Here is a 576,716-nt window from a genome sequence, read left to right as displayed (position 1 = left end):
AAGTGACAGATAGACGTCGAGCTGGAGGACTACAAGTCCTGTGTAAACTTGCAATACAATTTCTGCATCAGAAAAGCTACTAGTACATGTACATCTCAAGACCAATATAACATACCGTACTGTACGTAAATTTGTCTCTAAGGCCAAGTAAAATAACATACAAGTTTCCCGTCCCCACATTCATGATTCGCAGATGGTGAATCATCATTTTGATTTCTATTATTCTAAAAATGCTACATAAACCTGTGGAAATGCAAAACAAGAATATTTTGCATAGCAATATTGCTATTCGCAGATCCCAGATACGTTCTAGTTCGCAAGGCAAACTTTAAAAAAACGGGCAAAACAGACGTGCCATTTATCGGTATGACATTTTCGTTATTGATGCTGCCCTATTTGCACAGAAGAGGCATCTCAGTTTTAGTGCGTCGATTGTCAGTAAATTACACATATACTCACTCTAAATTGTTCATCAAACTAATCCTGCGTTCCTTATTGTATGTACAATCACCAAAAAAGATGAAAAACGCATCTAAAAAATTCGGTACGTGCAAGCTTACGGCACTAAAAATCAAAGTCATAAAACAGACTAAACAGAGTGACGTCATCGCTTTGCCACAGAGCTGAATGTACCACGTGACACCTGATCATGTGATATTTCATATTTATAGTACCAGTATAAAATTAGCCAGCACTCAACTTGGGCTAGCTCTAGCTACAACTCTGTTGTCAATATTAATATTTTATATATTATTTAAATAAATAGTATGCAAACTTAAATCCCGGAGTCACTTCCACAGAACGTTCTACAACTTCGTAGTTGGTCGCATGTCATAAGGTGGTGTACGGTAATTTGTGTTACATGGTCAAAATCGACAAAAAAGTATTTTTTGATATGTTGATAGGCAATGTTACCCTCTGATCATTCATACCAATTTTTAGTTACAAATGCTTTTCAGTTTGGCATAATTGCCCAATTAATGATTAATTAGTGCATAGGCGTCAATGTAAATCTGATATTTCAAATGCATTTTTCTCAAATTGGACATTCTTCACATAAAATACCCCACAACAAATGTCTGAAATTGGATTTTGTCCAATATGCCAGGATATGTTCACAACATAGTGATGCACCAGTCTCACCCTTCAAAAAAAAATTATGTAATCGTGTTCACGATATACAGGGTGCGTCAAAAAATGTTGATATTTTTTCAATTAAATTTCAATTAATCATTCATATTTTCCCAACACTACTTCCTACCATTTTGAAAATGCTAAAATTAGTTTCCTTGTGTAATTTCCTTTCAGAAAATGTATACATTTATCATGATACACATACAGTGAATATTAAAGGACATATCGACCTTCGCAGCTTTTGCATGTGATTGCATTGACTTCTGTGCATTTAGAGGCAACCCGTGGTACAAAATGTAATGAGAAGCTAAGGCCAAATAAAAAAATTAACATGTTTCACGTCCCCTCCCGCTTCCTTTTTTGAGGTTTCTTAAATTTTATTTTTATTTTTTGAAATTCAGTTATAACTTTTCAAAAAATGTGTCTAGGAAACTAGAGATGCTTTCTATAGCCTTGCTAATATACTAGAAACACTTTTATAAGGTTTTGTGATAGTTTAGAGGGGCCTATCTCTCAGAACAACAAATAAAAAGAGGCCTCCTCCCTTTTCCAGGCACTTATTGTATATGCTAAAACAGCTCTAATTATGGGTATTCACACCGATTTTGTGATAAAAATAATAAATAAAATCCCCCTCATCCTCCTTTTTTTCAAAAACCGGACGTGAAACATGTTTTTTATTTTACTTGGCCTAATGTGGAATATGAAATTGATCAATTTTGAAGTAAATCTTGTTTCTTTGAGTATTTGGCTCTAAAATGAGACATTGAACAGCTCCATATGACAAGGGGTTATGAAGATACAATAGTTTATTCAAACCAACACTATGGAAATCTTACATTTTCCTATGCTAATACATTACCCGCCACCACCTGACACAATCAAACTTGCACCATTGGCACTGTACAAATAATTAAGAGAACACACCAGGTACCACCACCATGATGTTCAATTGCACAGTTGGGAAACCACCAACCAACAGTACACACAGAGCTGCTCACATTACAACCCCATGCACTGAACTGACCAATCAGGTGCATGGATTTTCAAGAAAATTTGTTCTGGACTATGAAAAATGCTCATGCATATTATGTTTGTCCATCAACATTTGACTGTCTCCACTTGTACTTTCTACACAAGTAGCTTGAATAAACCTTTAACTTCCGTAGAAAAACTTTGAAAATCTCTGAAAAACTTGTAATTTTTTACAAAAAGGCCTTGAAATTTGAGTAATGTTGGTTCCACTTACATCAGTTACATGTATTTCAATGGGATGTAATTTGAGCTGGTGATGTCATTGGGTTATAATGAGCTGTGGTTGATTCATTTGCATAAGTTGAATTTGTACAGAAGTTTGCTTGTGCCTGAGCCGCCACCACCTGAGCCTCCACCCCTGATTTTTCTGATTCAACCTGCTGTTATTCTGTTATTTGAATTCAAACTTCAATGAAACTTCACACAGCCATAAAGGTATCTTTCAGCTATAAAATGATGTATCAATCAGCTCAATAGGCCAAGGGGTTGTGAAGTTACAGTATTTTATTGGCGACTCTATTCGGAAAAATGTAACACCTCCACCCTTTTTGCATGCCCACCTTATGACATGTATGCGACCAGTTACTACATCTAGCTCGTTCATGTAGCGGTTCTGTTGTCCCACTGACCTACTACACATTTTGCATGGCGATCGGAGCTGAGTGTTATCGTCAGAGGCAGAGCACCTCGGACTAGGATCAAGTTCACCTTGGTGTTTGGACAGAAAATTCATGACATGAACTTACCACTTCTTTTCCATCCGTTGTAGTACACAGAACTATTGGTACTTTGCCATACTCTGAGAATTTAATCTGCTTCCTTCGTATTGGATCAACTTCAACAATCGTTTACGGAAACCCATAAAAATCAAGAAATGAGCGAACTTTGCAACAAAATGGACAGGTTGTGTATTGGTATAAAGTTAATTTCAATCTAGCTGCATCTTCTTTTAATAATTCTCGTGGTGTGTCGACTGCAAATTGATCATAATTTGAAATGCAAGCTCCTTTTCCGTGACATAATGCAACGCTACGTAAGCTTAACAGCTTTTGCCTACCGTACCACACGCATAAACCTGTTGTCGCGACGCCGGTCACAACTACTGCCGTTTTCAGCAATCTGTGTCTTGTATTGAAACCAGCATAGGTTGATGCATATTTTGATCTTAACTGAGATATATGGTTAGTGTTTTTGAGTTGCACAATGTTTCTGAGGAGAGATTGACTACATGAATTTTGGACGAACTTTCGTGAAATCAGACTCATGTAAGTCGCCATTTTGTAACAGGGGGAAGTGAAAAGCATCATGGGTAAAAATTGACTGCAGACACAAACAAGAAAGGTCTTTAAAAAAGACAGTATCCCCAGGGATCGATACAAAGGGATGGGGGTCACATCAAATCAAGGAGGCGCCCCACCTGACCCCCTCAGATTTGCTTTATATTTTAGTCATATGTTGTACCTGTAAAAATATTAAAACCTGCAAATTTGAGGTCTGTCGCTCTTACGGATTTTCTGTGGCAGGCATTTAAAGTTGGAGTAGGGAGGTCTAAATTTGGACCTAAAAGTTACGCCTTAAATAAATTTCATCTTTGGGAGTCTGTGCCTTCTTTAGAAAAAGAAAGAGAGGTCTGAAACTTTGCATACACACTAACTGCATGCCCAATTTGTCAAAAAATAAAAAATAAAAAAATTCTGTAATTGCGTGTTGTGTCACGGGCTCATTAAATATGCAAGAAAAAATGTAATGTTTTGTAAACTGGCAAGTTTAGCCCCCTAAATTCACATTTTTGTCAGATTAATTATTTTTGTTGTCACCGATGCTATATATAGGATAAATACAATGCATACCCAAAAAATTGGGGTCACAACTCATTTACATTTCGAACAGCGCCCTCACGAAGATGAAATTTATTGCAAATTCAACATTTTCAGGGGGCCCAAAGTCGATGTGGTCCACCTTCAAAATTTATAAAACATCACTTTTATATAACTACTAGTCTTAAATTACACAACTTTGCTAAGTCCCATTGTATAGGTTGACTTCATATAAAATGACAAGCCCAAAGTTGACCATTTTCTTATGATTGCATGTAGTGAGCTGTAGTGCAAATGTGCCGAATTCGGAAGGCTTGAAAGTCAAATTGGCCACAATATTAAAAATAAATGATTAGATGAGCAGTTATTGGCCCTATTTACTTGTATTTCCATTTCGTTTTCAATATATACAGATTTTCTATGGTAGCCATTTAAAGTTGGAGTGCGGCGCCCTCACGTCACGAAGATGTTTTGTAAACTGGCAAGTTTAGCGCCCCATAAATTCACATTTTTTGTCAGATTAATTATTTTTTGTTGTCACCGATGCTATATATAGGATAAATACAATGCATACCCAAAAAATTGGGGTCACAACTCATTTACATTTCGAACAGCGCCCTCACAAAGATGAAATTTATTCGCAAATTCAACATTTTCAGGGGGCCCAAAGTCGATGTGGTCAACCTTCAAAATTTATAAAACATCACTTTTATATGACTACTAGTCTTAAATTGCAACTTTGCTCAATCCCATTAATTTTATAGATTGACTTCATATAAAACGACAAGCCTAAAGTTGACCGTTTTCTTATGATTGCATGTTTCTTGCATATTTAATGAGCCCGTGACACAACGCGCAATTACAGAATTTTTTTATATTTTATTTTTTGACAAATTGGGCATGCAGTTAGTGTGTATGCAAAGTTTCAGACCTCTCTTTCTTTTTTATAAAGAAGGCACAAACGCCCAAAGATGAAATTAATTTAAAGGGCAACTTTTGGGTCCAAATTTAGACTCCCCTACTCCAACTTTAAATGGCTGCCACAGAAAATCCGTAAGAGCTACAGACCTCAAATTTGCAGGTTTTTAATATTTTTACAGGTACAACATATGACTAAAATATAAATCAAATCTGAGGGGGTCAGATGGGGCGCCTCCTTGATTTGATATGGAGTGACCCTTGGGCATCCTAGTATTACGTAACAAACCGGAAGATGTAGCCTAAGTCTAGACAATAGGCGGATTAGCGGCCATTTTGTCTTCTACATGATTTTATTTACGTGTCCTTATACTTTAGTACACAAGTATATAAGTTAACAGGTTTACAATTTTAAACTTATATTTTGTGTATACAATATATTCTGTAGTAAATCGATCAAATGACGGTGATTGTTCAGGTATTATATGCTTGATAGAATTAAATTGTCTGACCAGCTAGTATTCTCCTCCGCCGTCAGTGTGATTCCAGTCACTCCACGTAGCGTGTTGCGAAGGTGGAGGAGAAAGCTGTAGGCCTATTGACGAACACGCATGCGTTAATGATGTAGCCTTAGTCGAACAATAGCGTGACGTAGTTTCCGGCATTGTTCCTATGCACTTTCACCCTCCTGGTATCCCGTCAATCGGGGCCCTCTCGGCCCGCCAACAATTTTTGCTCCCCCCCTTGGGGGCTGTCATTTTCTTCGGAAGGCGGTCATGAATATACTGGGGAGGGGGGGGGTGTCATAGAATTTTAAGACCAAATATAAGAGGTTATAATTTTTAACACCCCAGAGGGGTTATAGGTTAGAATTAGGCCTATTAAAAGGGCATTTCGTGATCCACAGCCTCATCCCCCCACTTTTCTCCAAAAAAGTTGAGATTTTTATACCACTGGAAGCCTCTGGCTACATAATGTTTATGTACCAACAAATTCTTGCAGATTAATTCGTTTGGCAAAAATATCGTCAAATTTGACTTTCGTTCTGGTATAATAATACCAGAACGAAATTACAACAGTGGCCTTTGGAGCAGTGTAATACACGTGGCTAGAATACTTTGACGTAATCATGCATTTCTCGCAAACGCAAAATAGGAATCAACTGAAATTTTGGGAATAAGCTTTTTTCGTGGATATCCACTGAAAGATGTCATAAAAAGAGTATGCTAAATCCTCCTTTAAGGGCTGGTGACTCAAAAAGCGCATCTTTTCATATAACAATCAAAATATGCGCACAATCTTTCGTTATATAATGCAAAATTTTTGCCCCCCCCCTCGGCTTGCCAAAAATTTCTTGCCCCCCCCCCCATTTTACCCTCCCCAGGGCTCGTAATTATTGCACACCCCTCACTGAGCCTCGGTACTGAGCCCACTATACAGGCCCCACCGCCCCAGGATCTGCATACAGGCGCGTGTGACTCTGCATGCTACGGGGGTCACGGCACAGCGCAGGTCTAGGTAAGGGACCGCAAAATGGGGTAACTTCGGTCATATTTCCAAACAGCAATATTGTTTTTAGTCATATTTTGTGTCAATTTGTTAAGAAATATATTTGGAAGAAATATTAGTCTCTCATGTCAAATTGACAAAATAATTGGGATTTTTGACCAAAAATTAGCATTTTTTTACATTCTTTTTCAGAAAATATAAAAATCGATCTTTGTGAACAAAGGATGTGTGCTTGATTAATTTTGCAAGGGTTCAAATGTCACAAAAAACAACAACTTGCTCATTTTTTTTTTCTTCATGGAATGCATGTAATACTGTGACCAAAGTTAACCCAAATGAGGGGTAACTTTGGTCGGGCTATTTTTAACCCCTAGGGCACCCTTAAGGGATGGGGGTATGAACGTTTGGACAGTATTTATTGTGGGACATTAGGGATCGTTCACAAACACTTGTAAGGGGGGGGCCTGATGCAAAAAAAATTCATCGCAAAATTTTTCGGGGCCCCCCCTTTACAGACCTCAAAAATTTCCGGCCCCCCCCCCCTTTTTGACAAGAAAATTATGGGTCAACCACATAGAAGAGCATATAAACTCAATTTTTCCAGGAAAATTTGTGGTCATTTTTTTCAGGCCCCCCCTTACAAGTGTTTGTGAACGGTCCCTTAGAGCACACCAGACATATCGAATTGCATTCTGAATACGAAGAATGTCTTTCTGATATCAAATAATTTTTTAAGACATTTTTGAAATTCGCAATGTAGGCCTAATACACATTTTACGGCAAATGATTAAAATTTGATATTTTGATATTTAACAGTACTCAAGTAAATTTTACAAATCTGATGATTTATACTTAAAGTGTATGTAGGTGGGATAAAAAGCCGATGATGAATTGAAAATTTTGACCTTTCGTATTGAAGATATGGATTTTTTCCCAAAACACCAAAAAATTAGGTCTTTTTGGTAAAAAATCCATATCTTCAATATGAAAGGTCAAAATTTTCAATTAATCGTCGGCTTTTCCTCCCAGCTACATATACTTTAAGAATATATCATTAGATTTATAAAATTTACTTCACTGTTATATATAAAAAATGTGAAAAATATCAAATTTTAATAATTTGTTATAAAATTTGTATTATATCGTGAATTTCAAAAAATGAAAATTAGGGACCGTTCACAAACACTTGTAAGGGGGGGCCTGATGCAAAAAAAATTCATCGCACACATTTTTCGGGGCCCCCCTTTACAGACCTCAAAAATTTCAGGGCCCCCCTTTTTGACAAGAAAATTATGGGTCAACCCCATAGAAAAGCATATAAACTCAATTTTTCAAGGAAAATTTGTGGTCATTTTTTCAGGCCCCCCCTTAAGAGGGTCAAAATTTTCAGGGCCCCTTTTTGCATCAGCCCTCCCCTTACAAGTGTTTGTGAACGGTCCCTTATTTGATATCAGAAAGACATTCTTCGTATTCAGAATGCAATTCGATATGTCTGATGTGCTCTCATGTTCCACAAAAATACTGTCGAAACGCTCAAAAACGCTCATTCCAGATCCCTTAAATTAAAAAAAAAAAAATTTCAACTTCAAGGTGTAGAGGGGAACGCTAATGTTAAATATAATTGGTTTTGTTGAGAAGAAGCAGTGTTTAAAAACTCTGAAAATTGGCACAAAATTACCCCATTTTACGGGACCGTATATAAATACTTTGGTGGGGGAGGGCTGGGCAAATTAAGGGGCATTCGGTGAGAATATGACTTTTTTTAAATGAGGTCTTTGTGTGAGAGCCTAAAGAAGCCTCGAAAATTGAATTTCTAGTTCTAAATGGCTTCGTGGCTTTGATATTTCAAAAGAATTGACAAAATCAGTGATAGACGAGGCTCGTTGCTGTTCAGATGGAAATATATGGTCTAGGGCTAGGTCTTTGGTGACATATCTAAAGGATCTAAAGGAAAAATATGGGGTCTTTGGGTGACAGAGCTGGGCTGATAATGGGATCTTTGGGTGACAGCGATGGTGAAAAGGGGGTCTTAACAGCCCTATTATGGTCAATTCCAAGCAACCTCGCCCAAATTGTCAAAATATAAAGATCAAGTCAAGTATGTGATATTGTAGCTAAAAAGCTATATTTTCTGAAAACGTACTTTTTTCTGAGGAAATGGTGTTCATTGTTAGAAAAACATGCTAATTTGCATAAATCTTGACTGGTAAAAGCAGCAAAACTAAAAACACAGCAACTGCTCTGTACTGTAAAATGTTGGAAACAAATGATGCATATGAGTATAAAGTTTATAAGTAGCTCAAAATAATAATACCAGATATTTTCATTTTTTATAACGTGTCGCTTCGTCAGCATTGTTTGAGTACCAATTTTACGATTAAAAGCATCATTCCGCAACGCAAAAGTATCATTTATTACCACTGCAATTTTAAAATTAGGTTGATTTTCATTGAAACTAGAATGTAAAGCAAATTTTTTCATCCCTCTCCAATGAAACAAAAATAATTTTCAAAAAGTCTAATTTGCGGCGGTAACGACCAATTAAAGTTGCATCATTCATAATGTACCCGTTTGAAAAAATTATACACAATTTTGGGTTAAAATTTTCTGAAATGCATTGCGCAGAACTATATTTACAGTATTTGATGTTTCAGCATTGCCTGAACCATTGTAAGTGACATTTCCCCCACAAATTGCATTATTCCGCAACAGATAAGGATTCATGAATTGCAAGGATTTTTTCTTTGAATTTACGATAAAATTTTAAAGGAGTTTTTATTTTCATTATAGGAATAAATACCAGAAATGGTTTCAAGTGCAGATGGTCACTCAAATCATCTCGCCACAACTATGTGATTGAGGAATATGCCCTTAATTAATTGTCAATGAGTTTTCAAATCTATAGACGAATCTCGGAGCCAAGTCATGGTCAGGATTTGGTCGGCCATTATTGGGTCCCGCAACACCAAACTGGTGTTGTGACTGTGCAACAGTCTTCTCAATTGCTATTTACGGGTGCGAATCCTGGGCAAAGACAAAGAATGACAGGAATCAGATATATATGTATTTGTGTATTTGAGATATGGTGCTATAGGAGGCTGTTGGGAGTATCATGGAAAGACAAGAAGACAAACATCTGGGTCCTGAATAAGATTGGCACAGACTTAACCATATCAGAAAGTCTATCATTGAGAGGAAATTGCGCTACTTTGGCCACATTGTAAGAAAGGATGGTGGAGTTGAGAAGCAGATTCTTCAGGGAGCCGTGAAAGGCCATCATGGAAGGGGACGTCCATCAACATCTTGGACAAATGATGTGAAGAACGTTTCATCACACGGAATGTATGGTGCAACACATTTGGCTTTTGATAGAAGTAAATGGCGTACTCTTGTGATGACCACAGCAGCGCCATCCTGCGCCATATGACCCAAATTTATTTATTTATTTATTTGGTGTAAGTATTATTTGAAACAAGAGCTTGAAGAAATAAAATGGATGTAAAAGTTACAAAGACATATAGGCTGTATCAAAATGATTGGTACTCATCAAGTTTGATGTTTATTGAAAGGCCTGTCTCAATTACCACATTGGATACTAGTGAAATGTCAAGAGTGTATAGTTTTTTACTTTTATTCTACACGTTATCTGAATCTAAAGTTGAAATTTGATGTGTCAGACTCATCCATTATCAATGAAAACTGGTGATCAACGAAAACACAAAACGGAGAGAAAATAATAATTATAAATAAGCATTTATAATGCGCCATTTATCTAGAAAATTAAATCTAATCCAAGGCGCAAAAAAAAAAAGAGAGAAAGAAAAGAAAATAATAGAGAGAAATTAAAGAAAGACAACGAAAAAACCAAATAAGAAACAAAGTAAATATTGAGAGAAATAAGAGAAAGTAATAATTAAAAAAAAACACAACACACATATTAAGGGGAAAATTGCATTGACGTGCTAACAATTTTACATAATAGGAGTGATGACGTTATTAAATGATGGTATTTCAAAGAAGGTAAACGTAATAACATTATTTTATTAATTCAAGGCTACCTACAAGAGAGTTGTGAATGCAGCATTAAAGCTTAATTAAAAAAATGTTATTAGTAATAGCATAGTCACGAGTATGACAATTACATGGTTTTTATTTGTTTTCTATTGTCACCCTGGATTGTTATCTAATGTGAGAAATGAAGAAATTATAATTTAAGTATATGAAAGAGAGGATCTAGTATAGGCGACGGCTAATAAAATCCTGAATGCCATATAGTATTCACGAGCACAGATGAGGACAAACTAAGATATTTTACCATTGTTTCCTATTGTCACCCTGGATTGCCACCTAATGTGAGAAATGAAGAGACTATAAAGTGACGTATATGAAAGAGAAGACGCGCGCGATGGCTAATGTAAGTCTGGGAATCCCATATAGCTCCAGCTAAGGCCAAAAAAAAAAAATATGTTGTGTTGCCCTCCGCGGCCGGGTCAAAATCGCGAAAATCTGGGCCTGGTTTTTTTTTTTTTTTTTTTTTTTCAAAAAAAAAAAAAAAAATCAATATTTTTTTTTAACAAATGATTTTTTTAATATCATACATGTACCCCAAGCCTATTCCCAGATCCATAACGTTCACTAAAAAGATTGTGCCCCAAGCCAGCACTTTAATTGGATAGTAGGACTGACTCATTGAATCCCAACAACATGGATGTTTAGGCCCTTCACAATTGATTTTGAGTTTCCTATTTCCCGCCCGCATCAAAAATTGAAAATTGCAAAATATTTAATTATTTGATTTTTCTGTCATTTTCTCTGTTAAATGATATTTTTGTTACATTAATTTGCTACTTTCTTACTTAAATCATGAATCCTGAACAAACAAATAACACATATTATTAATTATCAATGTATAAAATCAACCATAATTGCAATATGATCTGCAGTGCCAAAATGTACCATGCAGGATGTTCATGTTGATATTGGGCTGTGACCACTTGTTTCAAAATGAAGAAAATAATAAGTAATAAATAACTAATAATTAAGTTACCTCATGCCTATTTTAAAATCTTTAAATAGTAAACTAAGAATTAATTGTGCAGGGCCTTAATATTAATATTTACTTCAATAAAATATTCAACATTGGGTAGAAAATACAGCCAATATTAAGCATATGCCTCTCTTCACTCAGGTATCAAATGGTTGAGTTGCTAAAAAAAAAAAAAAAAAAAAAAAAATCCGGCCGGGTGTACTACCAGATTTTAGGCTTGGGAGGGCAACACAACAATTTTTTTTTGGCCTAATGTGAGTCTTTGTTCCTTACTCACCTTTCAGTCCGAGGTTGGCAACTACATAGCCATATAGCACAATACTCTGGCATGAATTACTAGTATTAGTAGTATAGGACTATAGTAGCTTGAATCAGTAGCGTAGCAAGCAGGATTACAGGGGGCAGAGTGCCCCTGACAAAAAATGAACGAGAAAATCTTGAAGGCAAAGTAAACATGGTAAAAGGAGCAAGGAGCTCGTTTTCCATCAAAATTCACCCCGATCATGAGCCAAAATAGTGTAATATTATAGCTTGAAACTTACCCGAGATCCATCAATTATTTATTCTGGTGAAAGATAGAATTCACACCATAATAGATGACCGATGGATATTAGTTTCACGGGGAAAAACTCGCTGAATACACGAACAGAAATAGACGGATAACAAAATATAACTTCACAATAATCTTTAATTCCGCATCATCAAATATCAACAAAGTATCACAACATAGATTATACATAGGTAATGAGTGCAACCTGCTTGTAGTGCAGGGCGATCTATTCAAAATTATATTTATCTATTAATATGGTAGTTATAATAATCCGATTATTACATGACTTCGACGGCGAATTATGATCATGATGATGGTAATGTTATAAATGCAGTGTCCCGGGTTTAGTGTACGTACTTACAAGCTTAAATGCAGCCATGATACATCGGGTGCAATACACAAACTTTTATTATTTAACATTTTAACAAGAAAATTATCTGCGTATTTGAGTCCATGCCAACCAACGTGGTCCACTGAGATGAGTGGAAGGGATTACGAAAAACCGAGGATAAGTTTAGCATGATGCAGTCATGTCTACAGTAGAATTCATCTCGACCTTTGCAGGACTTAACCCCATTAAAAGCTATTAAACCAAGATAACACTCATTGAAACAGCTCAACTGATTAAATCGGATCTTCTCTGGCTGTGCACATGTGACTGTTTTCATGTGCGATATCGCAATAAAGTTTGTATTATAGCTTCAGTTGGGTAACCGATTATAAAGGAAACGAAAGGAAACAATGGTATGTGTACTTTTGTTCACGAAATGAGACAATGGCGTGCTTTTTGTAAACCAGCATTCTTGCAAATGAGCAACATAATGATTGTTGACTTAACACGGTTTGGAAATAATTTCTTCATATTTTTGGTGTTATCTGTCGTTTACATATCCTTCCTAAAACACAAAAGTACGACCCTCTCCAAACACCTAAATTAGCTAAAAATTTAGGACATGTTACAAAACTATATTGTCTAGAATTTTAGAAGAGTACTTTTAATATTGGCCGGTTATTTTTCACACAGCGACGTTAACTAGGCAATGTACTATTACCTATAACATTAACTAAAACACCAAAGTACGAATATTTCCAAACATCTAAATTAGCTAAAAATTCAGGACATGTTAAAAAACTATATTTTCTAGAACTTTAGAAGAGTACTTTTAATATTGGCCGGTTATTTTTCACACAGTGACGTTAACTAGTCATATCCCCATACTTATAACGTAGGGCTATTTGTAGAGGTCACGCGTCAATGGGAAAGAGCCCTGTGTATTGTGTATAGGAAAACGGACAGTAACTGCAGTATGGATCTTCGAAAGTAATTTACATGACAGTCCAGTCTGGCAGTGTACGTATACGATTAGTTATTGTCAATGATTATGGCATATCTTTAAGCTGTACGTTATTTGTGCTGGCCGTATTTGTGCTGTCTTTTGATGAATGATTACTTTGATCTCCAACCATCATACTAGATACGCTTGCAGAAGTATGGCGATAACGTTGCTTACATGTAGTGATACCACGAATCACGGGATTGATAAGACCAAGACATACGCTAGCAAAAGCACGACGATAACGTTGATTAGAAATGGCATAAATCACGGGATTGATGATACTGTTTATAGTTGCAAAACATACCACCAGCCAATCAACAGCTCCTGTTTGACTGGCTGGTATTTTGAATCCATATTTACGCTGCGTGAGTGTCAATAACGCTCCATTAAACCGAAAAAGGTAGTAGGGGCTATATAGGGAGAAAAAGGCAACTCCGTTGATGATCAGAAGTCGTGCGACTTGATTACGAACTCGCCGATTTTTATCCTGCACCTTGTTGGCAAATTGCGCGACTTGTTTGTGAAGATTCTTAATAATGAGACCATACATGACTGTATTGCAGATTAATACCACTATAAATGGTATGGCTTGTAGAATGTGTGGCATCATCTCATAAAATGGATGAATTGGCTTGAAAGATTGAAGCACATTCGGTAGACCTTCATACTTTTCATCTTTTGGCCACATTACGCACGTCTTAACCAGGACGTACCATCCAGGAGCAACGAATGCACATGAATAGAGACAACCAAAAACCCAAGCAGATACAATCAATGTTAAAGTGCGTCCTTTCTTGGTAACCATACGATGTGATAATGGCTTACAAATACTTAAATAACGTTCCACTGTCACCAGAAAAAGAAGTGCGATCGAGGTAAAATGACAAGCGAATTGTATTGTCGCATTTAGACCCAATCCGACGGAAAAGTTGTAGCCCAACGTTTTTACTCTCGGAGACAGAAAATAAAACCTATGAAGTGATAGTCCACAGAGCATATGAATATAAGGTCCGCTGCTGCCAGATTACCGAGATAAGCATTTGTCACTGTCTTCATTTCGGAGATTTGAAACAAAACCAAGAGAAACAAACAATTTGATAACAAGCCGAAAAGAAATGTGATCGGATAAAAACCCAAGATGATCGAAATTTCTTCCTTGCTGTAAAAGAAACGCGACAATGAGTCTTCATCAAAAGTGCGTAAATCTAGCGTAGAATCAACATCGCAAAAACCCGGGAGATCCGGTGAAATCGTTCCAATGTCACCATCAGAGAAAAAGCGCGTGTTATTACCGTTAGCCATGCTTATTAACCTGCTTTTTGAATTTGTAGAAGAAAACCGGTTCGCTTCCCGTTAAACTCTTTAAAAACAGTGTCCTGTAGTAGTGTTTCGAGAAATAACTCCGTATCATTTGGAATCAATTTCTATAAGCTATAGCAAGCGAGTACGTTGTACTTGGCGTTCATGACAACACTTATTGGCACTTCTTCAGGGAGTTGTCTCTGTAAACAATGAGCATGCGTAACTGAGGCTGAATCTGATTGGATGTGATGTTGATTAGTTTGGTTACCATGGTTACATTTTAATTTTCATTAAATTAACACTTTAATTTGCCCTTATTTACAACATTATTCACTTTCACATCATTTTTCAATATTCTATCAATATTTCAACGTCTTATCCAAGATGTACCATCCAGGAGCAACAAATGCGCCCGAATAGAGATAGCCGAAAACCCAGGCAGAAATGATCAATGTTAAAGTGCGTCCCTTCGTGGCAATTACGTGCAGTGACAATGGCTTACAAATACCTAAATACCGTTCTACTGTCACCAGAAAGAGCAGCGCGATCGAGGTAAAATGACAAGCGAATTGTATCGTCACATTAACACCCATTCCGACGGAAGAGTTATAACCCAAGGTTTTTACTCTCGGAGAGAAGAAATAACTAGAGCTAATTGCGCATACACATATACGCGACCTTAGCAATAGCTAATTAACTAGGCCTATGGCTAATTAGCCCAGCTATCTAGCATGCATGCATGTATTAAGGCATATAAACAGCCAGCAGTAGTATAATATGCTGATTTTACTGAGAGGTCTTTTTGAAATGCACTGTAATTTGAAATTGACCATAGGGACAATGGGAGCAAGGTTAATTTGTTAGCTCACCTATAGCATATGTGAGTTCAAAAGGTCCAACAGTTTGGTGTAATTCATTGGAATATACATGTATAACTAGAACAGAAGTTTGTAGTATCATATAATTAGGCCAAGTAAAATAAAAAAAACATGTTTCAAGTCCGGGTTTTTGTAAAAAAGGAGGAAGAGGGGGGCTTTTTATTTTATATTTTCATGGCAAAATCGGTGTGAATACCCATAATTTGAGCTGTTTTAGCATACACAATAATGCCTGGAAAAAGGAGGAGGCCTCTTTTATTTTTTTGTTCTGAGGATATAGGCCGCCCTCTAATTTTCATAAAACCTTCCAAAAGTGTTTCTTGTATATTAGCAAGGCTATAGAAATATTTCTGCTTCCTAGATATATTTTTTGTTTTAGTTATATAAACTGAATAAATATATAATTGAAGAAACCTCAAAAAAGGAAGTGGGAGGGTACGTGAAACATGTTTATTTTTTTATTTGGCCTTATAATTATTAATTATATTACATAATTATTTTCCATAGTTGTGAAATCATTTTGTTAACCAAAAATTATTCAATATTCATGTAAATATTTCTGTGCAACTTTGGTCATGCGCTATTAGAGTGCGACTTCCTAAGGTATTTTTCTACATACCGGAAGTAATATCTGCATGACCTTTGACCCCAATGACCTTGGACCCCAATGGATGAATACAATGTGTAATGTTATCATGCTATATTATAATTTGTGGAATGACTTAGCATTTTTAGTAACAGAACAGAAAATCACATCAGCCATAATGATCATCGTATGACCTTTGACCTCAAGGCTAATGCATGTGTCAAGTGACATCATCTTGCTGTGTCATTCATGTAAGGAGTAGCAGTTTTAGTAAAAATAACAGGAAATAACATTTTCGGCCATAATGACCTTTCCATAACCTTTGACCTTGAGTTGGTCACATGACATTTGTGCCACCAGCTATTGGTCCTGATGACCAAGTAACATTGTTGTACCATATATATTTGCGACAGCAGCAGCATTTTAGGGTATTTGGTCATATACCGGAAGTATCCCCTTAATGACCTTTGACCCCAATTCTGGACAATAACTTTTAGACACTGGGTATAGCTGATGCATGTACCCAAGTGCCATCATCGTGCTGTATAATTTGTGGAAGAAGTAGCATTTTTAGTGAAATCACGTTTTTGGCCATTGACAGGAAGTGGATGACCTTTGACCTGAAGTTGATCATGTTTCATTTGTCCCCCCCACCCAATGGTCCTAATGACCAACTATGGGCAACATGGCTCAAAGCATATGGCTACGGTGGCTCATTATAAGATTGACAGAAAGAAAGAAAGAAAGAAAGAAAGAAACAAAAAACTTGACAGAAACAGACCTTAGCAATTTTGCAAATTGCTAAGGAAAAACCTATGAAGTGATAATCCACAGTACATAATGTCATAAGATCAGCGACTACCAGATTTCCGAGATAAGCATTTGTCACAGTGCTCATTTCGGAGATTTGGAACACGACTGGCGGGTATGTTTGTATGTTTCCCGCACGAAAGCTTGCGTCAACATATATACTATACTTCTTTGGAAACGTTGACATTTGTCCATTCTTTGTAAATGCCCTGCTATAACCTTGATATTCTGCATTATGTATTAAATTTATTTATTTATTTAGGCCTAAATAAATAAATAAATTTAATACATAATGCAGAATGCAGTTAGTATTTTAGTTTGATTTGATTTGATTTGATTTATTGATAATCCAGGCAAACATACATACAATAGCAGAAAAAAAAGCATTAAAACAATAAACACAAATACAATAGTCAACGGGTCCCTGGCGGATTCCCTAATAGCGAACTAAATCACTTTGAAGTGGGTCTCCGATAACCCCGTTGACGAATATATAAAAAGCGATTAAAAAACGCACACACAACACATTACTGATAAAGGTACATACAACTACGCGTTTTGCGCGAAAAAGAAAACAAACTAAAAACAATTTCACTGGAGACATCATTTGGTAAGGTGGACCATAACCTGGGAAATGCGACAAAGAGGGAATTATGGAAAGCGTCAGTTCGGTTGCGATGGAAATGCCGGAAATCTATGTTGACTGCTTGTCTGGAGGAAAGAGTATTTAGCTTGATATAGTCAGCCCAGCTAATATTGTATTTATTCCACAGACATCCAACAGCAAACATAATGCGAAGATAATCAAAGCGAGAAAGAATGGTGGGAATCTCAAGGGTCTGGAGCCTTGTACTGTAGGAAGGCCTAGACTGCCAGGGACCAGGAAAACAGTATCTGGTGAACCTTCTCTGGACCCCTTCCAGCTTATTTTTGTGACCCTCCCTGTTAGGAGCCAAAACTGGAGCACAGTTAGAAAATTCCAATCATTCTATTATAATTTTCTGCTATACATGCATAGGACATGTGCTTTTAATATCCGCGCCTAATCAATAATGGGTCTTTCACCATGTTCACACCATGTTAAACTACTGACTGTATCTCTGTAGGATTATCTACTGACCAGGTGCTAAACAACTCAGTAAAGTGGATGCTTTTACAGTACCCAATCAAGTCTACATATCACGGTTATAGCAGGGCATTTACAAAGAATGGTCAAGGTCAACGTTTCCAAAGAAGTATAGTATAGATGTTGACGCAAGCTTTCGTGCGGGAAACATACACACATACCCGCCAGTCGTGGCCTTTTTGTGAGATTTGATACGGCGCTGAAGTCTATAGCTATTCCAAAATCAGTTTCAGGCCCGGTTTCCAGACGCAAATTTGTATGTTGTTACAAGGAATTCAAAGTAATTTTATCATAGAGGAATACGACATCTATCGTGTGCCTGCAAAAGCCAACGATCAGGTAAAAAAATCTAAAAGTAGCGTGACTAGATATTCGTGTTAATTTCATGATAAGCTTGCAGTCACAAAATATATAATATTAGTAAATCACTAAAGCAAATGTATGTAGGTATGTGGAAAAGAACTGCAATAACAATAACAAACTATGAGCCCAAAGAGTTGTCTTTGGCATGTCGCTTTTTTGAAATATCACCAAAAATATCAAATTGTGGAAAAACGCCCCAAAATTTAAAACAGACACGAATCTTCCAAAATAAATACATATTCGCACTCGGCGGCCCAGTGACTACCTGCCGCTGTGATTTGGGGTAACTCGTTGCTTCCCCTCTCCAGATACCTGTACTTTAAGTTCGCCCATACCCCATACCTTAAAGCATTCGTGAAAATTATAATTCAATGTGTGCGACACGATTTTTTCCAAGTACTGCCGATTTATCGGTTTTGACCCGATTGCAGATAAGTCTCAAGCAGTTTCAAGTATCTTTTCAAGTCCTTTAACAATGGTCAAGGACACATGACAATTCAGCATTTAAATTCACTATTTATTTAAAATCCACACATATTCTAGATACACACACGCAATTGGACTCCCTAGCTGAGCTGTTAATTTTTTTTCTGTGAATTACATTTGAACATGTTGAATGGTAGTAATGATGATATGAAAACACTATTGTGTTGGCAATTATGTCTTGGCTATTGTGCTTCTATCGAACATATATGCTGGGGATCGCTTCCTATTGCTAAATCAATACACTATTTGTGTAAATCCTAATGAGTTTTGGTAATACAAAACATTTTTGAGGTATTTTGGGCTGCTCGTTGGCCTCGTTATCAGAGAGAGTAGCATAATTATTATGGCTTAGGTCTATTCATGATTTTGAATCGCCCCAAAAGTCGCATTTTTTACAATTATCAAGAAACCTAGGTCCGCGAATTTAGAAATGAGCAGAAATGGGTCCGGGAAACGTCGAGAGAGCAAGTCAAAAATAGAGAGGGCGATGTTTAAGAGATATTAAGCGTACCTGAGCGTATAGCGTAGATAGGAAACACCCCGGGGAAACACGCAGATTCGAACGAAGTCAGGCGCGCCACTCCGCGTCGTGATACCTCTCTCAGCGAAAAGGGTCGCATCGATTTTCAGTTGTTTTGTCAGCATTTATATATACCATAGATTAATAAACACATAACGGTCTTTTATAGGTTTTCATGTCTTATCCAATCTCCAAAGGTGCAAATCAATATGAATTGAACACAGAATTAGAGAAACACAATTTTGGTCAAACTGTCAGTTACACCCTTTCCTTTTGGCATAAAACGTCCGAGGCAGCTGGGTACCAAAAATGCTCAAATGTACCCAGCCCAGATGAATGCGTAAATCTCATAGCTTCTCATGAAAACGCACGCGTAGTGGCTTTCGATTAGCCAACGCGGTGTTCATTTGCGAGATATTCTACTTTTTATTGCACCCCTGATGAACTTAGATTTTTATCAGGAAGTGAATTCCACTATAACATACCACTCAGTCAACTGGCCATCATGCAGTTATTGTTAACTACATGTATGCACACAACACATGGGCACTCACAATAGGCAATTGACCCATACTGCTTACTGGTAGCGCTGTGTTGTAGTTATAGGAGATGTACTAGTTAGCGTCATATATCAAAAAATATAAAAGCTATGATTTTAGTACTTGCTCTATGTTTCAATTGCTTATTCTTTTCAAAATATCTGAATTTTAAACCCGGTACAAGCTTTAATAACGGGGGACCATGCATTTGTATGAGAAAGAAATCCTACCAGGTTTATGGCTGGAAAGGTCACGGTGAATTTGCCGTGGACATAACTGCACTATGCTCTCAAGGATAGCGTATCTGTGTTTTTGGTTTATTGTAATAACACAATACTTCCTTTATTGATGAAACTTTGGTTTGCATTCTGGCTCATTCTGGGTATTATGAAACATACAACACATGACTGATTCTCTATAATAGGGATTTCGGACTGTCTCCGTGCCTGTTGTATGTTTGTTTAAACAGTCACTCCGTGTGGAGACACACTTGGGTCCTGATGGACCAAAATGCTCAGCCAGGCTAAAAAGTATGCTGGCCTATATGGAAAAAGAAGTGAGAAACAGATTTGAAGACAAAGAATAAGGAAAAGAAGGCCACTCCCAACAAGGTTATAAGAGTAAGGACAGTATTAGTAAAAAGTAATGGGTTCTAAGTAATGGGCCGAAACCAAAATGCAACATTAAATATACAAGTCTATTTTAAGAACTTCCTATGGGCTTACAAAAATGATCATGCTGAAATATTAATTTGTAGACTGTTCTCTTTCGCATGCACCACAAATTTTGTGATAAATATTTCATAGTAAACATTACAGACCATAAGATGTCTGGCCTATTTTGTGCAAAAGTGTACACATGTTAAAGTGCGTCCCATATGGAAAGGTTTCTATACAAAAACGATTCTTATAAACCATCTATGCACAGTTTCAACCTCGATACACCCGAGCACACATTTTCGTCCAAGCAAGCAGTGAATTGTCTCCACACAGTCTTTGATTACACTACACGATTAAGTACATAGCATCGTAAGAGCTGTGGAGCTTCTAGCTGGAAAATGGGCTTCTGTGATTGTTTTGTCGAAACCTCAAGTGTTCCCTTTATCCAATCAGAATTGGGTTTTTTTAATATCAAACGAAAGCTAACATGCACTACCCCCTAAAACAACTTTTCGTCATTACTGAATGTAATACTGCAGTGTACGCATTTACTTATAGGCTTGAAACAGGGGATACACTGCAGCCATGATTATATACTTTTATTGTTTAAGATTTTAAATCGAGGAAAAGTTTAGTACTTGAAAAGTAAGACAGTCTAGTCTGGTATAGTCTACGCATAGGAATGTCAATAACTATGGTATATCGTTAAGCTCTACGTTATTTGTGCTGTCTTTTGAATGGTTACTTTGACCTCCAACCACCCTATGACAACTACATACGACTGACGAAGCACAGCAATAACGTTGCTTACATGTAGTAATGCCACGAATCACGCGATTGATAAGATCAACACATACGTTAGCAAAAGCACGACGATAACGTTGATTAGAAATGACATAAATCACGGGATTGATGACACTGTTTATAGTTAAAAGGCATACCACTAGCCAAGTAACAACTCCTGTATGACTGGTGGGTATTTTGAATCCATATTTACGCTGCGTGAGCGTCAATAATGCTTCATTAAAGCGTACAACGTAGAAGGGGCTGTATAGGGAGAAGAAGGCAACTCCGTTGATAATCAGAAGTCGTGCGACTTGATTACGAACTTGCCGATTTTGATCCCGCACCTCGTAGGTGAAACGCGCGACTCGTTTGTGAAGTTTCTTAATAATGACACCATACATGACTGCGTTGCAGGGTAATACCACCATAAACGGTATGGCTTGCAGAATGTGTGGTATATTCTTATAAAATGGGTGAATTGGCTTGTCAACACCCTCGGCGCCAAGGATAAGCACATTCGGTAGACCTTTATACTTTTCACCATCTGGCCACATTACGCACGTCAATACCCAAGACGTACCAATGGGGAGCAACGAATGGACATGAATAGAAGCAGCCAAAAACCCAAGCAGATATGATCAATGTTAAAGTGCGTCCTTTCTTGGCAACCATATGATGTGATAATGGCTTACAAATACATAAATAACGTTCTACTGTCAAAAACAGTAGTGCGATCGAAGTAAAATGACAAGCCAATTGTATCGTTACATTTAGCCCGAATCCTACGGCAGAATTGTAAGCATAACTTTTTACTCTCGGGGACCCAACATAAGAACCCAGGAACGAATAATCCACAGTACATATGAACAAGAGGTCCGCTACTGCCAGATTACCAAGATAAGCATTTGTCACTGTCTTCATTTCGGAAATTTTAAACAAAACAAATAGAAACAAACAATTTGCTAACACGCCGAACAGAAATGTGATCGGATAAAAACCCAAGATGATGGAAGTTTGTTTCGTGCTGTAAAAGTAATGCGACAATGCATCTTTATCAAAAGTACGTAAATCTAGCGTAGAATCACACATCGCAAAAACTTGGGAGATCCGGTGAAATCGTTCCAATGCCACCATCAGAGAAAAAGCGTGTGTCATTACCTTCAGCCATGCTTATTATCCTGCTTTTGATCATATGAATATGTAAAAGCAAACCGGTTCGCTTCCCGTTAAACTCTTTAAAAACAGTGTCCTGTAGTAGTGTTTCAAGAAATAACTCAGTATCGTTGAAGTCTATTTCTAAATATGTTATAGCAAGCTAGTATATTTTAGTTGTTTTCACGAGAACACATGTTGGCGCTTCTTCAGGAGTTGGCTCTGTAAACAATGAGCATGCGTAACAGAGGCTGAATCTGATTGGATGTGATGTAGATTAGTATGGTTACCATGGTTACATTTTCAACATTAATTTTCCATTATTTACTACATTATTCACTTTCACAGCATTTTTTCGATATAAAATGTATCTATTTATGACAAGATTGGTGGCGCTATTTAGATACTGGAAATTACTCTTTCAGGATTTTGATACAAATAATTTCTTTTATTTTTTGATGAAATATGTTAAAAAATTTCTTTTTTTTTTTGTTGCTTATTTAACCTATTCTACCTGTTTAAATGGCAGTATTGATTACCTAATCCTTGCAAATTAAGAAATATGATTTATGATAAATAGCGCCACCTATAGTTTGCATTTACTTAATATTGAAGCCATATACATCAAACAACCATAGCATAGATTACATAGTGTACATCACAGTCTAGTCTATAGATTACTCTCTACGTTAGTCAGTGTACTTCGGGCATATGCGCTTTTATAAATACGCACATGCATCTACAAGTCGCCATACCACACAAACTCCACATGCAAAAGTATAGGCGAAAATTACAGGGAGCAAGGAAAATTGTCCCGGCAAAATAGTGGCATTTAGTGCAAATGGTAAAATAATTTAACCCAAAAGATGAACTCTTTACTTGCGTTTTCCATTACGGAAAAAAATTAAGTACGGAAAAGCAAGATATAGCTGATATAAAACCTTGTAATTTCATTGTTTTGTGCTAAATGGGCGTGTCAATTGGCCGTGTTGATGACGTAATGGGATTCTTACGGGCATTAAGGTCAGAACTGTGTAACTGCCAATGATGTTATTTGATAATTTTTGCACGTGAGGACAGGGAACTTAAGGGCTGTCATTTTCTTCTGGAGGAGTGGGTCATGACTCATGAATATACTGGGGGGCATAGAATTTTTATACCAAAAGTATAGGGGTCGTAATTTTTTACACCAAAAATAGGGCGGTTATTAAATTATTAAGGCTGGTGATTCAAAAATGTGTACACAATCTTAAGTGATAATTTTCACGCGCTCCGCGCGCGTTCTTTATACTTGCGATTACAATTTTTCCTCGCTCCGCCCACTTTCTGTACATTTACAATTAAATTTTTGCGGGCTTCGTGCCTTAGTTCCAACAATTAGTAATGTGTCTTGAGTCTGTGTGGGTGAAAAGGGGGGGGGGGGTCATAAAAATAAAATTTTCAACATGAATTTTAGCCCGCGATAGGGGGTCATAAAATTGACTCCGGTCACCGACATATGACCCACCCCATTCCGAAGAAATGGCAGTCCCCTATAGACGAATACAACGAGCCAAGTGATGGTCAGAATTCATTCGGTCATTACTGGGTCTCCTGTGCAAATAACTGGTGTTGTGACATGTGGACCTGGCAGCGTGTTGTGACATGTGGACCTGGCAGCGTGTTGTGACATGTGGACCTGGCAGCGTGTTGTGACATGTGGACCTGGCAGCGTGTTGTGACATGTGGACCTGGCAGCGTTAACATGGTTAATGACATGTGGACCTGGCAGCGTTAATACATTCTGATGTGTAATTTGTCGGAAGAGCATTCAATTTATTTAAATGAAGCGCCTAAAGCCAGGTGGGTGATAAAGAAGTGTACAGCGACAGCTAAAGCCTTCTTTATACCTTTGTTCCAACAAAGGTACCACTTTTATGAATAGCCTGTTGGCAAATGAAATTGGCATCAAAGAAACAATGCGTTACGTAAACTATTCGCTGTAGAAGTGACTTAATAATCGGATTAACTACCATAGCAATAGATGAATACAATTTTATGAATAGATCGCCCTGCACTACAAGCAGATTTTACCCTAACAGGTGCGAGTGATCAGCATAATATGCATATTCTATAGAATTACGATACAGGTCTTTATCCCTGTTCTTTGACATCTATGGTTCAATGCATAGGTACCGAGTGACCGTTGAAGAGCAGGCCGATTTATTCAAAATTGTATTAATGTATTGCTATGGTAGTTAATCCGATTAATTACGTCACTTCTACAGCGACTTGCTTCCCAGCAAACACAAAACGTTTTCGACATCATTCGCAAAAGGTTATAAAAGGTTGTCAGAAAACGTTTAAATGTCGGGTTATATAAAGGGTATATTAAGAGTATAAAACGTTTTCATAACCTTAAAAACATTTTTGATAATCTACTGCTCAGCAAAGAAAAATGTTTTACAGAAAACGTTTAAATGTCGGGTTATATAGAAGGGTATAAAAACGTTTTAATAACATTCCAAAAACATTCTTGAAAACTTGATACAAAACATTCTAAACAGAATGTTATTTTGGGGAGTTGAAAAAATATTTTGCGAAAATGTTTGCCCAAAATATTTTCAATAACGTTTTAAAAACGTTTTCATGACCTTTATATAACCCGACATTTAAATGTTATTAAAAAAAAAAAAAAAAAACATTTTAAGAACATTTCTGTATTTGCTGGGTTCAAATATTTTAACATAATGTTATTTAAGTATTGGCACAATATTTGGCCAAAATGTTTGCAAAAATAGCTTACAATAACATTTTTTGAAAACATTTAAAAATATTGTTGTAGTGTGTTTTCATACAAAACGTTTTAAAGCGTTATCATGACCTTTATTTAACCCGACATTTTAATGTTATTAAAACGTTTTTACCTAAACCAAAAGCCAAAATATAACTTATTTAAAACGTTTTTAAAACGTTTTGTGTTTGCTGGGTTCTCCTTCGATATCAATTATCCTTGCAAATGTGACACGATCTGCTCCATGGGGGCCAAAGGAGGCATTTTTGAAAATTGAGTTACTATAATTATTACCCTGTATTAACATTAGGCTATCATCTACTGAAAAAACCAAAAGCCTAGCATACTTGATTCTAACATTATGAGGTTTTGTGATGTGTATTTTCTTATGTATTTTATTGTTTTTTACTCCATATATTTGCCTTTCTCTCAATTTCAAATTTGCCGCCTTTGGCCCCATGGACCAGATCGTGTCACAAATTAGCATCGAACCTCCAGCCAATGGTCGATATTTCAGTGATTGACAGTGAGTTTCAATGATGTAATACAAATGTGGCAGGTCACGTGCGTATTTATAAAAGCGCATTTAATTATACCCGAAGTACATTGTTAGTTCTGCTGTCAAGTATTATGACGTATCGTTAAGCTGTACGTTGTTTCTGTTGTCCGTTGTACGGTTAATTTGATTTCCAACGGGATTGGCGATACGCTTTATGGTGCTGGTAAAAGCACGGCGATAATGTTGATTACAAATAACATAAATCATGGGATTGACGATGCTGTTTACGGTTGTAAGGCAACACGCAAGGAAATCAACGGCTCCCGCTTGACTGGCGGTTAAATTCAATCCATATTCACGCTGCGTTATTGCCAATAACCATCCATTAAACCGAACTATGTAGAAGGGAATGTATAGGCAGAAAAACACAACTCCGTTGATGATCAGAAGTCGTGCGACTTGATTACGAACTCGGGCTCGCCGATTCACATCCAGAGTATTCGAGTTGGTAAAACGCGCGACTTGTGTGTGCAGTGTCTTAACAATGAGACCATACAGGACTGTGTTGCAGGTTATTACCACTATAAATGGTATGGCTTGCAGAATGTGTGGCATATTCTGATAAAATGGGTGAATTGGCTTGAAAAATTGAAGCACATTCGGTAGACCTTCATACTTTTCATCATTTGGCCATAATACGCACTTCTTATCCAAGATGTACCATCCAGGAGCAACAAATGCGCCCGAATAGAGATAGCCGAAAACCCAGGCAGAAATGATCAATGTTAAAGTGCGTCCCTTCGTGGCGATTACGTGCAGTGACAATGGCTTACAAATACCTAAATACCGTTCTACTGTCACCAGAAAGAGCAGCGCGATCGAGGTAAAATGACAAGCGAATTGTATCGTCACATTTACACCCATTCCGACGGAAGAGTTATAACCCAAGGTTTTTACTCTCGGAGAGAAGAAATAAAAACCTATGAAGTGATAATCCACAGTACATAATGTCATAAGATCAGCGACTGCCAGATTTCCGAGATAAGCATTTGTCACTGTCCTCATTTCGGGGATTTGAAACAAAACAAAGAGAAACAAACAATTTGCTAGCACGCCGAACAGAAAGGTGATCGGGTAAAAACTCAAGATGATGGAAGTTTCTAACGTGCTGTAAAAGTAAGACGACAGTGCTTCTGTATCAAAAGTGCGTAAATCCAGCGTAGAATTGACATCGCAAAAACTCGCGAGATCAGGCAACATCGTTCCAATTTCACCTTCAAAGAGAACGCGTTCTTCGTTACTTTCAACCATGCTTGTCCTGTTGATCATCATGATGCTATGATTCGTCTCACTAAATGTTGTTCCCGCTAATTTCTTTTAAAATAAAGTTTCTTGTTCGAGTGAATGTTCATGTATTTTTTGTATCCTGGAAGAACTCTATATTGTAACAAATATGAGCTATATCAAGCGAGAATGTATGTAGCTATACTTGTTAGCTCTTGTTCATGTCGTTTGCGTTTCTTCCGAGAGTTATCTGTTTTATAATGAGTTGTCTCTGTAACCAATGCAAGCATGCGTATACCGAGGCAGAATCTGATAGAATAGGATTATAAGTTTTCATTATCAATTGGCCCAATCAGCAACATTGTTAGAATAATTTCACCACGCAAATAAAATGGGGGTGAATTATTTGCAAAGCTCCATTCTGATTGGTGATTTAAGTGAAGATATCATGTAATTGACCAGAGGTAATGTTAGATCGGCAGGTAGTGCTCGCTCAGGGGGTTGAAGCAAAGTCATTATTCATTGATGTGATAGAGATGAAAGTAGCAAAGTCATTATTCATTGATGTGATAGAGATGAAAGTAGCAAAGTCATTATTCATTGATGTGATAGAGATGAAAGTAGCAAAGTCATTATTCATTGATGTGATAGAGATGAAACTTCAATGAAAGTTTACGGATTGCTGGGCAGTGTGACTAGTGGCCGTGAGGGCGAAGAATACACAATATAAACTTGAAGAAAATACTTGAAGAATTTGCTACTGACTGGAATCTGAGCTTTAATCACGATAAATCTAATATTTTAATTGCAGGTCAGCGTATCGATAATAGTAAGTTATGGAAGTTAGCCGATAAATGTATATCAGAAGTTGATTCATATAACATGTATAAGTATTTAGGCGTAAACATATCTCGTAACATCTCAGATCACCATCACATTCAGGAAGTAATTAAAAAAGGTAATAGACTAATTGCGTACATTAAGTCTGTAATCAATAATTTTGGTAACATATACGACTATATTAACTTTAATGACTTAATTGACGTCACTGATCGCGCAAAAGTGGGAATGGCTTCTAGTAATCCACAATGGGCTAAATCAATTAAAGTTCTATAACATTTTTATTAATGAATGGAAAGATGATGTTAAATCTAAAACTTCTCTCGTCGATTATTTGACAATCAAGAACGCTCCGTGTATGGAAACTTATCTCTTAGATGAAATTGATTTTCATGGTGCTTGTCTCAAATTCAAGATTCGCTCATACACTTCCTTTAGAACGTAAAATTAGCAGATGGACTCCAGATAACGACGGTATATGTAAGCTTTGTAACATTGGTGTTGAAGATGTAAAGGATTTTCTTTAACAATATTAGAGCTGACGAATACTGTAAACTAGAGAATGAATTGATTAATTTAAATGGCCTTGATATATGGGAATTGTTTATTTCTGGCAATCTAGATGTAAAATTTAATCTTGCTCTTGGAAGTACAGCGACCACTTTCTGTAATATAAGTAATGCTGATGATATATATCAAATTTTGATAAATTCTGTATAAATCTTTCGCAAAGAGAGCGTGGAAAGCAAGATCAGAATTGAAAACTACTCACTAATAATAATTTGTATGTGCTAAATTCTGCGTTGCTTGTTTAATATAATGTATATATTGTATATAATATTTTTATTGCCGTAAACCCACTTCAAGTCAACTTGGGTTGAGGTAGTTGTGTGTCTTCCTCATTCATCTGTCATTCAATATGTATTTCTTTTGCTGTACAACAAGGTTTACTTTGGACGGGGACTGCTCTATAATCCGACGCTTCTATAATCCGAAGGTTCTTTAGTCCGAAGGTTCTTTAGTCCGAACATGTGTTCATAGCATTCGCTAGTCCGAATTTTAAAAGAGGTTCTCTAGTCCGAAAAAAATTTAAAAGAGGTTCTTTATTCCGACGGTTCTTTATCTCGAAGGTTCTATAGTCCGAATTTTAAAAACGGTTCTCTAGTCCGAATATTAAAAGAGGTTCTTTAATCCGAATTTTAAAAACGGTTCTCTGGTCCGAATATGAAAATAGGCTCTATAGTCCGAATTTAAAAAAGGGTTCTATAGTCCGAAATTGCAAAAGGGTTCTATAGTCCGAAACGGATACCGTGTTCTTTAGTCCGAATCAGTAAAAAGGCTCTATAGTCCGAATTTTTTTATAACATTAACATTTACTGCACCCTCTAACTAGATAATAGCAGAGTTTATGGTAAACGGGATGACGTTACTTCCCCCCGACCCCCTCCAAACAGTTATGAACCAGGCCAATTTACACTGATTTAAATGGGGCCATATCTCGGGCCCTCTTGATCCGATTGCCACCAAATTTGGACTGTGGATGTTTTTCATCATGTTCTACTGAAATATGGTCATGAAAATGCTGAAATGCAAAAAAAATATTTGTGACGTCATCACTTCGGTACTCTATAGACAATGGCTAATGTAAATTCACATGTGCAAGTAGCGTCACTCAGCTATGTTGTTTGTGGCAGAAGATGCAATTTGAAGGCATTTTGTCTCGGACCGGAAGTGACCCCTTAATGACCTTTGACCCTAAATTAAACAAATACCACATATACACAGGGTAACAACAATTCAAGTGTGAACATACCGGCTCTCTGCTATTTTTTTCCTGGCTAATAAAAATTGTTGACGGCATTTGGTTTTAAACCGGAAGTAACCCCTTAATGACTTCTGACCCCAAATAAAAAAATGTCTTATTTACACTTTGTAATAACAATTCATGTGTGAACATACCGGTTCTCTGCTATGTTTTTCCAGGCTAATAAAAATTATCGAAGGTATTTAGTTTTAGACCGGAAGTGACCCCTTAATGACCTTTGACCCTCGACGAATATGTCGCTAACCGGCAACATATTAATCTCAAAAACGTGTTTTACTTCATCTTTCTTTGAGCAAAAAGCTTGAACTTTATTTATTTCTTTTATCTTTGATTTTATTTCTTTAAAATCAAATAAACCAAACACTGCTATGAAGAAAGTTACCAAAGTTACGTTTGATTATAGTTGACCAGTGAGTTCACGCTGCAAAGCTTCTGATTGCGCATAATTCCATAAAGTCTCTACTTGGGTGTCTTTTGCATCCTCACGCTTTTAGGGAATCTTGGATTACTTTACATCCGATACATGATGTGCGACTTTGAGACTCGCACATCAGCATCGGGTGTAAAGTAGTCGTTGTCCACATCATATCTCACATACTGGCTTACCAACATCCTCGTGTGTTGTAGCCTTACAGGTACCGACCAATGCTTACATTCTTCATGTTTAATAGCTGCATTATATTAGAAACATGGTTTAGGTATGCTAGGTGAATTCAAATTTGCCATCAAACTGCATCATTTTATATATCAAATTAAAGCCCTTGAGTAAACAAAGCCAAAACTGAAAACCTTTTTTTCATAGCATTTTCCGTAGCAAAGTTACATCTTGTCAAAGATTGACTTTCATCAAAAAGATTCAGCTAGCAATACTTGCAGTTTTGCAGTGAAAAAAATGACAGTGTGTGTGATAAACAGCAAGTCAAGGCATGATAATACACATCATAGTAATGTATCAGGCTTCTGCTGATATGACGTATATTTCGGCAACTTCAAATTTCTTCAAGGTCATCATCGCCGATTTTTGTTTTGGTTCAGTCATCGAATCTGTCTAGCCGACAGCGCACAGTCTATTTGTGACGACACAGCTCGTCACCTTTTATCATGTTTATCGGTGATTCGATGAAAGTGTTCCATCCTTGTTTTTACGCCCACATAATCCATTTCAAAAATGGTCTTCTTTTTGTCTTTCTGCGACGCCCACGGCGTTCGGACTCGTCCCCGGGATTCGTCTCACCGTAGGTGGGGTATATACAGTGCCAGAAAACCACTTCCGACACCATGTAACAAGTCAGCTTATGCATATTTTATAAGATTAATCAGGAGGCTGTGAAACAGTGGTTTTATTTAATTCGGCCATGTTGTAGAACCCAATGATGGGCGGTACTTAAAAGTAAATCTATAACACCTACCGCTATTCCTAGAGCGCTGACCAAGTTCCGCCGGCTTATGCTGAGTGTAAATCAAAACTGAAGTGAACACGACTTTTTACACAATCCCAGTTATTCATAGTAACTCCAGGGCTCATAGTAACTCCAGTAAATCCAGGCTCATAGGTATCATTATCATTGCACAGCCCCTTAATTGGTCATTAAACGTGGAATATTTGTCAGTCAAGAAAAAAAAATTTTTGCTGAAAATTAATTTGAAATACTCTTTCAGCAAATAAACATTAAGCATGATAGAATATTTTGTGAATGAAAGACCTTTTATTTGTTTTAATAAGCTAAATTACACCACATTTTTGACGAATTAATGACTACTTTAGAATCACAGCTGGGTGAATTTCGAAGTATATACAACAAATTAAGCAAGAAAAAAGCAATATCAAAATGCAGATACTGTGAAAGATAATTAAAATTCGAAAAGCAACGGCAGTTCATGGAGTTAAATAAAGACTTCAAGGCTCCTATGAATCAGTAAAAGCAATATCAAAATGCAGAGAGCCAAACTGCGGGAGCAAAGATAATTAAAATTCGAAAAGCAACGGCAGTTCATAGCGTTAAATAAAGACTTCAAGGCTCCTATGAATCAGTAAAATCAATTTGGAATAGCCAAAATATGAAATTCTCGATCACGAGAGCCAACTTAGGTACGCACAAGTATTTGCGTCGAGCGTACTATGCAAATACCGGCGCTTACGGCGCAAGCACAGCTTTTGAGAATTGACCAATCACACGGTCTTTGCTAGGCAAGGTCAAGGTTCGGTCATGCAAATCGCGCGATCGTGTTATTTTATGAAAAGTACGCTAACGCAGAAGGTAACGCAGAATCCGCTCATGATCGAGAATTTGTTACTTTGGCTATAATTATTGATAGAAATTTAGTAAAATATTAAAAAGCCAACATTTTTCAGTTCAAACTTTAAGTACACAGACTAATGAATATAGAATAAGAAAACTGGAATTCGGCATTATTAAAACATGGTATGGTTCAGACCAAACTTAAATGCGAATAAAATATTTTCATACGCGCTGCCGCTTTTTCCCTAAACATAATTAAGTATACACAAAAACAACATTCATGGGAGATGACGCCTTGTCGCAGCAGCTCGGAACTTAGTGTTGTGCTAATTACAGGATAACGGCCTATCCTTAGGCCTATCATGAGGCCTACTTTCCGGACCAAGAGAAAAGTTAGATTAACTTACCCAACAAACTCCAAATTGGGAAAAAGCATTCTTAAAAAACAAAACCTAACCTCTTTCTGTCATCATCATCATCATCAACAGTCGGCTGCGGAGCAGGCGACTACAAGCTTTCTCCGACTATTGCGATCTTGGCCAAGCGAAACAATTTTGTTTGGCTGCATCACCCCTTCAGTATCTCCCAGGAGGTGCTGTACATACTGTAAGTACAGTGTGCGTGGCCGTCCCGGTTTTCTCTTCCCATGTGGTGGAATATAAAGGGCATATTCTTTCACAGGCTCGTTGTCTTCAAGACGCAGTATATGGCCGAGAAATTTGAGTTGATGAATCTTGACTCTGGCAACCAGTGGAGTGGTGTTCGTCAGATTGTAGATGGTTTCATTTGGAATCCGATCCACACGCTTGATGTTTAACATGATTCTGTAGCAAGATGTTGCAAAGGCATTGATCTTGTTTTCCATGTCCTTGGTGATTACCCATGACTCGCCCCCGTACAGAAGGACAGTAACACAAGTTGTCTCCATCAGCTTGATTTTTGTTTCGATTGGCAGGGATGGGCTTCTCCAAAGGCATTCCAGTTTCCAGAAAGCGGCCCAGGCTAGTGCTTTTCTTCTTTTCAGGTCTCCAACACTAGAGCCCATCTTGGAACCCAAGTACTTGAAGTCTGTGACATGGTTGATGGTGCTACCATAGACTTCAAGTGCTGGCTGGGCGTTACAGTTTGCAGTAATATATTCTGTCTTAGGTGCGCTGATGACAAGGCCTAGATCTGCTGCTGATGTTGCAGTCCTAGTAAGCTGTAACTGGACCCGGGCTATAGAAGATTCCAACAGGGCAATATCATCAGCAAAATCCAGGTCATTCAGCATCCTAGCAGGATACCTGCTTGACCGACGTGGATAGGTAACAATGTCAGCGTCAATTCCAGAAGTTGATTTCTTTAGAAGGTAGTCTACCAGGATAATGAACAGGAATGGTGCCAAAACATCACCCTGAAGCACTCCAGTTGTTATTTGGAAAGGCTCTAAGATACTTCCATCTACCATAACTGCACTATTGGAGTCCTTGTAGAGCACCTGGATGGCATTGACCACAACCTTTGGTATTCCATAATGCCGCAGCACTGAGAACATGCCAGACCTGTTGATGGAGTTGAAGGCCTTTTTGAAGTCCACAAAAGTGAATGTCAAGGGAAGTTGGTACTCCTTGAAGCCTTCCATGATCCTCCTCAAAATGTGTATAATTTGCTGAGCACAGCTTCGACCTGATCTAAATCCAGCCTGGTTGTTTCTCAGTAAAGGATCAATGTGAGGTCGAATCCTGTTCAGAAGGATCTTGTTGTACACTTTTGCGGCAATGAACATAAGCGAAATACCACGATAGTTTGTCATGTTTGGTAAAGGGATGATGACATTTGTGCATGAAAATGATATCTTCAACACGGCCATATCGTTGGCATTCTGTGAACGCTAACACTATGCTGCTTAAAGCCATATTATAACATTTGCTGAGGAGAACGTCCTCAAAAAAATTTGTATACGCAATGAGGGGGGTGTTTGTTTGTATGAAACATAAACGATGCATGCTGATGGAGATGATTTGATTAGGAATTAGTTTATTGTCCCCGGTAAGCACAGTCCATACCTCTTACCTTTGTATACTTTGATCAAGGTATCTTCAAACCTATTATTCTGCGGTTTTACTATTATGTAATAAACTGAAATGAAAACCGAAACTGCTTGCTACAAATTTTAAGATTCTAACAAAGGATACAAACAAAAGTATTGATAAACATGTCAGTCAAGAGCTTCCCCAGGATGATAGGAAACCACGTGACCAAAACTAAAACCAAATCTCAAACTCAATATTTGAAATGACCGAGTGTCTGATTTTGATCTCAGGCATCGTTTCTTGTTTCTTTTTTTTTTTTTTATATATAAACGAATGTAAAACAACAGTCCCTTTTACAAAATTAGTATTTAATATTTATGACTTAAATCACAAGTAAGTAACATGAGAAAGGCATGCATTTGATTACCATGATTATAAGTGTCAAAAAGTAATTCTAGTATCGGTTGTCATTTGTTAAGTTGTAACCAATATAATTTTCATCCTTTTCACATTACCCCACTGATACTGTATATACAAATGAGGAGGTTATGTTAGGTGTAGTTATGTCCTAAATTATGACCAGATCAATAATGCGTCAAGCAAAAAGAAATAAGTAAATAAATAAATCCATCGAGTATTTTACAATTACTTTCCCCTTGTGAATATATTCCAAGATGTTTTTGGTTCAAAAGATGCAGGATGTTATAAAAGCAGCAGCTACAGCGCTAATTAGTTAGATAGGTATAGCTTTTACTTTACAGATAAATTTTGCTTGAGGGAGGATAGCTTACACAATCTGACCTTATACCTTATATTAGCTATAGGGATTGGACTCTAGATGTTAGTACAGATGTCAATGGCTTGCATCATCGTCATTATTCTTGCGCCATGTAAAGGCTTATACTTTTACCCAACTTTAAGTAGTAGAACCTAGAGTTTATCTCAACTACAATTTGACGTGTACTGCAAGTTATACAGCAGAAGCTTTCAATCCGTTAAAGCCTTAATATACGATCTTTTTCAGAATAAACCTGTATTTCTTTTCAAAAACAGATTTTTTGGCATATTTGTAATACTTACAATTATTCCAACTTACATCTGTGAGCAAACTGTCAATTTCGCCCCTATTTGTGGTAAAACGGGATGATTTTCTGTTGGTCCGACATATTATCATAATATTTCAGATTATGATAACATGTCGGAACGATCGCAAATCTTAATCTCCTACGAAGCCAGTTTGGTTACGGTCCTTCCACGTGGAGGGAGCGTAACCAAACTGGCTGCGTAGAAGACTAACAACTCTGAGGCCGCACTCGGCGTCAAAAGTGCGAGATATTTCGAGTGATAGAGGTGAAGTTTATGATGTTGTTTCTTTGCAAATTTCCAATGTTTTTCGCGTCCAAATGTATGGGGAACTTTAATAATGATTGCATATTATCATTTTGGAAAAAAAAAGAAAAACCTAAAAATTTAAAAAGATCGTACATTAAGGCTTTAATATCCAGTCCTCGTTTAGAGATAAGTTGTCAGTTGCTGAGTAGGTAACAAGTCCCTTGCTGACTTGCAATCAACACGCACTCTTTGTGCCACTATTCTACTACAAAGGGGCAACTTCTTTTTAATAAGAAATTAACTCTAAGCAGTCCATAGGATATTTTGCCCAACAAGCCCATGGGGTGCAAGTCTTAGTATAAGAACTATTTAAAGGCAATATTGAAATAACAAATATGGAGACCAGCAATCAGACCCATCCCGGTTTTGACAGCCAAAAGATTCCCCCTTTTCACTATTTTTAAGTATTTCAGCTGACTCAATCTGTAAGGCGAGTTTGAGCCCCGACGCAGTCCAATTTTGCTTCTGTTGAGCTAACTGTTTCTAAATGATTTATATGGGATGTTCAAAGTAGTATGCAAATTCATGTAAAGTATATGATATAATTAAAGACAGAGATAAAAGCAATTTATCGCGTCTGATGTCACTGTCAATTACGATCCTTGATTGGTTTACACAGGTTAATCAGCGCGTAAAGGAAGACCGATCTATCTGGTGCTGATCGGAGAAAAGGAATAGCAGCAAATGGCGAAAAAGTTCGTACTTTTACAAGGCAAAAAGCAGCTTTTCTAGGCATTGTGGACATGGTGCCTTCACCAAAGAAAGTTTCCTACTATAATGACCTAACTTTTGAGATGGTTTGAATGTCGAAAGGTGCAAAATCAACAATAAGGCGCCCGGTTATAAATCCGCGTTCAGCAAGTCATCATCACGACACTTGTAAACAAACCGTGCTCGAGTTTGATTGACAGGTGACGTCAGACGCGATAAATTGTCTTTATCTTTGTCTTTCATTATAGTTGTGGGTTACAGCCTGTTTGTAGCAAGCTATTAATCACTATCATTATTAGGCCAAAAAAAACAAGTTTGTTTCCTGTAGCGCGCGCATTTCGTTTTTGAAGGCTTTTTTGCGCTTTTAGATTTTTTTTTAAAAAAAAACCCGCAAAAAATAATATAAAACACTACTGGAGTAAACAATCACACATTTTTTAAATACTTTTTTAATCTGCAGGTTGAAAGGGGATCATTAATATTCTTGAATATGAAGAAATATGATTTTTGTGTGTGTGTGTAGGAGTGACCCACTGTAAATTTCCATTCCAATTTGCAGCAAAAAGGGTTTGTTTTTTTCATTTGAAGACGGGTTATGGTTTAGCCTCAAAGCTTGAGTGTAGCTCATCATAAGCTCAAATTGAGTGTCAAATCTAATGTTTTAGAAATAATTTGTTCATGAAAAATAGGGTCTATTATATTTTCGAATATCTAACACTAATCTAATACGAAACAACTGTCAAGAACGTATATGAACCCACTCAAATTCTACAGAACCCCCCAGAACAAAATAGTCGTTTTATTGTTAAAAGGATTGCACTGAAAGCAATAAATGATTAAAGGTGGGTAACCTGATTGACAACCCAGCAAACACAAAACGTTTTCGACATCATTCGCAAAAGGTTATAAAAGGTTGTCAGAAAACGTTTAAATGTCGGGTTATATAAAGGGTATATTAAAAGCATAAAACGTTTTCATAACCTTAAAACACATTTTTTGATAATCTACTGCTTAGCAAACAAAAATGTTTTACAGAAAACATATAAATGTCGGGCTATATAAAGGGTATAAAAACGTTTTAATAATATTTCAAAAACATTCTTGAAAACTTGATACAAAACATTCTATACAGAATGTTATTTTGGGGTTGAAAAAATATTTTGCGAAAAATGTTTGCCCAAAATATTTTCAATAACGTTTTAAAAACGTTTTCATGACCTTTATATATCCCGACATTTAAATGTTATTAAAAGGTTTGAAAAAAAACATTTTAAGAACATTTCTGTGTTTGCTGGGTTCAAATATTTTAACATAATGTTATTTCAGTATTGACACAATATTTGGCAAAAATGTTTGCAAAAATAGTTTACAATAACATTTTTTGAAAATATTTAAAAATATTGCTGTAGTGTGTTTTCATACAAAACGTTTTAAAACGTTTTCATGACCTTTATATAACCCGACATTTTAATGTTATTAAAACGTTTTTACCTAAACCAAAAGCCAAAATATAACTTATTTAATACGTTTTTAAAACGTTTTTGTGTTTGCTGGGAATCTCATCCCACTTAACCTCATCAAAATGATGATTTTAGTACCAGATGAAAGCTCATATTTTTCTCATAAACATACTGAAATTTGGCGTTCCAAATCGGTATATTTCCGAAGAAATCATCAAATAAAAAACCCTTTAAAAGGGAGCGCTCAGGCACGATTGGAAAACATGGTTGTGGAATGTAGGTCGGTTGTAATTCACGTTTGTAGGTAGGAGGCAGTTGGTCAGTGTGGAATTTATGCACCCTTGTGGCTGTTATGATGGATGTGCAGGCATCGCATTTATTTGAGCTGGAATGGGTATAGATTGAATGAACAGTTGGAGACATTGTTTTTTATCTACTAGGGCGATATTATGTATATTGACGCAGTAAAATGTTTAATTATATAAGGTAACAATAACATAGTCTTTTAGAGTAAAGCAAGAGGCAATGTATCATATGAGGCAATAGTGAAGTAGAATACAGTTATAATAATATGTATGAATTACCTACCTAGAAGAATGGACAGGGTAAATATTCTTTAAAGTGAAACTAATATTAAATGCGAATGCAGGAGACAGAGTAATATTCAAGGCAATTTTATTCTGTTATAAGCGTGTACTATAAGTCTATTCATGACATTATTTTACTGGTGAACTGTTCAAGAAAAAGTTTGAAATTAAATATATTTGATGACTGATCATTTTTTTCTAGTGATACTGCATTTTGATGTGAACATATGCAGTGTTTTATTGTAGTTGTTCATGTGCTCACATGTTTGAATGAGAATATGATTTTTGTTTAAATAGCGTTACTAATGTGATGCATGCCTCCGCACTAAGCTCCTTTGAATACTGAAACAATATGATATTATTAATAATATCATGCATAGGTATAGTTTCGCATACCTTCAACTGTTACCCTCCCTTTCATGTTGAAAGGCAGTGTCAATTAATTTTTAGGTAAAGGAACTTTGAGGAAAGGAGTCTTGAGGCAGCTGTCATTCTTGTTAGATGATAAAAATATAAATTTGGGCTGAGTTGTGGGTGAGTAAAAGTTGAAGGTATAGAACTGGGCCTGTTCTACAGTCCATGGTTAATTATTACGATCCACAACATGCTCATTTATTAGGGCACTGTTCTTCAACCCCAATATGTTTGTACGTTCATTGGATGACCTTTGAAAATTTGGATACCAAACTCATACTTGGCAATTGGAGGTTGAATTGGACACTATATTGTTTAACTGAGATTATTGAAGTATGCCTTTGGGATGAGGCCATTGGGGTATAGTGAGTGCTGGGAAGTTCATTAGTGGCCACTGTTCCGCTATAAAAAGTGAAGGTCTCCAGTGTGTGATGCTTGTAATTTTATGGATCAGTAATTGAGCTAAATAGCCAAAATTGTCTTGGGGCTTTTCTCTCTGACACACAAGACAATAAATTTGGTTCTGGTTAGTCGGTTGTTCTGTGTATAATTCCCAGGTTAAGTGTATTACCAATTAGTTAAAAACACAAGTATTGACAGATTTGGCAAATTTTGCATAAATGGGAAGGAAATGGGACCTTGGCAGTGGGGTTAATTTCAACAAGAGAGGGATACATGTAGTAAGTTGAAGGTCTATGGAACTATGTGTGCAATATAATGGAGAAGATACTTAGTAAGCTAAAATATATTGAAACAGGTAGTTTTAGAATTCAATATAATTAAGAATGTTGTTGTATTGGGCGGATCCTGCTGCGAATTTGCACTTCAGCCTATTCAGAATTTTATACCACTGGAAACCTCTGGCAAAATAGTTTCTGTATAAAATAATTCTTGCCGATTAATTCGTTTAACAAGCCTATGGTCAAATTTGTTCCCAAAATAACACAGCAAGTATATGGGCCATATATAAATATACATAGCCTGTATCAAAATGCTACCAATAGCTAGCATACATGCTTATTTATTTATTTATTTATTTATTTGCAAACAAACAATCTGATCCCGGGAATCTGATCAACTGAAGTTGTGAGATTTAAGTTTTTGCTTGTGGATATAAATCTACTGACAAATCTCATAACAAGTGTATGCTAGGATTGTGAAATACCCCTTTAACATGTCACATTTAGTGATTCGAAACAGACATGTATGCACTTGAATGTTACCCATGAAAATGAAAAGTAAATTTTAAGTTGTACATGTTATAACGATCTGAATAATACAATTCAATTAAAATGTTCCACCACTTTATCACCAATGCATCATTTTCACAAAAAACAGAACAGTCAGAACACGTCTACTTACTTACCTCTCAATACAAATTTAAGAAGTTCACGGACATTTGGTAAACTTGGTATACCATGCAGGCTGACCTAGCTTGCTGACATTGTCCATAAAACAAACTCTGTTCATGGCCAATATGTAACTTGCTAACTTCCACACCACTATCAATCTGTCAACATGGTCAACGCTCATAATTATTGAAACTGATTATCATTCCCAGGTAACAAAACCCTCCACTAAGGGCAACAGAACATAGTTTTATTAATAATTTCATGGGAAATGAGGCTAATATTTCATCCCCACCTCTGTTTAAAATCTCACTGCTGCATATATTTATGAACTATGTCATGAGGAGTGAGGTTAATTTTGGAGCTGGCATTAGTCTGCATGTAGTGCATTTCTATTACTGAGATACCATGCATTATTCTGCAAAATATTTTAGTGATTACAAAGCAAAAGCATTTGCAAAAGAAGCTCGACTTAAAGCTACTTAGGTTCAGAGGTCGATTTTTTTGATTTTTATTCCAAGGTCTAACCTGAATGTATATATTCACTCAGGTGTACCTGAGCGAAAAAACTGCCGAATTAGTCTCAAAGATGGTATACCATATACGAGGGGGTATCAAAAGGTTTTAGAAATCGCCCAGAAGTGAAAGAGCTATATCAATGAAATTTTGTCAGTGCAATGACTGATCCTTATGTACATTATGGTCCAAAAATGGTCTCATAGGTATGTTTACTTTTTTTACAGGTGGCACTAGATGCCAATAACCCGCTGCCCCAGTTACTGCGTATAAACTGCAAGATTGAGAAAATTGAGGCAAGCAGCATTATTAAGATCCTGCTTTCGAAGGGTTGCAGTGCCTAGAAAATTGATGATGAAATGAAAGTTATCTTCGGTGGTGATTGTGATATGTCACTGTCGCTTTTGGAAAAGGAATTTTATTTTATCACAGATTTTCTGGGCACTGTAACCCTTAAAATGGAACTTCATCATGCTGCATGCCTCAATTTTCTCCATTTTGCTGGTTTATGTGGTTACATAGGCAGGTATTGACATCTAGCTCCTGTAAAAAAAGTAAACATACTTATGAGACCATTTTTGCACCATAGTGTACATAAGGACCAGTGATTGCACTGACAAAATTTCATTGATATAGCTCTTTCACTTCTGGGCGATTTCTGAAACTTTTTGATACCCCTCGTACATGTATTTGAGACTAATAGGCATTTTTTTGATGATATCTTCGGAAATACACTGAGTTGGAACTTCTAATTTCAATATGTTTATGAGAAAAATAGGGCCTTTCACTTGAAATCAATATACAGGGTGTCCCAAAAAAAGAGGCCTTCATTGCGCCCTCCTTTTCTCCTAACTGAAAAGTTGATTAAATATATTTTGGTACGTAAAGAAACCGTTAATCGTTAGCTTTAATAAACCAAAACAATTATTTCAATCGACTCAGAGTGGTTGGGATGGCTCATGCTGTGGTGTGGCTTGCACGATCACCAGACCTCAAACCACTTGATTTTTTTCCTTTGTGGCAAAATCCAAGATCTCCGCAAACGTATTACTGAATGCATTCGTAAGTATCCGGCGCACAAGGATGGTACACAACGCAATTGATGCAATGAGGACCAGGGCTGAAACCTGTATTCGCCAAGGAGGCAACCAGGTAGAGGGCAGGGCAGCACAGTAAACTCACTTCAGAAGAACCAAAGACAAACCAAACAGCCTTTTAGGGCTACCTTTTATCCTAAAATAAAAATAAAAGAAACAACAAAGTATTAAACATGATAAAACAAAAAGGCATAAATAACCAAGCAAAAATAAGTAATTGTAAGTAAAGCAAAAGAAGTCCCATTCGGCATCCATTTTACCAACAAATTAATGACACTATTAACAAAATCCATTGCCCATAAACCCACCGGTAAAGCCCATTCCATAAATAAAGTTATTTTATAAAGTTATCATTGAGGAATGTTTTATATTCATGCATGGTATGTGTACTCCTTTTCAATCTTTGAAGTAGGCAAACCTTCTCCGTGGACAGAGTGAAAAACGGCTACATTTCTTTAAAAGAGCATATCTTCAAAAGTTGTGAGCCGAATGATATAATTGTTTTGGTTTATTAAAGCTAACGAACTAAGGTTTCTTTACATAGCAAAATATATTTGATTAACTTTTCAGAAATAGGAGAAAAAGAGGGCGCAATGAGGGGCCTCTTTTTTTTGGACACCCTGTATTACATGATCATGATGATTATCATTAGTAAAAGCACTGTAGACTACCAATATCACGCTGTATAAATGTCGGAAATTCCATTAGGAATTAGTCACATTTACAAAAAACATTTACATGTTCTTTTCGAATGAGTGCTTGAAAAGGATGACATTTTATGTTATACGTAAGTTTTAAAGAATTTGATTTTCCAAATATATCAGGTCACCTTCCTTTAAAATAAAATTGATTCAATGATTCACTAATTCACAAGCAAACAGAACTAGGATTTTAGCGTAAAACACAAGAGTGACAATTAATAAGCTGAAACAAACCATGTAGGTTTCAATTATAACGTTATTAAAAGCCGAGGCTAAGTTCATTTTATTTATAGTCTGCAAACATAATAATTAATCAAGTACCTCCTCAAAATCCCATTCTAATTAAATTTCGAAACAATTACGAGTTGGTTAAACGTACACTACCAGGTTCCTATCATGGCCGCCTGCACAAGTATACTGTCGCCATTGTACTTGGCTGGTACTGTGTTGTACCAGGGGAGTGCCAGTGTAGTACCAGTGCTGTGCCACCACTGGTTGACCCTGTATACATGTAGTAGCAGCTTTGGTAACTTTACCCATTTTAAAATGTTCATATCTCAAAATTGAAAAGTCTGCTGCAAATTTTTTTTCAAATATTCGTAAAGAACATCTTCTTTAGAGTATTTGGTGAAAAAACTATCCAAAAATGTATTAAATTAAAAACGTGACGCTAGTTTTAAATCAAAGAGTCAAAATTAACTTTGTCCACGCGAAGGCCTACTAGCTGTCGCGTCGCATCACCTGCAATGGCGAGTTCGATAAAGAATGAGAACCACTCAGTATACGCACAAATTTGTTCAGCACTTTTATATAACACAATCAAATAAATCAAACATAAACAATTTAAATGTCAAGCTATGATATTTCGTCGTGATATGCAGCTTTCACGCTGAAAAGATAAACACAATTCTCTTCAAATATGCACAAAGCAATTGTAACCTCAGACCTGATTTTTTTGTCATTACAAAATGTTATCTACAAGAAAGTTTGAAGTTATTGAACTTATTGCGTTCATGGTATGTTCGGCAAATTGTTGCGTCGACAACTGACTCTGGGTTAGCTGCAATATTTTTATATTGTAATTTATTGTATGTAATTTGGCCTACGGGCCACGAATTGGCAATAAAATATCAATCAATCAATCAATCAATCAATCAATCAATCAATATAAACATTTTTTTATTAGAAACCAAGAAATGTTTCACAATATAGGCTGTTAGTATATAATTGAGAATTTCTAAGCAGAAAAATTCCCAATTTAATAGGGCACGATTTAAATTTAATGACCAGGTTATTACTAGTGCCGTCTGTACCCTCCACATTAAAAAAAAAAAAATAAAAATGGGGTAGGAAGTTTCCGAGAAGTTGCAAGAAATTCCTCGAAAGTTACTCTGTAAGCGAAAAAAACAAAAGTGGCTGCTTCTGAGTTGGTGTTAAAATATGATTTGATTTAAATAACGTTAATTATAATTTTAAATACTCTCGATCAGAAAGTTTGCTTCACGGGGGTATAATACAATGCATGCTAAATCAGTAGTACTATTTCTCTCAATGCACAGGCGCATTAGAATACGATTTAAAATTGTATCAATCACAAATAGTCGAAGAATTTGATGTCTTTACACAATGAGGATATTGCACGTCAATCGGCCTTACCACTAGGGATTAGATTCCTGTAAAAAAGCTGATTTACAATATCTCTCTTATGTTTAAATATAATGAAAATGATGCCACTTTTTATCAAACCTTTTTGGCAATGTTACACCTAAATTACCTAAGCATTCATAGTAAATTACCAATATACACATTTAAAGGACCTCAGGAAATCAGGGATTTATAAACACGATACCACATCTGTATTCATACATTCACGTTTAAGTTGACAGCAGCAATTTAGCAATTACGCTCTCCATATTATTACCGGAACTGGAGACCTTTTATTCCCTTCTTCCTTCATTGGAACATTATAAAATATAACAAATTTAACAAATTATGCCAATGTTATGCCGCCATAGTGAATTGATGTATTTTAACAGTAGTTTATTGACACCTAATGCGTTAACGGGTGAACGTAACACATTAGCTAGGATGCTCACCTCTACACAGCGTCTACACTAGGTAAATAATGATTTCAGTACATGCGGGAAAGTAACTAATAGATATACGCCCTGTATCGAATCAAGTGTATCTGCTATCACACCACTAATCGCCAGTTACAAAATAGAATTCGCTCCTTTTTGTTAGTAGCGACCAAACAGAATAAAGGTGTCAGGTGTCCGACAGAAAGTCAGGTGTCCGACAAGGATGCGTCCTCTCGCCTCTTCTGTTCCTCATTTTTATGGACAGGATCACCCAAGAAGTAAATCTAGATGAAGAAGCTCTCGATGAACCACTGTTTGCAGATGATCAATGTCTCATCCACCATGACAGCCTTAGCTTACAAAACCACACAAACAGACTGCACACAACCTGCCAGAAGTATGACATGAGCATAAGCATCCCAAAGACAGAAACCACTCTGAGCAGCCGATCCCAAAATACCTTGGACATCAAGATTGACAACACAACCCTCCAGCAATCGAAGGAGTTTAAGTACCTGGGCAGCATCTTTACTGAAGACGGGAAGACCGAGAAATTGAAACCAGATGCCAGAAAGCAAACAACATCACCTTCATGCTTGGGCCTGTACTTTCCCACCCAGCCGTGCCAATGGATGCAAAAAGAACAATCATCAACGCAATCTATACTCCGACTCTCTGCTACCAGGCTCAAACATGGCTATGAACAAAAAGACTGAACAGAAGATCCCCACCTGTGAAATGAAATGCCTACGAAAAGCTGTAAACAAGACAAGACGGGACAAAATCAGAAATGAAGTCATCAGAGACATGGTTGGCACCAAGCCTATGCTAGACCAGATATGCTAAGCCACCGCCCCGGGCCACCGCATCAAATGGTTTGGTCATCTTATGCGCATGTCCGCAAATCAACCAGGCCTGCGGACCTACAACAGCAAACTGTCCGGTACCAAGCCTTTAGGAAGACCAAGAAGAAGATGGATTGAGGGGGTCAAGAAAATCCTGACAAGGCACAACACTAACCTGACAAATGCTACCCATGCAGTCCAAGACAGACGTCCTATCATTTCCCCGCGACTCTGAGAGGAACAAGCGGAGGACAAAAGTAAAGTAAAGTAAGTAGATGGCAATAAAGGTACATTATGATGACGGGTATAAAGGAGAGTCTTGTTGGCATGCCGCCATAACGAGGCTGACCAGTGATATCGCCAACTCGTTACTCATTGGGAATGGGAAGGTGTTGTAGTTCTTGAAGCCACCACAGGAGTCTTCACGACTGGCGGAAGTGACAGCATTGATTATAATCCCTCATCAACAACTGCGTCATCGCAGTCTGTTTTGTATTGGACTGGCATCAGCATATGCCAAAAGACTGTGCGACCACTCCCAGTGGATGTATCTTTGCTTAAGGATGAAATTGTTCATGTTCCATCTCTGCATGACATTAACAGGCATCCAATACCAGCATCCAGATTACTGCAGCAGGTCCTCCAAGATGGCTATCAGTGGTTGAATTATGTAGATAATCACTTGGAAACGCTGCTGACTAGTGACAACTGGATTTCTTGGGCTGTCTACCACGCACAGTGTTCATCTAGGTCCTCCGTCATTCATTTCAAAGCCCTACATACTCCCACTTACTACAATATGCTTCACTGTATGATATGATTGATGACCATCAAACGCGCCATTGAGTACTTCAATCCAGGACAAACACCCGTCGTGGTAGCTGATCAGCTACTGTACACACTTGCAAAGTGTTTGCAGTGGAAGTTTTCAGATACAGACATTACTGAAGTTAAATACCTTGTCTTGGTTGGGGCCACGCACTCAACACAAGATGTTGTTGTCAGTTTTAGGGGACAGGTTGGAGTGAAGTGGGTGGACCACAGCTATGAATAAACAATAGGAGAGCACAGTCCTTCATTGGTGCATCTCACATCTGCAGGATTAGATATGTGCACCAAGCATGCCAAGTATCAGGCACAGCTGTTCATTCTGATGAAGAAAACCTATACCCAATATGTTGAGTTGAAGTAAACTACTGTTACTGGCCTTGCTCCTCACTTGCCAGTTACTGCCGCTCTTCAACCCTTGAAAGAGTGGGTCAAGTCTTTCGCATCCCGAAGCAGACTTCTGGTTTAAGTCTTCGTTCTGCCAGCATGTCAACAAGATTCTCTTTACACGATTTCATATGCACCTTCATAACCACTACAAGAGATAATGGAGCCTGTCGGTGACGCAAATGACGTGGCACACTCTGGGAACTTGCATCGATATCGCTATACGTCCTATTCTATTTGCACTGTACATGTTAAAAATCATTTCAAAAACACGTTTTCAAAATGACTTCCATTGACACTGTAAAACTTATTTGCACTTCTTAAAAGAACCGTTTATTATTATTCAAATATTATTTAAATCCTGCCTCAACGCAACCAATACCCAATATGTTGAGTTGAGGTAAACTCCTGTTACTGGCCTTGCTCCTCACTTGCCAGTTACTGCCGCTCTTCAACCCTTGAAAGAGTGGGTCAAGTCTTTCGCATCCCGAAGCAGACTTCTGGTTTAAGTCTTCGTTCTGCCAGGGGACTGCTCTATAATCCGACGCTTCTATAATCCGAAGGTTCTTTAGTCCGAAGGTTCGCTAGTCCGAACATGTGTTCATAGCATTCGCTAGTCCGAATTTTAAAAGAGGTTCTCTAGTCCGAAAAAAAATTAAAAGAGGTTCTTTATTCCGACGGTTCTTTATCTCGAAGGTTCTATAGTCCGAATTTTAAAAAAGGTTCCCTAATCCGAATATTAAAAGAGGTTCTTTAATCCGAATTTTAAAAACGATTCTCTAGTCCGAATATGAAAATAGGCTCTATAGTCCGAATTTTAAAAAAGGTTCTATAGTCCGAAATTGCAAAAGGGTTCTATAGTCCGAAACGGATACCGTGTTCTTTAGTCCGAATCAGTTAAAAGGCTCTATAGTCCGAATTTTTTATAACATTAACATTTACTGCGCCATCTAGCTAGATAATAGCAGAGTTTATGGTAAACGGGATGACGCTACTTTTGCCCCCCCCCCTCATCAAAAACAAATCCTGCGTTCGCGCCTGACATCCCCAACTTACTGTAAACAAAGATCCTAAAAATACGATATTTGCTCCAAAAATGTTGTCATATTTTACACCATCAGAAACGAAAAGAAAAATAATGAATGGAACGAAAATATAAAGAAACCTGAAGAAGTACAAAAACACACACACAAAAAAAAAAAGAACAAAAGAAGGAAAGACACAATGAAAGAAAATATATGAAAGAACAAATAAAACAACTGAATAAAGATTAAAAGGAAGTCCAAATGAAAGAACAATGAATACAAAGATATTGAACAAAATAATGACCATTAAGAAAGAACAAGGAGAAGAAAGAATGAATATAATAAAGATAGAACGAACGAAATTTAAATATAGAACAAAAAAAAATGAGAAAAGGGATTTTAAGAAAGAGCTAATGAAAAAAATATCGAATGAAATCAAGAATGAATAAATGAATGATGATTTGACGCTGAAACAAATGATGAAAATAAAATTCGGACTATAAAACCTGTTTACCAATTCGGACTAAAGAACAGGGTATCCGTTTCGGACTATAGAACCCTTTTGCAATTTCGGACTATAGAACCTTTTTTTCAATTCGGACTATAGAGCCTAGTTCCATATTCGGACTATAGAACCCTTTTTAAAATTCGGACTATAGAGCCTATTTTCATATTCGGACTAAAGAACCGTTTTCAAAATTCGGACTATAGAACCTTCGAAATAAAGAACCATCGGAATAAAGAACCTTCGTAATAAAGAACCGTCGGATTAAAGAACCTTCGGACTAAAGAACCGTCGGAATAAAGAACCGTCGGACTATAGAGCTTCCACCTCTCCCACCATGTCAACAAGATTCTCTTTACTCGATTTCATATGCACCTTCATAACCACTACAAGAGATAATGGAGCCTGTCGGTGACGCAAATGACGTGGCACACTCTGGGAACTTGCATCGATATCGCTATACGTCCTATTCTATTTGCACTGTACATGTTAAAAAATCATTTCAAAAACACGTTTTCAAAATGACTTCCATTGACACTGTAAAACTTATTTGCACTTCTTAAAAGAACCGTTTATTATTATTAAAATATTATTAAATCCTGCCTCAACGCAACCAAATATAGCTTTGTTACGATGTTTCAGACCCCTGCGTGCCCCCTTCAATTAAGTGGATCATGCTACGCTACTGTAACATTATTTCATACACTCTTAGAACCACATAGCCAATCAGAAAAGCCGTTAGAAAAATACGCTTAGTGCATTAATATTGTATAATTGCACGGGCGCGTTCGCATCGGGTACTTGATTCATTTTCCAACATTTTTAGTGACAATTTTGCTATAAAATTAGCAAAAATCACGGGTTATTCTCGTGTAAAAAATGTACTTGTTGCTCGAGAAATTGTACAAAATAATGCACTTGTACTGAGATGTTGATGCGTCTAATGCACTCCCACCTTCGGGGCTCGTACATTAGACGCATCAACATCTCAGTACGCGTGCATTATTTCACATAATTTCACTCTCAACAAGTATATAAGACGCATTCATTAACCTATAAATAGAGTATTCCTTATTAAATCGAAAAAAGTATCACTGGCAGTAGTTATATGATCTGACAATTAATTACCAGGACAATAGTAATTAACACTCGCAAAAATTATGGACTCCCATTAATCTGTTGAATTGGATCACACAAGAAGGTTCTTCGTGCAAATACTATTCTTTTTCTAATTTTTGATACACATCTTTTTGAGACACATAACACTTAAATCCGTCCACGTTTTTGAAATCAGTTTGTGTAACTAAAATTTATAAACGCATCCCGTAACAAAAGCCAAAAACAACGTTTCTTCATCATGTTCACATAAAAATGGAGTAGTAATCAAGATTCAAACCAGTACCCTTCAACATTCAAGACGCACACTCTCCCGACTGAGCTAACGGGTCATGGGGTCAGACAGTAAAACGGTGTAATTTTGAACTGAAGAATATTTACAAAATATGAAGAAATTACAATGCTAAAATAATTTACCAAAATGAGATAGGTATATGTATGAATCGATTTACAAATTAAAGCCACTTTGAGAAAGAATACCTAAAAAAAACACCCAAAAACATTTGCTGCTCTGGAAACTAAATCTAATGTTTGGTCGTGTCCCGGGGTCATGTCACGAAAAAAATTTTTCTGAGGCATTATGTCGATGTTGCCCAGTTTAACATACATGTACACGTATCCTTTAATGCTGTTGAGATTTTACAAGGATGGCGCTCTCTCGTTTCTATGAAATCCAAAAGGAAACTCCTCAGTAGCTGAAAGTGAAACAAGACTGACTACTCAATTATCTAGATCCTACATCTTGCTTATATCACATTTGGAACTGGGTTTGGAAGATACCTTCCCCAAATTTGAACCACCAGTATCCATGGTTCGATGTAGAGAGTCTTTCCTATTCAGAGGAAATATTGCAATTACACACCTTATGCCTTTTAACAATAACCAATGACACTAGCACATAGGCCCTATACACTTCAGGGTCATGGATTCCTGAAAAGTGTAAACCCAAAGTGCATGATATGCTTGCATTAGGATTGTTCAATGGCTACACAGAACAATAGGCACAGTGTCGAAAAAATCAATATCGAGACCTGTAGTGCACACGCAATGTCCAAAGGACCTTGAAAATTCGGGAAAAACGCAAAGTTCTAATTCCCACAAAACATAATTAACATAGCTGTCAATGTAGATGCAGCAAGTTCAAACATTCATTCAACTATCGTCAAAATTGCAGCTCGTCGGACATTAGGAAGTGGGTCAAAATCCCGGGGTTAATATTTGTGGGGAACAAAATCGTTCCAATTTGACAGTCATTGCTACGTTTTGTACTGACGTCTATGGGGCAGCATTGGCTATAGCGGCGAATGTCAAGTTATTCCAGTCTTGAAAAATATTGCAGGCAAAGGCGGGATTCAATCTCGGTACCTCCCGGTTAAAAAGCACTGCGCAAGACCACTAAGCCAACTAAATATCTGTTGTGAGATGTGTGACATTAATGGTTGATATTGCTTAATGGAACCAATCGCGGAATTAAATCAGTAATAAAAGAAGTAGATTCTTATTTAGCGGTCAGATTGGATAAAAGGGGAAATATTTGTCCCTGCTCTAAAGAAAATATAGGTTAGAAAATTATCAAATAAATTTAAATTAAAAATTGAGATTTTATATTTATTTATTTCACGAGGCGGCATTTTCACAGACAAACACTATATTAGCTAAAACTCGTCCTCATCACTAGATGCTGTCATAGCTCAGTGGTAGAGCATCAGACTGCTAATGTCAATATCGTTGCTTCGATTCTGCCTGCCAGCAATAGTTAGATTTATGATTTTAATGCTACGCTACGATTTGTTCAATTTTTTTCGTTTATTTATTTATTTATTTATTTATTTATTTATTTATTTATTTATTTATTTATTTATTTATTTGTTTGTTTATTTGTTGATTTATGTAAATAATATGATATATTTGAAAGGGTATTTGAGCAATTTGAAATTTTGACCCCCGTATAATCCTATGGGGTCATTTTGAACCCCAACCCCCTCCCAAATTGCCAAACGCACAACACCTGACTGTGTGAACACGACTATAGTTTGCTAATCTAATCCTGTAATATAGACCTGTAATTTCACCTGTAATATAGGTGATCATTGTTTACATGGTTTGTTATGGTTGGGATTAGTGTCCGATCTCTGTAATGTAATGTAAATGAAGCTTGTTGATATTCAGCTTTATTGTCCTATGAGATGTAGTGCGAACTGCCCAAGCTGATTGTTCATTTAGTATCATAATCTATTTGGGAAAGATAAACACTATTCAAAATATCAATAGACAAGAAGAAAGGGATCTAGAGATTTGTAATTGAGTAGTTAGATGAATAGGCATGATTTAACAGAAGGTTCTTTCCAAAACCCACTCGTAATGAAATCCGCAAAAAACAATGAAATAATATGAAATCTTAGAAATCTTAACATTTTGAACTCTTCCGGGTGGAAAAGTAAACTATCCGGGGCTCCGTCAAACTTGAGAAATAATCCTTGAATTCTCCGGTACTTGACCAATGATGATCACTTTGGTAAACATAATTTATGCAGATATGACATCACCATGAAAAACCATTAACCAACAAGACATTTAACCCGTTAAAGATTCTCAATGAAACTCTCAAAAACTGTTAATATTCAGAATCCTTGTGATGGTACTCTGATTACAAGACAATGCAAATTGCATATTTTGCAAGCTTATTCAATAACATGACGCCAGTCCTGCTTATAATTAATACATTGACCTCTGGAAGCTCAAGAGAATCTTTTTAATCGGCCTTTTGAATTTTGAATTCGCGCCCTTGCACTTAAGACTCACTTATAGCTTATTTGTAAATTCTGAACCGACATCTGAATATTTTCCAAAAGTGAAGTTCTTGCTATTTTGCTCGGTCTCTGATACCTCAGAAATAAGGCAATAATTCTTTGCCACCGACAGTAAGAGCTCAGATAGAAAATATGACTTTAGGCCAATTTCAGTAAAAATTGACGAAATTTAGGCCTGTCTTTATCTACATTTTGTTCATATGCTTGCTTGATTTTTGTATATATTGTTACGAGTCGTACTTGACTCAAGGCCAAAATCACCTTTTACCCAAATTCACACGAATGCACAACACAAATACACTGTTTGATTAAGCTAACAAAATCTAAGTCTTTAATTGAAAGCACGTTATTATTGGTACAATATATGACAACAAATGTACATAAACAATCAAATACAATCACTCTTTAACTATTTAGTACTTAGCCAGCATTCTTCTTCTTGGTGATCATAAAGTTCTTGCAATGTTCTGGACGACTGATGTAATATATCCTTATTCACTTGTCCTGCGAAAATCAGCGAAGTCCAGTGTACACTTGAGTTTATAAAAATCCTCACACAAATCTCCTTGCGCTGCCTTCTCCACAATTAAATCCTTGCGCTGCTTTCTCCACAATTAACTCCTTGCGCTGCTTTCTCCCAAAATTTCACACAATATCTTTAGGAAGCAGGACTGCGATGCAGTTGTCCCCACTTGTATTGACAGTTGAGTTGAATCAAAACACCAGACTTCAGCAAGTCGACAGAAGAATATATTCCATTCTTGGAAGAAGTACGTTCTTTGACGTATTCTAGATCTTCTCCGACAAAACTGGTAAATAGTAGTACTTTGACTACATACAATATTTCTGGTTTGCAATTTCCTTTCTTTGAAGGAATTGGACTGTAAGCATATTAGCTAGCTAGCCCAGATCAACACTATAAACTGTGACAATAATTGTGTTTACATTTTCTTATATATCAAGCATTGGAAAAAACCCATTCTATTATGGGCCAATTACTACCTTCACACTATAATGCTCAATCTGGGAAATTCCCAAGTCTTAATTATAACATTAACGTTTCACATGACATCATTTCCTGAGGGGAATCCCCTGACATCACTTCCTGAGGGGAATCCTGTGACATCATCAATCTACAATTTACAATCTCTGGGGTATTCCCATATGATCCAAAATTAGAAATGATTCAATTTGTTTTTGATCAAGTTGATGAAAGAAAGGGGAATCCCTAAAATGTCTCATAAAATAGATTTTAATTGTACACAGAGATAAATCATCAAATTAAATTACTCAGGGCATATCACAATATATATATATATATATATATATATAATTATTTTATTTCTGTATTTTAAATCATGTTATTTATAATTATCTTGTAGTTGATGATACCATTATACTTATTTGTAATATGTTGTAAATACATTGTATATATTGTGTGTCGTAATATATTTTGTTGCTATAACATGTATACAATGAGGGCCTGCTTGAAAAGCAGTGCTTGTCACTGAAGCAGTATAACCCTCCATAAAATAAATAAATAAATAAATAAATAAATAAATCAATCAATCAATCAATCAATCAATCAATAGGAAACAAAAAAAATCACAAACAATGACCACTTTAAGCTCAAGAGTCTCTTTTAAATCGTTTTTTTTTAAATAATGAACAAGTAACCAACTTTTAACTGTCGGCTTTTCGCACACTTGCACTGCCAAACCACCCGATACACACATATGAAGACGTACATTGTGTACATTGTGTCACGGTGTTTCCCGTGGTCAAAATACCACGTACTTTAGTACAGTAATAGCGCCATCTGTTGGTCATAATGCACTTAGTGAAGAAATATTTAAGGTAATATAAAAAGCAGAATATTGGTATGTTAAAAATCAAAATGAGGTATGGGGCTGGCTGGGGATGGCTACGGGGCGTTATCTCAAAAGACAATATTGCTCAATGACAATATTGTTCAAGGTTGCGCCGCAGGCTTATAAAGAAATAATGTTGCTCCAAAAACAATAGCAAACAAGCTTAAACTATAAATTAGCCCCCGATAGAGGGCAGGCCCTGAAGAATGAAGGGAAATTACGGGGTAAAGAGTACAACTATGTAAACGTAGGCCTATGAAATGGGTGATCAACCATCATTATTCTGAACATCTATTCAGTGACACAACGCAACAGTCTAGGCTGATCTGTTTCTCACTTTCACAAAAGAGGGCGCGCTTTCCCGGGCCAAATCAATGGGACTTTCCGATCAAACAAAGGAAATTAATAAAATAGAAAATTAGAAAACAGTAACAGTAATGTCCCTGTCAGACTCTCATACCGCTTTCCGCTGCAGCAAGTGTTATGACTTATCAACCAATGACAGGCCTTGATTGGGATCGTTTGTCTACAATGCGCGTGCGTCACGCCGCTTAGCGCCGCATGTGACAGTGTGAAACAAGCTTTTATTTAAGCTTGTTTGTTATGCAATACGAAGAATTAAAAGACTGTGAAAGTATGCTTTTATTTTATTGTGTGTTTTCTTTTTAATGTGTTTTTATTTTATTGATCTTGTCATTTTGCAAGTGTTGTTGTTGTCTGTTTATATCTTAAGTTCCAAGTATATATGCAACTTTGGCCTGCGTGGATCTAACCACATGATGGCGCTTTCTGTCAGCAGGCAATATCTAGTCCCGTACATCTGTTTTCGCTCATTATGTAATTCAGCAAGTAAGATACAAACCACAGCGTAAGCAATGACTCATACTAGGTACCAGCAAAAGTGTACATAATTGATTGGAAAAACGCTGTTGTCGTCTGCGTCGCCGTGGTAAGATTGTAAGATGTTTTATGCTTGGTTCCAATGATGATTTTATGATGGTACTGTTCGTGTAATTATTGCGCTGTAATCTGAGTGAATATAGCAGCTTTCTAAGGGATTTTATACTACTTGAGCGTATTTCTTGTGATTTATATATTCTGCATCTTTGTGCAACCGCTAATACGGATCATTGTGACACTTGTACGTATTATTTCTTCTTGTTTAATGCTGTTTGTAAACGAACACTTTCAGTCAGATTTAAATTGGAAATAATAGAAGGCGGGATAATATTAGCGAATCACCTTCGAACCATTCTACTGGAATAAATGACCTCAACTGTAAATTGGACGCGTCTTGTGAGTAAACACTACGCACCATAATCAGTGATATAATCCAAATGCTATAATCCTGATGCTAAAAATTTTGATATTATTGGGATAATGTAGTATCAATTTTTCTATCACTATTGATAATGAAATTATTCAGAATGTTGTTTTTTCATCACGGAAATATTGACTTGGATTGTGTTTGAAAAGCAACTATATGTCATGAATCTATTATTATAATTCACTAACGGAATCATTGTTTGTAACAAAAGCAATTGTCATTTCATTTCAGGTCTGAGGAATATATTGTGAATTTATGTAGCGAATGAACACAGGATTTCAAATGAAAATGGCTCATCAATCAGATCAACAGCGCCAGTTGCCAGGTAGGACGTATTTAGACTAGCCTCTTGGCGCTTTCATGGCAAAATGATGTATCTTATCTTTACTTTTAACATATTCTACTTCCAATTGTCAAAAAAATTTATGCTAAAATATTCAACATTTCAGTAAATTTGACATTTAGTTAGGCTTGCTTAAACTAACACCAAATCTGATATGCTTTCGAATGTTATTCTTTGGCAGATTATATTACTATTATTGATTAAAAATTAATCGCTATATCGTTCATTGCGTTGGCGAGTTCAAATAACAATTTCGAAAACATCCAAAAAATTGTTTGCCAATGTTTATTTGAATAGTTCTATATAAATCAGTATGCGGCAAATTGACGAAGTACATAAACTATATACATCATAATAATACTTACTGGTGAAGTTAACGAAGTCCATGATGAAAGAAAAGTAGCATTCATCACGAGACACTCTACGCTTCTATATGACATTTAAGAATATCATATGCCAAAAAGGGTGAAATGAAGTGAAACTAAGAAACACCTTTTTTGCCCTAAAAGTGAAACCAGATAAGGCTAAAAGTATCAATACACTGGGTGCCAAATACACTAATTAATAATTCGAAATTTAAGCTAACGAATTCAGCTGAATTGGCTATTCCAGTTGAAATCCGTACAACCCTATGGAAGACACGACATTAATCTCCCGCACAGGGGGTGTAGTTTTCAAATCCATTCACCCATTCAGGTATCCCATTTGATATTCATAAGCCCTGTGTGGAAGATTAAAGTCGTGTCTTCTATTATAGGGGGTGTATGGATTTCAACTGGAAGAGCCCATATCATGTTACCCGATGACTTGGTATTAAAAAGAAGATTCACCGACGTTGGATAAGATAGACCATGGAAATAGTAGATGAGACTACATCCATGGATATACACAGATTATTTGTTCTTGGTACCGCCAATAAATAACACCAGCCAGCCACCAGTATACCAGTAGACCATGGAAATAGTAGATGAGACTACATCCATGGATATACACAGATTATTTGTTCTTGGTACCGCCAATAAATAACACCAGCCAGCCACCAGTATCTTTTGTGATATTCTGGAGAGAACTATCAGTGCCCGGTAAGGTACATGTGACTCTTTCTATCATACCCTGGTGATGTAATAAATTGTATGAAGCATAATAATCAACATTTGCACAGCGTTATCGTTTTTATTTAAATAAAAAATGAAGCACTATACAGTTGTACAGGGTACGATAGAAAGAGACACCGGTACTCTTCGGGCCACCGATAGTGCTATAGGACCAAATTAGATGCTGTACCTTACCGTTATTTCAACGTACCTTTAAAGTGGAGCACGCACGATCATTTACACTGTAAAAAATATTTTACTCAACACTGAGTGAAAAGGGCACAGCTCAACAGTTGAGTAAAAAATTACTCAACATTGAGCTCATATAGGTCACAACTCAACAAATGAGTAAAAAATTACTCAATGTTGAGTAATTTTTTACTCAACAGTTAAGTTGTGACCTATAATGAGCTCAATGTTGAGAAATTTTTACTCAACTGTTGAGCTGTGACCTTTTTACTCAGTGTTGAGCGAAATATTTTTACAGTGCAGATGTGTGTGTGAAGGGGACAGATGGGATTGGGTGGGAATATGTGTGTGTTTCAGAATCGAAAAATGTATCAATTGTATATGTATTATAGCTGGATATTAGCAGTCAATCATATTCTAGCTATAGTATTATTTTCACCAGGCCATCTTCAGCATGGAAAGTCTATACACTATTCATAGTTGTATTCATTTATGGGAGGAGGTGTGGGTGTCTATGGGGTGGGGTGGGGTGTGTTGGTGTGGAGGATGGGGTGTGTGTGGGGTGTGTAGCAGGATGGATGGGTGTGTGAGAGTGATACAATCGTGCATTGCTTTCGTGCATGCACTGCATTCTTCGGAAGAGAGCGGTCTACAAGTGAGTGATAGTCACTAAAAGTTGCATTCGATATATACAGGGAATTTTGCAGGCCATGCCGTGCTCTACTTGCTAAAACACCAAAGTGCGAATATTTCCAAATATCTAAATTAGCTAAAAATTTAGGACATGTTACAAAACTATATTTCCTAGAATTTCAGAGAGTACAATAAATATTGGCCGGTTATTTTTCACACAGTGACGTTAACTAGGAAATGCCCTATAATACCTCTGGCAAACACTGTTTGTAGAGGTCACACCTCAATGGTGAGAGCACTGTGTATTTTGCGTATAGGAAAATGAACAGTAACTGCAGTATGGCGCGTATTGTAGAAGCTCTAATGTAAAAATACAAGGCATTTTATGCGTTAAAGTATCTTTATTTCTTGTTAAGAACAACAGAGGTTTGTCGCCACAGAGCTGTATTGTTTTTATAATATTGTATTCCATCACTGTGCCCCTTTTCATCACATAGCGTGCATTAACTTTGTATCACAAATTTGTATCACGCGTTCATTGGCATTTCTAGGTAGAGTCGGTAGTTAGTTACATGGGACGAGGGACGTATCTTCAACATACAAGTACAGTATCTTCAAATAAACAAGACAGCAGATACAATATTTTAATATGTAATGCAGCTCTGTGTCGTATATTTGGACATTGATTTGCCCTTTGTATACTCACGTATCGTGTACCCCAAGGCAGTGGACACAAACCTCCTACCTTCCAAAGTTAACTTCAGTACCTGCTTTGCTAATACACTGCGTGCTGATGGCCAACATGGCTCCAACATAAAAAGTCAAGTTTTGTGATATTCTCCTAAACATCACGAGCTATCTCAAGAACCACTGAACCAATACTGGGCTTGTTTGTACTCATTTTAATGCATTTTTTCATGCTGATTCCAAATATGGTCATGAAAATATACAATATCCACCTTGTAGATCAACATGCATCTGCAGCTATGTTGTTTACTTGCGAATTGCAAATATAGTATTCAAACCAAACTGATTCAACCCAATATGTTTCTCAAGTAAGAAAGCAGTATCTGGTTCCTAATTTATTCGTAGATACTGTGTTGTTACATGGGAGGTCAGTATTGATCACATTTGCTACTCTAAAAAATATCTAGATTTGATATACAGCTCACGTAAGCTACACAATGGATAGAACTTTTACACACGTCCCGGGACACACGTTTGAGAATATACAGCAACGGCAACCAAAATTGTTCACCTTTCAAAATGTGAGCTATTCTGCATGGAGAAGCTGCATTTGCATTAATCAGGCCTTTGAATATACAAACACACCCCCACCCACACACCCCACAAATCCGGTGCGCCCACAAAATATACACATGCGTATGCAAAGTAACATAAAAAAAATGCACCTTTTATTAAAATACCACATTGTGTTGCACAGCAGCATTTAAAATACAAATAATTATACACACCACATACAGTCATGTCAGACCCTCAAATAACAGAATTTCGTATTACCAGATGAATCTGAGATAACTATAAACCTGTATGTTGTATTATCGGCTGATTATATATGACCGTGAAGATCGACGTTATCGCCTTGTTTGCGATGTAAATCTGCTTCTAACATTGTCGCTGGCCGCGATTGGCGAATCACGTAACGCGTAAGACACCTCACAGGTTATGTGAGGACAGTTTATAGTACGTACTCTGGTATTTGTGTGTATATTTGTGAGCCATTTGGACATATTTGTAAGCTATTTGGTTGTATTTTTGAGCCATTTGGGTGTATTTATTATTATTAAATACATGGTTTGCCCTTTCTATTGTTTTTAAAATATTGTATTTCATCATTGTGCCCTTTTCATTACATAGCGTGGCGTTAACTTCAAATTTGTATCACGCGTTCATTGGCATTTCTAGGTAGGGTCGGTAGTTAGTTACATGGGACGAGGGACGTATCTTCAACATGCAAGTACAGTATCTTTAAATAAAGAAGATAGCAGATACAATATTTTAATATGTAATGCAGCTGTGTGTTGTATATTTGGACATTGATTTGCCCTTTGTATCGTGTACCCCAAGGCAGTGGACACAAACCTCCTAACTTCCAAAGTTAACTGCAGTACCTGCTTTGCTAATGCTCTGCGTGCTGATGGCTTCAACATTAACATGATTAAAAGTCAAAGTTTTGTGATATTTTCTGGGCTTGTTTGTACTCATTTTAATGCATTTTTCATGCTGATTCCAAATATGGTCATGAAAATATACAATTCTGAATTTTTGAATTTTTCAGAGAAAAATTGGAGCTTTTCAGTCGACACTCGTGTCGAGATACTGCCTATTACTTTGGGAACATATTCAAAATATCCACCTTGATCAACATGCAGCATCTGCAGCTATGTTATTTACTTGTAAATATAGTATTCAAACCAAACTGATTCAACCCAATATGTTTCTCAAGTAAGAGAGCAGTATCTGGTTCCTAATTTATTCGTAGATACTGTGTTGTTACATGTGAGGACAGTATTGATCACATTTGTCACTCTCAAAAATATCTAGATTTGATATACAGCTCACGTAACTAGCTATACAATGGATAGAACTTATACACACGTCCCGAAACACACGTTTGAGGTTATACAGAAAGTAACGTTAACCAAAATTGTTCACTTTTCAATATGTGAAATATTCTGCATAGAGCAGCTGGTTTGGCACTAATCAGACTTTTGAACATACAAATATACCCACAGACCCTCAAATAACTATAAACCGATATTTTGTGTATTATAATCGAGAGTTTGCGATTTCCAAACATAGAGTTCAACGTACAAGGAATCTATTCAAAATCCTTTCGTAGGAGGGTGATTTTGAATAGATTCCACTTACGTTCGATACGTACGTTTGGAAATCGCAATCTCTCTATTGACTGTAAAGGGCGATGTTATCACCTTGTTTGCGATGAAAATCCGCTTCTATCATTGTCGCTGCCCGCGCTTGGCGAATCACGTAACACCTCACAGGTTATGTGGGGACAGTCTTTACCCTGGTATTTGTGTGTATATTTGTGAGCCTATTGGGTGTACACCAGGCACAAAAAGAAACTCGTCAGTTATAGTCAACCTTGCTGTTCAACAACCTGATAATTTTGGATTATTCTGAAATATACATTTTGTTAAGAACAGGGTGTCAAATGAGAAAAAAAGTCCCATTAACAAAATGTTTATTTCAGAATAATCCAAAATTATCAGGTTGTTGAACAGCAAGGTTGACTATAACTGACGAGTTTCTTTTTGTGCCAGGTGTATTTGTAAGCCATTTGGTTGTATTTGTGAGCCATTTGGGCGTATTTGTGAGACATTATAGTATATTTTGGAGATGTGTGTGTGAGCCATTTGGGTGTATTTAGGAGCCATTTGGGTGTATCTATATAGGAACGGAAATTGGTATTTGTCGTTATGCGTAAGTTACCAGTCAGAATTAATAGGTAAATTTTCACGGGAAAATTTTCTGGACACGTGACACCCATGGGCGCAGACATAATATTAGCATTATGGAATGTGACCCCGAGCACAGCGGGTGTTCTTCCAATGTATTTGAATAGGAAGAATTCTTCCTTTGAGGCAAAATAAGTTACTTGTCGCAAGTTAATAATGTTATGGTAAGAGTTTCCGTAGATAAATATTTTTTTCCGTAGACAGATATTTTTGAAATTACGTTTTGATGATATTGTGAAAAAATTAAGATAACATAATATTTAATAAATTTGCAATGCACAAATTTCTATCAAAATTGCGGTCAAAAATACTATTCCAATTCAAAATTACTAAGACTTGAATAGCGAGGTCACCGCCGGGGGTCAGAGATCAGGCTCGAGGTTACACTCACATTGATACGCATTGGTCACGTGTCCAGAAAATGTTCCCGTGAAAATTTACCTATTAATTTTGACTGGTTACGATGAATATATTAATGGGCTATATCAGCTAAAATCTGTACACCCTCCATGGAAAACATGACCTTAATCATACACACAGGTAGTGTGAAATTCAAATATGGGCTACCTGAAAGCTCCTGAATGGTGTGACTCCATTTGTAATAATATAATTATTCGCCCCCTTGTGGGAGATTAAGGTCATGTCTTCCATAGGGAGTAAACGGATTTTAACTGGAATATCCATACATTAAATAATATATGAAGCACCGGAGCACGGTAAGCCAACTTGAATCTTGAGCGCATTTATATTATGCACTCCAGAAGCACTACAGATTAGATAAACAAATGCAAGCTGGCAGACAGGAGTGGCTAAACAAAATAGCAACAAAAGCAGTTTTTTTCCGAACCATTGTACTTTATTTTGATATGGCAAATCCATTTTCTCATGTAGTTAGTTAAGAGCATACCGGTAATGCAGAGGATGATTTAAGCACTTCCCAGCACTCCACTGGGGTCAACTTGCGGTTAGCAGCTGTGTGAGTGAACATGGCACCACTGCCCGGGACCACTGCATAAACGTGTATGGTTAAATTTGAATTTGGACTGATATATTTACAATAAAAACACATTCAAAATGTCGGTCGATTTCACATTTTATGTTATCTACAGAAGGTGTGAATTATCCTTCATGCATCATCACTTTAGATCTGATATCGACTAAGTAATAATGACACACGGGCAATTCTAAAACAACATCTTTTGCACAGACTTCAATGGGATTTGAGAAGTTTTAGTGGCAGTTGAAACTCGCGTGATAACACTTTTACAGTGCATGATGGGGCTTCCTTAAATCATCCTCTGCCGGTAATGAAACCATACTATAATAGATTTATGATAACATAACATGAAAGCAAAACTAACGATATTTTACTTCATGTACTATATTACCTAATCGTATATACCCACTATGTTGCCATGACAACGCTGATGATAACTGAAAGCAAGATGATCCTGCAATTGGGAATCAAAATTTTATATCACGCACATTATAACTCTGTGCAGTATTATGATAGAGTCACGATTGTAATTATATCACAATAAAATGGTGCCCTTTTAGACTTCAGGCTATTATCATGATTTATACAGGTAACTCTATCCTACAACTGTTCACCATAAAGGGCCATCCAGTTAAAATCCATACATCCCTATGGACGACATGACTTTAATCTCCCAGTGGTGTAGATTTCAAATGGAAGCACCCATTCAGGTACATGTCATAAATGAACTCCTCTGGATGTTCATGATTGAATAAGAAATTTACGATTCCGAAAAGAATCGTACAATGTTGTTTCTCAAAAGTCTTATAACGAGCCTCATACTCAACTCTCTTCTGCATAGACTTGAGATTTTCAAACAAGGACAATTATTGTATACATTTTAACAGCATTCCATGATTGAAATGTCTAGTTTGCTGTTCTCTAAAATGATTACGATACATTAATTTTAATATGTAATTATGCATTATATTTTACAGTATCCCTTAAAAAGCTCGGTTGTTTGTCACCAACCATAATCCAATTCGCTTTTGTTGTGCAACGTTGAAGCAATACCATGTGATAACGTACCATTTGAGATGGTTCTTTACCGACCAATCGACTGGGCTATCTACTACAGATGCTACTTGATAACTGTTGAATTCAAGTCTTAACCTTTACAGCGCGCCAAAATTAGCAGATGAGATAGTAGCATGCAACATTGTGAACAAATTGCAATAATGGACATAACTTTTATCAGCTTTTAAAAATCATTGACAAAGCGCTTTTAAGTCAGAACAAACATATCTACTAGTGAGTCAACGTCTCCTGAGTGAAGCTATTACAGAGTTTAAAGAACTCGTCGTCAAATCGGTGCACTTCAGGATGCAAATGATTACGGACACTCGTCTTATCTTAGGTTATTGAACCTTTTAAAGTGAACTGATGCTGCGATCAATTCTCGTAGTATACGCACGTACGTTTGAAATTAGGTTAATTTCTATGGAGTTATGATAATTAGATAAATTATTTTGCTGTGATAACGTACCATTTGAGACGGGCTATCTACTACAGATGCTACTTGATAACTGTTGAATTCAAGTCTTTACCTTTACCTTTGAAATTAGGTTAATTTCTATGGAATTATGATAATTAGATCAATTGTTTTGCTGTCAGATTAGATGGACACAAAATAGGATGATTTATAGTAGTTTTAGATAGCAAAATATAGTGGCAAAGGAAAAAACCTGACGCCAATATTAATAGTGAATTTAAGGATAAATGTATTGTTTCTACCCTCTGTTTTGGCATGTGTTGCCTCATATATCACGGGCAATACCATTGCCTTTTGCATGTAACATCTCATGTCACCAAAGTAGGACAACAATGCCGATGGCTGAGGGTTCTGCGAGCAAAAATATGTGGTATCTCATGACGGTGCTTTATGACTGGTTTAACTCCCATTCATGCATGCTGTCAGATCGAGGCTCTAACTTGATGACCATGCAAGAAGTGAATTAGTTCTGTGTTTCGTCTGAAATTGAGAGTAACGCCATGTTGGATTTTGTAGTGGCAGACTCGAATCGGTGTATTTACGCGGTTGCGTCGCACTTCTACGCGTGTGCATACGATCCGCGGGATTAGATTAGCGCGTGAAAGATCAATTTAAGACCGATATTCAACTTCATTATTACCCAAATTAATTAGTGGTAGGCCCTATTTGTGCAAATTTGCGCAATTGTTTCAGGAATCGGGGGCGTGTATTATGTATCCTTAGTCCTGAGCGCCACAAGCCCTAGCTACGCCACTGTTGAAAACATAGCTAATACCGTAAGATAGATACGCCAATTGTGAACTACTCCACGTATTAACATTAAAAATTGGGCTTTCCTATTGACGAACAAGTGCAACACAATAATAGTCTATATACAAAAGCAAGGAATGTCGCTGAAAATAGTAGAAAAGTGTAATAATTAAATGTAGCAGGTTATTTATGTGATCAGTATTGAGTTTCTCACTCGTAACACGTTCTCAGAACAAGTCGTGAAGTTGGTACAGAACGCCCTATCTGCAATAGCTGCCCTATATACATTTGACAAATGAACTGCATTCTATAATATTGTACATATCTAAATAATGACACCTGGCAGCTGTTGCAGACAGGGCTTTCTTGCCCAAACTGAAGTAGGAGAGACGTTATGAATTGCTTTATGTTGATACACGAACTGCTCTGGGTATTCTTGAGTGAATAAGATTGAAAATTCTACAAAGCTTCGTATAATGTTTTTCATAAAATTGCAGCAGTCACATATACCTAGTCTCATTATAAAGGGTACTCAACCCTTCTGTATTTAACTTGAGGTTTCCAAACCAGGACCATAATTTATTTCGGAGCAAAATATTTGACAGAATTCCTGGATTTAAGCTTTGCTCTGCACTAATGTCTCTGCCATACTGTCATGCCGCTGCGGCAAGCGATGGCGTATCAGCAAATAGTAAGCCTTGATTGTGTCCCGTCTACAATGCTCGTCGTGCGTCACGCCGCCTGGCGGCAAACGACATGCAGTTTGAAATCAGCATAATGTACGGTGGTGTAAGCATTCTAAATGTAAGTCTACTAGTAACCTGTTTAGCGTTTACATTTGGGTATTATTTTATTTATAACGGTAATTCGTTTCATAAATTTATCAGAAATTCACTGTTTTACGTCATGACACACGCGACTTAAATTTGAACTCGAAAAGCTTGTTGTTTTTCACCAACCATATATAATCCAATAGGCTTTTTTCTATATATATATTGTAGGTACATGTATTATATAAATCCGTCTTTTCCTGCGGGGTGCAATAATGAAGCAAGACCATGTGATAACGTACCATTTGAGACGGTTGTTTACCGACCAATCGACTGGGCTATCTACTACAGATGCCACTTGATAACTGTTGAATTCAAGTCTTAACCTTTACAGCGCGCCAAAATTAACAGATGAGATAGTAGCATGCAACATTGTGAACAAATTGCAATAATGGACATAATTTTTATCAGTTTTTATTAAATCATTGACAAAGCGCTTTTAAGTCAGAACAAACATATCTACACTACGGGATTCTCATGAGAGTAGCAGTGCTGCTACTCTCGAGTACCCACGTCGGCCACCAGACCCTTGTGGCCCAGCAAGCCGGCTGCAACTCGCGAATACCTCGTGGCGTAGGTACTTTGAAGGTACTCCGAGTACCGACACTGGTACTCACCTGCCAGGTACTCCACAGCTGAGTACCGACGTCGGTACTCCAGCCGTAAACAATGACGTCACCCATGAGTTCGGGCAACCTTTTAACCTCATCGTAGAAGTAAAATTCCTTTTTATATGTGGATATATGGAACTTATTCTTTCACTATGATAATAAAGAGTTCAAACTCGGATATTTATCAGTAGCGTGATATTTAATAATTTATTGCTTTTGAATTTCGTATTTAATACACATTAGTTTATATAGAAAAATAATGTACAGAATTATTACAGTTATAAAAATAGATAGATTTATTTTTATTTTTCAATCAGTGAATGGGTTTTAACAACATTTTTAAATATAACATTGGAGCTGAAAAAGAACACTGAAGAAGATTCAAGGGCACAGAAACCCCGCACATAAGCTTGACCTTTGACATCCATGTGCGCTCTGACATTGTGTTTACATTTGATTTGAAGACATGGGGAGGCCGTCGGCCGGAGGAGAATGTCCCGGACGCTTTATTTTTTTTTTTCTGCAACCATAACGGATGCAAAATATTATCAACCCAGAACACATAGGAAAGGGTTAGGGTTGGTTAGGGCGCACGGTTCGGTTTAAGTGTTAGGTTTAGGGTTTAGCGTATTACGGCCCACGACTAGGCCTATGGTTGGAAAAAAATATGCGTCCCGGCCTCGGGGTGGACTAACTTAGAATTGCAAGTTCGTCACTCAAATCACAATGCAATATCGCCGCGATTTGAGACTTTTTTTAAATACTGAGGTTTGGTGGTAAAATCATTTAAAATTTTGTGTTTAATATATTTGTGCTTGATCCGACCGCAACAAAATCAAGGATCGAATACCTTCCAAAAATGGAAGCGTCAAATTTTTTATTCTGCACCCAGGCCTGTCTGCACCCTTGGCTTGCGAAGGTTCACACGGAATTCGAGTCAGGGTCAGAAATTTAAAAAAAAATCTTTTTTTCAATCCAAAACACGGAATACAGCTATATCGGCAGAGGCAAAAGAAACAACCACTCAACAAATACTAAATAGAACATTTTTTTGACGGCCTATGACGTGACGGACTTGCAACACTCTTGCAAGTGTCTTTAGGTGTCTCTGGGTGTATATTTACTGGTTTGTTACCAGAAAGACAGTTCAATATGGCAAACATCATTTTGGATGACTGATGGGGATGGATCATTTTTCAATATGGGCCCCTTGTAAATTTGCACTCCGCCGGGTATATTCGTATCACCAGAATTGCTGTGAATCTTATTTTTTCCTTTTAGCCTAGTATAAACAAACACATTGATTTGGGGGCTTTAAAATATTGTAAAACTGCAAATTGGCCAAGTAAACACAAAGTTTCACCTTGATTTGTGGCTAGTGTAACATTGAAAATATTCTCACAATTGTTCGAGTATTAAAAACCGGGCCAGAATTATACTCCACCGGAATATTTGTTTATCTTTGACCTCTACAGAGATGCCACTCAGTTTCACTCAAAAAAACCTGAAACTAGTGAGAAAAACCTGAAAAAGCATGTGAATGCAGGCCACAAAGCCCCAAAACGGGCTGAAAATGAATAAAAAAGCGGGACTTTGGACTCACTAAAAACCTGGCTAAAACCTGAAAAGTGGCATCTCGGCCTCTATACTCATTAATTTGGTGTAGGCCTAATGGGGTCTATGCCTACTATACATTTTACAGACCGACAGTTAGTGGGAGAGGGGTTTTTTATAAGTTTTCCTGGATGTTGATTTTTTTTGTTCAATCTTCCGTACGACAACGAAAAAAGAACCCCCGGGCCCGGGCGACCGACCCAGAATTTGCGTTTTGGAGAATTTGTTTTTAAAATTTGGCTAAAAGCATGTAAAATCAGCCGTTTTGGGGCTAAATTTTACTCATTTTGGCTGAATATTTTTAGAATATGTTTGCAACGGCCTTCCGCCCGTAGAACATGGGTTTTTTATCATCGCCTATAAAGGGGTCAGTCATTATTTTGACGGGTAAGTGCCAGATTCTCCAGCCCCACAGTATTACGAACAAAGGATATACACATGAATTAAATATTAAAATGACCAGAAATTTCCATGATTTTGGCTCATTTTGTCATGTAATTGAGCCCCCGGAGGTAAAATGGGCGTGCCAAAATTGCTCCCCCTTCCATTGACCAGCCAAAATATATTTGCCCCCCCCCCGCCGCATATATGCCAAATTTTGGGAATCCCGATTTGCAAACCTTAAAATGTTATGGTCTAGATACATAATGCGAGCGCGGTGAACAGAAAAATATTTCCGTACGTCACTAAGTAGATTCATCAGATTTGTTGTTAAACATAAAAGATTTCTTTTGAACAAAACCAAAACATTTACTCATTATTGACCGCTTTGCCTATCATGGTTGTAGACAACATCAGAAGGATCAACAAACATCATTCTGATGATGCCTACCGACCATGATAGGCGAAACCATTTGTGATGCGATCAAGCAAAATCAGTCGGAAGTCGGCAATATTGATTTTGAGATATAGCCAAACAAAGCAACTATTTCCTTTTGTTTCCTATTGTTTTGGAAACTCTTAAATTGGTCATATCTTTGGAACTGCATGTTCAATTTCAATGGGGTGTTCTGCAAAATTCAGCTTTGTATAGAATGCTTTTTACTATCGTATACAAAACCGAAAATTTAATGTTGCAGACTTCCGACTGACTTTGCTTGATCGCATCAATAGTGCAAAAGTTTCAAAAGAAATCTTTTATAACGTTTCCGTACCGCGTACTGTTTTCCTAAGCCTTTTTAGTGCGTTCCTCATGAATGTGTGTCTAAACTAAAATCATTTGTCCGGGACCCTTTCTGCCAAAAATTACTTACCCCTTTTTAGCTTCCCAACCAAAATTCTTGCTCCCCAGGGCTCATAATTATTGCACAGGCCCTTAGCCTTACTCAGACCAGGCAGCACACATAAACGTTGAAAAAATAGTGCATTTGGCCTGGTTCGAACCGGCGACCTTCATAATACTATAATGACGCTCTAACCATTCTGCAACATGCCTCTGTGGCTCAGTTGGTTAGGCATCATGCTAGTATTACGAAGGTTGCCGGTTCGAACCCGACCAGATGTACTATAGTCCATATACCTTCCTCGAGTCAGTAAAGTGAAATAAAATTTTGAGAATTTCTCAAAAACTATTAATTTTTTCAGGAATCTGTTATGCTAGTTGGATTCCTTGCATCATTTCCTTTCTGAAAATTTACACTTTTGTATACTTCTCATCATTACCTTTAGAGATACAATAAAAAGCAATACCTAAATTACTGACTCGAGGAAGGTATACAGATTATAGTTGTTTGCTATAGGTGGGTTTTTTTCAACGATGTGCGCCGCTGCTCTGGGCACTGGCTGCTCTGGGTAAAGATTAAAATGTGTACATCTCATCAACCCAGAGAACTAAGTATAATAATTTCAATATTATGTATTGGTTCATATTGCAGCCGAGTGGCTGAATTAGCCTACATGATTTTTACACTAATTGCAATACTGAAAAACATGTTTAATTGCACACTAGAAATATGTAAAAACATTTTAACATATAAAGATAAAACAAGATAATAAGAAATTATTCTCAAATGGGAATGTCAGATAAATGCTAATATGGGGAGCCCAAACAAATCAAAGCCTATAGATTGGAAACTACGACTTGAACAACACCTGACAGCCTCCATTTGTTTTTATCAGTCAAAGTGTACATAACATCATAGACTGGGGCTTGTATTGTGCTGGTGCCATCATAGGCTCTGTTCTCACCAACAGTCAAATCAACCACATACTTATCCGAGGCATCAGTGGAATGAATCAGGACCAATGACATTGCCTTGAGGAACACCACCATTTAAGTAAGACCCCTGGTCTGAATATTCATCTTTATATTTCAATGACTCTTTTCATTAAATTTAATTTTTAATCAGTCATGGTTTTCCCTCCAACATTTGTATATAAATGATGCATGAATTTCAAACATTGTGCGATATTTGTCGTTGGAGCTTGCAATTTAGTTCTTTAAGACTTTAAGGGATCAGAAAAACTTTGGTAGAAAAAATACACCTTACTCAGAAAAAAGTTAAAAGCCCTACAAAGTATTCATCATGTCATCATGTACCGAAACATCTTAGATGGTGCAAACTATTCATTATTTGAATTGGTATCAAAAACCATACAATTAGAGTAACTGTTTAGGAAAATCTTAAAGAGTGTTTGAAATTTTATCCCCATGGAGCCAAAAATGTGACCCTTGAAATTTTTGTTTATATTAAAATAGAGAACATAGTGCTTTTATAGATCAAACAATACTTTTTCAGATTCATTATGATCAGAGGAATACTTTGGTGTGGTTTTTAACAAGATATGAAATTTGACGCCTGTTTAACCTTTAATTCTTTTCTGACCAAGATGCATTGTTGTCACCAAAGTTTTTCTTATTCTTTGAGGTATGATATTAAAGCTGATGGGTTGGGTTCTTGATGGCTTGATATTGTGCAACTGTGCCCTATAGGTCAGTTTCACTGTGGTACAATATCCAATTGCCAAATGAAGATATTTCATGTAGGGACGATCATCCATCCTATTCTCTGGTCTTTAGCTTGTTGCTGTATAGGCCAGTTCCTTCCTGTGCAATGTGCACATTTTCATCTGAAAAAAGGAACATAATTAAAGACAAGTTTAGACAAGACATTTTAATACTAAAAACTAAAACAAGTCTAAAATGGAAAGTGCACAAAGACTGTTTAAAGATGTTTGTTTGATTCAGTATTTGTATTACTATTTCATTAATGGGACATTCAGAGATGCTGAGTTTTATGATTCTAAAGATTTTCAGGAAAGATCGTTTTCATAATATAGTCACATGAGATCATAATCATCTTTTAGTAAATTGTGCATTCCAAGGGCACTTGTTTGTTTATTATTATTAAAGGGACATTCAAGAGATTTTGAGTTTTATTGTAAATACAAATTTATATAGTTTTATGGCGACCCTACATACACACATCAAAAGTAGTGGAAAAGTCATTTCGGCATGTCACGTGGAACATTATCGTTTAGTGCCTTGTCACATGGCAGGGATCATTGTCTTTTAGGCCGTATAAAATTAATGTTTTGGTTCTCGTCCAGAGGATTTTCATGAATTGATGAGGGAGGGAGGTGGTTTTTTTTTTTTTTTTTTTTTTTTTTTTTTTTTGTATAATTAGCATTGTCAGTAGTTTTCGGTCTTCTCCAACAGTGCTCGAGGAAACGATGAGGCCCTTTTTTTTTTTTTTTTCAAATGTGAGATTCTGAGGGATAAACCACCTAGAGTACCACAAAAAGACTTGAAAGTGATGCTTGTTCTCTAATAAACTTATTTATATGTATGAAGATTTCATAAATTATTCCAAAGTCTAAAAAAATTGAAAAAATCTAAAAAAAAAAAAAAAAAATCTGACAAATCCCAGAAATTGAGGAGGGAGGGGACGAGAACCAAAATATTAATTTTACACGGCCTTAGTGAAATTATGATTGTACCACTACCACATCATGAAATCAAAATATTAGCATGTGCCTTAAAATCAAAAAACTTACACATACCAGGTCTTTTATATGGAACACAATCTGTTCGTTCTGGACTAAACTCTGTAGACGTAGACGTTAGTTGCATCGACACATTCTCCTCACAACTATCATGTGGCTAAGTTGCTGCAACAGTTCACTTCAAGGCACCGACCTAATTGAATGAGGAAAGTACAAGAAACATGATTTGTACCGGTATGTTGTTATTTTATTAGCCAAGCCGATAGTAGGCCTAACTTTTCAGAATTTAATACTGACCTGACCCGTCACCTGAATAGTCTTTAAAAATTTAAGATAGGCCTAAGCCTTATATAATAGCCCGCCCTATTATTTATCAATTAGCCTAGGCCTCAGTGTTTTTTACCCTTCAATCTTTTAATGACATGTCATTTGACTAAAATAGTAAGCCCGGCCTCAACTTCCTATTCGAAGCCTAATCTGTGCAAGCCTAGCTGCCCTAGGCATGTGCCCTCTACACAAGGTGTATCTTCTTTGATCCAGACTACACACACATATACATTGATTGTCACTGACAGGCCTATTGTGAACCAAAATTGCTGTAATAGCCTAGAAATCATACAAAAAGGTGACCCTTTTAGACTAGTCCTAGCCTAAGTTAGGCACAGATCGTAGGCTATGTTGATACTGTATCACCTGTTTGCCAGACTATGACGTGTTTATTTATATTCTGAACTGAAGTTTTAGTAGATTTAATAACGGCCTCTCAGTGTGCCCCGATCATATTCATTTTTTTGCACAATTTCTTATGCTTGCATCCAGTGTTCGATTTACCTGGATTAGCGTAGCAAAATGCTACTCACAATTTTGTAATTGCTACTCAAATCTGAAAGTGAGTAGCATTTTTTTCTACACATAAAAATATACGAAAATCGATCACTGGCCACTGACTTGAACTGAAAATGGAACATTCAGGATTAGCATGTTGCAAAATGCTACTCACAATTTTGGAATTGCTACTCAAATCTGAAAGTGAGTAGCATTCTTTGCTACACAAAAAAATATACGAAAATCGATCACTGCTTGCATCGTATGTCCAATCCGCACACATATATCATTTGTGTCTCGCATTGTCTTTAATACGCCCTGCTAGGCCACGGTGGTACTGTAGTGAGGGGCACGGACAAGGTGGCACACGTACAGTGGCCTAAAACTTTGACCCTCCCCCAGCAACATTACATGAAGGAAGGAGTCTGCCCCAATCACCTTGTCCTTGAAAGAGAGATGGGCACTCCGGCCTGTTTGTTTGTTTGTTTACCCAGGTTGGTCCGTGAGGAACACATGCTAATGTTAATTAACACAGGCGTGTCCCCTTTTTTTAGGGCGACAAATCCGGCATAGATAGGCCTCTCACTCATTTTTTATTATTTAATTTAGTCTAGCATGGCCAGATATTTAATTACGCCTAATACACATTTAAACTGTCACTGAACAGAGAATACTCCCCGGGGATGACTCGAATCACAGTGACAGTAATCAGTATGCTTTTAAAGTTTTTTATCATGTTTATAGGCTAGGCTAGCCTGGCAATAATGTGCATTTTACATCTGTCAACATACAGTTTAACACTAACAAAGCACCACGTATTCATGGTATTATAAATAATATTAATTAGCACGTTTTTTAATATCAAACTGGTGATGAATTGAGAATAAAGCTTACTTGAGTTATCGGCTTCAGTTACTTACCGAACATTCGAGACAAGTGGTTATACTGTGACGAAAATGCCAAAAACACCAACGGAAAATCACGGAGTATGCAACCCACATCACGTACAGTCCAATCATGCAATAGGAAAATTGCGTGTGTTATCTACGGTGATTTGGCGAACCTTTCTTTCCAAAATCTTTTACAATTCAAGAGTTACTGTGTGCCCAATATGATCTAAGTCAGCAAATCTTTACATGCACAACATTTGAAGACATAAACATCAGGAAATTTTGACTTTTTTTGGTTTAAAACTGAGAAAATGATGATGTTTCTTCGTAACTCGTCGTCACGGCCAAATATGAGTGAGTACGCGCATCACGGTGATCGCTGGGCGATTCGATTAGGAATGCAAAAACACGACAAGAGTACCTTCATTGCTACTTCACACATGGGGTACACAGTAGGTGACACATGAGGTACACAGTAGGTGACACATGGGTACACAGTAGGTGCGGCTACTGTGCAGGTACTTCCATGGAAGGACTATTAGAAGTACCCACACTATGGTGTGCCTATAAGTCACCTACTCGGTACACCGCAGTTGACTCGGAGGTGACGCATGGTGGAGTACCGACATAGGTTCTCAACTACGGGAGTATCTACAGTATGGTGGCCGACGCTGGTACTTTGGTGTAGTACCAACGTCGGCTACCACGGGATGGGGTACTCGGTAGTAGCAGCAGTAGTACCTGCAAAGTACCAGTGCAGCAGAGGTACACCGTCGCCAGGAATCTTGTAGTGTACTAGTGAGTCAACGTCTCCTGAGTGTGAAGCTTTTACAGAGTTTAAAGAACTCGTCGTCAAATCGGTGCACTTCAGGATGCAAATGATTACGGACACTCGTCTTATCTTAGGTTATTGAACCTTTTAAAGTGAACTGATGCTGCGATCAATTCTTGTATTATACGCACGTACGTTTGAAATTAGGTTAATTTTTATGGAGGCTCTAACTTCAAACTTGATGACCATGCAAGAAGTGAACTCTGTGTCTCGTCTGAATTTGAGAGTGACGCCATGTTGAAATTTGTAGTGACAGACTCGAATCAGTGCGTTTACGCGGTTGCGTCGCCAGCGTACGGACAAATCGCCCTTCTACGCGTGTGTATACGCTCCGCGGGATTAGGTTAGCGCGAAATCCAACATGGTGTTACTCTCAACATGAGACAAGACACAGTATAGAAAGCAACATTATACTCTTCAAAGAATAACAACAAGTTGTGTTCAACATGTTCAAATAATAATAATAACAATAATATTTATTAGAGTTACCATACATTAAAACAATGCAATTAAAGAAAAGTAAGCACATAATGGGAAATTCAGGAAAGGTAATATAGACTACAAAATACAAGGTAGTGGTAAAACATTGAAAAATCTTTTCTTTTAGTATCAAAAGTTCAAAACTGTTAAATAAACGATCATGTTTAAGCATTTGTGGTTTTTTTTTCATGTAATCGATACTAAGGTTGAAAACACAGCTATACCGTGAGATAAATATGCCAATTTTGAACTACTCCACGTGTTAACATTAAAAACTGAGATTTCCTATCGACGAACAAGTGCAACACAATTATATTTAGTCTATATATACAGAAGCAAGGAATGTCGCTGAAAGTAGTAGAAAAGTGTAATAATTAAATGTAGCAGGTTATTCTAAATATCAGTATTGAGTTTCTCACTCGTAACACGTTCTCAGAACAAGTCGTGGAGTTGGTATAGAACGCCCTATCGGCAATAGCTGCCCTATATACATTTGACAAATGAACTGCATTCTATAATTACACATGTAATACACGTCTAAAGAATAACAATTGGCAGCTATTGCATATATGGCTTTATTGCTCTAACTCCTCAAACTGAAGTAGGAGAGACGTTATGAATTGCTTTATGTTGATACACGAACTCCTCTGGGTATTCTTGAGTGAATAAGATTGAAAATTCTACAAAGCTTCGTATGTTATTCATAAATTTGCAGCAGTCACATATACCTAGTCTCATTATAAAGGGTACTCAACCCTCCTGTATTTGACTTGATGTTTCCAAACCAGGATAATAATTTATTTCGGAGTAAACTTTTTGACAGAATTCCTGGATTTAAGCTTTGCTCTTCACTAATGCCCCTGTCATACTGTCATGGCGTATCAGCCAATAGCAAGCCTTGATTGTGTCCCTGCAATGCTCGTCGTGCGTTGTGGCAAGCGACATGCAGTTTGAAATCAGCATAATGTACGGTGTATTAAGCATTCTAAATGTAAGTCTACTAATAATCTGTTTAGCGTTTACATTGGGTGTTATTTTATTTATACCGGTAATTCGTTTCATAAATTTATCAGAAATTCACTGTTTTACGTTATGACACACGCGACTTACATTTGAACTCGAAAAGCTTGTTGTTTTTCACCAACCATATATAACCCAATCGGCTTTTTTCTATATTTATTGTAGGTAAATGTATTATATAAATCCATCTTTTCCTGCGGGGTGCAATAATGAAGCAAGACCATGTGATAACGTACCATTTGAGATGGTTGTTTACCGACCAATCGACTGGGCTATCTACTACAGATGCTACTTGATAACTGTTGAATTCAAGTCTTAACCTTTACAGCGCGCCAAAATTAGCAGACGAGATAATAGCATACAACAGTGTGAACACATTGAAATAATGGACATAACTTTTATCAGCTTTTATTAAATCATTGACGAAGCGCTTTTAGGTAAGAACAAACATATCTACTATAGTGAGTCAACGTCTCCTGAGTGAAGCTTTTACAGAGTTTAAAGAACTCGTCGTCAAATCGGTGCATTTCAGGATGCAAATGATTACGGACACTCGTCTTATCTTAGGTTATTGAACCTTAGTGAACTGATGCTGCGATCAATTCTCATATTATACGCACGTACGTTTGAATTCAGAACTTGAGGGTATAGGTTAATTCATATTGAATTGTGATAATAACCATATTATAATCCAATCGGGGTTTTTTATCGTTTAGGGTTTGACAGAGTGCCGAATACGCAAAATCGTTGTTCTGAGTAAACGGCGTTTGAACATGTTCGGGTTATCCAAACACAGAAGATGTGACCAGCGTATGTGGAACTGAACCACAGACCATGGAGCAACTAATTGCGATATCCTCTATTGGAGCAAGAATGCAAAGCTGAGGAACTTGCACAGAGCAATGATACTGCCTAAGAGTTGTGTCCAGCTCCGGCTGAAACACAACATACTAGCCTGTGTGTACACGATAAGAAGATGTTGGTACCATTCAATTGGTCTTTCTAAAATTCAGAGCATTTTTGATCAATTATTTGAAAACGTGTATTTACAGCTATATACTCAGCTTCACGACAAATCCAAAAAGTCTCAACGGGTACCGCTGTTGGTTTTCAAAAACCAGTTTCAAAAAAGTTATAAATCATAATTAGTTATATTTCATGTCATATTTGCATGTTTCTTGGTTTTTTAAGCTGAGCTGTCGGATTTTTTTGGACATTTTCATGCATAAACCAAACATAACTAAATAATTGATGTGGTTGAGAAATCCGACGATGCAGTTCTTTCAGGGACACCCTGTAGGACATTTGATATAAAAATTCCGGAGGTTTCAGCTGCAAAGACAGTAGATCATATGATTCGTCTCTTTGTCAAATTCATTAATCGCAGTTTGGTACGATTCGTCCAAATCAGAACTTTTACCATTCATTTTAGTGAAAATGAAACATAATCAGAAGCATACATTGATTGTTTTATGTTTATACGCGCGCGTCTATCTCAGTATATCACTAGGGATGCCGTTGTTTTAGTAGGACAACGATGTCGATGGCCGAATGTTCTATATAGAAAATAAATATGTGGCATCGCATCATTCGCATGTTATATGAGACAAATAATGCGATACTTCAAAGATTGTCCAAATAACATGCATGAATAAATCAAAGAAATAAGACCAAATTTGTAGTCGCGACTATGCGTTAAGGGGTTACCTGAAGTTGGAACCGGTCAATCTAATCACACGCAATGTCGAGCGCACTGTAAATATTTGGTTATATAGAACACAGCCAAGAGCTAATGTAATAACAAATTTTAAAAACCAACAACACAGGAATGGCAAAATCATATTGCATATCGTCTTTAGCTTGCATGTAAATGGACTTATAATGTTGGCAAAACACATTTATCATAGGTTGGGCATACTACCATGTTATTCTCTCATTGCAAAAGCAATTTAGGAAGCCAACTCGCATTTTCAAAAATGCCTGAAATGCCTCTGCAAATACCTTTAGCTAACTATTAATGATGCGTGAGGTTCTTCAAAATAAATGGCAAATTAATGGTATGTTACAATTTATTTTAAATTATTCAGATTACTAGTAGTGTATACTACATCAACAACAAATTCAGCAACAGCGACGACATAGCAATCATGACAGAAAGAGAGGATTACACTAGATGAAATTGGATGGTACAAAAGTTAGTTTAATTTCATTGTGATTGAGCTAGGTTGTCGTGATGCCCCGGGCGAACACGCCAGGTCAATCAGTAATTGCATACGCTATAACAATAGAAATAAAGACTCGTCCCTATCAGACCCCCAGGAATGACCTAAAAAGGAAAACGATTTAAAGCTTGGTTGCTTGGTCAGCAATAAAGCTCAATTTTATACTTGCGATCGCAATTGCAGAAAAGCGAATCTCGCGCACGGTCAGTGTGCCGACACGGCGACGTTTTTGCGCACTAAGCATAAATCAACTTAATCCGCAATGTCTATTGCTGACAAAACGTACTTAGGCTCGATTCACACATTGTATTCGACGTGGAATAAGCGATGCAACAAGTCAGGGATCGATACGAAGGGATAAGCATCCTTGACTGCTGCCCTCATTCGGAATATGTATCCTAGGTCTAGACAATAGGCGGATTAGCGGCCATTTTGTCTTCGACATGATTTTATTCACGTGTCCTTATACTTTAGTACACAAATATATAAGTTAACTGGTTTACAATATTAAACTTACATTTTGAATATGCAATATATTCTGTAGTAAATCGATCAAATGACGGTGATTGTTCAGGTATTATATGCTTGATAAAATTAAACTGTCTGACCAGCTAGTATTCTCCTTCGCCGTCAGTGTGATTCCAGACACTCCACGTACCGTGTTGCGAAGGTGGAGGAGACTAAAGCTGTATTGACGAACACGCATGCGTTAAAAAATATGTAGCATAGGTCGAACAATAGCGTGACGTAGTTTCCGGCATTGTTCCTATGCACTTGCACCCTCCTGAACAAGTGTTCGATATTCAATCTATCTGCAGCCATTTTTGTAGACGTACAATCGATAATATATTTCCACCAAGTATTTACCAATAGCTGCAGATATAAATCAATTGAAACAGACTGAATAACGAATACTGGTTGCATCATAAACTCCTCAACGAAAGTTTGGAAAGTTTTTTCAAGCATCTGTATCTCCAATTATTTGAGACATATTCATATCGTGTTGCATATCACTGGATAGCTACAATACTCCCCTTTACAATGACACCCCATTTGAAACAACAACATTTTTCACGGCTGAGTACACGCCTTGTGAATGTAGTGGGGTCTCAAAATGAATTTGCCAAATTGACCATTATTCTGTGCTCAAACAAAGCTAGCCACTAACCTCAATAGCGGGTGAAAAAACCACAGGCAGCCACAATAGTCAGGCACCTTCTCCTCATGCTGCTTACCGACCTGGTTACACGTTACTGTGGGATGGAATTCCATTCTTCCACAAGGATTCGTCGCAGGTCATTCAATGTGGTTGCCTATGGGCTTCTTTGGCACGCACAGCACGATCAAGCTGGTCCCACAAGTGTTCAATCGGGTTGAGGTCTGGCCCCGGTCTGGCCTGATGGCAGGCCATTTTGACTCTACTCCCATATTCTGTAGGTAGTCGTTGACTACCGTGGCTATGTGGGGGCGAGCGGTGTCATCTTGGAGGATTGCATTAGGTCCCAGATTGTGAAGTTATGGGACTGCAGCTTGCTGCACAGAATAATGGTCAATTTGGCAAATTCATTTTGAGACCCCACTACATTCACAAGGCGTGTACTCAGCCGTGAAAAATGTTGTTGTTTCAAATGGGGTGTCATTGTAAAGGGGAGTATTGTAGCTATCCAGTGATATGCAACACGATATGAATATGTTACAAATAATTGGAGATACAGATGCTTGAAAAAACTTTCCAAACTTTTGTTGAGGAGTTTATTATGTCAAATAACAATAGAGGTTATCCACTTTACGTGTGACTTCTAAAAATGTAAAAAAGGCGCTGGTTCCCGTAGTATTCCTCATTCAAAACAATTCAATGCACGACCTTGAAGTTACCTGCATGACTTTGGCGGGCCATTTTGAAACAGTCATGATTGCACATGTAGGTACTTCTTTTGAAAGTCCTAAACAAGGTATAGCAGTCGCTGATAGGATATGCAGCTTATACTACACGGATAAAGAAGTGTAAATCAGGCCATACCGCCTCAAGGCGTCGGTCACCCACCTTTGCACAGTGTTTGTGTGGGTTCTGAGAGCATATCAGATACACTAAATTGCATTCTGAATACGTGGAATGTCCTTTTGGTTTGCGATATAATTATATTTTATGGCAAAGTATTACAAATTGACCTAAGATTCTTATGTGGTTTTGAGAAAAAAATGTATATCTTCAATACGAAAGGTCAAGCTTTTCATATGATGGACGGCTTTTCCTCCCAGCTACATATTTACGTCATTCGATTGATACAATTTACTTCGAGGTGAATTTCAAAAAATTAAAATTATTTGATATCAGAAGGATAATTTATTCCACGTATTCAGAATGCAATTTGGTGTCACTGATGTGCTCTCAGGACCCACAACAAATACGTGAAAACGTTGCTATCCAAGCCCTGAAGGCAATGTTGCCATATTCAAATACCACATCATATCCACTTTTAAAGTACTGTATAACTAGTTTAATAGTAATACAAACATTATATCAAATAATTTTAATTTTTTGAAATTCACGATACTGTAATACAAATGTTTAAAAGACAAATACCGACAGTTACCCCTTATTTTACTACTTTAAATTATTCTGATATCATGTCTAACAACATGTTTAAAAACATCTTGGCAATAAATCGTGCCAATTTCAAGTAAATTCAACGTTGCATTTCCTTAAAGCATCGTGCTATAATGAAATGTTCTATTTGTTGTTAAAATGTCATTTTGGTGCCATGGGTGGAATTAATGTTGAAAATATTTTAGGCTTTAAACAAAGCACGTGGTTTAATTTACTATTTCAATCAACAGATGCCTGACGATCCAAGTTTGAAAAATACAGTATTTGCCTCCTTTCTTTTTCAGAAAAAGACAAATACCGCCAGTTACCCCTTATTTTACTACTTTAAATTATTCTGATATCATGTCTAACAAACATCTCTTTCTAGTTTATCAAAATTCCCGTTACCAATGTTGTCGATAGCACATATCCAGGCATTACAATAGAACGTGTTCGCGTTGCGCTGCCAGTAATCATGTTCCAGCGATTTGGCGCGTTATATTGCCAAAGGGTTGCCTCATTCATTCATGTCTATACAACATTATGAACTAGGAGCCACGTCTACATGGGCGCTTCTAAATACAATCTCTTCAAATAAGATAACAGTTACCTAAAAAGCAGCTTTAACAATATACTGTTTGTATTCACATGCATGCATCAGGATAACCATTAGAAAATTTTAGAAGTTTTTTTCTCCAGTTCTTGTTAAATTTTATGCAAATCGCGCGGGAAAGGTTTATAAAGTGCCGACTCCCGTGATATCGTTACGGTATGTAAGAACACGTTTTCTTCACGTACTGGGGTGTGGGGTCAAAGATATTGGTTAATTCATAAAATGAGGCTTCCTATAGGGGTTTTTCCGATCCTCATAGTAAAGTTACAATGTTGCAAATTTTGGTAACATGTGAACAGATTTGACAACGTTAATGTTTTTATATTTTTGAGTGAAGCCCAGTAAGGTTTTAACGTTACTAAAATATAACATAAGCGGATCAATTATGTCGTCTGATGGAGTTGCACAATATAACTTTAGATTGATCCCAGAATTCACCTATTCGGTAAATCCCACAAGCCTTGAGAACTCGTCATTGACGTCACGCCGATCTGCACCGATGCGTGCATCGTTTATCGAACATCGTTACTGCGCATTGCAAGTCGGCGTGACGTCAAATGATGAGTTCTCGGGTGTACTCGCAAAGGCTTATGGGATTGACCGAAAACTTTATTAACTTTATAACATTTGTTAAATGGAGGTGTCTTAACCATTGTTCTATGAAGGGAGGGATTACTTGAAGTCATAACACACCCAAATGACTTAAGCTAATCATAGATCCACCCTTTGCGTTAATTTTTAGTGATATATGCCTATCTAGATACAATGATTTTTATCTTGCCCTTTTGAATTTATTTAAAGCAGGGATATGGAAGCTCGGTAGTTGGGTTAAAATACTGTCATTTCTTTTTATGTGTAGCAGAAACTCCGGTAAAAATTGCACGTTCGTACGATTTTGAGCGAAAAATCGATTTTGCATATACTTTCCCCAACTTTTCGAGGTTTACATCGAGGCTCACATTATGATATCATATCATACCGACATTACGTGGGAATCATTTGTACTTATTTTGGTATCACTGGATAGAAACAATCCCTAGTAATACAATTGTACTAAATAAAAGAGATATGACGTTTAATACAGATATATTAATATTGATTCTCCTTTCCTACTTTACTGTTACAAACAAATGGCCCAATTCAACAACAATAACGCCCGTTTCAACAACACTGAACAAACTGTACAAAATAGAGACAAAATTTCTCACTGAAGTCACAAATTCAGCGACATGTCCTGTCCTCATCTGAGATATTTTTCGAGCAAGTCATGTACGAAGCCAGAAGACTCGATCATGACGACAGTAGGCGTAAAGTCACGTCTCTATTATACATGACGCGTGTATTCACAGATCCATTTAAGGCACATAATGCAAAATCTATATATCAAATGAACACGATTTGCAGGCGTTCAAGATATAGGAGTATTAGATTCATAGATTGTGTGTTCAAGCAAAAATAAGTTTTTATTGTTCACGTTTTCATTGCTCACGTTTTCTATAGTTAAGGTAAGCAACTGTTTTTACTGTTTTGATTTGGTAGTTCACAACAGCTTGCGAATGGTAGTAAGCTTTAGCAAAAATTGCATTGATGATATCATAGCGAGTGTGTAGAAAAATTCAAATATCACAGATATACTTTTGTAGCTCCTGTAGTTCTTGAGTTATGTTGTGAAGAGGCTGAAACAATAACGCTTTTGTAAAATGTACATAACTCATTAACAACAATAAATCAAGTAAGTTTTCAAAGTATATGATTTATAGAATGAAATTTTGCAAAACTTCAAATTGTTATTTTTCAATAATATATTGATTTAGATAATTAAAATCGATTTGTTTTTGGCTGCTTTGACCAACAATACCTCGTCTACCCTTAAAGACATCAAAGTCATGTCTTGTTACAAGACTTTATAATATCGTCATAAATGCCGGACGTACGGACGAATAGTAGACAACTAGAAACCGTCCGTATCCGCATTTCTCTGACAACAGAGCGCGACATTGCCGATTTTGCTTTTCACAGTCATGACAGTGCAAAGTCGCTTTTGCCTTTGTGGGTTAAATTTAGTGGGTTAAATAAGGAATCTTTTTTATATAATAATCTGTTATTTGGCATTAGTTTGTTTGATATCATGGCTATTCAAGGCATCAACAACAGTAATCTATAGGTAATGCTGGTGGGCTTTCGCCGAAAAGCTTAAAACTATTAAACCATACAAATATCGCATAATACAAGCACGCTACATTGTACACATTTGTTTTTAAATTTTTGAGTTTATTACTTTTTATTTTTCTCTTATATTTACATGGTTGAACTTATTGGAAAAGGAAAAAAAGAAACATATTAACAAATTAAATAGCACCCATCTGAAATTAAACAAGTTTTTTCTACGTTTGTCAGAATAAATACTGCGTCTGCCATGCGGTCTATTGCCATTTGGTCTAATACCATTTCGTCTAATTCCCGTTTAGTCTATATTCAATTGGTCTATTACCAGAAAGACTACTTGCCAGTTAGTCTAATAATCATATAGTCTAATGTCTAATTAGTCTAATATTGTTTGGTCTAATAACCGGTATGTCTACTAACCATATAGTCTAATAACCATTTGGTCTAATATTTCTTCAATAACCGTTTGGTCTAATAACCACTTGGTCTAATAACCGTTAGGTCTAATACTCGTATGGTCTAATAACCAGTTAGTCTAATACAATTTCGTCTATTTATCAATTAACTAATGCTTGTAAGACTAAAATGGTTTGTAGACCAAATGGATATTAAACCAAATGGCTATTAGACCTATTGGTTATAGACCAAATGGGTATTAGACTAAATGGTTGTTAGACTAAATGGTTTTAGACTTAATAGTTATTAGACTAAATGGTTATCGGACCAAATGGTTATCGGACCAAATGGTTATAGGACCAAATGATTATTGGACGTAGTGGATATAGACCTAATGGGTTTAGACGAACTGGATGTAGACAAAATGGATATTAGACCAAATGGTATTAGACCAAATGGCAAATCCCCTGCCATGCTATGGCTTGCCCCAATCAAATGCCCGCCAAATATACGGTGGCAATGAACTTTGTATCATGTTGTATTGTATCACGTAAACGCTCAGGAATGCGTGGAATGCGGGCAGCTGCTGATGACTGGCGGGAAGTTATGTCACTTCCGGTAGCGATTTTAGTCTTGCTAGCAGTCTCCAATAGTGGAGCAAACATAACTTCCCGCCAGTCATCAGCTGTTGAAATTGTTAACATTTGTTTAAAGGTGCACTGACTATACTGAAGAATATATTGAAACTATTTAAATAGTTCTAATGATTAAACTTTCAAACAGCTTTTTAGAACAATATTCTCTCTGGTATTATGATTTTTTCAACTTTCTTGAAATGCACAAACCACGCAGGATTAGTGATATCGTAAGCATAGGTGAAAAACATATATTTTGTTAGCTGTTATTACGTAGCTGCATTATATTTACCCTCGTTTCAGGTCTGTAAAAATGGCGGGGTTAAAAGGTACTCCAAGTTCCAAGTAAAAAAAGATCCAATGCACATGGATTTGAGAACTTGACTTGACTTGGGTGCGTTTCCAGCCTTGGTTAATATCGATTTACATTTCTCTGTTCATTGGAATTCCTACCTGACCTTTACAATGAATAAATGACTGGAGCAAATCGAAAAGTTGATCTATGCCTCTTTCCCTTCTGAACCTGCAGCCGGGGCTAAACGAGCACTACATCTATCTGAGGTTATAGAATGTTGTTAGTCAATGATTGTTATTCATTCTATACGTTGATAATAGCTACCTCAGGCGATTTGTGCAGTATCGGCAGTCAGACAATCGAGACAAAATGCTCTGCTTCTTAAAGTGACTCCGGATATCGGCAGTCAGACAAGACAAAACGCTCTGCCTCGTGAGGTGATTCCGGGTATCGACAGTCAGACGAGACAAGACGCTCTGCATCTTAAGGTGAATCCTGGTATCGGCAGTCAGATGGCAGATGAGACAAGACGCCCTGCCACTTGAGGTGACCTCGGGAATCGGCATTCAGACGAGACAAGACGCCCTGTCTCATCATGAGGTGACTCCGAGTACCGGCAGTCTGACAAGACACTCTGCCTCTTGAGGTGACTTCTGGAGATGACTTGTCAAAATGAAAGACGAAAACGGTAGAACTTCAATAATAAAATGACAATAGACCATTTCAGTAATTCCCAAAAGCTTTTGCTATTGAAATCCAAGAATCAGGGCACAGATTTCGTTGCATATCAATACACACATCGCAATAACGATTAGTCTCTAGCCGAAACTGCATGGCTCAATCACGAACATAGAGTCTAGAAGCTTTAAGGATCTAGCAGATTGTGATTGGCCAGTTGAGTTTCACCACTGACGTCAATGGCTTATTATGTTAACATTGTCCACATTAATTGGTCAATAAATCGAGAATTGGTCAGTAAAATTGAGGTGCGGTGATCAGATTTGTGCCTATGCTCGGCCCAGACTGTGTGGCACCCCACTTCGTGTGTCGCAAACATATAGGTCAAAAGTCGTTTCCTGTATGTAGTCTGAATGTGGAACCAATTCGGAGTCGTTGTTTATGCTCAATTGCAGACGGTTTGGGAACGAAAGAAACCTGCGATGAAGGAGACTAATCGACGTGACGTATATTTTCGGTTTTATCACAAATTAAAGCTTTTGGGGAAATGTGGGCCAACGAAAAGGTGAATAGACTCGTTTGAATCAAATCTGATTCATTTACATAGATTTTGTCAAATTTTCGACTCCAGAGTCGACATCGCCGTTCTAGCTGCTATTAAATTTTCACGCGAGTGTGATAATAAATATGTTGAAAACAGCTCCACGAAAGGATTCCCTGTGACCAATAGATAGAAAATGGATCTACTATAGTTGTAAATTGTTGTTTTAGTGTGCATTCGCATGTAACATCATTATAATGACATTTAAACCCACAATGATGCATGTTCCTGTATTGTATTCGTATATTACGCGGGCTTTGGAGGTCGACTCATTTTCCCATGATGCACTGCGTATTTTGGCCTCGACCCAGCGACCGCTGGAGGCGCATCGTATTGTGAAACGCGAGAATTTATGTGTTAGTTACGAGAATCTCATGAGTACTGGACACGGTATTGGCAATCACAGAACATGATGATATAGACTAGGAGCCCAGACAATTTATTCAGCTCAGAAGAGACAAAAGGTTTGATGGTCTGATTATGTTAGTATAGGCCCAAGATTCAATATTCCATATTGCTGCCGGGTCACAGCCTGTACGTTCAGCCTGGGGGTCACAAAGTAGGGGTCCAAAAAATGCATTTATTCAGCTCAAGAGAGACATGGACAAAACTTGTTGGATATCACTCCCAGGAGGATACTTTTCATGCCTATAGCAATGACAGCAATTTTGGCCTGTACAGGGGCCCAGACAGTAGCCCCAAAGGGCCCGCCCATATGGTGTTATTCAGCTGAAGAGAGACAAGGATGAATCTTTTTGCATTGGAACTATTACACATTGGGGCGCACAAAAATACCAATGACAGCAACTTTTTCCTGTACGGGGGCCCAAACAGTAGCCTCAAAGGGCCCAATGTCCCATAGCTGATTTATTCAGCTGAAGAGAGACATGGCTGAATCTTTTTGCATGGGAACTATTACCCATTGGGGCTTACAAAAATACCAATGACAGCAACTTTTTCCTGTACGGGGGCCCAGACAGTAGCCTCAAAAGGCCCGATGCCCCATAAACGGTTATTCAGCTGAAGGAAGACATGGATAAATCTTTTTGCATTGGAACTATTACACATTGGGGTACACAAAAATACCAATGACAGCAACTTTTTCCTGTACGGGGGCCCAGACAGTAGCCTCAAAGGGCCGATGCCCCATAACAGGTTATTCAGCTGAAGGAAGAAATGGGGGAATTTTTTTGCATTGGAACTATTACACATTGGGGTTTACAATAAACCTAATGACACTACATGACAGCAACTTTTTCCTGTACAGGGGCCCAGACAGTAGCTTCAAAGGAAAGGGCCCGATGCATTTTGAATTGGAATTATTGCACATTGAGGTCTAAAACATACCAATGACAGCAACTTTTTCCTGTACGGGGGCCCAGACAGTTGTCTTAAAGGCCCGATGTCACATAAGTGATCGATTTATTCAGCTGAAGAGACACATGGATGAATCTTTTTGCATTAGAACTATTACCCATAATTAGCATGATTAGGGTTTACACACTTTTCCTGTACATGGACCCAGACAGTAGCCTGAAAGGGCCCGATGTCCCATAACTGGTTATTCAGCTGAAGAAACACATGGATGAATCTTTTTGTAATGGAAGTATTACCCATTGGGGTTTGTAAAAATACCAATGCCAGCAACTTTTTCCTGTACGGGGGCCCAGACAGTAGCCTCAAAGGGCCCAATGTCCCATAGCTGATTTATTCAGCTGAAGAGAGACATGGCTGAATCTTTTTCCTGTACGGGAGCTCAGACAGTAGCCTCAAAGGGCCCGATGTCCCATAACTGGTTTATTCAGCTGAAGAAACACATGGATGAATCTTTTTGCAATGGAACTATATATTACTCATTGGGGTTTGCAAAAATACCAATGCCAGCAACTTATTTCCTGTACGGGAGCCCAGACAGTAGCCTCAAAGGGCCCGATAGCCCATAAATTCTAACACCCTGTCTGGTAAGTCCATCAGAGTTGATATACCAGTGTTGCAGAATGGGCGCCAAGTCTACACTACATCAAAAGTCAGAGCTGAAACATTTTGCCAGACCTTTGCCGCTATAAAATGTTACCTTCCCCGCACAGAAAAATCTGCTACTGAAGTTCAGCTTCAGCAACATGCTCAAAGATCCTGATGAAATCATTGCAAGCGTCCTGAAGGAATACAGCGCAGAACTGGCAAGACCACTCAGTCTTTCTCCAAGGGAGCTTTTCCAAGCCAGTGGAATACTGCATTTTTCATCCCTATTTATAAGAGATGCGAAGTCTAAATCATCTATGTACCTCTGCTCTGCATCACCAGCAAGAGCAAGGAGGCTGTTGTACAGAACCAACTTCAGAATTACCTCCTTGAAAACCAACTGATATCAGATAGACAGTTTGGATTTAGGCCATACCACAATATAACTAACCCAAGAGTGGTCCAACTTCCTGGACAGAGGCAACGACCTGCGTCTGACTGCCCTGGATATCAAAGGAGCATTCAATAATGTCTGTCATAATGGAATATGATCATGGCAAAAGGAATATACGGCAAGCTGCTCATCTGGATTAGTAGCTACCTGACAGATCATTCCATCAAAGTTGTCTGTATCTGGCCATCCTCCATTACGGGTCAATATTGAACCCACTTTTATTCTCTGTCTTCATTGATGACCTGGGTGATGAGTGTGAAACCCAATTCTACATCTACGCAGATGATTCCACCTTGTTTTGTGAGGTTACATCTAGAGAAAGCCTGGCTAGCCTAAACAGAGACCTGGAGAAAATGAGGATCTGGGCAGATAGGCATGACAGACGGATGGTGACCTTCGAGACATCGAAACGTAAGGCAATGGCAATACGGTATCAAGAAAGAGGAATCCAACCAAGATAAATATTCTGTTTGGTACCACCACACTGTGTGAGAAGGAGGAGCTGGGGATCCGGGGAGTCACAGTCGACAGAAAAGCACAATTCTAACGTCTTATACAGAGCAAGACAGAAGGTGGGCGCTCTGAGGAGAGTTGCAAATAAACTTGATGTCAGAGAGGCTTCAGAGGCAGAGCAACTGTTTACAAGGCTAAAGTTTGCAGTGTGATGAAAGACGCCTCACTGTCTAAGATGAGTGCCAGCACACCCACTCTAGGATTACTAGACTCTATCCAGAGGAAGGACCTTCGAATCATGAGCGTGAGCGAAGAGGAAGCAAGTACAGAGCTGAACATCACATCTCTCCATCAAAAACGTCAAGTGGCTGCAACAACAGTCCTTTATAAAATGCACAGCAGCTTGTTCCCACCAGATCAGCTACCAAAGTCATTTGAAGACAGAAGGACTACCTGCTCAAGCCTGTCCATACCTTACCATGCTCTCAAAGTACCAGTTTCTAGAACCATACCTACTGGCAGGACCTTCACCCACACTTCAGTTCACCTTTGGAATAGCCTATACCAGATGGGGTAGTCGGAGACATATCTGACAATGGAGCACCATCCTTCAAGAGCAGCGTGCATAAGGATCTTATTTCACATGTCTGATGCTTTACCCTTTACACTTGTTGTTCCTAAGCTACGGTGAACCACTGATAGGGAAATGTGGTTTTCTTTTATATAGTGCCTATATAATCGAGTGCCTTGAAATGTGTCATTCTTCGTGGGCTATTGTTCACTTTAGTATTTAAAAACCATTAAAAATGTTTTTCAGCCAAAGAGACACACAGATCTTTTTGAATTGGAACTATTGTATATTGGGGTTTACAAAAATACCAATGACAGTAACATTTTCCTATTCGGGGGCCCAAACAGTAGCCTCAAAGGACCCGATGTCCCATATTGTCAATATGCATACATTAGTTCCAAATCAAAAAGATCCATCCATGTGTCTATTTAGCTGAATAACCAGTTTGGGACATCAAACCCTTTGAGGCTACTGTCTGGGCCCCCGTACAGGAAAAAGTTGCTATCCTTGGTATTTTTGTAGACCCCAATGTACCATCCAAGTGTCTCTTCAGCTGAATAAACAGTTATGGGATATCGGGCCCATTGAGGCTACCGTCTGGGCCCCTGTACAGGAAAAAAGTTGGTGTCATTGGTATTTTGTATACCCAATGGGTAATTCAAAAGATTCATCCGTGTGTCTCTTCAGCTGAATGGGTAGTTCATTGGTAGATCACCAGCGCGGTCATCTTCGGAGTCTAATTTCATCCTTCTTAAGATAAGCACTCCTGGTGTAGTTGTCTCTTGGAAGATGACAAAATTTGACAAATCAGTTATAGGACATTGGGCCCTTTGGAAAATTAGACAAATCAGTTATGGGACATTGGGCCCTTTGAGGCTACTGTCTGGGGCCCCGCACAGGAAAAATTTGCTGTCATTGGTATTTTTGTGCACCCCAATGTGTAATAGTTCCAATGCAAAAATATTTATGCATGTCTTCGTTCAGCTGAATAACCTGTTATGAGACATCAGGGTCTTTGAGGCTACTCTCTGGGCCCCTGTACAGGAACAAAATGTTGTCATTGTATTTGTGTGCACCCCAATGTGTAATAGTTCCAATTGAAAAAGATTCAACCATGTCTCTCTTTAGCTGAATAAATCAGTTATTGGACATTGGGCCCTTTGAGGCTACTGTCTGGGCCCCCGAACAGAAAAAAGTTGCTGTCATTGGTATTTTTGTGCACCACAATGTGTAATAGTTCCAATGCAAAAAGATTGATCCATATCTTCCTTCAGCTGAATAACCTGTTATGGGGCATTGGGCCCTTTGAGGCTACTGTCTGGGCCCCCGTACAGAAAAAAGGTTGCTGTCATTGGTATTTTTGTGCACCCCAATGTGTAATAGTTCCAATGCAAAAAGATTTATCCATGTCTTCCTTCAGCTGAATAACCTGTTATGGGGCATTGGGCCCTTTGAGGCTACTGTCTGGCCCCCTGTACAGGAACAAAATGTTGTCATTGTATTTGTGTGCACCCCAATGTGTAATAGTTCCAATTGAAAAGATTCAACCATGTCTCTCTTTAGCTGAATAAATCAGTTATTGGACATTGGGCCCTTTGAGGCTACTGTCTGGGCCTCCGAACAGAAAAAAGTTGCTGTCATTGGTATTTTTGTGCACCACAATGTGTAATAGTTCCAATGCAAAAAGATTTATCCATGTCATCCTTCAGCTGAATAACCTGTTATGGGGCATCGGGCCCTTTGAGGCTACTGTCTGGGCCCCTGTACAGGAAAAAGTTGCTGTCATTGGTATTTGTGTAAACCCCAATGGGTAATAGTTCCAATGCAAAAAGATTCATCCATGTCTCTCTTCAGCTGAATAAATCAGCTATGGGACATTGGGCCCTTTGAGGCTACTGTCTGGGCCCCCGTACAGAAAAAAGTTGCTGTCATTGGTATTTTTGTGCGCCCAAATGTGTAATAGTTCCAATGCAAAAAGATTCATCCTTGTCTCTCTTCAGCTGAATAACACCATATGGGCGGGCCCCTTTGGGGCTACTGTCTGGGGCCCCGTACAGGCCAAAATTGCTGTCATTGCTATAGGCATGAAAAGTATCCTCCTGGGAGTGATATCCAACAAGTTTTGTCCATGTCTCTCTTGAGCTGAATAAATGCATTTTTTGGCCCCCTACTTTGTGACCCCCAGGCTGAACGTACAGGCTGTGACCCGGCAGCAATATGGAATATTGAATCTTGGGCCTATACTAACACAATCAGACCATCAAACCTTTTGTCTCTTCTGAGCTGAATAAATTGTCTGGGCTCCTAGTCTAATACCATAGACTCTAGAGTCTATGATGATACCATATACACCCAATCGCACAATCGCACAATGCGATCAACTCGCCGCCCAATTTCACGCCGAGGTTTGTCGGGTTCCCCTATACATGTACCCGTGATAAAACAAAATTGCGAGGATAACATTATGGGATTACCTCGGGAATAACGATAGGGGACTACCGCAGGAAGAGTGTCAAAATCATAACATGTCTTTTGAGTAACAGAAATATGTAATTTCTGCAATTTGTTTGCATTCGTTTTTGGTTCACAAGTTGTAAATGTGTATATCCAGCCCAGGGATATACAGTCAGATAAAATTATATTTGCTTTCCATGTATTCAAAACTAGGTATTAAAAAATGTTGGTTAAAAATCACACAAAATAAAAAATTAAGCGTTGGTTAAAAGTTTCATTTAATACTGCTTTGTTGAAAGAGTAAACATACAATAATATTCTTTTTTACACAACGTTGGTTAAGCCGAGCAGTAGCTTAACAAACGTTGGTTGAAACAATGCACCAGTGGGCTATTCCATTTAAAATCCACACTACCCCTGTGGAAGATTTTGGAAATATCTTCCACAGAGGGAGTATGTTTTTCAAATGTAATTAGTCAGGGTTAATCATTTTGAAACCCATACTCCCCCTGTATTCTCGCTTTACCTATATCTTCCACAACTGGAATTAGCATTTCAAATAGAAGTTACCCAACTGTCTATTCTATTCTGACAGGACACGGTGGCTCAGTGGTTACGGCCTTGGACTCATAATCCGAGAGCTTGCTCGACGTGCGTGGGTTCGATTCCCCGTCCCACCACCGTGTTGCGCCCTTGGGCAAGGCGCTTTGCCTCGCTTGCCTCGCCCCGCTTGCCTCGCCCCACCCAGGTGCAATGGGAAGCTGTTATGGGTAGTCACAGTCGTTGTACTGATGGACCCTGCGCCACTTGTAGGCTGCAAACGTGGTTCCTACATATTCTAATGACGGCGGAATAAATGTAAAGGGCTTTAAGGCTGTTTACGGCATAAAGCGCTATATAAATATCTACATTTATTTATTTTATTTATTTAAAGGTCATACTCCCTCTGTGGAAGACTTTAGCTAAATCTTTCACAGGGGTAGTGTGGATTTTAAGTGGAATAGCCCATTCGGAAACGAAAGCGAGACTGAACGTGCAACAATGGCTGCCTGTTCCGTTTCGATATGTGATTGACTCGCGGTTTTATGACGATCCTTCTTTCACATTTTTGCTAAAGATGCAAAGCAGATGAAGAAAATGGATCCACACTATTAGCAGTTGTCCTGGATTTATATAATTTTATTTGCTGCAATTTTCATATATAGAATCAAAGAATACTGAAGAAGGTTTAACCCTCATTATATATAAAAAAAAAAAGGGCCTCGTCGTTTTCCTCGAACATGCTATATCGGCTAGCAATGTCAATACTACGTAAAACTGCTGTGTCAAAGTCAAGTTTGCCAAAAACAACAACAAAAAAACACCTTCTCCCTCCTCACTCTTTTTTTAAAAACGCGGGACATTTTCATAAAAAATAATGTAGATTTTCCATTTTCCCTTACAAAACGTAGATACAAAACATACAGCCTTTACATTATGACACACACTATGACATCAATCATCATCTTTATCATCACCACCACATATTTCTAGTCAAATATCACTTCAATTCAATATTTCTTTCTTTTACAGGTTATAATCCTTCGTTAGAAAGAACAGACGATGATGATAGTCTTGGATGTTGTGTCTACCTCCTAACCGCGTTGTCATGGTTACTTGTGATTTGTACATTTCCACTCTCACTTTGTGTCACAATCAAGGTAAGCTTAATTCAAGTTGCCATATTTTATAGAGCGTGTATTCCCAGTTCCACAAATGGATAACTACGGAAACCAAAAGGGGCCCAAAAAGGTAATCAGGCCCAGACTCGTTTGATTTAATGTCTAATTGATGTCTGCATTAATTAGTCTAATTAGACCAGACTATAGGGAATTGAAACTGACAAATATGCAGTGGCATTTTCTGATATGTTCCATATCAAACCATGTGGGACATTTCTTTCTATAGTTGTTTATCTTTCGAATAATGCATTGACTTGTTAAATATGACAATCATATTAACTATCTCGAACATATTGATAGAATAAAAATTTCATAAACATAATAATAATGCATTTAATCATTTAATCGCGTCTTTAGGTATAATTTTACACACCTGAATTCTAAATTTGCAATTTGGCCTGATAAATACAATTATTTCAACTTAACTTACAATTATTATTTACAACCAATACTACCTGAATTCAGTGGCGGCACCAGGAATTTTTTTCCGGGGGGCATAGTGGGGGGCAAAATCAACAAATTTTGCGCAAAATTACCACAAAAAGGTGAAATTTTTCGTAATTTTGGGTTTTTACTGGGGGGCAACAGGGGGAGGCAAGAGTTCTGACTGGGGGGCATTTGCCCCCTCATGCCCCCCGTGGCGCCGCCACTACTTGATTCCATATAGCAGATTTCCATTGCGTTTCACGATCACTTTTCATTTCTTAGCTCAAATGTCGTGAAGCAGAATACAGCCATTGAGTGGTGATTTATCAAACATGTAGGACAACAAAACATTTCCTGACAGAGAAATTGTTATTTTAGCCCGATGCAATCTTGAAAAGTGCCATTTGATCATTCTAGGCAAGGCAAATGTGTAACATGTAATATGCTGCGATAACGAATGGCGGCTGTATACATGCCTAGCTCTTCTTCGTTGACAAATAACATGTCTTCTTCATTGTCCCAAACATTATAACCATGCTGCTGGACTATAGATATAGCTCGTATTCGTGTAAATTCCGACAGCCTCACCCACATGTTTCTTCATCAAAATTGAGATTTAGGTATCAAAAGAAAGCTAATATTTTTCTAATTACCCAAGGAAAGTTTAACGTCTGAGATATGTTTCGTTTAGATGGTGGGAACAAAAACGTGGTGAATTGTGGTAACCACAATGTGGTAACCACAACCGGAAGTATGTTTTATCCTATATGGAGCACTGTTATCATGGTTATACACTGGGGCAATTTTTCTCAAAAAAGTTGGAAGCATATGGTAGGCTTCAATGTAAGATAATAGAAAATAAAACATAAAAAATCGGACTACGCTACTTAACGTTTGTTTTTTTAAACTGGCTTTAAATTTGAATCCCCAATAAAATAATTAGCGATATTTTGTTGCTGTTGTTTTAGCGCCTTTAATTTTCATGTGCAAGTTTAGGTAGGTGACATTATCACTTAGCATAGAACACCACCGTAGAGTTTGATTGATGTCGTCTGCTATACAGGTTAATTTGGTGGTGTGAAATCTAATGCGTTGGTGGTGAGGTTGGACATGAAATTCAATCTAGTGTCCGATGAGAGGGAAGATTCATACGGTCGCCATTTTAACCAAGTTTGAAAAAGAGTGAAGACTAATTTCAGTTTTGGTGATAATTTTACGTTTGGTACGTTTTTTGGGTGGATTTATAATATCCGGGTATACAAATCTCATGATGTGGACTTTTTTCTTCTTTTCCTCTTGTTTTATAGCAATATTTTCAAATAACGCGTGACGCGTTTGGGTTGCCATGGTTACCAATCATACAAATTTAAGTAATAATGGTACACGGGGTGTTGCATATAAGGGGATGTGCAATAATCTGTTGGGGGCAACATTTCAAAATGGCCTGTTTTATTTTAAAGGTACTCCATACACCATGAATGTGTGCCCAAAATCCCGCTCCTTTCAACATGTCAAATGTTTGTCTCCCCCCCCACCCTTTTTCTCCTGCCAAAAATTGCTTGCTCAAATATTGAAATTATGCCAAAATTAAACATTGTCGTTAGAATATATCATGCATAGTGATTTTGAAAATTTCGTGGGTCTTTGGTTGAGAAAAACAAAAACAAAAACAAAACCCGTCACTTATTTTCAGCGAGTTTGGTACTATACCCGACCCCTGAAAAAAAACACCCCAATATTGCTATTTTTATATATCTAATACTAAGAAAATAGTATTGTTATGTTAAAAATGGCACCTGTATCGCTGTATAATTCCCCTTATAATTCCTGAGCGATCATTTTACAAGCAAGTGTATAATAAGAGGCCATAACCAAGTGTATCCATCATGGACCGTACTATGGAATAAAACAGCGATGAAAAGCCTTCTCTCTATTTTCTTTGCCGCAAGGCATGACGGTTAAAGCTTGGGGATCAGGTATATTTACATTTAATGCATAATCCGTTTCTGATTTTTATAAACAAATTTAAGCCCCTACCCGTAAGAAGTCAAGGTATTATAATTATATTTCCTAAAGGAAGACAGTGTCTTTTTATATTGTTATCATATTGTCTGATGTCAGATCTGCGATCGACAGTCCGTGACTTAGGGATAGCTAAATTGAGAAAGGGATAGGGAGATGAGAGAGTCGATGTGTTTTTGCATCCGCTAAGGCTTTCTCTCGGTGTTTTGTGAAGTCAACGTACGCCGTAAGCTATATGCATGCTTGTTATTCGGATTGGATTGAAACGACCACCGACGCGTAGTGCTTTATGGTATTCGTATTCAACTCTCTATAGCATTGGGCATTATAATAAGTCACCAATATTTACAAAATTCACGTTCGAGTATCAATAAGAATATCCTGCTAAGGAAAAAACGAATTGAAAATTCCCTAGAATTTGTAACAAATACACTACCGTCGGCCTTCGAGGTAATTTAGTTAATTAAAGTTTTTTACAATCATTTTAAAACCGAAGCCTTCTCTTGTACAAATCTTACAATATTTCAAAATCAACATAAATTATGCTACTTCATACCCAGCAAGCACAAAACGTTTTAGAGAAAATGTTTAAATGTTGGGTTTTATATAAAAGGTATAAAACGTTTCAATAACATAAAAAACATTTTTGAAAACTCGATGCAAAATATTCCACCATGAAGTGTTTTTTTACAGTTGACAAAATATTTAGCAAAAATGTTTGCCAACAAATATTTTAGATATCATTTTGACAACAAAATATTGTTGTAGAGTTTTTCTTATATAAAACGTTTTAAAAACGTTTTCATGACCTTTGTGAGTTATAACCAGATATTTAAAATTTATTTAAAAACGTTTTGAATAACAATTTTTCATTTGAAATCTGCCGTGCCCTATTGAAGATTTAAGAAAAGTGTTTTACAGAGGGAGTATGTTTTTCAAATGGAATTTGCTAGGGTTAATATGTTGAAACCCATACTCCTGAATAATGCTATTTACTTAGATCTTCCACTACTGGATTGAGAATTTCAAATGGACATTACCCAATTATGTTTTCTATTTGAAACCCATACTCCCAATATGTGGAAGACTTTTATTGAGCCAAGTCACAATTGTCCTGCTCCAAACAGGTGTCGACTGCAGATTAAAGGTTCAAAATTTTCTTCAAAAAAAATCAAAAATGTCATAATTGTACATTGTCATGACCATATTTAGAATCAGCATAAAAAATGCATTAGAATGAGTACAAACAATCCCAGTATTGGGTCAATAGTTCTTGAGATAGTTCTTGATATTTTGAGAAACGCACGCAAAGCATTAAGGCTCAGAGTGCATTATCCTTTATGAAAGTAGCCTTAATTTCTCAGATTTTTTTATTGGCACGAACAAACAAAAGCACATTCCAATCCACTAATATGAATGGCGGAAATATGAATGGAGTTATGAAGTCATATCAAAGGCACGTATCAAATACAAGATGACAGTCTATCGTGAGGATTGCTGCTCACCGAGCATTACTGATTTATTTAACAACTACAGATTACCAATGGCGTTTATGATTAACAATTATGTATGTGGTATGTGGGGTGGATATGTAGGTGGTGAGGTGGATGTGTGGGAGTGTGGAGTGTATGTATGGGGTGGGTGCATGCGGGGTTGTGTGGGTGATACCACAAGTGTAATCATACTGGACGATAATGCATAATTTTATGGCCATAGTTTTGCAAGAAGATCCAAAGTATGGAAAGTCTACATTAATATCATTTTGTGAACATAATTACATTATACAATGTGGGTAGTGTGGTGAGGTATGGTGTAGGGGTGTGTGTGTTTGTGGGTTGGTGGGGGTACGTTGGTATACGTGTTACCAACATACGATCCATGTGTTTGTTATGTTAGTGCGTGTCGTGTGTATTTTACATCTAGGCTATCCATGTGTGTTTTGCAAGGGGATCCAAAGTATGGAAAACCTTTGTGAACATGATAATGCTGAACACAGGGGCACCCACATAGGTAATTGACCCGTACTGGTAGCGCTGTGATGTGGGTATAGGAGATGAACTAGTTAGCGTCATATATCAAAAAGTATAAAAGCTCTGATTTTAGTACTGGCTCTATGTTTCAATTATTTATTCTTTTCAAAATATCTTAATTTTTAATCCGGTACAAGCTTTAATAACGGGGGACCATGCATTTGTATGAGAATGGAAATCTACCATCTTATCCAAACTCCCGTGTTAATCCAATGCACATTTTGCTTCACCGGGCCGCCCTGGTCGCGTTTGGAAGAGGGGTGCCACCAAACCGTAATAGGTACAAATTTAGTACTTTCTTTTAATCAAGTATGGTTTATTTTCTACATGTCAATATTTAAATTATTAGCATAGTCCTTATAATAACGGTGGACCGCCTTGATGAGTAAATGATAGCAAACCAGTGAAAAATCCCCAAAACTCAGTCAGTGGAGCTCCGCCCGTACATGTCAATAGCGTCATTATCGATTGGATTAGTCGACTGTAGCGGACAATTTGAATGCTCATTGAATTAATATTATCACGTGGTAAGAAATGTGCATTGGACAATCGATTACTATAATGGTTTAGTACTGCATATTTCGGTTTAATCTTCACTAAGCGGGTTTATGGCTGAAAAGGTCACGGTGAATTTGCCGTGGACAAAACTGCACTATGAATAGTTGTCATGCGGGATGTGCTTGCGTACGTGTGTGAGTAGTGAGCATTTTATGTGCTTAACTCTCTCCATGCGGGTGTCGACTGCATTAAAAAAAATTGAAAATGTCAAAAATTTCATAATTGTAATTTTTCATTACCATATTTGGAATCAGCATGAAAAATGCAAGAAAATGAGTACAAACAAGCCTAGTATTGGTTCAGTGGTTCTTTAGATAGCTTTTAATATTTTGAGAAAATATCTCAAAACTTGGATTTTTTATGTTGAAGGCTATGGCTAGCACGCAGAGCATTAAGTGTGTTACCAACAAATGCTATAATCAGCTGATTGTAATAAGGTTACCGGGGAAGGTTATAAGTGCATAGTAATAACAAATCACCAATACGACCCTTCTTGGATTCGGCTGACTGTATAATGCATCTATAGATCATTATACATTGTTGCAAGGACGCCCGGAGCAAGGAAAGTCTACATTAGTAACACAATTGTTAACATGATAAATGTGGACGTATATAGGGTGTATTTTATTGTGTTTGTTTGTGGGTATATTCATCATTGGGCTTCCATTTGAAATCTATCATACTACTATTGAAGACAAGTCTTCCAACATGTCCAAGAATTGAGTAGGTTTTTAGAATGGAATTGGGTTAATTATTTTGAATCTCATACTCCCCCTGTTATAGAATATGGCTTTGCCTGTATTTTCCATAAGTGAGTGGGTATTTCAAATGTCAGTTACCTAATTGTCTACTAGTATTCGATTTGAAACCCATTCCCTCTATGGGAGACGTTAGCTAATTCTTAAAAATGGAATAGCCAATTAGCACGAATAAAGGTAGGATAAAGAGATAATTATAAGCGTCCACAAGTCAGATAAAGCGTCAGTCTCTCCCATACACAGCGTATTGTATTCATTTCAATGTACATTTCTTATTCCATTTAGGCAATGTTAGGATATCATTTCTGTGTTATTTGACTACTTCACGTTACGAGCACTGAGCTCCTTTCATACCGGCTACAATCCACGAAAAAAAGGTTGGCACACTTTGCCTGTCTTTTGGTATATCTCTGCCCCCGCTCCCCCCAATTCAATGTTGGACCAAGCCATGTTGTCAACAAGTCCGTGAGACCCTCCAACATTGAAAGATGGGGAGTGGGGAAGGGTGAGATATAGGGGGGAGTCTGTACTTCACATATATTTCATGCATGTTTCACTCACCTCCCCAATTTTAATAGGGCACGCATTTCCATTGTTTAGTGCAAGTGTGCCAACTCTTTTTTTCCTGGATTGTAGGGTATATCCCGCAGTGGTGCGTGGGTATGTTTTACCAGTTGGGGTGCGTGGGAATGGGTTAACACGGATCGTTGCCCATCATCGCTTTTACAAATTGCTATTTCACAGTTTTACAGAAATCGGGCAAGTTTGTACAAGCTTGAGTCAGTATATTATTCTAACCAAGCAACACAAAATGTTGTTAAAACGTTACAAAACATGTTATAAACGTGTTTTGATTTTGGACAAACTGTTACATTTTAACAACAATTATAATGTCGAATCGTTACTATAAAGGTCAGGAAGACGTTTTTTAAACGTTTTATATGAAAAATATTACAACAACATCTTTAAAATGTTGTCAAAATGATATTGTAAAATATTTTTCCAAACAATTTTGCTAAAGTATTTTTAACACTTAAATAACATAATTTTAGAATGTTTAGCAGCAAGTTCTCAAAAATGTTTGTGAACGTCATTTAAACGTTTTATAGTCTTTATACATACTCGTACCCAACAAATGAACGTTTTCTGTAATACATTTTGTGTTTGCTGGGAATGCTACATGATAGCAGGAATCTTAAAGGTAATGCAAATGAATGGATGGGGAAGCGTAGTTATACACCTGTGCAGATGTAAAAGAGACACGTGAATGTGCATACAAATATACACACTCGCCGCCTTACATCAGATTCGCACTGAAGAGGGGGGAAATAGTCTCTCATTGTTTTGAACAAAAATATCTTGAATAAAATATGCATGGCACAGACCAATTGAGTATCACAATTGTATATGCATGATTTATTTGTGTATGTGTCCATGCTTTAAATACATACATATTCAAAGATGCAAAACGGTCAAACTCGTAAAAGGTCGACGGTCCTGTATTTGTTACAAAATCTGAGGAATTTTCAATGCGGTTTTTTCTTAGCAAGATATTCTTATTGATACTCGAACGTGAATTTTGTAAATATTGGTGAATTATTATAATGCCCAATGCTATAGAGAGTTGAATACGATTACCATAAAGCACTACGCGTCGATGGTCGTTTCAAACCAATCCGAATAACAAGCATGCATATAGCTTACGGCGTACGTTGACTTCACCAAAACACCGAGAGAAAGCCTCAGCGGATGCAAAAACACATCGACTCTCTCAGTCTCTTTATCTCCCTATCCCTTTCTCAATTTAGCTATCCCTAAGTCACGGACTGTCGATCGCAGATCTGACATCAGACAATATGATAACAATATAAAAAGAAACTTGCTTCCTTTAGGAAATATAATTATAATACCTTGACTTCTTACGGGTAGGGGCTTAAATTTGTTTGTTAAAATCAGAAGCAGATTATGCATTAAAGGTACCCGATCCCCAAGCATTAACCATCATGCCTTGCGGCAAAGAAAATAGAGAGAAGGCTTTTCATTGCTGTTTTATCCCATAGTACGGTCCATGATGGATACATTTGCTCATGGCCTCTAATAATACTTGCTCGTAAAATGATCGCTCAAGAATTATACAGCGATTCAGGTGCCATTTTTAATATAACAAGAGTATTTTCTATTTATATAGCTATATAAAAATAGCAATATTGGCTGTCTTTTTCAGGGCTTGGGTATTAGTACCAAACTCGCTTTTGTTGTTGTTGTTGTTTTGTTTTTTCTCACCCAAATACCCAAGTCATTTCCAAAATCACTATATGACATACGGTATTCTATATTTTTTGGCATAACTTCAATATTTGAGCAAGCAATTTTTGGCAGGACAAAAAGGGTGGGGTGGGTGGGTCTGTATAGGGTGTGTCTGTGTTCTAGGCTTAGTATGAACCACCAAAAATCGAAACTGGTCATAGGGTTACTTTTTTCCTCTTCTGGGTTATTTATATAAACATGGCAGCTTCGAATATATTAATTCAAGGACGTCCGGAGTTACGAAAGTATAGTCATAGCCCGAATCATAGTTGTAGTATCTATGATATTATAAACATGTGTGTTTGTGAACACCATCTTCATGGTGTGATGGGGTGTATAGGCGCGGCGAAGGTGTTTGCCAGCAAACGAGGACACACACTCTCACTTCACAGTAAACCGTGGATCACTCTGCAATGGGGACCGTCCTCGGTTTCTGGAGGTCTGCAAACGACCACAATTGCTTGTCTAATGTGTTGCGAAATATGTTCTCAATCCTACGTGAGATACAACGTCTGCATTTGCCAAGGTCTTACACAAAAAAGTACACAAACAAAATGGCGGAAAAGGTCCACGGTCGATTGAGTACGGATTCAGACGACCACGTTTGCATAGTCCTGAACGGCGTGCACGTTTGGAGGCGATTACACGTGGGGGGGAGAGTAAGTGGTGCTACACACGGGGAGAGAGGGTTTAGGTTAGAGAGGAGCCTGGTTTTAGGGTTGAGACCCGGGGGTCACTCCCATTGTGGCCTGTACACCATCCGCGATAATCAACTTTTGAAAAGCACCCTAAACAAGGATTTAACCCTTGGCTAAAACGACACCCTAAACAGGGATTTCATTCCTAACATCAAATTTCATACCCTAAATTTCATTTCCGCGTATTTAGCAATTTTGCTACCCTTTTTTCCAATTTTTCATGTTTTTGACACCCTAAACGCGATACGCGCGTATCGTGCCTACCCACGAAAAACGACCCTTTTTACGCATTTTCATTATCGCGGATTGTGTACAGGCCACAATGGGAGTGACCCCCCGAAGTAAAAAAAAAAATAGGTTTTAGAGCAAGACTAATCTGCAATAATAGCTAGGTACCATCTTTTTAGATGTGTAGGATATAGAAGGCAAGAATACGAATATTGTCAAATGTCTATAGGGCAACTATTGCCTTCTTGTACGAACCATCTCACAATGTATATAGAACTATTACTCCTCAAATATCTGTGTAAACGACGGAGACTTTTTTCTGACATCGACCGTAAACCGTAAGAGGTGCTACACGGAGGATAGAGAGGAGACATGTTTTAAGATAAAGATAACATTAGGGTTCAGATCAAGATCAATCTGCAATAACAAACAGCTACGTACCATCTTTTTTAGATGCGTATGATATAAAATGCAAGAATACGAAAATTGTCAAATATCTATAGGGCAACTATTGCCTTCTTGTACGAACCGTCTCAAAATGTATATAGAACTATAGCTCCTCAAATATCTGTGTCAACGACGGAGACTTTTTTCTGACATCGACCGTAAACCGTATTAAAGAGGTGCTACACGGAGGATAGAGAGGAGACAGGTTTTAAGATAGAGATAACATTAGGGTTCAGAGCAAGGTCAATCTGCAATAACAGCTACGTACCATCTTTTTTAGATGTGTTGGATATAGAATACAAGAATACGAAAATTGTCAAATGTCTATAGGGCAACTATTGCCTTCTTGTACGAACCGTCTCAAAATGTATATAGAACTATAGCTCCTCAAATATCTGTGTCAACGATAGAGATTTTGCGTGTAATGACATCGACTAATCATCCAGAAAACTAACGTTAGTGATGCATGTGATGCTCTACATATAACACCATGCACTGATATATCCCTAAGGCTCTGTTAGCTTGATTTCTAAACCCTAGAGTTAACAACATTATTTCTGAGATCCTTCTCAGAATTAAAACAGACATCCATGTATCATATCACGATGTATTCATTCAAATGTTCTGAGAGGTATATACATGTATGTGGATATTTTTATTATTGAATTCGTAAGTTTGGATCGGAGCTCATTAGAGGGTTTTTGGAGCACGTTCCATGCGTCCGCCCGTGGCATAATTTTACGGTTTTTTTCTGAAAAATATAGAAATACAAATAAATACGAGAGATTCTAACAAATGAATAATTTTCTATACATCATGGAACAAAATACCGTCAGAAAATTTACATTTTGAACAATCAGAATAGGTTGGTACTCTTATAGTATTTGAAATTAAATTTGGCGTCTCTCAGAATTACAAATTTTTACAACAAGGTAATTTGCAAGGACATAACAAAGCCACTGCCATTTAAAAGATTATCATGTTTATCAAGAACCAAAAAATGGTTCGTTCTTCTGCTTAATTAACGCATGTATTTTATACATCATGACATTTTGAAACAATGATTAACAAGAAAAACCTATTTCCTTAGACAAAATTAAATAGAGAATAACGAAGCCTATGCGTTGTATTCTTTCACTCGAAAATTATATTAATGATCGTGACACACTTCCTGTGATCCAAGTGAATAAAGACATAGAGACGCGGATTATGTTAGTTTATACTTTGTTTAGGTCTCCTATGCCCGCTGTTACTGAATCTCCGTTCGATTGGTCTCACAGGTCCGCGTCACAGCTGGTGTTGATCAGTATTTGTCCAACAGAACCCAGTCCGTCTCTGTCCATGATGTATCGTCCAAGTAAATCCGTATTGTGTCTAGCGTGGGGTTCCTCAGGGATCTGTTCTCTGACCGCTATTCTTATATCTATACGTGAATGATCTCTGTTTGTCAAATTTATCCAGACCAGATCCCTGGTGACCGATGCTACAGCACAGGAGTTCCGGAGACACTTTGTAGAATATACGATGGAAAATGTCGCAACTCCGCCTAATCTACTGTAATTTAGTGCATGAATATGTTGGTGGTGTATAGTATTCCTCTTCTGATAGTCCCATGATATCAGTATATATTTATCTGTTTGTGTTGATAACAATGAGAACCCGTCATGTTAGCTCTTTTAGTTTAGCGACGTTAACCAACTTTTATATAGCATTGATATTTCAATTTATCACATAGGAATCATGGCTACTTCACCCACCACGATATCTGTAAAAACTGTGCATCTAGCTTTAAAACTGAACAGTGATAGCTTGAACATACGGTTGTAATCTGGGCTACGGTCGCAGTTGGCAATTCACGTCAAAATGTGTGTGTAATTAACCGAATCATCGTTTCGAAGTGTTAGCGTAAGAATCTGCAATCTGTATACCTATCTGCAATAGCTGCCATATAGACATTTGACAATTTCTACATTCTATATTTTACTAATATGGAACCTGGCAGCTATTGCAGATAGTACCTTCTTGCAACGAGTTAACCGTTTAACCCCAAATATGACAGAAGCAAAACAACTTGGTAAATTTGTGAGTGATAAGCCTAACCGTGTGAATTGGAGTATTCAATTAAGCATAAATAATATTGCTTGCTGGTTAACATTCATAACGTAACACTTGATTAATTTGTCTTGAGTTAACACCGCAGTTGATTCAAAGCTTTCTCGCTTATTTGGAACAATGTTTACTTGTACACATATACTAATGAGCGATAAGGGCAAGTTGGGAATACCCGGTGGGAGCCTGTGAATAGCAGATTTTGAACCTATTGTGAGGAAAACATATGAAATTGTTGTTCTACATTCTATTGGAGTCACTTTCAATGTATCCCAAAGACACGATAGTGCCTATTAATGATCGAATTCGTATATGATACTTCACAAGTTTCGTGACTTTGGCATCACTGGTAGAACGCCTACATGGGTCATCAATGCGATGCTCTTACTAAACTTAAATAGAGAGTTTTTGTCAATGGCGAACATTCGCAACAGGTGCAGATTAGACCTGGTGTTCCACAAGGTACTATCCTGGTCCGTGACAACTATGCTGTTGATAATCTCAACTCACCACCTGCAAAACACCTGGTAGATGCAGCTGCAGTTCAATGTTAACAAATACCTCACAACTGAGCTCTCATATTCCATGAAAAATACTACTCGCCACTACAAGTAGGGCAGTCCATACTATAAGAAACTGACTCACACTCGTATTTAGGAATTCACACGAACAAAGAGCTGAAATAGGATAGTACTCAGATTAATTATTACACCATCTCTAAAGCCAACAATGTTTTAGGTGTATATATCGTAGAACCATACACCCCTGTGCCACCGGCCTTAAAGCATATCAGATGTGCGCTGCGGTCTGGGACGCCGCAACTAAAGAACTCATAGATAACAGTATGCTTCGACTATATTTATAAATACGTATTTATAAATACTCATGTGAATACCTCCGCGCTGCCATAACAGCTTGTAGACAATGTGGGTAATGGTGAATCCAACGGACGAGGACACAAAACACATCAAGGATAAATAAATGATACAAGAGGATACCTTGAATATGAACAACTGGAAAGAAAAAGAGCAAGGTATACCAACTTGACGTGTGGAAACAAGTAGGTTAAGTTCGATAGCCAAATATTATCAGTTCCAAGGCCCACAGAAGTGCTAGCTATACATTTGCTGAATATCTCCTCAACATCATTTGAAAGCATGTGACTCACCACCTTGGAAATCAACACCACATGACTGTTTTAGTCTCATGTGAGGAAGGTATGGGGTTGGCTAATTAGCGAATTAGCGCGTTTTGATTTTACCAACACTAGGCACGAAATTAGTGTATAGAGTCTATGGAAATGCAATAATTGCAAAACTAGCCACAAACGTGCTAAATCGACTAAACAAACCTTTGCACACTCAAATCCGTTCGCATTGGTTTCTTCAGAAGCGTTCTGAAGTATCATCAAAGTCAAAGTAATTTGCTTGACGTTAGTAATGAATAAATCGTCAACATATCAGCGTGCGTGCGATTTAATTAATTGCGTGACTATATCCACATGGAATTGAAACTTCAAAGTGATTAAATTCGCCCCAGTAACATAACCTTATATGCAATGACTTTTCCAGAGATGAAATCAGAGCTATTCTAATCATGCTAATAGGAGATACATTGACATAATAAAGTAAATTGGTTGTTTGGCTCATTGCCCTGAAAGCGGGCAACTTGCACATTTGATAAAATGTCAATGAACTTGAATTGAATCGGATATTTCTATAACATTGGATGTAAAGTACCCGGATTAACTTACCCTACATTCATAATAATTGCATGATTAGTAAAACATTTTGGGTAATATTACCAATATGAGAATTATGAGTTGTGAGTTGAAACAACACACCGTTGTCCGCTTCATGAAAACCTGCTTTACTACCCAAGTGACACGGGGCTTTGACTCTTTTTGCATGCCAATTTATAGTTTTAATACGAAGCCATTCTACGACAACATCTATATGAAAATTCTAACGAAAAGAAAAAAAATGTTGCGCGAGGACACGCGTAAGACTCAATAACCAATTCAGATTCCAGTCTTACTTTGTGTTAGTTACATCATCACTTTATTGCTTGATATGTGTTGCCATGTTATTGGTAATTTGATTCCTTAAAGCATTTATAATATTTTCCTAAGAATCCAATTTCGGAAGTAAAGTAGAATAATGCAGATCTCATCAGTATAACTGCTTATCTGAAATATTGTAGATAAAAACATAGTCGCGGTCGTACATATCTTTATGAGGTGGTTGTTAACATGATGTAAATCTACAGGAAGAGCCGAGAACAAACCTCATGTTTGCAATAAAAATGGAATATTCCAGTTGAAATCCATACACCCCCTATGGAAGACATTATCAGGGAGTGTAGCTTTCAAATGCAGTCACCCATTCTGGTAACCCCATTTTAAATATGGATATTAACTGGAATAGCCCAATGTTACAGCACTCCTCTAGGTGTCACAAGAAAGGAAATTAATGAAGAACAATATATTCAAGTACATGTTTGAAATTGTAACAGGCAATATGGACAGACAGGAGTGCTAACATTAGTACAATACAATGTAATTCTCAATGAACCTGATTGACTACACGATTTTTAAAGATTTCACGATTTACCCGATGTCGTTCTACGGCAAAACATGTATGGTCATTTCCGGTGGAATTTGACACAGGTTAGAAAGTGCATGAGTCTAGTTAAACCTCTGTTATTGTAAGTTATTGTGGTCAAGCTTTCGTCAGATGTGTCTCTGACTCAGGTGCACACAGGGATCGTTTTTGGTTTGTTTTTGTTTTAGCCATGATGACACCTCAATCATTTTCGAAGAGGTGTTTATAGGTTCTTTGATCATTTAATGACATGAATGAGGCAGGTACCATGTTCGATTCTTGGCAAACCTTAGCTTCATGGCGTCCACACCCCAATCCCATCTGCCAGTAACGGGAATGTGCATCGTAACGGATGGCTGAAATCGAATAAATAATAATGTAACAATGTCCGTCATATTTAATGTCTTAAGGTAAAATTTAATGTGAATAGAAACTTAATAGTATTTTATTTTAATCAGTAAAGTGTTATAAGATTCTATCAAAATATTAATTTTATTCAAATTTCATGCAACTTGATTACCTTTATGCCATTTCTTATAAATTTGACATTACTTTATGTGAAATTTTGTATACTGAATTTCATATTATGTTTCTACTGCTTTAACGGTACAGGCAATTTAAAATCGAGTTGCGAAAAGTTTTTTGATACGTTCATTGATTTCTCAAAAAGTAAAAATCGCAGTTTAACAAATAACGGTTCAAATGAAAGCCAATATTGGGGGCTAATTGTTGTATCACTATGAAAGGCCTGACACCAATATAATTTACATTTGTTTCGGTGACCCAAGTTCATGGTCATTTCCGCCCACGCACTTTTTTACAGATGGCCTGGAATTATATATTTCGGTTTCAGCGATTGCCCGAAAAAGGTGGTATGTTTTTGATAAGCGTTTCCGCTTGGAATGTAGATAGTTATTGTTACTATTACTCTTCGCGATTTTAATTTATGCACTCTTTAGCCGGCAATTTTCAATGCATTTTACATATTAGAAATGTCGCTTGCATAAATACCGATATTTTTAACAGTATCGTTTTTGTTAACCAAAATACCATCCACATTAGCTCCCAAGACTTTGATGAAACCATAGATACCAAATCGGACTGCAGGTGATGAACAGATTTTAAACTAGAATCAAACGAACCAGCGTAGGCGCGCCCTCTCAAAATGTACTTTTTTAATATATCGCGTTGTGATCAAAATGACTGCTTTTTCCTTGTTTTTTATAACAAGGAAAAGCTTTACTTACCTCAAACTTCACACGTAGTGTTGTCTGAATGTCCGTTGCTGGTTGGTATAATTCCGATTATGCGATTCTCATGATTTAGGGCTATTTAGCCTACATTTGACCAAATATTTGCCCACACAATGATCGAATATATTCCAAAAATGGCGCTGCATTCGGTGTCACATTAACGACAAGGTTATGTTAAGATGTGTGAGACTTGCTGATACTATATTCACGGTTTTTCTACTAGCTATTCAAACCTATGACACATTTGGCTGGTTTGCGATTTTCAATTGACCTTTTCGGTAAATCCTATAACCCTTTGCGAGTACACCTAAGAACTCGTCATTTTGCGTCACGCCGCTCTGCGCCGATGCGCAAATCGTTTATCGAACATCGTTACTGCGCATTGCAAGTCGGCGTGACGTATGACGAGTTCTCAGGTGTGCTCGCAAAGGGTTATGGGATTTACCGAAAAGGTCAATACCATTTTCACCCTGATGTGACAGTGACGTCACGTCAGTACTGTACGAATTTTATTAGGTGCAGCCTCACTCGCTAGAGTTCGATCAAAGCGCTGGTGTACATACGCACGCGCTTAAAGACGCCGCATAGATGCGCGAGCGAAACAGTCGTTCCAACGCGTTGACGTCACTGCCATATCGGGGTGAAAATGGTATAGATAATAGATGACTATAAAACCTCAAACTCGCCCCTCGATAAAGGTTGGCAATTGAAGCAGACCTCAGTTTAGCGAACTTTGCCTGTTTAATGCGATGCGAGTGCAAGCGTCGCCCGGACTGTGAAGGTTTCTGCATACCGAATATGGGTTTAGGTTAGGCCTATATCATGGCCTCTAGGCCCTATGATTTATTTTTCGAAAAGAAAGCCTAATCCCGGAGCCTAATCAATTGAGAAGGGACTGGATTTTGTCATAATAATATAAAATTAATACTTGTCGTCCATAACAAGAAGGAATGCCTCGCAATTTTTTTGATATCCAGTCATAGTATTTTAATTGATTACACTGAACATGAAGCTATATCTCTTCTTCATGTAGTGAGTACCACATTAGTTTGTGTTTACAAGAAATAATAAGCGCTGCCTCCTCGAAATATCTTATGCCAGCAGCTTTGATGATCAAATATTATCTACAACCAGGCACCTGTGTTCAAGGCCTTTCTTTATTTTATTGACCTCATAAGAAAGGATTAGAATTATCAGAATGCCGTCCTTGACCTGTTTCCACACATTATTAATGAGTCGATAAGGGACAGTGCTGCCGTTTTACTTCAGCGAATACGTATGACCACTACACAGTTCAATGGCCTTATTGTGATCTGGCGGGCGTTTTAAAAGCACGGTCCCTGAACACAAGATGACTGCGTGGGCATATTTCCGGGCAAGGAACAATAGCAGTCCCAGAACAACGCCAAATATGGATTAAAAGACCTTTGACCTTGGATGTACAACAGCATGTTATGATCTAATGGGAAACTGTGCACATCAACAAACACCATTTCTATCAAAAAGGCAACGGCCGATATAATTTGAAACCACATAAATTACTAGAGTTGGTTCTTCTCTTGGATTTGGACCAAGCTTTAGAATATCGACTGTTGCGTTTTGAAATAAAACAAACCAGAAATTTATCACCCATAGTAAAAGATATGGCACATGTACCGAATACATGTAAATACATTGGCTGACCTTGTGGATTTCCTGGCCCAGCCATGCTAACCACATAAGGAGATTATACGATTAACCTAGTGCAGCTATTGTCATAGCAGGGTATTATTATGTAATACTCCTGATCCATATTTGGCGTTCTCTTGGACTGAATAGAGACAAATTGCCTGGCAATGACGTCACATGTAATCCCAGTCTATAGTGTGATCAGAACATTATAGGCTGGTGGTCATTAATATACGATCAGTACAAAAAGTCCAATGCGATTTTTAATGTATTTTCTCAAATTAAAAGAACCACTTTTTAGCGGGATTATTTGTAAGTTACACAGCTAAAGTTGTGAAAAGGTTGAAAGACTACAATATTACGGCTTAAACAAGAATTTGTTTGTTTGGTCTTTATTCCTATAGCCACATCAAAATGAGTAGTTTTTTAAATAGTATTGATTTATTTTCGAAATGAGAAGTTTTTCCTCCTTTTGTCAAAATGTGTGCGCACATTTAACAAGGAATATTGTGCGAGTGTCACTGCGTCACGTCCAACCATAAACCCTGGATATCTGCTGCTATGAACCTGCTTGTGTTAATGTAATGAAATGTTGACAACGATACGTTATTATTAAACATGAAAAGGCAGAAAGGGGAAAGCAAATCTGTAAAGAACAAGAGCTGAAGTGAGCTGATGACTGCTTAGACTCGGCTCTATGCAATCGTCAATGTAAACGATCCCTTGTTTCAATAAGAAAACCTGACACTCTGAAACCTGACAATTTTTCAATGCGGTCTGAGTTGAATTCATTTGGAAACATGATGGGCCTGACAGTAAGAAGTTCAACGAGGTTCATTAGCAGGAGGTCCCAAGATCTGTGGGCTGTGACTTTATTTTATATCTTTAGGGTTTCTATCTCAAAACGTGGTTAGAATAACTTTCAATAAATATGGCGGGAAAATGTTAGTTTATATCGTCGTGAACATCACATTGCAGACGACTAAGCCATCCGCATCTCTTTTTAGTACTCTGACTACAGAGGGTAGTACAGTACAAAGCTGATATTTCCCAACAGACAGGTAGAGGGTCAATAAAACACAGCTAATCTACTTGGTATCCCCATAACCAACGTTAGCCCATTTTTGTTATCGACAGCCCGTCAGCCAGTAGAGACAGTCCGTCACCTTAAGGTTACTCTTGCTTTCTTGCCCTGCGGGGCCCTTATATTGAGGTGCCCGATATATTTGCTCGATAGCGGCAAGATGCTGCATGGGTTCGAGGCCCCAACTAGTTTCCTTTTTGGAAAATCTCATTTTAGGGAAATGTGGCTTGGCGAATTAAGTATGGCATAGGGTGGCGTAGTTTAAAACACAGTGTCCGCTATAAGTTATCTACTTCTCCTATAGATGAGGTGACATTTGTTTACATATGGTACGCCCTCTGTTGTTCTGTGGTGGACCACTGTCAGGCAATGGACTGTAATTTAGTTACATAGAGAAAGTTTATTTTTTTGGCATTACCTTTTGGTTTCAAATCAAATAATACCAAAAGTCATTACCAAACTTGATTACAGGTACCACAAGCTACATAATATCACAAACTTAAAACAACAAAGGCTTTTGCAAGTTGGGTTTTGAAATGATATTATATGTACTGTTTATTATTTTGCCCTATGGGAATCACAAGAGGGCGTTCTGAATGTAAACATGTGATAATACGTTTTTACTTTGGTAAGCATCGATAAACCGGTTTAACATAAGCTGTTAAAAATGCCATTGAGTCGGTATTACATCAGAGCATAGACTCGAATATAAAGACAAGGCAATTGAAATTGTTTTATTTATGTTGGCTGTCTTAATACAGACAGGTGCATGGTATTTTGACCTTTCCATTTGTAAAGATTTTGTTAGCATTAATTTGAATTAACACTTCAATCGGTAGAGAAGAGCGATAGAGTTTTAACAAATAAAATAGATTGTTCCTTCCGAAGCAGCAATAAACAACCCAGCTCATTGGTCAGGTTTATTCAGCTTAATTGATAAACATAATATAATGTATTAGCTGGAATATGAAACCCAGCGGATAGCGTATTTAGTTTAATTAAGATTGATGAAACGATCGTGGGTGACGTGGTTGAGCGAACTCATCTTATAAATAATAATTGAAATAATTTCTTGAGTTAAGGGCTCGGATAGCGACGTTTGCATAATATTTTTTGGGACCTGAAAGCACTTAGACACACCAAATTGCATTCTGATTACGAAAATGTATATCTTCAATACGAAAGGTCAAACTTTTTATATGATGGACGGCTTTTCCTCCCAGCTACATACACATTAAGTACATATCATTAGATTTATAAAGTTTACTTTGAGGACTGTTAAATATAAAAATATAAAAAATACCAATTTTTAGTAATTCGCCATAAAATGTGCATTCTATCGCTAATTTTAAAAAAATCAAAAGTTTTTGAAATCAAAAGGACATGTCTCGTATTCAACATTCAATTTGGTTTGTCTGATGTGATCCCACAAAAATACTGTGCGCAGCTGGGTGACCAACCCCTTAAATTTACCTTCATCTTGGTTTATTATCATCATCCAGACACAATAGCTGCCCAGCAAACACAAAAACGTTTTTAAAACGTTTTAAATAAGTTATATTTTGGGTTTTTGGTTTAGATAAAAACGTTTTAAAGGTGAACCTCATTGAAAATAAAGTTATATAGCAATGGAAAGCTTATGATGTCAGGATATTAAAAATTATTTTTTCCGATTTTTTTGATGGCCAATAAAGCTGAAAAATTAAAAAAATGATTGAATTTTTGGTCCTTTTTAAGGCGCCCAAAAAGCACCCAAATCAATCGTCTATGACCTTGGGAATGCTCGTGACGTAAGCTCAGGGTTCGCAGTCACGTGATTCTACTCTGAAACATGTAAACAAGATTTGCTTCCTGTACTTTGCAAGCTGCCCGGCAAGTCTGATTTTCACAATAAAGCTTAAAATTAGAGGAATCTTCAAATTGCTGGTTCCTTCTATATATATTAGAAATAATAGAATTATTGTCAACACATAAATTTTCCGTAAATTTTTGACAAAATCAGTCATAACTGGCTGGGTATAACTGGGTAATTGAGTTTGAATTTCGCGCTGGGATCAATCCCATGCGCAAATGCTGCTACCGTTCATGTCATGGACTGAATAAACATGATCGAATAACAAATTAAATACATTCCCTATATATTCTTGATTCATTTTAAAATGTCTGATTTAAAAAAATATCGTCTTGCAGTAATCAAAAAATTAATAAAAAACCGCCGATTTCATCAAATCCAGCCCATAAAAGGTTTCATATTTAGCGTATTGCGGTAATACATTCTTTCCACGCAATCGCGATTGAAAGAAACAGATACTCGGGCAGATACTTTATTGTAAAATAAATACAATTTAGACTTAGTAGACCGTTATTTGATGGAATTCTGAAATCTGAATAAAATTAAAATATTGTCACTTGTGTCATGATTATTTAATGATAGTACAATCAGTGTACGGTACTGAAAAAGTGAAACATTCATGTTTTATGGATTACCGAACACGATGCGTAAATTGCTGCTGAATTGCAGGGACGGATATGCACAAACACAGCGACTCGCTTCGGGGCTTCGTCCTCCGTGTTTCATGGGGTGTTTCAGCAGATTTGATCAATCGTTCCCTTATATTTGGAACATTTACAGGAATAAATTTTGCTGATGAAGTAGCAATAAGTTGGAAATATCAGAATGTGAATATCAAATCGGTAATTTTGTCTGCAAGTACTAGTACCTGAACACTCGGCGTAGTGAGACTCAGTCAGTCACTGAGCTCATCCCGTATGTATCTATACGAGTTCGCCTGTCATACATGACCGGCCATGACCGGTTGTAAAACTAAGAAATAATTAAAAATCCTGTACATTTTCTCATTGTGATAAGTTCATCTCAACTTGGTGTGACGATCTGAACTGGTAGCACTAGCAGTTATTTTTTGTAATCTGTTTTCATTCCGGTTCTTCGGCGAATCTTCGCTCTTCGTGCTTTACTGTAATATTCCCTATGCATATCGTGGATGGCTTGGCCTATCCCAAATCACCCCGGCCAGCACTTTTCCCATTTTTAAATCCACACTTTATTCAGGAACTTCATTCTTAATTTGATCATGATATTTCCTTCATGTTATTCTTATTTTATTGAAGATATTTTTCATGTAAAGTAAGTTGACAATGACTGAATTTTTGCATTGGCCCGATGCATGCCACAGTAATACACGGACATTGTGTTTACAATCAAACCCGGAAGTAACTGTGTGTCCCTGGGCTGACGTCATCAACGAAAGCGCCCAATTTGAACGATTTCGTTTTGTAATTTAGGGGGGGTGCCAATATCCAATCTTTGCATGGAGATTATGTCCAACCTGGTACGCTATGCAAATAAAAAATATTCTTTTCTGCTTCCTGACATCATAAGCTTTCCATTGATATATAACTTTATTTTCAATGAGGTTCACCTTTAACAACATTGAAATGTCGGGTTATATAAAGGTCATGAAATCGTTTTAAAACGTTTTGTATGAAAACACACTACAACAATATTTTTAAAATGTTTTCGAAATGTCATTGTAAACTATTTTTGCAAACAATTTTGGCCAAATATTTTGTTAACACTTAAATAACATTATATTAAAATATTTGCACCCAGCAAACACAGAAATGTTCTTAAAATGTTTTTTACAAAACGTTTTAATAACATTGAAATGTCGGGTTATATAAAGGTCGTGAAAACATTTTAAAAACGTTATTGTAAATATTTTGGGCAAACATTTTTTGCAAAATATTTTTCAACCCCAAAATAACATTCTGTTTAGAATGATTTGTGCCAAATTTTCAAAAATGTTTTTGGAATGTTATTAAAACGTTTTTATACCCTTTATATAACCCGACATTTAAATGTTTTCTGTAAAACATTTGTGTTTGCTGTGCAGTAAATTATCAACTAATGTTTTTTAATGTTATGAAAACGTTTTATACCATTAATGTACCCTTTATATAACCCGACATTTAAACGTTTTCTGACAACCTTTATAACTTTTTGCGAATGATGTCGAAAACGTTTTGTGTTTGCTGGGTGTGTTCTTATGATGTACGGAGCACAGCTGATCGGAACTGGCCTTTGTACTTTCTTTCGCCCACAATTGCACCAAAATTGAAATGTAAATGGTCAGATGGTGGGAACGTATCATAGTTCAGGGGCGGATCCAGGAGTGGGTGCGGACCGCCGCCCGCCTAAAGTCGACAGCCCATTTAAGTAAATTATAGTCGCTACACCATAATTGACCATCATGGATCTGCAGTCTTACACTGTTCCGTTCGATAAACAAGTATACAGTACAAATGAGTTAAACTTACTACCCTATTAATCATGTTTTTTATACTTCCATTCGCATCATTTTGCCTTTAAAGCAAAAACGTAGTTACCTCTATAATTGTACAGGGTGACTCCGAAAGAATTGTACCTTTGAACATTGTATTTTGTTAGTATTTTAATTCATGAAATGGACTATTCAACCTGGATTTTAATTAAATAGATTTCGTTTCATTCTGTTCTGCACTACTATTTTATTACACCTTCAATGAATTGAATATGTCACGCAAGACATTGTATGCAGTGTATTTGTGGGTTAAACGCTGTGGTAAATATGATTTTCAATTCCGAAACAAGCTTCCATTTAAAAAGGCTGACATAATGGGCTATTCCAGCTAAAATCCACCTATGAAAGACGCGACCTTAATCTTTCGTACAAGGAGAGTGAATGGTTTTAGCTGAATGGTTGACTCCATTTGAAATCTACACCCCCTGTGTGGGAGATTAATGTCATGTTTTCCATAGGGGTGTACGAATTTCAACGGGAATAGCCCAATTTATTACCCTGCGCTGTTGGGAAAAACAAGATTCAAATTCAAATTTGGTTTCCAAGATTTTTTCTCTGTTAAGGTGGCCTTGGTTTAGAGCAAAGCGGTACACTGCGATCGTTGTCATGGAATCGTTTGATTTTGTTGCCCAAGAAAATTGTATCACAGTCCATGATACATAAAAACAGTTCGGTGAATATTTCACAGGTTTACTAGCTCAACACCCATCATGTAGGACCCACACAATATAGCGTTACATCAACTTACATGTGGCAGATTGTGTAATAACCGAATAATGTTGTCTTACTACTTCACGCGTTGCTGTAAATTGTAGCACAATTATTATTCTAACCAGGTTAGCTCAAATTATCAATGAGGTGATGAAATTGTGTGCTTCACTGCGGGATGTGCATGGGGCGTGTGAAGGTGTGGGGTGGGGAGGTGTGTAAGAGCTTTTTACGATTTATATTTCGATGATTCTTCGATTCAGACAAGGATATTATCACTTCCTTTATGTGGGTATTCTTTATGTATAGTATACACAGTCAATTTATACGTAGATATAAACACCGTAGTATGAACGTGAGCTTGTATTTCATTGTTAGGTAAACCATCTTGACGAATATTTATGTTACAGGCCCGTGTTACAGGTGTCGTTCTTTTATGCAACGAAAAACGTAGATGCATTATTAAAATTGCCGCCTCGTCTTTTTAATCATCCTGTTTTCTTGATTCCCATTAATGGCGATTCTACATTTGTTATACGATACTGTCGCGTGGCCATCAGATTATCCCACGTGATGTTAGAGATACGAATTGACTATTTCGGTATATCCAGAAAGCATTTGCAAAGGAAGCCGAAACTACGTCATCGTCTATACGCACATCATTTCTGCGAACGCGCGATCAGTTCAACGTATGCTGTGACTATCTGCGCATCGACGACGGAGACTCAATTCTTATAATTAAAGACAGAGATAAAAAAGAATTTATTGTGTCTGACGTCATCTGTCAATCAAACTCGAGCAGGGTTTGTTTACAAGTGTCGTGATGATGACTTGCTGAACGCGGTGGTATAACCGGGCGCCTTATTGTTAATTTTACACCTTCAAACATGCAAACCGTCTCAACAGTTAGGTCTTTATAGTAGGAAACTTTCTTTCGCGAAGGCACCATGTCAACAATGCCTAGAAAATTTCGCCATTTGCTGCTATTCCTTTTCTCCGATCAGCACCAGATAGATCGGTCTTCCTTTTACGCGCTATTAACTTGTGTAAACCAATCAAGGATCGTAATTGACAGTGACATCAGACGCGATAAATTCTTTTTTATCTCTGTCTTTAAATATTGTAAAGGATTATAGAAATTACTGATAAGACTGCAAGACAGCCTGTAGCAACAGCAATATGTGCATCTTCATTGGCGTGATTATAATATCATTTCTTGTTATTTAATTCGTCGTATTCGTCGTATAAGTCTGAAACACTGACATCGTTGTCAAACCTATCAATCCAAGTACACTAATCTATACTAAAAACTCTTCTATGACTGTCGGGAAAAGGTCATTAATGTCATCATTTTATAAACAGCAAAAACATTTCAATGTTTGAGATGCTTTGACATGACAATGACATGATAAAAAGAGTATCATGTTAACAAAATAGTGGCCTTGAGATAACGATTTTGCTAGATTTTACATCCAAAGACTTTACATTCCTAGTTTATAAAAGCATTTTAATGCTTTAAAATTATTAAAATTATTAAAATTATTTGTGTCCCTAATTACCATAATGGGAAGTTATTCTGTTGTATAAAAATTGTAATTCAGATAATAAATATCAGGAACATATCTGATAATTTCAAACTGATTCGCTTTCATGTGTAGTACAACAGGCTCACCTATCAATATACATTTATGAGTCCCAATCATGTCATTGACCCATACTCCGCAATTTGAGGTCAAATTGTAATATGTTCAATTGGAATGAAATGCAAATGTCTATTGGGCTATTCCATTTAAAATCCACACTACCCCTGTGGAAGATTTTGGAAATATCTGCCACAGAGGGAGTATGTTTTTCAAATCTAATTAGTTAGGGTTAATCATTTTGAAACCCATACTCCTCCTGTATAATGGCTTTACCTATATCTTCCACAACAGGAGTGAGTTTTTCAAATGGAAGTTACCCAACTGCCTATTCTATTTGAAACACATACTCCCTCTTGATTCAATAGAATAGCAGTTGTTGACAGTTTAACCTATATCATTAAGCTTATGGTTATGTGATCGACGTAATCCATGAATATTAATTAATTAAGTCGTATTTGATATTAGACATCGAAATCAATTAAAATTGGTTGATTATTAAAAAAAACATCAACCTATGCTATCTATGCATGCTGTATTGTAAGTAAACCCATTTGGCTACAACATGTACAAGGAAACCGTTGTGGGTCGCCCCTTCAAATTCAAATTCCCATGCAATATAGCAGCAGTCAGAGCTAGTGTAATTGAATTGAGTAGATTATACACACGCTATGGAAGGGGGATGATTGATATACGTTGCATGGACAAACATCGTATTCTCACTTGTGAATCCGATCAGCGATGAACAACCAAAGATTCACCAATAAGATAAGTCGTTTCTCTTTACGCGTTGAATACGACCACTTTCACTGGTTATATTTTTTGTATTCCGTCGCCGCTGTAACGACTGAACTCACAATCAGCTTAAACAGATATACTGTGAAAATATTATCATAAATAATAATAGCGTTGCAGAGTCAAACGCCGCAAGAATGTACATACCGTAGATCTGGATCTAAATAATTATTCTGCGGCATTTTTACGTTAACATTATATGACAAATGACCACAGCAATGAGACTGACTTGTATATAAGATCATGTTTGTCAGTTTGGTGTCATTGACTATCAGGTTGTTGTAGTATGGAAAGACTTTAATGTTAAAATGAATCATTTGATTACCCCGATTCATTGAACATTTAACTAATCTAAACCAGTTTGAAATTTATATCCATTAGATTCAATACAATAATAATTTAGACTAGTCTTGAATTATTCTGCATTTTAATTCAAATATGACTGCGTCATGTACAGTGAAGGTTGATTTGTATCAATTCATTCAGGGATTAGGGATAATTTTTTTGTACAACTCCTAACCGCCTATATGACGAGCTGTTTTGATTCCACCATGCACTTGTTACCTAGCATTATTGCAGCGTGAAGATCATATACATCTCAAATAATATTAGTGAGGTATTATAGACAGCTGCCTTGTATGGAACCATCCTTACAGAGGTTGAAGAAATTAAATCAAGATGGAAACAATACTGTGAAAAATTATATGCATCTCAAGAAGACAAGGCAGAGGAGAAAGATGGGGTTGAAAGCGAAAACACTGACAGTGAACCAGAGATCCTGATGAGCGAGGTAAACCAAGCAATAAAGAGGCTCAAGAATGGTAAATCACCAGGAATTGACAACATCCAGGCAGAACTGTTGAAAGAGAGTGAAGGGGAAGGTGTTGCAATAATTCTATTGTAACTAGATTTGGCACAGTAACGAATGGCCAGAGGACTGGAAAAAGTCAGTATTCCTACCTTTACCAAAGAAGGGAGACACAAGGGAATGTGCTAACAACCGTACCGTCGCCTTAAATTCACATGCTAGTAAAGTCCTCCTCCATATCATTGCTGAGAGAATTAGAAATCATCTTGAGAATGAATTACCACCAGAGCAGGCTGGCTTTAGAAGAGGAAGAGGGACAAGAAACCAAATTGGCAATTTGAGGAATTTAATGGAGAAAAATAGGGAATTCCAGCAACCACTATACCTTTGCTTCATTGACTACTCAAAGTCATTTGATTGTGAGCGGCATAGGCAGCTATGGAGAATAATGAAAGAAATGGGGTTCTCCGAGCATGTGACCGATCTGATTCGCTCATTATATCACAACCAAGAAGCCACCGTTAGAACCGAGAGTGGAGACAGTGTGTGGTTCACTATTGGCCAAGGCGTTCGTCAAGGATGCATTCTGTCACCGTACCTTTTCAACATATATGTAGAGTACATCATGAGGAGAGCATTTGTTGGTGTTATAGGTCAGGTGTCAGTCGGAGGACGAAAGATAAACAACCTCAGATATGCTGACGACACCACCCTTATTGCAAAGTCATCAGATGAGCTTCAGGACCTCATAGACAGAGTAAAAGCAAGCAGTGAGGAATTTGGGCTGCATCTCAATGTCAAGAAAACTGTGGAGGAGATCCAAATCAGCAAGTGAAAGTGAATGGAGAAGTTGTGGAACAAGTTGACACTTTCAACTTTCTGGGATCACTTATAGACAATGCAGGGGGCAGTTCACAGGAAATCAGAAGACGCCTAGCCATGGCAAGATCATCCGCAATTGACCGATCCGCTTTGACAGATATATGAAAAGACATAGGCATTTCTAAAGCTACCAAGATTCATATTATGGATGCTCTGGTTTTCCAGATTGCCTTGTATGGCTGTGAAACGTGGGCGGTTGGAATGACAGATAAGAAAAAGATCTTGGCGTTTGAAATGTGGTGCTGGCGGAAGATGCTGAGAATATCGTGGAAAGAACATAAGACCAATGAATTTGTAAGAAACCAAATTGGAGAGCATGCTTCCATGTGCCAAAAATAGATCGTTCTAAACTGGCATATTTTGGCCACATTTCTAGAAGAGATGGTGACAACATTGAGAAGATAATTATGCAAGGTCACGTAAAAGGCAGTCGCAGAAGAGGCAGACAGAATCTTAGATGGACTGATGGAATTAAACAATTAACAGGCCTTTCTCTCGTCGCAGACCACCGTCTGGCTCAAGACAGAAGCTGCTGGAATTCCTTCATCAACAGGGTCATAAAGGGTCAGTCATGACCCATAGGACCACGACGACGACGACGCCGCCTTGTATACGCGGTCTAGTTTGCCAATTTGTTTGTTTGATTGTTCATTTTTCCATAGAAGTAATCATATTGATCTTCCAAAACATCAAAATATACAATATTTGGCCATTTATGCTTTAAATATAAATATTCTTCAGTATTGGTTGAACTTCATTTAAAAACAATTAAGGAAGACTGGACAATTTTACCCCAGAATGATCCTGATGATGCAAGATGTACAGAAGAAAACTTAGAAATGGCTGCCTGTTCATTATAACACTGTTGCTATTTGTAAATATTCTTACTTGAAAAGATATCAGACATAACAGTAACATTTCGGAGTTTTATTTCGATGGCACAGTATTAGATATTAGATTAGGATTATTATCGTGGTATAAAATGTAAACAACAAGAGGTTTATTAACTGTGTCAATTACAACTGCAGGACATGAAATAAATCCAGTGATTGCAGTCAATTGATTGAAATGATATTATGTGTCAGAAATGAGATTGTATTCATAGTATCAGGGTTATAATGTTATCGCAATATAACATCATATTGCTGGCAGCCTTGCATTATTAATGCTTATATTGCGCAGGTTGTCAACCAGTCCTGTTACCGAGATCATTTGTAGTATTTTGTAGTATACAACTTCTATACTAATGTGTATCATTCCATGTGAAAATATTTAACGATTTGTGATTTATTGCCAACTTGAAACATTGAACTGAATGTGTATGTTTTTTCTGTGCATTTGAAGTTGAACACTTTATGGCGCTCTGCACTGTCAACACATTCAGTATTTATCCAGCGAGACTTAAATGAAAAGGCTGATGCTCGGAAATGGTATTTCTGCACAAATCACTTCAAAATCCTGAAAAATTAATAATCATAACCAAATATCAGAATGTTTAGTTCAATTAAAGTTTTGACTGCGCCAACTGTGATGTGATGACTGATAATAAAATGATGAGATGTATTTGAAGGGGCTGCTTGACTGTTCAAGATTGGGAATGAAGTGTGCATGCAGGAATAATAATTTGCAGACGAGAATTTAATGAAAACGTTTAGAAATCTGATTGTTATCTCAGGATTATTTGTATTGAGCATACGGAGATGAAATAAACACATGAACGAGCGGGTTTTTATTTTGATGATCATTCTTCGATTCGGAGAAGGATGTCGCAGTCTATAATAAAATTTCAAAATGGTGATCATATGTGTGTCCTATTTAAGCTGTTAAAACATAAAGACATTACTGTCATTATCTGGGTATTCTGTCAAATCAGTTGCGTAGCCCAAATCGCATTGAAAATTTAGAAAATCCCATAGCAAAATTGCCGAAAAACGGTGTATGCCCCCATCAGGACCGGTGCCCCTAATCATCGTCGGTGACCCCAATAGGATGACTCACGCTACGTCACTGAGTCAATGTATAGGTAGAACGAAATAACATCGTATTAAAGTGAGCTTGTATTTCATTGTTAGGTCACTTAAGTGAGGCCATCTTGACGAACTGTCGTGTTACAGATGTCGTTTTTCCATGCAACAGAAAACGTAGATGCATTATTGGAATTGTCGCCTCGCCTTATTAATCAATGAGTAGCTGTACAACCTGTCTTTCTGATTCCCGTGGGTATCAATTATCACTAATGGCGATTTGTACAATTGTCTTTCCTACATTAATCCTACATTAATGATAAGATACTGTCGTGCTCATCAGGCTATCCCACGTGATATCAGAGATATGAATTGACTATTTCGGTATACCCTAGACTATGCCATATTCGATATTTGATAAATAAAAATGCGTTTTAATCATGATGAACGCATTCAGTTTAACTCGAACTTATACTGATGTTTATCACAATTAAAGTATTCAATTATTGGTCATAAAATGAAAAAGAAAGTTAATATAATTAGTGACAGTACAAGTAAACGTATATACGAGCGTAAGTTATTGAATGCAACTTATCTTGGCAATTCTAATTGCTCACTTCAAAAGTGAACAATTATGATTTTAGAATCTACCAGTTTATTGATCACGGACAGCCTGTAGCAACAACACCATGTACTTCTTCAATGACGTGATTATAGCATCATTTCGTTATTTCATTCGTCTTATAAATCTGAAACACTGACATCATTGTCAAACCTATGAATTCATTTTGTACACTAGAAATGCTTCCATGCCTATCGGAGAAAGGTCATCAATATCATCATTTTATAAACAGCAAAAACATTTCAATGTTTAAGTTGTTTGCTTTTGAAATGACATGATAAAATGAGTATCATGTTAACAAAATAGTGGCCTTTATATACACAGAAAAATCATTCTAGTTTATAAAAGCATTAATTATTTGTGTCCCTAATTACCATTATGTAAAGTTGTTCTGTTGCATACAACTCATAGTCCAGATAATAAATATTTGGAACATATCTGATAATTTCAAAATTTATTCGCTTTCATGTGCAGTACACTTTTAATGAACTGCAAATTTCTATTTTTGCTTCCCGTGATTCAATAGAATAGCAGTTGTTGACAGTTTAACCTATATATATCATTAAGCACAACACAACACAGTTCCAATATTTGTGCATTAAGCTTATGGTTATTTGGTCGACATAATCCATGAATATTAATTAACTAAGTCGTATTTGATATTAGACATCGAAATCAATTTCAATTTGTTGATTATAAAAAACCATCAGCCTATTTACGCTTTCTGTGGTGTATTGTAAGTACATTCATTTGGCTAAGAGGAAACCGTTGTGGGTCACCCCTTTCGAATTCCCATGCAATATAGCAGCAGTCAGAGCTAGTGTAATTGAATTGAGTAGATTATACACACGCTATGGAAGCGGGATGATTGATATACACTGCATGGACAAACATCGTATTCTCACTTGTGAATCCGATCACCGATGAATAACCAAAGATTGACCAATAAGATAAGTCGTTTCTCTTTACGCGTTGAATACGACCACTTTCACTGGTTAAATTGTTTAGCATTCCGTCGCCGCTGTAACGACTTAACTCACAATCAGCTTAAAAAGATACACTGTGAAAATATTATCATAAATAATAATAGCGTTGCACAGTTAAACGCCGCAAGCAATGTACATATTAGTTCTGGATCTAAATAATTTTTCTGAAGCATTTTTACGTTAACATTATCTGAAAAATGGCCCATGATGAGACTGAATTTATATAAGATCATGTGTATCAGTTCGGTGTCATTAACTATCAGGTTGCCATAGTATGGAAAGACTTCTGTAATGGAATGCGCATTGAATGTTAAAATGAATCATTTGATTACCCCGGTTAGTTGAAAATTCAACTTATCTGAAGACCCAGGTTGGAATTTAGATTCAATTATGACATTAATTTGGACTAGTCTTGGATTATTTTGTATTTAATTCAAATATCATTGTGTCATGTACAGTGAAGGCAATTTGTGCTAATTTATCAATTCATTCAGAAATTAGGGATGATATTTTTGTACTGGTCCTAACCAGAGTGGGTCCTAACCGACTGTACATGTATATACAGCATGAGTAGTGAATATTTTTCAAATTATAAGAGGGGTATTGTACGTGAGGTCCAGTTCGTCATTTTATGTTTGTCTGTATGTACGTTTATCCTTGTTTATTTGTTTTTAAACCCGAATGATGCAGTTCAACACTGTAGCTATTATCAAATATTCTTGCTTTAATACCTGAACAGACATGCTTACCTGAACAGATATCAGACATAACAATAACGTTGCGGAGTTTTATTTCGATTGCAAAGTACTAGAAATTAGATTAGCATTACTATCGTTGTATGAAATGTGAACAACAAAAGGCTTATTAACTGTGTCAATTACAACTGCAGGACATTAAATAAATCCAGTGATTGCAGTCCTTTGATTGAAATGATATTATGTGTCAGAAATGAGATTGTATTCAAAGTATCAGGGTTATAATGTTATCGCAATATAACATCACATTGCTGGCAGCCTTGCATTATTAATGCTTACGTTGCATGGGTTGTCAACCAGTCCTGTTACTGAGATTTTGTAGTGTACATTGCTATACTAATGTGTATCATTCCTTGTGAAAATATTTGTGATTTATTGCTAACTTGATATATTGCACTGAGTACGTATGTTTTTTATGAGCATTTGAAGTTGAACACTTTATGGCGCTCTGCACTGTCAACACATTCAGTATTTATCCAGCGAGACTTAAATGAAAAGGCTGATGCTCGGAAATGGTATCTACTGCACAAATTACTTCAAAATCCTGAAAAATTAATAATCATAACCAAATATCAGAATGTTTAGTTCAATTAAAGTTTCGTCTGTGCCAACTGTGATGTGGTGATTGATAATAAAATGATGAGATGTATTTGAAGGGGCTGCTTGACTGTTCAAGATTGGGAATGAAGTGTGCGTGCAGGAATAATAATTTGCAGACGAGAATTTAATGAAAACGTTTAGAAATCTGATTGTTATCTCAGGATTATTTGTATTGAGCATACGGAGATGAAATAAACACATGAACGAGCGGGTTTTATTTTGATGATCATTCTTCGATTCGGAGAAGGATGTCGCAGTCTATAATAAAATTTCAAAATGGTGATCATATGTGTGTCCTATTTAAGCTGTTAAAACATAAAGACATTACTGTCATTATCTGGGTATTCTGTCGAATCAGTTGCGTAGCCCAAATCGCATTGAAAATTTAGAAAATCCCATAGCAAAATTGCCGAAAAACGGTGTATGCCCCCATCAGGACCGGTGCCCCTAATCATCGTCGGTGACCCCAATAGGATGACTCACGCTACGTCACTGAGTCAATGTATAGGTAGAACGAAATAACATCGTATTAAAGTGAGCTTGTATTTCATTGTTAGGTCACTTAAGTGAGGCCATCTTGACGAACTGTCGTGTTACAGGTGTCGTTTTTCCATGCAACATAAAATTATATAAAACGTAGATGCATTATTGGAATTGTCGCCTCGCCTTATTAATCAATGAGTAGCTGTACAGCCGATCTTCCTGATTCCCATGGGTATCTATTATCACTAATGGCGATTTGAACAATTTCCTTTTCTATATTAATGATATGATACTGTCGTGCTCATCAGGCTATCCCACGTGATGTCAGAGATATGAATTGACTAGTTTGGTGTACCTTAGACTATGCCATAGTCGATTTTTGATAAATAAAATATCTTATTAATCATGATGAACGCATTCAGTTTACCTCGAACTTATACTGATGTTTATCACAATTAAAGTATTCAATAAATGGTCATAAAATGAAAAAGACAGTTTGTATAATTAGTGACAATACAAGTAAAGTATACGTATGTTATTGAATGCAACTTATCTTGGCATGATTCTTATGGTTCACTTCAATAGTGAACAATTATGATTTTAGAATCTACCAGTTTATTGATCGCGGACAGCCTGTAGCAACAACACCATGTACATCTTCAGTGGCGTAATTATAACATAATTTCTTGTTATTTCATTCGTCGTATAAATCTGAAACACTGACATCGTTGTCAAACCTATAAATTCATTTTGTACACTAGAAATGCTTCCATGCCTATCGGGAAAAGGTCATTAATGTCATCATTTTATAAAAACATTTCAATGTTTGAGTTGTGTGCTTTTGAAATGGCAATGACATGATCAAATGAGTATCATGTTAACAAAATAGTGGCCTTGAAATGACGATTTTGCTAGATTTTACATTCAAAAGATTTATATACACAGAAAAATCATTGCAGTTTATAAAAACATTAATTATTTGTGTCCCTAATTACCGTTATGTAAAGTTGTTCTGTTGGATAAAATTTATAATCCAGATAATAAATATTTGGAATATATCTGATAATTTCGAAACTTATTCGCTTTCATGTGCAGTACATTTCTCAGACATGCTCATTTATCAATACAAATTTATGAATCCAAATCATGTCATTGGCAGAAAATCTTTAAATGCTTTGGGTAAACAAAAACCCATACTCCGCAATTTGAGGTCAAATTTTAATATGTTCAGTTTTAATGAGCTACAAATGTCTATTTTTGCTTCCCGTGATTCAATAGAATAGCAGTTGTTGACAGTTTAACCTATATCATTAAGCACAACACAGCACAGTTCCAATATTTGTGCATTAAGCTTATGGTTATTTGGTCGACATAATCCATGAATATTAATTAACTAAGTCGTATTTGATATTAGACATCGAAATCAATTTCAATTTGTTGATTATAAAAAAACCATCAGCCTATTTAAGCTTTCTGTGGTGTATTGTTAGTAAACCCATTTGGCTACGAGGAAACCGTTGTGGGTCGCCCCTTTCGAATTCTCATGCAATATATAGCAGCAGTCAGAGCTAGTGTAATTGAATTGAGTAGATTATACACACGCTATGGAAGGGGATGATTGATATACGTTGCTTGGAAAAACATCGTATTCTCACTTGTGAATCCGATCACCGATGAATAACCAAAGATTGACCAATAAGATAAGTCGTTTCTCTTTACGCGTTGAATACGACCACTTTCACTGATTATAATTTTTGTATTCCGTCGCCGCTGTAACGACTGAACTCACAATCAGCTTAAAAAGATACACTGTGAAAATATTATCATAAATAATAATAGCGTTGCACAGTTAAACGCCGCAAACAATGTACATATTAGTTCTGGATCTAAATAATTTTTCTGAAGTATTTTTACGTTAACATTATCTGAAAAATGGCCCATGATGAGACTGACTTTATATAAGATCATGTGTGTCAGTTCGGTGTCATTAACTATCAGGTTGCCATAGTATGGAAAGACTTCTGTAATGGAATGCGCATTGAATGTTAAAATGAATCATTTGATTACCCCGGTTAATTGAAAATTCAACTTATCTGAAGACCCAGGTTGGAATTTAGATTCATTTATGGCATTAATTTGGACTAGTCTTGGATTATTTTGTATTTAATTCAAATATCATTGTGTCATATACAGTGAAGGTTATTTGGGCTAATTGATCAATTCATCCAGGAATTAGGGATGATATTTTTGTACTCCTAACCAGAGTGGGTCCTAACCGCCTGTACATGTATATACGACGAGCTTTTTTTATTCCTACTTGTTACCTATAGTATTGGTACAGCGTGAGTAGTGATATACTTCTCAAATTATAAGATAGAGAGGCATTCATACGTGAGGTTCAGTTCGTCATTTTGTGTTTGTCTATATGTACGTTCCTTGTTTATTTGTTTTTAAACCCGAATGATGCAGTATGTACAAAAACAACTTAGAAAGGGTTGCCTGTACGACACTGTTGCTATTATCAAATATTCTTGCTTACCTGAACAGACTTGCTTACCTGAACAGATATCAGACATAACAATAACGTTGCGGAGTTTTATTTCGATGGCAAAGTACGAGAAATTAGATTAGCATTACTATCGTTGTATGAAATGTGAACAACAAGAGGCTTATTAACTGTGTCAATTACAACTGCAGGACATTAAATAAATCCACCGATTGCAGTCATTTGATTGAAATGATATTATGTGTCAGAAATGTATTCAAAATATCAGGGTTATAATGTTATCGCAGTATAACATCACATTGCTGGCAGCCTTGCATTATTAATGCTTACGTTGCACGGGTTGTCAATGAGATTTTATAGTATACATTGCTATACTAATGTGCATTATTCCTTGTGAAAATATTTGACGATTTGTGATTTATTGCCAACTTGAAACATTGAACTGAATGTGTATGTTTTTTCTGTGCATTTGAAGTTAAACACTTTATGGCGCTCTGCACTGTCAACACATTCAGTATTTATCCAGCGAGACTTAAATGAAAAGGCTGATGCTCGGAAATGGTATCTACTGCACAAATCACTTCAAAAACCCGAAAAATTAATAATCATAACCAAATATCAGAATGTTTAGAAATAATTCAAGTTTTGTCTGTGCCAACTGTGATGTGGTGACTGATAATAAAATGATGAGATGTATTTGAAGGGTCTGCTTGACTGTTCAAGATTGGGAATGAAGTGTGCGTGCAGGAATAATAATTTGCAGACGAGGATTTAATGAAAACGTTAAGAAATCTGATTGTTATCTCAGGATTATTTGTATTGAGCATACGGAGATGAAATAAACACATGAACGAGCGGGTTTTTATTTTGATGATCATTCTTCGATTCGCAGAAGGATGTCGCAGTCTATAATAAAATTTCAAAATGGTGATCATATGTGTGTCCTATTTAAGCTGTTAAAACATAAAGACATTACTGTCATTATCTGGGTATTCTGTCGAATCAGTTGCGTAGCCCAAATCGCATTGAAAATTTAGAAAATCCCATAGCAAAATTGCCGAAAAACGGTGTATGCCTCCATCAGGACCGGTGCCCCTAATCATCGTCGGTGACCCCAATAGGATGACTCACGCTACGTCACTGAGTCAATGTATAGGTAAAACGAAATAACATCGTATTAAAGTGAGCTTGTATTTCATTGTTAGGTCACTTAAGTGAGGCCATCTTGACGAACTGTCGTGTTACAGATGTCGTTTTTCCATGCAACAGAAAACGTAGATGCATTATTGGAATTGTCGCCTCGCCTTATTAATCAATGAGTAGCTGTACAACCTGTCTTCCTGAATCCCGTGGGTATCAATTATCACTAATGGCGATTTGTACAATTGTCTTTCCTACATTAATCCTACATTAATGATAAGATACTGTCGTGCTCATCAGGCTATCCCACGTGATATCAGAGATATGAATTGACTATTTCGGTATACCCTAGACTATGCCATATTCGATATTTGATAAATAAAAATGCGTTTTAATCATGATGAACGCATTCAGTTTAACTCGAACTTATACTGATGTTTATCACAATTAAAGTATTCAATTATTGGTCATAAAATGAAAAAGAAAGTTAATATAATTAGTGACAGTACAAGTAAACGTGTATAAGTTATTGAATGCGACTTATCTTGGCAATTCTAAGTTATTGAATGCAACTTATCTTGGCAATTCTAATTGCTCACTTCAAAAGTGAACAATTATGATTTTAGAATCTACCAGTTTATTGATCACGGACAGCCTGTAGCAACAACACCATGTACTTCTTCAATGACGTGATTATAGCATCATTTCGTTATTTTATTCGTCTTATAAATCTGAAACACTGACATCATTGTCAAACCTATGAATTCATTTTGTAAACTAGAAATGCTTCCATGCCTATCGGAGAAAGGTCATCAATATCATCATTTTATAAACAGCGAAAACATTTCAATGTTTAAGTTGTTTGCTTTTGAAATGGCAATGACATGATACAATGAGTATCATGTTAACAAAATAGTGGCCTTGAAAGAACGATTTTGCTGGATTCTATATTCAAAAGATTTATATACACAGAAAAATCATTCTAGTTTATAAAAGCATTAATTATTTGTGTCCCTAATTACCATTATGTAAAGTTGTTCTGTTGCATACAACTCATAATCCAGATAATAAATATTTGGAACATATCTGATAATTTCAAAATTTATTCGCTTTCATGTGCAGTACACTTTTAATGAACTGCAAATGTCTATTTTTGCTTCCCGTGATTCAATAGAATAGCAGTTGTTGACAGTTTAACCTATATCATTAAGCACAACACAACACAGTTCCAATATTTGTGCATTAAGCTTATGGTTATTTGGTCGACATAATCCATGAATATTAATTAACTAAGTCGTATTTGATATTAGACATCGAAATCAATTTCAATTTGTTGATTATAAAAAACCATCAGCCTATTTAAGCTTTCTGTGGTGTATTGTAAGTACATTCATTTGGCTAAGAGGAAACCGTTGTGGGTCGCCCCTTTCGAATTCTCATGCAATATATAGCAGCAGTCAGAGCTAGTGTAATTGAATTGAGTAGATTATACACACGCTATGGAAGGGGGATGATTGATATACACTGCATGGACAAACATCGTATTCTCACTTGTGAATCCGATCACCGATGAATAACCAAAGATTGACCAATAAGATAAGTCGTTTCTCTTTACGCGTCGAATACGACCACTTTTACTGGTTAAAATTTTTAGTATTCCGTCGCCGCTGTAACGACTTAACTCACAATCAGCTTAAAAAGATACACTGTGAAAATATTATCATAAATAATAATAGCGTTGCACAGTTAAACGCCGCAAGCAATGTACATATTAGTTCTGGATCTAAATAATTTTTCTGAAACATTTTTACGTTAACATTATCTGAAAAATGGCCCATGAGACTGACTTGTATATAAGATCATGTGTGTCAGTTCGGTGTCAGGTTGCCATAGTATGGAAAGACTTCTGTAATGGAATGCGCATTGAATGTTAAAATGAATCATTTGATTACCCCGGTTAATTGAAAATTCAACTTATCTGAAGACCCAGGTTGGAATTTAGATTCATTTATGGCATTAATTTGGACTAGTCTTGGATTATTTTGTATTTAATTCAAATAACATTGTGTCATGTACAGTGAAGGTTATTTTGTGCTAATTTATCAATTTATTCAGGAATTATGGATGATATTTATTATACTCCTAACCGCCTATATGTATGACGATATTTTTGATTCCTACATGCACTTGTTACCGTTAGCATTGGTACAGCATGAGCAGTAAACATATACATCTCAAATAATAAGATAGAGGGGCACTGTCTTGTCTGTATGTTTACTTTCGGTTGTTTGTTTGTTTTTGTTTGATTTATTTTATCTGTTTACTTGTTTAATTTGTTCTATAGAAGCAATCCCAAAACATCAAAACAGACCAATTAAGGACGCCTGAAAACTTTAAACCCGAATGATACAAGATGTACAAAGACAACTTATTAGAAAGGGTTGCCTGTTCATCTTGACATTGTTGCTATTATTAAATATTCTTGCTTACTTGAACAGATATCAGACATAACAATAACGTTGCGGAGTTTTATTTCGATTGCACAGTATTAGAAATTAGATTAGCATTACTATCGTTGTATGAAATATGAACAACAAGAGGCTTATTAACTGTGTCAATTACAACTGCAGGACATAAAATAAATCCAATGATTGCAGTCATTTGATTGAAATGATATTATGTGTCAGAAATGCGATTGTATTCAAAGTATCAGGGTTATAATGTTATCGCAATATAACATCACATTGCTGACAGCCTTGCATTATTAATGCTTACGTTGCACGGGTTGTCAACCAGTCCTGTTACTGAGATTTTGTAGTGTACACTAATGTGCATCATTCCTTGTGAAAATATTTGACGATTTGTGATTTATTGCTAACTTGATATATTGAACTGAGTACATGTGTTTTTTATGAGCATTTGAAGTTGAACACTTTATGGCGCTCTGCACTGTCAATACGTTCAGTATTAATCAAGAGAGACATTAATGAAAAGCTTGATGCTCAGATATGGTATATGGTATCTACTGCACAAATCAATTCAAAAACCCGAAAAATTAATAATCATAACCAAATATCAGAATGTTTAGAAATAGTTCAATTAAAGTTTTGTCTGTGCCAACTGTGATGTGGTGACTGATAATAAAATGATGAGATGTATTTGAAGGGTCTGCTTGACTTTTCAAGACTGGGAATGAAGTGTGCATGCAGGAATAATAATCTGCAGACGAAGAAGTTAATGAAAACGTTTAGAAATCTGATTACTATCCAATGTTTATTTGTATTGAGCATAAGGAGATGAAATAAATAAACGAGCGGATGACATTGAATGATGTGATTTTCTGATTGTTTATCGACATCAATAAGAAAAAGAAGAAGAAAAAGAAAAAGAAGAAAAAGAAGAAGAAGAAGACGAAGAAGAAGAAGAAGAAGAAGAAGAAGAAGAAGAAGAAGAAGAAGAAGAGGAAAAAGAAAAAGAAAAATGCATATAATTTATTGAAATTGTTTGAGAAGTGTTCACTCAGCACCACATTGTTATTATATAGCGTAATTGATCTGAGGTATAAACAAGTTTCCCTGTAGTAAAACGACCTCGTTTGTCACTCACGACAAAGGCCCACATAATGAGATTATTTTCTACTGAATTTTAGACTTCACTGCAGATAATATCAATATACAACTCTAGTAAGAATATACCCACTTCTATACACACAAATAGACACCACATACCCACCTTCACAGCACACCCCCCCCCCTCCTCACGCCCCATACCCACACCCCATATTCAACACAAACAAATGCACAATGCAGAGACACATAATATTGTATCATTAATTATTATAATAAACTTACATTTATACATTGCAATGTTAACAAATGTGATATTAATGTAAACTTTCCATACTTTGGATTTCCTTGCAAAAATACATTGTGCAGAAAATGTTCGGCACATACTATACCTCACAAACACCATAAATCAACATCAGCTCACACCTCATCCCCCACCCCATAAACCAATTATTACATTAACATGCACAATTTTATAATATGTGACTAGCTACCATAAAATGAGCGTAAAGTCGCAATTAAGTTGGACCGTATTTGCCAATTTATGGTTTGAATATAATTATTTTTCAGTATTGGTTGAACTTCATTTAAAAACAATCAAAGAAGACCGAACAATTTTACCCCAGAATGATGCTGACGATGCAAGATGTACAAAAACAACTTATAAAGGGTTGCCTGTTCACTATAATACTGTTGTTATATTAAATATTCTTGCTTAGTTGAACAAATATCAGACATAACAATAACATTGCGGAGTTTTATTTCGATGGCACAGTATTAGATATTAGATTAGGATTATTATTGTAGTATAAAATGTAAACAACAAGAGGTTTATTAACTGTGTCAATTACAACTGCAGGACATAAAATAAATCCACCGATTGCAGTCATTTGATTGAAATGATATTATGTGTCAGAAATGAGATTGTATTCATAGTATTCGGGTTATAATGTTATCGCAATATAACATCACATTGCTGACAGTCTTGCATTATTAATGTTTACATTGCGCGGGTTGCCACCTGATCATTTGTACTATTTTGAAGTTTACATTAATTACTATACTAATGTGTATCATTCCTTGTGAAAATATTTAACGATTTGTGATTTATTGCCAACTTGATACATTGAACTGAATGTGTATGTTTTTTCTGTGCATTTGAAGTTAAACACTTTGTGGTGCTCTGCACTGTCAACACATTCAGTGTTTATCCAGCGAGACTTAAATGAAAAGGTTGATGCTCGGAAATGGTATCTACTGCACAAATCACTTCAAAATCCTGAAAAATTAATAATCAAAACCAAATATCAGAATTCTTAGAAATAGTTCAATTAAAGTTTTGTCTGTGCCAACTGTGATGTGGTGACTGATAATAAAATGATGAGTTGTATTTGAAGGGTCTGCTTGACTTTTCAAGACTGGGAATGAAGTGTGCATGCAGGAATAATAATTTGCAGACGAGGATTTAATGAAAACGTTTAGAATTCTGATTGTTATCCCATGATTATTTGTATTGAGCATAAGGAGATGAAATAAACACATTAATGAGCGGGTTTTTTATTTGATGAGCATTCGTCGATTCGGAGAAGGATGTCGTAGTCTATAATAAATTTTCAAAATGGTGATCATATGTGTGTCCTATTTAAGCTAATAAAACATAAAGACACTACTGTCATTATCTGGGTATTCTGTCGAATCAGTTGCGTAGCGTCATAGGGGCACGAGGGGCACGTGCCCCCAAATCGCATTGAAAATTTAGAAAATCCCATAGGAAAATTTCCGAAAAACGGTGTATGCCCCCATCAGGACCGGTGCCCCTAATCATCGTCGGTGACCCCAATAGGATGACTCACGCTACGTCACTGAGTCAATGTATAGGTAGAACGAAATAACATCGTATTAAAGTGAGCTTGTATTTCATTGTTAGGTCACTTAAGTGAGGCCATCTTGACGAACTGTCGTGTTACAGATGTCGTTTTTCCATGCAACAGAAAACGTAGATGCATTATTGGAATTGTCGCCTCGCCTTATTAATCAATGAGTAGCTGTACAACCTGTCTTCCTGATTCCCGTGGGTATCAATTATCACTAATGGCGATTTGTACAATTATCTTTCCTACATTAATCCTACATTAATGATAAGACACTGTCGTGCTCATCAGGCTATCCCACGTGATATCAGAGATACGAATTAACTATTTCGGTATACCCTAGACTATGCCATATTCGATATTTGATAAATAAAAATGCGTTTTAATCATGATGAACGCATTCAGTTTAACTCGAACTTATACTGATGTTTATCACAATTAAAGTATTCAATTATTGGTCATAAAATGAAAAAGAAAGTTAATATAATTAGTGACAGTACAAGTAAACGTATATAAGTTATTGAATGCAACTTATCTTGGCAATTCTAAGTTATTGAATGCAACTTATCTTGGCAATTCTAATTGCTCACTTCAAAAGTGAACAATTATGATTTTAGAATCTACCAGTTTATTGATCACGGACAGCCTGTAGCAACAACACCATGTACTTCTTCAATGACGTGATTATAGCATCATTTCGTTATTTCATTCGTCTTATAAATCTGAAACACTTATATCATTGTCAAACCTATGAATTCATTTTGTACACTAGAAATGCTTCCAAGCCTATCGGAGAAAGGTCATCAATATCATCATTTTATAAACAGCATAAAACATTTCAATGTTTAAGTTGTTTACTTTTGAATGGCAATGACATGATAAAATGAGTATCGTGTTAACAAAATAGTGGCCTTGAAAGAACGATTTTGCTGGATTCTATATTCAAAAGATTTATATACACAGAAAAATCATTCTAGTTTATAAAAGCATTAATTATTTGTGTCCCTAATTACCATTATGTAAAGTTGTTCTGTTGCATACAACTCATAATCCAGATAATAAATATTTGGAACATATCTGATAATTTCAAAATTTATTCGCTTTCATGTGCAGTACACTTTTAATGAACTGCAAATGTCTATTTTTTAATATGTTCAATTGGAATGAAATGCAAATGTCTATTGCTCCTTGATTCAATAGAATAGCAGTGATTAACCTATATCATTAAGCTTATGGTTATTTGGTCGACGTAATCCATGAATATTAATTAATTAAGTCGTATTTGATATTAGACATCGAAATCAATTTCAATTTGTTGATTATAAAAAACCATCAGCCTATTTAAGCTTTCTGTGGTGTATTGTTAGTAAACCCATTTGGCTACGAGGAAACCGTTGTGGGTCGCCCCTTTCGAATTCTCATGCAATATATAGCAGCAGTCAGAGCTAGTGTAATTGAATTGAGTAGATTATACACACGCTATGGAAGGGGGATGATTGATATACACTGCATGGACAAACATCGTATTCTCACTTGTGAATCCGATCACCGATGAATAACCAAAGATTGACCAATAAGATAAGTCGTTTCTCTTTACGCGTCGAATACGACCACTTTCACTGGTTAAAATTTTTAGTATTCCGTCGCCGCTGTAACGACTTAACTCACAATCAGCTTAAAAAGATACACTGTGAAAATATTATCATAAATAATAATAGCGTTGCACAGTTAAACGCCGCAAGCAATGTACATATTAGTTCTGGATCTAAATAATTTTTCTGAAACATTTTTACGTTAACATTATCTGAAAAATGGCCCATGATGAGACTGACTTTATATAAGATCATGTGTGTCAGTTCGGTGTCATTAACTATCAGGTTGCCATAGTATGGAAAGACTTCTGTAATGGAATGCGCATTGAATGTTAAAATGAATCATTTGATTACCCCGGTTAATTGAAAATTCAAGACCCAGGTTGGAATTTAGATTCATTTATGGCATTAATTTGGACTAGTCTTGGATTATTTTGTATTTAATTCAAATATCATTGTGTCATATACAGTGAAGGTTATTTGGGCTAATTTATCAATTCATCCAGGAATTAGGGATGATATTTTTGTACTAGAGTGGGTCCTAACCGCCTGTACATGTATATACGACGAGCTTGTTTTATTCCTACTTGTTACCTATAGTATTGGTACAGCGTGAGTAGTGATATACTTCTCAAATTATAAGATAGAGAGGCATTCATACGTGAGGTTCAGTTCGTCATTTTGTGTTTGTCTATATGTACGTTCCTTGTTTATTTGTTTTTAAACCCGAATGATGCAGTATGTACAAAAACAACTTAGAAAGGGTTGCCTGTACGACACTGTTGCTATTATCAAATATTCTTGCTTACCTGAACAGACTTGCTTACCTGAACAGATATCAGACATAACAATAACGTTGCGGAGTTTTATTTTGATGGCAAAGTACTAGAAATTAGATTAGCATTACTATCGTTGTATGAAATGTGAACAACAAGAGGCTTATTAACTGTGTCAATTACAACTGCAGGACATTAAATAAATCCAATGATTGCAGTCATTTGATTGAAATGATATTTATATGTGCCAGAAATGCGATTGTATTCCAAATATCAGGGTTATTATGTTATCGCAATATAACATCACATTGCTAGCAGCCTTGATGCTTACATTGAACGGGTTGTAAACCAGTCCTGTTACTGAGGTTTTGTAGTATACATTACTATACTAATGTGCATTATTCCTTGTGAAAATATTTGACGATTTGTGATTTATTGTTCACTTGATATATTGAACGTGTTGAGTACGTGTGTTTTTTATGAGCATTTGAAGTTGAACACTTTATGGCGCTCTGCACTGTCAACACGTTCGGTATTTAATCCAGAGAGACATTAATGAAAAGCTTGATGCTCAGATATGGTATCTACTGCACAAATCACTTCAAAAACCCGAAAAATTAATAATCAAAACCAAATATCAGAATGTTTAGAAATAATTCAATTAAAGTTTTGTCTGTACCAACTGTGATGTGGTGATTGATAATAAAATGATGAGATGTATTTGAAGGGGCTGCTTGACTGTTCAAGATTGGGAATGAAGTGTGCATGCAGGAATAATATTTTGCAGACGAGGAAGTTAATGAAAACGTTTTGCAATCTGATTACTATCCAATGTTTATTTGATTGAGCATAAGGAGATGAAATAAACACATGAACGAGCGGATGACATCGAATGAAATGTGATTTGCTGATTGTTTTTCGACATCAAGAATAATAATACACTGTAAAAATATTTTACTCAACACTGAGTAAAAAGGTCACAGCTCAACAGTTGAGTACAAATTACTCAACATTGAGCTCATTATAGGTCACAACTCAACAAATGAGTAAAAATTACTCAATGTTAAGTAATTTTTTACTCAACAGTTGAGTTGTGACCTATAATGAGCTCAATGTTGAGTAATTTGTACTCAACTGTTGAGCTGTGACCTTTTTAGTCAGTGTTGAGTAATATATTTTTTACAGTGTAAGAAGAAGAAGCAGAATGCATGTATTTTAATGAAATTGTTTGAGAAGCGGTCAACACCACATTGATATTATATAGCGTAATTGATCTGAGGTAACAAGTTTCCCTGTAGTAAAATGACCTCGTTTGTCACTCATGACAAAGGCACACATAATGAGATTACCCGATCCTGCCGTTAACCGTACACTGAATTTACACCAATTAGTGTACTACAGGTGTATTTTTACTGGAATTTAAATTTCACTGCAGAAAACACAAATCTTAATATAAAACAGCAGTAAGAATATACACACACCTACTACAGCACGGGCTTCAACACGCTTATACACACAAATAGACACACACCACACCCGTCTTCACAAACCCACCCCATACCCACACCCAATCTTCCACACAAATAAACACACAATACTGAGATACATAATATTGTATCATTGACTGTTTTAATTAACATACACTACCTTGCAATGTTAACAAATGTGATGTTAATGTAAACATTCCATACTTTGGATTTCCTCGCGAAAATAAGATCACTCTACAACACCTCACACCCATCCCCAAACCCCTAACAACATTAACATTGACAAATTACAAATGATATCTAACATCACGGAAACCTTTTGGCTATTCCAGTTGAAATACATACACCCCTATGAAAGACATGACCTTAATCTTCCACACAGGGGGTGTAAATTTTAAATAGAGTCATCTATTCAGGTAGCCTCAATTGATATTCACACTCCCTGTGTGGAAGATTATGGTCATGTCTTCCATAGGGGGTGTATGGGTTTCCATCTGGAATAGCCCAATGTTAACAAATATGATACAAAGTTTAACTTTTCATACTTTGGATTTCCTTGCAAAAATACATTGTCCAAAAAATCACACTATATCATCTCACACCTCATCCGCACCCCACCCCACCCCATACATCCATATAACATCATCACAAATTTCAAATTATTGCCAACATCACGTGAAAGAAACAAATGCGATATTAATGCAGACTTATAAACTTTGATTCAGCATAATTATTAACCACAATGCAGCATTTAAGAGTAAATCACTTAAAGCACATACATAAAAGGTTTTTTGAATGCATGATGGGATAGATTAACCTGAAAAATATTGAAATTTCATCAATGAATTAACGACGACGATGCTAAAAATGTGATTTAAAAACGTCTAAACCAGTTTCTCGTTGTCTAGGTACAGATATAGGTATCCCCCAACGAATAGTGATTATGAAATATGGATTTGTCATATTTTTCATGACACGGTAATTGGAAAACGTAGATCGGGTCATTGAGATAATATGCAAAACAACATCATCTCTAAAACATTTCCCACTAACCTCCAATCAAGACTGATAGCTTAAAGATTGGCCTCCAGTTGTTGAATATGAGTTTGTGTACCTATTGCACTCTAAGGTCATTGTAAGGATATACAAACATGTATGGGTTAAAGAACTTTGTATTTAGGTGTGTGTGCAAGGGATCCGTCCGCATAGAAACTGTGCATGCATTAGTTGTGATTACTTTGAGGTTTGCGCAAGGCGTCGCATTTAATGCAAATTCTGGGTTTTTTCTGTATTATATGTGACGTGTCATGTCAAAAGGAGACACTTTTGGGCAGGATCATAAATGGAGAAATAGCCAAATATCTGCCGGTGTGTGATTTTTTCACAATTTGGGTTTGTTGCGAATTTGTGATGTTCTTAATGCTAAAAATATTGTCTGATAGCTTCAGACCGGAATATCACTGGCATCTTGTAGTTTTTGAGACATTTTTCAAGTTAATTCCTACTCTCAACATTGTCAATAATATTTTTGAACGCCGATATCTCAATTTCCAATTTTATAATACCACAACTTTCGAACTCAATATCTTCGCTTAAGAATGTCCGATTCCATTGGGGAAAACAGCATTGTGGAGCAAAATATCTCTTTATTTAAGATATGTAAAAAACTCAAAATTCATATCCTGCCCAAAAGTGTCTCCTTTTGACATGACACGTCACATATTAGCTTGTACTTTCCAATCTATATACGAGTGCTATAAAATTACATCTCAAACACATCGACATAATTTTAGAATGTCAGGAGAATATGCAAATGCATGCAATATTTGAGTATTTTATAATGAATTTATGACACCAAAAAACATGAACGTTCGCTGGCTTTTAGCCACGATGGGGTTAGGTCCCCATCTGCAAATTTATTTTGTCCTATGAGATGACGGAATATGCCATGTATCACCTATCAATCAACGTAATGTTATGCATCCCATAATTCATTGTTTCAGTCATCCTAATATCATCTGTTTCTTTGCATGCATAATGCGCGTGCAGCATCAGGATAATTCTGACGTCATAATAAACCTGTGAATTGTGGGATATAATCAACATTACTTGAGAATTATTTCCCATATATATAATTAGCTTCACAATGATATGGGGGAATAGGGATACTTCAGTTGTGAAAATATTTACAGCAAAGTGTTCGAATTTAAAAGAAAAATAATTCAATAGGAAAATGTTGATTGTGTTTTTGCGGAGAGGTGATTCCACTAATCAGCTTATGGAAGTGTACAGCCAATAACTAACATCATCATCATAATTCTCTTCACATAATAAATGTGTCGAACCTGAACCCTTAATACCAAACCATGCAATGTAGTTGTGACATAAACTAAGACGATTTTCAAAACCTATAATCAAAGCCATCGCTGAATGATGAAAACTGGAATTTACTAGGTAGACCTCAGCCACATTCTTGTTAAATTCTTCAAAGAAGTCCATATTTTGATTTTTAAATAATATGAGACTGTAGTGTATCAATCCAAAGTAGTAAATCCCGGTTTACTACTAGCACATGTGCTTATTTTGGTATGAATGGAAATAATATATCTTAATAGCTATGGTGAGACCTAATACACATACACATTTCACGGGACATTTCACAATCATTGTGGAAAATTAAAGTGGAAACTATGTTAGCAGAAATGTGTTAGCAATTGAATGTCGGATTAAGTACGGCATTTAACCATTGACATATAATTATTACTGTGTTTTAGCATGACTGGTTTGTTAATGAAGAAATTACGCGGTCTCATGATGTTCCAGTAGAATGCCGGGCAGAAATGTCCCCTCTTTCTCTCTAGCTCTCGCTTTTGTCTGACAGTCTGTGTCTCTCCGTCTTTCCCGTATCTCTTTTTTCTCGAACGTAATCGTAAAGAAACAGTTTTGTATTGTATAGAGAAAGTCTAATATGAAATATTAATTTCGATCAAGTGTGTGCCTTCGCGTTAGTCTCCTCTCTATCATTCCATTATTGGTTTTCGTGTACTTCATTACGACATCCCTTGAGAGTATAGTAGGATACACGATTTGCCTGATGCAAATATATGCTATGCTCAACTTTAGTACGAAATGCCAACCTGAATTTAACTCTTACCATGTAAATATTTCATTGAATTTACTGATATTTAGAACATGGTATGTGTTTAATAATGCATGAGAATCAAGGCTTTGATTCACGCACTTCACGTCTTTAGAAACTCTCTATGGCATCCCACAATGCAATATTTTTGTAGGTTCTCATTTTACCATTCGAATGTCACAATTCATGAATGACTCTCTATCACATTTGTGCGTGGAAATGAGAGTGCGAGATCCCTATAGAGTGATTTAAAAGTGGGATATATGGGAAGTGGTCTATGGCCCACTCCTTTGGAGCCACTCATCATGCTTATGACAAGCTTTTTCCGCTGCATGTGAACGCAAGTCTAACATACAAGTATATAGAAAACGTCGTGTATTCAGTCAACGTTGGTTGATGGAATGAGTAAAATGTCATAACTTAAACTTTTTAAAGTTTAAGTTATGACATCTTACTCATTCCATCCAAATTCTCTTAATGTAATGCAAGTATTATAATACTTGCATTACATTAAGAGAATTCGGCAGCAAAATAATCAAAATAAAAGCACATTTATGAAGACATGATTTAAAAAAGCATGCTTAATCGAGGCTATTCCCTTCAATACATCGAGGCATGTCCCCTTGCGAGACTTGTATTTACGAATATTCCATTTTAAGTCCACACTCTCCCTGTGGAAGATTTTGGAAATCTCTTCCACAGGGTAGTATGAAGTTCAAATGAAATATGTACATTAGGTAGCTCCATCTGAATTTCATACACCGAATGAGAAAAATTCAAGCTGAATCTTCTACAGAGGAAGGGTAACACTGGAGTAAGTTTCAAATAGAGTTGGTTTATGTTAACGAACCGATAACATCGAATGAAATGTAATTTTCTGATTGTTTTTGACATCAAGAAATGGAGAAGAATAACAAGCATGTAATTTATTGAAATTGTTTGAGAAGTGGTCAGCACCACATTGTGATATTATATAACGTAATTGATCTGAGGTAACAAGTTTCCTGTAGTAAAACGACCTCGTTTGTCACTCACGACAAAGGCACACATAATGAGATTACCCGATCCTGAAGACGGGTGTGGGGTGTGTCTATTTGTGTGTATAAGCGTGTTGAAGCCCGTGCTGAAGTAGGTGTGTGTATATTCTTACTGCTTTTTTATATTAAGATTTGTGTTTTCTGTAGTGAAATTTAAAATCCAGTAAAAATACACATATAGTACACTAATTGGTGTAAATTCAGTGTACGGTTAACGGCACAAACCCACCCCATACCCACACCCAATCTTCCACACAAATAAACACACAATACTGAGATACATAATATTGTATCATTGACTGTTTTAATTAACATACATTACATTGCAATGTTAACACAATGTGATATCAATGTAAACTTTCCATACTTTGGATTTCCTCGCAAAAATACACTCTACATCAGCTCATACCACACCCCCATAACAACATTAACATGCAAAATTTCAAATGATAGCTAACATCACGGAAACTTTTGGGTTTTTCAGTTAATTTACATACACCCCTATGGAAGACATGACCTATTCAGGTAGCCTCATTTGATATTCACACTCCCTGTGTGGAATATCAAGGTCATGTCTAAAGACTTCCGTAAGAGGTGTATGGGTTTCAACTGGAATAGCCCTATGGTAACAAATGTGATACTAATGTAAACTTTCCATACTTTGAATGTCCTTGCAAAATGCATTGTGCAAACATCACACTATATCATCTCACATCTCATCCGCACCCCACCCCACCCCATACATCCATATAACATCATCACAAATTTCAAAAGATTGTTAACATCACGGGAAAGAAACAAATGTGATATTAATGCAGAGTTACCAAACTTTGGATCAACATAATTATTAATCAAAAATGCAGCATTTAAGAGTAAATCACTGAAAGCAGATGCACAATAGAATATTCGAATACACGATGGGATAGATTATCCTGCAAATATGTTGAAATTTCATTTCTATTTATTATGATATAATCAATAACAACGCTATTTTGATCATGTAGACTGCCGTTAAATAATTTCTCATGCAATACTAAAACATTGCTTGTTGCAACGACGATAGAAAATGTGATTAAAAACGTCTAAACCAGTTTCTCGTTATCTAGGTATGTCCCAACGAACAGGGAAGATTTTTCATTATGATTATGAAATATGGATTTGTCATAGTTTTCCCGACACGGTAATTGAAGAACGTAGATCGGGTCAGTGATATAATATGCAAAACAACATCGTCTCTATAACATCTTCCACTAACCTCCAATCAAACCTGATAGCTTAAAAATCGACCTTCAGTTGTGGCATATGAGTTTGTGTACCTACTGCACTCAAAGGTCATTTTGAAGATGTACAAACATATGGGGTAAGGAACTTTGTATTTACGTGTGTGTGCAAGGGATCCGTCCGCATAGAAACTGTGCATGCATTAGTTGTGATTACTTTGAGGTTTGCGCAAGGCGTCGCATTTAATGCAAATTCTGTTTTTTTCTTTCTATATTATATTAGCTTATACTTTCCAATCTATATACGAGTGCTATAAAATTACATCTCAAACACATCGACATAATTTTAGAATGTCATGAGAATATGCAAATGCATGCAATATTTGAGTATTTTATAATGAATTTATGACACCAAAAAAACATGAACGTTCGTTGGCTTTTAGCCACGATGGGGTTAGGTCCCCATCTGCAAATTTATTTTGTCCTATGAGATGACGGAATATGCCATGTATCACCTATCAATCAACGCAATGTTATGCATCCCATAATTCATAGTTTCAGTCATCCTAATTTCATCTGTTTCTTTGCCTGCATAATGCGCGTGCAGCATCAAGATAATTATGACGTCATAATGAACCTGTGGATTGTGGGATATGGTCAACATAACTTGAGAATTATTTTCCATATATATATTAGCTTCACAAAGATATGGGGGGAATGGGGATACTTCAGTTGTGAAAATATTTACAGCAAAATATGTTCGAATCTAAAAGAAAAATAATTCAATAGGGAAATGTTGATTGTGTTTTTGCGGAGAGGTGATTCCACTAATCAGCTTATGGAAGTGTACAGCCAACAGCTAACCTCGTCATCATAATTCTCTCTACATAATAAATGTGTCGAACCTGAACCCTTTAACCAAACCATGCAATGTAGGTGTGACATAAACTAAGAAGATTTTCAAAACCTATAATCACCGCCATCGCTGAATGATGAAAACTGGAATTTACTAGGCAGACCTCAGCCACATTCTTGTAAAATTCTTCAAATGACTTTTTTCCTTAAAAAAGAAGTCTACATTTTTTATTTTTAAATAATACGAGAAAATTGTGTATCAACTAGCACATGTTGTGCTTATTTTGGTATGAGTGGAAAGAATTATCTTAATAGCTATGGTGAGACCTAATACCCATTGAATGTAAATTTAACAATCATTGTGGAAAGTGGAAACTATGTTAGCAGAAATGTGTTAGCAATTTAATGTTGGATTAAGTACGGCATTTAACCATTGACATGTAATGATGACATTATTACTGTGTTTTAGCATGGCTGGTTTGTTAATGAAGAAATTACGCGGTCTCTTGATATTCCAGCAGAAATGGCGGGTAGAAATGTTCCCTCTTTCTCTCTCGCTCTCTCTCTCTCTTTTCTCTGACAGCCTGTGTCTCTCCATCGTTCCCGTATCTCATTTTTCTCAAACGTAATCGTAAAGAAACTGTTTTGTATTGTATAGAGAAAATCTAATATGAAATATTAATTTCGATCAAGTGTGTGCCTTCGCGTTAGTCTCCTCTCTATCATTCCATTATTGGTTTTCGTGTACTTCATTACGACGTCCCTTGAGAGTATAGTAGGATACACGATTTGTCTGATGCAAATATATGCTATGCTCAACTCTAGTACGAAATGCCAACCTGAATTTAACCCTTACCATGTAAATATTTCATTGAATTTACTGATATTTAGAACATGTATGTGTTTAATAATGCATGAGAATCAAGACTTTGACTCACGCATTTCTCGTCTTTGAGAACTCTCTATAGTATCCCACAATGCAATATTTTAGCAGGTTCTCATTTTATCATTCGAATGTCACAATTCATGATCCTCTATCAAATTCGTGAGTGGAAATTGGAAGTTTGAGATTTTAAATGGAGTCAGCATTCAGGTAAAGTCACACACCCTGTGTGAAAGATAAATGTCATGTGTCTTCCATAAGCATGATAAGGGGTGTATGGGTTTCAACTGGAATAGCCCAATGTGAACAAATTAATGTGATACAAATGTAAACTTTCCATACTTTGGATTTCCTGCAAAAATACATTGTGCAACAAATCACACTACATCAGTTCACATCCCATCCCCACCCCATACACCCATATAGCATAATCACAATCTTCAAATGTTTCCTAACATCACGTGAAAGAAACAAATGTGATATTAGTGTAGACTTATCAAACTTTGGATCAACATAATTTATTATTAATCACAATGCAGTGTTTAAGAATAATAAATGTACTTAAAGCACATACACAATAGGGTTTTTTAAAAGTATAATGATATTCCACACTTTAATGTATTAACTAGAAAATGTCGAATTTTCATAAATAAATTGAGTTTTCTATTTATTATGATATCATCAATAACAACGTTTCGCTGATCATATGTAGAATGCCATTGAAGAATATCTCATGCAACACTAAAATATTGCTTGATGCGACGACGCTAGAAAATGTGATTAAAAACGTCTAAACCAGTTTCTCGTTATCTAGGTATAGGCTCCAACGAAAAGGGAAGATTTTTCATTATGATTATGAAATATGGATTTGTCATATTTTTCGTGACACGGTAAATCGGGTCAGTGAGATAATATGCAAAACAACATCGTCTCTATAACATCTTCCACCTAACGTCCAATCAAGACTGATAGCTTAAAGATTGGCCTCCAGTTGTGGAATATGAGTTTGTGTACCTACTGCACTCAAAGGGCATTTTAAGGATGTACAAACATATATGGGGTAAAGAACTTTGTATTTAGGTATGTGTGCAAGGGATCCTTCCTCATAGAAACTGTGCATGCATTAGTTGTGATTACTTTGAGGTTTGCGCAAGGCGTCGCATTTAATGCAAATTCTGGGGTTTTTTCCTGTATTATATTAGCTTATACTTTCCAATATATATACGAGTGCTATAAAATTACATCTCAAACACATCGACATAATTTAAGAATGTCATGAGAATATGCAAATGCACGTAATATTTGAGTATTTTATAATGAATTTGTGACACCAGAAAAAAATGAACGTTCGCTGGCTTTTAGCCACGATGGGGTTAGATCTCCCATCTGCAAATTTATTTTGTCCTATGAGATGACGGAATATGCCATGTATCACCTATCAATCAACGTAATGTTATGCATCCCATAATTCATTGTTTCAGTCATCCTAATATCATCCATTTCTTTGCATGCATAATGCACGTACAGCATCAAGATAATTATGACGTCATACACTTCTAGTGCCCGTTTCTATTCATCGTTATGTATTCTTCTCCCGTGCATTATTTTCGCGAACTACCCTTCACAGCCCAAATTATATAAACCTGCACGCTAAACAATGCATTATCTAAAACCTGCACGCTAAACAATAGATTCTAGATAATACGTGCACGCTCAAATACTAGAAATACTACTTTCACATAACCATATAGTAGAGTTAGGTGACGCTTTCGACACAGAGGTCACATAACTATATAATTGTCTGTTCGATATATATACCATCAAAAAGTACGAATATACATTCTGTGGTGTTAAAATGGTATAGTTACAAACGGTGTTCTATAATAGGGTACAATTACCGAATAGGGTGCAACTCGCTAGACTTGAGTCCAGTCCTCGTTTACGGAGTTTAGGTTTAGGGTTGGGGTAGGGCAGTCTTGTAATAAGACTAGTAGAGTTGCACCCTATTATGCAAATATCATTGTCATAAATTATGATTAATGACCTCAAATAAATCAAACATCAAATGAGAATAATCGAGCTTCTATTAATTAAAAAGGGCTAAAAACAGGTGGATCATAATTATACAAGATGACACCATTGCAAAATATTCAGCATTTTACAAATGTACATGTAGGCCTATATCTAAAATAACATAGCCGGGCCTGGGAAACACACACTAGCGCATAATATCATGATCATGCTTTATAATACCATAGGCCTTCAAACACATGTGTTTGAAGGCCTATGATAATACTGAACAAATTGTTAAATCCCAATGTCGTGTGTTTTAATATAAGTAGATTTTAAAGTTCAAATTATAGAGCTATAAAGTCCAGTTGATATTCACCGTAGTACTAGTCGGACATCTAAATCGATCGTTTCCAGATGAACTGGTTCAGTGCTCTAAATGATCACAACATAAAGTCAATTGGTTACAAACCATGCGTGAATAAGTTACTAAAGTATGACGTATGGCGCAATCGATACCATTGATAGCTAACTTATACAGGAATTGATTTTCTTTACCAGTTAAATGCTACGTAGCTGGTCAATGTCCTGACGGTGTTTTTAAAATGTAAGATATTTTCCCTAATATTAAAACTAATATAATGAATGCAGCAATTAATATTGCCTATTGTTTTAATAGGCCTACACTCAAAGTGTATGACGGATAATGTACTCGTGTAAATGCATTCGTCAAGATAATTGCACTTGCCATGGAGTTATTGCATTTAGCTCTTGAGCCTATCGGCTCTCGAGCTAAATGCAATAACTCCACGGCGCGTGCGATTATCTTGACGAATGCATTGCACTCAGTTCATTATCCTTATCATAATGAACCTGTGGATTGTGGGATATGATCAACATTACTTGAGAATTATTTCCCATATATATTAGCTTCACAATGATACGGGGGAATGGGGATACTTCAGATGTAAAAATATTTACAACAAAATATATTCTAATCTAAAAGAAAAATAATTCAATTGGAAAATGTTGATTGTGCTTTTGCGGAGAGATGATTCCACTAATCGGCTTAATGCAAGTGTACAGCCAATAACTAACCTCATCATCATAATTCTCTTCACATAATAAATGTGTCGAACCTGATCCCTTAATACCAAACCATGCAATGTAGTTGTGACATAAACTAAGACGATTTTCAAAACCTATAATCAAAGCCATCGCTGAATGATGGAAACTGGAATTTACTAGGCAGACCTCAGCCACATTCTTGTTAAATTCTTCAAAGAAGTCCACATTTTGATTTTTAAATAATATGAGAGTGTAGTGTATCAATCCTCCAAAGTAGTAAATCCCGGTTTACTACTAGCACATGTGCTTATTTTGGTATGAATGGAAATAATATATCTTAATAGCTATGGTGAGACCTAATACACATACACATTTCACAATTATTGTGGAAAATTAAAGTGGAAACTATGTTAGCAGAATTGTGTTACCGGTTAAATGTCGGATTAAGTACGGCATTTAACCACTGACATGTAATGATGACATTATTACTGTGTTTTAGCTTGACTGGTTTGTTAATGAAGAAATTACGCGCAGTCTCTTGATGTTCCAGTAGAAATGGCGGGTAGAAATGTTCCCTCTTTCTCTCTCGCTCTCTCTCTCTCTCTTTTCTCTGACAGTCTGTGTCTCTCCGTCGTTCCCATCTCTCTTTTTTTTTCAAACGTAATCGTAAAGAAACTGTTTTGTATTGTATAGAGAAAATCTAATATGAAATATTAATTTCGATCAAGTGTGTGCCTTCGCGTTAGTCTCCTCTCTATCATTCCATTATTGGTTTTCGTGTACTTCATTATGACGTCCCTTGAGAGTATAGTAGGATACACGATTTGCCTGATGCAAATATATGCTATGCTCAACTCTAGTACGAAATGCCAACCTGAATTTAACCCTTACCATGTAAATATTTCATTGAATTTACTGATATTTAGAACATGGTATGTGTTTAATAATGCATGAGAATCAAGGCTTTGATTCACGCACTTCACGTCTTTAGAAACTCTCTATGGTATCCCACAATGCAATATTTTTGCATGTTCTCATTTTACCATTCGAATGTCACAATTCATGAATGACTCTCTATCACATTTGTGCGTTGAAACGAGAGTGCGAGATCCCTATAGAGTGATGTAAAAGTGGGATATATGGGAAGTGGTCTATGGCCCACTCCTTTGGACCCACTCATCATGCTTATGACAAACTTTTTCCGCTGCATGTGAACGCAAGTCTATCATACAAGTATATAGAAAACGTCGTGTATTCAGTCAACGTTGGTTGATGGAATGAATAAAATGTCATAACTTAAACTGTTTAAAGTTTAAGTTATGATATCTTATTCATTCCATCATTCCAAATTCTCTTAATGTAATGCAAGTATTAAAATACTTGCATTACATTAAGAAATTTCGGCAGCAAAATAATCAAAATAGAAGCACATTTATGAAGACATAATTTTAAAAATTCGAGGCTATTTCCTTCAATACATCGAGGCATGTCCTCTTGCGAGACTTGTATTTAGGAATATTCCATTTTAAGTCCACACTCTCCCTGTGGAAGATTTTGGAAATATTTTCCACAGGGGAGTATGAAGTTCAAATGAAATATATACATTTAGTAGCTCCATCTGAATTTTGATGAAGTCTGATGGTTTCAGACGCAACGTAGCAAGTTGCAAAAAATGTAAGTTCCAGTATTTGATTTAATTCAAAACTTTGTGATTTTAACGACTGGATGACTGAGAATATGCACTATTCCATCTGAATTTCATACACCCAATGAGAAAAATTCAAGCTGAATCTTCTACAGAGGAAGGGTAACGCTGGAGTAAGAGTTGGTTTATGCTAACGAACCGATAACATCGAATGAAATGTAATTTTTTGATTGTTTTTCGACATCAAGAAAATGGAGAAGAATAACAAGCATGTAATTTATTGAAATTGTTTTGAGAAGTGGTCAGCGCCACATTGATATTATATAGCGTAATTGATCTGAGGTAACAAGTTTCCCTGTAGTAAAACGACCTCGTTTGTCACTCACGACAACGGCACACATAATGAGATTATCCGATCCTGCCGTTAACCGTACACTGAATTTACACCAATTAGTGTACTATATATAGGTGCATTTGTTTACTGGATTTTAAATTTCGCTACAGAAAACACACAAGTCTTAATATAAACCTGCAGTAAGAATATACACACACCTACTTCAATACTTTTTTTACACAGAAATAGGAACACACCCCCACCCGTCTTCACTCGCCCATCCCATACCCACATCCCATCTTCCACACACAAAAACACACAATACTGAGACATATAACATTGTATCATTATTATCATTATTATTATTATTATTATTATTATATTATAATTAACCTACTTAACATTGTAATGTTAACAAATGTGATATCAATGTAAACTTCCATACTTTGGATTTCCTCGCGAAAATAAAATCACTCTAAAACACCTCACACCCATCGCCAAACCCCCATAACAACATTAACCTGCAAAAATTTCAAATGATAGCTAACATCACGGAAACTTTTGGGTTATTTCAGTTAATTTACATACACCCCTATGGAAGACATGACCTATTCAGGTAGCCTCATTTGATATTCACACTCCCTGTGTGAAATATCAAGGTCATGTCTAAAGACTTCCGTAAGAGGTGTATGGGTTTCAACTGGAATAGCCCTATGGTAACAAATGTGATACTATAGACTTTCCATACTTTGAATGTCCTTGCAAAAATGCATTCTGCAAAAATCATACTATATCATCTCACACTTCATCCCCAACCCACTCCATACATCCATATAACATCATCACAAATTTCAAATGATTGCTAACATCGCGGGAAAGAAACAAATGTGATGTTAATGCAGAGTTACCAACTTTCGAATCACAGTGTAGCATTTAAGAGTAAATCACTTAAAGCACATACGCAATAGGACTTTTGAATGCATGATGGGATAGATTATCTTGCAAATATGTTGAAATTTCGTCAATGAATTTAATTTCTATTTATTATGATATCATCAATAAGAACGCTTTTTTGATCATGTAGACTGCTGTTAAATAATTTCGAATGCAACACTAAAATATTGCTTGTTGCAACGACGATAGAAAATGTGATTAAAAACGTCTAAACCAGTTTCACGTTATCTAGGTATAGGCTCCAACGAACAGGGAAGATTTTTCATTATGATTATGAAATATGGATTTGTCATATTTTTCCCGATACGGTAATTGAAGAACGTAGATCGGGTCAGTGAGATAATATGCAAAACAACATCGTCTCTATAACATCTTCCACTAACCTCCAATCAAGACTGATAGCTTAAAAATCGACCTTCAGTTGTGGCATATGAGTTTGTGTACCTACTGCACTCAAAGGTCATTTTGAAGATGTACAAACATATGGGGTAAGGAACTTTGTATTTATGTGTGTGTGCAAGGGATCCGTCCGCATAGAAACTGTGCATGCATTAGTTGTGATTACTTTGAGGTTTGCGCAAGGCGTCGCATTTAATGCAAATTCTGTTTGTTTTTTCTATATTATATTAGCTTATACTTTCCAATCTATATACGAGTGCTATAAAATTACACCTCAAACACATCGACATAATTTTAGAATGTCATGAGAATATGCAAATGCATGCAATATTTGAGTATTTTATAATGAATTTATGACACCAAAAAAAATGAACGTTCGCTGGCTTTTAGCCACGATGGGGTTAGGTCCCCCATCTGCAAATTTATTTTGTCCTATGAGATGACGGAATATGCCATGTATCACCTATCAATCAACGCAATGTTATGCATCCCATAATTCATTGTTTCAGTCATCCTAATTTCATCTGTTTCTTTGCCTGCATAATTCGCGTGCAGCATCAGGATAATTATAACGTCATAATGAACCTGTGGATTGTGGGATATGGTCAACATAACTTGAGAATTATTTTCCATATATATATTAGCTTCACAAAGATATGGGGGAATGGGGATACTTCAGTTGTGAAAATATTTACAGCAAAGTGTTCGAATTTAAAAGAAAAATAATTCAATAGGAAAATGTTGATTGTGCTTCTGCGGAGAAGTGATTCCACTAATCAGCTTATGGAAGTGTACAGCCAATAGCTAACCCCATCATCATAATTCTCTCCACATAATAAATGTGTCGAAACTGAACCCTTTAACCAAACCATGCAATGTAGGTGTCACATAAACTAAGACGATTTTCAAAAGCTATAATCAAAGCCATCGCTGAATGATGAAAACTGGAATTTACTAGGTAGACTTCAGCCACATTCTTGTTAAAATATTCAAATGACTTTTTTCCTTTAAAAAGAAGTCTACATTTAAAAAAAAAAAATAATACCACAATGTTGTGTATCAATCCAAGCACAAGTAGTAAATCCGAGTTTAATACTAGGACAATGACATGATGTGCTTATTTTGGTATGAATGGAAAGAATATATCTTAATGCATGTAGATATGGTGGGACATAATACACATTGAATGTAAATTTTTAACAATCATTGTGGAAAATTAAAGTGGAAACTATGTTAGCAGAAATGTGTTAGCAATTAAATGTCGGATTAAGTACGGCATTTAACCATTGACATGTAATGATGACATTATTACTGTGTTTTAGCTTGACTGGTTTGTTAATGAAGAAATTACGCGGTCTCTTGATGTTCCAATAGAAATGGCGGGTAGAAATGTTCGCTCTTTCTCTCTCGCTCTCTCTCCCTCTCTTTTCTCTGACAGCCTGTGTCTCTCCGTCGTTCCCGTATCTCATTTTTCTCAAACGTAATCGTAAAGAAACTGTTTTGTATTGTATAGAGAAAATCTAATATGAAATATTAATTTCGATCAAGTGTGTGCCTTCGCGTTAGTCTCCTCTCTATCATTCCATTATTGGTTTTCGTGTACTTCATTACGACGTCCCTTGAGAGTATAGTAGGATACACGATTTGCCTGATGCAAATATATGCGATGCTCAACTCTAGTACGAAATGCCAACCTGAATTTAACCCTTACCATGTAAATATTTCATTGAATTTACTGATATTTAGAACATGGTATGTGTTTAATAATGCATGAGAATCAAGGCTTTGATTCCCGCACTTCACGTCTTTAGAAACTCTCTATGGTATCCCACAATGCAATATTTTTGCAGGGTCTCATTTTACCATTCGAATGTCACAATTCATGAATGACTCTCTATCACATTTGTGCGTGGAAATGAGAGTGCGAGATCCCTATAGAGTGATTTAAAAGTGGGATATATGGGAAGTGGTCTATGGCCCACTCCTTTGGACCCACTCATCATGCTTATGACAAGCTTTTTCCGCTGCATGTGAACGCAAGTCTAACATACAAGTATATAGAAAACGTCGTGTATTCAGTCAACGTTGGTTGATGGAATGAGTAAAATGTCATAACTTAAACTTTTTAAAGTTTAAGTTATGACATCTTACTCATTCCATCCAAATTCTCTTAATGTAATGCAAGTATTATAATACTTGCATTACATTAAGAGAATTCGGCAGCAAAATAATCAAAATAAAAGCACATTTATGAAGACATGATTTTAAAAAAAGCATGCTTAAGGTTACACAAAGAGACGTATAAAAAACGTATAAAAGACGTATAAAGTTGTTCTCTAAAACAGAGTTGTCTCAGTAATCAAATATCGCAGCGAGTGAAATGTTGGTGCATTGGATGTAGCTTAACATTTTGTGTGTGTTATATACAAATTATTAGAATAAATTTTAAAATCCTTCGTTTAAAGCATTTTTACCCACCATGTTCACAAGATCAAAAACACGTTCCATGAGGTTTTTTTCAAATGTGCGCTCCGTATAAATCCACACCGAGCGATTGTTTTCTTCTTTTCGTATTGTATTACAAATCGATCAAAGAAATAATGTTGCCATGGGGAAGAACCAAATACAGTACCGATTAAATTTTAAAAGCCCGTTTTGGGGGAAAATTTTTGAGAATTTGCTTGAGAAAAAGCTGGTTTGTGAAATTATCGATATCTTGATTACGAGACGTTAATTTAGACATCTGAATACCTACATTATTTCTCAACATTCTGCCAATTGCTATTCCATTTGATTTTCACTCCAAATTGAAGCTAGTTTTGCAAAAACGAGGTTTTCCTCCATCAGTTCGTTCAAAATTTCAGCGCCGACATGCGTGTTTATTCTAAGAGCCATAATGCGGACGCGATTGTAATCATATGTAATTGCATCCAATTATAGTTATATCATCCGCTTTGAGAACAGTCAATTTGTGTAATTTGATCTGTGGCAGAGTGGATAGAGCGTTGGACTGGGAATCTAATATGAACTATTTTTGTGGGTTCGAGTCTCCGTGTGGCTGAATTTTTTTTCTTTTTTCTCTTTTCTCATTTTTACTTCCTTTCTTTCCTCTTTTCTTTCTCCTTTCTTTTATCATTTCTTTTTTTTCATTTCTTTCATTTCTTTCTTTCTTTCTTTTTTTTCGTTCATTTTCTTTCTCTCTCTTTCTTTCTCTTTTCACTATTTCTTTATTCTTTCTTGCTCCTTTCTTTTTAGTTTTATTTGATTGATTCGCTGAGTGCAGTGAATCGTGATTGATTGTTTTTCACTTTGTAGGCCTGCTAAGTCTGTCTTGTTGATTTTCATCCCAAATTCGATTTACAAATAATTGCTTTTTTGATATTGTTGTTGTTGCCTACCCTTACATTGTAATCAGGGGAATAGCAGCATTGATTTCATCAAAGATATCAAGGCTATAAATTCAAAATCAACACATTTTCCAGGGCGTAGCTTGACGAAGTGCCCCAATCAATTTTAAAATTTATAAAATCCTTGTGAAAATTGCCGAAAATGGCTTGTGCCACCCCCCCCGGCATCCGAGCTCCGGGCACGAGCTAAGCCAAGTTTCATAGCCTTTTCATGTCTTGACCGTGGATCGATATTCTATTGTAAGTAGGCCTACGTCCCGGTACGCTTGTTCATTTTCTGCATGGCTGTTTCTGTTATGAACTTACGCCCCTCTGAAATCAAGCGCATGAAAAACTCTCGGCTAACCTTAATCGAGGCTATTCCCTTCAATACATCGAGGCATGTCCCCTTGCGAGACTTGTATTTACGAATATTCCATTTTAAGTCCACACTCTCCCTGTGGAAGATTTTGGAAATCTCTTCCACAGGGTAGTATGAAGTTCAAATGAAATATGTACATATAGGTAGCTCCATCTGAATTTCATACACCCAATGAGAAAAATTCAAGCTGAATCTTCTACAGAGGAAGGGTAACACTGGAGTAAGTTTCAAATAGAGTTGGTTTATGTTAACGAACCGATAACATCGAATGAAATGTAATTTTCTGATTGTTTTTTGACATCAAGAAATGGAGAAGAATAACAAGCATGTAATTTATTGAAATTGTTTGAGAAGTGGTCAGCACCACATTGATATTATATAACGTAATTGATCTGAGGTAACAAGTTTCCCTGTAGTAAAACGACCTCGTTTGTCACTCACGACAAAGGCACACATAATGAGATTACCCGATTCTGAAGACGGGTGTGGGGTGTGTCTATTTGTGTGTATAAGCGTGTTGAAGCCCGTGCTGAAGTAGGTGTGTGTATATTCTTACTGCTTTTTTATATTAAGATTTGTGTTTTCTGTAGTGAAATTTAAAATCCAGTAAAAATACACCTATAGTACACTAATTGGTGTAAATTCAGTGTACGGTTAACGGCACAAACCCACCCCATACCCACACCCAATCTTCCACACAAATAAACACACAATACTGAGATACATAATATTGTATCATTGACTGTTTTAATTAACCTACATTACATTGTAATGTTAACAAATGTGATATTAATGTAAACTTTCCATAGTTTGGATTTCCTCGCAAAAATACAACCACTCTACATCAGCTCATACCCATCCCCAACACCCCCATAACAACATTAACATGCAAATATTTCAAATGATAGCTAACATCACGGAAACTTTTGGGCTATTCCAGTTAATTTACATACACCCCTATGGAAGACATGACCTATTCAGGTAGCCTCATTTGATATTCACACTCCCTGTGTGGAATATCAAGGTCATGTCTAAAGACTTCCGTAAGAGGTGTATGGGTTTCAACTGGAATAGCCCTATGGTAACAAATGTGATACTAATGTAAACTTTCCATACTTTGAATGTCCTTGCAAAAATGCATTGTGCAAACATCACACTATATCATCTCACATCTCATCCGCACCCCACCCCACCCCATACATCCATATAACATCATCACAAATTTCAAAAGATTGTTAACATCACGGGAAAGAAACAAATGTGATATTAATGCAGAGTTACCAAACTTTGGATCAACATAATTATTAATCAAAAATGCAGCATTTAAGAGTAAATCACTGAAAGCAGATACACAATAGAATATTCGAATACACGATGGGATAGATTATCCTGCAAATATGTTGAAATTTCATTTCTATTTATTATGATATAATCAATAACAACGCTATTTTGATCATGTAGACTGCCGTTAAATAATTTCTCATGCAATACTAAAACATTGCTTGTTGCAACGACGATAGAAAATGTGATTAAAAACGTCTAAACCAGTTTCTCGTTATCTAGGTATAGGTCCCAACGAACAGGGAAGATTTTTCATTATGATTATGAAATATGGATTTGTCATAGTTTTCCCGACACGGTAATTGAAGAACGTAGATCGGGTCAGTGATATAATATGCAAAACAACATCGTCTCTATAACATCTTCCACTAACCTCCAATCAAACCTGATAGCTTAAAAATCGACCTTCAGTTGTGGCATATGAGTTTGTGTACCTACTGCACTCAAAGGTCATTTTGAAGATGTACAAACATATGGGGTAAGGAACTTTGTATTTACGTGTGTGTGCAAGGGATCCGTCCGCATAGAAACTGTGCATGCATTAGTTGTGATTACTTTGAGGTTTGGGCAAAGCGTCGCATTTAATGCAAATTCTGTTTTTTTCTTTCTATATTATATTAGCTTATACTTTCCAATTTATATACGAGTGCTATAAAATTACATCTCAAACACATCGACATAATTTTAGAATGTCATGAGAATATGCAAATGCATGCAATATTTGAGTATTTTATAATGAATTTATGACACCAAAAAAACATGAACGTTCGCTGGCTTTAAGCCACGATGGGGTTAGATCCCCCATCTGCAAATTTATTTTGTCCTATGAGATGACGGAATATGCCATGTATCACCTATCAATCAACGCAATGTTATGCATCCCATAATTCATAGTTTCAGTCATCCTAATATCATCTATTTCTTTGCATGCATAATGCGCGTGCAGCATCAGGATAATTCTGACGTCATAATAAACCTGTGAATTGTGGGATATAATCAACATTACTTGAGAATTATTTCCCGTATATAATTAGCTTCACAATGATATGGGGGAATAGGGATACTTCAGTTGTGAAAATATTTACAGCAAAGTGTTCGAATTTAAAAGAAAAATAATTCAATAGGAAAATGTTGATTGTGTTTTTGCGGAGAGGTGATTCCACTAATCAGCTTATGGAAGTATACAGCCAACAGCTAACCTCATCATCATAATTCTCTTCACATAATAAATGTGTCGAACCTGAACCCTTTAACCAAACCATGCAATGTAGTTGTGACATAAACTAAGACGATTTTCAAAACCTATAATCAAAGCCATCGCTGAATGATGAAAACTGGAATTTACTAGGTAGACCTCAGCCACATTCTTGTTAAATACTTCAAATGACTTTTTCCATAAAAAGAAGTCTACATATTTTTAAATAATACCACAATGTTGTGTATCAATCCAAGAACAAGTAGTAAATCCGAATTTACTACTAGCACAATGACATGTTGTGCTTCTTATGGTATGAATGGAAAGAATATATATATCTTAAAACATGTAGATATGGTGGGACCTAATACACATTGAATGTACAATCATTGTGGAAAATTAAAATGGAAACTATGTTAGCAGAAATGTCTTAGCAATTAAATGTCGGATTAAGTACGGCATTTAACCATTGACATGTAATGATGACATTATTACTGTGTTTTAGCTTGACTGGTTTGTTAATGAAGAAATTACGCTGTCTCTTGATGTTCCAGTAGAAATGGCGGGTAGAAATGTTCCCTCTTTCTCTCTCACTCTCTCTCTCCCTCTCTTTCTCTGACAGTCTGTGTCTCTCCGTCGTTCCCATATCTCTTTTTTTTTCAAACGTAATCGTAAAGAAACTGTTTTGTATTGTATAGAGAAAATCTAATATGAAATATTAATTTCGATCAAGTGTGTGCCTTCGCGTTAGTCTCCTCTCTATCATTCCATTATTGGTTTTCGTGTACTTCATTACGACGTCCCTTGAGAGTTTAGTAGGATACACGATTTGCCTGATGCAAATATATGCTATGCTCAACTCTAGTACGAAATGCCAACCTGAATTTAACCCTTACCATGTAAATATTTCATTGAATTTACTGATATTTAGAACATGGTATGTGTTTAATAATGCATGAGAATCAAGGCTTTCATTCACGCACTTCTCGTCTATATGTACTCTCTATAGTATCCCATAATGCAATATTTTTGCAGGTTCTCATTTTACCATTTAAATATCACAAATGATGAACCTCTATCAAATTCGTACGTGGAAATGAGAGTGCGAGATCCCTATAGAGTGATGTAAAGTGGGATATATGGGAAGAGGTCTATGGCCCACTCCTTTGGGCCCACTCCTCTGGGCCAACTCATGACAAGCCTTTTCCGCTGCATGTGAACGCAAGTCTAACATACAAGTATATAGACAACGTCGTGTATTCAATCAATGTTGCTTGATGGAAGAGTAAAATATCTTTTAGCTTTAATACTTGATGTTTTAGCTTTAATACTTGATGTTCGGTCACCCACCTTTGCACAGTATTTTTGTTAGACCTTAGAGCATATCAGACACACCAAATTGAATTATAAATATCCTTCTGATATCCAATAAGTGTAATCCTTCGGAATTCGCGATATAATACAAATTTTATGGCAAAATCGAACTTTTTTACATTTAACCTCAATGTAAACTTTATACATCTAATTATATGCACTTAAAGTATATGTATCTGGGAGGAAAAGCTGACAATCATATGGAAATGTTGACCCTTTGTATTGAAGATATACATGAATTTTCCCAAAAGACCTACAATGTTAGGTTAATACTCCTCATTTGGAAGATATTTCCAAAATATTCCACAAAGTGAGTGTGGTCTTTAAATGGAGTATCCCATACCAATCCTGGATGCAAAAGACACATCTTACATACCGACAAGTTTCTTGCATAGAGACTTGACTTAATATCTTCCAGTCATCCTACTTGAATAATTTCAGACAAAATTAGTAAAGTAGGATGATTTGATTTGATTTGTTCGGGTTTTGACAACCTTGGATAACCCAAGAAAGCCTCTATGAAGCTTATTTCCATTGGGGTCCATTTGAACACCGGGACGGGTTGGGAACAGTCAGGGGTTAACACCCTACTCTTTCCGAAACTGGCTGCGAGATACATGTACAGGTATGGCTCTCTGTACACGGGACCGACGGCTTAACGTCCCTCCGAAGGACGGAGTACTTTCATGATTCATTTACCCAATTCTAAATGAACCATGGGAGAGCGGAAGTCTGAATTTAATCTACAGAAGTTGCCAATTAATTTCAGACTTTTTTTTCCAAGTCAATATCTCAGCAAATCGCCACCGCCGGGAATCGAACCCGGGACCTCATGCACTAAAGGCAAGTACCCTAACCATTGCGCCACGCTCTCCCTTCCTGTTTTAAGGAAGTGTCATCACTGTAAATGTTTTATAATGCTGAATGGGAGACACGCAGAAACAAGATTCAATGGAATTACAAATTACAAATCCGAAACAAAAACCTCAATGGCAGCCAAAGCTGGGTCCCCGTCGCGTCCATCCCACCTGAAATGTGAAATGATGCAGCCTTGGCGGGGATTTTAAGCTGCATTCCATCACCCGTGTTACACATAGACAAAAGAATGATGAAAGTTTACAACACAATACAATTCAACATCGATTTTTAAACGGCTTAATTGGGCAGCCACAACACCAGTTTTGTGCGGAGGGGACCCAGTAATGGCCGAATGAATTCTGGCCATTACTTGGATTGTTGGATCTGTCTATAAGCAAAAACAACAGGATGTTGCAATAATTCGTTGTCAAATGTTTTTTCTTATTACGTTGATATGTTGTACTGGGTTATGCTATCTTCCGGGTACACTTGCGGTGGCGACATTTAAAAGGCCTTTGATAATTGACGTGTAGAAGACACATGCCTTAATGGCAAAATATTGTGCAAAACAAAGAATAAACTGTCGTTTTAAACAAGACGAGGAATACTGCTACAATAATAATGCTTTGGGGGAAAGCAATGTTGGTGAGCGGAAAGGGAAAGCAGTTATTGGCATGTTAAATGGCGGGAGTAAGCAATTTGGGAAAGTAGCGTAGCCGGCGGAGAAAGGATGCACCTTTCCCCTCTGGAACATCATGATAATTATTGGGCAGTCCTTTATAATAGGACAATTCGATTGAAAATTTACCAATTAATTGCTATACCAACATCGTGTCAAGTGGTTCAAATTTGTCTGAAGACATTTTCTGATGTGAAATGTGTTCTCCTACTAGCTGCGGTTAGACTTCACCGTGAGCTTCATATTGAAAAGTTTACCAATTAATTGCTATATACCAACATCGTGTCAAGTGGTTCAAATTTTTCTGAAGACATTTTCTGATATGAAATGTGTGCTCCTACCAGCTGCAGTTAGACTTCATATTGTGTGAAGGAAAGATCACCATGGTTACTTTAGACTAATGGTGCATGGAACAATATCCCAATTGGGCTATTCCATTTCAAATCCACACTGCCCCTGTGGAGTATTGAGCTAAATCTTCCACAGAGGGAGTATGGGTTTCAAATAGAATAGACAATTTTCCATTTGAAATACTTCAGTTGTAGAAGATATAGGTTAAACCATATACAGCGGGAGTATGGGTAATAATTAACCCTAGCTAATTCAATTTGAAAAACATACTCCCTCTGTGGAAGACTTTCCTTAAATCTTCTACAGGGGTATGGCAGATTTCAAATGTAAAAACCCAATTAAAATTCATCCTGTACACAATTCTTTAACCCCCTGCGCACTACCTGCCGATCTAACATTGCCTCTGATTGGTCAATTACGTGATATGTTCACTTTAATCACCAAACAGAATGGATCTTTGCAAATAATTCGCACCAATTTTTTGCGTGGTTAAATTATTCTAACAATGTTGCTGATTGGTCCAATTGATAATGTAAACATCTTTTTGACCAATAGGCAGGTAGTTAAGCCAGCGTCTATCCACATAGAATGTTTGGGTACAAAAATCAATCCTAAACAACTGCATGTCAATTCTCGCTATTCGCAATAAGGGCGCCGCCAGCGGTTTGCGATGTAATCGTGATGTATCATGGGAAAAGGTCGACATCAAGTCCGCGCAATACGAATATTACCATGCTATTACATAGGAACACGTGACAATATTTTTTAGTTTGTCAAAATAAAGGTGTTACACGCGAATCGATACTCAATAATACTTACTAATGTGATTTGAAATGTGCACAATTAATTTTTTCTCTATCGATTTGCGTGTAATACCTTTATTTTGACCAACTAAAAATATTGTCACGTGTTCCTATGTAATAGCATGGTAATATTCGTATTGCGCGGACTTGGATGTCGACCTTTTCCCATGATACATCACGATTTTCCCATGATACATCACGATTACATCGCAAACCGCTGGCGGCGCCCTTATTGCGAATAGCGAGAATTTTGTAGCTCGGATTGTTGAATGGCAGATATTGAACTGGGCTATTGGCAATGAATTACCTTTGCTCATCATGCTCATAGCGATTCACGATATGTCAACATGCTCAATATTGACAGTGCGTGTAGATACCTTCAGATGAGTCTGCCTTTTATATGTGCTTTATTTGCAAAAAGAAGCCTTGACTTATTTACATTTCAAAAAGTGATGGACTTGAGGAGACAGAGAATTATATTCTACTTTACTCTTGGAATGAAAAACCGTTTTCCCGTGGAAAGTACTGAAGAAATAAACAAAGAAATTTAACAAAATAAAGCCAAATGATTTATGTCAATTCAGCAATACTATTCAGCAAATACCGTAGAGTAAATGCCGAAGCAAATAATATATATTTATATTATAATATTTCTGATTGATTGATTGATTGATTGATTTTCATTACAGATTGTTCAAGAATATGAGCGTGCCGTAATATTTCGTATGGGTCGGCTGCTACCGGGAGGTGCTAAAGGACCAGGCCTTTTCTTTTATCTACCTTGCCTAGATGAAATCAAAGTGGTTGATCTCAGAACTATATCATTTGATGTACCCCCACAAGAGGTAAGCTGGTTATCTTTGTCTGTCTGTCTGTCTGTCTGTCTGTCTGTCTGTCTGTCTGTCGGTGTGGGTGTCTGTCTGTCCGTATGTCTGTTTGTGCTGTGTAATGGCCTAAATATGATATGTGATTCGAAAGGAAGCGTCTGGTCCCAACATTTCGACGATGTCAAACATGCACAGTCATTACGACATCAACAACACATGCCATAAGCGTCCACCTCCATACACCCACACATACACCCCCCTACACGCTCCTACGCACCGACACATCCCCATCCCTTCACACATCACTTTGGATGTGATTCTATAAGAAGCTAGATTCAATACACAACAAGTGTGTGTTAAGAAACAGGTTGTGCAATTATTGATAAGCGCACTGCAGCGCCAGACAAATAAAATAATACAAAACCGCGCAATCTGCGTCAAATTGCATGTTTCTCTAAAATATAACATCTCTATGTAACTGTATATCGATATAAGTACATTAAATTTTACACTACGGTGGAATACTCGCGAGAGTAGGAAATATAACTATGAAACCTAACACCAACAAATCCGTGAATATAGAAATGTTTCCTATGTAATGCTCAGAGGATGATTTAAGGAAGCCCCATCATGCACTGTAAAAGTGTTATCACTAGAGTTTCAACTGCCACTTTACTTTTCAAATCCCATTGAACTCTGTGCAAAAGATGTTGTTTTAGAATTGCCCGTGTGTCATTATTACTTGGTCGATTTCAGATCTAAAGTGATATATGCATGAAGGATAATTCACACTTTCTGTAGATAACATAAAATGTGAAACGACCAACCTTTTGAAGGTGTTTTTATTGTAAATATATCTGTCCAAATTCAAATTTCACCATGCACGTGTGTATGCAGTGGGCGGGCAGTGGTGTCATGTTCACTCACACAGCTGTGCTAACCGCAAGACTTGCTGGGAAGTGCTTAAATCATCCTCTATGTAATGCTATACATAGCCGGTTTCTCCTTTATAAATCATACATTTGCCTGCAATCCTCAGAAGAGGGAGATTAAAACGTAACTAGATATACACAACATCTCGGAGGGTATATTCTTTTACATAAATGTTGTACACCTTGCACATGAATTTTGAATAAGTCAAGTTCATCAACACATAGTTTATGATATTGGGTCCCAGCACAACATCCTAGTTTGGAAATAATTTATTTAAAATCCGGACTGAATTATTAAATAATATAATACAATACAAGAAGAAATATACTGGCATAATTGGACATTAACCTGGTGTTGCTAAATTAGACCTTTTCTATATATCCCGTCATGCAATGCACGGGGGTCCATACAGTCTCTATAATTATTGAAGACCGAATTAAAAAGACTAGTTTGCGTCTGACGTACTGTCCACCACACCAAAAATGCTGTACTTAGTGCGCAGGTCAGCAACCAATCACGTCACGCCTTTGCCCTGACGTTAGACGCAAACTAGTCTTTCTAACTCGGTCTTCTACCATTTTGCCGGTGATGTAAAACATCGAAACAATTTTGAGAAAAGTAGGTGTACAATAAGTTAAACGAGTACAATGCCAAAATTGTTTGTATATTCTTTTGCTGTTGAATGAAGCGTTGGCGCAGTCAGATTAAAAAGCTGTTATAGGAAATGTCGCATTTATTTTGGTTTTGTTTGCTAAAAACAGTTATTCATATTCGCTTCTTTTAGTTCAATTTGTACAGGATGGGTTTTTTTTGTGCATTTCAATTAGCGATTAATGCTTCTGTCACACTACACCGAATAGGTCTTCCGTACAAGAAACGGATGGTATTTTAGTAAATCCGTTGTTGTTCGTCAATGATCGTTTTATGTTCTTTTTATGTCCTGCTATCATCCGCCAAATGCGTTTCGTGTTAGGTGATGTTCGTTAAGTCCGTCGGCATGCACAAAACTTGAAACGGAGTGTACCGAATACACATGTTCGGTATTTATCCGATGTGTGTTCGTATGGTGCTGAATATTGCCGGAGTTTGTTCGCTCTCCTTTCGTTCATGTTCGTTCTTTGTTCGTTGCACTCGGCCCGTGTTCGTTGCAAATACGTTCCTGTGAGGCCTTCACCACCGGATAGCATATTTTTGCATTCGGTGATGTACGTTGACCCAGACCGTGTTAGTGTCACACTACACCGGATCGGTCTTCCGTATAAGAAACGGATGGTATTTTAGCAAATCCGTTAGTGTTCGTCAATGTTCGTTTTATGTTCTTCATATGTCCTGCTATTATCCGCCAAATGCGTTTCGTGTTAGGTGATGTTTGTTTAGTCCGTCGATAATACGTTTCAAGTTTTGTGCATGCACAAAACTTGAAACGGAGTGTGCTGAATACACATGTTCGGAAGTTGTCCGATGTGTGTTCGTACAGTTCTGTATATATACCCTGGGTTTGTTCGTTATTCTTTCGTTTATATACCGCAGGTGTTTGCAAGGTTTCGCAGGCGCTTGTGCCGGATGTAGGCCTATGGCGAACATGTGCATCAATCATGGGGTGGGGGATTTTCTGAAGGGTGTGTGACGCAATATCATATTTCCCCCAGTACTTTAGTGACTGACAAGTAGAAAAAGGGGGAAAGGAGAGAAAAAAGAAAAGAAAGTGAGAAAAATTTAAGAGAGAAGAGAAGAGAAAAAGTTAAATTGCACGTAATTTAGTAGGCCTATGCATGTAAGTAGTATTGAGCATGTTGAGGAGGGCATTTTCTGAAGGGTAGAGGACGCAATATCAAATTCCTACCAGTTTTAGTGATTGAAAAAAAAAAAAAAAGAAGAGAAAACATGGAAAAGGTTAAATTGTATGTTATTGAGTAGGCCCAGGATAGTATATAGTAAGCCTAAGTATAGGCCTGTGATTATTATAGGCAGTGCTTTAAATGTCGTTCCTTGGCCCCAAAGCCTGTGAAAATTACTGCCGGCCTGTCGATATGTAGGGCCCATGACATTTTGTCACCAAAATCAGTATTTAAATCACGTAAATACCGCAGGCAATGGATAGAATCGGACCAAAAATGCGACAACTATCTCCATACCAGCCTCATAGCTTTATTTAGCCCGTTTGATTTACCATATCAAAATGTTGTACTTTACAGAACCTTTTAAGTTGTTTGAAAATATAATTCAGAAATCTAGATTTTGAAATGAATACGCTGTCTGATTTCAATTTCCGTTGCTGGTTTAGAGTGTGACACATTAAGGATTTGATTTCTGTTAGAGTTTGACAGGTGGTTTGTAAATCTGTTCCAAAGAGCTAGTGCATTTAGTAGAGTCGATGAAACCTTGCTGATTAAACATTTACACGTGCATCTCAAATGCTTGGATGTAATCAGATTGAAAAGAATGGGAACTTCTTTGAATTGTAGAGCCTTATTTTGAAATGTTTGGAGTGGTAAATTCAGCTCTAAATTAAAAGAGTGCAATACATTATGATAAGAGTGAATTTTGCTGAATATGATTTAATTTTCGATTTTTCATTTAGAGCTGCGACGAATATACAACATACTTATCCCATTATGAAATTGGATTATCATTGATCACGTTTCGTCGCAGATCATTTTAAAAAATGTAATGCAAAATTTGATGTATTCATATATTCTGATCGCTGACTACTGAAGTTTTTTAAAACTTCAGTATTAAAATACTAAACTAATCTCGACTTTCTTTGTGCGATATATAAGCAGTTTTTGTGCGCATTGTAAATAGCGATAAAAGGGTACGAGACTGAAAATAATAATCCCAATCACAACTCGATGGCCCAAATTAATTCAAATTTTGTAAAGAGTCCAAACATTCCGAGTTTCCAATCTGTGACAAAGTCAAACAAGTCGAGTGTTTAGTCGCTGACAGCTATTTTGAGATCATTTAGGACGACAAAAGTGGACGAAAATGTGTCCATGAGTCTCTACACCGCATGCCCTTGAAGTTTGACGGCCTACCGTACCCCTGGACATACCCGCGAGTAAGATGGGAGGTTAAATTTGTTTCACTAAAATGAGCACAAATCCCGAAGATGGTGGACAATTACACAGAGGCGTTTGGCGGTTAGTCTCGGTCCCAGTTGGTTTGTGCTCATTAAGCAAACCTTATAGTGCCAAAGTAGCACAAACCGGCCGGGAACCCACACTATTTGACGGTTTGTTTGAGCGTTTTTCGGCGACATCTGCCCCACCCCTTTGTTATTGTTAGATGAGAGTTAAATATAGGAGAATACTAATTCATATCCTACGACAAATGACACATTTACGTCGCATAATACCAAGGTACCGCGTTGAAAACCTGAAGGCAATGAGGGATGAGATGGCGGGGTAATGCTCCGAATCAATGAGCAGCTGGTTTTTAGTTTACCTTGTTGAGTTGGTATATCATGCACATGTAAATACCGCAGGCAATGGATAGAATCGGACCAAAAATGCGACAACTATCTCCATACCAGCCTCAGCTTTTATTTAGCCCGTTTGATTTACCATACTACAATGTTGTACTTTACAGATCCTTTTAAGTTGTTTGAAAATATATTTAGTAATCTCGATTTTGAAATGAATACGCTGTCTGATTTCAATTTCCGTTGCTGGTTTAGAGTGTGACACATTAAGGATTTGATTTCTGTTAGAGTTTGACAGGTGGTTTGTAAATCTGTTCCAAAGAGCTAGTGCATTTAGTAGAGTCGATGAAACCTTGCTGATTAAACATTTACATGTGCATCTCAAATGCTGGAATGTAATCTGATTGAAAAGAATGGGAACCTCTTTGAATTGTATGTAGAACCTTATTTTGATATGTTTGGAGAATTTTGTAAAATTTGTTGTAGTCTGATCGCTGAGTAGTGAAGTTTTAATAATAACCTAATCTTGACTTTCTTTGTGCGATATATATAAGTCACTTTTGTGCGCATTGTAAATAGCGAGAAAAAGGTACGTGACTGAAAATAATAATCCAACTTACAATTTCAATTATTTCGAATTTTGTAAAAGAGTCCAAAAATTCCGAGTAGGTGCAATAAGCATTCAATTTCCATTTGTGACAAAGTCAAACAAGATTTAGTGGTTAGTCGCTGACAACTATTTTGAGATCATTTCGGATCACAAAAGTGGAAAGATAAGTAGGTGTACAATAAGTTAAACGAGTACAATGTCAAAATTGTTTGCATATTCTTTTGCTGTTGAATGAAGCGTTGGTGCGGTCAGATTAAGAACTGTCATAGAAAATGTCGCATTTATTTTGGTTTTGTTTGTTCTTATTCGTGTTCGCTTTTTTAGTTCAATTTGTGCAGGATGTTTTCTTTTTAGCATTTCAAATAGCGATAAAAGGTAGGAGAGTGAAAATAATAATCAAACTTGCAATTCGATTGCCCGAATTAAAATGAAGTTTTTAAATAGTGCAATAAGCCTTAAAGTTGCTAACCTGAGATAAAGTCAAGCAAGATTAGTGGTTAGTCATAGACAGTTATTTCGAGATCATTGCGAACAACAAAAGTGGACAAAATGTGTGCTGGGTCTCAACACCCCTTGACCTCGAAGTTTGACGTCCTACCCTAAGCTAGGTGGTAGGTTAAACCATAGACTGTAATATGGTTAAATTTGTTTCACTAACATGACTAAACTGAGTCCAAATCCCGGGCACAAGGAATGATCAGACAATCTCCGTCCAGCCGGTTTGTGCTCACTAAACTAAAGCAGCACAAACCGGCTGGACCCGAAAACTATTTGACGGTTTGTTTGAGTGTCTATGACGACATCAGCCCCCACTTATTTGTTATTGTTAGATGAGGGCTAAATATAAGTGAATACCTATTTAAATCCTACAACAAATGACACATTTACCTTGATTACGTCGCATAATACCAAGGTACCGCGTTGAAAACCTGAAGGCAATGAGGGATGAGATGGCGGGGTAATGCTCCGAATCAATGAGCAGCTGGTTTTTAGTTTACCTTGTTGAGTTGGTATATCATGCACATGTAAATACCGCAGGCAATGGATAGAATCGGACCAAAAATGCGACAACTTTCTTCATACCAGCCTCATGGATTTTATTTAGCCCGTTTGATTTACCATACTTCAATGTTGTACTTTACAGAACCTTTCAAGTTGTTTGAAATTATATTTGGAAATCTAGATTTTGAAATGAATACGCTGTCTGATTTCAATTTCCGTCGCTGGTTTAGAGTGTGACACATTAAGGATTTGATTTCTGTTAGAGTTTGACAGGTGGTTTGTAAATCTGTTCCAAAAGAGCTAGTGCATTTAGTAGAGTCGATGAAACCTTGTTGATTAAACATTTACATGTGCATCTCAAATGCTTGAATGTAATCGGATTGAAAAGAATGGGAACTTCTTTGAATTATAGAGCCTTATTTTGAAATGTTTGGAGTGGTAAATTCAGCTCTAAATTAAAAGAGTACAATACATTATGATAAGAGTGAATTTTGCTGATTATGATTTAATTTTCGATTTTTCATTTAGAGCTGCGACGAATATACAACATACTTATCCCATCGTGAAATTGGATTATCATTGATCGCGTTTCGTCGGAGATCATTAAAAAAAATGTAATGCAAAATTTGATGTATTGTGATCGCTGACAACTAAAGTTTTAATACTAAACTAATCTCGACTTTCTTTGTGCAATATATAAGCCATTTTTGTGCGCATTGGCTATAAAAAGTGCGAGACTGATAGTAATAATAGTAACATTTCGATTGCCCGAATTGATATAAATTGTGTAAAGAGTCCAATCCAAACATTCCGAGTAGGTGTAATAAACATTAAGCTTCCAAACTGTGACAAAGTCAAGCAAGACTAATGGTTAGTACACTGACCGTGACAGCTATTTTGAGATCATTTCGGCCACAAAAGTAGAAGAAAATGTGTACCTGGCTTCAACACCCCCTGCCATCGAAAATGAGCGCAAAGCCCGAAGATGGTTGGACAATTACACAGAGCCATTCGGCGATTAGTCTCGGTCCAGCTGGTTTGTGCTCACTACAAACCGGCTGGACCCAAAAACTATTTGGCGGTTTGCTTGATCGTCTTAGAGCGACATCTGCCCCATCCCTTTGTTTATATTGTTAGATGAGGGCTAAATATAAGCGAATGCCAATTTATATCCTACAAGAAATTACCCATTTAGCTTGATTACGTCATATAATTACCATAGTACCGCGTTGAAAACCTGAAGGCAATGAGGGATGAGATGGCGAGGTAATGCTCCGAATCAATGAACAGCTGGTTTTTAGTTTACCTTGTTGAGTTGGTATATCATGCACATGTAAATACCGCAGGCAATGGATAGAATCGGACCAAAAATGCGACAATTTCTACATACCAGCCTCATAGATTTTATTTAGCCCGTTTGATTTACAATACCACAATGTTGTACTTTACAGAACCTTTTAAGTAGTTTGAAAATATATTTGGATATCTAGATTTTGAAATGAATACGCTGTCTGATTTCAATTTCCGTCGCTGGTTTAGAGTGTGACACATTAAGGATTTGATTTCTGTTAGAGTTTGACAGGTGGTTTGTAAATCTGTTCCAAAGAGCTAGTGCATTTAGTAGAGTCGATGAAACCTTGCTGATTAAACATTTACATGTGCATCTCAAATGCTTGAATGTAATCAGATTCAAAAAAATGGGAACTTCTTCGAATTGTAGAGCCTTATTTTGACATGTTTGGAGTGGTAAATTCAGCTCTAAATCAAAGAGTGCAATACATTATGATAAGAGTGAATTTTGCTGTAAATGATTTAATTCTAGATCCTTTAGAGCTGGGACGAATATACAACATATGATTATTGATCACGTTTCGTCGAGATAATTGAACGATTTTTAATGCTCAATTTCCTGTATTCTGACCCCTGACTGTTTTTATCTTTTTTAAGAATTGTCCTGTGGCTGTAGGGGAGAGTAGTTTCATGAAGTAAAAGAATTGCCGATATTTCTTTTTTCTTAATATATGGAGGACGGCTTATTATAGCCCCAACACAGGGCCACTTATTACACAAGCTATACTCTGAGATACACGGCGGCCCTGTGGTAGGGTTAGCTTATAGATTATTAAGACTTTGACAGTAAAATTTACTCTCTCAACAACAAAAAAAGAGTGAATTCCGCTCCTTTATGGATTGCCTCCAGTGGAGTGAAATTTCACTATGTCATGTCTTTTGAGAGCCAATTGCACTCTACATTCACTCTTTTCAGAGATGACTTTCAAAGTTCACTCTATTTCTACTCCATTTTCACTCTTTTATTTCACTCCTTTTCACTGTAGGCACTCTTTTAATGTGATATACTCTCCTTTTCATTCTTTTACATTTCTACTAGTATGCATAGTTTAATCTTCGCAAATTTATTATCTAAACCACCTGTATACCCATTACTTATTGTTATCGAATTTGTTTGTATTCTAATTAGGGTGATTTTCATTATTTTATTCTGATTTATTGGGTGGTTTTCATTATTGTATTCTAATTTATTACGGTGATTTTTATTATTGTATTCTTATATATTGGGTGGTTTTTATTTCGGATCTCCATCTCCGTGAATCTGCATCACTTGCTGTTTTAAGAAGGCTCTTTTTGTATAATTCATTCTAATTGTTCTGTTGCTCTGTATATATTTTGCTTGTGTATATATTTTGACCTTTTGCCACCTTTAATATTGTTTGTAGCGCTACGCTCTTAATGTAGCAGTGCGTTATAAATGCTCAATATGTATGTATGTATGTATGTATGTATGTATTATATTTCTTCATTAGAATCTGTTGTGAAGAGCTATTCCATAATCTGCAGGAAATTAAAGTAACTTTAATGCTATTGGAAAATCCCCCTTCCTGATTATCACCGAGATGCGCTCATGATGCTTTTGTTGGGAGAGTCTGTTTTTCTTTCTATTCAGAATTCTTCAATACTAAATCGGTATGCCTCACTTGAAATGCTTTTTTTTCGTGTAAAAGCCTGTGCAATAACTTATCATATTTTGACATTTGAGTTGACACGAAAAGGCATATTCTAGGCTGTAAATAGAATAAAATGTCAATACCGATTCAAATCCAATGCAATATCTATATGTGGTATTTTGTATTCAATTATGTTAATATTTTGTATCGTTGCATGCATTGGGTTATTACCTAGCTGGGGGGTTTACACCCCCCAGCTAGGTATTGTAATCGTTCGGGTTCTTCCGCTGGCAACAAACCACTGTAATCTTCCCGTTTTCTTCCGCTGGCAACTAAGTGAAATTGCACATGTTTTTGTACTTTATGCACCAAACCCTCTATCTTTTTAACCAAATATCCCACAGAGTTGTGCGATATGTCAAACTTTTCCTCTGGTTTAATGAGATATAGTCACTTTTTTGTACTTTATGCACCAAACCCTCTATCTTTTTATCCAAATATCCCACAGAGTCGTGCGATATGTCAAACTTTTCCTCTGGTCATAAAGAACGAAAAAGTCAGTGGTCACATCTCTGTAGGATCATTGGTTAATGAGATATAGTCACTTTTTTGTACTTTATGCACCAAACCCTCTATCTTTTAACCAAATATCCCACAGAGTCGTGCGATATGTCAAACTTTTCCTCTGGTCATAAAGAACAAAAAAGTTAGTGGTCACATCTCTGTAGGATCATTGGTAAATGAGATATAGTCACTTTTTTGTACTTTGTGTACTTAACAATCTATCTTTTTACCAAATATCCCACAGAGTCGTGCGATATGTCAAACTTTTCCTCTGGTCATTAAGAACAAAAAAGTCAGTGCTCACATCTCTGTAGGATCATTGGTTAATGAGATATAGCACTTTGTGCATTTAACCCTCTATCTTGTTAACCAAATATACCACAGAGTCGTGCGATATCTGATATGTCAAACTTTACCTCTAGTACGTGAAGACGGCCTGATTGGCGCGAGGTTCATATCGGTGCGTATGCACCAAATATGTATCTTGTAAACCTTAATAAGTTTTGCCTTGCCTTGCTTCGTAATCCTGTTTGGGCTGGACAAAATTTTTTTTTTTTTCCACTTTTCCCCAGTTTCCCCTAGGTATTTCGTCTTTAAGCTTACTGATATACAGGGATTGAATACGAGTGTCACGGCCCTGGTTAGTGTGCATTCAAATCAGAGATCCCTGTTCAAGGCCATCTTACTTAGCCGTCGGAAATGATTGCAAATTACACATTTGTAATCATTTTGACCACAAAATATGATGTGAAAACACAGGTAAGCAATGAGAACAAGTCCTCAAACATTTGAAATTTGTAGCTTACTACAACCTGATGATGTACTCATCCCAGGCAAACCTTAGTTAACACATTTGCTAGTCAGCCAAATTCGCTGACAAAATGCAAATCACGGGGGTGACACTAAATTCACGGTTGTTCTATTAGCAACGCAAAATCTATGAAAAATTCAGCTGGTTTACTAGCTAGAAAGTGAGGCCAGTTATCGATCCGTTATAGCTCGTTATGAATAATTCATGTTCGACCCCTTGGATCATGTTAATTGAGTTTCGCAAATAACAACGTTGTTAGTTTTGCGAACTTTGCCTGTTCAATGAGAGTATAGCGCGCCCCAATACATCTGGGCACAAACCAGGCGAAAACGATCCAGTTTAATGAAATGGCGGACGGGTATTCCCATCAGGCACCAGTGATATGTTTTTTCAAAGAAAGTCTACTAATTTGATATGAAATGACATTTTGCAATTTGCAAAGTCAAAATTAGGACTTGCTGGCAATAATATGAAGGAAATATGTGACAGAGGCAATGTGGGAAATACAAGTAGTATTTAAGTTATAATAACCTTTGATACCCGACCTGACCTTCCATCATGGCGCCTTATTCGTCTTATGTATTTCTATTATGCTCTCAAGTAAAATAAAATACCAATCTGCACTGAGTAGACAATGTTACTTGGCTCCCAGCATGAATTATTGATTTTATACGGAGGTAAAGAAATGCACAGTGTATGTACATGATGTGCAAGCATACTCCAAATATTTACGGTAAATCTGAATAGTGGTCACATGTTGAAATATCATGTGTTCGGGAAATCACGTGGCAACATTTTAAGATTTCAGGCTTGTTTACTAGTTAATTGCCCTTTGTACTCTTTATTATTTATCTTTGTTAATTAACATATATTTTAAATGCTGATAAATCGTGGTTGGCTGCCCATGATATCTGTTAAATTCAATGTTTTATGAATATAATTCTACCACGCAGAGGGGGTCACGCAGCAGAATTTCACATCACCTGACTTAGCTAGATTTCGAAGCTCTGCTTTTCAAATTCATGTAAATTTCAAAGTTTATACATTTAATATATTTAATATGATACTAATTTTTTGTTATAACCAACTGGTACACGAAATATACTAGCTTATTACCTATACAGAAATGTGATTATCAGCCTCCACTCAGCAAATTGACATGCCTGGCATATGCAGCCATTCTCCGTCTGGGTAACATGACTGTCGCCCTCAATACGTCTGAGCACAAATTTAAATAACAATACGCTATTTACATATCAATGTGGCCTCATGCTAATTAAAGCTGCCCCATCCAGGAGTTCATCTATGTGCATATTTACATAGAAATTTAAAACAACTGGCCGAAGAAGGAAACCTACATAAATATGTTTTCTATACTTCACTTGACCCAAATATATGATTTTTTATGGTGATAAGACAATCGCACAAGGAATTTTAGAGGGATTTTGATAGCAGTTCCATTAAAAAAAAAGCTGCTATCATAATGAGACTAAGATCTAGAAACACCCCCGAAATGCCGTTTTGGGGAATTTGATATATAAAATGAATTCACCTAGCATACCTAATATACCATGTACATGTCAGATGTACGGTATATTGTATTGGCAAATATCCATAAAAGCGTTCATTATAAAATTATTTTGATAAATTGTCACATTTTATGCCATGTATTAATATCCTTAAAAGTAACCGGTGGATTTGCGAACAATTTGTCGACATAAATGACCTTCCCGGAGAAACGGTAGCCCAAAATGGGTTATATTTCATAATATGCAGACGAATGGTCAAATTAATAGAAAAATACCTGTGATAAATTTATCTGTACATATTGTCGCACTCCGAGTGACGTATAGTATATTTGCAACTCTGTGGTGGATTTGCGAACAATTTGTCGACATAATGATGTTCGCGGAGAAAAGGTGGCCCAAAATGCGTTATTTTTGGTAATATGCAGACGAATGGCCAAATTAATAGAAAAATAGCTGTGATAAATTTATCTGTACAAATTGTCACACTACGAGTGACATATGGTATATTTGCAACCCTACTGTGGATTGGCAAACGATTTGTCGACATAAATGACCTTCGCGGAAAAACGGTAGCCCAAAATGGGTTATATTTGGTAATATGCAGACGAATGGTCAAATTAATAGAAAAATACCTGTGATAAATTTATCTGTACACATTGTCGCACTCTGAGTGACGTATGGTATATTTGCAACCCTGTGGTGGATTTGCGAACAATTTGTCGACATAATGATGTTCGCGGAGAAACGGTGGCCCAAAATGCGTTATTTTTGGTAATATGCAGACGAATGGCCAAATGAATAGAAAAATACCTGTGATAAATTTATCTGTACAAATTGTCGCACTACGAGTGACATATGGTATATTTGCAACCCTACTGTGGATTTGTGAACAATTTGTCGACATAAATGACCTTCGCGGAAAAACGGTAGCCCAAAATGGGTTATATTTGGTAATATGCAGACGAATGGTCAAATTAATAAAAAAAATACCTGTGATAAATTTATCTGTACAAATTGTCGCACTCCGAGTGACATATGGTATATTTGCAACCCTACTGTGGATTTGCAATTGACCTGGGGAACATATTGGAACATTTTGCACGGGTCAGCTCAAAAGACATCACTAAGTTCTGGGGCCAAATCTTAGAATTGCGTTATCTGGACATCTGTAAGAGGTACAGGGCTCAAACTCGGTGACAACTCATGACCAGGGGTGAATTATGGAACATCTTGCAGGGGTCTGGTCAAAGGTCATCTGGGTCAAATCTTAGAATTGCATTTTCTGGACATCTGTGAGGAGTACAGGACTCAAAACTCGGTGACAACAAACCTCATGACAGGGGAACATTTTAAGAACATTTTGCAGGGGTCAGATACCTCCACAACACCAACATGCCCCAGCTAGGTTTGTGGTCTATGACCACCATTTGTCTCTAGTTCCAGTTGAAATCCATACACTCACTATAGAAGATATTTCCTTAATCTCTAACATATGGGTGTGATGATTTCCAATGGAATCACCCATTCAGGTAACATCATTTGAAATTGACACACCCTGTGTGAAGTATTAAGGTCGTGTTTTCCATAGGGGGTGTATGGATTTCAACTGGAATAGCCCATTTATGATTCCCATGTAAAGAAGTGTTGTTTCTGACATTTTGCTGTACAGTTTATTGACCCGTTTATTGAATATTCGTAAATTTCGTGATTTGTACAAGCGTGGTTAACAGTCAGATAGGGGCTATAGTCTTTTACATGCATTGGAACGTAGAGTGCTTTAGCTAAGGGGTCTATTTTCCTTTCACCTTGTTCATATCACTCCATAGATCCGTCTAATGGCTTTCGTTTAGACAGCATTACAAGGCCTGCCTGTGTATAACAGGCTATATTCACATGGATCAAATCATATGCAACAATTTATTGTACATGTTGTAATCGTCAAAAATGGGAAAGGTCAAACCTGAATGTTTCTTTACGTTACTTTGTTGCTTTTCATTATTATTATTATTATTATTATTATTATTATTATAATTATTATTATTATTATTATTATTATTATAATTATAATTATTATTATTATTATTATTATTATTATTATTATTATTATTATTATTATTATTATTGAAGACCGAATTAAAAACACCGGTTTGCGTATGACGTCCTGTCAACCAGACTAAAATGCCATACGCAGGTTAGCAACCAATCATGCCGCGACTTTGCCCTGACATCAGACGCAAACTAGTCTTTTTAATTCTGTCTTCAATTATATCAGCGTCGACATAATTATTCTATGCACTCGCTTAATATGAAAAATAATTAGTCGTAATCAACATACTGACGAAAAACAGATAACTATAAACCTCACGAGTCCGTATCCCTTTGTATTATTCCTACTACAGGGGGCGTCGTTGCCGAATTTTGATGACGTGTTTATCTTGGTCGCTACTCGCGCTCCGCGAATCCATAAAGCACTTCACGAGTTACACAAGGAGGGGTTTATAGTAATCTCTTATTCGGAATAAATCACGGCGATTATGATTATTATGTTATTTTTAACACACATGTTGTTATTTATTTGTTTTTCTCCGATAGGTTTTGTCAAAGGATAGTGTCACAGTAACCGTGGATGCCGTGGTCTATTTCAGAGTATTTAATCCAGTTATGTCTATTGTTAATGTAGAGAACTACCGGGGATCCACCCGACTATTGGCTGCAACTACATTAAGGAATGTCTTGGGAACAAAGGTAAACACTTCCTTGTATATAATTAATCAAATTGAAAGTTAATTTTACATCGTAATCATAACAATGTACAGTACCGTATATCATGAAAAATACAGTAAATAAAGTATAGGCTATAGTACATAATAAGAATTATCAACATTATATATAGTTAGATCAGTGTTAATGAGAGGCTGCGATCCCAATAATGTTGATCATATCGTATGTAGCCTGTCACGTCCCTAACTTATAAAGTGTACGTGACGTTGTTGAAATACGGTGCCCGGTTTGTGAGCAAAATCTTGGGGTATTCCATCAATTGTGTGCATTTTGGTGAAGATAGGGTGATAGGTATAAGACGCTGTGCCAGTAAAGAAGAAGTTGTGTGAACTGATGTGGCCATTGACTGACTCTGTGTAAGAAAAATGTCGCTCAGAATCTATTTGCTTGCATCCGATTCAATACACACAGCTTTTGCTATATTAGAGCCCCAGATTAGAGCGATAAGTATTTTAAATGTTGACAATGAAATTTCGTTTTATGAATAGATTGTTAGTATTTCAACTTGTCAGAAAGGAATAATAATGTTTACTATGTGACTTCACGATTGCAAATACGATTTCGTGTGTTACCATGAACAAATAGATGTCTTTATACTTTATACGACGGACAGACTTGCCTCATTTTGTCTGTTATTATATGGGTTGGTTTTACAATGTGATTACTTGAGTATTTAATCTGAATGCCAAAAATGGATATGACAGACGTCGAAATGCCTTTGCAGCATTTGTCCATATTATCCACCTTCGCATTGTATAAGTCTTACTTTAAGAAATACATGGCGATCTTTGAAGGCCTCGTGCAAGAAGCCCCTATCTGCAATAATTGCTACCCTATAGACATTTGAAAATGTCTGATTTTGATATGTTTTACAGATATTTGTTCAAAGAATAAAACTTCGTTCTTGTCTCTGGTATTGTATTAACTGTTCTTCGGCATATTAAGCGGAGCCTCAACAATGTTAGTTGACAACATTTTAAAACAAGATAACTTATTTTTTAACAACATATTAGCCGACTTATTGCCATATCTACGTTACTATTTTAGGTACCCCAGTACATTGCCTCCTTAAACTATTTACAATATACGGGTTATTTACTTATGGTCTTGTTTACCTGCAAGAAATCATGATCAGCCATAAATCCAGTCGGTGGTATACGTGACATGTGATACAAATGTAAATTGATACTAGAAAACATCTATGTCAAAAATATTTGAAGAGAGTAGATGGAACATTCGGCTGACATTATGATATCTGTTTATTCAATGGGAGTCTAATCAGTTACGGTGCAGGTTGCAGCATAACATCGCTAACTGTGTGATCTAGATAAATGATTGTCTGATACTTGAAAAATGGATTACAACAGGGCGAGTGTATGCTGAATGTTTAGTAAAACGAAAAGGAGACACATAACGGAGGAGAAGAAGAAGGAGGAGGAGGAGGTGAATAAGAAGAAGAAGCAGAAGAAGAACCAGAAGAAGAAGAAGATGATGAATAATAATAATAAGAAGAAGAAGACGAAGAAGAAAACGAAGGAGAAGAAGAAGAAGGAAATGAAGAAAAGAAGAAGAAGAAGAAGAAGAAGAAGAAGAAGAAAAAGTAGACGAAGAAGAAAAAGGAGGAAGAGAAGAAGAACAAAATGAATAAGAAGAAAAAGAAGAAGAAAGTGAAGAAGAAGAAGAAGAAAAAGGAAGAAGGAGGTGGAGAAGAAGAAGATGAATAAGAAGAAAAAGAAAAAGAAGAATGAGGAGGAGGAAGGGGAAAGGAGGTTAAGTAGGAGGGAAAAGGACGAGAAGTAAAAGAGAATAAGAAGGATGAACATGATGAAGAGGAGAATAATAATAATATATAATGTAATGTTATTTAATTTAAACACCCCATATGTTAGAGATTAAGGTAATATCTTCCATTTATTTTAAAGTATAATGTGCAATGTAAATGTAATGTACTGTAATGTACACAATGAGATCAAAGCGTTAACAACTAGATTATAAACATACAAAGACATATTTATATGAGTTATTACATGTATAAGACGTTTCATTTTGTCATATTTTTGCAGACTTTGGCTGAGATGTTAAGTCACAGAGATGCAGTGAGTACACAGATGCAAGAGGCCCTCGATGAGGCAACAGATCCATGGGGAGTCAAAGTTGAACGAGTAGAAATGTAAGTAGCCTGCGACAAGTCCTTTCACAGCTATATAATCCCGGGTATATAATATATCATTCTGTGTGTTTTCTTAGTTAGCAAAACAGTTACTGCTATAATGCCACATTAATTATAATTATGTCAGGAATTTGCACAATATTTCAAAGAAGGAATAATGAGGAAAATGTTACCAGTTCAATAAGCCAAATCGGTATTGAAATCTGCAATGTATTGTGGGACAGTTTTTTACAGTTTGGGGGCACTTTGCACTTTGACCTATCGGAAAAATTAATCTTTTTTGTGCGTACAAAGTATTATTATTTTAAAAATTAAATTACCTGAATAAAAAAATGTTTGAAAAACATGATTATTTCATAAATTAATTATTCAAAATATTGTTAATGATAACATTGTTACAATAATAAATGAATAAATAATAATTTCCCCGATATGTCAAAGGTCAAAGTGTCCAAAACCTGCTCTCAAAAACCGGAAGTTACAATACCGATTGGACTTGTAGCCCAAAATACTACATCAGCATCGAAACCATCGTGGTTTTTTAACAATTTTTATTTCACCATCATGATTGTTCTATTGCATGCTAACTGAAACAAGGTTCTAAAAATAAACAAATTGTTTTCGTGGATATTGCTACTTCTAAATAGCATACTAACGTTGTCATCATTTGCTTTCACTGACATTGCTGCTATTGCTTTGCCAATGACGTCGTACTATTTTGTGTATAAAAAGGTAGTGGTATAAATTATGAGCACGACGATTAATGCTTAATAGCTAGAGAGAGGGTATATCTATATCTGTCTTCATATTATTTTGCATGACACGTGACTTATTAAGTATACTTGCGAAACAACTGCACCTGCTCAATTGCCTATAGTCAACAATGTAGTCTCCTCCACTGATCCCCTTGTTGTGTTGGAATCAAACTGGCGGCGGATGAGACTATCAACAATAATAAACCGTATGGCTACAAAACTCGCGTGAAAGTACTGGAGGCACAAACAAGTGACAGATCATATGACTACAACATAGTGCTATTTAAACCAATCGAAATGTTTTTATTTTCCATACTTTAATTTATGGGGGTGCAACATGTTATATTGGTAATGTAAGGTGTTGTATGTTTGATATTTTGAAAGGAAGACCTGAATAAGGAAATTGAATTGTATAGTTTGCTTTATCTGAGAAGTCAAGTTATTCTAGAATCATGTGTCCAAGTTCAACCACCCTGTGTAGAGTACGTTATGTGTAACCATGACAGTTGAAAGCGGCCTCAACTGACGCGTTGACGCTATACTGCCACACCCGGGGGGCACTCCAACTTTGCAGGCCACGCGTATATGTAGGGCTGTTAAGACCCCCTTTTCAGCATCGCTGTCACCCAAAGACCCCACATTTTTTTTACGAACACATGCTCTGTCACCCGCAGACCAGGCCTGCCGTTTGAGGCGAGCGATCGCTCTCGCTCGCCACCGCTCGCCCAAACTAAATTTCTAGCGAGCGATTTTAAACTCGCCAAAGACACTAAATATCGCTCGCTGCGAATCGCCCAAAATTGAATCCAATATCAATTTACATGCAAGTTTCAACACTTCAGTGTATCCTGTATCCGATCTACAGTAATAAGTTAGCCTGGGCTTAAAACATGGATACGAAAGAAAGGTTGTGAACTGTGTGTAATATTGTTTCATATTAGTACGAGTGATTCGATTAAAATGTAAAGAGTGATTCGATCACTCGCCTAGCATCATGCTAGCGAGTGATTGACTACTCGCCTTTGAAATCTAGACGGCAAGGCCTGAAGACCCCCTATTTTTCCATTTGATCTGTCACCCAAAGACCCTTACAAGTTCAATTTGAACAGCATCTTTCATTTATCACTGGTTTTGTTACTTATTTTGAAAAAACAAAGAAATTTGAAGCCATTTAGAACTAGAAATTCGATTTTCGAGGTTTCTGTGGCGCTTTTTCTGCTCTTACCCAAAGATTCCTTTAAAAAAAGGTCATGTTCTCACCCAATGACCCCATATTTTTTACATTTTGCTCTCACTGAATGCCAAAAATCATGCTCTCACCCAATGACCCCATATTTTTTACATTTTGCTCTCGCCGAATGCCCCTTAGTGCGAAAGTGCCAGCCCTACACCTATATCCATTTAATATTGAAGTGCCCCTCCCACACCCCACCCCACCCCCCCACATCAGTGTGAAAAATGGTACAGTAATATAGACTTCCTTGCTCTGGACTTCCTCTCAAAATATTTTCATACAAACCTACAACGCCATACCAATAGCATGTTACGTACGCGCACCCCGACACACGCAACCCAAATAAGCACAAACACCAAACTAAAAAGAACCCATCTACAATGAATACTCTTCACCATTGGGCATTCACGATTGTTGACTGGATATGTTGAATACATCTATATTTCTTCAATGGCAATGCAGCTTAAATTAAATGGCATTCGTAATAAATTCCCCGTGGTTCATTGAGCTGTGCTCATCATGCTCATAGCGCTTTTCAGGTCTAGATATAGGTCATGCTAATATGCCTGAGGATGGTTTGCTCTCAGGTAATACAACCCCATGTGTAATATGAAAATAACATTAAAAGACGATGCACATCTCTAGTCCAAAAAAGGTCAACTAACTAAATAAAATAATGGCAATACCATGAAGATATTACTAACTCCCTTCTTAAAAAAACAGGTGATTTGGTGTATGCTATACTATCAAGGAGGCGATGAGGAATAAACTGATCAAAACATTTTGCCATGAAAAGAATTTAAGGAGACAATGGATATGAGCAGTTTCTGGGCCGATATATGGAGCAGAAACTGATGCTACGTGGTAACATCATTGGTAAATCCATGACTCAATGATCGATATTTACTAGCTTCCCTTCTTCGTCAAATCCGCATAAATCAAGCATACTAAGCATATCAACATATATACAGCATGCTGCATTCTTTCAATTCATTGGTTTAACTAATCGCTCGTCGCTCGGCGATGAAGTGTAAACTCAATTTTAATGTGATTTTTCTTCAAATCCTAGAGCCACGCTGCTTCAGAAAATGTCACGGTGTAGGAATTTATGTCAACTTGAATAAAATATCCATCAACTTTCTAGCACACGACGTATATGTATTGAACTTTAATTTATGCAAAATTCCCTGCATGTTATGTTTTTCAAGATTTTCAATGCTCCATTTCAACCAGTGTTGAAATGAAGACGTGAAATGATGGAATAGTTTCAGAATGTCGTAGCTTGCTCTTCATAATTGTGGCGGTCAATTATTTGCTTTATTTGTTTATAGCCATATATAGTTACATCTTAATACTATGTTATGTGTTATATTAGCCTCTCTTTCATTTTCGTGCAAATCTTCTTCAATATTACACAGCGACATCGCCTGGTAAATAATTACGTTGTACAGCAAGCAAACTAAATCAATACCCGGGATCAAAAAACGTTTATCTGCTATGCACGATTTAATATTCATACGATAAATCTTTGGATACCGGGGTAGAAAATGATGACTATCTCCCGTAATTTTTGGTTGATAAAGAAGCCAATTGTAAGGCTTGCACTTGAATATATGTGTTGAAAGAACATGATATTCTCTAGCGAGCGTATTGAGAAACAACCGTGCGTTTTGAAATCAAAAACTGACAAAAATTCATATTTTATATGTGCAGAACAAAACAAAAATGACAGCTGCCCTCATTCATAAACACTTCGTACTCGTATACGGTACATAACACGGTACTAGCCACAATCAGGCAGTCTAAGGCAGATGACGTACCAGGCTCACTGACATCTACAGAGGTCAGTCACCAGGCTATTGTTAATAGCCTTAGTCGGATATCCCTCGGTCCATTATGCGTCTCAAAACTATTAAACAGGTCGGAACGAAATGGCCATGCGTGGCTGTTGAAACAAGTTGATTCGATCTACCATCATGGCGATTTCTGCCATGAAGATATCGGGGCGATGACACTGTGTACTATACAGCCAGTTTTACATTTTGTATAAAAAGTACTGACATAATTATAGTATTATGGTTTATGCGGAGATTTATGACGTAACTCAAAATCCTCTCCAAGAGGGTTCATCCTACTCAAATGGAATGAATTATGGTTACACAAACTCATTCTCTACGACGACCTTCAGCTATGGTGGAATTGAGGTTAATGGACTTTGACATTGAAAATGAGAGCAATCACAAATGTTCGTGGTAGCTGATATTTTACGATACAGTAACATCCCAATAGCAACGTGTAAAACGCAAGGGCTACGCAATAAAGGAACAAGTATTGTGCTGTTTACAACACGGCGTATTGAAGATTTAATTTCAGAGGCGATTATAATATGCCTGTAAGGAGGGAGGGAGGGAATCCGGGAATATTGAACTGCACAAGTTGCCAAGAAAGCAAGTAGAATTTATTAACATATACAATGCCGTAAGCTTTCAAGGGTTTTCCTGGAAATTAATTAAGGTTAGAAATGACTCATTTTTCAGAGAACCTCTAGACTGACTGAAACACAACAGTCGCATTTACTTGTTCTTTGCGTCAGAGTATTATCCTCCTGAAAATGGGGGAAGTACCCAACTGTATACCCATGTGCCACTGTGATGAAATGGTATGTTCGTATTTGTGTTTGTTTGAGTAAATTTTTCTTGCATACAGATAAACATAATATTTTGTTGAAAATGTTCGTAAAATATCATATTAAATGGCGTCTGACATTACCCGAAGCATAAACACTTGTTAATTACTCACAAAACATTATTTGATACAGATCAATCTTAAGAAAAATTAATTGCGCCCTGTAATTGGGGAATAAATAATACTAAAAGCAATACAATTGTCAAAGATCACTCAAACCAACGTCTTAATTTATAAGTTGTATTCACACCACATCTTCCCATTCAACGAATTGTTGACGATTATTTTCCAAGCGGTACTCTGCTTATAAGGTGAATAAACTCCTTTGAATTGAGTTGAATCGAATCGAATTATTATTTTAACCATCTGTTTGCATTTGTCTTTATTATCATTTTCAACTAATTCCATTAGCATTGTCCTTTTATTGAAATATGCATGAGTCCCATCGGTGATACATTTGTCTCTTACGTCCCATATCACTGCCTCCCATCTATGATCAACAGAACTGACGCAGTGTTCTGCACACCGGATTCAACAAGATTTCCCTATATATGTTTACATTTATGACTAGCGATCCTTAGAACTAGCGTGCCTAATGACTAGCGGAACTTAAAGAGTAACAGACGTAGACCATTGTGTTTTACTGATATTGCTAGGCTCCGATTACTTTGCCATAGAAGCAAACGATTCGTGAATTAGATGGTATCGTTTTCACAATAAGTCGCTTTGTAAAATTTGGACCTTAATTTATTTTCTTTCCAGTAGCTTCCACTTTTATACCGTTTCGTTGCGGGGATAAATTAGAACCGTCGTGGAAACAAGCAATCTTGTATTACTCAGGCTATTGTGTATCAATTTACTGGTTTCTTCAGAGGTGGTGTGTTTCTCTTCCCTAAGGCAATCCCAACCCGGCAAACACCGGTGTTGTGGTGTAACGTAATATTGCTGCAGATATAATACAGAAACTTCTTAATTTAAACCACACATATAGATAGTACGGTTGCCTAAAACCATGTTCTTGACCAGCATGAAAATGAGACACATTTGTCCGACATCGGATCCCCGATTTGGAAATTCAATTGAAGGAAACAATTGAAATTGAAAAAACGATTGCGCAGGTTGCTATTTCAGTCAAACTTAGGATTAGTGGTACTATCGAACTTTTTGACGGTCGGCCCTTAGGACTAGCGAGCCATAGGGCTAGCGAGCAATAGGACTACGCGACCCTTAGGAATAGCAACCCTTAGGACTAGCGGCCTTTAGAAATAGCGACCCTTAAGGAATAGCGAGCCATAGGACTAGCGAACCTTTAGACTAGCGAGGCTTAGGAATAGTGACCCTTAGGACTAGGAACAGTGACCATTAGGATTAAGGTGCCATAGGACTAGCGGACCCTATGTAGACTATTTTTTACTGACATTGCTGCAATTCCTTTGCCAATGACCTCACACTATAAAATCTAGTCTTATAGAGAATGAGCACTGCGACTAATGAGATTATAAACTGACAGTAAATACCAGTTGTAGTTTAATAGATTGCTTTGGCTAGGGATCCAGAAAGTTAGCCCATATCCCCGGGGGCCACTCAAGTATGATAGTGTATGCATGCGTGACCAAATTTTCTTTAAGCACCCCCTAAACGAGTTTTACCCTACCAGCAAATTTAGGCCCTTAATAAGGTAATTTAATATAAAATTTACCCCAAATGAGTTTTTTTGGCTAGTAAAATGAACAAATGGACCCTTTTTGGACTTGTAATTTACCAAAAATGTAAAAAGGTACCCTAAACAAGTTGTTCAGCTTCAGAAAACTACCCTTATTCTTGAAAATCAGTGTTTTTAGACCCTAAATGCGTCACTCGCGTAACTTGCCTTGCCTAAAAAAAACCACCCCCTTTTCCTTGCTTTTTTGGTCACGCATGCATACAGACCATATATGTGAGTGATCCCCCCGGGGCCCATATTTACAAGACTATCCATGCCTTTAAGGTGAAATAAACCTACTCATGTTACTATCTGGTCTTGGTTTAGTCTGCTGTCTGCTATTTTCCTGGATAAAGATGATTTTCAAAATGGGGCTTTAAAAAAGCAGCTACTAGAGTGAGGGTATATCTATTTCTGTCTTCATATTATTTTGCATGACACGTGACTTATTAAGTATACTTGCGAAACTGCACCTGCTTATTTGGCTATAGTCAACAATGTAGTCTCCTCCGCCGCCGGTTTGATCCGCTCGTTTTGTTAGAAGCAAACTGGCGGATGAGACTATCAACAGTAATAAACTATGGTTACAAAATTCGCGTGAGAGTGCTGGAGGTAAAAACAAGTAACAGAGCATATGACTATTATAGTGTTATTCAAACCAATTGAATGATTTGAATTGACATACATTTATCCATAGTGTGTGGGTGTGGGGTGGGTGGGTGAGGGGGGGTGTGTGTGGGGAGGGGGTAGGTGCTTTTGTGAACATATCTGTGTAATGGGATGTAAGGTGGTCGGTTGGGACCTTTTCTTAAATACGAATACTAACTTCTGATGGTATAAGAATTTAGTAATATGTTTCACGATTTATCACACCTGTATCTATTTTATACAAACTAACCAAACCAATCCCCACACACCATCACACTATCACCCCCCCCACACACACACACACACCCCCCCCCCCCCCACACACACACACCCCACCCACACCTGAGATCAAAAGAAACGTGTACATGCAAGTATATTGACATCTTCGTCTACAATTCAGAATGTCTATTTGCCCATTGTAAGTCTACAGGTCGTAATTATATACTTTCCCTGCTCAAGACATCCTTTCTTAATGTCTTCATTAAAACAGTATGTTTTCAATGTTTTGTACCTATTACCGCCACCCACTCGCCTCAACCTCACCACAGACACCCCCACACACATATGATACACGTACGTGTTGAAGACAATACAGCTTCACACATAGAGTGGGGGATCAGCGGAATTTGTAGAGGCACCTTCAGTCATTTGCTTCAAGAATGAAATTGATAAGTTCTTCGAAGCCATGTACAACAGGAATGCTTATTAGCTTTTTCAGTGGCTAAATATCCCATGCAGTGGAATGAATGAATGTGCGCATTGTAAGCCTTTTAGCCCGAGAAGAGAAGAGGTGAATATCAGATATTTGCCAATTGTAAGACTACATTTAGCAACGTAGACTTTCCTTGCTCAGGACTTCCTCTCAAAATATCTTCATACAAGTCTACAACGCCATGCCATTACCAATAGCTACCAATAGCATGTTGCGCAGGCATATACACACACCATCACGCACACTTACAACTCAAATAAGCGCAAACACCAAATTACAAAGAACACATCTCAAGGAATATTCTACAATGAATACTCTTCACCATTGGGCATTCACGATTGTTGACTGGATGCGTTGAATACATCTATATTTCTTCAATGGCGATGCAGCTTAAATTAAATGGCATTCGTAATAAATTTCCCGTGGTTCATTGAGCTGTGCTCATCATGCTCATAGCTATATTCAGGTCTAGATATAGGTCATGCTAATGTGCCTGAGGATGGTTTGCTCTCAGGTAATACAACCCCATGTGTAATATGAAAACAACATTAAAAGACGATGCACATCTCCAGCCCAAAAAGGTCAACTAACTAAACAAAATAATGGCGAATCCATGAAGAGATTACTAACTCCCCTGTTTAAAAAACAGGTGATTTGGTGTATGCTATACTATCAAGGAGACGAAGAGGAATAAACTGATAAAAACATTGTTGATTTTGCCTGGAAAAGAATTTCAGGTTCATGGAGACAGTGGATACCAGCTATACGGTAAAAACTGATGCTACATGGTACGTGGTAACATCATTGGTAAATCCGATGACTCAATTATCGATACTTATTCCCTTCTTCATCAAATCCGCATAAATCAAGGATACTAATGCTGCATTCTTTTAGTTCCTGTTATTGTAACCAATTAAGTAGTTCGCTTTTCCCAACGTAACAAAAAGCGCTCAAGTTCAAGTTCAAGTTCAAGTTTTATTTGTTTTCATCTCAATTCACAAAAAGTTATACAAATGGAAATGCAAGATAAGAAATAATAAATTATAGAAATACAGTATAAGAACATGAAGTGAATAAAGAGATGTGGATGCCGCAAAGACGCAGAGCGTGAAGCTTGTGGCACCCAATCTGAACAAGATGGAAATTTAACTTAAGCTACAATATTAATATGTACTACAATAATGAAATCATGTGGCCGAAATAAGAATAAATGAAATTTAATTGAACGGAATCATTAAATCAGATAATCAAAAGTACAATAATAAAAAAATATATAATAAATCACATATTTTGACACAAAGCTGAATGAAAGGAGAAGCGTATGATTCCTTCACATAAAGATAATTTGGACAAGATCGGAATCAAATATATTGTGCCAAATAAATTAATGAGGTATGGACAGACTGAACAGTACAAGACAGGACAGGACGGGACAGCCCCAAGTGAGATGGAAAGTTTGAAAATACCCTTAATCAGTTGTGGTATAAGATTCGATTAAATAATCTTTAAGTCTATGTTTGCTCTGTCTCATTGGTTGAACTAATCGCTCGTCGCTCAGCAATGTAGTTTAAACTCTGATTTAATGTGATTTTTTTCTTCAAATCCTAGAGCCACGCTGCTTCAGTATAATGTCAAGGTACAGGAATTAATATCAAATGGAAGAAAATATTCATCAACCTTCTAGCCCACGATGTATTTGTATTAAATTTTAAATTATGCAAAATTCTCTGCATGTTATGTTTTTTAAGATTTTCAATGCTCCATTCCATCCAGTGTTGATGAGACGTGAAATAAAAACGTTGTTTCACTAAAAAATGTCGTAGCTTGCTCTTTATGATTCCGGCGGTCAATTATTTGCGTTCTAGCCATATACAGGGTGTAACAATTAAATGTGTACAATTTTGAAAATAGAGTGACACAAGTATGCCGCTTATTTTTTGGTTTGATATTTATATGTCTATCGAGATAATTTCTTTAGCCACCAGATAAGCTTTGTTCCAATAAAATCGACGGTATATAAGTGAATATATGGCAAATTATGTAACCTAGTCTTAAAACCGCTTGGGCCACTTTTGTCTAAGTGTTACAAAAGTGTCTGAAATATAGATGAACCATGGACTAGTTGGACGGTGCTCTTATGATAGGTAGTTTTAAACAATGGGGTATTCGAAGTGGTAGAAATGATTACATAATAGAATATCTCATTGAGTTTTTGAAAGTCACAACTAAGCACTGACATAACAACCTCATTTACTACAAATCGCGGCTGCAGCTCCCGGCTGCAGCTCAACAACTTCAACCCCAATTCACGTTGGAAGAGCGTATTTTTTATGGTTGTGACATTCGGTAGCACATGGAGTCAAGTAGAACACATAAGATTGTTTATAGCTCATTTTCAAAACTCACGTCTTCCATCAAGGCATACTATGAGAAGTATGTAGAATTGATAAACAGAAATATTGGTCGCCCCAGAACAGCTAGAAGCCCAACTAAACTTAATTTCAAAATGTTATTGTTCTCAGTTTTACCAATGATATCTCAGGTCAGGGATATGAGAAAATACTTTATTTATAAGACAATTTTAAAGAAATTTCATGACTTCATTTATAGATTTTAAAGAAATATCATATTATTATTAAGTTCATGTTAATCATATGAAGAAACACCACTTACAATTCTTTTGTGTCTGTTCTTTGATGTTTAATGCACAATAAGCATATCCACGCGGTTCAAACTTGATATGCGCAAAACATGGCAAAAGTGGCCCAACACGTTTTCTGGACGATTTAATCAATAGGACATAACTTTTGAACCCGATCTAATAAAGAAACCAACTAAACGTCTTCTTTTAGCCAATATATTACTGATTGTATTGCATATAAAATTGAGGCCATAACTCTTTTAGTTTTTTCCTGAGAAGTCAAAATGCAATTGTATAAATCTTATTGTTACACCCTGTAGTTGCATTCAAAGACTATGTTATATTAGCCTCTATATCATTTCGTATAAATCTTCTCAATATTATACAGCCAGTTTAAAGTACTGCATACAGTGGTATTATGGTTTATGACGTAACTCAAAATCTTCTTCAAGAGAGTTCACCCCACTCAAATGGGATGAATTATGGTTACACAAACAAAATCTAGGTATAATCAGTGCATGGGTTAACAACTCCGTTCCCTGGTGTTAAGTTTTTAGTTGTGTTAGTTTGCTTCATATGGGAGACTTTTGTAACACTCTCAAATTTTACACCGTAACGGTATTTTAGGAGATTAATCAAGATGATCGCATACCAAATGGCGTCTGACATTACCCGAATCATAAATGCCTGTTAATTGCTTACAAAACATTATTTGATATAGAACAATCTTAATTCAAGAAAATCGTATTTAAATCAGGTATAAGTAGGCTTAAATAATTATTAAGAACAATAACATTTTCAAAGATCACTCAAACCAACGTCATAATTTATAAGTTGTATTCTCACCACATGTTCCCATTCAACGAATTGTTGACGATTATTTTCCAAGCGATATTCTGCTTGTTGTGTGAATAAACTACTTTGAATTGAATTGAATTGAATTACTATTTGTAACCGTCTATTTTGCATTTGTCTGTATTATCATTTTCTAATTCTATTAGCACTGTCCTTTTATTGAAATATAAGTCCCATCGGTGATACATTATATTTGTCTCTTACGTCCCATCTCACTACCTCCCATCTATGATCAACAGAACTAATGCCGTGTTCTGCACACCGCGTGACCGCGCGTGAAGAAGTCAACAAGATTTTCCTATAATATGTTTAAAATACTAGCGATCCTTACGACTATAGCAAGCCATATGACTTGCGGACCTTAAGAATATAACGGACGTAGACCATACTGACATTGCAAGGCTATGCATGGTTACTTTGCCATAGAAACAAACGATTTGTGAATCAGAAAAGATGCTATCGTTGTCACAATAAGTCGCTTTGTAAAATTTGGACCTTATATTAATTTATTTCCATTCCAATTTTATATCGTTTCGTTGGGGGGATAAATTAAAACCGTCGTGGAAACAAGCAATCAGGCTATCAATGTACTGGTTTCTTCAGAGGTGGTGTGTTTCTCTTGCTTAAGGCAATCCCAACCCGGCGAAGACCGGTGTTGTGGTGTAACGTAATACTGCTGTTATTATACAGAAACTTCTTAGTTACTCGCATACAGATAGTATGGTTGCCTCAAACCATGCTCTTGACCAGCATGAAAATGAGACACAAAGTCATTTGTCCGACATCGGGTCCCCGATTTGGTAATTCAATTTCAGGGAAAACGATAGTGACAATAACGATTGCGCAGGTTGTTATTTGAGTCAAATTGCTGTTCTACGCAAACTGACATTTATCAAAAGGTACACTTTCCGGTACCGGATGCAACACGCAATATATTTTTTTATCATATTAAATTTTTTGTGCGACTTATTTTCTTTGTATACTCTTGTTGTTGTTATAGGGATAAATTTTTAACCACACGTCCCAAATACTTTTATTTCCTTGGGGGGATTAAATACTCACCAGCCACAATCCTATACGGGGATGACAACCCAAGCTTGCATCTAAATGGGCTATGCTTGGCCCTGTTTTGTTACTTTGGTATTTAAGCATTCGTTGCTTTGGGCTACTGGTTTCAGTATGTGTGCAGTATAGTATATACCCAGGAGTATAATACTGTAGTTCTCGCGCTATAACCATTTTCTGATTATTTTGTCTCCATTACAGAAAGGATGTACGTTTACCAATTCAACTGCAACGTGCTATGGCAGCAGAAGCCGAGGCAGCACGTGAGGCTAGGGCTAAGGTAACACGTTCTCATTCCTCATGACAATGTTCTACAAACCATACCCAATACAATAATCTTAAATATGTACCCTTTTACACGGGAGACGAGTTTCGATACCCAATTCATCAAGGTCATCAAGAAATAATTCACAGTTATTTGCTGTGGTCATTTATTAAATTTTGTAACAAAACTTATAATAATGTTCAATTCTAGACCTGGACAATACCAACAGCTATCACACTAATCTATACATACATTTTTAGCTATTTGTAACATAGAGTTTCGTTTCTTTATCGACTTATTCAAAAAGAATTATTCTATAAACTGTATATTTGTGTGAAAGTTGAGGGCGCCATTAACATATATATTAAATTAAATTTAGCCAAATAATATACGTTATTCCTTACATTTTATGACAAAAAGGTTTTTGAAAATTTCTTTGCTACTTATCGAGGCTCTTTTTCTGATATTTTAATGGCATTATACCAGTACTTACCCCTTGTAAAGATGAAAATACGATTTAAGATAAATAGCGCCATCAGTGTTCACTTTAACTTAAAAATGACATAGTTTTACATGCCAACAAACAACCGTGACTTATTGTCACGTTATAATGGGGTTATAGTGGTAGGCTATAAACGGAAAATATTTCATCCTGGATCAATTATCAATTCAACTCATCACATACATGACACAGGGAGTACTTACTGCTCAGATTTACTCCCGAGTCTGTCTCGTTGGAGATAATGCAATCTCACACGGTCCCAAATTCCGGAGGGGGGCTCACTGAAAATGGGTGACGGGAATGTGTGGCCACATTGATCCACATTTTTCAACTCCCTCTCACTTAATGACCTTTTTTGTTTTACTGTCACCAAATGACCCCCTTAAATAGTTCTGACCGGCTCCCCCCAGTCCAATTCTTATGGCATTTTCAGCACATTACAACCTGTTAAGGTCAAGAATAATAATGGGCTATTCTATTTGAAATCTGTGAAATATTTAAAAGATGTCTCCGGCAATCACAACATTATACCTGATATGTTAAAAAATTAATTATCAATCGCGAATCACGTGATTTTATTTGAAACAAACTCATATTGACCATAAAAACGAATTAATACAGCCGCCTCACAACACGCGATATTCAAAATTCCCGGGCGCCGAGATATTGTTCAATGTGCAATGACGTCTCAGTAATACAATAAAGGCTAGCGACAATTGAGCACAATTAACCATGACGTCATTGCACTAGAGAATATTGAATATCGCGTATTGAAAGCCGGCTGTTTTTATTCGTTTTATTATGGTCAATATGAGTTTGTTTCAAATAAAACCATGTGATTCGTGCTTGATAATTAGTTTTCTAAAAGGCTAACGCTCGTATAAGACATAATGTTGTGATTGCCGGAGACATCCTTTAAGACAAGTCTTCCACAGAGGGAGCATGTTTTTCAAAATAGAATTAGGGTTAATTATTTTGAAACCCATACTCCCATTGTAATTCTTTTAGCATGGCGTTATCATCCACATCTGGAGTATTTTAAAATGGAAGCTAAGTTACCCAATTGTCTAATCTCTTTGAAACCCATACTCCCCCTGTTAAAGAATTTACCTAATCTCCGGGACGTGTAGGCATAGCCCAACGAGCCATGGAAATAAACACCTACCAATAAGTAATTACCCCCATAATAAATGACAATTATTCCAAAACGGTTGATCGTATGCAAGATTTGGATATGCAGTTGAAGCAAAATTTATTTCTGCGCATTATGACACCTCATTTGTTGCAATGGAACCCAATATTGATGCCGTAGTGTACATTTAAATGAACGTAACCCAAGATGTTTTGGAATTATGGTCATTCATTAGGGGGATGGGGAATTATTCATTTGATAGGTCTTTATATCGTTTGCTTTCGTTTCTTTATTTTTCAGGTCATCGCGGCGGCAGGAGAACGGGATGCATCTCGCGCTCTCAAGGAAGCCTCAGAAATCATCTCAGAATCCCCCGCAGCCCTTCAACTTCGATATCTGCAAACTCTCAATACTATATCAGCTGAGAAGAACTCTACCATTATATTTCCACTGCCTATTGATCTTCTTGCTGGATTTACTCCGCGATCAAGCACATTGTAGTGAGGAATCAATAACATGGTATTCCTCAGGGGTCCGATATTGGTCCCCCATTTTGCCATTGATCTTGCTGAATTTACGCATACATCAAACAAATTGTAGCGAGGACCCAACAATGTGGTATTCCACAAGAGTCCGATGTTGGTCCTCCGTTTTGCCATTGATCTTGCTGAATTTACATGTGCACCGACCAAATTGCAGTGAGGACCCAATAATGTGGTATTCCTCAAGAGTCTGATGTTGGTCCTCCGTTTTGCCAGTGTTGAATTTACGCGTACATTAACCAAAGTGCAACCAGAACTCAATAATGTAGTATTCCTCAAGGGGATCATGGGATGTCTGATAATGGTCTTGTTTTGGAACATTCATTTTCTTGTTGGGTTTACATGTACATCAATTAAGGACTCGATACTATGGCATTCCTCAGGGGACCGATGTTGGTCCCCATATATTACAGCCTGATGATATCACCTGCAATTACTATACTTTTTTGTATCATTATTTCAATTTCGTTTTGGCACTAACACATGATTACCAGCTGATTGTGTCGAGTCACTCTGGTCATGTTCTTACCTCGAAAACACGGATACATTTTGTGCACACTTGTTTAAAAATAGGAAATAAAAATCTTCATGATACATACTCAGGTTTTTTCCCTTTCGTAAGTGGGCGGTGTGCTTGGAGCTTTTATTCATCAGAAATACGTTTACATAATGATTATCAATTCAAATGACGTCGACTAGCATCCATGCAACTATAAACCGCATCCCATTAATTGCAGCGGTGTCAATCCGTTTTGACAAGTGGTGGGGACATTGGTTTTCTTGAATTGTCAAAATGTGGCTAAAAAAAACCCTAAAGTAGCTCATTTTGCCCAAAAGTACGTGCGTAGGGGTGGGTGTGTGTGTGTGGAGGGGATGACTAGTCCCCCGGACGTCGCCCCTCTCCAAGGAGTGTCCCTCAGCTTTATCAAATACCCATTGTAGGCCTATATGACTACAATGTGGACGTTACCAATTTTTTGTAAGGCGCAATGTCAATTTTGCCGTGGTCGCTACCCGCGCTCGGCGAATCGCTGAATGCACTTCAAGGGTTAGAGATAGGGACGGTTTATAGTTTGGTTTCCGCTATACGTGTACCGTGCAAGATTGATTGCATCACGTCTTCAATCATAGCCAATTATACTTTACGTAAACAACTTTAGTAGGCTATCTGCCTATCTAATAACGATTTATACGTTGGATGTTTTTGCACTAATGCACACGTCACATATACGCACCTTAAGTCGCTTAAAACGTAACGTTGATTTATATAACGCTATACAGGTTTAGGGATATACACAAAAATGTGATTGGTAATAAATAATCTAATTTCTAATGTGACTTGATCTGAATCAATGACTCTTATGTTGAAAATTATTAAATTGAGATACAAGCAAACAAAAGAAGGCACAAACATATCAAATGATTTCACTAAAAAACAGCCTGTAACTTTGTTGTAGATTAGAATCATATGATAGGCCCTATTATGTGAGCAATTCTAAATTGGGCTATTTCCATTGAAACCCATACACCCCCTATGGAAGACATGACCTTATCACCCACATACGGGGTACATTTTTCAAATGGAGTCACCCATTCAGGTACCTTAAGCTTCACACTCCCTTTGTGAAAGGTTTAGGTCATGTCTACCATAAGGGGTGTATGCATTTCAACTGGAATTGTCCATTGGTTTAAATGTGTCACTGAACAACTTCAAGGATTATAATATTCTAACTTCTAGCATTATTGCCCGGCATTATGGCTTCAATCAGATCGAATCACATTTTAAAAAGAACACTAATAAAACATTACCAAATCCATAATGGATAATTGACCATTACCACAAACATATTATTTTAACAGCCACGTTATATGTCTTATGATGCAACGTTGGCTGCAAAAATATTTTTTCTACTGCAGTCCTTCGCGTTGCATTATGGGTAATGCGTTAATGGTCAATTGCAATCATGCATTCAGTATCAAGTATTAATGCCATTTATGAACTGTGTAATATGAGTTCTATAAGTACTCCGATTAAATGCGTTTAAGTGTTTCACTAAACTCGAACAGCATTTCAATACTTTAAATCGTCTTGTTAAAGCAAGATCTTCAAAGGTATTAAAGTTTGCATTTTTCATGAAGAAAAGGACTTGCTTTCAACTAGGGTCATTCAAAACATTCTGCCTTAACTCTTTTCAGTTCCGAAAATCGTCTGTGTCATGTCCCCGGGGTCATGTCTTTGCACTCAATGTAATACATGAGTAATTTCAAATCAAAGAGCCAGAGCCTGATTGCTATTTATTCATATTGTGCTTTTTGAATGTTTAGCAAGACACTTTCAAAATGTATTGTCGGCTCAAGAAATACTGGACTTTTTCAGAGCTTTCAGGGCTGCTATCCACAAAGGCCGTAAAATGGTGACGAACTGGCAATTGTTTGGCATTTTGGTAGATTATTCAATATCTGACCTTGAGCTCGAAAAAAAAAAACAGATTGAGAAACTCGCCAGCTTACATTCCCCACCACCTACATTTCCGACGACAAGGAGGAATAATTCAATAAATGCATTATTTGAGCTTTATACATCTCGGGCGTCTTTATTTTGGGATGACCCTCAACTTTTACAAGATACTACATCAGCCTTTCCATTTTGTCTTTTGGAAAATGAATAAACCATTACAACAAATTAGTTTATTTTGGCTCGCCGTATAATGTAACATAAACGGTTCAAAACAGACCATTACCATAGATAATCGGTGTCTTGTTGAGGTATGGTTCGCATGTTAGTCACTCGGAAGGCTTCCGAGCGACTAACATGATGCTCACCATACTTCAACAAGACACCGACTATCTAGTGGTATATAAATGGTATGTTTCTAACCATTTATCTACTACGTAAAGTGTCGTCATTGTTTACAGCCTTTCTGTTATAGCTTTATATTGTTTGTGTCATCATTTTGTAACCATTACGAAAAACTTTTATGTAAGAAAACGAAGCATCTTTTTTTTTTTTTCCGCAGAATACCAAATCCCTCTAATAAATTGTGAAGTCATCTACTAATTTAAATATTCACAGCGGTGACACTGCAAGATAAAATCACGCAGCTCAAGAGGCTTCGACTATAGAACTGGATTTACTGAGTCTTAAGGCAGATTTTTATAATGTCCCTCAAATATTAAATGAAACTTGTGGAGTGCCGATTTATGAATGATCTGAAATTGTCTTTCTTTTTGTATATTTGTCATGTTTAATATCACTGGTATTGCAAGATTATTGTACGCATGATTTAGTGTACCTATTACGTTGTTCAGTAGCGTATCTGGCAGTGGAGTAGAGGGGGCAGAGTGCCGCATCCGATGGCCTTTACAGGGCTGCCATGATCTACCAAGAAAAATCGACCATTAATTTTCCCTGTTAATCTTCATTTTAACCCGGTATTTGCAACTTGAATTTGGGCTAAATAGTGTAAAATTGTCGACTCGCCCGGGCCAAATTGATGCCCACCGTGAATGTTTTTGGTTTTTAATATCTCCCCCTCTGATGACAGACCCTGAGAAAAATTTTATCATGTAATGGCTAAAAACAATATAAGACCATTTTAAAATGTACGGTGACATATCTTTAACAAAAACATTCCTTATGAAAACAAAAATATTAAACATGATCTAGTAAGTCCATCCAATTTGTCTCACAGTGACCGAACTCGGATGTTGGGTTGCTAGTGTCATGAATCATGATCGTTTTTATAGATGTTGGAAATTCACTTTTTATAGCGCACAGTATTCTATGTATCGCGTATAATATTTTATAAATGTTTATATTAATTTGTCATGATTACCGCATAATGACAAAATCGAGAAGCTACCTATATAAAAACTAACTACAAGCAGCGACAATGGCAACAGATTTGCACCGCAAAAGGTCGATAATGCCGCCCTCTATAGTTAATACAAAAGGCAGTTCACAAAATTATGTGATTCATCATTACGCAATAATCATGATGATGTGTAGTTTTTCGGAGTCCCAGCAAGAATTGAACTTTTCGATAAACCCTATAAGCCTTTGCACCCATGCGTTTGTGCGTTTGGACCCCTGATGTTAACCCGAGTCCGGCACGGAACAAGCTGCAAGCCCCCTCCCCTTTGTGGTTCTTAATGGAAATGTGAGTACGGGATATGCGGCAGATTCGGGTGCATTTCCAGCCATCATTTAATTATTAATTAATGAGCTGTCATGTTGATGACCCTCAATTTCGTGAAAATTTGGTTTTCAAGGTCTTTTTCATCGTTTTCCAACTTTTTCCAAAAATTGGTATAATTTCGGGTTTTTTTTTCATCAAATATGGTTTAAGGTCAGGTAGTTTTCCGGGGGTAGTTTTTCGGAGTCCCAGCTGAATATCCTCACCCAAACCACTGACTTGAGATCCCCCGGGTAATCACAACCCGATGAGCATGCGTACTAGCAGTTGAATTAATTAAGTCACTGCGTACTTAACGGCGGTGAAATGCGAGTAAACGATCGATGTTCACTAACGATGTAAAATTCGCATCGGAGTGAAACGTATGTAAAGGTCTAAACGCAAATGCTTATGGGATTTACCAAAAAGATGAATAACTTGATTGAAGTTACTTAGGGATACAGAATGATAGCTATTGCTAGGTCTAGGACCATTGTCTTTAAAGTGAATCTTGGTATAATTTGGATGTTGTTTTCTTTTGATTGATAAATTCTGAATTCTGATGTCTAGTATTATGCCTAGTAAATGCAATGATTGGAATTTTTCAGACGGGCATGGGCCTAACTGGGCCTAATGGTGATATGACAAACCAGAATGTGGGACCGGAACTCTAGAATACTGTACAGGGTGAGTCAATATGATATGTGCCAAAATTAGCAAAAAAATCTTCTGCCTATTTTCAACAAAAGTCATTCCATAAGTGACTGAAAGTGATTTCAGCATTTAAAGTGAGTAGGCCCTGGGGTAGGCCCTAACAATTGACTCATATTGTTGGTTAGAAAGACTCGAGGCATACGCGTGTGTGGACATAAAAGTGGTGGTTATATTAAAATTACCATATTTTGACTAAAATTAAAAATGTCCAATTCAGGGTGTCCATGATAGTTCCAGAAAAAAAGTAAAGTTGACGGTGTACAGATCATTTTGACTCTCCCTGTATCATGGGAAAGTGAGATCTGATGAATGGCAATGAGTTATTCCAGTTGAAATCCATACACCCCCTATGGAAGACATGACCTTAATCTTTCACACAAGACTGTAAGCTACTGTAGATTTGAATTGAGTAGCTTTGAGTCATCACCCATTGGGTAACCCTTCGAGCTACTAACAGGTAACCCCATTTGAAGTTCACACTCCCTGTGTGGGAGATCAAGGTCATGTCGTCCATAGGGGGTGTATGAATTTCAACTGGAATAGGCCAATCATCATGCACAACATGTATAAAATGAAATTGTACAATTATAAACCTTTATATCAATTTGTTGAGTATGTGTTGCTATAGTAGATGTTTATATTGGTGTTTCACATCAAAAATGTAAATGATTTTTTTATGGATTACTGTTTGTACAGAAATTTGATGATATCATTTCATTGTTCCAATGAATAATGCAGTATCTATGAGTAAATAACATAACAGATGCTGTGTTTTTAATTTGTGGTGCATACTTATTGTTTGTCATAAAGTCGTTGCACTTTATTGTAAATACTGTATTGTAAATGACTTTTGCACTTGGGACCATAGCTGCGCTATGGGAAATTTATGTAATGATGGTGTTCAAGGTCAATGTGTAAAGCAGACTTTAGCATGAGAATAATTTTTGCTCTCTTCATACCAAAGTATTAATTGATGAATGCAATCTATGAGTGAATACCGGTTCCATGTACTCTGTACTTTTGAATCACATGATGTCAAGACACATAAGCTGCGGCTTAATGTCAAGACTATACGGTATTTCAACCAGGAGCTTTAACTGAACAAAATCAGATTAAAAGTAGGCCTATAACTTCATAAGACTTTCTCAATGCTCAATAATAGCTAATCATTTATAGGAAGTGCAACAAAACATACGATACAGCTGCCGGGGGTGAGGGGCAATTGCTCCCTGGCAAAAATTGCCTATTTGGGCCCCCGCCCCTAGTGCAAGGAAAAAAGAGGAAAAGGAGGAAGAAAGAGAGAGGAGGGGCAGAGAGATGGGGAATCTATATGATATGCAATACCATACGATTATTATCAATAAGCCTGGCAAAATTGTCTATTTGCCCCCCCACTGCAGGGAAATTTGGTGGATTTGGGCCCCAGCCCCATACAGGCTTGCCCCCCCCCTGGAAGAAGTCCCAGCTACGCCGCTGATAAGATACTGCTTGCTTTACCCCATGGTACTGTAAAGTTGCAATGCATGTTTTTCTGTGGGCTCAATTGTCCCAATTAAAAAGTGATTTTAGACACATTTTACATGTTTTAGCATTAAAAGTACAAATTTTGTGCACTTTGCCAGCATTATTTGTCCCAGTAAAGTCATTTTAGTACCGGGTGAGCGGGACAACTTTGGAAATTTTGCCCCTTGACCTTGCTCGATGGCCCCTGTACATACCTGGCTTTACCAATTAGCTCCAATTAATGTAGGCTTGGGGAGGGCATAGGCCTCAAGCCCCTATCATAGGGTTTGGCAACCCTGCCCATGGAACACATGACCTTGAATCTCCCACATAAGGGGTGTATAGATTACTAATGGAGCACCATTCAGGTAACCCCATCTAAAATTCACACTTCATGTGGGGAAGATTTACTTGGTCAAATCATCCATAGGGGGTGTATGGATTTCAACTGGAATCACCCATCTGCAAGTGTTAGTTTAATATTATAGGGATGGTATAGTAAATGTGGTATTCGTCAGTCAGGATTAATTATAATTGCTGGCATACCAATTTGTGTTGAAAACAGTATTGCGTGACTCAAGTGCCAGTTTTGAGTTAAACCAATTGTTGGGTTAGGTAAAACAAAAATATCAGCAATGTATTATATAATAGCAGTGAAAGAAGGTGGAATCGGTGCGGTGGTATAGCCTAGTGGGGGGACAGCTTCCCCATGTGGAAAACCTTGCTCCGCCTTGTGCTGCCTGCCATCTAAAATTTACATTTTAGACAATTTGTTATGTTCCCCCCTGTCACCCCTTTCTCCCCTGGAAAAATCCTGGCTACACTACTGCATGAATGGGGCCTAGATCGAGTACACAGTTTAAACAGTAATCAAATAGTGCAGATGTAACAAATTGCCAAATTGTTAACAGTATGCCTGCAAAAGGAACGCATGTACATGCAAGTTGTTGTGTTTTGGATACCATTGTATGTTATTCAATTGTTTCACATGAACAAATAAAATTTCATTCACTTTGTTGTTTAAACATATCTATGTATTTTCATTATTATGTGTCATTAATTATAGGTTAAGGGGGTACTACACCCCTGTTGTAAATTTATGACTATTTTTGTATTTTTCTAAAAAAATAATAACACACTGGTAACAAAAGTTATGTATATTATTGGGGCAAGGAATCCAATTACTACACTGAAATTTCAGTGACTCAAGACAAGCGGTTCAGTATATATGATAAGAAACAAGGTACATCCTAGCGGTACCTTATTTCTTATCATAAACAACGAACCGCTTGTCTTTGGTCACTGAAATTCCAGTATAGTAATTGGATTCCTTGCCCCTATAATATACATAACTTCCGTTACCAATGTGTTATTAGTTTTCGAGAAAATGCAAAAATAGACACAAATTTATCGAGGGGTGTAGTACCCCCTTAACAAATGCATATTACTTGTTGGGAGTCAAATTCTACAAAATAATGCATGTGTACTGAGATGTTGATGTGTCTAATGCACAAGCCCTGCAGGAGGAGTGCATTTAGACACATCAACATCACATAGTGCAAGTGCATTATTTTAAACAATTTCTCTACTAACAAAGTTATACGCAGTTATTACTAACCTAGTTAATTCATACACAAGAAAAAAATCTGTGATTTTTGTTATTTTTATACAAAATTGTCACTAAAATGAACTCGTCCGAAAGCACTATACACAACTACACATAGTACGCGCTGTGCATTATACACCATCAATACACTCCAATACATTTTCTAACATTTGCTCTGATTGGTTATCGCTATCTAAGAGTGTATGAATATTTGTTTTAAACAAAACACTATCTGATAGAAAATTCATGACCATATTTCTTTTCCTTTCATATTTATTTGTACAAGTTTACAAACAAGCAAAATATTGTTCAACGTACTGAATTGAAGATTGATTCATAAATTAACAAATGATATTGAAACAAATTATACAACACAGACAAATATAATACAATGGTCTTTGGTAACACCAATTTTATATACATACAAAAAATATGACAAGTTAAGGGATCAGTCACCCACCTTTGCACAGTATATTTTGTGGGACCTGAGAGCACATCAGTCACACCAAATTGCATTAAGTACATATCATTAGATTTATAAAGTTTACATTGAGGACTGTTAAATGTCAAAAATATAAATTTCCAATCATTTGCCATAAAATTTGTACTATATTGCAAATTTCAAAAAATCAATATTATTATCAGATGGACATTCCTTGTATTCAGAATGCAATTTGGTGTGTCCGATGTGCTCTCCATGCAGTCCCACAAAATATACTGTGCAAACATCGCTATTTGAGCCCTTAAGTGCAGTGCAATAATTATGTGTACTCCAGATGAGAAGTTTTTTTGGCAGGTTGAGAGGGACAAGAGATTTTTGACACCGACTATTTAGAGAACCTTATTGATTTCTGCTCTTCAATGATGTTCAAATAATTGCACAAAATTACCTACATGTACTGGCATCATTATAGACAAAATTGTCTATCCTGAAAAGTGTTTAAATTTTGGTTCCCCAAAATAAAGCATGTGTAAAGGGGTCACTGGTTCTTTTGAAACATAAAAAAAGGACGGGAGGGGAGCTTGTTAAGACAATTTTGAGAATTCACTTCCAGAATACACACAATTATTGCACAGCCCTTATAACCAACTAGTGCACAAGTCAATCCCACATAAAAAGGCTGTCATGGGCTATTCCAGTCACAATCCACCACCTATGGAAGACATGACCCTAATCTTCCACACAGGGAGTGTACATGTGAATTTCAGATGAGGTTACTTCAATTGGTGACTCCATTGGAATTCTACACCCAGTAGGAGATTAAGATGATGCCTTCCATAGGGGGTGTATGAATTTCAAATGGAATAACCCATGTTATCCTGTCATAGAAGCAACATATTGTAAAAAGAACTGTCGTGTGAAACTTGAGATGACAAAAAGAACCAAACTTCCTAACAAGAAGTTTTGCTGACAGAATTTGATTTTTGGGTTTTTTTGTACTCTTTCCACAACTGGGCCCCTGAACAGTCTACAATACAGAATTTATTAATTCGTTTTAAATAATTCATTGATGTTAACACTGGGTAGTAGCCATTACTGCCAGTAGACAGGAAGTCTAGAAAGTTGACCTCAATGCTGTGGGTGGTCTTCCTGTTCTTTTGAATGGGACAGCAGTAAGCTTTCAGATTTTTTTCTAAGTTTGTGAGAGCATAACAAAACTATCCGTCGATGGATTTTTATTTCCGTCGGCAAATACTTTTTAAATTAAGTTTTTCATAACATATTAAAAAGACAGAGACCCCTGCTGTATAATAAATTAGCTAGGTAAGTTTTGAGTAACCTTGATGAAAATTATCAAAAAAAGTGCCTATTCTTTTTTGTGTGTACGGTCCAGCACCTGTCACTTGGTAGTCTTGTAATATGTCTATGTCTAATGGTGCTGCCCATGGCCACTCGATGAATTGTTTAATTCAAATTAATCAATTCAATATTATAGACTGCTGAATATGGACCCAGTGTAAAGAAGAAATAAGTAAACAAACAACCAACCCACAAATAGTAATTTATCCAAAATGTTCAGAAAAATTATTACCCAATGTGGGATTTTTAGTGGAAAAATGTGATTCACTACATATACATTTCAATACAGCAATGCAGGACAGAAACCTCTGCAGCTCTGGAAAGCCATCGTGCTATTCCAGTTGAAATCCATATGGAAAACCTATGGAAGACATGCACTTAATCTCCCACACAAAGGGTTTGAATTTCAAATTGAGTCACTAATTCTTCTAACCTCATTTGAAATGTACACACTGTGTATGGGAGATTAAGGTCATATCTTCCATAGGGTCACCGGTGTGCATAGATTTCAACTGGAATAGATCTTTGTAGTTCTGGGAAACCATATAAAAAAAGGTAAGTTAAGCTAGATTTTAGTGTAGGATTTTCACTAATCAAACAGAGAAAAATAGAATTAAACTGAAGTCAAGATACAGACAATTTTTTTAATTTTTTAATTTTTAGCACTGTTTTTGAGAAACAGTTTCTCAGCTGCACTTTAGTCAACACCCATTAATATGTGACTGAACTTGATGGAATATTTATATTGCAACAAATTGGAGCTAAAACAATTAAAATCATGAGTGTCAATTATGATACACGTGACAAACTATGGGTTTTGCCCCAATCGTTACCCCAACCAAAACCCCATTGCTATCTTGGCTGTTTCCACTGAGAGCACTTTACCAGTATGCTTAGGGGTTAATTGTGCAATAATTAAATGTATAATTATACATACCCCACGTGGTGAATTCTCAAAATGGTCTGGCAAAAACTGCTTGCCCCCTCCCCCTGGCCCTGCCAAAAAATCTTTCAACATGCCAAATATCTCCCCCCAAACCCCACACATGTCACATTTTGTGGAACCAAAATTTAAACGTTTTCTTAACATGTTTCTGCAACTTTTTAGGATGCAATGTTGAAATGGTGCTCCCAAATATTTCTGCCAAAAATTGCTTGCCCCACCCTATTTGACCTGTCAAAAATGCTTGCTCCCATTTGACCTGCCAAAAATCTTTCCCCCTTTAATTCACCATCCTAGGGTTACACATAATTATTGCACCACCTCTTAACGGTATACTGTAGATACCTACTTAGAGAAGGTATCTAATCAGAGGTTTGATTTCGGTGTGCCATGTCAATTAGTCTCCCCCACAGCCAGTTTGATTCTGCTCATTCCACTGTCTGCCAATGATAAAATCACAAGCCCTTTTTGATTGATTGAAATCTTTCACATCAAATCAAAATGGTGGCGGAAGAGACTACATGTCAATCAGACATAATGATACACCTTATTGGTTTTTTCATCTCCATGCAGGATAAGTCTGTGTCCAATATGGAAAAAGTTCTTAATAGAAACAAAATATTGGTCCTAACTAAATTAACAAAACACAAATGACAAGTTCTCCTCATTATTCACTGTAGAAGTAGTGATGTAACAGGATTAATTATAATAGCAACAGATGAATTTTTTTTAATGTATTGCCATGCACTTGATGTATGCTGTAACTCTGCATTGTAACATTGATAGAATAGATAGATAGATTGATAGACCTGGATTGTAATTATGGAAATTTCACATTATGCAGAGTCTATGTACATTACACTCGCACCTGTACGATTAGTGTCTTCGAAAAAAGCGGTATTGAATTCAATCTATGACTGCACACAGATGTGACAGGTGATGAGTGCACCCTACTTATAGTGCAGGGCAATACATACAGAACTTATTTTTGCTTATTGCTATGGTAATTAATCCTGTTACATCACTTCTTCTGCAGCAATTAAATGAGTCTACTAGAAACACAGATATGTATATGAACAGGTTCAAATTAAATGATTGAAAGATTTTTGAACCCTGTCTAACAAATAAGAATTCTACTGATATGAGATAGAATACAAAATATACAGATTCAATACAGTGTATGTTTTTTTGTAATGCAAATTGATTAGTGTGGGGTGTGTGTGTGGGTGTGCATTTGTACAGACCTGCAAACAAGGGCATCCACAGTTCCCTCCATCAGCGTAGATCCCGGGGGATGGGGGATAAAACCCCCGAACATTTTGCCAGGGGGATGGTCCATACAATCATCCCCCCCCCATGTTGACGCCTGAATATGGGTTTCTGACCAAATTAACCGCTTGTTTGCCCATTTTAGCCCCAAAAGAGCAAATTTTTATGCGCATTTGTACCATAAACTTATTTTGTCGCCAAAAGGTGCTGGATGCACTATACAACAAGAATTTTTTTCAACTCCATCCCCCCCAATGTCAAAAAGAAATCTACGCCACTGGTTCCCTCTCTCTACCAGTATCATGAACAATGTAAAAATGGATATACCCTGTCTTGTTTACCAGTGTAGGGTCATGTCTCATATAGTAAAAAGTCTTAAGGGATCTAAAATGAGCGTTTATTGCGTTTAGACAGTATTTTTTGTGGGACATGAGAGCACCTCGGACCTATCGATTGCATTCTGAATACGAAGCATGTCTTTCTGATATCAAATAATTTTCATTTTTGAAAATCACAATATAATACAAATTTTATGACAAATTATAAAAATTTGATATTTTTCAAATTTTTGATATATAACAGTCCTCAGTAAATTATATAAATCTAATGATATACTCTTAAAGTGTATGTAGCAGGAGGAAAAGCCGACGGTCAATTGAAAATTTTGACCTTTCATATTGAAGATATGGATTTTTTCCCAAAAACACCTAATTTTTTTTTGGTGTTTTGGGAAAAAAATCCATATCTTCAATACGAAAGGTCAAAATTTTCAATTGATCGTCGGCTTTTCATCCCACCTACATACACTTTTAAGTATAAATCATCAGATTTATAAAGTTTACTTCAAGTACTGTTAAATATCAAAAATATCAATTTTAATGATTTGCCATAAAATGTGTATTAAATTGCGAATTTCAAAAATCAAAATTATTTGATATCAGAATGACATTCTTCGATTCAGAATGCAATTCGATATGTCTGATGTGCTCTGATGTCCCAAAATAAATACTGTCCAAACGCTCATACCCCAGCCCTTAATTGGTCCACAATTTGGAGCCTAGCTTTGGTTGAGCAAGGTCCTCATTTGCAGATCTTTACAAGTAGGGGTGTGTATGTCCGGGTGTATGGGGTTTGTGTAAGGGTGTATTTTGACTGCTCAGTGCCACAAGTGGGTAAGTGCAATAGCTGCCTTGTGAATATTTGGCAATTTACACACAGTATATTGTATTCACCTACACATGGCAGTTACACCCGGCAGCTATTGCCCTTACCTGCTTCTGGTACTGAGTAGTTGATTTTTTTCACTGACAAACATGGACCCACCTATGCCAAAGTACAGATCCATACCAACCATGGACGTCCGCAGTCGCAAGAGTGACAGAGGGCGCTACACTCCATAATAATGCATTTGGGGTACAGGTCCCTCATTGTAGGTGTAATACCTAGTCCATGATTTGGCGGTTAAATATCATATCTTACCACAAAAGTCCATGCTTTCAATTGTGAAATGTCAGTGCGTAGAGATCCACGGTTACGCTGTTAACCAAAGTTTGTTCGGTTTATATAAGGTGGAAAAAGTAAGACTCATAACACAGTGTATTGATATACAATGGCATGCACGCAGCTGGGCGCAATGCTTACATTAGTTGCGTAATGCGTGACTGGCGCACACTTATGTGACTTTACAAGAGTGTGAGTTAGGACTTTATTGACTCGCGCAGTAACAAAAGCCGAATAATTTCCACCTTATATAAACCGAACAAACTTTACACAGGGTCCATGTTTGTCGCTGAAGGTGTGTGTAGGCCTGTAGGGGTGTGCATGCCTGTGGTTGTCTGTCTGTTTATGCATTTGTGTACAGCACACATGATCAAAGTTGTAACTACTTCAAAAAACATTAAGTACAATTTTAACAAACTGAGTTGTAAATTTCTATACTGATTATCCACATATTACAAAGTTTGATTCAATATCTTTGATTGTCATAAGAACATTATTATATTAGTTTGTATAAGATTGGACTTTTCCAGTTGGTATCCATACACCCCTATGGAACACAGGGGGTGTACTGTAGATTACAAAATGTGGAGTCACCCATTTAGGTACCCCCGTTGAAATTCACTCTGTGTGGAAGAATAGGTTAATGTCTTCCATAGGGGGTGTATGGATTTCAACTGGAATAACCCATTTTGGAGCAGACGACCCTGAATGGGTGGCTCCATTTGAAATTCACATTCCCTGGGAAGATTAAGGTTATGTCTTCCATAGGGGTGTATGAATTTCAACTGGAATAGCCCATTTAAGAAGTGTTCATATCTCACATCAGATCAGGGACAAACAGTCTTCCTTGATAAGGCTGAGACCTCATCTGTTCCTCAGTCACATACCCAAGTTCTACGACCTTTAACCTCACATTTGCATTCATGCCAGATGGTGGTGGACGCTGATATTTCTCTGTATACTTTTCAATCGGACACAAATCCTGGGTTGTCAATCCTTCCTTGGCTTCCTGTGGTGGTCTCTTGATGTAGATTATACTCTCTGGACGTGAGCCCCTCTTTATGATGATCACATTACCCAAATTTGCCGCTTGTAATTCATGGACGGCATTACTGTACTGCTCCTTTGTGATGGTTCTTAGGTGAGGAGAACCTTGCTTGGCAAATGTACGGTATGTAGCGACGGGGCCTGCTGTGAGTAAGATGCTTCGCTTGATGTCTTGAATTGACATGGGCTGGATAGGTTTGGCATGAGGTTGGCTTGGTGTTAGGGTGAAACGTGACTTCTTTGGAACCTGTGGATGTCAAAAAAATTATATAGAATAAAAAGGTAAACCTACAAAATAGTTTAGAACCAATGAATTTTTACACCAGTGGGGAATCAGGGTGGAAGAGTTCAGGGGTCAGCGTGACCAGGGGATGGATGCATGCCGGATGGTATGGGTCACATTGGTTGAAGTGGTCAAAAATTAAGTGTCTAATCATTCAAATGTTTACACTTGCTCATATTCCCTGGTCTATTTCATATCGATGCTATCAGAAAACATGCCATCCATATTAGTCTGTCCAGCATTAGGTGGAACCAGTAACCTATGTTACCTAATACACCCTGTTCAAAGTCCTGTTACATCTTTCTCTAAATGAATTGTAACAACTTAAGTATCTACTTCTACCACAGAAGTTGGCAACATGACCTTTGCCCCAGATGGTGGTTGATGCTGATATTTCTGTATAAGATCCATGCAGTTTTGGTGTAGGTCACGCTCAATCTATACTGGACGGAATATACAGAAGCATGTATCCAGAAACCTACTACTACAGAGAGCACAGGGTGGGCCGTGTGGCTGAAATGTGCTAAAAATAGTCCAATATTGCATGGATTTTCCAAACATCCCGACCCCCCCCGGATCCTCACACACCCTCCTGGATACACACACACATCTTCTTGTGTTTATGTTGATGTGTTTATGTTGTTTTTACAAAAGCAACTAAAGTTTATTGTCCAGGTTTATAAAACCCATTGTCCATCCAAACCTCAAATACAATGGTTTTGCTTGGAACCCACCCACATCTTGTCAGTCAGAGATATTCAGAAAATTTTTATTTGTCCAGTCGGTGCACCCTATGACGATATCTGTTTGTAATTCAACTTACCCAATCTTGCAACTCATAGAAAATTCTCCATTTTCACCTTTTGTTATAAATAAACCAATTCTCTTAACCATCCGCTTACCATTGGCCTATTCCATTTGAAATCTACACTCCCCTTTGGAAGATTTAGCTGAAGTCTTCCACACAGGGAGTAGGGGTTTCAAATAGAATAGACAACTGGGTAACTTCAATTTCAAATACTCACTCCAGTTGTGGAAGATGTAGGTAAACTCATATACAGGGGGAGTATGGGTTTCAAAATAATTAACCCTAGCCAATTTCAATTCCAAACATACTTCTGTGGTTGCTCTTGGCAGTCAAATTGGGCTTTGGATGTCGACATTTTCCCATCATGCACTGCATATTTTGGCGCATCGCATTGTGAAACGCAACAATTGTAATAAATAAATAAATAAATGCTAAAAAATAAACAGGATCAGGTTCATCACAGATTCAAGCAAAAGAGCTCAGAACAAAATATGCAGTTATCTGTCATAAACCAACCCATTACAGCAGAAACTGGAAATGAACTATTTTAAACATGCTTCAAGTTTTAGTGAGAAAAGTTGGAGAGAAAAAATCATTGATAAAAATGTATAAAAATGTGACGACAACAGGCCCTTTGCACTAGTGGACAACCCTTTTTTGGCCTAATAATAGGATTTTTGCCTAATAATAGAGCAAACTCAAGAAATTTTTACTTGCTCGGCTTCTTCATATTCAAGTTGATTTATTTTCTCATTGACAAAATTAACTATAGTCATGACAGCTTTTTGAACAGACAAAACAAACATATTTTTAAACATTTATAGATTTTGTACATACATACAAAATGACAATTTTACATTGATATAGATCTTGTACGTATATTACATTCTATATTACAAGTAGTATAAAAGTTACAACAAAGTACAATGAAGCTTCAAATAATCAAATTAAACAATAGGTTTTCTTTAACCCAATGGGCATGGGCACTACTGAAAAAACTCTAAAAACCATTTTGATTGGTTAGCTAGATGGCTATCTCATGTATTGAGCCAATCAGAGATATTGTAAGAATAAGGGGATTCAGCTTAAATTTGCCAAGAGATTTAAAAGCTCTATTTTGATTGGTTACTCAGTTGATTATATCATGTAATTAACCAATCAGGAGCACTGTAAGAAAGGTGGTAGTGACTATGGAGTTATCCATCAATACAACAGAATAGTTCCTGATAACAAACTACCTTCCTCTTTTCCAAATGATAATTACACATTTCAAGAAATACAGGGTATAGCAATAACCATTACACCCAAATAGTGTGTCCGAGGCAATCAAAAGGTAAATAATGGGTGAGGAAACATGTTTACTGCTGAGGTGACATTATTTGGGTTGTAAAGGATATTGTAACACACTTTATTTCTGACATTTTAAATATGCCTAATATTTTATGTTGTTTACATCATGGCAGGGGTAGCGTTAACCCCCGATCGGGGGTGAATGACCCCTAAATTTAAAAAATATTCATTTTTCACCCTCCATATATTTGGGAATGTGCAAGCTCGGGGGTGAACTCTGACCCTCTACTTTTGGACCTTACTCCTACCCCTGACTACACTGCAAAATATTTTTCACCCCGAGATTTAATTTTCACCCCATGTATTTGGATTTTCTGCAAGCTCGGGAGTTAAAAACACGGGAAAACAACCCCCGACTTTCGGGCCTTAATGCTACCCCTGCATCATGGTAGGGGTGTGTGTGTAGTATACACCCTTGAATTGACCATATGTGACCTTTGATACCAACAATACATCAATGTACTGTAAAAGTAGAAATTTTCGCGAGGTTTTTATTTTCGCGAATTTCGCGAGTGGACATAAAATCGCGAAAATTAAAACTTGCGAAAATAACCTTTTGCATTAGGTTTCTATTGTATCGATATCAAAACCGCGAAATTTAATTCTCAAGCAATTGACAAAATCTTCAAAATCGCGAAAATATCTTCTCGCGAAAATATTGACTTTTACAGTATCCATAGTGCAGCTGTGACCCAAGTTTGGTTGCAATATATAGGATTTAAACTGTTGATACGAGATGGAAACTTTTAACCAAAACTTGAACCAAAAATGTCACATACACACCCACCCCTACATGCAGCCACATAATACGGAAAAATGATAATATAGTCTTCTGCCTTATCAGGCGAGACAAAAAGGTGGGCTTATGGTATACACTATTTTCATCTCTTGGTCGTCCTCCCTCTATTAAACAACTCCCACCATTTTTTTCAACCAAGATGTTTAAAGAATGCTGACTTTGTCATGCTTTCGTGTGTAGTAAACTTATCACTGTACACACACGATCACTAATGGCGTCGGGAGTTGGCAAAAATGTGATTGTAAACCCGGAAGTGAACTAGAAATCATTGATCCTAAGTTCATAGTTTGTCATTTCAGCGTGAGATTTAAACTTAACTAATAATTTTAACAGGAATTATCATTCTAAAAATGACCTCTAATAAATGCCCTCCTTTTGGAAAATGCAACACCCTGACCTGCAAGTCCCTGTTTAGAGTCAGTATTTCAATGATCGGGCTATAAATTATCCGTCTTTTTTTCTTGGTCATTTCACCCACATCTTTCACACACACACACCAACAAAATATTGTATCCAAAACAGTGGTTAGTGAAAAAGGCCCCCTTTTGAAGAAGACTTCAAGGAATGTCAGTAATTTTAGGATGCTCGTAGGACGAAGATGGTAACACAAGATAATTAGGCCACTTCCCAAGCAGCCACTAACTTAACTTTTGCTGAGATCCGGAAATCCTATACTTGCCATAGTTTTATTAAACACACAATCTGTGACCACATTTTTGGACCCTAAATAACTCTGGTACACTAAACATGTGTCATAATATTATAAAAACACCCTGCTACTTATTTCATAATTATAACATTATTTTGTACAATTATACAAATACATATCTTTGTCAGCGTGATACAAAAATAAATACCAATATAAATCATGTCAAATTCCATGAGACTAGCTACAATGAAAGCATTATACAATAATAATTAATTATAGGAATTCATCACACATAATAGAAATAATCAGTATTAATACTGGGCCATTCAAGTTGAAATTCATAACAGGAAGAATGAATTATAAATGAGGTTACCTGAATAGGTGACTCCATTTGAAGTCTACACTCCCTGTGTGGGAGATTATTTAAGGTCATGGCTTACACAGGTGGTGTATGAATTTCAACTTGAATAGCCCATTCACCAAGAGAGTGGTGACTTACTTTACACATACACTGGACTTTTCTCAGACTTTTAAAGAGCTCTTTAAAATAACAACAAATTTAGACCGTGCACTGCTGCTGCTAATAATATGCTGAGACTAATATAATCTCAGTTTGGGTTGACCCTGCTTCCACAAAATTAGCCAAAAAGTCCAGCAGTTTTGCCAAAGTTTTTCAGCACCAATGTGCATTGGCTGCAGTAAAGGAGTCTCAAGAAGCCCAATTTTTAAGCTTCCAAAAAAAGGCGACCAATACAAGATATTTGGGCAGATTGACCCAAATTTAGAACACAAATCACCCAATTGGGCAGAAAAGCACTGACTTCCAGTGGTTAATGGGAAGTTACGGACCGAACAATCACAAAACCCTTTGTAATTGAAATTTGGAGCTTCAGAGACTCAAAACCTTTATAAATTGGCTAAATTGAAAGGAAAGGACATCAAACTACGGCCACGACCTGACTTTTGCAAAGTAGCCTAATTTTTGGCAAGTAGCGGCACGTTTTTTTGAGTAGCGGCAAGTGATTGCATATATATTGTGCGCTTAAGGTGCCGCGTTGGCATCACTGCTCACAAGTTGGTAGTTTCAAGACCACCTGTACAAGCCAGTGGCATACATGTATCTTTTGTGAATGCCCAATTCACAAAAGACATAATTACTATTGTGACTCAATTTGAAATGTACACCCCCTGTGCGGAAGATTAAGGTTGTGTCTTACATAGCGGATATATGGATTTCAACTGGAATAGCCAAATTTGATTAAGCCTTGTAGAACAATATAATTTACAAAATCCATTACAACACCAATAGATATTGTAATGGATTTTGTCAATTCTGTTGCTCTACTATATCTAGAACTTGTGAGATTGAAGTGTGCATGAAAATTCTCAATTTTGAAAAGAATAATATGCCTTGGTTTAAATTTACTTTGCAACTCCAAAATGCTGTCATTTGTTTGACAGCTCTAAAACACTTGAAAAAGTTCCTGCAATCTTATTGTTATATGACGCGACATAACACAATTCAGCATGTGCACGTTAACGTAATACGCGCAAGCACTACTTAAACCAATCAGAGGTGCATAGCAACAAAGGGACTGATCGATTCTAAACCCTTGGTAATTCCTTGTAAAATGAAGGATTTAGTTTGATTAAAATTTTGTATACCTATGATTTTATTTTATTTGAAGTGCTTTATAACGAGAATAAAGGTATATTCTTTAGCCCCTGTTGTGCATCTATCATCTCATATGACACAGGCGACATCATTATTTTTGGCATAAAACTCAGCTTTGCCTCGTTGATCTAACTTAAAATAATGATGTTGCCTGTGTTATATGGGATAATCTGAGCTTTCTTGATAAGATTTTTGTGGGCAACAAAATGAATTAATTATTACAAGTATTGTATTTAATGAGGCAAACCAGAGACTGGAATCAAACCAATGACTATTCAAACTGTGTCAGGAATTGGAATGTTCAGGAATTTACACACTACAGTGCTTAGCAAGGTTTGGGCTCTTTCAGTTGAAATCCATACACCCCCTATGGTAGACATGACTTAAATATCCCACACAGGGAGTGTGAATATCAAATGGGGTTACCTGAATGGGTGACTCCATTTGAAATATACACCCTCTATGGGGAAGAAGGTCATGTCTTATATAGGGGGTGTATGGATTCCAAGTGGAATAGCTTTTTGGCACTTGCCAATACACACACCCTGTTATTCACATGATAAAAACCATGTCAAACGAGGGTCAGTCAATCAGGATCATTTATTTATGCATAAAGTTCACTTTCCCAAAATCAACTGAGCATCATTTAAAACTTTGGCTCTCTGTACACAGGACTGACAAGGATGTACAAAATTTTGTCTAAAATTTTTTTGTCCAAATACAGTTGGTCAAATGTTGCTTTGTACAACATACACTGCATCTAAAATATTTTGGTCCAAAAGATATTGTGTCCATGTGTACTTTGGTCCATTAATAAATTGGTCCAACATTATTTTGGCCTAATATTTTCTTCCATGTGTAGGACAACAATTTCAATCAACAAACAAATCTTTCAAATACTATTTACAAGTTTGGCAACAGTTCATGTACCATTTTTCGTCCATTTGGTTTTAAACAAAAAGATTGTTAGGAAAGTGAGAAATTCTATTCAAGATTTTGTTATAATTGTCTTATTTAGCACCAATTTTACAACCAATTTCTTTTCCACATTTGATACAATTTCACAGCTACAAATACTTCTTCAATAATAGCCTATAACAATGTGCATACACAAAATTCTAAATTTTCAGATTCATTCATCCATAACAGAACATTTTTTTTCTGGCTTGATTTTCTATAATTCTTCATCTCTGGCAGATGACTCCCAAGTCCTACGCACTCACAGTCAGTAAATACAACTGGATATGTTCATACAGGCAATGTGTATTCAGAAAGTTCCTTTCTCCTCAAGTATGACCAGTGTAGGATTCACATTTTCAGAGCCCGGGTACGGCTGCACATGTCACACACCATGCACCCATCCCTGTAATCAACTTACGGCCCCTGGATCTTGAGTTCTAGTCCAGGCCCATCTGGCCCTGTAGTAAATACAACCGTGTGTATGGACTGAGGTAGCTTGATGATTTCAAAATCTAGTTTAAATTTAAATCTCATAAACACAGCCTAGAGATAAACATTCTTTTATTTTATATATTTTTGGTTATATTGTTGAAATCCAATAATGACAAGGAAACATATATCAGATAATACCAGGTCTCAAAGTTGGAACTTGGTCCATTGGCAATTAAAGGCCCATTCAGTGATTTGCTCATCCGGATGATCGTAAAAATCGTCAAAATTCAGATTTGAATGACTTATCCTTCACTTTTAAGCGATTTATAAACAGTTTCAATTTGTTTATGGAACTTTCAGAGTTGGAAATGGGCTATTCCAGTTGAATTAAACACCCCCTGTGTAGGAGATTAAAGTCACGTCTTCCATAGAAAGTGTATTGATTTCAACTGGAATATCCCAATACACTGCACATTGGAACACACCTGTTACATAGTTAAAGCCTCAAAAATTTGTTGGTTTACATAAACTGGCCTTAAAAAATAACCCTGCTGATGAATGCTATTTTACTTTTTCTAACTTCAGGAGGAAAAAAAGAACCTTTCTCCACTCTTAAAATCTGGCAAATGCTTATAGTCTATTTACTTAAAATCCACTTGGAATAATACTGATTGTGCTATCTGAGAGTAACTGGAATTGACATTGAGACTTACAATAACATGAAACCCATATCTCCAAAATTCAATTGATATACTCTACCAAACTTTCAGATAATTACATCGTCTGTCATAAAAAGGGAATGCTTTGACATGTACTGTACTCGACCTTATGAATTACAGATCCTTCCTATTTAGCATCCCGTGTGGACTTTCTGACTGTACTCTTATCACAATATTGGTCAAAATGCAAGTAAAATCACACACACACAAATCATTTCAGCATTGACTAACAATAGCTGTGGCATATTTCTGCAGTCTATACGAGTGGTGTGATCCAGTGTTTAAGGTCTTTAACTCCAATGCAAGAGGGCCTCCATTCTATCCCTGGTGGAGGAAAAATTTATATTCAGTTATCCGCTCTCTCCCAATACTGTATTTGAATTGTGGGTCAGATGCAGGTTATGACAAAGACCTCACAGCCAGTTCTAATCAGTGTCAACGCCTACTGAGGCCCCTAGTATCCTGAGTTAATGAACAATGCTGTTTTAACTTACAAAGGAAATAATCAGAGCCACCAGGGAGGTAATCAGGTCGAATACAGTACACTCAACTGGAATAAATTTATTACTCTAAATTGGAATGCAATGCCAATGAATTATATTAAAATGAGCCATAGCAATAGAAAAAAGGTTGACTGTTATACTATTTGCCAATGTCCTTTCACACTGCCTGACCCCCAGACAAACAAGTACCTAGACCTATGACTTTGGTTCGCGTAGTGAAGCCGACACTGCTTAGCAACGACTTTGACAAGGACGCATACCCGGACGCAAGCAAGTAGACATGTTCGCGTCTACGGAACATTATTGCATTTGACGCTAGCGATAATGGCGCCTCAATCACGCAAACGAGTGCGTTTTCTCTCCAGACATGAACGCTTATTTCTCCGCGTCCGACCGCCCGACCAAAATCACCTTGGATATGTGGCTTCACCTCCCGCTGTGGTAAGGGATGGGCAGTAATAGGTCTAGGTGGTACGTCTATGGCCTGACCGCTCTTCCTGATTATCGCATGTTCCGTGAATGAGTTGCTGAAGTGATGATGTGATTCAATTAGCAAATTAGAACCCTACAAATTAATCGTCAGAGTGTGAAAGGACCTTGCCGAATAGCATAGTGTAAAGAAATATTAAATATGACCATATGTACGCAGGATAAAAAATTTCTTGTGATTGGCCCCTTTCAGTTGTTGATGGCATTTTGGCTTGGCTAATTCCAATTAGGCCGAAATTAGCAAACCGGAAAACTGAAAGGGAGTACGATTCTGTAGCCTGATAACTGAAAGTGAGGACAGTTGTATAGCCTGGCTTTGCTAATTCGGGTCTGATTGGAGTTAGCCGAGCCAAATTGCCATCAACGGCTGAAAAGGGCCAATTACAAGAAAACTCTTTTGGTTTGAATACATTTAGGAACTAGTCATGATAGGCTGATAGCTATACTGTTATCATGGCAAAGTGCAATATTGAAGACTGTAGTGGAGAAGTTAAGTGCAAAAGTTAAGTTCTAAGAAAATTAAGGGAATATTCTCAAGCAAAAGCGGTGGATCAAAAATATCCCTCCTTTTGTTTTAAAGTTGTGGTATTAAAGGTTTATGGTCAGATTTTTTCATTCTGTGTTTTGAGTTCAATTGTACTAGCAGTTTTGATATTAGAAGCTATGTTTCACAACATTCCACAGAACAGTATATGTAGTAACCACCATCATTTTCTTTTGTTTTTGACATCTAAAAGGAAATTATTTCAGGCCTACATTTCACTGTGATTATGAGAAAAATATAGGCTTTCATCCGATGCCAAAATCTTCATTTCTGGTCAATCTGGTCACACCCCATTTAAAGCAGTTAGTGTCAAAATGCATACTCCAAGACATGTATGTAACATGATTGGTTGTGACCTTAAAAAGAAAGAATGGGCTACATTCCAGTTGAAATCCATACATCCGCTATATGGAAGACATGAACTTAATCTGTGAATTTCAAATGGGGTTACCTGGGTGACTCCATGTGAAATTTACCCTCCCTGTGTGGGCAATTCAAGTCGTGTCTTCAATAGGTGGTGTATGGATTTCAACTGGAATAGCTCATATGGCTATTCCAGTTTAAATCCATACACCCCCTATGACCTTCAATAATCTCCCATCTATTATTTCTATGAATCTCCCACACAGGGGATGTAGATTTCACACAGAGTCACCCATCCAGGTAACCCATTTGAAATTCACACCCCTGGAAGATAAAGGCCATGTTTTCCATAGGGGTACATGTACAGTATATGGGTTTTAAATGGAATAGCCCATTTATCATAGAACTATTTCTGAGCAATTTAGGCGCTTCTTCCACTTCAGTTTTCATTATTTCAAATAGTACTTTTTCCACACTCAAAATAGCCCCTGAATGTGGACTGAGTGAGTTTGGAAAAAGCACTTGTCAAGTGCGACATAACTTCATGTAGCAAATTGAGTCATTAGTTGCACAAAATCAATTTTTATTTTTATTTGTATTATTTCTTAGCTATATTGTGCTGAAAATGCTGTCAAAATTGGTATTAGATAGAGCTCAGAAAAAGCCAAGGGTTAACATTTTTTGGCCAAGGGTTAACATTTTCTGCACATACATTGAGCCACACCCACACACACACACACACAGACTTTGGGGCTTGTTTCATAGTCCCTGTTTTCTAAACTTCGTTTGGCAGGGACAATAATAATTTCAATACGATATTAAGTCATTTCTATTAAGAACTCTGAATGGATAACAGAATTGCATCATTCATATATTGTGAGTCTCTTCGTTAGTTGACAGTATAACGCTATGTTGGATTTCACAGTTGTGGATTCAAATCAGTACGTTTATGCAGTTGCCTGGCTTGCGTACAGACAAATGCCCTTCTACACATGCATTTACACCCGCGGGAATAGGTTAGGGTGCATGATTCAAACCTCCCACTACAAAATCCAACAGAGCGTTACATTAGTCTCAACTTGAGACAGACTATAATAGTTGTTGGAAATCGTTTAAAGTTGGTAGAATCACAGAACCTATTTGTTCCATCAGGAGTTGAAGGTGATGTACATGTATGTGCATATTTCTCTGGCCTCAGTATCGAACTGCGCACGCTAACATAATTGTGCAGAGCATAATACATACCTGTACAAGGGTGCTTTAGAACTCCAGCAGTACAACCATGTAAAAGCATTGAAGTCAACTTTAACTCCATATGGAACAAATTATTCCTCAGGCTTCTTATCAAAAAATAATCAATATGTGCGGGAATGTGGGGAAAATCTTTTATACTAATTCTGGTGTGAAATACATAACACACAGAAACGATTATCCATTCATGTTCTAATACAAAGAGAGAGATATGAACTACTCCACTACAAAAGTTTCTGTGAAAGAATCTGATGAATTTCCAAGCTGTACATCTGGATTTGGAACACCCTCATCATTTCCAAGTTGTTCATCTGGATTTGGCATGCCGCCTTCATTTCCGTCAAAAACATTTATACATGTAGTACTAAACCCACCATCGTTTACTTCTAGTGGTGCAACACCCATGCTATTTCCATCAAACATGTTCATAGAACTATAACTCTGCTCGTTTGCCTCCAACGACTTCATCTGATGTGGCTTCAGATGTTCCTCGGAGACCAATCCCGATGCGATTAAATTATCCATAAGCTGACTGCTACGCATCAACCGTACCGGTGTCTGCGATGCAAACGTTGTTGCGTACACACTTGGATCGCACAGACCGCTATTAGCTTCTAATATATCCACAACTTCTTCTGGTGGTTTTTTGATAAAAACATCCACGAGTCGACCGCTTCCATTTTTGCAGGCGACTAAGTACCCTAACCCCATGTCTTTGAGTTGATTGGCGGCGTCTACAAACAGATCATTAGTGACACGGTCATAATTCCTGTTGCGTAGGTTATCTTTGACTGTGTTGGCCGTAGCGACTGGCCCTCCTATGGCAAGTATAGCTTTCATAATCTTAATGATCGGCATCGGGCCTTTAGCTTCACCCTGCAGATGGACAGAGAATGATTGAAAATTACCATGACAACCTGAACTTTACCCATAATGCATTTTGAAAGCAATTCTGTATAGCAGGAAATTTTCATGTATCCAGTTTCAAATTTGCAAAAAACCAAAGCTCGCACACAAATAAATAAACTTTTCAAAATACTTTTGGCCTGTATAAATTTGTTTTGGATTGGATGAGCCCACAAAAATTAAGTCCCTGCAAACTTTTTAGAAATTATAATCAATTACCAACACGAAAATATCGCACTATACAGTTCTGCAGAGGGATCAGGGATACGGTATGGGATTTGTACTATTAGTATTTTGCACACATGCTTAGTACAAACTAAATTAATATTTCCTAGTAATAATCTGATCGCTAGTCTGATTTTTAACATGGATAAATGTTTTCTTGTTTCGCTCAACATTTACTATACGAAATGTTGTCTCATAAACTCTGAAATCTGTTATGTTAGTTTGTGTTAGTGCTGGTTATAATTTGTGTATGGTTAATCACATGCACTCTGTGTTATTCACTAGACTATGCATTCCAGGGCCCAAAATTAATGTGATGATCTATTGTGATTGTAACCTTGATGCATGACTTCTGCCTTTTTTAATGATCAACTGATCATGATTAGAGATAGAAAAATGTGTTATCTACAGAAAGCCTGAGGACTTAGAGCAAGTCTAACCATTAGCAACAAGAATTAGTATGACTATTTGTAGATTCACCAATCAACTTTACATTACTAAACATGTTCATCAGTACAACAGATCCTTTTTATTTCTAGTCCAATAAAACAGTACGCAGTGTGGACCTTTCGAAGTCTACCAGACTCCTTTTTCTACACTATTCTTGTTGTGAAGATCTACTGTTTACCGCTGAAACTGGTTGCTCAGCAACGTGGTTATCAATTCTGTTTTCCAAGGAGATCTTTAAAAACATGACTGAGATTGTATAGCGCCTCGTCTCTGTTTTTGACGATCTTCTTCGGAAACAAACTGGCAACCACGCTGCTGAGCAATTAACCTCCGTAAACAGAAGATCGTCACAACAATAATAGTGTAAAGAAAGGAGTCTGGTAGACTTTGATATGTGTACAGTGAGTACTGTTTTATTGGATTAGAAATAAGAATGGTCTGGTATTATAAACAACTTTACATATCGTCACAATAACTGAATATTGACAAATCACAGTTAACTATACACCTGTCCCTTTTAATTATGAGCATAGAGGGAGACACTATCAACTTTTCTCAAATGTTACGCCCCAGGGCATTTATTAGAGAATATACAGTGGGGATGATTTATCATAACCTTGAATTCGTAACATGTATGCTGTGTTGCAACACATTTTTCAACATTGTAGCTGCCAGTGCTGAGCGAATTGTGTTGGACACTTCATGGTTTACATCAAGACAGTTTATAGTCATCATTTGGTAATTTGTCATTATATGGAAATACATACACCCCCTATGACCTTACACTCCCACACAGGGAGTGAATATTTCAAATGGAGTCACCCATTTTGGTAACCCCATTTGAAATTCACACTCCCTGTGTGCAAGATTAAGGTCATGTCTTCCATAGGGGGTGTATCGATTTGAGCTTGCATAGCCCAATGCCAATATCTCATTTACCTTACTAATAGTACCAGGAAAGGACTTGTGGTTCTTGAATTGGATCTTGGTTGGTTCACATGCTTGTATGAGGGGTGCCAAAAGGTGCCTTAAACAGGATAAATCAATGGTGACAATGACCTCTTTACATGAACCAAAGACAAGAAAAGAGAACAAACTAGATATGGTTGCGGTCGCCTGCGACCGCGAGCATGCACAACCGCCAGGTATTTTAGAAGGTATTTTGTTTAACAGCGGAAGTGACGCCTCATAACCTTTGACCCTAAATAAAAATCAATAATGTAAACGAGATCTGATTATGTTACGCCTGCGATCATGAGGATGCACAGCCAGCAGTGACAAATGAGTTATGGCTCGGAACCGGTGAGAAACGGAAGTGATCCCTTAATTACCTTTGACCCCGCAAAAATATTACATAGTGCTTAGGATGTCATAAGGAATATTCCTGGTGAATTTTCAGCTTTATCGGAACTTATACATGGATTATGATTTTTTAAATTTATGATTGACCTTTTGACCCCTTTAATGACCTTTGACCTCAATGAAAATAAAACCTTATATACAACGACAAAATGCATTGTTCCACTTTTAATTAAAAAATTCTACTATGTTTAGTTGTTGAGATAAAAATTCTTAAAGTTATTTAGCTAAAACAGGAAGTTACCCCTTAATGACCTTTGACCCCCAAAATAAAAAATACCATGCATACACCATGTAACACTAATTCATGTATGATGGGTATATTACTCTGGTTTGTTTACATTTTGAGATAAAAAATTTAAACTTTTTTGATAATTTTGGTTTTTGACCGGAAGTAACCCCTTAATGACCTTTGACCCCAAAACTGTAGGCATCCTAAAGACCCTAGATAATAGCGATGCATGTGTGCTAATGGCGACTCTCTGCTATGTAATTTGTAAAGACAGTGATTTTTTGAATATTTTTACAAATTTTTCAGACTTTTACCGAAGTGACCCCTTAATGACCTTTGATTCCAATTTTGTGGTATAACTTTTAGACACTGGCTATAGATGATGCATGTGTGTAAGTGACGCCACGGTGCTATGTAATATGTGGGAGGAGTAGCATTTTTAGTGAAAATCCAAGTTTTGGCCATTGACCGGAAGTGGATGACATTTGACCGGAAGTTGATCATGTGACATCTGTGGCACCACCAAACGGTTATACTGACCCAGTATGGTCAACATGCCTGAAAGCATGTGGCTACGATGGCTGATCATAGTGTTGACAGAAGAAAGAAAGAAGAAGAAGAACGCGGTAAAAAGAATGCACATCGCCGATGGCGGATGTGCAATTTCCCACACTTCTGATGACATTTGGGTATTTCCTTTCAGGATTTTCACTCCTTATTTTGTAACTCTTTTTAAATAATACACCATATTTGACATCCTTTCTAGCATATTTCTAGTAGCACATATCATTGTCACATACCAGCATGGGAATCCCAACTATTATCCACCTCTCTTGGGTAACACTACATCACACATGGAACTCTGCTATCACCAAGTAAGAAGCACATCAAGCTTTCAATGTGTTGTGTGCAAAAACTTGTGGTCAAGTTTTTAATGCTTTGTGTGCTGGCCATAGGCTTCAACACAAAGTTTTGGGCTTGTTTGTACTCACTGTAATACATTGTTCATGCCGATTCCAAATATGAACATTTTAAAGAAAATTAGGAAATTGTCCTCTGTAGTTGACATCTGTGTGACGCCTGACGGTTGTCGAATAAAGGCTTTTGGTCTATACATTAAGAAATGATACCACTTTGGTTCATAGGGCAAGTCTGTCAAAATGTTAAAATTCAAATTTAGGCATAGTTCCAGAATTCCCTGCAATCCAAGGGTTAGGGTTATGGTTAGGGTGGTAGGCAGGGTATTTTGGAATTGAAATGGTTGGAGGCCATTTAAATGATATACGTATGCCCAGGAAAAAGACTATTTGCCCTTTGCACAGATTCTTGCTACCAAAACGAGGTTCTCCCGGCAAACGGATGCGCAAAATGTGCATTTTTATTTCTCATGCTTCCTAGCAATGCGACAAAAGGGCTTTTGCAAAATGTATGTGGTAATTAAAGCATGCGTTTGACAGACGTAAATTGTATGCACACATATCACGGGTAGACTGTGCGATCAGCGTATAAACCTACCTTGACAATGATAGATGCAATTCCAATGTACAAGGATAAGGTTTTAGGGTTAGGAAAATGATTAGGCAATTTTGATGTTGGGATAGTATCAGGATTAAATTTAGGGAGAATATTGGACTAGTGAACACTATATGTGACTGTGCACCAAAAATAAACTGGGAAGTTGGTGTTTTCACTCATACAGCTACCTGACAGGTATATTGGGCTATTCCAGTTACTATCCATACACCCTATGGAAGACATGACCTTAATCTTCCACACAGGGAGTGTGAATTTCAAATGGAGCCACCAGTTCAGGTAACCCCATTTTAAATTCTCACCCCTGTGTGGAAGATAAAGGTCATGTCTTCCATGGTGTAACCCATTCTCCTACATGTTACTTGCTAGCAAGGTAGTAAACTGTCAATTAATGAGCAAGAGAAATCCTTTGTTTTCTCTATTGTTTGTTGAAATGGTTCAATGGACCATACCTCCAAACCACTTTCGCTGACATTCTGAAACATTTATGGTGGATGGTAATAACACAAGTTAAGTTAGCCTACTTTCAGTGCACTACTAGCCAAATTATCTGTCTCTAAGAACTATTTTCATTGGTTATAATTAGGTTCATGTTTTGAGCCAATCAGAAATATGGTAAGAATAGTCATTAGGGCTGAATAGGATTCAGCTTAGAATTGTTGACAGATCAAAAAGCTCTATTTTGATTGGTTACTCAGCTGATTATATCATGTAATTAACCAATCAGGTGCACTGCAAGAAAGGCAGTACCCATGGGGATAAAATTGTGATTACGTATACCGGTACTGACGAATTGCAGACAACTAAATATCGCCTGCATCCCTTTCATTATGACTAGAGGGCAATGTTAATCAATTTCATAGTACAAAGCCGACTGGGCTATTCCAGTTGAAATCCATACACCCCAATGTAAGTCATGATCTAAATCTCTCATACAGTGGGGTGTGAATTTCAAATGGGGTTATTTGAATGGGCGAATCTAACTGATTCTGTGTGGGAGATTAAGGGGATTAAAGTCATGTCTTCCATAGGGGGTTTCAAATGGAATAGCCGATTTGCTTTGGTCACTGCCCAAGCTCAGCACTTCACGTAAATAATAAGGCACTTCACAAGTTATATCTAGGGTTGGTTCACAATAATCTAATTCATTACGTATGCTGTGTTCACTACAAAATGAATGACAGATTAATGATATTAGTAATGTATTATATGATAAATACGCACAAATTAAAGGTACATCTTAGAATTGACATGAGAAATTTGGTTAACGTTTCAAGAAAGAACAGCACATATATATTTCTTCTGTATGTTTGACACTCTACATGTTTGACGCGCGAATACGAAATATTGTGATTATGCACATGATTTGGGTTGCAGGCCGCGGAGCAAACCTGTACGTATAACACAGTCAAGTGACATAAACTAGCCAGCAAATGTGATGTAAACAAAACAAAGATAAGCAGTTGGAATGCCACTTTAAATTATTTTGTTAAATGGGTGCACCATAAGCATACAAAAGATGCAAATTAAGATCATGCACCAGATACGGCTTTCGTAAGTGTGGAAATCTTAGTTTTCAAACATACAGACGTTTTTGTGCATACTTTTGACACTTTTCTTACTAAAACGTCTATTTTCATGACTATATGATTTGCCATTCATTGTGTACTGTGACTGTGCGCATCTCAAACACACTGGAATCTGTGATGTTTGTCATGTCAAACTAAATGCACTTTTAAGAACACACAAGAATAACCTACCTGATTGGAAGCTGGGGTGTTGTTTCTACTTGACGGCCCGCCACTGGGATGTTTAAAAGATGGCGTTGGTGAACTTTGACAAAATATACTTGAAGGATGGTTGCCAAGGTTACCGAGGAATGCTTCTGTTGGAATGAGTTGTTTGAGAGGAGACATCTGGATATGTTGGTCTGAAACATCTTCTTCAAGTCTTGTCACATCAGATGTACCTGGATTTACCAAATATTTATAGGTTAATGAACGCGTATTACTTGTTGGCAGATAAGCGCAAGTGCATTATTTTGTCTAATTTTTCGAGCAATGTGTTCATTAAACTACTGTATAAGTGGAAATATTCGCGGACAGATATTTTCGCGGTTGGAAGTATCAGTGACATTTTCGCGGGGTGTTGAATTCGCAGTTGCAGAAGGAATTAACAAGGTGCATTTTTTCTAGCTTTCATAACAGTGAATACACATCAAAGTTTCCGATATTCGGCACCAAACATGCCAGAAGCTTAAAAAAGTAGACTCACTTTACATCGTAAAAAACGTGTATTTTCTCATATTTTTGGGTAGAATTTTAGCCTTACCTTCACTAAATAAAATGTTGGGAATATTTGTTCTTGAAATATGACAATTTCTTTGTAAGAAATGACATGCAAACTATCATTATTTTCAATTTATTTACGCCTACTTTGACACAAAATTTCGTCCTGGCCTTGTTCACCACCTTTTTTATTTTCACTGAGTTTGACTTTATTTTCTCACGTCATAGCATAATGTTTTTATGTATATAACATTTATCTGGATAATTTTAAATATTTAGGATTGATTTTAACAACAAGTATGAGACAGACATTTAAAAAAATTCAGTTGTCATTAGTTTCTATGTATAAACAAAAAGTAGCCATTTCAGCTGATTTATGCCCGATTTTTCCAGCGAGTTATTGTGAAAGCTGGATGTTTTATTGAATTTGGATCATTTACAATAATATGTGAACTATATTGAAGGTGTTTCAAGGTAAATAAATAATCTAGCAATGGAAATGACGCTATATAGTCAACAAAAAATAATTTTGAGGTGATTGCTTCTACAAAATAACATGATTTGGGTTGTCAAATTCGGAACCATTTCCATTAAAATTAGCAATGGGACTTTGCTCGCCTTTTGTTTTAGGGTTGATGACATCACTTGGAAATATTTTCGCGGGGTTTTAAATTCGCGGGACGATCTTCATCCGTGAAATCCGCGAAAATTAAACCACTGCGAATATTACCACTTATACAGTATTTCATACACATGATATTTGATATTTTTATAAAAAAATTATCACTAAAAATATTGGGAAATAGAACCAAATATAAATGCATCAACTCGCCCGAAAAATGAATCAAGCCTACGCCACGCGAATGTGTGCAAAAGCACTGCGCTTAGTATGCGGAATGCACAAACCTACAGTTATATTGTATACAAACCTTATCTTTTTCATTCAACAGGTCACCATGGCAACAAATTTTGGGCTATTTAGACACAAATGAGGTATACAACTGTACTGCGCCTAAAAAGTAAATTTTAAAACTAAACCATATTTGATCAATTTTATGTAACCTACATGTAATCAAATGTACTGTTAACTTTTGCAGTTCTGAATGGTAATTCTTATAAAAAATATGCTTAACGTTAGGGTTCTTGCACTTTGAGAGCATTGTAATGACATTACATGTTCATGTACCGTGTCCATGTATGAAAAACTAATCCTGGCAACTGTGTTTTTTACATGGGGGCAGCACCTACCTGGATTATCTTGGAAACCTTGTGATGATGACCCTGATGAAACCTGTATTTGAGATTGAGACATGGATGAGGATGGGGAGGAGGTATCTGTGGTTACTGCAGAGCTGGTTGCTTGAATTCCTTTCAAGGATGATGCAAGGATTGACTGGCCCATGTGAGATCGGGAGACGTGGTCTTTGAGGAGGTCTGGATGATGGAATGTTCTTTCACACATTGAGCAGGGGTACCTAAACGAATAAAAAGACACATCATGAACAGCAACTTATTATAATATGAATGGTGTGATTAAAGAACTCCTTCTGATGCCCTCTATTAGGTCAGCAGGTCAATGAACAAAATTTCATTCTGCTCGATGACAATCCACTTTTCATATCATCTACAAAATTACTCCTATTTTCTAAATACATTTATATTTTTAAAAATTTGCATGTCCTATATACCTCTATACAGTAACACTTAAAAACAGTAGCTCTTGGCAAAATGCTCTTTAGAAATGCTATAGCATGAGTCTGCTGTCAATGATATCCTGCAAGGCCAATTGAAGCCATATTTTGACTTCTTAGTCAACATAGATTCATGTGGATACTAGCTGGGGTTTTTGACCTAGCACTACCCTTGGTCAATAGAATTCTTTCTGAAATAAAAACTATAAGCACTATTCTATATTACATGTAATCTGTACACTTTCAAGTCTACAAGGGTTGGTAAGAACCAAAATGGGTTAATACTTTTAAAATCCTCTCTCTCCATGTGGAAGATTTTGGAAATATCTTCCACAGGGGAGTATGAATTTCAAATTGAACTAGCAACAAAACTTAACAATTTATGCTATTTGAAACTCACCCTCAGTCTGTGGAAGATTCATGTTGAATCTTTCTCAGAGGATGATGTTATTCAAATGGAGCTGCCTATTATGTTTATTCCATTTGAAATTCATACTCCCCATGTAGGAGATATTTGCAAAATCTTCCATGCTGGGAGTGTGGATTCAAAATCGAATAGCTCAATGACCCTAGACAATCTTGGCTTAATTGGTTTAATGTGCAAGCATTAAATGCAAAATTGAAAATGATTACACACTCCCAATTTTGAATATAATCTGCCATCTACATGTAAGGTAGGGGAAGGATAGGGGTTTATACACCTATATATTTTTACCTTCTTTGTTCCTGCTCTTGCTTCGCATATGATTTCCTTCCACTCCTTGCTTTCCCTCTGATATTAAGCATCCTCGTTGGCGACATCATCGTTACACTTCTTAAATGGAATGTCTGAGTGTGCATCTGTAGTATATTTATGGTTCGGAATGTTTTCTGGCAAATAGCACACTGGTAAAGATGCTGCGGTGACTGGGATGAAGTATACCTCTGTGAGCTAGTACCATGGTTTCTGGGTGACGGATTGATATTTGTGTACATATCAACGTCCATCCCTGGTTCCTCATCTGTGATGTTGTCGTGAGGGATATCCGACGAGTCTTCATCACCACTCATTGCTTCCATCTTTATCTGTATATCCCCAGGTACATCATCACCATCTGTTTGGTTACCAGCTGTAGACACTGTAGATGCCTCATTACTGAGTACGCCATTTGGCTCCACGTTGTCGGCCGACTCTCCTATCTGCGTGGCTTGGTTCACCAGTGGTAGCCCGGTTTCACCCGATACAAACATTTCAGCGGGATGCTTTCGTAGAGCATTATTCATGTAGGCTCGTTGAAGATTGTGAGTTGCATAATATTGGCGACCTGTTATATCTCTGGTATCCTGAAGTTTAACTAATACTTCGCAACCAGTTTGTACTGCTAATGCATGTGCCTATGTGGAGTGAAAATAAAACATGATTTGAATTTAAATTGAATACGAAATGGCAGTTTAAATTTCTGTTATAATCAACAAAAATATCCCTACACCATAAAAGGGACATCAACTATTAATTTATACTTTGTTCATTATTGTTCCAACTACTCTTGATCGGAATTGTAGTCATTATTTTTTATATGACTGAAGAGTATTGAATGGAATTTATATGCTGATGCCCATACCTTATTAGCACTTAGCAATCTAGCACTCAAAGTGTGCGATCAAACATTGGTAGTGTTTGCACACACGCTACCAGAGCTTAGTTGTGGCTATCGCCATAGCATCAAATTTGAATTGGAAGTCAAATGGTTGCAATAGTAACTTGCAGTAGTAACTCCTATGCTTAGTATTCTACAGACCTGCCAACCTACTGAAGTCAGAAAGAGGCACATTAAGGCCAAACCTTGTACATGTATGTGTACACAAACCAGGTACGGTACCGACAAATTCAAAGACTTGAAAGCGAAATTTGCATCATTTTCTGCTGTTCTTATAAATTGCCATCACTGAAATTTTCAGAAACAAAGACTGTCCCTCTTTTTTACTTTGGAGAACCCCAAATGAGGGACAGTCCCTCAAAATGAGGGACAGTTGGCAGGTCTGATTATATCGGCAAAAGACTCACCTTTTGAAATATTGTCTTCCTCAGATTATCTTTAACCCAGTCCCGTAACTCTTCACTTTCTATGTACTTCATTGTAATAGTCTGGCTGTGCTAGATGACTTTTGGAGCGTTTCACAAATCGTTCTAATCTGCTGTTTATCTAAAAATATATAAAAAAAATCATTAAAAAGTTGAGATAAAATTGACGGTTCACCATTTCATACATTTTAATTAGGCCTAGCAAGCTCCTGTCTCCCACTGGGTGTAGAATACAAACTGGGAAAAAAATATCCGATCTCTGTGATCAAAACACAAAATTTACTTTTACTTTTAACTTTTTACCACACTGGATATGCTAGAGAAAATGACAGATATATGGGCGATTCCTGTTTTCAGGGGGTCCAATTCAGAATGTTTTGTGACATAAAATTTGATCTGTTTTCCTTAGGGCTCATATTGAAATACCCTACCACGTTTTCACACAGAAAGGCAGGATTCCCCTCGCTAAGCGCGCGCCTCAGGAAAGCTCGGTCATAAAACGGATGGATTATATGCATCAGTGATACACCCTGCCCAGGATTTTAACAAAAGAAGGCTAGCACAGGAAAGCTGCAGGATGGCGCACACCTTCATGTGTAAGGGAATTTCAATATGAGCCCTTAGTGTGTTACGTTTCCTAAGATGTGGTTATTGAGAAATTTTATCAGAAGAGTTGATAAAGATGTAAATTAACATTTTACTAAAAAAACAACATTCAGGATCTTCAAACTTCCAAAATCGCAGAACTCTGTTTTTGTTGATTAGCTGTTTTTGTGTTGCATTATTAAGCGCGAGATATTTTACAGAGACTTCTGACATTCAATGAATACTGTAAATAGTCCCAAACAGAAATGTTTGGTAGACTCATAACCGGTGCGATCTTACCTTTCCGATGTTGATTAAGATACTTCTTGCATCGATCCCGAGATGCGGAAAACCAATAGTCATTTTGTCCCACATAAATGAATAAATAACAAAAACCCCGATCCCCGGTGGACTCACCCAAAAGGTGACGTCACCATATGATCGCCCCTTATCCGACTTGGGATCCCCTACTCGGACCAAACTTGTAGGGGGGTGGCCGGGGTCCGGGATAATCAACATCGGAAAGGTAAGATCGCACCGGTTATGAGTCGACCAAACATTTCTGTTTGGGACTAGACTCAGTACACCGGTCGATCTTACCGCTTCGATGTTGATTAAGATACTTCTTGCATCAACATCTGAAAGATCGATCTAGCAAGTAACCGACGGATGGAGGTACAAGATTGGTCAGCATCTGATCAGGGATCGGGCGGTAACGATGGTTTTCGCGAGGTCAGAAAATATTTTCCCCAACGGTCGGGAAACAAAAAGACCACGCGATCACAGACATAAACCTCCTTACTTAATAAGTTTGGTGGTTAAGAATAGCGACACTGGTTCTTACCATGCTGAGTATTCTGTATAGTCTGAAAACCTGGTACCCGTACACCACCGTATTATGATCGCCCGAACAATGTCCCGGTAAACCTCCGCCCGTCTCTGATTACTAACGTAAACGGAAGTATCGTAGAGAAGGGCGAAGGTGGCTTCCGGGACACCGCCTGCTAGATCTCCTCAAGGGACAACCGAACGGTATACCCAAGATGATGAGATAGCTCGTGTCGAGTGGGTCGTGGGGCGCGAAACCTTCGCGATCCCCGGACCCCACCAACACCTGGACCAGCCATTGCGACAGCGGCTGGGCGAAAACTCTGTAAGGGTGATGAATGCGGTCGTGAGTCCCTCGCAAGGCTTGTGTTCGGAAGAAATAGTGCTGCAGCGCCTTATCGGACACCCCAGCCTATCTTTGGCTTCAGCCGAACCTTGCCCAACCCTGGGGATTGGAGAGGGGCGAATGTCGGTATGCACCGCGCCTGTTAAGTAGTCACGAGAACAGAGCGCCCGAAACAGTGTCGCTCCAGTGTTTGTGAACACGGAAGCTAACCTCGAGACCGTGTGCAACTCAGCACCGCCGTCCGAAGCCAACGCCAAACCGGAAAGCCATCTTGAGAGTTACGTATTTAAGCGTCGCTTTTGACGGAAGGTCAAAAGGGTGACCCTTAAAGTAATCTAAGACTGTGTTGGGATCCCTTAGGAGGATCACTTTCCTTTTGGTAGACACTTTCGTTGAACATACCGTCGAGGCGTAGACTAATAAGGTAACCATCGGCTATGATAGTCGACCGTCCTCGAAACCTCGGTGAATGGAGAGGACAGCTGACTTATAGCTGGCCCCAGTGGCCCGCTGAAGTCTTGCTTGGAACTTTTCTGTCAGAAACTCCGGAACTAGCAGCACAGAGGCTCTAGCGGGAGAGCTATTTGTCTCATTGCACCAAGCGTAGTATGGAGCCAGACTCTGGCTATACGTACGGAGGGTAGACTTCCGTCTAGCCCCGGCGATGAGAAAAACAGCTTCTGATGAAAAGTATCCCTCCGCTGCGTGTTCCCTGGTAAGGGCCATGCAGCTAACTGCAGGTGCTCTAGTGATAGCCTGGGTACCTCCGCTCCGGGCATCCGGAGTAGATCTGGTACCTGGGGAGTGCCAGCGGCCTTGCCGCTAGCAGAATGACAATGCAGTCTTCCCACCCGATCTTGGCCACCACCCTCATGAGTAGTGAGATCGGAGGGACTGCATAAGCTGTCATCCCTCCCCAGTCTATGGACAGAGCGTCCACGGTGAATGCTTGGGGGTCCGCGACCCTTGAGCAGTACACCGGCAGTGGATGATTGCGATGAGATGCGAACAGATCTTTCGAGGGGTGGTACAGCCCCTTGAAGATCGTCTGAGCGACCTGCGAGCAAGGGACCATTCTGCTGGTCCCGACACCCTTCCTCGTGACAGATTGTGCGCGAGGATGCTGGTGACGCCAGCGATGTGTATCGCTCTCATCGTAATCTGCCTGAACTTGCACCACCCTATCAGGTGTCGTGCATGCAGGCTCAATCGTGGTGGCCCGGAGTCCCCTTGTCTGTTGGGGTAGGCTACCACGGTTGTGTTATCCGTCAGGACAACGGTATGTGATTCCACGATCACCTCCTCGTCAGCGAGGGCGGCTGATGTGAAACTCTGTCTCTATGGCCCCCATAGGCCCGAGACGGAGTCTCCGTGGATGTGGACCCCCAGCCCCGTTTTGGCGCTATGGTCGTCACTACGTGACATACCGGGGTGCAGGAAACCTGACACCCTGGGTCAAATTGGGCTGATGGGTCCACCACCAGAGTTCTCTCGCGCGATCTCCGACAACGGAACCGCGAGGGATATTGGTGACGACTGGGCCTGCAAGCAGGCTAGAAGGTGTAGTTGGGTAAGCCTAACGTAGAAACGGCAGTACAGTACGAGGTCTACCATACTGGCCATTAGGCCTACCACCTTCATCCATGCCACAGCGGGTTTTGCCCGAGACTCGCCAAGAGTCAGGCACACCGCACCATGTTCGCACCCGCTCGGGTGAGAGCACCGCGAACCCCTCCGTGAGGGTGATCTGGGCCCCTACAAATAGTGGTGTCATGCGTCGGGACCACGCTGGACTTTTTGAGCTGATCAAAAATCCAGGGTCCCGCACCCTACGGACTATCAACCCCATGAGACCCGTAGTCTTCAGTGGAGTGCGTCCAGATATGAGCCAAACGTCCAGGTAGCAACTGATGTTGACACCCCTGTGCTTCAGGTACGCTGCCACCGCTCTGACCAAGAGTGTTAAACACCCTGGGAGAGATGGACAGGCCGGATGGCCGGTATCAAAACTGGTAATTTTGATCCTGTACCTAGAAGCGCAGATGCCTCCGATCTTGAGAGGCGATTGGCATATGGTCATTTTCACAGTAAAGGGTGTAACTTTTGATTTTTAGGGTCAAAATTTCAAACCACTTAAATATGTTTCTGTTTACTGTAATCATGCATAGAAGCAACTTAAATTCCAGTAAATAGTGTTTCAAGGCTTAAACCTTTTGATTTCTGATAAAAATTTGACATTTCCATAACATTTTGGTTAAAATCTAAGAAAAATTTATTTTACATAAGCTCAGAAAATTATGACATGAAAGCTGGAATACATGTGAAATCCCATTCCAAAGTAAGTCAACAGATATAAGTTAAATTTTATACCATGTTTTGCTATGTTTGTAATTGCAATTTTGAAAATTTTTAACATCAAGGGTCATTTGCAATGGAAATTTCCCAACCTTAAACATATTTTTTAAGTTTTTATTGGGTTCCTAAAATAATTTAAATGTCTAACTTCATGTACAAATACTACTTGATGAAAGGAACCTCCCAGCCAAGTTTCACAGAAATTGGAGTTATTTTTAGAATTGGCAATTCAAGCGATTTGTGTTTCGGAGGCTTCAGTTAACAACACAGGTGATCATAAAAGTAAAATATTTGGCTAACTACTACAAGTTGACATGAAAAAATAGGTAAAAAATATCACAATTACCAATTTTCATGCTTTGCTTCTAAGTATTGAATTTCAGTTGTGACAAAATTAAATTATCACAGCAAGTCATTTTTTTTGTTTCGGAGGCTTCATGTTAACAATGGTTAAACATTGCAGAAGTAGTTTTTTTGAAAACAACACTGTTGGGATCATCTAAGCTGTTCTTTTCTTGTGTGTATTGAATCAATGATTCTATGCGGCAGATATTGTAGATTTATAACATGGTAATTTTTTCACCCATTTGTTAAGTATGGTGTTATTTGCATGTGAAGCCTCCGAAACGGGCTTTCTTGGATATCAGTATATTTTTCAAGCATTAACCATAATATCAATTTTTTTTAAATTTATGACATTCTGCACATATCATGCAACAATTACAATGCAGATATCAATATGGAACATACCAATTTAGATATGCATAGATGATAATTAAGCTTACTGTTGTTTCGGAGGCTTCATTTGTTTCGGAGGCTTCAATTGTTAACGGAAAGTTTGTATTGGGTCCCATTTTCAAACGGTGATATATATCTCCATGATTTAAAAACAAGTGACTTGAGGATCTACTTTGCTACATTTTGATAAATAGATTGGATGAGCTCTTTTATTTATATTTGCCCAAGCTTGCTGAACAGTTTGTTTCGGAGGCTTCAAACAAGTTAACGGAAAAACGGCTCTTTGAAGTCAAGATTTTATAAAAATTTTAAAAGCTTGCAAATCAACTAATTTTTGTTACCCATTTCAAGTTAAGATATCAACTGTTATGAATCAAGAAGAAGTGAAGAAATAACCAAGAATTATGAACCAAAGCTATACCCACAAAGTTTGTTAACAATTGTTAACGGAAAATGAAGCCTCCGAAACGACAAATATCGAAGTCCGGTTCTCAAAAATACAGGGCTGTTCACAATTAAATCTAATGTGGCAGTGTTTACTGAACATATGACCGTACTTTCAGGATAAGAAAAATTATCCATGAACTAACTGAAGAAAACACAGGGTTTTACAAAAATGTTACTGTTTTTTACAGTTTTTCAAAATGGCAATATTAGGTACATTTAAGCCTGCTAAAACTGAACGCAGTAACTCCCGAAGATGATTATGCTACCCAAGGTAGCTGCTAACTAGATGACTTATGTGGCCAAAAATCATGGAATTCTGTGGCTTTATTAGAAAACTACGGATCAAAATGTTAAAAATCCAAAGTTACACCCTTTACCGTGAAAATGACCATATGCAGATAGGCGTCCGAGAGATCTAGCGATGCTGTTCCCATGCCCCTGATGGGGCAGGCTAGCACCGAGGCGAGAGTCCCCATTCTGAACCTCTTGGGCCTGAAGAACGTGTTCAACAGCCTGCGGTTCGGATGGGGCTCCGTCGCCGGTCTTCCTTGGAGCCAATGGCTCCAAGATCCCCCGTAGAACGGGGGTAGACCAGGACAATCGCCCGCTTCGTGAGAAGCTGTGTGATCCCTGTCAGTAGTGCCCGACGCTGGGGGCCGTCTGACGGCACTACTGTGGACCTCTGAAATGTGCAGACGAATGTGGGGAGACTGGGTTGCCAGTCTGTAACCCCCACTCACCACTGACCATACCCAGGCGCTCAAAGAGATGGTTTCCCACCTCTGGGTGAAAGCCATAAGCGGTCGTCCACTGGGAGATCCCCTGTGGAAAAACCGCTGAGCCCCCAGGAATGCTCTGCCTAGCTTCCCTTGGAAGAGCGCTTGCTCTTCTTCGGGCTTGCCAGCTGTTCCTGTGCTACCCTTGCGCCTCCCAGAAATGGGTGCTGCAGAGGTAGTGGGCTCGGTACTGTTGGTGGTGCACGGCCTGCTGAAGTCGGAGCTCCTACCCATGGTAAGGGCAGTTTCCGACCTCTTCAGAGTGCTCCCGTTGGTAGCTTCTTTGCACGGTCCTCCACCGTAGCGCAGAAGCATCCAAAGAGAAAAAGGACCCTGCCTTTCCATCACGTTGAGCGATTGGAGTGGCAGGCCCCTCCCCCCGGCGCTGAGTCGACACCCTATGGGCTAGGCCCATGGAGCTCTCGTTGAGGCTAGCTGTTAGCACCGCTAATAGGCTCACCTCATGGAAGAGCTCAGATGTTGTCTGAGCGTGATACGCTTGACGACATCTGGGTCCCTCTCGGATCCCCTCAGGTAGGTCCCGTGGTCCTCCCCGCGTTACACGCAGAGAGAAGCGTGCAAGCACGCGCGCGCCATAGCTCTACTGAGCTCGACAGCCCTACGATATCTACCCGTGAGGTTTGCCGGGAATGAGAGTGCAGGCGTCCCCTGTGAGGAAGCAGCAGCTGAGCATCCTACTGAAAGGATCCCCTGGTCCTCCTCCATGGACTCCCCCTTAGGGGGTGTCCGGAGGAAGATCAGTGCTGTTGCTCCCCTCGCGGGGCAGCGGGGGAAGGAGATGGTAGTGATGTCACTACCGGACTCAGCTTCCGACTCCTTTCCCTCGCCCACAGTATCCGTGATCATGCTCCGATGATGACGGTAACTGAGGACGGGCATCTGAAAGCGGGTAAGAAGGCATAACCACTGTGTGGCTCGCCGACTACCTGCCAGCAGAAGAGGGAGTACTCCCGCAAGACCCTGAGGTATCCGCCATGGCACCACTGGGTCCGCATGCTCTCGCAGCCGTCGTCCTAAGCGCTTAGCAGCATCGGGCCTACCCTGATCAAGATCTGGGTTAGCCCCATGCCGGCTGGCCTGGTCAACAGCTGATGTTGGTACTGCGTGGCCATCGCTAGGCGACACTTGCCACGGTGCTAGGCCGTGGAAGAAACACCCTGCGGCGGGTACCACGGGGCATACCCAGCCGGCAGCTGACCCTGAAAGGATCCGCAGTACCAGCACCGCCTCCCCCCCCCCCTTGTTGCCACAGAGACTGTGGCGACTAAAGCGAGGTGCTGCGGTACCGGTGCGGTATCAGCGTGGGTACCCGTGAGGGTTCCCAACTGTGGACCGCTGTACCCTCGCCACACTGCGTTCCCTGTTTGGGGATCAAGCTGTGTGCTGGCGTGGTACCGGCGCTGATACTAGCATGGGTACCCGTGAGGGTTCCCGGTTGTGTACCGCTGTATGCGTGGTTCCAGCGTAGGTGCCCGTGAGGGCTCCCGGCTATTACCACTGTACCCATGCCTCACTGCGTTCCCCGCAAGGGATCAAGCCGTGTGTATGGGTACCCTTCTACCGGCTGTCCCTTGGCTAGAGGGAGCTTGCCTAGTACCACGGGTAGCTGAGCGTGCAGATACCCCGATCAATCACCTCGCCACCTGAATAGGCAGCGTCAATCAATGGAGCTATGCCCTGTTGATTTGACAGTGATCGATCAAGAGAGGGTAATTGACCCATTGACGGTAATGGATCACCCACGCTCCGCTGGCTCTCGAGGACATAAGTGGGTTGTTGATCAGCTAGGCTGTTCAAGCTACTTACTGTACCCTCTAGAGCTTCGCCCAAGGTCGCTGTGTGTGGCGGACCACTCACGGCAGCTATGGGCGGGTGCATAGCGGCTACCACTGAAGTCAAGCCGTAGCTCGTCTTTGTAGCTGCCACCGAATGCATCTGGGTCGCTGTCCCGTGAGAGACTGCGAGCCCAACCCCTGAATAATCGCCAGCCAGTCCCTGTGGACAGCCAGCAGCTATTCTAGGGCCCAGGGTATCACTCGGCGGTCCCGCCATGGAACGCTGCCGTGTGACAACCCCAGTTGGTTCTGCTAAGACTACACCCACAGCGTTAGCCGCGTATCGCTCTCTGCTGAACCCATGCATGTTAGGGTTCAACCCAGGCAAGCCCGGGTACCCTTGCATGCTGCCCGTCGCTGGCTACTACTGTGGCTGTTTGAGCCCGTAGATATGCCTGCAACAGGCGGGTGTCCTCCTGCTAAAAACCCGTGAGGATTTTAAGCTAGAGGACTGGTATCCTCCTGCTACAAAACCCGCTAGGGTTTTCGCTGGTGGTTACCGCTCTGCTGCCTGCTACTTTGCTCCGGCGTATAGTCAGTGCTTTCGCTGGCTGCTGAGCCTTTGGACGCGCTTAGCAGTCCCGAAGGAACCGCCTGCTTGTCCGGGGACCGGAGCCCCTTAAGCAGACCTGCCATGACCCATAGGGGCTGTCACAGCAGAATCTACCGTGTCGACTGGTATCCTCCTGCTGCAAAACCCGCTAGGGTTTTCGCTGGTGGTTACCGCTCTGCTGCCTGCTACTTTGCTCCGACGTATAGTCAGTGCTTTCGCTGGCTGCTGAGCCTTTGGACGCTTAGCAGTCCCGAAGGAACCGCCTGCTTGTCCGGGGACCGGAGCCCCTTAAGCAGACCTGCCATGACCCATAGGGGCTGTCACAGCAGAATCCACCGTGTCGACCTTACCAGTGCCCTTGGTAGATTTCTTCTTCGTCTTATGGCGATGACGGAGCCTATCCCAATCGTCAAGCTGGAACTCGGAGAGTCCTAAGCAAAAGAAAGACATCTAGAAGATCGTGAGCACTCCTGTGGGTGAAACAGAGCGGGTGTGGGTCCCGCTCCGTCACCAGGGAAGGGCAAGCCCGACAGGGCCGAGGCGAAGCGAGGAGAAAAGGGAGGGGGGCACTACCCCCCAACACGCGACTCAAGCCCAGTAAGCAAACCTGAGCACGGAGGCTGGTCGCTAACGTTAGTGGTAAAGTAAGGACTGGCTAACGTTATTACTAAAATGTCAGACGGGTCCCTACCAATCCCCACCGTATGAATATCTGATTAACTCGTCTTTATTGGACGGTAATGAAGACATAACGATAGAGTAATCACCCTAACATAGCAACAATAACCTACCGTACATGAAATACAATGTGTATGTACAAACATCTATTGTAACTTACAGGCTGCAATGGTTGTTTTACGTGGGAAACAAAATGAATGGCGTCAACGAGCGGCCATTTTGAATTGCTGTGTGTCCCGTATACAAACGGAGGCACGATATGTAGCTAAGTTTTGGATCGTTTTTGTCACTTTTTCGCCAGAAAATGCCGTCAAAACTATCCTCAGCCGAACAATACCGGTTTGGTTTTACCTAAGGTGTGAAACTACAACCAGTATATCTCGCCTTTTGGTCGAGAAATTGATACACAGTGCTATGAACAATCGATAGGCACGCCTGTGTCAGTCGGAGACCAAGGAGGATAAGGACGATCATATGGTGTGACGTCACCTTTTGGGTGAGTCCACCGGGGATCGGGTTTTTTGTTATTTATTCATTTATGTGGGACAAAATGACTATTGGTTTTTCCGCATCTCGGGATCGATGCAAGAAGTATCTTAATCAACATCGGAAACGGTAAGATCGACCGGTGTACTGAGTCTAATCTTTTATAATGTGTTCATATATTTCCAGGTAAATCAAACTATTCAAAACTTGTAACACTTAACAAATCCACCATAACTGGGACACCAAAACTCTTTGTGTCCCAGACACCCAAAATTTCGAGAAATATCATTCATATGCATGAAAATCTTTAAGAAATAACCATCAAAATGGAAAATTGTGCATACCTTGGCTATTTCCACATGAAAGTCAGATAATTACTCTCAAGTATAAATAGGTGAATATGCTTACTAATTAATTTTTAGTCATTTTTACAAGATTTAGAGTCCCAATTATGTCTGACAGATTTTAACATTTCCTTTTTAGCAGTTGTCATTGTCAAGAATTTCTACCAGATTTTCTGCTTTTTGTATTATAAGGGCTCATATTGAAATACCCTACCACGTTTTCACACAGAAAGAAGGCAGGATTCCCCTCGCTAAGCGCGCGCCTCAGGAAAGCTCGGTCATAAAACGGATGGATTATATGCATCAGTGATACACCCTGCCCAGGATTTTAACAAAAGGCGGCTAGCACAGGAAAGCCTTCATGTGTAAGGGAATTTCAATATGAGCCCTAAAGGGTCCTAATCACATTCAAATATGCATGTTAAACTATTTTAAGAGTTTTTATGTTAAAAATGCCATGTCATGTCCAGGTTATTTCAGACAAAGTGCTGATGAATTTCAGTAGTTGTTGGCATGATGGCATCCTATACTTTTTTTTTGCTCCAAGATTTGCTCACCGATAGCTTCACATTCTAGACTAGGCTAGAGACCATTGCATTCAAAATCTAGTCGGATTCGCTGAAGCATGACACCGTGTTAAGCAATGGAAGTTCAGAAGTAAACACAGCTGATCACGACAGGCAATTGCATCAAAAATGTTGCTAAAATTACACTTTCAGCAAAATTTTAGACTTGCTCAAAATATACAGTAAAAAAGTAATATATAAAAAAAATAAATTTTAATAACATGTTTTTCCTGGCCTTACACAAACTCTAACCCATCTCACAAACCTTACATGTACTATAAATATAATACAAACCCTCCCAAGCCAACCCCCAAAAGAGAATTAGGGGTGAAATTGATTTCATCCTAAAATCGGACCTATATTTAGCTTTACCGTAATATAAATGCATGAATATAAAAGTTTCAATTACTTTATTTAGCCTCATCTCATCAAAATAGCTATTTTTATGGCCAATTATATTTTGGGAAACCTTTCTCATAATTTTGGAAATTATTAATAAAAAAAATCTAAAATTCTGAATTCTGAAAATACAAAAAAAAAAAAAATTGTGCATTATTTAGCTTTTTTTCTTCTGGGTAAGAATTTTTTCTTGCATGCAACAGCCTTTTCTTGCAGGTTAGAAATTAAATTTGATAAATAGGTCCATGCATGCATTTTGTATATGATGACCTATTTATCAAATGTCTACCCTGCAATAAAAAAAAAAGGTGTTGCATCATGTAAGAAAAAAATGTTACCCAGAAGAAAAAGCTTTTGCACTTAAATGTATTTTATTTTTGTATTTTCACTTATAATTTCAGAATTTTAGAAAAATTTTTTAATTTGAAAGGTTTCTCTTTTATAATTTTGCTCAATAAAAGTAACAATTTCGATGAAATGAGGCAATACGTTATAAACACATTCATGCATTTAAAAACATTAAATATAGGTCCGATTTTCTGTCATTTTGAGTTGAAATCAATTTCTACCCTAATTCCCTTTTGGGGGTAAGGGCAAGGGTTTGGGGTTATGTTAAAGGTTAGTTGGACTTGGGTGGTTTGAATACATGCAATAAAGTTTGGGATGGGTTTGTGTAAGGGTAGGAAAACATTTTTAAAAAACTTGATTTTTTTTTTCAATTTTTTTTACAGTCTGGGACTTCCAATTTTCTGTATGACAGAAAAATGATAGCAACATTCTAGGCTAGAGACCGTATGATTCAAAATGTAGTCGGAATCGCTGAAGCATGACACCATGTAAAGCAATGGAAGGTCAGAAGTAAACACAGCCGATCACGACATGCGATTGCATGATTGCATCAAAAATGTTGCTATTAAAATTACACTTCAGCAAAATTTTAGACTGCCCAAAATAGGCAAATCTTGCTCAAAAGATACAGACTCATCGAAATAACTTTCATCGAAATTTCAATATTACTGGTACCAGAATAACCTCTGTTGCAAAAAATTGCACCGCCGTCCGACCGAAAAACAATACCAAACATAACTATAAAGCTGAATTTATACTCGATCGCCGAGCGATTGCGATTAAACGCTTTTGGAAAGCGATGGGCAATCGCCGAATTTTGCAATGCCCCCCTCGTCGCTTTTGCATTTATACTAATCACGGCGATAGTGATTGCAGACGACAATCAAAATATTTTAAATGCCACAAAATACATATGAACATCCATTTATGTCAATAATTATTGCTTTGAATTAATTCATCACCATATTATAAGATAAAAAATCGAGAAAGGTAAATTAATCAGCAAAATAATAGATCTAGACTAGTTCGCAACACAAACTTAGAAAAACGGGCAAACAGACACATCATTTATCGGTATGACATTTTCGTTATTGGTGACGCCCTATCTAAGTTTGCACTGAAGTGCCATCTCAGTTTTGGTGTGCCGACTTGGATCATGTGCTAATGAATTTTTATTTATTCTGGATAAAATAATGGAGTATTTATTATAATTTCAAGCATAGAAGTTTAGGTAAGAAATACAAGAAGCTGTGTAATTAATATTATGACAAACATGCAACTATTTAAGCTACAGGAGCCTTGTATTTTTTAGTGCAAACTCTAATTGAAACCATGCCAAATTTGTGTTGCACTAGCTTTTTGTATACACTTCGTCCCATACCGTTGTGCAGAGCTACTACGGTATGGGTTCCTCGTACTAGATCTAGACTAGACGGTTGTATACTATATGATTGATTCACGTGTCAAGCGATATCGCTGGGAAGTTGAGATTTCTTCAACTTGCAAAAGCGACGTCGTTTTTGCCTCCGCGATTTGAATCGATTGATCGGCTTGACGCTCTGCAATGATAGGTACGTTCATAAAATTTTGAAGTTCAATATTTTTAGCTGAAAGTTCTTTCATTTAAAAGAGAATCAAATTACCTAAACAATAAGGGGTCAATCATGTTTCTAGTGCATATACTTTTGAAGTTACAGACAAAAATAGTGTCACCAAATTGTCCAAAATTTTGTGTGTGAAATTGTGACAGCAGGCACATGTACAATGTACACTACTGTATGTGACCCCAGATGACCTCCTATTCTTTACTGTAAGAAAGCTGTTGTGGATGGTCTTGATTTGCACACAAATTGCTTTGCGTTTTAACGAGCGTCCACTTGGTGGAACATAGATTGCACTATGTGATAGCTTATGAATCCATTATTATGCCAGTACCAACATAAGTCAACATCACTTAGGTTTTGGTTGTCAAAATTAATTTTTAGTAATTTTTTCCATTGAGCCCCACAGTAAAGCCATTTTTGGACCGTACAGGCACATTGCACTTCCCTATGGACGAATAGCGCCACCTATAGTGTGTGATGTGAGCCTGACTAGCAATGACGTAAGTAAAGACTAAAGTAAACACTGAGCATGCGTGAGAATCGCTTTTCTGCAAAAGCGATCGAGTATAAATTCAGCTTAACAAAACCACATCCACCAACTTAATTATTACAGGAGATAGATTAACAGATTTCTTGATCATTGATAAAAACAATAAAAAAATAATGTTACCAATCCAAATGTTTTTTGGCTTTTGTTATTTTTTAAATCATGCAACTTGAAAGCTACGGTACTTTATTTCTTCAATTTCCTTACTTTATGTCCTTATATTCACTCTTTACCTTCTACAATCCTTCAGGAGTAACTTTCAGCAAATCGTTGGCAATAAATTTAATGAAAATGTAACTAATTTAACCAGAACATTTCACATCCAAGATCATCCGGTCGGTGGTTTTTCACAGCGATTTTTTTCCTCAGCCTGTTGCAAATTAAGGTCATAGGTCAAGGCTGCTCGTATTTTTATAATGAAAAAAAACCCTAAATAATATAATTTACAATATTTTGAAAGCTATCAAAACTACTCGAAATGCCGATAGGATATGATAAATATATAATACTAGTTTAATTAGTATATAAAAGTATAAAAAGTATTGTTTAATTTATTATTTATAACTGAATTATTTAAATAGTTACAGAAACACTAATAAAAATTCGACCATTCAACGTTGATGGCGCATATCCTCTCATGGAAGGACAAAAAGATTCCGGAAAAGCCAGTATTTTTTCAGCAAAAACGTCCCATATATTATATCTTTTGCATTAGATTCTTATTGTAAGTGTAAATATACTATTTTTTTATAATGTCATCGGTTATATTAGAGGAAAAGTCGACTCACACCTACTAAAAACTAAGTAGTTTTTGAATGAGTAAGCTTAAAATTAATTTTGCCAATTTGCCAATTTTGCACTTGTTTTTGCATGTTTGTCATGTTGTTCAAGTTGTTGTGCATGTGTGCAGGGCCGGGCGATCAGAATATTGGTCAAAATCCAGTTACCTCCACACGGAATAAAGCAATTCCTATCGTGGTAACTGGATCGCTGACCAAGATTCAGCTTTCTGCGTGTGCAGGCCCCTGACCCTGACAGGAAATTTTGCTGATGCCTGCCAACTTTTCCCAGCTAGATTAAGCAGTGATTCCTGCTGTTGTTTTGCTTTTGGTTCCACACTAGCACCCCCCCCCCCATCTTGCCCCTGGTACTCGCATGGCATGGAGGACGCCATATTGCATTTTTGGATTTTGGAGGTGCTGGCGCATGCCATGGGATGGCCGGCGATCGACGGTCACCACCACCCGTACCCCCGAACGGGCCAGCTCCATGAATAAGCGTTCAACATCACATATACACTGACACAGTACACATTCCCGACTGGTCCTGTGTCAATCATCGCTGCGCCATCAGGGGTGAATCCCCTCAAGCTTGACAACGATATCTGATTCTTAGTCATAATCTGATTCGACAATCTCATGATTTTGGGTGTCGTCTATCAGGCCGTAGACGACCCCACATCATCATGAGCGTAACACGCTCATAGAGGTGCGCGTATGTATCGCGTTGTATGCGTAAATGCAGTGCAGAATACTCGCACGCGCTAGCAGTATGTGCAACAAAAGATGTGAAGTTGTAAACAAGTTTCGTTCATTTTAGAAAAAGGGGAGTTTTTATGACAGTTTACAACTAAATTTTTACTTTATTGCTTCGTTTATTCTCCAAATAGACTATTATTTTACGTACCGGGGTATAGGGTAGACTCGCTTGCCAGTCCTACGATACATACTGTACCCAAGGACTGGCTCATGCCATTTTGTCTGTCTATGGAAAATACACACTTAACGGTTTGCGCAGGTCAGATATTTGAAAAATATCTTCAAAATCATTCAAAGGTATATAAAATTAATACCCACCTTATTGTGCTTGCTAATTTAAGACTCGGTTGAAACAAAATTAAGGATCGAATGCATTTTAGTGTCCAAAAAGGTAAAATTATCGTCAAAGAATAGAATATTTTATGTCAACTTGTCAAAATATTGAAGAAATGTGCTCCCTACACTTGTGGCGACTAGGCAAAATAATTCCCATTCAAACGCATGGAAAAGTGCATAACACAGGCTGGTATAGGGCGTGTACATTAGGGCAATTCTCATGATTGAAAGAATATTTTCAAGATTGTATTCTTGGCCGGGATACAGGATTGTTGGTCGATTTGATGCATTTAATAAATTAATATCTGATCAACAAATATCATTAAAAATAGCTGTTGAACATTTGAAACAAATACATTGCACACTACAGCAGGCTTGAAAAAGTTGTTCAGTAGATGCAGCAAGTGACGATTTTATGGGCAACTGGATACTTGAACGCGGGTAGTCTTCCACCTTGTTTTCCTGTTACAAGCTGGTAAACAGCACCCTCACTGTTTTTGACGTGCTCTCAAAAATGTGATTTTTTGGTGATTCAAATTCATGCATATATAGGCTTTACACTTTTATTTTTGCTACAATTAAGCTACTCTCTCTTATTGCATTATATTAGTCTAAAGAGCAGCCCAAAATACCTCAAAAAGTTTTTGTACTGCAATTAGGGTTGCACAAATAGTGTATTGATTTAGTGGTGTGCTCTCAAGCAACAACGAACTGATAATCTGATCGGCCGTTTACACATCAAAGGCAAGCGTTGGTCGGCACACAAAGGCCAAAGCAGCACTCTGAAGGGAAACAAATTGGTATTTTTTTGTGCTGAGTGCCAGTATTTACAGTATGCCAAATTTGACAGTTATCATGCATGCTTATTCTTAAGGGGGTACTACACCCCTGTCCAATTTTGTGCCTATTTTTGCATTTTTCTCAAATATTATAGCGCAGGAATTGGTGGCAAGTAAGATATGTATATAGGGGCAAGGACTACAACTACTGCACTGGAAATTTTATTTCAGTACAGGCAACAGTTGTGGAGTTACAGTCAAAAATGAGGGAAAACCAATATTTGATCAATAAATCAATAACTACTTGCCTTGAGTTTTCAGTGCAGTAGTTGTAGTCCTTGCCCTATATACATATCTTACTTACCACCAATGCGCTATAATTTTTGAGAAAAATGCAAAAATAGGCACAAAATTGGCCAGGGGTGTAGTATCCCCTTAAAGCACCTTTTTGCCTTTGGTTTTCTGGGTATAGATGATGACTCAATGGCATCACATGGAATGCATGCATGTGCAGTGCTTTTCATAGTGAACTTTAGTTTTAGTCGGGTTAGGGTTAAGGTCTTATGGTTATAAATTGTTTTTATTTTTGTTTTAATTCATTTTGTTTTACAGGAAACAAATCCGTCAATGAACCAGCTAAAGATGCGATTTATAGAGAATTTGGAATTGAGAGAATGGGTGAAAGAAAACCTCAGGAAAGCCATCTTTCAGAAGGTAGGTCATGATCAGTTTGATGGCTTTCATATGGAAAAAAATGGATTTTAATATGGTCTTAAGTAGCATAGTTTGCTTGTGGGCAATTCCGCCATTATGTCCCCTTTTTCAAAAATTGTCCAAATAACTTGATTTATATCTCATATCGAAGGATACAGAATGTAGTTTACCGATCTACTATTGAATTTCATCTAACATAATTTTTTTTCCAAGATATGGGCAAATATGAAAAATGGGACGTTTTTGGAGTATATTCCCAACAATGCCACGTTCAAACACCTATACCATTTCTTTTTTGTTGTTTGAAACAAATTAATTTGGCACATTTTCAAAATTTAGTATAAATACTTTGTTTTGAAAATGTTTCCTTGTATGGATCTATGTCCAATAATTAGAAATAACATCCGGAACTCGTTGCGGACGTACGAATTGACAAAAATCATAACGTACGTCCTCAGCACAAAAAATGTACGTGCGCAACAGCTGAAACCGAGTAATTTTAACCTGTAAGATAAAAAAACAGAGTTTTGTCTTGGATGTGTTTCTTTACTTTAGCTTGGTCCCTCATGCAAACAAAACTGTATTAGTTTCCATCAAATATCTGTACACTTCAGAGTAATTATGACTGAAACACATGTACCTCAAAAAGTACACTTTCTGTGAGTACGTCCGCAACGGGGGTGTTTTTGTGACCTGTCATGCAAACCGAGAATGGGATTGGAATTAAATTTTCAGGTTTTGTACTTCTATCAGAGATACTTCTTATACAAGGTTTTCCTTTTTTCCAATATCTGGAGATTAGTATAAATATGAGTACAGTGACATGGGGTATATTGAAGCAGGACCAAAGGTGTTTCAGACCTGATTAGATTTTCAGCAAAAAAACCCAAAACAACAACAAGAAACAGGTAAATCGAACACTGCTGTCTCTAGTATAAGTCCTATGAGTCAAGTTAGCTCAATCGATATGGCGTTCGACTGTGGTACGGGAGGTTGCGGGTTCGAACCCTGGCGGTGCCTAGTACGCTCTCGTGAAAAAAAAAAATTGAGTTAGCTTGAAATTCCCTGGACAAGGAACTCACTGCTTATTTGTCTCGTTGTAACCCGTACGAAACTCGGGGAGCTGATCCTGGTTGCGATGGTTATTTATGGAATGTCTAGGGTGTGAGCTCTTGAAGCGGCAAAGTCCCTGATTTGTTGTTTAATGGTTCGTGGAATGATATGGGGCCGTAGTGGTCAGCGATAACCTTTAAAGTGTGCTGAGGCTTGTGGATCAACGTCTAGGCGTTGTGGCTGTGCGTAGCGCACTATAAATCACTGCGCTTTTTTTTCTTTTTTTATGATGTGAGGGCTAAATATTGAGTAAAAATTAATGTGGTTTTGTCAAGCAAATATATACCAGATTGTTATATTGTTTAACCAAACCTGATAAACTTATTCAACATCATTGAACTCTTCTGTATTGTTTTATTCCCTAGGCCCATGCATTGGCTATACAGACTGGCTGCGAGATTCTTGTTAAGCTTCAAGATGAAGTCGCTGATCAAACACAAGGCTACTACTATGCCACCAATCACCTGGGGAAAACATACAACAAGACTGGCGTGCACAAACAGCCCGGTGACCTGCCCATATCCGGTGAAACCGGGCTTCCCGTCATTCCCATGGTGGATCAAGCAATTCAAAGTCACGACTCCGACACACAAACTACAAACACCATTACTACACCACCTCGTGATAGTCACAAAGCAACAGCTCAGGACTCGTCAACACAAAGAACTAGTGTTGAGCAAAGTACAGCTGTACCAGTACAATTGTCGTTAGATACAGATGCAGTATTAGAGTCACAAAATGAACAGTCGTCATCAGGAGGTGATACCGGTATTAAGCAGGAGGCAGAACCATTGGAGGAGGACATTACTGTTAAACTAGAGGTCATTGAAGAGGACGCAGATATCGGGGATTTACAAACTGCCATTGAACAAATAGATGATATGCAAGTAGATAATAATGTTGAACTAACTCAAGACTACCAGAACTATTCTGCCCCAGTTCCAATGTCGCCGAAACCCTATCAGTGTGGGATGTGCCATAAGGCTTTCCGTAGTATTCAAGTGTTACAGAAACACACACAGACATTTCATATGAGAGCACAGAATGTTATGTCCAGGAAGAGAGGCGCATATGGAGGAGGAGCAGCAAAGCTAAAACAACAAATGTCATATGGTGCTTCAGAACAACAAAGGTACATGTATGGTAAACTAGATGAAGTGCAAAAATGTGTCTACTTCTTCTGATGGATACTAATTGGGGATTTAGTCTATATCAAGAGAAATCCATACCATGAAATATTGGGCTTCAATAACTTCTACTTCACAGTTAAATCAATAAGCATATATCAAAAGCTGAACTTTGAATTATCTTTCCATGTGAAGTGTGAGACCTGGGAAAGTATTGCCTTTCATTAATCTCATCAGTTATGCCTACATGTAAAATTATCATGAATGTGACGTGTTCTTTTACTGTACGAGTACATATGTCTGGGGAAAAGGATAATGAATGATACCAACTTGTCTTTCTTATACATGTACAGGGTGGGTCAAATTTCTGAATGGGATATCCTTATTATTACATAGCAGTAAAACATAATTTAGAGGATAACTTCAAGAAGGATAATAATCTTTTGAGAATAAATATATTGTTTTGTGACCCAGCTGTGTATCTACATTTATCGCCTGATAGCTTTACATTTTCATTACCAATACTTCTCTGTTTCAGGTTTCAGTGTGTGGTATGTAATCGCGGTTTCCGTCATCTCGCACTTCTTGAAGACCACATGAATCGATCTCACATGGTACACCCTAGCCCTCTCTCATCAACTCAACAAACTAGTTTCTCCCCAACAACAAGTGATGCTGCTGCATCCCAGTCTTCATCCCTCCAACTCATTCACGATCTTGCCGAATCTGGACCTCAGGATATGGATAACCTACCAAAAATCACATCTGTTGCATCTTTACATCATCTTGCCCCAAACACCAGTGGTGTCCCCTTGACAACTGCCTCTACCTCCTCATCATCTGGTGTTCCCTTTGCCCAAGGAAGTCCAATGGCCCCTATGTACAGACATCCAGGTCCAAGCAACTCTGCTACCACATCTCAGCAGGCAACAGGTTCATCAAGCTCTTCAAATCGGGTAAGTTATCTGAATTTCTGTTTCATTTGGCATTCAGTGGACATGAATATATTGTAATTTCTTTGATCAATTAGTTATCGCAAAGTATCAACAGTCGGAAAATTCACAGACTTCTGACATGTCGGTACACTCAATGGTAGTATCGATACACAAACGACATGAACGATGTACTGTCTCCCAACATCAAAAGCCACTAGCCGCTGATAGCTTGAAATATAAATAGCACAAGACCAAAACAAACTAGGAAAATTACTAGCAAGAAAGCAATTTTTTTGCGGAAAATTACACACCCCCGGCATAGAGAGTTTAGCCACTCGTGCACTCATCCAGGGGCCAACTTGAGACACCCGACATGATTAAGTTTGTTGACCTTAAGTTCACACGGTCAACAAAAATTATACACCAAGACATACCCCCACAACCAGGAGCATAGAATATAGTATTCACAAATTACATGACATGCACAAGATATGTCATCACAGTGATGTGAATTTACCGTAATAAATGGACAAACACATTTATAAATTTATCATGTCAGTGACATGGGCACCTTCCAACCAATTACAGCTTTGGAATATCATGACATAATGTTCACTATTGTGCAGATCATGTGCGGGTAGAGCAGCAATGCCACACACACGATCTTTGTATTTGTTTTGATGAATATTAGGTAAGCTTAATTAATTGAAGGTTGGTGCAATGGGCAAGTTAAGATATTTCCCATGCTGTCAGGTTGTTGACTGTCGATACATGTCGATTGTCTGAAGTATTTTCTTCCGACATGGCGATACACAAAATCTCTATCGATAACACCCTTATGATCAATAAACAAATTTTCTGATAAAATTTTTTTTAAAGTTGAATCAGTTTAGATTATGTGAATTATAAATAAGCCTCTCCAGTGCCCGTGATAATGTTGTTTAATTGTTTTTCACAATAATTTTGTAATAATAGCATTATTTCATCAATATTTCTTATCACCTATAACAAGAGTTTGCAGTTTGATTTTTCAATCACATATTTAGAAAAATCCACCCTAAAATTGTATATTTGTTGGAACTTTATATGGTTTACAAGTTACAAGTCCAAACCACACCTAGACCACCATACTCATGACAAAAACAGACACATGACCAAGATACATAGCTATGGCTATTGGAACTAAAAAGTGTTAATTAAATTTACACAAATCACATGTTATTTTATATCAGAAACTTGTTGACATAATCACTCGTAAATGGTACTGACGCTTGAAATACAAAGGTCACTCAAAATGTACTCCGTAAATGTTTTTCTGATGAGAAAATTGTTAAATAACAGGTTTTGTGATAGCCCGCTATATCATTTAAAAGTTACTGATGCTGAAGCAATGCCATGTTAACCATTCAGTGCTCTGATCATTGCTACATGGTAGGGCTTAGATTACATGATTCATGCCATGCTGCATGCACTGAGTTGGAGAGTGAAGTGAAAGTACCAGTTCTTTATATTTAAGAATGGACACTTAATCAGTAAGCATACAAGGACTAGGCCTGCTGACATAGACTGAGCGTAAACCATTTTGTCTAAATAATCTTTTAGGTTAAATTAATATTGAAATTACAATTCATTTCCACTGAATGGCAAATGTATCATCCTTAATTTGTTCTCATGCAATACAAAAATATCATTGATAAATTGTGGTATCTTATTTGCTGTTGGTCTCAGTATCCTTCGCTTTCTTTAGTTGAAATTGGAACATTGCTATTTCTCATTGACAGGAGAAGCACAGACTGCAGTGCCCATCAGTGTCTTTTTAGCATTGGGGCCAGACTTTCTATAATACATGGTGCATGTTTGGGGTTTGGCACACCTCTCTCTCACGCACTCAACACTGATTACCTTCCCACCACATATTGGTAATATATATATATTTTCATTTTACTTGTGGGCAGGGTTGTAGTTAGGATATGTTTAGTGTTGGGTGGCATTTAATGAAAATCTTGCATATTTGGCAATTTTTTGCCTGAATGGACCAAATTCTTGACTTACTTTATCAAATTGAACAATTTTGGCCTCCGAGTGGTGGGCTCCAGTTGCTAGTTATTGAAACTGCCCACTGTAGCTACATCTCTGCTTGTGGGCTAAGATAGCCAATATAGATGAAAGGTGTTGCCCAATTGCAAAACACAATGGTACCAGCTGGTATTGAAATTCCAATGTGTTGATCATAAGTGCCAGAAAACAGCGGGTCAAAAAAGCTGAATGCTCAATAGAAACACGCTGCTGATAGTTTCATTCATGAAAGTAAAATGGGTTGTTGTAGATTCCTGCTGGTAAGGGGTGACTGTCAAAAAAATAATCCTGAAACAAAATTTGGCATTGTTATAAAGTTCCTCTGGGTAAAGAACCCTGTGACTGTCACCAATACAAATGTACATACAATGTACCGTACTACAAATCACTGATGTTTTAATATTGCATGAACAAATGGGGGATAATAGTATTGTCAAAGAAATTAGACCCAGAGAACTTGAGACTGGAAGCCAATATGTTTACATTCCCCTGTGCCATAATTCAATAATCTCCATTCAATACTGCCAACTCAAAATTGACCTAAAAGTTGTGGAGTATGAGTTTCTATCCCTATTTCTATCCCTCTAGTATTCTATGCAACATGTAAATATTTGAGATCCTGTCATTGGGACTTTGCTATATGAAATTTGTCAATTGATATTATGGAAACAAGAATAGTTTTTTCAGTTTGCAGTTTCAATGAAGCCCTATGTTCAAATGATGCTTCTAATTTATCCTGAGTGAATCATTCTCTCCAATGATACCCAGGGCAGGGATCACAACAGCCTGGCATTACCCTGATCGGAACTGGCTGCAAAATCTTTGTCAAGCACTGCATGTCCCGCAGTTCAAATGCAGTAATGGAGAGAGTGGATATACATGTACTTGATCATGAATTTTGCCTCCACCAGAGATCAAACCCAGAACTTTGTACACTTGAGTCAAATACCTAAACTACACTGCTCTCGTAAACAACATTAGAATGTTACAGAGATTTGTAATTTGTATCACAACTTATTGAAAGTTTTCAAAACTTTTCTGAGTTTATGACGATGGCAGCAATCCAGAGAGTCCTCACCTCCATGATCTATGAGCAACATGCAAACATGATGTAATCTTTAAGTTCTCTGGGTCTAATTTTATTGCTGTCATGCCTGTATATTATAGTGTATAATAAAGATCTACATGAAAGAGATTTAATTAAAGCATCTGGACTTGGAATATAGACTTGCATAAAAGGCAGTGGTAAATATGTGTTAATGCATCTGCAGTACAAAATGCTCCTTATCTGCTCAAATAAATGAAGGTTTTGTCAGCCACATATGGCAATTTGAAGGTACTATTTAGCTATTCCTGTTGAAATCCATACACCCCCCTATGGAAGACACAACTCATCATGCGAACACACATACAGGCAGAGAAAGCTTGGCCAGCCAAGGTAGACCCCTGTGGCAAGGTGTAGCCATGCACATGTCTGCCACCCGAGGGGTCCCTGGTTCAAAACCCCACCCAAGAAAAAAAGTTTTCTCTTCTTCTTCTTTCTTCCTTCCTTTTCTCCTTCTCCTTCTCCAAAATATACCTGGGTGTTAGGTGAATGTCTTCCATGATAGTGGGTGTATGGATTTCAACCAGAATAGCCCATTTTACCCTCCATGAGCAGCGCAATCATGGTGGAGTCCAGACTCTACCAAGTCAAGTCTCTTTGATCTGTATGTACTACATATTGTATAAAAAATTGGGCTATTCCAGTTGCATTCCATACAGCCCCTACATGTTGATGGAAGACATGATCTTAATCTCCCACAAAGGGGGTGTAGAATTCTAATGGAGTCACTGTTTAGGCAAAACCACATCTGAAATTAACACTCCTGTGTGGAAGATTACTTTAAAAGTCATATCCTCCATATGAGTATATGGATTTTAACTGGAACAGCCCAATGTAGCCCAAGTGTTTGCCAGGTCAGGTGGTTTAGGCAACCATCTCAAAGCAGGTACATGTTTTCATTTTTCCTTTTGACCTGCTACATGTATGTGAGCCTGTGTCACATAATAGATTACACACAAAGCACTGTTTGTTGTTCATAAACATTTTACACTTGCTGATAATATGCGTAATGCGTGTACATATGAGAGGTATGTTTGTTTGAACTTAGCTGTGTCAGCCAATAAAACTTGAGATAGATGCATGACAAGGTTCTGTCAACCGATCAGAATCAACTTCTCATCTACACACCCCAGAAGGGGAATCTCAGCATGGATCTTGGTGGGCGTGATCCCACAAAATAGACTGTCTCGCAGTCTTGGTTCCATCTCTGGGTAAATACTCAGTGCTTAAAACCACCTTCCCTTTAATATACTCGCAAATAATACCCACATCGAACACACTATACTGCATTGTACAAACCTAGCAAAATTGAGTTATCACAACCGTAACACTAGTACCAGCAACAAATCTTTAAATATAGTGCTCCTGGAGCACTGTGTATTGATGATACCTCAATTAATCTACAGATCTACAATTTTAATAGCTCTCCTCAAGACTGTTTGATTATGTTTGAAAAGTCCTTTCCAAATAATTTTTCAAAAGTATGTATCTACTTTGTCCCATTTTCAGTTCAGATATGGTAAGCACATAAGATTACCCAGTTTTATTGTCATTATGCGCGCAGGGTTAGTCGTTATCAATAGACTACCGATGAAAGGCTCTTCAAATTAAATATTGCCTCGATTGCTGAGAGTTGCATTGCTTGGTCAGGCTGAGTAGCTGCTTAGAAAAACAGCAAGGCAGTGGGAGCATCTTGAGCATGGAAGTGATGTATCGAAAACAGGCTTGACCCAAGATCGGTAAAAGAGAACTTCCTTCCATAAACTTATGGGAATCAAAGGGCAGTGTTTTGGGTGGATTAATAATGGTATAGTCTATGTTACCAGTCATAATCTACGGACCCGAGGGAAAGCCTAACCTTAAAAGGACTAGGACTAGACCATCAAAATCACACCTTTTTACTTACCATAATTGTACTTTTAAAAAGTCTTGGAAATTTTATCAATTTTGCTGATACATTTTATGAGAAGTCTTCAATGGGTATCAGAATGGCAGTGATACATAGTGCTGGAAAGGGTACATCAAAATGCAATATAATTCTTTGTGCAAACATCTTCTGAAGGATAAGAAACACTTTTCATATATACTCTCTGTTATTCTTGTAATACATGCTTATAATGGGGACCTTCCAACAGACCCCTACAATGTATCTAAACTGGATAGGTTAGAAAATTTGTGAGGACAATGGAAATACTTGTAAAACAGAAATGTGCGGACGACCAATATGTTGAACAGAAGAGCAATATGTGACAACATCTACATGTAGATGGTTTGTTGATGATTTGATATTTCAAAACTGAGCATTCTAAAAGTGGAACTACTTGGTATGATGTGCGATACACTCGACAACAGGGACCTCATGAGAAAGGTAAATTCAACTTTAAAAAAGAATATCTTAGTGTAAATTATTCATCCAGTAGTTTTTATTTTTTAAATAATTAATCTAAACTGGAACTGAGTGAAATTCACACTACCCCTGTGGAAGATTTAGCTAAAGTCTTCCACAGAGGGAGTATGAGTTTGAATAGAATAGACAATTGGGTAACTTTCATTTGAAATACTCACTCCAGTTTTGGAAGGTAAAGCCATAACACAGGGGGAGTATGGGTTTCAAAATGATTAACATTTGAAAAACATGCTCCCTCTCTGAAAGATATTTCCAAAATCTTTCACAGGGGTAGTGTGGATTTTAAATGGAATAACCCATTAATTTAAACGAGCACTGAGTGAGATGTATTTACATTGTATGCAACTCACTTTGCCATGTTGTGTCCAATACCGTTGGACTTCATGAGGTATCTGATTGATGATTTTGCAATGTAAGGCGCAAGCGATTGTCTTGTAAAAATGCTCCTGTTGGTAAAACTAAAGAGTCCCTCCAAGCATGCTCAAATTAACAGCTAGGCGTCCAAGTTCAAACGAAGCTGTGCTGTGTACAACCTATGTGAACACTCACTTCTTCAATCCAGAAGAGGTCGTTGTTCTGGATAACGAGGAGAGGTGGTTCAAGGGAGGAGCTGGGGAATACATTCAACTACCTCAGCAGGTATTTTGGTCTATTCCAGGTGAAAGCCATACGTACATGTACAAGTACATCCTCTACATGTATGGAAGAAATTTGTGACCTTAATGTCCTACACAGATTTCAAATGGAGTTGCCCATTCAGGTAACCCCATTTGAAATTTACATTCCTGTCAAAATCTGTATTATGCCTGTGCAAAATCATGCAGATTGCAGAATGAAAATTACCCAAACATTATTACGTAGTTGATAAGTTGGTAATTCTAGCATAAGTTGAGAACAACATATGCTTGTTATTACTCTTTCACCACATACAGGTATTTTAAGCTACAAATTGAATCCGAATAATTTAGCTTCTAACATAAAACTTACTGATTTGTCTTCATGGGATGAAAGTAAAGACTTCAGTCTAAGTAAGAGTTTGAAAGGGTAATCAGTGGTTGGAATTTAGGGATGGTTGAACCCAGGACCTCTAGCTCTGCTAGACTCAATGATGTACTCAATACATGTACTACTAAACATGAACAAGTACATTTATTGTCATGCATGTCATTCAGAATATTTGTATTGACCATGTATTTATGCATATTAGGTAGATGTAATATCTTTGTTCTTGACGTTGTGATTAGTTTGTTAGCAACCATGTGTTTGAACTTGCCACCAAAAAAAAAAAAAGGGGTAAGGGATGCAGGGTCCGATTTAACTGGTGCAGTGAAGCAAAATGCTCCCCATTTTGGACAACCTGCTACACAAATTTCAGCTTGTATAGCAATTTTTTACAAATTGATGTAAACATACATGTATATGCTAAAGTTATAATAACATCACCTAAATACTTTAGTAATGTTTTTGCTCATAATTGCTAAGCACATTTTTCAAAGTAAATCAAACCCTGAAGGGGTGTCTCGCATTTTTAGATTGCTTACATGTAAGCTTCCATAACTTGAGAACAAGATGTATACACTACAACATGTGCTTGGTGCCATTTGGCTGTTATTTGCTCATGTTAATGTCATGAATTTAAGTTGTTATTTGGTAGAGATATTACCCATTTGGTATCTGGACCACATATTAGCCTGATTTAGAGTATTATTTTGATGTAATTTGATGGATAAATATTTGATGTCTAGGGAATGCATCTGCCATATTTGACAACATATCTGTTTCAATTTTGTAGCTCCCAAGAGGGATGACAACTCACCCAGTCGTCGCATTGCTTAAATTTATACCGTGTATAGCTAGTAATTTGGGCAGACACATTTTAAGCCATGAAAAAGATTTAATGATGCAGGGTTTTTTACTTTTTAATTTTGTAAACCATTCAGGGATAATTAAAAACACATCAACATTTACAGATTTTGAAGCATAATATTAAAATCAAGTCTAAGATACAGACAGACGGTAACGTATCTGTTGCAATTTTACTCCAAATTGTATAGTTGTAACATATAAATTAAAACTATTTTGCTACAATGTAGGCCAGGCCTTCTCAACCAGTTTATTTGAAGTGCCAACTGGAAAATGTTAGTGATCAACATGTCAAGGGAGGACTCTGCGAGGTAGCGTGTATAGTGGGAAAGGTGCAGTGGTGCTTTATCGGGGGTCCATATAGGGCAGCACCCTAGGAAGCTCATGGGTTTAAAGGCCCAGATTAGGTATTTTTCACCCCTTTTTTGTTCAAAAAAACTTTGACTAGTAGCACGCACGCCGCCAGTTGAGAGGGCCTGATGTAGGACTATGTACAATGTAGTAGGAAAAAGTCGTTTTGGTATTGTTGGTCGAAGCAGCCAAAAAAAAAATTATTTTCATTATCTAAATTAATTATTGAAAAATAACACTTTGATGTTTTGCAAAAGTTCATTCTATAAATCATATATTTTGAAAACTTGCCTGGAATGAGTTATGCATGTTTTACAAAAGTGTTGTTGTCAAACTTTCAGGACTCTAAAGGTCAAGAACCACACTACACACTCGGCCTCCTTTCTGAGAAATGATCAATGCAATTTTTGCCAAAGCTCACTACCATTTGCAAGATGCTGTGAACTACCAAATCGCAACAGTTTAAAATAGTTGCTAACCTTAAATTGGGTTTCCTCTTTATTTCTTCTCAGAAAATGGGGAAAACACGTGCTGAAATACAGAGAAACTACAGGGAAAGGAAAAAGAAGAACGATCCAAATTATTTGAAAACACAACAAAAAAGACAATCTAAGTATCGTGTTCCTGCTTCTGAACTATGTAGGTCAGCATTGGAGAAGAGACATGAGAAAAATAAACTGTATTGCAAGAAGTACAGAGGAAAGAAAAAAGAAGCATCAGAAAAAGTGTGACAAGATCTTATAAAAAGTGGTTCGCAGCCACGACTGTCGCGTTCATCTTATAAATCACCGCTCCTCATTCAGTTTTCTTTTCCAAAAAGAAACTCAACAAGTATAAAATTAAAACGATCAAAAGCTCTGCGAAGTGCCAGCAAAAAAGTAAAAGACTTTCTTACAGCATTTCTTATTGGTTAAATACATTTATTCATCTGAGTGACCAATCACAGCTTCGAAATATAGAAGCTCAAGCTCTTCAGCCTTATCTCCATTCTTACCACGTTGCTGATTGGCTTAATAAATCATCATTTTTCTTCTGGAACCAATCAGCAGGTAGTACTCATATGGGGTTAACATAATTTAAAAGGCATATACTTTATTCTTGTTTCTTTGGAACCAGAAATGATGTCAGCAGCACTGAATACACCTTTCGCTTTGTTTATCCAAATTTACAGGTGCACACACACATACATGTAATTGAACATCAGGATACTTCGGCCAGGTTTCGTTATGAACCCAGAGAAAACTTACCGACAACAGAACATGTCATGGCTGCTATACTCTTGACTCCAGGCCCGGTGTGTTCATACCATTTGTTCACCGAGTCGGGACCACCGTCACTACGAAGCATCACCAGAAAGGAATATGACTTTGCTACAAACACTCTCGAAATGAACAACCTTGGGATTCAAGTTGCGGTGCAAAGTGGCTCTGTAACAAAACTAGTGTTTGTTAAACAAGCACCCTCTTTGGCAGAGCCAATTCTACAAAAGGTCGTCTAACTTGTGTAACCCGCAGGAATATACTGGCAGATTTCAGTGCAAAGTGCCATTTAAGATTAATGCGAATATTCGGAAACAGTTGGTGGAGATGAATTATGTAACAGAAGAACAGATGAAATATTAAGAATCTTGTACTCAACTATGCAAACATTTACAATCAATTTTCAGCACAAAATATGCTAATTAAGTGGCTGATTTGCATAATTTATGCACATGGTTAGGGTTTTCTTTTCCCCAATATCTGGAGATCCGTATTGGATTGGGTAAAGTGACATACTTTCCAGGAGTATTTGCAAAGTTTTGGGTACAGTGAAGTACTTATTACTAGGAGAATTGGCAAGTTTTACTTGCTGTATTTCTTTTAAAAACAATAATATTAAATGCAAATCAGTTTTCCCAATATGTTATTATTTTGGGAACATTTTGTGAAACTGGTTCGATTCGCCTTTATTTCAGAAACATTGCTGATGGGCTCAATAAATCATTCTTCATGAAACCAATCAGCAGATAGTACTCACAGCAACACTGAATACACATTCACTTTGTTTGTCCAAATTTACAGGTACATGTAAACACGCACACAATTGTACATCAGGATGCATCGGCCCGGTTTCGTTATGAACTCAGAGAAAACTTACCAACAACAGAACGTATTATGGCTGCCATACTCTTGACTCCAGGCCCGGTGTGTTCATACCATTCATTCACCCAGTCAGGACCACAGTCACTACGAAGCATCACCAGAAAAGAATATGACTTTGCTACAAACACTCTCGAAATGAACAACCTTGGGATTCAAGTTGGGGTGCAAAGTGGCTATGTAACAAGACTAGTGTTCGTTAAACAAGCACCCTCTTTGGCAGAGCCAATTCTACAAAGATCGTCTAACTTGTGTACTGCACAGGAATATACTGGCAGATTTCAGTGCAAAGTGCCATTAAAGATTAATGCGAATATTCGGAAACAGTTGGTGGAGATGAATTATGTAACAGAAGAACAAATGAAATATTAAGAATCTTGCACTCAATGTGCAAACATTTACAATAAATTTTCAGCGCAAAGTATGCTTATTTTAGTGGCTGATAATGATATGCATAATTTATGCACATGGTTAGGTTTTCTTTTTCCCAATAGAGGTTATCCGTGTTCTTTAAGCTGCGTATCCTATCAGCGACTGCTACACCTTGTTTAGGACTTTCAAAAGAAGTACCTGAATGTGCAACCATGACTGTTTAAAAATAGCCCGCCAAAGTCATGTGCAGGTAACTCTGAGGTCGTGCATTGAATAAGGAATACTACGGGAATCAGTGCCTTTTGTTAGAAGTCACACCTGGGTGAAGTGGATAACCTATATATCTGGAGATCCGTATTGGATCGGGTACAGTGACATAATTACCAGGGATTTTTATTTTGGCTACAGTGAATTACTTTACAGGAATTTCCAAGTTTTACTTGCTGTACAACAATAATGAATGCAAATCAGTTTTTCCCAATATACATGCATGTACATGTATGTCACAATTATTTTGGGAACATTCTGTCAAACTATTTCAATTCACCTATAACTTTATTTCAGAAACATTGCTGATGGGCTCAATAAATCATTCTTCATGAAACCAATCAGCAGATAGTACTCACAGCAACACTGAATACACATTCACTTTGTTTGTCTAAATTTACAGGTACATATAAACACGCACACAATTGTACATCAGGAAACTTCGGCCAGGTTTCGTTATGAACTCAGAGAAAACTTACCAGCAACAGAACGTATCATGGCTGCCATACTCTTGACTCCAGGCCCAGTGTGTTCATACCATTCATTCACCCAGTCGGGACCACCGTCACTACGAAGCATCACCAGAAAAGAATATGACTTTGCTACAAACACTCTTGAAATGAACAACCTTGGGATTCAGGTTGGGGTGCAAGTTGGCTATGTAACGAAACTAATGTTTGTTAAACAAGCGCCCTCTTTGACAGCGCCAATTCTACAAAGATCGTCTAACTTGTGTACTCCGCAGGAATATACTGGCAGATTTCAGTGCAAAGTCTCAGTTAAGATTAATGCGAATATTCGGAAACAGTTGGTGGAGAGGAATTATGTTACAGAAGAACAAATGAGATATTAAGAATCTTGCACTTGCACTCAACTCTAACCATTAATTTTGAGCACAAAGTATGCTAATTAAGTGACTGATTTGCATAATTTATGCACATGGTTAGTTTTTTTTGTAGTTTTCCGATATCTGGAGATCCGTATTGAGTACAGTGATGTACTTAGCAGGTTTTACTGGCTGTATTTGTAAACAGTTTTCCAATATTTGTTCTTAATTTTGGAAAATTCTGTCAAACTAGTTTGATTCAACTATAACTTAATTTCATAAACTCAGATACTGATGTGATTCACATTGTTTGCCCCAGGGCGGTAGAATTGGCTATTCTATTTGAAATCCATACACCCCCTATGGAAGACATTACCTTCATCTTCCACACAGGGAGTGTGAATTTCAAATGGGGTTACCTGAATGGTGACTCCATTTGAAATCTACATGTACATACCCCTGTGTGAAAGGGGTGTATGGATTTATGGAGTAAGGTTGCATAAAAAAGAAGTCAACTTCATACATGTATTTTGTACTTTTCACAACTACTAGCTAAATTAGTATCAACTTTTAAGTTCTACATATACATGTAGTACAATGACTTGATAATAGATCTATTTTGTCTTCAAAAAGAATAATGGAAATTCTTTCAATAAAATGGGGCAAACTTTACACCACCCATATTGTTTTGCATCTGTATGAATATGTAAATAAAACATATCAATAAAAGAAGTCACTACTACTTGTTTGAGTGGGCATAACTTTTAAGCTGTATGTATGAAAATTGAAATTGATTTAAATGTTTGCAGTATGATGTATACTACAATCACCGGCATGTCCAGGATCTGTTCCTGCGAGGGCTCAGCTCTGACAATATTTGTTGTAAAACCAAATCAGAATGATTGAGAAATTCACAATTGAATGATATTTGGTGCAATTTGAAAAGTTACAGTGTCATTTACTGAGTAAAAGGGTGTATTGAGTGGGTTGTAACAATGCATAATGCTCTCCAAAAGACCACGATCAATGCTAATTCTTACTGATCCATGATATATGCTGACTGCCACTCACTTTAGGTGAGAACCAGCGTTTCGAAATAAGCCCTATCACATTGCAATTTGCACCTCAAAATGCGCCTTTTGCAATACAACTTTAAAAGTGTGGTGCAAAATTGGAATACCACATTGTACAGACTTTTCTGATTAAATTGCACCACAACTTTCAAAATGGGGTGCAAAAGTGCACTCCAAGATGAATGAATCAATAAGAAGACTGAGTGGAACATGCTATGCTGTGCAATTTCACAAGTGTGCGTAATCTGTATGAATTTACAATTTTGAAAATTGCACCAAATTTTGTTTTTAATTATTAATTCCTCAATCATTCTGATTTGTTTTTAGACAATTGCTGTATCAAAATAGAACAAAAATAACTATGATAACATGTCCTACACTCCCTGAGAAACTAATTAGGATGTCTTCAGTATTCGACTTTATTTACCCAGATGTGCACCATTTTGAAATGGAAATAGTGATTATTTGCTGTGATTTGCAGCAGGCTAATGCATTTTGTGAAACATAAACTTTTATACTGCTTTTGCATAAGTTTTGAATACTAGATCAACAAATGAGTGGATTTTGACCGATTCTGATTCAGAACAGGTAAAATTGGACTGATTCAGAATCTACTGATTTAACATGTTCTTGACTACATGTAGCTAAAATGTACCGTATTCGTTCCAATAACCGCCCATGTCCCAATAAGCGCCCACCCAGCGACTTTGCAACAAACACAATATGAAACTAGAAACCACAGTTGTGTTTGACCAAACACGAATATCTATGCCCGTGGCCCACACTCTCTCTAACACCCCACCATACCATCACTCTCTTATACTCCACCAGACACTCACTCGCTCTAAAACACCACCAGACTGGACCACACTCTCTCTAATACCCCACCAGACCCGCACTCTCTCTTATACTCCACCAGACACTCACTCGCTCTAAAACACCATCAGGCTGACTCATACTCTCTCTAATGCCCCACCAGACCCCCTCTCTCTCTTATACTCCACCAGACACTCACACGCTCTAAAACACCAACAGGCTGACCCATACTCTCTCTAATACCCCACTAAGCCTTCACTCTCTCTTATACTCCACTATACACTCACTCTCTCTAAAACACCACCAGGCTGACCCATACTCTCTCTAATACCCTACCAAGCCGTCACTTTCTCTTATACCTCATCAGACCATCAATCTCTCTAAAACACCACCAGACTGGACCACATTCTCTCTAATACCCCACCAGACCCTCTCTCTTATACTCCACCAGACACTCACTCGCTCTAAAACACCACCAGGCTGACCCAAACTCTCTCTAATACCCCACCAGACCCTCACTCTCTCTTATACGCCACCAGACACTCACTCGCTCTAAAACACCACCAGGCTGACCCAAACTCTCTCTAATACCCCACCCAGCCATCACTCTCTCTTATACTCCACCAGACACTCACTCGCTCTAAAACACCAACAGGCTGACCCATACTCTCTCTAATACCCCACCAAGCCTTCACTCTCTCTTATACTCCACCAGACACCCACTCGCTCTAAAACACCAACAGGCTGACCCATACGCTCTCTAATACCCCACCAAGCCTTCACTCTCTTTTATACCCCATCAGACCATCAAACTCTCTAAAACACCACTAGACTGGACCAGTCAGGACCACACTCTCTCTAATACCCCACCAGACCCTCACTCTCTTATACTTCACTAGACACTAGCTCTAAAACACCACCAGACTGGCCCACACTTTCTCTAATAACCCTCCGGACCCTCACTCTCTCTTATACTCCACCAGACTCACTCGCGCTCTAAACCACCACTAGGCTGACCCATACTCTCTCTAATACCCCACCAAGCCTTCACTCTCTCTTATACTTCACTATACACTCACTCTCTCTAAAACGCCACCAGACTCGCCCAGACTCTCTCTAATACCCTACCAGACCCTCACTCTCTCTTATACTCCACCAGACACTCACTCGCTCTAAAACACCACCGGAATGGCCCACACTCTCTCTAATACCTTACCAAGCCTTCATTCTCTCTTATACCCCATCAGACCATCACTCTCTCTAAAACACATACTCAGGCTAGGCCTATCCCGGATAGTAGATCTGGGGTTTTTCATAGGACGATAATATTACACAAAATTAAAAGATTTTAATTTTGTGCATCATTACCACGATATAAATTTTAGGGTAGGCCTACCTAGGCCTATTGGGGTTTCAATCAAAGATTATTTGTGTAAACACAGTAGCATCTGCATAAATATTGTAATTATTGCTGAGGACCGATCGCGCTGGAGGAGGAGGACGCCCAACTTTCAGGAGATTGTGATAGGCCTAGGCCTACTATCCGGGATAGGCCTAGCCTGAGTATAAAGATTGATAGAAGTGAAAAGACGCAGATACACACGATTTAAGCCGAAAAATATTATCAGTAGGCCTATGATCCCAACAGAAAGGGAATTCTTTAGTCATGTTTTGTTTAAATAGGCCACGATTTTGATAAACACCTTGGGTAAAAAATAGTGTAAATTGCAAATTTCTATGCGGCGCTTCACGCGAAATAAACCCGCGCCTATGAGGCAATTTTCTTTGCCTCTCACTTACCCCCCTCGTCAAAAAGTCAAGGTAGCCTACGCTACTATGAGAAATGGACTACAAACTGCTTCAATTGGGTCTTCATATTATGGAACATAGTTTTCAACAGTGTAATAAGTGTCCACTAATTGCCTTCAGTTGGCGCCGACGACTCCAGACCACCCATGGCAAAGCGCGACGAGAGGCACGCTTCGCGGACGTATGCCTATCCCCCACGCAAAGTTTTCTTCTGGCCTCATATTTCACCGATGGCATATCTCTACACACCACCCTTGAAGCATTTCTTACCGATCCCTTGGCCCTAGAATTAGAAATTACCAACTCACATGTGTCGTCATTCAGTACTGCAATAACTCATCAGTGATTCTAGACAATATCGCAATCTGTGCAATTTATACGCTGGCGGTGTGTATATTATTTTTATTTTTAAATTATGTTACAATGCTACGGGCGACTTCACTTCAACATACATTTATGTTAATGCATTTTATGTTACATAATTTCTGGACGGATCGTACACATATTGCCCCCTGTAGCCCATGACCTTTGACCTCTGGGGTCGGGGGTACCCTAGGAAACTTTGAGGGGTCATGGGCCATCATTGTACCAAGTATGGGCCCCTAGGCTACTTTAGTTTCTGAGCTAGAGGAGTGCAAAGGAAGCGTGAGAAGAAGGAGGAGAAGGAGAAGAAGGAGAAGGAAAAGGAGAAAACTAAACAGAACAAATACAATATCTATGCCCCGTTGCACGGGCATAGATAATTAATAACCGCCCATCCAATGTTGTCAACATACGTCCAGTAAGCTTACCTGTCGAGTGATATTACATGCATGCATGTGGGAAAATGAGCATCAAAATTAAATTATGACGCTATTTCATAGTGGGCAGATGTATAGATATTAAAAATACTTCACAATAACCATCTGCAAATGCCTTTAAAAGGCCAAATTTGAGGCAATTTTGTCTCAAAATCATATTTTTTATGGCGGCGGCCATCTTTATTCACAGTTAGTGCGCCCTCAAAATTGTTTTATATAGACACATTTTATGAGGGCGCACTAACTGTGAGTAAATAAATACTTTCAGACGGTGATTGATGACTATTTAACAATGTTAAAAATAAGCGCCCACCCAAAATGACTTTGTTAAGTGCCCTGGGCGCTTATTGGAATGAATACGGTAGTATAAAACTCATTGTTAGGTATGGTTACATCATTTTATCCAATATACTGTAAAGATTCGCATTGGCACACTGGGGCTCCTTTGCTTTGAGGTAAATTTCCTGTGCAAATAGAGAGCTCCCTCCTCTGAAATTCCAACTAGAAGTCGCAGATGATCTTAACAACAAGGCACTCCATACCCACAATGACTACCTCTATACCTGGGGCTTAATACATTTCCACTGTATGCCAGTGAATTTGTCATGCACCTAGGGCCTTAAAAAATTGTTTAATATTGGCGTAACAGTCAAAGAAAAGTAGGGCAGGTTGCAGGTCAGGAATTATGTTCTTTCCTAAACAAATACAGTTTTTGTCACTTTCCAATAATTTGTCACTATTGGGCTATTCCAGTTGAAATTTTGACACACCCTATTGAAAACATGACCTTGATCTCTTGCACCGGGGGGAGGGAGATTTAAATGATAAATGTAATAACCTATAATTGGTCTTCCATAGGGAGTGTATGGATTTTTTCAACTGGAATACCCCCAATGCACCAAAATGGAAAATTTGTGTGCTTTTTCCAACCACATTTTATTTTCATCACAAAAATTAGGGTAGGTCCAGTTGCGCCAATATAACATTTTTTTTTCTTTCTTGGCCTTGTTTGTTCAGGTGTCACAGGTGCAACTTCAAGATTGGGAAATACAACGTGGTAACCACAAAATTTATAAACGTCATGCTCATAAATGCAGTACAACAAAGGAACTTCTTACGTCAGCTTTACTCCTAAGTCCAGGACCAGTGTGTTCTTATTCCTCACTCAAGTATAGAGGACCACCAACGTTAAGTAAAATTACCATGCAAGACTTCAATGCTGCAGCTAGCACACTGGAAGCCGAGAACCTAGGAAGTCAAGTTGAAATAGAAAAGGGCACGGGAAGGATTATGTTTGTCAAGCATGCGCCCTCTGTAGTGGACCCGGTTCTACGAAGAATGCCTAATGTGTGTACACCCGATGAATATGCTGGCAGATTTGCAATTAAAGTGTCTACTAGAATCACACAGCATGTTCGACGGTATCTGGTGGATAGGGGATATGTGACAGAGGAACAGATGAGATATACGTGATTGCCCCAACGTATAAATGGACATTTTGATACTAGCATTTTCACACATACAATTATTTTCACATACAATGTAGGGTAGGGTTACTGCATAGGAAACGGGATCTATATCTATGCATTAGGCTATTCCAGTTGAAATCCACTACCCCTGTGGAAGATTTTGGAAATACCTTCCCCAGGGGGAGTAAGTTTTTCCAATATAATTGGTCAGAGTTAATCATTTTGAAACCCATACTCCAACTGTATTATGGCTTTACCTATCACAACTGGAGTATTTCAAATGGAAGTATTACCCATTGTCTATTCTATTTGAAACTAATACTCCCTCTGTGGAAGACTTTAACTAAATCTTCCACAGGGTAGTGTGGATTTTAAATGGAATAGCCCATTGAAATGTGATCTCTTCCTGTGTGTGCGCACTCCGCACAAACCACATTGCATCATGGGTTCCATACACACACATGGCAGCATGTCATGAGCACCCTAAACGGGCTGTTAGGCTCAGTATTACACCAGAGGATGATTTAAGCACTTCCCACCACGCCACTGTGTTGACTTGCGTTAGCACAGCTGTGTGAGTGAACATGACACCACTGCGCCACATTGACGGACATGGTTAAATTTGAATTTGGACTGATATATTTACAATAAAAGTTTACGCATTCACAATGCTGGTCAATTTCACATTTTATGTTACCTACAGAAGGTGTGAATTATCCTTCATGCATACATCACTTTAGATCTGAAATCGACTAAGTAATAATGACACACGCACAATTCTTAAACAACATCTTTTGCACAGAATTCAATGGGATTTGAAAAGTAAAGTGGCAGTTGAAACTCTGGTGATAACACGTTTGCAGTGCATGATGGGGCTTCCTTAAATCATCCTCTGGTATTACACAAACAAAAAACATCCATACATGTACTACTAAGCAATTATTTTCCCAGATGCTGATCCAAGTGCCATTATCACAGTTGTTTGATGTGATCATTTATTAATTTTCTAACAAAATATTATTATAATGTTCAATAGACCTGAATAATACCAACAACTATCACACTAATAAACTGTATATACACATATATTTTGTATTAATTTTTAACATCGTTTTTTGTTTCTATATTAAATTTTTCATCTTTTTCTGCTTTTTTGTGGTAATTTTAATTCTATATTGTACATTTGTGTGCAAATTGAGGGTGCTATTTACATATATTTTAAATTTAAATTAGCCAAGTAATATGAGTTATACCTTACATTTTAGGTTAAATCGTTTTTTTTTTTTTTTTTTATCATTTGTTAGTCTGTTTGCTGATGTTCCAATACCATATTACATGCAAACACCATCATTGTTCAACTTTTCTTTAAAATGACTAAGTTTCACATGGCATCAAACATTTGTGATTTATACAGGGATTTATAGACACTTTCTATTTACTTGAGAGATCGCATTGATGTGGCTCCTGTGAAGTCGCCCATAGTCACACAGATTATGCCAACTTGTGTAATCTCAACTGGTTCATATTGTTGTTATTTTTGCACTACCAACAGACAGTAAAGTATTAACCATTCCTATTCAACCCATGTAGTACTATTCGCGATTTCCCAAGCTTGAGCAATGACCAAAGCAATAACAGTTTCGCACTGTTAAGAAATTGGTAATAATAAGGGACAGGTATATGTCTCATTTATGCCCACCATCACGATATGCTAATTAGGGTCAGGGGATACCGGAGTTAGCATAATAGTTATTGTGATGGGTAGGGTTAGTAACCCCTGACCCTAATTAGCATATATTGTGATGGTTTGTCTTAAATGAGACATTTATTTACCTGGATACAGATGGTTGGATTTTTTTAACATGTATCAAAAGGCTTAATGACACTTTGGGAGACCCCAGCAGAAACACATGACCTATTTCCGGATAACTTTTTATATTTTTATGTAGTGTAGACCTAGGCTAATCTCCCATAGCTTAACAAAATTTGTCCCAGTTTTCTTTCTTTACTTGTGACAAGACCAAATGTCCAATTGTTAACGGAAATTTGTCAACCTAACAAAAGTGACTAATTTGTTTTGTTTACAAAATAAAACCAGATCAGCTCTGAGTATTCTGTTCAATATTTTATGAACACATGTTAGTACAAGATCCAAGAAATCCAAGATTTACCTAAATAATTTCTAACATGAAAAAATTTTGAGCACTTGAAAATTATGTTTCGGACGTTACATTTTCCGTTAACAATCTTGCTCTATTTTTAACATGGTCTAAGTGATTGTTTTATCATGTAAAACATACACAAATACTTTAAATGTTTGCCTCAGGGCAATATAAATAATTGCAAGTGCAAATTTTGTATCAGTTGAATGTTTACAAATTATGGTGAAGCATTACTTAAATGGGTCTCATTTTCCGTTAACAGTTTTGTAACATCCGAAAGAATACATATTGTCTTATAATTATGTGAAGAACAATACTAGCTTTGAATTTTCATTATTAAGTTGAAGTAGACATGACAACAAGTATCTAAATGAAAAATGATTTCACTTCCTCTTGACTTTATGTAAAATGTTGGCCACACAACATTTCCGTTAACAATGGTAACATCCGAATCAAATGTAACATCCGAGACAGAAAGAGTGACATTTTGTTGAAGAAATTTAATTAGAGGGAAATAAAAAGGTCAAAGGGAGTGGAAATCATGGGAAGGCCATAGTAGAAATATTTTTACCATACCCAGGTTTGTTCTTTGAGTGTACAAACCATTAACATGTCAAGTTTGTTTCGGATGTTACAAGGCAAAATGTTAACGGAAAGTGAGGCCAATAACAGGGCATTGTAAGAAGATTTTAGAATATACACTTAAATGAATGTGAATTTCTAGTAAATATGGTGTACACTCTCATTTTCCTAATATTGCTGACTCCATTTCACCTTTGTAAACCTTGCTAGTGGAAAAAATTACAAGTTGTTAGCTCTACAATATCTATTGTCTCTATGCATGACACATAAGATAAAAAGCAACATAATTAATTTGGTTCACTCCTTTCAAATTAATTTCATTACTGACATATATACACATGTCCTAAGATATTTATTTTAAATTTGAAAAGCAACTTACACTGAATATTTCTCCATTACACTAGCAAAATACTTTGATTTAAAATGTGTTTCGGATGTTACCCATTTTTTGTTAACAAGTCCAAAATGAAGTTGTAATTTCAATAAACTTTATAATATTTTAGCATTAGATGATATCTAACACCTATTGAAAATAATTAAGTAGCAATTTTGTCATAATCATTTATTTCAAAATTGAAAAAAGCTGCATTTTCATAAAAAAGTGAACATTTTAACATTTTAACATAAAATATATTTATAGTATGTACATGTGTTAGGCCTATATTGGAATCACTATGCACATATACCAGAAACGAAGCAGGAGAAATACTTACTATGCTTCATACAGCTTCATTATGTCCGATAAAACAATAAATTATCGATGGAAACAAATTAACTACTAAGAAAAATACTCTTACAACAGAACAAGTTTCATGGGAATTATTTGTTAACACAGACTTTATGAGCTGTTTTAATACGATCAGTTTTTGCATATTTTATATGTGTGCAAATGATAAATGATTGTGCCTTACATAAAAATTTTTATGAGTGTCCATCATGGCAACATACCTGTTGTATATAATGATCTCATGTTTGTTTAAAATTCAACTTCCAACCATCAAACTTTGTAAAAATGTTAACATCATGTAACATCCGAATCACTGCCTTTAATTATACACGTATTTGTACATATTTTGAATCATTTGAATAATTTCAACAGGTTTCTGATTCAAAGTGATTGATATTATGCTAAAATAATGAAATGTCCCAAATGTTTCCCTCAATAAGTTCAATTAGATTGCAATTGCATGTTAACGTAATGTAACATCCGAAACACTTTTAAGTTGGGAAGACGTAAAAGAAAGCCTGATTATGATTGTAAGAAAGGTGTAGCCCTTTGTATTATCAACTTAATGCTTCAGGGTGCTAATTAATTTGGTTTATTATGATGTCCAGTGCACATTTACAATAAGGATGTGGGTAACAATGTATATGAATAAATGCCATATCAGTACATGTATACATCCAAATTAAAAAGATTTCTTCAGTAAGATGACAATATCATTTAATGATGGTTAGATTTTCAAGTGATAGGTTTAATCATCTGACAGTGATTATCATTTACATTTTTGAACTAATATGAGCTTAGAAATAGGGCCAGATACCTGCAAATAATGCATGTTAACCAAATAATGTAACATCCGAAACCCACGAGTATCTAGAGTTACATTTTTACTATAAAGGCATTATCAAACTTATTTTGATATGTCAGTACTTGGTTATCATTACCTTGTTCACATATGGATTAGCAATATATGTGGATGAAATTAATTACATTTAGAGCATATTTTTGACCACCAAACCTGCTATTTTGCCCATTTTTCAGTTTCATATGCCTGAAAAGTTACCTAAAAGTGATCGCAGAATGGCCATATTTGGTCAATAGTAACTTGGACTCATTATTTTCCTATGACAACTAATTTGGTAACTAATGGGCATTACAGTAAGCAATATCTAGCTTTGGCAACAAGTTGCTTTTTTATGAAAAAATCTCATTTGGCCAAAGGGTCTCACGAAGTTTACAGACCAAATGAACAGAATTAAGCTCCAAGTTTTGTATTTTCATAAAATTCAAGTCATCTGCTTTGAGAAATGACATATTTTAAGTGTCTTCTGTCAATTTCATTTTTACCCTCTCAGTTCACACTTTTGATACATGTTAAAAAAACCAGAGCCATGCTATTCGTCATTGGCTATTCTTGTTGAAATCCATACACCCTATATGGAAGACAGGGCCTTAATTTTTCACATGTACAGAGTCATTCCATGTCAAATCAACCAATGGGTTGGCAGGTCACCCCCTCAGATTTCGCTGAAAATCATTTCTAGCATACCTCTATGGTAATAATGAACACATGGAAAAATTAGCGCTCAACTCCAAGCGGTTTGAATCTGACTTGTCAAAATTCACCAGACCCCCCCTTTTTGCTCTCATGAGTCGCGTCGTTGAATTTATAGCGTTTTGGAACACTCATATTTTGACTTTAGGAAAAAGATATTAAGCTGAAAATTGCTACCTAGAGTGACTTTTACCCAAATAAGCAGAATCTGGCCTTAAAAACAGTGTAGTGCTTCCACTTTAAAAGTTATGGGTCTCCCAAAACCCCTTTTCGTTTTGTCATATTTCACACACGGTTTCCAGAGTCCTTCGTACTCTTAAATAGATATCAGAGAATGTTCAAACTTCATATTTATGCTTAATAGGCTAATATGTCTCCCCTGAAACATTAACAGACCATGGACACCTTTAATTAGGTATTGGCTTGGACCCAAAGTTTGCTCTGCAAAATGAAATCCTGAAAACACGCCCTACCAGTTGACCTTTGACCCTGCAGATGAAATCCGACACACTTGAAACTTACACAACACATACTTACCATCTACCTATACCAAATCTTAAATATGTAACTCCACCCCTTCTTGGTTAGAGTGGATTATGAAATTTAGGTATTTTGCCAAATTTTACACACATTGATATAGGATGCTGGCTAATCTCTGTCAAAAAGTGTGAAATTTGTGAATTTTGAAAAGTGGAGTTACAAAGCTAAGATTTGGTACAGATGTAGAATAAGTGTTTTAGCATTCATGGTGTAATTTTCAAGTTTGTCGGAATTCATCTGCGGGGTCAAAGGTCAACTGGTGGGGACGGTGTTTTCAGGCTTTCATTCTGCGGAGCAAACTTTGGGTCCAAGCCACAATTTAATCAAAGGTATCAGTGGTCTGTTGTTGTTTCAGGGGAAAGATATTGGCCTATTAAGCATTTTTATGAAGTTTGAACATTCTCTGATATCTATTTAAGAGTACGAGTGGGGTCTGGAAACTGAACACGGTGAAATATGACAAAACAAATAGGGGTTTTGGGAGACCCATAACTTTTAAAGTGGAAGCACAACACTGTTTTTAAGGCCAGATTCTGCTTATTTGGGTGAAAGTCACTATAGGTAGCAATTTTCAGCTTAATATCTTTTTCCTAAAGTCAAAATATGAGTGTTCCAAAACGCGACAAACTCAACGACGCGACTCGCGAGAGCAAAAAGGGGGGGTCTGGGTGAAATTTTGACAAGCCGTATCTCCGAAACCGCTTGGAGTTGAGCGCTAATTTTTTCCATGTGTTCATTATTGCCAAAGAGGTATGCTAGAAATGATTTTCAGCAAAATCTGAGGGGGTGACCTGCCAAGATTTTCAGCAAATTGGTTGATTCGATATGGAATGACTCCACAAGGAGTGCAAATTTCAAATGGGATTAGTTTATTACCTGAATTGGGCTGTTCCATTCGTGAGATATGTCGGTGGTATTCAACTTAACAATCGCAATTCTCTTTGTCAAAAGTGGCACTTGCCACCACACCCAGATGGCTGATGGCATCAGATCATCTGTGATCAGATGTAGGAGAACTTGGTCAATTTGGAAACTGTTTTATGATTAGAAGTGACACTTGACCCCAGATCAGTGCGCACACCATAGATTCAAAATATTATGGCTGCAAGCCGCCCACACTGTCCAGAAATACAAGTTTGTTTGCATAGATATAATAGTTGGTGTTCTAGTTGCATGCCTATTCATGTGAGTTCAGTGTGGTTTTAGAACTTAGAACTTAGAAAATCTGTGTATGTCCCTTTTAATGTAAATTATATTTCTCTACCTACAGGATGGGGATACCAACAGTACATGTTTACACTACAATGGTGACCTATCCACTCCCATATTATGTATTGATGGAGAGCGTTTTACTCCTCTGGAAGCAGTCAGCCTCCTTTTGAATGCCAGTGATAAACCACGGTGCACTAAAGTGCCCTTGAGCGTTAAACAGAACTTGGCTTTCTTGATCGACACCTCATATTTAACAGATTTGCGGGAGGTTAAGAATGATATGAATGGTGTGTATGAAAAATCATTAAGGCTGGGTATTTGGACAGTTAACGTGTCTGATGAAGGGTGCTCTATTGCGGAGAGAAGAAAGGTCAAGGTTTTGCAACCAAATCAAGTATACCTTCATTTGAATACCAAATGCAATCATGCAGGGTTGTACAGGTCAATATTTTGTCTGAAAGATGCGAACGACCAAGTTGTGAATTCGGTGTGTCTTCTGCAGTACTGTACAGACAAGGAACAGGTAGAATTTGATGTGAAAGCACATGGCAACAGGAAACATGGCAACCAACCCTACTTTCCTGCAAAAAAAGTAATAAAAAGTGATAAATAATGATGAATGTAGATGCGTTGTGATTTATACGCAGAGGCATAAACCCGCAAGCAGCAGCACACTTCATTTGTTGACCACTGTACATAGCCCAAGACATGACACACCATATAAAACAACAATCATGGACTTGCAGCTAAGAAACACACATCCTGTGCATACCACAGTAAACCATCACAGCCAGGACCAGCTCCCTGAGTATGGGTAACAGAGATAAGAAGCGCTAAGCACAAGTACATTTAGATCCATAACCAGGGGATTTCCGAATTAAATGATTGGCAATTCTTTTGGAGACCGTTCTTTTGTTATTTGTGCACCTAAACTTTGGAACAAGCTTACTACTCATATCAAAAACTGTACTATTCTGGACTCTTTTAAAGGGCAGGTCTATAGCAAAAACAAGTTTATCTCTATTTGAAGAGAATAATTATTACATTACAAGTTGACACTTGTTGCAATTTTTTTGTGCGTATTTCTCCTGAAAAAGGAGAAATTGTGTGGGTAAAGTTCAGCCTCGTATGTGTTCTTCCCCCGTTTGAAGCGTACATGTTCTCTCCTGCTTGACTGATGACGTAGGTAAATGAAGCGGACACTTTATCGTGCTCTCATCATACAATCACACTCACTTTGACAAGTTTGACATTAGCAACAATGAGTTGTAGCCTACTATCACTAATACCATAACAATGCTGCATAACAATATGCACACTATTGTTCTCTTTCGGGAACAAAGCCCACACAGTAATTGTTACTATGCGTTTGCTTTGTAATATTTCATCCAACTGAAACTATAGATCAGATACATGAGTTTGTGGACTAACACAGTTTATATGAAATTCAGATGAAATTCAGAATTTCTAAGCTCAAATTATGTATTTATTTTTTAGGCCTAATATTTCTCATGATATTGATATACAAATATCACAATTGTCTAATATATAAAAAAGAAGCGGCTGATTTTATCCATATGTTTAAAAAACATGAAATTTGTAATACTTAATTTGGAATTTTTTTTCTGTGAACAGTAACAGTATACGTTCTGTCCATTGAGAGCGTTTATAGTCCCTTTTCTCAAAGCGGGCACATCTCATATCATGACGTCACCGGTTTTCTAGGCCAAATCTGTCTCGCTCAAGGAACTCACCGCTTAAGTTGGTTTTTGGAATATCAATTTTAAACGCCTTATTTTCTCAAAAAGGAGTCATTTTCATTGTCCTCATAATATTAGCTTGCCAATGATATGATGTTGTTTTTGCTATAGACCTGCCCTTTAAATCTATGATAAAAACACATCTGTTTATAAATATCGCTTTTGCTGATGAAATGTAGTGTAGAATGTTTTTTCTTAATATGGTATTTGTATTTTCTGTATTATGCTCTGTTCATCATATTCCTGTTTGTGTTCATTTTCCTATTGTTGGGCAGTGAGATGCTCTGATGGATTCTTGCACATTATAAACTTCCATTATTATTATTTTTATTATTATTAAACTTGTATCACCAAACACCTTACCACACGGTTGTTTGATGTGATCATTTATTAATTTTTCTAACAAAACATTATTATTATGTTCAATTCTAGACCTGAATAATACCAACAGCTATCACACTAATAAACTATACAGATTATACACACATATATTTTGCAACCATTTTTAAATTTTAACATAGATTTTCATTTCTATATCAAATAATTCATCTTTTTCTGCTTTTTTGTAGTACATGTAATTTTAATTCTATAAACTGTATATTTGTGTGCAAATTGAGGGTGCTATTTACATATATTTTAAATTTTGAATTAGCTAGATAATATGAGTTATACTTATCGTTTCATGATAAAAAGTTTTTTTGAAAATACCATTGTCATTTGTTAAAGTCTGTTTGCTGATGTCCTAATACCAATTTACAAGTGTCTACCCCTTGTTAAGATACAAACAAGAAGTTAGATAAATAGCGCCATCATTGTTCAACTTTTCGTAAAAATGACTCGGTTTTACATGCCATCAAACAATCGTGACCAGTTGAACTAACTTGAATTGAATACCTGAGTGGAAGAAGGGCCCAACTCCATCAAAACTGTTTTTGAGATATTAAGAAAAAACTTAATATTTTGAAAAGTTTTATAGACAGAATGTTTTCATCTTCAGGGGACCTTCAATACATGAACATACAATATTACATACATTCGAAATTATATATGATGTTTCCATGGCAATGGTACAGGTCTTAATATGAGCTGGAGTTGCAAGTACCAGTTCCGTAAGAAGATGTGTTATAAATAGTTATAGAAATCCATTAATTGCACAAGTAGAAGCATGTAACATGTTAGCAAGAAAGTTTATTGTAGTGAAAAGCAGATTTCATGGATGAACCAAATTCCTCTTTAACCCAATATTTGGGGAAGAAGGGCCCAACTCCATGGAATTGGGCCCTTCTTCCATGAAAACCATGATTAATTGTACATGGAAGACTATTTAGAGCATGGATTTTGGCTCATCTTTCACACACAAGGAAGAACAGTCTGCTGGCAATAAAATGATGGGTCTAACTCATTTTTGTAAAAAATTGGACTTGGGCCCTTCTTCCACTCAGGTATTCAATTCTCGCTATTCGCAATAAGGGCGCCGCCAGCGGTTTGCGATGATCGTGATGTATCATGGGATGTAATCGTGATGTATCATGGGAAAAGGTCGACATCCAAGTCCGCGCAATACGAATATTACCATGCTATTACATAGGAACACGTGACAATATTTTTTTAGTTTGTCAAAATAAAGGTGTTACACGCGAATCGATACTCAATAATACTTAATAATGTGATTTGAAATGTGCATAATTAATTTTTTCTCTATCGATTTGCGTGTAATACCGTTATATTGACAAGCTAAAAAATATTGTCACATGTTCCTATGTAATAGCATGGTAATATTCAGATATGCGCTGACTTGATGTCGACCTTTTCCCATGATACATCAATATCGCAAATCTGCTGGCGGCGCTTCTTTATTGCGTAATAACGAGAATTGAAAGGCGAACACTTAAACAGCCAGCTGAGATTCCACAAGGGAAACAGCATCTATTATATACCAAAGAAAATACCGGATAAAAGCACAACTTTAAGCAAGTCACAAAGACTTGGTTGCATACCTAAGACAAATGGAAGAGTCACCAATACCGTATCAGCTGGTATAGCAGGAATAGTGATATTCAATTTGAGTGATTTTAGCTGTTTATCCTCAGTTTTGAACAGCTACACAAACATCTGAAACCTGAGGCAAACATATTTTTGTGAGCTTTTAAAGATGCAGACCCTGAAATCTATTGTGAAAATAAAGACCTCAAAAATGTCTCCAGGAATTTTTTTCAGGGGGGGGCAAAATTTTGCACAAAATTGCTGCAAAAAGTGGAAAGGTACATGATGTTTGGGGTTCACCTCAAAAGTGGGGGAAAACTGGGGGGGGGGGGGCAAGAAAAATATTTGGCGGAGGGGGAAATGCCCCTTGCCTCCCCCTTCAAGGTTGCTTGTTGCCGGTTCATTGTAAATCAAACCCTGAATTGGTCGCTATGAAATAACACATGGTTCTAAAAGTAGCACAAAATCTTACCATATTAGCTAAGCAATCTACTCTTTTGTGTACAGATAGACGAAGTTTAACAGATCAAAATTGGTGTTTTTACACCAAATCGTTGTAGATTTCTTGACTGTCTTCATTTCGTAAAAATGATACTTTTGTCGAGCATGAATAATAAAACTTACCGTCAATGATATGTATACGCTGGAACTGGGCGTTTTCATGTTTAGACATGAAATTAGGATTTACCTGTAGCTTTTAAGGATTACTTCAAGAAATCAGAAATTCGTAATTACAAAATAAGACACGCCAATGATTTTCAATTAATAAGAAACCTTTTCAGAACAAGTGGCCCGTTCTTTGGAATTTGTTACCAAAAACAATAAAAGAAATTTCTGTGAAACATTTTCACATCCAATTTATGCAGCACCTCTGACATACCTACATACAATTTCATCCCAGATCTTTGAGCCAGTCCTTGCTGTGTCTTATTTTTTGTTTTTTCTATGTTATTGATTGTTAGTGTAACTCTAGTTCTTCTATTTATTGTAATATATCTTCATGCGTAGGGTAATTATCAGGCCGCCTTGGCTTTCCAGCCTACTCCTCCATAAGGTTTTATTATTGTTTGTCATTGCGATGTATAATATGGAAATAATAAATTGAAATTAAATAAAGAATTTAAGGCACTTTAATGTTTTCTGAGACTTGTTTTTGTTGGGGGAATAGTGGACACATTATCTTGGATTTTTTCACCACTCACAGGCAAAATTGTATTTTATATGCATTTGCATGTTTGATGTACATCCTGGAAACAACTGATCTTGGAATCTCGAGAAAAAGACCCCCAAATTGACCTATAGTTAAGTTCTGATCCCATGGATCCCGCAAATTAAAATTGGGACTGCATACAACCTTTAGTTAAGTTATGGGACACAAATAGTGTAGGTCCTCGTTTAATCTGCTTGTTTTACATGGGTCAAAAGTCAAAGTTGCTCAAATTGTAATAAAATTGTTTCTCTAGCATAGTTTTTAGAAAAAGAACAGTTTGCACTTTCTGTGATGTTAGAGTTAAAAGATCAGTAGGATTCAATGGCCTTTGTATTTTACCATATTCTGAACTTCACATCACAGATAGCGCAAACTATTCTTTTCCAGAATCGATTGAACTTGAAGAACTTCTTGCCTCCACTTGTTGAGCACTCATAACTTGGTAACTGCATTACTCACACATTTTGATATGTTTAAGAGTGAATTTGGAGCATGTTTAATTGTTGTCCCCTGTATGATTCTATAGGGGCTTTTGGTGGACAATATTCACGATCAGCATACCCAAATTAACAAAAATTAGTTTGTGTCTAACTTTTACGCAAACTTGGTGAATGACGCTTTTAAGATAAGCACAAATTTCTAAAATAGAACAAGTCTAATATTAGTACATAGTAAAATAGATCAAAGTATAGATTCACTTTTTATTTTCAGAGTGTCTTAATTTGTTTGTCCAAATTCACAGATGCACACAAAACCACATGATTGGGACACCTCCAGCATATGTAGCAGAAGCAGAGCTAAAGCTAGGAAAAACATGACGAGAAAAGAGCAAATTATGTCAGCCGTACTCCTAACTAGAGGACCAGCATGTTCATACCATTCATTAACACAATCAGGCCCACACTCACTACGTTCTACCAGTAAACAAGAATACAGTATGGCTGCAAATGCACTGGAAATGGAGAAACTTGGAATTCAAGTTGATATAGTAGGACAACGACATAACTTGGTTTTTGTGAAGGAATCGCCCTTATTGGCAAAGCCGATTTTACAAAGATTGTCACACTTGTGTACCCTGGAGGAGTATTTGAGCAGATACCAATGTAAAGTTTCTGTTAAGATCATTAAGAACATCCGCCATCATCTAGTTGCCAACGGATACGCGACTGAAGAACAAATGAGATCTTAAGGCTATAGAGGTAGTCATTGTGACGTCAACGCCGCCATGTTGTGGGTACGGAGTGCCTTGTTGCTATGATCACCGCGTTGACGCTTGACTGAAGAGGTGCGTCACGCGCTGCGACTTCTGCGTAATCGGGGGCATAATGTCTAATGCATGACATGCAGAACGGCAGTACCCACAAGATGGCGGATCCATTGGAAAAGGCTGACGGCCTCTATTGTATGATTTACTCTCACTTTATGGTTTACTCGCACACATGTAAATCATTGACCAGTTTTTTTTATGTCATTTAGGTACAAACAAACACCTTAACATTAACTGTTGAATTTAGGAGGACTATTTTATTGTCTGCAAACTTATACAAAATTGAATGAAATTTGGTATGATTTTTTAAAAGTTACAAAGATCAAACAGATTATGTGGTGTCAAATTGTGTAGCCTACAGCATGTTACACACTCACTTTAAGTGAGTGGTGGTCAGTCTGTGTGTGTCATAGGTCAGTAAGAACCAGCACTGACTGCAGTCTTTTCAATTTGAAGATCATCATGCATGGTTGATTCACATTGCACAAAATTTCATTCGATCATTAACTTCTTGATCAGTCAGATATGTTTATGCACAAGTGCAGTGTCATCCTGCAGCTGAAAAGTTGTGTGTGGTACATGCATTTTTGTACCCAACATATCTAAAGGTCATTCCAAGCAAAAGCGAAAATGAAATGGGGGAAAAGAGAGAGAAAGAAAGAGGGCCTGCACTACTCCTTGTCCATGAGCCCCAAGGCTCTTGCTATGCCCAAGTATTGGGGTTTAAGGAACAGTGTCTAAGGGTTTGAGATCCTAGTTTAGGCAAGGCTGAAAATGAGGATACAGCCTCATGACAGGGAAATTTTGGAATTTGGAAGGAAATTTGCTTCCCGATGTAAGAGATACAAAAGCAGTTATGGACATTTTCCTATCTTGGGGTCAAATTAGGCTTATTCTTCTCAGGAAATAAATATTTTTCCAGCCATGGCTTTTACATGTAGGTCACACCTGACCTGTTAGCATATCAACCATCCTGGATTACTGCTGTTGTTTTTGTTTTTCAAATCCTGATTGTGCATAAAACCCAGTGGAATAGTTTTACTTCTTATCTGCTGTAAAAGGCTACTTTCATTATGTTCTACAAAGCTGATAGAGGTATGCATGTTTTTGATGTTGTAGTTGTATCTCAGTATATTATACAGTGCAAACACAGTTCTTGGAATCAGTACTGAAGTTGTCCCTTTTCCCGTTACATTTACAGGCACCTTACATTTCGCTTCAGGAGCTGAAGTCAGCCCTACTAAAAACACCAGGGCCTGCATCAACATATTCGTCCTTCACACAGTCCGGACCGGTGAGTCTACGCACCATTTCCAAGCAGGACTATCTCCAAGCTGCCTTGTCTCTGCAAGAGGGCAATGTCGTGAATGTTGTCAACATAACGAGTCCTACCGGGGAAGCACGACCGGTCCTTGTGAAAAAACATCCTCAAGAAGTACATCGCATTTTGGATGAGAAACATGATTTGCATTGTCCTAGTGGTATATACACGAAGCGGTTTGGTTTGCCGGTACCTATCAAGGTGATACGTAGTATACGAAAGAAACTTGTTGAACTTGGATATGTCACCGAGAAACAGATGGAATATGTACAGGAGAGGAGAATCAAGTATGGCATCAAGAAGTAGATTCAACTATTTCATTTGAACTCAACACTCCCCCTGTGGAAGATTTAACTATTTGGTTTTCTAAAGAGAAGTATTTGAAACTCACTTGAGTTCGGGAAGATATTTGTAAAGCTATACAGGAGGAGTATGGGTTTTGAAATAATTAACCCTAGCCAATTCCATTTGAAAACATCTCTCTGTTTTGAAGACTTCTTAAATGGGTATGGCATATAATTTTAAGTGAAATAGCCCAATAGTATATTTCCTCAAGAACTTGTGACTTCACTCTTCTTAACTTGACAAGAACATATAGAACTTGAGCCTGATGCGATATTATCATGATTGTCTGAAAAAAAAAGGGTTGACCATGAAATCAGATGTGAACAAAGGTTTAGGGTAGTGTTGTTTATGTGGATAGTAAACCAAAACACAATTTTTTTTTCTTCAGAAAAAATGGTCATGACTAAACTATATCTATGGTAATGTGTCCATTCCAGTAACAGTGAGGCGCCAATGCCAATTTTGTTAAGTAGAAAATAGGTTCTGATCGTCAATATCACGCGGTAGACTTTGTGCGCCATTCTTTTTTGTGTGTGGTTCGGTCCCAGGGTTCAGTCCTACTCAAAAGCTGGATCCAGTTGACATAGTATTATTTGCTTACACATTACATTGCAGTGTGCTATTGAAAAGCATTAACAATACCAAATTAGAGTGACTCATTTAACACATTAATAATATAAATTGCAACATGACCACTACGTCACAAAATATTAGACATGCCTGTTATCTTTTATACGATAATAGGTAGTGAAAACAAGCTCGCTAGCGTCTTCAGCAGATGGTGATGCTGAAGATGCTAGTCGAGCTCCTGAAAACGTTCCAGGTGAGAGAAAAATAGTGTAATGTTGAAGTTAAACTCTTTAATCATTTTATCTACCACTATGTATGAATATCCACTCGTAAACAATTTGTATGTTTTATTCTAATTGTTATTCAATTACAATATTATTTTAATTGCTTTAGAAAAACTATTTTCCAGGAAAAATAACATCACTGTTATCCGGACTTCCCAACAATATTAAATGAATGAAGCCATCAGAAACTTGTCCACAATTTTTTCTTGTACTGAATCACAATATTTCACACTCAGACGCCTACTAATGCGTCATGATTATCGCATCTAAACAAGTATTTCCATGATGAGGCATGCTGTCAAATATCAATGTCTAATATCATCTCATATTTCACACACCCGAAAACCAAGCAAATTATGTGTATTCTTTGTAAGCTACATCCACTGTTATAAGAATGGCAAGTCAATATAAATCTGGCAGTCTGAAAGTTAACTTACTCAGGGCCGTAGAAAGCAGGGCGGCCGGGGATGCCATGGCCGCCCCACTTTTTGAAAATTTGTTATGTTTTTCTTTATATCTTTATTTCAATATGGGCATAGATTTGTAATTTGGCCGCCCCATATTTGTGATGGCCGCCCCACATTTTTCGACCTTGCTACGGCCCTGAACTTACACTTTGTTGTAAAATGTATTTGCATGTAAACTAATGTAGGTTTGATTGTTGTTAATAAACAAACATTTACCAAACATAGCAAATGAGTACCTTTGTCTGTTTGAATGTGAATGTGTAATCATGAATTACTCACAAATCTAGCTTTTATCAAATCAGATAACTTTATAAAACTTAAAACATTAAAAAAATATCTGATAAAATAGCCTATTTTGGTGCTAAGTTCAAATTAATCATAATGCATATTGCAAATCAAATCTCTAAACAATGACAATCCTTTGAAGAGTAATCAAGAAATAACAATGCAATGTTAAGGGATCCAAAATGAGCGTTTATTGCGAATTTTTGATATATAACAGTCCTCGAAGTAAATTATATAAATCTAATGATATATTCTTAAAGTGTATGTAGCAGGGAGGAAAAGCCGACGGTCAATTGAAAATTTTGACCTTTCATATTGAAGATATTGATTTTTTTCCCACAAAGACCTAATTTTTTGGTGTTTTGGGATAAAAAATCCATATCTTCAATACGAAAGGTCAAAATTTTCAATTGATCATCGACTTGGCTTACAAGCTACATGTACATTTTAAGTACATATCATTAGATTTATAAAGTTTACTTCAAGTACTGTTAAATATCAAAAATATCAATTTTAATGATTTGCCATAAAATGTGTATTAAATTGCGAATTTCAAAAAATCAAAATTATTTGATATCAGAATGACATTCTTCATATTCAGAATGCAATTCGATATGTCTGATGTGCTCTAATGTCCCAAAATAAATACTGTCCAAACGTTCATACCCCAGCCCTTAAGAGGGCTTTCTGAATTCAATGCACTCACTCAAACTTGCAATACTATGGGAAATGTTCTTTCACCTAATTATCAATTTATTTGCTATTAAAATAAATGCTGGTAGCTGCATAGTCCAAACAAGTGCGATTGTGAGATATGAACATATCTAATTCAGTACAGTTCCAGATAGTTGAAAGAATGTTGCATACGATCATAAAAGACATGTGATTGACAGTGTCAAAAGCCAACAATAGACCTAAAAGAACCAATAACACAGTTGTGTTTCAAACTTTCAAAGGTGCATTTGCACATCATTAATAGTATTATTGCACATCATTATTTCACTGTGTTACAACCTCAGATTGAACATGTTTGACATTTTGCACATCATGAACTACACTGTACACTATTTTTCAAACTCAGATGGCATAGGTTTGAAAATGTGCATATCACCTAGTAATTTGCTCAGATTGTTTAATATTAAACACTGTTACTTCAAGATTGGACATGTTTGATATTTTGCACATCATTTCTACACTGTTTTTCAAACTCAGATGGCATATGTTTTACAATTTGCACATCACCAGTACTTTTACACATGCACATTCAACATCTATCGCAACCAAACTTGGTCAAAGTAGCACTGTGTGGTGCTCACTACCCATATCTTTGGATGACCTATTTGGGACCGCATCCATATTTTTGTTGTTGTTGTATATCTCGGTATAAGCAGTGCAAACACAGTTATTGGAATCTATACTGAAGTTGTCCCTTTTCCTGTTACATTTACAGACGCCTTACATTTCGCTTCAGGAGCTTAAGTCAGCCTTACTAAAAACACCCGGGCGTGTATCAACTTACTCAGCCTTCACTCAGTCGGGACCGGTGAGTCTACGGACCATTTCCAAGCAAGACTATCTACAAGCTGCCTTGTCTCTGCAAGAGGACAATATCTTGATGGTTTTGAATGTTACAAGTCAATCTGGGGGGCAATCGCGACCGGTTCTTGTGAAGAAACATCCACAGGAAGTGCACCATATCTTGGAGGAAAGACATGATTTGCTCTGTCCTAGTAATATTTACGCAAAGCTGTTTAGTTTGCCTGGGCATTTAACGGTGCCGGACAAAGATGTCTAGTTTGTCTGTGCCTATGACGCCGGGCTATGACGGTGCCGGACAAAGTTGTTCAGTTTGCCTCACTCAGTGCCCTTATGGAGGTGCCGGACAAAGCTGTTTAGTTTGCCTGTGCCTTTATGGAGGTGCCGAACAAAGTTGTTTAGTTTGTCTGTGTCTATGAAGGCGTTACACATACAGTATGGAAGAAACTTGTTGAGCTGGATATGTCAGTGAGGAACAGGTGGAATATAGTGCAAAAGAGGATAATCAAGTATGGTGTCAAGAAGATGTGAACAAAAATCTGATGTACTAAACATAACGGCATACAACTAGATGGAAAAGACCCAGGGGTGACACTAAATTCATGCTCTTTCTGTTACTGATTCAAATTCCGCTGCATCATTTTGATAATAATAGGACACGTATGCTAATTTGTAGTGTTACTTCCCATTTTAATATTCCTTGGGAGACCATAGCTATTCGATAGTGGCACCAAAATAAAGCATCAAACATGTAATACAATCCAAAGGGTTGCAATTAACAACATTTATTATTTGAGTTGTAACAAAAAATAGCTAATTGAGCTAAATGATGAAGGAATGTTTTGTTTAAAATTGAATACAGACTATAAGGTCTAATATATCTTCTGTGTGCTATCATGTTTTTAAAGAATTCTGCCAAAACATTGTTATTATTGATGATATTATCCGTAACTATTAAATGACCATATTTTTAAAAGCAATATACATTTGTATGTGAGAATATTTAGATTGTTGAGTTTGATAGATCCTGCTCTTTGGAAATATGCCCCTGTGTATGGTTATATACAGGGGTGGCACTCTGCACTTGGGGGTTCCAGGATGCTTTTCTTTCTGCAACCATAATGGGCCTCAATACCACTAATTTAGGCTTGAATGCATCCCATTATGGTTACATAAAATAAACATGCATCCAGGATGCCCTATTTTCACCAGTTGGGACCCCCAAATTTCACTTTTCATGTAGTAAAGAGACTATGTCCCCTTCCTGGACCCCCAAGTTATAGAGGCTAGTGCTACCCCTACTAACTGTGAATTACTGTAAAATAAGGAATTCTAAAAACACAACAAACAGCAAATTGTTCCAATGCAAGGTTCACAAGTTCTAAGTTTCCCCCTTTTTTAGAAATAAATAGAAAAGTTATGAAATTCAAAAAGTAGACAAATAGAGGTCTAAATTACAATATCTCACATTGATGCATTCAGTCATAATGGCTCATTATGTAAGAGAAGATGTAGTTACAGTAGGCCTGACCTACAGTAGATTGCATGCTTTATGAGAGTTGAATGGACCAAAGTGCAACTTTCAAAACCACATCTTTTCTTACACAATATTGTAGCCGAAGCAACAATGTGTGACATATTGTGAAATGGCCACAGTGTGTAAAACAATCTACCAATCACTCTGATAATTTTTGGATTTTATAAAAAACCTTTCAATGTATTTCAAAAGTATTAGGGGAAATTACAATTTTATCCTTTATGATTGCCAGGCGCTCGCTGTAGATGAGCCAAAATTTGATTGATGCCTCTTATTGTGTAATTTTATTTGAACCATTGTATTAAAGGTGCTCTACAGTCGTCATGCAGTTCCATTGATAAATAGTAACAGGCTTACTTTGCAGAGATTTGCTGATCATTTGCCCCAGAATTTCACAAAATGACCCCCCATTTAAAATATTTGCAAACTTGTGTAGAATCTAGCTGTTCAAAATAGCCCTCGTAATCAAGAAAGTATTTTGAGCCTTAACAGTACTGCTGAAATTGGGAGGCAAGAAGGGCCTATCTGCAATAGCTGCCCTATAGACATTTGACAATTCCTACATATTCTATATTGTACACATTAAAAAATATGACACATGGCAGCTATTGTAGGTGGGACCATCTTGCACTTACCCTTGAAATGCTTAACATATGGATGCCAGTTCAGGAATTTATTTTATACCAGTTGGTACACATCTTTGCATGTTATATTGGGCTATTCCTGTCAAATCCATACTCCCCCTTTCGAGGACATGACCTTAATCTTCCACAAAGGGAGTGTGAATTTCAAATGGAGTTACCTGGATGGGTGACTCCATTTGAAAACTATACCCCCTGTGTTGGAGATTAAAGTCATACATGACTTCCATAGGGGTGATGGATTTCAACTGGAACAGTCCATTCCAAATTAGATTTTTTAGTAGAGCACCTTTAACTCCCATTTGTCTGTTTCCTCCTTCAGGTTAACAGGTCCACTGAAGTACGTCGTGAAAGAGGGCGTGTGTATAACACCGGAATGATGTTGCCAACTCGACGAGACATAATGTCGGCTATTCTGCTTAGCGCGTCACCTGTAAATTCCTACAGGGCGTTTAAACGATTAGGACCGAGACATCTTCGTAGCATAACTAAACAACAATACACAAATGCGTCTAATGAATTAGAGCAGGCTGGTATAGGATTTACAGTGGTGTCACAAAATGGCGGTGTATCATTTGTGAAACGAGCACCCATTGAAGTGCAACAGATTTTAGCAGAGAATTACACAGATCTGTGTACTTACAACGCTTATAGTAAAAGATTTTGCTTACCTAAACCATATGCAGTGCAAGTGAATAATACGTTAGAAAGGAAACTGTATGAATTGGGCCTTAGTGGATTGGTGTTTTAATCACAATTTAGATTTTAACCCCCTGAGCACTACCTGCCGATCTAACATTGCCTCTGATTGGTCAGTTACATGATATCTTCATTTTAATCGCCAATCAGAATGGAGCTTTGCAAATAATTCACCCTCATTTTTTTTGTGTGGTGGAATTATTCTAACAATGTTGCTGATTGGTCCAATTGATTATGAAAACTTGTTTTTGACCAATAGGCAGGTAGTTCTCATGGGGTTAAGTATACATGCATTGTATATGGACCATGAGAGTACTCTGTCCTTCGGAGAGGATGTTCATCTGTTGATTGTTTATACTTATTTACACCCGGGTGTTACAGTGCTTATATATAGTAAAAGATTTTGTTTATCCCAATCATATGGGAGGAGGGGTTAGTACAAGAAAGCTCTAGACCTGCAAAAGTTACCCAGGGAGAACCTCGTTTTGGTAGCAAGATGGCAGATCCGTGCAAAGGGCAAATAGACATTTGACAGTTTCTGCATTCTGTATTGTTCACATATGACACCAGGCAGCTATTACAGATAGGACTGTCTTGCCCAAACCATATGCAGTGCAAGTATTAAATCTGAACTAAGAAAACTGAAGTGAAGTGATTGACACATAAGACAGGAAACTGTATGAATTGGACTTAATGGGTTGGGTTTTTATAGACATTTTAGAATTAGGTACCTGTGGTATAGCAACCATGAGAGCAAACCATCCTTCAGAGAGGGTGTGTACTGTGTACAGAAAGCAATATCAGTATTTATACAATCATGAACCTTAGAAGTCACTAAAAAGTACACACCTGATAATGTGTAGCAAGTTAATTTAGTCTTCCTTCATGGAAACCGTGATGAATGTTAAGGACAAAATAGGCTATTCCAGTTGACATCCATACACCCCTGTAGGAGAAATGACTTTAATCTCCCACACAAGAGGTACAGATTTCAAATGGAGTCAGGTTCAGGTAAACCCATTTGAAATTCACACTCCTTAAGATTAAGGTCATGTCTTCACTAGCGAGTGTTTGGATTTCAACTGGAATATAGCTCAACAGAGGCTGTAAAAATATGACAGGAATTAACAAAATAATGGAACCATTCCATTTAAAGGAGGATTTCGTGATCCTAGCATCCTCTTTTTATGACATTTTTCAGTAGATATCCACGAAAAAAGCTTATTTCCAAAATTTCCGTTGATTCCGATTTTGCGTTTGCGAGTTATGCATGATTATGTGTATTACACTGCTCCATAGACAATGCGTTGTAATTTCGTTCTGGTGCACCAGAACGAAATTCAAATTTGGCGATATCTTTGCTAAACGAATTAATCTGCAAGAAATATTTGGCACATAAACATTATGTAGCCAGAGGTATCCAGTGGTGTAAAAATCTCAACTTTTTTTGGGAAAAGTGGGGGGATGAGGCTGTGGATCACGAAATGCCCCTTTAAAATCTAAACTCTCATTGTGAAATATTTTGAAAATAACTAGGTGAGCCATTCCATGTCAACTCCAGGGATGTGCACCGCAGCACCTCTTCGATTTTTTTCTTTTTCTGTGTGGTGGTAGATATTAATGAGAAAGTAAAATCCTGAAAATTTGAGCTTCATACTCCATTTCGTTTTCCCGTGGCATCATTTTGAAATTTAGGGGTCAGCGTAAAAATGTGTATAGCGCGAAAAGACGATGTTTGGAGGTCCAAAAATGTATAAAGGAACCCCAACAACTTTGAAAAGTATGTATCCTGGGGTACTTTTTTGTGTAGAATTCAAATCTGGCATCAGAAAACTTATGACTCCTTTACTTTAAAAGATATAGGGCCCTCAAAATGCAACTTCGCCCATCCAGGACCAACTTCGGGGGGTCAGAACTCCAAAAGTAAAAATAATTTTTTGGTCCATATTTTTGCCAGTCAGAGCCCTTTGGTAGGAGATTACTCTTATCCCATATTGAGCCTATTAGAATACTTTTAGCTGAGTTATTACCCATGCAAAACTCCAATTGTACATTTTTTGTACATTTTGACCCCCCTGAAAACCAATGTCAGACAATTTGCCCCACCATCAACTTCAGGTATGTTGAAAATATATTCTTGGACAACATAGTGATCTTGAGTTGTGAGAATATAGAAGTGTCTTAGAATGTTAGCACTTGTATGGATGTATTGAATAGCTTAGAACTGTACAAAGTACAAATAAAAAGAGCAGCAGCTTAACAGAAACAATACAAATGATGGTTATGTTCCATTTATCTGTTTAAGTCGAATTCAACCAGGGATGTAGTTGACAATCTGTCTGACAAGCAATGGCTATATGGCCTATATATCTACCTCGAGCCACTGGCACTAGCTTTGAAGTCCAGCGTGTTCTATGTTAGCTTAGCGTTACTTGGTACGTATACATACTTTTATGTGCACGATCAACATACTGCATATGTACACGCAAGAAACCACTCTAAGCCAACGCAGCACATGCTGAACTTCAAAGCTAGTGCCGGTGACTCGAGGTAGATTTATAGACTATAGTAACTTTGCTGTTGATCGAGCTGCTAGAGTATTTGCAGCAAATTTCTTCGGTGGTGTCCGACTGCTCTCCCTGATTATCGCGTAAAAAGTACAAGGTCACACAATACTGCGCATCTTGATCGGTGAATAAGGTGATGATGTGATGATCATGTGATTCAATTGGCCAATGAGAACCCCACTTTCATGTTTACGCTATAAACAGTGCCAAATTGGTGGACCGCTGAAAACTATACATGTAGCTGGTACAATTTCAAAATAACAAGTCAGACTAGCTGGTAACAATTTAGCATGCTTAATCTCAATAAGACTCCAGTATGTAAGGCAGTTATACCACCCTGACAAGCTGTTACTTGATTGGCTCCTGGTCTGCCTAGTACCAAATAGATAAGCTTCTGCTCTAAAGGTTTTGCAATATTTCTATAGACCATCACCATATGACTTCTGATCATCATTATCTCATGTAACAATGTAGCATGCTCAATCTCAATAAGACTCCAATATGTAAGGCAGTTATACCACCCAGTCAAGCTGGTACTTGATTGGCTCCTGGTCTGCCTAGTACCAAATAGATAAGCTTCTGCTCAAACATTTTGCAGTATTTATAGACCATCACCTTTATATGACTTCTGATCATCAACTAATGTGCCAAATCTTCAAGGGCACAACAAGGGCCATTTGGGCCCTGTCCCACAGTCTCGGTTCGGTCCGGCCTGGATAATGGAACGATAGGCCTACATAATAACATAATAGCCTATCAAAATATGCCATAGTCCTTCAACCCCCCCCCCGATTCTAAATACACAGCGCCCAAAACCAATTCACAGCGCCCAAAACCAATTCCTCTTTCTACACAAATTGATGCCACTACACTAATCACACCTCCTATATTGAACGCTAAATTTCAGTGACCGCTCCCCTGTATTGGGTTGATTTTTAATGCTATGTAATCTACATTACCAGTCGTTCTCCATGGCCCCGAGGGAGGGTCTATTTGGGCCCTTGAGTTTGGTATCTGAAGGCGCTATTCAATTTTCACAGGCCCAAACTCGACTTGTAGTACTATTATTGTAATGTTATACTGGTCCACTATTGGTGACACTTTGTACTCACACTTTCAAAACAGCAGGTAATGCTATGGATTGATGTTGAAGTCAGCATTGAGTCCATCTGTCTTACTGACTTTTTCACTGACTTTTGGTCTGAGGGTCTGCCTTATTTAGGCTTTATCTCTAACACTGGTCTTCAATATGGACTTGAATCATGTACACCAATGCCGAGTTTCTGCTGCTTTGCATTTGATTTGTATTAGTGAAGATGGAGTATGTATGTAACTTATCTGTAATATGGGAGTATGGGATTCAAAATAATTAAAGCCATATTACAACATTTGCTGATGAGGATGCCCTCAATATTTTTCAAAATTCTGTTTTTTACAAGATTGTTATGTACTTTAGTAAATTAACATACCCTGCAAAAATCAAGACTTTAGATGCTGTAGTTTTGTTGAAATTCGAGATTTTGAGTAAACCGCAGGAACCGTCGTGTACACGATGTGCATAACACAGTACGTACATGGCGTGTGTGCAGCCGTGACATGTCAAAAGAGTCGACACGACTAACGTTCGAATGATCTGAGTGGCTCACATTGGCGACATATGCCCTGCTATTAAATAGCGGTTTTCTTTGTATTGCCTCGTCTGTTTGGGCCCAAATTAAAAGAGGACATGTCTGACAGTGAAAACTAAACTAACATTTTATACCAAAAAATACAATTCAATTTCTAAAGCTAATTCCCTCTGGAAGACTTTTCTGAAATCTTCCACAAGGGTATGGCAGATTTGAAATGGAATTGACCAATGTTTTTTTACATTTTTCAACATTTTGTTTCCTGCAAATCATAAAAACAGCTAAAAATGAGTTGAAATCATGACATTTCTCAACGTATAAGACTTTTCTCGGTAACGTATCACATACTATATTATTCCCTACCGTGCTCACAAACAAGCTTGGGTAAACAGGGTAAAAAGAATCTTGCTACACGACTCCTTATTACATATTATTAAAAGGGCCGTTATTATGAATGCTTTATTAAATAAACTGTTAACACAATTCATCAAATTTCTTGCCTACTGCAGGGTGATATTGGAAACCCCACTGACGTTAAAAAGCGGTCCTTTAGAACCAGTTTCTACAACATTAAACGCACATCAAATCATTTGTCCAACGTCATCTCTGCCATTCTGCTCAGTGCATCACCAGTAACGTCATACCGTTTACTAAGAACCAGCGGACCACGATACTTGCGTGCATTAAGTAAACTTGACTACATGACGGCCGCCCAGAAACTAGAAGAGGCATCTATTGGAGAAGTATTGGTGTCTGATAAAGCAGGAGTATCGTTTTTGAAAAGAACACCAGATGATGTGAAGGCTATTCTAGGAGAGAAGTTCTCATCTTTGTGTACATATGAGGAATACTATGACAGATATAATCTACCTATACCAAAATTGATTGCTAAGACTGTAGCATTAATGCAAAGGAAAATGACTACTAAAATGTAACATTTATATAGGGACATTTAGACATTTTGTGGGGACGATTAACCGAATTGGCAAAAATATGCTAATCCATTTAAAATCCACTCCTCCTCCATGGAATATTTTTGGGAGAAAGAATTTTTTTAAATTAAAAATGGCATTACTACATTAACAAACTATATTTGAAATTCACCCTCCCTCTGGAAGATTTAGGTTGAATATTTCTCAGAGGGTGTATGAAATTCAAATGGAGCTTCCGAATGTGGTCATTCCATTTGAAATTCATATTCCCCCAGTGGAAGATAATTATCATCAAAATCTTCCACAGGGGAACATGGACTTTAAGCAGATTTGCGCAATGTGCCATAGTGACAATGCCGACAAAGAGTCGAGAAGAAGAACAAAGCAAAAAATCATTTCAGCAGTACATGGGGATGCAATGCCCTTTGTCGCAAGACAAAAATGCACACAAAACGTCATACTAATTTTTATGATAAAGAACAGTCATGTTCTGTAGAAAATGTCAGGATTCCTGGTAGTTTGTTATCAGTTCTTCCATCATGAATTAGGGATATGTTGGTTGGTGATGGGGTTTGTACTAGTTTATGTAAAATTTGTTGTCACTGCTGCTAGAAGAAAAACATAACACAATTAAAGCCATATTATAACATTTGCTGAGAAGAACACCCTCAATTTTTTTTTAATTCTGGTTTTTACACGATTGTAAAGTACTTTAGTCAATAAAGATACTAGAGCTGCAAAAATCAAGACTTTAGGTGCTGTAGTTTTGTCAAAATCCGAGATTTTGAATAAAACGATGGAACCGGCGTTATTTTACGATGGAAATATTAGTCGAACATGTATGCACACCCCGTACACGGTGTGCAGGATACACACGCACACTCCGAGGATTGTACCGTATTACAACCGCGGGAGTAACATGCATGGGCCCTAGTAGTAAATTCCAATTTTCTATGCTTTACCTCACTTGTTCGGCACAAAATTAAAAGGGGACATTTATATCTGACAGTAAAAGCTAACATTTTATGGAAAATAAATACTAATCTATTTTTACAGAAATGTTATAATATGGCTTTAAATACGTATGAATAAAAGGAATTATATAGCTTAAAGGCCCTTTCAGTGATTTCACAGGAACATTAAAAAAAATGGAAATTTGTCAGAGTTGCTTAGAAATAAAGAATAAGTCTACAGAATTTCATTAAACCACTTTTCCCTGAATACATCGACAAATTAGTCAAAAACAGAAGTTTTAGAAAGGTTTTCTACTTCAACTCAGATCGACTTCGAGAAAATCGAGATTTTCAGTACAGTGCGCCACCAATCGACTGGAAAAACTTCCTAGTCCAGTGTTTCTAACACGGGGAAGTAGAGTCTAAATTGATTTAAAACAGGCGCTTAATTTTTGTAGTAGAAAACAAAATAAGCAATTAAACATGTTAAAGGTCACCGAGGCAAACTAACGGTCAATTCAAATATGAAAAACAGTTAAAATTGTGTATTTTGTTTAAAATAGTAGCTACTGATGTAATAAGTAGTAGAAACAATACATAACGCGTGTTGGTAGTGCGATGGAGAGTGAGCTTCTTTTCGATCTCGAGTCGGACTTTTTGTACTGTCAGTATCAAAAGTCCAGAATCATGCAAATGCTTTATTTTGTCTAAAATACACGGCTTTCGACCGAACCACTAGCAGGCTATGTTAGCACATCTATGCCAATTACAAAGGTACCAAAATCTGAATTTTGATGATTTTTACGATCGTCCGGATGAGCAAATCACTGAATGGGCCTTTAAATATTTTAGAAATTGTGATTTTCAACATGAATGTAAGTGAACACCAGTCAAATCAATTGATTGATTATAATAGAGTACTGAAGTGTGACGTCATAAAATTTTTCTTTTTTGCATTTCGGCATTTTCATGACCATATTTCAGTAGAACATGATGAAAAACATCCAAAGTCCAAATTTGGTGGGAATCGGATGATGTAAATTGGCCTGGTTCCAAACAGTTATGAACAAGTCCAGTTAACACTGATTTCAATGGGGCTAATTAGGTATTCATGCGGCCATATCTCGGGCCCTCATGATCCATTCCCACCAAATTTGGACTGTGGATGTTTTTCATCATGCTCCACTGATACATGGTATTCAAAACGCTGAAATGCAAAAAGTTTTCTGTGATGTCATCACTTCGGTACTCTATTGATAATGAATGGGCTATTTCAGTTGAAATCCATACACCCTGTTATATGGAAGACATGACCTTAATCTCCCACACAGGGATTGTAGATTTCAAATGGGAGTCACCCATTCAGGTAACCCCATTTGAAACTCGCATTCCTTTTGTGGCCGATTAAGTTCATGTCTTCCATAGGGGGTGTATGGATTTCAACTGGAATAGCCAGCCAATCAGTCATTGTGACAGTGGACTGTCACGATGGAGTGTTACCAAGCACTCTTGCGAACTCAGTCCAAAGTGCTGGACCGATTCACGCGAGGAAACTTAGCAAGCCGGAAGGACTGACATAATTATAAAAGCAAAGTAGTTTTAAGTAGAGTGGTTAACATGTATTGAAATCACAAGTCACTTCAGAATAAGGACAAAAGATGACTGTCAAATTGTACAATTTTAAAACTCAAATGCAGTTGTAAGATATTATGAAATCAGATGTTTATCAGAGTAGATCTGATTCATGTTCATGTAGAAAAAATTAATTTTGTTTAAGGACAAATATAAAAGGGGAAAAACAGGAATAAAGGACAGCAGTTGACATGAATATATACGTGGTCATGTGTTGACAATTATGAACAATATAACAACACCATTTTTCTCAGAAAAGTTATTTGAAATTGGGATTTGATATAAAATACTGGTAATAATAATAATAATAAAGTGAAGCATTACAATATACCTACTTTGTTTTCTTATTTTAAAGCTTCTTCATATGTTCCTTTATAATGTTTTTAGAGTTCAGTACATACTTGCCAATCAATTGAAAGACTGATACAGGCCTGTAACCATGTTCTGGAGGTTAGCGTCACTGGATTTCCACATCAGGCTTAACAGCAAACTTGCTATCTGAGATGGATTATGGAGTGCTTTTAAATCAACACCAGGAAGTTGACTGGTTTTTTTTTAAAGGCATATTTCAATTGCACTCAGGAGCGGGCACTTTGTCAGTGGATTGGGTGGGGGTTGTTGCAAGCTTATTTGCCGTACATCAGCCTATACATGGATGTTTTTATAATTTTGAGTTTGAGAAATGTTCTCAAAATATCAAGAGCTATTTCAAGAACCAGGGTAATTTCAACATAAAAGCTGCGAGGAGCTGTGCTAAGGTGAGCCCATATGCTTTGTTCAGCTAGTGCACCCAGCAAGAATTTGCTTTTTTGTCTTCAAATTTAAATAGCTATGCATCATTACAGCTGGAGAAATAGTTCATACATTGTAGGTAGAATACCAGCGCTGTCACCTCTGGAGCCTATTTTTATCCGTTTTAAGATAAGCACTCCTGGAACATCACTCTGTAAAGGTGACTTAGTAGGGAAAAATTCACCTGATGCGGTATATCTCTGCCTAGGTTAGTGTGCTCTGAAGTCTCTATTACCTCAATTCATGTGTAATTTCTTCTATTGCTTCTGCAGGGTGCCATTACAAACCCAATTGATGATAGAGCAAACAAAGGAACGAGGTATAGTTGCTACAACACCAAGCGTACATCAGATCACATATCCAATGTTATGTCCGCCATTCTACTCAGTCCATCATCGGTGACATCGTTCGCTCAAATGAGGAAGAGTGGACCCAGATACTTGCGCAGCATCAGTAAACATGACTTTGCGGTGGCCGCCAGGAAATTAGAAGAGGCAAATATTGGTGAGGTTTTGGTGTCTGCCAAAACAGGTGGATCAACGTTTATTAAGAAAGCACCGGATTTAGTGAAGGATATTCTAGCAGACAACTTTTCATTGTTGTGTACATATGAGGAATACAATGAACGATATCATCTCCACATTCCAAAGCTCTTGTCAAAGAGTGTAACATTGCAAAGGAAAATGGCTGATAAAATGTAACTGATTAAACACAGTGGTGTACCGACTCCTCTGGCACTAAATATAGGGACACAATTGATCAAACTTCGTGTATCTTCCTGTTGGCCTGTTTGAGGCCACAATTATCTTTCATTTTGGGCCATTTGAGCATTAAAATTACAAACTTTTGCACACATTTATCCTGGTGGAGTCACTTTGGTCGCATGACAGCAGGCAGATTTTTAAATGTTGCTCCCTTTGGAAATTTTGCCAGGAGGTACTATAGAGGCTGGCGACCAATGTGTATTTTAGAACTTCTTTTGTAGTTGAAACAACTGTGTATTTTGTCAAAACAATCTTAATTACTCTGCTGCTAGATAAAATCAAAGCATTAAGAAATAGAAAGTATACCCAAGCAATATGATTTCAATGAGGATATAAGGAAAATGTTGACCATGTCAATAAACAAAAGCTGTAAGCGTTTGAATCGAATACATTTGTAAAATATAGGAAATCAGATAGTCATGTAGAACCACCTTAATTAAACAAAGAAACAAAAGACACAGATGATTTTCATATGCGGTATTGTTCCTAATAAATACCCCCCATAAGTTTTTCAATGAAAAAGTGACCGAAATGCAAAAAGTTCCATGCGATATTATGTCAGTAAGCTTAAAACTGGCATTTGCTGGCTGCTTAAACTTGCATCCAGTTCATTTCCAAATTATATTAGAATTTCACTTTAAATGTAAATCGCATTCTTGTATATAAATGCACTTGTAGATGTAATTTTGGGGTATTTAGCAACAATACACTATTTTCGTATGCCCTGCCAGGTTGGATTTGTAGTTGTACTTTGATTTTTAAACTTCTTTCATTGATAATTTGCTTCTCAAAATTTCCCCCTTTCAGAAAAAATCCACGTCCTCAAGGTATTTATTGTGAGCAATACAATACCTGGTTATATATGGATAATTATAAGCAACAACAAACAGTTTTCTAAGGAATGTTAATTTAAACAGTGATTTGATTATATAAGTACTAGTAATGATAATATAGCAATAAAAAGTGACACTATTAAATTATGCCTGCTCTGTTAGTGTTAGCTTCTGTTTCCTCTGAGTCAGTGACTCCATTTGTAAAAAGAAAGGTCATGTCTTCTTTAGGGGTGTATGGATTTCAATGAGAATAGCTCATTATGGGTGTATTGGGTCTTTGTCAAAGTGGCATATTTGAAGGGAGAGAACATCAGACACTCAAAAGTTCATTAATGTAGCATACTTCTGACATCAATGTTGGGGCGATTTAAAATTTGTTTTTGGAAAATGTGTATACCAGTATATCTAACCTAAATAACATTTGTCACATTTGTGAAGATGTCTTCTAAAGTGGTCAAACAAGTGTCTCTATAATTATGCCAAACCAACATGCTCTCTGCACACTTTACAGATTATCACTGACCTGACATTCCACAATCCATTTAACATCAAACATTACAGCTATTAAATTAGCCCATACCTGTAACATCCTACTACGCTATAAACCATCACAGCCAGGATCAGCTTCATGAATTTTGCACAGGTGGCAGGATAATCAGTAGTTACCCAGCAAACACAAAAACGTTATATTTTGGGGTTTGGTTTAGGTATTAAAAAATGTTTTAAAAACATTACATGTCAGGTTATATAAAGGTCATGAAAACGTTTTTATGGAAACACATTACAACAATATTTTTCAAATGTTTTAAAAATGTTATTGTAAACTCTTTTTTTTTTTTCATTTTTTGCCAAATATTTTGTCAACAATTCAGTCGATTCACAATACGAAGCGCATTCAGTGGTTGCTGGGTAGAGACCAAAATATGCAGTGCATCATGGGAAAATGTCGACATCTAAATGTAACATCACAATGACATGTTCCTGTGTTTGTATTCGTATCCGCGTAATACAAATACAACACAGGGTCATGTCATTGGGATGTTACATGCAAATGCACACTAAAAGAGCAGTTTACAATTGTAGTAGATCCATTTTCGAACTATTGATCACACGGAATCCATCGTGGAGCTGTTTTCAACATTATTATTATCACACTTGCTCGAAAATCCAATGGTGGGTAAAAAGGCGATGTCGACCCTGGAAGTCAAAAATTGGACTAGCAAGAGCAACCGTTGGCGGCACGTTGTATTGTGAATCACGAGAATTAAATAACATTATGTTAAGGGGTACTACACCCCTCGATAAATTTGTGTCTATTTTTGCATTTTTCTCAAAAACTAAAAACACGCTGGTAACAAAATTTATGTATATTATAGGGGCAAGGAATCCAGTTACTACACTGACATTTCAGTGTCCCACGACAAGCGGTTTGTTATTTATGATAAAAAATAAGGTACCGCTAGGATGTACCTCATTTCCTGTCATATATACTGAACCACTTGTCTTGAATCACTGAAATTTCAGTGTAGTAATTGGATTCCTTGCCCCAATAATATACATAACTTTTGTTACCAGTGTGTTATTATTTTTGAGAAAAATGTAAAAATAGTCACAAATTTACCACAGGTGTAGTCAGGCTCAGATTGTTGAGGAAGTCGACGCACCCCCCAAATTTGGAAAAGTATACAAAAAGTCCAAAAATTTGAGTTTTTGCGAGCGAAGCAAACCAAAAAATCAGGGTTTTTACGCTTTTTTGGACAAAAAAGGTCCAAATTTTAGAAAGAAAGTCCACTTTTCACAAAATTTGCTAAAAAAGGTCCACTTTTTCAAAATCAGCACCCCCCCAAACGGGCCTGGGTGTAGTACCCCTTAAAATATTTGATGTCGAAAACGTTTTCACAAAGATGAACTGACACCACTGCACCGCAGAACATCAACCTCGCTCGTCACACAGCAGAGTCTAGCACCTTATAATCCCGGTCCCCGCACTCCGTGCATCCGCGGGTATTCATGCTTGTCGGTGAACTTTAAAAACACCCCCTTTTGCATCTCATTTCGCGAAGTTTTTAGGGGAAAAACACCCCTTTTTTTAGCGATTTCACGAATTATTTGCCCTTCGACAATACCCCTATTTTCGCTAAAACGCGAACGATATTTCTAATATGCCCTTTTCTGGCAAAAACGCGTAGGCTGCTCGATCAAAATACTCTTTTTTTTCAATTTCGCGAACACGTGGTTTGAAAAAACACCCTTTTTGTGTGTTTCATGAATCGCGTTTCTTCATCTGAAAACACCCCTTATTTCGCGAAATTTTCGACGAGCATGAATACCCGCGGATGCACGGAGTGCGGGGACCGGGCACCTTATCAAGTTAGCTAACTTGATTTCCAGCTATACGTAATGTATGTCAACAATGTGCAGTATGTAAAACCTTCCATATTCCTATACCAGTTTGTGTGCCACACCTGTGGGAGCAGATTTCATGATGATCAGCTTTTCTAGTGCACCCATCAAGAGTTAGCTATAAATACTTTCTACAGAAATACATCATTTAAGCTTCCAATATTACCTCAATTCATGTGTAATTTCTTCCCATTGCTTCTGCAGAGTGCCATTACAAACCCAAACGATGGAAGAAAATACACAAGATGTGGGTTCTACAACACCAAGCGTACATCAGATTACATATCTAATGTTATGTCTGCCATTCTTCTCAGTCCATCATCAGTAACATCATTCTCTCAAATGAGAAAAAGTGGGCCAAGATACTTGCGTAACATTAGTAAACTTGACTTCGCAACAGCCGCTATGAAATTAGACGAGGCAAATATTGGAGAGGTTACGGTGTCCGCTAAAACAGGTGTATCAACATTTATTAAAAAAGCACCAGATGAAGTGAAGGATATTGTTGAAGAGAAGTTTTCATCTTTATGTACATATGAGGAATACTATGACAGATATCATCAGCCTATACCTAAGTTCTTGTTGAAGAGTGTGAAAGGGAGAACTGTTATTGGCCTCTAAGAACTATTTTAATTGGTTCATGGTTATGTCATGCATTGAGCCAATCATAGATATGGTAAGAATACTCATTATGGCTGAAGAGGAAGATCTAAAAGCTAAATATTGATTGGTTACTCAGATGGTTTTCAAATGTAATTAACCAATCCGGTGCACTGTAAGAAAGACATGTGGGCCATTACGTATTTCTTTCAAGGAAGCAACACATTGATAAATTGGCCAACAGGAATAGAGATTTAGGCAATGCTTTGGTTTTGAAAACAATGTGTTGCTTTCCAAAGCAATATGTATTGTTTTCATATCTCAACTTTGGAGGCCCGTAAACCAATGCGCTGCTTTCTTAATAACCCAATTGCAAATTGATTTGAGTCTCCTAAGTTGAAAATGAATACAATTTGCAAAGCAACACAGTGTTTGCACTGCACTGCCAAAAGCTCTATTCAAGTTTTTTTTACACTTACTTCATGGCGTATTTCAAAAAGGCAAAATGCACAGTGCAGATGATGTTGCTTTTCTACATCATCTGCATTCCATAAATTTGCTATTATAGTTGTGCCGTTTCAGTCTTGAAAGTGCTAGCTGTTCATCATCTTTCCCCAAGTTTGATGCCATATGATTTAATTGCGTTAAGGCCAGTTAGAGTAGTTAGCTGTTGTGAATTGGTCAAACCGTGGTATCCGGTGAATAGTATTATAGGCATGTCACAGTGGCTGCACAATACTTCTGCCACACTGTGCATGCAAGCATAACAGTAAATTGAAAAGCGCGCGCATGAAAGTTGTTCAATTTTGGCAAACATCCATGCCGAAAAATTAATTTCCTCATATGTGCTATTTATCACAATTGTTTGAATTTTTGATATATGGTGTGTGAAACCTTTCTGTGACTACCATCGGTTTTTTTAAAAATAAATATTGCTTCGTTTAAGAGCTACTACCTATTTTTATGGATTGTTGAAGATCCCTCATAAATCAATAAATATAGGCCTTTTGAAAAATCAAGATCTACCACCATTTAGCTGAAATACTAATCTTTCTAAGCATGTAAATTATTTCCGTCGACAACGAATGGCACACTTGAGGAAAACGATTTGAAACAAAACATTTTTTAAGTGAGTTTAAAGGGAGTAATATTCCAAACCACAATAGCTCTAAGCCATTGTGTGTGTCCTAGGCCACACCATTTTTGTATACGCGGTATAATAGAGGGGCTGTTCCGTTTACGTTTCTCTTCCCATGTTAATCCAGATAACAAAATGTTAATTTAAAGTATCATTGCAAATGAATTTTTATTTTTACTTTTCGGATTTGGCTTTGAGCAATGGTGACACATACCATATTTACAGAAAAAATGAAAATTCTATTCCAGACACCGTCAAAATGTCAAAGTTGTTTTTTTGTATTATATTAAAGTAATTAACTGCAGATTCTTTACTCAACATCATAACAGGTTCATACTTGACAAATTCATGATGAATGAAAAGACTTTCATTAAACATCGAAAAAAAAACCAAAATTACTCATGCCTAATTTACATAATAATATCATGAATACATAATTAGCTGTAATAAGCTAATTTGCATAATTGATTACTTTTTGTGTATTTTTTGTTATCAATTGAAAGAACTTTGTATACATATGTTTGTGAAAAAACCGCACCCTGATATCATGTACGGTTTTCTTTTGGCATCAATTTTGCATATTAATTAGCTGAACTTAGTAATTTTTTCAACTTTTATTTGTCTGCAGATTGGCGAATTGCTAAAATAGTATATTTGGTTAATTTATTATAATTATTCAATGATAGATTTTTTAATTTTGTTTTCTTGACGAAGTTAAAAAAGATAGGCAATTAACCTGTGATACTTAAATTAACGTTGCTTTTTCAAGCAAGTGTCCAAATAAACCTTCAAAATCTCGAAATGTGCCAATTTTGTCATTATAGCAATTTGTGGCAGATTTGCATTCCATTTATGAGCATCTTAAAATTGACACTACGTCACAATGCATTGACCGATTTCAATTCGGTTTTTGATTTTGATGCTTTAATAAAGGTCATTCATGTAGAAACATTAAATAACGTGTTTCTGCTGCCCTTATTTTTGAGGTGATATACCTACTAATAGTAATGACTTCTGGCAAAAATTGTGCTTATTTTGAAGCGGTCTTGACGAAAAATTCAAATATCGCAGTTACACTTTTGTAGGTCTAGTGGTTCTTGTGTTAAGATGTAAAGAGTGTCAAAACTAAACATCTCCATAATACAACATATCTCAAGAACCACAATTTTTTAAAGTGCATGTTTTGCATTCCATATACCCTTTCAAATCTTCAAGGTGTAACTTTACAAACTTTTCATTAATCCCCTAATCCAGACCACTGACACTGTGAATCCAGACAATGAAAATTTTTTTTTTTGTTGTTGTTGTTTTTATTAGTTGAACTACAATGACTTCTCTGACACACCTTAAAGGAGTTGTTCACCATCTTTCCAGAGTTTAGTATACCATACAATATTTAACTGTGTTAATTTACCTACATAGACCTATCCACATTGTTTGTAACTAAGGGATAAGTTTCTTTGTACTATTTCCACCTGTAGTACTAGTAGGGTAAAATAATAACATGTTATAATGCATTCTACTCTATGGCAATATTGTGGAACAGTTTTATGCCTAACTTTGCAAAACTATCCACTTTTTTTATTATTGTTTATTACCACAGGCTAGGAAAAAGGACCAAAGGCAAAAGAGATGGGAATACTACAATCGCGCGATAAAACGATCACCCACGAAGCGTCTCATGATGGCTGGTATTCTTCTGAGCCCATCACCAGTAAACTCATACCGTGCATTCAAGCAAATGGGACCTATGGATCTCCGCAACCTCACCAAAGAACAGTACATCGATGCTGCCAGAGAGTTAGCACAAGCAGGTGTGGGAGTAGTAGTGACGTCAGAAAACGGTGGTGTATCATATGTGAAAAAAGTGCCACAAGAAATTCAAGATCGAGTGGAGGAAAACTTTGCTGATCTGTGCACTTTTTCAGAATATCGAAACCGCTTTTATTTACCCGTACCTAGGGCGGTTTCCATTACATGGGAGGTGCAACAAAAACTGCAAGAATTGGGTGTTGATGATTTTATTATCAAGTCAAAGAAGACGTCAAAGACCATCAAGTTTAAAAAGCAACCTAAACTGTGATACTGGTATTGCTCTTCATAGCTAATCATATTCAATCTTTTAACAACCTGTCAGTACAAATGATGATACATGGAAGTGCCATACATGGGTTACATTCTCTGCTGTTTAGTATATCAATGACCCCTTTTTCTAGACCAATTTGGAATGGATGGTCTTTTTTTCCTAAATTTGTCCTTAATTCAGAAATTAGCCTATTTTATCTAACTAGCAAAACTTTAAAATATTTGCCAAGAATGTTGGGAAAGGTTATGAAAACTTTTGACAAACATTGTGACTTTTGGCATAGCGATGGTTCTTCATTTCTTCGAAAATTGGTAGTTGGGTCAACTTTCAAATTAGCAGCAGCACACTACCCACACCAAACTTGAGTACCCAGGACAATCTTTCCCTCACCACAGTATTTAAGATTGAAAGTCAAATCGGTCTTTTCTTTGAGAGCAGATGATACATAGACAATTAGAATAAAAGTTCATAGAATAAAAGTTGATTTGTTAAAATAGAAAAGGTGGGTTTTTTCACGATCAAAAAACTGATACTCACTCAGAAATATTTCAATTCCTGTCAGGAATCTTGATCATTCTGGTGTTTCTAAATATTATTAGTGTTACTAGTAATTCCTGACAGGACTTGAAATATTTCTGAGTGAGTATCAGTTTTTGGATCTGAAAAAAGAACATTTTCTACCTGTTTGACCAATGACCGATCCTGATGAATTTGTTTCAAAAACTCATTTGTGTCTATGTATTGGGCTATTCCAGTTGAAATCCATACAGGGAGTGTAGATTTCAAATGGATTCACCCATTCAGATAACCCATTTGAAATGGTGTGGAAGATGAAGGTTGTCTCTTCCATAGGGGGTGTATGAATTTCAATTGGAATGTCCATCATTGCTTTTTAATCTGTGGATGTTGTATTTCTTGAGCAATTCGCTGTAGAAGTAGTGACGTAACAGGATTAATTACCGTGAGGTGAGTGACTATAGTCGAAAACAATTTTTGAATGTATTGTTGTGCACTATAAGTAGGCTGTACTTATCACATTCAAAAACTGTGTTACGCCTATTGCTATGGTAATTCTGTTTCATCATTACGTCTACGGTGAACAGCCAATAGTCAAGCAATGTGAATATCTGCATGTTATTCTTATAACATTGTCCATTTGCTTTTTTGACTGAGAGTTATAACTGTGGGGCAAATGATACAGTTGTTGCTCAGCAAACACAAAAAATGTATTTTAAAATGTTATACATCTGTTGCCATTGTGTTGTGATGTTGGTTAAGATATTTAAATGTTGGGTTATATAAAGTTCAAGAAAATACTTTTAAATTGTTTTATTATTTAAAACACTGAAACAACTTTTTTTTATGTCAAAATGTTATTGAAAAATATTTTTAGAAAAATGGTTTTTGCAAAATATTTTGTGAACACTTAAATAACATCATGTTAGAATGTTTTGCAGTAACTTTGCAACATGATTTTGAATGTCGTTTTATACACTTTTTATAACCGGACATTTGAACTTTTTCTGTAAAACGTACTGAGGCTGTATCAAAATGATTGGTACCTGAAAAGAAACATGCACAAGTGTTAAATATTGCCATAAAGTAGGCAATGTTTTATACGCATTTGTACTCTGATTGATAACAGGTCCAAATTCCATGATGCTGAAACTGATTAGCAATGATGGCTAACAATGTCAAGTTCATAAGAATTTTCTGCTCAACAACTATACTGGCTGTAGGATTTTTATTTACCGCATGTGACATCTTTTTGAACTAATTTCTGGGGATTTCCAATTTTCTGCTAAATATGTCTATTTAATTTTAAATTAAATGGTCATGAAGCAATAAGTTTTCACTTTGATTAAACATATTTTTATCTCTAGCATTTTCTTTTTAGCATAGGCTAGTCCAATTGAAATCCGTATTGGATATATGTGACACGATCTGGTCCATGTGGGCCAAAGGCGGCAAATTTGAAACTGAGATAAAGGTAAAAATATGGAGCAAAAAACGATAAAATACATAAGAAAATACACATCACAAAGCTTCAGAACTTTAGAACCTATGGTGTTTTCAGCATATAATAGCCTATTGTTTGTATAAGGTAATAATTATATGAACTCAATTTTCAAAAATGCCTCCTTTGGCCCCCATGGACTAGATCATGTCATATATATCAAATATGGTCCAGTTTCAGTGACACATTCATAATGAAAGTGTCACTGAAACTGGACCATAATGACATTATACCAAATGCAACAAAATAGGATCCACAACATTGAAGTTCCCCATAATGCTTTTTGAAATAAGGCGAAAAATATTTTACAAAATGTAAAAAGTTGCTGAACCAATTTTATCAAACAGAGTGAACAGGGACGCTATAAATTGGTCCAGATGTGTAAAACAAATAAGATTTCTTGTAGTTGTGGATCCTATATTGTTTGGGACTGTAGGAATAACTGGAAGGTACATAGGAATAAGCCATTGTGGCTTGTGCCACATCATATTCTGTAGGGTTAAAATCACCTTTCTGCAGTGGTGGTGGCACCAGAATTAATTTGTGTGCCAGTGGTTTAGAAATATGTATGATGCTCTTAAAAGACCACAGTCAGTGTGGTTTATCAAATGTCACATGCTCACTGCCACTTAGTACCTTTGTGAATGGGGTGGAACATCTTTGACAAAATGTACTGTTTGAATTTGCAACTTTTCAGCTTGCACCAAATTTCAGTTATCAAATCTGGATCGTTCCTATAACTTTAATCAAGTTGTGTTGAAAATAAGACCACTGCAATAAATGGTGACTTTCTCTTTATAAGTTGTTTGCATAATATGTACATGTACATTGTACTTTTGTTGGTATTGTACATATCATTTTATACATGTGAATAAGCTTCATATACTCTTAGAACCACATAGCCAATCAGAAAAGCTGTTAGAAAAATATGCAGAGTGCATATAAATATTGTATAATTGCACTCATGAGCAGTTTGTTGTGCTTATATAGCCTCGGGCAGAAATGTGGCCTAGTAGTGTAATTCCTATATTTCTGACTTTCCAGTGTTGGCAGGTGTGTAGTGTAGCCTTTCATCTAGAAGAGGCCAAACGAAATATGGCTTTCACACATTTTGTCCTGGTATCTCTAGACTGTATGCCACTGTGTGGCTATATACTTGTTGACAATCTCCAGCAAACAGACAGCCAATTTATTATATGCAGTACCTTGTATGTATATTTTTATAGTTTTGCAGTCGTAATAAATATAAATAAATAAAAAAGACAGCCACTTATTTTTGCTACATAGGCTAGACCCTTATTATCATTGATGTTATAATGTATTTACTTATTTGCTTGTTGACAACCTCCAGACCACAGTCATCGAATTAGTACTAGACCCTTGTTATCATTCATGTTATAATTATATGTATGCCAGGTTGGATTTTCAGTGGCAGATTCGAATCACACATGCTAACTTAATCCCGCAGGGTGTATGCACAATTTACAACACAAACGTAAAAAGTGTGATTTGTCCATACGCTGGCACGCAACCGCGTAAGCGAATCAATTTGGATCTGCCACAGCAATATCCTACATGGGGCTACTGTCAACTAGAGATGAGACACTATAATTACTTATTTTAGTATACCTTGCTTGATAAGTGTATTGTAACAGGAAAGAAAATCACTTTCAAGTATTATTTTTCTTTTCCTGAATTACCCTTTGCCTGTTTTCATCATGCTTTTGAATATTTAGTAATTCAAATAAATATCATGATTAATACAAGAATAAAGAAACTGTGCATTCTTAGCAAATTATTTTTGTGATTCAGGATGTTGTAAATTAGGCCTATAATAAAAAGAAAGGTTTGCTATAGGAAATTATGATGCAATTTTATCAGTTTAGTCGTCGAGCCATAAAGAAAAAGGAAAAGTGATCCCGCTCAGGAATTGAACACAGGACATATGGTCTCTCGTAAACCAGAGGTCATATTTCCTCCTTTAATAATGGCTCAACGGCGAAACTGATAAAATTGCATTATACAGTTTGCTCAAAGCCACGTTTTTACAGTAAATGTTGCAACTCTGTACACTCAAATGTTGCAAGTAGGTAAGTTGTTGGTGACATTTGATACTGGTCTTCAAGACTTCAAAGCTAAAGTTCATGGATTCCTGAACAACTTAAGTCTTTCCTACTTATAAGCTATATTATAAAAGGTTTATACATGTAATGTTGTTATGCCATCTTTGCATGGTTTATCATGTATTGCAAACAAGAACCATTAATGTTGTAATACATTTTAATTCTTTCAACAGATAAACCCAACATCACATCAACCACCCAGAGCAAAGCCACCAACACACCATCGTCAAAAAACTACCCTAGAAGTGATGTCTTACATTCTTCATAGCGCTTCACCTTTACACACCTACCGTTGCATAGGCCGAGGACCACTACACATACGTATTGTAAGCAAAGAACAATACACAGATGCAGTTTCTTCACTAGAAAAACTCAATTTGGGCTACATATTGAGGACACCTGGTAAGGCGGTGTACTTTATCAAGCGAAAACCAGAAGAAGTTGGGCATATATTACGAGAGCACAAAGAATTGAAGATCACGGAGGAGAGATATGCATTAAGATTTCATATGAATGTACCAAGTTCAATAACATTGATACCAGTATTGAGAATGGAATTAGATTCTTTGGGTTATTCCTGGTTGGTGCAGAAAGTGTGGGAATATCAAAAGAAATTATAGATCAATATCATGATGAAACAAAGTTCATTTACCATGTTTACTCTATTCAGGAATTCAACCACTGTGCACTTTTCTAGCTGTACCACTTTTAGTGCACTTTTGCAAGTGGGGGGATAGGGTTAAAAAAACATTTCTTGAAATATAGTGAATCCAGCACCTTTTGGCGACAGAATAAATTTATGGTACAAATGTGCACGGAAATTTTTAACATATTGAAGCTTAAATGGTGAAATTATGGCGCAAAAGTAGAATAAATTTGCGCAAAGAGTGCAACAATTTGCACCCTTTAGGCCAAAATGGCCAAATATGAGGCTAATTTGGTCAGAAACCCACATACAGGCATCAACATTGGGGAGGGGGGATGATTGTATGGACCAATCCCCCTTATCAAAATATTGGAGGGATTTATTTGGCACAAGCTGACATTATTCCCCCAAGCTATATGCATTTGAATGACTAAAAGTAGAGTTTTAAAAGTGATAAGTTTGGATATTTACTCCTGACAGATCTGTGCTCATAATCTGTGTGTATCAAGGGAATAGTCAATGTAAATTTTGACACTTAAAAAAGCTTGCTTTTTTATTAATTGCTATAAGTTCATAAAGTTGCATCATAGCGAATGAGGTAACAAAATACAAAGAACAAGTATCCATCAATCAACTACGGTAATTTAGTTTTAGTGTCTTTAAGGGAAGGGGTATGAAGGTTTGGACAGTATTTATTGTGGGACATTAGAGCACATCAGACATATGGAATTGCATTCTGAATACGAAGAATGTCCTTCTGATATCATATAATTTTGATTTTTTGAAATTCGCAATGTAATACACATTTTATGGCAAATCAATAAAAATTGAGATTTTTGATATTCAACAGTACTTGGAGTAAACTTAAGAAATCTGATGATTAATACTTAAAGTGAATGTAGGTGGGATGAAAAGCCGACGAACAATTGAAAATTTTGATCTTTCGTATTGAAGATATGGATTTTTTTTCCCAAAACACCAAAAAATTAGGTCTTTTTGGGAAAAAATCCATATCTTCAATACGAAAGGTCAAAATTTTCAACTGATCGTCGGCTTTTCATTCCACCTACATACACTTTAAGAATATATCATTAGATTTATATAATTTACTTCGAGGAATGTTATATATCAAAAATAAAAATATAAATTTGTATAATTTGTCATAAAATTTGTATATCATGATTTTCAAAAATGAAAATTATTTGATATCAGAAAGACATGCTTCAGATTCAGAATGCAATTCGATAGGTCTGAGGTGCTCTCATGCAGAGCTGCCAACTCTCCCTCTTTTCGCAGGAGACTCCCTACTTTTAAACCTTCAGAACCCTTAATTTTTGGTCATCTCCCTGAAAAGGAAATGGTTTCATCCATTAAGACATTTTGACAAATCTCCCCGATTGCAACAGGAAATCACCCTTTTTTCAAAATTCAAATGTTGGCAGCTCTGTCTCATGTTCCATTAAAAATACTGTCGAAACACTCAAAATGCTCATTCCAGATCCCTTAAGAGAATGATTTTGTAAGGATACTTTTGTGAGGAGTACATGTAAATTATATACACATACATCAGGGAGTGCCTTTTCGTACCTTATTGGACCATCATATTAAATCTTAATAAGTTTAAATGGGTGACTAGTCTGTGTCACAGCCTGTAAAACAGATCAACTGCCATGCAATGTACAGGGTGAGTGATTAGCGCCATGTTTTTCAGGTTCGGACTCAGCGCATCCATTTTTCAATTTCTGTCCTACGCACTAACGCAGTGTCAGACTTTTGCAATGTTTTCCATTTTTTGACAACAATAAATGACATGGTAAACAAGTTTGTCCATCAACTCAATTCAAATGTTTCTTTAATATGATTTTAGAGCGCGAAGCGCTGTCATGAAAAAGAGAGCAACATATTTACTTACATATTTACAGTAATTATGTACATTTACAAAGAATATGAGGGAAAATACCTCGAAATATAAATAACACAATATATAAAACATGAAAATAGTAGTTTGTTTATATTTACATTGTCATAAGTCATTTATCTTGCGCTATTCCTTTCTAAGTCATTTATGTTACAATAGAAAGACAATTTTGAGTTTCAACTACAAGAACTACTAGACCCATGAACAAATGATCAAGACAAGGGACAACAGGTATATGACCCCCTGTACATGGGACTGATGGCTTAGCGTCCCCTGCAATGGTTGGGGCATACTCAAATGGTTCATTTACTGAAATATGCCTACCATGCAGCTCTCAGAAACAAACGTTCTAAAAAACCTTAAAGAACCCTTTTATATGGAACCCTCTAGAAAAGGGTTCTTTTATCCTTTGGAGAACCATTTTTGTTTCATTACAGAACCATTGCGGGTTTCATATAGAGGACATATTTTGGAACCCATTTTTCTGAGAGTGTGGGGGAGAAGTTGTAACCTTTTAGCACTGTAAAATGAGAAACATAGCAAAATATAAACATTAAGGATAAACAACATCGGCATTACTTATATGATTGTCTGTTAGAATAATCTTAAAGAAACGGAGCTCAGACAAACTGGCATTATAATAAAGGAGAGAGAAAATAAGAACAGTTCGGATTCGAACCAGCGTGCACTAACGATTACATGTCGTACAGCTCACCACCACACGCCACAACAGCTCATGGCGGATCTACCGGCGAATTGAACATGTAATGATTTTATTCTCTCGAATTCGCCGTTTTTTTCTCTCCTTTATTATAATGCCAGTTTGTCTGAGCTCCGTTTCTTTAATTATTATATATTTTCTCAGGCATGTATCCTCTGGATCCTCGCATTTAGGGATTCAATCATGTTTCACCGTTGTTCATCACCGTTTAACAACGATGCGGCTGCGTCGTCTGCGTGGTTTACTTTGCGAGTGCAGCTTTAGCTGCCCGAGCGAAAGTAAACCACGCAGACGCTGCCGGACGCGAGTTGTTAAACGGTGATGAACAATGGTGAAACATGATTGAATCCCTTTCAACAACGAAAAGAAGCTAAAGATCGTATGATTCCCGATTATTTCACGAGGAATATCACTTAATCATTGCCACTCATCTTTACAAAAAACTTCAATAATTTCTCTGTTGATATCAGCAATAAAACTAGGGCCTACAGAATAAAACGGCAATGTTTAGCCGCTACCTGAAAAATATTGAATTCAACAGCTCTCAGATTCAACTTGCAAGCTTGCACACGCATTAATTGCACGCAAAAAAGTTCCAGACATGGCGAATACGCTATAGTAAAAGTGTGGATTCATCATGGTTTAACAACGGTTGGCTCCTGTACAAAGGTATAGGAAGAGTTGTTGAATTAATATTTAATGTCTCATATTGACTGATTTTCTGCCAGGACACAGCAGATAGGCCGCCCTCTCTAATTATGATTAGAATAATCTTGATATAATTATTCTACCAAATAAAAAGTATAAAAATATGTGTCTCATACAAATATATTTACAGCACCATTGTTACAATGTTACAAATTCATCCATCTTGTCTACTGGTAAGATAAATTATTAAACTAAGGCTGCTGAGTGTAGAAATCGCATCAAATAATTAAGAAGTAAATGAAGCTGAAATAAGACAGCCCAAGCAAAAACAATGGTATAAATGACAGGTTATAAAAATGTTAAATGACATTCATAAAACAATTTGAAAATGTGATGCAAAACTTTCTGACAGAATGTTATCAAAATTAACAAAATATTTTGCAAAAATATTCGCCCAAAATATTTTACAACAACGTTTTAAAAACATACTCATGATCTTTATATAACCCGATATTTAAATGTTATTAAAACGTTTTGAATAAATGTTTAAGAACATTTTGTGTTTGCTGGGCCTCTATGTTAAAGAGCAATGCATCTATTTCTTCATCATGTGACTCCTCGGCACAACTGAGCCCGGATGTCGCCAATCATCATTTTTGAGATATTCAACCAAAATATTCTGCTTGAAATTAGCTTTTTTTTAAATGATGTATATCATGTATATAGTACTTGACATTTAAGTAGTGAAAAATCAATAAAACATTCAATAAATCCTTTGTTTCCTATTGTTTATTGGTAAGTTCAATGGAGCATATCTTAATAGTGGAATTTGCCGGAATACAAGTAACACTCTTGATGTTGATGCCAGAGTCCAACTGGCTAGAAGAACTATGTATGCATTAATGGGTGCGGGGCTCCATGGAAGGAATGGCCTTGCACCACATATATCTCACCACATCTGGTCAACTTATGCCCTACCTAGAATGTTGTACGGTCTTGATGCCATTTGCTACAAGCAGGCCGATATCGACAAACTTGAGAAGTTTCAGCGTAAGATACTACGGCAACTTCAATTTTGCCAAAGTCACCAGCCCCTGCGAATGCTGCCGTCTATGGCCTACTAGGTGCAAAACCAGTCGAAGCCTGTGTTGATGCTGCCATTCTTTCACTTTTTGGAAGCATTGCTAGAGATATGAGCTGCACTGAAAGAGAACTCGCTATCAGGCAACTTGCTGTTAAATCATTCAACAGCAGGTCATGGTTTATGAAGGTGAGGAAAGTGCTTAACAAGTATCATTTACCATCAATCTATGATGTCATTGCTAACCCCCCTGAGAAAAACAAGTGGACTTCTCAAACCAGTGGAGCTATCAGTGCTGTTTGGAATGAAAACATGCAAAGTGAAGCACAGATGAAATCATCTCTTAACCATATTAACACTAGCAACTTTCAAATAGGCCACCCACACCAAGTATGGACAGCTCTTTCCACTAATCCTCGTGAGGCGACTCATGCCAGCATCAAAGCCAGACTGCTTACCAATACATATGTGCTCCAGTGCAACAGAGCTAAGTTCAACCAGTACAAGACCAATGACACTTGTCTGATGTGTGAGATAGAGCCCGAAGACAGATGTCACTTTCTTATCAGATGCACCGAACTCAACCAACAGAGATCTTACTACATGAAACTGCTTAAGCACGAGCTGCTCATGATTTGCTCTCAAAGTGAAGTTGACACAGTCTTCAGCAACCAGAATCTTCTGCTCCAGCTCATTCTGGACTGCTCCCATCAAGTTATCAGAAGGGCCATGACTTCAGAGTTTCAACTTGCTGAAATTGTGGAACCTATTAGCAGGAAGCTGTGCTTCGCGCTCCACAGACAACGTAGCATGCTCTTGGAGAACCTGTCTAAACCTTAGTGTTCTTATATGCATCGTATTTAAAGTCTGGAAACCTATGTTTCCTGACACCCAATTTGACCCTTTGTGTATTCTAATGTTTGCTGAACTTATATTTCTATGTATGTTTTATCATGTTTACATGAATAAGGTTCATTGTATATTTCTATGCCATGTACTGACTCATATTTATATTTATATAATTGTGGTTTCTGTGTTTATTCATGCACCCCAGCACGTTATATGGTATTTATTGTATCCCTAAAGTGTGCCAGTGTTTGTACTATTGTGCTTTTTGCATAATCCCAATGACATACATGTTGTATTGCAGTTAGGCATCCACAATAATGCATGCCCCTTGCAAGGGCTCTCACAAACTCACATTTTTGCATGACCCTAATCAGATGCTCAATATTATCATACATGTACATGTAAACTCATACTCCTCCGTTGCATCTGCATTATTGCTCCTCACCTGAACTTTCCCTTGCCTGGAGGTGTGCAGTGAGCCTAACAATTGAATGTTTATGGTGGTGGTCGGTGAACTGTGGTGAAACCAGTGACAATTGTTAATTGTTGTTCTACATGTAACTTTTTACGCTATATCAGCGGTGCGCCTGAACAAAAGGCGGGATCTCCCATACAGGATACAGGATACAGGATACTGGCGACATCCGGGCTCAGTTGTGCCGAGGGGTCACATATATACCATATATACAGGCAATTGTGTCATTGAAAATATCTTGACAAATCCTATCAGATAAAATTGTGTACACATTGTGTATACAGGCTGGATCAAAATGATTGGTACCCATCAGTTTTGATGTTTATTGAAAAGCCTGCTTCTTAATTCTATATGCAACATAGGATCTTCTTGAAATGACAATAATTCAGAGTTATCTCTGTTTATGACATTAATAAACAAATTATGTGGATCCTATTGCATTTTCATATGGCAGTCATGTCCATATCACTAGAAACTAATAGGTACCAATCATTTTGATACAGCTTGTATTATCTTTAATTGTAAAGATAATAGCCTGATAATAACATTATTGACATTATGTACTAAACAACTATAAATCATAAATGCATAGCAAAATTGGAACTGAAACACAAATCCTGTGGTTATGAAAACATGTAGTATAATGCTATGGCATACAATGAAAACTGTTAATTGCAATCAAAACAAAGAAAGGTTTTATTTGAAAATCAAATCTAAAAGTAATTGTGTCTTTTATAATCATACAAAATAACAAATATGTATAAACATAAAATGTATATCACCGCTGGGCGAGGAAAACCTCATAATACGTAATTCCAAAGTTCAAATGCAAAACCTAATGCAAAATTATTTTCGTGTGTGTCAATTTGCAAAAAGTGTCTAAACACGGCTCTGCATAAATTTAAGTGTCTGTAAATAACCAAATAAGTATAACGCCCGTATAACTATTAATTTGAAACCTTTTGGAAGGTCTCATGCAAAAAGAAGAAATTGTTACATATATGAGGTTTTGCTATTGTACATTGTTTTACTACATAGAAGGTTTTGACTTCAGAGGTCAAATTTACATGATATTTTTCCTGCCCAGCGATGATATAGAAAACCCCAAATAACATGAATAAACCTAACGGAATTAGCAAGTGATAAAATTGTCATCCACAGAAATTAAGACTGATTCAATTAGGAAAGAAACAAATTACTACTGCAAAGTTGAATTAATGTATACACATTATGCAATATTGTAAGATTTCTGTCAATAAAATGTTATCCCAAAATGATGACAATGCTAGTATTAAAGCCTTAATATACGATTTCGGTCACATTCTAATTTGGTCATTTTAAGTCATACTGGTGAGCTAAAATGAAAGAAAACTGATCTTAAAATCTTAGCCGCTTAACTTTTGTGTTCTATGGAGGATTTAAACTTGCTCTGTTGTCCTAATAACACAATGAATTTGGCTGAATTCAATTAGGTGTAAGCTGGGACGCATGCATACAAATATGCCAAAAACAAATTTTAAGGGCTCGGATAGCAACGTTTGCACAGTACTTTTTCTGGGACATGAGAACACATCAGACATAAAATTTTAGGTCTTTCAGAATGCAATTCAATATGTCTGATGTGCGGTCATGTCCCAGAAAAAATACTGTGCAAACATTGCTATCAGAGCCCTCGAAAGATCCTACATTTATTTCAAATTTATTTATATTACATTACATAAGGCTTACATTATTACATTACAATCCTTAATATCCATCACATTACATTACATTCAGGTGCGTACCCAGGATTTATTTGCGGGTGTGGGACTTCCAAAAAAGTTCATTTTTAATGAAAAGTGCGCTTATGCAGATTTTTGGTTAAAAGTGGACCTAAACTTTAAGCCCCCAAAACTTACACTTTTTTGGACTTTTTGAAGGCCTTATGACCAAAAAGTGGATCTTTTGTCAAATTTCTCCCACTTTCAGACCCTATTATTGGAATAAATAGCAAATAGTGGACTTTTATGGATTTTTTGGGAGAGAGTTCTGCTGCACCCCCCCATGTATGGGCCTGGTTACATTACATTACATTACATTACATTACATTACATTACATCCTGTTTGTCCATGATATTTACATTACATCACATATGACCTGCATTATATTGCATTACATTACATAATATCATTACATTACATTATATTACATTACATTACATTACATTAAATTGCATAAAACCTGCACTATTACATAATTGTACATTATTTACAATATTTTTGTAAGCCCTGTCCGTTTTTTTGTTTTGTTTTTCAACAATGTGTTCAATCAAAATCCCGTAATAATAATACCATATCGGTGTATAAAACTAGTGAATCAGTGGCCTTGCTACATGAAGCATTATAGTCTGTGTTACAGACTGGGAAACTGATTACCCACGAGCTACCAACATGTGTAGGAGTACAGCATGGTAATCTCGACTCACGATCCTTGCTGAGGGGGGGTCGCGGCTGTTTTTTGCGCTCGCGGCTTCGCTGATCGCCGCTCCCGCGACCCCCCCTCGGCAAGGATCGTGAGTCGTCTTTGACAAAGACTAGAAGCATTAGGGCTTGAAAGAGAAGAGAGGTCCTGCATGGACAAGCTGTTCAAAATGAACTAAGGGTTTTGGTAGCCCTACCACAGGGCCTTTTTTTAAAACAAACTATATACTCAAAAAAACCATGTAAAATCATGAGAACTGCTAAACCCAGTGACCGCTCACCCCGAGAAATTCTCAGGGTGAGCGGTCACTGGGTTGTGAGCTGTCACTGGGTTTTTCAGTTCTCAGGATGGTGTCTTGTAGTATATGGTTTGGTTTTTTTTGGTGTTTTTTAAAGGCCATGTAGGGCTAGGTTTTGGTAAAACAGGTAAAAAAAAGAAATTGAAATAATGTGCAAAACCATTAATTTTTTATCGTTTTATATTTTTCCCGACGTGTGTTTATAAACATATCAGACCAGGTTTATCGACTAATAACACAACACACTCATCTTTTATCAATGTACATGTCAAAAATTATAGTCTTATTGAAATTCTATAAGCTTTCCACATCTCAACTTAATAATTCATATATTTGAAAAAGAAATGTACGTATGTTACAATGTAAGCTTGCATTATGATATGGTTTAAGGTAAAGTGTTCACTGGCCAGAATACCCAATTGTTTCGCAGAGGTAGGGCAAGCCCTGGGCCTCAAGGAAGAACAGATGATTAATTGTGTTTTCAACTGATTGAGTGTCCCAGGTTAAAGAAGAAATAAAACAAAACAAAACAAAGTAAGACTCCTCAGTATGACCTATAGTATACTGTGGGATGGTTCAGCATAAACCGGTACCATTTTTTCGCGTAGGTGGAGAGAGACAAAAGAGGCTAAGGGGCCTTGCCAAAGTGCACAACAAGATGACAGAGAGATTCGAACCTGCAACATCACAATCATGAACCAAAGCCTGTACTCGACCCATCAAATTGCAAAATTCACCATAATTTGGGGCTAGAATAGGATACATTTGAAAATTTTGCGCCCACGACCCAGTTGAAACAGAACAAAATATGCTCGTCCCCCACCTTAAATTCGCCACCACTGTATAAATCCGTTGTAAAAAAAAGTTGGGGTGATGAATTGGAGGTGATGTTAAAGCCGTACGTAGGGCGAGATACGAAGTGCGATCCTATCAGCGTGGATCTAGGTCTGAAGGGCCTCTGGGCTGGTATATGGTCCAGGGGTTTACCCCGGAAGCTGTTTACATTAACCAAAGCTGAGATGCATAGTGCCCACATTTGGCATAGGCCTACTGTTATACGAATCACAAGTAAATACAAATTCTTTTGGGCAAATATGATTTCAACTGGTTAATTGTCTTCTTCACACTTTGTGGTGGTTTTGTTGTTTTTTAGGAATATCTCGGACCCCGTCTCGTAAATTTTAAGGAAGATCTCAGCCCACCGGAGTCTATACCGGACACCATACAGACTCCCCCACACACACACACACATACATTAAGGTTGTCAAAATGCTCTCAAGACTCTCAACAGAATGATCAAGGAGTCCATAGCGATATAAAAAAAAAAGAACAGCAATTGAAATTAAACAGAGACGGGCCGAGATCTTTCTAAAATTTACTAAAGTCTTTTAGAAACACCAAAACCATCCAGGTGTCAAGAAGACAATCAGCCAGTCACTACCAACGGATTGAGGCTTCTTAGTAGGGCCTATTCATCTGTTTTGTCCGATTTGAGTGCTGACATGTTGGACATAATGGCTTTTCTATGTGTTTAGTTTAGAATCATTGTCCCATGTTCTTTTCCTTTCTCTGTTTCCTTTCTGTTCTTCTCCTTTCTTTCTCATTCTATCTCTCCTTCTCTCGTCCCCTCTCACTCTCATTCTCCTTCCCATCATATTTATCTTTTTCTAATCCTCTTATCTTAATTTCTTTCTCTTTATTTCTTTCGTTTCAATTTCTCTCTCCCTCCAGGCCCCCGGCCCCCTAACTCAACACAAAAGTTGGCAACCATGAGAGTTACCAAAAAGTGCGGAAAAGGGGTAACTTTTTACCAGTAGCAAGGACCGCTGAAATTGGCAAAATAGGGGTATTTAAGTTGGACTGTCCATGAGATTTGACTGTGAAATCAGCAAAATAGGGGTATTTAATTTGCACTGTCCGCAAAATTCGGATAAATGGGGTACTTGAGAAAATCTAGTAATTTTTTGGCAATATTTAGTGTCATTGAAAAAGGGGTGTTTGAAATTCTAGTCATTTAAAATGGGTGTTGGAAATTGTAGTCATTGAAAACCACAAAAAAGGGGTTGTTTTTGGCCCAATTTTGTCCTCGATTTTGTATGAAAAAGGGGGTGAATTTGATGAAAAACCATTGCAAAACTTTTGTGTTGAGTTGGGGCCGGGTCCAGGCCCCCTCTCACTCTCTATCTCCTCCTCTCTTCCTCACTCCTTCCCTTCATTCTTTCTTGCTTGATTGTTAGCTTCTATCTGGCTTGATTGCTTATCATATGCCAATCTCCTTCTTAAAATTAAATTCAATATGGCAAATAAAAATTCGTGAAATTGAAGTAAACACTTATCGGCCTATTACACATGTTACATGTATAAAGGTAGCATGTATCACTATACAATACTATTCACAGTAGTAACAATACTATTTATAGTCATACGGACAAGGCAGCCTTAATAATATATTCTCAGATATATCATCGATCAGCAAGGCAAGGGCATTTAATTTATTTAAATAAAGCACCTAAAACTAAAATAAAATTTTTTGCCATGACCCCTTTAATTTTTTTCTGAAAAGCAAAAATGCAATTCGATAATCATGAAAGTCAATTTAACGCGGTGCAAGCTTGATAATGGGCAAATATGTCAAAAGCTGCCCAACTTGTTTTCTGGACGATTCAGTCAATTGGGCATACTGTTTGAGCCCGAGCTAGTAAAGAATCAAGTACAGTTGTTGGGTGGGGTTTTTTTCAGTTCGCTGAGATAGTACCAATTCCACTGCGAATAGTTGATGCCATAATCCCTTTTTATTTTTTTCTCTTAAAAGCAAAATTGCAATTGGATAATTTATTTGTTATAGTCTGTGTAGGTTTCCTCGGTGCACGTTAGAAAGTCTAAAAGTTGGGATCGTGGTGGACCAAGACTTGGTAAGTTTTTGATTGAGTATTTACAATATTATAAATACATATTGACTCATTCTGAAACAATAATGTTCTCATTTTAACTCTAAGGGAACAACATTTTTCTAAGAGATGTTCAAATTTGTTGCAAATTATTTGAAAAGGGATCGTTTTGTAACATGAATGTATTATAAAAGCCATCATTGCAATCATCACCCATCTTCAGTGTAACCACCACCTTCCAAGTGATATCTACAATGCTTTTAAAGGGACAGACGTGCAGACCTATTTCGTTGCTGCTGCTTTTGAAATGTGCAGGATATTTTGGAGTGTTATCCTTCCAAAACCCAGAATATCATACCAGCATCCCTCATCTCCTTTCCTATTGCCTGCAGACATTTCTTGACCAGTTCACTACATTGACTGTCAATACTGGCGGATATGTCTAACATAGTAAGTTTTGATAACTGATGGATGTTATGGAGGACAGCATCCAAGCCAGCATTTCCTACATCTTTATTTCCATCAATATGGAGCTCTGTCAAATTGGGCCAATGCTTGAAGGTGTTTGCCAATGTAGTGACACCTGCATCTCCATTCAAATCTGTAAAATCTAAATTTAATACTGATAATTGGTGGCAATGCTGCAGGTGATAAGTCAATGACTCAATACTCATCCCTATCAAATTCGAACTCAAATCCAACTCTTTCAGGTTGGGTGTGGATGAAAACAGTTCACTGAGTGTCTTAATATGATGACTGTTTAATTGATTACGATCAAGTCTCAATATTTCTAATTGCTTGCAATCATATAGGGCATGAGTCAATGACTCAATGATGCACCCTATATTACTGTCAGACAACTCTAATGTCAGCAGTGTTTTGGCAAGGGGCAAACTCAGTTTTTCATTTCCGTTTAATCCATGTATTCTAGCATATATAAGTCCTAATTTCTGTAAACCCTGACAGTGCTGTAGAACACGAACCAATGAGTCAATATCTACATCAACATTACCTATATAGCCAGATAGATCCAAACTTAGTAGAGTTGATGGAATGGGAAATGCTTCACTCAGTGGTTTAAGTTTGATGGCATCAAATCCATCAAGCACGAGACAACTAATAGGGTGATGCTTCAATATTGCAACAATGTGTTTGATTCCATCACCAAAGGTACACCGTGTAAATTCAACATGTCTAAGCGACTTGTGTGGAGATTTGGAAAGTTGAAGCAGAAGGTCATTCTCACTACGCGTGGTAAGGTCAGCTTCAGATACGGACAATACCGATAGTTTTAACATGGAGGCTATCTTTGTGCTCAACTCTATTGATATCGCAGGAAACCTACTGGCCAACTTCAAATTTATATCTAAATGCTCTACGTCTGGAACATGGTTTAGTATATCTACACAGTTTGGTATATCTTGTGTAAATTTTGAGTGTGAAGTTGTGTCCCGAAATAGAGATATTGACTTGACGTGTTTCCTTGTTTCTTTCCCTATCTCAGATTCAATGAAAGATTTGAATAGTGGAAGTGACCTGGGATCATCACAGTCAATATGAACAGATAATACATCTGAGAATATGGATTTTTTGAATACAGATATAAGAGTAGGGTCTTCTTTCAATTTGCTCTCTTGTAACAGAGTGAGTATGGGCACACAATTAGCATCACTACCGAGAGTGATACCCCACACATCTGTTGCACGACCAAGCGCAATTTCAGACTCAATATGCGCATGATGTACATGGTCAACCCTACACTTCGTTGTAGACTCTGTATAGCGGTTCCTGTAGACGTTATCAAAAATACCAATAACGTGTTCAATGACAGCTGTGGCAGCTGACTGAGACGCACCACAACAAAATCTAAGAACTTCAAATTTTTGAAGAACAAGCTCCCAGGTTTTGATTCCTTTCAATTTGGTTCTAAATTCATTTTCATCATCATTATCAGTTGACATACTGTCAAATAACTTGGCCAAGTACTTGCCTGCAAAGAATTCTTGAAAAGATTTATGCAAGAAAGATACCAATTTCTTTTCAGATACATTTAACCTCCATTCTTTTCTAAGAAGACCTGTACCCAGACCATCCAGACGACATATCGCGTCAGCAAACGCATTTATCGGAAACTCAACAATATCTTCCTGAATATTTGTGTTTGAAACTAGTCCTTCCAAGGCCTCTTTCCCTAGTTTTAGCTGAAAGGCTTCCAAATCTTTCAGCTCGTCCCCAGTTTTGCCTTCTTGACAGGCGTGGTTGTATCTTTCTACAATTGTGTTTACGAATGTTTGATACAGATCACACAATGTGTCTGGAAAATCTTTGACTTCGTTCCAGACTGTGCAAAGTAACATCAAAATAATAGGAATCCTAGATAAAGGTAAAAGCATTGGTGAACTGTTGAGCTCATTCTTAAATTTTTTGACTGTCTCATTCTCATCACCATATGTATATATAAAGTCAGCCCCATGTTCATTTACATCCTCATCCACGTCATCCACGTCACCATCATATTCATCCCCATATTCGTTATCCTCCCAATATTCATCCTTACATTCATCTTCATGTTCATCTTCATTCTTATCCTGGTCCCCATTTTCATCCTCATATGCGTCCTCGGTTTTGAATTCCTCATACCCATCTGCCTCTAAATCTCTCTCACTTGAAAAGAATGATGTTATGTACTTTTTGCTACTGTCATTTGAAAATCCGTTGACATTTACTGAGACATAACGTGACTGTATTGTACCTAGTGGTTTATGAGGTCGTGTAGAAACTATGACATAGGTGTTGGGTAACTCTCGACATGCAAGTATTTGCTCTATCGTCATTGTTCCCCCATATGCTGCATCTGATGCAATATTTCCAATGCTTGTCTCATCCCACCCATCCATCAAAATGAGAATTTTATCCTGATTTTGTTTTAGGTAATTGCATAAACCTCTATTTTTTGATTCATCAAGTGAAAGGATTTGGCTACTTATTGCCTCAAACAAACTCATATTTTGATCCAACCTTTTCATTCTTAAAAGAAAGACAAGGTCAAATTTATTCAAGGAGAGCTACTATGATCAGTAGCCCAATCATATGCAAGCTTACAGAGTAGAGTACTTTTACCAATACCAACTACACCTTTGACAACTATGCGTGTTGCCTTTCCATCATGTCCATGTTTTGAATCTTTAAGAGTAACTAGATCTTCCTTTCTTTTTAGAATAGAACCACGATACCTATCTGAATCTGCCGACTTCTCTAACTCCAACTCCACATAGATGTCATCCACATTCTTCGCTAGGTGAAATCGTTCATGCCATGGAAATAGCACAATTTCTTGTAAGTCAGATTTGTATAATTCACTCAACTCTTTATTCAATTCTTTCACATCAAATTCTGTAATAATAACAATTATTATTATTAGAATTATTTTTCTTCTTATTTTTATTCTGGTTATAATTAGTCACTCTAAGGCTTTAAAAAATAAGTTGACTTGTCCTTATCGACCGACCCAAAATCTAAAGGGAAAAAAAAACAGTCATTTTTTTTGGAAATTTGACTATAGAGAAATGCCATATATTGGTTTATAATATTCAAAACATGTGTTTTATTTATATTAAACTGCAGTATAAACGCATCAAATCATCATTTTTGACTCGATTTCTGCATTTGTTTCGTTAATTTTGGCAAGGTAAAACATACGCTGTAACTTTAACAGGGAAATGTGGGATGGAAATTGTGTTGTTCAGTCGCGTTTCCTGCATTGATTTGAATCACATTTTCCGTAGTAAAATATGCACCTGAAGATGCGTACATTTGTAAAACACATACTGTTTCTATTTCTCTAAAATTCTCTATGCAAAGTACTACTAGGGGTCAGTCCGTGTCAGATCATATTTTGCAAAAATTGCATGCCCAAAAAAAATTAAAAAAAAAAAATTTATCAACCGACCCAGATATTGATACCTAAAGGGCAAGTCAACTATTTTTTTTAGCCTAATGTCCCTACTTTTCATCCGAGTCCACTCAAAATATATCAGAGGAAATAAAGAGCACTTTAGGCTTCTGAAATATTTTGGATTTATCATTTCTTCTGAATTATTCTGTACGGCAAGTTGTACCCAGCAAACACAAAAATGTTTTTAAAATGTTTTAAACATGTTATAATTTGGGTTTGGGTTTAGATAAAAATATTTTAATAACATTAACTGTCAGGTTATATAAAGGTCATGGAAACGTTTTAAAATGTTTTGTATGGAACATACTATAACAACTGTTCAAAAAATGTTCAAAATGTGATTGTAAAACATTTCTTGCAAACATTTTTTGCCAAATATTTTTTTCAACACTAAAACACATTATGTTAGAATATTTACAGTCAGGTTATCAACAAATGTTTTTTAATGTTATAAAAACGCTTTAAACCAATTATATATCCTTTATATAACCCTACATTTAAACGTTTTCTGGTAACCTTTTCTAACCTTTTGCGAATGATGTCGAAAACGTTTTGTGTTTGCTGGGTAGCCTTTTAATGGTATTATACCCTTTTTTTTCTTTTTATCAGATCCTGACACCATTATCAATGGGGGTGGGGTCCTTTAAACAAAGTATTCTGGCAAAAAGTTGTTATACACAATGAAATAAAGACATACCTTGTTCAACAGGAATCTGACATTGTGTGCTGTACCTTCCATCTGATGCTGTAGCTGAAAGGATGCCTTGCCATGTGTTGTCAATTCCTTCCAAGATGTGCCGGCGAGAGAACGGTTTGGTCCATTCACTCGTTGAAGATGCCAGAAGTGGTATATCTTCAGTCTGATTTCTGTGGTTAGAATCACCTCTGTCACTCTCTGACCGCTTGAACGAATAATGGACTTTCACTTTGTCTAGATCGTCAAAATTTTTAGCTTCGGAAGTGATGCACAACCCCTTTGATGTCCATTCTGGTGTTAATGTGATGGAAACTTGCGAATCAAAAAGAGAATTATGATAATAAGGTAAATTATATAAATAATATAAATTTTCAGTATTCAACATATGAATGGCAACAAATTTCATTTTGAACTCATCTTGTGATAAACTAAACTAACTGACAACCAGGTTAAGAGACACAGCCAGGCAAGATTGGTTCGCCGATGTTTGCACACTTGATAAATTATGTACATACCGAGAATTCAAAACTCTCCTTAATCCTGAAATATATTTGTTTTCTGTTGAAATTTCATCTCATAGAAAAGCCTTTAGCCGGTTGAGGTGTTCGAGTCACTCATTATTTATTGAGACGGGTAGAATTCAAAATATTGATAGAGAATGTCGCATTTGTGTCCTTTGTGAAACGGGGGATATCGAGGACGAATTCCATTTTGTTCTCATTTGCAATTTTTTCACCAGCTTGCGTTTAAGATACCTGCCTGTTTGGGTTTTGACTCGTCCAACTCGTCAAAAGTTTTATTCTTTAATAAATACTCAAGACTCGAACACTTTGGCAAGCTTAGCTGCATTTGTTTATCATGCATTCAGTCTAAGAAATAGTGTAGTTAAAACTTAATCATTTTAATGGTAATACTTTACATGTAAAAATTATTCATCAGTATACTGTTTTTCTCATACAAGTTATATAATTATTTAAAATAATTTGTGGTGTTGTTTGTGTATTTGTGATGCTTTATAATGCAAAATATTTTGTAATACTATGGGCCAAAGGCCTGATTGTATTTAATAAAATTGAACTTGAACTTGAACTTGAACAATTATCTGGCACTTTATAAATGGAATTCTTTTATTTACATTGAACTTACCAGATGGATCTGGTATAGCTTTAACACACCTCAGAAATCTGAGACACTTCCAACATCTTCTACGTCGTAAGTAACTCAAAAGCTTTGAAGAACAACACTTTATCACACTCCAAATGGCACCAAGCACAATGACAAAGATCCCCAAAATTGCTGAGAATAGGAAGGGTGGAAGAAAGAAAGAAAGAAGGACAGAAAGAAAGAAAGACAGAAAGAAAGAAAGAAAGAAAGAAAGAAAGAAAGAAAGAAAGAAAGAAAGAAAGAAAGAAAGAAAGAAAGAAAGAAAGAAAGAAAGAAAGAAAGAAAGAAAGAAAGAAAGAAAGAAAGAAAGAAAGAAAGAAAGAAAGAAAGAAAGAAAGAAAGAAAGAAAGAAAGAGAGAGAAAGAAAAGGAAGAAAGAAAACACAGAGAAATGAAGAAGGAAAATGTTACACGGTTATGTTTCAAAATAATATGGGTAGAAGCTGCCAAGTTTCTAATTTTATGAAAACCTTCAAGAAGGTACATTGTACATACCCAGCAAACACAAAAACATTTTAAAAACGTTTTTAAACAAGTTATAGTTTGGGTTTGGGTTTAAGTAAAAATGTTTTAATAACATTAAAGCCTTAATGTACGATCTTTTTTTCAGAATTCGCCTTATTTGTAGTAAAACGGGATGATTTTCTGTTGGTCCGACATAAAATCATAATTTTTAGATTATGATTTTATGTCGGCCACGATCGCAAACCGTAGTCTCCTACAAAACTAGTTTGGTCACGCTCCTCCACATGTGGAGGAGCGTAACTCAAACTGGCGCAGAGGAGACTAACTCTGAGGCCGCACTCGCTGTCCTAATCCAAATAGTGCGAGATGTTTCGAGTGATAGAGGTGAAGTTTATGATGTTGTTTCTTTGCAAATTCCCAATGTTTTTCACGTCCCAATGTATTGGGAACTTTCATAATGATTGCATATTATCATTTTGGAAGAAAAAAAGAAAAATCTAAAAATTTAAAAAGATCGTTCATTAAGGCTTTAAATGTTGAGTTATATAAAGGTCATGAAAACGAAAACGTTTTAAACATTTTGTATGAAAACACACTAAACAACAATCTTTTAAACATGTTTTCAAAATGTTATTGTAAACTATTTTTTGAAACATTTTTTGCCAAATATTTTGGCAACACTTTAATAACATATGATCCTGTGTCATATACTGGGGTACCCAAAAAGGTGGTTTTGTTACATTTTGATGTGCAGCTTGTGGACTTCAAAACAGTGTCGCTTGAGTATTCCTTCACTTAGATGATTCAATTATAGGTCTTAAATTGAGGCTAATTTATTCTATACTACTCGTGTTTTTATCCTGTTTAAAAAAAACATTTAATTATTTTCTTATGACGTTTGGCATGAAATGTGCCAAGGGTGGTTGAGGATTAGGAGGAGGAGGATTAGGAGGAGGTATTCATATCATAAATTTGATCTAAAAACCCCCATTAAAAATTTGATTCTAGTAAAAAAATATCTAAATGAACTCCAAGACATCTAAACCAAGTAAATAAATACAGAAGGTCATTTAAGAGACTCAGAATGATTGTAAATGTGGAAAAAGGAGATGGGGTTAAATCCCACCTACTTTGTGATTGTTTTTGCCTGCACTCTCTCATTTTTTAACCGATTTCCATAAAAAAAAAAGGTGTCAAAATGCTCAGGAGGATGAACCACTTCAAATGAGACATGTAGGTAAAATGTTTGAAACATTTCATTTTTTTTACTTTGTAACACAAAGGTACCCCAGATTGTGACACAGGACCACATGTAGTTGTTGGAATATATTTTGGGCATAATCGGTCAACTTTTCAAGCCTATCACTCTTTTCAGGTTTTTTGGGGGTCTGAAAAAGACCGAAAATATGTGACCCCTCGGCACAACTGAGCCCTGAAGTCGCCAATCATCATTTTTGAGATATTCAACCAAAATATTTTGCTTGAAATTAGCTTTAAAATGATGTATATCATGTCTATAGTACTTGACATTTAAGTAGTGAAAAATCAATAAAACAGTCAATAAATCCTTTGTTTCCTATTGTTTATTGTTAAGTTCGATGGAGCATATCTCAATAGTGGCACTGGTGACATCCGGGCTCAGTTGTGGCGAGGGGTCACATATGTGAAATTTGAAACGCTTTAAATGTAAAAACAAGTCATTAAAGCATGCATTTGAGAGGCGTACGCACACACAGCACACACTTAGCGGGTAGAGCCTCGTTGTGAAATGACTGTGCGATCAGCAAATAAATGCTCTAATGATTGATGATAGAAAAGTTGTTCCAGTTGTCATGGCAATCATCATATTTGTTTTTGTTTTTTTGCCAAAATAGCAGTTCTTTGATGTTCAATTGATCGCATTCGCATTTGTTATGAAAACTAATAATATCAATTGTACATTTTAATTTAATCAATTTTCCAACAAGAGGGCAGTGATTGAAGGATGAGGGAAATTATGAGGCAGTTGGTTGCGATATCGCCATTTTTAACATTGCCAAGTATGTTTTTTTTCCAGGGGGCAGTTCTTAAAAAATTTTGAACAGATATGCCACAGACTTTCAGATGCTGACTTTCTCTATACCTACTTTTTGCTGTTTTTGCAACCAATCAGTATACCAATTTTTCACAACAAAAAAACACCCCAAAACCACCCTAATTATATAGGCACTTTTAAGGGCCACTTTTGAACAAATGTGCCCAATTAGGTGAATTGGTCTCCACTGAAAACCCACCCATCGATATACCAAAATCGTTGAAAAGGTACCCCAAAATGGTGGCATGTCCCGTACACCTTCAACCAGTTTATAACTGCTAACCGTCTATTTTTAACAGGCTGTCAGCCAAAATGTAGTTTCGTCTGCCTCGTATGTCAAGTTTCCTATACAGCCTGGAGGAAATTATGGAAATGTATATTTAAAAAATATGTACCTGATACTGTAATTGCCCATGATTTCCATTCATTAGTCAGAGAAATCAAACCAGGTGTTACACTTGTCGGCAATGCTTCTGTAATAATAATGATAATTAATTATATTTAATAATAATAACAGCAAACCACACTAACCCTAACCCTTACCTTATCCTAACTCTAATCCTAACCCAACCCTTAGACACATAATAATAACAGCAATAATGATAATAAAATCGTAAACATTATAGCAAAATGACTAGTCAGAAGTTTTCAGATATGAGAAGAAATGTGTCAAAATTCCATTTTGTGATTACTACATGTACACTTTGAAAAACTTTTTAGCAAAAGGTGATCGAAATATGTGTTTTCAGCAAAATCAAGCTGAATAATTATTAGAAATATAACAATGTGGAATTTGATTTGCTTCACATATTGGCACCATAGCCAGCCTATTTCAAGGAGATTCCTAAAGGTATTGAAGATGTAAATAAATATACCTTGTTCTGGAAAGAAAAAGAGCAAGGTATACCAACTTGAAGTGGGGAAACAAGTAAAATACACACTAGACAATATGCAGCGGGGGGGGACAGCAAATGTAGGCATTAGAAGTAGGTAAAGTTAGATAGCCAAAAGTGATAAACCTGCAAGGATCAATGGAAATACAAACGTACACTAGAACAAGTGATGAAAATCACTGTGCACATAAACAGACTCGGTAAACCAAACAACCAATGCAGGCACAAAAACAGGCAAAGTTCAATGACTCAAAAATTGCCAATTTCAGAGCCCACAGAAGTGTCAGCAAAACAGTACAAAAAAAGTACACTGGAGCAGACAAACAAAACAAAACAGACAAATAAAACCTGACGTTTCGAGCAGATAAACTGCTCTTTTTCAGGGACAGACAACAAAATATAAAAGCAAACAACAAAAACTACATGCTGTAGTTTAAAACAAATTCAAGTCAAAAACTGAAGGCAAGTTCAAATAGAACTCAGTAGCAAACAAGAAAATCTCAGAGCAAAATAAGCATGTCTTCCCTCAATGAAAGAAAGTTCAATACCTTGTTCATTCAAGGTGGTAGCCTGTGAAGTCATGCTTTCACTTGCTGTTGTGCTTGATTTGACCTGAGGAGAAAAAAAATCATTTATTCATAATTCAATCATTCATCAATCAATCAATCAATCAAAATCTTTATTTCATTCAAAAATATCAAAAAAATTAATAAATACATATTTGAATGAGGTGATTCTCAAAAGACCTGAAACAAACACCACCGTAGCATATATTGGCCTTAGTTGCATAATTTATCTAATAAAAACATTTACATAGGCCTACATACATACACCTCCAACTTAATACACCTCTACATCCACCTCTACATCCTCCCACACATACACAGTTACATACATCATCAGGCAAATTATAGAAGATTGAAATTGTTTTATAGATGAATAAAATGAATCAGGGTCATTATTATGCTTACCCAATTAATAATTCCAAGTGTGTTTTGAAAGTAATCCAGTGATCACATCTTTACAGTTTGCACAATGGCGCTGGCTGGCTGAGTAATCAGCCTACAGTGTTTGGCACATTTAACGTGAACCTGATAATGTGTGGGACTTTGAACTTGATATTGTTTGTATATTGTAATACTTGCATAAAATATCATGATTATTTGTTTGTTTAACCGGTACGGTCGGTCTGGGTGGACACACTCTTGGGTGTGATGCCATGATTTCATTTTCTGTTGCGCTTGATTTAATTCAAGGAGAAAAAATAAGGCATTCAGTCATTCATAGTTAAAGCCATAATGTGATTTGCCCCACAGCAACATCCTCAATTTGTTTTTGAATTTCTACGTTTTACACCATTGTAATGGCGATTGGTGTACAGAAATGCCCTGTGAAAGACTAAGTGACAGAAAAATTTAAAATTTATAATAAAACCGGAGATCTCTGGTTTTATTCCGAGCTCACCTATCGAGTGCTGGATAAACACATCATGTGCGTACCATTGAATCAGTAACTCTATGCATATGTACATCCCATCAGCTGTGTGAAGCTCCATCAATAATCATGATGATAATAATATGATCGACGAGATTATACACGCATTGTAGGCGCTGTCCGTCTGTGTGTATATCGCTATTCATCTTATGTCTTGTTATCCCATCAGCTATGTGAAGCTCCCGATAATCATGATAATAATAATACGATCTGCGAGATGATATACGCATTGTACTAGGCCTAGGCGCTGGAATGAAATAGCAATTTTCTTTGTTTTACCTCATTTGTTTGGCTTGAAATTAAAAGAGGATAATGTGTAAAAAAAAAAGGTAAAGGTGACGATCCTGTATAAACAGTGATCAGAGTGCCCATCTCTCTTTCATTGGCGATTGGGCCAGACTCTTCCATGTAATGTTGCTATATCGCTACACCTCCTCTACAGCGAGTCTGTTACCTTCACAGCATTTAAGAATGCCGGTACCCATTTAAACACCTGGGTGAAGAGGAGTAATAGAGATAAAGTGCCTTACTCAAGGGCACAACACGATGGCATCGCGATTGAAATAATTTACTTGTGGGCATTTTTGGGCAGTGGGCAAATTGCACTTACTGGATGGGCAAAATAATTAAATAGGTGGGCAAATGGACCTACGTCTTGATACTATGCTTTTGTAGTTGAACACTAATTGATGCTACAAATACATGATATAAATTGTGCAATAAGTTGAGTTTATTCTCCAAAGCATATAAGCACCATTGATTTACACATACATCAGCAGTTTTTTTTTTTTTTTCAATTTGCACCTTGGCCTGATTCTAGAGAAAATACAGCACTTAATATCTTCAATTTCAAATAATATTTTCTTTCTTTTGCAAAACAAAACTATAAGATTAATTGTCAAAAGTGCTTAACATTTTTTAAAGTCAGTGCTGTATTATAGTAGAAAAGGTTCTTTTTCAGATCCAATTATGCTGGTACTTACTCAGGAATATTTCAATTCCTATCAGGAATCTTGATCACTCTGTTGTGGTGTTTCTAGATGTTTGATGAAACGGCAACACTGTTTGGTCTTGATGACGTAACCAAACTTCCTGGTTGCTGTTTTTTGATGAGTTGATCAACCAAGTAGATCCGACAGGTAGTATTAAGTTCACGTACGAGGAGGAATCAGAAGGCAGCATACCATTCTTAGACACTCACATCATCAAGAAACCAGATGGCACGACCAAACTCTGCATATACAGGAAACCAACCCACACAGACCAATACTTAGAGAATAAATGATAGGATTTTGTCTTTTTGCCTATCAATATCGTGTCATAATGGATGGGCTGGCCAATATTTTGAGTAGTGGATGCCGGTGGCAGCCGTATCCACTACGATAAAAATATTGGCCAGCCCATCCATTATGACACGATATTGATAGGCAAAAGACAAAATCCTATCATTTATTCTCATTCTTATTCAGTTTTAATGTAATTTTTGCGAGAAAAACTGCCTTTTTCCAGAAAAAAATAAAGTTACTTTTGTGAGAACATCCCCGTTGTCTTAAATGAACGAACCCATCACGAACATCTAAGCCGCCGAATCGCGTTCTTGGTTCTTGCACGTGTATTACGCGAACGCATTATCGCGCGATCATTGAGGAGCAACAAAGCGTGCATTGCGTGGCGGCGCTACCCTGACAAATATCACTATCAACTATTGTGAGATATTATACACCAGAAAACCAATCAAATTACGTGAATTCTTTACAAGACGCACCCATTGAATAAGAATTACAGTTCCAATCCCACCACCCTCTTCATCAGAAGTTAGTAGTAAGAACCTTGCTCGACAGGAAAGATAGCATAGTCACTGAGCCAGAAGATCAGCACAAAGAGGAGTAGCACATCAAACAAGCCCTCAAACAGTGTGGTTATCCGGAATGGACTATCAATAAGGTGAAGGAAGAGAAAGATAATCCAAAACCAAAGAAAAAGCCGACAAATGACAGCAAAGAAAAGAACAAAGGTTTTTTTGTCATTCCCTATGTAGAGGGACTGTCAGAGCGCGTGTCCAGGGTTTTCAAGAAACATGGTTTTTCCTCTTGTTTCAAACCTCATCGCACTTTACGAAATTTGCTTGTGCACCCCAAGGACAAACGTGACCCTTTGCAGACTGCTGAGGCAATTTATGAGATCCCATGGCAAAACTGTCCCAAAACATACATTGTGAAACAGGTCATTTGTTCGGCACAAGACTTTCAGAACACAAATCAGAAACAGAGAAAATAAGTGCAAAAAGCTTTACCAGGGCTCAAAGAAAAGTCTCAACATCAGAAATCCACAAATCATCAATAGCAGAACACGTAGCAGCCGAAAATCACGTAATTGGGTGGGAGGAGGCACAGATCATTGACCAAGAAACAGACAAAACAACACGCTGGTTGAAGGAGGCAATCTGGATAAGAAGTAGGGGGCAGAACCCCGGGGGCAGAACACCATGAACAAAGACGAGGGGGCTTACAAACTTGATAAGATCTACGATCAACTCATCAAAAAACAGCAACCAGGAAGTTTGGTTACGTCATCAAGACCAAACAGTGTTGCCGTTTCATCAAACATCTAGAAACACCACAACAGAGTGATCAAGATTCCTGATAGGAATTGAAATATTTCTGAGTAAGTACCAGCATAATTGGATCTGAAAAAGAACCTTTTCTACTGTATTGAACTATGAACGATCCTGATAAATCTGTTTCAAGTGCTGTATTATTTTTTAATTTTAATTCTCCTGATTCCAGAAAAATACAGCACTGATTTTTTCAAATTAAAAAAGTATCTTCTTTTGCCTAATAATATAAAATCCTAATCTTTTAGTTAGCTTTAATTGGCAATAAAAGTCCAATATTGATATTTTTCAATTTGAGGGAAAATGGGCTGAATGCATGCAATTTTGCATGTCTTCTTACAATTCGTCGGTCGCAACACATAGTGGCGTATGTGAAGGACAAAATACGTTTCCGAGCAAACCGTTTTTGAAGGATATGCTACTAGTAATGGGGTCTATACTTCTCCACTGTTATCTCTCAGTGGCCCGATTCTATTTGAAATTGAAGTTTAAGGTTCAAACTATTAAACTGTGTCTTTAATAGTTAACAAGGAATAACTGTTATAGGATAATAGTTAGCTCTAAAGCTATACGCCACTATGTGAAACGGAAAATTTGGAAAATCACTCTACGCCACTATGTGTTGCGACCGACGAATTGTAGTCTCAAAAGTCCAAGACTTGGCACAAGTGTAAGCACTCAAAATCGTGATGAGTAGGCCTATAGGCTATGAGTTAGTTCATAATTTTAATATTTTATCTTATTATTGGTTGTTTCCAAAAATTAGAATGCACAACTTGAAATTAGTCCCCCATACAAGTGTTGACTGTCACACCATATGAAAAGCACCCTGAAATTGATAACACATGTTTTTGGCCCTTTCCAAAAATTTACCAAACATTAAAATTTGACTTTCATTGCCAGTTATAAATAATGGATTAGGATTTAGCTATTTTTCATCTGGCAAAACAGGAAAATATTTTTAATTAAAAAAAAATCAATGCTGTATTTTAATGGAATAGGGAGTAGTGGTAAAATAACTGTAAAACATGTTAATTTTGCAAGCAATTGATGTGGCAAGTTTTGAGATCAAGAGTGATTTCTTAGCAAAATTAAAATAAACAGTTACACAGGCTGCAACAAAAAATATAATTCAGCCTCTACAAGAAATATTACAAGTACAAAATGAAAATACAAAATTGCATAGTTTTACCTTATAAAAATGTACCACCTTATACACTCAACAAAGCTTAAAATGACAAGATATTGCTAAATATTGCATAGTTTATAAATTGGATGGTGCAAGATAATTGGCAAGTAACTGATAAGTGCATATTTTTATGAATACAGGGTGTATCAAAATGATTGGTACCCATCAATATCCAGTGAGTATGGACAAGGCTGTCCCATCAAAATAACATCAACCTTATTTGTAGATTTATGTAATAAAAGGTCATAAAACTACATTTTGTATATTGCAGGCATGGCAAGAGGATCTAACGTCGAATTTGGGAGAAGCTAGTGTTTCATTAGACAACAAAGCATTTTAATACACCCTGTATAAAACTCAATTATTATGAGATCATTTTGTTCATGTGGCATGACATGATCCAGTGATCCAGACTTGGTCCAGGTGCGCAAGTGTGTGGAAGACATGACCTTAATCCCCCACATAAGAGGTGGAAATTTCAAATGGAGTCACCCATTTAAGTAACCTTATTTGAAATTCAAACTGGAAACTGTGTGGAAGATATAACGACTTATGTTTTCTACAGGGGGTGTATGGATTTCAACTGGAATAGCCCAATAAAGAGGTTGAATTGACCATAGCTCAGAAATAGTTCTGCCAAATTTGCGGTTGAAGGTCACAATGTGAAAAGCAATTGGTTAAATCCAAGGATATATTGTGTTGTAATTGTTCTATTCCATTTGAAATGTGCCATTACCCATGTGGAAGATGTAAGAAAAGTCTTCCACTGAGGGAGTACATTTTTCAAATGGAATTGGCTACAATTAATTACTTTAAAAGCCACACTTCTCCTTTAGAAGTGTCTGTATTTAGTTTGTGACAAGCCATGATAAAGTGGCTTTACCTATATCTTACACAATTGGATGGAGTATTTTAAATGGAAGTTACCATATTGTCTATTATATTTGAAACCTATACTCCCTCTGTGGAAGATATATCCACAGGTGGAGTGTGAATTTCAAATAGAATAGTCCATTTCTGCATACTGATCAACTCTAGTTGACTAAAAACATCCACTCTATTATTTATAGTGCTGTAGAGGGCACGCTTCCGAATTTCTTGGCAGTACAAAGCCATCTTAGTCATGATTTCTCCTTGCAAATCTTGTGATGCACTTCACTGATTGGTTACAAAGGATCGGATTATAGGGCCAACAAAGAAAAGTTGTTTGATTTTCCTCATCTGACCGACCTCAATCGGGAAAATCTGGAAAAAAGTTTTAACTGTACAAAAGAATATTGACCCTAACTTTGGAAATTCCTGAAAAAGATTTTTTTCTTTCAAAATTTTCGACATCCTGTAACAGTTCCTTAACATGAATGAAGTGATGCAGTAGAGAAATATCTTAATTCACACCAATTTGGGCAATTTATTTAGCTCATCAAACCCATACATGATTTGGCTATTACCTTTTAAAACCAGCCAAATTGTGGGTGGAGCCATATAAAATGAGCCCAATTGTGTGTGTTGCCTTATCATAAAATGAGGTAATTTGTGGGTGGAACCATATATAAAATGAGCCCACGTTTGTGTGTGTAGGTATATACAAAGAGTACATTGTGCAGATAAGACACTATGTGGCAATCATGGAAAACTTATGTGAACCATGTGAACCAATGGGCTATTCCAGTTGATATCCCTACACCCCTATGGGAGATATGACCTTAACCTCCAACACATATACAGGGGGTGTAGATTTCAAATGCAGTCACCCATTCAGGTAAACCCATTTGAAATTCACACTCCCTGTGTGGAAGATTAATGTCATGTCTTCCATTGGGGGTGTGTGATTTCAACTGGAACAGCCCAATCAGTTTGTTCATAACCATTTACATACTTATACATTTTCTACAATTTCTATAAAAAAATTAGCACATCTTAAAAATGGAATTGCATATATTTGATACAATAACATACATGGTTGAATATACATACAAAATACAGCAAATAGTATAATGGTCATTTTTACAATCAGTATCTTGCATCTTACAAAAAAATAATAATTATAATAATGCAAAAATTCCTTATGATTGGTAAACTAGAGATAGGCACTTTCAGTATTGTGAGAAAATAGATATTGTTGAAACTTTATACAGCTACTTACATTTTGACACTTTATAAAAGATTTAATTACCTATTTCTGTAACTTCATGACAAAATGACATAATTGACAGTTTGGTCAAAATTCATTTATCACTACACAAAGGTCTACGAAGATGGTATATACCCATTGGACCATTGCATTTGAAATCTGCTATATCCCTGTTGAAGATTTAAGAAAAGGCTTCCACAGAGGGAGTATGTTTTTCAAATGAAATTGGTTAGTGTTAATTATTTGAAACCCATACTCTACTGTATATGGCTTTACCTATATCGTCCACAAATGGAGTAAGTATTTCAAATAGAAGTTACCCAATTGTTTATTCTATTTGAAACCCATTACTCCCTCCGTGGAAGAGTTAAAATTGCTACAGAAGGAGTGTGGACTTCAAATGGATTAGCCCGTTATAACATTTGGTCATTCCACAAAAACATAAAACAACCTAATGGAAACAGCCTTAATACCACAGTTTTTTGTTAATTATCCCATTCCTCAGGGGGCTGACCCCCTCCCACCTTCTAACACAAGTGTGAAATGTTGAAAATTAAAAACTGAAATATCAACTTGACCAATATTTTAACTTGTTTTTTACCAATGTAATCAGACTTTTTGACCCCTCCCCCTAACGAAAGGATTTTCATTTATAGTACATTGCTGAACTTTTGGTTTGTTCCCTTATGCACTTGTACTTGAGTCAATTGAGGACAGTTATTTTATGGCAAAAGTTGGACCAATTTTCAAAACGCTCAAACATCATCAAATGAAACCTTATTTCATTTTTTAAGTTACAATACCTTGGTATCACTGACTGCAATGATTTGTGTTGGTTTAGGTGAACAAATATTGCAGCAGGTGCAACATTCTGACATTTGTCTGGCACCTGGTCAAGTAATTTTCCATTATAATACAAACCAGGTAGGGGCGTAGCAAGTGGGTGGACAGGGTGGACGAAGTCCAGGGGCCCGATGGTTCAGGTGCCCCCAGCAAAAGCAAAAATGAAATAGGAATTGTTTGCACTGTCAAGTGCTTTGTTATTAGGCAATAAAGGTCAATCCTTATTACTACAAATGTCAGATTTGGTGAATATTAAAAACATCCTACAATGCTACACTCCTGGAAAACATGTAGGTACACTTAATTTCTGCCCCCCATTCCCCTAATTCAAAGTAAGCCAATGCCATCAGGTCTGTGACAAGATTTGGGGAGGGGGAGAGGAATGGCTGAGTCTCTACTTCAAATACATGAGAGGCATGCTTCACTGCCCTCCATATACATTTTACATGTCACACATTTGATTTGCTTTGAGCAAATGTGGCAAAGTTTGTTCCAGGATTGCAGTTGTGTCTGCCATACTTGGTCATATAATTCATCTGGAGTAGCCCAATCCTTGTATTGCAAAGAATTATCTGTTTATAAATATAGCAATATTTATAAATATAGCAATATTTATAAATATAGCAATATTTAGCTAAATTCAATCTGGACCTTGGATTCCTGAGTTTTGAAATACTCAGCACATCCGCCCTCCTAAGTAGGAATGCAGTATCTGATTTGCTATTATAGTATGTCTTGTCTCAAGTTGAGAGCAACGTCATTTTGGATTTCGCATTAGCAGATTCGAATTAGCATTAGTAGATTTCGAATTAGCAGATTTGAATCATGAGCTAACTTAATCCCGCTGGGTATACTATACACACACACAGAGAAGGGCTAATTGTCTGTACCCTGGCAACACAACCACATAAACACACAGATTCAAATTTGCCTAGGTAAAATCCAACATGGCGTTACTCTCAATTTCAGACGAAACACACTATAATTAATTATACTTTGTTTTACATTGGAAGCATAATATACTATTTTACATTGGGCACAGCTTCAAGTCACACTCGATCAAAGCGTTGGCGTACAAGTTAGAGACACCGCATATATATGACCTGATATACGCTCAAAACAGCTGCCTCAACACGTTGACATCACTTATTCAACAAGATGGAAACAATATAATTCAAAATATTGATATGTCTGCCTCCCAACTAAAAAACAGTATTTGCTATATCAAGGGGTTAGTGCAAGAAAGCCTTATCTGCAATGGCTGCTTGAAATACTTCTGACAATATTTGAATTCAATATTGTAAACATAACACCTGGCAGCTATTGCAGATATGGCATTCTTGTCATAAACCCTTGATATCTTTGTAGATACTACATTTGTGACCCATCACCTCAAAACCTACCAGTTGTCGTCAGAAATGAAAATAAATTGAGATTGTAAAACTAGGATGAACTGCTATTTGTTGGCTTTAAAATTACACCTTTCTTGTTGAAAACAGAAAAAAATGTTTTATGAGGCAAAGCAAGCTCAAATTTATTTCTATTTTTCTAAATATTTTTCCATCTTCTTTCATTGTTACATGAAGCTAGCTGACAACTGGTCAGTTTTTATATGATGAGTCACATTTTTGCTTTGGAAGCGAACTGATTAAAGCATCTGCCTCCAAAGTCAAAATACAGTATTATTTAAAGATACAGCACACTTACTTAAGGGGTTGTTTGGAATGACAGGTGAGTCAGGGGTCAAAAACAAAATTTTTACCTTTTTGACCTCAGCACATGTGTATGTATGATCTGCCATACAAAAATTAAAAAACAATACCTCAAAGTATCATTTTTTAATGTTTTTTGTCATAATCACGCTTTTCTACAAATTTCATCTGTTTGTACCGGGGGGGCGTGTCTGTTGCCAGATAGGCCTACATGACAGCATAGACACACGTTACAACCTTGAATAATAATACAGAATGACGTTATATTCTTCTTAACCTATCTTAGAACTGCCTATTATTTCAATTGTTATACTGTTCTGGTTGGTTTATTGCATATACTGTATAGAAATTATGCAATATGACGTCGAGCATGACAGAGTCATCTTCATTCAAATAAAATTCAGGTACCCGTAAGGTACCACGGAGCAATTCGCACGATAATACAATAAAACAGATGAAAGGTATGAATGGTTGTGGAATCGAATTGCAGACCTGTCCCTCTGTCACCTTAGAACTGCATCTCGTAGGCAATGGTAGGTAATAAACCAACCAGAACGATATAACAATTGAAATAACAGCATGTCTTGGTCTCAATTCAAGATGTGCAATTTGGACACACCTACTCGTTGGCTGATTTATACTTCAACAGTTCCTCAAAGTGATATCAGAAAAGCCACTATCTCATTGTTCATTGGCCCGCAGTATGCGCTCGACCCGGGGCACTCAACTTTAGAATTGATGGGTATAATATGTGCCTACATTTTGTACAAGCGTCGCCGAAGTAGGCGCATATCAGTACAAAAAACGTTGGGTTTTTTTTTAATAAAAAAAAAGGGTCAATTATGTACAATCAAAATGAAAAAGGGGTCATTGGGTATAATATTTTGAAAACTGAAGGTGCCTGGTCATCGGGTATAGTCGGCTTCAAAGAGGGGCATATATTGACAGGCACATACCGCTGGGGGTACCGTCACCTCTAAAGTTGATGCCCCGGTGCTCGCATTATATTTTGTTCATGGCTCGGCTTTTAAAACTCCCACACATCACAATAAGGCTATTGAAAAGTGTATAGAATAGCTAATGATAGACTGGTCCCTGCGATTAGTCGCGGACCTGAGCGACAATATAGTAAACACATCGAGTTTATAACACAAGTGACAGTAGTCGTGAATTATGGAGGGTTTCATTGAACTTCTACCAGCAAAATATGGAATAATACTAACACAAGACACCAATCGAGATGATGATACCAGCCATAATGGAAGGCTTGTATTTGACCTTCTTATGAATCCAATTTCGTGGCGAGAAGTTAAAAAGGTAATGTATATTTCAAGAAATTTGGGTTCAAAAATTCTGTATCAGCTCGTATCATCAATTCCGTAAATATGGCGTATAGAGGCACAACTTGACAATAAACTGAACTATTTAACGTAAAGGACGCACTGGATACACATAAATTTGTGTTTCCTTGCTGGCGGAATAGTTGTAAAACTCTTTTTTGTCAAAAAAGTTGGACAATTTATGAATTATGATTGGCAAAATAGCGAAAGGAAATAGACTTTTCCAACCATGTAAAACTACACTGGGTTGTTGACATGGTCGACATACATTAAGACATACGCATGTTCCTAAAGTAGGAGGTAAGTACTATAATTAATTGTTTAAAGTGCTCAACATACCAGCAAAAAGTCATAGGGTCATCAGAGTACAGGGACTTTGTGAAATACTGGGTACAAAAATAAAGTGCGTGAGCCGATATGCAACATCAAATATAAAAGCCGATTTACATAATTTCCCATGACCTTACAGAAGTGATCGTGCTCAAATATAAAACTATAGAGTTTGGTCCTTGATATGCACCATCAATTGTGTACTTGTGATCAATATTGCTAGGCAAACAATCACAGCAAACATGCCAAAATCCTCCCATTTCTCCTCCATTTACACACATATAAACCCATCCCTTTAGTGGGCGGATTTGAGCTTTTTGGTCACTACATGCCTGTAAAATGATCTATACACCATTTACATTATTTTGATTTATACAATAGAAATAAAGTAAATGGGCTGTTACATTTGAAATCCACACTCCCCATGTGAAAGATTTTGATCAAGTCTTCCATTCCACAAGTTTCAAATAGAATAGACAACTGGGTAACTTCCATTTGAAATACCGTACTGCACTCCAGTTGTGGAAGATATAACTTACGCCATATACAGGGGGAGTCGAGTATGGGTTTCAAAATAATGAACCCTAGCCAATTCCATTTGAAAAACATACTCCCTCAATGAAAGACTTTTCTTAAATCTTTTACAGGGGTATGGCAGAATTTAAATGTAATAGCCCAATGGGAGAACTCTAAAAGTGCATATTTGGATAATTGGTTTGTCATTCACCTAACAAAACATGTTTTTAATGTGCAATGCTTGTTTGCAGTGTGCATGTAATAATTATGGTATGCTAATAATGCTGAATCCTACATGCACAAACCTACTCTCATGCACGATTTATGATGCATTGACATTTACTAAGATATGATATTGAGAAAAGGTACACTTTTTGGTCCCCATTATGACAATCCAATACAGTTGATTTAACATACCATTATACATACTGCTTGTTATAGAGTCATCAGAGTTCTCTCAGGCATATTCTTCCCTATCTTAGTCTACATTTCTAATTATCAAACTGTTTTTATTACTGTTTATATTACTTTCAGCACCATTAATAATTGGGCTATTCCAGTTGTAATACATACACCCCTTATGAAAGACATGACTTTCATCTTCTACACAGGGAGTGTGAATTTCAAATGGAATCACCCATTTAGGTAATCCTATTTGAAATTCACACTCCCTGTGTGATGGTTTAAGGTCATGTCTTCCATAGGGGGTGTATGGATTTCAACTGGCATAGCCCATTGCACTTTTAGTAGTACACATATCAAAAATATGATCATCTATCTATACTGTAAAATACTGGTTTTCTAATGCTCAAAAATTACTGTTTTTGCATTTTTTTAATATACAATTGTCTAGCAAACAATTCATTGTATTTTCATGATTAGATACAGGTATATGGGATAATGTCCATCGATCATGTGTCCACACAATAAAAAAATATATTTAAAAAACTCATCGTTCTGCATTTCATAACATTCACTTTCAACACTTTTCAAAGTATTGGAGAGTTTTATTGCTTTTGTTTGGCTAATTTCTATTAGCTATAGGCCTATACTTACTGTTCCCATATGTTGTGGTAAAGACATGTCTTTATCATAATACGCTATACAACTTTCATTAGTTGAGCACTTACATTCATTTTTGTTGGAAAATGTGTTGAACTATAATAAAACAACAGGTGCAAAGAATGGCTACATTGAGGTGAGTCTGGAAGGCAACTTATGATAGGTAAAACTCTAGCACCTAGTTGTCGGTCTGTGGATGAGACATACACCCTACAAATTGAAGGTTTTGTTACTACCTAAGTGTGTAAAGCTGTACTGATGCCCAAAATGCATGAAGCATACCAATATCTGTCCCACAGAAGTATGAAGTGGCCATGATCAAACTTGTTCAACTCTCTGGTACAAGAGCTGCTTTGCCCCAGGTGGTATCAACTTAGGTCTAACTCATCCTTAATATGTGATGTGATCAAGCAAAAATCAGTCAGAACTCAGACAGAAATATTGATTTCCAGACATAGACAAACAAAGGAAAACATTTCTGTTGTTGTCTGTTTTGGAAACACTTCAATTGTTCATATCTTTGGAACTAAATGTTCAATTTCAGTGGGGTTTTCTACAAAATGTACCTTTGCAAACGTTTTATACAATCATGTAGAAAACTTGAATTATACCCGACTTCAGATTTTGCTTGATCACACCACATATACCTAACATGTTTGCTATGATGCTATCATGCCTGGGCCTGTTTCATGAAGACTTACGATCTATCTTACGCTTTATTTAATAGGGGTAATCGTAAGCCTAAATGCAGATCCTATCCAACCTGTATCAGTGCCTGCTTGTATTTGTTGATTTCATCTATGAGATGACCTGACAGATAGTGTTATGTTGTTTCTTCTATAGGTAGCTGCATCCAAACATTCTGCAATAAAAGAAAATAGGCACCATTGTTTATTTATAGACAAATGCATAATACTTGTTGGGAGTAAAATTGTATGAATTAATGCACACATATTGAGATGTTGATGCATTTAATGCACAAGCCCGACATCAACATCTCAGTACAAGTTCATACACAAGGAAAAAATTCCATGATTTTTGCTATTTCTAACAAAATTGTCACTAAAATGTTGGAAATACAAGCAAATATAAATGCATCAACCCACAAGAAAAATGAATGTGTCCAAAAGCACTGTGCATAGTATGCGCCTGAGCATTATACAAAATGCATAGTTCACATTTTTCTAACGTTTGCTCCGATTGGTTCTCGCTATCTAAGAGTGTATGAATGCACTACAAAAAAACTAGTCTTTAATTAAAATATGGTCCTTCATAATTTGTATCACAGTTGGCAAGACAATGTTACCAAGGTAGTATATAAGTAGTAATTATAAGACTGTTCTAGTTTGCAGAAATTTTCATGTCCTCTGTGAACAATTGTTCAGGAAAAGTTACTAATGTGAGCAGGTCAGCTGTTTCCCCCTTCACAAAAGGCACACTATTCCCTACCCTTTCCCTGGGCATCTCAAACCCTAGCTCTGCCTCTGTCCCCATTACACCATGTCCCGGGCACCATATCTTCTTACCTCTCTTGTGTGACATGTCCACCTCAGTATGCTCTCATCATCGTCATAGTAACCAGCACAACTCACAATGGCTGGCTCCTTGTCATGATCAACTCTGCATTGAAATGAAATAAATGAAAACAATTTCTTTAATTTCAATACCGCAACTGTTCTTTGAGACTGCCCTCTGTTAGTGACATAATATAACAAAAAGAGGATACATATCAGCAAGAGGACTGTAACACCCTTGACTCCTAAAAACATTAGACATTTTAAAGTAACAAGAAATCTGTACAAATTTTTTAAATTGCTTCAAAATGGTTGAAAAATTGGGATAACCCAATTTTTGTTTCAGAAATATCAATAAAATACGAAAAACAACTGAGAGCTTATGACTATCATCGAGATTGCATCCCTACTGAGTTTGCACAAAATTCTAATGCCCAGGTCATAAAGAATTACAAAGGGCAACAAAAATGACACAAGTGGTGAATAGTGCAACAGGTCTCTAAATGTCCCTTAAAGATATTTGCGATCCTAATTGCACCAATAACCATGTTCTGAAAAAACTCTGGTGATATTAGAAATTAGCCATTGACAACTGTGTATGGTCACATTAAATTTAAAGTTTGTTAGTAACTTTGTACACGTTAGCAGTTTATTTCTAACGCTGTGGTTTGCTGTTTACAATATATGTTTTTCGAAATTTCTTCACTGTGTCTTATATAAAGATTGCCACTCGTAACGGTAGGCTCTGGTTAATTTATTGTGGCTATAAGCACACATCAAATTTCAGGGTGTATACATTTGGTACAGTTTTTTTAAAGTGGTATCAGTATGCACGTATAATGATTATAATATCATTTAATATGACATTAAAATTTGAGACAAACATTTTATTAGCCACTCACCTTGTTTGTATTAAGCATCTCACTTGATGTTCTGAAACCTTCCTTTTTGCTTGCACTTGTAAATCATACTGCGGATGCACCACAATATCATGTGTATCAAACATTGGCTTACTGCTCTTCCTGACCAATACAGGTTTAGATGTTCTTTTGTTAGGCAATGGCTGTGATTCAGAATCCGCCAATGACATCAAGCACTGCTCACTATCATAGGATGTCATTTCAACAGAAACAGGACCAACTGGTCCTAACGACCCTCTTCTTGTAACTTCTCTCAGCTCACGACTGTACCGATACTTGCTAGTCCTTATAGAGTTTCCGCGCGTCAATTTACCAAACATTCGTCCCAGAGAACTAGTGGTTGGTTTCAACTGCGCATGTTCTGGTTGGTAATCCTCAAATTTTTCTTTGGATGGACGAGGGGACAGAAGATTGCGCAAAGCGCGAGGACTATTCAAGCGTTTTTTGCTGCCTTTTCTTTTCTTTGTCCTGGATCTTGTTTTTGGTTCATCATCGCTATGGTCATCATGCGTAGCACTTGCAGACAAGGAACTTTGAGATCTAAGTGTTTCTTCTAAATCTTCCCCGGATTGCTCTATCATGACAAAATCGTTGGATATTCCTGATGGAGAACGTTCACCCGGGTCCTTATTAACATCAACACACAATGCATCACTTGCTTTGATACTACCTGCAAGTTTGCGCTTTATTCCCTCATATTTGCTCCCAGAACCTTCATCATCAGGTACAAATTCCCGATTACCATCATCCCGGAGGGTATAGTTATTTCCTCAGGATCAGGCAATTGAAACTCTAATTCTAATGCTGGTAGTGGTGTTATGGACGGTACTCTGTTTTTACTGTCCATAATTGGTCCAGGGGGTGTGGGAACCCTTTTCAACACAGGCTCTGATGGACTGTCTAACATTGTGTCAGAGGATGTAGGACGGGATTCCTCAGCAGGCAATACTGGTGGATTGTCATCTATATCTGTGACAAGCACTGGTGGTGGAGACAAGGGGGTGTCTGAATCTACATCTGATAACGGGAGGGGTAAGTCGATAGCCTCTAACCCAGACTCATATCCATGCAGAGGAATGGGAGGAGGAGCAAAACCAAATTCGTTAGTCACCATCTCATAGTTCCTTGCAGCCTTCTTGCTCTTTATGTTGGGTATATCAACCCTGCTTATATCTTCATCTGAATGTTCTCTATTAGCACCATCTTCACCATCTTTCTGACTCTTCTCCACATCACCGGTCCTTCCAATGTTATCATCAACATCATTGCACTCCTCCTTCTCAGGATTTGTATCTTCACCATCTGTTAATACTTGTGTATCATTAGTTATGTGGTCCTCTTGGATGTCTAGCTTCACGACATTATAGATAGCTACATGCCCATCGGCTGTACCAACCCACAATGTATCTTCATAGGGTAGGATAGACGTCACTTTCGATGCTGATTGGCTGTCACGAAGAGCCTGTATGCCAAATAGAAAGAAGGAGAGAAAAATCATTGGTTGAATAATTGAATGATAAATACACTGCATTCAAATGAAATGAAATGGGTGTGTAACATATCAAATTCAAATCCATGTGCCTCTTTGAAGAAATGGGAATTCCATTTCGCCTGGACCAGGGGAAAGGCACTCAACTTAAATTTTGGTATGCAAATATAAAATTGCCTTGATTTACGTATATACCTCCCACTGCCCGCATTAATAATACTGCCCTAAAAGAGGTTGGCTATCTTTATTTCAGACCTTTATCACCTCTGTGGAAGACTTTAGCTAAATCTTCCGTAACGGAGTGTGGATTTCAAATGCAATAGATGGTGTGTGGGGCTTTTTCTAAGTGTATGTGCATGACAATGCGCTCAAATAGCGAATAGGTATACCAACTACTTAATTCATAATTTGGAGCAACTTTATCATCACTGCTGCCAAACCCATCCATAATCATAACCCTAACCCTGATTACTTATTCTTAACCCTAACCTTAAACCCTCACCCTAATCTCTTATTCCTAATTCTAACTCTAAACCCTAACTCCGATCCTAATCACTTGGGGTGGCGACTCTGGGGAGCACTCAGTACAAATGATCATACAGAGAAGTGCTGCACATGGGTTGCATTTTCTGTCATTTGGTATATCAATGACCCCTTTTTCTTAGGCCAATTTTGGAAATGGATGGGTAATTTTTTCTAAATTTTCCCTGAAAAATAGCTTAATTTTGCCTAACTGTAGCTAAAGTTTTTCAAAATCTGTCAAAAATATTGGAAAAATTTGTAAAAACATTGGAGTAAATTTGCATTCATCAATTTGGCCATAATGGCCAAAAATGTTGACTTTTGGCATAGCTATGGATCCATATGTGACCCCTCGGCACAACTGAGCCCGGATGTCGCCAGTGCCACTATTGAGATATGCTCCATCGAACTTAACAATAAACAATAGGAAACAAAGGATTTATTGACTGTTTTATTGATTTTCACTACTTAAATGTCAAGTACTATAGACATGATATACGTCATTTTAAAGCTCATTTCAAGCAGAATATTTTGGTTGAATATCTCAAAAATAATGATTGGCGACTTCAGGGCTCATTTGTGCCGAGGGGTCACATATTTCTTGGAAAATTGGTATATGGATGCGTAAACTTTCAAATTCTCAGTAGCACACCCTTACCCAAACCAAACTTGAGTACCCTCCCCCTGGCAGCAGTGATAATTAACTTTAGCCCAAGTTTTTTACTTGAAGTGATTGCATGAAATCACAACTGGCTTTTACAGGTAACTAAAATGAGCTATCAGCTCAAAAGAGGAACAATTTAAATTTGGGGAAAAGTTGTACAAGTAAAGTAGGCAATGGGGCTTACGCATCATGCACAAAAACAAATAAACACGATGGGAACAATTGCTCGCTACAAGAGGAAACTGCATCCCATGCTAGCACATTCCATTGCTTTTTTTTTCCCAAGTGGAGTTGTTCGCCAGTCTATCTGGATATGTGTTTATTTGTTGTCTTGTTTAATTGCAACACTATGGGTTGGTAAACTGTTCTTTCTTTCTTTCTGTATAACTACACATAAAATATTATATAAACCATAAAATATAATTAATAATATGTGACACAATCTGACCCAACCAGACCCAATTAAAGGAATCAATTTTGAAAATTGAGTTATCAGTTTACACACTATAGCCAAGTCTAATAATTAATGAAGTCCATATATTCCAAGCATACGTTATGAGCTTTCCAATTGCCTATTTTTCATGGTTTATTGCTATGTATTTCATTGTGTTTTGCTCTTTAAGTTTGCCTGTATCTCAATTTTACAATTCCCACCTTTGATCTGAATGTCACTAATAATAATCTTTCAGGTGACTACAGTAACTTCAGAACATTAATATTTCATGCTTCAACACCTTATAAATTAATATTTGAATTTGTTGCCCAAACCATGCAACTTTACAGATTGTGGTGCACTCTCAAGAATACTTTGCTGCAATTAATACTAGTGGGAGTGGAATAAACCATGCCTGGAAAACCATATAACTATCAATTTCAATAAAATCACCAGTTTGTAACAAACAACTGGGGCCTATTTAGATTATCCAGCAAAGCGTAACATTTTGAACTTGCCCAATTTTTTTTGCATTAATAGGATCTTTTGTTAGGACTAACAGGTTAAGCAGTGATTATGACCTATATAGATATATAGTCTATGACATTCCAAATACATAGCTGTCTGTACAGTTGAGTTGGTGTGAAATTATTGACGACTTGCAGCATATTTCTGCGGAATAATTGCATTCTTTTCAAAATCTTGAGCAATATTTTGACATAATCTATTCTACTCTGTTTCTGTTTCACAGACAAGGTGAGTTATCAGATAAGTTTTAAGGCTTTAATTTAAAGATTTGAATGAAGAATTACATCTGGGATAAACAGGAAGTTATTTCCACGTTGAGTGTCGTCGTTACACATAAGCCACAGATCATGTGATCAATATGGGATCAAAGTCTGGCTGACAATTTTAGGAGAAGGGCTGATAACTCTTCTTGCCCAACTATAGCTTATACTACAGTGTCAAAATATTATGATAAACCCTGTTAGCTTCTCAATTTTACTTTTGATAAGTCTTTATAGCATTGTGTTGTGGAAGAATTACAAGGAAACGCATCTTTCATGGTTTAAATAATTAAACTATAGTTTAGAAATGCTGGGGGCCAAATAAAATAAATAACATGTATATCTTCCCCACCCTCACCTATTTTTGGGGATTTTCAAATATTTTTGTTATTTTCATCTTTGTTGCAATGAAAAGACATGTTAAGTTCTTGGTTATCATTTATGAACACATTGCAAACACGCTCATCAAGCTAGGGGCAGGGCTTTGGGGAAATAACAAAAATATTAGGAGCCTCCCCGTATTTATGATGTATTGAAAAACAAATTGCAATTACAATTTTACACAGAAATGAATGGTAAAAAAATAACATAATAACAAATAATAAGGGTCTCCCTCACCGATTTTTGAAAAAGTCCGGATGATATACATGTTATTTTTTTTACTTGGCCTGTATGTATTTCAAAAGTCTGGTAACATTTTGTAGCTCTGAATGTCCTCTTTTTAAATACAAAAAGCCCCATTTTATGACCCCAAACTGCCCAAAGAGTCCAAATGTCATATGGTGGAGCTGGTGGATTAAGTGCCATTCACTCGGTTGGACATCCGGGAACATTGTCCCCTTCGTCCCCTTTGCACAAGCGTGCGCATAGCAACCAGCTCGAGAAAGGGGAACTGCACACGTGCACACTGGTTTTACAAGGCTATTTCTCCTTTGTGACGTCAGCCCGACCAAGAGAATAGAGTCACACACAAAAAAAAAGTATTAAGAAATGCCTACTTTAAAATGTATCTTGAAAAAAGGGGCTAAAGTAACAAAGCAAAATTGCAACTTTTCCTATCAAAAAGATAACAAATGTAGATTTACTGTTGTAAACTTCAAAGCCCACAAAAATCTCTCTGACCCATAGAGTTGAATGTGTAGCATAGCCATTACCATGGTAAAACTGCATTAATCAAATATCTTACAAAACAGTATGTTGAATGTCTTGCATGTCAAGGAGTTAATGTAAGAATGCCATATCTACAATAACTGCCAGGTGTCGTATGTGTCCAATATACATGTAGAATGCAGAAATTGTCAAATGCATATAAGCACAGCTTTACCAGATAGGACATTCTTGCATTAACCACAGATGCTAGAAAGAAATTACCCCTTGATGTGCAAGTAATGAATCTCATCAGCTCAGAGACAAACATATCAAATATACTTGGAAAAAGCTGCAATTATTTTTCCTCCCTTATTTGTAGAGTCTTCATCACTTTTGACATCTTTTTTATTTTTCCAATTTTATTTTCCTCATTTAGATGAGCAAGCCCGTGGAGTTAGCCTTACTACTGGCTTTATCACTGTTTACATTTACCCTAGTACTCATCACTTTTGACATCTTTTTATTTTTCCAATTTTATTGTCCTCATTTAGATGAGCAAGCCTGTGGAGTTAGCCTTACTACTGGCTTTATCACTGTTTACATTTACCCTAGTATTCATCACTTTTGACATCTTTTTTATTTTTCCAATTTTATTTTCCTCATTTAGATGAGCAAGCCCGTGGTGTTAGCCTTACTACTGGCTTTATCACTGTTTACATTTACGCTGACAGAAGGTCATGTAGCGGCAGATCCAGCAGGTAAATAACAACAACATCTTACAACAACAACAACAACAACAACAACAACAACAACAACAACAACAACAACAACAACCATCATTATCATCTTATCATCATTATTAGGCAAACTTGCAAATGCACTGCAAAATTCAGAGATGTATCTGATTCATAAATACCAGTCCATCAGGCAGGTAACAATTATGCAAATATTAAATGAGTGTGATATGTTGGACCAGTAACTTCTATAGATAATGACTACTCCCTATTCCAGAAAAATACAGAACTAATTTTTTTGGTTTAAAAAAATATTTTCCTGTTTTGCCAAATGAAACATAGCTAAATCCTAATCCTTTTCATTTTTAGGGCGTTTTTCGACCTTTTTTGTATTCTGTGACAATCAAGCACAAAGACTTGAACAAAGACTAATCATATGAATTTGTCGTGTTCACTCAAGCTTCATTTTCAGCGCGACTTGTTTTTGGGTCAGAAAAGGCTTGAAAAAGTTGAAAAATTGCAGATTTCGCACGGTTTTTAGTCCGTTCTTTTGAATGGAAAGGTCTTTTTTCATGGACGAAAAGGGTTTGTTGAAGCTTAGTTTGTCACCGATCTTGTAGTATAAAATTTATATTTATATCTTGTCAAAATCCGCCGTCATTTAATTTCTTCTGTTCCCAAGTTTCGCCAAATTTCCTGTAGCGTGATAATTTTTAGTCCATGGTGACCGGCCTCCTCTGTGTATAAATACTCCGGCGTGTATTATTTATTTTGGACGAAAGCCCTATCATTTTACTGACAATCTTAGGCAAATGCTAATATAAAATTCTTTCTGATTGGTTAAAATAAAGCACCGTCGAATTGTAAATCTCAAAATATTAACCAATAAAAAGCCGTGTGATATCAGCAATTTCCATAGCGTTTGCATGGGAGCCCAAATTGCTTACAAACTCGGCCACGGGACTTGGCTTCCTCCGATCAAAACAACCTTGCTAATGTAGATATATAGGCATACACAATATTGTATGTACAGAAAACTGAAAATGTGTATGTTTTTACTGTTGTTTTTAAATGTCATAAAAATAAATTCTTGGGGGGCTAGGACGAAAAAACAAAAAAGTATATATGTTCAACAATTTCCAACTGTTTTCCGATCCAGTAGCGCTGTGTGTGGGGAATTTCGTATCGAACAATAGAAATGTTGTTTGCAATGCTTTGTGTGTATTGAGCAGTAGATCGTGGTCAGAGAAAATCAATAAATGCCCAGTGAATTTACCGTACAATTTCACTGAACCAAATTACGTTGGAGAAATTCATATGTTCAAGTTATACTCGGGGAGCTAGGACCACTTTCTGTGCACCCCCCACAGGACCAAACCAAACCAATTTTTTAGGTTCCTGAGATGACCCCAAAACATAATCAGGATGTTCCCAAAAATATAAACTTGCCCCAAGGGGGGTAAAAGGTCATCGAACTTTGCACAGGGTCAAAATTTTAAACTTGCTCAAATTGTGTTGAAAACCATTCCAATGTATTCCCCTAGTCATAAGGATTCAGAAAATGTATAGTTTGACCTATCTAGGACGTATTGTTCTTGAGTTATAACCAAAAAGGTCAAAGGTCATATTTTTTGCCTCTATAGAAATTGAAAACAACAAAGTGCTCGATTTTGCCAAAGAGGTGTCAAATTGTTAGTTTTGGTTAAAGAAATCAAATAAGGATAGGATTGTAATATCTTGGATGCTTCGTTACCTAGGTAACAAAGCAAAATAGGTCAAGTCGGCCCTACCATTGAGGTCTATTGACCTTGACCTATTTTCCTGTGTTACCTAGGTAACGAAACATCCAAGATGGTGCAATCCTATCCTTATTTGATTTTGTATCATCAAAACGAACATTTTGACACCTTTTTGGCAAAATCGAACTTTTGATGTTTTCGAATTTCATAGAGGCAAAAACGTGACCTTTGACCTTTTTTTTTTTTTTTCAAGAACGGTACATCCTAGATTGGTCAAACTATACATTTTCTGAATCCTTGTGACTAGGGGAATACATTGGCATGGTTTTCAACACAATTTGAGCACGCTTGAAATTTTGACCCTATGCAAAGTTCGATGACCTTTTACCCCCTTGGGGCCAGTTTATATTTTTGGGAACATCCTGATTATGTTTTAGGTCATCTTAGGAACCTAAAAAATTGGTTTGGTTTGGTCCTGTGGGGGGTGCACAGAAAGTGATCCTAGCTCCCCGAGTATTATGCATTATAATTTTTGGAAAACACATTTTCCAATCTTTTTCATAACCAATTAGCAAATATAACATAAAATATTAAAATTATGAGCTAACTCTTACCCTATACTCAACATTTTGAATGCTAAGACTTGTGCCGAGTCTTACAATTTTGTGACTACAATTGTAAGAAATATGCAAAATTGCACGTTTTTGGACCATTTTCCCTCAAATTGCAAAAATATTAAAATTTTTCTTTCATTGCCAGTTAGGACTAACTAAAGGAGTACGATTGAGCTATGTTTCATTTGGCAAAACAGGATAATATTTTTTTAATCCAAAAAAATTACCCGGTAGTTCTGTATTTTTCTGGAATGGGGAGTAGTCAGCCAGTAACCTCGTACAAAGTTAAAATTACCAGCGTGACTGAAGTTGGTCCTTTTGAAGCATTATGATCTTCTCGCACAACATGTGGACAGTGTTATGAATTCATAACATCCTGTTTGATTATTTTGGATTGTAATAATTAAACAACATATTTTATCATTTTATTCAAAATCTCAGATTTTGTCACAACTACAGCACCTAAAGCAATGATTTTTGCAGGTTATGTTTGTTTACTAAAGTACATTACAATCGTGTACAAATAAAATTTTGAGGGCGTCCTCCACAGCAAATGTTACAACATGTAATTGGAAAAGTATGTAGTTCAATTAACATTGAAATTTTTTCTTCCTAGGTAACACTAACACTGACCCGGAGGTAGAAGAACCATGTCCAATAGCTGAATGCGAAGGGAACTGCCTTTATGACTGCATGCGTACACGCTGTCCTGATGACTGCGTTAACGAGGAAAAAGGTTGCGACGAACAATGCAAAAGAGGCATCATGAAGCAATACTTCATGAAGCAAAAGCAGGCATATGTGTCTACAATCAAGGGTGCTGAGGACGCGGACTCACAGATAAACATCTTTACCTGTGCATACGAGGAATGTAAGACGGATGATGGATGTGATTTTGAGTGTGTGCGAGATCATTGTCCAGCTGATTGTATGGATGATACAGGGAGTTGTGATAGGGTGTGTAAGTTTAATAAGATGATGGAAGCAAAGGGTATGATGGGAGGTAAATGGCCGGGAATGAAGGAACACATGAAATGGCGTCAGGGTACAGGGCAAGGAAGGCAAGGAGGAAAACGGAAGGACTTTATTCCTGCGGCCAAACCATAAGGCAAAAAGATTGTTTGATTGGCTGACCTTCCCTAAATATACTACCAACCCTGAATATTTTCATTTATTTTGAGGGAGGGAAAAAAGGTCATTTAAACTTGATATATTATGGCATAAGTGCTCTAAAAAAGGAACAAAGTTGTTTGTTTTAAGTTAAAAATAATTTTAAAATATAGTGAATTTAACCTTACTATTTTGCTACATACAGACATATTGACTGAAGTTTTGGGTCCACATGAACATGGCCTGGTTTGAATTTTATGCAATAATCATTAATGCATTTTAACAATAATTTGGTAAGATTTACCTGTCGTATTGCATCATTTTATTTCTTTCACTGGTCAATAAATTAAATTATCCTCTTTACATAGACAAAACAATTTATTTACAAAAGAACAAACATACAGAAAATCCTGTTCAAATATTCTACAACTGTACCACTGTTCAACAAACTTAGTAAACATTGTAATTATGATATTATTACACCCGATTCATGTAATTTGTAATGTTGTTGTCATAAGTTAATCAATCAAGTTAAATAAATAAACAACTTTATTTGCTATGTGCATTGCTTGGTGGTTGCGATCATTTATATTTACAGAATATTGGTGGGCCACTTTTATGTTCTAATAATTCTCAGCAGGTTCATGTCCACCAGGTTTGAGCCTAATCAGCGTAATTTTACAATTTGACTCCTCCATGACCATCGACCTCAAATGACCTCCACTTGATGTCTCCTACCCGAAGATTATAATTTGGTTCACCCCAAGTTCGGTAGTGACGTCAATGCTTTTTTGCGGTTGCGCCGCAAACGTGCCAACAACCCGCCCCTGTACATGTGCATGTACTCTCTAAATGTAAAAGAGTGAAAAACCACTCTGAATTTCAGAGTGAATTTAAGTTAGCTCTAAAAGAGTGGGTTTTAGCTCTAAAAGAGTGAAAACAGTACACATTATTTCACTTGTGATTTCGAGTGAGCCTCACTCGCTCAAAAGTGGCGCAAAATCTCACTCTTTCTTGGAGTGAACTGTCAGCCAATCAGAAGCGCCGAAAATCGGCCGATGTTTGTTGAACTTGTGTAACAAGATGGCGAACAGTGTGTGAATGAATGGCGAAAAGAAAGCGGATTTGATGAAGAAATAGACAGCATACTCAATAGTGATTACATTTATGTGTAGGTCATAACTCGTAGCAAGTATACACTTGGTCTGGAGACTACGGCGGCAGTAAGCTTAAGTCATATGTGAGCAGTTTGTTACCGGCCCAGTTGCCGGTTTACATGTACGCATATGTAAGCTTATGTAGGTTACGCCGCATCACGCTTCTCCAGACTGTGACCGTAAACATGGTATTTGCCAAGTGTTATGTCCTACACCTAAGTGTACTCACCATTGAACAGTTTGACTATTAGCTTCACTAAATCCATAGTTTTTCAGCATTCATCCCACACTGAAGTTCGACACATTGTGTATGTGCTTAAGCTTTAAACCAGTTCAACATTCCTAGATCGGGCCCTACCCTAACCTGGGGCCTAGCCTCACAACAATTTAAAGCACATAGTAGCTGTTATGAACTGCTGTGATATTCTTGTATATAAAATAGGCCTAAATGAATAAATAAATCAATGAATGCTCTTTTCTGATTCACTCTTTTCCGGAGTGAATTTTTTCACTCTTTCTTGAGAGTGAGCTTCACTCTAAAAGAGTTGTCACTCAGACAGCTCTTAGAAAGAGTGAGATTTCACTCTTTTTGAGTGATTTTTCACTCTTTCACATTTAGAGAGTACACTCAACGTATTTAACTTGACGTGCGCGATTCGATACTGTGGCGAGCAAAATACACTCATATGTCACTACCAAATTATAGGTTTGATTGGCATATATACCTGTGTGTTAGAAGCAGAGATTGACCAAAACTCTACCTGAATCTCGGGACAAAGGAGCATTTTGAACAATTGTAGAAAATTACCTGAAATGGCCTTTGACCTAGAAAATAACTTACATGATACCTTACATGCACATTGACAAGGGCATTATACTTTGGAAGAGGGGCCATTTTATAAACCTCAACCCAATCCTTAACATACATGTACACACACAGCCACACAACAGCTTGTTAAGTGATCCTTCAAGCTATGCAGGCAGCCCACAAAAAGAGAATTCTCTTATTTCCATGCAAAAACAAAGAAAACAAGCAAAATATCACATGTGAAGAAATTTCCCCTATTACAGAACTACATGTAAAAGGTCTGCTTCATGTGTTCAGAAATTGGGCTTTTCCAGTTGAAATCCATTATGACCATAAATTTTCAAACAGAGAGGGTGACGATGACCGTATAAGCCCTATAACCCTAACCCTAGCCCTAACCGTTATGGCAAATACAGTCACCACATACATTTTGTAGCGAGTGAATTTCAAATGGGGTTATCTAGTAATATCTACATCCTCTGTGTGGGAGATTAAGGTCTTGTCTCCCATGGGTGCATATGGATTTAAACTGGAATACCCCATTAGTTTACCATCCTGATCACAGGTCAAACAGCTGTATTTTTACAAGGCTGATTGGTTTCTAGACAAAAACCAATCACTGTATGTATCTAATGTTTGAAATATTTTGTATTCTTATCAACATTCCACTGAAGGTGGTTTCCAACTTGTTTGTATTTGTTGGTGTTGTCACCTTATTAACAAACGCCTGAGTGGAGGCAGGTTTGTCAAAACATTGGGTTATTCCAGTTGAAATCCACACTACCCCAATGGAAGATTTAGGAAATATCTTCCACAGGGGGAATATGAATTTCAAATGGAATCAGCATGTTAACCAACTCTATTTGAAACTATTATCTTCCATGGAGGCATATTGATTTCAACTGGAATTACCCATTTGTTTTACCATCCTGATCACAGGTCAATCAGCTGTATTTTACATGGCTGATTGGTTTCCAGACAAAAAGCAATCACTGTATGTAATGAGGTTTATCTAATGTTTGAAATATTTTGTATTCCTATCAACATTCCGGTGAAGGTGGTTTCCAACTTGTTTGTATTTGTAGGTGTTGTCACCTTATTAACAAACGACTGAGTGGAGGCAGGTTTGCTAAAACATTGGGTTATTCCAGTTGAAATCCACACTACCCCAATGGAAGATTTAGGAAATATCTTCCACAGGGGGAGTAGGAATTTCAAATGGAATTATCATGTTAACCAACTCTATTTGAAACTCTTATCTTCCATGGGTGCATATGGATTTCAACTGGAATACCCCATTAGTTTACCATCCTGATCACAGGTCAATCAGCTGTATTTTTACATGGCTGATTCAGTTAGCAGCCTGGACAACCGATTCTTTAGAAATGCTTAGTCGCGCTAAAAGTCGATCGATACATGTTAAAATCAGCACAATTCAGAGATACACCTTTTGCTATGAAATTAATTTTCTCGGTCTAATATAAAGCAATATTTTTTTTTCTTCAGTAATGTCAGTTAAAAACTTGGTGCTTGGATATATATTTTTTTTTCAAATCCTGGTGTTAAAATTAAGCATCAAATTGTGTCTTTTAGTGTGATATTTTTGATTTTTATAGGCCTTGAGTTCGCCCGCGAGCTTTTTACGGAATTGGTTTTTTAGCGTCTCAAACTAATATAGTTTGCTAAAGAAAGATATTTCCCACCTCTGTAACGCATTATCGTGTGGGTCTATATATTATAGTTTTGTCAGAATTTGCGTTTTTATTTTACCCTTTTTCCCTTCATGCTCGAAAATGTCAAACTTAGTACTTTTATCTCGTGAGCAACCAGCAGAAATAGTCGATATTTTCATTGTTGTCATCCAGGGCAATTTTCCATTGAAAAGCATATTGCCCGACCAGCGATTTAGTAGCCCAAATCCCCAATTGTGTTTTCTGGTAAATGAGGTGAATTTTGAAAATTTGCTCCTGTGATAGCCTGCAATTTCAATTTATATGGATTCCATGATTATGAAAACCATTTTGTCTGTCTGTTTGTTTGTTTACCTAGGTTAGTCCGTATTTTCTCTTAAAAGAGACGCACGCTTGAGGTCCACAGGAAAATCCACGGTCCAAACCTAGAAAAATTAGCGTGTTATTATGCGGAATTGGTTTATTAGCGTCTCAAACTAATATAGTTTGCTAAAGAAAGATATTTCCCACCTCTGTAACGCACATCGTGTGGGTCTATATATTAGGGCCTATAATCTTCTGTCCCTCCTATCTCCAGGTGAATTTTGTATGACCTACCCCCCCCCCCCCCCCCGCGGGTTGCCATTTTCATGACACCCTTCAGACTTGTGTTCGGGTTTGTTTTTAATTTGACATGTAGGCGTATACCTAAATGTATAGCTATGCTATATATTATTATGTAATATCATGTGCATGTAGGCCTATGGGGTGGGGTGGGTGCAGAGGTGTGTGAGGTGGGTAGTGGGGGTGTATGTAGGGAAACTTTGGGGTGGTACAGTCTCATATCCCTGGTGGTACTCAACACACTTTAACCATGACTTCCAATGCAAGGCTTATTGTTGCCACAAATGTTTTGTTTTTTTCCTTAAGGTTATTTATAGGTTTTTATAAACTTCCATGTTTAACCTGGTATTGTTTTGGCTGCTTCATTAGGGCCTATGACTTTCGGTGGGTTTCCAAAAGCAGTTTCAAACAAACACAAACAAAAGGCACCATACCCAGTCACCTTCGTGACAATTGAAACACTACGTCAAGTATTAACATCCAAGTTATTCTGTTTTTAGGTAAGCAATTTTAAATAATTGCTTGAACAGGTTTTGTTAAAAACAAAAACCTGACAGAGGGTGAAGAGGGGAAGAGAGATGGAGAATCCATACGATATGCAATACCATACGATTATATTCAATAAGCCTGGCAAAATTGTCTATTTGGGCCCCCCCTCCCCCAAGTGCAGGGAAATTTGGTGGATTTGGGCCACCGCCCCATACAGGCTTACCCCCCCTTTGGAAAAAATCCCAGCTACGCGGCTGTGATCAGTAGGAGCGCTATTAGGTCTGGGAATTTCGTTGCTATATTGAAGTTCTGGCAACACTGTACCCATGCCGGTATTCCTATTAAACCCAGGGATATCGATCCACAATGCTAGTATTAGCTTTATATTTCACGCGTTGATTTTGAAATTTTTCAGGCGGGAATAAAAACTAAAATTCTGACAAAACTATGATATATCGCTCACGGTGATGTGCGTTAGAAAGTTGGGAAAAATCCTTCATTAGCGAACTATATTACTTTGAAAAGCTAAAAGGTTGATCAAAAAAAAAGGCTCATGGGCAGAGTTTAAGCCTATCAAAATCGAAAATCTTACACCTAAATGACTGAATTTCACGCCTAAGTTTAACACTAGGATTTGAAAAAAAAATACAGTATCAAGCACTACAATTTGACCTGACATTTACTGAAAAAATGAAAATGATTGCTTTTTATTTGGCTGAGAAAATAAATTTTACATTGAAAAGTTGTAACTCAAAATTTAGCTCATTTCAACACCAAATTCGATCGTTTGTATTGCCTCATTAAATGACTGAGTGAGTCTTGCAGAACAAAAGAATCGGTTGTTCAGGCTGCTAACTGGATTGGTTTCTAGACAAATTTATTTTTAAATAATTCTACTTTTAAAAAACTGTTGAATTTAGTTGGAATTCCAAATTCTTCCTCTGTGGGAGTGTAGATTTTAAATGGATTTACCCAATATTCCTTTGATTTGATGGTGGGTACTACAGAACTAGACAGTAACTTCCCTACTTCTATTCAAAGAAAGATACTTCAGTATAGGGGTTGTGAAATAATTTTGAGCCATCAGGGTAAAATGTGGGAAGCAATTTTTGGCTTAGGTCATGTTCACATATGAATTATTTACCCGGGACCCGAGTTAATCCGGGTTGTACCCGGGTCCCGGGTTCAAAAAATCTCTGTTCACACTATAGCCACTCTCATGAAGAAAATTGACCGGGTTGATTATTTTACCTAAGCCTACTGATGATGCAGGCGTAATACATATTCTGTCATTGACTATTACCGGTATATATAACAGGCTCCCGGCCTAACTATGCTAATTTTTTAAATTTTATTTGCTAATTCCACCTTATGTAATTTATCTAGTTGCTTCTGTTTTGGGTTAAAAACTCACAAAAATAATTGTTACTTCTTGATTCGATAATACTAGTAATTTGTTTGCATTAAAATAACTTTCTTATCTCAGGAATAGATGTTTATTGATTTTATTGCCAAAGAACTGAATCATTCTTTTCCCAGTGCAGACAGACACAATAGAAATGGGGTGATAATGGTTGCGTTTACTTCTAGTAATGCGGGTCAAACAGTGAATTTCTGTTCACACTACAATTGAGCAGGTCATACCGGGTTTGACCCGGTTTTAACCTACTCTTTCCTAGGTTGAAAAAATTGACCGGTCGATTTTTTGAGGTTTTTCCTGTTCACACTTATAACCGGGTTGTACCGGGACCCAGGGCAAAACAGGCATAGTGTGAACACGACCTTAGAAAAACAGTACAGACATGTTAAAATAAGCAAATTTCCTGCTCACTATGCACGCATAATGATCAGGAATGAGACTGCACTTTCCTAAAAAAAACTGAAAATGCACATGAAATTGGGCTAAAAGTACACAAAACAGGCTGAAATTAAATAAAGTTGCAGAAATTTTGACAAAAAAAAACTATATTCAGATTTAAAACTTGAAATTCTCACGCCTGGATGATAACTATACCATTTAGGGTTTGCAAATTGAGTTCCCAAAAATTGAGCATATATAAAGCAGATGAGGGCAAGGGTATTTAGGCAGGCTGAGGGAGGGCAAGCAATTTTTGGCAAACTGAGATGGAGGAGGGCAAGCAATTGTTGGCATGCAGTTTGGACATTTTACCCCAGGTTCATAATTAGTGCTCAGCTCCTTAAAAAACTTCAACAAATGAAAACACAGCATCTGTAATGGCATGTGGCTATAGCCCTACTATAGGGCCTTTTAAACACACTATATCCGAGAACCGCTAAAACCCACTAACCGCTAAAACCCATTAACCGCTAAAACCCACTAACCCCTCCACCCGAATAGCAGTCACAGGGTTTAGCGGTTCTCTAGATATAGCCAGGGTTTTATGATATAGCATGGTTTTGGTTCACCACAGTCAAAAGGCCCTATACTAGTAGGGCTATGTGGCTATTCCAGTTGAAATCCAATGCTGTGGTGTTGGCCCATCGTAACATATCATGTAGGAATGTACTATAAGTCAATTACCTGCCAATTATTTCACATCAAGTATTTCTTACACCTGTTGTCTTATTGAATAACAACAATAACAACCTATAGACACTTGGGTAAACATGCATTGTTTATCAAAATGGGCTGCTACTGTTTACAAGCAATCATTGTATCAGTATAGCTGAAACAATACATCATTACGGACCACATCTATGACATGTTATAGTCCTGCTGTATTAATGTAAGTACCACAATATATTTTTTTGTTTCTAGTTAGACATTCATTTGGTAAACTTGGTTTGTTTGCAGCACATTTATCAAATTGTTACATTGGGCTTTTAATCAGGATAACTATCATTTCAATTGGTTCACCACTGAATAAGAAGAAACTGACTGGTATGCTTTGTCAGGTTGGGTTTTCACTTCTTCACAACAAGTCAGTGCCAATGTATATGATGTAATTTAAGAATTCAGATACTGACCACATTTAATTTATTAGTCTTTGATGGAACAGTTTAGTCACAAATTGTAAAAGCTATATTTTGTTGAAAATACAATCAACATATATATACAATCATTTTTGTCTGAGTGCTAAAAGTTGAAAGAGTAGACAAGGTGTACCCTACATGAGTTGTTGAGGAATTCAGAGCTCATTTTTCCCCATGAAGCACTGCGTATTCCGGTCTCTCCCCAGCAACCACTAGAGACGTATCGTATCGTGAATCAACTGAAATGAATGAAACGTCTGGTGTGACAAAGATTTAATGTCAAGATTGAAATATTTTTGCTGACAAAATCAACAGTATAAGACCCTGTTTCGAAACCTGAAGTCCACTTTAGTTGAATTTGAACTCAACTTTGTATGTAACCAGGGTCACAGCATTTGTAAAATTCAAACTTAACTTCAAACTCAACTTTTGCAATGTAACTGAACATGCAATTAGAAGTCAAGTTCATAATGGTTATTTAACGCATGAGCAAGCGATGACGTAATGTCAAAATTCATTATTTGTTCTGAAGTCAACTACCGTGTAAACACCTGTCAACAAATAATTTACGCTAATTCTTGGTCGCATAATCGACATAGACTTCAATTTGATGTCACAATTAAAGTCGACTTCTCTGTGTAAATAGGGTCTAAGGGCCTGTTCACAAACACTTGTTAGGGGGCCTGATGCAAAAAATTTAATCGCAAAAATTTTTCGGGCCCCCCTTTACAGATCTCAAAAATTTCAGGGCCCCTTTTTTGAGATGCAAATCATAGGTCAATCCCATAGAAAAGCAGTCCCTCCTCCTTAGAAGGGTCAAAACTTTTAAGGGCTGCCCTTTTTTCATCAGGCCCCCTAACAAGTATTTGTGAATGGTCCCTAAGTGTACTTTTTCCTGCTTACAGATGAATTGCGCAGTACTACTTTTGACCATTTCCTTATCCCTGCTGCTTACTGTGGCACAAGATGTACAGTGTCCTATTCGGTGTGTACAAGATAATGGAACATGCAGGCTAATATGCACTGAGAAAACACGTAAAGGAGGGGAACCACCAGAAGAAATACAAAGACCATCTGGTAAACAACGAAAAGGCTACAGTATATCACAACCAGGTGAGTCATTAAGTATGTCTGGTGTAAGTAAGTAGGGGTGTGTGGGCGTGTCGGAGTGCATTTGTAAAACATGTGAAATGGGGATACATTTGCGTTCCATTCCGATAAACTAGGGATACGCCTGCAAACGAGGACGTGCTCCCCTCACTTTTCGGCAAAATGACCCATTTTTTATTCTTTACAGCCACTTTTTGACATTTCAGGCCAACTGTCCCCTCCCCCTCCCACATTTCAAGCCGGATTGGCACAAATGGATTGGGGTACTGTACCTGTCTAGTGTTGCATCCAGTAATGATCCTTAATGGTTTATGGGTTGTCTGTTATGGTAATTGACTTTCTGTATAGTCGAATAATCTTATGTAATTGCACTTTATAAACGGCTTTTTTTTAAAGACACAAGCAGGATTTCCACTTCTAAATGACTGTGATTTTAGATTTGTTTTATGTGGCACAGCATATTAAAATTTTAAAATCCAAAAAACTATTTTTTTAAATTATTTAGAAAAAAACCCTAGGTCGCCTCCTTCTTCATTATTGTAATTATTTAGAAATGGAGTAGGACCAATTCCTGTATGTATGATTTATTTTTCAGATCCACCAGTTGATGTTGTTTTACCACTCCCTGACCATGATTCACCTGCAACAGACTAATTGACAGATTGAAAAAACAACATGTACTATTCCAGTTGATATAATCATTGATTGAGCACTGAGCTCGATCATGCGCATATTTCGCAGAACTTGTGACACACTGCCCGCATACTATTGCAGAGCTTGATTGTTACTGCATACTGTAAAGCATGATATGTTCAAGAGCAAGAAAATTTCACAAATTTCAAGAGTACAGTTGATTCGCAAATTTTGTATGCACGCAAATATTTTTTCTTCCTATAGGCCTTTATGGAAATGTACAAATTTGTGAAATTTTCATGTCACAGAAACATGGGTTCTCTCCAAAATGTGAAATTTTAAGGCCGCGAAAATATCATGCTTTACCGTACTCTACTTGTGGCAAGCACTTTTTGCATAACGGTCTGAGAATTAGTTATAAAAATACAACAATTGTATCATAGAATTCTAAAATAGGCAAGCACTCAGTAGAATAGAAAAGAACACCACTGAAGCCCAGGGAAGCATTGAAGCCCAGAGGTATTTTCAGGGTAAAGATGTGCCCCCCCCCCCTCTAAAATCATTTCTATGGGGCAGAAGAGAGCTGATTAACATGGAACAATAAATAGTCACAATGGCAGCAAAGCCTGTCAAAAGCTACCTAATTGGGCTGCAGATGTGCTATTGAACCATGAATCTTGTGTGACTGGTTATTTTGCACAAGCACTACAGTTTTACAAATTTGCATTAATGTGTACTATTCTTAGCCAATTTTATATTCATGAACTTTATTTGCCCATAATGAAATACCTTTATTACTAAACAAATATTTCTGGCAATTAAACTGTTCACAAAATAACTTATTACCTGAATTAACATATGTGCATGTGCGTGTGTAAACTTGTCAGACAGTTTATATGGTCCAATGCATCCACTATTCACACTTGATGTGTTGACCTTTTCATATAGTGCATTTCATATAATATCTATATTTAGAACTGTAGAAATGTCTTGAAAGTTTGAACTAGGTAAATTTTTATTCTTTTTTCTTTTTCTTTTTTTTTTTTGAATTTTGACAAACTTCACCAAAAATGGTCGACATTTGGTTGTACATCACACATTTTGTATGATTTTTCACAAAATAGAACATTTTCGACCATATTTGGTGAATATTTTCAAGGTTGGTCAAAATTTAAAAAAATAATGGGTTCCTAGATATTTATATCTAGTTTTTGAAAATAAATTTTTTTTTAAATAATTATTTCCTTGGATTTCCCACACCAGAATTTACCAGTAAACACTGTAATTTAGCATTATTTCACACTTTCATACATGATTACAAAAGTTTATACTTATATTCTGAATTGAACAAATCTGTGTACAGAATATAAACTGAGCTCAAAAAGAAACTTATAATTTTTCACAAGGTCATATCTTGAAATCCTGTCCATCAAATTGAACCAAAATTACACACAGGTTTACTTCAATACCCTACTCTTAACACATGTCAGTAACCAAGCAGTTATCCTACTGACACAACAGCAAAATGCACTGACATGGAACAGCTTCCTGGACCACATTCACAGCCCAGCCCTGTTTCATGAAAAAAAAAGTGTATGAAAAGCAGGAAGCAGCACCGTTTATCATCTGTGCAAGGATCTTGTGTGCATTCTCACAGATTTTTTGTGCTGGGTGCCAAATGTTGGGCTGTGTGAAAGTGGAGGAACTTCAGGAAGCTGTCCCATGACAGTGCATTTTACTATTGTGTCAGTTGGACAACTGCTTGGTTACTGACATGTGTTTTGAGTAGAGTATTAAAGTAATCCTGTGTGTAATTTTGGTTCATTTTGATTGACACTATTTTAAGATATGACCTTATGATAAGTTGTGAAAAATTATAAGTTTCTTTTTGAGCTCAGTTTACAAAACCATTTTGCAGAAATGTAGTTTTGCAAATCGGTGCTCCTCGAAATAACAAAAACAAGTAAATATAAAACATTTAATACCCTGCTATTCAGACAATAAAACAGAAAATGCCATTCCAGTTGAAATCCATCCCCTATGAAAAACATGACCTTAATCTTCCAAACAGGGAGTGTGAATTTTAAATGGGGTTACTAAAATGAGCGACTCCATTTGAAATCTACACTGACTACGTAGGAGACTGAGGTCATGTCTTCTGTAATTAAGGGGTGTATGGATTTCAACAGGAATAGCCCAATACTAAGGCATATTGAAACCTATGTTTGAAACAGGGGGTTGTTGTGGGTTGTTTCACATCATATGATACCATGCAATGACATTGGCTTGCTTATTACATAGCAATAGGTAACCACTGAACCAGTAACATCACCAGTCACTGTTCACATAGCAAATCACTCTATGGTTTGGTAATCATAAAGCCAAGAAAAAATACTTAGATGTCCTCCGCACATTTTCTGGGGTAGGACAAGCAGGTGGAAAAACATTTTTATAGGCCTACATCCAAATTGCATGAAACATCACAAAGAAGCTTAAGGATATTTCACTATTACATTACTTCATTCATGTTTTAAACCAATAAATAGAAGTGAGAACTAACTAAAATCTTTAAAAATTAAAATGTACAAAATTCTGAAAGGAAACAAAATTCTGGGATTTCAACATTTGGGTTTAAAACCTTTTGTACAGTACAGACAAAAATACACACACCTTTTTTTCTAGGTTTCATAATTTGGTGAAGGACAACCAAACAACTTTTTGGGGGCATGAGGGCCTATTCCAGTTGAAATCCATACACCCCTTATGGAAGACATGACCTTAATCTCCCACACAGCGGGTGTGGATTTCAAACAGGGTTACCTTAATGGGCGACTCCATTTGAAACCTACACCGCCTTTGTGGGAGATTAAAGTCATGTCTTTACACAAATGAAAAGTTAGCAAAAGCTAATAAATACCATTTTCATACCCTTTTAGTTGCCACCAACATCTGCCATATAATGCTAGCTTAAAATTAACTCTCTACTTCAAAAATTTCAAGCTAAATTTGTCAAACTATGGCCAAAAGTAGCACATATTTTCTTTTTATATTTGAACAGTTATATTTGTTTTTATCTCAAATTGAGAAAATGGATACGTTGGTTTTGTATCTGACCTCTTCAATGAAAGGCAATATATCAAAAAGCAATAACTGGGCTATTTATGCCTTCAAAGCCCAAAGCTCACAAAAGCATGACAATTAATACTGAACAACCTTGGGGCTTTATCATAATTGGCTTGTATGAAGGAAAAGTCTATTCAATTGTAAAACTTCCACCTTTTATGATTGAAATTGAAACTGACATTAACTTTACAAGGAAAGGAGTGGAATAAAGTTCTATTATGCCAAATGAGGTATCAAAATATACATCCACCTACAGAATGTTTTATTTCTTATTAGGTTTTGATTTTATCTAGAACTTGTGTCTGTCTTAAATGTAATTAATTTTTGTACAGCATTTATAATAAAATCATGTTATCAAAACCTTACCTTCTTATTAAATATTGGTGTTTTATCTGTTGATGTGTCATACATGAGCATACAGTCCAGTGTGTGTGTATCCCATAATGTCACTACAGCTGATCCACGTATAGTAACCCAGACACCATGATGACCCAATGCTAAAGATGATATGTGAACCGATGGGTTCTTGGACACCTCAAAACCATTTACTATGTTGAGACTACTGCTTGGTTGAAAACACACAGGGGAAAATGACAATTAATTCTCTGCATGCTGGCCATAGGCTTCAACATAAAAAAGTCCAATATTTTCTCAAAATATCAAGAGCTATCTCAAGAACCAATACTATATATAGATTTGTTTGTACTCATTTTACTCATTTTTCATAGTGATTCCAAATACGTAGATGAAAGTGTACAATTCTGACAATTTTGAACTTATCGTCTGCTCTCTAACTTGAATTAAGACAGAAATTGCTTAGCTGAACACCTATTTATTAATTTAACAAATGTGACGTGTCATGTCAAAAGGAGACACTTTTGGGCAGGATCGTAAATGGTGAAATAACCAAAAATCTGCCCGGGGTTTAATTTTTCACAATTTGGGTTTGTTGCGAATTTGTGATGTTATTAATGTTAAAAATATTGTCTGATAGTTTCAGACCAGAATATAACTGGCATCTTGTATTTTTTCAGACATTTTTCAAGGTAATTCCTACTCTCAACATTGTCAATAATATTTTTAAAGGCCGATATCTCAATTTCCAATTTTATAATACCCTAACTTACGAACTCAATATCTTTGCTTAGGAATGTCAGATTTCATTGGGGAAAACGGCGTTGTGGAGCAAAATATCTCTATATTTAAGATATGTAAAAACCTCAAAATTTATAACCTACCCAAAAGTGTCTCCTTTTGACATGACACGTCACAAATGCCTTTTTCATATTGCTACTAACATGTTTTTATGATATTATTGTTTATAGTGCCATCAATAAGCAATAAATAAGATAGATACATTATAGCAGTTTGCAAACTTTGATCACAGTGAGTGATCAAACATGAACTTGATACAACATTACTCATTTTGAAAAAAAAAGTGCTATTTTATTTACAATCCACACTACCCCAGTGGAAGATTTTGAAATTATCTTCCACAGGGGGAGAATGAATATCAAATGGAATGAATACATTAGACAGCTTCATTTGAATTTCTTATACCCCCTAAGAAATATTCTACATGAATCTTTCACAGAGGGCAGGTGAGTTTTAAATAGAGTCACTTAATGCTAATTCCATTTGAAATTCATACTCCCCCTGTGCAAGGTATTTCCAAAAACTTCCACTGGGGGAATGTGGATATCAAATGGAACAGCCCAATGCATAATGTGAAGCTAATAAATTAAAGTGTACATACCTGTTGAGAATATTGACAGCATTCCCACAAGCACACCATATTTGGTTGAGATCTTCAATGTAAACCACACATCTCACAGGGCTAGCACCAATGGCATGGTAGAAAATATCAGAAGGATTTGTGTGACCAACTCCCTGGTTGAAATAAATAGATATGAAAAATATCTTATACATTTTATAAAAAAATTTGACAACCACAGGATAACCCAATAAAGCCTCCTTTGAAGCTTATTGGGATCGATTCGAAGGTGGGGTGAAGGTTTCTCTTTACGAACAGCTCTGACCACAATTTTCAAATCAAAAAAATGTACAATTTAATACTAAAAATGGGCTATTCCAGCTGTATTCCGCACCCCCCCCCTCCCTATGGAAGACATTTAAAAAAAATACAATTCCAGCTGGAATTGAGATGATGTGTGTCTAGAATTCCAGCAGTCAGTTTTAGCAAAGATTCCGGCTGGAGGGTATGGAAGACATTGAGATTAGGTGAAATTCCGGCTGCTAAAATAAACAAAAAACAAGAGTGAAAGGCCATGATGTGCCTATGGAAGACATTCACATTTCTTAATATTCCGGCTGGAAAATGGTCAAAAATGCTCCAATTCCAGCAGAATCTTCACTTATGATCACCATCTCGATTAACCTATGAAAGACATTTACTTGAATTCTGGCTGGAAACAAAAAATGTTCTAATTCCAGCTGGAACCCTATGGAAGACATTTACATTTACGTGAATTCCGGCTGGCCATATTGGACATATTACCACAATTCGGCAGTGTCTTCCATGGGGTTTTCCTGACATGTGAATTCCGGCTGTCAATTTAGCCCCGAATTCCGGAAGTGTCTTCCATAGGTGTGCGGAATACATCTGGAATAGCCCAATGGGTCAAAATTACGGGGCCAAAGGAAGATGCACATAACAACTTTTGTCCCGATATTGTGAGTCCCCCATATCAGGTGTTATGATTGGGCCAATCCATTTAAAATTCACACTCCTGCCCTGGAAGATTTTACAAATATCTTCTTCAGAGGGAGTATGGATTTTCAAATGGAATGAACATTATAGGTATCTCCATTTGAATATCATGCACCATCTGAGAACAGTTCAACCTTAATCTTCCACAGATGGAGGGCGAGTTTCAAATAGAGTTGGCTAATGTGATAATTCCATTTGAAATTCATACTCCCCCTGTGATAGATATTTCCAAAATCCTCAACAGAGGAAGTGTGGACTTTCAAATAGATTAGCCCATTATATACCCAGGGATGTATTCTTAGGGATGAAATCAAAACTTGACCGGCTGTTGACCGGCGGTTCCGTTTGGGTCCGTCTGGTTGCCATAGTTTTGAACAATAGCAACCAGGCGGAACCGGCGGTCAACCGCCGGCCGAGTTTTGATTTCATCCCTTACCTCTATAACAGCCAAGGTGCCATCAGCAAGTCCAATATAAACATCTTTGGTGACAGGGTTATGTACAATACTGAGGGGTGTGTCTCGTAATCTCTCATACCATAGCTCCTCCCTGTAGCAAAACAAATGTGGCAAGTTTATAAACATTTAGGAATATTACAGAATAGATGGCATAATGGTAACATACAGACAGAAGCTACCAAGATACATTACAATCTACCGTTAGTAAATCAACAAACACAATGTGGTGGACATTAACCCTAACACCAGTAAATACCACACGGATAACCCTGCGCATGCAAGCATCCCACATGCTGCCATGATGCAATCACCCTAAGTCCTATACACGCACAGAATCGCCGCGAAACATTTTCAAATTTTTCCGGTGATTTAGACAACCGGGGTCATCCCTGGCTGTCACCACTTCCACCACATACCCCCGTCTAAATATGCCATAATTGACCTGACTAGGGGCCTCTAGATAGGGGATGGTTAGGAAAACAAAATATGTAAAAAAAATGTGAAAAAAGTCCCTGATTAGGCTGGTAAAACTTGAAATGCGTGTTTTTGCCAGGTTGATGACGCACAGTGCTTACAGGGATAGGTTTAAGTGTGTGATGTATACTTACGGAGTTCCTACACTGTAGGCATACAGGAACCATGAGATAGTGCCCATCATGACCATGTCTAGACCAGCTAGAGATATACACATCACACGATTATCAAGCTGAAAAAAAATCCACCAAACACAAAATTAAACAATTTCATTTACATATAATGGCTTTCCTGCTGTTGTCTGGATATTTTCCGATGTTGAATCCATGTACCCCTATATAGAAGGCATGACCTTTATCTTCCAATCAGGGAGAATGAATATCATATGGGGCTACCTGAATGGGTGACACCATTTGAAATCTAGAATCTGCATGTTAAGGTTATGTCTTCCGGGGGTGTATGTATTTTAACTGGAATGGCTCATTCAGTCAAATCAAAATGTAGATAGTATTTCACAATATCTGTTACTGTCTCATGTGGTAGCTAGTTCGGTCAATCTGTTGAAACTTGTTTTTTGTTTTTGCATGATTGGACATTTTTGAACATCCACTGTAGTGCATACTGCATAATGGCATGTTGATTAATTATTGGATTGATTGTTGGAATGATGAATTGATTGATTCTTACCCTGACTCCACCTTTCTCCTTAAGACAATGTTCTACATCCACACGGCTGACCCAGCCTTGTCGTATGTCTCCTCTGCAGACTACCAAGTGACCTGCCATTACACAAAAATACATACAAATATTAACCTTACAAATGTGGGAGGGTTTGTTTATTTATCAGGGTGGTCTGCAAATACTAGGGTTGCAAGACTTAAGTAGCCATCTATTGACAAAATCATGTCCATTACAGATAGCCAACATGAGGCATGCTGGGAATGAAAAGGGCTCAAGTTTGCCATCGAGGGTGCCGAATTCAATAGCTTTTGAGCCCTTTTCATTCCCAGCATGCATCACATTTACCTATAGATTGCTATCAGCAATATACCTTATGAATCCTGAAGATACTGCCAGGAAAATGGCTGCAACAGTCAATATACAATCAATGCCGGGGTTAATTTCGCTGGGGAATTGCAGTTTTATATCATTTACATGATGTTGGTTTTTCATTTGTTTGGTGGATTGGTGACTTTAATTGTTTTTAATCCGTTCTAATCTTTCCCAGAAGGGGTATGAACTTCAAATGGAGCTGCCTAATGCGTTAATTCCATTTTAAATTCATACTTCCTTCTGTGGAAGATATTTCAAACTTCCACAGGGTGAGTGTGAACTTTAAATGGAGTAGCCCAATCTGACTTAAACTTTATGTACTAACTTTTATCAGAACACTCTCCTCCACCTACCTGGCATACACTCTGTGCCACAATCCATCTTGAGATCCTGTGTCTCACCATCTTGAGACATGGGCAAATCAGTTATTGGTGTGGATGACATTAGACCTTGTTCTCCTCTACCTACCTGGCATACACTCTGTGCCACAATCCATCTTGAGATCCTGTGTCTCACCATCTTGAGACATGGGCAAATCAGTTATTGGTGTGGATGACATTAGACCTTGTTCTCCTCTACCTACCTGGCATACACTCTGTGCCACAATCCATCTTGAGATCCTGTGTCTCACCATCTTGAGACATAGGTAAATCAATCATTGGTTTGGATGACATTAGACCTTGTTCTCCTCTACCTACCTGGCATACACTCTGTGCCACAATCCATCTTGAGATCCTGTGTCTCACCATCTTGAGACATGGGCAAATCAGTTATTGGTTTGGATGACATTAGACCTTGTTCTCCTCTACCTACCTGGCATACACTCTGTGCCACAATCCATCTTGAGATCCTGTGTCTCACCATCTTGAGACATGGGCAAATCAATTATTGGTTTGGATGACATGAGACCTTGTTCTCCTCTACCTACCTGGCATACACTCTGTGCCACAATCCATCTTGAGATCCTGTGTCTCACCATCTTGAGACATGGGCAAATCAATTATTGGTTTGGATGACATGAGACCTTGTTCTCCTCTACCTACCTGGCATACACTCTGTGCCACAATCCATCTTGAGATCCTGTGTCTCACCATCTTGAGACATGGGCAAATCAATTATTGGTTTGGATGACATTAGACCTTGTTCTCCTCTACCTACCTGGCATACACTCTGTGCCACAATCCATCTTGAGATCCTGTGTCTCACCATCTTGAGACATTGGTAAATCAATTATTGGTTTGGATGACATTAGACCTTGTTCTCCTCTACCTACCTGGCATACACTCTGTGCCACAATCCATCTTGAGATCCTGTGTCTCACCATCTTGAGACATGGGCAAATCAATTATTGGTTTGGATGACATTAGACCTTGTTCTCCTCTACCTACCTGGCATACACTCTGTGCCACAATCCATCTTGAGATCCTGTGTCTCACCATCTTGAGACATGGGCAAATCAATTATTGGTTTGGATGACATTAGACCTTGTTCTCCTCTACCTACCTGGCATACACTCTGTGCCACAATCCATCTTGAGATCCTGTGTCTCACCATCTTGAGACATGGGCAAATCAGTTATTGGTTTGGATGACATTAGACCTTGTTCTCCTCTACCTACCTGGCATACACTCTGTGCCACAATCCATCTTGAGATCCTGTGTCTCACCATCTTGAGACATTGGCAAATCAATTATTGGTTTGGATGACATTAGACCTTGTTCTCCTCTACCTACCTGGCATACACTCTGTGCCACAATCCATCTTGAGATCCTGTGTCTCACCATCTTGAGACATGGGCAAATCAGTTATTGGTTTGGATGACATTAGACCTTGTTCTCCTCTACCTACCTGGCATACACTCTGTGCCACAATCCATCTTGAGATCCTGTGTCTCACCATCTTGAGACATAGGCAAATCAATTATTGGTTTGGATGACATTAGACCTTGTTCTCCTCTACCTACCTGGCATACACTCTGTGCCACAATCCATCTTGAGATCCTGTGTCTCACCATCTTGAGACATGGGTAAATCAATTATTGGTTTGGATGACATTAGACCTTGTTCTCCTCTACCTACCTGGCATACACTCTGTGCCACAATCCATCTTGAGATCCTGTGTCTCACCATCTTGAGACATTGGCAAATCAATTATTGATTTGGATGACATTAGACCTTGTTCTCCTCTACCTACCTGGCATACACTCTGTGCCACAATCCATCTTGAGATCCTGTGTCTCACCATCTTGAGACATTGGCAAATCAATTATTGGTTTGGATGACATTAGACCTTGTTCTCCTCTACCTACCTGGCATACACTCTGTGCCACAATCCATCTTGAGATCCTGTGTCTCACCATCTTGAGACATTGGCAAATCAATTATTGGTTTGGATGACATTAGACCTTGTTCTCCTCTACCTACCTGGCATACACTCTGTGCCACAATCCATCTTGAGATCCTGTGTCTCACCATCTTGAGACATGGGCAAATCAGTTATTGGTTTGGATGACATTAGACCTTGTTCTCCTCTACCTACCTGGCATACACTCTGTGCCACAATCCATCTTGAGATCCTGTGTCTCACCATCTTGAGACATTGGCAAATCAATTATTGGTTTGGATGACATTAGACCTTGTTCTCCTCTACCTACCTGGCATACACTCTGTGCCACAATCCATCTTGAGATCCTGTGTCTCACCATCTTGAGACATTGGCAAATCAATTATTGGTTTGGATGACATTAGACCTTGTTCTCCTCTACCTACCTGGCATACACTCTGTGCCACAATCCATCTTGAGATCCTGTGTCTCACCATCTTGAGACATTGGCAAATCAATTATTGGTTTGGATGACATTAGACCTTGTTCTCCTCTACCTACCTGGCATACACTCTGTGCCACAATCCATCTTGAGATCCTGTGTCTCACCATCTTGAGACATGGGCAAATCAGTTATTGGTTTGGATGACATTAGACCTTGTTCTCCTCTACCTACCTGGCATACACTCTGTGCCACAATCCATCTTGAGATCCTGTGTCTCACCATCTTGAGACATGGGCAAATCAGTTATTGGTTTGGATGACATTAGACCTTGTTCTCCTCTACCTACCTGGCATACACTCTGTGCCACAATCCATCTTGAGATCCTGTGTCTCACCATCTTGAGACATGGGTAAATCAATTATTAGTTTGGATGACATTAGACCTTGTTCTCCTCTACCTACCTGGCATACACTCTGTGCCACAATCCATCTTGAGATCCTGTGTCTCACCATCTTGAGACATGGGCAAATCAGTTATTGGTTTGGATGACATTAGACCTTGTTCTCCTCTACCTACCTGGCATACACTCTGTGCCACAATCCATCTTGAGATCCTGTGTCTCACCATCTTGAGACATTGGCAAATCAATTATTAGTTTGGATGACATTAGACCTTGTTCTCCTCTACCTACCTGGCATACACTCTGTGCCACAATCCATCTTGAGATCCTGTGTCTCACCATCTTGAGACATAGGCAAATCAATTATTGGTTTGGATGACATTAGACCTTGTTCTCCTCTACCTACCTGGCATACACTCTGTGCCACAATCCATCTTGAGATCCTGTGTCTCACCATCTTGAGACATGGGCAAATCAGTTATTGGTTTGGATGACATTAGACCTTGTTCCCCTCTACCTACCTGGCATACACTCTGTGCCACAATCCATCTTGAGATCCTGTGTCTCACCATCTTGAGACATTGGCAAATCAATTATTGGTTTGGAGGACATTAGACCTTGTTCTCCTCTACCTACCTGGCATACACTCTGTGCCACAATCCATCTTGAGATCCTGTGTCTCACCATCTTGAGACATGGGCAAATCAATTATTGGTTTGGATGACATTAGACCTTGTTCTCCTCTACCTACCTGGCATACACTCTGTGCCACAATCCATCTTGAGATCCTGTGTCTCACCATCTTGAGACATGGGTGGGCAAATCAATTATTGGTTTGGATGACATGAGACCTTGTTCTCCTCTACCTACCTGGCATACACTCTGTGCCACAATCCATCTTGAGATCCTGTGTCTCACCATCTTGAGACATGGGCAAATCAATTATTGGTTTGGATGACATTAGACCTTGTTCTCCTCTACCTACCTGGCATACACTCTGTGCCACAATCCATCTTGAGATCCTGTGTCTCACCATCTTGAAGACATGGGCAAATCAGTTATTGGTTTGGATGACATTAGACCTTGTTCTCCTCTACCTACCTGGCATACACTCTGTGCCACAATCCATCTTGAGATCCTATGTCTCACCATCTTGAGACATGGGTGGGCAAATCAATTATTGGTTTGGATGACATTAGACCTTGTTCTCCTCTACCTACCTGGCATACACTCTGTGCCACAATCCATCTTGAGATCCTGTGTCTCACCATCTTGAGACATTGGCAAATCAATTATTGGTTTGGATGACATGAGACCTTCTTGTCTTTCAAATTCTTCCCTTGCTCTCTCTTGCTCCTCATACACTTTGTGTAATATCTTCATGTAGTGAGCTTGGCGTTCTTCTATCCATGTACTAGAAGGAAATGATTCTGCCTCTTGTTGTACAATCTGGCAAAAAGAATTAGATTAAATCGGTTTGTAAAGACTGTCATTCAGCAGGCAGAAAAAGGATAAAAGGGGTTAATTTATGGTTAAGGCTTAAGGCATTTTAGGTTAGGGTTAGGGATTAGGGTCAGTGATACGGTTAAAATTGTTAGGATTAGTGTTGGGGATAGGTTAGGGTTAGGGTGAGTGTTAGGATTAGAGTTATGGTTAGGTTTTGGGTTAGGGTCATGTTTAAGGGTGAAGTTTAGGATTAGGGTTAGGGCAAGGATTAGGGTTTCTAACTATCACACTATTCACATGTAACCAAATCTTTTTCCACCAGAAGATCAGTTGGCCTGACTATGAATAAAGTAACAGATGTGAAAATGTACCACTCAAAATCTAGATGAATAATTTACATTCCAAATTATCATGAGATAAAGATAAGATTAGATTAAAAAGGGCAGGTTACATAGATTACATCTATATAAGCTTAGATCAGGAGAGATTTAGATTTAATGCTTTGTGCACTGACCACATGCTTCAACATAAAAAGTCCATGTTTTAAGATATTTTCTCAAAATATAAAGAGATATCTAAGAACCACTGAACCAATACTGGGCTTGTTTGTATTCATTGTAACATATTTTTCATGTCAATTCCAAATATGGTCATGAAAATGTACAATTCTGAATTCGTTAAATTTTGTTTATCTGCAGTCGACACCCACGTGGAGAGGGTTAAGACATCCTTATAGTGAGATTGACATGCCTCATCAATGAGGATAAAAAATCCAGACATCCACCAGGCTAAGTTGCATGGACTTGGATCTACCATACTACTGAAGATAACAAGGACCACATGTATGGGCTAATCCCTTTGAAGTCTACACTCCCCTGTAGAAGATTTTGGAAAATTTTTCACAGGGGGAGTATGAACTTCAAATGGAATTGGCACAGTAAATTAATCTTATTTGAAACTAACCCTCCCTCTGTAAAAGATTCATATTGAATTTTTTTCAGAGGGTGTATGAAATTTTAATGGAGCTGCCTGTGTTCACTACTTTTGAAATTCATATTTCCCCTGTGGAAGATATTTGTAACATCTTCCACAAAGGTAGTGTGGATTTTAAATGAAATACCCCCACTGTTTTCAAGGTGATACTTACTTTGACTAAGCCCTCAATATCATAGGTTTGCTTGGCTAACATCTTGGCATCTTTTAAGAAAGCTAGGATATCTTTTTTATCCAGTAGACACTGCTCATGGTATCTCAGTAATGCCACAGAGAATTGGAATATAATGCGCAGTCCATCTAACAAGAAACAGTCCCATATCCTGAGTAGAGTCTACGAGAGAAAATAAACAGAATCAATGCTTGAATATAGAGAATTTGTAGTATATTCAACACACACAAACCTCTTCAACGGTCATATACATGGGTGATGGTGTTTTTCTAGTTGCTTATGAATGAGGGATGCCATTTTGCCATTACCTCATGTTGCTATATGCTTCCAATCACTTGATATAGTCGTTTAAAGCTGACTTCTTGCTATCAAGAAATCAAATACAATTTCCAATACCTTTTCATTTTTTCAAATTTAAATTTTTTATTTTTATTAATCAACTTACAGGTTTTTCTGTGGAATGACCAAGCTTTTTAGGGAATTTTACAGTATGTTACAATTAGTGATGTAGGATTTTAAGTTATACATTGCCAAATTTTCGGACAAAATGCTTGAGTAATTGATTTTTATTCGGGTGCGCCGTCGGATATCACTTTATTTGCAAATTTTTTATTTATGCAGCATAATGGTGCCGGTTTACTTGTGTACAAACACCTAATATTTGGAAACAGCTACTTGTCAGAATGCATAATTTTAATATTTTACCTATATCCAAAAGGCCTGCTGGTCTCAAACTTAGTTTAAAGATCCACCATCCGAGAAAAAACAGCTATTTATAAAGTTTACTATTTGAAAATTAAGCAAAGCCATCCAAAAATAATAGCCTGTAATACCAAGGCATGTTAAACTGAAGGTTTTGGTTTGTTTCTGAAATCAAATTTCATCAATAAGATGGTTTCAAATAGCAAATAATTATAACATAGTGATTGCAGAGTGCAGATGCTCCCAAAAAGGCACATTGTTGACCAACATCTTTAGAAGTATTTGGCAATTATGTTGGTACATTTGTATTGTTGTAAGAACAGCTAGCAAATGTAACATTTACAGAAGAATTAAAGCATAACATTATTGAATTCAAATATTTATACGACTCCATGGGTACTACCAGCCAAATTTTCAGCCTCAAAGAAATATTTTGATAGAGAGCTATATCATGTATTCTATTGCCCCCACAGCCCATTATTCAAAAAATGTGCACTGAGATTTGTCCAAACGCATCATGCGAGGGCCCTATATTTGAAATAATGTACCATTTATGCAACTGGAACGCAGTAAAGCGTGCATATCATGTGTAGAGCATTATGTGAGGTCTTTAAGCTCTATTTTGATTGGTTTATCAGATAATTATATCATGAAATGAACCAATCAGGAGCATTATAAAGGTTTCGTTCATACTTCACTGCATCTGTGAAGCGTTGCCGATATAATAATCATTTTCTGCCACAACTCAACACAACACACTGTGAATCCTGTAAAAACATATTTGACTTTATTGCAATACCCCATTGCTGTCTTTTGGGAAGAGATTGTGATTCAGGCATCGCAACTCACCACAACGCATATGCAGTGAGGTCTGAACGAACCTTTAGACAGGCGGCAGAGCCAATGGGGACTAACTTACAGTGAAAGGTACAACTTCAAAAAAGATAGCTAGAAACCAGTTGAGAGTAAATGAGCACATCTCAATACCAATATCATCCAGGTGATGCTGCAGATGAGGCAGTCTCTGCTCTAAGATGTCCTTGAGGATACTCTGGTCAGCCTGTGCCCCAATAAGACTCATGTCAAAATAGTTGGGTGGAAAGTAGGACTCCACTACTGCTACTAGACACCTGGGTGTATGAGAAAAACAACATTGTAAATGATGTAATGGGCTATCACAGTTAAAATCCATACACCCCCTATGGAAGATATGACCTTGATCTCTTACACAAGGAGTGTATATTTCAAATGGAGGCACCCATTCAGGTAACCCCATTTGAAATTCACACTCCCTGTATGGAAGATTAAGGTTGTGTCTTCCATAGGTGGTGTATGGATTTCAACTGGAATAGCCCAGGTGTGATACAATCAAGCACACTTTACTTGGTTCAACTTATAATTGGCGAAGACTCATTATGACTATTTGGATCAGTTAATGTGATGAGTATAAAAATGGTTATATTTCACAGCAACTTTTTAACACTTTCTTTTTCCTAAATCTGATTTTGCTTGACAAAAGTATTTTGCTTGACAAAGGGTTTTTTCAGCTGTAAACATGGCAGCCAAATCAATAATCAATCTATATGTGAATGTTTTCAATCACTTTGCCTTTGATAAAGATCCTGCTAGGATCGAAAGCTCTGGTCCCAAAACATTTTGAAATGTTTTCAATCATGTTTACAATCATGATTATCAATAATGAATCCTACATACCAGAATGCCGTCTCCACATCCATGAATAAGAGACTCATTCCTGCTATGAAATTCATCCCTTGACAATACCCGACGATTGGATTATGCACACAAAATGCCTCCAAAATTTGACGCAGCTGCAAGATCTACAGGAAACAAAGTAACCAAACTATATTATAACATGTGAATATTAAAACACTATCGCTCAAACTACAGAAACTGGTTAAACATTGAATGAAGTCTCATTGCCATAGAATATGGCATAGTGAATTGTCATATATATACATGCCCATTTAAAAGATAGGGATTACAGGGAATAAGTTTTTCACTCTCAGTGTTATACATTGCGAATTGTGGACAGAGTTTATGACCGGATCATTTCAAACCGGTAACCTTAAAGAGTGGCGACGTCATCACAGCCACCAAGACCTGCCAACATTTAGAAACACCACATCACTGCAGAGTGAACAAGGTTCCTGATCTATAGGAATTAAAATATTTTGAGTGACTACTTCATTCTTTTGGATCGGTTACCAGAACTTATTTACTTAATTGACATTTGAATGATTCTGATCAATCTCATTAGTAATATTGCAGTTGTTAAGCAGCTGTAGTTATAGCTTATTCGTTATTCACTGTGAAAATAATTCTGTGGTTGTCTACTGATGCCCATACTTACCCCTTCTGTAGCCTTATCATTGAAGTAGACATTATTAGGCATAGTCCTCAGTAGATCCAAGTCAATTTGACGCCTATACTTGTCCACTGATGCTGAGGTAGCTGCTCTCGACAGGAGCCACTGGAAATAGTCTTCATTCTGAAGGTTAGAAAATAAACTTCTAAATAAATGAAGCAGATAAGAGTAAATCTCATACATTATGTTTCCTTATGTTCAAGGAACCTCCGAGGCTCTAAGTAGGACTTTTAGTACATACGGAATTAGCATGTATTTTTAGCCAACCCATACACTCAAAATAAATTCTTGCCACTCCACAAAGGATTAGACTTACTCAAGTCCTTTTGGACCTGATGTCTGTGATATCTTATTCTTTTTTCCGCTTTCCCTGGCCTGGTGATTCCATCACCAAGCCCCAGTATTCTAGCCATTGCAGGGTCAGAATTTCGTTTCACAGTGCGAGAATCAATCTTGATTCTTGCAGAATACATTTGCGGGAATCATTTGATTCTCGCAAATCAACTTCTGTGTAAACTACAAATGTTTGTGAGAATCAACTTTGATTCACGCAAACCTATTTACGAGAATCTTTGCGAGAATCGATTCTCGCCAAAATTCTGACCCTGCATTGGTATTTATACCATAGAACTCTCACTTCCCTGGTCATACTGGTTGGCTTCTAGCAGTTCCAATGTCACTGCACTAAAACTTTAATACGACAAACTAGCCTAGGCCAATATCCTAGTTGTGTGCCATTATAATCTTTGCTAATTACTCTAATCTTTTTTAAGTTTTGAACATTAATAGGTGTGATATATTAAGTCCTCCTTCCCCCTGGCTGGAAGGAAACACAAATGACACTTGATATCTCTGAACATGTGTTGGAGATACATTGTAGTAATACTGGCAGTGGTGGATTAACTATGTATATAGCAAACACCTTCAAGTAATGAGTAGGATCTGTGTACATGGTCAGGTTTAATGCAAAATCAAAATGAATATCTTGAAAATACAATTTCTGGAAGATATGAGACCAAGTTCCAGCAGCTCTGAAGTCTCAAACCACATTTACATTGAGTCACCTGGACATTTTGTGGACTTAGACAGTGACCATAGGTGGTTTGAATGAGGGGTTGAGGACAAAATACACATTAAATTAAATGAGCCATCACTAGACAAAGATGGGAGCAGGTTCAATCTCCCAGGAGTCTACAAGACTGTGATCAAGTCTAAGGTCAAAGTCATGACCTGATGATACAGCTTGCAGTCTCACTCTAACTGATTATAGGTTAATAAATGCGTATCACTTGTTGCGAGTGAAATTGTACAAAATAATGCACACATACTGAGATGTTGATGCGTCTAATGCCCGAGCCCTTAAGGGGGGAGTGCATTAGACGCATCATATCTCAGTACAAGTACATTATTTTGTACAATTTCATACATACATTTTATACATTTTCGCTATTTTTATAACAAAATTGTGACTAAAAATGTTGGAAAATGCAAGCAAATATATATGCATCCACCCACAAGAAAAATGAACACGTCCGAAAGCACTCCTCGTACTACGCGGACTGCGCACCCGTGCAATAATACAATATTTATGCACAGCTAGTAATTTACTAACGTTTGCTCTGATTGGTTCTCACTATCTAGGAGTGTATGAATGAAAGATAAAGTACCTCTGAAAATTCTGAGGTAGAAATAAACTCTTTGTATTTGGATCAAAAGTGTTGAATTAAGAATGATTTTGATTTTCCTATAACATGCAATTATAAGTGGGCAATCTCACACAGAAAGGGTTGATGGTTGGCATTTACATACATAGAGGAACTATTCTCTATTACAGCAAATAAAAAGGAAGAAATACAATTATGGAATAGCCCTGGCAAGTAATTCATAAGTTCAACCTAATGAACTGGGAATGTGAGTTTAACTCTCATATTTGGAGAAAGCTGACACTTTGCAATAAAAGGTGTTTTTAAATGTTTATGCCCAACTATTGACTAATTTACTGCTAGTAGAATTGATTTTAAGTATGCGAGTGGTCAAGGTCTGAAATATATAAATGTCAAAATCTGTTGTCACCCTTCTTTTCTCTGCCACAATGTTTATACTCATTACTGTCTTTAAATTCTCATTTTAAGATGCAATCATGTTAAATATTAGTAAGGTTGAATTGCTTTGGTTTATATAAATGTGCTTTGATGCTGTTATTGGTCTATTCCGGTTGAAACCACTCCCTATGAAAGACATATGACACTCATCTTAGGGAATTTGAATTTCAAATGAGCTTACCTGAATACGTGACTCCATTAGAAATCTACAGCCCCTGTGTAGTAGTTTAAGGTCATGTCTTCCATGAGGGGGTATGGGTTTAAATTGGAATAGCCCACTTAACCCAGGTGATCATGAGTTTCATTGCTGCGCTTCCTTTAGTTAATACAGATGTTAATGAAATAAAAACAATACCTTTTCAGCTTTGATGTGTTTCACTCTTCCCATAACAAGTTGACTCCAAACATCACTTCTATGGTCTGCTGGGATGCCACCATAAACAAGACTTCTCAATTCATCCTAAAACATGATGAGATCCATCAAGTAAATAACATCCATTAAACAATTATCTATAAGGGTCATTTTTCACAAACAAATTTAACATAAATTACAACCCTCACATGTTTTCGGCACATGCACAGTTTCGGTGTATCCTTAAGCAGCTTACAGAATAAAGCTGTATAATCCTTTAACAGAATATTTCTGTGCTAGGCTAATCTGTACAGTTGTACATGAAAGAAAACCCATAGTTTCATGGTTGGCAATTATAGTGTTATTTCTTCATAAATATGAGATCATTTTATTGTTGTTCTCCATCACTGATGTTTCACTAAATTCTACAAAGTAGATGTATATAAAACAGAAAGTAAGAAACCGATATGCAATCAAGTTAAATCAAATTGGTAAATGTTCCTCAGGGCAGAGAATATATGTATGACTGGATCTGGACATCTTTTGTGTGCATGTCAGTATTACACTGCAAGTCACAATACTTTTAGTCAGACTTATCAAAATGTCACAAATGCTAAACTTAAGGTAGGTAAGGGTGCATTAATAATAATATATTAAAGTTAATGACTTTGATGGGTAGGGTAGCGAAGTTAATGACTTTGATGGGTAGGGTAGCGTGACTTATTTATGACTTTTTGAAGATAAAAATTTAATACTGAGGCAGCAATTGTTTGTAAAGTAGTCTGTAAAAACTATAGAGCTGATCACACTGGAGATGTTTAAGGTTAGCCAGTGATGCCAAACTGGGGAAATTTAGCTATTTCTTTCTCTCAACTTGAAACTAACTGCAACAGATTTTTTACACTACATAGCATTTCTATGAGGAACCCAGAACAGCATATTAAAAGTTCTAAAAAATTCCAGTAGGGCCTATCTTGCATCAAACTAATGGCCGAATATGCAGGGGTAAAATTAGGTCAAATCTGGTTAAATACAAAACCAATAAAAAGTTTTAGGACTTTTAGTATGGTGTCCTGGTGACCTCATGGAAATGCTTTGTAGTGAAAAAATCATGTTACAATTATAGTTTTCAGCAAGGTTCTTCAGCCGATTTGACACTGTTTATGGTGTAAACACAGAAGTGGCATCTGACAGGCTAATTGAATCACGTCATCATCACATCGACACCTGATTTGAAATAATCAGAAAGAGCAGATGGACACCGCTGAAGGAATTTGTTGGATACTGTAGTTCCAAGTGAAATCTTGCTTTACCTGGTTTTAATGACACATCCTGTCAATATCAGTATGTATGGTCATTTTACTCACAGATGCAATGACTACATAATACAAACTAGATGGACGGCGGTTCTCGGATGTCGCGGTTTTCGACGCACAGCGTCGACCGAGATGCCTCCACCTAAGCGAGCGATTTAGCACAAAGTTTGATACAAAGTTTTGAGCCGCTAGGGCAGACTGAATTTGACCTGGCTCAAAATGTTGACTGTACCCACCAAGTTTCATGCCCATACGACCAATTTTATTAAATGACCTTAGATGACCCCGGATGACCCCAAAATGACCTCTCACAATGCCCACGCGACAGTTTTTAGTAATTTGACCTTAAATGACCTTTGACCTCAGTATATGACCCTGAACCCCACCAAAAAAAAGTGGCCAGAGTTTTTGACCATGACCCACCTATCCTGAAAATCTGAAGTCAATCGGCCCATCCATGCCCGAAATTCAGCATCCGGACGGAAGGACGGAAGGAAGGATGGAAGCACGGACATTGCAAAAACAGTATGTCTCGCGGTGGAGGCATAAAAATACTTACATGATGATCCCTGAAATTGCTTTTGAATCTCTCTATGTACACTTCCCAATTCTTGATGTGCTCTGCATGTATCTGCAACACAATAACATAATATGTGATTGTGATCAAGTCTAATGTCAAAAATATATGCAAACCCCAATGAAAATAGAACTTCTGGTTACTAAGTTGTAGGCAAATTATCAGTTGCTTAAACAATATAAGAAACAAAAAAATGTGAGCACTTTTTGCTAATAACACAAAATCAGTATAAGTGACATTAACAACTCATCGTCTTGATTATGTCACATACGGTCAGCACAATAAATAAAGGCAGCAATTCATACATCACGACCTTATAGCCAAAGTGAGGGTTGATTTCAACAATCAAGGTGACTGACCATAATGACTGCAAAGATGTTTTCTCTAATTTGACATATCGGTGACGGCAAATATTGCAGAAATAACCCAGTTGTGAAATAAACTGATAGAAGGTTCAGATTCAAAAGTTGCAATCTTACAAATGTTTTGGTTTATGCATATGACAACCTTACTCAACATGTTTAATCATGGTGAGTGTCACAGAGGTTAAACAAAATTCTTATGTTTCCATTAAGGGATCTAAAATGAGCGTTTATTGCGTTTCGACAGTATTTTTTGTAGGACATGAGAGCACCTCAGACCTATCGAATTGCATTCTGAATACGAAGCATGTCTTTCTGATATCAAATAATTTTCATTTTTTGAAAATCACAATATAATACAAATTTTATGACAAATTATAAAAATTTGATATTTTTCAAATTTTTGATATATAACAGTCCTCGAAGTAAATTATATAAATCTAATGATATATTCTTAAAGTGTATGTAGCAGGAGGAAAAGCCGATGGTCAATTGAAAATGTTGACCTTTCATATTGAAGACCTATTTTTTTTGGTTTTTTTTGGAAAAATACCCATATCTTCAATACGAAAGGTCAAAATTTTCAATTGATCGTCGGCTTTTCATCCCAACTATATACACTTTTAAGTATAAATCATCAGATTTATAAAGTTTACTTCAAGTACTGTTAAATATCAAAAATATCAATTTTAATGATTTGCCATAAAATGTGTATTAAATTGTGAATTTCAAAAATCAAAATTATTTGATATCAGAATGACATTCTTCGATTCAGAATGCAATTCGATATGTCTGATGTGCTCTAATGTCCCACAATAAATACTGTCCAAACGCTCATACCCCAGCCCTTAAGTGGGAAATATGGAAAACCTTCAGTTTTTAAAAATCCCCAACAGGGACATTTTTCAATTTTGACTTCTGAATTCTTGCTAGATAATCAATCTAAGACTAGTCTTTCAATAAAATATTAATTTGAAGTGAAAAACATTGATTGTTTTTAACATATCTGTAAAAATTGTCATTCAAATTTTTTTTTTTTAATGCGACCCTGAAACTCATGACTGACTCATGACATGCATGTGTACAAAGCAATAGGATTGCAACTCTTGAATTTGTACCGTCCTTCGGTTTTAGTTTCATATTTTATCATTTGCTGTCACTGATATCTCAAATTAACGAAAGCAACCTTTCTGTAGTTAAATGGTCACCTTGATTTTGAAATCGACTTTCACTTTGGCTATAAGGTCACATTTCATGAACTGCTACCTCATTATATTGTACTGACTGTATGTATGTAGGTATAAAGATCAATGTTGTTCTGCTGATGAACCAAAGGTGCAACTAGAATTCCAAATGAGTGAATAGTGAGCACAGACCAAGCCATTGTCTTTTCTAAGGTTTTTGTTCTGGGCTGTGTGGTATAATAAGAGTGTGGCTTGCCTCATTCAACCCTTTATTTCACAATTGGAAATTATCAAATTTCCTTGATTTTTATTTAACTACTACATAAATGGGACACATTTTGACATGAGTCAAAATATCTGAGTGTGCAAACGACACCCATATGGAGAGGGTTAATGCTTTACACGCTAACTGTTGACAAACTGACAACATTTTCAAATATCACATAGGCTGTCTCAAGAACTGCTGAACCAATACTAGGCTTGTTTGTACTCATTTGAATCCATTTTTCATGCTGAATCCAAATATGGTAATGAAAAATTGATTTTTGACAATTTAAAAAAAAAATTTGACATGTCGTCTGCACTTGACACCCGTGTGGAGAGGGTTAATATCAAGATATCAACCAACAATGTTTACCTTAGATGAAGCTTGGAAATGTCCATCCAGAACTTGACAGACGTAGTGAAACAAGTTGGGCAAGTTTAGAGGCGGATGCTTGAAGCCATAGGTGTCTGTGTGTCCTTCAACAAACACTAGCCTGAGGAAACAAGACACAACAAAAACAGTCTTGGATAATACAACATGTGGCACATCCATGCTTTATCGCTAAAATTAATGACGACTTTTTTTTGTAAGTTTTGCCGTCAAGAAATTATTAAAGGAGGAAACAGGAAAAGTGACCCCGGCCAAGAAATGAACCCAGCACCTCAGGTTTACAAGACCCGCGCCTTAATCACTTGGCCACGGGAGCTTCATGATTAGGCAGACTGAAAATTAAACCTGTAAGCGGCTTAAGCGCTAAGCGGTCACTCAACCCTTCATTCAAGTCATCCCATAGTATCTAGGGCTTGAGCAAGCGTAAATAGAGCCGTCCTCACTGTAGCGGAACATAACATGAAAAAAATGTGGCTTAGTCCCGTCGAAAAAACAATGTTTTTCATATTAAAATTGATTTTGAGATATAGTGAATACATCAATTTACATAGTGCCTACCACTCAGTTCATACGCCCTGTGAATAACAGTATTTCTTTCATTAATATTTATAGTTCTTGAAATAAGGCAGGCTGTTGGGCCAAAGGCCTGTGAAAATCACTATGGGCTGTCGATATGCTACCAAATATGCAGGCCAAGAAATTTTGTCACCAAAGTCAGTAAAGATGGACTCAATGCTCACTTCAACATCATTCCATCAAGTCACCTTTTGTTGATTTGTGAATCTCTAAATGTGGACACCTGTAACATTGAAATTTTATAGAAATCGCCCAGAAGTGAAAGAGCTATATCAATGAAATTTTGTCAGTGCAATCACTGGTCCTTATGTACACTATGGTGCAAAAATGGTCTCATAAGTATGTTTACTTTTTTACAGGCGCTAGATGTCAGTACCTGCTTATGTAACCCCATAATCAGTAAAATGGAGAAAATTGAGGCATGCAGCATGATTAAGTTCCATTTTAAGGGTTACAGTGCCCAGAAAATCTGTGACGAAATAAAATTCCTTTTCGAAAAAGCAACAGTGACATATCACAATCACCACCGAAGATAACTTTCATTTCATCATCAATTTTCTAGGCACTGCAACCCTTCAAAAGCAGGATCTTAATAATGCTGCTTGCCTCAATTTTCTCAATCTTGCAGTTTATGCGCAGTAACTGGGGCAGCAGGTTATTGGCATCTAGTGCCACCTGTAGTAAAAAAGTAAACATACCTATGAGATCATTTTTGGACTATAATGTACATAAGGACCAGTGATTGCACTGACAAAATTTCATTGATATAGCTCTTTCACTTCTGGGCTATTTCATGAACTGATTAACGCTGCCCTAGGTGCAGATCATGTTTGAACTAGTACTAGGATAAATTGAGACACCCAACTTGTTTAGAAAACTGTGAGCTGTGTACAAGTGTTTCTCTGTATGCAGGACTGGCAGATAAATGTCCCTCTTGAATGACCGATCTTGGGGAGAGTGTAAATCAATGCATACTTTATAAAGGGCCGAGTTTGGTGCAGGCCAGCCAGCCACAAACATATAGATATGGTAATATCTGTCACCAATATCATTATAGAGCAAACCCAAAGCACCCATAAGACTTGACCTTGTTGACCTTTTTCTCTTTCTCTTTATTCAAACATGTGTTTACAAGTTGTCAAATTCCTTATTAGATTGTAAAAAAAAAATTCTGAATTAAAAAAAAATGACTATATCTATATGAATATCTCCCTTGTGTCTGTGGTTGAGACAGTAAGGATGGCCTTAAACTTCTGTCACCATGCTAACTCTCCCAATGGAAATGTTGTTATTTAATATTACACTGTTTGGACTTCTCTTGGTGTTGTCAACATATTTCTTGTCCACTATTTTACAGAGTTTCTATATTATGAGAAACCAAAACCAACCATATAAACCTTTAACTGTGCAATATAATGTTAAATGTTAATATTGAGCAAATTTGAATTCTCGCTATTCGCAATAAGTAAGCGCCGCCAGCGTTTGCGATGTAATCGTGATGTATCATGGGAAAATATGATGTATCATGGGAAAAGATGACATCAAGTCCGCATAATACGAATATTACCATGCTATTACATAGGAACACGTGACAATATTTTTAGTTTGTCAATATAACGCGTATTACACGCAAATCGATAGAGAAAAAATTAATTGTGCACATTTCAAATCACATTATTAAGTATTATTGAGTATCGATTCGCGTGTAACACCTTTATTTTGACAAACTAAAAAATATTGTCACATGTTCCTATGTAATAGCATGGTAATATTCGTATTGCGCGGACTTGGATGTCGACCTTTTCCCATGATACATCACGATTACATCGCAAACCGCTGGCGGCGCCCTTATTGCGAATAGCGAGAATTAGTTAGTACCTCGGGTCAGGTAGCACTGGGTCTTGCTGCCTGGCTTCTTCATATAGATGCAAGAATTTTCTGTACCTCTGTAATAGAATTAATTAACAACATAAATACAATGAAACAGAATGCAGAAAATTACTGCACTCACTTATTTGACCTGAGGAAAGATCTTATAGTCGAGCGTTACGAAAAAGGAATAAAACTAAAACCACTATTGACTAATCACTCCTCTTCTGATCCCCTATGGATAGAGCTGCCAACAGAGCATCAAGGGTGACCACAGATGCCATAATAACATTCTTACATAACATTTTTCTATCTGTTGGTTTATCCATAGGATTGAAGGTCTGTTGTTTATCATTGGAATGGGCCTGCCAAGCTAGGAGTGAAATTGGCAAAAAGGGGTAATAACCAGTAATTGGGTTTTTATATCCTTTTTCAGTGCAAAATCCAAGTATACATCAAACTTGTTAATCCTATAAGATAGCAGGAACTGAGCTTAAAGTGAGCAAATTAAAATGAAATGAAGTTTAAGTCAACGTTTTAGGAAAATAGACCAAAAGCTTAGCTCTTATGTATAGTTTTTGCATACTCCATCCGTACAGTCAAATGGGAATACTAGTATTTGGATACATGCTAATTTCATCATTTAAATTTTGATTATTTTTATAGTTTATTTTTTTATAATTTTTTTTACTAGTAGTAGAAATAATGTACAAAGACAATATCTACCTTGAAAATCATTTACCTTATCTTCCCATCTCATATCCAAATCAATTTCTTCTTTGACATCCATAGATGTGACTTCCACACCATCCCTCAATGTTATGTAATCTCTTACCTTATCTTCCCATCTCATATCCAGATCAATTTCTTCTTTGACATCCATAGATGTGACTTCCACACCATCCCTCATCAATGTTATGTAATCTCTTACCTTATCATCCCATCTCATATCTAAATCAGTTTCTTCTTTGACATTCATAGATGTGACTTCCACACCATCCCTCACCAATGTTATGTAATCTCTTACCTTATCTTCCCATCTCATATCCAAATCAATTTCTTCTTTGACATCCATAGATGTGACTTCCACACCATCCCTCATCAATGTTATGTAATCTCTTTTACCTTGAAGTACATCACACTCTAGGGAATCAATGTGACTGCAAAACACAAAACATAACACATATAAGTTTATTAACCCTAACTGTCCCAAACATCAAAAAACCTCAATTCAGAAAGCGTAGGCACAAGCAGGTATCACACGTGATGCTATTGCGTCATCATGCAAACAGTCATATGGCGACGGAAAGCTTGGCCGGGCAAGCTACTCCCCAGTGGCAAGGTAGGCCAGTGCACAGGCGTGGCACCCGAAGGGTCTGGGGTTCAAAACCAAACCAGAGAAAAAAAGTTTTCTCTTCTTCTTCTTTCTTTCTTTCCTTCCCCCTCACCAAAAAGCAACTGGGACGTTATAGGGCTAAATATTATTTTATACAAATGATGCATTCTAAGTAAGTAATTTGCACAAGTGTGCTCTTCAATCACACCTGACTATGAGTATTTAGTGTATTTTAGGTCTCGAGGAACAAAACTAAAAGGGTCAGGTTTGATTATCTTCACTAATGTACATCACTCCCAAATTTGAAAATTAAGCCTGTACTATATGCATCAAAAGTGTATTTATATCCACACACACCAACTTGTATGCTTTATATTCAGGGTTGCAGTAGGTAGACAAAATGGACTATTCCAGTTGAAATACATACACCCCCTATGGAAGACATGGCCATAATCTCTCACACAGGGAGTGTAGACTTCAAATTGAAACATCAGGTAACCCCATTTGTTCACTACCTGTATGGAATGTTAAGATCATGTTTTTCCATATGCGTGTATGGATTTCAACTGGAATAGCCCCTTTTTAAAGACTCAGATTAGTGAAAACACAGTAATAAGTAGTGGGGTAGCAAAGGGAGGGGGGCCTTGCCCCCTTGTGGGATGCTGGCCGCCTTGATATTTAAGATTTTTAAGCCTTTTTTGCCCCCTTAAAAGTTGTCCCCCCCCCCCTTTGCCCATCCTCCGAAAAAGTGCTGGCTATGCCAACCAGAAATGAGTCAATATTGTAACAATTGTATCAAGACAAACATAACAAGTTTCTCAAATGAGACAGGGTCATCATGGGGGTCCCTACAGCTTCACTTGATACATACTATCCTGAAATAAATCTTTTGAATATTGCAAGTTATATCAGGCTCACAAATTTGGTGAGAATCCACTCTTGCAGAGATTCTCTGTAACTGTTTTGCCCGATTCTTAAGAGATTCTCACATATTTTTTAAGCCTACTCACTAAGTAAATGGGGAGAATCTACAGATTCTTGTAAAATACTGTTGCCAGAATCCAAGCGGATTCTCGCAAGGTGAAACAAATTCTACCCCTGCCCATGTCCACTTTACCTGAGCAGTACATGCATCTTATTACGGTCTCGTTTCCGCAGGCTGTTCTGTCTGCGTACTTCTGTGTTTAGAAACCCTGTCTGTTCCTGGTATATCTTACAGGTGTCCTGTAGGTCTAGGATTCTTTGTCTTGCTGCTTCTAAGTCTTCACTGGACAACATATCTCTATGAAACAAGCAGATAAGTAAATTATGTGGTGTGTAAAATGTGTCCCGTTGAATTATGAGATTAGAAAAGGCAAAGTTTGAGGAGAATGAACATATTTTGTCACCCTGCTACGCTAATTGCCTAAGTCATTTTTTGTAATTTTGAGAACAAAGAACAAAATGTGGTTCAAGTATGCATCAGTTACATAATCACCCTAATTATTTGGGATTATTCCCTTTCATTTGTATCATTAACATTTGTTCTTGTACAAAGATTGGTGAATAAATATGTTTAAATGCATGCTTGAACCATATTTTATACTTTATTCTCAAAATTAAAAAAAATGCAAAAGCGTAGCAGGCTGACCCCCCCCCCCCTTGAAAGATTTAAAAAAGGGGAAAACAAACCCTCAAATATACCTTTAGGAGGATTTTGTGGTTCGTAAAAATGACCTCAAATGACCTTATTTTTGCCTATATCTCAATTTCATTATTGCTGACAAGGGGGTATCATGCTTGATCACAAAGTCTCCAAATGCACCCCTAAACAAGTATGACAAGTGCAATTTCCTACCCTAAACAAGTATTGACATTAATTTTACCCCATTAGAAGCGAGTAAATCAGTCGTTTTCTTGACCCTAAAACCCTTCATAACAACTGGGAAAATAAAAATTCAAAAGCTCATAACTTTTAACCTTTATTCTATGCTACATTTGTCTCAAACGACTCACAGCATGTGATTTATTGTGCAGTGTGGACGCTATACCCTTTTTCAAAATCTCCTTGTTTTAGATACCCTATTCACGATACGTACATGCTGTTAATGATCATGAAAAAAGACCCATTTTACATGAATCTTTGGTCATGCATGATACCCCCTGGTCAATGACCAGAGCCCCACCCCCGGCATTTTGCTTGCTTAAGAGTTACAGATCAATGCCACCCACCTTTTCAGGTGCTGCTTTTGTTCCAATATAACCAATTTATCATCTAGGTTCATGATGTCTTGTTCTCGTTTCTTCAGCATTTGTTGGTACGTAAACTCACGATTCTGAGAGCTCATGACCTTACGCTGTGCAGACCTGTTAACATAAATACAAAGAATTTTTTACATTATTGGTGGTATATTGTGAAACAGGACCTAATTTTATGACTTGTTCTGGTTTCTTCAGCATGGTACCTAAACTCTATTCCAGTTGAAATCCATACACCTCCTATGGAAAACATGACCTTAATCTCCCAATCAGGTGTAGACTTCACTCATTCAGGTAACCCACATTAGAAATTCACACTCCTTGTGTGAGAGATTTAAGGTCATATCTTCCATATGGGGTATGGATTTCAACTTGTATAATCAATTGTAAAGCATCTGTGGGTATGTACACTCTTGTACGAGACCTCAAAACCAGGGCTATAATACCATTAGCAGTTCTAAAAAGTTAACCAATTTGAGCACAACATTTTAGTAATTATTATTGAATGAGTATAACTGTCCTCTATCCCTAATTACAAAAAATAAGTTTACTGTAACAGTGAAAATGTTTACTCTTCATTAATTTTTGCGATTTCCGCACACTTCCAAACTAAATGTAGTGCACAAATTTAAAATATGTAAAAATGTTAATTTTTTTGTGTAGGTCAATGTACGGAACTTCAAAATCACAAAATTTGAAGACAAGCAGAATGATGTGTGTGAAAATTTCCACATTCACAGTAGTAGATAAATAATCTGTACCCATTTCTCATTTCTTTGATCCTTTGGATGAGACCAGCTCGATCCAATCTTTTCCACTCTTCAATCTCACTCAGTCTCTCACCCAGTCTCTCTCTACATTAATATTTGTACTTACTGTAATTCCTCTCTCATTTCTTTGATCCTTTGGATGAGACTAGCTCTATCTAATCTTTCCAACTCTTCCTGGTCCTCCATCTCACTCAGCCTCTCTACATCCCCATCTGCATCGGTTGATAAAGAGCTACAATACAAAATACAAAAAAATGACATCAGTATAATAGGTAACACAAAGACATTATAAAATGAGGTTCCACTTACTTTTAAAATATTCAGCTATAACACAATGAGGTGCAACGGATTTATAGACAGGACAGGAATATGGGAAGAGGTCCAATTATAGAATGCAGGAAGAAAAACTGAGGGAAATCTTGTGAGGACAATAATGGATCAGTAACAAAACTCACTTAAAGAATGAAAGGAATCAAACCCAGGCTGCAGCGGTGAGTATTCTACCTAAAGTACTTATATTAAATTATCTCTATACATCTTCATTGCTGGCATCATTCAATGAAGAACTACATTAAAACAAACTAACAAACAAAAACAAAGTTTTTCAAAAAGCAACCAGGACACATAGCTACCATAGCATCTTCATGTGTTTCATGTGTGCCAATGCTGGTTACCTACAATGTCACTTGAAATCACTTTTCTCACCCATTGGCTAGCACTGATGAGCATCCAAGTAGCCTAGCAGGATGTGTGGATGTAATGGGAGTCAAAATGGCCTAAGGCTAAAAAACACATTTCTTTCCTGTAGCTGGCCTGAAAACCAAAATGCGGTCAGGATTTATGGTAATGCATACCTCAAATCACAAATATTTATTGTCAAATCAGTTAGATATAGTCTGTCAACTCAGAAAACAAGGTAAACAAAGTAAATAGACCTCGGAAATGGGAGGTATGAGAATAATTATTTCAGTGCAATGCGTGTGTAAATGCTTCTTTGGCGGGCCTACTGCTGTGCAATTTATACTTGCCGAGCGCACCACGCTCTTTACATTGTATGTGTCACGTTTATCGACCCCCGATGCCACAGATTTGGTTTGTTCTTCTATATGGACAGACTGTAGGAAACTATAAGTTTTAGGAAAATTATAGATTGATTTACATAGGATTTATGACTTTCATATTGCTTGTAAATCAAAATGTAGAAAAAAAAAATCTGTTAAAAAATGTCCATCTTTTTTGCTTGAAAATGTCATAAATTTGGCATATAAGTTATAATTAGTCAATTCCTGTTATATTTAATAAATAAATCCACTGAAAATAAGGACATAGTCCAATGTGCATTTTTCCATTGCAAACAGACTACATCTTTTCGGTTCCAATTTGTAACATTTTTTTTTTAACTTTTAGGCTGTAAATTGCATTTGATAAAGGCCTTGGAACTTTTTCCCTCTTTTTTTAAAAATTATTTATTTATTTATTTATTTTTTGGCAAACATTTTTTTTTAAACTCTAGGGTCGGGCCTAATTCTAGGGTCGGTCGACGGTCGGGTTACGCCAATCAAACCATTTTTGTGGCCTTAATTAAACCTGTATGCTCTGATTTACTGTAATGTTTTAAAAGCTTATAATCCCCACTCTTTAGACAGTGTCAACCAACTTACTGTAAGCCATTCATCAAAGCGTTATAACAAAACTCTTCATACGTCCATGGTTGTGAATTATAAGCCCAAGATGTATCCATTTGATATGCTGTGGTAGATATCTCACTACTTGTTGATCCTCTACTTCCCTGGTTGCCCATGGTGATAAGGTCAATGTCATAAATAATTTGTTTTGGTAAGACTTGTGTAGCTAATATTTGTAGAGTCCATTTCAATGCCTTCATCTATCACTTGACAGTAACTTTGGTTATATGTGAGTTTCCAATGTGCCATGGTGTCTAATCGATAACTTGCAACTTTCAAGTTTAATCCCACTTGATGGCACTCAAATTCCAAACTTCATATTGTTGCACAAATGCACACTCAGCGGAATTAACCTTTCAGAAATCCGTTGTTGCAAAGAAGGATACTTCAATCTACTACAAAGTACTCCGATCTAGTTTTGGACATCGTCGTCATGGGTAAGAGGCCTTGTGACAAGTGACCGTGATATCTGAGTACCAGACCCAGGAAATAGTGTACTTATCATAAAGTTGTAGTATCACTCACTGTAATCCACACATCATAAAATAACAAAAACAAACTTGGTGATGGACGTCAACTTTTGTCGAAATTTGAATCACAGTAGTAATCAGAATATGCAATGATTTGTGCCAAATGGAACTTGCGAGTCAATCAATGTTGTAGTTGATGGACTGTAATGGGGAATCCCCAAAGATATTGGTGTGTATATTTGCATATATCCGCATGCAGTTTGAACTGGGTTCTACAATAAAGCGTGATATTTTTGAGGTATTAATTTTTCACAATTTGAACTGTTCAGAGCACTTTGCAGTGTACAACAGCATAAGTGACACTACAAATAGTTACACATTAAAACCCATGGGCGCAAAATATGTTCACAGGCTTTTTAATATTCAGAGTTATGAAATTAACTGTGAAAAACTCAAAAATAAACCTTGTGAAATTTGCCACTTTACAGTAACTGAACTCTTGCAAGTGACAAAGAGTAAGAATCTTGCACTGCTTAATAATAAGAAAATATAAAACTTCCATACATAAGGTTCAGTTCAAAATATCCTCCTCCAAAAAAAACTCAAGAAAGCTCACATCATTGCATTACTAAATAACTAGATGGCATTATGCTCGACTCGATAGATCAATATCTATTTTTAAGCAAGTGTCTAAATACTGATGCTGTCCAGTCCACCAAACCTCAAGTCAACAGTCTTTCTCTTATATTATTGAGAAAATCTAGATTATGTCGCCTCCTATGTGTGTTCACATCCAGCTATTACTTATGGAGTGTGCAACGTGCTCCTGTCCAGTGTTTACTCAAAGCCTGTATGTCGCAATTTTGGCCCAGTGAAACTTAGATTTGGCACACAAAAATTTACAATTTGAGAAATTTTTGAGCCAAAATTGGGCCAATTTGGGAAAAAATGCTTCATTTGGCGTACCCAATTTTAAGAGAATGTAAACATGGCTCCTGCCTATCACTCATGCTCAGTGGCCATGCTTAACAGTGTGTACATGAAGAACATAATGTGTATTGTGTCTTCCATTACGCTATAGAACTTTCACTTCTTGTTAACCAACCAGCGCTTCATATGTATTTCCTAGCATATATAAAAAGTAACAGGCACTTGTTGCCATTTCATTTTGTACACTCATGACATTCCTATTATCCTAGTAAATGCATTAGTTTCAGCTCCAAATCTCACTCCACATTTAATACACTTTCCTACACAAACTTCTAAATATTCTTCATCACAAATGCTATGGCAGTACTGGCACATAGCCTAAGAGCAGGTACATAAACAGGTGTGTAGCACATTTGTACACTAAAGAAGCTGCTCTCTGAAATAAGTCACCAACTACATCAACTCAGACTACTGTATACGCCAATATTTTCGCGGGAATATATTTTCACGGTTTCATGTATCATTGACAATTTCACGGGTTGTTAAATTCGCGGTTGTGGATATCTCCTCAATAGAATAACATAGTAAAATGCTTAATTATCATGTTTTCGCAGGGTTTTATTTTCACGGATGCCTCTTGATCAGCGAAATCCGCGAAAATTAAACCACCGCGAAAATTTCAGCGTATACAGTAATTGTACTAATATTATGGTTCTTTAACCCCTCTCCACATGAGTGTCGGCTACAGATGACAAGTTCCACATTTTCACACATTTCATAATTGTAAATTTTGATGACAATATTTGGAATCAGCGTGAAAAATGCATTGAAGTGAGTCCAAGCAAGTCCGATATTGGTTCAGCAGAAATAGAGAAATAGCTCTTGAGATATCTCGAAACTTGGACTTATATGTTGAAGCTTATGGCCTGGACTTTTGATGTTGAAGCTTATGGCCAGGAATTTTTATGTTGAAGCTTATGGCCAATGGCCGGAGCATTAACATATTGTCAATTTGATGTAAGTGCATAATGATAACAAGGCAGATGTAACCTTCTTGTGTTCAATCATTGATATGAGTCATGGTTGTAACTGACCCTCATACATGTATCAATTACTGTACTTCATTCATTCATTATGTAATCAATTAGAAGAGAAGTAGTTGATGTCATTTCCAGATTCTCTCAAAACTTCCCATTACTTAAATTATCATTATCTAATAATTGTATGCAGTAGGAAATTGTAATTTTTACTTTCAACAACTCTTCCTATACCTTTGTACAGGAGTCAACCGTTGTTAATCCGTGATGACTCCACACTTATACAGTAGCGTATACGCGGACGCAAGCGTTGCACGTGAGCGCATAAATTTGTCATGCCTGGAACCTGTGTGCGCATACACGCTTACAAGTTGAATTCAGTATTTTTTGGAGGTAGCGGCTAAACATTGCCACTTTATTCTGTAGTTTTATTGCTGATATCAACAGAGCTATCACCGATAGGCTGAGTGGCAATGATTACATTCCTCATAAAATAATCCTGTGAAATATACGATCTTTAGCTTAATAATTTTCGTTGTTGAAAGGGATTCAATCATGTTTCACCATTGTTCATCACAGTTTAACAACTCACGTCCGGCTCGTCTGCGTGGTTTACTTTTCTCGGGCAGCATGCATCGTTGTTAAACGGTGATGAACAACGGTGAAACATGATTGAATCCCTAATTGATATTTCATTGATGGTCTGTAATGTACACATTTATGTGAAGTTGATGAGTGACATGGCTGGCAGTTGTAAAACATCAAGGTCATTGTTTATTCTTTTAGTAAAGAAAATCATACCTATTTACATATATTTACATAATTTTACTTCACAAAGAGTAACACAGCCATTACAATTTATTGGTGTCGCTATGAATTTTAAAATATTGGGACTCAACTACTACAGGTATTGGCTGCTGGTTGATATTTGTCCTTGTTTATGATATACAGGTACCTTAAGTCCTTTGCTGTCTGTAAAATGTTAACAGCATGTCACACTCTTGAAAAGATTCATTAGGATAGTTTGTGTAGATTAGCAATATAAAATTTCTTGAAACATATCCAGTACTCACATTTTTATGGAGCTACGACGTTTCGAGACCTGGTCTGGTCTCTTGATCACGTATGAGTGATTCTAGATGCACTCCTAGTGTTTCTAGATGATGGAGTGTTTCTAGATGTGCTCTGGATGAAGTGGTCATAGGCGTGACTGAGATTACATGTGCCACCTGTGTGTACTGACTGAATGTCACTTATAGATGCTGTTGTACACTTGTCATGTGGTACTTACTCTTTGTCACTGCATCTGTGCCACCTGTGTTTACCAGCCCTCGAATTAACCCACGGCACCCATGGCATTTTGCCGTGGGTGTCCAACCCCACTGCCGCAATGCCCTCAAAATATGACCTTTACCCAAGGCAGTCACTTGCCGTGCCCTCTAATGAAGTTGCCGTCGGTGCCCCAGCCCTGACCCTTCATTATAAAATCATCTATCTATGTTTGTGTGTGTTTTCTTCACTTTTGAGAAATTGCCTTGGTGCCCTTCTGAAATTTTCAACAGTTGCCATGATGCCCTCTTGAAATATTACAACCTGCTGTGCTGCCTTGCCATTTCAGTGAAAATCCAAGGCAATTATCAACTTGCCCTAAAAAAGTTGCCGTGCCCCTTCAGATCCTTAATTCGAGGGCTGGTGTTTACTGACTGGGTGTCACTTATAGATGCTGTTGTACACTTGTCACAGGGTACTTACTTTTTGTCACTTGTATCTGAGTCACCTGTGTTTACTGACTGGGTGTCACTTATAGATGCTGTTGTACACTTGTCACGTGGTACTTACTCTTTGTCACTGGCATCTGTGCCACCTGTGTGTACTGACTGGGTGTCACTTATAGATGCTGTTGTACACTTGTCATGTGGTACTTACACTTTGTCACTGCATCTGTGCCACCTGTGTTTACTGACTGGGTGTCACGTATAGATGCTGTTGTACACTTGTCACGTGGTACTTACACTTTGTCACTGGCATCTGTGCCACCTGTGTGTACTGACTGAATGTCACGTATAGATGCTGTTGTAGACTTGTCACATGGTACTTACTCTTTGTCACTGCATCTGTGCCACCTGTGTTTACTGACTGGGTGTCACTTATAGATGCTGTTGTACACTTGTCACAGGGTACTTACTCTTTGTCACTTGTATCTGAGTCACCTGTGTGTACTGACTGAATGTCACTTATAGATGCTGTTGTTAACTTGTCACATGGTACTTACTCTTTGTCACTGGCATCTGTGCCACCTGTGTTTACTGACTGGGTGTCACTTATAGATGCTGTTGTACACTTGTCACAGGGTACTTACTCTTTGTCACTGGCATCTATGCCACCTGTGTGTACTGACTGGGTGTCACGTATAGATGCTGTTATACACTTGTCACAGGGTACTTACTCTTTGTCACTGGCATCTATGCCACCTGTGTGTACTGACTGAATGTCACTTATAGATGCTGTTGTACACTTGTCACATGGTACTTACTCTTTGTCACTGGCATCTGTGCCACCTGTGTTTACTGACTGGGTGTCACTTATAGATGCTGTTGTACACTTGTCACATGGTACTTACTCTTTTGTCACTGGCATCTGTGCCACATGTGTTTACTGACTTTGTCACTGGCATCTGTGCCACCTGTGTTTACTGACTTTGTCACTAGCATCTGTGCCACCTGTGTTTACTGACTGAGTGTCACTTATAGATGCTGTTGTACACTTGTCACATGGTACTTACTCTTTGTCACTGGCATCTGCGCCACCTGTGTGTACTGACTGAATGTCACTTATAGATACTGTTGTACACTTGTCACATGGTACTTACTCTTTGTCACTGGCATCTGTGCCACCTGTGTTTACTGACTGGGTGTCACTTATAGATGCTGTTGTACACTTGTCACATGGTACTTACTCTTTTGTCACTGGCATCTGTGCCACATGTGTTTACTGACTTTGTCACTGGCATCTGTGCCACCTGTGTTTACTGACTTTGTCACTAGCATCTGTGCCACCTGTGTTTACTGACTGAGTGTCACTTATAGATGCTGTTGTACACTTGTCACATGGTACTTACTCTTTGTCACTGGCATCTGTGCCACCTGTGTGTACTGACTGAATGTCACTTATAGATACTGTTGTACACTTGTCACATGGTACTTACTCTTTGTCACTGGCATCTGTGCCACCTGTGTTTACTGACTTTGTCACTAGCATCTGTGCCATCTGTGTTTACTGACTGGGTGTCACTTATAGATGCTGTTGTACACTTGTCACATGGTACTTACTCTTTACAAGCCGACAACAAAGTTGGCTTGTTCTGTCTTACACTAATTCTTTCTTTCTTTCTTTCTGGCAACCAGCCTCTTCTTCTACAAACAAAATGCGCCAAAGCTCTAATTAATACATGTTGGTCACTAGTGGCATGGGTATTCAGGGTGTTCACAGCTTGACCATTGCTTGACCTTTGTCACTTGTATCTGTTGTACTCTTGCCACGTGGTACTTACTCTTTGTCACTGGCATCTGTGCCACCTGTGTTTACTGACTGGGTGTCACTTATAGATGCTGTTGTACACTTGTCACGTGGTCCTTACACTTTGTCACTGGCATCTGTGCCACCTGTGTTTACTGACTGGGTGTCACGTATAGATGCTGTTATACACTTGTCACAGGGTACTTACACTTTGTCACTGGCATCTGAGTCACATGTGTTTACTGACTGGGTGTCACTTATAGATGCTGTTGTACACTTGTCACGTGGTACTTACTCTTTGTCACTGGCATCTGTGCCACCTGTGTTTACTGACTGGGTGTCACGTATAGATGCTGTTATACACTTGTCACAGGGTACTTACACTTTGTCACTGGCATCTGTGCCACCTGTGTTTACTGACTGGGTGTCACTTATAGATGTTGTTGTACACTTGTCACATGGTACTTACTCTTTGTCACTGGCATCTGTGCCACCTGTGTTCACTGACTGGGTGTCACTTATAGATGTTGTTGTACACTTGTCACGTGGTACTTACTCTTTGTCACTGGCATCTGTGCCACCTGTGTTTACTGACTTTGTCACTGCATCTGTGCCACCTGTGTTTACTGACTGGGTGTCACTTATAGATGCTGTTGTACACTTGTCACGTGGTACTTACTCTTTGTCACTGGCATCTGTGCCACCTGTGTTTACTGACTGGGTGTCACGTATAGATGCTGTTATACACTTGTCACAGGGTACTTACACTTTGTCACTGGCATCTATGCCACCTGTGTTTACTGACTGGGTGTCACTTATAGATGCTGTTGTACACTTGTCACGTGGTACTTATTCTTTGTCACTGGCATCTGTGCCACCTGTGTTTACTGACTGGGTGTCACTTATAGATGCTGTTGTACACTTGTCACGTGGTACTTACTCTTTGTCACTGGCATCTGTGCCACCTGTGTTTACTGACTGGGTGCCACTTATAGATGCTGTTATACACTTGTCACAGGGTACTTACACTTTGTCACTGGCATCTGTGCCACCTGTGTTTACTGACTGGGTGTCACGTATAGATGCTGTTGTACACTTGTCACAGGGTACTTACACTTTGTCACTGGCATCTGAGTCACATGTGTTTACTGACTGGGTGTCACTTATAGATGCTGTTATACACTTGTCACAGGGTACTTACACTTTGTCACTGGCATCTGTGCCACCTGTGTTTACTGACTGGGTGTCACTTATAGATGCTGTTGTACACTTGTCACATGGTACTTACTCTTTGTCACTGGCATCTGTGCCACCTGTGTTTACTGACTTTGTCACTGGCATCTGTGCCACCTGTGTTTACTGACTGGGTGTCACTTATAGATGTTGTTGTACACTTGTCACATGGTACTTACACTTTGTCACTGGCATCTGTGCCACCTGTGTTTACTGACTGGGTGTCACTTATAGATGTTGTTGTAAACTTGTCACATGGTACTTACACTTTGTCACTTGTATCCGAGTCACCTGTGTTCACTGACTGGGTGTCACTTGTAGATGCTGTTGTGTTTTCTTCTAATGAATCGTGGGAATTCAAGCGGGAAATTCCTCGTAATGGAAGGCTGTTAGTTGTTGCTGTCGGGTATTCTGCAAAACAGAATATAGAGAAAATCTCATCAATAGATAATATGATACAATTCCATGCATAAAATCATGATCTATTATGAGAAATGCAAATGTTAGAATAGTAGAACTCACTACTGTTTTTAAGAACACCATATGTAACACAATTTATTTTTAAATGACTTAATGAAGATTGGGCAAACTGACATAAAAAGTCTATTTTTGAGGAGGGGGTTATGCTATGAAGGTTTGACAACTTGGGATGACCCTGGTTGTCATCAAGTCCACATTTGGTGTGAAAACACAAACAAGAATGTCCCCTATAGGAGAGGAAAATAAACACCACACAACAACCATGCCGGTTTGCTTTACATATAAAAATATAAGGATAAAATAATTGTGTCTGAAAATCCTGGTTTAACTACAACATGGTATGAAAATAAAATAAATAAGAGTATTGGTATAATAAACTTAAAGTGAAAGACATGTCCTTAATCTTCCACACAGAGAGTGTGAAATGGGGTACCAACTCCACCATGTTTGTGTGTTGCTCATGGAAGCCACTTACTATACCTCTGTATTATTTCACTAGGCATTGATTCAAATTGCATGGTTGTTTGCGTTCTGCATATAACGGGTTGTGCCAAAACGTGGGCTAGCACTGTGTATGCAAACCTTTGTAATGGTCAAGTTTAAAGGCGTAATCTTTGAATCCCGGCTTTGAGTATAATATCTTTGAGTGACATTTAGAGGTCGGTCGCCATGCTTGTATAAATGGGAAAAGTGACAAGAGGTTATTCAGTTAAAATCCATACACCCTGTATGGAAGACATGACCTTAATTTGCCAGAGAGGGGGTGTAGATTTCAAATGAAGCAACCCATTCAGGTAACTCTCTGATTCTACCTCACTAGTATCAGCAAAGCCACACAATTTTTCACAGTAGATTGTAGCATAAATGACGATGTTCCAATGGGATATGTTTATTTAAAATAACAACAAAATCCTTCCTTTTTGAAAGTGAAAGATGCATAACTACAACGACATTTATTGTACGAAACAAAATGGTACCTTAATCTTGTCTAAACCCTGCATCATAATTGTACAGCGTTATTTGCCATCAATCAATCGTAACATGTGTGTGTTTTATATGCCTGTGTTTTACAGCTTTTTACATGTGTTATGCTATCGTATTTTACTGGTTGACTTTTTGCACATACAATTTCTGTATGAGTCATGCCTTGTTGTGCATTCTATGACTCTGACCAAGTTCTTGTCAAGTAACTGGAGCCACAAACTAGATAATAACCAATAAAGATACATATGACACTTGTATTGTGTAATTGGAAACAATCCAAAGCCAGCTATTGCAGTATTCATTTCCTTCTTTCTATTCCTGATCAATTGGAGAAGAGTCAAGACTAACTAATTTTATCATTAACCCCATGATAACTACCTGCCGATTGGCCAAAAAGAAGTTTTCATTATTAATTGGACCAATCAGCAACAATGTTAGAATAATTTCACCACACAAAATAACTGGGGTGAATTATCCATTCTGATTGGTGATTAAAGTGAAGATATTGTAATTGACCAGAGGCAATGTTAGATCACCAGGTAGTGCTCAGGGGGGTTAAGGGCACAGCCATAAATATGCATAAATCTTGGTCAGGATATTTGTTTCATGCTTTTATCATACATGTAGATCTATAGAAACAAATGCAAATATAAAGTACACAAAATTGTATGGATACTTCATGTTAAGTAGGAGGGCATGGTGGACTAGTGGTACAGACTCATAATCGGAAGGTTGCAGGTTTTAACCCCAGCAGTGGTGCTATCATGTTGTGCCTTTAGACAAGGCTCTAACCACTGTATCGGCATAACATATACAAACAAACAGACAAACGAACAAGCAAACAACAAACAAACAAACAAATAGCCCTGATGATCGCATTAGCGTGAAACTCAGAGTTACAACTTTTGTTCCACAAGTTCTACTCAGAAATAAATAAACAAATAAATAAATAAATAAATAAATAAATAAATAAATAAATAAATAAATAAATAAATAAATAAATAAATAAATAAATAAATAAATAAATAAATAAATGATTAAATAAATAAACAAATAGCTGCAATCAAAGAAAAATCCACATCAACTTCAAGTAATGTTGTTTTTTAACAAAAATTCTCACTAATTTCTTACAGTACAACTTATAATAATAATTATCATAAAATTTGCTGAAAATAACATCCATGTACAAAAACAAAAATTAAACAGTCACTGTTTTTAACACAATTTTGACCACTTCTTATTGACATAGGCTAGCAACTGCTCCTAGGAAAATATATTTCCAGCAAATATTTTGGAGCCCTAAATGCTTTAAAATTGTAGCCTTAATAACAGATTGCAGCTTTAACCACAGATCCTTTCTTTCCCGGATCTGTGTTTTAACCCTAGTTAACTGCTCCAAGGAAAATATATTTCCAGCAAATATTTTGGAGCCCTAAATGCTTTTAAAGCCATATTATAACATTTGCTGAGGAGAACGCCCTCTAAAAATTTTTAAATTCTGGCTTTTACACGATTGTAATGTACTTTAGTCAATAAAGATACTCTGCAAAAATCAAGACTTTAGGTGCTGTAGTCTTGTCAAAATCCTAGATTTTGAATAAAACGATGTAACCGGCGTTTTATTATTACGATGGAAATATTAGTCGAACACGTATGCACAGTACGTACACGGCGTGCGGGATACACATACACACACACCCAGAGGATCGTACCATATTACAACCGCGGGAGTAACATGCATGGGCACTAGTAGTAAATTCCAATTTTCTATGCTTTACCTCACTTGTTCGGCTCAAAATTAAAAGGGGACATATCTGAAAGTAAAAGCTAACATTTTATGGAAAATAAATACTAATCTATTTTTACAGAAATGTTATAATATGGTTTTAAATTGTAGCCTTAATAACAGATGGTAGCTTTAACCACAGATCCTTTCTTTCCCGGATCTGTGTTTTAACCCTAGTCTATGCTTTTTAAATCCATGTGTGAATTACATGTTGTTTGACATGAAGCTAAATGTTAGGTTTTGGGTAACTAGTAAACAGAGGAAGTCAGGGGTTTCCTATTACTTCCTCCATATGGCTATTCTATATGAAATCCATTCACCCCCTCTTTGAAATCTACACTCCCTGTGTGGAAGATTAAGGACATATCTTCCACAGGGGGTATGGCTTTCAATTGGAATAGCCCATTACTTCCTCCATAGTTTGTTATGACTAGTTCAACTCTGTGATGCCCTACATGCTTTATAGGACAATCACAAGCGGGGTACGCTGTAGTAAATAATAATAATAATAATAAAAGAATATTATTAAATTCTTATAAATTACGCTATGATATCTCAATGCGCTTTTCAGAAACAGAAATTGTACACAGAGCATGGCACGCTGTAATCATAAAATATGTGAAGCTACTTTTAAATAATTAAATTTAATTAGAAACCCACAAAGCTACAAATTAATTACTACCTTATATACACTTCAATGTATTAACTAAACATCAAAAAAAGAAATCTCCCACTATAAAGTTCCCACTGTCTTGAGGGGCCAGACCTTTCAGGTCAATTACTTCAACCCTAATGGCCTAAGGGCTTTTTGTTGACGGAAGGGAAAGAAGGAAGGAAGAAAGAGAGAAACAAAGAAAGAAATTGTTTGATCTGGGTGGGATTCGAACCCGAGACCCCTCGCGACACTTTGCCACGGGTATTGGGCTTCATTGGCCAGCGAAACCGTGCCTATATATCACTTAGGACGATTGCGTCATCACACCATGTGGAATGCATGCACGAACAGCGCATATATCAACTTATCAAGTAGTATTTTGTAGTACCTGGTACAGTTAGGGTTAAGCAATAAAATTTATAAGAATGTTTTGAGAAATTTGTTAACTACAGCTTTAATGTGCAAAACAAAATCAGAATAAAATAAATTTGATGCAATTTAAAAAGTTGCAAATTCAAAGAGATTATGTGGTGAAGTGATGAGCTTGAAGTGAACACAGTCAACATATTCATCGCTCGCTAAGAGCCATATCTGACCGCAGCCTATTCAACTTGGAGAGCATTATGCAAGATTGATACCCATTAATGTGTATGCGCCATATCCTTTTACACAGAAAATGAGCTGCAACTTTTCAAATCACACAATATATATTACTATACCTCATAAATATTTATTAGGTAATCCAGACATCTTATTGGTTAATAACGCCAGCGTCCGAGTACAGTATTTTGACTACTTCCCCGCGCCTGTGCAATTACGCGCATGCGGGGAAGTAGTAAAACTTCCGCACCCCTACTACCACACGGTATCTCGACCCCGAGCGTCACCGTTCCTTCAGACGTAGCGTTATGCTACACAACGGCGATTCTGCAGATGCATTTATCGTGAAAATGGCGTCTGCTGCAGTTATTTTGCCGAGATTACCGAGGGATAATAACACGCGGATTAGACGTTTTATGAAACAAAATGTTATTTATGGAAAGTTAAAAAGAAGATTAAAATAATGTAGGTCAAAATGTAAATATTAATTGAACAGAAATCCTCCAATAAAATCAGGTAAGCAAAATATTAAACTTATTTACCATGTCGGCCGGCACGTTGACTGGTGTATGTTTTGACTTTTGTTTACGATTTTACCGTGATAGTGAAAATATTTATGAGGTATAGTAAAACAAATACAACATGTTTTATTTCGGGAAAGTAGTCAAAACTACCGGTCCCTCGGTGTTGGATGATTTGACGCATGGGGAAGTAGTCAAATCATCCAACACCGAGGGACCAGTAGTTTTGACTACTGCCCCTCAAAACATGTTGTATTTGTATACTATTCAATCATTATTTTCTCAACTACTCCAATATGGGTCAGTCCATATGAAATCAAGGAGGTCCCCCACCTGACCCCCTCAGATTTGCTTTATATTTTAGTCATATGTTGTACCTGTTAAAATATTAAAACCTGCAAATCTGAGGTCTGTAACTCTTCTGATTTTCTGTGGCAGCCATTTAAAGTTGGAGTAGGGTGGTCTAAAATTGGACTCAAAAGTTGCCCTAAAAATAAATTTCATCTTTGGGAGTCTGTGACTTCTTTACAAAAAGAGAGAGAGGTCTGAAACCTTGTATACACACTAACTGCATGCCCAATTGGTCAAAAAGTAAAAAATAAAAAAAATCTGTAATTGCGCGTTGTGTCACGGGGTCATTAAATATGCAAGAAAAAATGTAATGTTTTGTAAACTGGCAAGTTTAGCCCCTCTAAATTCACATTTTTTGTCAAATTAATTATTTTTGTTGTCACTGATGCTAAATAATAAATACAATACATATCCAAAAATTGAGCTCACAATTCAAATTACATTCCAGAACAGCGCCCTCACAAAGATGAAATTTATTGCAAATTCAACATTTTCAGGGGCCCAAAATCGATGTGGTCCACCTTCAAAATTTATAAAACATCACTTTTATATGACTACTAGTCTTAAATTACAACTTAGATAAGTCCCAGTAATTGTCTGGTTGACTTCATATAAAGCGACAAGCCCAAAGTTGACCATTTTCTTATGATTGCATGTACTGCAAATGTGCGAATTTGGAAGGCTTAAAAGTCAAATTGGCCCCAATATTGAAAATAAAATGGAAATTAAAGTAAATAGGGCCAATAACTACGCATCTAGTCATTTATTTTAATATTGTGGCCATTTTGACTTTTAAACCTTCCGAATTCGGCACATATGCAGTACATACAATCATAAGAAAATGGTCAACTTTGGGCTTGTCGTTTTATATGAAGTCAACCTATAAAATTACTGGGACTTACCCAAGCTGTAATTTAAGACTAGTAGTCATATAAAAGTGATGTTTTATAAATTTTGAAGGTGGACCACATCGACTTTGGGCCCCCTGAAAATGTTGAATTTGCAATAAATTTCATCTTCGTGAGGGCGCTGTTCGAAATGTAAATGAATTGTGAGCTCAAATGTTTGGATATGCATTGTATTTATCCTATATTTAGCATTAGTGACAACAAAAAATAATTAATTTGACAAAAATGTGAATTTATGGGGCTAAACTTGCCAGTTTACAAAACATTACATTTTTCTTGCATATTTAATGACCCCATGACACAAAGCGCAATAAATTTTTTTTTTTTTTACTTTTTGACAAATTGGGCATGCAGTTAGTGCGTACAAGGTTTCAGACCTCTCTTTTTTATTAGGAAGGTACAGGCTCCCAAAGATGAAATTTATTCAAAGGGCAACTTTTGGGTCCAAAGTTAGATTCCCCTACTCCAACTTTCAATGGCTGCCACAGAAAATCTGTATATTGAAAATAAAATGAAAATAATAGTAAATAGGGCCAATAACTACGCATCTAATCATTTTTTTTTTCAATATTGTGGCCAATTTGACTTTTAAGCCTGCCAAATTTGGCACATTTGCAGTACATGCAATCATAAGAAAATGGTCAACTTTGGGCTTGTCGTTTTATATGAAGTCAACCTAGACAATTACTGGGACTTACCTAAGTTGTAATATAAGACTAGTAGTCATATAAAAGTGATGTTTTATAAATTTTGAAGGTGGACCACATCGACTTTGGGCCCCCTGAAAATGTTGAATTTGCAATAAATTTCATCTTTGTGAGGGCGCTGTTCGAAATGTAAATGAATTGTGAGCTCAAATTTTTGGATATGCATTGTATTTATCCTATATTTAGCATCAGTGACAACAAACAATAACTAATCTGACAAAAAATGTGAATTTAGGGGGGCTAAACCTGTCAGTTTATAAAACATTACATTTTTTCTTGCATATTTAATGACCCCCGTGACACAAAGCGCAATAAATTTTTTATTTTTTTTTTTTTACTTTTGACAAATTTGGCATGCAGTTAGTTTGTATACAAGGTTTCAGACATCTCCCTCTCTTTGTAAAGAAGGCACAGACTCCCAAAGATGAAATTTATTTAAAGGGCAACTTTTGAGTCCAAATTTAGACCCCCCTACTCCAACTTTAAATGGCTGCCACAGAAAATCCAGTAAGAGCTACAGACCTCAAATTTGCAGGTTTTTCATATTTTTACAGGCACAACATATGACTAAAATATCAAGCAAATCTGAGGGGGTCAGGTGGGGAGCCTCCTTGATTTCATATGGACTGACCCATATGCATCTTTTGTACACAAGTTTGGTATCACACCACATCTATTAAAATTCTTCATACCTTCATACAAATTTTACTGCTTTCAGTTATTCAAAGATGCCACAGGTTTGCTGAAAAATTTCATGAACTTTTTGCGGCGAAGCAAGCATAGCGAAGCAAGCTCTCGCCCCTCACGGCCGGGGTCCTTGGTGGGGTCAAGGGGCAAAGCCCCACAAAGCTAGAGGGTTTCTACACTTTAAAAACCCTTATAAACCCCTTACAGAAGACACATTTTATAGAAAAACAACAATATAGAACGAGGGGAAAATGAAGCCCTAGGCTTGCATTGGTTTTCTATGCATTTATAATTATGATAGATGAAGAGGTAAACATTAGTTTGTGGTTTGCATATATATTAAGGATAACAAACTGTAATTTTTTCCAATTTTTTTCTTCAAATTAACTGTGAATGATCCTAACACATCAGAATAGGTCCAGTGGTTCTCCAAAGTAATGACCTTTTAAGATAGTGCAAGTGGTGACTTTCTATGCATTAGGCACATTTAAATTCAACAAATGATTTTGTTTGGAGGGATTTGAAGCAGACATGAGACTGACTTGTTGGATGTTTTGGCAGGGTTGGCAAAAGTTTCACTACTATAGTCCATATGCCTTCCTTGAGGCAGTAAATTAAAATTTAATTTTGTGATTGTCTCAAAAACTGCTTGTTTTTGCAGTACTCTGTTATGCGAGTTGGATTCCTTTAGTCATTTCCTTTCTGAAAATGTATACTTTTTTAAATGTACTTATCATCATCAAGTTAAGAGAAAGAGATATACAATAAAATATCTGAATTTATTTTAAGCATAGGAAGGTATATGGACTATTGTTGAAACCAATTTGAGCTTATGTGCTTGCATTATGAAAGATTTGATGGCTTCTGTACTAAAGTAGGCTAGCTGTAGTCAAGCCAAATGATATCATGTGTGCACGTTGCCAATGTAAACATTGTGCAATATGATACATTTGAAAGTAAAAACCAAGCCAACATGAACATGATGAACTGGTATTAATTCCGATTTCAATTTCATACATGTGATAATCACATCAACTTACAATGTATGTGAAACTCAATGATCAGCATTGTTTGCAAATGTCTTGTCTATTTAACATTTGACATGGTCTGGTCTATGGAGGTCAAAGGAGGCATCTTGAAAATTGAGTATTACCTTATACTAACATTAGGCTATCATACACTGAAAACACTAAAGGTCTAGCATACATGTACTTGATTTTAAAGTTATGAAGTTTTGTGATGTCTATTTTCTTGTATTTTACTTTTTACTCCATATTTTTAATTTTAAATCTCAATTTCAAATTTGCCACCTTGAGCCTCTATGGACCAGATTGTGTCACAAATAATCTACAGAATCTAAATTTGATTATAAGTGCTCTGCATGAACTGTGCCATGACCATGGCATGCAGGATCACTCAAAGTAGGAAATTTTAGACATTGTTTTGTATTGTATCTTCAAAAGTAATGATGATAAGTAATTTCAGAAAGGAAATGACGCAAGGAATCAAACTAGCATGGCAGATTTCTACAGAAATGAGCAGTTTTTGAGAAAAGCACCAAATTTGATTTTCTATGCCAATAACCAAGGACTACTCCATTAAAGGGTCACACTCCCCCCTGTGGAAGATTTAGCTAAAGGCTTCCACAGAGGGTGCATCACATTCAAATAGAATAGACAATTGGGGAAGTTCCATTTGAAAAAACCGGTTAAGCCATATACAGGGAGAGTGTGGGTTTCTCATAGTTAACCCTAACCAATTCCATTTGAAAAACATACACCCTATGTGGAAGCTTGTTCTCAAATCTCGAATTTCAAATGAAATAGCCCAATGATCTTGTCCATTGAGCAGGCTATAGTATTAGGATAATCACATCATATAAAATTGGACTTCTGAAAAAAACAGAACCTCAACCTGTAATCCCATTCTGAAACAATAGAGGTAGTCATTGTGACGTCAACGCTGCCATCTTGTGGGTACGGAGTGCCTTGTTGCTAAGAGCACCGCGTTGATGCTTGACTGAAGAGGTGCGCCATGCGCTGCGACTTCCGAGTAATCGGGGGCGTAATGTCTAATACATGACATGCAGAACGGCAGTACCCACATGATGGTGGATCCCATGGAAAAGGCTGATGGCCTCTATTACTTGAGTCTTCCATTTTCATATGACGGATATTTAAATCCATTTTCACAGTAATGTTTCTAAGTAAAAGGTTACAGAAACACTGTTGACACAAATTCAATATTATACAAATATTGACTGCTATGAGGGGCATGGTTAAAATTATAGGCCCAAGGTGATCTCAAAATCATGACTATGGCCCTCGGCGTAGCCGAGGGACATAGTCATGGTTTTGAGATCACCATGCTGGCCTATAATTTAACCATGCCCCTAATAAAAAGCAGTCAATATTTCAGTAAAGAGATTCATTTGGTAGGATTGTTGAAATCATAAACTGGTATTTTTGTTAGCCAAATCCAAGTAGAAATTGAGCAGGCTATAGTATTAGGATAATCACATCATATAAAATTGGACTTCTGTTCACAAGCTTTGGGCCTACATGATATAGTTTCATGCTACAAAAGTAATCAATTGCAAAAGAAATAACAATCTGTTTCAGCTATAATATTTCAAAATGAATTTCAGCAATAAATGGTTAATTGCACATGATCTCACTAGTATAATATGGTTTCACTATTAATGTTATACATGCTGTATCAAAATGTTTGGTACCCATCATTTTTGGTGTTTATTGACAAGCCTGCTTCTTCAATATGCAACATTGGATCCTAAAATGCACAGGATTTATAGTTTTATGACCTTTCATAACATTTATCTATAAATAAAGTAGCTCCTATGTTGCATCTTGTTTTGGTAGTCATGTCCATAATAAATGGAAACTGATGGGTACCAAACATTTTGATACACCCTGTACAGATACAGAGAGTGTATTTAATATTGGTTATTGAGTGGTATGAAAAGATAAAATGTATGCATACTACTTTGAACTTCTATTAATTTCATAAAGGATATACCGTAATAACCCATACCTATAACTTGATTCTATATTAACACAGTGGTTGTGAATTTCAGTTTTGTATCAGTCACAGGTCATTCAATATAGACCTAAATGACTGATTCTATTGATATGAACATAATCTATAAACCATGGTATCAAATATGGTATATACCATAGGCCTATACCATATAGTAGCATGCTGCAATTGCACCACCTTCAATCGTGCGTATTGATCGCGTGTGTATCACACACAGACTGTACTGTTTTGAGGAAGCTAAATGGACTATAGTTATGCCACTGCATGGATAACTAGAATTGCATGGTTCGTAATTAAGGTGGCCCCCACACAAAGGTGTTTGTAAATACAAATAATATGCAAAATGCAAATAAGCTCATTAATATTCAAAAATTTGCAAATAACATGACACAAAACTATACAGCACATCAGGCCACCATTTCAAATCCACATACCAAGTTTGATATAATATTGGATGGCTGAGCATGATACCATAACATATCGGATGAGTCATAAAAATATCGGACGAGCCAACGGCGAGTTCGATATTTGTATGACGAATCCGATATGTTATGGTATCATGCGAAATAACCATCCAATATTATCATTATTAGGCTTTCTTAATTCTTAATAACCCTGAAAATATAATAATGAAGTTGATCGGCCTTTGCGATTTAAACTGCAGAGTGGATTGATGAAAATGTATGCAAAATATTGAGACTCAAGAAAGCCAAATGGACTAGTAGACCACCTATGCCATATGGGTACTGCAAAACACATTATTTTCACAGAGCAAAATTTTCATAATCCTAGTCTTGTATTTTTGTGTGACTGGAGCACATCAGACACACCAAATTGAATTCTGAATACAAGGAACGTCCTTCTGATATCAAAAATAATTTAGATTTTTTGAAATTTGCGGTATAATACAAATATTATGGCAATTTATTAAAAATTGACTTTTTTGACATTTAACAGTCCTCGAAGTAAACTTTATAAATCTAATGATATGTAAAAAGTGTGAAAAACCAACCATCATAAAAATTAACTTTGACCTTTCATATTGAAGATATACATGAAGTTTCCCAAAAGATCTGTAAGTTTGTGAATCACTAGCTTATTGCTCACAAAATTTGTGTTCATAAACATATGCAATTTCTTGTCTTTACATGTACAGCATTATGAGCATGGTCACATCTCCAGTAGCAAAGTTTGATAACCTCTTCAACAATTCATAGCTCACAAGTTTCCTGAGAACTAGCTGCCGATCTAAAATTGCCACTGATTGGTCAATTACATGATATCTTCACTTTAATCACCAATCAGAATGGAGCTTTACAAATAATTCGCCCCAATTTTTTTGTGTGGTGAAATTTGTCCAACAATGTTGCAGATTCGTCCAATTGATAATGAAAACTTCTTTTTGTCCAATCGGCAGGTAGTTCTCATGGGTTTAAGGAACTGTGCCATGATGGATGAGCATATATGAGACCCTAGTGCAATATCTTCTGTCTGCAGTCTGTGGTCTCAGCATGTAGTTGTAAGCAATACAAGTTTTGAACTTTTCACCTAGTTAACCAAATTAGATCCTCACTAAGTTGAGGAGCAGGTGTATAGCAATGTGCTATGGGCTATTCCATTTAAAATCCATACACTCAGCCCCTGAACATGATTAAAGCAAATCATGTAACCTGTTGGCAGCTTTGCTTTACACATGTTCAGGGGCCAAAGATACATAGGTTTTTCCTGCCCAGTGATGACATGTTTTGCAGGTTTTTGCCCCAGGTAGGAAAAAATGGTTTAACCCGGGTTTTTTTTTTTTAATTGGTTTTAACTAGGTTTATTTTTGTTTGGTTTTTTCTGGGGTTTTTTGGGGGGTTCCACTTGGCAAAAACACCTTTTTGCCAGTTTTGCTAGCAAAAATTGAAATAACCAAAAAAAAAAGGATAAATGTTTCAAAAATTATTGAGTAATAAATATAATATTTTTGCCTTTAATATTTCCAGAACAATTTTCTAAAAGCAATAAGGCAAATTACTTTTATTAAGAAACTGGTTATAAATTGAAATTCAGAAATTAAAGGCATGGGGTTTCCATTGCTCAGTGTACTTTTACTGAAATGTGTATCATATCAAACAAATTCAAATGTTTTTATTTCAAGGACTTAATGAGAAACTTTTATAAAACTCATTAACAACAATAAATCATGCAAATTTTCAAAGTATATGATTTGTAGAATGAACTTATTCAAAACATCAGTGTTATTTTTTAATAACATGATTTAAATAATGAAAGCCTAATAACATGATTTAAATAATCAAATTTTTTTTTGGATGTTTTGACCAACAATACCCTTAATCTTTCACACAGGGAATGTAGAATGGAGTCACCCACACTCAATTTGCAATACATGCTCCTTGTGTGAAACATTAAGGCCAAACTTTCCATGGGGGTGTATGCATATCAAATGGAATAGCCCCTATGTGCCAAAATGATCTCACTTTCAATGGCATACATTAAACAAACATATCTCCAAATTTGAACTCAAGTTGCAGACTATGAGTTTTTTTTATACCCAAATTGTCAAAGGTCATTCTTTGAGTGTTGTAGTATATTGAGGTAATTATGGAAATGTGTCCAACAGATTGTCATGTTTGAGATTTCAGTGTGTGCCTGTCTATTGCTGCTAGAAATGCAAGAGTTGCCAATCCTACAATTTAGTACCCAAATTGGGAGATTTCTGAACATTTCCTGTCCCATTGAAACCAATGGTTAAGAAAAAAAAAATTGGGAGACTTTTCCATGATTTGACACGAGATTCAAACTGAAAATTGTTGGCAACCCTGACAAAGATGTACAAAGAAAAGCTGCATCACAGCTATCTGGACTACACCCTCACTCATATTTACTGGATATCATGAAGACTGTCACTGCTTTCTGTTTTTTTTAATGAACACACGCATGAAAAAATCTTTTGCGGTTATGAAATACAATAGGAGGACACAAACTGACTTCAGAACCTCAACCTGTAACCCCATTCTGAAACAATAGAGGCCGTCAGCCTTTCGCCATCTTGTGGGTACAAGTGATACGTGTGTTCATGCGTCGGACACTACGCGCAGGGCGCAGCTTGCCACGCAGCTGTTATCACACATCATCGTGCATGGAGATCGAACGACCATCGCAGTGTGTACCCACAAGGTATAGAGGTAGTCATTATGACATCAATGCTGCCATCTTGTGGGTACGGAGTGCCTTGTTGCTAAGATCACCGCATTGATGCTTGACTGAAGAGGTGCGCCATGCACTGTGACTTCCGCGTAATCGAGGGCCTAATGTCTAACACATGACATGCAGAACGGCAGTACCCACAAGATGGTGGATCCCATGGAAAAGGATGACAGCCTCTATTACTTAAGTCTTCCATTTTCATATGACGGATATTTAAATCCATTTTCACAGTTATGTTTCAAAGTAAAAGGTTACAGAATCACTGTTGACACAAATTCAATATTATGATAATCACAGATTTTACTAATTTTATGTACAACATTTTGGTAGATCATGGGTACACTAAGTCAATCTAAATTGCATATTTAAAGGGATGTGGAAACTTAAAGAAATGAAGCAGTTCAGCCTCTAACCAATACCAGCAATAGGTTAGCCCACATAGGCATTACATATTAAAGGCATTGCGTTATGACACCGACTATATATGATCACATGTAGGTGTAAACTGAACACATCACTGGGCTATGACAGTAAAAATCCATACACCGGGTCCATACACCCCCTACACAGGCATATTTAAGGCATTGCGTTATGACACCTGACTATACCGTAAACGTTCGTCTAATGGTGCACATGAGCTTCTTTGTCTTGGGGTAAATTTCATGTACAAATAGCAAGCTCCCTCCTCTGAAAATCCCAACAAGAATTAATGGTACGTGCCCTTATTTGCTGGTGGGATTTTTACGGGAGGGCACTTTTAGCTTGTGCCTATAATTTCAGTTATGTCAAGGCAGCCCATAGCGCCATTAGGCAAACGTTTACAGTATATAATCGCACTTAGGTGTAAAGCATCAGTATGACAGTTAAAATCTATATGGAAGAAGTGATCTTGACCTACTACACAGAAGGTGTAGATTTCAAACTGTGTCACCTATTCAGGTATTTGAAATTCACACTACACCTGTGTAGGAGATTAAGGTCATGTCTTCCATAGAGGATGTATGGATTTAAACTGGAAAAGCCAATTCACACCCAGGCAATATGTAACACTTACACACTGTTGATACCCTCTATTTCGTTCTCAGGAAATAAGGTTAATTTATTATAGTACATTAGATATTGAAAAGTGTGGAAACTTGAATGTGTATTGGATTCAATTTTCATTTACTCATGTAGCAATTGAGTTTGAGATAGCCTCGAACGAAAAGGCTTGTTTTAGTTTACAGCGAAAGAATTTAGGAACTAGTTATTTTCATCCCTGTATAAGGCCAAAAAAAAAATTGTTGTGTTGCCCTCAAGTGGAAAAATGAGAAATTTGGGTAGGACGGTTGGATTTTTTTTTTTTTTTTTCTTTTTTTTTTTTTTAAACCTTTAGTTTTTAAAAATCCTCAAATATTAAATAATGCTTGTTCAATTAGGGACATTTGTCAATTTTGACTTCTGGATATCTGTTAGACAACAATTAAAGACTAGTCTTACAATAAAATATTAATTTTAAGTGAAAAACATTGAGTTTTTGAACAAATCTGTAAAAATCATCATTCCAAAAACAAAAACAAAAAATTGCGCCCCTGATTTTTCCGGATTTAGGGTAGGACGGTTGAGGGCAACACAACAATTTTTTTTTTTTTGGCCTAATAATAATAAATAATAAAACAGTATTTATATAGGGCATTGTGAATCTCAGATCCCTCAATGCCCTATACATATTTAAAACTCTTTAAAAAGACAGATATGTTATAATTAGAACCAGCAGCCAATAGCTGCATCTTTTAGCTCACATTTAAGACCTCAATCATTGAAATCGGGCAAGAAATAAAGACTTGGTGATCCAAAATCCCAAGGAAGATACAAATTAAAGTTGCAGTTTGCTCCATTGGATGCCATATTGATTTGCACACAACGCATTTTCAAACAAGCTAACAAGCACCATGTTTTCTGTTGATTCAAACATTAAAATGCAACTTTCAATTTTGTTCCTTCCTTGGATTTTCAATCACCATTTCTTTAATTCTCAACAGATTTTAACAAATGAGGTCTTAAATCAGAGCAAAAGGGTACAGATATTGGCTGTTGGGTTTTAATTTCGACATATTGGTCTTTGTTTATAGGATATACTGGATAACTGGTACCCTAATATGTTTGCTGTCTGTACGTAGCACTATGATTTTCTAGAATCCCAATGTTACAAATATTTTAATATAGAGTTTCTTCCAGTCTTACCTGCAACAGAAGCGTATGGTGGCAATGAGCGTTGTGCTCTCAGTGATCCACCCCCTGATCTCCTATGTAGCCCTTCTGTACCATTTGTGTCATCGTATCTCCGTCTGTCAACTTTCTCAGAATGCCTTCTTTGTAATGCTGGTGAACTGGCTAAACCTTTGCTAGGTGAGGTAAGCTAGGCACGGGAATAAAAGATGCACTATTTAGAAACGGTACTAAAACCTTGTCGTATGTGTGCTTTTGGCCCCTGAACATGTTTAAAACAAAACTGCCAACAGGCTACATAAGAGGTTTTGCTTTAAACATGTTCAGGGGCCAATGGCACATTGGAGGTTTTTCCTACCCTGTATCATAATAAGCTGTTCCATTTAAAATCCACACTCCCCATGTGGAAGATTTAGCTAAAGTTTTCCATAGAGGGAGTATGGGTTTCAAACAGAATAGACAATTGGGTAACTTCCATTTGAAGTACTCAAGTTGTGGAAGATATAAGTAAAGCCATACTGCAGGAGTAATTAACTTCTAATTAAGTAATTAACCCTAGACAGTTCCATTTGAAAAACATACTCCCTCTGTGGAAGACTTTCTAAATCTTCCACATGGTTATGACAGATTTTTTATATAGGCACTTCTATTTGGCCTTATATCTTCAAATTTAAAATTTAAATGAAATAGTTCTTAGTGCACACCATCATTCAGATGGAGGGTTTGAACCCAACAATCAACATGGAGGGTTTGAACCCAAAAAGCACTTTAATGCGCAAGTCAGCATGCATTGAATAAAAGAATTGTCATTTGAAAAGTTGCAAAAAAAATGTAGGTCTATCGATGGAGGATGATCAGGCAGTGCAACTTTCACTGCCCCATGCTGTATTTTCCTCATTGTGCATGTAATATAAATATTGAATTATTGGAGGATCCCCAGATCTTAACCGAATCCAGCATCTGTGGGATCAGTTGAACCAGGCTGTGGATCCTAAAATTGATGAGCATACCAATTTTGCCGACTTGCACCATCTGATAAGAGTACAAGGTGGATGCCATTCCACAGCATCGAGTGGCAGGCCTAATCAACACTATGCATCAAGCGGCAAGCCTCCTCAACACTATTAGTGTGTGAGCACGGGGAAAAGACAAATCCGGATTCAGCTGTCTGCCGAATTCATAACATAGTTTTGAAGATAAAAGGGAAGCTTAACTTTTTTTAAGTGTTTATTTTTGAGATGATACATGCACAATTTCTTTCTTCATTCAAGAACTAATTAAATTATAAAAAAATTTCACGTGTTTAAGAAAGCAAACTTTGGGTGAATCCGTCATGTAATTATTTTGTGTAAGCTAATCCTAACCCTTAATCTTATTATCCTAACCCTAACCAAACTTTGATTATCAATAATAAATCAATTTTGATTTTTAAAAAAAAACATCGATTTATAAATTATTGGGCTATTCTACTTAAAATCCACACTAACCTTAAAGATTGGAAATAATCTTCCATGGGGGGAGTATGAATTTGCAATTGGAATGAACACAATCATTAGGCAGCTCCATTTTAATTTCATCACCATCCAAGAAAGATTCAACCTGGATGTTCCACAGAAGGAGAGCGAGTTTCAAATAGAGTTGTTAATATGCTAATTCCTTTTAAAATTCATACTCCCCCTGTGGAATATATTTACAAAATCTTTCATAGGTGGAGTGTGGATTTTAAATGGAATAACCAATTAAGGAACTTACAGTAGTTGCTTTAAATAAGTATGACTTTGATGATTTGGTATAGCGGTTCTTCCTGATTGATGAAAATGAGTCCCTCACATCCTGTAACCATGACAACATCATCAAATTGGTATCATTATTTAAATACACTTTTAAGGGATTGGATAGCGATGTTTGCACAGTATTTTTTGTGGGAACTGAGAGCACATCAGACACACCAAACTATATTCTGCATACGAGGAACGTCCTTCTGATATCAAATTTTTAGGTCTTTTGTGGCAAAAACTGAATATCTTCAATATGAAAGGTCAAAATTTTCAAATGATGGTCAGCTTTTCCTCCTAGCTACATACACTACATATCATTTGATTTATAAAGTTTACTTCAAGGACGTCAAAAATATAATATAAATTTTTTATATTTTGCCATAAAATTTGTATTATATCGCAAATTTCAAAAATTTGTATTATATCATAAATTTCCAAAAACTTGTTTGATATCAGAAGGACATTCCTTGTATTCAGAATGCAATTTGGTGTGTCTGATGTACTCTCAGATCCCACAAAAAATTCCTATCTGATCCCTTAACCCCATGAGAACTACCTGCCGATTGGTCAAAAAGAAGTTTTCATTATCAATTGGACCAATGAGCAACATTGTTAGAATAATTTCGCCACACAAAAAAATTGGGGCGAATTATTTGCAAAGCTCCATTCTGACTGGTGATTAATGTGAAGATATCATGTAATTGACCAATCAGAGGCAATGTTATATCAGCAGGTAGTGCTCAGGGGGTTAAACCAGTTAAAACATCTCAAAAGTAAAGAAAAAGAACAATCAAAATGTGTGCAATTTGAAAAGTGTCCTCACCTTTGCAACATGAAATTTTCATCACATTGATACATTTCTTTAGAGGCATTTCCGTGATTATAAAACATTTCTGATTCCTTGTCACTCATACAATGTTTACATAAGTACATAAAAAATAATAAGGATAGTGGTCCCAGATAGGTCGTCCGAAGACACAAGACATTTTTTTTTTCATTTTTAGCATTGATACATGATTGAGACGCATAAATGATGCTGCAACATTTCTTATCCCGCCATATTGGGCTATTCCTGTTGAAATCCATACATCCCCTATGAAAGACATGACCTTAATCTCCAACACAGGGGGGTGCATATTTCGGAGTCACCCATTCAGGGAACCCCATTTGGAATTCACACTACCTGTGTGACAACTTAAGGTTATGTCTTCCACAGGGGGTGTAGGGATTTTAACGGCAATAACCCATTTCATTAAATCTTGATTATATGGATATCGGTTTACACACTAACAGCTAACAAAATTCTCTGAATTTTCATACTCATACATTTTTGCATTTCAATAACAGTATTCAAAGTTATGGCCACTAAGACTTGTGGGGTCTTTCTTTTTTTGATGTGTGTATTTGAATCCTTGTTTTTATATTACCTGTAAACTTTGCAGCCACTGCATCATGGATCTGTGGTTATCAGCAGTCAGAATCTGTTCTTTGCCACCGTACCTATGATAATAATGATACAAATATACTTCAAATTTTGCTTGTGCTAATAATATTAATACAGGGTGTATCAAAATGATTGGTACCCAAGGCCTCACGATTCGATGAGAATCTTATTTGTTGCGAGAATCAATTTCTTTCATTGAATCATGTAGTACGTGTAGCGACTCGGATGGTTTTTGATTCTCTCAAATTGGCACAAAATCTAGGCCCTGTTACCCATCAATATCCAGTCAACACCACAGCAGCTGAAAGGAGTATCCCATCATGCATTGCAGTATATCTGCATGCCCCATAGCAAATGTATACAAAATATAAACAAGAGCTGCTTAGCTATTGAGAGCTATGGATAGTTTCACAATACTTTAGGGGTCATATTTTTGCAAACAAAAGTCTAAGCTTCCCTGATTTAAGCGAGTTATTTAAAGTTTTGTGTACATTTTTATGGCACATTCAGTTCTATTATGGTACCGCAAAGCATAATGGGATACTCCCTTCAGCTGCTGTGAACCAAAACTGCCACTAATTTGAAGATTTATTAAAGGTACAACTATTAATTGTTTTCATTTCAAGAGGATCTAATGTTGAATTGTTGAAATTGAACAATATACCCGCATATTAAGTTTCCGATGATACAGTTCCTTTAGGGACACCCTGTATAAACTGCCAACAAACAAAGTCCCTGGGAATCAATCAATTGTGTTTCTCTATTTACATTGTTAATTAAAAACAATAATATTCTGATATCAAAAATGGGTTTCTCTACTTATATTTACTCATAACAAAATCAAATGTGACAACTTTTGATTTATTTTTAAACTCTGTAAGTACTACTTGTTAAATAGCACTTCAAAACTTTGCACACATATAGACATTTGTAATTAAATTTGGGCAGAATATAATGCATGGCTTGTTTTATTAACCCTAACACTGACCCAGGTTTTTTGTTATCGGAAAGATCCGAATTTTTCAAGAAGAAGAAGAATTTTTGACTTGGCGCCCGATTCGAACCTTTGACCCCCAAGATGCCAACCACACGATCGCGGACCGGAGCTACATGGCTAATTGCTGCCCGCCCGCAATTCCGTGAGCATTTGACACTTAGGGTGATTGCGTCATCTCAGACCCTGGGATGCATGCATGCGCAGAATTTTTCATCGTGGTATTCTGTGGGTTTTTTGGGTGTAAGGGTTAACTTGCAAATTTGAAATCACCAATGTCAGCGGTAATGATGTCAGTTGTTCAACCTAGTTAATGTGATCCTTGGACTACACAATGTTCAGACATTGTTGACAAAGCATTATAGTCCTTGAAATAGATAATGTGAAGGTAATCGATAGGCATGTGTTGAATCAATAATCTTATAATTGAACTCCATATCATACACTATATGGATAAATTAGGGATTCAATCATGTTTCACCGTTGTTTATCACCAATTAACAACGATGCGTCCGTGTCGTCTGCATGGTTTACTTCACGAGGGCAATTTTAACTGCCCAAGCGAAGTAAACCACGCAGACGCGCCGACGCGAAGTTGTTGATCGGTGATGAACAACGGCTATGATTGAATCCTTTCAACAACGATAACAAGCTAAAGATCGTATAATTCACATGATTATTTCCCCTATTATTTCATGAGGAATGTCAGTTAATCATTGACAGTCAGCCTTACAAAAACATCGGTGAGTTCTGTCATACTCGGCAGTGGGGTTTGACTCCCACCCTTTTTATTTTACCCCCAACCTTTTATTGAGGCACCCTTTATACTGAAAATTCCTGACCCCCACGCTTTTTACTGAGGCACCCTTTATACTGAAAATTCTTGACCCCCACCACTTTTTGCTTTTTCCGCTATAACTGACAAAGTCGCACGCAATTTGGTTCGAAGTATCAAGTACGCCGAATTCTGCACCTATTTCACACGTGCGAGTCCGATGTTTTTCTCTCCATTAAGTTGATACATTACGTGAACAATGCAAAAACTACTACTGTACTGTAAAATAAGCATTTTAATGAATAACTGTACTTTTATGGCGTTCAAATGTTGTTCTTGAGACTTTTTACTTTGAGAATGGAGATGGTGATGATGTTTGCAAATCTGTTGATTACTCCACCGTTCCTTTCAAATTTAAGGAAATTGATGAGGATTTCATTCTGAAACAACTTTCCTCACTCCAAACAGGCAAAGCCACCGGCATTGATGACATTAGCTCCGGCTTCTAAAAGCAGGTGCCAACAAGATCTCTAAACCTCTTGCCTACATTTTAAATCTTACCATCCTCACCACCTCCATTCCCAAGGAGTGGAAAAAGGCAATTGTTTCACCCATATTTAAAGCGGGGAAGAAGTCAGATTGCAGCAATTACAGACCTATTTCGGTCCTTCCTGTCATCTCTAAAATTCTTGAGCGTGCTGTCCACACCCAAGTGTATGAATATCTTCAACATAATGGGCTCTTAACAACTGCGCAATCTGGCTTCAGACCCAAACATTCTACACTTACTGCAATAACTGATGTTACTGACTATATTTTTAACAACATGGATAAAGGTGAAGTTACTGGGGCTGTATTTTTAGATTTAAAAAAGCATTCGATCACGGTGTCTCATACTGTTCTCCTTCGCAAACTCTCCTGGTATGGAATCAAAGACACTGAGTTGGGATGGTTTTCAAATTATCTGAAAGGTCGTGAGCAAACAACTCTAATTGATGGTGTGCAATCTGATCCGCAACCAGTAACAGTCGGTGTGCCTCAAGGCTCAATATTGGGGCCCCTTCTTTTTATTTTATTCATAAATGATCTTCCCAACGCAATCAACAAAAGTAAGGTTGTCTTATATGCTGACGACACTGCAGTTTTGTTTAGTTCAAACAATAAGTCTGAAATTGAGCATGGTTTAAACCAAGATCTAGACCATATTTCTAAATGGATGAACACCAACAAATTAACACTTAATGCCTCTAAAACAAAGGTTATGACTTTTGGAACACACCAAAGAACTAGAAAAATGGGTGACTTGGAAATAAAAATCAATAATGAAACTCTTGAGAATGTGAATGAATTTAAATATCTTGGTATGTGGTTTGACCCGCAACTTAAATGGGATAAGCATATTGAAAAAATGGCTGGCAAAATATCACAAAAACTTGGTGTTTTAAAAAGGTTAAGTTGGTATATTGATCAATACACTCGTAATATTTTATGTAATGCTATCATCTTGCCTCACATCGACTACTGTTGTACAATTTGGTCAACTGCCGCAAGTAAATATATTAATCAGATTCAAGTCTTACAGAACAGAGCAGCCAGACTGACTCTTGGGTGTAAAGTTAGGATTTACATGTGAAGGATTTGTACAAACAACTCAATTGGATGAAGGTAAATCAGCGGGCTGATTATTTTAGAATTATTCTCATGTATAAGTGTATTAATAATGTGGCTCCTGAGTACCTGAGGGACAACATTCACTCACAAATAAACATTCACTCATACAACACTAGATTTGTTGCAAATAAAAATGTTTTTCATTCTTCTGTTCATACTGAAACTGGTAAACGTTCCTTCAGGTACTCTGGAACAACAGCATGGAATAACCTCCCTGACAATTTAAAACAAATAAGCAATATTATTAACTTTAAAAAGTCGCTCAAGGAGCACATTTTACAAACCTAACTAGTCTATCCTGTTTATAGTCTCATGTGTTTTAATCTTTTAAATATTTTATGGTATTACTCTGTATATATTATGTAGTTTGTAATTTTATCATATTTATTTGTTTTATATCTTGTATTATTGGTGCAATGACTTTCTAAGTGTATTTTACATTTATTTCCTTGTAAATCATTTGTTTATGTTTTATTGTATCGAGGGCCCCTGTGGAAAGCAGTGCTTGCACTGATCAGGGTTTACCCTCGTTAAAGATGTCATTAAATAAATAAATAAATAAAATAAAATCTTGTCATGAAACTTGACGTACGCTTGTTCAGCGACTATATCCTACTTCTTCCGTGCTGCTTCGCTCAATCAACTATGCATGCTCACTCATATACGATCAATGTAAAGAAAAATAACACGTCATGGAAAATCGGACATTTGCATATGACGTAGGTGTTTTGGCAGCGCTTCCAGGAGGATATTGTGTACATTGCACTGGATTCACGTAAACAAGCGAGCCTGCATCAAATGGAATTTTATCTTGCGACATAGTGTGCAAGTTTTGGTGATTTTTCTTGGAACTATGATTATTTTATCATTCAATAAAAATATACTGTAAGTTGGAAGAAGCCCCACGCTTTTTATTTTAATCCCACGCTTTATATCAGTCCACGCTTTTTACCCAAAAAGTTTAAACCCCACGCTTTCACCAATTTTCAGAATTTCGAACCGGCACGCATTATAAAGCGTGGACTGCCGAGTGTGCTGTTGATATCAGCAATAAAACTGAATAAAACAGCAATCTTCCAAAATACTGAATTCAACTTGTAAGCGTGATACGCACACAGATTCCAGAAATGGTGAATTTTACACGCTCATGCGTAATGCGGATGTGCACTGGCGTTCACGTATACGCTTACTGCAAAAGTGTGGATTCATCATGGATTAACAATGGTTGGCTCCTGCACAAAAGTATAGGAAGAGTTGTTGAATGTGCAATATTGCCTAATTCACCCAATCTATCACAATATTTTCTTCACCTTGGTATCTTCCACTACAATATGCAATAACTCTTCACTAAGGGCTGTGTAATAATTAATAATTATGAGCCTTGAAGAGCGTAAATTGGAGGGGCAAGAATTATTTGGCCAGGGGGGAAATTTTTGGCACACATTCATGGGGCACCTTTTAAATGAAATGCTATAAAGGCTTAGGAAAAACAGTACCGAAATGCTTAAATATGCAAATTTTCCTGGTCGCTGTGCTCGCAATAATATATCTAGACCATTTAAGGTTTGTAAAAATTTGGCATGTGCAAGGGAAGCAAAGATTTTTTGGCAGGCAATGAAGGGGCAGGCAAGCGATTTTTGGAAGGCCGAGAGGGGGGGCAACCATTTTTAGGCACACTGTTTAGAAATATTTCCCCCCTCAGAGACTCATAATTGTTGCAAAATGACCAACTACACCAGTGTGGAATCATGCAACATCCTTGATTAAGTACCATATATTATAGCAATGTACATAAGCCCATAAGCATTCATATCTGAGTATTGTGAATTTGTTCTGGTTCCAGTTTTGTTGTTTTAGACCATATCAAATTGTCAAGCGTGCTAAAGGAGAAGCCAATCATTGCACAACAACTTACACTTCATCAAGCGCTTGGGCGGAAAAAATGTTTTGGTTCTCGTCCACTCCATAGTCAATCTCTGAAATTTGTCAGATTTGGGAGGGTTTTTTTTAGATTTTTCAAAAATTTAAGACTTTGGAATGCTTTCTGCAGACTTTATTAATCCAAATAAGTTTATTAGAGAACAAGGATCACTTCCAAGTCTTTTTGTGGTACTCAGGGGGTTTATCCCTCAGAATCTCACATTTGAAAAAAAGGGCCTGTTCCTTTCCTCAAATGTTGGAAAGATCAAAAACTAAACCACTAACAATGCTAATTTTACATTGGAGAAAAAAAAGCGCCCCCCCTCATCAATTCATGAAAAAATCCTTTTGATCTTTTGACTGAAATAACCAATTTCAAAAATTTAAAAGTTTATTTGAAGGAATAGACAACACTCATACGCACAGCAGAAGTTTCTATTCCTGGTGCCCATGATTCCCTAAATAAAAGGAGACCCCCCACTTCCAGCATCTGTCTCTGGACATGCATCGATCTTTTACATCATGAGAAACCTGCGATCTGTTATTTAAATGTGCCAACCACTTTTAAGTTCTCTGCCAGAGGTGAATTGTAAGGTCATCTGTTACATGTATCATTTGCACAGAGCTTTGAAAGGCTAGGATAGACCTAAATACATGTATGTATATGTACATGTACATGAATGACTGTGTTACAAGCAAAATGAGTCATACACACAGTGTATGTAAGAGCAAAAACTTATTCAGTTTCTATTTTCGCTACATTTAGGTTTATTTTCAGTAAACTTTGTGGAATCAATGTGTGTGCAATGAGCTCTTCCATTTGAAATCCATACATACCCTACATACCCTATGGAAGATATGATCTTTATCTTCCACTCAGGGAGTGTGTATTTCTAATACTAGTAATAGGGGTTACCTGCATGGGTGCTTTCATTTGAGAGATTAAAGTTATGTCTTCTATTTTAGTATTATAGGGGGTGTATGGATTTCAAACTGGAATAGCCTATTTGTACTACATGTAGGAATAAAACTGCTTCAATTGCATTAATTATGTCACTCACTAAACTTCTCCTGATAATATTGCTAAACAACATTGTGGTCACTAATTTCACTGATTTCAAAAGATAAAAAAAATTATAGTTTGATGTGATCCAATAAACTTTATATTATATAGAGTCCTAACCATTTACAGAGTGCTAAGGGGCTGTGCAATAATTATGAGCCCTGGGGGGAGGGTAAAATTGGGGGGGGGGGCAAGAAATTTTTGGCAAGCGATTTTTTTTGCACGCATTCACGGGCGCCTTTTTAATAAAACGCTCTAAAAGGCTTAGGAAAACGGTACGGAAACGCTTAAATATGCAAATTTTCCTGCGCGCTGCGCTCGCAACATACATCTAGACCATTTAAAGTTTGGAATGTTTGAAAAATTTGGCATGTTAAGGGGGGGCAAGCGATTTTTGGCGGGGGCAAGCGATTTTTGGCGAGCCGTTCGGAAATTTTACCCCCCCCCCCCGGGGGCTGATAATTATTGCACAGCCCCTAACTATTTATCTAAAACCAAATGTTTTCCATAGTTGGCTGCATGATCACAAATTCACACATCATAATACGGTGTATTATAATGCATTTCCCTTCACTTCCAATTTGTTGTACATGCTATATCAATATGTGAAAATTGGTACAATTAGGCTGTTCCATTTAAAATCCATACACCCTCTGGAATACATGACCTTTTAAAATCTCCTACACAGGAGTACATATTTATAAATGGAGTCACCCATTCAGGTAAACCTATTTAAAATTCACACTCCCTGTGTGAAAGATTAAGGTCATGTCTTCCATAGGTGTATATAATGGATATTCACACAGGGATGTCTCATGCTGCTTAGGCAAAACATCTCAAAACTTGAGTTTTTTTCCTTCTGCGTGAATACACCAACATTGAACTTCACACATATAAACTGGCTTTGCCTGCTTCAGGAAATAATGTTCAGACAAAACATCTCAAAGCTTGAGTTTTTGGTTTTTGTTTAGATACACAATATTGAACTTCAGACAGGATTGGCTCTGCCTGCTGTGGAAAGATGTTGGCACAAGAAATCTTTTAAAAAGCTTAAGAGTTTGGTTTCTGTGTGAATACACCTACATTGAACTGGCTATGCCTGCCGTGGTGGCAAAATGTTGGTCCAAGACATCTTAAAATTTAAACCTTGAGTTTTTGGTTTCTGTGTGAAAACACCAACATTGAACTTCACACAGGACTGGCTATGCTTGCCGTGGTGGGAAAATGTTGGTCCAAGACATCTGAAGACTTAAACCTTGAGTTTTTGGTTTCTGTGTGAATACACCAACATTGAACTTCACACACAGGAATGGCTCTGCCTGCTGAGATAATATGCTGGATATGTAAAATGATAAACAAGCTTTATGACAAGGTCCACAAATGTCGGCCTGGTTTTAGATAAAGATGTAAAAGACCTCCAGTGATGCCAACTATGTATTTTTTAAACTATGCAATTGGGCTATTTAAGGGTTTGTTTCCAGTGCCCTTAAGGTTGGTCTGAACCTGGGAATTATGAAAACTTTTGGGCCTCATAACTGCTAAATTGCTGGCCTTAGAAAGTAAATGTATACATATTTAGAATGGCAAACACGTGATGAATTCATCAGTGACATCACACTTTGGAAAACATGATCTGTTTTGGATAAAATGCCAAATTGAGAGGGTTTTGGGTGTAAAAGGGACACAGGCAAGGGGGTACTCAGTACAAATGACCATATGGGGATTGGGGAGGTGCTGCAATCATGGGTAGCATTTTTAGCCTTTTGGTATATCAATGACCCCTTTTTCAAGGGCAATTTTGGTATATGGATAGGTACTTTTTTTTTCCAAAATTTTCTCAATTTTTTTCCTCTATTTTTTCGGAAAATAGAAGAATTTTGCCTCACTGTAGCCAACATTTTTGAAATTTCCCTAAGATATGGAGGAAAATTGTTTAAACTATGACAATTTGTGTAAAATTTTGCTGAAATTTTGGTATATCGATGGGTCCATATTTCTTGAAAAATTGGAATATTGATGGGTCCCCTTTCAAATTCTCAGCGCACACCCTACCCAAACCAAATTTTAGTACCCCTTTCCGCACTGAACACTTAGAATTGGGCTACTTGAGACTCAAAAGCTGCAGTCGACATGTCTGATCAGCACTTTGTAAGGTACCAGTATTGAGAAGTTTTGGCAACAGTGAAGGCCTCAAGTAGCTATGATGTATTAATACTCAAACTTGATGCTGTTTATTGTTTTAAATTCCAGGAATAGATAATGACGGTTTAAGCCTTGGTGCAAACTAACCTAATCATATACATCACATTTCAGAGGCTGTTGTCGAAATGATTTGTTGAAAAATGTGTTCATTTTTTTTATAAAAGGAAAAAAATGTTTACTTTTTTTGTGGATTTCATGAATATTACTTGAATTTCCAAGTCTTGATCATTTTATTCACAGAATATTGATAGACCGCTTTTATTGCAAGATGTTCCCATCTTGTATGACCTTTCGACCTCAAATTACCTCTGCTTGCTCTTTAACACGTTCCCTTCCTCAGGATAATGTCCACCAAGTTTCACTCCACTGAAGTTGCATCAAAATCAACCTTATTCTGTGGACAAAGGACCTACATGTAATGGGCTATTCCATCTAAAATCCACACTACCCCTGTGAAAGATTTTGGAAATATCTTCCACAAGGGGAATATGAATTTCAAATGGAATGAGCACATTAGCAGCTCCATTTGTAACTCACCCTCCCTCTGTGGAAGATTCAGGTTGAATCTTTCTCAGATGGTGTATGAAATTCAAATGGAGCTGCCTAATGTGTTCAGTCCATTTGAAATTCATACTCCCTCTGTGAAAGATATTTCCAAAATCTCCCACAGGGGTAGTGTGGATTTCAAGTGGAATAGTCCAATGCATGCACCAAAGGTTAAGTACCCTAAACTGTACCACACTCCCAAGAAAGGGCTGTTATTACAAGAAAAAGTACTTACACAAGTGAGAATTGATTGTTGTGATCAGGTAGGATAGAAATACAAGCTTCTTTGATATCCATAACTCCCATTGGCTGTTGGCTGGCATCATTATCTGATTTGAAGTACAGAAGCTGGCAGTTAGCCTCATCCAAAACAAACCAGTAGCGCTTCTTTTTCAAACGTCCTATTGCTGCAGCCAGAGCTGGAAAATTGAGAAATGAAAATAAAAATTACAATAACATCAAAATTATCAATTATCAAAACAAAATGTTAAATTTTTTTTTTAATTTAATTAATTAATTAAGAATAAATAAATATAAAAACATCTGCTCTGAAGTAGAGAATTGGCATTGGCCTCAAGCAATGCAAACCAGTAGCAGTGGCGTAGCTAGGGGTTGTGGCGCCCAGGGCTAAGGATACATAATGGCACCCCTCCCCAATTTTAGAAACAAGTACATGCGGAGTGCATGAAAATTTGCACAGATAGGGCCTTTAGTATTACTCATTAATTTTGGTTATAATGAAGTTGAATATCGGTCTTAAACTGATCTTTCATATGATTTTGTGCTGAAATGCGCACACAACTAGCTAGAAGGGTGCACAGAATTGATACTGAACTGGTCAAATCGGCGCCCCCAAGGGTGGTGCCCAGGGTACGTGCCCCCCCACTGACCAGTAGTGCTTCTTTTTCAAACATCCTACATTGTTATACCCAGAACTGGAAAATTGAGAAATCTATGTTAACTGCAAAGGAATTTGTTTTGAAGAAGATTTTACCACTACTGATAAATTCAGTAAAATACACACATGTTTTAACAGTTGGCTCCAGCATTGAAATTAGCCTTTAGTGGTGTTCTCCACAAGACAGTGGTGGGTTCTATAATGCCCACCAGCACCTACCATTGCTACAACCCTGATGAACCAGGCTTGATGACAGTGGGCTTTAATGCCTACCACCACCCACCATAGCTAGAACCTTGATGAACAAGGCTTGATGATAGTGTGCTCTAATGTCTACCACCTCCCACCATCATCAATAATAGCTACAACCCTGACGAAACAAAGCTTGATGACAGTGGGCTCTAATGTCTACCACCACCAACCATAGCTACAACCCTCATGAACAAAGCTTGATGAGAGTGGTCTCTAATGCCTACCACCACCGGGACCACCACCCACCATAGCTTAGCTACAACCCTTACATGTATGAACATTGAAGATGCAAATATCACCTTTATTTGGATTTGTTTTCAGGAAAATTACAAATAATTGACGATGCATACCTCCACCAGGTCTGTGTTGTAAATACCCAGCTCGAATCACCTTCTTGCTCTCCATGCTATATCTTCACAACTCTTTGCTGCGATGATATGCTTCTTGGTTACCAGGTTTCACTCCATATTCTGTCACAATATCGTATGGGCATCACAAACATCCATTCTACAAGTAAAAACAATACATAAATTCATACAAAAACAGGTCTTGAAATTAGGCCTTAAAAAAGTTTGTATTGCACTTTTCAACCAACCCACAAATCTGAAAAATTAGGGTCATATCAGGTTTTTCTTCCATATTTGAATTTTCATATTTTTGGTATAAAATTTGCAAAATTGTCTGTTTGCAATTCCTACCACACAACTTTGATATTAAAAAAACAGGTCTGACAAACTCTGTTCGTCATCATATTTTACAGTGAACTTTCATTTTTTAACATTGTAATTTGTATGTGGTAATTTTTAAAAAACAAATTAACCAACCAACGCTGACTTGGAACTTTATTAGGACAATGCAACTGTTTTAGGCCTTATTTTACTTAGTTTTACTGGGTTGGTTGATTGACTGCATAAACAATTGTTATTCACTTCTTTTTGAATATTCGCTGCAAAATACATCATCAACATACACAATTTTTCTTGGGTGTATATAATACAAATTTATAGCAAAACACATGTCTGGAGCATATCACTGCAATAAAGACCACTGACAAAAATATGATATGTTGACAGTGAATAACAATCCTCCCCAGATAATAATGTGTAGGCCTATACCAGGCCCATACACAGGGGGGTGCGGGGGTACGGCTGCACCCCCTCCCCCCACCCAAATCTGAAAAAGTACACAAAAATGACCTGGCCTATACCATCTGTAAAGTTATAAACAAATGAAATTAGGACAGTTGAATAAAGTCTACTACAAATAGAGACTTGGGGTACCATTCTCATCATGTGGATTGTAGGCAGTTTGCAACACAGACCCCTGAGGGGAGTATTCAAGTTTGATTTGGGGGTACTCAAGTTTGGAAATAACATGGAAAAAACAGTGGCATTTTCAAACTCAAGTTTGGTTTATTTTCCAAGAAATTTGGACCCATCGCTGGAGCAAAAGTGTAAATTATTGAGCAAATTGCTACAGTTTTGACACCTTTTTATCAACAGTGTGGCAAAATTGGGATATTTTCTGGGAAAAAATTGGGAACGTTTTGAAATATGACCCAACCATATACCAAATATGGCATTAGAAAAGGGTTCAATGATATAGCAAATGACCGAAAATGCACCCATTTTACAGCACATCCCATATCATATGATATGGTCATAATTAATTGCATATCCCCCCTGGACAGTGGGCACACTGGCACAGACCCTAGAGGAAATCTGGGATTGCAACTAATATGCTGCTTCTTGCAGTCTAGGTTATATAGTATGGTCATTTCGATCCAGGATCTCTGGTTCCATTACAACAATCCTCTGCCTTAGGACTCGTCAGTTTTATAAGATTAATAGTGTTAAATTTCCTGTGTCGCATATATACAATTTCGTGACATACATGACCAAGCTTGTGTCCACAACTATCCAGACAGTTCTGCATGCCTAGTACGCTTCGACATAAAAAGTCAGGAATCAAGATCAGGATTAAAATATTAAGAGCTATCTCAAGAACCACTGAGCCAATAATGGGCTTGTTTGTACTCCGGGTTGCACTGATCACTTTATTGCATTTTTCATACCGGTTACAATTAAAGGTGAAAATGTACAATGCTGAAATGTTTGAATTTTAACCCACAAATGAATTTCTTTGCTAACTCAAACCTCCCCAAAAACAAATTCCAACCTTCCACCAAAACCATGCCACAATAAGAACACTTCAACCCCCTAACCTAAGGACAGGGAAAATGTGTGATGCGCAAAAAATGCCAAAAATTGCGCATTTTTGGTACAATCGTGCATTTTAGGTCCGACCGCGAATTGTAAGATTTGCCCAAAATAACCATTTTCAAGTACTCATTTTCCAAAAACTTGGAAGTTTTCACTAAAATCAAAGAATCCATAATGATCTGCAATGCAAACCATGTTAAAAAAAAAGTATAGAAAATAGGCCGTCGCAAAAATTTGCAAGAAACTATAGAAGAAAAACAATAAAAAAATTTTAATATTGCATATATTTGAACTTTTTGGGGAGAAAAATCATGCATTTTGGTAAAATGTGCAATTTTTCAAAAACTGGCTCACACATTTTACTCTCAAAAATAGTGCATTTTCCCTATTCCACCTCCAATAGTGTCATTGAATTGAAAATTGGCCTAGTAAACACAAAATGTCACCTTTACTTTGGGCTAAAGTAAAATACATACATGTACTGTAAAACTGAAAATTTTGAACATGTTGATATGCCACTGAAAATGTAAAATACCTGAACCAGTGAGCCTTCTCCCGAAAGGATATTTACAAAGACCACATGTACACTGATTCTTAGTCTAAGCCAATGACGTTGAAAAACATAGATCGCTGAGCTCGAGCTGGTACGTTGCCGTTTCATTGACAATCACACACTGAATAAGCCATTATGAAATGAAGGGACCTAACAAAATCAGCATCAAATACAACTAAAATGGAAACTGAATTTACTCTAGCATGTATGGATTAATAAAATTAAATAAATTACTTGTTTTAGCATATTCAACTTTACTGTGTACCATTTTTTTATGAAAAATTTGCTGAATAATAAAGGCAAGCACGCTCCTAAATCTAGTTCATTAAGCCCGTTGCCATGCAGCGCTACAGGAACAGCGACTGAAGGCGAAATTTAAGTAAAGTGGTAGAGTTGTTTAGCGTGGCAACACTGATGAAATACCAGATTCAGGCGTGTTTGCCTTTATAATTCAGCAATTTTTTGATAAAGTAAACTGGGAAATTTAATTCGTTTTAATGATTTGTTCAACTTTGTGATCTATACAGCACCCAAACCGGGACCCAAACCTGCTTCACAGATTCGGCGAGCAGGACACTCTATCCTTTCTACCTCATTGGTCTAAGCAGATTACAATGTGTAGAAGTTGAGAGAGAACAACAGGTATAGAAAAACCATGACAACAACACTAAAGGAAGAGGTGACAAAAAAAGCACAATTCTTATTGGAATGTATGTTTCACTTGTTAGCAAACCCATGTGCATGTTAATTGCTAATCCTTATAGTGTAATAAGTTGCTGTGTACTGTGTGCCAACCTTCACTTTTTGTCTTCTTGATGATTCAAGTACATGTATGGCTCATCATGCGCTTACTTGAAGTTACTTCCCAACCCAACTGAGTGTTTATGGTGTCTTGTGGCAACCCTCCATAAGTCTTAAATGCTGCAAGTATGGCTCATCAGTTAAAATTGGGTGCTTATGGTGCCGTGTGGCAACCTAGTCTTAAATGATACAAGTATGGCTCATCAGTAACAATTGGGTGCTTATGGTGTCTTGTGGCAACACTCCATAAGTCTTAAATGATACATAGTATGCCTCATCAGTTACAATTGGGTGCTTAAATGGTGTTGTGTGGCAACCCTTAGTACGTCTTCTGATAATAGTAACAAGACAGCATCATGACTCATCATGGGTGTTTATGGTGTTGTATGGCAACCTTACATAAGTCTTCTGATGATACAAGAGTAACCCTTAGTAAGTCTTCTGATGAGTAAAAAGACAGCATCATGGCTCATCAGTTGCTTACTTCAACCCAATTGGGTGTTTATAGTGTTGTGTGGCAACCTTCCATAAGTCTAAAATGATACAAGTATGGCTCATCAATTACAATTGGGTGCTTTATGGTGTTGTGCAGCAACCCTTCATAAGTCTTCCGATGATACAAGAGTAACAAGACAGCATCATGGCTCATCAGTTGCCTACTTCTCAACCCAATTGGGTGTTTATGATGTTGTGTAGCAAGTAGCAACCCTTCATAAGTCTTAAATGATACAAGTATAATGGCTCATCAGTTACAATTGGGTGTTTAAATGGTGTTGTGTGGCAACCCTTATTAAGTCTTCTGATGATAGTAACAAGACAGCATCATGGCTCATCAGTTGCTTACTTCAACCCAATTGGGTGTTTATGGTGTTGTGTGGCAACCTTCCATAAGTCTTCTGATGATACAAGAGTAACCCTTAGTAAGTCTTCTGATGATACACGAGTAACCCTTAGTAAGTCTTCTGATGATACACTAGTAACAAGACAGCATCATGGCTCATCAGTTGCTTACTTCAACCCAATTGGGTGTTTATGGTGTTGTGTGGCAACTTTCCATCTTCTGATGATATTGTATGTCTCATCAGCTGCCTCTTTGCCAAGCGGAAATACAATGACAGTAAACGTTGCAAGCCAAGGGGGGAACATTGATAGGCGTTTATCATTTCCTGCCACAACTTGGCACTGAACTTGTCTGGAATTTTTCTTCAAACTCAACAGTTAGTACGTAACAAATTAAAATCTAGTTTTCTAGTGTGACAGAGTAGTATGCCATATCAGTTGATATCACCAACATTACATTAGGCTAATGAAATGAAATGATTAGTTTCCCATCACATTTTTTTCAGTTCATGATTTCATTATTCATTATTTTGGAAAGTTTCATGGCTATTACCTACATGTATATTGTTGATTATTCAATTCAAATTCAATTTTGATTATTTCCATCTCAATTTTCAGATAATTAATGTTTTTAATGAAAATAATGAAAAGGTGATGCGGGCGGGGGACAAGAAACTAAGAATCAATGTTCATTAGCCTTATGTTCACATCCAAAAAAGAAAGTCCAAAGTTGTTTGAGGAATCTTGTAATTTTGAGCACAATCAATTATATAAAAGCAGTACATTGTTAAATAGATAAGACCATCAGGAGAATTTTGTTAGCTGCAGTACAATTTTTCCACCAATTTAAAATATGTGGTTTAGAGGAACATTAAGAGATTTTGAGTTAAAATTGTTTGAATGATAACACAAGTTTCAAAATTTAATACCGTAACCACTCGGGTATAAGCCCACCTTCAGGTATAAGCCCACCCCCTGTTTTTCAAAACATTCTGGGAACAAGGGTGCACTCGGCTATAAGCCCAGTACTAAATTTTGGCCAAGTTCTTAAATCAAATCAATGCTTTTCTCTCACATTTAAGAACAAATATCAGTTGATAATTAACATTCCACACTTACAAATTTTAAGAAATTGACATAGATGATAGAAATTACTGCCAGTACATTGGGCATATACAAATGGGGATGATTTTTCTTATTTCTAAATTCAAGTACTAGCCCCTCCCCGGTTATAAGCCCACTCCCATTTTTGAAGTGAAATCTGCCACCTAGGGGGTGGGCTTATACCAGTGGTTACGGTAATTTTTGGCATATCAATCCATGGATTATATAATTTGTCTTAAAGCGCCTTCCAAGGAATCAGTCAGTCGGTAGGTTGTTTGTTTACTCTCCATTTTAGCGGGGGGTTTTAAAATTGAGAGGAAAAGTGTTACAATGTAAAAACAGCACCTTGAGTGTAAATTTTTTTTTAATGCAAAATTTCATGCTCGCTCGCTTGCCTTATAAGACAAAAATGAGAAAAATATGAGCTTTCACCTGATACCAAAATCTGCATTCTGTTGGGGCAAAGTGGGGGATGAGCCTGTCATCAGGTCACCCACTTTTAAATGACAATGTGGACAATGATGTATATAAAACATATGCACACTCAGACCATAGATACTAAAAATAAACTCATTATCAAATGCTTCACTAAACAAATGAGACAGAAACTTATCTCTAAGAATTCAAAACTGAAAGAAAATATGCCATGGTTTTAATTGTTTTCAAATTTTGAGTTTGTAGTTTCTGTATTGATGTACATATCCAGGCCTGCAAATGCTCAGATGACGAGTCTTTGTATTATTATAATCATAACTAGATGTTATTTTAAATGATATTTAAATATTACTGTAAACAAATGTGTGCAAAATGTCTGACATGCCTGGAAAATTGCCCCCCCCCCCCCACCCATTTGTTAAGCCTTGAAAAGCAAACAAACCATTTTACTCACCCATATTAAGGGCTCGGATAGCGGCTTTTTCACATATATTTTTTGTGGGACCCGAGAGCACATTAGACATATTTTTGCATCTTGAATATGAGGAATGTCCTCCTGATATGAAATAATTTGATTTTTTTAAATTTGCGATATAAATATTCATTTTATCAGTACCAGTTTTAAAATGGTTGTTTTTCCTGTATACTTGGTTTTCAACTTCATCGAGAGAAAAATATCTCAGAGCTGTGCAGAAACAGGTCTTCATGATAATTGCCAAATTTGACATACTTCCACATACGAATCAAATTGAGTCACCTGACAATTACAATGTATGAGAATCTGACTCAGAGCTATAGTGATTGCTCCCCATCACTCCCCTCAAATAAAGCTGAGGAGAGCTTTTTATTGCTCGCCTAGCACCTTTGGTGTAACAATAATAACCACATATATGCGACACGATCTGGTCCATGAGGGCCAAAGGCTGAAACTGAGATAAAGGTAAAAATATGGAGTAAAAAAACAATAAAATACATAAGAAAATAGACATAACTTTATAACCAAGTATGCTAGACCTTTGGTGTTTTCAGTAAATAATAGCCTATTGTACATGTATGTATATTATAATGTAATAATTACAGTAACTCAATTTTCAAAAATGCCTCCTTTGGCCCCCATGGACCAGATCGTGCCACATACAGTACAGGAAAAATGCTCTCCTAATGCTCTCCTGTAGCACTCAAGGAGAGCGATTAAAAGCTCCCAGCTACAAATTTCAAACGGCAAAGCCTAAGATTTGCCATGAAAATGTGAAGGCGGATAGTAAATTATAGCTCTTAGTAGACACCGAGATGATAATGTAGGGCTGCTAAGAATACGCAATTGCGTTATTTGCGCCGCAATTTGCGTATTTGCGATGTTAGGTCCAGGGACTCTCCAAAAAAATTAAAAAACGAAAAAAAAAAAAAAAATTTAGATTTTATGCGTTTTTGGCGGAAATCGCGGTTTTTGCGTTTTTGAAAATCGAAGTGCATTTTTGGCCTCCAAAATCGCATATTCTTAGCAGGCCTATGATAATGCAAAATATCGGAACCCTTAGCCAGATAGGTACAACCGGACATGGTTAATTAACATGCAGGAAATGGTATTGATGTTTCTTTTACCATCAGTTTTTCAGAGGCTTTTCGTGACATTTTTGGGAAAATTGTAAAAAAAAACCCTTTTTTCAATAAACAAAAGTTCTAAGGTCGGCACTGCTGAGATGGTCAGCCGGACGGACAAGCAGGGTTGTCACCAGGACCAAAGAAGTACTGGTTAAAATATTGAAGGCGAAGCGTAGCGAGCGAAGCTCACGCGCCTAGCACTATCTTTTTAGTGAAAGCTAGGGATCGGGGAATAGGCTTTGAGGGTACCACCCCCTAAAAATTTTTTTTGCTCTTTTTATGATGAAATATCATCATCCACTTCCGGAAAAAAAAAGAAATAAACATTTTTATATTTTTTTTTTATCATTTTATTTTGATTTTTTTTTAGTGCCGGACGGCCCCGTCCAGTGCCATCCAGCGTAGTGACCACCCTGGGACAAGCCAACAATTGTCTTTTTTCTTAGCCACAAATTTGCTCAACCATAGTTCACATTACGCTACCCAATCCAGTACGAAACAAGTCCACATCAATTCAGTCTTTCAGAGTTCAGATTACTGTTTTGGCATACATCTCCTGTCCACACTAAAATATGGGACCAAGGTTGTGTTCAGCAAAGGCAAAGCCACCTGCTTCAATGAACAGTTCTGCTATTTTACATGTGAAGAAGATGTACTAGCACAATTCCTGACTTGGACACTTCAGAGTATCTCACAGCTGATCACATCAATGTAATTTGTGAAGGCATCCTTAAGCTCCTGAAGTCATTAAAAACCAACAAGGCCACAAGACCGGATGCAAGTTCAGCTCAGATACTAAAAGATCTTTCTGAGGAAATAGCTCTATTATTCCAATATTAATATATAGCTCTATATTCCCACAATCTTTAAACACTGGTGATGAATTGCCTTGAGACTGCAAGATGGCAAACATATCCCTGTTCTACAAAAATGGGCGACCGTAGCTAACTTCCGTCCAGTTTCCATTACTTCCGTCTGTTCCAGATCATTGAACGTATATTATATCCAGCCATGAATAATGGACCATTACGATAGCAACAATATTCTCATCGACACACAACATGGATCTAAACCAGGCAGCATAGTTGGTAACCCACGCTTTAGAAAGGGTGGGTTTGAAGGGTCCACAAAATGCCTAAAAGGGTCGGTTTGATCAATATCTGGTTAAAATGTGTGTCCTAATATAAAGTCGACAATTGCAATCTCAAAGCTTACTGTATATTTCCGATTGAACGACACTAAATGAAACACACAAAAAATATTGAAATCCCATTCTGTTTGGCCATCTAAAACTTCAATATGTAATTCTCTTTGGATGCAAATCTGCACCTCCTGGACAACCATACCACGCTTAGAAAGGGTGGGTTTCGGAGTTTTGGTATAAAGGGTATAAAATAAAAAGGGTGGGTTTCGGAGTTTTGGTATAAAGGGTATAAAATAAAAAGGGTGGGTTTGAAATAAAAAGGGTGGATTTTTATTACCACTGGCCAACTATGGGCAGATCATGTGAGACACAATTGACTATCACTTGCAATGACTTGCCAAGCTCACAGAAGAGAGAGCAGGTTGACGCCATATAGTCCTGGACTTCTCTAAGGCGTTTGGACATGTGCGACACCAGTAGCTGATCAGAAAACTGCACCATTTCGGAGTCATGGATGCCCACCAGCTGTGGATTAACAATTGTCTTACTAATCAGTCCCAGCGTGTAGTGGTTGATAAAGAGGCATCCAACTGGGTACATTGTACCAGTAACATCAGGTGTTCCCCAATGCACAATGTTGGGCCCTTTGCTATGTCTGAGCTTCATCAACCATTTCCCATTTGGAACAACATCAGGCTTTTTGCAGATGACTGCTTGATCGGACCATCAATAACAGCAATGACTCAGCAGCCTTCATCATTGTTGGTTCACCACATGGAAAATGAAGTTCAACATCGACAAGTGCCATACCATCTGTTTCACTCTCTGGGTAACTAAATCAATGCCTACTATCAAATGGGGAATGCACAGGGAACAGTCCGGAACACGTTTGATGTCGCGCATAAAATATGATGATTTACGCTTAAATTTAAAAGGAACCTTGCAAAATATTATATGAAATGAGCTCTGACAATTAGCAGTGTTAGTTTAAAAACATCCATAGTTTATAGCTTCACATGCACAGACTACTACAGAGCATGTATCAAAAGTTGAAGTCCCCATGCATTGTATGCTGTGAATTCTCACATATTCATGAGGGCCGATTGTTTGATCATGCCGTATCTAACAATCACGCAAGTGTTGTGTGCCTTCGCATATATGCCATAGAGCGTAAAAATACGCGGAAAGTGCATAGCAGTTTTTCCTGTCGCATTTCATGCAACAATGGGCCCTCATTATCAAGTGATGCTGAAACTATGACTGCAGGGTTGTAGCTACAGTAACTACTGCACTGAAAATTCAGCAACTCAAGGCAAGTAGTTATTGATTTATTGATCAAATATTGGTTTTCCCTCATTTTTTGACTGTAACTCCACATCTGTTGTCTGTGCTGAAATAAAATTTCCAGTGCAGTAGTTGTAGTCCTTGCCCCTATAATATACATATCTTACTTGTCACCAATGCGCTATAATTTTTGAGAAAAATGCAAAAATAGGCACAAAATTTGGCAGGGGTGTAGTACCCCCTTAAGATATTGCAAATTGTGAATACGATAAAACACAATTTATAGTTCTGAAGCTATCTAGGCGTATGGTTGCATGATGAGGTCTTCCACCTGTCTCTATTATTTCAAATAGATACATGCATGACAATATAAATCCCAGCCCACTCTGAATACCGATGTGTTGAAACAGCGTGCAAGCAAATTATGCTCTGCGAACAAAATAGCCTGACAATCGACTAGAGACTATTAACACTAACAAATCATATCAGGTCATGGGGTTATGTCATCTCATTAACTCAAAAAAAAAAACAAGTGCGAAGTTTGTTTCTCCACTCAAGCGATAGGCAGTGCTCGGAGGCATGGTTCGGGGATCGAACATACAACATTTTGTTTTCAATTTGCCTGCATATTTTGAAGATCGGTCAATGTAATAATGGCTGGGCACAGATATCGCTGTGCAAATTCTGAATTGCACAGAAAACATTATTTTTTTACACGATTGTAATGTACTTTTAAGTCAATAAAGATACTCTGCAAAAATCAAGAAAGGTGCTGTAGTTTTGTCAAAATCCGAGATTTTGAATAAAACTATGGAACCGGCGTTTTATTATTACGATGGAAATATTAGTCGAACACGTATGCACAGTACGTACACAGCGTGCGGGATACACACACACCCACCCCCCCGAGGATCGTACCGTATACAACGGCGGGATCCCCGGGAGTAACATGCATGGGCGCTAGCCGCTAGTTGTAAATTCCAATTTTCTATGCTTTACCTCACTTGTTGGGCTCAAAATTAAAAGGGGACATATCGACAGTAAAAGCTTGTTCGAAAAGTTCATACCGGTACATCAAAGTATGTGTGAACAAAAGATAGCTTGTGATACAAAAGTGCAAGGTTATTTGTTCTCATGTCACATACCGTACCTTGTTTGGCACATGCGCATAAGGCCAATTACAATTCTCGCTATTCGCAATAAGGGCGCCGCCAGCGGTTTGCGATGTATCATGGGAAAAATCGTGATGTATCATGGGAAAAGGGCGACATCCTAGTCCGCGCAATACGAATATTACCATGCTATTACATAGGAACACGTGACAATATTTTTTAGTTTATCAATATAACGGTATTACACGCAAATCGATAGAGAAAAAAATAATTGTGCACATTTCAAATCACATTATTAAAGGTGAACCTCATTGAAAATAAAGTTATATATCAATGGAAAGCTTATGATGCCAGGAAGCAGAAAAGAATATTTTTTATTTGCCTAACGCACCAGGATAGACATAATCTCCATGCAAAGATTGGATATTGGCACCCCCCCTAAATTACAAAACGAAATCGTTCAAATTGGGCGCTTTTCGATGATGGCGTCAACACGGGACACACAGTTACTTCCGGTTTGATTGTAAACACAATGTCCATGCATTACTGTGGCATGCATCGGGCCAATGCACAAACTCAGTCATTGCCAACTTACTTTACATGAAAAATATCTTCAATAAAATAAGAATAACATGAAGGAAACATCATGATCAAATCAAGAATGAAGTTCCTGAATAAAGTGTGTGGATTACAAAATGGGAAAAGTGCTGGCGGGTGATTTGGGATAGGCCAAGCCATCCACGATATGCAGGGAATATTACAGTAAAGCCGAAGAGCGAAGATTAAGCGAAGAACCGGAATGAAAACAGATTGCAAAAATAACTGCTAGTGCTACCAGTTCAGATCGTCACACCAAGTTGAGATGAACTTATCACAATGAGAAAATGAAGGAATAGAATAAAGTACATATGGGATTTTTAATTATTTCTTAACTTTACAACCGGTCATGTATGATAGGCGAACTCGTAGATACATACGGGCGGGTGAACTCACTCAGTCGCCGAGTGTTCCGTATCCGCGACTGTACGTACTGTACTTGCAGACAAAATGACCGATTTGATATTCACATTCTGATATTTCCAACTTATTGCTACTTCTTCAGCAAAATTTATTCCTGTAGATGTTCCAAATATAAGGGAACGATTGATCAAATCTGCTGAAACACGGCGCAACTTGAACTTGTGCTACCGGAGAGACGAAGCTAGTCGTTGTGTTTGCCCACCTGGATCGGCGCGGCTGCCTGTAATTTCTTCAGCATAAAAGCAGCAATTTACGCATCGTGTTCGGTAATCCATAAAACATGAATGTTTCACTTTTTCAGTACACTGATGGTAGTATCATTAAAAGAATCGTGACACAAGTGACAATATTTTAATTTTATTCAGATTTCAGAATTCCATCAAATAACGGTCTACTAAGCCTAAATTGTATTTATTTTATAATAAAGTATCTGTTTCTTTCAATCGTGATTGTGTGGAAAGAATGTACCGGGAGAATGTATTACCGCAATGCGCTATAATATGAAAACCTTTAATGGGCTGGATTTGATGAAATCGGCGTTTTTTTAATTAATTTTTTGATCACTACAAGACGATATTTTTAAAAATCAGATATTTTTAAATGAATCAAGAATAGGGAATGTCACAAACAAGTTATTTAATTTGTTATTCGATCATGTTTATTCAGTCCATGACATGAACGGTATACGGTAGCAGCAATCATTTGCGCATGGAATTGATCCCAATTACCCAGTTATACCCAGCCAGTTATGACTGATTTTGTCAACAATTTACGGAACATTTTCGTGTTGACAATAATTCTATTATTTCTAATATATATATAGAAGGAATCAGCAACTTGAAGATTCTTCTCATTTCAAGCTTTATTGTGAAAATCAGACTTGCCGGGCAGCTTGCAAAGTACAGGAAGCAAGTCTTGTTTACATGTTTCCGAGTAGGATCACGTGACTCACGAACCCTGAGCTTACATCACGAGCATTCTCAAGGTCAAAGACGATTGATTTGGGTGCTTTTTGGTAGCCTTAAAAAGACCAAAAATTCATTCATTTTTTAATTTTTCAGCTTTATTGGCCATCAAAAAATCGGAAAAAATTATTTTTAATATCCTGATATCATAAGCTTTCCATTGATATATAACTTTATTTTCAATGAGGTTCACCTTTAAGTATTATTGAGTATCGATTCGCGTGTAACACCTTTTTTTTGACATTTTTTTAGTTTGTGCACAATTAATTTTTTCTCTATCGATTTGCGTGTAATACCGTTATATTGATGAACTAAAAAATATTGTCACGTGTTCCTATGTAATAGCATGGTAATATTCGTATTATGCGGACTTGGATGTCGACCTTTTCCCATGATACATCACGATTTTTCCCATGATACATCGCAAACCGCTGGCGGCGCCCTTATTGCGAATAGCGAGAATTGATTCTTAGTTTCCTGTTTCATGGTTGAAAAACAAGGGATGAGGTGACTTTTAATTATTAATTATTAATTATCTATTATATTCTTTATTTTAAAACAAGTGGTTAATTATTTTACAACTATGTTTGATTTTATACATTAGTAATGGTACAGTTATACTCTGTTTATTCATCATTATAGTTGATATGATCAAAGTCAGAAAATAGCAAATGGAAGTCATTAAAAGTTATTTTAAAAGAGAAAATCCAAAATAAAAATAAAATAATTAAATATTTTGCAATTCTCTAATTTGGACACGGGCGGGAAACAGGAAACTAAGAATTAATTGTAAAGGGCCTAATAACTATCAATGTACCATGTCGTCGTGCATAGAAGATAGATTTTTCAATCAAGATAGCATTCAGGCATGTTGTTGGCTATTGAGTAGTGCCGTGCGTACTATTACGCTGACTTTCGTATTTGCCGAGGAGGACAATTTCGACCTCCTTGTTTGTTTACAAACAGAGAGGTAGACAAAAGGCCTGTCAAAACTGTTCCGCTTGTCCAAATACCGTACTCAAGTATCAAAAGGATGGTCCACATAGTCATAGAGTGATTCACGCAACATTTACATTAGGCCTTCGGCCAGTTAGGGATTAAAAAACTGTGAAGTAGGACCATGTGCTTCTTTTGTCCAATTTGCCAACAAGATTCGAATGGAAACAGTTCAGACCCAGAACACGATCATGTCAGAAATTAATATTTTGTTCTGGGTCTGATTATTCGGACTAGCAATTGATTGTACACAGGGCCGGATTTACCTTTTTGGGGGCCCTGGGCCAGGCCAAAATTTGGAGGCCCCAAACGCACCGTGAGGAAGGCATGTGCACTGGTGGCCAAGATTTTAGATTTTACTATGTCTATGACAGTTAATTGCGCGCGAAGCCCAAAACATAGAGTTTTTCGGCTAAATGGAAGACGCACATTGCACAGGGCAATTTTGGGGCCCCCAAAAAATTTGGGGGCCTTGGGCCCGGTCCCATCTGGCCCTATGGTAAATCCGGCCCTGAATTTGTACATGACACACCACACACATTCATTCATGCATTCACACACACACTATATTTACAGTAATTTCTTGGCCAAACTGGAACATGCGCGTTGCGTCCATGTAGCGTACTAAGCGTGTACGCAATGTAAGGCGCGTGTATGCTTTCTTCTGTACCGCGTTATATTTGCGCGTGTTTAACGCGGAGCAACTAGCGTTTATAGTGTTCCAGTTTGGCCATGAAATTACTGTAAATATTATACTGTCATTGACTGTACTGCCATGACTGCATTCGCGACGAACGAATGGTAGTAAAAGTCTTTCTCAAAATCTATGACTAGACTTTCTTAACACACAATAAAAGGTACAATGTCACACTTACCTAATGATGCTGAATATCAGGCTACCAACGTTTTTTACGAGTAAAAAGTGCCAACACTACAAACAATACAAGCCGTAACTTCACAAAACTTCCAAGTTCTTACCCCATCGACGATGACAAGAAATGACAGGTTCAGCAACATCACAACTTATGAGTCAAAAGTTGCATAAACAAACTACCCACTCAAACCAGACTCAAACTTTGCCTTACTGAATGAGGTTGTAAAGCAAAGTTTTTTATAACCTTTTGACCCAAAGTAGTAAAGCAGAAAATATCAATATTTTGGTAGAACTTAGCAATTCATGCTATAGTCTTAAAAATTGACAAGCCAATAGAATAAATAAATACTGCAGTTTTAGATGGGAACGAGTTCAAGTTTTAAGGGGAAAGCTTGTACAGGGTAAATTGCCAAAGTATTCTAAAAATTTAAATTCAAATGATATAGGCCTAGATTCAGAGTTTAGTGTTAGAACTCCTGACTATCTTTTTTATTTTTGGATTAAAAACTTATTTTGCCAAATGAAACGAGGCTATTTTGCCAAATGAAACATGGCTAAATCCTAATCTAACTGTCGTCAAAGCTTGATTAATATCACTGATTGGTCAATATTTGGAAATAAGGGCCAAAAACAGTTGTTTTTAGTTGGTTTGGGGGTTTTTTTTGGGTTTTTTTGCATGCTCTGACAATCAAACCCAAAAACTTGTACAAAAGAAAGACTTATTTCAGGTTGAAAAACACATTTCTTATCTCATTTTCAAATTAATTATCAAATCAAATTATCCAAATTAACCTAAGAATATAATGAGCAACGCCGAGAGGGCGGTCGCGGTATAAGCAATTTTTGCCCTAGCCCCTCCTCCCGCTCATAATTATTGCTCAGCCCAGAGGTTTATGGCAAACAGTATTATCCTTGTTGAATGAGATGAGTCCATCACAATCATATCCCCCTATGTTTATTGTTTACGCTGAGACTAGTAAACCAATTACTAGTCTCAGGTTTACACCTGTCTCTATGTGGATTTCTGACCAAAATAACTTCATATTTGGCCATTAGTCGTTAGGCCTAAGTGCCAATTTTTCCCGCAATTTTTGCGCTCTTAATTCGCGCGAATTGTTCCAGTTTTGCTGGCACCATCTTTCACCATCAGTTTCAAGGCAAAATTTGTGCCATAAACTTATTCTGTCGCTATACTTCATGAAATTTTTCCAACACCATCCCAAATGTTAATAAAAATTCCTTTAAAAAAGGAATGGGCGCCCAATGTGAGCTTGGACGTGATATGGTGAATTCCATGGTGTGTAGATTTTGTATTATAATGATTTTTCTAGGGAAGAGGAGAAGATGATGGTGTCAAAATGAATCAACTAACATTACAAAACAACTACAAACAGAAAACAAACAAAAAAACAGAAATTTCCAAAAATAGGGTCGGTATTCTTTTGTACAGTAAATAGAAAAAAAACCTTTTCTGATTTCCAAAATTTATAGGGCCGCCGGTCGGTTGAGGGCAAGCAAACATCTTTTTTTTTTTTTTTTTTTTTGGCCTTACGGTCAACTTGCACTAGGATCCACAACATGCGCATCTATCAGCACACTGTTCTTTAACCCCAATAAGCCATACAAAGGTCAAAGGTCTCGGTTTATTTGGTGTTTTTATAAGTCCATTAATTTTGTATTTTAAACAAAGAATATACGCACAAGATTTTATCCCGTGCATATCAGAAAACAATAATAAAATTAAATCCATGCAAATTGTGGTTTTATTTTTAAGCTGGGCATACTTTTAGCAAAACAATTGCGAAGTAAATCTAGCAAGAGTGAAATTAGAAGCTTTTCACAAACAGTCAATAAGGTGCCCCGCCGTTGCGGGCGCCCCAAAAAAATCTGAAGGCGTACTCAGTGGCGGCGATACAGGGGGGCAAGGGGCCCCAATTTTTTTTTTTGACCCCAGTTTGCCCCCCCCCAGTTTTGAGGCAAAAACCCCAAATTACGTAAATTTCCTTTTTTTTTGCGGCAATTTTGCGCAAAATTTGTCGATTTTGCCCCCCCGAAAAAAAAATTCCTGGTGCCGCCACTGGGCATACTGCTGCCCAGCTGAAAGTATTACATGCTTTTACAAAACAGCACAATGTGCACAATTCTTGACATTTTCTGCTCTACTAGACAAGAATAATAGAGATGGCGCTGATACAGTAGAGATTCCATGACAGCAGGCACATGTTAGCCAAAATACTCCAATGCAAAAATTTAGATTCTCTTTCACTTAGTTTAAATAATTATAGCTAATTATGTTAAAGCTCTTACCTTGTAGATTACAAAACTGACAATTTTGTTTCAATCGGACATTCGGTTCTCGAGATATGGCCTGTCAAAATGGCGCGAAACCGGGGGGGGCACTTACATTACGTGATGGACACCATGCTCATGTATGCCCGGTGGGTTCAGTTTGTATAGGACGTATGACCGTTCCAGGATGTGAAAATGACCCCTATATTTCACGGGGAATCGAGGACATTTGCAGCAAGTTTACCCCCTATTTTGAGCTATTTTGCGCGAAATCAAGGAAAATGTCCCCCCAAATACCTCCCCTATTTTTATCATTTTGAGGACGCATTTTCACTTCACCCCCTTATCATCACGAGGAATCGAGGACATTTTTTCGAAATAAATACCCCTATTTTTACCATTTAAGGACGGTTTTGAATTTTTACCCCTATTTCACGGGGAAATGAGGACAATAACGAAAACTGTAGCGGTAAAACACGGACGAAAGTCCTAGAAATATACCTTATTTTTCATTTCAAGGACAATTTTGCTCCAAAACACCCCTAATTTGGACAATCGCGAACAATTTTGTCCTCGAAAATTCCGCAGACATTTCTTGAAAAGTACCCCTAATTGGAACCATCATGCGTAGGCCTACACATTGTCATGGACTCTCGAAACGCACCCGGGAACGCACCCTAAACGATTATTACTCAGCGCATGCAAAACATACCCTAAACAAGTATTTTGCCATTTTTTTAACACTAAGAAAGTAAAAATTCATGTTCAGGTTCTTGTTTAAGGGGCCGTCCATAATTTTCGCCATTTTCACTTACGTACAAAGCGTACGTAACTTTTATACCCCCTCCCTCCCCCGAGTTACGTACAAATAAAATGGCGATGGATTTCCATGAGTAGACCTACTACTTATATAGCAAAATTGAGATGTTGGGTTGAGGTAGGGGTTAGAGTTTTGGTTAAAGGTTCGATTATGGTTAGGGTTAGTGTTCCAGGAGGACAGTTGGTTCTGGATTAATGTTTTTACAGATGCGTTGAGAAATGCTGAAAAACATCCTTTTTAAACCATATTTTCCTGAATACGAAATCAAACAATAAATTAATATATAGTTTAAAATGCAGCCCGAATCAAAACTAAATGACTAATACGTACGTAACTTTATACCCCCTCCCTCCTCCGAGTTACGTACAAATAAAATGGCGATGGATTTCCATGAGTAGACCTACTACTTATATAGCAAAATTGAGATGTTGGGTTGAGGTAGGGGTTAGAGTTTTGGTTAAAGGTTCGATTATGGTTAGGGTTAGTGTTCCAGGAGGACAGTTGGTTCTGGATTAATGTTTTTACAGATGCGTTGAGAAATGCTGAAAAACATCCTTTTTAAACCATATTTTCCTGAATACGAAATCAAACAATAAACTAGAGCGGTTCTCGGGTTGCGCGGTTTTCGGCATACGCGGTTGGTGTGTAAGGTTGGGTGATGGTATGGTAGTGGTTGTGTTTAGATGTGAGTTTCTTTTCAGAACCCTGTATGGGCGAAGCCTGGATGGTGGATGGGGAGTGTGGGTGATTAAAGAAGGAAATAATATGGAAATGTAATAGGCCGCACAGCTGTGTAATGTTTATGTTTTACAAGATGCCCAGAGCACGGGTTGGGATATGGGATATCCCCTCGTGGTGTCGAGTTCACAACAGGTGTTGGTATTGCTTTACCAAAACAACCCGAGCCGTGTGTTGGAAGTTTTTGTATGTATATAGACAGTTTCCTAGCAATGTTGACTGTACCCACCAAGTTTCATGCCCATACGACAGATTTTAGTCATTTGACCTCAGATGACCCCTAAGTGACCTTGGATTACCCCCAAAATGACCTTCCAAACATTTGACTCTTAATGTTGACTGTACTCACCAAATTTCATGCTGTTATGTCAGTTTTTAGTAATTTGACATCAGATGATCCCTGGGTGACCTCGGATGACACCGAAATGACCTTCCAATAATTTGGCTCTAAATGTTGACTATACCCACCAAGTTTCGTGCCCATATAACAGTTTTAGTAATTTGACCTCAGATGCCCCTGGGTGACCTCGGATGACCCCGAAAAAACCTTCCAAATATTTTACTCTTAAGTGTTGACTATACCCACCAAGTTTCGTGCCCATATGACAGTTTTTAGTCATTTGACCTCAGATGAACCCTGGGTGACCTTGGATGACCCCGAAATCCATTCAGCTCTGTAAGAACATCAACTACAAATACAACTGACCAAGTTTAGGCGATACACCATGTTGTTAAAACCCCTGTAGACCCTATAAGGAACAAACCAAAAGATCGATTTCATTTCTCAGCCGACCCCCTCCCTCCCTGCCAGAAACGTAATAATGAAATGTTGAAAATTTTGACATAATAATAATAATGACACATTCTTCAGACCGATGGTTTTGTACAAACGTAATCGAGTATTTTTACCCCCTCACCCCTAAACGAAACTCGTTTATAGGACGTCATTGATCTTTTGGTTTGTTCCCTAATACTCGGCATCATCGCACATGTTGACTTCCAAACTTCATCACAACATAAACTTCGAAAATGATCCATTCATACTGTCCCATTTATTGATACCTTCTGTTTGTATCAATTGCCAGTGAGCAAAATACACGTGCTCTGTTCACTATACACAGCAAGGTATATGTAGCTATGTGCACGATATTACAACCTCTACCCCCGGCCTCTACCTTGCTGCATTTGATTTGCAGTTCTGACATCTGGCCTGCGCCGGTTTAACAACCAGGTCAAACCTTTGGAGCGGGGCTAGACAGGGATAACAGAATGCTGTGTGGTCATTAATTAAATACAATTTATTACTTTTGGTAAACAAGGGTTGTCTGAGAAGAAAAAATGTGGAAAGGTGAAAAGCAAAATGAAAAAAAAGAGAAGAAAAACAGAAGGGGAAAATGGGGAGAAACAGGAGGAAATTATGATTTCCTTTCTCCATGCTCAAAATTAAATGTTGAGATTAAAGTTTTCATTTTTCGTTGGAAAGGGTGTGCCTGAGTGATTGCGTATTAAAACAAACGTTAACAAACAAAAACAAAATTCCCTAAATTGTTATGCCAAAATAAAAAATTTAATCTTGTAAATTTTTGGCTCTATGTAAAGTTTGGAAGGATTTTTGTTTCTCAAAAAGAAAAAATCTGGTGTCATAATGAGTCAAAAGATGTATGTTTTATACAGTAAATGAAGTAAAAATTATGATGCGCAGTGATTATGCCACGTTATTAAATTTCTAATCTTAATATTTCGTCTTTTTGTCAAAAACCCAAACAATTAAGTTTCTGACGATACAGTTCTTTCAGGGACACCCTGTATATAGCATGTTTGTACTACAGTATCGATTTTATTGAAGGTCACTGGTAAACAAACACTTGATAGTCTGTGCCTCGGCCAGACTGTATGTGGCTATCACGATGTTTGTTTGGATCGCCCGACACAAATTGGCTGTGTAGGAGACTAGGTCTGTGCAAACAAATTAACGACTTTATAGCGAACGCGAGTGTTTCAAAAAGCAGCACAACAAAAGCAAACAAAAATACACCCATTGCCCGCTATTTACCGCACGAAATGAACGACTCTAATCATGTACCGCACGAAATGAACGACTCTAATCAGCTGCGGCAATTCCCCAATGGTGGATAGGCCTATACTATACACGTATTCTTATTCGTGCATTTGACGGACTTGGGTGTTTTTGTTTTTATTAAATATCTCCTCTCCTGAACACATATTATTATAGAAAATCTATCTACTTCTTCATTCGATTACATACTATATACCCTGCAACTTTCAATCTACACAGTGGCTAGATAAACCCTTAAACGTGCGAACAAATATTGCAAAACAAAATTAAAGTATGGCTCTCCGCCTATGGCTCCGCCCATACAATTAATATATAGTTTAAAATGCAGCCCGAATCAAAACTAAATGACTAATGCACCCCAAAATCTGCCGAACATCCCAATACTCTCTTTTCAAGAACCCCCGGGATCACATCATATAAGAACCAGGGGGACATCCCTTCGGCATGTCTGGCGTATGTTCTTGCAATGGGTTTCATGTCTTTTGTCGCAACACTGACAATCCACACTTGGGCCTTTGCTGCCATTGATCCTAGCGCAGATAGAAAATACTTTTGTAATGTATTTTGGTATGAAATAAATTAAGCACAATGTAAAATAGGACCACTATACATATTAGACTAAAAATTAAAGGGAAAATCATTGTTTGCATGTCATGTAATAGAAATTGTTATTTAAACGAATTGAACAATTTTAGGTTAAGTTATGAATAAAATATTAGAAAACACCATAATTTTTCACTTTAATTTTTGTATTGCTCAAACAAATACACATGCCCCTCCCTCCCTCTTACGTACGCTTTTCAAAATATTTCTTAAAGTATTTTTAAAAACATCTAAATCAGCTATGAAAAGCAGTCATTGGATTGAATCTAAATTGATTTCCTGAAAGGTGTGTATTCAAAGATTGCCTGTTCAATTTTTCACATATTTGTACATAATTATGAATTTTTGTGATGATTTTTTGAGTGGTATTTTTTTACATTACCTATAATATCTCCGCCAAGGCCACATCATTTCACATTTTAGGTGGGGTATACCTAAGGGGTGTCCCAGCTATGGCTGCCATTGAGGTGTAGGAATGCATGAAAATAGATTCGTTTTTACACCATTGTAATGTACTTTAGTCAAAAAATATACTCTGCAAAAATCAAGACTTTAGGTGCTGTAGTTTTGTCAAAATCCGAGATTTTGAATAAAACGATGGAACCGGCGTTTTATTATTACGATGGGAAGATTGTTGAAGAGCGTGCGGAATACACATACACACACACCCAGAGGATCGTACCGTATTACAACCGCGGGAGTAACATGCATGGGCGCTAGTAGTAAATTCCAATTTTCTATGCTTTACCTCACTTGTTCGGCTCAAAATTAAAGGGGACATATCTGACAGTAAAAGCTAACATTTTATGGAAAATAAATACTAATCTATTTTTACAGAAATGTTATAATATGGCTTTAATAAAGGCTCGTCAGCTTTGTCAATTTCATATTCTAATTGACTACGCAAAACCTATTCTTTATTTCTTTCCCCCTCCTTCTCAACCGGGCTTCTCAATCTCTCTCCCCTCCCCTACCTTCTCTATATTTCCCCCTCACTCTCCCCTCTATCTGCAATCGCTCTCTCAAACTTGACCCCGACCTATAATACCACACTCGCACTCCTGTCCCCCCTCCCCAGTGACGTTGTCAGGGTTTTTCTGTTAGGAGGGCGTAGGGCGATTGCAAAGGGAAACATTTTTATGGGCAAAATATGGCAGAAAAAGGCCTAGCCTAAAAGCGTAAAACATCACGGCGGCCAGCATCCAACAGGGGAGGGTCAAGAAGGAAGACAAGTTGTCCCATGGGGGAGATGTCCCTCCTCCTTGGCTACCGTCAATGCACCTCCCTGTCCACTTCCAATGCCCTTCCTCTCCTCCTCCCTACCTTGCCAGGCACAACCTATGAAATGTTATATTTAAAAATGTTATGCACCTGCTTTACTCTTCCAGAAGTATGGTACACTGCACAGTGTCATCGCCCCGAATCTTCATGGCAGAAATCGCCATGGTAGGTTGAATCCACAGCCACGCATGGCCATTTTGTTCCGACCAGTTTAATAGTTTTGAGACGCATAATGAGCCGAGGGACATCCGACTAAGGCTACTGACAATAGCCTGGTAACTGACCTCTCTTTGTGTGAGTGAGCATGTATACGCCATGAGGTCATCTGCTTTTAGACTGCCTCCGCGAGTGGGTGCAGCTTTTGAGCTCAATACGCACGCTTCTTTCTCATCAATAAGCAAGCTAACGACTATCATATCCTTTCAACACATATATCCATGTGGTTAAGTGTAAGGAAAAAATATGACTTCTTTAGAATAAAAAACTTACGGGAGATATTCATCATTTTCTACCCCGGTATCCAAAGATTTATCGTCTGAATATCAAATATATGCATAGCACATTCACGTGTATCGATCCCGTGTATTCATTTTAGTGTCTCTGCTGTACAATGTAATTATTAACCAGGCGATGTCGGTGTGCACTGCTTGCTGAAGTAAAGCCAAGCCATTTTACGGGAACTTTAAATCCCCTTGAAGTTGAAGTCATGACAAAACTTCGTTTCGCAAACTGATTTAGTGTAGGCCTACGTGGTGAGCACACACAAAAACTATATACCAAGCGTGACGTTCGGAACAAAAATTTATTTTAATGTAATTCATTCAGTAATTTTCAGCAACATGTGCATGTTTTTACCCAAACCAATCGTGGTATTTACAGGTGTTAGGGTTAGAAGACACTCTAATCTGGAAAAATACATCTTACCTAACCCTAACACTTAGGGTTAACTAGATAATACATAAGAGGTAATTATGTAGTCTATGAAGAAATGTGCAAACTATTGTTCTTAAATTAATATGACGTATTTTCATCATAATTTACGGCACACTATAGATTCTCGCGTTAACTTCTACTTCCAGCGGCTTTAATGGCAGAGTGGATTTGAATACATAATCCTCTAGACGTTAAAGTTTCTGGTTTCAAACTTCATTTCGCAAACTCTATAATAAGGTAGGTATACAGGGATGAAGCTCTTAACAGTTATACTGAACAATAGATATTTGGATTGTCATGAATTGGTTATGATCACCCTTGGGCAGCAAACATTCTTAAGGTCGTCTGAATATAGATTGTGAAACTCGGTGGGTGTGATTTCCATTGATCCCTTCGTTAAATGTAGACCTATTTAGCACACATTTTTCAATTTAGCTTTCAACATGAAAATTCTTGAGAATTTCCTAACCTATTGGTGGTAACAATATTTCCCATCCGGTTAGTTGGGCAGTGTCACGCCGCGAAATGATTATCTCTCGCAGTTTGTTTTTAATATTTTGTTTTCTTCTCGCAATTCAATTTTTTTTTTCGTGCCAATTTCAGGGAAAATAGGTGATTTTCTTTTTAGAATACCAGTCTAAACTAAAAGAAACACTCTGTGACACAATTCGCCACGAATAATTCGCCATTTTCGAAAGATTTAATTACCTATAATTCAATACATTTTATTCCTTAATCTTATGATTTACAGATGATCAGCTCGTAATAGGCAAGAGTTAATCGGTTTTTGTTACTGCGCAAGTCAATCAAGTCCCAACTTACGCCCGCGTAAATTCACAAAGGCGCACGTTAGTTACGCAATATGCAAAGCGCAGTTCGCATGGATTCTGCGCCAAGCTGTGTGTACGCCATTCTATATCAATCCACGAGGTAATGAGTCCCGCCGTTTACGAGCTGATCAGAGTAAAGGCAGGTGTTTTGATTAAACGCAAAAAAACGATGCTTGTAACAATCTACACGGGAGATGAGATCCGCATTAATAATACGCATCTATGTGTACCTCCGTGGTCTGCATTGCGTTTTGGTTTAAACTGGCGTACCAGAACAGTCACAATGTTACTACGTGACATATACGCAGCGTAGACATGCAGTCCCAAAACGTAAACGCAAGTCCACATTGATATGAATATCGGAAGCTAAGACAAGTACGTATTGTCTCAGTCTCAGTACCCATGGTACCGTTGATCTGTATACGCTGGCGAAGTGATATAATAATCGGATTAACTAGCATAGCAATTTTTGAATATACCGCGCTGCACGAGGTACCTCTGCATTTGAACCATATCATGTTGATCACTCGCACCTGTAAGATTAGTATCTTTGAAAAGACCGGTAATTGTATTCAATCTATGATTGCAGACAACCTGCTTTTAGTGCAGCGCGATGTATTCAAAAATTGTTTTCACCTATTGCTATGGTAGTTAATCCGATTATTACATCACTTCGCCAGCGTATATCGGAAGCTAGACAAGTATTATAATAACCCAATCCGATCCACTCAGACTTAAGTCGGAAATTTTGAAAATTGAGTTACTACCATTACTAACTTTATACCGGTACTCAGTACCTATAGGTCTACACTTACTAGTGTTGAATCCCCAGGTCTCTTTTAATACTTGGTTGAAAAGTTATGAACCTGTTATATGTCCATTTTCTTATACGTTTTTCCCTCACTTTTTACCTACATGTATACATGTATATCTCAGTTTCATTATTGCCGACTTTAGCCTGATTGGATCAGATCTGGTCACGTATTGTCTCAGTCTCATTGATCAGGATATCGGAATCTGAGACAAGTATGTCTTGTCTCAGTCTCAGTACCGTTGATCAGGATATCGGAATCTGAGACAAGTATCTATTGTCTCAGTCTTACCGTTGATCTGGATATCGGAAGCTAAGACAAGTTTGTATTGTTTCAGTCTCAGTACCGTTGATCTGGATATCGGAAGCTAAGCCAGACAAGTACGTATTGTCTCGGTCTCAGTACCGTTGATCTGGATATCGGAAGCTGAGACAAGTATCTATTGTCTCCGTCTCACCATTGATCTGGATATCGGAATATGACACAAGTATGTATTGTCTCAGTCTCAGTTCCATTGATCAAGATATCGGAATCTGAATGTATGCATGGGATATTGTCTTAGTCTCAGTACCGTTGATCTCAGTACCGTTGATCAGGATATCGGAATCTGAGATGAGCATGTATTGTCTCAATCTCAGTACCGTTGATCTGGATATCGGAAGCTGAGACAAGTACACATGTTTTAACTTATTCTTAGTACCGCTGATCTAGATATCGGAAGCTGAGATCGAGCCAAGCATGACAAGTATGTATTGTCTCAATCACACATTGATATGTTTTTTAAATTAAGCCGGTTCATTTAGATTGCCCAAGTATGATATCAGACCCGGAAAAGTTACAATATTTACGCTAGCAAGGCTAGGTGGAATAGACCATTTGAAAACCAGATCATATTAAGTTCAAAAAACCAGGTGCAGTGACCGTTATTTATTCTGTAAGCTAGGGGGTCAAAATGGCAGCAAAGAAATTTCATGAATCACGGTACCCTTTTGAGCGAAACATGGCGTCATCAGGTAAAATATAGTACGTAACATATTGAACTAACAATTCTGCTATTTGGCACTTTACAATATGACAGTAATGGAAAGGTAAGTGCAAATGTTCGTCAATTTTGATTGTCCAGAATTATAAACTGGGTCATCCATAAACAGACGGCAGCTGTCTTTAAAAAAATTCGATTTGAACAGGTGTTTGGGGAAGTTCCTCGGACGGACAATTTTGCGTTCACACACCCCTTGCGTTCGCTCAAAAAAATATTGTGTTCCATTCGGATCTGTCAAGTTCATTAATTCATTAAAACATGTTTAAAATTCCGTGTTTCCTTTTTTACCTGAAAAGGGTACCCCCGTAGGAAAAAAATGTGTTTAACCTAGCATCCCTCATCTCCCTCTTACGTAATTAGTGATCTAAAAATTTACATAACATTCATGACATTACAATTAGAATTCCTGTTGAGCTGGTCAACAAGTCTTTATACAATGGGACTGTTGGTTAAAATGATTGGTCCTAGATTCCAAGGATTAATTAGCAGTGCGAATTGCCAATATGATAGCGGCAACTACAACGGTCAGGTTGACGACAAACCCTCTCGTACCACCATTATTGCAAAAACCTTCGTCGCAGCAGTCCAGAGTTTGCCCCTCTTCTGGACCAGGTCCAGATCCATCTTCGCTACACATAGTTTGGTTACTGTTACTGTTGTCACATCCTCGGATTACAGAAACTTCAACTTCCTCGGCATTTTTTGTTGTCAGTGTCTGAGACGTAATAAGAAAAAAGTATTATAGTAGTTATTCAAGTGAAGTTGCTATTATTAAGGATCTACAGATAGGCTACAGATGATGTGTTTGTTTCGTGGTGTTCGCTTTCTGGATTAATTTTGTTTACATAATGTTCACAATAAACACGATAAACGACTGAGCAGTAAAAATCTGTTTTTGTTTTGAAAAAAAAAAGTATTCACTTTATTTCACAATTTAAGCCAAATGGGTTATCAAGTTGCCAATCTACAGCTACCAGTACCTATCATTACAGGTGGCGTCCTTGCTTAGCTCTTGATCAGAGTCCTCAATGTTAGTTCTAGCTTTGCTCCAAAGCCACTCAATAAAAAAGAATCGAGACTGAATACCCTCACCCCCACACAGAATACCATGACATATCCCCTGACGCAAGTCTGACGAGCGAATCTACACATTTGAAAAGAGTGATGCAACGGGTCTTTGACCCTTTAAGCGTTAACTTAAGGCTTAAGTCCCATTCAGACTGCACATGTGACCGCGATGAAATCTGAGCCAGGTTTTTACGAGCTCGGCGGTGAAAATTCTCAGATGAGAGTCACTGTGGATGAGAGTTGAACTTTCTCGGATCGCGCTGCGAAATCGCGACCATGCACGCTTGTTATTGGCTGCTGGAAAATCAAGGTCGGCAGCAAACATCGCGGCCGCGATGTAGCGATTCATTTTGCAGTACATTTTAATTTCATCGCGCCATGTTTAAAGCATTGCACTATCGCAACCGTTGTGCAGTCTGAAGTCCTGAACTACGCATCCTATTGACCTTTGACCTAAGCTGGTGACCATACAAAGGACATGAGATTTTGGACACATGTATTTTTGCATTCCTATCATCTGCTATACAATGTATCTAAACAGATGTCCAGCTTTTAACCACAATGTTTAGCACCCTGTTTAATTTTTGTACCTGTCTTTCTGCATGTACAGGACAAAAAAAAAGTTGCACCTTTTTTTTTTTAAGATTCTGTATGACTGTTTAAAAGGGGTCATCAGGTACATTCGACTTAAAAATAGGGGGGGCTAGTGAGAGGCACATACCGTCACTTCTAAAGTTGAGTGCCACCGGGATTCTAGTATTACATATTAGCTATAACTGAACTTTTCATTTTGCAACAGAGTGAACAATCAAGAATTTAGGCTACGCGCCTGTACTCACGTAGCAAAAAAGATCATCTGGACATGCTGGTTTTGAGACTCTAGTTGAACCGATATCGAAGTTCGCGTTGGAACAGGCGTCTTCACTACCCTCAGTCCATTCGCACTGGTAGCATTTCTTGGGTTCCTTAGGTTCATCATCATCATCATCATCATGATGCCCTGGGCCTGCTTCATTGTCTGAAATTGATGAGTATAATGAAAAGGACGGTCAGATTTGTTCAGGTTTTACGTATACGAAAGGAGACACATCTGACACATTTTCCATCTTAGGACTGGTCTGACATATAGCAAGTATAGTTGTACGGTACCACATAAGAATAACTTTATTTAGATGTTTATTTTAAATTCTCATAGTTTTCATCATAAAACAATGAAAAACAAAATAAATATATTTACAAATCGCAATAAAACAAAGTCAAACACAAGAATAACTTAAGATGCTCATAATTTTCCTCATAATACAATGAAAAACTAAAGAAATAGATTTCAAATCCTAATAAAACAAAGTCATTGTAGAATATCTCAGTTTTTCCAGTTTTACTACTGTAGTAAAAGAGAGAAAACCAACAGTTTTTCTCGTGGCAGATTTTATCAAAAAAGTTGTAGACTTTCTTCATGTGTGTATAGTCTATGTGCCTTCAAAGAAAGGTACCTAGGGTAAAGCGGCGCATTATAGGGACCACCATTTTTAGTTTTCATCATAACCTGACTTTTATTTAATACTTGTTTCTGTTTTTAATGGTTAATTCACTTGATAGACCTGTTATTCAGCTGTGTACCGCAGGAAAAAACCGGCCAAAAATGCGTTCATTTTCAAAGACCATGTATTTATTAACAGTGATGTCAAGTGGTCCTTATTGCCCCGATGGTGGGGCATTAGGTACCACCAACTAAAGAGTTTCTTTTTAAAAGTCAGTATGGTGTTTATTTTATGAGAGGAACAACTAACACATGCAGTCCTTGTCTTTCCAGTCCTCTTCCAAGCCCACAACTTCTCCATGCAAAATGCCAGAAAAGTTTACAAAACATGCACTGGAGTCAACCACAACCAACATGACCAATGTCCTGCAGTCCACAATCAGGACATATTTTGTCAAGATCATCTTCATTGTCCACTTTTTGCTTCTTTGCCTTCTTTTACTGGCTTGGTTTTAGGGTTCTTGTTATTTTTGTTGGTTGGTTTTGACTTCTTGTTCAGTTGCTGCGCGCTTCTTCTGGAGTGCAGCAGCATATTGGAGATTTTGGGCATTAAGGGATGGGATATGAACGTTTGGACAGTATTTATTGTGGGACATTAGAGCACATCAGACATAGCTTGGTATGGAATACCATTACCAAGGACATTCAACAGGCCACCAAGATTGAGCTATACACAGTCCCAACACATTCCATCCTAATGTATGGAGCTCAGACCTGGACCATCAAGAAAGAAGATGAAAATCGCCTCCTAGTCTTCGAAATGATGTGCTTGAGAAAGATCATGGGCGTATCACGGCTGGACAGAATACGCAACACCATAATACGGGACACACTTGGGCTGACGCACACAGTCACTGAAAAAGTCGCACAAAAAAGGATCCGATCCTTTGGCCACGTGCAGTGAATGGGAAGCGACAGATACCCCAAAATTGTACTAGAGGGCAATATACATGGAAAAGGACCATGTGGAAAACCTCTCAAAAGAAGGATGGACACTATTTAAGCAGACTGCTTAGCTCGAAACATCACCTCCGTATCGTAGCAGCAGCAGGAAGGCTGGCCAAAGACCGAGTGGTATGGCATGGAATCACCATAGATCATAAGGCAGAGTGCATCAGCATCCGTGCCGACGCCTTAGGTCAAGGTAGGTCAAGGTACTTGATAGAAAGTGACAAAGATAGACATGGACCTATGGCAACCACGCCACGTTGTTACGAGTAATCGATTAACAACTCTATTCAATTGATTTAAATGATGCGCCTCAAATAAGGTGTGCGGTAAATAACTGTACATCGACAGCTAATGTGTGCCTTTTTGTGCTTGCGGCTACTCATCACACCCGTGGGCTCTATGGGAACAAATCAACAAAAGGTACCTCTCGCTCAAGTAGACGCTTTCCACTGTTTCACATAACTTTCTTTTGATCACCTATTGAAGGTAGGCTGCCTGGTAAAGCGTTAATATGCTGTCAGGTCAGTTACCGATTTAATGGCGGAACCCTTTTGTCTTGAACAACAGGTATCTCTCGATGAATAGCTTGTCGGCAAATGAAGGTCGGCACAAAGGAACAATGCATTACGTAATCTATTGCCCCTCCATTCTTATCAAATCCTCCTTGGTTGGTACAATTACCCAATTACAAACCGCCATCTAGCGATAAGGGCGAGCCTTTATAAGTCATGTCAGAAGTAGAAAATACTTACCAACTACAAATAGGACTACTGCTAGAAACGCCAATAGGAAAAGACGAGACATTGTCGGTACCCGGACTAAATAATTGGTGTGAAAGAAAAATCAATACCTGCAAAAGACGAAAGAAAAACTGGAAAATATAATGATTGTTATTGATTATACGAGGGTCATTCAAAAAGTTCTACCTGTTGAGTCATAACTTTTGTTAAAGGTAGCTACTTGAAAATTTGCATACATATAGTTGGGAATGTCACCTGCAGGTGGTGAAACAATCATATCAAGACCATTTTCAGATTTTTGTTGGTGACCTGAAAACCACAGTAAGATATGGTTCACCGGAAACGGTCAAAATATGTACAATATTTACAAAGGCGTCTCAAGTACAGTGTGTTGAAGATCCCATAATCATTCCATTTGGTCATGATATACAGTAAAAACTCTATAAAACACAAGAATATTCATAAAATTATTTGTACTGGTTAAAATATGCACAAATCTAATAGAACAAATAGCCAGTATAATAAAATTAGTATAGATGACCACAAACACAGTTTATGAAGATATTGACTTTAATAAAACATGGTGTAAAATGGTGGCATTATGTCACTTTCTTTGGAATAAAATACAACAATAGATCACAAAGGGAATTAAATTTACTTTTTTTGACTGAAAAATGTGTAGTAGCTTTAACTTTTGTTTTTTTATCTAAAAGCGCAGCTAGAAAAGTCACGCTGTAGGGATGGACACATATCATTACCTGAGATGCTACAAGATATCCCTCCAAAACTTGGAATTCTGGGTAATTTCTGTCCATCAAAATTTTACTTTTTCAGTCACAGATGATGTTTTGGACTGTAAGGTCAAGGTGTATCATAATTCATTCAAAATTTATATTGTTACTAATATGATTTTTTTGTATAAAGAGGGAAGTTCGTACATTGGCTGCACGCATGTTTTCAAGTGCAATATTCAAAGATGCGTCAACGTTTCCGGTGTACCATATCTTACTGTGGTTTTCAGGTCACCAACAAAAATCTGAAATTGGTCTTGATATGATTGTTTTACCACCTGTAGGTGACATTCCGAACTATATGTATGCATATTGTCAAATAGCTACCTTCAACAAAACAAAAGTTATGACCCAACAGGTACAGCTCAACTTACCGTACTTTTCCTAACCAGAGAGTCCATGCCAAAATTGTTACTACACCTTTACATTTCATCGAATCTCTTTTTTGATGTCTGTCATTTTGAACATCACACTTGAAAGATGTATGCTATGTAGAAACTTTATTTTGCAATTTCATAATTTGCATATTATTAGCATATTTGCAAGAAAAAACATGAAAATCAATAAATACCTATATTTTTCACAATTTCAATATTTTATTAGAAATTAAGCATGTAGGCCGTTTGTTATGACTTGATGAATGAAGCTGTTAAAACAGATTTTGATATTTTTGCTTATTTTTCCTTTTTTGCCCCAAAATGTGTAAAAATCGAAAATTTTTGGATGACCTATATTTTCTTTGAATATTTATCAAATTTCTTAATTTAGGTATAATACAGTGCAGAAAAAGATGTCAAAAAAATCTGTTAAACAGATTTCCAATAAATAATGTTCCATTTTCCATTTTGGGTTAAATACTCAATTTTCATGCGCGGGATATTTGAAACATAAAATGAAAACATGTCCATTGCACTTTTTCCTCGAGATGTACTATAATATCAAGGTTACGGATATATTATAATCCTTCTTATCTTCACTGATCCATCAGATACCTATTGTTATGAATGATCAATGAAAAGGTTCAGAACTGGGCTACTAATGGTCTGTCAAGTATCTAACTATCTATAGTTATTTTCATGACTGTGTCAACTCAAAAATCATGCAAGGTCGAATGTAGGAAAAGTATGATCAGTTGAGCTGTAGAACTTTTTAATTTTGAATGACCCTCGTAATATTTCAGGCCACATAGAATTTAAAAATTCGTTTCACGAATTTTCCCAATTTTCACCAAAAAAAATCAACATTTGCTGTGAAATCAGCAAATCCCATGTTTTGATGAAAAGCGCCCTCGTGCAAACTTCAAAGCATCAAACTGGGCTGCGCTATCGAGATCCCAAGTCCAAACACGTTTGACATTAAGGACCTCCATGGTAAGTTTCACTTTCCTGCATAGGCGTAGATCCGGGGATTTACCCCCCAATATTTTGCCAGGGGATGCTCCATACAATCATCCCCCCCAATGTTGACGCCTGAATATAGGTTTCTGAGCAAATTTATCTCATATTTGCCCATTTTAGCCCCAAAAGTGCAAATTTTCGCGCGCTTCGCGCGCATTTATTCCACTTTTGCACCATATTTCATCAGTTTAGCTTCAAAATAGCAAAATTTTTCAACACCATCCCCCCAATGTCAAAAAGAAATCTACGCCACTGCTTTCCTGCAGGACAAAAGCGAAACTTTGACCCATGATAAAAATTTGCGCCAACAAGATCCCATCTTAATTATTTTTACTCCAAAACAAAAGAGCCTCATTTCATGACTTGCTGTGATAATTTACTTTTTGTCACAATATTCAACACTTAGTAATTGTGATATTTTTACCTATTTTTTCATGTCAAATTGTAGCCAAACATTTTATTTTTATAATTCACTTGTGGTGTTAACTGAAGCCTTCGAAACACAAAGTGCTAAAATTACCAATTCTACAAAATAACTCCAATTTCTGTGGAACTTTGATTGGGAGGTCACTTTAATCCTTTCAGCAAGTAGTAGGCCCTATTTGTACATATTCAAATCATTTTAGGAACCCAATTATAAACTTTAAAAAGTTCTCTAAAAGTTGGATAATGTCCATGCTATAAGCCTATAAATGACAATTGATGCTAAAAAATTTCAAAACTGCAATTACACACATCTATGAAAATATGGTATCAAATTTAACTTTGGAATCGAGTTTCACATGTATTCAAGCTTCGGTTTCGTATTAAAATTTTTTTTTAATTAACAATATTTTTCTTAGATTTTTACCAAAACGTTATGGATATATGCCAATTTTTAAAAGAAGTTTTTAAAAGGTTTGAGACATTATTTTACTGGAATTTAAACTACATTATGCATGATTTCAGTATAGGAACAAAGTGGATTAAAATTTCGACTCTAAAACTCTCAATGTGTCTTGAAGTGGTATTAATTTTTGTTTCATCACTAAATTGTGATACTCGCGCATCTGTTGGAGTAGTTACAATATGTGTACATATTTTTATTTTTTGAGTTTGGACATCAATTTAAGTTGGAAGCACAAATAACCTATTGCAGTAAGGTAATTTTTAATTTAAACAATCCCCAGTTCAATTGGATGACAAATTAAAAAAAGTTAGACCTTAGTCAGGGGTGGGGTTGGTGGAGGTGCAGTCGGTGGAGGTGTAGCCATAGATTTTACACACAAATTGGTAAAAATGATGCCTTTTTTAAAGACTCATCATATCTGGGTATGTCCATAGGAAACTCACAGGCCCCAATTCAGACCCAACATGAAAAATTAACAACATAACTGGGACACCAAAGTAATATTTTTCCTTCATTTTCAGAAATAAAAAAGATCTCGAAATGACTTAAAATTCATATTAGAATGTGATTTAGTATCGTTTATAATGAGAAAATGAAAAAAGTTTACTTAATTACTCGCAACATCTTTAATTAAAATCACAGAATTAATTTTGGTACCAAATAAAAGAGAACTTTCCAGGCTTTATAATGAATGCAAATTTGATAGTATTGTCTATTGAAAACAGACTAAAGTTGTTTACTTCTTACATATATAAGTCATTTTTCACTTCAAAACGAAACAACTCCACCCTATTGGGAACACCAGTTCACGACACATGGCCATAGTGATACCATAACCTGAGAAAATCATTACAATATTATAACTATGACAAATTGTTGTCCAAGAAGGAAATCACATCTTACCATACAATGCCATTGACATGAATGATTGACATTAAAATTATGATTGATTTATTAAAATGTTGCTTCCACGCCTAGCATGCTATGCTTGGCTAGGGCATGTTGTACTGATCATGCTGATGCACACCCATGGCATGCATGCATGACACAACAGGCTCACAATCACAGCAGGCCTCGGAATTCGTTTTTCAAAGGCACTCATTTCCCAGACCAGTTTTCTGAACCGGCCACCGCTGTTTATTTTGCGTAAAATCCGCAACTTAGTTGTACCGAAGAGCTTAAAACGACTGGTAAGGAGACTATGCCCTTGACACAATTAAAGATGGATGCTGGCGGTCTGCACGTAAACAATAGCCGTGGTGGAATAAAAATGCTGCAAAAAGGTGTTAATATTGCAAGAGTAACTACATTTTCGAATCGAAGGTAATTATTTGATCTAAGATATTCTTAAAATGAATCCGGTTTCATCATCAGTGATAAATATTTCCTGAAATTGTACATTACTTTGCACCCAAATTCTGTACTTGTTTCCGGAGTTCTGCACCGTGCTGCAACAAGGCAGTAGCAGCGGTAGGATTTTCAAATCTTTTTGTACTTTACCCATGATTTTGGGCACTTGGTACACCTTCTTTTATATCTGATCTTGTATGCAAGTGAATAAAAACGCTCTCAATAGGCTGAATTAATGAATGGCCCAAGGTTAAAAAATGTACTTTTTTAAAAATAATAAACGATTTCAATATCATGCATGTATATGGCATGCATGTATTTCTGAGTGCTATGCCATGTAAATGGGCAATGATGGCTATGTGTATGTAAACATGTACGTTAGCAAGGCCGTGGATGTACCTAGAAGGATTATATTGCACAGAGATGCGCAATATTAAATATTATGACTGAGCAGCTGGCTTCTGTTGGGTTGAAGTAAGCTTTACTGTCTATGCGTCATTTGATCTAGAACTCGTATCTACTATCCACGATGACACAGTGAGTGTGAACACGGACAGAGATAGAGCATGGAACTATTTAACTACTTCAGTCACTTAATCGTCGCCAATTTTCAAACACATTAAAAAATTCTTTATTAAGTTTAATGTTACAGGGGTACCGAAATTTATTTTGATGACATATCTGTATCTTCAGAGCAGCCAAAGTTTGCTCATTTTTATTTTATGAGATTAACAATGTCCCCCTGCTCAGAATTCGCTGATGATGTGTCATTTGAGCAGCTTTTTCGGGTGCTGTACCCATCGTGATCTCGTTGTTGTTTACTTCCGAATTTTCATTGCTAATGTGGTGTTATGCTTGACTGATTCTGACATGATTTGGAGATACATGTAGCTCCAAAGCTCAATCCATAATAATCAATCATTGGTTTCTATATCAGTGGCCTGTATTAAAGATAGACTTCTCGATCAAATGTGTTATGTGTGTGACATGCGTTAGGCCAAAAAAAATTATTGTTTTGCCTCAACCGTCCGACCCTAAATCCTGAAAAATCAGGGTCGCAATTTTTTTTTTTTTAATGATGAATTTTACAGATTTGTTCAAAAACTCAATGTTTTTCACTTAAAAGTAATATTTTATTGAAAGACTATAGTCTTTAATTGATGTCAAACAGGTATCCAGAAGTCAAAATTGACAAATGTCCCCTAATTGAAGAAGCATTATTTAATATTTGAGAATAAAAAAAAAAAAAAAAGAAATCCGACCGTCCGACCTAAATTTCCCACTTGAGGGCAACACAATAATATTTTTTTTGCCTAATCATGATATTATCATGCAATTCATTTCAAGTAGGCCTACTTCACCCCCATCATCCCAGATTCCCCCATCCTAGAAAATGTGGGGCTGTAAGCTGGGTTTACATACATTTTTAATTAACAGGAATTAACCTGTTGGTGCACTCTAGGGGTGGAACGTGTAGCATGTTGGAATATTTCCAACCCTATACAACCCACGGATTGGCAATGGTAGAATGCACCCTGGTAGTCTAGCTTCAATTTGCCGGGAATTTGCTCACCAATAGCTTTTGAGGCTAGAAATTGATGAAGAACGACACCATAATAGCAAGGGTAGTTCGGAAATAATGATGGGGTCATCGCATCAAAACTGTTGCTAAAATTGCACTTCAACTAAATTATAGACTGTTCAAAATAACCAAAAATTACAAGTGCCATCATTTTCCCACATTTCATGGGATAGGTGGTGACGAAAAGTACAGTACTCAAAACTCACTAAAAAAACGGCGAGTTGGTGCTCATTGCTTTTTAATAGAAATGATGGACATCAAGATTGTGTTGTTGAAATTGGGAATAGGCAGGCTGCTTTTGCCTGTATGGTCTGTCATTTTGTTCACTTTTCCTCCACGATTCTTCAATTTGTACACTCAAATGCGACAGAAATAAACCCATGTAGGTTTGTCAGTTGAGCATTTTTCTTGTGCAAATGACCTTATACCTGTAAATTTTAAGATCTGTAAAAATTTTTCAATTTTTTTCACTTGCTCCATTCATAGTTTTTTTTTTTTAAAAAAAAGCAAACCTGAGACACAAAAATCTAGGTCAGACAGGCCTGTAGAACAGGGTTTTTTATCACCTACACCTAGCTATAATTTCAGCTTAAGTTATCAAGTTAATCAGTGATTCATATTTGTAATTGATATACACAATAACAACTTTCAGTTTAAGCTTATTTACTAATTTTTTTTATTTTCTTTTATTGCTCTATTTTCACAGAAAAGAACATGGATGTTCAAGAGAAACTGGGCGAAGATAATTATGTAGTTCCATTCATGAAGAGGGTTGGTGCTGGTGTACATTGTGACATTGTCATCGCGTGATAACGACACGTCTGGACAAGGATGTTATACAATGATGTGCAAATCATGTTAAATTTGCTTTATTGCTTGGACTTTCTTAAACACAAACAATAATGTTCCAGCTGGTGTTCCCGAGGTCAAAAGGGTTCAGAGGATGCTCGAAGTTGAAATGGTCTCCAAAAAAATGTATCCTATGATAAATCAGAAAAATAATAGTTTGCACTATGTACATGTATCCCTATTGTGGCCGCCAGGACAGGTTCATCATCCCCAAGGTACCTGACTGGTACACACAGAGTACCTACACATTACAATGCTGTACTGCAAAAGTCAAGTACCGATGGTGAACCTGTGCAGTATAGGATGTTTTGTTACCTTGGTAACACATCAAAAATTCAAAAAAGGACAATACACATCGAGTCTTATTGAGAACTTTCTATAATTTGAAATTGATATCAAAATAAGAAAGCACCCTAGATAATTAAAAGAACTATTCTCTTTGTCTGATTTCTTGCAAGAAGACCAATAAGGGGCTGAGCAGTAATTATCAGCTCCCCCGGGGGGCGGGTAAAATATCCGAACGGCTCGCCAAAAATCGCTTGCCCCCTCGGCCCACCAAAATCGCTTGCCCCCCTTTCGGGCTCGCCAAAAATTTCTTGCCCCCAATTTTACCCTCCCCAGGGCTCATAATTATTGCACAGCCCCTAATTTGAGATCATTTTCATAAAAATCAGAACAATTTCATTTTCATTAGACCTATGACGTCACAATGTTACTCTTTTGCTCGTAACTCTATGAAGGTCTAAACAAATTGTTTGATTGGCATAACGTAAAAAATATTAGGGTAGGTCGGTCAGTAATTTTTATTTTGCACACATTTTAAGCTGTTAATTGCGTATGATAAAGGTTGTGGAATTTTTTTAATTAATTAAAATTTCTTTGCAAAAAAAAGTAAGAAAAAAAGTCTAGGGTCTGGCTTATTTCTAGGTCGGTCGGATTACGCCAATCAAACAATTTTTTAGGCCTAACCGTACATCATAGGTATGTCAAAGTATACTTTTTCTGAATCTTTATTGCCAGAGGAGGATTACGATAGTGTAGGTTTTGAACAGGATTTGTGTAATTTTAAAATTGACCCTATGTGGAAAGTTCAACGACCTGTTTCTTTTCTTATGACAAAAGCTTTCACCATCCAAATATGCAGTTCAAATTGATGTAGAATACACTATGCATGAAGAAAATTAAATATGTTATGAAAGTGTAACAAACTTCTGGTGAATCCTTACTTTGTCACACTCTGATCAATCATAAACATACACAACCATATTCATATGGCCAGTTATTAGGTAGCCATGGATAGCCGAGTTCAATACTGCAGGACTATTCCAAGCTGGAGAAGCTGTGCAATAACTTAGAGTAATACAGTAGCTTGTGATGGAGTAGCTGTGGAGTAATTCTGAAGTTAGGGCATGGAAGTTACCAGCTTGCAGCCCTGCAGTAACTCTGCTATATATGGGCCACTAAAAAAACTTGGGTAGTACTACTGTCTGTTCAATTAGCTTAGATTCTTGTATTTTTAAGATATTTGAAAAAATAAAAATTTGTGGTCAAAGTAATAAAAAAATGTGTTAGTATTGTTAGTGTGAGATGTATAGTTTCAGAGACATGTTTACTTTAAAGGGGCATTTCGTGCTCATCGCCCCACTTTTCTACGGTCCAACATCATTCCATAAACCATTTCACAATTCAGGGACTTTGCTACTTCATGAGACATTCCACAAATAAAGTTCGCAACCAGGATCAGCCCCAGAGTTTAGTACGTTTTTCCACAAGAGGATACTAGGCACCGCCAGGGTTCGAATCCGCAGCCTCTCGTACCATAGTCGAACACCTTATCGATTGAGCTAACTTGACTGCTCCAGACATATTAATTGATAATTAATTTTGGATTTATAAAGCGCCTTTCTCCAGAACTTGGACGACTCAAAGCGCTGTAATTTCGCTGCAATGGTGAATAATCACAATCAGATTGCATCAACTAGGTTGCTGACGAACGGCGCACACCAGGGTTCGAATTCGTTTAAAAAAATTTGCATAGCAGTTTTTTGGTTAATTCATCATAATCAGGATAAAAAGTGCTATACAAATGCAAAATTGGGTAGCAGTTACTTCAAAATATGGAGCAAACTGCTATGCGATACAGCCGAATTCGCACCCTGGCGCACACCTATCCGCATTTAGATTGTAACATTCACCAATTATCTGTGCAGCTCCCCAAATTCCATTGGGTGAAGGAAGTTTTTGATAACCAAACAACTAATCACCGATTTTTGTGATACAGGAGGAAACCGGAGATCCCGGAGAAAACCTGCGAGTGAGCATGGAATCGGGATAAACCAAGTGCACATGAGTCCTTGGGCGCGCTGGGGCTTGAACCCGAGACCTCAGTGGTGCAAAGCGAGGGAACTACCGCTGCGCTAACTCGCCCTCCCTAGGTTAAGTGGGAAGTGATTTTGGCAGACCTTTTTGACAATTGACCACCCTGGGGGTAGACATGATTATGGCACCACCCCTAAGCTTTATCAATAAGCCTACTCAGTGCTGCCGACAAGGGGATGGGGTGCCTGTAAAAATAAAGAAAACATACCTTAATGGGCAAGGTTAATGGGGCCATAAGGGACTGTTCACAAACATTAGTTAGGGGGGCTTGATGCAAAAAGGGGGCCCTGAAAATGTTTGACCCTCCTAAGGGGGGCCCTGAAAAAAATGACAAATTTTCCTAGAAAAATTGAGTTAAAATGCTTTTCTATGGGGTTGACCCATAATTTTAATGCCAAAAAAGGGGGGGGGCCTGAAATTTTTGAGGTCTGTATTAAAAGGTGGGGCCCCAAAAATGTTTCGCGATGATTTTTTTTTTTTGCATCAGGCCCCCTTACAATTGCTTGTGAACGGTCCCTAAAAGCACCGCCATTGGCCCGGGCCTTCCTTTTCCCCCGCAGTGGCTCTCGGCAGCATGACTGGGCCTACTAGGCCTATCCCGCATGTAGGCCTACATCATGCATCATTCATGAAAATCATTTTCATGAAATTATGTTGATGAAGGCCTACATGAGGCCTATCTCGCATGTAGGCCTACATCAACATCATTTCATGAAATTTATTTTCATGAAATGATGTTGATGTAGGCCTACATGCGGGATAGGCCTAGCAGGCCTAGTCATGCTGCCGAGAAATGCTTCAGTTTTCAGCAGGGGTCAGACAGTGTTTTCCTTAATCAATAAATCATTTTTAATATGCTTTATTATTTATTTATTTATTAAAATTTAATTATGAAGGTTTTACGTATTCCCCATGTCCCTGCCATGCCGGGCTGCCATGAGATTCACAGCTAGCGTCCCGGGCGCGGGCTAGCGTGCAACGTGGCCGGCCGTAGTTTCTTCGTGATTAAACAACAGCCTGCATTTTTAATGCTGTTCCGCCGTGTCGCGGGCGTGTATTTAAATGCCATAATAAACTGGATCTAGCTCTGTAATATTTAGAGTTCAGTATGTCATGCAGATATTTTTTAAATAATACTCAATCTCTATTTTGGCATCTGAAAATGTACACATTTCTGTTCCATACACGACTCTGGTTCCATACTGCTCTTCCTCGATTAGCTAGCCAGTACGTGTCACATGTCATGTCATGCTGACTTGTTTGTAAACAAACCACCTCAGAAGGGGCTAGTTGCAGATAGGCCGGCCTACCTGTGACGGATTTATAATATAATAGTATTAAAGTTCATACATTTCAATGAAATGATTTCATTTCAAATTTAATGGAGTGGATGAGGTTGAAATATATCAACATGGACTTATTAATATTGAATTCCGAGAAGTTAGAGAAAATCATGGTAGAAAAAAACCGGTAAATTCAATTTTCCTTTAAAATACGAAATCGACCTATTGAGAAAGAAACTAAAGGTTCAGTGTATTTATCAAAGGCCGTTGTTTCATAATAAAATATTCCAATCAGTGGGATAACCTCAGAAAAAATGTAAAATTGTGATCAAAAAGGTGATTTTTATCTTATAATCAGTGTTGACATGATAAAATGTTGCATATTTTGAACCCTTTTGAATGAAGTGAATTTAATATTTTGAAGAGCCTAAGCAAGGAAAAACCATTTCTAACTTCTAGGAATAACGTTTTTAAACAAAAATAATATCGGGTTCAAGTAATTGGACACAAGAAATTGAAGCTTTGGAAGGAACTGTGACCAGGTGCGTCTTGTACGGTATCGCGAAAATGGTTGAAATTTCCCGCCATTTCCTGCTGTAAATGCCGTGCCCATGCGCGAGTGCGTACAACTAAAATGTCATGCATAAACAGCGGTGCGGCAAGGCCATGGTCTTGCTATGCATGTATGCGGCGATCTTTTTCTTTTAGACCACCCGCCGAGCATGGTTGAAATTACGAATTTATCAAATTAAACTTTCGCATCAAGGAAGGTTAAACATGACATGTTCTCAGCTATACAAAATTACAAACATACCCGGTACCTTTTATTTCTTAGAACAAGCTTTATTTTGTTCCAAAATCCACGTTTTTATCGCAGTTTTTGACGTAAAACTAAAAGAGCTGAATGGAAAACCGGTGATGCAAACATCAAAACATTCGCGTAGCACGAGCGCTTGATGTACGCTCGTTTTGACGATAATTCACGCTCGCGTATCAAGCATTTTAAAGCGCGTTTGACAGGTTTTTACTGCGTGACACAATTTTGCATTATTAAAGATGACAAATTTCTTGAAAAACGTGCTGTATTTTTCTTTAAAAAATTCCCTCATTTCACAAATTGTTTGCCACTTTCCACTCATCTAATCATCTTTTTATGTGACGGAAGTGATGCTGATTTTAAGAAGGTATGTTTCTTGCTTTTCCGATAATTTTTTAATTGTTTTTTGAGACAAAAACTTCCTAGCAGAATAGCCATTTTTACTTGTTTTCTGTTTTCAAAAAGTTGTTTTAACCTTGTTTTTAACCCCATAATTTCCCTCATTTATCGAAGCCCTGCCCTCCTTCCAATACATTAAACCTTGACTTCAAAGTGTTTGGCAACTGTTTAACCTTGATGCAAAAGTAAACCTTGATGCAAAAGTTATAATTTAGTCCCTATATAGCGAGGGTGGTCTAAAGGAAAAGATGCAATGTTGTCATGACATGCATGCATGCATGCATGATGACTGTGTCGTCTGCCATGCATGCATTGTAATTGTCACACATGGACATGGTCATGGATGCATTATGGTTGTCTTGGCTTAGTCTTTTCATGGTACTTGGTAGGCCTATATTGACTCAGACCCTAACTCTAATTAGGCCTTCACCCAATATTATGTCAAACATAAAATTAAGACTTTCAAAGAAATATCAAATGTTTACTGACCTGGTGCAAAAGTAGACTTGAATGTTCTCGATGTCTCGATGTTCAAAAACTATGCGACGCGACACGCATGCGCGACACGTGGTACTGGTGCTGGGCGGTGCCAAATACGCAGGAAGGATGTTGGAGACACAGACGTTAAAAGATACACACCACACAAAAAGTAGGCCTATTATGAATGGATTAATGAATTAGGCCTAACTTTAATATTAATTAATAAACTGATTCTTATTAATTATGTATTAAATACTTTTGGTTAAATTATAACTAAAGCAACAATTTAATACATTGAAGAGGCATTAACATTGTTTTGGGATTTTGTTTTCTTTTTCACTAAATTTTGACATTTTAAGCTAGGCCTATTATATAGGCCTATTACACACGCGCGCTGGTGGTTTCAAACACAAGCATGATAGCCGACAATTACAAATTTTTTGTCATTTTGACGCACATGAACGCATATACGAGGGGGTATCCAAAAGTTTTTGTAATGGCGAGGGTACGTGTGCGTTCATATGAAATCATGAAAATAACAATAAATAAGCCGTCTACTTATACCTTTCAATGTTATGCCTATACGGTACCGGTACCTCTCCAACATCTTCCCCAAATATGCTTGTCTCACTCCATACATCTTCCATAGATGACCATTCTTTTCCGAGCAAATTAATGAAAGGATTTTCCATTTTGACTGAAGATACAAAATGCACAGTATGTAAACATGTTTAAATCCAAAACACAAATCAATCTAAACGCATCATAAAGGCTAAACACATTTACTGTTTCAATCCTAAATGCTTGTCAATCTAAACATGTTTCAACTCTAAACAGGAGTGCCCTAAACATAAACTTGACCTAAACGTTACAAAATGGGGACGAGATCGGTGTTTAGTTTTCGTGTTTAAGGTCTAAACACTGTTTATTTATTTATTTATTTATTAAGGTATAAAACAAACCAGAAAGCAGGTCACAGACCTGATACGCCTGGGTAACAATTAAAAACATGTATAAAAACAACATACAAAGCAACAACAAAATGCATAGGCCTACAATAGTATGACATTCAAAGGCAAAAATCACAGATTATTAAGACGCTGAACAACTTGAGGAATGGTAGATTGCATGTACCTGGTTCGCTTACAGCGAGGAGTATAGGCCTATATCAATCTGCTGGGCATACCTAAGATTCCTACCGTGCCGATCACCTTTGGATTTAGGCAGCATTTGAGAATGTTTAGCAGACGCTTGCAAACCTTGGCCAAATCGCACCAACAGCTGATCTCCAAAGCAGCCCGATAAGATGTGTAGCTCTGGCCCAGGATGATACGACACGCATGATGCAGTCATGTCTACAGTAGAATTCATCTCGACCTTTGCAGGACTTAACCCCATTAAAAGCTATTAAACCAAGATAACACTCATTGAAACAGCTCAACTGATTAAATCGGATCTTCTCTGGTTGTGCACAAGTATCTGTTTTCATGTGCGATATCGCAATAAAGCTGGTATTCATAGCTTCAGTTGGGTAACCGATTATAAAGGAAACGAAAGGAAACAATGGTAGGCCTATGTGTAGGCCTACCTTTGTTCACGAAATGAGACAATGGCGTGCTTTTTGTAAACCAGCATTCTTGAAAATGAGCAACATAATGATTGTTGACTTAACACGGTTTGGAAATAATGTCTTCATATTTTTGGTGTTATCTGTCGTTTACATGTCCTTCCTAAAACACAAAAGTGCGACCCTCTCCAAACACCTAAATAAGCTAAAAATTTAGGACATGTTACAAAACTATATTGTCTAGAATTTTAGAAGAGTACTTTTAATATTGGCCGGTTATTTTTCACACAGCGACGTTAACTAGGCAATGTACTATTACCTATAACATTAACTAAAACACCAAAGTACGAATATTTCCAAACATCTAAATTAGCTAAAATTTAGGACATGTTAAAAACTATATTTTCTAGAACTTTAGAAGAGTAGGCTACTTTTAATATTGGCCGGTTATTTTTCACACAGCGACGTTAACTAGTCATATCCCCATACTTTTAACGTAGGGCTATTTGTAGAGGTCACGCGTCAATGGGAAAGAGCACTGTGTATTGTGTATAGGAAAACGGACAGTAACTGCAGTATGGCCCGCTTTTGGACGAGCTCCATCTGCTCAGACTGTGCTCTGGAGATACTAGTAGGCCTATGTAAAGGGCTGGCATATTCCATGATAGGCCGAATGTACATTTGATAAACGGAAGATAAATCATCCCACGAAGCATTGAAGCGTCTCAAAACATAAAGCATATACATTCGTCTAGACAGTCTAAACGCAGGACAACCGATTCTTTTGTTCTGCTTAGTCGCGCTAACAGTCGATCGATACATGTTAAAATCAGCACAATTCCGAGATACACCTTTTGCTATGAAATTTATTTTCTCGGTCAAATATAAAGCAAAATTTTTTTTTTCTTCAGTAATGTCAAATAAAAACATAGTGCTTGGATGAACAAATTGTGTCTTTTAGTGTGATATTTTTGATTTTTATAGGCCTTTAGTTCGCCCGTGAGCTTTTTACAGAATTCATTTTTAGCGTCTCAAACTAATATAGTTTGCTAAAGAAAGATATTTCCCACCTCTGTAAAGCACATCGTGTGGGTCTATATATTATAGTTTTGTCAGAATTTCCGTTTTATTTTACCCTTTTTTCCTTCATGCTCCGAAAATGTCAAAATCAGTACTTTATCTCGAGAGCAACCAGCAGGATTGCCTGACCAGCGATTTGGTAGCCCAAATCCCCAATTCTGGTAAATGAGGTGAATTTTGGAAATTTGCTCCCGTGATAGCCTGCAATTTCAATTTATAGGGGCTATGGATTCCATGATTATGAAAACCATTTTGTCTGTTTGTTTGTTTATTTACCTAGGATGAGGTCCATGGGAAAATCCACTGTCCAAACCTAGAAAAATTCGCGTGTTATTAGAGGGGATTTTAATTTTCTGTCCCTCCTATCTCCAGGTGAATTTTGAATGACCCCCCCCCCTCATCGCGGGTTGGCATTTTCATTACACCCTTCAGACTTGCGTTCGGGTTTGTGTAGGCCTATTTGTCATAATTTAGGACCTATATAGGACCTACTTTATAAATGTATATAGCTATAGCCGTGCTATATCAATATTATAAGGTACCGGTATGTAATATTATGTAGGCCTATGGGGGTGGGGTGGGTACTCAACACATTTTAACCATGACTTACAATGCAAGGCTCATTGTTGCCATAAATGATTTTTCCTTTAGGTCATTATAATAGGTTGTTATAAACTTCCATGTTTAACCTTGTATTGTTTTGGCTGCTTCATTATGACTTTCGGTGGGTTTAAGCAATTTCAAACAAACACAAACAAAAGGCACTATACCCAGTCACCTTCATGACAATTGAAACACCAGGTAATTTCTTTGCTATATTGAAGTTCTGGCAACACTCTATCCAGGCCGGGCACCCAGAGATATCGATCCACAATGCTAGTATTAGCCAAAGATTTCACGCGTGGATTTGAAAATATTTCAGCTAGTAGTTAAAATTATGGAATCAAAACGGAAATTCTGACAAAACTATGATATATCGCTCACGGTGATGTGCGTTAGAAAGTTGGGAAAAATCCTTCTTTAGCGAACTATATTACTTTGAAAAGCTAAAAGGTTGATCCAAAAAAAAGGCTCACGGGCAGAGTTGAAGCCTATCAAAATCGAAAATCTTACACTAAATGACTGAATTTCACGACTAAGTTTAACACTAAGATTTGGAAAAAAAAAATACAATATCAAGCATTACAGTTTTTCCTGACATAAAATGAAAAAATGAAAATTATTGCTTTTCATTTGGCCGAGAAAAAAAATTTTACACTGAAAAGGTGTAACTCAAAATTTTGTTCATTTGAATACCAAATTCGATCGTTTGTATTGCCTTATTAAATGACTGAGTGAGCCTTGCAGAACAATAACAATCGGTTGTCCAGCGTCCTAACTGTAGAGGCGCGAGATATCATTGAATCGACTTGAGTAGTCCAACTAAGATCACTTTTAGACTAGGAGCCCAGACAATTTATTCAGCTCATCAGACACAAAAGGTTTGATGGCCTGGTTATGTTAGTATAGGGCCAAGATTCAATATTCCATATTGCTGCCGGGTCACAGCCTGTACGTTCAGCCTGGGGTTTACATAAGAGCGGGCCAAAAAAAAGCATTTATTCAGCTGAAGAGACACATGGACAAAACTTGTTGGATATCACTCCCAGAAGGATACGTTTCATGCCTATAGCAATGACAGCAGTTTGGGCCTGTACGGGGGCCCAGACAGTAGCCCCAAATGGGCCCGCCCATACGGTGTTATTCAGCTGAAGAGACACATGGATGAATCTTTTTGCATTGGAACTATTACCTATTGAGGTTTACAAAAATACCAATGACAGCAACTTTTTCCTGTACGGGGGCCCAGACAGTAGCCTCAAAGGGCCCATGTCACATAACTGATTTATTCAGCTGAAGAGACACATGGATGAATCTTTTTGCAATGGAACTATTACCCATTGGGGTTTACAAAAAATACCAATGACAGCAACTTTTTCCTGTACGGGGGCCCAGACAGTAGGCCTAGCCTCAAAGGGCCCATGTCCCATAACTGATTTATTCAGCTGAAGAGACACATGGATGAAACTTTTTGCAGTGGAACTATTACCCATTGGGGTTTACAAAAATACCAATGACAGCAACTTTTCCCTGTACGGGGGCCCAGACAGTAGCCTCAAAAGGCCCGATGTCCTATCACTGGTTATTCAGCCAAACAGACACGTCGATGGATCTTTTTGAATTGGAACTATTGCATATTGGGGTTTACAAAAATACCAATGACAGCAACTTTTTCCTGTACCGGGGCCCAGACAGTAGCCTCAAAGGGCCCGATGTCCCATAACTTGTTATTCAGCCAGCTGTAGTTAAAAATGCAGTGGGAATGGCCCTGAAGGAAATAAATATCCCGAATGTGTCAATTTTGAAATGGTCTCTTTTTCCGTTCAAATTGGTATAACATGCGGGAATAAAGTCGCATTGTGCCGAATGAGGCGTTAAAATACGCCACGAAGGAGCTATCTATTGCTGATATTGGTATTGGTGAAGTAGCTATCTATACTACTGCTGATATTGGTATTGATGAAGTATAATAATAATAAATTTCGGTATTTATATAGCGCCTTACCACAGATCACGGAGTGTTCAAAGCGCTTTAATTTCGCTGCCATGGTGAATCATCACAATCAGATCGCATCAACTAGGCATTGTGCAGCCAGAATAGCGCAAACCTATCCGCACTTAGATTGTAACATCCACCATTTATCTGTGCAGCTCCCCAAATTCCATTGGGTGAAGGAAGTTTTTGATAACCAAACAACTAATCACCGATTTTTTTAAAGCAGGAGGAAACCGGAGGTACCGGAGAAAACCTGCGAGAGAGAGAGCATGGAATCGGGATAAACCAAGTGCACATGAGTTCTTGGGCCGCGCCAGGGCTTGAACCCGGGACCTCAGTGGTGCAAAGCGAGGGAACTACCGCTGCGCTAACTCGCCCTCCCTAGTTACCTACTTCTGATATTGTGATTGATGAAGTACCTATCTACTGCTGATATTGGTATTGATGAAGTAGCTGTCTACTGCTGACATTGGTATTGATAAATGTCTATTTTCTTAGCTCTTAACCGGCACGCTTATAAAAAGTAAACAAAAGAGAGAAGCGGGCCCGTAACAAAAATTCCACAATCTTTGACCCGCAACTGTCATACTTTCTAATTAATGTTTCACTTGAATTATATTACTTGTTAAGTCTGCTTTCACCACAATGATCATCCTCGAGATAATGAGAACTTCGATAAACCAGGGGAGTGCTTAATCGCGGGAACACACTTTTAAATGGGAGATAAATTAGCGGCTTACAATGTTATGATGAGATTAGCAAAAGCGTTTCCCCACGAATACGCCCACACCCGGACCCAAACCCTTTAAAATATCTTCCTTGATTATGGCTACTAAGTGTATAAATGTTCGCCCTTCTATCGGGCACAGTTGCCCCACCCCGGGCCTGTAATTCCCCCTCCCTGCCTATGGGTAGCTCTTCTGACTATGGCTTTGGTAGCAGTGCCTTCAGATCTGGTGGGCACAAGCTGTTGTAGAGGACTGTTGCTGCAGCCACTTGACGTCTTTGATGGAGAGATGTGATGTTCAGCTCTGTACTTGATTAACTCACGTCTATGATTCGAAGGGCCTTCCTCTGGATAGTCTAGTAATCCTAGAGTGGTGGCGCTGGTGCTCATCCAAGACAGTGAGGCGTATTCCATCACACTGCGAACTTGAGCCTTGTAAATAGTTGCCCTGCCGCGCCTCTGACATCAAGTTTGTTTGCAACTCTCCTCATCGCGCCCAGCTTCTGTGCTGCTCTGGATGAGATGTTAGAAATTTGCTTTGTCCAGGTCAGCTTGTTTAGACTGTGACTCCCTCCCAGGATCTTCAGCTCCTCCTTCTCAGCCAGTTTGGCGGTACCAAACAGAAAGATCTCTAGCTTAAAGGTCACCTTCCATATGCCTGCCCAGCCAGATCCTCATTTTCTCCAGGTCTCAGTTCAGGCTAGCAGTAACGACCTCATGGTTGCGTTACAATGCTTGCACTCACCTGATTGGAAAACATCTTTGTGCAAATGGTGTCTGCCTTGAATAAACTACAATCCTGCGTTTCTGAAATCAAGCAGTGGATGAATTTAAACAAATTGCAGTTAAACGAGGCTAAAACCGAATTCTTCGTTGCTGTTTCTTCAGGGAAGCTGGTTCACTCCATCTTTTCAAAGAAAATTTGAAAACATACCTGTTCAAGTAGTTTTTTCATGCTTTTATCAAATTTTCATGACATATATTATGCTTTGTATTGTTCTTATTAGTTTATATCTCTGGTTCATGTACCTGTATATATTCTCTTGTAAATAGAAGCGCTCCGTTCTTTGTGGGGCGCTCAGTAAATGCCTATTATGTAATATGTTATGTTTTGTTGTCTCTAGATGTAATCTCACAAAACAAGGTGGAATCATCTGCGTAGAGGTCGAGTTGGTTTTCATACTCATCACCCAGGTCATCAATGAAGACAGAGAACAAGAGAACAAAAGTGGGCCGAATATTAACCCCTGGGGAACTGATGCATTGATAAGACAACTTTGATGGAACGATCTGTCAGGTAGCTCCTAATCCAGATGAGCAGCTTGCCAGATACTCATTTTGCTGTGAGTTTCGAGCAAAGGCCATTATTCCAGACATTGTCGAATGCTCCTTTGATATCCAGGGCAACCAGACGCAGGTTGTTACCTCGGTCTATGGAGTTATACCACTCTTGGGTCAGAATGTGTGCTGTGCTGTGCTGTGGTCTAAATCGAAACTGTCTACCTGATATCAGTTGGTTTCCAATAAGATACTTCTGAAGAGGGTTCTGTACAACAGCCTCCACGATCTTGCTGATGATGCAGAGCAGAGATGGGGCGGTACATAGATATATTAGACTTCAAACCTCTCTTGTGAATAGGAATGACAGATGCAGTCTTCCATTGGCTTGGGAAAACTCACTTGAAGAAACAAAGCTCAAACAGCAGGCTGAGTGATCCCGGGGAGTGATCATGCAAGTTCTGCAAGATAATGAGCGCTTGCAAAAAATATGCGCATGTATCTGGTTGTAGATTCGCAAGAAGCTTCCTAAAATTTGATGTAGTGTAGACTTGACGCCGATCCTTCTGCACTGGTACATCAATTTAACTCTGGTTGAGTTACCAAACAAGGTGTTAACATATGGGACATTGGGCCCTTTGAGGCTACTGTCTGAGCCCCCGTACAGGAAAAAGTTGCTGTCATTGGTATTTTTTGTAAACCCCAATGGGTAATAGTTCCACTGCAAAAAGTTTCATCCATGTGTCTCTTCAGCTGAATAAATTAGTTTTGGGACATGGGCCCATTGAGGCTACTGTCTGGGCCCCGTACAGCAAAAAGTTGCTGTCATTGGTATTTTTGTAAACCCCAATGGGTAATAGTTCCACTGCAAAAAGTTTCATCCATGTGTCTCTTCAGCTGAATAAATCAGTTATGGGACATGGGCCCTTTGAGGCTACTGTCTGGGGCCCCGTACAGGAAAAAGTTGCTGTCGTTGGTATTTTTGTAAACCCCAATGGGTAATAGTTCAACTGCAAAAAGATTCATCCATGTGTCTCTTCAGCTGAATAAATCAGTTATGGGACATGGGCCCTTTGAGGCTACTGTCTGGGCCCCCGTACAGGAAAAAGTTGCTGTCATTGGTATTTGTGTAAACCCCAATGGGTAATAGTACCAAAGCAAAAAGATTCATCCATGTGTCTCTTCAGCTGAATAAAGCAGTTGTCGGACATCAGGCCCTTTAAGGCTACTGTCTGGGCCCCGTACAGGACAAAGTTGCTGTCATTGGTATTTTTGAGCACCCCAATGGGTGATAGTTCCAATGCAAAAGTTTTATCCATGTGTCTCTTCAGCTGAATAACACCATATGGGCGGGCCCCTTTGGGGCTACTGTCTGGGCCCCATGTACAGGCCCAAATTGCTGTCATTGCTATAGGCATGAAAAGTATCCTCCTGGGAGTGATATCCAACAAGTTTTGTCCATGTGTCTCTTGAGCTGAATAAATGCATTTTTTGGCCCCCTATTTTGTGGCCCCATTTTGTGACCCCCAGGCTAAACGTACAGGCTGTGACCCGGCAGCAATATGGAATATTGCATCTTGGCCCTATACTAACATAACCAGGCCATCAAACCTTTTGTGTCTGATGAGCTGAATAAATTGTCTGGGCTCCTAGTCTATTTCTAAGGTGATGCCAAGAAGTTTCATATTCTGAGTGACATCTAAAACAGAAAATTGTATTTACACTGTGACAATTATTCCTATAAGATAACCATAGATTTTTGGTCCACAGGGGCTCATTAAACCTATGCAATGCAAAAATATCATGATAACTTGGCAAACTGCAGGAAGTCAAAGTAGACAAATTGGGAGAAAATTTAACTAGTGGCAAATGGTGGTCATAGACCACAAACCTAGCTGGGGCGTGTTGGTGTTGTGGGGGTATCTGACCCCTGCAAAATTCCAAAAATGTTCCCCTGGCATGGTCACAGGCCCGTACGCAGGATTTTTTTTGGGGGGTGCTGATTTTGAAAAAGTGGACTTTTTTCCAAGGGGCGATTTTGTTAAAAGTGGACTTTCTTCCCAAAATTTGGACCCTTTTTGACCAAAAATGCGTAAAAAAACCTGCTACGCTCGCAATTTGGGATTTTTGGGACTTTTAGTATACTTTTGCGACCGCACCCCCCCCCCCAAATTGGCAAAAGTATACTAAAAGTCATGCCTGGTCATGATGTTTGTTATCACCGAGTTTGAGTCACGTACTCCTTACAGATGTCCAGAAAATGCAATTTTAAAATTTCGGATCCCAGATGACCACTGACCTGACCCCTGCAAAATGGTCATCAAGTTTGTTGTCACCAAGTTTGAGCCCCGTACCCCTTACAGATGTCCAGAAAATACATTTCTAGGATTTGACCTGTGCATGACCTTTGACCTGACCCCTGCAAAATGTTCCCCTAATATTGAGATTTGTTGTCACTGAATTTAAGGCCCATAGGCCTACCCCTTACAGATATCCAGAAAATGAAATTATAAGATTTGTCCCCAGATAACCTTTGACCTGACCCCTGCAAAGTGTTCTAAAATGTTCCCCAGATCATTAAGTTTGTTGTCACCAAGTTTGAGCCCCGTACTCCTAACAGATGTACAAGAAATGCATTTTTAAAATTTGACCTCTGCATGACCTTTGACCTGACCCATGCAAAATGTTGCCCCGGCCATGAGATTTGTTCTCACCGAGTTTGAACCCCATACTTCTTACAGATGTCCAGATAATGCAATTGTAAGATTTTACCCCTTAATGACCTTTGACCCCAATTCTGTATGCAAGTTATATGCGTGTGGTAGGCAATAGCCGATGCATATTGAAACGGAGAGCCAAAATGCTATTTCAGATTTTTGGCCCGTTTTTAAGCTTACCTCCCGTGTGTTGTCAATGGCCGAATTTAGCTCTTGTCAAATTCATATTTAGAGAAAAGTCACGATGCTCACGTGTTCGTGGTAGTTTTTGATTGTTATTATGAATTTAAAAATGATTGCATGGCTCTGCACAAGGTATATTTTTGTAAATATTTGAATTTGTTTACCTGCCGATCGTCTGTTGTCGCCGTGGGTTGAAAATACGGCAGAGAAAATTTGTCATAAAGTGCGTGCGAAATTGGCCTCAAATGTCACTATTCTGCTAGAAGTTGTACAGAGATCTTATAATATTGTGTAAATAATTTTGTCAGGAACAAAATAAGGTATTACAGATTACATACCGTCGATGAGTAAATATTTAGCACAAAATCCACGTTTTCCATGTGTTGTTTCAAAGAATTTGGATTTGTCATTTTGAAATTCCCCGGCCAGCAATCGTCTGGGAACGTAAACAAGTTTTCCTAAAAATTGTAAATTTCCTTAAAACGACTTTTGTTGATCAAACTTTGGATTATTTAAGATGTAATTGTTTAAGGATGTAGAATTTTAAGATAATTTTGAGTATTTTCACGTTTTACATGGTCAAAAAGGGAGTCATCAGTTTGATTCCTGACTTAAAAACACTAGCAGTTCTAGTTATTAAATTTCGTCATGTTCAAAATCTTTTCGAAAGTGAGCGCCTGACGCGGAGTGACTGCGCGATATCCATAGTAACGGAGCTTACGCTTTGAACGCAGCCGCCAAAAGGTTCCATGAACACGTTCAGGAGAGTATATAAAGGCCGTGCACGACGCGAATTAATCAGATTGCTTGGTGGACAATTAGTCCACCCAGGACCGCGACACTCCGGAGGACAGCAGAGGACAGAAAAATGTGACTCTCCTGCTAGTCTCCTACACAACCAGTTAATTATGTTTTTGTTCATACCGCATACAGTCTGGCCCGCGCCCGAGACTAGCAGGAGAGTCACATTTTCTGTCCTCACATCGGTATAGGCCGTCTGCACGTTAATTGTACGGAGTGTCGCTTCTCTACCTTTATTTTCTCTGGTCCACCCACGAACCCTGAAAGGGAAACCACAGGGTAAGCACTGCCAACCAAAGCAAATACGCCCTACTCAGGAGCTCAGATTGAGCTAGGGGCAGCTTGGCTACCACAATAGTGGCAACACCAGGGTGGTTATACCCGGGGGTTATACACTTCGGTGATTTGGCCTAGCGCCTATGCCTAATTTGGGCAAGTGACTTGCCGCACACACGCACAAGTCCAATGGAAAATTATGCACTGTATTCATGTGCATTCACTGTTGCATGGCAAGCTCGTATTTGGTGTAGGCTATAGGCATGGATACCCTGAAGTAGGCCTAGGCATTGGCCTAGCCTACGACTATGTCATGTGATGACAGATTCTGTTGATTAAATTGTATTTTTATGCTTCTTCAAGCGGATAGTATATACTTTTCGGCAGCATTTATTGGTAATTTATTTGGATTTAAAAGAGATAAATAAGGAAATATCGTCATGATCAACAACAGATATTGTGTATTTACCAGTGTTTACTTGTATTTATGAATTGTGATGTGATAAGACAAATATGAAAGCAAAATAACAATACAAGATATAACAAAAGAAACAAATGTAAAACAGAATTGTCAAGTCTCATTTTTTACCTGTTACTTCTCATTTCATGCATCACTGATTCAACCACAGAATTAGAGAAGTGGATTCAACATATCTTGGGGGGGCGCAACACTAAATAAGCGTCCCATAGGATAACGTGTGATTTTGGCCTACTTCGAGCGCCATTCCTGGCGTCCCTGCAGTACTTGGAAAATAAATTTGGTATCAAATTAAAGCTCTGTTTCTGTAGATTCCAAAACATTTGTCGGCATATATCGATGACCGTTGACTTTTTTCGCTATTTCGCGGTGCAAAAAATATGGCCTAAAAATATACTAAATTCACCACTCACATTTCAAAATCGGAAGTTGTCTTCATCCGCCACAGAGAATCGCTTTTGAGATAAAATGTCCGGTTTTTCTGCATGTTATCATTGAAGACACTTGTCGAATTCATATGAGCTGATATTGAGTGATTTAAAGTGAACATGTCGGTAGATATGGTCGCTACAATCTCATACTCACTATGGACTATATTAGCCGAATTTCGTTCTTACATAAAATGCGTAGTGATTTAGTGTTGCGCCCCAAAGTTTTCAAAATCCACATTTGTCACTTATTAATTAAATTAGAGAAAATTTGTAGCTCAACACCGAAAATTTCATATCTCTGCGACATTTCGTTCAAGAGAAATGTTGTTTTAAAGATCAGTGCCGAAACACGGAAAATCGCATATTTCGACTTTTCCTCCAATATGCGAGAGTTTGCACAAAACTCACTAAACTAGTGACAGACAACAATTTAAGCACGTCTTTGAACCAAGTTTAATTTCATTTATAGATTATCTGTCTTGCCATTTTGTTTTGGAAAGCACTTGTTAATGAGTGTGAAGTATAAACACCCCCCTGTTTCAGCAGTAACAATTATGGTCTTTTTTTTTATTTCTACTGAATATGCAGCAAAACGGCTTCATGCAGATTAACAATGCCTATTAACTTTAAAACCCATTTTTGAGCCTTTTTGAAGATTTTTGGATACAATTTCTAGACTTTGCAGGCGCCTGCTCGGCCAATAAAGCATTTTTCCCAATAATAATTCATCAGGGTGACTTTTCGTAATCCTTGTTTATCATCATGATTGAAATAGAACACATTTCATGACGCGCGTTTCTTATTTTACGCGAAGAATGTAAAAAGAACGCGTTCATAAACGACGGCCGTTACAAGGGGGCGCAACACTAAATAAGCGTCCCATAGGATAACGTGTGATTTTGGCCTACTTCGAGCGCCATTCCTGGCGTCCCTGCAGTACTTGGAAAAATAAATTTGGTATCAAATTAAAGCTCTGTTTCTGTAGATTCCAAAACATTTGTCGGCATATATCGATGACCGTTGACTTTTTTCGCTATTTCGCGGTGCAAAAAATATGGCCTAAAAATATACTAAATTCACCACTCACATTTCAAAATCGGAAGTTGTCTTCATCCGCCACAGAGAATCGCTTTTGAGATAAAATGTCCGGTTTTTTCTGCATGTTATCATTGAAGACACTTGTCGAATTCATATGAGCTGATATTGAGTGATTTAAAGTGAACATGTCGGTAGATATGGTCGCTACAATCTCATACTCACTATGGACTATATTAGCCGAATTTCGTTCTTACATAAAATGCGTAGTGATTTAGTGTTGCGCCCCCTTGGGGAGAATTCTAGTCTTTGATACTACGCTACCACTTGTATGTTTAGAAGGTTAGTCTTCTCCATCAGTCGTTTACAAAAGTATTAGGGGCAAGCTCGGTCCCGTTACAATATATGCAAATGACATCATTGTAGGCCTACTATATAATATGTGACAGAAGAAGCATTTTGAAGGTATTCAGTGGACATTTTGTATAATTTTTCACTCATTAGCCAAAACTCATTGTGAAATGATGTGCCAACCCGGTAAGATCAGTCTGGAGGGACACTATACATGGCCTGCCCCTGCCCCGCCTTCCAAACTAACAGCCGCGCCTGGTGTAGACTGGCCCCCAGTCTCGGTTCGGTTCCATCTCTGGATAATGTAACAATAAATAATTACATAATGCTCTATGAAAAAAATGCCAAAGTCCTGTAACCCCCCTATTTTCTTCAATGCCAAAACCCATTCCTCTTCATCCAAAAATCGACACCACTGATTACACACACAGTCAACCATGCAGCAATATAGAAATATAATCGTATTTATATAAAAGTGAACGCGAAAGTCCATTGAGCGCTGATTCCTCATCATGTATTGGGTTGATTTTTAATGCTATGTAATCTACATTACCAGTCGTTCTCCATGGACCCGAGGGAGGGTCTACGCCTGGTGTAAAAAGTATAACAAGCAAACAAACAACGAAGCAAAATAATAATTTAAAAAAAGACAGGAAATTAATATCAAAATTTAATAATATTATATATTTTAACATGCTCAAATAATTACGGGTTATAGTATTGGTCGATGCAGCCAAAAAGCACGGTGAAGTTGGCTCGAGATTAGAGATTATAGACATTCGTTTTTACGTTGAATATTACACTTTAAATCATTTTTCTGTATCCATCAAGGGTATACTGGAGTCATTTGAGACCGTTTTTGGACTTTCAAAAATTTTGGCCAAAAAAATAACTTTGTTATTTAGACCTGCGCGAATTTCGACCTACAAACCACTTTTATGTATACATAAAAATGGGTTTTAGGTCGAAATTCGCCCAAATAACGAAATTCAACAATTTTTAAATTTTTGGCTACAATTTTTGAATGTCCAAAAATGGTGGCAAAATACTCTAGAACACTTGATCGATATATAAAAGTAGTTTTTATGTCAAAATTCAGTCATATAACGAATTAGAAAAAAAATTGGGCTTGTCCTTAACATGGACTAGTTTACCACGCAATTTGACGGCATTGACCAGGGCTTCAGGGATGCCGCAGTGACGCAATACAAAGGGATCAACATGAGGTAGAATTGCGTTCATTATTTTAAGTGCGACCACCTCAGGTGATGTCACCTCAGGTGATATCACCTTTGATGGAAAGTTGTATGAGTATATCCATGGCTATACATATAGATATACACACTAGCTGAGTGTGCTTGCTATCTACAGTAAACAGCATCATTGTTTGTTATATTAGACAGCATCACTTAGTGTATTTGTTAACTGCAGTAGACAGCACTGAGAGTATTTGCTATCTTCAGTAGGCAACATCACTAAGAGTATTTGCTATCTTCAGTAAACAGCATCGCTGAGCGTATTAGACATCAGTAGACAGCACTGAGTGTATTTGCTCTATTCAGCAGACATCATCACTGAGTGTATTGCTATCTTCAGTACTGAGACAGCATCACTGAGTGTATTGCTATCTTTAGTAGACAGCATCACTGAGTGTATTGCTATTACTTCAGTAGACAGCATCACTGAGTGTATTGCTATCTTCAGTAGACAGCATCACTGAGTGTATTACTATCTTCAGTAGACAGCATCACTGAGTGTGTATACTATCTTCAGTAGACAGCATCACTGAGTGTATTGCTTTCTTCAGTAGACAGCATCACTGAGTGTATTGCTACCTTCAGTACCACTGAGTACATTGCTATCTACCATGTCTACAGTAGACAGTATCACTGAGCGTGTATTGCTATCTTCAGTAGACCATATCACTGAGTGTATTTGCTATCATCAGTAGACAGTATCACATGCAAGTGTATTGCTATCTACCATGTCTACAGTAGACAGTATTACTGAGCGTGTTTTGCTATCTTCAGTAGACAATATCACTGAGTGTATTTGCTATTATCAGTAGACAGTACCACTGAGTACATTGCTATCTACCATGTCTACAGTAGACAGTATCACTGAGCGTGTATTGCTATCTTCAGTATATAGACATCATCGCCAAGTATTTTGCTACAGTAGACAGTATCACTGAGTGTATTGCTTTATACAGTGGAGAACGTCAATGAATGTATTACTATAGGCCCTATTTAGTAAACAGCATCAATGGGTGTATTGCTATCTTCGGTAGACATCACCACTGAGTGTATTTGCTATCATCAGTGGACAGTATCACTAAGTGTAATGCTACCTTCAGTAGACAGCATCACTGCGTATATTGCTATCATCAGCCTCAGTAGACAGCATCACTGAATGTATTGCTATTTACAGTAAACAGCACTCATATAGTATTTGATATCTTTAGTAGGAAGCATCACTGAGTGTATTGCTATATGTTCAGTAGACAGCATCACTGAGTGAATTTGCTATCATTAGTAGACAGCATCACTGAGTCTATTTGCTATCATCAGTAAACGGCATCACTATAAGTATATTTGCTAACTCAGTAGACAACATCACTGACTGTGAGTGTATTTGCTATCTTCAGCATAACTGAGTGTCAATCAAAAGGTTCTTATTACTGATCCAATAAATTGCACTTACTGTGTACGTTTCGATAACCACTCGGTTATCTTTATCAACACTGAATGAAGACTGCTACTGTGAACTGGTCATCCAATCACCTATTGATTTTTTGGTGATTGACTTGTTGACTGTGTTGCCAGTTGATTTTTTTTCCTGTTGGATGTTTTGATGGATTTTTCACAGGATGTAGCAGTTCATAAAAAATGTGAGAAAGCTGATATTGACCTTCATCTCTGTTCATGGTGGCGCCCCTTCTCTTCCTGATCTCTATAGCCTCCTTGACCAAACGTTTATATCTGTCTTGCTCCGTGCCTATGACCTCTGCCTCCCCCCAACCGATGACATGGTTCCTCTCTGCAACATGGTCTGTGATGGCCGATTTATGGATGGTTGTAAGTGATTCTTTCCTACTTGCTCTGGTGACTGTTTTTATCTATGCCCGTGCAACGGGGCATAGATATTGTATTTGTTGTGTTTAGTCTTCGGCTTCTCCTTCTCCTCCTTCTCCTTCTCCTTCTCCTTCTCAAGATCAGTCCTTTGCACTCCTCTAGCTTAAGAACTAAAAGTAGCCTTGGGGCCCATACTTGGTACAATGATGGCCCATGACCCCTAGATACATCCTAGGGTACCCCCGACCCCAAAGGTCAAAGGTCATGGGCTACAGGGGGCAATATGTGTAAAATTTCAGACAGCTCTAGCTCAACTACTATAGCGCCCTCAGGGTTCATACTTGGTACAATGATGACCTATGACCCTAGAAGTATGCTATGCTAGCCACAACCCCAGAGGTCAAAGTTCATATGCTTTAAAAAGCAAAATAGGTACGACCGGTTAACACAGTGTATCGCAATAGGTAGCATTTTGGTAGCTACCTGTATTTGCAATGATGAAGGTTTCAAATATACGTCAAGACGTACAATGGGGTTAAAAGGTTAACCGCTTAAAGGGACACAATGTTTTGGGATTAAAGGGGTATTCTCCAGTCTGGTGGTGTTTCAGAGAGAGTGGGGGTCTGATGGAGTATAAGAGAGAGTGATGGCTTGGTGGGGTATTAGAGAGAGTTTGGGCCAGCCTGGGGGTGTTTTAGACCGAGTGAGTGTCTGGTGGATTATAAGAGAGAGTGAGGTTCTGGTGAGGTATTAGAGAGAGTGTGCGCCAGTCTGGTGGTGTTTTAGAGCTAGTGAGTATCTGGTGGAGTATAAGAGAGAGTGAGGGTCTGGTGGGGTATTAGAGAAAGTGTGGTCCAGTCTGGTGGTGTTTTAGAGCTAGTGAGTGTTTGGTGGAGTATAAGAGAGAGTGATGGCTGGGTGGGGTATTAGAGAGAGTTTGGGTCAGCCTGGTGGTGTTTTAGAGCGAGTGAGTGTCTGGTGGAGTATAAGAGAGAGTGAAGGCTTGGTGGGGTATTAGAGAGAGTATGGGTCAGCCTGTTGGTGTTTTAGAGCGAGTGAGTGTCTGGTGGAGTAAGAGAGAGTGAGGGTCTGGTGGGGTATTAGAGAGAATGTGGTCCAGTCTGGTGGCGTTTTAGAGAGTGATGGTCTGGTGGAGTATAAGAGAGAGTAAGGGTCTGATGGGGTATTAGAGAGAGTGTGGGCCAGTCTGGTGGTGTTTTAGAGCGAGTGAGTGTCTGGTGCAGTATAAGAGAGCGTGAGGGTCTGGTGGGGTATTAGAGAGAGTGTGGTCCAGTCTGGTGGTGTTTTAGAGAGATTGATGGTCTGATGGGGTATAAGAGAGAGTGAAGGCTTGGTAGGGTATAAGAGAGTGTGGGCCAGTCTGGGGGTGTTTTAGAGAGAGTGAGTGTATAGTGGAGTATAAGAGAGAGTGAAGGCTTGGTGGGGGTATTAGAGAAAGTATGGGTTAGCCTGGTGGTGTTTTAGAGCGAGTGAGTTTCTGGTGGAGTATAAGAGAGAGTGATGGTCTGGTGGGGTATCAGAGAGAGTGTGGTCCAGTCTGGTGGTGTTTTAGAGAGAGTGATGGTCTGGTGGGGTATAAATGAGAGTGAAGGCTTGGTAGGGTATTGAGTGTGGGCCAGTCTAGTGTTATGAGCATTACATATATATCAAATGAAAGTTTAAAACAAGGGGTTTCACATGGTGCTCATCAAGTTTTCGTTTGTGAATAGGGAAGGGGTTAGGTGTGGTCATCACGGGCATAGATATTCGTGTTTGGTCAAACACAACTGTGGTTTCTAGTTCCAAGTTCTTTTTCTGCTTCCGCGCGGTGCTCATCTAGTCGAGTACCAAATTTCCTTCCCGTCTCTCCCACGTATGAGAGATCGCAGTTCAAGCAAGGAATGTTGTATATGGCTTGAGTTGTATTAAGCAGATTGCGTTTATCCTTCGGGTGCACCAGCTGTTTCCTGAGGGTGCTGTGTGGACGCATAGCAGTGGAGATGTTGTAGGATTTCATGACTCTCGACACTCTTTCACTGACGCCTTTGACATATGGCAGGACAACCATCCCTTTGCTCTTTGTCTGTTCTTCTATAGGCTACTCTTGGTGGATTTCTTAGGCTTGACTGCCTGCATCTGGTCTTTCACCCATGACACCCATTTTTTGGTGCAGTGGGTGGTGGGATTGGAAACTCAGGTACTCAGTAGCAGTCTTCATTCAGTGTTGATAAAGATAACCGAGTGGTTATCGAAACGTACACAGTAAGTGCAATTTATTGGATCAGTAATAAGAACCTTTTGATTGACTTTACTCTACCGATCCTGATGAATTTGTTCAACCATAACTGAGTGTATTTGCTACTTCATTAGACAGCACACTTAGTGTATTGCTATCTTCAGTAGACAGCATCACTTAGTGTATTACTATCTTCAGTAGACAGCATTACTGAGTGTAGTGTTATCTTCAGTAGACTGCATCACCGAGTGTATTGCTACCCAGCAAACACAAAACGTTTTCGACATCATTCGCAAAAGGTTATAAAAGGTTGTCAGAAAACGTTTAAATGTCGGGTTATATAAAGGGTATATTAAGAGTATAAAACGTTTTCATAACCTTAAAAACATTTTTGATAATCTACTGCTCAGCAAATAAAAATGTTTTACAGAAAACGTTTAAATGTCGGGTTATATAAAGGGTATAAAAACGTTTTAATAACATTCCAAAAACATTCTTGAAAACTTGATACAAAACATTCTAAACAGAATGTTATTTTGGGGTTGAAAAATATTTTCCGAAAAATGTTTGCCCAAAATATTTTCAGTAACGTTTTAAAAACGTTTCAATGACCTTTATATAACCCGACATTTAAATGTTATTAAAGGGTTTTGAAAAAACCATTTTAAGAACATTTCTGTGTTTGCTGGGTTTAAATATTTTAACATAATGTTATTTAAGTATTGACACAATATTTGGCAAAAATGTTTGCAAAAATAGTTTACAATAACATTTTTGAAAACATTTAAAAATATTGTTGTAGTGTGTTTTCATACAAAACGTTTTAAAACGTTATCATGACCTTTATATAACCCGACATTTCAATGGTATTAAAACGTTTTTACCTAACCAAAAGCCAAAATATAACTTATTTAAAACGTTTTTAAAACGTTTTTGTGTTTGCTGGGTATATGCATTAGACAGCATCACTGAGTGTATTGCTATCTTCAGTAGACAGCATCACTGAGTGTATTGCTATCTTCAGTAGACAGCATCACTGAGTGTATTTGTTATCTTCAGTAGACAGCATCACTGAGTGTATTACTATCTTCAGTAGACAGCATCACTGAGTGTATTGCTATCTTCAGTACTGAGACAGCATCACTGAGTGTATTGCTATCTTTAGTAGACAGCATCACTGAGTGTATTACTATCTTCAGTAGACAGCATCACTGAGTGTATTGCTATCTTCAGTAGACTGCATCACCGAGTGTATTGCTATATACATTAGGCAGCATCACTGAGTCTATTTGCCATCATCAGTAGACTAGCATCACTGAGTGTATTTGCTAATATATTCAGTACACATAAATGATTGTATTTGCTATCTTCAGTAGACAACCTCACTGAGTATATTGCTACATACAGTAGAAAACATCAATGAATGTATTGCTATCACGGGGGTGTATTTGCTTTCTACAGTAAACAGCATAACTGCGTGTATTTGCTATCTTCGGTACACATCATCACTGAGCGTGTATTGCTATCTTCAGTAGACAATATCACTGAGTGTAGTGTATTTGCTATCATCAGTAGACAGTATCACTGAGTGTAGGCCTATAGCTATATCTACCATGTATAGGCCTATAGTAGGCAGCATAACTGATCGTGTATTGCTATCTTCAGTTGACAATATCCCTGAGTCTATTTGCTATCATCAGTAAACGGCATCACTAAGTATATTTGCTAACTCAGTAGACAACATCACTGAGTGTATTTGCTATCTTCAGTAATAATAATAAACAGCACTTAATATAGCGCATTTCCAGAACACTGAGTGTATTTGCTATATTTAATTAGACAGCACACTGAGTGTATTGCTATCTTCAGTAGACAGCATCACTGACTTAGTGTATTAACTGATGGCTTGCAAAAAAAAAAAAAGAAGTTAAGTATAGAGAAAGTCAACATCCGAAAGTCTGCGTGGCACACCCCTGTACAAAATTTTTCGTAGACAGCCCCCCCCCATTAAGGGACATTCCGGACAGTAGGCCTATTCTCTTCAAATGGATCATTACTTTTATAAAACTGCTAAACAACAAAACAACACAAAAACCTAAGTTAAGTCACGTCTAAATCTGTTATGGATAATAAATTAAACGAAGTAAATATTTATTTATTTATGCCCATTTAATTAATTAATTAATTAATTAATTAATTATTTATTTATTTATTTATTTATTTATTTATTTATTTATTTATTTATTTATTTATTTATTTATTTATTTATTTATTTATTTATTTATTTATTTATTTATTTATTTATTTATTTATTTATTTATTTATTTATTTATTTATTTACTTACTTACTTACCTACCTTACATTACTCATTTATTCTATCTAATTTAGTTTTATTTTATGTGAGAGACGATATAGAATAGGGGGAGTTGATAGAGGTGTGCAGTTATTTTGGTCATCACAGCGTCTATATGGAACTTTGGCAGTTTTGGCCTTGATGATACAATTTCAATTTTCAAAGTGCGCGGAGCACCATAAAGTGGAAAGTCAACATTAGGTTATACTGGATATTTGCACTATACGGATTGATGTGTTTAGTTCTTACTCGCTCTACTTTTTTGTTAAACTATTCTAACAGATTTAATCGTAACATTGATTATGTTTTGTTTTGTTTTATTTTTCAGCAACTTCATAAAATTAGTCATTTAAGTTTAGAAATTTCAAGTGAATAGGCCTAGGCAGGCTGTCTTTTATAAGTAGCCGTTTACGCCGTTAATTATGTGATTGGCCTGTGATTGGCAAAATAGCTTCTGCATTTAAATTCAGCATAATTTACCCGAAACTCTAAAACAAATCTCCGCTTGAAATCTCTAACTTTAATCCTAGCCCTATACCCCCGGTATATATATGCAAACATTGATCAGGTGAATAACAGGTACATATATGCACCCCCCCCACTGGAAAAAAATCCCAGCTACGCGCGCCGCTGGCTCCTGCATAAATTCAGCATAATTCACCCGAAACTCTAAACCAATTCTCCCGGCTTGAAATCTCAAGTTCTCAACTTTAATCCTAGCTAGCCATACCATACCCCTGGTATATTAAAATATTGATCAGCTGATTGACAGGTGCATGCACCTGCGCTGCCGCATAGGCCCTACCATTATCTGCCGCATACCATTATCTGCCGGCGTACCAATATTCTTGTGATTACGCACGGAAACAAAGTGCCTCAAGTAAAAATTAGAATTGTTGATGAGGGCTGAATTAGTGGTCATTCCAGGTGGTGTATGACGTGCAGTCCCTAAATTCAGTAAATTTTCATCGTCAACCGTGTAATTGAATGGGATTATTTTGAAATTTTAAAACGCTTGAAATATCACAAACAAATAGGCCTATGTTGATAAATAATATAAATACAAGCTAAAACCGTTGGGGTTCGATAATGAACCCCACAAAACTAACTGAGTACCGGTATATGGAAAATGCCATACGGCCGGGCGGTTTCACGGGTTGCCGGCTCGATCATGTCATCCGCCGCCTGGGTCATTCTTACCTATTCTTACCCATAATAGCTGCTAACTGTCGCAACAAATTGCAAAAGGGTCTTTTATTTAAATTTTTGATGGTTTCTTGTAAAGTATTTCTGATCTGGTTTACATAATTTCTCGCAGACGACACGAAGTGATTCGGTCACAAAGTTTGTGCTTCACAAACCGGCTGCTTGGTTAAAAGCATTTCGTGTTTTGGCACCTTCTGGTCTAAAATTATGTCGAACGTTGCTCTATCGAGAACATATTGATCAAGGGAATTCATAGGCTGGACATGGACAATAAGTATAGAAGATGTGGTACGAAAGGTAAGTGTTTCTTATTTTTCTCTTTAAAATTTTTTCGTGGTTTAAATAGGCCCGTTATCATGGTAATGAGATTGGAAGACTGCCCCAGGGCACTACACTCATAGAAATTGTTCGTTGGCATTACTACTCAGTAAGTTGATGTAAGTCGTTGCGTCAACTTTCCGAGTAATGCCAACGCGTACAATTTTGAGTAACGCTGACCGATATCATTATGTTGGTCGCACTCATTTGCACTTACTTTATTGAGTTGTTACAACTCAGAAAATGAAACTAGCCTAGGTTAGCATAATTTTCTAGAGGTGTGCTATAAACTATAGTATACACAATTTTGCACTGATTACAAAAATAAATATTTGAATACTGCTAATTGTGCAGAAAATGATCCAATTACGTGAATTAAGTAACAAAGTACCAAATTGGGATAACTCAAAACAATAAGTACCAGTAACTTAATATGAACGAGTTACATCAACTTACATGTTGAGTTACAATAACTCAACTAATTGGTTCTTTGAACCTTGTTTATTTTTCTAAGTTCCCTGAACTTGAATTCAGAAGTTGGCATTACTTAAAAAGTTGACGCAACGACTTACATCAACATTTTAAGTATTGCCAACAAAGTTGATTAGTTGACGGAACTTTTTGAGCTTTTTCAGCATTTTTTAAGTTCGGATAACTAAAATGAATTTTGTTTTGGCAACTTTTACACTATTTTTGAGTTGTCCAAACTTACTCCTTTTGAATTGCGCCAACAAGGCGAACAAGTCATTTCTATGAGTGTACTCTTTGGTGAAATGCATAAGTTTGTATAATGACCTGTGTGACTTACGGTACTTAATTAAACTCGTCTTGTAAACTGTTGATGTGTTACGGTATAGGCCTAGGCCTAATTGAAATTTGCATAAGGCCCTGGGTAGGCCCCTATCTGCTCCAAACCGTAAGAAGATTTAGGCCTAACAATCTTGAAATGTTCAAGGGATTGCGGTAAAATTTCCTTGGTTGAAGACCAGTAGCCTATAGACCACTAAAATAGAACAAAAATATTCGTCTCAAAACCAAGAAATTCTTTTTTTACCAAGATTGGTTTGACCGAGGTATTTGTGTGGTCGATGACCTTTACAGAGGGTTTAACATTGTCAAAACCTTTGAGGATCTTGTTCTTGAGTTTGATATTTCCATTAAAGATCGAAGGAAATATAATTCACTCATGAATGGTCTCCCTGTTGATTGGTTTTACAATCCGAAGAAGGTGCAGGAAAGCATTTTTGATCGGGTTGTTGCAAGTTTGTTTGATAATGGTAAAATCACTAAATATTCTTACATGATCTTGAAACAAAATGATAGTCCCATTGACACTGAAAATTACTGGTTTGATGCCCTGAATGTTGATGATGTTCTGGATTGGTGCATAATTCATGATAATAACTTTTCTTGTAGTGTTGAAACCCAACTAAAGGCTTTTACTTCAAAATCTTTCATAGGGCAGTCTGCACTAACAAATTTCTTCATAAGATTGGTAGAATTGATTCCCCACTTTGCTATTTTTGTGATAAATTTGATGAGACTCTTATCCACTTATTTTGTGAGTGTGATAAAATTATTCCTTTATGGGATAATTTGTGGGACTTAATTGAAAGCAAAACTGGTGAGAATTTGCAATTTTCCAATTTTCAGAAGATGTTTGGTTTGGACATTGAAGATTCTGATCATAAAATACTATTAATTTTCTCATCCTTTGTATGAAATTTTAGATTCATAGATGTAAGTTCCAGAAAGTTGCTCCTAATTTTCAAGCCTATAAGATTTTGGTTAAGATTACATTTAATACAGAGAAAAAATTGCTGAAAACAGAGGCAAATTGTCCAAACACTTTAAGAAATTTTCTTTTGATTCCCCACTTTGCTATTTTTGTGATAAATTTGATGAGACTCTTATCCACTTATTTTGTGAGTGTGATAAAATTATTCCTTTATGGGATAATTTGTGGGACTTAATTGAAAGCAAAACTGGTGAGAATTTGCAATTTTCCAATTTTCAGAAGATGTTTGGTTTGGACATTGAAGATTCTGATCATAAAAATACTATTAATTTTCTCATCCTTTGTATGAAATTTTAGATTCATAGATGTAAGTTCCAGAAAGTTGCTCCTAATTTTCAAGCCTATAAGAATTTGGTTAAGATTACATTTAATACAGAGAAAAAAAATTGCTGAAAACAGAGGCAAATTGTCCAAACACTTTAAGAAATTTTCTTTTGATTCCCCACTTTGCTATTTTTGTGATAAATTTGATGAGACTCTTATCCACTTATTTTGTGAGTGTGATAAAATTATTCCTTTATGGGATAATTTGTGGGACTTAATTGAAAGCAAAACTGGTGAGAATTTGCAATTTTCCAATTTTCAGAAGATGTTTGGTTTGGACATTGAAGATTCTGATCATAAAAATACTATTAATTTTCTCATCCTTTGTATGAAATTTTAGATTCATAGATGTAAGTTCCAGAAAGTTGCTCCTAATTTTCAAGCCTATAAGAATTTGGTTAAGATTACATTTAATACAGAGAAAAAATTGCTGAAAACAGAGGCAAATTGTCCAAACACTTTAAGAAATTTTCTTTTGATCCAAGTTCTTAAGGGCTGGGGTATGAGCGACCTTGAAGTACCGGTATCTGGAGAGGGGAAGCAATGAGTTACCCCAAATCACAGCGGCAGGTAGTGACTGGGCCGCCAAGTGCTAATATATATTTATTTTGGAAGGTTCGTGTTTGTTTTAAATTTTGGGGCGTTTTTCCAAAATTTGATATTTTTGGTGATATTTCAAAAAAGCGACATGCCAAAGACAACTCTTTGGGCACATAGTTTGTTATTGTTATTGCAGTTCTTTTCCACATACCTACGTTAACATTCGATTGGGTGATTTACTAATATTATATATTTTATGACTGCAATTTGACGTTTTCAATGCGTTTTACACGTATCATGAAATTAACGCAAATATCTAGTCACGCTGCTTTTAGAATTTTTACCTGATCGTCGGCTTTTGCAGGCAACAGAATGCAGATTGGCTCACGATAGATGTCGTATTCCTCTATGTGGTTCACTTATTGATCAAATGAGTTTGCATTCCTTGTAACAACACACACATTGCCGTCTGGAAACCGGGTCTGGTACTGATTTTGGGACAGCCATTAGACTTCAGCGCCGTATCAAGTCTCATAAAAACCACACGACTGACGAATATGTGTTTATGTTTCCCGCACGAAAGCTTGTGTCTACATCTATTACTATACTTCTTTGGAAACGTTGACCTTTAGCCTTTGACCATTCTTTGTATAACGCCCTGATATGACCTTGATATGTTCGCTTGATTGGGTACGTTATAGCATCCATTTCATTAAGTTGTTAGGACTTGGTCAGTAGATAATACTCCAGGGATACAATAGTTTAACATGGTGTGTGAGCATGGTGAAAGACTCACTATTGATTAGGCGCGGACATATTAAAGGCACAGGTCCTTTGCGTGTATAACAGAAAATTATAATAGAATGTGTGAATAGAATGTTTGGAATTTTGCAACTAAAATACTAACTGCATTCTGCATAATGTATTTATTTATTTATTTGGGCCTATGCCTATTTATTTATTTACTGACTTATTTATTTATTTTATTTATTTGGTATATTAGTTAGTAGGCCTAGTTAGTAATATTCCATGATAGGCCTACGTCGGTTTATTATTGATTGTTGATAACTTGACAACTTGATTGATTGATCGATTGATAGTCATTTCACATTATATTCCTAGTTTATAGGCCAATTTGAATAGCATCGTACATTAGATAAATAGACCTATCAGTATTAATTTATTCTATTCAGCAATATCAAGGATTACTATCAAACTTCTCATAGCTAATTGTCAGTTAGCTCAGTGGTAACGCAGTAGGTTTTACAACACGGAGGTCCCGGGTTCGATTCCCACCCCTGCCTATTTTTTGCGAGGCTGAGAAAAAAAATGAAATTTCTGGACTGCAAACTTATTTGGCGCGCGATCTGAGCTGGTCCTTTTCTGGTGGCTATGTCTGTTACAGGCACACTCCCTCTGCATCCAAACCAGGTTCTGTGAATGGGGATGGGTCTGTTGTTGTTGTTTTTTGTTTAAAAAACCCTGGGTATGTAGATTTGATCGAGTGTTTGTTCAACCATATGATTATGATGCCTTGAATTTGATTCTCTCTTGAATGTGATGTCTCATTTATATTTCAATTGACACTCACCGCTTATGACAGTGCTGGGATGGTCTTCGTTTTGTGCTTTTGTCAGGCCTGGTTCAGCTTCTGCTTTTTTACCATTCTTTTTCGTATGTCCTGGCTTCAGCTTGTGTGGTGTATACACCACAGCACTTGTGAGTGGTGGGTGTCAATAATTACAAGTGTAGCTGCATATCAAACTTTAATTTGGGCTTAAAGGAATAATTGCATATTTGTTTATAATATTGTATGGCTGACATGAAGAAGGGGGCTGGTGGTTTTCTGTAACTTTTCTCCACCCACCAGTCCCAAGTACAGGGCAATAAAAATGAAAAAAATACAGCAGCACTGCAGCAGTTCGTGCTAATGCACAATGGCGAAACTAGGGTTGGTAGCGCCCGGGGTAACAAACAAAATTGGCCCAGGCTCCCCCTTCCCCCAGTGGCGTAACTGGGGGCAGGGGGGAAACGTGCATCGGGCGCCACCCTTAGGGGGCGCCAAATTGACCAATTCAGCATCGATTATGCGCCCCTCCAAGCGATGAAAATCAACATTTTCGCGCGCATTTCAGCACAAAATCAATCGAAAGAACATTTTAAGACCAATATTCAACTTCTAGTAGGCCTAACCAAAATTAATTAGTGATAGGCCTTATTTGTCCAAAACTTCGCACGCAATTGTTTCAAGAATGGGGGGGCATTATGTATCCTTAGCTTTATGCCACAACTTTAAGCTACGCCACTGCCCGCATCTAAGATATTCTTGGGGGGTACAGTGGCGTAACGAGGGTTGGTAGCGCCCGGGGCAAGAAAGAAAATTGGCGCCCCTACACCTCCACCCACCCGAGAATATCTTAGACGCGGGCAGGGGCGTCGCTAGACTAATATGATTCGGGGGTGTACAGCATGATTTGCTGACGGAAATATTTTGTTAATAACACATTAATCTATTATATGACTCTTGCAATTTGTTGACAATCACATACCGTATAGCTTTGACTACATTTGCCGACAATCATATGGTTTTGACAACAACAACCAATTTTTGCCGACAAAAGTGTGTATCGGGGGTGTCACATCCCCATACCCGCCCCCTCTAGCGTCGCCCCTGGACGCGGGGTGGGGGGGGGATGGCATCGGCATATTTATTTTAAGTTAGGCCGATTTGCAGTGGCGTAGATTTTTTTTTACATGGAGGGGGGGGGGCGTTGTTAAAAAAATTCTTTGAAGTATACCGGTAGTGAACCCAGCACCTTTTTGCTATTTTAAAACTAAACTGATGGAATATGGTCAGGGTTCGGTTTTTGCCGGCAAAAACCTGTTTTTGCCAGAAAAGTGGCAAAAACTGGCAAACACCTGTTTTTGCCAGTTTTGCCTGGTTTAAACCGGCAAAACTGGCAAAAACTCATATATAGTCACTCAAAGCTCATAAACAGTAACACACAACTTTTAATGAATCATCAACATATTTTTTTGTCTCGTCAAGTCCTTAAAATGAAAAAAATTTGAAATTGATGTGCCACATTTCAGTTAATTGCATTAGCGAGCAATGAAAATTGAAAACGCATGCCTTAAATTTCTTTGTATGTTACTTATAATTACAAAATCTGGCCTTGTTACACTCAGGAAATTATTTTTGTAACTTAATAAGTTGTTTTGAGATGAAAAAAGTGAACTATTTATCACTTTTTTGGTTTTTGCCATTTTTGCCGGCAAAAACTGTTTTTGCCAAGTGGAAAAAACCGCGGTTAAAACGGCGGTTTTTTCCACCTGCGGCAAAAACCTGTGAACCCTGAATATGGTGCAAAATGGAATAAATGCGCGCGAAGCGCGCGAAAGTTTGCACTTTTGGGGTTAAATGGGCAAATATGAGATTAATTTGGTCTGAAACCCATATTCAGGCGTCCATGGCAAAATATCATATGCCCCCCGGGGCACGTTGCCCCCCCCCCCCCCTAGTTACGCCATTGACCCACCCTCATATCCTGTGAAGTGTTATAGGCCTACATGGGGCACTAGACCACTGGTATAGTATATTTTTGTAATGTACTTTTTTGTAATTAAATCCCAAAAATTACATGCCCCATCATTTCCCCATATTCCCCGGGATAGCGGGATGGATGAAGACTGTATTAACCGTCATTTTGGGGTTAAAATTGAGTGTTGCAAATTGGCCCGGTAAACATTATTTTATCTTGATTTTGGGGTACTATAGTGTAAAATTGACAACATTATCGTGCGCCGGACCAAAATATGCCCACCGGGATTTTTTTTATAGCCAAATAATAATATGCCTGTTTTTTGTTCTATTTCAGCTTCATACGTATCAGCCTGGCAGGAGCAGGACCCCATAGGCAATGCAGTATAGGCCCACCCCAGCATCGGGGAAATAACAGGTAAGGCCGCACCTCCTTTATTGACCATGTGTATATGTTATAGTTTTACAACTAGGGTCGTCAGTTTGTTAATTTCGTAATATACCATCACGTCATATCCGTCACAATTTTGTGACGGATATGAAGTTCGGCGATGATTTTACTATAAGAGAATCATTTCCGTCACATGACGGAGATGATACAGCAGCATTTCCATTCATTGACATCATCTCCGTCACTCTACAGATAATGCCCTGCTTTGACCTTAAAAACTGGTAAAATGTAATGATATGTTGTATAATCTTGGTAAATACTCCTTTCCTCAGCTCTGTAGGTTAAAATCAAAATGTTCAATGTGCAACACATTTTTGGTATCAGTTGACGACGGTGACGGAGATGACATTATAAGCTACAGAAAAAGCCAAAAAAATACATCAAGTTGCTAATAAAGATTGAGCCAAACACTTTTTTAATACATTGGAGACATATCTCTTTTTTAATTTGCAAAAAAATTAATAGAAAAATCATTTTGAAATATCTATTTTCCAAATCATCAAATAAGCACCTTAGCGAATATTGACCCATGTAGACTCTGGGGCGCGCGTTGCCAGGAATTTTGAATTTCCAAAAAGTGGACTTTTTCCTTAATAAATTCGCTTAATGCGAAAGTGGACCTAAACCCACTAAAACTTGACTTCTTCGGGCCAGTACGAACAGTTTAATCCGGGGGTTTAACATGAAAAGTGGCCCCTTGTTAATTTTTCTTTGTTGGATTTGGAACCTCTTACCCAGCAAACACATAACGGTTTACAGAAATAGTTTAAATGTCGGGTTATATAAAAGGTATAAAAACGTTTTAATAACATTCATAAAACAGTTTTGAAAACGTGACGCAAAACATTCTAAGCGAACGTTATTTAACTATTGACAATATATTTTGCAAAAATGTTTACCCAAAATATTTTACAATAACGTTTTAAAACGTATTCATGATCTTTATATAACCCGAAATTTAAATGTTATTAAAACGTTTTGAAAAGTGCACTTGGGCCCACTCGCTCACCTATTTACAGTAACTGATCTGTAATGAGAACTGCCATTTTCAAGTTGAATTTTGGGATACCATTTTCGAGACTTAAACGTTTCCGTGGAACTTCGTCTATGTATTGCAATATCATGAATATTCTGCATGATCGAGCGACTGGATGGTGATGATTTAAGACAAAATGTACGGTCAGTTCTACGTGAGATGGGCATTGTATCCGTGAGATAATGAGATAGCAGGGCAAAGTCTTGAATTTTGCTTCGATTCTCATGCACGCGCAGTCTATCTAATAATGTAACAATCATCTGTTGGTGAGTTTCTTCTTCATTGTTCTATAGGCCTACATTTTGAAAATAACGCATCGCGCATAACAGGCCTACTGTGTTTTGTACTGGTACGTGCAAGCTAATATGTATAGGCCTATTAGGCCTACTTGTTGTAGTTGATCTGTTTTTCTGGTACAAAAGTGCAAGCTATTTAAAAGGGCATTTCGTGATCTACAGCCTCACCCCCCCTCCCCCAACACCTTTTTCAAAAAAAAAAAGGTTGAGAGTTTGATACCACTAGAAACCTCTGGTTACATAATGTGTATGTACCAAAACTTTCGTGCAGATTAATTCGTTTAGCAAAAATATCTTCAAATTTGAATTTCGTTCTGGTATACCAGAAATTATAACAGTGGCATGGAGCAGTGTAATACATATAAATCATGCATAACTCTCAAACGCAATATCGAATATCGCATTCAACTGAAATTTTGGAAATAAGCTTTTTTCGTGGATATCATATGGATGAACGATAGCCTATACGCACTTTTGTGAATATCTACTGAAACATGTCATAAAAAGAGGATGTTAGGATCACGAAATCCTCCTTTAAGGTATATGTATGATTAGTCATTAGGCCTACTTGTAGGTCAAGGCCTTTAAATCTGTTTCAAAAATAATAGAGACACTGGCCTATAATAAATCCTTAGTTATTCAGTATTTTCTGTATGAATGGAAAAGGAATAACCGGTATGCAAGGGAAAGCTTGATATCATGCCAGAATTAATCTTTTCTAGATATATCTATCTTACCAAGTTACAAGAAGTTGAGTATATATACAGCCTGTCTCAAAAAAAATTGTGCAAGTGAAAAGCGCCCTCTATGGCAATTAGAAAATACCGTTGTGACAAAATGCTTACATCAACGTCACGGGCGCAGTCTTAGCTCTCAAATGCCGTTTGTTCTGTTCAATTTGCTTGTTCCAATTTCGAGGTATGTTTAATTAACAACGAAAGGGTAAAATCACAATTGTGCCACTTTTACTAGGGAAGAGAGCTGTACCATGTAAATCAATGATAGCTGATGTTGATGCGTCTATTGCACTCCTCCTTTCGGGGCGCATGCATTAGACGCATCAACATCGGCACGCGGGCATTATTTTGTCTAATATCTCTCCCAACAAGTAATACGCGTTCATTAACCTATAACATGTATAAGTGCGCAATATTTGTTTGTCTTTTATCATGTCTTAAGTGACTAAGAGAACAGCATTTACCATGATAAAATCATGATAAAATCATGATAAAATCATTGACATGCACATGTATTTAATTTTTACAGCAGAATGTGAAATATTTATTTATCTTTTAATCTCTTTGAAGTGGAAAAAGAGACTCATCATTCCTGCATCATGATAAAACAGTAAAAACAGTCAAAACAATTTTGTATTGTGTTATTGATGCATTCTTTTGATTTCACGAAGGAACTCTTGATAAACTTGATGCTATTACTATTACATGTAAAGCCCTCTTCCCTTGTAAAAGTGACACAATTGTGATTTTACCCTTTTGTCTTTAACTAAACATATCTCGAGATTAAAACAAGCAAACTGAACAGAACAAACGGCATTTTAGAGCTAAGACTACGCCTTTGACGTTGATGTAAGCATTATGTCACAACGGTATTTTCTAATTGCCAGAGATGGCGCTTTTCACTTGCACAATTTTTTTTGAGACAGGCTGTACAATTCACAAAACATTCACAACATCACAAATTCATTTTGATTGAAGACTAGGCCTAACTTTTTGCATAATTTTTGTTTTCTGTTAATTTGCTACATTAATAATAAGTAAGCTATAAACTGCCGATATCGGCCCTGATTAAGTAGGTATGTATAAGGTTTCATTCGATAAGTCAGCTAACGGTGATATAACGGTGATCAGATATCGGTGTTAGCGAACTATTTGATTGATTATAAGTATACGCTATCTACTAATGATCGGTCTTGGTGAAGTAGATTTAATTTTAATAAACCAGCTAAGCTGATATCGAAGATGAATAAATATTTGATTGATTATAAGTAAGCTATCAGTATCTACTGCTGATATCGGCCTTGATGAAGTAGGTTTCATTGCGTTAAAGAACTATTTGATTGATTATAAGTAAGCTATTTACCGCTGATATCGGCCTTGATGACGTAGGTTTCATTTGTTAAATCAGCTAAGCTGCTATCGGCGTTAAAGAACTATTTGACTTATTATAAGTAAGCTATTTACTGCTGATATCGGCCTTGATGACGTAGGTTTCATTTGATAAATCAGCTAAGCTGATATCGGCGTTAAAGAACTATTTGATTGATTATAAGTAAGCTATTTACTGCTGATATCGGCCTTGATGAAGTGTAGGTTTCATTTGACAAATCAGCTAAGCTGCTATCGGCGTTAAAGAACTAATTGACTTATTATAAGTAAGCTATCTACTGCTGATATATTAGTAAGCTATATAGGCCTACTGCTAATATCGGCTTTGATGCAATAGGTTTCATTTGATAAGTTAGTTAAGCCGAGGACGCAGTGGCTCAGTGGTTATACGGTCTTGGACTCATGATCCGAGCTAGAATACTTTGATTATAAGTAAGCTATCTACTGCTGATTTCGGCCTTGATGAAGTAGGTTTCATCTGATAAACCGGCTAAGCCGATATTGAAGATGAAAAACTGTTTGAATATATGTAAGCTATCAACTGCTGACATCGGCTTTGTTAAAATATGTCTCATTTGATCAATCAGCTAAGCTGATATCGGTGTCAAAGAAATATTTGATTAAATTGAGCTACCTATACTGTTGACATCGGCCTTGATGAAGTAGGTTTCATTTGATAAAATCAGGTAAGCTGACATTTGTGTTAAGGAACTATTTGATTATATAAGTAAGCTACCTACGGCTGATATAATTTGGCCTTAATGAAGTTAAAGAACTATTAATGATTATAAGTAAGCTATCTACCACCGATATCGGCCTTTTTGATGAAGTAATCTTAATTTGATAAATCAGCTAAGCTGCTATCGGCGATAAAAAAACTATTTGACTTATTATAAGTAAGTTAAGCTTATATCGAAGATGAATAACGATTTGATTGATTATAAGTAAGCTATCTACTGCTGATATCGGCCTTGATGAAGCAGGTTTCATTTGATAAGTTAGCTAAGCGAAGTACGCGGTGGCTCAGTGGTTACGGCCTTGGACTCATGATCCGAGAGCTTGCTCGACGTGCGTGGGTTCGAGTCCCCGTCCCACCACCGAGTTGCGCCCTTTGGCAAGGCGCTTTGCCTCACTTGCCTCACCCCACCCAGGTGCAATGGGAAGCTGCTTGGGGTAGTCACAGTCGTTGTACTGATGAACCCTGCGCCATTTCTGGGCTGCAAACGTGGTTCCGGCTTATTATAATAACGGCGCAATAAAATATAAAGCGCTTTGAGTCTGTTTACGGCATAAGGCGTTATAAAAAATATCTACATTTTATTTAAGCTGATCGGTGTTGAAGAATATTTTGATTGTTAGTTGCTGCTGATCTCGGCCTTGATGAAGTACGTTTCATTTGATAAACCGGCTAAGCCGATATCGAAGATGAAAAACTGTTTGAATATATGTAAGCTATTAACTGCTGAGTGCTGACATCGGCTTTGTTGAAATATGTCTCATTTGATCAATCAGCTAAGCTGATATCGGTGTTAAGGGGTTGTTTGGAATGACAGGTGAGTCAGGGGTCAAAAACAAAGTTTTTACCTTTTTGACCTCAGCACATGTGTATGTATGATCTGCCATACAAAAATTAAAAAAACAATACCTCAAAGTATCATTTTTAATGTTTTTGTCATAATCACGCTTTTCTACAAATTTCATCTGTTTGTACTGGGGCGTGTCTGTTGCCAGGTAGGCCTACATGACAGCATAGACACACGTTACAACCTTGAATAATAATACAGAATGACGTTATATTCTTCTTAACCTATCTTAGAACTGCCTATTATTTCAATTGTTATACTGTTCTGGTTGGTTTATTGCATATACTGTATAGAAATTATGCAATATGACGTCGAGCATGACAGAGTCATCTTCATTCAAATAAAATTCAGGTACCCGTAAGGTACCACGGAGCAATTCGCACGATAATACAATAAAACAGATGAAAGGTATGAATGGTTGTGGAATCGAATTGCAGACCTGTCCCTCTGTCACCTTAGAACTGCATCTCGTAGGCAATGGTAGGTAATAAACCAACCGGAACGATATAACAATTGAAATAACAGCATGTCTTGGTCTCAATTCAAGATGTGCAATTTGGACACACCTACTCGTTGGCTGATTTATACTTCAACAGTTCCTCAAAGTGATATCAGAAAAGCCACTATCTCATTGTTCATTGGCCCGCAGTATGCGCTCGCCCCGGGCACTCAACTTTAGAATTGATGGGTATATGTGCCTACATTTTGTACAAGCGTCGCGAAGTAGGCGCATATCAGTACAAAACGTTGGGTTTTTTGTATTTTTTTAAAAAGGTTCAATTATGTACAATCAAAATGAAAAAGGGGTCATTGGGTATAATATTTTGAAAACTGAAGGTGCCTGGTCGTCGGGTATAGTCGGCTTCAAAAGAGGGGCATATATTGACAGGCACATACCGTCACCTCTAAAGTTGATGCGCCCCGGGTGCTCGCATTATATTTTGTTCATGGCTCGGCTTTTAAAACTCCCACACATCACAATAAGGCTATTGAAAAGTGTATAGAATAGCTAATGATAGACTGGTCCCTGCGATTAGTCGCGGACCCGAGCGACAATATAGTAAACACATCGAGTTTATAACACAAGTGACAGTAGTCGTGAATTATGGAGGGTTTCATTGAACTTCTACCAGCAAAATATGGAATAATACTAACACAAGACACCAATCGAGATGATGATACCAGCCATAATGGAAGGCTTGTATTTGACCTTCTTATGAATCCAATTTCGTGGCGAGAAGTTAAAAAGGTAATGTATATTTCAAGAAATTTGGGTTCAAAAATTCCGTATCAGCTCGTATCATCAATTCCGTAAATATGGCGTATAGAGGCACAACTTGACAATAAACTGAACTATTTAAACGTAAAGGACGCACTGGATACACATAAATTTGTGTTTCCTTGCTGGCGGAATAGTTGTAAAACTCTTTAAAAAAAAAAAAAGTTGGACAATTTATGAATTATGATTGGCAAAATAGCGAAAGGAAATAGACTTTTCCAACCATGTAAAACTACACTGGGTTGTTGACATGGTCGACATACATTAAGACATACGCATGTTCCTAAAGTAGGAGGTAAGTACTATAATTAATTGTTTAAAGTGCTCAACATACCAGCAAAAAGTCATAGGGTCATCAGAGTACAGGGACTTTGTGAAATACTGGGTACAAAAATAAAGTGCGTGAGCCGATATGCAACATCAAATATAAAAGCCGATTTACATAATTTCCCATGACCTTACAGAAGTGATCGTGCTCAAATATAAAACTATAGAGTTTGGTCCTTGATATGCACCATAAATTGTGTACTTGTGATCAATATTGCTAGGCAAACAATCACAGCAAACATGCCAAAATCCTCCCATTTCTCCTCCATTTACACACATACAAACCCATCCCTTAAAGAAATATTTGATGCTACCTACTGATGACATCGGCCTTGATGAAGTAGGTTTCATTTGATAAAATCAGGTAAGCTGACATTTGTGTTAAGGAACTATTTGATTGATTATATAAGTAAGCTATCTACGACTAAAATCGGCCTTGATGAAGTAGGTTTCATTTGATAAATCACCTAATATCGGTGTTAAAGAACTATTTGATTGATTATAAGTAAGCTATCTACTGCTGATATCGGCCTTGATGAAGTAATCTTAATTTGATAAATCAGCTAAGCTGCTATCGGCGTGTAAGATTACTATATGACTTAGTATAAGTAAGTTAAGCTGATATCGAAGACGAATAACTATTTGATTGATTATAAGTAAGCTATCTACTGTTGATATCTGCCTTGATGAAGCAGGTTTCATTTTGAAAAGTCAGCTAAGCCGAGTACGCGGTGGCTCAGTGGTTACGGCCTAGGAATCATAATCTGAGAGCTTGCTCGACGTGCGTGGGTTCGAGTCCCCGTGCCACCACCGTGTTGCGCCATTGGGCAAGGCGCTTTGCCTCACTTGCCTCACCCACCCAGGTGCAATGGGAAGCTATTATGGGTAGTCACATTCGTTGTACTGATGAACCCTGCGCCATTTACAGGCTGCAAACGTGGTTCCGGCTTATAACGACGGCGAAATAAATGTAAAAATCTACATTTATTTATTTAAGCTGTCGGTGCTGAAGAACATTTTGATTATAAGTAAGCTATAGACCCTATCTACTACTGATTTCGGCCTAGCCTTGATGAAGTTTGTTCAACTTTCATTTGATAAATCGGCTAAGCCGATATCGAAGATGAAAAACTGTTTGAATATAAGTAAGCTATCAACTGCTGACATCGGCTTTGATGAAATATGTCTCATTTGATAAATAATCTAAGCTGATATCGGTGTTAACGTACGCTTCACTTGATAAATCAGCTAAGCTGATATTGGCGTTAAAGAATTATTTGATTGATTATAAGTAAGCATTCTACTGCTGACATCGGCCTTGATGAAGTAGGTTTCGTTTGTTAAATCAGCTAAGCTTTTTTTTTTTATCATTGTTAAAGAATTATTTGAATGGTCAGGGGCTATTTTAACGTGTCTCACCTGTCACGTTGCAATGAGATAAAAGTGTTGATGAAGTAGAGTGCGTTTCAAAAATTAAAAAATTGACATTTTTACCTGAATGTGACCGTAAGAAAGGCTCTACCATTGTCTACTATTAAAGCATATCTACACGGATTGTTAATTGTCACTGCACGAATATTTTATCTCGGCACGAACGTGACAGTGAGACACGTTAAAATAGCCCCTGTGAATGGTTATAAGTAAGCTATCTACTGCTGACATGGCTGACACCTCTCTTGATGAATTAGGTTTCATTTGATAAATCACCTAAGCTGATGTTGATGTTAGAGAACTATTTTATTGATTATCAGTAAGCTGTCTACTGCTGATATCGGTCCTGAAGCTGATATTGGTGTTAGAAAACTGCTTGATTGATAATAAGTCATAAACGTCTGAAATCGGCCTCGATGAATTGGGTTTCATTTGATAAATCACTGATTTATCAAATGAAACCCAATTCATCGAGGCCGATTTCCAGACCTGACCTTCCGGGGGGCAAGATTGTAAAATTTCCCAATTTCTGGAAAAAAAATCGTAGAATTTATGTGCGAGCGGCTTGCCGCGAAGCATTGAACTGGTGGGGTCCAGAGGCCCGCCTTAGGGCCCCTGGTGGGGTCCAGGGGCAAAGCCCCGGCGGGGGTCAAGGGGGCGGAGCCCCCTGAAGCTCCTGGTTTTTGGCATATTAGAAGCTAAAAAATCAGTGTTTCAGAGAACAAATTTCACAATGAAAGTAGTAGGACCCTATAGATCTTCTTCCCTCTTTCTTTCCCTTTTCTCTTCCCCTTCTCCCCTTTTATCTCTCCCTTCCTTTTTCTTCCCTCTTTTTTCTCTTCTTTCCCCTTTCTCTTCCCTCCTTTTCTCTCCTTCTCCCCTGTTCCCCTTCCCAATATTTTTGCTCTTCTTCCCAGTTTTTTTTTGTCCAGGGGGGGGGGGAGCTTGCCCCCCTGGCCACCCCACTGGTTACGCCACTGTAAATCAGTTTAGCTGATATTTGTGTTAAAGGTTTTGTGGCTTTTATTTTGAAGTTAGCTATCCAATGCTAGTTGTTGATTAATATTGTTGAATAAGCAGATGTATATATAAACATTAAATAAATTGGCAAAGCTGATATTAATGCTGAAGAGTTTTTTAGCCATGCTTATGTTAGACTGTCCCACAGTCTCGGTTCGGTCCGGCCTGGATAATGGAACGATAGGCCTACATAATAACATAATAGCCTATCAAAATATGCCATAGTCCTTCACCCCCCGATTCTAAACCCAGCAAACACAAAACGTTTTCGACATCATTTGCAAAAGGTTATAAAAGGTTGTCAGAAAACGTTTAAATGTCGGGTTATATAAAGGGTATATTAAGAGTATAAAACGTTTTCATAACCTTAAAAAACATTTTTGATTATCTACTGCTCAGCAAACAAAACGGTTTTACAGAAAACGTTTAAATGTCGGGTTATATAAAGGGTATAAAAACGTTTGAATAACATTCCAAAACCATTCTTGAAAACTTGATGCAAAACGTTCTAAACAGAATGTTATTTTGGGGCTGAAAAAATATTTTGCGAAAAATGTTTGCCCAAAATATTTTCAATAACGTTTTAAAAACGTTTTCATGACCTTTATATAACCCGACATTTAAATGTTATTAAAAGGTTTTGAAAAAAACATTTTAAGAACATTTCTGTGTTTGCTGGGTTCAAACATTTTAACATAATGTTATTTAAGTATTGACAAAATATTTGGCAAAAATGTATGCAAAAATAGTTTACAATAACATTTTTTGAAAACATTTAAAAATATTGTTGTAGTGTGTTTTCATACAAGACGTTTTAAAACGTTATCATGACCTTTATATAACCCGACATTTTAATGTTATTAAAACGTTTTTACCTAAACCAAAAGCCAAAATATAACTTATTTAAAATGTTTTTAAAACGTTTTGTGTTTGCTGGGAATACACAGCGCCCAAAACCAATTCACAGCGCCAAAAAACCAATTCCTCTTTCTACACAAATTGATGCCACTACACTAATCACACCTCCTATATTGAACGCTAAATTTCAGTGACCGCTCTTGATTTTTAATGCTATGTAATCTACATTACCAGTCGTTCTCCACGGACCCGAGGGAGGGTCTATGCTTATGTTGATATTATTGTTATGAATCCGAATTGGGGAACTAGTTCAAGGGGAAAGTAGAGCGAGGTACCAGATTTGGAGTCCCAAGGGATGAGGGAATGAACGGAAACGGGAATGACTATCACGAAATGATGAATCAGATGAAACAGTAATTAAGTTTAACAATTTATTATGAATTTACATCGTCAGACAAGCTGATCAAAATAATATAATGTATGTATTAATATAAAGTATAATTGAATATGATTCACGTGCAAGACATGATGACATTATAATCGTCATCATGTTACCAATCTAATTAATCATCATGAACGAAAGTAGAATACGTGAAGTCTTTATTAACTGAGAAACAAATCATCGCTTCACTCAGTGCAATTGATGCACGTATTACGTATATAAAACGTTCACTTGATGAATGGTTATCCTGGCTTTCTGCACTATGATCAATAATCAATTATTGACTGAATTATCGTCACAACATTATAAATCAGCTATCTAATGCTGATATTGTTGTAGATACATTAAATAAATGAGCAAAGCTGATATCAGTGTTGAAAAGCTTTCTACCTACAGATTATTTCATAGTTGATAAGAAATCAAATTTGCCATCTGCTGCTGATATCGGTGTTGATGAAGTAACCTCGTCGGGTTCTGTTGTGAAGAGCATTATTGTCTCAGATCATCAGATGCTGTCTGTACTACCAACTATTATTTAGTTGATAATCATAATAATCGAAAATAGCATAAGGCGAGTCGGATGGTAGGTGCCATTTTTTCCCAGGCATTGAAAACTGCAGTGTATTTCTTAATATTACAACACTGAACTTAGTTATAGGAAATGAGTCAAGGAAACCAACATTCGCATTTATATTTCCATGGGTCTTGCGGGCCAATAATGTATCAAAACGAAAGTTTGGGGCGTTTTCTCCCTCCTCATCACATCTAGGCAGAAATGGCACCACTTATGTCCAACCTTGGGGTCTGCTTTATAAAACCCATACCATTCATCATTCTTCTTGTGTGTCAGCTTTATTTGTTTAAATATTTAGTACAAACATCGCTATAGGTCATGCTTGACGCACTTATGTCACCACGCGTGAACATTTACAAAACCACTCTGACACATTTAGACGTCTTATCTGCTGCTCTTGTTCGGCCAGTACAGCCCAATCCATCTTTACGCAAATTCTGCTCTTTAGCGTTGCATAGGGGGTGAGACGGTTTGAGTACTGGTGTCTGACATGAGAATGTGCGGCTGAGAAAATACTTACAAACATTGCAATCATGAATACTGGTTTGATGTCCGAAGTCGTCATCAAACAATTAGGTTTGACATGAGAAGGTCCAGTCGCAAACAAGCTGCATGTGATCACTTTCATCTCATTTCTGCTGTTTCGTGACTGTGTTCCGTTGACAAGATCAGCGGACGTATCTTGTGCATTAGATGCAACATAAAAACAACATAAACAAAGCATGTCCTTTAAAAGTGTGTGACCAGCTCAACAACTTCATCGCGCATTTTTTTTTCTCATAAAAACTGAGATTTTAGTATAGCTCATATTTTTCTCATTAATTGCTCCAGTAAAATTTAACGCCTAAGATATGCTCCATTGAGATTTTGTGAAGAAAAAAATGGAGTAACTACAGAATACCCCTCTCGGGGGTATAGTTGTATAAAGTTGTAACATGTTTGTATGTATTGGAATAGGGTGTTTTGTGCTTGAGTGGGGTATTCTGTTTTAATGATTTGTGTATGGTAATGTTGTGAGTGTGTTATTCTGGAGACTAAGTATAGGCTCTTTCTTCCATGGTATAGGTCTTGGTTTTTTTGTGGGCGCAGTTGGCGCAGACGTAGTCGAAAAACCGACAGAGTTGGCGTTAGTGACGTGGACGCAGTTTAAATTGGCGGGTTGATCAATGCAGCGTAGATGCATTATTTAAGTTGCAGATGAAACAAAGGAAGTATGTTTGCTGGTACTACTCGGGAGTAGGCCTATATGCCCTAGGTGTCGGTTTTTATCAAGGCGCAGTCGGCGCAGACGTAGTTGAAAATTGACAGGTTTTTATAAATGGGGCGTGGACGTAGTATTGCGGGGGGATTTGTCCCCGTTATACCGTTGAAGGAGTTCAAGATGTGGTATTTTTTTGTGTGATTGTATTTGAATTAGTTGTTGGTACATGTATAGGCCTACTAGGACAAATTATATGTCTAGTTTTTATGTCGGCGTAGTCGGCGCAGACGTAGCTGAAAATTAACAGGTTTGGGCTTTGGGCTTGGACGTGGATAAAATTGGTGATTTTATGAATGGGACATAGTGTTTGGGGATTTGTGCCCATGATGTTGAATTAGTATAATATGTTAAATTGTGTGTGAATGTGGTGGCAGTACATGAACAGTATGTTGGACATAGGTCTTGGTTTTTAAGTCGGCGCAGTCGGCGCAGCCGTAGTTAAAAATGGCAGATTTTGCGTTTGGGCGTGGACGTAGTTAAAAGTGGTGATTTTAAAATGGAGCGTGGACGCAGTATTGCGGGGGATTTGTCCCCAATGGCGTTGAAGGAGTAGGCCTACAAGATGTTGTTTTGTGTTTGATAGTGTTTGAATTTGTTGTTGGTACATGTAAATTGGACAAAGTATAGGTCCTGGTTTAATGTCGACGCAGACGTAGTCGAAATTTAGCATGTTTGGGCTTTGGGTGTGGTCGTAATTAAAATGGGTGATTTTATAAATGGGGCATGGACGCAGTGTTGGAGGGGGAGTTGTCCCCGTTGAAGTTGAATTGGGATGGTATGTTGTTTTGTGTTTGATACCAGAAGTGTTTGAGTGTTTTGCTGCTACATGCAGTGTTTGGACCGTAGGTCTTGGTTTTTATGTCGGCGCAGTCGGCGCAGACGTAGTTCAAAAATAGCAGGTTTTGCGTTTAGGCGTGGACGTAGTTAAATTATGTTAACTGTATCAAATAAATACCCTTATCTGGAATGAACTTTTGTTTTGGTTTTTAATACTGGAACATTTACGAAAATATTGCAGGCTATTCTTTATTTTTTTGCTTCAGGACTAATGTTGCTAAAGTTTTTACAGCCCCCCCCCCTCTAAGTGCACAAAAACTTTTTAACCTCCCTCTTCATACACCCAAAACTTTTGAATCCCCTATATTCAGAACTCCAAAATTTTATAACCCCCCTACATATTTTTCAGCCCCCCCCCCTAATAATTGAAGATTCAGTATGTTTTGAAAGAAAGTGATATGAGTTCTTTAAGGATGACTTTGGCTATAGGGGTGGGCTTTGGCACGATTTTATGGCACATGATTATTTTGTTCATTGCAATTTTTTCGCGCGCATTTGTCCTGGTAATTAATGTTTTTAGTTGAACGATGCGATGTGGAAATTTTGGCCCCTGGCTCCGGTATCCCCTTCGCATTTTAGCATTGATAGCAAATTTTCACGGGAAAAGAGATTTTTTGGGACAGCTTGGAAAAGTTAGGTTACAGATCTGAAGGGCCAAAGCTGAATCATGTTGCCTTGCATAGGGCACCCCCCGAGAAAATGGTCTCTGGCAGGAGTGATGATGAGTTCACTGACCTTTTAACAAGTTCAACCATGGTTCAACAAAAGTCAATACGATTACGTAATTGTGTGACCCTTAAGGGTATCCGTAGGGAGAACACTTTGTTTTACGGCCAGGTCTGGCCAGGTGCATGTTTGTTCGCAGTCTACAGGTGTAACTAGGTTGTTGTATATTCTATAATTTTCCTGGTGTGTTAACTGTGATTACATCTAGACACCAGTTTATTTTTTATTTGAACGGGACCCTAATTTAATGAGAAAAACGCCGAAAAGAGAGGCCCGGCAAAAGCCGATTTGCAGACAATTTTGTAGCTACAGACAGCTCGTATTCCATATAACAACTACGGAAACCAATCAGTGCCAGAAGTGTTGATTTATATTTCATCCACTTAGGTTTGGCTTAACCCACTAAAAGGTAAAACTTTAAGGCTGATCGGATGATATTCACAGAAACAAAAATAAAGAACTAAAGATCTAAAAACAAAAGTAAAGAAAATGAGGGCGAAATAAATAAACAGCGTACAGCATGTGATGACAATATTTTTCTTAACCATCAATTGGTGTCTATAGGACAGGAAATTGTCGCGAGGAAAATCTTCAAAACTCATCCTATTGACCTAGGCCTATTACATCGCGGGTTTGGCAACCCTGCAATATATACCGTTATATAACATCGCACCCGACGCACCGCATTGTGAGGTGAACGAACTGAATGTTGACATTGTATTCAGGATTTAAAACAAGAACTGTCTTTAACCAGACAATGCGGTTGGTATAAAACATAGCGTGTGATATCATGATATCAACTTCAAAATCTAAAAACAAAAGTAAAGAAATAATTTAGGGCGAAATAAATAAACAGCGTACAGCAGGTGCTATCTTGTCAATAATGATAAGAGGAACATGAAAAAACCCAGCAGAGAGCATGCACCCCAGTAAAGAGTTAAATAAAGCAAGGAAAAATCATAATGTGCAGAAGGCCTACTTTTCGGATGATATTCACAGAAACAAAAATAAAGAACTAAAGATCTAAAAACAAAAGTAAAGAAAATGAGGGCGAAATAAATAAACAGCGTACAGCATGTGATGATAATTATACACTTCAACCAAAAATTAAAAAAATACTTAACACGCGACATAAATAAACAGCCATCTATCAAGAATGACAAGAGGAACATGAAAAAAAAACCACCTAATATATGAGAGCATGCACCCCAATAAAGAATTGCTTTAAAATAAAACAATGAAAAATCATGATATGTGAAATGTATGTTGATACACTTATAAATAATACTCAAGGGTGAAATAAAAAACACCTTATCTACCGATATTTCCACAGTTAAACATACTCAGTGATCACTTGTACTAAAACAAAAATAAAGAAATACTTCACAAATGATAAGAGGAACACATAAAAATAAATAAGCGAGCATGTCCCAAAAAAATTAGTAAAAGATAAAATAATGATAAAACGTACAAGAAGGGGCAAAATATTTGTCGCAAAAACTTATTAAATGCTCATTTGCTCTAAGATATTTAATGTTTGCAATTTACTCCTAGTTTATCATTTATTTATTATTTATCTAGGCTTATATATCTTTTATTTATTCATCTATTAATTTATCTATTTATCAATTTATTTCAATATCATTATTATTAAGTGCCTATTTATAATGATATTTAAATCTATCAACATTATGCTTACGTCATCCAGGAGTTATTATCCCACTTGAAATCGCCATATAAACACAAATTAACTCTCTTCACGCGGGTGTCGACTGCAGACGACATGTTTCAAAAAAAATTTTAAAAATTCAAAAATTTCAGAAATGTAAATTTTCATGACCATATTTGGAATCAGCATGAAAAATGCATTAAAATGAGTACAAACAAGCCTAGTATTGGTTCAGTAGTTCTTAAGATAGCTCTTGATATTTTGAGAAAATATTTCAAAACTTGAACTTTTTCCGTTGACGCGCATGGCTAGCAGGCAGAGCATTAATAAAGAAATACCCAATGGGTGAAATAAAAAGCATGATCTATCTTTTCAAGAATGAAAAGAGGATATAAAAATATAACAGAGCATGTCCTATAAACATGATAAAGAATTATTTAAAATCGTACAAATGTGAAACATGTAATATGACATATACTTAAGGGATCTGGAATGAGCGTTTTGAGCGTTTCGACAGTATTTTTTGTGGGAAATGAGAGCACATCAGACATATCGAATTGCATTCTGAATACGAAGAATGTCTTTCTCATATCAAATAATTTTCATTTTTTGAAATTCACGATATAATGCAAATTTTATGACAAATTATTAAAATTTGATATTTTTCAAATTTTTGATATATAACAGTCCTCGAAGTAAATTTTATAAATCTAATGACATATTCTTAAAGTGTATGTAGCTGGGAGGAAAAGCCGACGATCAATTGAAAATTTTGACCTTTCATATTGAAGATATGGATTTTATTTCCCAAAAAGACCTATTTTTTGGGGGAATCCATATCTTCAATACGAAAGGTCAAAATTTTCAATTGATCGTCGGCCTTTCCTCCCAGCTACATATACTTAAAGAATGTATCATTAAATTTATAAAATTTACTTCGAGGACTGTTATATATCAAAAATATCAATTTTTAATCATTTCCCATAAAATGTGTATTACATTGCGAATTTCAAAAAATCAAAATTATTTGATATCAGGACATTCTTAGTATTCAGAATGCAATTCGATATGTCTGATGTGCTCTAATGTCCCACAATAAATACTGTCCAAACGTTCATACCCCAGCCCTTAACATAAACTTGAACAAAATAAAACGGTCATGATAATATGACATTAAGGGCGAACACCACTAATGAAGCGTCTTGGTTGAAGTGCACGTGAAAATTAATGTCTTTCTTTGCTCAATTTGAGGCCTTTTTGGCTCTCATAGTTGCCTTATGTACCCCGTTACATTTTATTAAGAAACAAGGTAGTATAGTTTCTCTCCATTGACCATTGATTTTGCAATAGCGTCTCCAGGAGGGGGGCTCAGAGGGGCTTTCAGATTTATGCGGTGGGGGGGGGGGGCCTAATGGCTAAAATCGCCAAAAACCGCCTGATTTTACATATCCTCTAGCGTTGGTTGTCAGTAGATTGCAGTCACTCCTCATCAAGTGTTGACAAAGACAACAGTGGTTGTTGAAACGTACACAGTAAGTGCATTTTCTTGGATCAGATACTACGAACTCTGGTTTACTAGTTTACTCTAGCGATCCTGATGAATTTGTTCAATCAATAACGATATCTGAGGGACCAATCACAAGCCAGATTCATTTAAAGATGCATTACATCATGACCAATTTTAGTTAGGCCAGAAATTGGCCTAACTCTCCATAGAATCCCGTGTTAAAAAGTTATCCGCAATCCAAAGTCAGTAGTCCACTTGGGAAGCTAACAAACAGAGGGCGTACGGTGACTGAAAAGATTAGATGTGAAAATCTATCAATTGTGCACAAATAATAATCAGAGTTTTAAGCTTAAATGCAATAGCCAGAAGCACAATTGGCAAGTGGAGTACGGAGAAGTCTAGCTACACCCTGGCAGGGAAAAAAACAGTATTTGAAACGAGGAAATGTGCAATATGACTTAATGTAATACATTAGAAAAGGCTTAAAAGGCAACTATTAGGCCCTGATTCATATTTAATCATCGTTTAGGCCTGTAAATTAGATTGTCTGTGTAAATTTAGCAGGATCCGACTTTTTATGACGACTTTCAAAATGTGTTACATTTCAGAAACACCAAGCTGTTTGTGAGGTGGCGTTAGCTGTATGGGTTATAGGTTGAACTTTTTACAATATTTCTGGAAAAAAAATCCTGAAATCCATATATTAATTTTACAATGGATGTCGTCATCTGACCTTCTGCTTGCAGAAAGGGAAGTTTTGAAGAACTGAGTTGTTTTCCAGGCCCCTGTCTGTACAGAAAGTCAGTGGGGTTATTTACTGGTGTGCACCCTAAAAGGCCCTTGTCATAACCAATGGTGGCGGCATGATTTTTCCCGTGCATGAGGGTTTAGGGAAAATTAAATTATTATGTCTAAACTTGAGGTTGCATGTGTAAAACATGGTCTTTTTTAACGCATGTTTGGGGTATTGAAATGATATTTTTTTGGCTTGCACAATCATGGTAAAGATCCATGTCATACATAAGAGATTATAGGACATACAATACTTGGTAGGCCTAATGATAATGCGTAAACTTTGTACCTGTTAGGGAACTGAAATCAGACTGAAAACACAAACGTCATTCGAGGCTCTGTCTCACCAGTTGCATTTACAAGGCCCTTGTTATAACCAGTGGTGGCGGATGATTTTTTTTCTGGGGGAAGGGTCACACAAGGTTCTGAACAGAAACGTCACATACGGACCAACCCACACTACCGAGAACCGCGAATGCCGAGAACCGCGAAAGCCGAGAACCGCTCTAGTTGTTCATGTGATGACACACACAGAGGGAAAGTCAATATTTACATTTCTTGGTCATAAACCTCACCTCCATGCAGTAGCCTTTATTATACGCATTATAGCTGATCTGGGTAATCAAAAACAAATCTACCCATCGTGGCTTAGGGTTTTAATAACATGCTTAATTTCCGGGATTGATTGAATTTAAATAATGGATACACATTTTAAGTTTAGCATCAGTTTTTTCCGCAGGCGGATATAATACGGAATTTGCTGGGGATAAAATATAATTATTTGACACATAATTGTGACTGTGGAAATTGTTTTTGTGTTTGGTAGCTTTATGTATAACAAGATTGACTTATGTAAAATTGTTGTTGTATATGCGTTGAGTTTGTGTACGATAATTTGGAAAAAAACATTCATTTTAATATACTATTTTTAGAAACACACTATTTTTAGAAACTCTCTGGCCTCTTCACTGAGCTAGACGCATGCGTGGTGTCAATTTTGTATAGAATTGGGCTCATTTGCATATGCATAAGTTCGTTGATAAGGCTGTGGCGTACTTAGTGATAGTAGAGTTCCAGTAAAATGAAGTTGCACGATTGCGTTTGATGATATAATGCGTATATATTTAAACTGTTGAAACATTTGTTTTGTAAATCTGCACAATGTCCAGGCATGTCGCAAATGGCAAATATTGTACTACGTGTAATAATATGTCCTAGTGTATTGTATTTGTTCGAAAAGTTTAGCCCCGCTAATTTACTTCGCGCAAGGCATAGTTAAAGTTGGATAACTTAATTCACGATAAAGGTAGGGATAGAGATATGACATCATCGAAAAGTGATTTGTTTTAGATTGAGAAATAATGCATGTCAAGTAAAATTTTCGCTGACATTTTTATTTTACTGTTGTATTAATTGTTGTCAATGAAAGTGACAGTAAAATTTCGAAAATAACCGTGCATTTATGACGAATTTATGTCATGGGACTATTTGTTATGGTTTTAATGCGGAGGGACATGGAGCTATAGAGGTCAAAGTCACGTGGACATGCACATGGAGTTGCAGACACGTGCAATAAATTATGCATGTCAAGTAATAATAATTGTGGGAAATGTTAAATTGTTTTATTGTCGTATACAATTGTTGTATAGGTCTACTGAAGCTGACAATCAATTCAAAGAAGATAATGAAGAATGATGAGGAAATGTTTGTCATGGGACTATATTTTGCTTTAATGTGGAGGGACATTAAGTTAACGTTCAGATAATGTCAAACGGTCAGCTTGCACGTGGATGACACGTGAATTGAAAAAGTCTTTGTCTCCGGTTGTTGTTCCGGGTTTGGAGTAAACTTATTTTCTCGTTTTATACACAACGTGTGATCACTGTGATGTAATCGGAAACCAGCGAATAACGGCTGGCGTCAGGTGGTGTATGACGTGCAGTCCCTAAATTCAGTAAATTTTCATCGTCAACCGTGTAATTGAATGGGATTATTTTGAAATTTTAAAACGCTTGAAATATCACAAACAAATAGGCATATGTTGATAAATAATATAAATACAAGCTAAAACCGTTGGGGTTCGATAATGAACCCCACAAAACTAACCGAGTATATGGAAAATGCCATACGGCCGGGCGGTTTCACGAGTTGCCGGCTCGATCATGTCATCCGCCGCCTGGCTGGCGTAACATTTTGTGATGGGGTTAAAGGAGTAGTGGGGTTAATATAGAAGGTTACCATGCGAAATGACTTGACCAGGTCAGCACGTCAGTGCACTAATTGCTTCTTGTAGCATCACCAAGGTAAACATTCGCATGGCCTTGTAAGTTGTGCATGTTCTCTCACACAGTGGACTTGACATGTACGTTCTCTGTATGCTGCTTTCAGCATAATTATAGACCTTTACAGGGTCTAGTATGCTTTCAGTTGACAAAAATCTATTACTGTACTTAGTATGTGCATCGCCTATTTATATTACCGGTGCACACATGATTTATAAAGCGCGTTCATCTATGTGAACTGTTAGTATTATGTTAGTATTATAGTTTCAAGTATTTTACAAACCTGTTACTCAGATAAAAGTATCATAACTCCAAAAATGCTGTTTTAAAGAAAACTAAAATCCACATTCTTGTGATTCCCGTTAAGTTATGTGTATACTGATTTAAAAGCAACCCTTTGAACCCAATACAAAGTCTGTGAAATTCCAGAAGTTACGTATTAAATATGTGACACAATCTGATCATGCAGAACAAAGGAAGCATTTTTCACAATTCATTTCCCGGAGGGGGGGGCACTCCTATTGTCGCCTGTACACCATCCGCGATAATCAACTTTTGAAAGCACCCTAAACAAGGATTTAACCCTTGGCAAAAAACGACACCCTAAACAGGTACGTAACACGCGCCTGTTTCACACCCTAAACAGGGATTTTATTCCTTGTATCAAATTTCATACCCTAAATTTCATTTCCGCGTATTAGCAATTGAAATTTTGCTACCTTTTCCCCCAATTTTTCATGTTTATTACACCCTAAACACGAAACGCGCGTATCGCGCCTACCCACAAAAAGTACCCGTTTTACGCGTTTTTATTATTGCGGATGGTGTACCGTGATGCCACAATGGGAGTGACCCCTACCGGGCAACCGCCATACTTCAATATGCTTGGTTCTAGTAGAGTTCTGATGATTTGTAGTATCCATTTTCTTAAATGTTATTTTTGTTGGCCCCTACACCATATTTTTGCCTTGATCTCAATTACAAATTTGCCGGCTTGGGATCTAAACCAGATATCACACATTGTTACAAATTCAATTCATAAATAATCAAATCTCTATTCTAGACCTTAACATGCTTAAAGAAAGTGTAAAAATTATGCACAAAATGGCTTCAATTGGTCCTTCATTTTGCAAAATTTTCCAACTCCCCTGTATTAGGACACCCAACAATAAAAGCAATAATTTATACAATTATAGTGAAAACTTATCCACGAATGGCTTCAATTTGGGCCTTCATTTAACCCATTTTCGGAATTTTCAAACTAAAATTGTACACAATAATAGTGCCAGAATGGTCCACCAAATGTGATGCGATCAAGCAAAATCAGTCGGAACTCGCAAATATTGATTTTGAGATATAGCCAAACAAAGGCAACATTTCCTTTTGTTTCCTCTTGTTTTCGAAACTCTTTAATTGCTCATATCTTTGGAACTTGTTGTTCGATTGCAATGGGGTTTTCTGCAAAATACAGCTGTGTAAATGTGTTTTACTATCATGTAAGAAACTGAAAATTTATTATTGCCGAGTTCCGACTGATTTTGGCTTAAATTGGGCCTTCATTTTGCAAAAGTTTCTCACTTCTGAGGGGGGCACATCCCCCCTCAGACACCCCCTGTGTCGTGCAAGCGCGACGCGATGGCCGCTTCGCGGCCATTATTTTAATTTTTTACATCACCCTGACTGGCCCCCCACTTTCAACATCGTTCCGCCGCCCCTGGAAATAACAGGTTGCTTAAGTTAAGTGCTTTCAGTGATTCCAGCGAAAGTAAATTTTGTCTTAAATACATAGCTTTCAGCTGAATTATTATGTTAGGACATCTATGACAATGCAAAGGTACCAAAATCTGAATTTTGATGACTCACGATACGATCGTCCAAATGAGCAAATCGCCGAATGGGCCTTTAAAACCTGTTACTTTTAAATCAGTGGCTCCGGAACCGAAGCAAATCCATCATGTTTCTTTTAATCACTGCGTTGTCTTTTTTAAAGACATTTCTTGTTGTTATTTAGTTAAGTTGGGTTTTTGAGAATTAAAAAAAAATATTTTGCTTAAATCATTAGAAAATATGTAGGCCTACCATATTGGCTGAAATTTTTAGGTTGAAAAGTCGGGTATGAGAAGTTAGGGTCACAAATTTTTTTCACTTTGTAATATTTTCATTTGGTATGTTTCTTATTAATATTTTTTGAGGAAAAAAGTGAGGATTTTTTATCACTTTGTAATTTTTTCATTTGTTATGTTTCTTATTTTATAGTTTGTGAGGAAAAAAGTGACAGTTTTTCATCACTTTGCACATTTTGAATTTTTTTATGTCTTTTAATATTTTGTGAGGAAAAAGTGAGAATTTTGTCATAACTTTGCAAATTTTTTATTTATTATGTTTCTTATATTTTTCTGGTGAAAAAAAGTGAGGATTTTTTACTTTTTTTATATTTTTGATTTTTAATGTTTTCTATCATTTTGTGATGACAAAAGTGAGGATTTTTTCATCACTTCGCAAATTTTTCATTTGTTACGTTTCACATTATTTTGTATGGAAAAAATTTTTTGAAATTACTTCGGATTTTTTTAAATTTTCTGTATAATGTACAATGTTGCTTTAAGCCCATGGATTGAGAAATTTAATATTATTATTCCATGCCTTGATATTGTTTGATTGCATTTTGTAATATTGTTTTCAAAGTGATGAAAAAAGTGATGAATTATTATGATGTCCAAAAATAGGTGCCAAAATTTCTCCCCCAAATCGTGCCATATCTAATTATATTTCGAATGTGATAGAAATCCTCACGTATCTCATCACAAAATAATTTAAAAAAATGAATGAAAAATTGGCGTCGTAATGAACAACTTTTTTCATCACAAAATAATAAGAAATATAACAAATAAAAACATTCCAAAGTGATAAAAAAATCCTCACTTTTTCCTCACAAAATAATAAGAAACGTTAAACATAACAAATGAGAAGTTGGCGAAATGATGAAAATAATTCTCACTGTTGTCATCACAAAACATGATGATAACAAGTGAAAAATTTCCAAAGTAATACAAAATTCCTTACTTTTCCTCACAAAGTAATAAGAAACATAACAAACTAGAAATTTCTAAAGTGTTAAAATATCCTTACTTTTATCATCACAAAATAATAAGAAACATAAAAACTGCAAAGTGAGGATTCTTTCTCATTTTTAACTTTCCTTAAATCGGGCCTCAATTGTCTGAAATTGATAACATTTTATTTTTAAAGAGGGACTATGAATTTAATTCCAATATCATATTATTGAAATTCTCATCAATATTAACTGTATAGTTACTACTAGCTAAAACTACTGTTCTTTGAATGGTACAAAATGCAGATGTTCAATCGAAATACATATTATGCAATATAGGACTGTCCGCATTTTTTAGGTGGGTAATGTGTATAAAACAAATGAATATCTACGTCATTATCATTTGTTTCCCAATTTTAAAACAAGATGTTTTAGAAAAGGAAAACAAATCAAACATACAAAAAAAAATTACATTTTTGACTTAAAAAACATTTTCCAACCCAAAAATCACATTAATTTTGACCAAAAGTCACATTTTTGATTTTTGACCAACAAAAAAATCAAATTATTGATCAAAAGCACATTTTAGACCAAAAACTAATTTTTTGATCAAAAATCACATTTTAAACCAAAATATCACAATGTAAACCAAAAATCACATTATAAACCAAACATCACATGAATTGAGTAAAATTACCCGGTGTTGAGTAAGGGAAAGATTTTACTCTGCTGTTTAGTAAAATTTTGCACAATACCGTACCTGGGCAAATGATAGCATTTTTGCAAATCATTTATTAGACGAGTGGATTCTATAGCCATTTTGGCTGCTGAAACCGAATCCGGAAAGCTTTTTTGCCGGGTTTTTGCATAAAATGTATCTACATTGGTTCAGTGGACTTTTTCAAAATGGCCGGCAGTATATTGTGGTAGGGTTAGGGTTAGGGTTAACCGGCCAATATTAAAAGTACATGACCTAAAATTACAGCTATAGGTTAGATGTTCAGAAATTTGGTACTTTGGTAAAATAGTGAGTGAGGGCAAGGCATAGCTATATATATAGCCAACTCCCGTGTTAATTGAATGGAGATTTGACCGAAAATTTTGGTAAACGGACCGCTCACTTCTGAAGAATGCCACACGAAAACGGTACAAGCTACATTTAAAGTACTCTCTGTTCGATCATCATGATGAGTTTCTTATATAGTATGCCGAAATGGGGTACTGAAGGTGATTGACAAAGGGTCGTACTTCGCTGATGAGTAAGTGACAGTGAACATGAAAATCAGCGCCCATAACCCAAGTTAGTAGCTAGTTAGCGGAGACCGTCGCGGGACTGATTATTGATTATTGAAGTGCCTTATTTTATAGATATACGCACGATTTAGGGCAAGAAAAAAACCCCGGGACACTTTTGGAGACATTATCATCATCATCATCATCATCATCATCATCATCATCATCACTTTCTACATTTTTCTAAACAACATACTGTTTTAATAAGATTTTTTCTTAAAATGCATGTAACTATAATTATTGTTTAGAGCGTGATGAAATAAAACATCACGATTTTCATCACAAAACAAATATAATGCATAAGAAATCGTTTGTTTTAGAGCGTGATGATGAAATAAAACATCACGGTTTTCATCACGAAACAAAGTAATACATAAGAAATCAATTTTTCGTGAGTGATGAAATAAAACATCACGATTTTCATCACGAAACAAAGTAATACATAAGAAATCGTTTGTTTTAGAGCGTGATGAAATGAAAATTGAAAGTGTTATACAACTCCCGGATACATCTTAAAAAAAAATTTCCATCTCATGATTGAATAGGAAGTTTGGTCAAACAGAGTATAAGGCATGATATTGATAATAAATACATAGTCTTAGGAAGCAAAAACATTTAAAATTTCAACCATTTACTAGAAACATTTTACCTTCATTTGTAAATATTTATAAAAACGAAATATTTGGAGCAAACATGAATTGAAATTTACAGCCCTGAAACATACTTACGAGACCTACCTAGAAACAAAAATTCAGCTTTGGTACTCAACTCCATCATAGTTAGATGGCTCTTGAAAATAGGGAGAAAAACCTGTTATTTCTTGTTTAAGGGTGTTGAATTCGGCAACCATGGCAACAAAATATGCAAAATTTTACTTAGTATATGTGCATATTTTTGGGTCGTACATTACAGACCACTCTAGATGTGTTTATTAGCCTCTAAAACACACCCAGAACAAATTTCATATGACACTTGTGAAAAAACTTGGTCAAATTTTGCTGATTTTGTTGTCATGGTTGCTGAATTCAACACCCTTAGACAAGAAATAGTAGGTTTTCCACCCTATTTTCAAGCTGCCATCTAACTATGATGGAGTTGAGTACCAAAGCTGATTTTTTGTTTCTAGGTAGGTCTCATAAGTATGTTTCAGGGCTGTAAATTTCAATTCATGTTTCAACTGTCAACATGGTCAACCATTGGTCTGAAAGAGGGGGGGGTCTCCAGCAAATTTTCACCCGAACCCAACTTCGTATACCGCCCATTCCTCCATTAATGGTTTGATTTGCTCAAACTTGCTTGTGGGCTTAGATATGTACCTATAGACAATGTATCTATGACATTTGAGTCATATGACCACATATTTTTGACACCAGGGGACCCCCAAAATGACAAAATCACACTTGCGGTTGAATAAATGACCAACTTTGGGTGCTCATAACTTAATAAAAATTCCTAAAAGGGAAAGCCAGCCTCAATGTAGAAGAGGTCTTGTAATTAGTTTTGGTCAATATGAAAGGCATTTTTAGGATCACGGCTTACTACATCCATGTTACATGACAGTCCACCAAACCATCAACGGTGAGAAGATGTACACTGAAACTGCAGAAAACATTAACTCCTAATCTCCTGTCAACTCTTTAATTCATTATTGTTCATTATTATTAATTCATTATTGTTCTCTAAATTGTTCTGTTCTGGTTTTATTTGTCTTTTCAGCTTTTTACCCACGATATTTCAATTTCCAATTTTTAATACCATAACTTACGAACTCAATTTCTTCGCTTAGGAATGTCCGATTTTATTGGGGAAAACGGCGTTGTGGAGCAAAATAGCTCTTTATGTGAAAGCCTCCAAATTTATAAGCTGTCCAAAAGATGTCTGTTTTGACATGATACACCATATTTCTTAAAGACCCATTCAGTGATCCCAGTGCAAGAGTAAAAAAATTAAAATTGTTTATAAATTGCTTAAAAGAGAAGGATAGGCCTAAGTCATTCAAATTGTCATTTGGTATTTTTGAAATGCCAAATTTGGCAAGAAATGAAGAAAACAGCAGTACTGACGAAGTTCAAGCCCCGCCATTTAAATACTTGTAGCTAATTTTAGATACTGTCAGTATCTAAAAATACAGATTCGTGTAAAATGTCTTATTTTGTCTTAAATAGGCCTACACGGCTTTTGGCTGAACCATTCGCAGACTTAGCACATCTATGTAATAACAAAGGTACGGTACCAAAATGTTGATGATTTTTACGATCGTCCGGATGAGCAAATCACTGAATGGGCCTTTAATATTAATAATAGATAAGCTGCCTTTAAAAATATTATTGACAATGTTGAGAGTAGGAATTACCTTGAAAAATGTCTCAAAAATACATGCCAGTTATATTCCGGTCTGAAACGATCAGACAATATTTTAAACATTAATAACATCATAAACCCAAATCGTGAAAAAATCACCCCGGGTAGATTTTTGGCTATTTCTCCATTTACGATCCTGCCCAAAAGTGTCTGCTTTTGATATACCACGTCACAAATACTACACTGCACTGACTGCAGGTTTTAGTTAAAAGGGCATTTCGTGATCCACAGCATCATCCCCTAACTTTTCTCAAAAAAAGTTGAGATTTTTATATCACTGGAAACCTCTGGCTACATAATGTTTATGTACAAAATATTTCTTGCAGATTAATTCGTTAGTAAAGTAATCGTGAAATTTGAATTTCGTTCTGGTATACCAGAACAAAATTGCAACACATTGTGTACACATAACCATGCATAACTCGTAAAGGCAAAATCGGAATCAACTGAAATTTTTTAGAATAAGCTTTTTTTGTGGATATCTACTGAAAAATGTCATAAAAAGAGGATGCTAGGATCACGAAATACTCCTTAAATTCGCCATATAACATAATATAAACTCACCTTACATGTAGGGCCTACATTTTTTTTTAAAATAATTTGATATTAATTCGCAATGTATAGTTTACTATATGATAGATGGTGGCAAGAACATTTATAAAGGACTGATTACTCACTGCTATCTTCACTCTTGTGTGTCTTGACTGTAAGTTTATGAATCAAATAAAAAAGATAGAAAGTAGCTTCACTTACGTTATGTGTCATTTTATTTATAACATAGAAGTTATTAAATTAATAAAGTAAGACAATTTATTTATATATAAGTGCATGTCAAATGGGTACATTGTTCAATACTATAGGCCTACATGCATAAATTATGCCCATATTATAGCTAGGCCCTAAAAACTTTATTTTGCATCGGATTTTTCCGTTGAAAAGGCAAAACTGATGTTCATGATAGCAACTATTTCATCAATAGCATTTTGAGTCATTTTTATCCATAAAACGACACAGGATATGATAGATAATTACTTTGACATCAATATGGTCCATATGATGAAGATTTTGATTCTTAGATCTGTTATCAACATGATATCACGCTGTTCAGTGGTCAAGGACCCCGGGTCAAAGACACTGAAATGACATACTTTTCTTCTGCTGACCATATGATGCTGTATATTAACTATTATTGTTACATTTTAGGCCTATACCTAAAACTTTTAAAGTCATATTAATTCAAACATAACTTTGGTAATACTCACTCGTTTTCATTCGTTGAAACGGCAAAACATACTTACTTTTCCTTACACATCGAATTAAAATATTTAAAAAAAATTCAACCACAAAAAGTTTTAACAAAAAGTCATTCCAATACCAATAAAAATTAATCTCTTGAGCAAACTGACCCCATCCCAGAAACAGGTACCAGCCCGATGGGCTGTCGAAAAGGAAAGCAGATATCTGAAATTTAGAGCCAGATTCTGAAAATATGACATAAGGTTAGCTAGAATCCAAGATTGCAGCTTTATATCTGTTCAGAACAAGAAGTTATAAACTACCCAAGTTGGTAAAAATCACCAATGCCACTCGCGAGTGCCAAAAAGGGGGGGTCCGGCCAAAATTCAAAGGGCCATTTCTCAAAAACGACATGGCCTATGAAGCCAAATTTTGTATGGGTTCATTGTGGCCACAAAAGAATATTCTGATGGAATTTCATCAAAATCTGAGAGGGTCACCTGGGAACTTTTCAGAAAATTGGTTGATTTGATATGGACTGACCCTGTTTAAAATTTCAACCATTTACTAGAAACATTTTCCCTTCATTTGTAAATATTTATAAAAACGAAATATTTAGAGCAAACATCGTTTTCAAAATATTTTTTCAACTCCAAAATAACATTATGTTCAAAAATGTTTTTGGAATGTTATAAGAACGTAAAACATTTTAAGGGGGTACTACACCCCTGCCCAATTTTGTGCCCATTTTTGAATTGTTCTCAAAAATTATAGCGCATTTGGGACAAGTAAGATATGTATATTATAGGGGCAAGGACAACAACTACTGCACTGGAAATTATATTTCAGGACAGACAACAGTTGTGGAGTTACAGTCAAAAATGAGGGAAACCCAATATTTGATCAATAAATCAATAACTACTTCCTTTGAGTTGCTGAATTTTCAGTACAGTAGTTATAGTCCTTGCCCCTATGATATACATATCTTACTTGTCACCAATGTGCTATAATTTTTGAGAAAAATGCAAAAATAGGCCCAAAATTGGCCAGGGGTGTAGTACCCCCTTAATAACATTTCAATGCCGCATTATATAAAGGTCGTGAAAACATTTTAAAAATGTGATTGTAAATACTTGGACAAACATTTTTTTTCAAAATATTTTTTCAACTCCAAAATAACATTCTGTTTAGAATGATTTGTACCAAGTTTTCAAAAATGTTTTTGGAATGTTATAAAAACGTAAAACATTTTAATAACATTTAAATGTCGCGTTATATAAAGGTCGTGAAAACATTTTAAAAACGTGATTGTAAATACTTGGACAAACATGTTTTTCAAAATATTTTTGCAACTCCAAAATAACATTCTGTTTAGAATGATTTGTACCAAGTTTTCAAAAATGTTTTAGGAATGTTACAAAAACGTTTTTACATTGTTGAGCAACGATAATGCTGTAGGATGTAAAACATATAGCCCTTAAGTTAGGCCAAATAAACAAAATTAACATGTTTCACGTCTTCTTTGTTTCCTTTGTTGAGGTTTCTTCAATTAAATTTGTATTTTGTGAAAGTCAGTTATTTTAACAAAACAAATATTCTTCCTATAGCCTTGCTAATAAACTAGAAACACTTTAGGAATGTTTTGAGATAAATAAGGGGGTCCTATATGTCAGTATAACAAATAAAAAGATTTCTCCTCTTTTGTGCAGACATAGTGTATGCTAGAATAACTATAATTATGGGTATTCACGATTCTGCTCTAAAAAATAAAATGCCCTTTCCTCCACCTTGTTTTGAATAAGTCGGATGTAAAACATGTTGTTTATTATTGAACTTGGCCTTCACTTGGTCTTACATTAAAACATATTAGAAACACTTTGACCAAGTTTCAGGGCAAATTTATGCAAAATAAAAGTACCCCGAACATTTATGCATGGATTTTTAGCAAAATATTGGCAAAAATTATATGTTAATGAGCTTCTCCAGTCATTTTAGCTTATTGACTTGATTGATTATTGATAAAGACAATACGATACAAAGAAAATATAAATTGATGTATTTTGAAAACCGTAGGCCTATGTCCGATTGATTCCAAAGAAAAGGCATATTGATCAGTGTACTTTGGTCTACTCAATTAATCTGTTTAGAGCACTTTTATAATGCCTGCATAACCACCTTAAACAGCTCAAGACACAAAATGTTAGGCAGTAGTCCAGTTTAAATATTATTTTCTTCATGTATTAATTTGTAAGTATTTAGTGGTGGAGGGTTTTATGTAATGTTATTCTTCTATTTTGTACAGAGCGCAGTAAACATACGAACACATTGTTCACCCAATTGTAATTAGGTAATGTAAAACAAAGCTTTAACATAGAACTTATTATGTGTTACAATCAACAATATCATTCGGAATCCGGCAATCGTACTTTCGTTTAATATAAGACATCAAGAATGTAGCAATGGAAACAGGCCTTCCTGTTGAATTGTCAAAATGACAATGGGCTGAGATTGAACGTACCAGCCCAGAGGATGATTTAAGGAAGCCCCATCATGCGCTGTAAAAGTGTTATCACTAGAGTTTCAACCAGAGTACCAGCCGTGGGACGTGCAATATACAGCCTCCCCGTTTTGGGCCCGTGCTCCATAGCCAAAATTATCAAAAAAGTATCATTATCACCTTCAAAACATGCGGCCGAATCTTCAATTACATGCTTATGATTTTATGAAGCTTGCATAATTATTTTCAAAAGAATGACACATAGCCATGATTACCATTATCAACTCTATTGTACACCTTTCTGTATTTCTTAATAAGGCAAACAAATTCGTGTACATTCTAATCTTGTTATAACTGTATGACTACAATCATCTCACTTATATTTGCATCCAATTTTGTAAGTATATTTTGTTAGGCCAAGTAAAAAAAGAAACAAGTTTCTCGTCCGGACTTTTTCAAAAAAGGAGGAGGCAGGGCTTTACTATTTACTATTTTTCAATTTTTTGCTATTTTTTCCAAGATGACCGCCATGCCAAATATGGCTGTTCAATGTATATTTAATCACCGATATTGTGCTATTTGAGTATACTGATGCAATGTATGACAAAACAAATGATTTGTATCGCATGTTTCAAAACTCAGAAACAGTGAAAATGTACATTTGTTCAGCTTGACAAACGTTTTAATTACTTTATTTTGCCTCAATTCATCGAAATTGTTATTTTCATCGCTAACAAAATAAAAGAGAAACATTTCACATAATTTTGGAAATTGAACATTTTTTCTAAAATTCTAAAAATACCAAGAAAATACATTCGAGAGGAAAAGCTTTTTTCTTCTGGGTAAGAATTTTTTTCTTACATGCAACAGCTTTTTTATTGCACGTTAGAAATTTGATAAATATGTCATCATATACAAAATGCATGTGAAAGGTTTCTCCTTCCTATAATTAGCCATAAAAATTTTGATGAGATGAGGCTAAATAAAGTAATTGAAACTTTATTAATTCATGCATTTACTAACTTAGTTTAAAAGCTAAATATAGGTCCGATTTAGGGGTTGAAATCAATTTTACACCTCAATCCCTTTAGGGGTTGGGGCAAGGTGTTTAGCTAGTTGGGCTTGGGTGGGTTTGTATACATGTAGTAAGGTTTGGGGGTGGGTTAGAGTTGGGGAAGGGTAGGAAAAGCAGTTTAAAACTTTAAAAAAAATTATTAAAAAAAAGAAAAAAAAAATTTTTTTATTATTTTTTTAATTTTTATTTTTATTTTTTAAATTTTTTTTGAATAGTAAATAGTAAAAAAAAGGAGGCGGCGGCCAAAAAGGAGGCGGGCGGGGACGAGAAACTTGTATTTTATTTTACTTGGCCTTATTACTATCAATAAACCATCAAGAATTAAACAATAATTGTGTATATGGTATATCTCTGTCTTTGAGTCACATTTGTATACCATATCCAACTTGAACCTCGGGGGGAGGGGGGGGGGGCACTCAATTTTGAAAGTGACGGGTATGTGCCTACCGGAGTCGCGAAGTAGGGGCATATCGGGTACAAAGCGTTATTTTTAAAACTGCGGGGGTCATTGGGTACAAACAAAATAAAAAGGGGGTCATCGAGTATAAGATTTAAAGAAAGGGTCATCGGGTAGAAAATTGTGACAAAATGTAGCAAAATTATGACACTTTCGGCATAATTGTGAAAAAATGAAGCAAAATTGGACAGTTTCTGCATTGTTTAGTTGCATTTTGATGATGCTATTATAGAAAAAAGGGGGGTTATGGGTAGCCGCAACCAAAGAAAGGGGTTCATTGGGTAGCCGCAACTAAAAAAAAAAAGGGGGGTCATCGGGTATGGATTGTAAAGTCCATTTTATCACGTTAAAATTGGGAAAATTCTCCCGCGAATTGATGGCTGAACTACATTCTAAAAAATAATAGAATCCAAATTATATGACTTTGGTCTTGTTGCGATGCATTGCACTTACTATTACATATTTTCTTATACCAACAAACAGCAAAATACATAAAAATTAATGAGACTGATTGAGACTCTTTTTATGGTTTTACAACTCAAGTAAAAATTTGATACGATTGATTCTAAATATACTACAAAAATAAGGTCTCTCGTCCCAACGCGCAGTCGGGCTTTCTTGTTAGAACGAGGCATTCCCTCATACATTATGTTTAGTCGTGCATTGTGTTTACGCAAGTGTGTCTATGTCCTGTTAAGAAGCATGCTGTTTTCAAAGCCCCATATCGAATTCAGAACTACGTCTACGCCGACTGCGCCAACATAAAACCAAGACCTATAAGCCCTCTATCGAATTGAGAACTACGTCTGCGCCGACTGCGCCAACATAAAACCAAGACCTACACGCAAGTGTGTCTATGTCCTGTTAAGAAGCATGCTGTTTTCAAAGCCCCATATCGAATTCAGAACTACGTCTACGCCGACTGCGCCAACATAAAACCAAGACCTATAAGCCCTCTATCGAATTCAGAACTACGTCTGCGCCGACTGCGCCAACATAAAACCAAGAATTGCGTGCATATCCTATTTGGACATGGACGCACTTGGTTAATGGCCCATGGTGTGGAACATTGGACGTACTCAAATAATGAGTTTTCAACTGAGTCTACGCCGACCAACACCGTCGGGCTGTTTTCAACCAACACGCCCTCTCTGTCTGAAATTATTTGTCCAAATACCAGAATCCAAAAAGCCATGTCGTGACTGTAGGGGATTATTTGTCCAACTACTAGATAGATGGCGCTTCGTTGAAGACACTGCGTCTACGCCGACCAACACCGTCGGGCTGTTTTCAACCAACACGCCCTCTCTGTCTGAAATTATTTGTCCAAATACCAAAATCCCAAAAGCCATGTCGTGACTGTAGGGGGATTATTTGTCCAACTACTAGATAGATGGCGCTTCGTTGAAGACATTTGTCCAAGAACCAAAATGTAAAAGAAATTATGATGTGACTATAGGGGATTATTTGTCAAAATACAAGAAAATATCAAATTGAGGGGCTATTCCCTTTGAAGCAGCTCAGGGCTGTGCCCATGGTGTGGTGGGTATTGTGTAGTTATGCCAAAAAAATAACGTGGTAAAAAGTGGTAACCACCACCGCAAGTAAATGCAATATTTTTTGGGCAGTGCTATACACGCAGTATATAGCTTACTTTATATTCAAATAGTTCTTAAACACCGATATCTGCTTATAGATGACTTATCAAATGAAAACCTCTTTAGTTCTATTTCATCAAACACCGATATCAGCAGTATAGATTACTTTTAATCGACCAAATATCAGCTTAGCTGATTTATCATATAAAACCTACTTCATCAATGCCAATATCAGCACTTACTCATTTTCAACTAAATTGGTCTTGAACACCGACAGACCTTAAGTTTGGCTTTGCATATTAAAGCTATTGAAGAAAAACTCAAAGTTGTTACATATGGTAAGTATAAATTAACATTTTAGCAGCATAAGGCCACCCCACCCCCACCCAAAAAAGTTTATCCCCAGTATAGCAGGTCTGAAAAGTGCAGTGCGCGATGCACTTTTTAAAAGTATTAAAACAAGAAAATAAACCACAGTGACATCAAGATGATATCTACTGCTGATACACTCATAGAAATTGTTCGTTGGCATTACTCAGTAAGTTGATGTAAGTCGTTGTGTCAACTTTCCGAGTAATGTCAACGCGTACAATTTTGAGTAACGCTGACTCGATATCATTATGTTGGTCGCACTCATTTGCACTTACTTTATTGAGTTGTTACAACTCAGAAAATGAAACTAGCCTAGGTTAGCATAATTTTCTAGAGGTGTGCTATAAACTATAGTATACACAATTTTGCACTGATTACAAAAATAAATATTTGAATACTGCTAATTGTGCAGAAAATGATCCAATTACGTGAATTAAGTAACAAAGTACCAAATTGGGATAACTCAAAACAATAAGTACCAGTAACTTAATATGAACGAGTTACATCAACTTACATGTTGAGTTACAATAACTCAACTAATTGGTTCTTTGAACCTTGTTTATTTTTCTAAGTTCCCTGAACTTGAATTCAGAAGTTGGCATTACTTAAAAAGTTGACGCAACGACTTACATCAACTTTTTAAGTAATGCCAACAAAGTTGATTAGTTGACGGAACTTTTTGAGCTTTTGTTCATGTAAGAGACCACCTTGTTACCTGGATTGATAGAATTAATAAGTTACTTATCAGAGGGGAACACTTCTTTCCTCGTGTCGGTTTATCCTTGCATACTGCAGTTACTGTCCGTTTTCCTATACACAATACACAGTGCTCTTACCATTGACGCGTAACCTCTACAAATAGCGTATATTAGAAGTATGGGTAATTGCCTAGTTAACGTCGCTGTGTGAAAAATAACCGGCCAATATTAAAAGTACTCTTCTAAAATTCTAGAAAATATAGTTTTGTAACATGTCCTAAATTTTTAGCTAATTTAGATGTTTGGAAATATTCGTACTTTGGTGTTTTAGTGTATGTTATAGGTAATAGTACATTGCCTAGTTAACGTCGCTGTGTGAAAAATAACCGGCCAATATTAAAAGTACTCTTCTGAAATTCTAGAAAATATAGTTTTGTAACATGTCCTAAATTTTTAGCTAATTTAGGTGTTTGGAAATATTCGTACTTTGGTGTTTTAGGAAGGATATGTAAACGACAGATAACACCAAAAAAATGAAGAAATTATTTCCACAGCCATTATGTTTCTCATTTTCAAGAATGTGGTTAACAATATGCACAGTATTGTCTCATTTCGTAAACAAAGGCCACACAGTAATTGTTACCTTGCGTTCGCTTTATAATCGTTCACCCAACTGAAACTATAATACCAGCTCATTGCTCAAAACAGACACATGTGTGTGTGGATTTAACCAGAGAAGATCTGATGTAGCATAGTTGAGCTGTTTTTAATGAGTGTTATCTTGGTTTAATAGCTTTTAATGGGGTTTAAGTCCTGCAAAGGTCGTGGTGCATTCTACTGTAGACATGACTGCATCATGGCCGGTGCATCTAAAGTTTCGGGGCCACAATCCCACCTGACATCCTGGCTACCCAGCAAAGACCTGATCTGGTCTTTACGGTCAACCGCGCTTCCAAAAAAATCATTATCATTGAGCTTACCATCCCTTTTGAACAAAACATTCATAATGCTCATGTCTATTGGACGAATATAATTATAGTGGTTTGGTCATGGACTTGAGGGAACATAATAATGACGCCTAACTTCTTCTATGTATTGCAATTTGCAGTCGAGGCCTTATCACTGAGAAAAATAAGTGCAATATTGATTCTATTTTCCTCATAATAACGCCAAGGGGCGTGAAAAAGAAAATTATTTGTAAAAAAAATGTCCAAACGTGCAATTTTGGGATCCTATGCAATGTTTTATTCAAAGTACGACCACGACTGGTCTGTTGAATAATGCTTTGGTTTTTAATCCTTTTCCCTTTTAATAAGTTTTTTTTTCTTTTTAAATGTAGTTGCCGAAGGTATATTTTCTTGTACAGTATTGAATGTTTTATATTTAATGTTTTTCATGCCCCAGTGGAGATATGGGGATGACGTTCTGTCTACACCATTCTCACGTCTGGATTACGTATACTTTTCAATCGTTCTGCATAGTGTTGTATGTTTTTTAATGATTGCAATGAAGATAAAATTGATCATATAATAAATTGCTTCATCACCTATATACTGCAGATAACACACTACTTCATCAACTATCTACTGCTGATAGCACACTACTTCATCAAAATAATATATACTGCTGATAGCACATTACTTCAACCATACTGCTGATAGTACGCTACTTCATCAACTATCTACTGCTAATAACACATTGTTTCATCAATTATTTACTGCTAATAACACACTACTTCATCAACTCTCTACTGCCAATAGCACACTACTTCATCAAAATAATATTTATTTATAACATTCGGCGAAACGCCAGGCTAAACCCAATATTGACAAGCAATAAATTGAAGGGATGCCTATACATGAATAACAATCAAAAACAAACATAGATAATAAATAAAAACACAAAAAGGTACCAAAACATGCCAAACAGACAAAAGAAGCAAAAGGAAATAGCTGGGAAAATACACAAAGATACTGGCTAATAGAGGTGGGATTGGACAGCCAATTTGAAGGCCTGAAGGATGTGGACTTGACGATGGCTTCCGGAGGTAATTCCAAAGCGAGGGAGCATATGGATAAAATGATCTCTTAGAAAGAGTCAGGCGGCAAAAAGGGGGATCAACAGCACAGGAATTTAAGTGACGCAGGGTAGGACGAAGATGGGGTCTGAAGGGGTTTGGAGACGAGCACAGACTGTGGAAGATTTTATATAGATGACAAAGGGTGGCTACGTCACGGCGCTTAGAGAGGGTTGGTAAATCAGTCTCCTGGAGAAGCTCATCATGCGATAACTTCCATTGCTGAAGTATAACACGGCAGGCAAACCTCTGCGTGGACTCAACCCGATTTGTCAGTGTTTTGTTGAGAGGATGCCAGGTTGTACAGCCGTATTCGAGGATGGGACGAACTAAAGCAATGTATAAAGTGCGGCGAGTATTGATAGGAGCCGAGTGGAAGGACCTGTGGATGAAGCCCAAGATTTTGCGGGCCTTTTTACAAATGAGGTCAACATGGATGTTCCAGGAGAGATTATCAGTGAGGTGGATGCCAAGAAATTTAGCAGATGATACCCGCTCAATCATCTGATTGTTGAGAGTGAGGGTCACATCTGGGAATGGATCTTTCTTGGTAGAGATGATCATAAGCTTGGTTTTGGATGCATTTGCAGTGAGATGATTAAGAGTGAACCAGTTATGAATAGAATTAATATCAGACTGGAAGTCAACCAAGTCAGACGTATCGTTGATGGGCTTGAAGAGAGTGGTATCATCTGCATAGAGGACCAGGGAGCTATTTAAGGAAAACGTGGTAAGACACAGATCGTTGACATAAATGAGAAAAAGAAGAGGCCCCAGGACAGAACCCTGGGGAACACCAGAAAGGACAGGGACAGGATGGGAATCAACGCCACGGATGGCAACCAGCTGCGTTCTACAGGAAAGGTAAGACCTAAACCATGACAGCAACGGTCCGGCAACACCGGCGGCTTTAAGTTTGAGAAGCAGAGGGCGATGTGGCACACGGTCAAAAGCCTTGGACAGATCGAAAAGTGCCGTGGCGATGCTTCTGCGTCCTTCCAGGTGGCCATACCATTCATGGAGGGCAGTAGTGAGAGCATCCGTGGTAGAGGACTTAGGCAGAAACCCAAACTGTCTGTCAGTTAAGATATTGTTGGAGCTGAGATGATGGAGGACATGGCCATGGATGACCTTTTCAAGAAGTTTACTGCAGATGGGTTGAAGGGAGATGGGTCTATAATTGGAAGCAGCGTGAGGGTCGCCAGACTTAAAGACTGGAATGACTCTAGAAAGCTTCCAGGCATCTGGTATGCGGCCGGTAGTGATACTTAAATTGAAAATGTCAGACAAGATTGGACACACAGCATAAGCAGTTCTCTTGAGCATTAAGCTGGTGATACCATCAACTCCAGCAGCTGAGGTGTTGTCAAGCTTCCTGATGAGAGATTGAATGTCTGCACTGGAACAGCTGCAATGCGAGATGTAAGAAGAGCAGTTATACACAGGAAGAGGGGAATCAAGAACCTCAGAGGCATTAAAGCACTCCGAGAAGAATTGGCAAAAAATGGTGGCTATATCAGCTGAAGTGGTAGCAGTAGTACCATTATGATTAACTATGTCAGGGATAGGAGATTCTCCAGAACGGGACTTGCAGTAGCCCCAGAAGCGTTTACTTGGAGATGCGTTGTCCAGAAGACTGTCAAAGAAAACCATTTTGGCATGTTTAAGTTTGTTAGATAGCTTGTTACGAATACATTTGTACTGAGTATAAGTTACTTCATTCAAAGATTTTTTCCACTTTCTATACAAAGTATGTTTTTTCCTACACATTTTACGCAACTCACTATTAAACCAGGGAGGATCCTTGGCTTTACACTTGACAGATTTCTTAGGCACACATTGATTAATGACATGCATAAAAAATGAATGAAAGTCATCCCAGGCATGATTTACATCCTCGCCTTCCACAAGATGAAAATTTGAAAGCATCACATTGGCTTTAGCCCAATCAGCTTTGTTATATTGCCAGATGGTACGGCGGACTAAGCCAGGTTTAGATTGCTGGATGCTGAGCTTGCATTGAAGCACTGAATGATGACATGCACCAAGGGGAGATAGATAATCAACCTGGGTGACCAAATTAGGATCATTGGTATAGATATGATCAAGAAGGGACGGAACAGTATTGGGTGTGTGAAAAGTTGGTTGAGTAATGAACTGATATAAGTTATGATCAGACATAAAATCACTTATGTCATCATAAAGATAGTGAGCTTTGTCCAGTAGATTGACATTAAAGTCGCCCATAACGATAATCTTAGAACCATCAGGGCATCTTGAACTTGAAGCAAGAGCAATACTATTACTTAATTGGGGAAGAGTATTTTTGTTACGGTATGGTGGGCGATAGTAGCAACAGATCTTGAGGTAACATCATCTTTCCATTTGACAATCAACCCACACCATCTCACAGCTTTGAGATGTTAAGGAACATAGGTGGGGCTTCAGGGATGGGCTAATAAGTAGACATACTCCACCACTTCTTGAGGGGCGGTCTTGCCTAAATACACAATAATTTGAGTTCATTGTCAGTTCAGAGTCACTTATGTTACTATTTAGCCATGTTTCGGATATACCGATTATATTTGGTTTAGGATTTAAACTGAATATAAGGTTTGATAGTTCATCAAGTTTATTAGTCACACTACCTGCATTAAGCAGGAGCAGTGAGCAATTATTACTAGATTCATTGATATTTGAAACATTATTGACAGAGTCACTAGTAGAACTAGTACTATGCAGGTTTGATATATAATGTCCATCTTTCACCTCGTGATTATATGTCGACCATCACACTCATAGACAGTTAATATTTGTATACTATCTATTGCTGACAGTACGCTACTTCATCAACTATCGTCTACTGCTGGAACATTACTTCATCAATTATCGACTGCTGATAACACATTACGAACTTCATCAACTATCTACTGGGATCATCAATTATTTTCTGCTGCTAGCACATTACTTCATCAACTATCTCTTCTGATAACGCATTACTTCTAATGCAGATAGCACACTACTTCATCAGCTATTGGTTTTGGTTCAGATAAAAACGTTTTAATAACATTAAATGTCGGGTTATATAAAGGTTAAGAAAACGTTTAAACGTATATTTGCATTGGGTTATCAACAAATGGTTTTTAATGTTATGAAAACGTTTTTTATGTCCTTTATAACTATATCTCCTTTATACATGTATAACCCGGCATTTAAACGTTTTCTGGCAACCTTTTCTAACCTTTTGCGAATGATATTTTTTTGACTAATTTAGGTATAATGGCAAATATTTGCCCGCTTCGCGTGGAATTTGTTCCGAGTTATTTCGAGAACAAAATGTTGGTGTTCAAGGTCCAACCTCCATCGGGCGGCAAAACTACTTTTTCGTCCTTTGCGCCAATAAAGAATCCTTACACTTGGAAAAATAATCACAATTTCCAAACTGAACAATATTGGGGTAAAATTGTTTTTGTAATAGATGCACTATCTAATCCTGCACATTATGATACCACATTGAATCCAATGTGACTTCAAGAAGCAAAGTTACAAGCATTTGATTAGACGAAGGTCCAGTTTTAAAAGTGACAAATTGGCCTATTTAAAACTCCGCAGACTAGACATCTGGTTTGAGAGTGGTGAATGGCTAATTTATGCGTTTGGCTTTAATTTAAAACAAAGGGAACAAAAGAAAACTGAAACAAAAGAACTGACAAATAAAATGAAAGTTATGAAAAGTACAGAGAAATAACGCTTCATTGAAGAAACTCTGTTGTCTCTTTGTTCGCTTGATGGAATCTTTTTGCGCCTGTTATAGGACAGTTTGTCACTTTTAAAACTGGACCTTCGTCTATTCAATTGCTTGTAATTTTACTTCTTGAGGTTACATTGGATTCAATGTGGTGTCATAATGTGCAACACGGCCGGGGGGTCCGGGGGCCCGCTTAAGGGCCCCCGGTGGGGTCCAGGGGCAAAGCCCCGGGAGGGGTCGAGGGGGCGAAGCCCCCCGAAGCCAGATGATTTCTGCACATTTAGCACCACAGTAAAGGCCATTTCAGAGGGTAAAAAGAACAGTTCAAAGCTCCTGGCTTGTTCTACACTTTTAATAAAAAGTGCTTCCTTCTTCCAGAAAACATGCTTTAAAGTTTTCAGTTTCCTAATACTTTTATGTACAAGAGACACTCTTAAATTTTTTTTTTTTTTTTTTTGAAAATCTTTTTTTAATCCCCAAAATCCGGAAATCCGGATAAATCCGGAAATGTGACATCTCTGAACGAAAAAAGCTATAATTTTGTTGAAGGAGCAAAGTTTAACAAACCATAACCCCGCTTCTGGATATCGTTTGAAGTCAAATGATATATCATTTTTAAGTTTATGTTTATTTTTTATACACGAAATAAAACAAAATTGACGGGGGAGGAATTTACGGCTCATTCGCCATGAACAGTCACATATATACTCAAGAACATAAAAATGACAAACAAATAAGCAATATAAATTTGTTAAATTTTATTTTGAAAATATATACACAGTAGTCATTACAAGATAGGCCCCTATTATTGCCTGTGGCAAATCTAATAACAACTATAGTCACTAAAGCAATATTATAAGATTTTTGCAAGCAGCCCTCAATTCATCTCAAAATTCAGACTTATTGGCTCCAAAATAAAAATAGAACATATCTGATAGTGAACTATTATCATTTTGTGAAAAAAACACAAGTGTAAATTTGTCAGAAATCTTGCATTAGTGCTTTAGGGTCAGTAATATTTTGCAAACAGATTGAGTTAAATGTGATATAAATATCAAACGTCATGAGCATAATCACTTTAATACAAACTGAAAGATTAATAAACAAAATATCTAAAATTCTTAGAAACTGTTGATAGTGATGGTATAAAAATTAAAATGGACTATTCCAGTTAACATTCATACTACCCCCTTATGGAATACATGACCTTAATCTTCCACACTGCGTGTAAACTTCAAATAGGGTTACCTTAATAAGATAACTCTATTCATTTAAAATCCACATTCCCACATGGAGTAGTATGAATTTCACATAAGGCAGTTCTATAATTTTATACATCCTCTGAGAATTATCAAACCTGAATTTTCCACAGAGGGATTTCTAGTTTCAAATAAAATCATTGAATGTGCTATTTCCATTTGATATTCATACTACCCCTGTAGAAGATATTCCCAATACCTTCCACAGGGGGAGAGGGAACTTTAAATGGATTAGCCAATTGGGGTGAATATGGTATTAAAACCTACATCCATTCAAAGTACATATGTACACTATAATATAAAAGAAAAAAATACACTATACTCTGATCAGTTCGTAATCGGTGGAAAACATCATGGATTGATATAGAATACCGGGTAGGGTACAAACATCTTGGTGCGCCAACTTACGCGAACTACGATTTGTGTACTGCTTGATAGATGCGCGCTTTTGTGAATTTAAGCAGCCGTAAGTTGGGACTTTACACGCAGTAACAAAAAACAAACAATTTTTGCCTATTACGAGCTGATCATAGTATAAGGCAATCAGTTGGCACCTAAATACCTCATACAAAACATAAAATAGCTGAAGCTGTAATTCAAAATTTCCTCAGCTTTCATAACAGGCAATTTTCCAGACAACTTTTTTTGCCATCTAATTGCACAAGTTTGGGTGGAACACCCCTATCAAAAATTTAAAAAGTAATAAAAAATAAGTCCCCCTGTGCTATGTTGATTTAGGACAGATGTTTTGATTTTAAAAAAATCATCCCTGTATTTCACTTATTTGTACACAATGTGAAAGATAAATAAAATATTTTAAGCCTTTTCATGCATGATAACCATTATTTACATTGATAAAAGGTCTAGTGTGCTATTCCAGTTGAAACCCATACACCCCTATGTTAGACATGACATTGGATCTTTCACAGGGAGTGTAGATTTCAAATGGAGCCACCCATTCAGGTAATCCCATTTGAAATTCACACTCCCTGTGTGAAAAATCGGCAAGGTTATGTCTTACAGGATGGATAGATTAATTGGGCTATTCCATTTAAAATCCACCCTACCCCTGTGGAAGATTAAGTTAAAGTCTTCCACAGAGGGAGTATGAGTTTTGAATACAATAGACAATTAGGTAACTTCCATTTGAAATACTCACTCCAGTTGTGTAAGATACGGGTAAAGCCATAACACAGGGGGAGTTTGGGGTTCAAAATGATTAACCCGGACCAATTACATTTGAAAAATTTACTCCCTCTATGGAAGATATTTCCAAAATCTTCCACAGGGGTAGTGTGGATTTCAATTGGAACAGCCCATTAACAACCCAATACTTGACAATATGACTGATGCATATGCCTTCATGTACATGTTTTCATTCAATTACACTTCAAACTTTTCATTTCATACAGTTAAAACTGAGCATCTGAAGTCCTTTTAACAAGTTTTTTTTTTATTATAACTCATCATTTATCATTATCTCATAAGCGTAAATCCAAGGTGGATAATCCATACAATCATCCCCCAATGTATATGCTTAAGTGGTTTTCCGACCTCATATTTAGCCATTTTAGTAATTTCAGTGGCCAATTTTTGCCCTTTTTGCATAAATTTGATCCACTTTTGCACCATATCTCACCATTTTAGCTTCAATACAGCAATTTGTGTTCACTTGTGCACATTTGTAGGATAAACTTAAACTCGCTGCCGAAGATGCTGCATTCACTACACTATTTTTTTTCCAACCCATCCCCATTACAAAAAGAAATCTTATGCCACTGCATCATCTGATAAATCATAGTGTATCATACTTTTCTTTAGTCATAAACAATGTGTACATACCAATTTTGCATATATTAGAACACTTTCTGATCATTTTTACAAAATGTTTTTGCAAAATCAAATTATTTCAGCATGTTCACAAGAGAAACTAATACAACATATAACCCTATGATGAGGCTTGCCTGCATGACCACACATATGGATCAATTTTATTATACAAATTAATATACAGGAATTATGGTACAAAAACTAAAAAACAAAAATACAGCTTGTGAGCATAACCTATGCAATAAATCTGTTTAAAAATCGGGCAACTTTCAAGGGATATACGAGGCAGCGGTGCATGTGCCTGCACAGAATTCCCTAATGGGTGGGCCAGGGAGGCTCTTCATTTTCCTCGTATGATTCTGTGCAATTACTTCCAAATCTTCTACTTTTGTAAGCCTGGGAGAGTATGCTATTTCATTCAAACTATTTGATATGTTAAAAATGAATTAATAGCACACATAATATGTATCCTCCAGTATACACCTGCCATGAGAGTCCCAAACTGGTGAAAGCTGGTAAGATATGCCTACTGTATAATCCTGGATGCTAATCGAAGAAGTGTATCCTCAATTTCAACTGAATAATAATTATTGTGATTGTTATATTTTAAAAATGTTTTATACTGATAAAACTGATAATATCCATAAAAATTTAGTGGTGAACTGATTAAAAATGAAATTATGCGTAGTTCCAGGCTTTGTGGAAGCAAAATGTTTCTGGTCTAAAATATTCAGTTGCACCTTGTCAGTGTTGTGAGGATTACGAGTCGCGAGGAGTTGATGGTCGACGTTCCCGGACATCACTACGCTCCCGACGCTCTCTTTCTTCTCGACGTTCTCGTTCACTGCTGCTGTATCCTTGGTTTGTGTATCCTTCTTCGTCTTCAGGGCCAACACGTTTACTCTTTTTCATTTTCATTACTACCACTACGATAATGATGATTAAGATGATTAAGGCCAGGCCGCCAACAACTGCACCTATGATGATTGGGATATTATCTGTAATAAAGAAATTGAAGAATATAAACAATTTGATTTGAAACCTACAAGCAAATGATATGATCAATAAAAATTAAGTTTTTGTTGTGTAAACTGGTTGAGATTATGATTATCATTACATTGATATATTCTTTTGTTTTCTATTGTTCAGGAGACATGGTAGCGCGTATCTAAGAAACCAGTTTGAAGCAGTTTTCTAAACATTGCAACAGTTAGTCTAGTTTGTGTACTAAGTCAGGGCCGTAGCAAGGTTGAAAATTGTGGGGCGGCCATCACAAATGTGGGGCGGCCAAATTACTAATATATGCCCAAATTGAAATAAAGATATAAAGAAAAACATAACAAATTTCTCAAAAAGTGGGGCGGCCATGGCATCCCCGGCCGCCCCGCTTGCTACGGCCCTGTACTAAGTAACTAAATTACAAAATCTTAAATTTGTTCTTTGTATTTGGATACCTCATTCGGCATGATGCCTCGCCACCTTACATGGTCACTACAGTTAAGACATGTGATCATGTGCAAAAGTCAGACACAAAGGTAACTTTGCATATACTGGTGTGTACAATATACAATTGACACAAAACTTTCTGCATGTTAAAACCTGGATCTAAGCAAGGTATGCCGTTTCTCATGAGACGGAGTATCAAAATTGCACCTGGGGATTGCACTCAGACAAAACAATACTTACCATCACCACCCCCACTGCTACCACCAGATCCAACTGCAAATAAGAGGAAATAAATGAGATTAATATGAGTGTTATAGAGTTAATCTGTCGCATGCTTGGGATTGAGTCATCAAGCAACTTCCTCACCAATTGACCTGGGATGAACCTAGGTCATCTACCCAGCTGAAGGCCAAAGGTTGTGGGCGCAATGTTGGTAATTCCATCGTACAAAAAGTGAGTTTTTCTGGTTGACCAGTTTCAATTGATCACAATTTGAACATTTGCCAGATGACTGAGAGTAAACACAGTGTGTTAGACTGTTAGTCAATGATAGCCTAAATGACTTGAGCTGATAAATTTCATTTCTATTTGCAGAGGTTTGCTGCAACACAATTTTTTTAGACAAAATTTTCAACAAAAGTGGAATCTGAATACCGTCTAAAATTGATTATTTCTGATAACTCAAATTTTGCGTGGATGAATTTAAGACAATTTATGAGACAAAATTATTTACCTGTAGTAGCTGCCATGGTTGATCCTGTTGCAGGAGCCGTTGTAGTGATAGTGGTACCGAGGACAGTAAACACTGTAAGATGAGTCGTGGAACACTCTATGTCACTTCCTACCATTGCTGTAGTAATACCACTAGTAGACCAATCACTGCTGCCCGAATCCCAGGCAACACAGGAGAAGGACACATCAGAGAGGCCAACAGTGAGAGGGAAGGTGAGTTCCACAGGAGTAGACAGACCAGTGACGCTAAGTTCAGAATCTGTATGTGGAAAAGAATGCACACACACATTAAGCATCATATTCCAGGGGCTCATTTTGAGGAAGATGGTTTGCTTAAAGGAGGATTTTGTGATCCTAGCATCCTCTTTATGACATTTTTCAGTACATATCCACGAAAAAAGCCTATTCCCAAAATTTCAGTTGATTCCGATTTTGTGTTTGCGAGTTATGCATGATTATGTGTATTACACTGCTACATAGACAATGCGTTGTAATTTCGTTCTGGTGCACCAGAACGAAATTCAAATTTCACAATATCTTTGCAAGAAATATTTTGTACATAAACATTATGTAGCCAGAGGTTTCCAGTGATATAAAAATCTCAACTTTTTTTGAGAAAAATGGGGGGATGAGGCTGTGGATCACAAAATACCCCTTTAAGTTTTAAAATCAAAGTGAAGGTTTTTGAATAACTATATTATTTGTCACTTGTATAAATGGTGTGGAACAGACTATGATATTGTGTAAATGATGCTGGGTTTCGTAATATAATTATAAATCATAGAAAAAGTATATTCCCTCTGTGGAGGAAATTTCTTAAATCTACCACAGGTGTATGACCGACTTCAAATGGAATAGTCCACTTACCATCATCCGGATCAGCCAGGGTAATCTCAATGATATCGGATGCGACCATAACACTAGCATCAAGGGATTGAGAGTAAATATCCACACCTGTGTTGTAGTGAGAAATCTTCACTGTCACACCTGAACATGCACTTCCAGAACTACATGTCCAAACAGCTCCATACCTAATGATTGGAAAACAATAAAGCCATGGTTATAACCTTATGAGGACTACCTGCCAATTGGCCATAATGAATATTGTGTCCATTTTTGAACCAATCAAAGAGGGTATTAATAAGATCATCTGCAAATGCAAGTTTAACTAAAATAGTTTTAAAGCAATTGGCAATTGAAATGAGCAAGTTATCGAAGTTATCAAAACTGCTGTTAGTGTCCTGAGGGTTAAATCTAAGGCTGCAGACGATGAGTTTTAAATATTCTTTAAAAATTAAAGAATTACCATATTTGGAATCCGCATCAAAATGCATTAAAATGAGTAAAAATGAATATTAACAAACATAGTTATTGGTTCTTGATAGTTCTTGATATATTGATAGTTCTTTTGAGAAAAAACTCAAAACTTAGGATTTTTTAGCATGCAGATTATTAAAGTTAACACTTACAATGCACTGAGTTCAGAACCGAAGTCAATTCCAACTGTAGTTCCAGATGTCTTTGAGGTAAAGCTTCCATCCAGAAGAGTTTTCTGAATACCCAGAGTTACATCACTATCAACAACCTCTGTAACTCCACCACCGAGAACTATATCAGCTGTAAGGCTGCCAAGGAGTGTTTCCTGCACAGATCTGAAATCAAATTAATATATAAGTTTGTTTAGTAATAAGTGGATGCCACTGGAGGCTGGCTGGGATTGGGGACACATCGGGGGGGGTGTAGTGTTGTGCCATTGAGAATTTGAAAGTGGACCCATCAATTATACTAATTGTTAAAATTTTTGCCACATTGAACCCAAATTGTCTTAGTTTTTACAACTTTCCCAAAAATTTGACAATTTTGGCTACAACAAGGAGTCCTTGATATACCAAAAGGTCGAAAATGCTACCCATGTTTGCGGCACGTCCACATATGGTCATTTGTACTGAGTATTTCGCCCCCCCCCCACCACCACCACCCCTGGGAGACACATCCACTTGGGCTTAAATACCTTCAGTCAGTTGGTTGAAAATCTCTATTTTTGGGAAAATAATGATTTAGAAGTCAGGTTAACTAGGTTATGGTATTTGTTACCTCAATACTAATTATTATACACTTTGAACTACACATGTAGGACCATTTTGTAGTTTTTTGTTCAAACGTGTCCATAATCTGAAGAAACTAGATTATATAGGCCATATCATCCATTGTTCTCCATTAGGCCTGCCTATCTATTCGGGTGTACTTGGGGAAACATTTGGATATATTTGGGAGGCTTTAAGGAGATTGGCTATATTTGGGAGACATTTGGCTATATTTGGGTATATTTGGGAGACATTTGGAAAACATGCCCATTTATTTGGGAGACATTCAGGTGTTTTTGGGAGACATTTGGGTATAGTTGGGAGATATTTGGGTGTATTTTCTTACTTGCACTTATCCAGGACACTTGAGTAGAAAGTGGCATCGAGACCATCTGAAATTTCACCAACTTTCTCTAAGATGATATCGGAAGAACCATCTGGTACACTTTCACCAGCGTCTTCAAAGACTGCAATCATTTCTATGAAATAGTCAAGTAAATCGTCTGAAAGAGAATACAATGAAAAAACCGATGTTCACTTTAGTGATATTATGCTGAGGGAGTTAAGAGGTTTGATTAGAATAGACAAATTGGGTAACATCCATTTGAAATACTCACTCCAGTTGTGGAAGATAATAAGGTAAAGCCATAATTCCACTTGTGGAAGATAAGCCATAATACAGGGGGAGTATGGGTTTCAAAATTATCAACCCTGACCAATTACATTTGAAAAACATACAAATCTTCCACAGGGGTAGTGTGGATTTCAACTGCAATAGTCCAATTTAGGGTTTGATTTATTACACACCAGTAATGAGAAGCCTAGAGCAGGCCACTTCATCGGTTCGGCGAGCAGGGTGCTCTATCCTTATTTACATTGTTGCATTTGGAAGAAATAAGTGTATTTGAGAGACATTTGGGTGTATTTTGGAAATATTTGGGAGACATTTGGGAAATATTTGGGAGACATTTGGGTGTAATTGGGAAATATTTGGGTGTAATTGGGAAATATTTGGGAGACATTTGGGTGTATTTGGGAGATATTTGGGTGTATTTGGGAGATATTTTCTTACAGTGGGATATAAACTCACCTTGATCTTGAATGGTCATGTCACTAATTTGTATAGAGGCTGTGTTATCAATCAATAATTGAGCACTACTTGTAGTTAAAACTGTCTCATCTAATGTCAATTGGATAAGTTCAAGTTGCTCTGCTGCAGTGTCTGTTGTTGTGTCTGCAGCAACTCTGCGGACTCTAGAGGCATCACGGCGACGACGAGAACTGTTTTCTATATCAGCGAGAAGTCCTAGATTGCCAAATGCTGTTTGGTAAGCACCTGAAAATTGAGAAAGACAATTGAAACTATTTAAAAAAGGGTGATGTAATTCAGGATAGTGCTGTGGTTTTAATAATGTGTCTCAAAGGCGGAAGTGATGGTATATGCCTGTCAATAGGCCCCTCTTTTGAAGTTGAATATACCCGATAATCTTTTTTTTTTTTTTTTAAGTCATACCCGATGATCCTTTTTTTTTTAATGTGGCTACCCAATGACCCTATTTTTAAATTGCAGCTACCCAATGACCCCTAGAATTGTATCATTAAAATATGCCACAAAACTTTCAAATTCTTTTATTTCAGCAAATTTGTACTGTAAAATTTGGAACAAGAAAGAATTTTACTCCCATATTTTTCAAAATTTCTACCCGATGACACCTTTAAACAATTTTTATACTCGATGACCCCCCTTTTCATTTTGTTTGTACCCAACCCCCCTTGGTTTAATGTTTCTGGGCATGGCCATTCACCCAGCATGTACCATAATTATGGCAGACTGTACTTTAATAGCTAAAGAAGGAGAAGTCAATTTTGATTTACCTTTGAATTTGAATTCACTGACTTGTGATTCCTTGTAAGCGTCTTTTTCTGCCGTAGTAAAAGAAGATTTTGGAGTGATAGTGACAACGTCCTCATATTGTGAGCATATACTAAACTTGTTGCACACCTGTATGGAATAACATGAACAAAAAATGGGATCAGTCTTTGCATTTCCTTATTGTTATTCAATTATTTATAAAAACATGTATTATTATACTAATCATTATATAGCTGTTACAACCTGTAGAGTTTAATATGCAGGGACTGCCTTTTGAGGAGAGTGAGAGCAATCACTCTACTGCCCTCCTTATATCTGATCTAGGAGAGTGATTTTTAGCTCCTTAGTTGACAACTCTCTTCTTACATTCTACAGTAAATGCTCGAAACAACTCTTGTTGAAGGCTCCATTAGAGCTATTTAATGCTCTCCTGCAAATTCCAAAAGACAGTTTCTGATTATGTTACTATATAAAATGAAATTGAATTGTCAATTTGACAGTAAGTTGTTTGGTAAGCAAGATGAGGACATTATGGCTCAAAATATGATGCATAAATGCAATTATTCTACCCAGGGCTGACATTTCTTACCTGCATGACGTATGTTCTACTGGTTCCAGATACGGCTGGTTTACCAACAAACGTGATTTCTGGTTCAGATACGGCATCTGTGACAGATTTAGTATTTCCATCAGAGTCAATTGTCATCAATTGGAATGTCAATGGTTCTGAGTCTGCATCAGTCACACAGTATTCTACCAAAGCATCAGCCTATATAAAAGAGAAATGTACAGAATTGCAAATTTAAAACCTAGCAAAACCATTCAAATTGATTGGCAAAGCACAAAAAATTATTCACAAAAATTTCCACTTTAACAGTCAAATACAAATTCACTGCATGATACTCAAGTATTAATACTGCAAAATTGTAATTACAATTCCATGTCAACTCCTGGGATGTGCACCGTAGCACCTCTTCAATTTTTTTCTTTTTCTGTGTGGTGCTAGATATTGGTGAGAAAGTAAAATGCTGAAAATTTGAGCTTCATACTCCATTTCGTTTTCCCGTGGTAGCAAGTTGAAATTTAGGGGGGGTCAGCGTAAAAAATGTGTCACTACGCGAAAGACGATGTTTGGAGGACCATAAATGTATAAAGGGAATCCATACAACTTTTACAAATATGTATCTTGGGGTACTTCTTTGTGTAGAATTCAAATCTGCCATCAGAAAACTTGTAAGTCCTTTACTTAAAAAGATATAGAGCCCTCAAAATGCAACTTCATCCATCCAGGACCAACTTCGGGGAGTCAGAACTCCAATGGTGGGACATTACTCTAATCCCATATTGAGCCTATTAGAATACTATTAGCTGAGATATTACCCATGCAAAACCCTAATTGTACATTTTTTGTACATTTTGACCCCCCCTGAAAACCAATGTCAGACATTATAGGCCTACCCCACCATCAACTTCATGTATGTTGAAAATATGTCTTTGGACAACATTTCTGAGAGATATTGGCTTTGGGACTCGATGGCTTTAACACATCAGTTAGGTTTGCCTACTCCATAGAGTTCTACACATTGTTGATTTCGCATGTAATGACTCTTTATGGAATGGCTCTAATGATTATTTATGTGAAACAACTTACATCAGATAAAGCTGTATAATTGCTGGCAGTGAATTCACAGGATGTTGGCCCTGAACGTACTGTCATATATGCTTTAGCTGTTCCTGTTTGATCAGCACTATTAGTAGCAGCAACTTGGAATGCATACACTGTACCTCGCTCTGCAATGCCTGAAATTAATGGAATAAAGCAAGAACATATATTGAGTATAGAATATATTGAGTATTGAGAATTTATATTGAGTGACATATCATTGAAATCATTAGGCTTCAGTTGAAATCCATACACCCCCTATGGATGACATGATTTACCTTAATCTTTCACACAAAATGTGTGAATTTTAATTGGGGTTACCTGAATGGGCGACTCTATTTGAAATCTACAGCCCCTGTGTGTGAGATTTAAGTGCATGTCTTCCACAGGTGGTACATAGATTTCAACTGATATATCCCTTTATCTATATAAATAATTACAGAAATTGGCTTGATATAACTGTAGATGAATTGAAGGGCAAATTAAATATTCCTTCAGTCTCTCCAAGTGGCGGTGGAAGCATTAAAATATAGGGAGGATGAACATATTTTGTTTCTTGTCTTAATTTTAGACTGTTTTAACCCAAAATTAAGGCAAATTTTGCTTTTTGATGGGTCAGTGTGCAGAAATTTAGTCCAAAACAGTGTTTTTTTTGGCAAATATTGCTTTATTTTCATGTTCTATTAGGATTTTCATGGGGCAGTCCATCCCCTGTGGAAACATTTTAAGGGGGTGTGTTCTCCTCACTTCTGCTGTCTATGGTCTCTCTGTCTCCTGAAGTAAAAGTACAGTATCTACAAGTAACAAAGAATATACTGCCTTTTGGGTACTTACCTCCTTGGATTCCCATCAGGGCAATTATATATCCAGATGCACTTGAATCAAGGATTCGGGGGAATCCAGTCAGCAAATTACTTGAATCACTCAGATCAAGAAAACCGTATCCTGTAAGATGATGAAATAGAACAATTAGCACATTAAGAACAAACCTGCTGGGTAATGAAATGAAAAACAGTTGTATCCAAATTGTGCTTTGTGTCACAAAATTGCAATTGCATCCAGTTGCACTAAAGTTACACCCAATGACACACATCTGACCTGAGCGCAAGAAGACCGTAAGTCCACTTGGCTCCCCAACATGTATACACTAAAGTTGCTTATAGTTTGGTAATGTTTTATACATGTTCAGGGGCCAAAACAAATCGGTGATGTATTCACCCTGGAACATTATAAAACCCTAAGAAACTATATGTAACTGTTGAGGGGCCAAGTGAACTTATCGTCTTCTTGCGCTCAGGTCTTCAGTTGCACCCAGATAAAATAGATTTATCCCAGTTGCACCCTAATTTATATTCATTTGTATTATGTGAACTTCCAAGTATGCCTACTTAACCGATGTTAAAATGGTCCATTATTTTGTGACACATTACTCCCGATTCCAGAAAAATACAGCACTAATTTTTTGGAATAAGAAAATGCTATCTTGTTTTGCCAAATGAAACATAACAAAATCCCAATACTTTAATTAGTTCCAACTGACAATAAAATTCAAATTCAAATAATTTTGCAATTTGAGGGAAAATGGTTATTCTCACTCATATGAAGTAAAACTTACCGTCTTCAGTGCCTACTGTAGACCATGCAACCGTATCATCAGCCGCGGCTCCATATATTTTGGCACTCAAGAAAATCACATCTGTGTCTTTGACTTTACCATCATCTTGAAGTTCATCAAACACAACCTGGAAGAAAATAGGGAAGGTTCAAAATTTATAAATTTTATACAATTCAAAATATTGATTAATGGTGGTTAACTGATGAAAAAAACCAAATGAAAGTATTAAAAGGAATTGAAAATGAATGTCAAACCATTTAACTTCAACAGGAATACAAATGTTACCAAAATTTATTCACATACATGCAATTTGCAATGCAATTCTTGTGACTCAAATTTTCAAAGTGAAATTTTTTCGGGAAATTTTGAAATGATGATCAAAACATGATTTTATTTAACCTCATGGGAAATACCAGCTGAGTTATCGCCTTTTTTTATTGGAGAGATATATCATGCATTGGGCCAATCACAGAAATGGTAAGAATAGTCAGCAAGGCTGAAGAGGATTAATGTTCAAACTGCTGAGAGATCTAAAAGCTCTATTTCGATTGGTTACTCAGATGATTATATCATGTAATTAACCAATCATGTACCCTGTAAGAAATTCTCACCTTGGGAGGGTTACCGTCAACAGCGCTAATCGTGACAGTGGCCGATGCAGACCGTTCTAGTTTTTTAGCCACCAGAGTTATTTCGTAAGTCTTATCTGCTTGAAAACCCAATGCATCAACTGTCAACACAGCACCAGCAATGTTGGTATCATTGATGATCAATTCACCAATGTGATCTGGATCATAGGACCAGCATGCACTGTTGTCGGTTGTCTGCAAAAGAACAAGATTAGAGAACATTTTTTAATACTTAGGATAATATCTTTAAAGTAAATGCTTGAAAAATATGGACAGTGGCATACCGGGGAGGGGGGAGCAAAGTAGTTGCTCCTTGGCTCAAAATACATGCGACAAAATTTATCAAAATTTGTGATGTGTATCTTCCTTTTGACCTATTTTAGGCCTGAATCCGGGCCTGAATCATCCTAATTGCGACATTAAAATTGGACAATTTCACATGCATTTGAACTGGTCAAGTCATTTTGGTGGTAGGTCATTGCTAGATTTTGCAGTTTAAACCTAGCCAATTCCATTTGAAAAACATCCTCCCTCAGTGGAAGGCTTTTCTTAAATCATCCACAGAGGTATGGTAGATCTCAAATGGGGAAGTCCATTTGCATCAATGCACCATGCCACATGACCCAGTGTCGAAGCGTCATAGGGCACGTGCCACCCAATCGATCTGAAATTTAAAAAAATCCCATAGGAAAATTGTCGCAAAAACGGCTTGTGTCCCCCCAATCAGACCCGGTGCCCCCCAATCAGATGACCCAAGCTACCCCACTGACATGACCTGTTTTCTACAAATTGATTTTAATAATTAGTGTAAAAATAGCTTGAGAATTATGCATAAAAACATTGAAGTTGTGATAAAACTATTAAGCCATTCCAGTTAAAATCCATACACCCATATATGGAAGACACGACCTGTGAGGAGGAAGATTAAGGTCACATCTTCTATAGGGGGTGTTTGGATTTCAACTGGAATAGCCTTTTTTAAACATATGCCTCACCTGAATACATTCATAAGAATAAACCCATGGTCTAGCCTCATTATCAGGGTCATAGGTCAGAGAACCATCTACTACCAGGTTACCGCTGTCACGACCTACGCTGTACTCTGAAGCACCACTAATGATTGCCTCCAGAGCAGATTTGACGGTTTGAACAACTACTGATTGGTCCACAAATGTACTGGAATCGCTAGATTTATATACCCTGATGGTGAATTCAATGGCTTCTCCACCTAGAAAACAAAGAGACATTCATTGTGTAAGTAGATTCCCACGGTTTTATACAAATCTGATTTCTGGTAATGACTTCTGTGTCAACTATAAAGCATGATCTTAACAGGTGTATTTCCTTGGTGTCTACAGAAGCGTTTCTGCACCTCCCATTGTTTATATATATACCATTTATTAAACTACTGATATGAGGTACAGAAAGTGTAATTTATCTTAAAGACCAAAATTTAGGAATTGTCCAAATGGGATAGTTCTATTCCAGTCATGAAGTAGTATAGAGTCACCATAAGTCGCATTGAGTTTAGGAGCAGTTATATATCAGATTTGAGTCACCATAAGTTAGATTGAGTTTAGGTGCAGTTATACAAGTCTGATTTGAGTCACCATAAGTCACATTGAGTTTAGGTGCAGCTATTCATATCTGCTTTGAGTCACCATAAGTCACATTTAGTTTAGGTGCAGTCAGTTATACAAGTCTGCTTTGAGTCACCATAAATCAGATTGAGTTTAGGTGCATGCAAGTCTGCTTTGAGTCACCATAAGTTATATTGAATTAAGGTGTAGACAAGTCTGCTTTGATCCCTACATACCAGGTAAGGAGTTGGCATCCACAAACAATGTCCTGCTGTTTTGAGTCTTCAAATTGAGAGCCACATCCGAGTTGTTGCAAGACCATGTAAAGACGGTTTCTCCTGCGGGCACACATGCTGAATAAAATGTTACTTCTGCAGTAATGGAGAAACTGAAATTGAAAATAAACATTTGAATAAACAAACAATAGATGTAAATGGCAAAATGCAACTAAATATCAAAAAGCAGTTACAGGGAAAAAGTCTCAAAAATTGATTTCTTTCACTATTTCTTAGCCCATTTGCTATATCCAGTTAAAATCCACACATCCCCTATGCCTTAGTCTGATAGTCTCCCTCGAAGGAGGTGTAGATTTCAAAATAATCACCACCGATTTGAAATTCACACTCACTCTGTCGAAGATTAAGGTCATGTCTTCCATAGGGGGTGTATGGATTTCAACTAGAATAGCCCTTTTTCTCTAGCCTAGTCCATGCCTACTAGTTTGTTCAGTTTATAAAAGGTGTTAAAAATGAGACAGTTTAACATCGTGTATTGATATTAAATGGAATGCACGCAATTGGGTGCAGCACTTACACTAGTTGCACGTTGCGTAATGCGCGACTGTCCCACCCTTATGTGTATTTAAGTGAGCGTATGTTGGGACTTTATCGGCACGCATAACAAAAAGCAAATAATTAGTTTAGAAGGAAAGAGACTTACCTCTCTGACACTTTAACGTTAGTTGGATCAATTCCTGGGGAAGTACGTTGACTTGTGGTGCAGCCGTTCCAGAACGTTCCACTGTGATAGAGGCTGAATCATCATATCCACCCAAGAAGTTGGTAACATTCAAAGTGAAATCATATTCTGTGTCTGCATCCAAATCATCTCCATCAAATTCTAATAGAGCAGATCCTGCACCACCATTGCCGCCTAAATATCAAAAGAGGATATTGAATCATGTTATTTAGATACAAATATATTTTAAAATTTCAATGAAGAGCCCTTGTGTACATGGTTTACTTAAACACACAAATCATGCAGATTTATGTGTTCAAGCACTTATTGCACCCTAATTCTTGTTTGGATTTCAGAGGAAGGAACTCTCTATTTGCCCCCAAGGTAAAGGAGGAGCCCAAGTATACCATTAGGTGAATCTTTACGATATAGCAATATGCATGAAAAAAAAAACTAATTTACTCACTATTGAGACTAGAAAGGGTTGAATCGACACTTGTTGTATTTCCAGAACTTGAAACGGACCACTCATATATCATACTCCTGCCGCCTCCACCAGTTGATCTCCTGGCATTCAGTGCCACGTCACCGCAGCTAGGCAACTGAGAAGAGCCACTAATGAGAGCTGTTGGTACTAAGGGTGTATCTGGACCAGCCACTTCCACATTGCCAGATGCTGCAAGAGCATAGGTTTGACGGAAGGCATACACGGCATCGTCTTCGAAGGTAAGTGTCTCTCCTGTAGGATGTACAAATTTTCATTATGAGAAATGGTATAATTATGTGTTATTAATGTACTGGGTGGCATAATCTGTTTTCATTGTTCTTTTATCCTATATTCATTGTTTGGCAGTAGTGTCACCAGGAATTTTTTTGGGTGGGGGTATTGGGGGGAAAAGTGAATTTCAGGGGGCAAAATTGTCAAATTTTGCACAAAATGAAAAGTTTTTGGGGTTTTACCTCAAAAGTGGGGTGGTGGGGTGGTAAACTGGGGGAAAGAAAAATATATTGCTCCCGCAGCGCCGTCGCTGTTGTTTGGTGACAGAGTGATGTATAAGCCTGAATTAGGTTGTTACAGTAATTTCATTAATTCTTAATTCTTCCTACTCACAATTTTTAAAGGCCTGTTCAGTGATTTGCTCATCCGGAGGATCATAAAAATCATCAAAATTCATATTTTGGCACCTTTGTTAGAGTCATAGATATGTGCTAACATGGCCTGCAAGTGGTTAAGCCGAAAGCTGTGCATTTAACAATAACATGATTCTGTAATGTCTCTACGTAAGTAGAGTAATTAGCTACATATTTTAATGGGGCTTCAACTTTTGTCAATACTGCTGTTTTCCTCGCATTTTGCCAAATTTTTCATTTCATTTCAAAAATAACTAATGACAAATAAAAGGCTTATCCTTCGTTCACTTCACTTTTATGCAATTTAATTCAATCTAGTTTTTAATTTTTTAACACTTCTGCTGGGAATCTTGAGATTTATTACTACTAAATATTATTATCATTTCACATTTTGAGTAAAGAATAACTTTGAAGGGGAAGACCTCACCAATTTCAATCAAGTCTGAGCCTCTTCCAATCACAATGTACAAATCCTTGGGAGTTCTCCATTTACACTCGGCACCGGTACCAAGAACTTCTGCGTTGCTGAAGACGTCACCACAGCTGGAAAAGCTTTCATAATCCACACCAAGATCAAAAGACAACATCAAAGCAGCACCTACAAAGTACAAGAACAAATGACATGAGGTAGATTGAGGGAGGGAACCTGCATCTGGCTCCATTGTGTATCATGGAGGTAATTAGCAGAGGGGGCATGGACTGCACCGGGGCACTGCACCATGTTTTTGTGTCTCTCACAGAGGTAAGACTGAGAGAGCATGGACTCTGTATGTTGGTTACATTATGTGTCGCTCATGGACGTTAGACTGAGAGAGCATGGGCTCCATGGACGTTAGACTGAGAGAGCGTGGACTCTGTATGTTGGTTACATTGTGTGTCGCTCATGGACGTTAGACTGAGAGAGCATGGGCTCCATGGACGTTAGACTGAGAGAGCATGGACTCTGTATGTTGGTTACATTGTGTGTCGCTCATGGTTGTTAGACTGAGAGGGCATGGGCTCCATGGACGTTAGACTGAGAGAGCATGGACTCTGTATGTTGGTTACATTGTGTGTCGCTCATGGTTGTTAGACTGAGAGGGCATGGGCTCCATGGACGTTAGACTGAGAGAGCATGGACTCTGTATGTTGGTTACATTGTGTGTCGCTCATGGTTGTTAGACTGAGAGAGCATGGGCTCCATGGACGTTAGACTGAGAGAGCATGGACTCTGTATGTTGGTTACATTGTGTGTCGCTCATGGTTGTTAGACTGAGAGGGCATGGACTCCTACTTATTGCTTATAGCGGTGATATATTAGTAAAAATGTACATCTAGCTAACTTTGTTTTCCCAACATTAGTGGAAAAATCAAAATAAAACATCCATTTCGCTACTGATGATTCAGTCAACTCATTGCGATAGATTGGCATCTGATAGCCTAGATTTACACTCACGTTTAGTCATATAATGAAAGTCACAAAATAATGAACAATGAAAAAGTTACCTCACTTGTTTTCATAAATTATGTGACAGGAAACTCAAGATTTATTGTCAGTAGCATTGGGCTATTCCAGTTGAAAGCCACACTCCCCCTGTGGAAGATTTTGGAAATATCTTCCACAGGAGGAGTATGTTTTCAAATGTAATTAGTCAGAGTTAATCATTTTGAAACCCATACTCCCTCTGTATTATCTTCCACAACAGGAGAGAGTATATCAAATGGAAGTTACCCAATTGCCTATTATATTCAAAACTCATACTCCCTCTGTGTAAGACTTTAGTTAAATCTTCCACAGGGGTAGTGTGGATTTTAAATGGAATAGCCCATTATGATGATAAAAGTGTGCCTACCTTGAGGTGTGAATTTAGCAGATGTAACCATTGGCTCTTGGTAGCTAACATACGTATATGTTGGGTCAGTGGCGAGGTCCAAGCTTGTTTCACCATTGATTGTAGGTTTAAGGTTATATCGGCCAGAATCCGGTGGGTAAATAAAGGTGTAATTTATTGCACTGTCGCTCAAAAATTCTCCCACAAATTCATATGTTGTACCTAAAAAGAAGGATAAAAGGAGAAATTTTCACTTTCAATGATAAAATAGTCTACCTGGTACATATTAATTAGCAACAGCAGAAAAGTGATGCTGCCACAGCCTGTAAAACAACGTATTGATATCAACCCAGGGATATCAAGGCTTAAAATTGCCAAAAGATCTGGAAGCTCTATGTTGATTGGACTACTCAGATGATTATGTTTACAATTAACCAATCAGAGAACCTGTAAGAAAAGTAGCTTACCATCATCAGCCTCAGCAATTAAAACTGGCATCACATCCCAAACAGTATCATCCAAAGCACGGAGGGTAGAAAAGGCATTAGATGTTGTACTTGTCACTACAAGTTCTTCTGTTTCTCCTGCTAGTGTGCTATTTGTGGTGAAGTTTGCTGGGTCAAAGGAATTTACCTCAATATCTGTCAAAAGTGGAAAAAAAAGAGTACATGATATATTCAGTATCATCAAACCGAATAATTTTTTTGTCCATTTGATCTTATTTAAATAGTGCAGTACTTTGTTCAAATGTCAGCCTTGGGAGCTTAACTCATACAGCCTGTTAATGTTGGAGTTTCTGCAAAATTAGTTCATATTTGAACAACGTGTGCCTCACTAGGCTAGGGCAACACTTTGAGACTGAATAGTCTATTCCAGCTGAAATCCATACACCCCCTATGGAAGATATGACCTTTATCTTTTACACAGGGAGTGTGAATTTCAAATGGGGTTACCTGAATGGGCGACTCCATTTGAAATCTACACTCTCTGCAAAGGAGATTTAAGTTAAGTCATGTGTAGGGGCATATGGCTTTTGAACAACTGGAATAGCCCAATGTATCATGTTTTAACCCCATTTAAAAATCAGAGCTCAAAATGTAACCCCAAGTTGATAAGTACAACTGTTTGTACACAACACGTTCAAAGGTCATAATGTGAATGTACAAACTCTATTAGGGGTCCTATATAGGACAAACCACTACTTCTTTCTGATATTTATAAACTTACTTGCAAACACCTTAAGATCTGCAGTAACGTCAGTTCCAACAACACCATTACGCTCAACTGAAACAGTGTAATCACCTATAAAAAAACAAGCACAACTTAATTGTTTAATGAATGGGTTTCAACAAAGGTTTTTTAAGATACTTTTTGAAAATTATCAAGAGCCCATCTCAAGAACCACTGAACTGAATAAATCATTAGGCCGATTTGTACTCATTTTAATGCATTTTTCATGCGAATTACATTGAAATACACAATTATGAAATTTTAAGAATTTTAAAAGAAAATCTGGAATGTGTCATCTGCAGTCAACGCCATCGTGGAGAGGGCTATATAAGCCAGTGTGGAGAGGGCTATATACCATGTTGTACCTACCTGCATCAAGATCAGCTGTACAAGTCAAAGCTTGGACACTGGTCCAGGTAACCACTGCACCCTCGGTGACGGTATCATCACTGTCATCAGTGAATGTACATTTCAGGGTTGCACCTTCAGTGAATCCTGCACCAGTAATTGCAACCTGCATTTAAAAACAAATGTTATATACCGGTAACTACATTTAGCAGTGTCATCTAGCCAGAAATTTACAGGGGAAGGGGCAAAGCAACTATCAAGGGAGGGGGGGGGATTTAACAAAAATATCAAACATGTACAAAAGTTGCATCGGGGTGGGGGGACTTCCTTACACCACTAAGCATGGGCCCAGGGAACAGGGGAACTTTTGGCAAAATGACCCATTTTTTATTGTTCTTTAACAATTTTGGTCTGTTGTCCCCCCCACATTTGAAGCAAGATTGGCGCTAATATACATAAGTAGCGGGGGAGGGCTAACTGAATATCATACCATCATGAAGATGGTGGAGGGGGTAATTCAATATTAGGCTCATGAAGTATGGGGAGGGGCTAATTGAATATATCATGATCATCTAGTTACAAGGAGGGGCCAGGGCTAATTGAATGTCATGCTCATCTATGTATGGGGGGGGGGGAGCTAATTGAATATCATATTCAAGTATCATAGTAGGGCTACAAACATTATAGCACATTGTGATCGTTTAGGAAAATTAATATGCATTTTTACATCTTTGCTGTGATTTTATTCTAAAGTCTAAAATCATACAATTTTACATTTGTTCCAATAAGGCTGTCAACTTTTCAGACTTGCATGCCGTGAGATATTGTTGAGGAGCATACAGAGACAGAGTATTGTTTGAACTTTGCATACTAGTAGGGAGAGGGACAAAATGTTGACGGATGCTGAATGTGTGAGTGTCACGCTGAATGTGTGAGAGTAAGTTGACAGCCCTGGTTCCAATTTTGTCATTATAGGCCTTATACATACCGTTACAGAGGTATCCGGGATAATGTTTGGTGTTACTCTACTGACACCAACACAACTAGTACCATCCCCTCCACAATCACCACAGGCATCATCCACAACACCACTAGTAAAAATAAAAGAAACAACAAATAATTGGTTAATGCTATAACTATAAAAAAAAAGTCATGTTTTGCTACATTTTTTTCAAAAATATCAAAAACTCGTGGGGCAAGACAAGAACCACTGAACGTGTTTGTACTAATTTTAATGTATTTTTCATGCTGATTCCAAAATGTCATGCAAAAATACAATTCTGAAATTTGAGACCATGTGTGGAAAGTAATAAATTACCTTATTTGGCCTCATTTGTGACCGAGATGCTTACAGGTATTGCTCATCTGAAAGGAGCACTTATTGACAGTAGCAGCACCAGGATTTTCTTCAGGGGGTGGCAAAGTGAAATGAAGGGGGGGGGGGGGGGCAAGATCAACCAATTTTGCACAAAATTGCTGCAAAAAGTGGAATTTGTTGCAATTTGGAGGGTTTGCCTTAAAAGTGAAGGCCAAACTAGGGGCAAGACAAGTATGTGGGGGAGGGGGGGGCTTGTCTCCCTAGTGCTGCTACTGCTTATTGATTATGTTCATTTTTCATGCAAAACAATGTTATACATAATTATACCGTACATATCAAACGTGGAGCCCCTGTTCCCGGAGAGCTTTATTGCCATACCAATTAGGTACCAATTAAAAACTAGGTTTGATATTTTTCGCATTTTTGAGATATAACAGTCCTCGAAGAAAATTTTATAAATTTAATGATATATTCTTAAAGTGTATGTAGCTGGGAGGAAAAGCTGATGATCAATTGAAAATTTTGACCTTTCATATTGAAGATATGGATTTTTTTCCCAAAAAGGCCTTTTTTATTCTGGCGTTTTGGGGAAAAAAATCCATATCTTCAACACGAAAGGTCAAAATTTTCAATTGATCATCGGCTTTTCATCCCACCTACATACACTTCAAATATAAATCATCAGATTTATAAAGTGTACTTCGAGTACTGTTAAATATCAAAAATATCAATTTTTAATGATTTGCCATAAAATGTGTATTACATTACGAATTTCAAAAAATCAAAATTATTTGATATCAGAAGGACATTCTTTGTATTCAGAATGCAATTCGATATGTCTGATGTGCTCTAATGTCCCAAAATAAATACTGTCCAAAGGTTCATACCCCACCCCTTAAACTACCTTAACCGTAATATGGCCTAATCTAGATAGTATCAGTTTGTGAATGAGGACAACATTATATTATAATTTCCTTGTATTAGGTGTCCCAGAATGAAATTACCATGATTACAGCATGCAACAGTGGCATATGCAGCAGTGTAATACATATTTACATAAGCATGTATCACGCAAACGCAAAATCGGAACTAAAATTTTGGGAATAAGCTTATTCGTGGATATCTACTGAAAAAAATTCATAAAAAGAGGATGCTATACATTTTATAATCACGAAATACTCCTGTGGACTGTATTATTTTCCATACAAACATTTATTGATATCTAAACCTGAGAAAATGAGATTTGTAAGATACCTGTTTGCAACTCCATCACACCCCTCGCACGAGGTTGCATCTGCGTCTGGATCACTCTCGCACTGGTCGCACACATTCTTGCCTTCGCTATCGTCAAGACCGGTGCTTCCTCCAACACATTCGTCACATTCATTCTCATAAGCACGAGCGCGTCCTGTTGATAAAGTGATAAATTGCTTCATTACTGGAGTACTGTGATAGCAGTGTAAACACACACACGTCATAAGCTTTTTCGTAGTCTCTGCAGCCGGTTTGGTTCCGCTTATTTGTTTGTTTGTTTGTTTGTTTACCCAGGTTGGTCCGTGAGGAACACATGCAAATCCATGGAAAGGGAACTGCCTGCCAGAAAGAGCTGTTGTGCATGCTTGGTAGATTTGATAAGGTATCTCGTATCGGTAATAAATCAATGGAACACCGAACCCGGGCACCGAACAAGAACGCACAAAGCTAAAGCAGGAGAGAAAGCTAGAGAAGTTTGTGTAGCAGACTAAAAATGGGGTCGAATAGATATGGAGAGAGAAGTTTGCGTAGGAGACTAACTAGGCCTATTGTATATCTCGCAGTCAATGCGTCCGGATAGCTGTACTAACAGATCTATTTTTTATGACAAAAAAATTACTTATGCCTACCAAATAAAATACAATCTCCGAATGTTGTTTAAATTATTTCTATATCAGTTGTAACAAACATAGCATGAATTTACAAGAGAAACTATGACGTACCTGGCTTAATACAATTAGTTGTGCAATCCTGATACTTGCTACCGAACTCATACACTACACTAGTAGGGGGATCACAGTAATCGCAATCATCTTCTAGCCATCCACCGTCACATATTCCGCGGCAGTCCAAACGGCCGTCGTTTACATTTGCGGCAGTACCAGTATCACCACCTAAAAGAGAAATAATATAAAACAATTATATTTTTCGGTGTTAAATTTAATTACACACAAAATAACAGTTTGTTCATTGCTGAAACTTGACGAGTTATTTCTCTCAGCCTAATTAGCTCAATCGGCAAGGCATTTGTGTTTGTCGTGGGTTCGAGCCCCGGCGCGGCGTATAGTGCGAGTACGGGGATGTAGACTTTCGGATTTCGGATGCTGACTTTCTCTATAGTGTATCTTAATGGTTTATAATTATATGGTATGGGGCGTCTTTTAAGGTGTGCTGAGGCTTGTAGTGGGTCTGCGCCTCAAGTTGCGCATCTCTGCTGAAACTTACCAACACATTCTCCACAGTCGTCAATTATGGCAGTGCCGTTGCATGTTCCATCGCAATCCCAGTCTTCTGTATAACCTTCAGCTGCTTTGCAGTTTCCACATTGATCGGCACCGAAGTCGTTGGCTCGCCTCGTATTTCCCCCAACACATACACTGCAGTTATTGATAAAGGCCGAACCTAAGAAGGAAGAAATATAAACAATGGGACCACTTTTTATTAATGTAAAACTGTTGAAAAGGCCCGAAAACTCTATTTTGATCTACTTTTTGCATGTCAACAAATTTATTTTGCAAGGTCCATACTTTTGGTGCTTATTTGGCTATTCTATTTAAAATCCACACTCCACCTGTTGAAGAATTTGGAAATATCTTCCACAGGAGTAGTATGACATTAAAATGGAGCTGCCTGATATGTTCATTTCATTTAAAATTCATACGTGGAGAACTCTATTCATTTTGAAAAGAAATTGTCAAGCATTTGTGTATGGTGGTTAAAATTAAGCCATTATTCGAAAATATGAAAGACAATTAGTAAAACTTTTATTAAGATAGAATGGATTCAAGTAAAATTTCACTATATTGAACAAAAAATATATATAAAAATAAAAGCAACCCCCCCCCCAAAAAAAAAACAACAACAAAACCATCCAACTCAGTTTTGCTATAATATTGCTTATATTGGCCTCCGTCGCCGCCACTAACGAAATACTGTTTGCGCATTAATTTATATCCATAATCTTTTATTTCCGCAATTTTTCTATCGATTTAGAACAAGTTCCTGGCACAAGTCTCTTTACTTGTCTAACACGTCAAAGCAGGTAAAAAACAAAATCAGTATATGCAAATTTGTCATTTGGAATCGATTGGTGATTACGGTAACTTTTAGAGACCTTCATATCTTTTTTTTAATAAATCGATACCAGTCGATCAATGGTTCTTCTTACCTCCACATTCACCCGAGCAGTCCTCTTCGGCGACACCGTTACAAGTTCCTGCGCAATCTTCTACAGCATCACCATTACATACCCCGGCGCAATCTGCCACACCTAGACACACCGCTGAAATAACCAAACAAAAACAAATTAAAGTTAAATTTCATTTAGGCAAAAAAAAAAAAAAACTGAGTCGCGCACACAAAGTATATCAAATTGTAGTATAGTCAAATCGCAGGTGGTGGATGACATGATCGAGCCCGCAACTTGTGAAACCGCCCGGCCGTATGGCATTTTCAATATACTTGGTTAGTTTTGTGGGGTTCATTATCGAACCCCAACGGTTTTAGCTTGTATTTATATTACTTATTAACATAGGCCCATTTGTTTGTGATATTTCAAGCGTTTTAAAATTTCAAAATAATCCCATTCAATTACACGGTTGACGATGAAAATTTACTGAATTTAGAGAATGCAATGCGGCCACCACCTGGTCAAATCGGGAAAAAATACGACGCCCGGACGGACGAGGAAAATATACCGTAACACAGTAAAACTAAAGCAAAAACATCCTCGTTTTGCATAGCTTATTTCACTTTTCTTTTTCTTTTTTTAAAACAAAAGCATATCACATATATATTTTTGCAAAATGTTTGAGGATAATAAAATAAAATAAAATATGGATGGAAATTGATTTGATGCATCGTATAATCTATTTCTTGTTCAACTGAAGGAAACTTCCGGTAACATAATTTTTTTTAAAGTTTGGATACGATTTCAGTTGTAGGTATAATTGAAAATATATAAACAAAGCAAGCATGTTTATATTTTGCTAATTAGCACTATTTAATTGTATGTCAATCTAGTGACATTTAATCTTTTTAAACTAAGGTTCTCTACACTGCTAATTGTAATGTTGAATTATTTCGCGGACTTTGGTTAAAATTATTTGCAAAATTGTTGCAATTCAGATTTGAAAAAGACATCCCATAAAAATACAGACGTTCAATAGAATCACAATCCGTTTTGCTGCAACCGCGGCAGCGTGTAGGCCTATATTTCAGGAGTCTCTTTATCAGGTAACCCATTTGAAATTCACACTCCCTGTGTGATGATATATTATAAGGTCATGTTTTCCACAGGGTGTTTGGGTTTAAACTATTATCTTCCGCTATCTTCTGATTCAAATTATCAATAAGTCAATTCAAAACTTCTATGCCAAAAAAACCAAAACAAAACAAAACACATATCACTACATTATAACCAATGGTTAGAAAAACCTGAAAAAAGCATGTGAATGCAGGTCAAAAAGCCCCAAAATGGGCTGAAAATAAATAAAAACGCGCTAAAACCTGAAAAGTGATATCTCTGTATTCAGGGTGTTCACAATACTAGAAAAAAGTGCAAACTTGGGAGCATATCAATTGACTCACCCTGGTTTTAATAAATAAACTGAAAAACGGTATTACGTGTAGGCCTATTTGAATTTTGATCATTTGAACTCAAACGTTATCATGGTTATGCCCAATTTACTGAATCGCCCAGAAAACATGTTGGGCTACTTTATTCGCGCATATCAAGTTTGCACCCTGGTAAATCCGACTTTCATCTGAGTTATCAAGGATTTTATCAACTCCTGGTTCAAATGCTTTTATACGAATCTTATAAACCACGGAGGTAGAAACACCTCCGTAAAGTTCGACTGTGTACTATGTTCCTATAAAATTGAATATATTTTGTTATTTTTGTCATTCATTTTGTATATTGTACATACCTTCAGTTGCAGTATTTGTTGTGGCATCTACTGTTGTACCTAAATACGTAAGAAAGAGATGTATTACCATATTTAATAATGTATTTGAAAATCTGCATAATCACACAATGTTTAAACATCAATCAATGCGTTCATCAAACGAAGGAAAATCTAACTTAATATAATATAGGCCCTAACAAAAAAAGATAAAGAGCAAGAACGATGCAAAACAGAAAATTGAAGTTAAAAAAACACCTTTGACATAGAAACAAATTAAGATGTAATGAAAAATAAAAGTTCCTTTAAAAGGAATAAGGCGAGCCAATGGAAAATTGTAAAGAGAAATGTAGGTAACCCGGCCCAACAAAAACAGCAAAAAAACGAACGAAAAAAAAAACCCGAAAAAAATTACGAAAAATAATGAAAACCTGACGTACTTTCAGTTGTCATTAACAGATCCGTCTGTTCAGTTCCAGTTTGTGATTCAGTTGTCCCTATAAACAGAAATAAAGTACATTGTATATTATTGCGGAATAAATACACCGTTTAAACAGAGAAGATGAGAATAGATGATAATAGACTATTCTCATGGTTTAAGGTCAGCAACTATTTTAAACGGTTGCGATTTGGTAGTTTACAGCATCTTGCGAATGGTAGTGAGGTTTGACAAAATTGCATTGATCATTTCATAGCGAGTGTATAGAAGAATTCAAATATCACAGATATACTTTTGTTGGTCACGTGGTTCTTGAGTTGTTTTTTTAATGAGGCTGAAACAACAGCATTTTTGTAAAACGTACATAACTCATTGACAACAATAAATTAAGCAAGTTTGCAAAGTATAGGATTTGTAGAATGAACGTTTGCACAACATCAAGGTGTTATTTGTTAATAATATATTGATCTAGATATAAATGAAAGTCGATTTTTTTTGGTGGTTTCGACCAACAATACCTCGTCTACCCTTAAACAATTTACATTAACGGTGAACTGACGATACGAAACAGCAGAAACAACATTCTTATACCATCGCTTAAACAACCTGTCACAAAATATTGAAATGTTTGCACCAGCAGAACAGGGATTGTTTAAAAGGTGGTACTTCACCCCTTGATAAATTTGTGACTTTGTATTTTTTTCTTTCATTTTTCTCCAAAAATAATAACACACTGGTAACAAAAGTATATTATAGGGGCAAGGAATCCAGTTTAATACTGCACTGGAATTTCAGTGACTCAAGACAAGCGGTACGTTATTTATGATAAGAAAAGAGGTACCGTTAGAATGTACCTCATTCATTTTGTTAACATACGTCGTATATAATGAACCACTTGTCTTGAATCACTGAAATTTCAGTGAAGTAATTTGATTCCTTGCCCCTATAATAGGCCTATACGTAACTTTTGTTACCAGTGTGTAGTTATTTTTTGAGAAAATGCAAAAATTAGTCACAAAATCTATCAGGAGTAGTATCACCTTAAACTTGGAAATAGCGTTTCAAGAGGTTAAGGGGGTACTACACCCCTAGCCAATTTTTTGCTTATTTTTGCATTTTTCTCAAAAATTATAGCGCATTGGTGACAAGTAAGATATGTATATTATAGGGGCAAAGACTACAACTACTGCACTGAAAATTCAGCAACTCAAGGCAAGTAGTTTTTGATTTATTGATCAAATATTGGTTTTCCCTCATTTTTTTACTGTAACTCCACAACTGTTGTCTGTGCTGAAATAAAAAATTCCAGTGTAGCAGTTGTAGTACTTGCCCCCTATAATATACATATCTTACTTGTCACCAATGCTCTATAATTTTTGAGAAAAATGCAAAAATAGGCACAAAATTGGGCAAGGGTGTAGTACCCCTTAACTAAATCTTCATTAATTAAATGGAATTAAGAAAAGTAAAAAGACAAGCAGTTTGCCGATTCGCATGTTTGGACATGGAAATGACACTGCTTTTATCTGATATCCTATATTCAAGTAACATTTTATAACAGAGAAAATGCGACCTGATGAAGTTTAGAATGGACTTGATTCCACGTGTATATTTTTGTCCCCATCATTGTCCGAAACTTTCTGCAGTCGACCTATATCTTATGTTCTTTCTTAATTTTAAGTGCACTCTGATTGCTGATTCATCTACAGCGAAATCTTCATGAAATGAAATGAAGAAAAACTAAAAGACAAGGTTTGTTGATTCTATGCATGAACAAACATGAAACTGCTTATATCCTATCCTGCCAGTAATATTTGATAACGAGAAAAAAATGGGACTGGTATCAATGATAGTACTTGTGCATTTTTCAAATATCACAGGTTATGTTCCTGGTATCCATCTAATTTGCCGTCTAATGAAACATGCATCTGCTTTTTTGTCATATCCAACATTAGGCCTAGATACTCTTGAAATGACAATTTATCTTAATTTTTTATCTTTACATTAATCTACAAATTATGTGAATGTTAAACTGCATTTTGATGTGGGTGTCTTATCCATGCTCACTGGGTACCAATAACTTTTATACACTCTGTAAAACTTTTGTCATTAAATATTTTTCCGGATATACATAGGCTATATGTTTGCACTTTGCAGTATTTCACAATATAAATATAACAACAAAATCTTTAGTGAGACAAGTTTACAATACAGAAGGAGTATTTTCACCAAGTCATATCTTAGTTGCGCCATGTAACGCTAACAGAAAAGTTTTGGTAGGTTTTTAATCTGCTAATTCTACGGTCCCGGTTTTAATCAAACAAACAAACAACTTGATAAAACCATTATAAGCAAGTTTAAAAAAACACAGCAAATCAAAGAAACAAATAATTCTTACCTTCGTCTGTTACTAAAAGATTATCTGATGCAGTTGTTGAGTCTTGGCATTGTACTTCCAACGAAGCAAAAAACAGGCACAATATTACGACGAAAAGTTTCGATGAACTGGACAAACAGCCCATTTTTGGCTCTCTTAATTTCCAAATTTGCTCTTCAAGATGTATAATTATATCCTGTCTTCCGTTTTGTATAATTCAGGTGTATATAGCTTTAATTTTAGTGTCCGATAACTTGGAATTTAGTAAAACACCAAATGCAGCACACCAGTGGTCGCAGCAAACTCCGGGAGCAAACTTCTCAAGATTTCGATTGCAAATGAAATGAAGATGCGTAAACTTCGATCGGCATTTTCGTTGCTATGGTATCGTATTGATGCTATGACAATTATTGATTATTACAAAACAAATACATACAATACAATACAATTCAATTCAATATTTAAACGTCATAGGCCTTATTCACTGAATATGTATAATCCAATAGTGCATGAAGTAGGCCACTCTGTGCCTAATTTGCATATTGATAATAGTCTGCTCATCATTCATCAAGTCAAGTGCCTAACCTGCCCGTCCTTGCCTTATGTATAGACTATTTCATAAGGAATTACGTGTCACTGCCTCCAAGGAAATAAAACACGAGGCTGAATAAGCACATTAAAAACTTCGTTTTATTCGGTTTTAAAGCAA

At 37.2% G+C, this 576,716-nt stretch overlaps 8 protein-coding genes and 1 long non-coding RNA gene across 25 annotated transcripts in view; 3 read left to right on the top strand and 6 right to left on the bottom strand.

Moving 5' to 3' along the window:
* The window catches only part of LOC140137478 (prostaglandin E synthase 2-like), a 17,796-nt gene extending 14,276 nt beyond the window's left edge, over positions 1 to 3,520 (bottom strand). Inside the window, 1 exon segment of the mRNA XM_072159190.1 lies at positions 2,916 to 3,520. Coding sequence (XP_072015291.1) covers positions 2,916 to 3,476 — 561 coding nt within the window. The 5' untranslated portion in view covers positions 3,477 to 3,520.
* Positions 3,521 to 54,655: 51,135 nt separating this feature from the next.
* Positions 54,656 to 196,410, top strand: LOC140137477 (band 7 protein AGAP004871-like). Of its 3 annotated transcripts, none has more exons than XM_072159189.1 (8): positions 54,656 to 54,674; positions 55,284 to 55,377; positions 92,796 to 92,923; positions 163,280 to 163,435; positions 177,846 to 177,998; positions 180,098 to 180,204; positions 192,703 to 192,781; positions 194,701 to 196,410. In XM_072159189.1, the coding sequence occupies exons 2-8, from the start codon at positions 55,317 to 55,319 to the stop codon at positions 194,899 to 194,901; spliced, it is 885 nt and encodes a 294-aa protein (XP_072015290.1). In that variant the 5' UTR covers positions 54,656 to 54,674; positions 55,284 to 55,316; the 3' UTR covers positions 194,902 to 196,410. The 3 variants fall into 3 exon arrangements, with proteins under 3 accessions (XP_072015290.1, XP_072015288.1, XP_072015289.1); XM_072159187.1 differs by lacking the exon at positions 54,656 to 54,674 and adding an exon at positions 54,692 to 54,866; XM_072159188.1 differs by lacking the exon at positions 54,656 to 54,674 and adding an exon at positions 54,879 to 55,021.
* Positions 68,976 to 73,428, bottom strand: LOC140137476 (uncharacterized). The gene is made up of 3 exons (XR_011856848.1): positions 72,835 to 73,428; positions 71,147 to 71,282; positions 68,976 to 70,213 (listed from the first exon to the last, which is right to left on the bottom strand). It is a non-coding gene; the product is annotated as an uncharacterized lncRNA (long non-coding RNA).
* An 11,994-nt stretch (positions 196,411 to 208,404) lies between the features above and the next one.
* On the bottom strand, positions 208,405 to 244,907 carry LOC140137475 (uncharacterized). Of its 2 annotated transcripts, none has more exons than XM_072159186.1 (6): positions 244,761 to 244,907; positions 231,054 to 231,192; positions 229,725 to 230,383; positions 228,567 to 228,793; positions 226,791 to 226,999; positions 208,405 to 209,747 (listed from the first exon to the last, which is right to left on the bottom strand). In XM_072159186.1, exons 2-6 carry the CDS (start codon positions 231,123 to 231,125, stop codon positions 209,271 to 209,273), a joined length of 1,644 nt encoding a protein of 547 aa, XP_072015287.1. In that variant the 5' UTR covers positions 231,126 to 231,192; positions 244,761 to 244,907; the 3' UTR covers positions 208,405 to 209,270. The 2 variants fall into 2 exon arrangements, with proteins under 2 accessions (XP_072015287.1, XP_072015285.1); XM_072159184.1 differs by lacking the exon at positions 208,405 to 209,747 and adding an exon at positions 219,532 to 221,201.
* Positions 244,908 to 247,805: 2,898 nt separating this feature from the next.
* Positions 247,806 to 310,986, top strand: LOC140137473 (uncharacterized). 14 transcript variants are annotated; one of them, XM_072159177.1, is made up of 4 exons: positions 247,806 to 247,894; positions 249,373 to 250,139; positions 250,673 to 251,090; positions 309,763 to 310,986. In XM_072159177.1, exons 1-4 carry the CDS (start codon positions 247,808 to 247,810, stop codon positions 310,207 to 310,209), a joined length of 1,719 nt encoding a protein of 572 aa, XP_072015278.1. In that variant the 5' UTR covers positions 247,806 to 247,807; the 3' UTR covers positions 310,210 to 310,986. The 14 variants fall into 14 exon arrangements, with proteins under 14 accessions (XP_072015278.1, XP_072015271.1, XP_072015280.1 ...); XM_072159170.1 differs by lacking the exon at positions 309,763 to 310,986 and adding an exon at positions 304,967 to 305,464; XM_072159179.1 differs by lacking the exon at positions 309,763 to 310,986 and adding an exon at positions 297,898 to 299,375.
* Positions 310,987 to 344,658: 33,672 nt separating this feature from the next.
* On the bottom strand, positions 344,659 to 448,822 carry LOC140138221 (uncharacterized). Its single transcript, XM_072160135.1, is given in 31 exon segments — positions 344,659 to 344,914; positions 345,579 to 345,672; positions 346,469 to 347,175; positions 347,178 to 347,948; positions 368,643 to 368,838; positions 370,033 to 370,166; positions 371,444 to 371,555; positions 372,073 to 372,170; positions 372,626 to 372,717; positions 377,379 to 377,607; positions 378,752 to 378,931; positions 380,391 to 380,601; positions 381,185 to 381,309; positions 381,843 to 381,980; positions 384,315 to 384,419; positions 386,187 to 386,258; positions 388,388 to 388,508; positions 390,860 to 390,927; positions 391,593 to 392,010; positions 393,304 to 393,468; positions 394,398 to 394,532; positions 395,301 to 395,426; positions 396,856 to 397,079; positions 397,836 to 397,878; positions 404,332 to 404,476; positions 420,235 to 420,409; positions 421,972 to 422,052; positions 423,425 to 423,497; positions 432,848 to 433,031; positions 434,113 to 434,269; positions 448,716 to 448,822. Coding segments are annotated over 30 exon segments (5,316 nt in total). The 5' UTR covers positions 434,168 to 434,269; positions 448,716 to 448,822; the 3' UTR covers positions 344,659 to 344,875.
* On the top strand, positions 350,200 to 356,049 carry LOC140137472 (uncharacterized). The gene is made up of 3 exons (XM_072159167.1): positions 350,200 to 350,350; positions 352,139 to 352,229; positions 355,175 to 356,049. Exons 2-3 carry the CDS (start codon positions 352,139 to 352,141, stop codon positions 355,663 to 355,665), a joined length of 582 nt encoding a protein of 193 aa, XP_072015268.1. The 5' UTR covers positions 350,200 to 350,350; the 3' UTR covers positions 355,666 to 356,049.
* A 9,323-nt stretch (positions 448,823 to 458,145) lies between the features above and the next one.
* On the bottom strand, positions 458,146 to 464,551 carry LOC140138321 (uncharacterized). The gene is made up of 3 exons (XM_072160231.1): positions 464,451 to 464,551; positions 462,047 to 462,225; positions 458,146 to 460,854 (listed from the first exon to the last, which is right to left on the bottom strand). Exons 1-3 carry the CDS (start codon positions 464,500 to 464,502, stop codon positions 460,618 to 460,620), a joined length of 468 nt encoding a protein of 155 aa, XP_072016332.1. The 5' UTR covers positions 464,503 to 464,551; the 3' UTR covers positions 458,146 to 460,617.
* An 84,971-nt stretch (positions 464,552 to 549,522) lies between these two features.
* LOC140137471 (uncharacterized) lies at positions 549,523 to 576,358 on the bottom strand. Its single transcript, XM_072159166.1, is given in 31 exon segments — positions 549,523 to 550,613; positions 551,302 to 551,334; positions 551,795 to 552,052; positions 552,661 to 552,824; positions 553,263 to 553,445; positions 554,224 to 554,380; positions 554,968 to 555,213; positions 555,753 to 555,879; positions 556,340 to 556,519; positions 557,402 to 557,550; positions 558,248 to 558,358; positions 559,029 to 559,155; positions 559,640 to 559,852; positions 560,653 to 560,885; positions 561,474 to 561,625; positions 562,177 to 562,253; positions 562,256 to 562,389; positions 562,661 to 562,933; positions 563,753 to 563,923; positions 565,158 to 565,358; positions 565,604 to 565,777; positions 566,364 to 566,438; positions 566,736 to 566,880; positions 567,703 to 567,805; positions 569,287 to 569,440; positions 570,009 to 570,179; positions 570,511 to 570,687; positions 571,454 to 571,567; positions 573,216 to 573,254; positions 573,632 to 573,688; positions 576,029 to 576,358. Coding segments are annotated over 31 exon segments (4,761 nt in total). The 5' UTR covers positions 576,153 to 576,358; the 3' UTR covers positions 549,523 to 550,374.
* Positions 576,359 to 576,716: the final 358 nt, after the last annotated feature.

The sequence above is a fragment of the Amphiura filiformis genome, chromosome 17 (genome assembly GCF_039555335.1).
Source record: "Amphiura filiformis chromosome 17, Afil_fr2py, whole genome shotgun sequence".
NCBI classification, from domain to species: Eukaryota; Metazoa; Echinodermata; class Ophiuroidea; order Amphilepidida; family Amphiuridae; genus Amphiura; species Amphiura filiformis.
Note: the sequence above shows the minus strand (reverse complement) of the source record. Positions and strands in the feature narration are given on the sequence as shown.

What these genes read in the sequence shown, in the direction of transcription:
- LOC140137477 (XM_072159189.1), top strand. Translation starts at nt 55,317, where the DNA reads ATGAACACAGGATTTCAAATGAAAATGGCTCATCAATCAGATCAACAG. An exon ending in TCAACAGCGCCAGTTGCCAG is followed by an intron (nt 55,378 to 92,795) that starts GTAGGACGTATT and finishes TTTCTTTTACAG; the next exon opens with GTTATAATCCTTCGTTAGAA. An exon ending in AAAGTTGAACGAGTAGAAAT is followed by an intron (nt 180,205 to 192,702) that starts GTAAGTAGCCTG and finishes TCTCCATTACAG; the next exon opens with AAAGGATGTACGTTTACCAA.
- LOC140137475 (XM_072159184.1), bottom strand. Translation starts at nt 231,125, where the DNA reads ATGAAGTACATAGAAAGTGAAGAGTTACGGGACTGGGTTAAAGATAAT. An exon ending in AGGTTTCCAAGATAATCCAG is followed by an intron (nt 227,000 to 228,566) that starts GTAGGTGCTGCC and finishes TGGTAAATCCAG; the next exon opens with GTACATCTGATGTGACAAGA. An exon ending in ACACCCCAGCTTCCAATCAG is followed by an intron (nt 221,202 to 226,790) that starts GTAGGTTATTCT and finishes GTCCATCTGCAG; the next exon opens with GGTGAAGCTAAAGGCCCGAT.
- LOC140137473 (XM_072159168.1), top strand. Translation starts at nt 247,808, where the DNA reads ATGAACCAGCTAAAGATGCGATTTATAGAGAATTTGGAATTGAGAGAA. An exon ending in GGTGCTTCAGAACAACAAAG is followed by an intron (nt 250,140 to 250,672) that starts GTACATGTATGG and finishes TCTCTGTTTCAG; the next exon opens with GTTTCAGTGTGTGGTATGTA. An exon ending in CATCAAGCTCTTCAAATCGG is followed by an intron (nt 251,091 to 275,274) that starts GTAAGTTATCTG and finishes CTCTACCTACAG; the next exon opens with GATGGGGATACCAACAGTAC.
- LOC140137472 (XM_072159167.1), top strand. Translation starts at nt 352,139, where the DNA reads ATGAGCAAGCCCGTGGTGTTAGCCTTACTACTGGCTTTATCACTGTTT. An exon ending in TGTAGCGGCAGATCCAGCAG is followed by an intron (nt 352,230 to 355,174) that starts GTAAATAACAAC and finishes TTTTCTTCCTAG; the next exon opens with GTAACACTAACACTGACCCG.
- LOC140138321 (XM_072160231.1), bottom strand. Translation starts at nt 464,502, where the DNA reads ATGTCTCGTCTTTTCCTATTGGCGTTTCTAGCAGTAGTCCTATTTGTA. An exon ending in AGTAGTCCTATTTGTAGTTG is followed by an intron (nt 462,226 to 464,450) that starts GTAAGTATTTTC and finishes CATCAATTTCAG; the next exon opens with ACAATGAAGCAGGCCCAGGG. An exon ending in CAGATGATCTTTTTTGCTAC is followed by an intron (nt 460,855 to 462,046) that starts GTGAGTACAGGC and finishes ATTACGTCTCAG; the next exon opens with ACACTGACAACAAAAAATGC.